General features: G+C 45.1%; 16 protein-coding genes, 5 long non-coding RNA genes and 1 other non-coding gene across 35 annotated transcripts; 11 read left to right on the top strand and 11 right to left on the bottom strand.

The window, feature by feature from the left end:
* Nucleotides 1–1,753: 1,753 nt before the first annotated feature.
* LOC135385415 (uncharacterized) lies at nt 1,754–5,474 on the bottom strand. The gene is made up of 2 exons (XR_010420402.1): nt 5,407–5,474; nt 1,754–4,078 (listed from the first exon to the last, which is right to left on the bottom strand). It is a non-coding gene; the product is annotated as an uncharacterized LOC135385415 (long non-coding RNA).
* A 1,256-nt stretch (nt 5,475–6,730) lies between these two features.
* On the top strand, nt 6,731–36,600 carry LOC135385416 (transducin beta-like protein 3). Its single transcript, XM_064614719.1, has 22 exons — nt 6,731–6,838; nt 7,191–7,242; nt 7,338–7,433; nt 7,495–7,620; nt 10,244–10,392; nt 10,495–10,665; nt 11,854–11,929; nt 11,994–12,090; nt 12,249–12,430; nt 12,494–12,697; nt 13,084–13,187; nt 16,238–16,457; nt 21,386–21,475; nt 23,106–23,174; nt 24,977–25,047; nt 25,390–25,546; nt 26,792–26,850; nt 31,302–31,405; nt 31,529–31,600; nt 34,021–34,179; nt 34,530–34,629; nt 36,508–36,600. Exons 1-22 carry the CDS (start codon nt 6,810–6,812, stop codon nt 36,527–36,529), a joined length of 2,409 nt encoding a protein of 802 aa, XP_064470789.1. The 5' UTR covers nt 6,731–6,809; the 3' UTR covers nt 36,530–36,600.
* A 1,707-nt stretch (nt 36,601–38,307) lies between these two features.
* On the top strand, nt 38,308–49,629 carry LOC135385419 (rRNA 2'-O-methyltransferase fibrillarin-like). Its single transcript, XM_064614724.1, has 9 exons — nt 38,308–38,409; nt 39,161–39,529; nt 40,101–40,151; nt 40,906–41,000; nt 43,168–43,338; nt 43,431–43,563; nt 46,459–46,571; nt 46,674–46,819; nt 49,491–49,629. The coding sequence occupies exons 1-9, from the start codon at nt 38,397–38,399 to the stop codon at nt 49,504–49,506; spliced, it is 1,107 nt and encodes a 368-aa protein (XP_064470794.1). The 5' UTR covers nt 38,308–38,396; the 3' UTR covers nt 49,507–49,629.
* On the bottom strand, nt 46,366–77,919 carry LOC135385421 (uncharacterized). The gene is made up of 3 exons (XR_010420403.1): nt 77,810–77,919; nt 47,401–47,485; nt 46,366–47,026 (listed from the first exon to the last, which is right to left on the bottom strand). It is a non-coding gene; the product is annotated as an uncharacterized LOC135385421 (long non-coding RNA).
* Nucleotides 49,864–148,638, top strand: LOC135385418 (dual specificity tyrosine-phosphorylation-regulated kinase 1A-like). 2 transcript variants are annotated; one of them, XM_064614723.1, is made up of 10 exons: nt 49,864–50,045; nt 78,728–78,843; nt 119,866–120,074; nt 125,416–125,604; nt 133,933–134,098; nt 136,281–136,567; nt 139,174–139,320; nt 140,300–140,440; nt 145,459–145,801; nt 147,324–148,638. In XM_064614723.1, the coding sequence occupies exons 2-10, from the start codon at nt 78,750–78,752 to the stop codon at nt 147,611–147,613; spliced, it is 1,866 nt and encodes a 621-aa protein (XP_064470793.1). In that variant the 5' UTR covers nt 49,864–50,045; nt 78,728–78,749; the 3' UTR covers nt 147,614–148,638. The 2 variants fall into 2 exon arrangements, with proteins under 2 accessions (XP_064470793.1, XP_064470792.1); XM_064614722.1 differs by lacking the exon at nt 49,864–50,045 and having other exon boundaries at nt 78,434–78,843.
* Nucleotides 148,639–153,908: 5,270 nt separating this feature from the next.
* LOC135385420 (uncharacterized) lies at nt 153,909–160,895 on the bottom strand. Its single transcript, XM_064614725.1, has 7 exons — nt 160,688–160,895; nt 159,710–159,826; nt 159,433–159,620; nt 158,251–158,391; nt 157,990–158,151; nt 154,152–154,381; nt 153,909–154,066 (listed from the first exon to the last, which is right to left on the bottom strand). Exons 1-7 carry the CDS (start codon nt 160,755–160,757, stop codon nt 153,976–153,978), a joined length of 999 nt encoding a protein of 332 aa, XP_064470795.1. The 5' UTR covers nt 160,758–160,895; the 3' UTR covers nt 153,909–153,975.
* A 75-nt stretch (nt 160,896–160,970) lies between these two features.
* On the top strand, nt 160,971–214,678 carry LOC135385417 (condensin-2 complex subunit G2-like). Of its 2 annotated transcripts, none has more exons than XM_064614720.1 (22): nt 160,971–161,206; nt 163,632–163,766; nt 164,128–164,227; nt 165,472–165,623; nt 165,691–165,828; nt 169,687–169,781; nt 169,849–169,918; nt 174,276–174,365; nt 174,674–174,766; nt 174,846–174,971; nt 177,594–177,689; nt 179,771–179,854; nt 180,079–180,231; nt 184,200–184,422; nt 189,016–189,233; nt 189,366–189,443; nt 192,405–192,644; nt 199,157–199,327; nt 201,594–201,710; nt 205,868–205,996; nt 206,655–206,754; nt 214,010–214,678. In XM_064614720.1, exons 1-22 carry the CDS (start codon nt 161,144–161,146, stop codon nt 214,231–214,233), a joined length of 2,895 nt encoding a protein of 964 aa, XP_064470790.1. In that variant the 5' UTR covers nt 160,971–161,143; the 3' UTR covers nt 214,234–214,678. The 2 variants fall into 2 exon arrangements, with proteins under 2 accessions (XP_064470790.1, XP_064470791.1); XM_064614721.1 differs by having other exon boundaries at nt 160,972–161,206; nt 174,849–174,971.
* A 3,098-nt stretch (nt 214,679–217,776) lies between these two features.
* LOC135385422 (NAD(P)H-hydrate epimerase) lies at nt 217,777–240,189 on the bottom strand. 2 transcript variants are annotated; one of them, XM_064614727.1, is made up of 4 exons: nt 239,998–240,189; nt 229,556–229,772; nt 228,626–228,884; nt 217,777–225,098 (listed from the first exon to the last, which is right to left on the bottom strand). In XM_064614727.1, exons 1-4 carry the CDS (start codon nt 240,111–240,113, stop codon nt 224,881–224,883), a joined length of 810 nt encoding a protein of 269 aa, XP_064470797.1. In that variant the 5' UTR covers nt 240,114–240,189; the 3' UTR covers nt 217,777–224,880. The 2 variants fall into 2 exon arrangements, with proteins under 2 accessions (XP_064470797.1, XP_064470796.1); XM_064614726.1 differs by lacking the exon at nt 239,998–240,189 and adding an exon at nt 234,362–234,825.
* A 13,079-nt stretch (nt 240,190–253,268) lies between these two features.
* LOC135383494 (uncharacterized) lies at nt 253,269–257,316 on the bottom strand. The gene is made up of 3 exons (XR_010419910.1): nt 257,168–257,316; nt 254,134–254,229; nt 253,269–253,793 (listed from the first exon to the last, which is right to left on the bottom strand). It is a non-coding gene; the product is annotated as an uncharacterized LOC135383494 (long non-coding RNA).
* Nucleotides 257,317–262,825: 5,509 nt separating this feature from the next.
* LOC135385424 (solute carrier family 28 member 3-like) lies at nt 262,826–275,262 on the bottom strand. The gene is made up of 12 exons (XM_064614728.1): nt 275,151–275,262; nt 268,502–268,680; nt 267,566–267,829; nt 265,498–265,639; nt 265,220–265,441; nt 265,006–265,167; nt 264,818–264,943; nt 264,613–264,740; nt 263,873–264,041; nt 263,660–263,818; nt 263,042–263,222; nt 262,826–262,962 (listed from the first exon to the last, which is right to left on the bottom strand). The coding sequence occupies exons 1-12, from the start codon at nt 275,169–275,171 to the stop codon at nt 262,898–262,900; spliced, it is 1,818 nt and encodes a 605-aa protein (XP_064470798.1). The 5' UTR covers nt 275,172–275,262; the 3' UTR covers nt 262,826–262,897.
* Nucleotides 275,263–288,154: 12,892 nt separating this feature from the next.
* LOC135386470 (U1 spliceosomal RNA) lies at nt 288,155–288,318 on the bottom strand. Its single transcript, XR_010420676.1, has one exon. It is a non-coding gene; the product is annotated as a U1 spliceosomal RNA (small nuclear RNA).
* A 4,280-nt stretch (nt 288,319–292,598) lies between these two features.
* On the top strand, nt 292,599–323,129 carry LOC135385425 (neprilysin-1-like). Of its 5 annotated transcripts, none has more exons than XM_064614731.1 (9): nt 292,599–292,871; nt 293,006–293,147; nt 297,282–297,442; nt 307,067–307,320; nt 307,460–307,677; nt 309,683–310,335; nt 311,702–311,962; nt 315,279–315,382; nt 317,154–317,433. In XM_064614731.1, exons 1-9 carry the CDS (start codon nt 292,869–292,871, stop codon nt 317,371–317,373), a joined length of 2,016 nt encoding a protein of 671 aa, XP_064470801.1. In that variant the 5' UTR covers nt 292,599–292,868; the 3' UTR covers nt 317,374–317,433. The 5 variants fall into 5 exon arrangements, with proteins under 5 accessions (XP_064470801.1, XP_064470802.1, XP_064470804.1 ...); XM_064614732.1 differs by having other exon boundaries at nt 293,018–293,147; nt 307,460–307,680; XM_064614729.1 differs by having other exon boundaries at nt 292,600–292,871; nt 307,460–307,680.
* Nucleotides 317,552–327,519, bottom strand: LOC135385426 (uncharacterized). Its single transcript, XM_064614735.1, has 14 exons — nt 327,468–327,519; nt 327,311–327,369; nt 327,219–327,239; nt 327,123–327,170; nt 325,831–325,883; nt 324,076–324,160; nt 323,174–323,216; nt 322,942–323,044; nt 320,496–320,523; nt 319,352–319,417; nt 319,189–319,229; nt 318,143–318,177; nt 317,775–317,824; nt 317,552–317,694 (listed from the first exon to the last, which is right to left on the bottom strand). Exons 1-14 carry the CDS (start codon nt 327,507–327,509, stop codon nt 317,673–317,675), a joined length of 696 nt encoding a protein of 231 aa, XP_064470805.1. The 5' UTR covers nt 327,510–327,519; the 3' UTR covers nt 317,552–317,672.
* An 814-nt stretch (nt 327,520–328,333) lies between these two features.
* Nucleotides 328,334–333,060, top strand: LOC135385427 (uncharacterized). 3 transcript variants are annotated; one of them, XR_010420405.1, is made up of 3 exons: nt 328,348–328,523; nt 328,589–330,882; nt 331,516–333,060. It is a non-coding gene; the product is annotated as an uncharacterized LOC135385427 (long non-coding RNA). The 3 variants fall into 3 exon arrangements; XR_010420406.1 differs by having other exon boundaries at nt 328,589–328,873; nt 328,947–333,060; XR_010420404.1 differs by having other exon boundaries at nt 328,334–328,523; nt 328,589–333,060.
* Nucleotides 333,061–345,689: 12,629 nt separating this feature from the next.
* Nucleotides 345,690–353,918, top strand: LOC135385428 (calsequestrin-2-like). Its single transcript, XM_064614736.1, has 12 exons — nt 345,690–345,976; nt 347,695–347,773; nt 347,922–348,016; nt 348,954–349,059; nt 349,162–349,235; nt 349,385–349,471; nt 349,544–349,636; nt 350,937–351,107; nt 352,152–352,214; nt 352,309–352,432; nt 352,529–352,834; nt 353,801–353,918. Exons 1-12 carry the CDS (start codon nt 345,752–345,754, stop codon nt 353,821–353,823), a joined length of 1,446 nt encoding a protein of 481 aa, XP_064470806.1. The 5' UTR covers nt 345,690–345,751; the 3' UTR covers nt 353,824–353,918.
* A 15,854-nt stretch (nt 353,919–369,772) lies between these two features.
* On the top strand, nt 369,773–370,700 carry LOC135383495 (uncharacterized). The gene is made up of 3 exons (XR_010419911.1): nt 369,773–369,860; nt 370,147–370,176; nt 370,467–370,700. It is a non-coding gene; the product is annotated as an uncharacterized LOC135383495 (long non-coding RNA).
* Nucleotides 370,701–381,347: 10,647 nt separating this feature from the next.
* LOC135385429 (amine oxidase [flavin-containing] B-like) lies at nt 381,348–413,637 on the bottom strand. Its single transcript, XM_064614737.1, has 14 exons — nt 413,417–413,637; nt 400,224–400,318; nt 394,897–395,040; nt 393,280–393,387; nt 393,112–393,203; nt 392,918–393,059; nt 389,826–389,886; nt 389,515–389,603; nt 389,199–389,358; nt 388,902–389,001; nt 388,713–388,824; nt 384,305–384,402; nt 381,795–381,969; nt 381,348–381,600 (listed from the first exon to the last, which is right to left on the bottom strand). Exons 1-14 carry the CDS (start codon nt 413,451–413,453, stop codon nt 381,427–381,429), a joined length of 1,587 nt encoding a protein of 528 aa, XP_064470807.1. The 5' UTR covers nt 413,454–413,637; the 3' UTR covers nt 381,348–381,426.
* Nucleotides 413,638–425,345: 11,708 nt separating this feature from the next.
* Nucleotides 425,346–434,042, bottom strand: LOC135383496 (endothelin-converting enzyme 2-like). Of its 2 annotated transcripts, XM_064612922.1 has the most exons (3): nt 433,967–434,042; nt 428,290–428,334; nt 425,346–427,416 (listed from the first exon to the last, which is right to left on the bottom strand). In XM_064612922.1, the coding sequence occupies exons 1-3, from the start codon at nt 433,970–433,972 to the stop codon at nt 425,380–425,382; spliced, it is 2,088 nt and encodes a 695-aa protein (XP_064468992.1). In that variant the 5' UTR covers nt 433,973–434,042; the 3' UTR covers nt 425,346–425,379. The 2 variants fall into 2 exon arrangements, with proteins under 2 accessions (XP_064468992.1, XP_064468991.1); XM_064612921.1 differs by lacking the exon at nt 433,967–434,042 and having other exon boundaries at nt 428,290–431,498.
* Nucleotides 434,043–443,014: 8,972 nt separating this feature from the next.
* On the top strand, nt 443,015–462,019 carry LOC135385431 (hydroxyproline dehydrogenase-like). Its single transcript, XM_064614740.1, has 10 exons — nt 443,015–443,190; nt 443,280–443,473; nt 443,567–443,690; nt 450,763–450,855; nt 451,054–451,134; nt 452,173–452,319; nt 460,919–461,094; nt 461,438–461,539; nt 461,603–461,691; nt 461,768–462,019. Exons 1-10 carry the CDS (start codon nt 443,026–443,028, stop codon nt 461,944–461,946), a joined length of 1,350 nt encoding a protein of 449 aa, XP_064470810.1. The 5' UTR covers nt 443,015–443,025; the 3' UTR covers nt 461,947–462,019.
* A 5,143-nt stretch (nt 462,020–467,162) lies between these two features.
* Nucleotides 467,163–484,987, top strand: LOC135385430 (membrane metallo-endopeptidase-like 1). Of its 2 annotated transcripts, XM_064614738.1 has the most exons (22): nt 467,163–467,279; nt 467,581–467,728; nt 467,816–468,018; nt 469,137–469,298; nt 469,382–469,474; nt 471,562–471,767; nt 472,242–472,421; nt 473,018–473,095; nt 473,355–473,488; nt 473,890–474,109; nt 474,205–474,309; nt 474,372–474,425; nt 475,181–475,204; nt 475,458–475,561; nt 478,210–478,265; nt 479,250–479,301; nt 480,375–480,442; nt 481,954–482,069; nt 482,129–482,194; nt 484,467–484,571; nt 484,683–484,759; nt 484,825–484,987. In XM_064614738.1, exons 1-22 carry the CDS (start codon nt 467,258–467,260, stop codon nt 484,919–484,921), a joined length of 2,370 nt encoding a protein of 789 aa, XP_064470808.1. In that variant the 5' UTR covers nt 467,163–467,257; the 3' UTR covers nt 484,922–484,987. The 2 variants fall into 2 exon arrangements, with proteins under 2 accessions (XP_064470808.1, XP_064470809.1); XM_064614739.1 differs by lacking the exon at nt 475,181–475,204.
* A 13,182-nt stretch (nt 484,988–498,169) lies between these two features.
* LOC135385432 (uncharacterized) lies at nt 498,170–536,360 on the bottom strand. Of its 2 annotated transcripts, none has more exons than XM_064614742.1 (11): nt 536,250–536,360; nt 533,908–534,079; nt 526,874–527,025; nt 525,000–525,199; nt 523,825–524,059; nt 523,151–523,333; nt 515,154–515,695; nt 509,544–509,628; nt 505,934–506,068; nt 503,988–504,168; nt 498,170–503,216 (listed from the first exon to the last, which is right to left on the bottom strand). In XM_064614742.1, exons 3-11 carry the CDS (start codon nt 526,988–526,990, stop codon nt 503,044–503,046), a joined length of 1,851 nt encoding a protein of 616 aa, XP_064470812.1. In that variant the 5' UTR covers nt 526,991–527,025; nt 533,908–534,079; nt 536,250–536,360; the 3' UTR covers nt 498,170–503,043. The 2 variants fall into 2 exon arrangements, with proteins under 2 accessions (XP_064470812.1, XP_064470811.1); XM_064614741.1 differs by having other exon boundaries at nt 536,211–536,360.
* Nucleotides 535,581–557,393, top strand: LOC135385433 (UBX domain-containing protein 4-like). 2 transcript variants are annotated; one of them, XM_064614744.1, is made up of 12 exons: nt 535,581–535,666; nt 539,385–539,490; nt 543,189–543,217; nt 545,987–546,105; nt 546,175–546,296; nt 546,509–546,563; nt 547,616–547,785; nt 551,778–551,900; nt 553,043–553,145; nt 553,217–553,348; nt 555,344–555,543; nt 557,208–557,393. In XM_064614744.1, the coding sequence occupies exons 2-12, from the start codon at nt 539,408–539,410 to the stop codon at nt 557,359–557,361; spliced, it is 1,290 nt and encodes a 429-aa protein (XP_064470814.1). In that variant the 5' UTR covers nt 535,581–535,666; nt 539,385–539,407; the 3' UTR covers nt 557,362–557,393. The 2 variants fall into 2 exon arrangements, with proteins under 2 accessions (XP_064470814.1, XP_064470813.1); XM_064614743.1 differs by lacking the exon at nt 535,581–535,666 and adding an exon at nt 536,567–536,842.
* The last annotated feature ends 19,323 nt before the right edge of the window (nt 557,394–576,716 follow it).

A 576,716-nucleotide genomic window follows, 5' to 3' on the forward strand; every position in this document is an offset into this window, starting at 1 on the left:
AACGTGCTTTTCGAGTGGAAGCCGCAGTTCAATTTAAGCTATCATTTGTATGCGTGTGTAGAAAAGGGGCAAGATCTGACTGCCCATCCCATTGACACACATACGTTTCTCGTTTCTTACCCTCCTGTAACAGGTCAATAAATTGCAATACGGTCCTAAATTTTCTATGGCAGGTACATGCTGGTATGTGGATGTCATTGCAGCAAAAATACACGAAAGGGGATTGCATTACGTGCATGGATTGCTTACTGCATACAGAGGTTCAATTACTTTATATATGGTTATCTCTAAATTAAAAACCGGAGACTGGGGGACAAAAAACGACAAACACAGACAAGCTTGTCTGTGTTATGGATCTATACCACCAGCTCGCTTGCTACCTCTCTATCCTCTCGGTACTGTGTATATATTTTTGTCATTTTCTTTGGGGACTGTGTTGCACGATTTGCCCTAAACATACCCGACCATCGTGATCATTTTGTGACCTTAGTATCAATAAAGAAGTATTCTTGATCGAAGACAATTTGTCGCCTTCTCTTATGTTTTTGTCATTTTTATCTGCCTCTCTTCATTTCTACTTAATCTGCATATCAACATACTTTGGTTATGGACACTTCACTTTTTGTAACCAGTTGGAAGGAGAAGTGGTCACGAGATAAGGGTAGTATTTCGAGGCTGTCGGGATCCGGGGCTCAAGAGCAGTGGCAATCATATAAGGTCAAAAATCATGAGACCGAACTATCAGAAAGCTGGAAAGTCGGAAGACAGAACTATCGAAAAACCGAACAAAGAGAGCCCTAAGATATGAAAAGCATTAAAATTACAATTACTACATAAAGTATACTTTCCCTAAGTCGATGTTATATGTGAATTGCTGTAGCAAATGAATCATAAAAAAAGAAAAGAAAAAGGACAGAAATCACGGGACCCGCGGTGCTGGATATACGTATATAAACTCAATAAACTGCAAACTAAGTTTTGAACATATCTCACAGAAACTCTAGAAAAATATTGGGGGCGACACATGATTCACATTTACCACCTGCACTGTTTTCCCACGGTGGAGGTTCCTCGGAAAAACCCGTTCATGTCTTTGGAAGACCTTTCTTTTTTTTTTTTTTTTTTTTGGGGGGGGGGGGGGGTAGCAGAATTCGCATGCGCGAATTCAACCTCCTCTTGTTGTTTTACTATCCACCAACCAACCAACCTGCTTTGTACATGAGCTATGGTGCTTCTGCGCAGATATAAGACAGCGTTACTTTTCTGATTCTTGTTGTTTAGTTTCGAAAGCGATTGCCCTATCTACAGGGATCTCAAACACGCGGCCTCTTGGCCGACAAAGAGAACGAAGCTACCCTCTCGAAAAATTTAAAGACGAATTAGGAGAACAGATTTTCAGGCATTGTTTTCAGCCTGGCCCGCCGCACTGCTGCTGCGCTGTCCATGTTAGGTAGAACACACTGCATGCGAGCAGTTCTTGTGGCTCTCGAACCTCACAAAATTACGGACAAGGCAACATGGTATTCGCGTGCGGTATGGTACACTAGCACACCGTAGCTAATGCGAGGATTGAGTCGATCTTCTGTCTATCCTAATCCATGTACTAAATCAAATAGTGACATTAAAACTCGGCTTTTGAAAGAACTCAGCCAAAAAGAAAAGCAAACTGTCAGTTCGAAAGAGAGGTAGTCGAAGTGGCTGAAATAAGTGGTTCTTCCAGTTGTACTACTGAAGCTTCTATTTGTCGGATGGATAAGGAACTTGAATTTTTATTCAAATCATAGAAATTTTTTTCACTTTTGTCACCCCTTATCACTAGGGTGGTTTTGTTTGCACATGCCTAAACTGTCATTTTGAGGGTCTTGTCTGACATACTTGTACAGACTTCTTGACTACGGAGCTATGGCAGACAAGGATAGCAGGAAAAGATCACCACTAGGTGTAAAGTTCCTTTTTAATCAGGTCGTCTCAAAACCCCCAATCCCAACGTTCAACCTTCCTTTTCTGTTTTTCCAGAAATAAACCAGTTGATTGTGGAGTGGTGTTGTCCTTGTCTGCCACAGCTCCATAGTTTAAGATGTCATACCAACTAGCCCATTCTACATTGTTAATCAGTTTTATACTTGTAAAGTGCTGGACAAAAGTTTATGGAACATACTCTGGCGCACTCCTCCCTCTGAGTGACAAGCTGGCAGCGAATGGTATCGTACGGACTTGCATACAGGTGACTGGGCTACCTATACACTCATGTCTAAGTCTGTACGGTCCCATTCACTGTCACACTAAGGAAGGAATGCGCCGGAGCATGTTCTCTAACATTTGTCTAGCACTGTACTCGTTGTTTTGACATGGTGGGATAGCAATGCACCTGCACACATGACTGCGTCGGATTTCCTATCATTATAGTTTAGTTGTAAGCAGCTCTGTCTCTCCATTGTCCCGTCTGTATGCCCTTATTCCTTTTTGCAGTTATGTACCAACTGGCCCAAATTTCTGCACTTTTCATTAAACACAACATAGCAAACCCGAAGCCATGACCCACTGTGAATATGCCAGCTAGCTCTTTCTCTTTGATTTTCCATACTTATTTTTCCAACTGTGAGCTAAGGCAGCAAGTAAATGGATAATTTGGAGTGCTCCTGAACATTCTCCTAAACCTTTGTAAAGGTCGAATAGTTTTTCATACTTTCAGCACTCGACTTGAAAGGCCGCCCATTTATTGGTGTTAGCCTAGTAAGCCCGTTAATTTTTTGTGTTATCCACTATCCTACTCCACAATAACTATGTCGGTCCTGTTTTTGTGTACAATGTTATGTATGATATACCAAAGTTTTATGGTAACTACAGTCATTTCTTTTCCTTGTGGCCCTCCATGATGTGGTCTAAAGTCAATGTGCCCTGTGGCTCCAATGGCGTTCTTCGGACCCAAATATACTGTCTCGTAAAGTTTTGTCCTCAGTGCCACGGGGGTTCAATGATATAGACTGGCATACAATTATGTCAAGTACACCCAAAGACCTTTTTTCTAATTCTCGTATTATTGGACTACACAAAAAGAACTACCTTTATAGTACGGAGAGAAAGGGGAAAAATGGAGGCATCCAGTACATTCTCCACGTCACTTTTGTCGAGAAACGGTGATAGCTTTTGCAAAAGACATAGTACAGGTCTCTCGCAACAACCTTGACATTTTCTGCTTCATATTTTCTGTGCCAATGAATAACAGGAGTTATAGTCGGTTCCACATAATGTTCACCTTAGCAATATGTTCTGTGATGCATACTTTGACCATCCAAAAAGTGGCAGAACATGACTCCTTCAACTCTAAATATTACTGTCATCAAAAATATAGTGCTTAACGAAATGTATGGCATTTGCAACTGCAATGATTGCTTTCTATCAGCACTGTTGTAGCCATCATGCTTGAGTTATGGTTAGTTCAGTGATCTTCTATCACCATCAGGGTTTGTTCTATCAGCAGAACGCTAGCCATTGTGGCAGACATATGGTGGCCCTGACAAGGGCCGTTTGTTTACTTCGTCCAGGTCTGCTGTTTCTTCTCCCGTGCACCATGAAGCTACTGAAGAATTCCTTAGCATGTCCACAGTCCATCTTCTAGTGTCCATAGCTCCCTACGGGCGCATGCTGTTGGCATAAGACAATCAGTGGGGTGGGGCATCGTCACGCAGCTGGTGCCTGTGAGATGCCCTGGACAGCATTGCATGAATGCAAAAGGCCAATGCAATAATCCCGTGGGAGTGGCACACTTGATTACAGTATGCCACCAGAGGCCTTCCGCCGGGTCAGCTCTGTTTGAAGGCCTTGAACTGAAAGTAAAACATAATTGTGAGTAGTGTGAAATTACTGAGAATTATAAGTAAACAGTGTCAGTTACAAATCTGTCAGCTCAGCACGAGAACAATTGTGTGCCTGCTTTGGTTGGCCTAGTGAGGACTACCATAAGCAGGGGTATGCAAATTCTCCAATAGAATCCCAATACTTCTCTCTCTATCCCATACTCAATTCATGTATGGCATCTGACAGTCCCGGCCTTTCTGGTCAGCTACAGGGGTTCCACCTGGAAACAACAGGGTGAAATGTATTTAGGCAACAAAAAGCTTCAAGTTTGCAGCTTTTAACATGCTGGATAGCATTTTACTCTCCATAATCATCATTTGCAAGTCTTAAATTTTGGCAGTGCCATTTATAAAATCCTCTACAATTTTTGAAAAGAAAACCATCTGATCACTCACTGTGGCATTTCTATGCTATCAAAGGCCATATGAGGACAGGAAAACGTTGTTTGGTTGCGGATTGCGAATTTCTGAGCCTTAAATTCTGACTGTATTACACGTTAGATCACTCACTGAGGCTTTTATAAGCTATCGAAAGCTGCACGAGAACAGGAAAACGTTGTTCGGTTGTTGCAACTTGATCGGAGCTTAAAACCTGAGGGGTATCATTCGTAACTGCTGCTTCACTGCAGGGGTTTGAGCCCTAAATTATAACTGTATCACACGTTAAATCACTCACTGAGGCTTTTATAAGCTATCGAAAGCTGCACGAGAACAGGAAAACGTTGTTCGGTTGTTGCAACTTGATCGGAGCTTAAAACCTGAGGGGTATCATTCGTAACTGCTGCTTCACTGCAGGGGTTTGAGCTCTAAATTATAACTGTATCACACGTTAAATCACTCACTGAGGCTTTTATAAGCTATCGAAAGCTGCACGAGAACAGGAAAACGTCATTCGGTTGTTGCAACTTGATCGGAGCTTAAAACCTGAGGGGTATCATTCGTAATTGCTGCTTGACTGCAGGGTTTTGAGCGCTAAATTTCAAGTGTATTACACATTAAATCACTCGCTGAGGCTTTTATAAGCTATCGAAAGCTGTACGAGAACAGGAAAACGTCGTACGGTTGTTGTAATTTGGTCGGCGCTTAAAACCTGAGGGGTATCATTCGTAACTGCTACTTCACTGCAGGGTTTTGAGCGCTAAATTCTAAGTGTATTACACGTTAAATCACTCACTGAGGCTTTTATAAGCTATCGAAAGCTGTACGAGAACAGGAAAACGTCGTACGGTTGTTGCAACTTGATCGGAGCTTAAAACCTGAGGGGTATCATTCGTAACTGCTACTTCACTGCAGGGGTTTGAGCCCTAAATTCTAACTGTATCACACGTTAAATCACTCACTGAGGCTATTTATAAGCTATCGAAGACTATATGAGAACAGATATACGTTTTTTGATTGTCCAAATTTGATCGGAGTATCATTCGGCACTGTTGCCTGTAAATCTTCCGAAATTGAACTTATTTAACGGATTTCACCACAGTTGAAACCGGGCGCGAATGTTTCACTAAAAATTCGGGAGTACAAACATCAAGGAACTAAAATTACTTACCTCCATGTGGTAATCAGCATGAAACAAGAAGCACAACACACACACGTCCACCTACGACAGCGTGAAACCGACGACTGAGAACAATTGATGTCTTCATGCGCTGACCACGGCACTACATTCATAGCCACCGCCGCCGAGGCGTACGAACACAACGAATGATACCCCTCAGGATCTAGCGCCTCCCGTAGGTGGACGTGTGTGTGTTGTGCTTCTTACTTTTTACTGCAGAACCGGTTCCGAAGCGTTGCGTGCCTGTACATTATCAGTATGGGATCCGCAAGAAATGCTTTTAATTCAGGAGAGGGTTCAGAATATTGCGGCCAGATGAGTTGCATGGACGTTAATATAAGCGAGATAAAGTCAAGATTAGGTTGAGATAGTTTGTCGACAAGGAGACAACAGTTACATTTGCAATTTTCAGATAATATTATTCATGATAAAATTCAAAGGAACCTCCATCATACATATCGAGATTGATCATTAGAGGAAAATTAAGCCTAACGGATGTATAGAGCTTATTGACAGAATGGCGTAAATGCAGGCTAGCTGCTGGATAAATTCCATGATAGGCAAGCCTGAGCGATGGGCAAGACACGTAAACACGTTTCGTGTTTGTGTTTGTTTACGTGTCTTGCCCATCGCTCAAGCTTGCCTATCATGGATGTATAGAGCTTATGTTTTCGGGACCTGAGTACCTGTTGTCTTATAAATGTGTGCTTTTTAATTTTTCTTTTTGTATGCTGTACTTATTGCTTACTTTTATTTGTATGTATCCCCGCCATAGTAATGTCGTAAGACGTTGTTGCGTAGCAGAAATAAATAAATACAGAATAAAAAAGCTATAATTCTGGATACATAATGACTTCATTTGCTTCTCGAAAATAAAGACTTGACTTGAATCCGATTTGTTCCATCAAATCCATATCACTGGCGTGAGGTGCCTCATGATGACCCATGATAAACATAGCGGTGATACGCAGTGCAAACTGACAAATTACAAAGTGCTTCGCATGCTTCAGATACACTTTCAACGTTTCGAATATGAGCGGGCTTCTAAGCCATGACGGCTTCAACCTTCAACACACAAACCCAACACACTACAAAGCAGGCAAAAAGTTCCCAGCATTTCAACAACGCGAGAAAGATCGTCCGTGCAACATTCGTGTGAAAGAACAGGCCTATTAATAAACAGTACAACAAAAATAGATGAAATTGAAATAATGGTTTCATTTTTCCCGCGGAGGCAACTAGAATGCAAGGCGTCCCACGCAGCAGCCAATGAGAAGTAGGAGCTACATTTTTGCGCGGAAGCACCTGGAAGAGTGAGTGACGCGGCAATGATACCCCTCAGGATCTAGCGTCTTGTCTGAGTAGGACTGAGTAGTATTCGTGGTGTGCCTAAGATGGGATCAAAACAAGGTTTAAAACGGAAGTGAGTTGATCCTGAAAAGCCGTTGCGCGCATTTCAGTTTCAGTTTTTACGGAGTAAGGCATCGCCCTGATAATGTGTCACTGAAGTTTCGTTTTTGTCTGCACCTTCATCCATAGGGGATCGTAATTGGTTCCAGTGCAACACACTTACAGTGATTGTGTTGATGAGAGCAGGAAAAATGTGGAGATCTCTGTTCCAATCAAAGGGACAGATCGCTTAGAGTGCTGAGGTTCATCTAAAGTATACTTTGCATTCCATGTACAGAAGGAGTTTAACGTCATTTGAATCACAGTTCCTTCATTTTATGCATACTTACCATATGTCATGCTTTGCAATGCGTCATTTTTTGCAGCTACAAAGTTGAAGCGAAGTACGGTGCGTTCTATACAGGTGGATCGGTTCAGGTATAGAAATTTGCCAATGCTTCGTGCATACGTACATTTTTCACGGCCAGGTGTGTGCGTTATAAAATATGCATTTCTTGTCCTTGCTTCACTAGTGGTCTGCGAAGGGCAACTTTCTCTTTTGTCAACACGGAAGCAGTGTGAAAACTCTTAGTGTAGAAGATGGCAAAGTGGAAAGGTGCTTTGACCTGGTATGTGCCTACTAGTATTGAATGTACGCATGTGATGCCTAATGTACTTCTTGCATACAAGGGGGAAGAGGAGGAAGTGACAGCATTTGCCGTCAGCACCGATGACCAGATTCTTGTTGTGGGAGGTCGTAGTGGGCTACTGCGCCACTATGACTTGGAAAATACAAAGCTCGAGAGAACGTGGAAAGTAAGAATGAAAGTGGTGACATTTTCAAAAGCTTGAACCCTCAATAACTCAGAAATGTTTCACATTTCGTGCATGGTCTGGTGTGGCCTAATACATCTTCACATGTCTGAAACAACTTAATGTACCACACTTTCTAGTGCACCTGCACGCTGTAAGTAAAGTTGTGGTTGTTGTTTTTCTTGTTTCCCTCGGCTTGCTCGGTAACCCAGGAAAACGATGTCTGGGATACTCAACAATAACTTGTTTGTTTACACAACGACAATATTTACAAGAACAAACTTACAACTCGGCGAGACAGTCTGGCCGGTCTGCCCGCTAGAGAGTCCGGCAGCCAAGTTCACCTTTATTATTCAAACAAGGCTTTTAAAGGCACTTTACCGAAACAAATTTTAAGAACTGCACCACACGTGCTTCAACATTCTCAAAAACAAGAAATGCCCACTCTCTCACAAACAGTCTCGAGACTTGTCTTCTCTGAATCAGGTTCCGTCTTTACAACGTAGCATACAGCCTCGAACCACTTTGCGCACTATTACTTTCACTATACACCTGCTGTAAGCTTCCTCCAAACAGCCAGGGTCACTTTCCCCCCAAATCCAGCTCTTGTACTAGAAACACTTACGGGTACAAATAACGGTAAGAATGACAACTACTATAATACAAAAGCTCCGGCCGACCCACTTTCTAGGCCGTGGTCTTCTGAGAACACCATCGACGGACACAATCGCGATAACTTAGTACAAACATGACGGAAATAAAACAGTCATTTTCATCGGATCGCAAGTTCAACCTTTACGCTATACATTGTAAAAAGTGTTCCGAGGAGGCTGTGTGCATTGTACATCGGAGTTTTCCTGTAAGAGCAGTTCCTAAGAATATGCCATGCTACCTCTAGTCTAGAACCTTGGCCCAAGTGCTTGGCAAAGGCGTAAATCGTTCATTGAAGTGCTGTGTTCTGGAAATATGGTGAACAATGAATGACACATGGCTAGCACGAGTAGCAGAAAGGCGACGGGCATGCCGAGATTGCGAAGTGGGTCCAGCAAGCGTGAGACGACTTCGAGGTGTCACTGATCCTAAAGTCATTTCAGAAGTTTTGCGCTGTTGAGAAGGAACGTGAGAGCAGCGAGGAGACAGAAGTCTACTACGCACTGAACCTGCCGATTGGACTTTAATGTCTTTGATAAATATCGCATTTGTGAATATTAATGAATAATCTTATGAAAATTTGCTGCTCGACCGAACAGGCAACGCACACTCCTGTGGTGCGCATTATGCATCGACATGCGTCATACACAGGCCATTTTTCTAATGTCGCTGATTTGGGGGGTGCGTGTTATACACCAGAAAATACGGTACATTGTAACACATGGTATTTTGTGCGCTTCCCTGCATCTCCCACACAAACCTCGGTTGAGGGTGTTATACGCATTGCAGACAGGCGTGACAGGCTAAACCTCTATCCTTGAGGACAGGTGAAAGGGGCAATATACAATGTGAACTTTTTGTTAATGTATTGTGGTATGTTGCCGACGGTGAACTCTTTCTGTGTTGTCGCAAAAAAGTAAATAATGGCTCCAAACCGACCAAATATTCACTGCACTCTTTCGTTCTCTTGCCTCGCTCTGCGATGGCCTGGCGACAATAGCCACATGTCATTTTGATGTTGCGCAACATCAACCACTCAAAATGTGGGATGCTTATATATTGATTTTGTTGTAATATCGAGAAGTGAGGCACATTCTAGACATCTTTCCACTTGTCAACCCCAAGATAGCCAGTTCAAACCATACCAAAAGCCTACAATGCAATACAGTTTTTTGTGCGCGCTATGTTTTCAGTGCTGTACTGCTCTGCGAGGTCACCGCGATGTTCTCGAAACCAGTTCCCTCATGAGCAACAGCTTGTCTCAGCGGGGCCCATCATTGGCTAGGAGAGCGAAATCTACCCCATCCCCAGCGCCTGGAATGTGGCATTGCTATGCGTTGGAACGTTGTGACATGACTCCGTTCCAAGGATGAAGGAGAGACCCGCGCAGATTATGAATGGCATTGTTTCGTGGTAAATACGCTCACTAGAAGTAAATGAACAACATATTTGGATATCGTGAGCCACATTCTTTCATGGCATGTAATAATTGGAGAATATTCTTCGAGCTGTTTAGTGTCTCCTGCAGGTTAGCCCCTCCCGCAAGTCTTAAGACGTCCGTGATTGACTGAGGCAGGCACATAACACTTCCGGGTCACAACATAATGTGCCCGCATGATTCAACCTCTTGCTGCTTCACTGATCATATTGAGAAAACACCTGTCAGATATGATGTATGGAGAGCACATTTGCGTGCCTTTAAAAAACAAGCACGTAAAATAGTCGCGCTAACAAAACATGCCAACTGGCTTCCCAGTCCGCCACCATCCCGCATGCCGTCTTGTATGCCCCCCTCTCAATGTGCAGACTCCATTCTGCGCAGGCTGAGGTACACCCCTGTGCATACAGCTCTTGAATTGTCTCGGAGTATAGGTGAATGTTACACACTCCACATCTACACTGGTTATGCAGAGTGCTTAGTTATATCATGTGCACTTTTGGAACTACACTTCAAAAAAGCTATGCTTCATCGCAGTCATTCCATGTTGGCTCCATTGCGTGTATGGCCTTTGACACGACGTCTACGTTACTGGCCAGTGGAGGGTGCGATTCCATCATCAAAGTATGGGACGTGGTAAGACAGTATTGCACTCATCACCTGCGTGGAGCACAAGGCGTGTTCAGGTAGGGAGCCTGAATTTGTTTTACCATAATTAGTCCAGATACATTCTTCTCCTTTTTTTCTACTTGCACTTTAGTTATTCACATTTTTCATGCTTTGTGCAGCATTGTTAAATTTCATCCTGTGGCGAGCACGGCCCAGCTTTTTGGCGCTGCCGACGACTATCGCATTCACGTGTGGGACCTGCGCAAGAGTACCCTGGTGGGATCTCTGTCGGGGCATTTTAGTGTTATTACAGACTTGGCTTTTATCGACGATGGTGGTCAGCTTCTGAGGTAAGTCCTGTAACGGATACTTTTAAGTAATTCTCTTAAAGGGGCGGTCTAGTTCAGATCGGACGATTCAGAAACTTAACAAAAATTATATTTATGAGTACTCTAGGTACACAACAGTGAAGCTTTCATTCGTGATGTCCGTATAGTTTTCTAGAAATATACTGATAGTAGTAGATACAATATGCTTAGAGCGGTGTATCACTCACTCAGTCACTCACAAACACTTTTTAGAATTACAAAAAAAAACACGTCACATTGACACTTGCCTGTTGGGTGAGCGGACAGGCAAAACAGCGCCATTTCTAGTCAGGGTCGAGTACTTGCTACTCTGAATATGACATGTGCTTCGGTTCCTCATCCTCAAGTTTAGCAAAACAGTTGCCTTTCTACGTAGCTGAAGAGAATTCAAAACTTTGTTTTGTCTTTTTTCGTCAACTCTCAGGCAATTATTCGGAAAGATGTAGCAGATGCTGTTATTGCCAGCACAGCTCGTCGAATGCTGCACGGCTGATATTAATTTAATTCCTTTAGTTAATAACCATGGGCTTTTCTGGTGAGAATACAGGACAGTCCCATGAATTTTAAATCCCATCAAAGTCGTGTATTGAAACGGGGCAAACCGCCCGGTAATTCAAACATATCAATGTTTGCAAAGGCCTTTATGATGTGATTGCCTAGCTGGGCCTTGCCACAGCCCGGGCCAGTTGGCTGCACAGCTCACAAAAAGGCATGGATGGCAGCCGATGTCTTCTCGAATTGGGTTGGTGGGACGATTGGGTTGGGTTCAACGTGTCAAACGATGTAGATAGTGCCACGGCTGAATATTTTATAATATGGATGAGCCTGTTATATTCCCAGCGTCGCATGACCACGAACGTACGGCAAGGCCTTGCGAGTCACGACGTGTCTCCGATGCTGGTATGCGCTGCCAGCACATCAAGCCCTCATTCAGAGCAGCTCCCTTTAGTTCGAACTCTGCTTTATTTGAACAAATCTTTGGTCCCCTTCGAGTTGGAATTAAGAGGATTCCACTGTACGGTATTTGCACTGTTGCGTTATCAACATCGGAGAATAGAATAGTGTGCACTCCGAGTAGGTCATGCTCCATGAGACTGTCTCTTTAATAGGAAAATTCCACCAAAGAAAATACAAGTTTGTTTCTGAGGCAAAGTTAACTCCTTTATGCAGTTCAAGCAGAGACAAGGTCGTAATCCTGTGGGACACTCGAGAGCTTAAAACACTAAAGACGATTCCTGTGTATGAGGTAAGCAGTGCTCGTGCACACGTGGGTACACTATCATAACCAATTATGTTTTCTCTCTTTCTAGTCAATAGAATCTATGGTACTGCTGAACTCTAGAGAAATTTCCTCAGTTGTGATAAAGAACACAAAAGGCCCTCACTTTGTAACAGTTGGAGAAAAAGGTGAGAGTACGAGAAGAGAGAAGTTTAAATGGAACCCTTTCATCTAGAATTCTGACACTATGTGAGATAGAATTGCACGCAAACACTTCAGCTTTTTCCACGGTTCTTTTAGGGCACCTTTGTGCTGACATTGATATGATTACTTTATTGTTCCACAGGAAGGTTGCGTCTTTGGGATGTGGGTACAGCGTCTTGCATACAGGAACAGGATTTGGGTCCAGCACCAGAAGGACCCATGTCTCAGCTTTTGTACTGCGCTGAGAAGAAAGCTTTATTAGCTGTTTCCTTCGATCACAACATTACCATACATTCACCCGAGGGTTTTGTGACTCGGAAGCAGGTAGGGCATCGTAGCTTGTAAGACAAGTTGTAAGTATGGCTTCGAGATCATTGGTTGCTGCAGTTTGTAGGTTTCAACGACGAAGTGCTGGATTTGCGGCTTCTTGGCCCCAACGAGAGCTTTTTGGCGGTGGCTACGAACAGTCCTCAAGTACGGCTATTTGAACTGGCCACGTTTAATTGTCACCTCCTCAGCGGTCACTCGGATCTCGTTATTGCCATGGATGTCTTTCGGTCTGACCCCACGCTTCTGGCCACAGCTTCGAAGGTACAAAACGAAAAACCAATCTTTTGTGGTCTGGACCTTTCCATTCTGCCGTGCTCTTGTTGCATATCAATTTACATATCGGTCATAAAGACTGAATTGAGAGTTCCTATATGACCCACCTTTGCACTCTCTGAAGGCTGAACAAAGTTGATATGACAGTAGAGTAAAAGCTTGTTAGTCAGAACTTCACAAGGAAGGTAACTAAAGACGCCAACACTAAATATATGCTGTTAAGGGAAAGGGCCCCCATCCTGACATTCCCCCAGACAGTGCCTATGAGTGAGCGCATAAATGAAAAAAAAAAACTATAACGTTGATCACAGGGATATGTTATATCAGTGCTCATTATGTGGAGCTGTAACTAGTAGATGCACTTTGCATTTCAGGATAATTCAGTGAAAGTGTGGAGACTCCATGACGATGGCCATCCTGAATGCCTCTTCACTGGAAAGGGTCACACAGCAGCTATTGGTAGTGTCGCCTGCTCATTGTAAGTACTCTTAAAAATCCTGTTATACCAGGATTCTATTCATGTAGATCTCGACATCAACCACTCAATGTATGGCTGAACGAGCCATTTAAATATTACATGTTTATAATGTCTGTATGGGAGGTGAATCGCACCCGGAATCCACCTCTGCTGCCAGTCGAGGCCAATGCTGCCGTTGGTATCCTAATGGGTAGGGGACGTGTGGCAATTGGGGGCAAAACTTGAATGCTTCAGGAGCAAGTATTTATGTATGTAGTGTGTAAGACATTCATGACACTGATACAGTTATTGTTCTATGTCAGTGTGTGCTTCATCACTGCAGAGTTCATATGCAGGAGCCTTAGTCACGACCATAGGAAAATAGTAATATACAAGGGTCATTCGTGGTTGGCCGAGGCTTTTGTGTGAGAAAAATCAGTGAGTAAATGTAATTGAGTAAAACTTTCAGAGGACAAAGTGCAATCCTTCTCGGGTCAGCTGGACATACAGCAGCGGCAGCTATCGTGGCGGGGAGCAGTGTGTCTGTTGCTGTAGAACAGAGATGCATAATCAGGTTCCTTGTGAAGGAGAACGTGAAACCAGCTGTGATTTTGAAAAGATTACAGGCGCAGTATGGGGAACAAATGAGGTCAAGGTGAAGATTGTACGAATGGTGCTGACAATTTAGCAAAGGACGGGATATGGTGACAGATGAACCACATCATGTTCATCCGACTGCAGTCACGCTAGTGATTGGGGATAGTCATCCAAACACTATCGGTAGTACTACGAGTAGTTGAGATGACTACTCATTTGACTATCGATAGTTTTGAACAAAACTATTGATAGTTTCAGCTACCGATAGTAGGCTGGGCACAGTTCAAACCTGCTTGCTGCAAATATATAGAAGTCACTGCTCCCAATTGTATTATCAATCTAACCGAATACCTTTATTTAGAGTTAGCATGAACAAAAGAGAAAAGATTACAGAAAATAGAGGAGCTTTTCCGAAAAAAAAGACGGGAACTTTTGTTCTGAGCAGAAAAATGGATTTCGTGGATTGTTGTGCGCTATACATGTGGTTGATATTATTCAGAGCAGCCGCACATGATGTTGAACTATAAGTAGTTTATGTTACTGTCATAGTAATGGTTTGTGACAATTAAGGGCCACTAATTCCTCCTCAAAAATGCCAACTGTATAGCAGTTTAGACGTACACTCCGATATTTCATATTTCATTGACTTCATATTTTATTTCCCATCATCATACTTCTTTGTTTTCCCGAGAGGTAACTATCAATCACCAGCGAAACGCAATCGTCGAACGACATGCGAAAAACAAGGATTCAGAAGGTTTTGTTACCGATGGAAATGTGTTCAACTTTTAAATTGCGAGTGACTAAACGATAGTTTGCATGAGCAAAATGCGAACTCAGACAGTTTCATCTTTAAAGGAAACATGCGTAAATGCGTCAAAAAATGCGTTGAGAGTTTGCAGGAGTATGCGAATTCAGAAAGTTCAATTTTCAAAAGACACCTGCTCAAATTTTAAATTCACGCTGAGCAAACTACTGATAGTAGTTTGCTGGAGTAAAACGAGAATTCGGAAGGTTTTCGCTTTCAAAAGAAATATGCTAAAATTATAAATTGTGAGTGAATAAAATACGGATAATTTGCAGGAGGGAAACGCAAATTCAGAAAGCTTCGTTGAGAAACCTGTTCAAATTTTAGATTCAGAGTGAAGAAACTCTTGATAGTTTGCAGGCACAAAACTAAAATTTAATTTGTTATTTAGCAAACTATTGATAGTTCGCAGGAGCTAAATGTGAATTCAGAAGGTTCCGTTTTCAAAACAAACATGCTAAAATTTTAAATTTGGACTGAACGAACTATTGGTAGTTTGTAGGAGCAAAACGAAATTTTTGCAGAAAGCTGCATTTTCAAAAGAAGCAAGCTAATAGTATTTTAAATTCAGAGTGAATGAAGTATTGATAGCTTGCAGGCAAGAGCGAAATGCTAATTGAGAAGGTGTGCTGGATTGGCTTGGCTTAGTTGATGTGAAGCTCAGTGAATTTCACCACGTATATATCACGATACTGTTGGTAGTCTGAAAAACTATCACAATGGTATTTGAATTCCTGTTCACTCGATAGTTGTACAGTCGATAGTCGAAAACTATCGATAGTATCAAATGTGTCGATAGTACATTGTACAGTGTATCACCCATCACTAAGTCACGCCAGTGAACATAGCAAGCCATCCTCGAGAACCGACGAGTAACAGTTTGGGACATTGCAGCTCACCATAATATAAGTTTTCGGCAGTGTGGAGACAATCATTCATGAGCACTTACTGTTCCACAAAGTCTGTGCTAGATGGGTTCCACAGAACCTAACTTGTGACTAGAATGAGTGCGTATGGCTATGGAAAGTCCATGGGAACTGTCTTCTGGGACACTCAGGGTTTTATCTGTGTGGACGTCTTGAAGCCGTTTTAAGCACTACAGTGCCTTGGCAGTCCAAAAAACGCTATGAGTAATTCCGAGGTCAACAACATCAGGAGTCATTCAACTTCAACACGTGTCACCCTCTGCCTGAGGTATGTGTGTAGCCTCTCCCTGGGGCTACTCTGCGGGTCATGTGACGTGGTCATAATAACGCGAAGATAATACATGTGTTTGACCCTACTTGTGACAAAAATCTCAGTCATAGTCGGATAAGCGGATTGTCGTACTAACGAGATGGATTTACATGGCGGCGGAACGGTTCCCAAGAAAAACGGTCATAAAGTGATGTCATATTATCCGGGGTCATATTAACGAGGGTCCACTGTATATGCTTATCAAAATATTGAAATGCTGAACGAAACAGTTATGTCTCTTCGAAATGACCATATTGGATATTTGCACGCTCTTAGTGCCACACAGTGCTGTATATTAAATTTCTACAGTCTACACCATCACCATTTTGATGAAAACACTCTGTTTGTTCAACACAACCACCAGTGTAACCAGTATTGCCTATTGGAACTGTTGTACTATTGACACAATGTTGGGTGTACTGTTGTGCAGCCTCTCAGCATCATTCCTCGTAACGGGTGGTCAAGACCGAACGCTCAAGCTCTGGGAAGTGCCCCCGAGGCCTAGGCTAGTGACTTTGGTGGACCCGTGTGCAGGTGTTCCACTGCAGACAAGGGCCACTCAGCTTGCTCACGAAAAAGACATCAATTCTGTCGCTGTTTCTCCAAATGACCAGCTCATTGCTACAGGTTCACAAGACAAACTGGCAAAGGCAAGAGCACACCTTGTATTCTTACATTTCAGTTGCATTGAACTTAAAGGTACCGTAAAGCTGTAGACAAGTTTATGCTTATGGCATAGTTTAACAGCTTGTCGGTTGAAAACACTGTGGAACAAGTTACAAATGTGACAGAGAACGCTTAATATTTTTAATTTGCTGAAGATTGACAAAACGATGAGAAAACGCATGTTTATAAAAGCGATAAAAACTCACGGCATACACAACAGGTTAAAATATAACAAAGCATTAATGTTTCAGAGTCTATGGGCCTGTTTCTCTGGGCCAGGTGGCGCGAGTGAGCAGCAACGCCAGCTCCCCAAATTATGCAACACTCGGTAGTTTAGCAGACGACGCGGCACTTTCAAATACATGGTCTCCAGTTGCTCGCTCTTTTCAAGAAGCACCGCTTTTTCTGCGGATTTCCAACAGGTTTCGTAGCTTTCCTTGGCACCATACCGTTTGAAAAACCATGCAAAACCCACTGATGAAACTACCTACTGTTGGGATCCGTGGCCATTTGCTCCCAAAATGGCGCTGTGCAAACTTCACTGCAACAGCCCCATGCGTACTCTTTCATCGAAATGAAACAGGGGTGGCTGTGCAGTGCATGTGGATCCACCATGTGGATTTAGATACTCCTGTTGTTCTAGGACAAGGAAATTGTTGGGGGTTCACAAACAGCTTGAATCTTGGTTCATAAAAAAGACTGATAACGTTGTGAACAAACATCCAGGACCGCTTCCTGACTGTTACGCACCCCTAATACAGTTGAACATCTATATAACGAATTTGTAAATGCTGGCTCTTTGTTTCGTTAAATAGAGATATTCGTTAAATGGAACACGTCAAGTGAAACAAAGATGGCCGCCGCCACTACCTGCGCCACGCGTACTGCAAAACGCCAATTGTCATAAAACTGGTATCAAGCTAAGAAGGGCACAAAATATCAAGCTTTATTCACCACATAACGCTAGGTAATACGTAATTTGTGCACAATATCCCCGTGAGCGTTCATAACTTTCATTACTCCAGATCACCTCTACTGCTTTCTCCTGCGCGCTCATGTATCGACGTTTCTTGGTTGGTTCACTTGTACTCATGACGTCAGAAAGAATGAGAGTACACCGCCGTTGAATACCGAAAAGAACGAGAAATGGGTACATATCACGTAGATATCTGCGCCGATGGAACTTTGAACGGCGGCGGCATCGTGCCCATTTTACCACCGTCAGCGGCGCGAACAAAAGCAACTAAAGAAGTGGCACAAAACCGCAACCTACTGTCATCGGCATCAACAAAAGCAAATTAGACTTTGCGAGAGGCCAGCAATGCGTGTTTTCTTGTCCGAAAACAGGTGCGAAGAGGCCCTCGGCCTCTGGTGGCCCTCATGACGGTTTCGAAACAGCGTCGGCGCACCAAAAATTATCCTGTATTCACACGAGTCAGTTTTCTGCCGGCTGACGCTCAGGCGGCAGGGAACAACGTCACCGCTCTCTGGTCCCACGTGACTGGCGCTCTTCGCCGCGTCAACACTTCCTGTTCTTCAGAGCTGGAGTCGGAGGCAGCCGGATATCTTGTCCTCCCGGCACAGATTCTGACGACCGACGGCATCTGCTGCCGGCATAAGGAGAATGTGACGCAGCGGATACGGATCGCGTTTGCTTTTTATTTCATCAGGATTACTTTGCATGTGTCCCATACAACGGCATTCACTGTACTGTGGCCAATTCTGAACTGGAACGCCAATGATGGTTGGCTCTACCGCAAAAGTAGTGCAACAACACCGGCGCAGCAGCTTCGGAACAATTATGCAATGCATAGATGGATGCCTACAATGCAGTGTTGCATAGGATGCTTTTTCTCTACGTGAGGCGAAACAGACACGGAATACAAAGTATGAATTTTATGAACGTGGATACATTTCCTTCGCTGGACAAACCTTGACTACACATAATCGTTCCAATACGTGTATAAAAACATAATAGTTGGAAGCTACTCTTCCTACCGAAAATAAAATAAAAATTGAATGAATTTAATTTAATTATTGCCTACCTGTAGGCTCGATATTGCAACGTCATCGCCAGTCGATCACTTGCCTATCTATCCTATATTGGTGCTTAGCATCGAGATACGCTTCATTTGTGGAAAATAAAATCAAATGTGTCAACGTTCATTCTCAAAATACTCTGACAGGCGTTTGAGTCGTCCACACGCAGATCTGGGTTAAGCTTGTTTTACATTCCACAGCGCTTATTCAGTATCTATTCTTTGGCCCATATCTTGTCCCGGTTTTTCATGTGAATGCACTTTGCACCATCCACAAGGAGCACAAGTGCAATAAGTTTTCTCTTTCTATTGGTCCATCCTGCGCTAGACACAGACGAAATGCAAACGCGAAAACGGAAACAAGAGGGGTCGGAAAACTGACAGCCGTCGGAAAACTGATTCGTGTGAATGCTAGACAACGAGCGGACGTCTTCAGACGCGTAGTGACCTCGTTTGTCTCGGATATCCTCTCACTCCTTCCAGACTTGCTGCCAGCAAAAAACTGACTCGTGTGAATACAGGGTTACCGGCGGCGGCAACGCACATGTCTACAGGCTCGTGCCTACAGCACGTGACAACCGAAATAACCAACGAAAACTCGCATGAGGACAACGGCGAAGGGAAGGTTTCACCTCCTCCTCTTCTTCGTGGTGAAGGAGAAAGACACGTCCAGAAGGCTTTCGTCGCCCAGAGACTTCGCTAAATAGAGGTGACCAAACGAATGTATTTCGTTAAATCGAGCGTAAAAATACATTGGCGTCTATGGGGACGCGTACGTGCAATGGAAATTCTTCGTTAAACAGAGGATTTCGTTAAATCGACGTTGGTTATTAAGAGCTTCAACTGTACGTAAATAGGACTGCAGAGCCACATACACTCTGAAACGTCAATGCCTTGTTATATTTTAACCTTTTATGTACGCCGTGAGTTTTTATTGCTTTTATAAACATTTTTAATTTGCTAGCAAAATTGAAGCAATGGCTCGGAGCGAAATCCAGTGGCAAATAATCCCCAATTCGTCAAGCAACAGTGATCTGTATTTCTGACTGACTTGGTGGTACTTATGACTACGTAGCCGACACATAGCCAACTACTTTCATTTTAGACCTAGTGTTGTCTGCATGTAATGTAGTTTTCTGCTGTACTTGCCAAGTAATGCGCAGTTGGTGACCACGTCAACATAGTGTTGCCAGTAATTTTCAGGTTAGATTTCCTGAAAAAACTATGATTGCAGTTGCGACAAAAATTGTGACGTGAATACTGAGGGATTGGACTGTCGAACAAATCTTCTGAGACTGCTCCTCTACTGCTTTACGGTACATTTAGAGAAATGAGAGGATTCATGATTCTAGTTCCTGAAAAAAAAAGGCGGGGGGGGTCATTCCACATATACCCCTTGTATGCTAGCATACCCCTTGTATGCATTATAACATGTTGCAAAATGCACACCATTTCTGTCAGTGGTCACTGGTCACTGAAATTCTGCAGTTTTCTGCGACGAGTGCCTGCACATCTACACTGATGGAGATATATGAATACAAAATCTTTATGAACTTGCATAACATAGAAGTAAAGTGTCTACATATCCAAAATACAGTCGCAGCTAAGCATCTACTTTGTACTGTTTTAACACTAGCATTACTTAGATAACACTGCAACGGCAGAAAAACAATCGGGCACTTTCTTTGAATTCCTCAGTACCATACTAACCTGTGTACCCTTGGTTCCCCAAGTGGGAACGTTTAGTCATCGCACGCTTCACCGTGAGGAACCCGGTAGGTAGGGTATCGCCGATGGAAGCAAAACAGAAGGTAGTAAAGTCAGGATGGATGTGAGCTTAACCAGTGTTTCCAACATGAGATGTATGGAACATGTTTATTTTCCTCTCAGTTAGGTGGTGCGAGAAGGGGCATCAAGAGCTGTTCGTACATCCATTTCCGACACCAAAGCTTTGTTTCTCAGTCAAGATTTGTACAGTAGAATTCCGTTAATATGACTTACAACAATTTGTTTTTTCGCTTAATTCGATCAAATTCGAAGGTCCTGTCAAATGCCCATATGTTTCTATCGATAAAAAAGTGTGTTATTCTGAACGAAAGCAGTCCGCATCGTATAATCCCACCAATGTGTCTGCAAACCAGGCACCCGCGTCGTCCACGTTGCACCACATAGCAACAGAAAAGTTTGCCCTATCGTCTTTGCGTGCGTAAGCGATTGCGTTGGTGGTTCTGCGCACGTGCAAAACATAGAGCTTCCCGCATTGTGCAGAATCATCATGTGCATTGTGCAGAGGCGATAGCGTGCGATGCGCTAAAACTCAATCCATTTGATGGCGGTTCGTGGTTCTGGCATGTCCCAGGCGAGGAGGAAATGTCTCCTCTCTTGTTTTTTTTTTCTCGTAGTTTTTTTTTTTTGTTTCACTTTTCGTTCGGAATCTGTCGGTGCAACAAGAGTACTACATACAACGTGCGCTTGGTGAGGTACGATGACTGTGGAAATGGACAACATCGTTGTCGGGCGTGTCCTACCCGTGCAAGGTGGCGGAAGCAAAGCTGAAGACGATTTCGCTGAGAGCGTGCAGTGGGTGTGTGTGTGCGTGCGTGAGCGCATGCTCTATGTGGTATCTTTTCAGTTGCACATTTCAAGCGCGAGCGACAGCAGATGAACACACAAACATCTACCTCATTAATTTTTCTGCCTTTTCTTTAATTCGATCTTCGGATAATTCGATCGAATTTTGCATTACCCCCAGGGTCGAATTAACAGAAGTCTACTGTAGCTCCGAGAAATTCTATACAAAACACCAGGTTCTGCGCATTTTTGGTGAATCATAAAAGTTCTGGGCCTTAACAATGTGGCACATGTATGTGTAGCTCTGGAGTGCCACTGACTTGTCCCTCCTTGGATCATTTCGTGGACATCGGCGAGGGATCTGGTGCGTCCAGTTCTCAGCTGTAGACAAGGTATGTGCTGCCTTATTTGAATGTTCTCGTTAATGTTGTCATGCTGATCGCATAATGTTCTTGTTTTCAACATGTTGGAGCAAGGATTTACCTTCAATTTTTTTTTACATTCTCAGTAAAGCAATAAATACATGTGCAATCAATCTCTGTTATAATGAACTCCGCTGTTGTGTGAAGCTGCACTCTTAAAACAGAACTTCACTGCATAGTACTATCCTAGCCAAGCGTTACATCCTTCTCTCCCCTGATTTGTTGAAAACGGGAGGCGTACGCCTTTTTGTGACACCTATGGAGTTATGTTAATTGTGATAAAAAGATGTGCGCCCAGCAGTTTCCACAAATCAGGAGCGATAATGGCATCATTCTGTACACTTTTGACATGCTATGTGGTGATATTTTGTTTTAACTCTTCCCTTACTACGGCAAAAATGGCCGTTCTTCGGTGGTTTGACACATATATTTTTTGTGACTGACAGTAGTACCACTTCAAAATATGTTGCTATATAGGAAAATGTAGCCAAATGAATGCCCTATCGAATGATGTAAGTTTCAGAAACAAAGCTGTCCATGTTTCCAAAATTAATTTTGTACCGCGAAAAATCCGTGCAAACAGTGATACGCCTGTATCCTGAACAAGAATATCAATATTCCAAAATATACTAAATGTGGCAGCGTTTGTCAGAAATAATATCTGTAAATATCAACACTATGGCTTGAGAAGTTCATGAGTTTTAGAAAATAACGTCAACACCCATGCTGTTCATGTAACTGAGTGATAGAATTCATTGAAGGAGCAAAATAGAAATTAACATAATAATTTCTGCAGAAAAGATTAGTTTCATGCTCAACTCTCCTTTTTTCCTGTTCTTGTACCACATTTTGCTATTTCACTGCTGTTCTATTCCTCCCAGTTAGTTTTGAGGCAGGAAGAACAGCAGTAGTGCAAGTTATAGTATACATATCCACACATTCAGGAGAAAAATCTGATTATCTAGTGCCTTCAGAGTCGTTATTTGCGTTCTAATAAACGAAATAGAACCCAAATATGCTTAAAATACAAGTAATGTGCATTTGCAAAAGAGGTCCGCTGCAATTACGCGATGCTTGACCGAGATAAAATCTTCACACTGGCTCCTTGGCCACTACGAGAAAAAGCTAGAAGTGAAAACGAAAGTCAATCTGTAGCGTTTATAGTGTCCACCAAATGTCACCACTTGTCCGTATCTGTTTTGGAGGCCGAGTAGCGCGGCTTGCAAACCGTCGATCACCAGTGGGCGACACTCTATGGTCACAGCAAGGGAAAAGTTAAGAGTGTAGTAAAAAGATGCAGAACAGTAACAGTAGCATCAGAGAGTTATGGGATGCTGCCTGCATATTATCTCTAGCAAACAAGGTTCTAATACAACCCTGAAAACTTCCAAGCACATCAGACCCAGGCAGCTGTACATTTAGACTTTCAAACCCTTTTCTGCTTGGGAGTACCTTTGACATGGCTGCTCTCCATCTTCTCTCCTGCTTCCATGATCTGTGTTGAAAAGTGCAGTGTAAAGTGAACCTATTTGCCGCATTGTATCACCCTAAGCATTATATTCTGTCACAATTTGCTGTCTTAAAAAGTTTTCACTTTCAGGTTCTTGCTACATCATCGGCTGATACCACCATAAAGTTGTGGTCACTTACAGATTTTACCTGTGCCAAGGTGAGGTTTACTTGCTTGCCCCTATAGCCACCCTAATTTTGTCTCTTTTGTATATTTCGTACTCACATTGTGGCTGCAGTTCCCTGCAGCCACAATGTGCCACTTTGTGTCTTCTGCACCTGTGTACTATGCCTTCTATATGCATTCTTTGTTTGGCTGTTATTCATGATCATTTGTTTCAGTGGGCATGCTCAGCAATTATTGCCATGATTATGTGCAATCGATGCCCATGCTGTAACAAATATATATTCAAAAGTCAGTTGCACTGGCCTACGACTCTACAGTTGGAATCAGTCATGTCTGCATTTTAATTGACAAGAAGGATGTGTGGCATAATGTTTTAACTAAGCAGGTGATTGGAAGTTCATATCACCAATGGTAAACATTCTTACATAACATAAAAAACGAGGCGTTGAAGATTATGCACATGCAAAGTGTACAGCATGCATCTACATGGAACTAAAATCATACTTTATGCAACATGTGAGCTGTGGCCTCTCAAGTGATTTGAGCACCTGGTGATGAGATATGAAGCTGGTTGGACAAACCATTATCTGCTTATAGGGGAAGATATAAACACTGGACTGGTTCTCATTTTGTCCCGTACATGTGTACACGTCCTCTCCCACAAACAAAGTGGTCGGTTCGCCTGGCTTCATGTCTCATCACCAGGTGCTCAAATTGCTTCAGGAGCTACAGCTCGTTGGTTGCGAGTAAGTATAATTTTAGACATACAGGGTGTCCCAGAAAACATGTCATTGAATTATAACGAAAACTACACCAATTAGAATCATACGGTCAACGGCATTTGTTCTTACTAGGTTTTTGCCACCCCCTGATGTCAATATTATGTAATGTAAGTTTAATTATGTCAATTTTTGCGAACTGAACTCAGAAATTTGCCAAGTAAAACTCACTTTTTTACCCCACCAATGTTAAGAGCTTGCCGAATTTACTCAAATTCATGGTAATTGACAGGGAAAATTGAGGAGCTATTCCATCGGAAAAAAATAGTCGAACATCATGCTTTTCGGGGCACCAAGAGCATAGCGCTTGATGACTTTTTGAGCGCATTCGTTGTTAGTCCGACGAAAGGAGATAGCAAACCCAGCCCACAAAGTGATAGTAAAAAAAAGCGACAGTTCCTGAAATTGGGAAAGGGAAGGCATGATCCCAGTGGATGCCGGATGTGATAAGCCATGCCTGTGTTATCTCTTTCTACTATCACTCTGTGGGCTGGGTTTGCCACCTCATTTTGTCGGACTGACAACGATTGCGCTCAAAAAGTCATCTAGCGCTATGCGCTTAATGCCCCGAAAAGCGCGATGTTTGGCTATTTTCTCGGATGGAATAGCTCCTCAATATCCTTGTCAGTCATCATGAATTTGAGTAAATTCGGCACGCAGTTTATATTGATGTGGTAAAAAAGTGACCTTTACTAGGCAAATTTCAGAGTTCAGTTCGCAAAAATTTACATAATTAAGCTTAAGTTACACGACATTCACATCAGGAGGTGGCAAAAACCAAGTATGAACAAATGTCGTCGACCGCATGATTCTAGGTGGCGTAGTTTTTTTATTTTAATTCAATGACACGTTTTCTGGGACACCCTGTATAACATGTGTAACACTTGTACGTTAGTACAATATTTCCTATATTTAAACTATTGTCAGTCTGAAACTTTATCCTAAAACATCTGGTATGCTAGATAAATAGGAAGACAATTGCAGGCAGGCTAGTACTCTTACATCATATAATTATTTGTTGCCCACATGCAGAGTATGTGCTTTTTTCTTTTGCAGACCTTTGAGGGCCATGAATGCTCAGTATTGAAAGTACTATTTTTGAGCCAGGGGATGCAGTTGTTATCAAGGTAGGTAAATGCCAAAATATCGGTGTACACTGTGTCTGAGATATTCTGTCTGTGGGTGCAAATTTTTTTTTTCTTGGCCCAATCAAATCTGGTTTGCATTCCCTAGTAATTTTTCTAAAAAATCTCATTTAGCCAAGAAGCGTTGATATTTATTGTTGCCTTTAGCGCCCAGCATCTGTTGCGAACGCGTTTTGTTCAAATTGTGCATAGTCAGACACATGTGAGCTATTACATTGGTCCATATGTGTATGCGAGTGAATAGTGTTGTGTCAGTCCCTAAATATTTTCCATTGCTCAGTTTAAGTTTACTAAAGCAAAGTTTGCTGCCGATTTGGTCTGCAGTGGTGCTGATGGAAACCTCAAGCTGTGGAACATTAGTGACAACGAGTGTGTGAAGACACTCGATGAACATCAAGACAAGGCATGGGCATTGACAACGAATCTAGATGAAACTCTCGTTGTGACGGGAGCAGCAGATTCAGCCATTATTGTGTGGAAGGTATGTCATGTAGTTCATGTTGGTTATCTTAAACACATTGGCACAGGGGCCTCAAACTCAAATGGAGTCACAGGCCGCATTGACCTTAGACCACATCACGGAGGGCCACAAAGAAAAGAAATTACCATAATACCATTGATATATCATACCATAAAAATGTACAAAAGACAGGAGTGGCATAGTTATTGTGGAGCAGGACGATGTGTCCAGAGTTCATCACTGAAAAACTCCACTTGACACACCAAGAGAAATAAATAAGCTGCCCTTCAAGTCTGGTACTGAAAATATGAAAAACGAATCGATAAAAATATGGGGTCCTTCAGAAGAGATTATGCGAATGTTCAGGAGCGCTCAAAATTATCTCCTATTTATGCCTTTGCTCACAGTTTCAAGTTGGAAAAATAAATGGAAAAAATCAGAGAGAAACAGATAGCTGACATTATTGACAATTGGTTATTGCTTCGAGTTTATACTTTAATATGGCTACTAAAAAATTAAGATATAACTGCCTTTGTGCATAACTGTTCTGTTGTTTTTAATATGGCACAATTTGACTTAGTGTGAGAATTAAGGAGATGAACCGCTCTTAATCCTCCCATTAACTGCAGCGCTAATCTACCAAATAGCATGCACTAGGTTGCCATGTCTGTAACTTTGTAAGATTCATGAGCTACAAGAAGTGCTCACATGCTGTGTATTCTGCCTAACGTGGACGTAGGCAGCAGTACGCCGGGCAAGACTGAAAACAGTGCCTAAAAATCTGGTTTTATTCCGAGTGCTTCATTAAATTTTTTGAGAGGGTAGCTTCGTTCTCTTTGGAGACCAAGAGCCTGCGGGCCACGGAATAGGTGATCGCGGGCCACATGTTTGAGACCAACAAAGTACCAAAGTCGGCCATCGCCTGTATTTAACCAATCTCACTATACTACAGCCGAGTTGAAACTAAGAACGTTTTCTGGTGGTAAATGTAGGGAGTAAAAGGAGGTGCACAGAATGTCGTTTTTAGCTTGAGCATGTCTGTAAGCGCTTCTTTCAATAGTTGGCCTGCATACAATTGCAGATTTCTGTATTTTGGTTGTCTGTATTCTTTTGATCAATGTGAAATGCATTATGTACTTATTAATTCGATGTATTAGATATGTATGTATTACTTATGTAGTATGTATTAATACGATCCTCTGGCGACGAAACTCCCCATTCATCACCTTAAAATAAAGTTGTTGTTGTTGTTGCCCCATGCTTTAGGACTGCACTACTGAGGAGGAAAAAGAAACTTTTGAGAAGCAGGAGTCACTAGTTTTACAGTAAGTGGTATTCTAAATAGTTTAATGTGCTAGTCATTATTTTCAGACCCTCAAGCACTTCGAGTTTTACATTTGGTGAAGATCGAGCAGGGAGGAATTGGGTTTTACTTCGGGAGCCGTAAACTAAGATAAAATCCAGTGATAGTAATGTGTGAAAAACAGAAAGCTATTAGGTGAAATAAAACGTTGCTTTCGCATGAACACGAGATGCTGAGCAGCTGTGCTAAGTGCACAATGCTGTTCTCCAGTGCTCATATCATTGTCTGGATTTGCATTTTGCCAAGGCCGTTTTTGAGTTTTCTCTAGCTTTACACTAGGTGAGGATGATGCAAACCGGGGGAGGGGGGTAAAAATATGTGTTACCAGGTTTTACCCCAAAACACAAGGGTCTAACTATGCTGTCTAGTTGCAATGCTCAGGGTGTTCCAGCTAAAATATTTTATGCGAGACGCGTGCAAATATTCGAAATTTCGAATACGAATTGAATATTTGCTATATTCGATTCGTATTCTGAAATTTGATATTCCAGTTTTTTGGAATATTTGTAAAAGGTGGAATACGTGTATTTGAATTTTTCCAAATATCATGAGCAGCTTACTACAAAGCTGTTGCGGGCTGCGCGCTGGAATTGTTATGTTGCAGTCGCGGAGGACAAAATGAATGGTAGAGCAGCTGCAAAGTGACGTGTGGAACTCTCGAGGTACTCTCATGTGCGAATGCGTCGCTACACATTCAGTAACCGAAACCGAAACTAGGACACAGTTGGTGTGCAGCCGCCATCAAAGTCCACCTCAGACAAACGCAAAATCGCAGTACGCTTCATGCATCGTCGGTGCAGTTGCGGCTTTAGTGAATTGCCAACGAGCTTTGAACATCCATGTGAGGCCAACAGTTTGGTGAAATTCTGGTTACAGATCGAAATTTTGTTGGTGCTGAATTGAACACTGCTGTTCACAGGGCCACTGCAAGCACAGCCAAAACCCACTTCTCGAGCACGTTTTCTTTTTCTTCCAGTTTCTTCCATATTTGTCGTGTAGGTGAGAAACTGCACGGGTTCACAGTGTTCTCACGCGTGATGTCACGCGAGACCATCGTTCCAGACGCTATTACACAGTTTGGAAGAGCCTTATTCATTAGCACAGTAAAACTGCAATCCTCGATAATGTTGTATGGCTGTGCTTATCAGCAAAAATCTGTGCACGCACCTGAAAACTTTGTTGCGCACGAGTGGCAAGCAGTGTCGCTCCATGCAGGTCGGGCCATATGCCCCTGCTATCATCTGTAACAACAGTTAGTACAGTTTCATATGACTTTGCACCATTATTGTCATACAAGTACTTTGATTATTGTCGTCCTAGTAGGCCCTCTTAACATGCAGCTGCACAGCACTGGAGTTGGAGAAACTATGTCGTAATATCGGCACATCCCACTCCTCGATTATCATCGCACACAACTATGATTTCGTTATACAGGGTACGTCACGTAAGACTGACCAGAATTCTTATAAAAAAATATATGAGAGCAGCATAGATGTTGTTTTTGCTGTTGAGTTCTGCATCCAAGCAGACATCCTCTCGTAGAAAGTGTGCAACTACAAGATGACTAATTAGTAATTACCTAAAATTCATTAATCAACTTTTTAATTGGAGGATTTTAGGCAAAAGTGAGATGGGAGATTGGCAAGCCATTTCACGTTTAACAAATCCTGAAACCCGTACCTGTGTTAATGTTCATCCCCGAATTTTGATATGCAAATGAGCCGGAACCAAAATCACAGCGTCCGGGAACGCGGGGAGTACAGCGCTCATTTCACGTCAGAGGGCCCGTGATTTGGGGCGGTGGAGATGATTGTTGTAGCCGATCTGCGGGGCAGATAAACCGCTTTCCGTCCCAGGTAAGCCTCCATAGGCATGGCTGATGTGCTCCTCCGGCGCGCTTTTTTTCGGTTTCGGCTCATTTGCATACCAAAATGGGGGAGGGGGGGGGGGGGTGAATATTTTAACGCACGTGCGTGTTTCAGGATTTTTTTTAACGTGGGATGGTGTTCAACGAGGATAGTCTCTCAATGTACTATCTCGCTTTTGCACAAAATTTTCTAATTCAAGATTTAATTAATTAATTTCAGGTAATTAGTCATCTGGTAGTTACACACTCTTTTCCAGAGGATGTCCGCCTGGCTGTAGAACTCAACTGCGAAAACAACACAGATACATCATACATGCTGCTCTCATTGCCTTTTTATAAAAATTCTGGCAAGTCTTACGTGACGCACCCTGTACATCGCTGACTTCCAGAAATCGAAACCGAAAAGCCATGTTTGAGGCGCGGGTTTTGGCTGTGCATGCAGTGGCACAGTGAACAGCGGTGTTCAGCTCAACGCCAACAAAATTTAGAAATGTAACCAGAATTTCACCAAATTGAAGAAATCACACGAATGTTCAGCGTTCGTTTGCAATTCACTAAAGCCGTGACTGTGCTGACGACGAATGAAGTGTACCACGGTTTCACGTTTGGGCGGGGCGGACTTTAATGGCGGCTGCACCCAACTACATACTAGTTTCGGTTTCGTTTGCCGACTGTGTAGCGACGCATTTGCAGACGAGCGTACCTCGAAAGCTCGTCACTTTGTAGCTGTTCTACTATCCATGTTCTTCTCTGTTACCGCAAACACAAATTACCGCGACGTTACCGCAACGTAAAAATTCCAGTGCGACACTCGCAACAGCTTTGTGGTAAGCTCCCAAGCAACAAACAAAGGTTGGGCCAAGCTTGGCAATATTTAGGCTGGCCTACCTGGCCTTGCTTGGTACATCATCGGCCAACAAGCTTGTTTCTTGAGACTGATCTGTACCCTGGCCAATGATTTGCCAACCATTGGCCAGCCAAGCCGTTGTACCAAGCTTTAGGGCTGTTTGTTGAAAGCCGGTGCGGTTGAAACTAGTAAAGATGTACCAAGCTTCTAGGGGAACTGTCGGCACAGTTCCCCTAGAAGTCGGCCCAGGACGCACATTTCCCCAGGGCGTCAGTCGTGACGTTGCCCACATACGTGAGGCCGACAACGGCAAGCCCTTTCACCATCACCACTACCACCACCACCAAGCTTGTGCCAAGATACGGACCAAAGCATTAATGCGGCGTCGCTCATTGTCATACTCATTTGTCTTGCGGTGTAAGGTAATGATATATCATTATTTGTTTGTTTTGCTAGTAATTTCCAACAATGACAAGTGAGCGCGACATTTCAAAATGCAAAAAATAGATAGGTTTTTAAAAGTATCAAAAAAGCTTGTAAGATACCCGAGACCACAATACGACCAACCGCACAACGGCATGTGTTTCCTGAGGAAAAACAGATACTATACATAGCTTGTCTTGCGAGCTTCCGCAAATTCGAGAGTCCTGTTCGCGTGTGTGTCAAAATGAAGGGTGAGGTATCTATGTTTAATTTGGCGCGTATACAAACTACACTGAAATGATGAATTTCTTGTCGAATTAGCTCGCCATGAAGGTAACGCTTCTGTTTCTTACTGCTTTACTTTTGAGAAATTCCCTTGGTCCATCGAAAGTCGAACTTATGCAGCGCTAGACCATTCTACGTTTCCCTGTCCCCCAGGCGAGATTGATCAAAACTTTGACAAGTGCTTGGCCAACGTGCTCGTTTCTTGATACGGATCTGTACCCTGGCCGACGGCTTTCCAATCCTCGCTCTGCCTATCACTATGCAACGTTGCGCCAATGCTGGATGGCCGAAAGAGTCCTTGGCCAACTGTCATCCGACCTTTTGCCAACCGTCGGCCATCGGCCATAGCTTGCTTGGGCTGCTATGGTATTAGAAAAAAATTCAAATATTCAAACTTTTGTGCCTATTCGAACACTTCAAATATCAAATTTTCGAATATGAATCGAATACACTGCAAATATTTTTGTCCTCCTCCTCCTCGTTTCGCCCTGCAGAGCAAGTTGAGCGGGAACGTGTGCGACAATGTTTGGGTGTATTTTTTAACGAAAAATATTGCGCACAGACAATTTTTTTGTATTAGTTGTCAAATCAAGTCACATCCTTCCATAATGCATCAGATACAGAAAATCTTTGAGATGGCTTTCTGTGCTTCTTTAAAGCTTTGTGAAGTATTGCATCTGTACCAACACATCAACAAAGGTTCCAGACGTGAACAAGAAGATTTTTGCCACCATTTACGAAATTAAGCTGGAACTATTTGAAACTGCAACAATAAATTTTTTCAAGAGAGGATGAGCAGAGTTGTGAGGACATTTGTTGGGCATTGTGTTCCACGATGAATTGCAATGTGTGTACTTCAAATAAGAATTCTGGCACTTTTTGAATAAATGATGCATTAAATTTAAAAGTTGACTCTTGTGCTCCTCTTGGGATGCACTATATGTATACCAAAATGTCCTAACAGTGTTCAAAAATAATTTTTTGTCCTTAGGGAACAAGAGTTAAGCAACCTGATGAAGGAAAAGAAATGGTCTAAAGCACTGCACATTGCACTCACTCTGGAGTATCCTTTCAAGGCCCTCACAATAATCAAAGGTACAGAGCTGTTTTGTTTTTGTTCACCTAACTTACCAACAAACACTTCAGTTACCTATGCTTCTGTATTTTTGACGATTCTGCTCTCAACATCTTGCAATAATAAGCACACTTTATATTTAGAAATTCTTCTTGAAAAGGACAGCCAGCAGGAGCTAAAGAAGGCCTTGGAACCTCTTCGAGAAGATCAGATGGGTAAGGAGCTGTTTCCTGATAACGTGTTTCTTTTATGTCGAAATACCATAAAAGGGGTTAATTTTGCAGTCTTACTAATTTGCAAATTTGTTAGGTGTGACGTTTAGAAAATATTCTGCCCTGCTTTAATTTTGCAAGGGATGTTCTGGGTGGTTGCACCATGGAGCTTATCTGGGTCAAGATGCTGAAAGGTCAAGGCTCCTCCGGGATGTCAGGAATTGTCGGTGCTTCTGGGACATCCGCATGGAATCAAATGATCAATTCAATCAATGATCAAAATCAATTATGTTCAGATTAGTGTGGAATCACTGTCCAGTAGGGGAAATGTCGCAAAAGTAGCCCAATACAATAAAATAGTGCTTCAATAAAATGCACTCAGTGGATCAGTTTGACTTAGTGAAACTTGTTAATTGCAAATTAGATTTTCTATATGTTTGTGTCAGCACTAGCAATATTTTTGTGAGGCTTTAATAAACTCGCAGAAAAATTATGATCATGAAATTCACAAACTCGCAGATTCTCGCAGATATTACTACTATTCAGTGCGGTACACTACGGTAGCGAATTTGTAGTAATTACAAAGATGGTTACCTCTAGACTCTGCCTGCTGCATTGACATTGAGATAAATGTGCACATTCAAAGTGAGACCACATATTGCCAAATTTTTGGTATGTATACTAGTTATTCCTTTCACTTGGGCCAGGCTTGTACCAAAATCAATGCATTTTCTATGCCGCATGAAGAATCTGCTCTACTGCACCTAGTGTGGTTATAGTGTGTGTGTGGACGAGCCTGTTTTCTGAAATGTCTCCTTAAAACAGGCTTGGTGTCTTTTAGACCACTCTCCGTGTGAAGCCCAGCAGTCTGATGTAGGTAGATTGAAAGAAAAGCCTTGGGTCGGAGCTGCCGATATTTCGAACAGATACTGTTTTTGATAGGGGCAGCCGAAGAACAGCCCCTGTTAAAAATATCTCTTGCATCCGACTTTTGCTTCAATCTCTTTGGCGAATCACCATGGGACGTTAGCTAAATAAAAATGTTGCAAATGTTGCTTCTTGTCTGCGTCCCTCATAAATTATAAGGGATGCAGACGAGAAGCAACGTGCATTAAATTGGCACACATTATGAGTCATAATATGTGTCAATTGAATGCATACAGCTTTTACAGAATGTTGATGATGATAAATAATGACCATGCTGTTTCTTGTAGCTGCTGTTCAACTTTCTTGCTTTAGTATTACGTGCACTGGAGGAGCGTTAGCACCTGTCAAAGCAGTTCAGAGAGTGGTGGCTAGGGAGTGTGATTTGATTATATGGAACTAGACAAACCTACACACATAATGCTGTTATTAATGCAGTGCGACATTGTTTGAAGCAGGTCTACTGACATATTGTTCTCAGTAATGTATATACCGGGTGTCCTTTTTATTTGTTAGATTTTTATAAAAAGTGGGCTAGTGACTTAGATGGTAATTACTTAGGATTCACTAATTAACGCTAATATCACGGGCCTTCGGTTAAAAGTGAGGCAGTAAAATGGGAGACAATCCTCGTTGAAAGCCATTCTATTATTTTTTAAATTCTAAAATGAGCACGTGTGTTAAAGTTTTGCGTTGGAAATGTACCGAAATCAATACCGTGGGAATCAGGAGCGCAGGGAAAGCATGACCTTCACTGTCGGTGACTGACCCATGCCGACAAGTGGTTGATCGGGCCAGCAGATCAGCACCTACTCCAATCATCTCTATCGCTCCAAAGCATGTGGCCCTCCGATGTGAATGAGTGTTGTCCTACCTGCGCTCCTGATGCGGACAGTTTAGGCTTTGGCTTCGGCTCACTTGCGTAGCAAAATTTGGCGATATATATACAGTCAAACTCCTTTACAACGAAACTCAGGGGACAGCAAAAAAAATTCGCAGTAAAGGTATTTTCGTTAAAAAGGATGTCTATTATTGGACCTATAGGCTCCAGCAGGACCGCAAAAAAAATTTGCTGTAGTGGTATTTTCGTTAAAAAGATGTTCGCTATAAAGGAGTTTGACTGTATTTAAACGTACACCCGCTCACTTCATGATTTTTTAAAAATAGAATGGCTTTCAGTAAGGGCTGTTTCCCATCCTGCTGTCTCACCTTTGCCCAAATGCCTGTAATTGTTAATGAACTTCACGTAATTCGTCACGTAATTCGTCTTGTTGTTCCATATTCTCTTCGAGAGAGCGTCCACCTCGCCATATAACTCGTGGAGCCTCGATGTTTCTCTCTTTCTCTTTTATTGATTAGCTTACATTTAGCATTTTGTGTGGAGAATGAAAAAGCATCCTGTAATGGCATAGAATTATTTGTGATGCTATTCAAAGACCATTTACCCAGGTTTCCACTGTATATGTTGGTAGGGCTGGAACTTTCATTTCTCTTTGCAGATACCTTGCTCCGGTTTGCGTGTACTTGGAACACAAACAGCAAGCACAGCGCAGCTGCCCAGGCAGTGCTTTTCATAGCACTCAATACCTACTCTCCTGACGCACTTCTTAAAATGCCCAATGCCAGAAGCAACCTGGAAGGATTCCTGCCGTACACAGGTAATAGTGCCCGTAACAATGTCTTCAACAGACTTGCACAACATTGCACTTGCACTTGCATTGTGACAGCAGTTAAGGTGGTGGTCTCATTGAAAATTTAATTGTGTTGGTTAAAATTACTGTTCATGCTGTCGCGAAGGAGACTTTGCACCAGGAGTATTACGTAAAAATATGTAGCACTTAATGTGTGCAACATAGCTTGCTGTGAATTCATGTCAAGTATGTGTCATGATATATGTATACAAAGGTCACAACTTGCAAGTTGTTATTTTGCAACGTACGTTCATTACCTACTTGGTTTGTGGTAGAAACGCAATGGAAAGAGCTGAAATGTCCCCTGTCTTGCGCAGAGCGACACTTCCAGCGTATGAACCGTTTGAATCAGCAAGCCCTTTTCCTGGAGTACCTCTGGAGCAACATGAAGATTGCAGATATCGACATGAACATGACGTATGTACCGCAGCTCAACATGTATTCTTTTAGGCGCTCACATGAATTGCAGCTTGTCGGCATAGAGTGCTACTACAGTCTAAAAAGAAAATTGTATTTACTTTATTTCATGTTAAAGTTCCAGTAATCTCTAATCTGTTATCCATATCCTGACGTTAAGTACTGGAAACAATTTTCCAGAAGCACCGTCATTCTGATTCACTAATACAAAAATGTGTCAACGGCCTCCGTCCTTGGTATTTGCTGGTTTTGGCATTATCTTCAAGGAATGTCACCTCCTGCTTAAGCCTTCTGTTCTACTCTGTGAGCACCTTTTGGTCAGAGGTCATTCACTGGAGACTGGTGTGGAAGACAGTAGAGATGGCTACAGGGAGCACAATAGTTGTCCAATTTCTGCTGGGCATAAAAAGTCTATATGCAAGCATCGGCTATCCAAACCGTGCGAAAGTGTTTCTAGCCTCCAAGCCTGTGCTACAGAAGCTCAGGGCATCGATGTCTGAAAGTCCGTGTTGTAAACATTTCTGCGAGAACGAGAGAAGTGCTGTAACAAGAAACTGCACGCATTCCCGCAGTCTATTCGTTTATCCGGAAATTGGCCATCCGAACGATAGAGGGCGTCCAGCTGCCGCTAAGGAAGCCCCAGCGATACTACCATCATGACGACATAGGCCAGGCACACCAACGGGAGCGCATTGCAGGCAATAGTCTCCAAGCTCATCTTCCTCACGTTCACATTGCAATATACTTAGGGCCCTCAGTTTTCGGGTTTTATTTTTTGTGAAAATCGGGGGGGTAAATATCGAGTTGAAAATCAGGACCTGCCAAACAGGGTAAAATCGGGTGATATACTGAGAAGTGATGTATTTTCGGGTGAAAAAAAAAAAAAAGATACTTTTATGTGTTGAAATTAATTAATTAATAATTGGGGGTTTACATCACGAGACAACTGATGTCATAAGTTCAAGATGGCTTTCCCGTAACACAAATAAATGAATCGAAAAGTTCCGCTAATTTTCTACAACCGTACATTTAAAGCAACACTAAGCATTCGTTGAAGTGGGCTTGACTGCAATACACCAAAGTGTTAGGTGAAGCCAATTTTCAAATGGTGACGCCTACCAAAGGAACATTTTTCACGCTAGAAATCGGGCCTGCATGCAAGCGTCCACAAATCCAAACCCGACGTGTTTTGTTTACTTCACCAGCAAGACGCGGCGCGGTCGGGAGCAAGTCGGGAGTGGTCACGCGATTCCCGTAGTTCACGCGTGTGCGGATCAAGTCCTTGGTTTCCACTCTTGCAAGCCCGGTTTACAGGTTTTATAGGGTTAAACCTGAACTATTTTGATATAAATCGGGGGGTAAAAACGGGCTTTATCGGGTTTTACCCGAAAACTGAGGGCCCTAAATATACTAAGTGAAAAAGTCCTCTGTAAATACGCCGATTTTAGGTTGAGTTCTGATGTGACCATGTCATGTGGAAAATGCTGTTGTTCCTGGGTGTATGTGCACGCCCTGCTCTAACCCAGAAATGACATTCCACAAGCCGATCACAGACCTTCGCAACTTGTAGACGCCAGCCCACCAGTCGCCAAGGGGCACTTCCCGATTGGACTTGTCTGTGTGATGTTTTCTCCAACTTCCAGAGAGGGATTACTGGCATAGTCTCAACATCCGGCGTCTGCTTTTGCATTACATCAAATTGCACAGAGACTACTCCACTTATTCGTATTGGATTTTCTACATTATTGTCGGTGACGAACGAGGAGTAAAACAGCGCCATAGTTTCTGAACCGACCTTGGCGGATGTCATGGTCCCTTTAAAAATGTATAGTGCTGTAAAGAATTGTGTAAGTATTATATTTTGGTCTTGTTTTCCAGATCAGAAGAAAGCCGTGAATGACAAAAGGAAAGGTAGTTATCGCTATACTTGGTGGTATCCATCAGCTCAAATAAACAAAAGCCTTGCCAGTGTTTTGATTCACTTCTTCTTATTCTAAGTGTTTGATTGTGAAAACATGGTGAACAGTTGAATATTACAGAATCTAACATCTAGTGCGGACACCGGACAAAAATTCGTACTCTCAGTCACTTTTGTATGTACTATGGACATATCCTCTCTCCATTTCATTCAGTGGTATGTTCCAGTGTAGCTTCCTAATTACTTTTGTAGAATTCAAAGTGGTACCAAGCAGCAATGCTGAGCGGATAAAAGCATCGGCATGTTGGTGGTTACCAAGGTCATGCTGAAGACTGAGAGGTGGTGGGTTCGAATCCTACCACCAGCTGTGCTGTCTGAGGTTTCCCCTGGGTTTTCCAAATATTTTTCTGACGAATGTCGACGCAGTTCCCCCTGAAGTCCGCCCAGGACGCATCTCACCCCCTTTCCCCCATTCCTTCCTGCTGTCCTCTTTCAGTCTGCCCACGTCTGTACGCCACTCATTGGCACAAACCAGGGCTGTCCTCTCTCCATCTGTCCACATCTGCCTACTGCTCATAGTCTCAGCCACTTCGCAGCACTAACACAGAATTTTTTTAAAAAATCATTGCCACAATTGCATTGTGGCACTAACACAGAACTAAAAAAAGGAACGGAACTTGAATTTGAGAGCAAGCCATGACCCAGTACGCGACACCTTGACAATGACTAAGTGGAGTGCATGCTTTTCTATAAGGTGCACTGGACTTCATCGACCTCACGTGGACAGATTGTCCACCATGGAGTACTTTCGAAGAAGGGGCCATGCAAAAAACAACAAACATGACAAACATGCAAACAAGATAACAAACCTGCAAAAAAATGATTTTTTTTATCTCGTTTCAGCGCTGTTTATACCAAACACTTTTAGTACAGAGCATACCAAACATGGCCAAATTTGGCCTTGTTTTCTCTCCTGTGGCATTTCTTGCGTGCTATACAGTGGTGTGCGTTATACGTAGTGTTTTCTATCGTGGGTGCAGGCTTTGATTCACATGTGGCAGGTCGAACCCGGCTGAGGACGCCAGCGACTTGGTGGCCAGGTACAAGTTGCTTAGACATGCAGTCTTCTGCGACACATGTTGTTTTCTGAGCATAAGTACAGACTGGCTGAGCTTGTGCGTGTTATACGTGGTACTGTTATTTGAAGTGTAGTTGGAGTGCACGCTATATTGGTCAGAAATTTTGGAACCTTCTGTCAGGAGACTAGAATAGGTTCTGTTTTAAATTATGCAGAGAACGTGCAGATGCAAGATGTTCGCAAACTATTGACAGAATTTATATGATAGGACTCTTTTTATTTTTGTGTGTGTGTGTATTTGCAAACTATGGTATATTTTAACCCAAGGAAAACGGAACATCTATAGTGAGCTTTCTTCGTTGAGTTCGTGCATCCTAGCGCCGAACATCCTACCATTTTCACAAATCACAGCTCCTAAAGCTCAAAACACGATACAGCAAAGCAAAAAATCCGCCACAGCTAGAACCGAAAATCTTCACGTGACGTCACACCCGCAGGAAGTTGAAAGCCACCTGTAAATAGTTTTTATAACTAGATCACTCTTGCTTGGCATTTCCCTGTGCTTCACACGTAGTGAGTAAAAAGAAAAAGTGAAAGCTTATTGAATTTACTGATTTACGGCACTGCGTGAAGCCAGCTAGCACCAGCCGCACCAGCTAGGTACAAGACAAAACCGCAGCCTAGCAACGCTGTTCATAATGTTTTCCGGTCCAACAGAGGGCAGCATAGAAAGGCGTTGTGTGTTTGAGTTGGAGACACGTGGTGGTTGTAATGGGACGTCCAGGTAATGCATAGCGTTGTAAACTGTACAAATGAAATAGATAAACAAGCATAATCTACTGTGGAGTATGCCCTAGTGCACCAGGTTGGCGCTGTCTCGATACTGAATAGGACTTTGGGTTATTCGGTACACACACTGCGTTGCCGGTACCCATTGGATGAACCTTTTTGTTTCACATATAGTTTTGCACCTTACGTTGTACCCTATAATACCTAGCTATACGGAGCTGTATTCGCAAGTCAGCTGTGTCCCCCCATTTTCTGGTTCTACCCTCACACCGTGACGCACTTCATCTTAAGTTCCTTGCATGTTGAAACTCGGTCGAGTTTGCTGTCTGCTACACACGTGGTTACTCGAGAAAAGATAAGAATATCTCTCTTACGGAACAGATGTCTAGTTTGTTGCATGCTGAACTGATATTTTGAGTTGCCAAACCGTATACTTTTGCGTTATAAAGTCAGATTCCTTGTCAGTACATTGACCCGGCCTTCTTGTTGACCGCCACATCATGCGTAAGACGTAATATTTCGTTCTCAAGAAGTGTATATTCGACTGATGCAGCTATCATGCTGCTGTTGAGTGTATTGTAACGTCCTGTTTCATCGTGCATATTCTCTGTGGAGCTCTTTCAGTGCGACATGGTACTCATTAGTTATAGTTTAGTTTTATGAATCAGTTGTCAAGTCCTGCAAAACATGTAAAGTGTGTAATAGCCCATGCTGTCGCTGCATGAACACCTTGCTTCTATTTTCAGGATTCACGCCACGGGGTGACCGTGGTGGTAGAGGTGGCTTTCGAGGCGGAAGCTCAGATCGTGGTGGTGGAGGTGGCTTTCGAGGTGGAAGCTCAGACCGTGGTGGTGGAAGAGGAGGATTCCGTGGAGGATTCAGAGGCGGCAGGGGTGGAGACAGGGGGAGCTTCGGTGACAGGAGCTTTGGTGACGGAGAACGCAAAAGCTTTGGTGATGGAGGAGAACGTGGTGGCTTCAGAGGAGGTTTCAGAGGTGGTGACAGGGGCCGTGGTGGCTTCAGGGGAGGTTTCAGAGGAGGAGACAGGGGCCGTGGTGGCAGAGGAGGATTTGGCCGAGGAGGAGGAGGAGGTAGAGGAGGACGTGGTGGAAGAGGTATGTACCACCTTCAAGAACTTTATGCAGAATATTTCCTTCGGAAACTTGTCTTGCACACAGAACCACTAGTATTCACAGCTCAGTGGCACATTGAGAAATAGACTGCAGATTACGACAGCTACGAGTTGAAGAAAGATGGAAGTCACTGAGAAGGTTAGCCGCTGTTAGGTTAGCTGTAGGACTCGAACCCACATCTTCTGGTCCAGGGCTCTACTAAATGAGCTAGAGCTAACACACCTCCCCAGCGACTTCCCAGAGTGCGTCATCTGAAGGGACAAACCAACCACTCTCTCACTCATCCCCCTTTCGCTCTTACATTTTTCTCACTCATACACAATTGTCAATTGTCTCATGTTCAGCCAGTTGAAGTTGAGCACGAGGGAGCAGAAGAATGTGCACTGCAGCCATTCGAAGCAGTTTTTGTTTCATTACTCTTGCATCAATGGCATGCACAAAGCAGGGTGATACATTGTTGTCTTCCTTTGGTGTAAGGCACGTCTGGCTCTCCTGTGATGATATGTTACTCTTTGCTCCTGGGAGAATAATTTAACTTTTGTTGTCTTTACAGGTGGCATGCGAGGTGGCAGGAAGGTATTCATTGAACCTCATAGGCATGAAGGTAGGTTGCATTATTGATTTCCATTGGTTCCATCCAAGCTTTGTCTATGCAACTTGTCATTTTAATTACCTTCCAAAAATTTACAGAATTCTTGGCATGAGTAACATTTTTAGTGTCCCGAACTGCATCTGCACATAAGCTCGCCCAGAATACACATCCGTGTATTGGCTGTACTTGAGAATGAAGTTTTCAGGTTGCTGGTAGAAAAGACGTAGATATGTCGTATGAATGAAATCAAATAGCTCGGGAAAAGCTCTGTTGTATGTGTATATAGAATGCATGTATGGATGTTCCTTTTTGAGTAGTATGGTGCACAAAATAGTAGTATTCAAGTTCATGTCATGAAAACTGCGTGCGATTGCTTACAGTATACAGATATTGAAAAATGTTGAAAAACTTGTCATATTTAAAAAAAAGAAAAAAAGTCGAAGCTTTGACTACATGTAGTGCATGAGTTTATATGTAATTCAGATGTCGCCATACCAGCACTGGACAGCTGTGCAATTTTTAATATGTTCACGTTTGCTCAATATTTGAATCGGGAGGGTCATTAACAAGTGGAAGATTGACATTTAGTACTGTTAAATACTGTACTGTAAAAATGACAGATTTCTTTGTTCTGCATAAAGACATTCAAGTTACTGGGGTACCTTCCTGCATGTTGAGTTTTTAAACGTCGCACTTGTGAAGTCTTCTTTGCTTTATGGAATTGTTCAGGAGTGAAACAAATAATATGCTGCGTGGTTTGTTATAGGTGTGTTTATTGCCCGAGGAAAGGAAGATGCTTTGGTCACCAAAAACTTGGTGATTGGGGAAAGCGTGTACGGAGAGAAGAAAGTAGCCGTTGAGGTAAGTTCGTAACGCTGCGCTCGTGCTTTATGGTGATCGAAAGAAAATACTCCTTGCACTCAGAAGGCTCAGGTACATGTTTTATAATGTACCGTATTTACTCGCGTATTGAACGCACCCCCAGCTTGAGCGCTGAAATGCTGGTACTTTTTTGGTTCCCGCACATTACACGCACACCGACTTTAGTAGCATGCCGGATCATCTTGCGCAGCACCAGCCAGCATCCCGCGCTCGCGTGGCCGCTCGTATCGCATAGTCAACGAGAAGGAGCGCCTGGCCTGTGTGATGAACAACGAATGCAACAGACATAGTGTGGTACAGTCGAGCCCGTTTATTACGATCTTCGATAGAACGATAACTCCGATATTGCGATCGAATTGTTGGTTCCCGTCAGCTCTCCCATTGAACTACATGTAAACAAAACATCGATATGACGATCGCCGCGAAAGCGCTTGCTCGCATATAGCAATCGGAATTCTCCCGGCGGCCGGTAAAACGCATGAAAATTAGAAAGCAAGATTGCACCATTTCACTGAAAACAAGTTACATTGGCATTTTCAAGAGCCTTCGCCTCCGTGCCCGCTAAAGTGAGCAGGCAGTGCGTTTATCCGCGCATGACTGCCGGGGATTAGATGCGAGCGTTGCAAGGCACGCGACTTCGAAAGGGAGGAAGGAGCTCGCGAGAAGTAGAGGAGGTTGCTCCCTCTCCACGTCGTTCTCTCGTCTTCAAGCTTTTTCTCTCTTTTGCTGTGTGCTTGCTACGATGGTGTCCGCAGTTCCGAGACGCTTTTTGACGAGAAAAGATGCGTGGCTCGACCCCAAGTTACATGCGCTCTACGGGTTTCGTACTGGTGCAAAACCGTGTTGTGAAGTACCGCGGCTTCGAAAACGTGTATTGGCAGACAGTTGTGTGTCACCACCCAAACACGGATTACCCGTGGCAGAGGCGCATTCTGATGGACCTCGCAGTCCCTATCGTGAGAATGACGATGACTACGGCATTGAATGACGAGCAATGGATGAGGTCGTCGATCTCAAAAGGTGCGGCGCCTCACACGATATCGGCGGTTATGTTATCAAAAGCTTTCAACGCACAGCTGCGTCAATTTAAAGCTAGATAAAAGGCTTCTGTGCTCCCAACAAACGCGCATGTTCAGCGGCGTTCTACGCGAACCTGAGCGGTAATTTCTTGAAAGCTCGTTTCTAACGATACTCTGATGTACCGATCAGATTTCGCGTTCCCGTCAATATCGTTATAAACGGGCTCAACTGTATGTCATTCGCGACATTCGATTTAGGAGAGACCACCGCGGATATCTCTGAAATTGCGACGATAAGGGACAGTTGCGACCATTGATTCCGGGGAGATCACCACAGATATCGCAGGAGTTAAGTGTACTTTATGTGTTGGGTGCCAATTTTCCCTCGCTTATTGAACACACCCCTTCAATGGTGCGATGGTTTTGGGTAAGAAATGTGCATCTTATACGCGAGTAAATACGGTCATATGTATGTTGGACACCATGTGTATATTTAGAGCCTGCTGTTTTAGGGTTAAACGTGGTAAACCCCGTTTCATTTGTACCCACCCTGGATCGGCCTTCGATCGTTATTGTAAAGGGGCTCATTATTTTATTCCCCACATCCCCACCAGCAATGGGGTAGAGTATCGCCTCTGCCGATGAACCTCCCCACTCTCCATTCTCAAAATAAAGTTGTTATTGCTCTTTCACAAAGTACCCCCAATCAGTGGTTTACCCAGAATTTTGTCCTTGGAGGGGTTTTGAGCTCCGCAAGGAGGTGTATTTACATGCTTTTGATGAAATATTGTGCAATCTCACAAAGTTTATGGCGTTTCCTCCAGATTTTGGGGGGGGTGTAGGGGGTGTCTGGATAAATCACTGCCCCCAATCTACCCTCTTTTACAGCTTCAAACAAAACCCCCTCCACATTTTTTTAACCCCTCCCCCGACTTGGAGAAACATCAAAACTGAAAACACGAGGGTCCATGCATACTGACATGCAGCGAGCATGTCACCCTTCCTCGCAAATTTGGCCTTGGTGTGCTTGGCTTTGCAAATGTATCGTGTCTCTTATTGAAAGGTGATTGTAAGCCATATTTACTGTATGGTAAGTGGCCTTACCCCTGCTCTTCCTTGATATCTAGGAAGACGGAAACAAGATTGAGTACAGGGTGTGGAACCCGTTCCGGTCTAAATTGGCTGCTGCTATTTTGGGGGGAGTCGACAAAATCCACATGCCGCCAGGCAGCAAGGTGCTCTACTTGGGTGCAGCATCCGGCACTACAGTGTCACACGTGGCAGACATTGTGGGCCCGGTAAGTTCTCTTTTGTCATTTGGTACACTGATTGAACAACGTGCACATGTCTTAGACATCCTGACTCACTAGTGCAATGTCTCACCCAATAGGAGGGCCTTGTGTACGCAGTGGAATTTTCGCACCGATCCGGACGTGACCTCATTGGTGTTGCCCAGAAGAGGACCAACATCATCCCAATCATAGAGGATGCGAGGCATCCACACAAGTACAGAATGCTCGTTGGTAGGGTTCGGTCTTTGTCTGTCTTCATATCTTTCAATGTGTGCTTCAATTCCTGTGTAGGCATAGCAACACTTCTGTTTGTTCGTGCACGTTCACACAAAATTGAACTTGCCGGAATTAAGGCTACTAAGCCTTTCAGCTGGTAGCGGGCTTTTTCTTCACTTAACTCTTTCCATACTGCGGCAAACATGGCCATTTTTAATGCTTTTGCTCACATAATTGAAATGCTCATGTGATAGCACACCCTCAGGTTGGGTTCCCGAATGTTAGTGCTTTATTGTCCCCCAGTGTGTCGTGTGGTTGCAGTTCTGGCACACATGTGTAGTTCCTATTTTGCACAGGACCTTCAGTTCCTTGGCAATGAAATGAGCCGTTGTCGAGGTCTCCTAATTCAGGGGAAACTGTATGAGTGCTACAATGTTACCGTAAGGACTCATGTCAGCACACAGTGCCACCTGTTTCTGGCAACCAACCCTCGAGAGAGAACACTCATTAACTTTATGCAGGATAGATGGCTACTGCAGAACACGATCTCGAGAAAAATGAAATGACACTGAACCATTTGCTAGTGGGTTGTTCTGGTGAGGGGTGTGATATCTCCTGGCATAGTCATGAAAAGCTTTGAAGGGGCACTAAAATCCCACCACAAGTTTCCTACAAATTACGTTACGTGCTATGTTAATTCCGCACTTGCTGTTGTAATTCAAAACTTCGATTCTATTACAAAGCTAAGATCAGAATTATATCGGACTCTTCCTTGCCTTGGCACTACGCAGTGAACGCTGCTTCAGCTCGTGCATCGGGTGCCTTTAGTCCATGCAGCGCGTGGACGCACCTGCCACGCCATGGAGCAGTTCCGATGAAAAACATAGCGCGACTTAGCAGGACGCTAGTGTCTCTGTCTGAATGACATGAAGAACATTTGGGATTACAGTTGTAGTCTACCATTCAGTAAATCGGTATTGAAAGATGCAGCAGCAATGCACATCATGCCACGCAAGGACATAACGCTACGACTTGACCCATTCCACATCCATACGCACCCGATAGACACGTGCGCGCTTCTCCTGCTATCTGATTCCATTTGTTGCCGCCAAAGATGGCTCTGTTTTAATTGCACTTTTTCTTCTAAATGGTAGCGCTGTGTGAACTAATTTTGCGTGCATTATACTAATTGCAACACAGACTTTCATTTGAGAACAAGTTTTTTTTTTTTTTCGTTTTAGTGCCCCTTTAAGATGACTGCAATCTCTTCAGTGCTTGACATAACAGATGATACATTGCTTGGCACTCAGGGTAGGGATGGGAGGTTAGATTAGGTTAGGGATGTAAGTTAGGCTCCCTTCATTAACTTTTTATGCATTTGTTATGACCCATCAGTGTAAATGCAGACCTTTCAAGCTATCATTAGTGCCTGAGGTTTGTGGGAAACTGTTCTTGTTTTATGTCTGGGAAGTGAGGGCCAGAACATGGATATAATTGGCATATGCTGATTCGTCAAAGAACCAGTGTACTGTTTGTATCATCAACATGCTCAGCGAAGGTCATTGGTAGAGCTGTGCGAATAATCGAAATTTCAAATATGAAACTAATATCTGATGCTATTCGCAACCTATTTTCTGTATTACAAATTTTGGAATATTTTTCGAATAGTACTGAAGCGAGGTATCGTTATCGCCATTCTGCAAGTGGGCTTCGCCTTATTACATCGGAGGGTTAGGTAAAGCCCACGTCACGTTACTGCCGTTGCTCTTTTGGTGTGTGGCCCCATTCTGCAAGTTAGCTTCACCCCATTACTCTCGAGCATTAGGTGAAGCCTGCTTTACTGTGTTTACAAGATTCTGTCACTAAAGTTTACAAATTTTGTGAGCTCAGGGTAAACACTATACTTCTGTATTGCAAGTTCCAGTAAATGTACTCCCAACTTTGAGAGTTACGTTCAGCAACAGATGGAAATATGTGCAACTGCTAGAAAAAGTACAGGAATTTCACAATGTAAACATAGAAATGGGGAGATGCACACAAAGCAGGCTGCGTGGAACGTGTTGAACCAACTCTCAATGCAGTTCATCCCACTCATGCAGTCTACAGTACCACACACGACACAAAGGAACACTTCTTTCACAATATGTTATGCTGGTTGAGAAGGCTTGCATGTTTGGAACAGAACATCATCTTATGAGCACAACACCACAAAATATTTCACCATGAGGTATTCAAAATTATTTAAATTGGGCCTTTTTTTTATTATTCGAATTCGATTGGCCATCTGAAGAAATTATTCGGATTTGATTCGCAACATAAGTGAAATAATGTAAACTATTCGCACAGCTCTAGTCATTGGACATTTCTTCCACATTGGTGTCTGGTTGTGTGATGCTCTTTGCATTGCACATTTGTCTTGCCAAATTTCGATTATCCGTTCTCAAGGTGGCACCGCGATAGACAGTTTGTTTTTGGCGTATGCAATGGGGGAAAGCTTGGACGAACAATGTGGCGAAGTGTCCGTCCACTCTGTAGACTGGGTTTGGGCTTCACGTGGGTCCACAGAAGAAACCACATACACCTAACCTTGAGCTTTTACCCCCTTATTTAGGAGAGCACCCAATCAGGTCGCTCCACGGGAAATAAGGAAGCTGAGGAGCTGTGCAGACAGCTGACCTCCTTGCATAGCATAGCGCAGCCAACAGTAGTGGATTTAGTGTGTGGTAAATGCTGCTCGGACTTATCGGATGCTTACAAATGTAAAGGGGGCCTGCGCAGTGTGATTGTGTTTGACCCAAAAAGTGAGCAATCCAGCAGTCCTGCAGAGATCATGTTATTTATACTGTCATATAGTGTGTACATGAATATTTGACTGAATCTCCTAACATCTACCACCGCTTGTCATTTCAGGCATGGTAGACACAATTTTTGCAGATGTAGCTCAACCAGACCAGGCCAGAATTGTAGCGATCAATGCACACAGCTTCCTGAAGAATGGAGGTCACTTTGTCATTTCCATTAAGGTAGTGGCTCAGCCATTGGCATGCATTTCACAAATTGTTTGGGTGGATACACATCATGTGCTCGTATTAATATTGTTTTCTTTCTTTCTTTTTTTTACACAGGCCAACTGTATAGATTCCACTGCTGAGCCAGAGGCTGTGTTTGCTGGTGAGGTTGAGAAACTGAAGTCTGAGAGGTTAAAGCCACAAGAGCAGATCACATTGGAGCCCTATGAGCGAGACCACGCTGTAGTTGTGGGCATCTACAGGTAATGGGGCTGCTACTGTGGCTATGTGTTGTAAAATGCATGCTTCAAAAATGTTTTATCAAAATTGCTAACTTGCTCACATAGATATTTAAAGCTCTCCAACCATCGATTCGTTGATTTCTGTTGGACATGGTAGCGTATTTCAAACTTTATCATATCCGTGCACTAGTTTCCGGCAGCTCGAGCAATGCGATTTATTGTAGGCATCTGAAAGTGAGATCCACATAAGTAAGTAGGCTTTCCTCCTGAGAAGGACATGCCTGCAATGTCAGTCTTAGAACAGTGTGACGACAAGTGGGTATTTTCGTTTCCCTGGCATTGAGATGCGGCTACCTATCGCCAGCCCTGAAGCAACGTCACAAGCCGATCGCAGCTTCCCATAATACTCTAATCATATTTTTATTCGTAGTGGATTAATTTTTGCAAATTTTGCAAACACTAAAAAATAACGAAAAATTGTACTCTCAAATAAAGAGGCATAGAAGGCAACAAAAAGCCTTCGAACCACGCTTTCGTTTCCATAGGCAGGTCATTCTGCCTCACAAATGTTGTCATTCGCTGTGAAAAAGCATGTTTCTCACCTGATTATTGATATTGCTGATATTGTTGTCGGGCGACCTCTTCTGTCTTCCTGGTCCACCATTGTCGTCGGTCAGACAGCTGGTGCTAGGGATACAGGCATCTAATGTATAGGGTTCTTCCTTTTCGGGTTAAACCCGATTTTTCACGATAGTTCCCCCTGAACAAGTTTTCAAAAATTCTGGTAAAACCCGATATCCTTGGGGTCCTTCGACATGTCGTTCTAGGTAGACTGTTGGAAAAATGAAGCATAATACGTATCAGCAACGAGAGCTATTTGTGACAACCTATTTTTATAATTCCCTCCTGTGGGAGAAAAAAGACGAGCTCTTGTGGAGCTCGGACAAGTGTTTGAATACTGCGGTCATTGACCGCCCCAATTCTGAGCGGAAATATACAGGTCCTTGTTTCTTGTCCCATTGTCACCGCAGTGGCTTGTTTCATGTGCCTTTTGTTTCACCCAAAAATTCCCCAATGACATATCAGACAGAGACCGGCTGATTTCTCCCAGAGTGCTTGTGTCTAAACAGCACCCGAATTTGAGAAATCATAAGACCCGAAAACGAAGAACCCTAGTCATGTAGCAGGCACTTTTGAGATCAACACGAAAAACCCTTGAAAACACATGCTGACTGGACGCCTAACACAGCTTTGACGTTAATACTGCGGAAGGAAACTGCCCTGGAGTCACGAAATTAAATATGCACGAATAACTTCGCGAGCAACTGAATGAGTGATTCGCGGAAATTAATACATCGTGAATAAAAGTATGTTTACAGTATGTTCCTCCCCCTGCGCCTGCCCATGCTGCCGGTGTCCACAGGAAAATTCATCGATTTTGAACAAAACTGATTGACAGGGAGTTGTTCATTGTCTTGCACACATCCAACTGGTTTTTACCAGCTTCGTCAGGGAGCCAACTATCCCTTTAAGTCGAAGGTGATGACATATTGGTGAATTTGTTAAAACAGACCAGAGACCAATTGGGCTTTGTGACATCACGTACAAAATTGGTAGCCAAACTCCTCTAAGGTGGAAAATTTTGAATCCAGCACGAGAAATGCACTTTTGCATTCTGCATTGCTGTATGTTAGCCACTTGGTTGGATTTAAATGTGCACAGATATCTTTGTTCTATACCTGATGCCATTTTCAGAAGCAGAATGCTGTTGTCTTATCCCCCTTAGGATTTGTTACCTCATTTATTTGCTAATCAGGGATATGTTTGCAGCTACTAGATTTCTTTGCTTACTATGTTTGTATGCTCAAGTGACTGGGTACCCCCCCTGGACATTCTGGGGTAGAACATTTGAAAAGTGAACCTTGCAAATGCCTATGTGTAATCCCGCCTTTAGGATATTAGCCTCACCGGCAACACTACCCACCTGTAACATGTACATGGTTCTGTGGGCATTACGTTGCTGACTTTAAACGAATTTTGCAGCCACTTCTATGCTATGATGTTTGCTATGGATCTCTGAAGCAATTTTCGTACGTTGTACCATTTACTCTAACCTGTGCCAGGGGCACCATCTGATAGAAATGCAATCAGGTAGTCATTGGCTGACTGAGGTATCTTGAAAACTAATGCAATTCAAATTGCCCCATTGGTCTGTCTCCCAGCTGCCATGATTCACGGTACTGTACTATTCTGCCTGTTGGGAAAAGTATCTGAAGCAATCACAGAACTCCATGATTTATGCTTCAGTGTGAATTTGTGTTTGTTGTTAGTTTTTCTTATGCAGCAGCTATCGACTTGCGGCACAAATGGATTGTACAATTCTTTTATATATAATTTATGGATTGGGGATAAGTTGGTAGGAATGATTGCACAAATTCTTGCTTGTGCTTATCGGATGCGCTACTGCGCTACCAGTCCAACCGCGAAGCAAGTGTTCAGCGGCAGAATGTGCGTGGCAGGTATCTTACGCCATCATAGATGGCGCCACCTTGCTGGTGAAGTTTTGATGCTCGTCTTGCCTCGTGGTGCTTGGCCATGCTAGCGTGTCCGCTGTTGCTATGGGGTGTTTAACATTTTTACTAAATGCAAAAGAAAACGATATTTCAATTTTATGGCGTTTGTTTTCTTTCAGGCCTCCGAAGAAGTGAGAGTTGACAGTCATCGCAAGTTTGACATCACTTTTAATTTGTCGCACATTAAATCGTCTCATTGTTTTGTTTGAATTGTGTGCTCCATATTACTGGATATTAAAAAAAATGTTTCAAAAGTTAGCGGTTGTGTTCTCTGTTACGGTACGGATGTAGTGATGTAGTTCCTACTGGCGACGAGACGAGACGGATGAAGATCATTAATTCATCCGTGATATTCTGCTTACCTGCGTATGTTTCGTACATTCGAGATTTGTTTCAGAAGTTAAATTGCATATATTAGGAACGGAACGATGAGTAATAATTTCAATATTTTGTTTGACGTACGAAACTTCCGCTTCGAATGGCCGGCTGCTGTACGTTTTGGCGGGAGGAAACGCAACGGCCATGGAAGTACGGAATTCAAATTGAAAGATTTTCCGCGCCATTTTAACCCGTAGTGGATTTTATTTTGTGTGTGTGTGCTTTGTGGATTACTTTAAATTGGATTACAATTTACGCCTGGTGGAGTAAGCAAAGTTTGGATAACTCTTGGTGAGGTAAGTAGGACTTATTTTTTTCTCGAAGGCTGCGTGGCAACCCAACACACCATGTGGTTATGGCGATGCAATTTCGAAGTGTACATAATGTTTTTGCAATTCCTGTAAATCGTGGAAGGCTGATGGCTTTTTGCACAGACGAGTTCATGTACACAACATTAAACTTAATGTTTTTGCGTGTTTCGTGAATGTGTGTTGTAAATTTCAAAACAAAATGAATTGAACTTTCTCAGCATCCACAGCACAGCAGCACGTGAAGGTTTCGCCCTTGTGTTTACCTTTGGGTCGTGTTCATTTTTCTTTATTTGTCCTCACTGTAATACCTACCACGTGTCCGTTCACCTTGAAGTTTCTATTGAGAGCGTTTTTATAGGCAAATATTCACTCGATGGTTACCGAAAACGAAATAAATGCTGTAGTTACTCATGGTCGTGTTAAGCCTCGCTTCGTTTTGCTTGCTTTGAGGTTGTAATTCACGTTTGATCAGGCTAGTTGTGATTACCTGATCGCATCGCTTTTGGTCAGTTTTATGGTGAGCAAGAAAGAGCTACATTCTGTAGGTGCGAGCGCCAATAAAATACTTTTACAACCTAGAGGCGGACGGTAGGGCGAGGAACTCCAAATCATCAGTAAGCCGCTCGCTCGCTTACGCCTTGGGCATGTAATCTGTGGACACTTCTATGCCTGTAGATAGTCCGCTAACGTGTTTTTACGCAGTCTCTCTCATTGCGAGTGAAGTACTGATCCAGCATTCAAAATGTGGTGCTATTTCCCACCGTGTAGTAACAGAAGAGGATGCGATCAGCTGACAGACGTTCTAAGATGTCTACATCCGGGTGACTCAGAAGCGACCTGTGCATGCAGACGGCGCTGCCAAAAATACGAGCTTCCTCTTTATGTAAAAATAGTTCTAACCGCAAGCCACAACGTGAATGGGTTAAAAATGAATGAACGACATGGGTTTTCTTTCGCGATAATGTTTGGAAAGCGTTTGAGGCCCCAGACGGTTCGGCGTTGTCTGCAGTTCGGTATGAGAGGACGCCATATTTGCATGGTGCTCCTGTTACCGATACTTTTGTTGTTCCTCGAATGGCATGCGATATTTCTAGGCTCGGGTCAACCTGATCCAATATGAATGGTTATAAGTTACTTGTGACCTACTTTTTTTTTCTCTCTCTCTCAATCTCTCCCGAAATTACGCTTGGCTGTGGGAGTCTCTCCCCTCCCGCATGATAACGCGCTTGTCAACAAAGCGGCGTGGGTTGTGATTTGGTGGTCATGTAGCTTTCCATTCAGAATTTCTGGCGCGCAGTTGGATTTAGTCTGTGCGTTCTGGTGTTCTGCGTCTAGTGTCGTGCTTACCATGTTCGTATGTGAGTCTTTCGGTGATGGGAAGTAGTATTTGAAGTACTCAACTACTGCCTAGAATACCTTTTTGGGTATTCTTTTGGTTGGCGCTGCCATTCCGCAAGTCGGCTTCACCTCATTAGCGAAACGGATTTCGTAGGACGAGGCAAGCTGCCGTGACCGCACTAACCTAACCTAACTTATCACTAAACTAACGAAGTTTATGACGTCATTACATTTCAAATTGTGTACATTTTGCTGCACTTTGTGTACTTCTCTGGGGTACTTTCCAAAGAAGTACTCTACTGATAATGCAGCGGCAAAACTTGTGAACTATCAAATAATTTGTGTGCATGGAAGGGGAATATTTGATGACTAAGCTAAGACATTTCTCAACAGGTCTGAAATATTGACAAGTTACTAGTACTTCTATACTGTGCTGTTAGAAGCTGGAAACATAAAAATATGTGGCACACTTCCCTCCTTTTTTTTTTTTCTTTTTCTTTTGTTATCCACATCATTATAAAATACACGCTACATGCAGCGATGGGCAGTGCGGTTGTCTAAAAACTAAATATTTGCTAAGAACTTTCTAGAAATAACAATCAAAACACTAATTACTTTCTCGTTTTTCATTGCCACAAAACGGTGAAATATGGGGAGATGCAAACTACAATGCATTTGCGAGTATGGAAGGTGAAAACACGGACGAGAGCTGAAAGACCTAACGCTTTCGCCTCTCGTGCGTGTTTTACTGCTGGTTTTTACCTTCCATATCATGTACCAACAGGCCCAACTACGTACCATTCTCAACTTGCGAGTACTTTCTACTGTACTTAAAGTAACATTGAATCAAGGTATTTCACCTTAAGTACAGTTTTGAGGTGCTTCGCCCATCACTGGTGCCTTCGCACTACAGCAGCCTGTGTAGTTTGCAGAAGTTTATTCGTTCGTACATTAAACAGACGTCATTCACGTCCTGTGCTTCAGGCACTGCTTCTGTTCTACTAAATTTTTCTAGCATGTAGCTCGCGCATACGTTTCCATTGTGAGTTACCACAGTCGTGACAGGTGGCTCCACAAGTTCCACATGCTTGCTGGGTGCACATGTCAAGTTGAAAAGAAAGGTCCATCTGTCTGTCACTTGGCTTATCACCCATGACAGCTACACTTTATAATAAGCACCTGGCTGTTACCAAGCAGACTGTGATGTTTCCTCCCGAACAGAGCGGACTGTGTGCAGGGACCATAGACCTAGGACTCTGGCTCTAAACTCAGCTGTAATAGTTGGTGTATGCAAGGCGAGTACTCAAAGCAAGAACAAAAACACAGTGTCATGGGCAGTGGCCTGACTCTTACCATCTCATTGACACCAGTGCTACCTTCTTCTTCACTGACACTATTTGAATACCCCCTTCAGCATCCTCACAAGTTGTGGTAGATACCATCACCAAATTTATGTGAGCGCAATCTTTGAAGACATGGCACTTTTGCTGTTCATACATCCAAGACGAGATGGGTCAGTGACACCTCCAGTTGAACCATAGTATTTTGGACAGCTGGCCTTCATCCTCAGTCAACCGAGAACTCCATGGAACTCTAACATGGAGCTTCCTCGGTGGAGGTGTTTCTTGAAAAGCTGTCAGTAAAAGCTACTGATTGGCTACTTTCAACGTAGTGTACCTTATAACTGCACATTTAGAATGTAATTCATAGCATGCCGTTCGAGGGTGGGAGAAACACACTTTGCGCTTGGGTATCTGCTTTTTGAGGAAGACCCCCAGCAATGGCACACATTGTGGTGCAGACCTGTGTGCTACGCATGTCCTTGCCACATGTCCTGTATTCAAACACAATCATCAACTGAACTTCACTCTACTTTATAAGTATTCTATATTGATTGTTCACCAACTCTTACTGCTGAGTGGCGAGCCTCTGATATCCTTTGAAAGGGTGTTTTTTGGGAGATATTCATTATTTATAAAATTTATAATTGATATTTTCATTATATAAGGTTTATGTAGATTTTAAGTTTTAACTACATTTGATTCACCCTTCACCAATGTTGGATACTCTATAGCCTTCTTTCTTTCTTTTTCTTTTTTTTTTTTTTTTTTTTTGCTTGTACACAGTTTGCCATTAGAGCTCTAACCATCACTCTCAGGGGCTCGGAGTTGCTAAGTAGAATTACAAGTTCCACCGACAACTTTTTTTTTTTTTTTTTTTTTTTTTCATTGGTCTCATTGGATCGCTCTCAAATAAGGTTCCACAACAACTGCACGTGAGGTCCACGTCCACCAGCTCGCGTGACTCAGTGCTGGTTAGCGTGCTGGCCATGTCACGTCGAGACTGCGAGGTACCCGGGTTCGAATCCCGGTGCCGTCTGGGGTTTTTCCTGGTTTTTCCTTAGACATATGTCGACACAGTTCCCTTAGATGTCGGCCCAGGACGCCCACCTCTGTGAGGCCGACAACGGCGACCCCTTTCACCACCACCATCACGTTGCTTCATCTTTTTTTACCATAGTGTTGTGACCCGTCTGGGAATACCCAATTATTGCTGCTTTCTGAGTGGACAGACGCTTTGTCACGTGCTTTTTCCAACTTTTTCTTTCTCTCATGCGTACAGACGTACTGTCGTAGCGTATTCTGTAAAAGGAGACAACTTCATGTCAGTAATCCACATGTCATGAAACATTGGAGGGTGGTAGAATGTCAACGGAAAGCGATCGTCTCGTTTAGTAGTTACTAGAGGTGGGACGAATCCAGGATTTTCCGAATCCGAATCTAAGGAAGGTTCTGGGAATCTACGAATCTTACGAATCTGGAATCGTTAGAATGCTTTCTTTAAAAAGAATTGAAAAAGCCAGGAAAAAACGCTTCTATTGAAAAGTGTTTTGAAGCAGAATTGGATATATTTGTTTAATGAAAGACAAATTAAATAATACTTCTCTTTCACGGGGAAACATACTCTACTTCTTCTTAACTGTAATTTATATAACGTATTGTGCATAGACTACAGGAAATACATCAACGCTCGAGTCTGAATTCTTTCCATAAAACTAAAACAATCAAAAGCAAAACCGTGTTACTTTTAAATTTGTAATCTAAGAGTTCCTGCCGTAACTCTTTCAATCCAGAGCAATGTAAACAAACAAACAAGAAAACACAGTTGAAAGTTCTAAATTAGTTCAGCTTTTCGTTCAAAAACACTAGCATTCTAATCCGGTCAGGGTCTAGCCTACTGCGTTTTTTATCAGCTACGACACCCAATGTACTGAGTTCTCTTTCTGACATTACTGTCCATTGGGGGTGTGATCATGAATTTTTCGAGTTTCCTCAAATGGGGATATTTTGGGTTAAAGATGAAATATGAAAGTCACTGAAAAGGTTAGCCAGCTGTAGGACTTGAGGCCACTTGAGGCTTTGTATGTATTTGTCCCTTCTATGTTGTTCCAGCCTCAGAACATCAGTTCTTTCATATTTTGGGTTGCCCGTCCAGTACTTGAAGATGTCCGCAGAGGCCAGTCAGGCTTTCGGCGGATTCCGGAGGCGCCAATTTTAAAAAGAAACAGACAGACACGGTTGGTAGATTCGAAAGATTCGATTCGCTGTTTTGAGAACTGGGGTTCGGATTCCCGAATCTCGAATCCCTGCATAGGATTCGCGGATTTGGCTGACCGTCCCCTAATACTAGTTACTACCAGGGTTGGTTACCGAAAATATTATTGTTTCCGGTAACTGAAAAACTCGGCCTTACGTTTCCGTTTCAGGACGATTTTCGGTAGCGCTTTCTGTTTCCTTTTAAGAATTTCGTTTCCGTTTCCGGGGTAATTTCGGTACTGGTTTCTGTTTTTCATCCGGAACTCGTACTGTCTGGTTTTTGGTTTTTCGTGTCAGATATTCTAGTTACATAATAGATGCAAAAGGAGAACCACAGCAGACACAAACACTAAAGACTTTAAAGCAAAAAGTTCATCACGAATCTTATACATCGCAAGTCGATGCTTCTCTAGGTTGCGGAAATACTACTGCCTTTAGTTTCAAAAGTCTCCGCTCGTGCGCAAAAAGAACACGTCATCCAAAACTTTCATTCTGTCAATGATCCAAAACTTTCGCGTCCATCTTGCTGCGCAGTGTGCTCAACACGAAAGAAAGTCCCGAAAATAAACGAATGAATGAATGATGACTGGAAGAATAGTGCGGATATATATAATTTTCATATTAACGCGAAAACACTGAGGGAAACGTCCTGCGAATTTGGTTTCCGTTAACGTCCACTTTTGAATTTCGTTTCCGTTTCGGTTTCTGGTAGTGGAAACTAAAACAATTTTGTTTCCGTTTCCATTTTCGTTTCCTGTTGAATTTTGGTAATTACCGTTTCTCGTTTCCGTTTCCGTTTCCGGTACCCAACCCTGGTTACTATACACAAAGTGGAATTTTTGCGCAACTTATATCTTCAGCAGGTATTTGGCAAGAGCAAGTCAATTCAAATGGTTATCGTTGGTCATGTGCTGTATTGCATGGAGCTATAGTGCATTTTGCACTCTTGTATCTCGCAAATCGTCAGACACATGCGAGGCTGGGCGTCCCCGTAAAGGAAATACGGAAGACATTAAGGGGGTTTCTGAACTACGAGAAACCTCCACAACGGCTTGGCTGTATGGGTTAGTAAGAAGAGCAGTTTGAGACGCAATTGTGCAACCTGGGGCTGATTGGCATCGAGCGAGAGGATAATAGGTTATTGTCGGGTTTATCGTGGCAGGTATCCGTGGAATGCGGTAGCCTCCTCCGTGACTGACCGTGTTGGCGCAACCGGGTCCGGATAGGATATCCCTCTAGAGGGCAGTAGCTTCGAAAAGGCGAGACCGCCGCCATCGCGTGGGTCCAGCGAAGTTTAGCTTTCATTCGGCAGTATTCACGGTTTCGGGGATGTTGTTTGAATATTGAATATACATACTATAGCGGTGTGAATGTTTTTTTTTTTTTCCTTTCTGTTTTTAAGTTTCAAAGAACAAAGCCTGAAAATGGAACTCGTACGGATGTCCTTTGAATTATTTATTTGTTTATTTACATACATACATACCCTCAAGTCCTTCGGCAATGCAGAGGGGGGTGGGTTATCAAAGAAAAACACAAATACAGTCAATGATAAAGTGTAGGTAACGATAGGAACGGCGTGAGATAAATGGCATGAAACAACACACAAAAAATAAAGTAAAAAGCGATGAGGTGTTACAAAAAAAGGTCACATAAGCATTTCTTAAACTCCTTGCTGTCTGTGATGTTTGTAATCGGGGCAAGCCGTTCCACTCCACAGACGTCCGGAGTATGAATTATTCGCAGAATGATATTTGTGGCGAGCGAACCGAAATGAGCAATACGTGCATTTACTATTTTCTGGGGTTAAGTACGAAAATAACATACCCCGCAAGCTATGCCAACGTCTGCAAAAAAAAAGAAAAACAGTTTGATGCCGACCCGGAAGGCAAAGTCTAATGACGGCACCGCGTGCGCGGGGTCCCCAACTCCTCCAAGGCACTATAGAGAAACCTAACGTCAGCTAACTTACGTACTCACGAGATCTACAGTCAGTAGAAGCGCCTGTAACCACACCTAATCTAGAGTGTCGCGAAACAAAATCTCCTCTCCCCCTCGCCCGTGGAACTGAGTGTCGCTGCTCTGAAGCGAAACATATTTAGTGGCTATCTAACCTAAACGGCTGCCACCTTGTGCCACCTCAGCGAACCCCGGAGTAGTCACACTGGTATAGTTACAGCCCGAATATTATGCTCACAGCACAAGGACTTGGAAATCCCAAGTGAACAGTGAATGCGATGAGTGTGAGGACCGGGGGGAGGGGGGCGATCGCCCCCCAAATCATTAGGTTAAACCTCGGTCCTTAGCACGCTTGTAGCCAACCACCATTCCCCCGAACGATATATTTCTGTCACCTGACGTGTTGAAAACCGGAGGCCGCGCCTATCTTGGACATGCATAATGTGTCCAAGGTAAGCGCCTCCTTGCATTTTCAGCGAATCGAGGGACAGAATGATATGAGGCTATATGAGGCTTACATGTTTGCGTCGTCCCTAAGTGTGGTCTGCCTCGGCCAAATCTCGTTGTTAGAATGATATCTTCCGGAATGACGGTTGACTATACTAGGAGCGTGCTATGTGGCCAAGTTCTGTTTTAACTGTGAACAGACATATTCACGAACAACCGAACGGGTCAGGGTTGAGTGACTCAGCATGTCATGAGAGTGTGAGCTGTTATGGCGCCAAATCCACTTTTTTTGGAACTCTTAGTCGAGTGGACCATTTTATGAACGTGACACGAACTCCGAAATATTTTCTGTAACACGGTTCATGACAGTAAAGTGTGCTCTCTTCCCGAAAGAGGCACATGAGGTGACATTCCCCGCATCCCGATGTGTTCAGAGGAGAATGTGTGTTTAAATAATAATAATGGTGCCGTGATGTTACACGTAGGGTTTCTCTGCCTATAGTATGACGACATGTTGCACGTGCCGCAGGGTAGGACTGCTCGATAGTTTCGACCACCTGGGGTTCTTTTGACGTGCGCCGGAAATCTCTGACACACGGTGCTGGAAGCAATGTTTTACCTGCCCCACAGTGCTACCGCCCTCGTCCGGGATTGAACCCGCGATCTTGAGCTCAACCGACTGCGCTGCCGAGGAGGGCTTCCTGTAGTATTAGTCGGACTCTCGTTAGAAACCCCTCGCGAAAGTCAAAATTCACGAGCAACACGGAGCTGAAACTTCGCCGCATAGGACCATAAAACCCCCCAGTGAGATTGTTCTCCCTCCTGATCTATCGAAAATAGGCGGCGTACGTCTTTTTGTGGCACTGGTGTGAGGTGGTGGTGGTGGTGGTGGTGAAAGGTCTCGCCGTCAGTTTGCCAAGTATCACAAACCAAGACAATGAAGAAGCCTATCGGACCACACTTGGCAAGACGAGGGGGAAGTAGGGTAGTTCTTCCTTACTTTACGTCAAAAGTTATTAAATTCGTGGTAACATATTGGAGTACACAGTTTTAATTCGCGTTTAATTTCTCCTAACGGTTTATCGTTGTTGTGTGCCCAACTGCCTCCTGACGAGGGTACTGTGCGAGAGGGAAAAGCGAATGCCATTCGCGTGTATTGCCATTTCAATCCACCGTGTGAAACGGAACGAATGACATTCAGTTTGCCGTTAATCCCCCGCGCTTTCCACAAGTCGGGAGTGTCGTACTGCGCAGTGGTTGGCCATAATGGCGAGCAACTGGAGAAGCTGACTTTTCTCAACGCAGGTCTTTCACTGCTTTTTACCTCTTGAGAGCAGGGATTCCTCTAACCCCCGCTCCAGGGTGGGGTGTACACCCCCTTGGTTTTTGCAACCCCCCCCCCCTGAAATTGCTGAGATTGCCCGATACAGCTCGGCTTCCAGTGCCACAAATATGCATCAATACAACGTATATACCCCCTCCCCCCCCCCCCTTTTTTTTTTTTTTTTTTGAAGCTCGGTAACCCCCAACAGGTCGATTTCTGGGGACGTTACTGTTTGAGAGTGCTTTCAGAAGCCAGTAGAAGCACCATGCGTCAGACCCGTAATAGTCATGTCACGAACCTGTCGCGGCTCGAATTCGCGAAAGTTCGCAGAATTCTAACTTACATTCGACTATCCTTGCGTTTGCTGACCAAGAGCGAGGGAGGCTCCGCCTCCTCGATGCGAGCCAATAGGAGGACGAGGTGGACAGGCACTTCCCAAGCCTAAGAGATGGCGCAGCGTTACCGCTGTTTTGCGTGCCGCAAGGCTTCTGCCATGGCGCACCAATCTAACCAACGGCTTCGCACGTCCGTTAACCGGCATACACGCGACTCCTGCTTGGCCTCGTTCCCATGTTGACGGACGGCGAATCAGTTGGTTAGATTGGTGCGCCATGGCAGAACCGTTGCGGCAGGCGAAACAACGGTAGCTACACTCCTGCCTAAGCCTTGTTCAGCCGTTGGTTAGATTGGTGCGCCATGGCAGAAGCCTTGCGGCAGGCAAAACAGCGGTAACGCTGCGCCATCTCTTGGGCGAGAGCAGAGGCTTAGGAAGTGCCTGCCCTCCGAGTCATCCTATTGGCTCGCATCGAGGACGACAGCAGGACTCTTCTCAAGATACGCTATGCAGGCAACTGCAATCGGAAAAATTGCGAATAATTAAATTCGCGTCATAATAATAAAAATATAATCCAAATAATGAAAACCCACGTAAGTCAAGGGCCAGCTGTACATGCAACGTCACGTTGTGGTTACACGATTGAGTGACTCGATGCGGTACATTTTCTTGTTGGTTTGCTTTTACATATAACACGTGTCTTGGAATTTTTCCTTCGGAATGTTACTGCGACTACAAGTACAAATGCGGGAAGGCTACATTCCTGGAAGTATGTCTCGGATTTCTCGTTCCATGTAATGCACACTGGGTTTATTCACTGCGAAATCTGGGCCTTTTCACATACGCGTCGTACCCTAGCGGCTCTCCAACGAACCACACCCGGCGTGACAAAACACGTGGTTAGCACAATCCACGTGGGTAGCACAAAAAGGACCAAAACCAGTCCAGAGTAGGACCGACGAGTTGGCCCCGTTCGTGCGGTCTCCCCACTGGCCCCACTTCTGTCGTCCCTATACTGCACCGTCTATTGAAGACAGTGATAACCCTGTCCGTCGCCTCAAGGCCATGCGCATGCGCATAGGCCGTTGCGAAAAAAGTCACTTCCCATAGTCCATCCACACGCTGTGGAACAAAATTACGCCGCTGTAACCGTCTATGGAAATTTCGACGATGAAAATGTTGTAAGGAATCATTAAGGCCCGGTTTCACCAACGCCAATTAACATTTGAACCGAGATCAACGATCCCTTTACTCGAATTTAACGCTTAACTCTGCTTCACTAAAGGGACTTATTGTCACTGGAACATTACATCGTCAACTAACGTTTGTAAAAGAAAAAAGAAAAAAAAAAGAGCGTTAACTGAGTGTTAAGTTTTAGCGAACCTTGATGTCGGTTCAAAGTTAACTAGCGTTGGTGAATGAAATCCTGGACTCGACACCACGGTTGCTCATCTCCGTCTTGTATAACGGGGTGTACGTACATCGATCTGGCAGTGCTTATCGTTCGTGAACATGAGCGACACACTCAACAAGTCCCCGATTTAGCGCTGCGGGCGAATTTGCCTGCTTGGTATGCATCGCCATGGGTAATATGGAGGACCATTTCGCTGTTTGTCCACTGGTAATTGATCATTTCCAAATACGTTAACGATTATAATGATCGGGATTAGGGTATTAATGGAGCTAACGTTTGACCTAGTCGGGGGAAATGGTCCTGCGTGCGCTCTCACTTTTGTTAGCGTTACGTGTAAAAGCACGATGTGGTTGCGGCGCCTTCATAATTTGTGGTCCATTGCACCACGCACGCACTGTACCACTCGCCATTAATCGAACGAAGAAAGAGATATTTTTCTACGTGTTGTAGTTGGCAAGATAGGACGTCAGAAGGAAAGAGAGCCTGTCTGTTTCCTATTGGTTCTCGAAAGCACGTGACCTCTCCCGCGGCCGTGCACCTCACTGGCGGAGACGCTTTCCGTGATGTCAGAACCGTATGAGTTACGGTATTCGCGGTGGGAATTTTCTACGCTTCTATTAACTCCTCTCTCTGGAACGCAGGTTCGCATAGATGCAGATAACCGTCTTTGATATTTTGCAGCTAAGCCGTAATCTGTACGTTATGGCGTTGTTGTCGTAGCGTTCCTTTGTGTCAGCGCAACTTTGTATGTCGAACAGGGAAGTTTCTTGTGGAATCGGATATTTCTTTGTAACTTTTTCCCCGTACTTCCTCTCCCAGTCCTGAGGCTCTGCCGTAAATCACACAGCCACATCGCTTTTTTCACTCGTCGTCAAGTCGTGACGTAATCTACAAGACGACTGAGTCCGACAAAGAAGTATAGTTGTGCATGTACAATTGTACATACAATTTCCCTTTGGCCACTGCGTGTGTAAGGCAGAAGTAGAACATAAACATAGGAGGGGGGGGGGGGGGGGCACACCGCGTAGTCACACGGCCACATCCTTACAGAATACTGTAGAAGTGGTTTTTTCCGCGTGGAAAATATTTTTGCGTTTTCGAGCAGAGCTGCTTTGAGTATTGATTCGCGAGAACTTAAATTCGCGACACAGGTTTCCGGGAGTGCTTTGCTCTTGCATATCGTGCTGCCGTCAATACTCGGGCATATTTCGGCACGTACTAAGACATCCGTTGTTCACGTGGATTGCGGCATTCTATGTCTGTTCCTTTCTTCTCCTCACAGAGATAGGAGGAAAGGTCCTGTCAAATGGCTTTTAGGGACCCTGTAGGAGGCCATAGTACTGGCCGTGTGCAAGTTAGCCAGTTTATTTTAGCAGTTGCTATTAATTATCACTCGGGGCACTGACCAGTTCGGTTGAGATGTGGTACTATCAGTCAAGCTGGTTTTGAGAATGCGGGGAAAGGCACGTTCTGGCTTCGTGGTATAGTGGTGTATTGCATGTATAGTGCAAAGCGTTTATAGGAGTAACAAAAGCATGATGAATTTTCATTTCTTTTCATCTTGCCTGATGGGATAAAACAATCTTCTGCGCTTGCTTAAACTGCTATGCTAAATGGAGTAGAAAGGGTCAGGTAATCGCGGTATGGCGTCGAACGCCGAACGATTTTCGCCCTCATATGGCCAGAGTTATTCGCGGGAACCTAAATTCGCGATTTTGGACGTGTGCGCGAAAAACGCGAAAAATAATTCCGCGCGAAAAAAACCACTTCTACAGTATATTCCAGTGGAAGGTAAAAAAGAAAACTACTCAGGGGGCGGAAGTACTACGCACATTGGAGTGGCAGGACAGGTGGGGCCAAAGCAGGACAGGTTAGACTTAACGAGTTTAATGGACATTCATCATTACAATGCGGTGCGTGCCTCCGGCGCCGACAAAAGTCAGAGAACATTCTACTTCCTAACGCACTAACGCGTCAAGCCCAAGAGAGTTTTCATTGGTCTCCGCTGGGCACGTGACTGCGGTTAAGTACTGCCATCTCTCGTGGTACAGCCACAAGGCGTTGTGGGCGAAGGAGGATCCCTCACAACATAGCAGACGACACCCCCGGCCCTGTCGTCTCCTACGGAATATCTTGTGGCTGAGCCAACACCAGCTAGATACAGAGAGCCTGCTCAATGCCTTCTCTCACTCCTTCGCACGGCATGTAAAGTCAGTTTCCTCGCGGCCCGCATAGATATCCTACTGTACAGGGCGTTTTTTTGTTTTTGTTTTTTTCCCTTTGTATCGTTTACATAATCTTTATAAAAAAAGTTACGAGAGCAGCACAGATCTCGTCTTTGCAGTTGAGTTCTACGGCTAGGCTGACATCCTCTCGAGGTGAGTATGTAACTACCAGATGACTAATTACCTAAAATTTATTAACTATTTAATTATGAAATTTCGTGCAAAAGCGAGATAAATGTGAGACGATCCTCGTTGAAAGCCATTCTATAATTTAAAAACTCCTGAAACGAGCGAGTGCCGTGGAATCGCCGAATTTCTCGCTATGCTGATGAGCCGAAACCAAAACTGCGCGCTTCAGGAACGCATCACCTTCGCCGACAGAGGCTTATCTGGGCTGCAAAGCGGTTAATCTGGCCAGCAGACCTGCACCTACTCCAATCATCTCCATCCCTTCAAAGCACGTGGCCGCCGGACGTGGAACGAGTGCTGTGCTCCCGGTCGGCGCGGTTTCGATTTCGGCTCATTTGCATACCAAAATTCGGGATGGGTATTCCAACACACGTGCGCGTTTCAGGACTTTCTAGAAATGGAATGGCCTTCAACGAGGATTGTCTCTCAACTCCTGGCAAAACTCGTGGCACTAAACTGCAAAAACGACATCTTTGCTGCTCTCGTATAGCTTTTGTATATATATATATATATAAAGAACTAGAAGTGATAAAAGAACCACCTTGTATATGAAATGAACGAATATGAATGTAGATGGGAAATGAAACTGAATACATGATCTGCGTTCTGCTTTTGATTGGGATGGCGGAAGAATTTTGCTAGAAGTCTTGCCGACTCCAAAGTGGGGAATAACACACCAAAAGGACATTGCAGCAGAAAACTGGTACGTCTTCCGTTTGCCGACGCGCAAATATCTGTTGTCGTGTGTGAAAACGTATTTTACCGTCATGTTTGCGTAGTAATTGCGTCAGCACAGTTTCCGCGAAATTGCTTTATACTTCCCGAGAAAACTTGTTGTAGAAGGAAATCAAGGATCGTAGCTGTATTACGAAACGCTGTCTCCGCCATCTGGAGATATTAAAATGGCGCAAACAGATAGCAATGCAATACGAAGTATGGACAATCGAGTAAACAAGAAAAGGAAGATGGCGCGCGGAGCGTTATTGTTTGCATCGTCTGCTTGCTTGAATCCCGTCGGCGCCTTGGCTTTCGGCCGCGAGCGCCGCTCTCCGCCGTGTGGCGTTGTGTGTTGCTCCGCTTCCTTTCTGCGCCGGCGTCTGGGGCCCGTCTGTCGAGAACGGTCATTGATCGACTCCGTCCAAAAAAAAAAGTCGGGTCATCCATGACTCACGACGGCCCTCTCGATTTTTACAGAAATACAAAAAGTGTTGTCTCTAACCAGCCTTGTGAGACACCTCTCTAATTTCGGTGTCGGGATTTTTATATACACTGGGTTTTGAGTCTCTCTCCTTAGTTGTGTCTCCCTCGAAAATTGTCTTGCATTACCGGAGTTACGAAAATGTGGGGTATTACTCGGAGAACGTAAGCTAACTACTGCCACTTGCTCGCAACTGTAACTGTATCCATTGCAGTGTTCCTTCCGCTTAATGTGTAGGATACTTTGCAGTGCTTCGCAAGTGGGTCCGGCTTCGTCTGTGTTTGCCGTCCGTCTCTCGTATAAACTCGGCGCGCATTCCAACGTTATTTCATTACGACATTCCGTCCCATTTAAGATAAGGACTGGACGCTCGACGCTGTGCTTCAGAGCTATGGAATTGCCAGTGAATGTGATAGATCACAAAAGAGAACCGGGATGTACAGACAGTCGTCTGAAGTCAGCATTGTCCCATGGAGGCCGGAGTCGTCCTGTTCGCGCTCTGGTTGTTAAATGTAGTACACTACATTTACATTTGTTCAACGTAAAGAAAATAAGAAGGTATGGTAAGAGTGGAAAGAGAGTAAAAAGAATAATTCATCGTAAGGTCGCACTTGTGTTGCGACCAGGAAACAAGGACTCGGGACGATACGTTTTATTTATTTTTTGCTGCGGCCTCCGTTTTCACTCTCTCCGTCAAAATTTCAAAAAAATAAAACCATTTTGTCGTTCACTGTGGCCGTAGTGTATATGTGCCACGATACTACGACATCCTGTTTATCTCGCCCTTAGGTACAGTGCTGGACAAAGTTTATGGAACACGCTCAGGTGCATTCCTTCCTGAGAGTGACACTCTGTACCGTACACACTTACAAACAGGTGACTGGATTACCTAGGCACATGTCTGACAAGTCCGCACGGTCCCATTCACTGCTAGAATGTCAATCTGAGGAAGGAATGCGCCGGAGCGTCTTCCGTAAACTTTTTGTCCAGCACTGTACGTTATGATCGTTTTAGTATACACGCCGTTTTCACTGCTTCCGGTTTGGTCCCAAAACGACATCCGGTTTCACAGCAAGCACGCTCTGCGCCAACCACTGTGCCGATTGATACAGTTATCACTTCTCATTTGAGGAGAGAGTGGGTCGTATACGCCTTTTTTGTGGCAATTCAAATTGCCAAAAAAGGCGTACGCCTCCCGTTTTCAACAAATCAGGAAAGCGAAATATACCGGGTGTCTCAGTTAAATCCCCGGGCTAAATAATTCGCGAACCGGTGCACCAATCGAATAACTTTCTGTTTTACAAGTATCTGTCCAATACCGCCTGCAAGATGCGCACCGCGTGAACGAGCGGGAGGCGCTCATTATTTAAATAAAAATTCAAATGAGTTTCGTGAAAAAAGCTAACTTCTAAAGCAGGGCGCCGTCGGCATTACAATGGGTACTACCCCTTCTGGGACCTTCAGTAGATACCTTTTAGAGAAAAACCTGCAACCGAAGCGGGTCATTTGTTGCAGTAATTAATTGGTTTCGGTTTACATATTTTTGTCGCGGCTGGTCGCGGTGAAGCGCAAAATGACGCTCTTTCACTCCCATGTCCACCAATGAATTACGTTCTTACACCAATGAATTACATCCTTTTGCGCTTCGCCGCGACCAGCCGGGGCAAAAATACGTAAACCGAAACCAATTAATTACTGCAACAAATGACCCGCTTCGGTGGCAGATTTTTCTGTAAAAGGTGTCCGCTGAAGGTCCCAAAAGGGGTAGTACCCATTTTAATGCCGACGGCGCCCTGCTTTAGAAGTTAGCTTTTTCCACGAAACTCATTTGAATTTTTATTTAAATAATGAGCGCCTCCCGCTCATTCACGCGGTGCGCATCTTGTAGGCGGTATTGGACAGATACTTGTAAAAAAGAAAGTTATTCGATTGGTGCACCGGTTCGCGAATTATTTAGCCCGGGGATTTAACTGAGACACCCGGTATAATTCTGCATGGCGGCTGGTTCCGAGCGCCCTTAGTCGCGGAAGGACCGGAAGTCTTCCTGGCACCGGAAGTTGTGGCGGAGGCTTGTTTATGTTTACCCGAGAATGTCACGTATTCGTACATGCCTGCACCTGATTGCATGTAGAACTTTTGTACCATTAAAGCAGTCCATACCCCTTATCTGGTCTTCTCCATTTCCCTTTCTCTCTGTTTTAAAAGCAATAATATAGCGAGGAAGTCATACACCCTAAAAACTGAATTTAGCCACGTGACACGCTGAAAGCTAACCATTGCACAAAATGATAACTCCTCCGTTATCACTTGTAATTGTTTAAAGAAGCGAACTTTCCCGATCCTTCGAGAGACGTATGTGGTGTCAGGAGAAGAAAGAGTGGTTAGTAAGGCATACTCCTCTCGTTTTCTACAAATGAGGGGAGAGAACGATGTCATTCGGGATTATGATTGGCTAGGAGCGCATTTGCGGTGAGGTTTTCAGAGTGTGGATTTTCCCAGCACCGTGCACCCGTCCCCAAAATACGCGCCAGCAAAGGCCAGGGGATATGCGTGTCACCTCCACCCCCCTCCCACAACAAAATTTGGAACCCCCCCCCCCCCCCCCCCAATTCGACAGGAAAATTTCGTGTAAATCCCTCAAGTAAGCGTGAGGTAAAATTACCGAAAGCCTGAAGCATTCAATCTGCTGTTTCGCATCTACAAAAAGAAAGAAAATAATAAGAAGAAAAAAACTGTCCGGCGAGGCGAAAGCGCCGTCCTTCTGCCGGTCGCTCGCGTGCGGGCGTAGCTGTCATAACACCTGAATGTTTCGGAAGCGGTGAGCGCTGTCTTCCCCTTAGCAACCACGAGAGCGACACCGGTCCTCGGGCGTTGCTATAACAACAGCGTGGGGTTTTCCGCCAGCAGACGACGCGCCGTCGGCTCGCGGAGAAAATGTCAAGGGATGTGGCCGCCTCCTTTCGTCTGGCGCTCGAATGTGTCCCGTTTTCTGCCTGGAAGAAAGCGCTCATCGACGCCGTTTGGACCACCTAGCAACACAGCGCCGTCTCTTGCTTGTGTGTTGCCGGCGGCCTTGTCGATTTTTTTTAGCCCGTCCCTGTCAAGTACGGGGTGAAAAGAGAAAACGGACGAAACCTGACGCCACTTTCTCGAGGTGGATGGAGAGTTAGTGAATGAACGGTGCTCCGTGTTTTTTATGCGCTCGCGTTGTTGCTGCTGTTTTACCTTTAATGTTGCTTCTGGCAGCTGTTATTCTCTTTAAAGAAAAAGGAACATACTTCGAGCAACATTTTTGCCGCTACCGATCTTTTCTGCTTGGAAAACAAATTGGGAAACGCCGGAGGACAGTTCGATCCCGTGAAGGAATTTATTGCCCTATGCCCATGACAACGCTGGCGCAGCGAAGAAAATGAAAATACTACACGTAGGGACCGAAACGAAAGAGAGTTTGCAGACGACCGAGCGCGTCGTCTGGCCTCCAGCCCGTGTTGTCGTGAGCAAAGAGAGGGACAGGGTCTGTGAACCTTGGAAGGGCGCCTCCATCGGGCGGAGGTTTGAGATGCCAACCGCTGATTGGTGGAGCCATCCGCTCGGCGTGCCTTAGCAACAGCTGTTGGCCAATTGGCGTCCTTTTACGTCACGTGCACGGGAGAGGGTAGAAGACGCCGACCGACCTGGTGGCGCACCTAGCGTGTGATGGTGATGGTACTTGAGCTCAGGCGTTGGCGATTCGCGGTTAGTATCCTAGGATCTTTACTGTGGGAGGCCGGATCGCTCACTCTTGAATGTGCTGTAATTAATGACGTCAACGTCTGTTCACGCGGCGGAGTACCGGAAAGGGCACGGTGTACTGTTCCGGGGATCCCTGATTCTTTTTGCTTCTAAGATGTTGGAAGAATGGAGGCTGTGATGAAGTTGTCATTTACGATTGTAGCTGTTCGCGAGCTACAAAAGGCTACTTATGAACATTATAGGTACGAGCCAAATTAAATGGTTTGTCAAGAAAATATTTCTGTGGCGATTCGTCGACCTTCGTTGGGCTCGCCAACTTTGGGCACGTGAACGGAGGACTAGATGTATCATCTGGTTGGAAAATTGGGAAACTTATAATAATATTTCCCGCTAGCATAGGAAGACTTAGGAGCAAGAGAAAACAGGAGGGACGATGTTGCACCGAGCCCATCTGCGTGTGAACTGGCGTACAGTCATGCCGCAATGCAAACGCCGTTCTTGTAGTGTTTTCCGAAGCCTGCGTGGTGTGCTCCAGTTTGGAATACACGAGGGTATTCCTTGCCTCCTTCAGTGTAATTTCCGCGCCCACACACACCGCGTTGCTGTTTACTGTGAAGACACTGGATTATTTATATGTGTATCAATAGCAACGAGATATCGCGGTGGGTTGTCGATTTTTCGTGTTATTCTTTGCTACAGTCATTGCAGAAGATGTCCTTCTCCGAGAGGGCATTGGGAACGCTTTCTTTTTCTCTGGATGAGAGAAACCCAGTAGGTGTGGGAAGGGGGCCGACGGTGCTTGCGTGGGTGCCGCGGCGTGGGGGTGCACACTTGCTCCACTACCCTCGTCCCCCCTCCCCCCACATACATCAGCATCGTGGTTGCGCGAACAAAAGGCGTTCCTAGAAAGTGACAGGCCACTCCCCGTCCACTTTTCTTTTCTTGCAGAGTTACGATTTTCTAGTTCCTTTCATCATTCACCGCCGTTTGGTGCGCGCTGCTTTTGAGCCAATAAAAGAACACAATCATCATCACGACGTCTCTGTGACGTAGGCATTATAGTGTGCGTTGGTGCTAGCGTAAGTTCACTCGAAGCGTGGGTTTTGTGCCCCGTTTCTTTGCAAGTTCCACCCGTTGATTCGGAACGTGACTAAGCATCTGCGTAGGCGCCAAATGAAAATGCGAGGTAAATTTGTCGTCCTTTCTTTCTTTCTTTTTTTAGAGATTATTTTTTATCGGGTCTTGTGCTGCGCTGACAGTTACAGTGTTACGCATAAACAATTTGTACAAGTAGAAAAAAAAAGTTACTTCAAGATCAAAATAAGGAAGGAACTGCACAAATGTACCTACTTTAAAAGTACGGAGACGCCCGACGGAAGACAACATTTTCTCGCAGATGGACACACTGCTCTAAAGTGATCTTGACGACAAAGTGTGAAAGTTGGCGCACTCGCCGCGACAGTTTGGCCACCTCAGCCAGTGGCATGCTTTTATTCACAGTCTCCCGGTAGCGCTCGAGCGGATACATGCGGATGTCGACAAAGCGGTTCGGCAGGCGATCGGATGCGGGTAAGCCGCGCGAAAGTAGCCAGGCGCAATTCTGTTCTCACTCCGCACCGACGTCATAGGACCACAGAAGGGATCGGAAAAAAGAAAAGTCATGAGGAGTAGAAATTAAGGCTACAACCCCTAAGCATAAGCCCTAGACTAAGACTACATCTTCGCGCAAAAAGAGTGCAGCGCGCGATCGTGACGCGCAAGAGAGCTTTCTATCTCGCCGATGAGAAGAGCTGCTTCCCTCGGCTCTCAATCTGCTACGTCATGTCAGTCGGCCAATAGTGGAGCGCGTGCCTTCTTTTCTTTGGCTGTTGTATTTGGCGCCGTCCGTCCCGCGTCTGAAGCAGAGCAGTCGGCCAGCCGCCTTGCTTTCTCCCTTCCGCGCCAATAAAAACGCGCTGCTGGCCTGACGTCACAACATGCCAGAAGGAGCTGCGAGAGACAGCAGCCGATGCGCGCATTTCTTGATCTTTTTTTTTCTGGAAATGCGGGCTTCCCAAAAGTAGAATCCTGAAGTTCGCACGTTCATATTACTGGGTAAAAATATGTTCGACGTGGTTTCCTTGGTGGTTTCGTGGAATTATTCCGCAGCCTTTGTATATCTTTTTGCGCTGCTTGCTTGCTTAGTATGGGGTAAGAGTGATCAGCCAGACCATATGGCTTGAATGACCCTATGACCTTGCTGCCAAAATGCTCTCAACCGGTGGCCTCACTCCCAGACGTTGCCGATAGGTGTGTTCCTGCAGTTGGAATGTTTGAAATGTCAGGGTGATACCACAAAATGAGGTCATTACCTATATATTAGAGGCAGTTGCATCCTAACACACCACCTGTGCATATTATCATTTACTTTTTGCGACGTTACGGATGAACCGTTCTATACTTTGCGGAGCTGGTGCAGATATGAAAGTGCGCCAGCACTGTGGATGCGGACAGGACACGGATGACAAGAATATCACCCGCGCGAGGCTTTTTCCTTATCTCCGAAAAATAGATTACTCCCGTGAGCCCTATAACATTGTTTCCATGATAGAAATTGATGTTCTCAGGCTGGAACACAGAAGAAAGGAGAACACAACACCGGAATCCAGAATGTGTGCGCAGTCCAGAAGATGTGGGTTCGAGTCCTACAGCTGGCTAACCTTTTCTGTGACTTCCTTCTTTCATTGTTTCCGTGTATGCTTCCTATTGTTTAGTTGCAAATGAACGAGGTCTTTTTTTAACGTGTTAGCATTAGAACCCCCAAGTTGAAATATCGTGACCGTCTGTCTGTCGGATGTGTGGAGCCTCAGAGAAAACCTCTCTCCTCCCTTCCTCGTCCCATACCCGCGTGCTGCGCATGCGCACTGGTAGAAAGAAGACCTCTCTCTCTTTCTCTCTCTCTCCGGCGGCGCGGCGAAGGGGCAACTCGCAGTGGAGGAAGAAGGCTTGCGTCGCTGTTGTGGCTGTTCAGTTAGGGGTAGTTAGTAACAGTTAGTGATAGTTAGGGGTGGATAGTGCTGGATAATGTGAACGCAAAAAAATAATAATAATAACTAGAGAGAATACGTCTCTTGCTGACGCATTTCCGCCGCATTAATTACATTAATCGCCCTTCAATTTTTTTTTTTTTATTGACAAGTAGGCTGTTCCGGAAATGTGTTCCACATCAGGGAATTATTACACATTTTTCCTTCAACGTCTTGTGTACTGGACTGTGCTATACCGACGACTTGCTAAGGATCTTCACTCAGCGAATAGGACACGCACTCACTTTCTTCGCATTCTCTCTCACATGTTTCACACGCGCGCACGCACACGTACGGACATGCATACATACAACAGAGGACTTACAGAGGACGACGTGGCAGCGACATCTGGTGAACATGATGGAAAATAACCGTTCTGAAGCTGGAACACACAAACGAGGAACACAACACAAGCCATAAGGTGCCCAAGGCAGCGTTCACACGGGCCAACTTTCTGCACCAACTCGAACCAACGTCTTACACTCCTGAAATGAACTTCACCGCATAGCACGTTCCTAGTCAACCATCATCTCGAATGATATCATTATCTGCCCCGATTTGTTGAAAACGGGAGGCGTACGCCTTTTTGTTTTTATTTATTATTTATTTATTTTTTGTGATGCTTATGTTGTTCATAATTGCCACATAAAAGGCGTACGCCTCCCGTTTTCAACAAATCGGGGCAGATAATGATATCATTCGAGATGATGGTTGACTAGGAACGTGCTATGCAGTGCAGTTCATTTCGGGAGTGGGCTTCCGGCGGTTTGGCCTATGTGATCCGGTCACGTGGCAGTGCTCCTCTCGGTGACTAGTCGATGCACAACCAACTTCTGAAGTTCGTGTAGAAGGTTGGCCCGTGTTAACGCTGCCTAAGGACGTGAAAGATTGAAATTTTACAGTCGTCGAAAAACCCAAACCTGACCGGTAACCGATATCTGCTACTGCTTGACTTTTTCGACGACTGCTATGTTTCGATCTTTCGTGACATCGTGAAGCATATTTCCTTCCATCTAGAAATCTCTAATTTTACCCCGTTTGGTCATGTGTGTCCCGGGGGGGGGGGGGCGTGCAATAAATTTTAAGCCTAGAGACGATGCACCACAGTGACGTCATTCCATCATCCTTCCATGTCAAAACTGCGAACCACCTATAGTCGTAATGTAGTCCGTCAGCTCTCGAAATATTACTGCGTCGTAGATACGATGACTGGGCACAAAGACTTCACTCTCCCTCCTCCGCCAGACAATGTAATTCATCATCCTCACTCTGCTTCCGTATTGGCTGTTAAGACTGGCCGCATGACACTACGCGAGCCCTCCCCCATTGCGGCGCTGCACTATCTCTTCTGGCGCGCTGTTGTGTCTCGTTATCTCCATCGGCGTATGTAGATGACGAACTAGATTTTTTTCCCTTCTTAAGTTGAACACGAGTATAGCAGACTGCTCGCATTCGATTTCGTGTGGTGGTGGTGGTGCTCGTGAAAGGGCTCGCCGTTGTCGGCCTCACAGAGGTGGGCCACGTCACGACTGACGGCCTGGGGAAATGTGCGTCCTGGGCCGACTTCTAAGGGAACTGTGCCGACATATGTCTGAAAGCGTTTGAGGAAAAACCCCTGACAGCACAGCCGGCACCGGGATTTCGTGTGGAACTGCGATTGTGCCGTGTCCCAGGCAAATAACAGCATGAAGCGTCGTGCGGTGACTGATCTTCTTCTCCTTTCTATCGCTCTCTTGTAAAGGAAGCTTGCAACACCGACTATTATTCGTGAACACATGAAAAAAATTTATGGTGAGCCTGTTGCTTTGTAAATTTGTATATATTCTGTAAATTGGCAGCCTTCTATTTATACCTAATTTTTATAACGAGCGATTTTGATACCGTGACGTCACTACCACCAGCTTCCGGTTCTTGTCCTATATCGAAGCCACCGATTCCAGAGGAAACTTGCTGATGGCGTTTTATCGTTTCTCGAACAGGTCTTCAATCCAACGGCTCCTATTAGATAAAGAGAGCCTGATCGCTTGAGCTGACCCACGGACAGGTATAGCCCAGCTGAAGTCGTCACTGACGGATGCTGCAAAGGCATCGTTGCGGATAATAGGCGTGCGACAGTTCTTCAGGTTCTTACCTATCGGAGGAGCACTCCCCTCAATCATTCCTATTGGTTTTCAGGAGCACGTGACCTCCAGTCATTCGGAAGAAAACTGGCTTGCTTCTGTGGCGAAGCTGGACGTCATTGCGGGTATACAATTGATCCCGGTTCCGCCGCACCCTTCGTTACTACGCGCCTTACTGTTACGCATGTTCCATATAAAAATTTCATTCATCCAAATCTCGTATAGTTTTCGAGGAAACAAGACAAACGAGTTGCACGTGCGTATCGCTGCCAATCAAATCCAGCAGGTACTACGGTATTTCGGTACCCGCCCCTGGCAGTAAAATTCGATTCTGAGTAATGGGGTGCAAATTTTATTGGCATACTTTGTACGCTCGTTTTAAGCGTGTCTTCCCATTTCGCCTAATGCTTTTTATCAGATTATCACCCAATCCCTCGTCATGTTCCGTCACCGGAACTGCACGGGGTCCCAGTTCGCCTAATGTATATCCCGTAAGGCTACGCACCGTAACTTCTCACCGTCCATCACTGAAATATGCGTCACACGCACTGAAACAAACAAAAAACTTCAGTATCCGTATGTGAAACAAGAAAAGATGACAATCGTCATTTGTACTAAGCGTGTACGGCTGTATTTGCATTTGTATGACAGCTATACAGAAACGAATCCGAAACGGGCTTCAAGAGTCAAGCTCCTCGTCAGATGCGCTTAGATTTTGCAAGTTGAGTTCATTTCCAACAACGAAATATATTGGAAATCATTGCAGCGCTACATATGCCACGAGATATGACAGACAGAGTGACAACATAACAGTTGAATGACAGGGTTGGTGAGCATTTGTCCGCCTTAATCATTTGTGTGTGTGGGGGGGGGGGGGGGGCAGGAAATATCCGGTGAGCAATTGTCCGGGATCCAACAGACAACTTACAACCTCCGCAGAGTTGCGCGAAAAGGCAACCACAGGTTGGCACCACTGGGAAGAAAAGTGACATTTTAACATTTTGATTTGATGCACTGAGTCGGAAAATACTGCAAAGTATTATATTGTTCGCAATGTTATTCCCAAGGCTTGGTGAAAAGGACATTTCGTAGTAGAGTTCGTAGGCTGCCGAGCCACAGGCACCGTGGGCCTCGCTCTGATACAGAACCGCATAACTCGGTCCTTCTGGACACCCTGCTTTTTTCGCCACACTTTATTAGAACTTTGTAAGGTGTCTAGGCTGCACACAGGGGTGGGGCCATTCCCTGCTGACGTCAATCAGTGATAGTAACGCCCACTTGTTGGCAGTCCCATTTTGCCTAATGATAGGCATTATCCTAAAAATCGCATTAGGCGAAATGGTACGTAACCGTTTTAAGCGTCTAAACGAGTCACGCGTGAGCAGTTTTTGGTTGGCTTTGGTACAGGTTCGAACAGAGGTCACCTGTCATGGTGGCGACGCATCAACACTCCTTACGCGTATGCTTTAGAGGGGCACTAAAGTGCAATTTTTGTTTCCCGCGCTATGAAGGATACCGTTACTTTAAAGAACGAGATGCCGCTGCCTTGACACAAAAGGAACGTGATTCATCCGTTGCGTCGTTCGTGATTTAATTATGAGCGAAAGAAACCGCGATGTACGCTTTCCCTCCCCCTCTAACGCTCAAGAAGCGCGAGAATGCGGCGAGGCCTCGGATTGGTCTCCCCAAATGACCTCCCGCCATGATTGGAAAAATCGTTTGACCAAGGACACCAATGAGAGCCCGTTCCGCGTTGTCGGCCTTTTTGAGAGGGAGAGGGAAAGAAAAGGAGGAGAGGGAGCTTACCTTTATAGAGGGTAAGTGTACGTTGCGGTTTCTTTCGCTCAGTCATAAATCAGGAACGACGCAACGGATGAATCTTGTTCCTTTTGTATCGGTGTCAAGGTAACGGGATCTTTCATTGAGCAAGGCGACATTTTTGCACTTTAGTGTCACTTTCGTGAAGTGCACTCCAACCAAGCGAATGTGACTTTCACTACGTGCTGGCTACACGGCTTGAGTAAGTGTCACTAAGCGACGATGGCAGTTACGATAGATATAAGAATAAACGGCGGAAAAATTTGTAGGCATGCGCCGCAATACCTTCCTGAAAACGCTCCTTGATTTGGAAACACTTCCTGCAAATCTTCTTCCAACATTAACCCTCTATTAGCCTCAAACATGTGCCACAACAAAAATGACCGCCGCCGGATCACCGAGACTGTGAAGTTTTCACAGACAGTAATGACATGCTTTTTCGGCACAATGTCGCACTGTACTAAAATCAAATAAACACGCTGTACAAAATACTTGTTTACAAATATTGTGGTTGTCGGGGTCCCTTGCTTTTTCTCAATATTTTTACCTGTACCTCAAAGCCTGCCGTCGAGGCTACGCACTCGGTCCAGCGAAGAGGAGTCAAGTGAATTTGGGTAACTCACTAAATCGTTAGTGCACTTTCTGCAGGGTGTTTCTAAAAGATGCCGTGTGACAGCACACGAATGGCACTAAGTGCAAGTATCACTCATTGAAAGTGACACTGAATCAGTCCATGTGACAGGGGAATTATTTTTGTTTCGTATTATAAATCAACAACAAAAAAAGAAGGCCTCAGTACACAAAATATAAACTCCATCATTGAACATTACGCGCTTCCACGAATTTTCGAAAGAAGCCGCAAAACTTGATAGTTTCGGATTCTCCAGGAGTAGGTGACGTCATCGAGAGTCATCGTCTCTCCCTTACAGCAACAGTACGAGCGTATCTGCTCTTCACTCGACGTTGGAAATTTGCCAGCAGCTGTGGTGACAAGACGGAATCGGAAATCGACCTTCGGGGAGCAGTGTTGCCAGACGTATGGGTATATTGGGCGGCGCCCTAAGACGTCATACTTCTCAAAAGTAGGAATTAATTGTACGATACTTCCGCTTGACACAGAAACTGTTTTGGAAGAATACAAGGTGAGCCACGTGGATTGCAATGACCTGGGGCGTCGAAAGGCCCTCGCCACGGGGGTGGGGGGATGAAGTTCGAAGAATGGGTACGTCAAGAGCGTTCCGCATACAACCATAAATAAATCGAGATAAAATTACAATAAAAACAAAGTGAAACGTAGTAAAGTGGCACCTACTAAAGAGAGTGCAAAATTACTTGACATATGCTGCTATGAAATACAACTTCACCTCATTGCATTCACTTACTTAGGTAATGCCCAGTCTTTATGTATCTACAGGGTGTCCCAGAAAACGTGTCATTGAGTTATAATAAAGAAACTACGCCACCTAGAATCATGCGGTCAAGAGCATTTGTTCTTATTAGGTTTTTGCCACCTCCTAATGTGAATGTCATGTACTCCAAGTTTAATTATGTAAATATTTGCGAACTCAACTCGGAAATTTGCCAAGTAAAGGTCACTTTTTTACCCCACCAATATGAAGAGCGTGCCGAATTCACTCAAATTCATGATAATTTACAGTGATATTCACGAGCTATCCCATCGAAAAAAATAGCCGAATATCATGCTTTTCGGAGCACCGGACCATAGCGCGCGATGACTTTTTGAGCGCAATCGCTCTCAGTGCGACGAAAGGAGGTTCCGAAGCGAGCCCACAGAGTGATAGTAGAAAAACTAACCGTTCCTAAAATTGGGAGAGGGAAAGCATTATCCCAGCGAAAGTCGGACGTGATAAGCCGTGCATGCTTTATCTCTTTCTGCGATGTCGGGGAGGGCTGGGTTTCCAACCTCCTTTCGTCGGACTGACAAAGATTGCGCTGAAAAATTCATCGTGCTCTATTCTGTGCGACCTCCGTAGAGCATGATGTTCGGCTATTTTTTCCGATGGGATAGCTCCTGAATATCCCTGTCAATTATCATTAATTTGACTAAATTAGACACGCTCTTCACATTGGTGGGGTAAAAAAGCGACCTTTACTTGGCAAATTTCCGACTTAAGCTCGCAAAAATTTGCATAATTAAACTTCCGTTACACGACATTCACATGAGGAGGTGGCAAAAACCCAGTAAGAACAAATGCCATTGACCGCATGACTCTAGGTCTAGGTAGTTTTTTAATTATAATTCAATGACACGTTTTCTGGGACACCCTGTATAGGTTTGGAATGCATTTCGTGTCAGAGGGGTAGTGATGCAACAAGTAAATATGTTCTTTGAAAAAAAAAATTGTTTAGGATGTTGTGTAGACTGTTTTGCGAAAACCAAGATGCCTGCACTCTCCGGGTGAAAAATCGAGCGACCTGTGGCATCGCGGGGATACAACGGTGATGAATCCACATTAATTAGCACCCTAACCTTTCTTTCTTTTTTTTGATTGAGCCTATCACCTTCTGGGCTAGAAACACACGCAGTTCTCGTCGTTCTCATAATTAATCCGCTCATTGTAATAATAGACAAAAAGCTAATTTCACGATGCGCGAAAACTACTGTTTCACGGTTCGGTAGGACTAGTTTTAACGTAACTTTTCGCCGGGTGACTTGAAGGACAAAACTCTTGTGGGACAAGCTACGCGAGCTGATTTCAAATACCGTTTCAGCTAAATGCTAAATTTACCAATATATTTACGAATTACCGAAAATTATGCACTTTGTTTAAAATTACCGTTCATGACGGACTAACTTGCCTTTTATATGTGAAATCACCTGAGTTAACTGGGCAGCAATAATACCCCACAGAATGGAAACACTGACCAACATAATTTTACCTTTAAAAAAAAAAAGAGGAGGAGAAGTAACAAGGGGAGGGGGAGACAAAACTTATGGCTAGTGCAAATGCAAAACGTGAAACGGAACTTACAAACGCAGAGAAAACATGGGGAACCTGAAGCAGTGCAATGCCGGTGCGCTGGAGTTGAGAAATGTTGCAAGGGGAACCTCCCGTGTTCGCACTCGCCAATTCCTTTGGCACTTTTCAAGGGCTGCACGCCAGAGATAACCGACCTTGGAAGAAGCCCCCGATAAAGGAACAATCAACTTTGCGATACCGAGCTCAAAACGGCGCCTGCACTTGATTCCAAGCAATTGTTACCATATTTGTTGGGAATATGTGCGCAACAGCGTAACACGAGGCAACATCAGTAAAGTGTACTGTGCATTTTACCAAATGTCTCGAAAAATCCCAAAAGAAATTTCCAAATAAATTCGGCATCTTTCCGAGGGACGCCGTCGCCATGTTTGGTACACAAACTTGGCCTCTTGTTCCGTGGGTTGGAAATACGGGCCGCTTCGGTACGTGTCTGCTCCGCTGTGCTGTGCGCGACGCGCTCTTCCCTCCGTCTTTTCTTCCTTTCGTCTGCGTTTCTTATTGGCTCCTCTGTCCCGGCCGACGGCCAATCGGATGCAACTGCAGCAGACGACGGGATGAGGCGCTGCTGTTGCTGCGCGGCGCTTAGAGCGCTCTACCCTTCCCCGTCCTTCTCTTTAGCCGAGCCGAAAAAAAATCCCCTAGAAAAGAAGCAAAGGCAAAGCAAGCAAAAGGAAGCAAAAAATTCCCTTTTCGCGAGTGGCGAAACTTTGCGTTGGTTTCCTCCGAAAAGACGTCCAAGCAGCGTCGTCGACGATCATCGCTGGTGTGCACGATGGTTGTTACGGCCTGAAGGGGACTATAACCGAGGATTTCGTGTGTTGCTCGTGCTGTGTGGTGCTGCGGTGCGTGCGTGCGTGTTGTGTGTGAAGCTGAATGGTGTCTCGTTGTCTCCATGGTGGTGGCCCGCAGTGACGGCGCAGGGGCAGCGGGGATGGACACACCGGACGACCCCGTTCTGCTCGCCAAGCAGTCCGACTGGACCAAGGGAAGCCAGCTCTTCTACCTGGACAGTGTCCGCATCAAACGTGAGTCCTTCTGCCTTTGCTTTGGTTTTTACCTGCCTTTTTTGTTATTTTTCTCTCGATTGAGACGCTCGTTCGGTTTGGTTGATATTGGCGCCACGGGATGGCGACAGCGTCGTACGCTGTTTTGCTTCGCCGCCGAGCGAGGCGCCACCTGTCGGGAGAGGGTATAACGTGGAAAGAGGGGATAATGTTTAGGTCACGCGACGTCTGCGCGTGTTTCGTCTGCATCGCGTTTATTTTTACCTTGGGATTTGGATGTATAACGAAACGACTCGTAGGCCGTCTGATAGCGGACTTGCATTTGTCGCAAAACATTGAGGCGTGGCTTCGTATATGTCTTTTTCTCAAGCTACCAAACTGTAATGGAGCTTGTTCGAATGGGTAGATGTTGAAAAACAAAATAGGAAATGGAGCGCCGCGCCCGACTGTGACGAGCTACTGAATAAAATCGCTCGCATTTTATTAGTTCACTCGTGGGGCCTGCAAACCAAGAGTCCTGACGTGATTTATGTGTAAGCTGCTGGGACTTTGCTCAGACTGGCATTGCTATCTTCAAGAATAGGCGTCACACCAGTTACCAATCCCTTAGTCAGCGAATTGAAACGCTTTCATCTTTTGTAGTTCCTCTATAGTCTCCTCGCGTGATACCGCCTTAACTAGTACGTTGAGATTTGGAGTGGCTGACGTCGTCGTCGTCTGCTTGTGCTTGCGAGTAACTGTTGGCGTCGTATATGCCTAGACGTTGAGCGAGGCAAACAGGGTAATGTTGTGGCTGTATGAGGGGTCCTTGACGGCAGCGCAACGTACACTTTGCTTTTGCTTCTGTTCGTTGCTCCCGTTATTGTTTTGGTCACGTGCTTTCCCCCTCTTCCGCTTGTCTGTATGGTCACGCCCAGTGGCCATGTTTACGTTCTGCTGCGGCGAGGCCGTTGCGCAACTAGCGTCCCTTATTCACGATTCCTGTGTATGCGTGGTTGGTCGTTTGTAAAAGGGCAAAAAGAGAACGAATTGAATGGAACAGGTGCGTTGATCACTTCCGTCGTACACACGGCTCGCTTGTTTTCGTTTTTGCCTGTCAGCTGGGCTGCAGAGCTGCTATTTTCGTTCTCTTATTGCATTTATATTCAAATTTTACTTGCAGCGGGTGCTTTGCTTGACTTCTTCCTGATGGCCGCTTAGATGGACGTGTTTTTGTCCAGCGGATATCGCGTTAGTGTGTCACATGAATGGAATTCTAATTCGCGTCATTCATGTAAGCACTGCGCTTCATTCTGCGCTGACGTCTGTTTGGAAATGTATGAATGTTGGTTCAAGTGAGATCTTCCAGATTTACCCAGACACCCCAGTATTTGAGGACACTCCCTTCCCGGTCTTTCTTTCCTGCGCACCCCCCACCCCTTGCAGGGGGCTTTGTTATGTCTGCATTAGACACATGTCGACAATGACACATAACACTGTTATAACGGGACTGTAGCACTGCCCTCTCCTTCAACTTTTTATTGTGATACGTCACCGTGCTTGCGATTTTAGATAACCCACTGGATGTGCCCTGCTTGACAGTGAACAAGATGGGGTGAAATTCCAACCCTACACTCTAAAAACAGAACTTTACCGCAATGCGCGCTGTCCGCCAGCCGTTGCCGCGAATGATAGGGTTGTCGCTGTTGATTCGAAGAGAGAGGGAGGCGTACGCCTTTTTGTGGCAATTACCATATATCTAATTTGCCACAAAAAGGCGTACGCCCCTCTCTCTCCTCAAATCAGAAGCAATAACCCTATCATTCGTGGCAATGGTTGGCGCACAGCGTGCTATGCGGTGAAACTCTGTTTTTAGAGTGTACCCTTCGGAGAGCGATTTCGATTTACGCATTACCCATCGCACGATCGCATAAAGCTTTACTTTGGGTTCTGGTTAACTCGCAACTACGGGTCCGTCACAGACTTCTAAAAGCGGGAAGTGATTGGTGGAAGAGATTCATTGGGCAGCTTGTGATGTAATCCTCAGGAAGAAATTCTAAGAATGGCGTGCGGAGATAGACGATCCGGTCGTCCGTACGCGTGACACGACGAGCAGGATCGTCTTTCAAGTACGTGCCAACCGAGCACATCGCGAGAACTCTCACGTAACAAACAACGGGGCAACCATTGCTCACACACTCGGCGCGTGGCTTCATTGTAAAGGTGTAGAATTTATGTCTTTCTGATTGCTTATGTGGGGCCGACATTTAAGAAATTTTATGAAGCGTTTTGCCGTGGCGGTTTGGTGTAGGGTTAAGTTAACTATAACTAGTCAAGTAAGTAAATCAAACGGAAAGTCACCGAGAGAAATTCTACTCCCGTAAATCTTGGTCACCTCTCCAACCGAAAGAAATCGCCTAACTTTTTAAAAATGTGTTTTGAAGCGCAAATTATTTTCCACAAAATGTGACGCCAATACATGTTGTAAATACATTTCAATCGAGCTGATGCAGAATGTGAAGACCCCCCAGTATGTTTGGCGACACCACCCTCCATTTCGTTCCTGTGCACGCATACAGGGGCAAAATACCTGAAAATTGTACTTAAAGTCAGCTACCAAATACCTGGCACAAATAGTACTTTAAGTACAGTACAAAGTACGTGCCGCAAATGTATACTTTAACTAAATACAAAGTACGCAAGTGTATGAAAAGCGCAATGCAAACCTTTTTTTTTTTTGCGTGGGGCTGATATCTGCAAAAATGCAATCCATAAAATGGTAGGTTGCATAAATCGGAAGTGCGTGTGCATTTCATTCTCTTGCTCAACCGTCATGTAATACTTAAAAGCCAATCACATATTGTGAAACAGAATGATCACTAACTGCCAACGGAGAAAACAATGCAAAATGCACGTGTTGAAAGAACCAGAAAGACAAACTTAACTCATCTTGCTACACCATATCGCACTGTCGTCTCGTAACGTGTTTTCCCAGCGTGTTTTCATATTCGTTCCAAACTTATAGTAACTGAAGAGCAACGCGAAAGTATTGTTGTTAACAACTTACCAACATTTCCAGCCTGACAACAATGAGGTCTCTTCAAAAATGCCCCTTCAAGACACACAAATTACGTATTTGTATTTTCCCGATTTTTGGCCGCAGTCCCAGTTGGGTACTTGAGTATTTGACGGGAAAGTACTACACTGTTAAAACAGAACTTCACCACATAGCACGCTCCTAGCCAACCATCATTCCGAAAGATATCATTCTGTGCATTGATTTGTTGAAAATGGGAGGAGGCGCCTATCTGGGACAGATTATCTTGTCCCAGGTAGGCGCCTCCCCCCTGTTTTGAAGAAATCATGACACAGAATGATATCATTCGGTATGATGGTTGGCTAGGATTGTGCTATGTGGTGAAGTTCTGTTTTAACAGTGTAGAAAAAATAACTTATTATACAACATAACGTACGCAGTTTTGAAATGTACTTAAAGTACACTCAGAAATGTACTTGAAGTATAGTTTGAGTTCTTGGTACATCAAGTACTTGTTGTTTCAGCGTGAGACACATCTCGGCATACACACTCTAAAAATTGAATTTCACCGCAGAGCGTGCTATGCGGTGAAGTTCAGTTGTTAGAGTGCACGACGTCACAACGTAACTGTAATAATCGATATTACAGGGTAACTGTAATAATGACCCACGCTTACGATTCGGAATAGACCTGCAACATTTGTATCCTTTCTGTGCGCAAAGAAGATTAGTGTCGAGACCAGAGGATTGACGTGTTCCCGTATTTGGAATGTTCAAAAATGCCCTGTCTTACACGAACAAGCATTAAACAAAGCTCATAGTGCTGATACAGAGATAAGTTTGTGTAAAATACGATCACGTCTCTGAAGTACTTGCGTCCTAACCTCTCATCTCTGCGTTCAGTCATTGGCTCTAGAGGGCAATGCGGACTTTACGGGACGGATGCGGACATGAAAGTGAGCCAGCACGGAAATGAGCAGATCGGATGAGTGTGGCATAAAACTAATCCGCGCAGGAGTTATCCACGCTTGAGCTAGCTAGAGCAACTCGAGAATAATAGCCTATAGATACACGGCAAACTTAATGCATTAAACGGAATGGCAGTAACTTCGCCTCCTACACTCTAAAAACAGAACTTCACCGCATAGCACGTTCTGCGCCAATCATTTCTACGAAAGATAGGATTATCGCTTCTGATTCGAGGGGAGAGGGAGGCGTACGCCTTTTTGTGTCAATTATCATATATCCAGATTGACACAAAAAGGCGTACGCCCCCATCTCTCTTCGAATCAGAAGCGATAACCCTATCATTTGTGGCAGTGGTTGGCGCAGAGCGTGCTATGCGGTGAAGTTCAGTTTTTAGAGTGTAACCAACCATCATCTCGAATGACATCGTTCTATCCCCTGATTTGTTGAAAACGGGAGGCGTACGCCTTATTATTATTATTTTTTTTGCGACAATTATGCGAGACATAATTGTAACAGGAAGAGGCGTACGCCTACTGTTTTCAACAGATCAGGGGTGAGCCCGTTTTCAACGATGTCATTCGAGATTATGGTTGGTTAGGAGGTGAAGTTACTGCCCTTCCGCTTAATGCATTAAGTTTGCCGTGTGGCTAGGTTAACATTTGATGAGCAACTGTAATTAAATGACATTTTAGTTTTGGTGACATCTCGTGCAGGTGGGAGGACGAATTGTTGAAGAATGCTATATCACGGTCACAGGGGCGGCGCGACGTCCTGCATTTAGAGGGACCCCACACTCTTAAAAATGAGTTTCACCGCATAGCACGCTCCTAGCCAACAATCATCTCGAATGATATCGTTATCTGCCCTGATTTGTTGAAAACGGGAGGCGTACGCCTTTTTTGTGACACTTATGCTGTTCATAATTGTCACCAAAAAGGCGTACGCCTCCCGTTTTCAACAAATCAGGGCAGATAACGATATCATTCGAGATAATGGTTGGCTAGGAGCGTGCTATGCGGTGAAACTCATTTTTAAGAGTGCAGATCCCACGCCCTTCCATCCCCCACTGCCACCACCAATTCATGCCCGGGCTCCAAAAAGGCAGAGGAAATGGGCATGATAGCAATTGATGTTCTCGGGGTGGAACACATAGAAGGGACAAATACATACAAAGCCTCAAGTGCCTAAGAAATTAATGATGAAAGAAGAAAGTCACTGAAAAGATTAGCCAGCTGTAGGGCCCGAACCCACATCTGCAGATCTTCAGATGACGGATGTATTGGTATGAGCCCTGGACCGGTAATCCAGAAGATGTGGGTTCGAGTCGTACAGCTGGCTAACCTTTTCAGTTACCTCTTTCATCAAAGGAAAGGGGTTTATGGCATTTTTATTCGCATGGTGCACCTGAGATAACACTTTGGCGCCTCACCTCCGTGGGAATTTTCGCCCCCTTCACAAATTCAGGGGGTCTATGAGTTCTCCCCCGTGATTTGAGGAGAATGAGAGACGTACGGCTTTTTTGTGCCAATTATGCCGAACATAAGGGGGAAAAGGCCTCCCGTTTTCAACAAATCGAGCGAGAACGTTGTCATTCGGGATGATGGTTGGCTAGGAACGTGCTATGGGGTGTAGCTAATTTTTAAGAGTGTATCCCACTAGTTCGTGGCGCATTCGTCATCATCCATGATAAGAGCACGCTATCTCACCTGTGGAACGACAGAACCGCCAGCGCTGTTTATCAGTCGCTTTGAGAAGGAATATCAAAGCGTCTCTTGCGGCTGTTCCTAATCTTCCGTCGCCCCCGTGCGTGAACCAGGCGGATGAACACGAAATTGACAGCCGGATAGCTGATCCAAAGAGCGCATTGGTGCACTGCTCCGCGCAAGAAATATGTAAACCGAAACCAATTAATTACTCGGAAAAATCACTAAGTGTCGATGCGTTTTTTTTCTCTCATTGAATATTTTTCGCTGAAGGTCCCGATGCGTAAAACAGAGGTTCCGTAAGCGTGCGAAGTAAAAGTTAAAAATTAGCATGCTTATTTAATTAGTGAGCGTATGCAAATGAGCCGCACACAACTCAGTTCATGGCCGATGTCCCAAGGATCTCTACCAAAAAGAAATTTCTTCGATGGCGCCACCTGTTCACGAATTATTCAGCCGGGGTATTTTCGTGAAACACCCTATATATATGTATAGGGATGCCATCGAGGTTGACATGTTGCGCCACGGATAATACACATACACGAACCGCATGGCACCATCCGTGAAGCGTTCCCGCGAAAAGAGGTTTGTGGACGTCAGTGACGTTTATATACGTATGTCGTCTTAACGATTTTATGAGCGCGCGGGTGTGCTGACACATTTGTGTCGTGTCTTGATGTTGTACGAGTGCGGGAGCGCACTATACTTAACCATCCCTGAAAGTTCGTTAAAAGTCGAATGTCGGGAGAGGGTGCGGACCTTTAAATCCCTTTAACCTTTGAGCGCCATGTACCGTATTTTCCGGTGTATATCGCGTGCGTTATACATTGTAGCAAGTGCGCGTTATCTACCCTTATAATATACCGGGTGTTTCAGTTAAATCCCCGGGCTAAATAATTCGCGAACCGGTGCACCAATCGAATAACTTTCTTTTTTACAAGTATCTGTCCAATACCACCTGCAAGATGCGCACCGCGTGAATGAGCGGGAGTATGGTATGGTATTGGACAGATACTTGTAAAAAAGAAAGTTATTCGATTGATGCACCGGTTCGCGAATTATTTAGCCCGGGGATTTAACTGAACACCCGGTATAGGTCGTATAGGCTCTTCGCGAAAGGGCAGTTCCCAAGAAGACGTTGCGCAACGTCTATGCATCGCGCTTGGATGGTCTAGCCGCCAGTCATGGGGGTTACTCATTCAATTGAGTGCCGTGTTCGGGAAAATTGGGATAACTGGATGATAGACGGCGAGTTCGAGTGGACGAGACGCAGAGACATCGTTCAAAAGGATAGCAAAAGTTGGTTCAGGAAGCATGAGACGCCGTTGGGGCGTCAGTGATCCTAAACTCATTTGAGAAGACTGCCGCTGTTGAGGAAGAATGTCAGACTGAGAAATAGAACGGGTGAAAAAAAAAAAAAAAACAGTGGTGACGGCACCGAAGCTTACGCTATAAGACATAAGGACACCAAAGGACACAGATTCTGTCGGATCGAAGTTGAATTGCTTCAAGTAAGCATTGCATCCGTGATGGATGTAATGTACTCTTGGTCGACGTAACGCTCTTTCGCGTGGTGCGCTTTATGCACTGGAAAATACGGCAACTATGTATTTTTTTATGTCTATCACGAAGAGTTGCACGGTTTGTGCAGCTTTCGCTTCATGCTGCTTTTGCTCAGTCGTGGCATGTACCGTACCAAATGTACGGTGAATGCGATGTGGCTGAAGCCGTGGAGAGTCAAAACCTGAGGACCTATACATTAATGCTGGAAATGTGCTAGCGACAGTGGCGCTCTCCTGCGGATGACGTCGTACGAATAAACCTTATATTCCCGTCTCATATGACTGGCCACGGTTCTCAAGATACAGAGATACCGCGAAACCATTTAGTTCCGTGACATCAACTTTTCGCGAATCGAACGCGGAGCACATATTCGCGCTCACTAAATATCGCGAATTCTGGATGCTAAAATTTGATGCTTCATTGGCTTTCTTCGTGACAAGCTCGAGATTGCCCGTAGCACATTTGATGGAAAAAGTGACGTTGCACGTGCTTGTGCTGTAAAGCAGATAAAATGCTGCCTTCGAAAGTCTGGATGCGACATTGGCGACGGAAGAATCCCAAAGGCGCGAGGAAAGAAGTCGAAGCGCGGTATACTTGATGTTAACATTGCCCTGAGTTTGAGGGAAAACACAGGACGAGACGAACACATAGACTCACGAACCAGATATGAAGCTTCAACACACAAAGTGCTTATTTTATCCTCATAGCCCCAGTGGTATACTTGCCCTGAATGATTTTCCAGTGATAACAAAACTTTTTGGCAAGATATATAGATACGTATAACCGCGATATAACCTTATTTTTTCATCTATTCGCGACGAGGGAGGACGCTATAGGAAAAAAGCTGTCTTCTTTTTTTTTTTCGACGCATCGGCAAGTCTGGTTTGACATCTGGCATTCTGTATGGTATGAGTTGAGCTGTTGTTCAGCGTGGGTAGCAACGTTTTTTGAACTTTGACAAACTTTCGTCAACGGCTACTACTCATATACGTGTAGAATGTCGACTAAAAGTTGTTCCGCTTGAGTTCGCGCTTTTACCAATTCGGAAAGTAACTCTAGACTACTAAACTGGAGCAAGATCCTCAAGTTGGTGTCCGACGATATTTCGAACAGAGACTGTTCTTCAACCGAGGGAGTAACTATAAGTTACTTGTAACTAGGGTTCCAGGTTTTCGGAGTATATTTCTGGGCGTTACCTGACGATGTTTTCCGGAGTTTATTGTTTTTTCAAAAAACGGAGTTTTTCGAAGTGTATGATTTACAGGTCAGTTAATATTCGAAATTCGGAGAGAACTTGACGACTCACGCACGGCTGTGCAGCGAAAACGCAGTAGTCACATTTATTGCTTCAACACTAAAAAGACACGAGCTTAACAATACATTTCGTACGACACACTCTGAGGTGTTCCGCAATTCCAAATGGACCCTTTCGGTGTGCAGTGTTCACTGTTATACGGCAGTACTTACATACGACAACCTCTGCATCGCGATCGCGGGACGATGTGAACTCCTCGAAATCGGGGTACTCCTCGACGTAGTCGCAGGGTAGCTTTCGCTCGCGTCCCATCTTGTCGTCAGCACTGCAACTAGTTGCCCTTTCAAAAAGAGCACTCCGTATGATCTCGGTTCGATGCTTATTTTAGTGCTTAGGTCTCGTGTACGGCAAGGAGATCAGGAAGCAGACTCCTCAAGTGGTCGAGACGACCGCCGTAGAAAACGCTAGGTCACGGATACCATTATTATGTTGCGGTGGGGCCGATATCCGAGGTCAGAAGAAACCCAGGACACAAAAGGAGGCCAAGAACAATGACCCGGGTATCAGGGAAAACATCTGCCAAGCGGAGTGTTTCAGATTAATCCGAATTGCCTAAAATTTTACCGGATTACGTTTTTCGGATTTTTTCGGCTAAATCCGAAAACTCGGAACCCTACACTCTTAAAAATGTACTTCTCCGCATAGCACGCTCCTAGCCAACCATTATCCCGAATGATATCGTTAGCTGCCCTGATTTGTTGAAAACAGGGGGCGTACGCCTTTTCTGTGACAATTATGAACAGCATAAGTGTCACAGAAATGGCGTACACCCCCCGTTTTCAACAAATCAGGGCAGATAACGATATCATTCGAGATAATGGTTGGCTAGGAGCGTGCTATGCGGTGAAGTTCATTTTTAAGAGTGTACTTGTAACCCATAACTGGTTGCGAGTATTTGTGCAGCGTAACTCTATCCGTAACTTAGTTGCTGTTTCGTGTGTGCAGGTGTCGTAACTATAGCTTGTATACTTTGTAGAGTAGCTTTTCCCAAGACTGCTGCTAACAATCGATGCTGTAGGTACTTTCTGATATTGGGGAAGACCACGCAGGGTCTGCTGCGTCCGGGGCGAAAATTGCGAGAGCAGTGCTTCAGTGTTTCCGTTATTTCAATCTTACTATCTTATTATAATATGCCGAATATTAACCGAAGGGTTTCCGCTGCCCACGGAGTCATGTGCAGTGTTCTCGTATGGCGGGCTTCACCGCGATACACGTGTACTGTGCTGTACATACTCTGGTCGCGACCTGAATAGAATATACTCCTGTCGCACGGGCAATTATTATTGAAGTCTGCCCGGTCTTGTGATTGGAGTAGTAACGATACTATATGAGGTATATAAGCATGCATGCACGAATAATTATTTTAAAACCGAACCGAATAACGTAGCGAATAGGTAACATAGCCGAATTAAACACGAAGCGAGTAGTTATCAAACCTAATCGAAAGCGCATATACGTACAGGGTTCGCCAAGATAAACTTCGGGGTTTGTAACGAAGATAAAACAAATAAGAACAGTGTCGGAAAGCTAAAGTAGATGTTAGAGGACGTATTATGCCCCAAAATTGTATGTCGATACTGCGACTTGCTCCGTTTCTCTGCGGATAAATCGTGTAAATTAAAAAACCGCACCTGCCTAATCGGCTATACCTGTGTTCCAGCTACTTTCCTCAGATAGCGACACGGTCGAAAGCGGCGTCGCAGAGAACTAGCAGAACTAGTCTGCATTCAGTTCCACATGTTCGATGTCGTCTGCAACACCGCGCTCGACTGCTTCGCCATCTGAAGGAAAGGAGCTGAACCACAGCTTGTGACCTTTCGTTTTCGACCGTGTTGCTATCTGAGGAAAGTAGCTGGAACACAGGTATAGCCGATTAGGCAGCGGCGGTTTTTTAATTTTCACGATTTATCCGCAGAGAAACGGAGCAAGTCGCAGTATCGACATAGAATTTTGGGGCATAATACGTTCTCTAACATCTACTTTAGCTTTCCGACACTGTTCTTATTTGTTTTATCTTCGTTACAAACCCCGAAGTTTATCTTGGCGAACCCTGTATATAAACTTTTGTACAGCATGTATACACAATATATATATCCACGGATATCAGAATCCGATGTAGAACTAACTTTTTATGCCCCTCTCTTGTGCCGTTTTCGACCTTACGCGCGTAGCTTCGGAACTATACTATATTCGAATACGGTATATCCCGTTTGGAAGAAACACCGATACGATTCGGAAATCGAATTGAATATGCAGGGCGTTCCACGTGAGGATATAATTAGATACACAAAAATGGGTACTTGGAATACACTCGTACAGATGTTTGCCACAGATTGAGGCCGTTTCCATCCGTGCCCCGCTTTAACTAGCTAATTTTGTTAATTATCCCAGCGAAGGATAGCATTTTTTCCCGCGAGAAATCGGGAGCCTATCACCATGGCACACTATTCCAGTCAAAATCAGGAGGTTTTTCGCAAGATTTCTACAGAAATTTGACGGCCGAAAATCTGTTGCTGAGCGAAGTATGCTCGGTGAAATTTGCTTTTGCGGAACTATTGGCTCCGCCTTTATCGCGGCGAAGCTGGAAAGAGCGATACAGTTTTATTCGGATCGTGTCACGCGACCCGTCCTTATCAGCGGCTGACGACTGACACGTTGATAGGGTGCGAAAGGTGTGATTGCGGCGTGGTTTGTTTTCTTCTTGCACAGGAAGTGGGGGGAAGGGTATTTGGACGGAGCCAACAGTTTCGCAAACGTAGACAGTAGCGAGTTTTAGTAATTCGTACGATATCGCCCTTGCGTACGTAAGGGATAGCGTTGATGGTTCTGCGCACGCCCATAACAGAAAAAGAGCTTCGCGCATTGCGCAGAACCACCAACGCTATCTGTTACGTACGCTATCGCCTTTGCGTACGATGTACTAAAACTTTCTACTATCGCCCTTGCGTAAGGATAGCGTACGGTACACTAAATCTCTCTATAGACACTCTTCAAAAATAGTTTCACCACATAGCACGCTCCTAGCCATCCATCGCATAATGGTACAAAATAGGTTCCGCCCCACGTTTTCAACAAATCAGGGGCGAGAACGTTGCCATTTGGGATGATGGTTGCGTGGCTGAGCGTGCTATGTGGTTAATCTCATGTTTAAGAGTACACTCTTAGAAATGGAGTTCGCCACAAAGCACGCTCCTACACTCTTAAAAATGAACTTCACCGCATAGCACCCTCCTTAGCCAACCGCCATCTCGAATGATATCGTTATCTGCCCTGATTTGTTGAAAACGGGAGGTGTACGCCTTTTTTGTGACACTTATGCTGTTCATAACTGTCACAGAAAAGGCGTCCCCCTCCTGTTTTCAACAAATCAGGGCAGATAACGATATCACTCGTGGCAATGATTTGCTCGGAGCGTTCTATGCGGTGAAGTTCATTTTTAAGAGTATAGCCAACCATCATCCCGAGTGACATCGTTCTTTCCCCTGGTTTGCTGCAAAGGGGGGCGTACGCCGTTTTTTGTGGCGTTATGCAGTTCATAATTGTCACAAAAATGGCGTACGCCCCCGTTTTCAGCAAATCACGGGGGAGAACGTTGTCAATCGGGACGATGGGTGGCAAGGATCGTGCTATGCGGTGCAGCTCTGTCAGCGATCGCGCTTCGTCCAGTGACGGATTTGCGGCCGTCAAACTCCTGTAGAAATCTTCTGAACAACCCCGTGATTTTGACTGGAATAGTGTGCTATGACGGTAGGCTTTCAGATTCACGCGGAAAAATGATATCTTTGCTTTTCGGATTTTCGAGTTCAATTAACGAGATTAACTTAATTAATACGTGACACGAATGCAACCGGCCCCAATCTGTGGCGTCTACTAGGGTGACTTGACGCCGGATCAGGCAGGGTGGTCCGGTCGACCTCTCCAATTTTTTTCTTTCAAACATACATTAAAGCCTTGTCCCTAGGTGGCATATTGGCGCTGAAAATAGTTGAAAATAATTGGTGCGAGCAGGGTTATGTGGTGAAGTTGTTTTAACAGTGCGGGAAACCCGAAGCGAAAAAAAAAAAAAGACTGGCTCACTCCGTTGAGTTGTGCGCGAGGTTTCGGGCGTAGAATTGTCTTTGGCGAGCTTTAATTTAATTAATCGCACCAATTTAATCAGTTTAACCCCGCATCATAACGTTACGCAGAATTTCTGAAGAGCCAGTAGCCTCATAAACGATCGTAATGACGTACATACTACGTCAGAACAAGGACAGCACAGCCCGTTCAGGCATTGGAATTTGCGTATTGGCGATTTATAAGGCTCCGGATTTGTCGGAAATAATCTGGAAAACGTACGTCGGTAAAATTTCGAGCAATTCGGATTTGAGATCAAGAGGGTAAAATAATACACAGTCCAGCTTGTTGAAACGTCGTCAAGAAAAATAATAACGAAAGAATGAAGCACGAATAAGCGATGCTTTAACTATTCTTTCTGTCGGAAGAAGCGCAGGCTCTGTCCGAAAGCTTACGCATTACGTATTCTTTCGTTATTATTTTTCTTGACGACAGTTCGGTTGTGTCCGAAAAAATTCCGCCTTCGGAGGTTCGAGGAACCCACAGCTCAGCGGGAAAAGCCGTGCCCCTGACCACGGTGTACCCCTGACTACTGATTGACAGGGTTCGTTTCCCTTTGCGTTGCCAAATCCACCGTGCAGCAGTACTTCACATAGCAATGTGCGCCGTATCCGTGTAATGCGTGTGAACTCCATGCTTACCCATAAAGGAACCTCGACATTGGAGTCATTCTACTCAGGTTACATAGAAATTATTATTTTGAAAGGGCAGCTATAGTAGTTCAACGCAGATAGCAAGATGGGATGCAAGCGGAAGCTGCCTTGCGACTATATGTCAAGGAATATCCGGATTTCAGGGTGCTCGTGTCGCCACCACGTGGTAGTGATACAGATGATGTCGTCGTCTGCAAGTCGTCTTTCAAGGCAGCTTCTTCCTGTTATGAGTACATATTGGGACAAAAGTTTACGAAACACCGGCGTGTTGCAATTCTCCATTGGAGCGGCACTCTAGCAGCAAACAGGAGCGGGCACAAATACTGGGAGATGGACAGAATAGCCGGTCATCTGTTTCTTATTCAAGATCTTCCTGATACCTAACAGGAGGCCGTTTAGATGAAGAAATGGGCAAGTGCTGTGTTCCGTAAACTTTTGTCCCAAGCTGTACGTCGTTGCACAGTCGTCATTTTTTTCCTCGTCCGAATGTCGGGTATTAACTGAGTTGGAGAAAATAAACGACGAACAACTCCGAATTCTTAAAAAAATAAGAAACTCCGAAAATCACCCTCCGAATATGGCGGAAAATAAACCCCGAAAACTCGGAGCCTTACACTGTTGAAACAGAACTTCACCGCACAGCACGCTCCTAGCCAGCCGCCATCCCAAATGACATCGTTCTGCCACCCCCCTCCCCTCAGATTTGTTGAAAACGGGAGTCGTACGCCTTTTTGGGACACTTGTGTAGTTGCGTTAATAGTCGCAAAAAGGCGTACGCCCCACGCTTTCCAGAAATCAGGGGTGATCATTCTGTACAATGGCTGGCCTTCACCGCATAGCGCCCTCACAGCCAACCACCATTCTGATTGATATCATTGTGTGGGCTGATTTGTTCAAAACCAGGGGAGTACGCCTATCTGGGACATGCATAGCGTGTCCTAGATAGGCGCCATCTCCCATTTTCAACAAATCAGGGCACAGAATGATATCATTCGGAATGTTGGTTGGCTAGGAGCGTGCTATGTGGGTGAAGTTCTGTTTCAACAGTGTTATACATAGTTACAGCGAACCGATATAACGACCGGACGGCACGCGGCACTGACCCAACCCCCTTCCATGTTTGCCCTCCGTTCAGAGCGACCTTGTTCAATTATAAGACACACTCGTGCGTTCCTCAAAAGTGCCTGTATTATCTCAATGGGTTGCTCTGAAGCGCCGGCCGTCAGTCGAAGACGGCGCCGTTTGATGCTGTCCTCTATTTCTGGAGGCGCGTGAATGGACGAAGCCGGTAGTGCTAAATGTGGTTCCGACTGTCTGCGTCCCGTATACGTAACGGTAACGCCGGGAATCCTATACAAAGAGAGAGAAAGAGGAGCTTGAAGCCCTTCGTACTTCTCACGGAAGTGCATTCCTGCCTCTTTTTTTCTTACTTCTAGTTGTTTTCTTTTCTGCGGAATATTTGAACGTATAGATAACAGGTGTTCGCAGTGTTATGTAAACTTCATGATGCACACACCATTTAAACGTGTATAATCCTCGATGCTAGAAAGATGAGGCCGAAAGGAACAGGTTCAAATTGAGAAATTCTCAAGGTGATTATCCATGCTTTCTGTAGCCAAACAAATAATGGGGAATATGGCTAATACCACGCACGTCGAAATGGTATGGGATATGACCATGAACAAGTCCATAACAAGGAGCAGTGGCACACCTAAGGGCACAAACTGTTTCAAACGTGAAAGATTGAAATATGGCAATATGGCTCGAAAAAGCCAGACAAACGACACGGTCCGTTCGGAATTTTACTTCTTGCACGCAAGAAACAAGCAGTAAATAAATCAAACTACCTAGTATCGAAATATACTTGCAAGACTTACGTACACTCCCACGGGATCAGCTTTCTAATTTAGCTTAGTGCCGAAAGCGGTGCATGCAGCAAAATATTCTATTGAGATCGTGTTTCAATTACTCGCCGCAAGCCACGCGGGAAGCCTTGTCGAAGCAAGATTTGACGTTTCTAAGTACCGTAATTTCACACGTATAAGCCGCACCGCAGATAAGCCGCAGGACGCGTTTTTAGGAACGTTTTGAAAATTTTCTGGCAGATAAGCCGCGGGCAATACGAGACGACTGATTTGTGCGACAAAGGAGACCATAGAGAAGACCATAAACCTTGTGGTGATACTCCAGGGTCGGCATAGTGTACAACAAAGGAGGTCAGTTCTAGAGTTCTACCAAGATCGGATTGTGCCCTTGTTGGGCGTTTTTCGTGGATTGATGGGTCAGTGGGCTTCCAGAAGACACGAATCACTGCTTGGGGGAATGCACCAGGAAGGTCAATCTACTCGAATATGGACCCGTCCCTGTTATGCACTGTTCGTGCATTGGCAGGGCAGGGCTGTTCCGGAGACACTGTCGGCCCTTTCATTAAAACCGGCCTATGGGGAAAATGGCAGGAAAAAATAGTCATCAGATAAGCCGCACCGGTGGATAAGCAGCAGAGCGCCCGTGAGAAAAAAAAATCGCGCATCACCCGCGGCTAATACGCGTGAGATTACGGTAATTCATCAGGCGATGGGCCCTTGAGAAAGGTGGTTGTGGTGTCAGCGTACGATATCGTCTTGGGAGACATACATGGCAGGCGTACTGCAAGTGAAAAAATATGTGAGTGAATTGAATTGAAGTTACAACCGTCGCAGCCTTTAGCTTTCTCCATAGAGGTCAAATGATAGTAAAAGGTTGAAACATGACCTGCCGTAAGCAAAGAGCTGTTTCGAGAAGGGCAAACATCTGCCTTGGAGCCCATGGAGCAGAATAAGCGTGGAAAGTCACATAGAACGGTGCAACTGAGACAACTTTCGATATTGGGCAGGTGTAATGTGCTGTTGGCATTATTTACCCTCGTCTTACGATACATTAACCCTCTCTGTCTTTGTATTGTCGTGGGAGGCTGGAGTTACGCTGTACCAACGCACTTACCCCGGTCAACCCTTGATGCCAAGTGTGAACGTATTATTTCGCAGTAGGAAGGGCCTTTTCAAATATGCGGTGATACAGCACAGGACATGTGCTTAATGAAAGGGGATATCGTGATTAGCTATACCAACGGAGTGTATGCGTTGGTGCCGGGCCTTTTCTAGAAAAGCACCTACGCTCGTTGGGGGGCAGACGCGCTGGCGAAGTTTCGCGCGGAATGTGGTTGGACCGCATTACGCAGCCGCCCGGCGGAGGCCACCGACCTCCGTTCACGTGATGGCTTCTTGACGTCACGACGCTCAGCCTTGGTCCTTGCAGCGTCCTTTCGAGAAAGTTCACCGGCCACGTGGTGCGCCGTACCGGGCTCTGATGGCCGACGGGGTAACGCTCATTGAGGCCACGCACTGGATGGTGCTTTCTTGGAACTTTCTTTCGACGAAAGGCCGTCGCGACGCTTGCCGGTATTCACACGCACCTGTTCGGAACTACACTCGATGAACGTAGGCCAGAGACTAGAGCACTGCACGGGCCGGGTAAAGCCTTCGTTTTGCGGACCGGGCTCGGGTTTGACTTAGTGGGCCCAGGCCCGTGCATTGCCGGTCCTAGATCGGGCCTGTGTTACCCCACTGCTAGTTAGCCACGGTCGACTTTTACAGCCCGCTACACTGGGCCGCGTAGCCCAGAAATTTCTCGTGCCGACAAAACTATAAATTCCTCGGGCGTGCGCCGGGATAGGTATGGAGCTTTCGGGCTGGGCCCGAGCGGGTAAATCAAACGTATGCCGGACTCGGGGCCCAAGAACGTGGCCCGTGCAGTGCTCTATAGATCAGACTACCGTGAGGTGATGTTGATATGGGATGATGCCGCGTGTTCGGGTTCATTGGTTGGCGCTTCCTCGGAAGCCAATGTGTCCGGGCCTGTACGGTACCGTTTTTCGTTGTCGTTCGCTTGGCTAGTGGTCAAGAAGAGAGAGAAGCGGAAGTGAAAAGAAAAGGAAGTATCCCCCTCCATACTAAGAAAGTATGAAATGTGAACACGACACGAAGGGTCAAATGTGTTGTATCGCTTTTCTATTGTTCCCGTAGATCTGGGCCCAATCTTGAACGTTCGCGTAGCGATCGTGATCGTTGTATTTCAAATTGGCGCTTTCCAAAGCCGCTTTGGTAGGCTCGCGCAAGAGCTTGTGGCGAATTACGGGCCGAAGTGATGCATTTAACCCGCGTTTCGGCATAACGACAAGTTGAAGATCGGGCCCCAAGCTTTCTTAGTATAGATTTATCTGTCTCATCTTATCAGTCTTTCCCTCGCTCTCTTCATTCGATGACGCTTCTCAAGAAAGAAATTGCTTCATTTTCCATAAACAAGACAGTTATTATGGCTAATATGATGCACGATAATATGAATAATAAGAATGACGATGTGGATAGTGATGACGGGAGGCGAGAGAGGTGAATCACTCACGCAATATCTCTAATAGAGTGAAGCTGGGGACGGGCAAAGGGAAAGACGCGGGGGAGGGAATGGCGTGCAATAGGCGGGTCTCTCGCTCTTGGATTTGCCCGTGTATTATTATGATCGCCGCGAAATCTGGCGACATTCGCCGATATGGCTAATCAATTTTTTTTTCGACACCACACCCTCGTGGCGTCCTCCAAGCTATTGTTGCTAATGCTTACGTTTCTGTAAAATCTAAATTCTCGTGTTGAGCAGATAACGAGAACGCGTCTGAAATCTTTGCCCGGTTCCCGAACCTTGCAGTTCATCGCTATGTGCGTGGCGGCACGAACGTCTTTCAAGGACTCCGGTTGTATCGGGTTACTTCCGCCGGACGGAAAACCTTTCAGAAACGCAGACGGCTTGCGGAGTGGCTGTAACTTTTAACAGGTGCGTGGAAAGACCCAGACTCAACACAGATGGGAGGGAAGGTTGAGTACGAGACCACGGGATACGCAACCGAAATATGCCTAGGCGTTCTCACAGATGGATAGGTAAAGCTGGGTAAAGACAGACCTCTAAGTATAGCAAGGTAGTACTTACCCTCATTTTTGTCGGGGGCGTTGTTGAAATAGTTTTGGAGTGCTCAAACATCAACAAAAATAAGCTTGAAACCTTACAACCTATAAAATCTTGTTCAACCAACGAATTGCATTGTCCATTCATCTGTTTCTCCCTATATATTTAACCAGCAAAAGACAATATACTTGAAACGGTGTGTAACAGAACACGGACTCAACGCGAACGGAGGAGCGGACAGTGACAGCAGTGGACAATTTATGACCGACCGTTTTCGGGACGATCCCCCACACGCTCGCTCCTCACTGTTCTCTCCCTCTTTGTACCGTGTTTTCTCTTTGTAAATAAAGACAGTTCTAACCCAGACCCCAACTAGTGAAGGCGCTTCTTGCTTCTGTGCTTCGCGCCATTTAACGAGGCTGCGAGTTTGCAACACATTTCTGGTGCCGAAACCCGGGATATATTTCTTCGGACCTCAACGAGCAACCTTGCAGTTATGGAACGAGCAAAGCAGAAGCGTTCATCAAGAAGACGTCAGGAGACGAAATTCATCGGCGAAGCATCTACGGTTATCGCAAACGAATCGCCGGATCGGATGTTACTTGAGAGTCTTCTAGAACGACTACGGGTCAGCAACGAAGAGCTCAAACAACTAAATAACGAGTTCGAACAGTACCTAAAGGACGATGACATCGAATCCGAACTGGATACAGCGCTGGAATACGAAGACAACGCAGTGAGTGCCATGGCTAACTTACTAACCAATATATCCGCACTTGTTGTTACACCAGTCGCAACAACGTCTGCTCAAGTGAGTGAGTCGTCGCCACAAGTCAACGACAAATCAAAATCCAATGGCATCCAACTTCCCAAGTTGCATCTGGTGAGGTTCCGCGACGAGCTGTCAATGTGGGGAACCTTCTGGGAGCAGTTTAAAGGAGCAATCCGTGATAACACCTCACTCTCCAAAGCAGAAAAATTCTATTACCTACGGTCTCTGCTGGATGGACCTGCAGCAACCGAAATTTCTGGTCTCCAAGCAACAGAGGAGTGTTATACAGAAGCCATCGAGGAGCTGACAGTACGTTTTGGTGACAAAAAACGCATCGAAAGGGAACATTTGTCAAGGCTTCGGACACTCCAGCACATCAAATCATCACGTGATATGTACGGGCTTCGCAAGCTGTACGACCATGTTCAAACGCACGTCCGAGGATTGAAGGCGTGTGTAGCAAGCGAGACCTATGCACCGATGCTGTGCGAGATTCTTCTCTCGAGCTTGCCTACAGACCTGGCACTGGACTAACAACGCCAAAAGAAAAGGCTTCTTTTATATGACGCAAGGGGTAGTTCGGACAGCACAGAAACATCCTCGGAGCCGGAAGGAAACACATCCGGTGAGCTTCAAAATATCCTCAACTTTATCAGAATCGAAATCGAGAGTATGGAAGGTGTCAGCATAACAGATAAAAGGCAGGACAGCAATTATGGACGCAGTAAAGACGCTCACAAAGCTCGTCCACCATCATCGCATGTTCTCTACAACACCACTGGTAAAAGAACAGACGCATGTATCTTCTGCAAATCCGGAACTTACACGACAATGAAGTGTAACAGTGCAATGCCGCTAGAAGAACGCAAAATGAAGTTAGCAAAGGAACAACGATGCTTCGGATGTACTAAAACCGGCCACCGATCACGCGAATGCCGTTCCGGAATTGTTTGTGCTAACTGCAACGGGAGACATGCGACTTCCCTATGCGATCCAAAATGGACAAGATCTACTACCAAAAAGAATGATTCCCCGAATGACAAACAAGATGCTACAGCCGAAGCTGAAGTGCTACCTGCGAACATGGCTGCACCTGCAAGCGAAACCCAAATTATGCTTCAAACTTTTAGGGCATTTGCCGTCAACGAAGGCAGCTCTGTCTACTTCCGCGGAGTTATCGATGGCGGCAGTCAAAGGACATTTATTCGTGAGGATCTTGCCAAATTGCTGAAGCTGAATGTTGTTGATACAATAGCGCTACGTGTAAATACGTTTGCTAACGCCAAACCCGCAAATGGCAACAGGTACAATGTTGTCCGAGTGCGCGTGAAAAGTCAGCACACTCCAACCGAAGTAACGCTTGACGCCATCGTGATACCGTTTATATGCAATGACCTCGTCCAAACACCGGTGGAGAGCGAGTTTGTAAAAGAGGTCCACCACGACGGAGGTTTCCTAGCTGATGTGATTTTGCAATCACCATGTCCAGCGATCCACGGTATGAGCTCTCTCCTCGGATCCGACCAAATGTGGAAGCTTCTTACCGGCCAAGTGCGGAAATCTCAAACGAACGACAGCCTAGCAGCCATCGAAACTACATTTGGATGGACATTCCAGGGCCCACTATCTACAAAAGCTGCCGTGAGGCAAAGCGCCAACCTTGTCGTTTGTGTGCTGAGAGTAGACACAGCTGAAACGTGCCTAACGAGGTTTGAGGATCTGGAAGTTATCGGCATCACAGACGACCCTAAATCTCCAACTGAAATTGGTGCTGAAGTAATGAGGCATTTCACGGATAGCCTCAAACGCAACGAAGACCGTTACAATGTGTCCCTGCCATGTAAAGAACAACAAGAGAAACTTCATGACAACCAGAGCTGGTCACATTGCTCGGATCCACAAACCCTCGCTGACTTGCGAACGCGTGGGACAACTATCAAGAACGTATCTCACAGTTATCTGTGGCTCAGGGGACCGGAACGGCTTGCGTCAACGCAGCTCAAATTTTCACCTGAGGCTTTGCAAACGGACGACGCAACATCCGAGGCGATTTACAAAGCAGTTGAAGAGGAACGACAGATCACAAAGTCAGTGGCTGTCCACTTCGTCCCCGGGAAAACATCTCTTCTAGGAAACGAACGAGCCAGCAAGCTACAAAGGCTCATCCACGTCACCGCATGGGTTCGAAGAATGGGTTCATCCAAATCCCGCAACGCAGTTGGCGACAGGAGACGAGGCCCTTTGGTCACGTCTGAGTTACAGGAGGCTGGGGAGTATTGGAAAAGACGGGCTCAACATGAGGCATATTTTGACGTCAGTAAGGTGGTTCGTGAAAATCCGATAAACAAGTACAAGACATCGTCACTTGGACTGCGACTCGAGGGAAGACGGCACTTTTCATCGTGCTGGAAGGGGCGGTCATATTCGTTCGTGTACCCTGGGTTTGCCAAGTGGCACCCTGTTGCGCCGTGCAGTACAACATCTGTATCCATTGCAATGCAGTGGTTCTTAACTCCCACACCCCATTTTGCCGGCCGGGAGGATGTAACAGAACACGGACTCAACGCGAACGGAGGAGCGGACAGTGACAGCAGTGGACAATTCGTGACCGACCGTTTTCGGGACGATCCCCCACACGCTCGCTCCTCACTGTAACGCCGTGTATTGTACATAGGTTTATCGAGTTTCAGTTCTATGCCTCTTTGTACAGTCTTTTCTCTTTGTAAGACAGTTCTAACCCAGACCCCAACTGGTGAAGACGCTTCTCGCTTCTGTGCTTCGCGCTGTTTGCCCCAAATCGCACCACTGAAACGCAAAGTTAATTCTGTGCATCTGGAGGCTGCACTGAGTGACACTACGCCGTTGATGATTCAAATAATCCCTAATTCTTATTGTGGTACAGTAATTCAACACTCATAATGTATGCAAGGGATCCCGTACTTTGATGCCTAGCGGCTGTACCAAGGCACGAGGATAGCACCAGGGGGGAGGGGAGGGGTTCAAAAGCCCCCGGAATCGTACATTTGGTAATGCATTTGGAGAGGGAAACGATCGGCGGTGAAATTCTCATCCCATTTGTAAAGTCTCCATAGCACGACCTACTCTATACTAGAGACCTGGACAAATGGCAACTGCCCATGGGAGAGCCGGATCATGTGTTAGTTACGCTGGTGGCCGCTGCAAGCGCCACATAGCATTATTGGGGAGAGGAAATGACATATGCACTACTATCATCATTGCCACCGTCGTTCGTCTGCTATACAGGGCTACTAGGCTGTTGCTAAGCACGCGCTACCCTCTTCCGTACCTCTTCGTCGTTGTCAACACAGCCCATCGTACATTGCCGCGGTTTCGGCAAATCCCGTGGTAGCGAATAGTGCTAAGTAGCGCCAAATCACATAGCGCAGCGGCGATTGCCAGAACTACTATCCCGGTGCTGGGAGCTTTGCGGATGTCCAGGTCTTTAGTAGTAGTAGGTCGTGCTCCATAGAACCCCTGCCGAAATATTTTTCTGGCTACCGCTACGCCACTGGTTTGCACGGCATCTTCTCATGAGCGGTTCTTCCCGGAAAAGCTTGGACTTGTGACGCGCTTCCACTGAATAACGCGCGCTGGCTCTTTGCGACGCTTTTGAATAGTTTAGACGTACGTGATATCCCGCAGGGATATGGTGTGTCGCGTTCTCATTAAGCGTGACAAGGAGACAAGAAGCGGCGTGTGGCAAACACCGGATATTTTTACCACGACCATGCACGCAATCTGGGCCCCTGGGTAGAAGGACCGGAGCAATTCAATTTCTTTGCTCACCGAAACACGCAAGTTCGTGGCGGAGTATGCTTTTTCCGTCCGCGACGTTGTACGGACGGGATCAAATCTCGGGACCCCCTTTGGTGTCGAATCTCATTTGTGGACGCGCGGGTTGTGGAACCAAACCAGAGGGATTCCGCGGCCGGTCATTCAGCGCTACAGAATGTGTATAGCAATAACCGTACGACGCGTTTTCATGCGTACGCCGCGTCGCGTACAACGGCGACGAAAAAGCCCCACGAGAAAGTTGTTCGCGGGTTTCACAGTCTATACAGCGAAGGATACATATCAAGTATGGATTCACCATTCATGAAAAAAATTCGAAATACGCTGTGCAAGTAGGTCAGCTGTCTGCGCTGTTCCGTCTACCCCTTATTATCTGTTGAGCGACCTCACTGGGTCCTAACTAGGGGGTAATATCTAAAGGTGAGACGCACGTGGTTTCCTCTGTGAACCCATGCAAGTAACCTTTCTGGGTTATAGGGGCGGTACCCACATGCGGTAGCGATGTGCGCACCGGCTGTGCAGTTTGCCGCGCGCATGTGTGCCGCCTCCGCTGTACCGCCGCTGCCCGCGACTTTGCATAGCGAGATCTTGTCAAAAGCGAGAGCTTCTGAGGCCGCGTCTGACGAGATGGCGAACGACAGCGAAGTCTAGTTATTAACTGTATAGTTAACGTTCTTTTGCGAAATCGACATCATACAGGGTGTTTTTTAGCCTTTACAGAATTTTTATAAAAAAAAAACTATGAGAGCAGCACATATGTTGTTTTTGCAGATGAGTTCTACGGCCAGGCGGACATCCTCTGGAAGAGCGTATGTCCCTACACGATGACTGATTACCTGAACTTCATTAGTTAACTCTTTAATTAGGGAATTTTGCGCAAAAACGAGATGGCAGATAGAGAGAGTATCCTCGTTGAACACCATTCCACGTTTAAAAAAGTCCTGAAACACGCACTCAGTTAAAATACCCATCCCCGAATTTTGATATGCAAATGAGCCGAAACCGCAAAAGCGCGCCTGAGGAGCGCGTCACCCTCGCCGACGGAGGCTTATCTGTTCCGGAAAGCGGTTTATCTGGCCACCTGAGCGGGACCTACTCCAATCATCTCTATCGCTCAAAATCACGTGGCCCTCTGACGTGAAATGAGCGCTGTACTCCCCGCGTTCCCGGTCGCTGCGGTATCAGTTTCGGCTCATTTGCATATCAGAATTCGGGGATGGATATTTTAGCGCACGTGTGTGTTTCAGGATTTGTTAAACGTGAAATGGCTGGCAAGTAGGATAGTTCCTCGACCTGCTATGCCAGGGTGTCGAACCGAAACGTTTTTCGTTCCGGTTACATCATAAACGATCCGGTACCGGTTCTGCTCCGGAGCAAAAAAATAACGGTTCATACCGGTTTTTAACCGGTTCCGCTTCTGCTGGGAATGTTCATCCCTACAAATAAAAAAAACGTTACCAAATGTAAACCCGTTTATTCCGCATACATGGTATTTAATATTAATAGGCAGCTGTGAAATTGGTAGCTCCTGGTTCCTGTAGGCTACTGTCTGTTCAAGTGGGCTTTCTCCTTTCTTGAAGCGCATGCTACAAACGGACTTGTTTGTCGTGATGTCATACGTAAAGTACTTTCTTGCTGGGTTGGAGCGATCGCGTCCCATCCGAATGTCTGTTGCTACTGTATAGCCAGCAAGCACCACCGCACGAGTACGACGCAAATCGAGGAACGCCCTCTCTCACAAACGCGCTCGACGGCTCCGTTTTATTTTCTTCGTGTCCTGTCCACAAAAGAGTTGCCACTTCGCACGGGCTTGCCTCGCGTATACGTAAATGTATTCAACTTAGCTGCTCTCAAACAAGGGACGCGTTGCGCGACAATAGCGATAAAGGAGCCGTTATGCAGCCCCCTGGGTCGCTGTTTAGTTGAGGGGAGTTTCGGGGATCAAATTAAAACGAACACTACGGCACATTGCTAGAGAGTCACATCTACCTCTAAGTGTGTGTGCGTGCGCGAACGATAAACCATTACAAAGGGAGCCTAAGGGTCATAGTATACCAACATACATTGCACCGTAACCGTAACCCTCGTATAGTATTCATGACATGACTTCAGAGCACACGACGTCTGTTTCATTCGCCTATCCGTAGTCCAAACCGGCGAAGTTTTTTCTTTGACCGAAAACCGTTAAATATATTTTTCGGTTTCCCTCCTGAGCGAAAAAAACGTATACGGTTTCGATTCCGTTCCGGTTCGCATCAAAATAGCGTTTTTTTTTGGTTTTCGGTTCCGGTTTTCGGTTCGCTCCGACACCTATCTCGCTTTTGTCCGATATCCCAAAGTTAAAAATGTTAATCAACGAATTTTAGGTAATTAGTCATCTTGTTGTTGCACACTTCAAGAGGACCTCCGCCTGGCAGTAGAACTCAACTGCAGAAACGACATCTGTGCTGCTCTCATATTTTTTTAATAAAAAAATATGTAAAGGCTAAAAAAACAACAACAACAAAAACAAACAAACAAACGAACACCCTATAGAATAACGCAGTCGCAATCGACATCATAGAGCAACGCAGGCTTTCGGTTCACTCGTTCTGGCGATAGCGCATTCTTTTCTTGTGAACAATGTTTAGCTTTCACCTGCCTGACACTATGACAGTCAATATCTTATACACTTTACATATCTGTACTCATAGCCGTTCCGAGGGCAAGGCCAGAGGGGCAGCCGTCCCGGGCGACTTCCCCAGAGGAGGCGCCGGACTCCAAGTCCCAGGAGCTTATTATGGGCAATGAAGGGAATTTTAGAGCTCTGAAGAGCAACTTTTTCGGGGGTATTGTTGTACCGTTCTTTCACCGTTTTAGACCGTGATCCTGAAAAGCAAGGGGGGGGGGGGGGCTTCACGCTTATCCTGCCCCAGGCGGAAGTTTGCTTCGGGACGGCTCTGCCTCTACTTCCGGATTTTGTTTCAATGTCGGACCAAAAAGTCGTTTTAATGCAACGCTTTATAATGTGGGCAGTATTGACTCTTTTAATTCCCTAATTTTCTAATTTCATAAATTAGCCGGTTAACAAACGTGAGCCCCGCTCCGACATACCTTCCAGTCAACGACGCTGTCAGTGCTCTTCGTGCGGGAGGGCGGAAGAAAGCAAGGACGCACGTAACTTCCGTTGACCTCCTGATTGGTCGAGGATGTGCGGCATGCCGCCAAAAATCGTTCACTGCGCGGTCGACGAAAAGCGGGGGCAGCCTTTCCCGCACCGTGGCAAGTTTCGTTTCCGCGTATATTCTCCGCATGTTGGTACGTGGTCTTATTGCTGTCTTGTAAGTGGACAGACATTTCCCCCACACGTGGTTTCTCCAAACCCTACCAGCGCCACCTAGAGATACAGAAGGCTCGCTTAATACCTCCTCTCCCTCCTTCGCTACGTGGACACATAAAGTCAGATTTCGTCTGCTACATCGCGATTGGCCGTTCTGCGAATTCAAGAACTCTCAAATGATTGCGGCTCACTTCGCAAATTCCAACGTGTAGACTAAAAGTGCGAGACGCTTTGCAGAAAATTAGTCTCGAGAAAAATATGGGACCGTATTGCGCTTTATTTTGTTTTCCTGTTTAATATGCGGGGACGTTCACTACTCGCAGACGACAGTAGCTGGCAATGCGGCTGACGGTGGCTCGTCTCCATGGCTTCGACCTCTGAAAGCACATGCGTGTTTGGCTACGGCCGTTGAAAACACGATCCTGATTGGCTGACTCTTAGTTGTTACGTCACGTCGACGAGTAAGCAGGCTTTATGTATCTAGCCCCTGCAAACAGACAAACTGTCATAGTGTATACGTATGTTCCTTGCAATGAGGTTGCAATTAATAGTCGCATGAATGTAATGGTGCAGAAGCTTCGTCGCAGGTAGGGAAAGGGCGGGGTAGGGGTCCCTTAGACTCGCAAAGTTTGAGATCCACTGGTCGGTAAACAATGCAACATACAAGCATGTCTTGCGGTAATAAACCGTGCTTCCAAAACCGATTAAGAATTCACGACTTTGCGCTTTAGAAATCGCCCTAGTCCATCTTAGGGTAACCGTAGGAGTTGCTGTGGTTCACTGAAACCTCCATTTGGGGTTGTTGGTAAAAAAAAAAAAAAAAAAAGAAAAAGCGCTCTCTGTTTGTGTTGTCCTTGTTTTTAGCGCTTTTAGTGAAATATGGTTGCTGTGGTTAGCTCAGCAGAACATGGGGATTTCTGGAGTAACCTCAAGATATTCTGAGGTTACCTCACAGCTTTCTTCAATACGGATTCGAAACGAATCATTGCGTCTAAACATATTCCCTATTGCTTATAACGGTAAACATCCGTAACGCGATGCTATTGGGTGCGTACCTCGAGCATATATTCGCATACTGTCAGGCGTCAGCCGAAAGAAGGAGCGTTTCTGACCACCAGGGTTGCGCACTGCACTCGCACTTTTTGGGCCATACAGGGTGTTTCACCTAACACAAAATCGTTCTGTCACTTGTCCAATCTACTTGTCTGAACAGTATGGGGTCAACACTATTGATATCGGAGGAGCTTCTGCCTAGCCCTTTTAGCAATTTGATGCTTCATGAACCTTTAATGAGGGGCACACAATAAAAAAACAAAAAAATGGTATCGACGAAACCTCAAACACCATATTCGTGACGATCCTCGGGCTAGCATTCGTGGTTGCACCTTGAGCAGTCTTTTCCGTCAGGATACTAGTTCGTCCATTTACCGGCAGGGTATTTTCGTTGGGTGAATAGCGTTCCACCGCTTTACTCGACGTTATCGACGTGTCCGGTGAAAGGGGGCGTGTTTGCATTTTTCTGCCCACCTGCTGGTTCACATTGTCCTCGTGACGAGGTCGGGTCTCACAGTGCTTCTAAGTTGCGACAGACATGTTGTTGTACGAACTTTGTAATAATGGCGAGTTTTGGTACATTGGAAGATGTTCCGAATGAAAAACAGGCCAGTTGCGCCAGTCCTTTCTTGTTAACGGCATGACATTCCTGAGTGTGGATTCGATGATTTCCTCTATCGTATCGTTTTCGTAGGGCGCTTCCGATCTTCGAAAGTTCCCTAAACGTTGCTTTGCACATAGCGCATTTACTCGCATAATTGGCGCACCTTTTTTACACCAAATGCGTGGAGCAGTAGACAGGGTGCGTTAAAGTGCCACTACGGACTAAATCTCGTGTCTTCAAAATCCTACCAAAGTTATGTTACTGAAATCTTCTTGTCTCACTTTACGTTCCTGCAAAATATTTAGGCTCCAAGTGACGCAAAAGCTAGAGAATTTTTTTTAAGAGCTTTGACGTCAGGTTATGCTCGGACGGAGCGCCGGCCCTCAACTGGCAACGTTGTTGCCCTTCGAGTCTTCCGGGGAGCCCTACGTGACATCCGACCGCTCCGACCTTGGAGAAAACGCAAAGGAGGGTTAAGACATCTCTCCCATTTTCCCGTCTTTCGACCAGCCTCACGTGACTTCTCCAACACGTGACCCTCCCCGGACGCCGGCATCGTTGCTAGGAGACGAGTGCCCTCTCCAGAACATGACATCATTGCAGTTTGTGGGCTTACGATTACGTCACTCGCTCGTTACGTCATCGAAACTTGTGGAGGCTCAACAGATCTCCAAAAATCGACAGAAATGCACAGCGTTCGTAAACAGGACTGCAAATTTCGCGTATAGAATCCTTGAGGCGCCTTCTTTTCATGGACTAAATAAAATAAACGCTATTTTCTGAGTCCGGAGTGGCACTTTAAATGAGGAAAAATTTGGTAGCTTCTTTATCGTCGGAATGCGCGTTCTACGAGGATCTCATCTTTCCTTACACGTGCAAGTAGCCTCGGGAGTCCGTTCACTCTATCAGATGGTTAGATGGTATGGCCATTCTGCTTGCGAAGATAAAGCGGCCCACGGATCCCGTGAGCTGTGACGGCACGGAACTACTGGCCATTAACTAGCGCCCGCGTGGATTGAAGAACGAAAAGCACACGTCAGATATACTGCACGGACGCAGCACTCCGCCAGTATAGCTTTGTGCTGAAGCATTTGACTTCAAAATTGAAGGACCCTGGTTGAAACCCTGACATGTGCTTTTTTCTTCCTTTTTTAATGTTTCAATGCCCAGTAGTGGGTGCCATTACATAATTCCGAGTTAAGTCGCGTAAACACGCACTCTGGCATTAAATATTTGTGTCTAAGCACAAGGTGCACTGAACTACCTACCGTTACATTTCGAAGCATTCCAGTCCGCAGTCTCGGATCCATTTGCGTTAGATAAGCCTCGGGATAAAGTGCCAACATTTGGGCGTCCAAGTTAGAAGTGCGCAAATGACATGAATGCGCGTCAATTGTGCGAGTACCGTAATTTCACGCGTATAAGCCGCACCACAGATAAGCCGCAGGACGCGTTTTTAGGAACATTTTGAAAATTTTCTGGCAGATAAGCCGCGGGCAATACGAAACGACTGATTTGTGCGACAAAGGAGACCATAGAGAAGACCATAAACCTTGTGGTGATACTCCAGGGTCGGCATAGTGTACAACAAAGGAGGTCAGTTCTAGAGTTCTACCAAGATCGGATTGTGCCCTTGTTGGGCGTTTTTCGTGGATTGATGAGTCAGTGGTCTTCCAGAAGACGCGAATCAGTGTCACCACTTTCGTTAAAGCTGCTTGCATGGGGGAATGCACCAGAGATCAATCTACTCGAATGTGCACCCGTCCCTGTGAAGCACTGTTCGTGCATCGGCAGGGCAGTGCTGTTCCAGAGACAATGTCGGCCCTTTCGTTAAAACCGGCGTATGGGGAAATACCAGGGTAAAATAGTCATCACGTAAGCCGCACCGGTGGATAAACCGAAGAGCGCCCGTGAGAAAAAAAAAATCGCGCTTAAGCCGCGGCTAATACGCGTGAAATTACGGTAAATAGTTTAAGTTGTCCAAATTTCAGCTTGGCGATCCCGGGCAGGAGGGGGAAATGAGGCTTGTGCAGTGACGTCATGTTTGGTCATGTGACATTGGAAAACATATTGTTGTCTGAAGTCACAGTAGGAGGGCATCCCGTGAGTTGTTGCGGTATGCGTGCAATTACGAGAGAAAATTGTAAAAACATAGCTGCTGCCTCATTCGGCCCGAAGAAAGACACCTCTGAAGCATCCCCATGTTTTCCCATGTCACGTGGCTCCAAGGCGCGCAAAGGCTGCGCGTGACGTCACGTGCTGTTCTAACATTGCTTCACTTGCTGTTCTAACATTCAGCGCGTGATCTGTCCCATGAAAGGGCGGCGCTAAATAGGGGGCTTCCCAAGACGTATTTCTTACGCTCCGCAAGAGAAATATGACTGGAGCGGCAGAAGTCGAAACCTTCTTGCTCAAAGTCCCTACTACGTCGAAAGTGCTCCTACGAAGCGCTCCAAAATCATGTTTAAAAAATTTGCGGATTCTATAAAATTAATTCTGTACATTATGGGACCACTCTTCGCCCTGTTCCGGCGTTTTCCTGAGCTGTCGGAGCATCCCAATTAATTCTACACTCTTAAAAATTAACTTCACTGCATAGCACGCTCCTAGCCAACCAACATCACGAATGATATCGTTATCTGCACTGATTTGTTGAAAACGGGAGGCGTACACCTTTTTTGTGACACTTATGCTGTTCATAATTGTCACAAAAAAGGCGTACGCTCCCGTTTTCAATAAATCAAGGCAGGTAACGATATCATTCGAGATGTTGGTTGGCTAGGAACGTGCTAGGCGGTGAAGTTAATTTTCAAGAGTGTTGGAGTCACATTTATTAAAAGTGAAGCAACAGAAATGCACGTTATGCTTAGCACACGGTGTTTAGCAGGCGGTGTCCCGATGTTTTTTTTTTTTTTTTTCATTTGTTGTTTAGCTGTCCTTCTAGCCTGCCTGGGGACGGCGTTTTGGGGACGGCGTTACTCCGATTGGAGGATGTATTGGGCTAAACAACAGCACTTCCACGCGGCTCCCATCATCGGCAGCCAATAAAACTGCTTAACGTGTTGGCAAGCGAGTCATTCCCAATTTAAAAACTTTGTCGAAACCGAACCTCGTTTGCCCACGCTTTGTCTATCACTCTGCGTGTCAAATAAGTAGAAATTAAAAAACAACAAAAAGAAAGGCAAACACGAAAATAATGGCCCAGGGTGTAGGCGAAGTAAAAAAGATGGTTGGTTGACTGACAGCACTCTCCCTGCTTCATCCCAGTTGTCCCGCCTTGGGATTGGAGGAGAATGGTCACTTTAATCCACAGAGAAGTGAACAAAGAAGCAAGTTTTATATGGTCACTTTATACAATATTACTGTATAACGTGTGGTCAAATATGTTACGACGTTGGCATGGATGAACAGCCGAGAGCTGGTCGATATCGGCTCCCAAGGGCAGCGGCATCGGGAGAGGTCACGCGCCTCGGAGAACCAATAGAAACTATCGAGTACCCTCTCTCTTCTGATGTCATTGCTCGCAGGGTGGCAGTGCGTTCAACGGTCCGCACGTCGTTAACTGTATCATCCAAGATAATTCTTATTTGCTCATTAATCTGGCGTGCGTCGCTTAACGTACGAGCTAGTGCTCGCACGTTAGCGTCACAATAATTGGCGCTGTACAGATTGTCAGAGGTGATGACCCTCATAACGAGGACCGTAGTCCCATTAGGGAGTTTTCGGGAACCGGCGCAGTGCATACGGTCGATCGCTCGGTTGGTACTTTGGCAAGGAACCGACCGGAAACTCGCCAAAACGAGTTTTCGGGGACCGAAGAGGAACAACCGCCTCTATACATGTGGCGCCATCTCTTGTTAAGAATAGTACAAGAACATTTTTCCGATGCAATGTAAATATTCTTTCACAAAACAGTAATAAGCGTACTCCCACACGTATGTTCGACCGATAAGATATTGTACAATCTACGAAATGTTACGTTTGAACAGTACTAAGTCACCAGAGCATCCTCACATAGAACGGCATTCGAAATGGCGGCAGTAGTCTTTTCCGATATTTTCTACGGCGAGTTTCTGACCTTTAGTCTGACTAACAATGAACCAGAAATATCAACACACCGCAAGGTTTCCGAGGAATGAAACTTTGTAAGGAACCATTATGCCATCCAAGGAACACTTGGCTGCCGCCAAGTAAATGGAATCCATCACGGCGGCGCCGCCCATGTTTCAGCATCGTTGCTGAACCGGTTCTCGAAAACTCTCTCTAGACTTCTCCCTGTTTGTGAACAAATGACGTCATAGTGTTCGACAGCGCCACCAATTTGGTAGAGTTGAACTACGCTCGAAGCTAGAGGCGAACAAGGTCGCGCCCGAAAGCCACGGTCTTGAGGGGATTACGATGGTCCCTGAAAGGGAAACGACCTTCGGTCCTACTTTTCTTTCAATAGGAGGCAACGGACAAGTGCCCATTCGTGGAACGCAGCCCTCCCCTTCCGATTTGTTTCGGTTTCAGTCGGTCTACCAACGTCATTATGACGTTTCTCTGGTAGAGGTCTATTGCCCATCAGTGCTTTTAGCATAGAGCGTCGGTGGTGTGGGATTGACCCGATGGGAAACTGTGATATGCACACGACCACGGGCAACTGTAAAACCGAAACCGACAAGCCTAGCAGTTACGTCACCCTGCTGGCCCCAATTTGGTCTCCCGGTGGAATAGAGCGCTTTTTATCATTTCTTTCCCCCTCGAAAATAAGAAGGTGCAATATTTTTTTTGAGCCTACAGTGCGATTGCCCGTCTCCTCTCTCGATATTGTTATCGCCGCTGGAAAAAGAGGACATTAGGTCTGTTCACCAGGATGGAACCACACAATGTGTGGACACTGAAAGCTTTTCATAACCGAAAGCCGGAAAATTGTACCCGTGCTGATGACGTCCGCTTCGACGTCGGAATCGTGAGGCGAAGTACAGCATCTGCGGAGGGTGTAGGCGCCGAAAATTGTCTGTCTCGATCACGCGTCCCAGAGGTGTGAATTTCTCCCCAAAATGGTGCCACTCAGAGCCTTTGTGTGGCGTGCACCACAAATATTTTTACACCCTTCAGGCGTGTTTTTGTGGATAAACACCTCTAATTTATTTCCTAAACTCCACTTAAAGGTTCAGTAACAGTATTCAAGGAGGTGTTTGCAATACACCCATTGAAACGCCGTTTTAAATAGGATACACCCCTACGAAATGGTGTTTTCTGTAGAATATGCCCTTTGAAATGCAGAATGCACCATCTGGAAGGGTGTGAAACTTACACCACGAAGGTGTATGCCACGGCTCGAGACATTTCTACACCACTTTTACATTTTATTTTACACCAGAAAGGAGTAAATAATTGCTGCGTTTATACAACGGCCGAACCGTCGCGAAAAGAAGTTATTTCCATCTTTAAAAACGACTTTATTGGGGCTAAGAAGGTGCGATTCGAGGGGTCCTGCCTTTGATTCTCCAAGCGCACTGTTCGCAGCACCTTCCCTTGCCGTTCCCTCCACTCATGGGTGGAGTAGCAAGCCGTTTTCTGAGGTTAACCTCTCCTGTAGCTTCACAATCAAACAAGCACGCGGGCGCGCTGGACCACCTCCCAGCAGCTCTGAGTGCTCCGAGTGAGCGTCAAACGAGAGGACGACTGTGGCGGCATCGCTGTTGTGGGATACGTCAGAAGACAGTACGTCAGTAGAAGACAATGAGATCGTTCAACGGAGACGATTGCGTGACCGAAGCAATAAGAGGGGGACTACTTCAAGCGCACTTAGCTCTGTAGGGATTCCCGAGGGAGGAGTGAGAATACGGCGGTTAGTTCGATAAGATACACACGCGAACGTACACCAGCGTGCGTTGGAACCTTATTTCACACGGTAATAAGAGGGAACTTCGGCTTCTCTGGTTTAGTAATGGCGACAACGCGGAGTTCCACGCTCAAAGCCCTGAGAGTCAGGAACACAGAGGACAACTCAACGCGAGTTGGGTTTTGACTCTCTTGGCCCGTCACCACCAGATGGCCTGTGTCCTTGCCGTTATGTCCGCCACATTGTTTCTGTTCTAGGCACGTAATCGGAAATAATAATATAATTATCCCAGAATGTTGTTTCTCGAAATGACGTGAAAGTATAATGAAACTAATTTCTAGTTCTGAGAAGAGATGACGTCATAGTTTCTCGAGGGTCGATTTCAGTCTCCTCACGCAAGCTGCTGGCAGACTTCTAACGTGGGGCGGAGACGGGCGTCACCTACTCTTGGAGAATGCGAAACTACGGAGCTTTGCGGGTTCTTTCGAATATTTTGTGGAACGCGTAATGCCCGCTGACGGTATTTATAGTACGTAAAGGCAATAGCGTACTATATACTAGACCTCACTATTAACATTAGCTAGCAACTCATTGAGGCCGAGGAATAGGGAAAAAGACGAGGACGATGACACGGAATTCGATGACACGGTCGCTTGTTTCACATAAAAGGAAAATTCAACTAAAATATAGTACGTAGTCGTTGCCAAATGAACCGGTTTTTCTTATTGACGGTGTCCGCCTAAAATTATTGGGATTGGTGCCACACTGGACAAAATAAATTTTCGTATTGCGGATCAACCTCGCTCAAAGCCCGTCTCCGCTCTCAGGCTCACGTTGGAAGTCTGCCAGCAGCTGTGGTGAGGAGACGGAAACCGATCTCTGCGGTGCAATGTTGCCAGACGCGTTAGTAGATTGGGCACCACATGACGTCATGCTTCTCAGAGGTAGAAATTTATTTCATGATACTTTCGCGTCACTCAGAGGAACACTATTTTGGGGCGAATATAGCGTGAGACACGTGAACTGAAGGAGCGAGATCTGATCCAGAGATCTAATTCGTAGTGGTCAAGTCGGTGTAGTTTTGCTTCGTTGTAGATGAATCAGTGGGATTACGCTGGACCACTTGCCTTCTAGGCACTCCATGTTCTCCCTGTACGAAGGCCCAGTGAATTGATTATCACGTCCTTTACAAATGTCCTTGGTACCAAAAATTCGAAGCTAAACAAAGAGTAAAGGGGCTAGGAACATCCGAATATCCCTCCATTTTCTGTCTGGACGACGTTGCCACTATCTCTGTAAAACATCAGGGTAATTACTACTACTGATAGTTTCAAAGCCTTTTCATCTTTAATTATTTTTTTTTATTTTTGCTTACAAGCCTGAAGGGAATGCCCTGCATATTTTTATTTATTTTTGCCACGCGCGAAAGATAGAAAAAAGAGAGAGGGAAGAATTGTTTCCTCGGCGTCCCTGTTTTCTTTCTATTTTTTTTCTGTGACACATACTGTTTTTCGGGACTTCGCCCTTCTGTTCACGAAAGGGAAGAAGAGTGTGTGCGTGGGGCGAGAAACAAAAAAACAAATACATAGTGGCAAATAGTGGGAGTGGAGGCGGAAGCCTCTAAATGGTGCAGTTGGCTCCTGCGTAATGGCGGAAGCCTCTGGCAGCATGACCACTAAATTTGCGGCCGTATCGCCTTCGGATAGAAAAGTGTGAAATGAGAAGAGAGAGGGAGAAAAAAAAAACGAAGAAAAGGTATCTCGCGTGAAGGGTGATATACGCACAATTTTTCCGACGAGGATATGTGGTGTGATGATAACGCGCCAGAATTGCCGCAGTGTTTTTCTCGTATTTTTGCAGTGCCTGTCTGCCTGCCTGCTTTAAACGCAAGCAAGAGGGGGAAAATGGTACTTGGGGTTGTGTGGTGCTCCGGCGACAAATTGCGTTTATAAAAAAAAATTAAAAAATACTGGAATGTAATATAACCGATTTCGCGGCTCCAAGTCGTGTGTACATGTTCCGAACAGCAGTGGCGTCAAGCATAGGGATGGGGTTATGATAGATCACAGAGGTCAGGTGTGACGCCCTGACTGAAATGTCCGTTGAAACCCATGAAACGTGATCAGCGTATGTTTGCATGCTGTTTCACGACAGGGATAATCCCAGCTGTCTAATTCGTACCAGGGTCCATCGAGAAATGAAGGGGCAAACACGGGGGTTGCAAAAAATTGGGGGGGGGGGGGTGCGAATCGCTATTACAGTTAAAATTACTTCATGTGTCATTACCGACGTGTGTCTGAACCTAAAACAACTAGGTATCCCCTGCAGGTGGGGTACGGGGTCATATTTTTGGAAGGTGCGAGTCAGCCTGCTCAGGGGTGGCGGCTCGGTGCACCAAGAGGAGAGAGGAAAATGAAGGGTAAAAGATGATTGTGGTACAGGAGGAGGAGAGGGGGGCGGGAGGTGCAGTGCCTCTTGCCGTGGGATCCGTATGGTCCCACCACAGAAAACATGCTAGCATCCCTGAGGAGCCTTCATTTGGATGATCCCTGTTCCACGGTAACCGCCCACGCGAGGTGGGGGCGCGGTGGAGGGGGGTTCGGGCCGAACTCAAATAACAAAGAAGCAAACAGTATAACTGTTTTTTGTGCAAGCTTCCTTGATTGTCGGCGACGTCTCCAAAGTTGCATTAAGCACACAAAATGCTGAATGTGTGCTGCAAGGCTGCAGATGTCGGAAGCATTCGACGACTGCGTCGCTCTGTCGCAGTAGCTGGCTTCTTTGGGGGTTCTGCAACAATGTTTCACGTTGTACACACATCTCTCTATGCACAGCTCGTTAACCGTGCACAAACCGAAAGATGCGAGGCATCAATAGGCTTTACTGTTTATTGTGGACGGCCGTTTTTCACTGGAGTTCCGGTCGGTGGCGCCGCCTTCCGAGGATGCGTCGTCTGCTCTCCCTCGTCTGCGTCGACTTCTTCCTGTTCCGCCCAGGGCGCCGCTGCTTCGTTCGTTCGTCTGGGGCGGCCCGGGCCCGTGTGCGCCGGGCTCAGACGGTCGCCGATCGATAACTGGCGGAAGACCCCAATTGAATTGATCGGAAATTCCCGCCTCCTCACCAGAAAATGGCGCCTCTAGTTCGACCTAGAGGGCCTCAGCTTGTATGTTGCGACTCTTGGGCGCGACCGAGTGAAGAATACAAGAATACGTTCCTAAATTTTCCTCTCTTTGTTTGTTTGTTTGTTTTTTCTCAGACCCTGTTGTGCACACTTTGGGTATTTCCAGTGATGCATCCTCGGGATAAAATGTGCACCACGTAAGGCTCGTTGAGGCATAGAGATCACTGCGTCGTGGGCCAGGCTCGCGGGCGAGATCGTGCGTGGTAGAGTTCAATCGGCCAATATTGGCGCGCGTTATTTGTAACAACTGTGATGAAGGGGACGATTAGCGGTCAGTACGTGACCTGCGTTATGCAAGCGTTGAAATTTAAGGCACGACATATGCTCTGGAGGGATGGGTTACTCCTGTTTCTATTTGTTTTGTGCATTTTGTCACCAACTTCGGGGCGACCTACTAATATGCCCCACGCACCTAAGCTTCCCAGATATTTGGCAACGACGGATAACTTGGCAAAGAGGAGAGTGAGGATCCAGAAGACGAGTTAACGTTTCCAACATTTGACTGAGAAAAGTAAACGTAACAGGGTAGGAAGACATCAAGCAAGCTGATATACATATTTATTCTTAGGCATTGTGGCCTTCTTCGGTATCTGGGTCTTGACTGCCCTGTGAAGTGGCCACAAGTGACAATTCTCGTGCAATGTTTCTTGTCAGTCCATAACACAAATCTGCACAAATGCTTGCACACCAGTTGGAACTGGGCACCACCACGGTCACTTGCAATCTTGACTCTGCCGAGTGCACTGCCACACATCGCTGACTTGCCTTAACTTAACTCTCAGCCGAGACGGTAACCTCATGTACTTATACATTTTTCCTCCTTCTCGAGTTTTCACGTTAATGGTCTTACACTTTTTGGTGACATATTTGGTAATCAATGACAAACATTGCAATAAATAAATTGATGTCATAATCGTAGCCGTACTTGTTGATGCTTAGAATTTTGGGCACACAAAAAGTCCGTAAAATGATTCTTCGTGTAAAGAAAGTTTTTCTACAGCTGTAGTTCGACAAATGTGCAAGAATTGATTACACAATTTTGAGTGTGTAATTATTATTAGGCTGCGAGGTACCAGGCTTCCATCATAGTTAGGTAGACCTTATTTCTGGTGTACAGTGCTGGACAAAAGTTTACGGAGCACGCTCCGGCACATTTCTTCCTCACAGTGAAAGGCTAGCAGAGAATGGGACCACACAGAAATACAGACATGTGCCTAGGTAACCCAGTCACCTATTTGCGATTCCGTACAGTACCATACGCTGCTAGTGTGTCACTCTAAGGAAGGAATGCGCTGGAGCGTGTTCCGTAAACTTTTGTCCAGCACTGTACAGTGTTAACTCCCATAGGTGTATGTGATCAAGGTGTGGAGCAGGAAGTTGGTGTTTGCATGGTAAGACAGTATTCCCAAGTACAAATGGCCAGTTGCATACAAAGGCCGCAGTGGGAGTTGTAGTTGTCACGTGATCCTTTTATTGACGTATTGTTGTACCCAAAACAATTTAAAGGAGTACAGAGGGCCATCCAAAAAAATTCCAGATTAAAACATCTGATGAAAGTGTGTGTGTCATTATACCGAATAGCGCGAAAGGTTTTGATGTGTGCAATTTGTTTCCCAGAAAAAAACTCACATAAACATAGCTCCGCGCCTTCACCCTTAACTCGCCACTCCAGCTATAACGAGGATGAGGAGGTATGATGGCACGTCACCGATGACGGCATAAGGAGACTCGTTCTGGTTTGCCGGTCAGTGGGGGTCAGCGCCTTGTCCCTTTGCCACCGTAAACCTGTTTTGCCAGTTTTCCCGGAGAATTGGGGATAGGAGGAGCGGCCGAAGCATTACCGAGCAAGGAGAAAGGCTTTATCAGAACCCCGAACAGCCGAGTAGCAGACGACAGCGGAGTAGCAGACAACATTTCTGTAGGCCAATCGGCGAGCGTTCTCCTTATAGCGTCAGCGCGAGGTTCCAGGCAGATCACAGGCAGGAACTGCTCTTCACCACCGTTGCGCAGGGTCGCTTTTTGCGGCATATTTTAAATTCAATTTCTGCGATAATTATGACTCTGTGGTGTAAATTACTTCGCATGGTGCATCTTACTGGCCTACTTAACAGTTTTATAGGAAGAAAACTGGATGTTAAAAATGACTTCTGTGCTACTTCAAGGAAGCTAACAATTTAAGGAAGCTCGAGAGAAAAAGTGATGTCAGAAGACCTTATTCTTTTTGAACCCTCCCACTTGTATTTGGAACCTCTGGTGCCAAATTATTCACACCTGCTTCTCTCACTCAAATCTACTGAAGACATTTTTAAAAAAGAAAAGGCTCCCACTCTGTAGGCCTGCAACAGGTGCAGATGTCCGGCATCCTGCATTGACAGTGCAGATGTCACTGCTATTGTCTCGCTGACATCTCCAGCTGACAAGAGAGCTACGACCAATGCACAACTCTCGATGTAGCAACCGAAGTGCGATTTATATGCGAAAATCCATTGTCTTATGTTCTTTGTCATTAACACAGGACATAGAATGCAATGTACGGTCCTGCCAGGAAGCATTTTTATGCTTCACACAATGTAGCATCACACAATGTAGCATCACACAATGTAGCAATGTAGATCACACAATGTAGCATCCCGTTAGTCTTGCATTACTACCTGCCTTTGCTGGTAAGAAAGAAATGACAACGGTTTCCTGTTGATTGCACCTAATTACACCCACTTTGGGATCTGGAAGCTACTTTTTTTCTTTTCTTTTTTTATCGCTGCTGCAAGAACAGTAGCAACAAGCCATTGGGATGTTAGTGTCTGAGCTATAGTCTTTGTCGTCACTCTCTCCACACAGCAATGTTTTGGCAGCGTTTCCTTGCGGTGTTAGGATGAAAAGGTGAAGGCTCGAGGGTTTTTATTATTTTTATGTTTTGTTTATCCCGTTTCCTTCATGTTGATATACATGAGTGCACGGGTGTGCCAAAAAGTGCCGGACGTGCTCAGCAAAGGCCAGAACCCAGGGCAGCAAACCAGCAGCTATACAGATTGTATACACAAACGTTTTAGTTCAAGGTAGCACCGAACAGAGTCAACTTTTATCACAATTGTATCAGAGCTACATTTGTCATAATTGAGTTATTGTTGGTCCGAAAATGAGCTTGGAATTGATTCTGCATTACTGGATGAGTCATAAACAACACGAGGGACCCCAAGTATATTTGTGGTGCTGCGAGAGTTTGAATGCGACATTGGTGCGATGTGGTTGCCCACCTGCTTAGAGTAATTTAGTCTGAAGCGAAATACAGTCATGTCTCGATTATCCGGACACCTCGGGAGTCGTCCCTTTTCGTCCGGATAACGAATTTCCGGATAACCGGACCAGGCAAACTTCCGCGGAAGCCCGAGAAATTTGTGACACCTCTTTATAGCTAAAGAAAAGGAAACAAGGAAAAGATCGTCACTTCAAAAGTTCACGCAAAGTGAGCTGCTTCAAATTAGTTGGCACGCGTGCGACAGAAATTCGGTCATAGCCACTGCGCTCGCTGAGTCACCCTGCTGTTCAAAGAAAGGTAATGTCTTAGAAAGTTGATCCTGCACATGTCTTTGCCTTTTTGCAAATGTATTTGGTATAGGCCAGAAGACAAGCGAGGCTTTCGGACGGCCTGGACATTGATGTTCACGTGTGGATTTCTTGCGCCCATTGGATACAGGGTACCTCTTTCGCTTATCGTCTACCATCTCTGCCGTGCGCCTGCACACACCAAAAGGGAGTGACCTCCGAAGGAAGGGGAGTCAAACAGTACAGAATGCCCCGGTGATATGTGACCCTTTTCCGGAATAATGCGAACACAGTACGTGCCAGACACTGAGGATGTTCACGCTTTCCCGGATAAACGATCAGAACGACCTACATCCTAGAAGGCTGTTCTTCGTACTTGCTGTCCGGATACGGATAATGAATTCCGGATAACCGAGACAAAATCCAATGGTAGCAGGCTCGTTCCCGGTAATGAGACATGACTGTACGAGCATCGTGCAATTCTGAGAAAATTATCACTGTGTCAGTAACTCGTATTACCCTAGTCTGCTGTGGTTGCTTTCTGCTGTTACTGAGATTGTGATGAACAAAAAGATTTCATTTTTATCTGTTTTTGTGTCTTGCAGGGGATCAACCGACGGTAGCAGCAGGGGTGAAGGGCGGGGCAACGTACGGTCGTCTGGTGACACAAGACCAGCTCGCGGCCATGGCTGCTGCCGTAGAGCAGCAGCAGCTGCAGCAGCCGCCCCTGCCCTATAAGTTCAGGGACCCTGGGCAAGCGCCACTACGCAAGCTGAGCGTAGACCTCATCAAGACCTACAAGCACATCAACGAGGCAAGTTTCTGTGTTTAACCCTTTTGGTGGAGTAGTGCACATGGAATGTTTCCGGGATTCAACGCCCCTCCCCCTTTCCTAACTTGTACCTTTGGTAGTGCATTTAGGAAAGGGAAATGGGGTGAAATCCTTCTTTCCATGTAAAGTTCCTATAGAAAAATAAGGTAGAATACATATTTCCCAAAATGCATTCCCAAAATATATGCCTGGCAAAACTACTAAGTGGGCTAATACTCTCGTTAAAAAGTAATGGTTGCACACTGTGCAAAATGTTTGTCAGACTTATGGTGCAGCCAAGTCATGTCTGTCTTGGGAGTAACAACCGGGACTGGTGTACTTAAAAAGGGGAAAAAAGTGGGACTATACTTAACGTTTCGAGCGGACGCTCTTCATCAGAAAAAAAGTTATCATCATTATGTCTGACTAGTCCAACATGGACAACATGCAGACCAGGTCCGGTGTCTACGGTGGGTGGGGGTGGGGGGTGGCCACCTAAAGGGGCACCAAAAAGACACTGTTTGGGTAGCAAGAATGCTGGAAGGGGGGGAGGGGCAAATTTCCCACTTGCTCCACTGGAGGCAACAAATAGACATCCATTTATGGACATCCATCAAGATAAATTTTCAAACCAACGTGTTGTGATAATGAACCTGAAAGGGTGTACTGTAGGAGCTAATTACGGAAAACAAATTATAAGTTGATATTGAGTCTCTTCACCGACTACTATCGTGCTAGCACTACGAATTACTTAATGATGTTAGCATTTGTCTTTAATGTAATTTTTATGTTGAGAAACGAGAAGGTCATGAACTAAACACAACAGTATGAACAGCATTTTCGTGCCCATACCCATTCTCATAATCATCGTGATATGGGTGTAGGACATAGGGTGTTGGTTTCAACATTTTTTTCTACAGCGCCACCGTTGTAGGTCACTGTTGTAGGGCACAGTACCGCTATTGTGAAGCCTATGTCTATGAAAGAGGCAAGATTATTGGGACACCCTCTGTAACTTACCCCTCGGCTGCAAGTGTGTGGAGTGTAAAGTACACACGTAATAACCCCCCACCCCGTGCTCTTTAACCCAGGACAAACAAAAAGGAAATGAGAAAATGGCCCCTTTTCCCTCCGTTTTCAAGAAAAGTGCTAGTTCCAGGGCGAAATGTTGCCAGTTGTCTAACTTAGCCATTTATGTCATCCCCTACTTCATTAATCAAAGATCTCTGATATCTGATATAGGGAATTCTCAGTCCATGCATCACAGTGGGAGCCGCTTGGTGCTACATGGGGTGGGGTACATCAGCAGCATGAATGGTCTGCCTTTCGAGGTTTCAACGTGGTACTTGTCATGGTTCATTTGGCTTCCCTCTTCAGTCTTTAGAAACTTTTTGAACCCAGCTGTGCTATTACCTCTTAACGACATTAACGACATTATTATTAACGACACAGCAATTACATTGATGTAAATGCGGTGGACTTGTGAGTGTAGGGAACAAGAATGCACCGTGAATTTCTTACATATATGTAATGCAGTTTCTCTTGGATGCATTTATCGTTCTACTAAGATCGATAAATGCATCGAATAGCTCAGGCACATTGGCAGAGACACCTTCTAGGACCAGTTGCTTTCAAGCTGATACAGGACTACAGTCAACCCTCGAATTATGAACGGTTACCATATCATGAAAAATCGTTCATGAATCATGATTCAGAACGAGCAGAAGAGTGCAAAAGCACTAGAACGAGAGGAATTGTATTGTGTTGTGGGAGTACGTTTATTTCAGAAAATGAAGGTTTGAAATGGGTGAAGGGGGAGTGTCTTGTCCCAGAGGGTGCCGTACACAAAGCGAGGGAATTCATAAATCGAGGGTTCATAAATCAAAGGTTGGCTTACTTTGTAATAGCGCTCTGCACCATCATTTCTAGTGTGTCACCCTTGCTCTGGACAGACATCAGTAATCTAGAGCTTGACTTCTCGTTCCCATCCCCAAAATACTGTATTGCACCCTCGATTTGCCCAAGAGATGGATCGTACTCTGTGGTAAATAGATGAATCACCTTTCCTATTTTGCCCTTTGACAGTGAGACACGGGTTTACCCTGTGACCATGCCATGTTGACCTCTATTGATCTGTTACTGACCTGGGCGAGTGTACTTACCCCATTCATAAATCGAGGTCAAAAGGGGTGGGGCCTTCAAGGTTTGCCCCTGTAACATACGTTCACTGTTTGGAAATCGAGGGTTCATAAATCAAAGGGGAGAAAACAAGTGGAGGTGTCCTGTAAAGGGAGGCAGTGTTCACAAAGTGAGGGCATTTGTAAATTGAGGGTTCCTAAATTGAGGGTTGACTGCATAGAGTTTTGCATTTTTATACAGGGTGTCCACCGTAGCTATAGAAGTAATTTTTAAAAATTGGGGGGGGGGGGGGGGGTAATGGTAGGATCGGTTCACCGTTGTTGGCCACACAGATGTGGGCGTCGTTACGGCTTTAGCAAAAAAAAAAAAAAAAGACGGATGGAGGATGAAAGGTGGAGATGCGTAGAGGGTGCGTGAGTTCGTTGGCAAGTGCAAAGTGTTAGAGGGGTCGATTAGCAAGTCCCGCTTCCTGCAGAAAGAAGATAAGGTTTCTTGCTTTAGCGGAACGTTCGGCATAAGAACCACTGTGGTAGAGGACGTCCGCTAGCGTGCCAGAGCTGGAGAGAGGGAGATGGGCTTCACGCGCAGAATGGTACGCTCAGCAATCTCACACGTTGTGCTCGATTGTTTCAGGTTGTTGACAATGACCACCGCAGGCATCATCCCTAGAGCCAATCTGGAATAGTTGAGAGTTGGTGAACTGAGATCCAGTGCATAGCCTATAGATAGGGTTCCGGGCTTTCGGAGTTTATTTCTGGGCGTTACCGGAGGATGTTTTTCAGAGTTTATTGTTTTTTCAAAAAACTGTGTTTTTCGGAGTATATGATGTACAGCTCAGTTAATATCCGAAATTCGGAGAAAACTTGACGACGCACGCACAGTTGTGCAGCGAGAACGCGGTTCTCACATTTATTGCTTCAACACTAAAGAGAAACAAGCTTAACATTTCGTGCGACGCACACGGAGGTGTTCCGCAATTCCAAATGCGCCCTTTCCGTGTGCAGTGCTCACTGTTATGCGGCAGTACTTACATACGACATCTGCATCGTGATCGCGGGACGATGTGAACTCCTCGAAATCAAGGTACTCCTTGATGTAGTCGCAGGGCAGCTTTCGCTTGCGTTCCATATTGTCGTCAGCACTGCAACTAGTTGGCCTTTCGAAAAGAGTACTCCACATGACCTCGGTTCGATGCTTATTTTAGTGCTTAGGTCGCGTGTAGGACAAAGAAATCGGGAAACAGACTGGGGAAAAATCCGGGCGGTGGATCTTCAAGTGGTCGAGATGACCGCCGAAGAAAACGCTAGGTCACGGAAACCATTATTATGTTGCGGTGGGGCCGGTATCAGAGGCCAGAAGAAACCCAGAACACAAATAGAGGCCAAGAACAATAACCCGGTTATCAGTGAAAGCATCTGCCAAGCAAAGTTTTTCGGATTAATCAAAATTGCTTAAAATTTTAACGGAGTACCTTTTTCGGATTTTTTCGGATAAATCTGAATACCCGGAACCCTACCTATAGAGCATGACCTGTATGCCTCGATTAAGGTTTTTCATGGGAAGAAGGGGGCGATGATGACGAATGATACAATGAACCCTCGTTAATATGACCACCGTTAATCTGACATACTTGCTTTATGACAGTTTTTCTCGGGAACCATTCCGCTGGCATGTAAATCCCTCTCGTTAATATTGCAATCCGTTTATCTGACAATGACCAAGATTTTTGTCACAAGTAGGGTCAAACACAGGCATTATCTTCCTGCAATTATGACCGCATCACATGACCCTCAGAGTAGCCCCCGGGAGAGGCTATCTCGTACCTCGATCAGAGGGTGACATGTGTTAAAGTAGGGCGTCAAGGTTTGGGATATCCCCTGAAATCGCTGACCTCGGGATTATACTCTCATCGCTTTTCGAACCACCGAAGTGCTTAAAAAGGCGGGGACCAGGTCACACTGTGCTGCTGTTTTCACGTAAGGATGGTCGGAATGAAGTGGAAGAGGTCTGATTTGGCAGTCGGAATGAAGAGCGGCGTTACTCGAAGGAGGCAAGAGGAGCCCTACAGGTTGCCTTGTTATTTTTTTTAGCAGATAAAGGTCGATAACGTGTCCGCAATTGATGGTTCCATTGTCCATTTAGAAAAATTAATGACTGAAAATTGTTTGATGTAGTCATTGTTTACAGATTTTTCAGAAAATAAATCATAATTACGCCGGCTTTTGTTGTGCGTAGCAGTGTGTCCGGTCCGCGGGGGGTGCGTTTCTCGATAATATGACAATTCGCTTTATGACCAAAATCTGCGGGAACGGCTGTGGTCATATTAACGAGGGTTCACTGTATCCCGTATCCCAGTGTGGCGCGGGTCAGCAAGCTGCTGAACGGTCATTTGCCTGTCGGTCACCCCAAGGCATTCGATGTTCTCATTGGGTCAGTCTCCTATCTGTGATGATTGAAAAGTTAATTAACAAAAGTAAATTAATGCACCGACACAGAAGCTTGCCTGTGCCCTCTTAAGGTGGGCCTTTAGAGGTAGAGTACATTGCCATTGGTTAAAACTGGGAAAAAGTGATTTGTCTATTTTTAAAAATTACTTCTATAGTTACGGTGGACACTCTGTATGTCATTGAAGTTTTGTACCAGTTCTTGCTTTGGAAATTCAAAAACAAGAACTGGGTTTTCTTAGAACCTTTTCTCACAACAAAAGTGTGCAGGGACCTCTTCCATCACTCCCTCCAGATAAATGCGAGGCTTTCCAGATATGTGTCAGCTGACTGACAACACTTTCTTTGTAGCCATCTGTTGGGTTAAGCTCTTATTGTCTCATAGGTTAGTGGTTACTTTTTTATGTAATGGGTATGCTCCAGCACAGTGATCATTGTAGTGTCAACTGAGAGATGTGCAACAGGCTTCCTGGTTTGCATATGTGTTGATATAATCAAGAGCAGCGAAAGAAAATGTAGTCCCTTTGCATTCAAGCACATATTGGCAGTACTTTGTGGCTGTTAGAACATTTTTCCATGTTCTACATGTGCTTCTAATACCTTATTACTGCCGTAATACTGCCCTAAGACCAAAAGGGAGTCAAATTTCTTCTTTAAAACCTTGTATGTCTAGATATTTTAAAGACCTCCCATTCTACAATGCACTGTTAGACGCTCGTAGTTTTGGATAACAGTCCTGACCCACTTGTTGTGCTGTGCAGGTGTACTATGCAAAGAAGAAGCGACGAGCGCAGCAAATGCAAGGTGAAGATCAGAGCCACAAGAAAGAGCGCAAGCTTTACAACGAAGGCTATGATGATGACAACCACGACTACATCATCCGCAACGGGGAGAAGTTTCTCGACCGGTACGAGATTGACTCCCTCATCGGAAAGGGCTCTTTCGGACAGGTGCGTACTGTCTTTCACTTTCAGTTTGTTTTTCCTGGAGGCTTCTGTTCCTTTGCTGTGTTGTGCTATGAAAGGAAAATAAGAGAGTGCCAAAAACTACAGCTTGTTCAAGTGCTGCAGCTGCGTGCTTTAGTCACCGCAACTGGATATCATGCGTTTGTGGTTCTGTGTTCCTTCACTCTCTGCCTCTTACATTTTTACAAATCACATTGTTGTCACAATCATATTTGTTTGAAATTATGCAGTACTGTCGCATTCAGTAAAGCACTGGAAGTGTTGTCACGGTATGCGCACAATTACTGTATAAGTAGTAATTTTTGTGAATGCCATTTTTCCATAAAATTAAAAAACTCGCGAAGTAAGTGACACCTCTGAGGACTCGATGGTGCAGGATCAATGTACCACGAAATTAAGGTCCCGCGAAATACTACCCATACGTCTCTCTGTCCGAATTTGCAAATTACCGTATTTTCCGGTTTAGCGTTACACGGTGAACAAAAGTGTCACGAACGGGCACTGCTCGTTATACATCAGAGTTTTTTCCCAGGAAGTTGACTTTTAGGAGAATGTCGGGCGACTTGTATCCTTGGAATAGCCACGTGCGGGGGGTTCAATGCGGCACCTCCTAGGTGGTTATGAGGGGGTAGACCTCCGACAAATAAAAGACATTAGATAGGCTTCTTAGGTTCTGGATGGATAGCTGCTTCCCTTTACAGCGGCATTGCACCTGAATGAGGGCGACATAGAGTACGCGTGAGTCAGCTGAGGGACCCCAGGCGACTTAGGAATACTAGCGTGCCCCGGTGTTTTCCCGTGACCTCACGTTCTCTAGTTGACCACTCGGGTGGCAAACCTGTACTTTAAAATAAAGCCTTGCAAGTAAATAAACTATAAGAATAATAATAAATGACAATAATAATAATAATAAATGTTGCTTTGGTGCACGTTATACACAAAACACACCAAACTTTTTCAATTTTCGCTAATTTTAAGGGGTGCGTGTTATACACCGGTGCATGTATACACAGGAGTATACGGTATTAAGACCATGAAATTAACCACCTATACAGTGTGTTAAATAGGTTACAACATAACTAGCTATGCCATCTCTGGTTAAGGTACCGTAAAGCAACAAGCAAGCAGCTTATATGTTTGGTACCATTTAAGAGGTTATTGCTGATGAATATCTCAAAACATAGCACTCCCGGTATATGCTGCTCTAAAGAAATAATTTGTTGCCAAAACTGTGGTAAAATCTACCAGGGTGACGCCTTCTGTGAAGACGACCCTCATTTTAGAGGACAACACTGGCATTGATGTATCTGTCATTTTTGTTGTGATTTTGGTTTCCGTGTGGTGCATCGTAAACGTCGCTGCATTAGACCCAGTGTTGTGCGGATGCAATGTAGTTTCGCCGCCCTACTTGACAAGCAATGCATCGAAGTGAGTGTCTACTCGCGCTATCTTGCTCACAATTTTCAGTTTTGATTATCTAAAAGACTATGACTATGTGGCGAAAATCGAGATATTATGGTCCTGAGGGCTTCCGGTATTGAATGAATTCAGTTTATGAGATTATGCCTCAATTGCTTTGCGATACTTTTAATACCAAAAGGTTTGAAGGAGCAGAGTGAGCCACCTTCGTATATTAATAATTTTTCATTCTGGTAATTCATGCTATATCGTACGTTCTTTCTTACACAAGAACAGTGGGAGTGACTGAACTGTGACTGAGTGTGAGAGCTCTTTGATCACCACACACTCATACAAGAATGAGTGAGGATTACTTCACTCCATGACAACAAGATTGGAGCCGATGAGCTTGTTGCGTGAAACGAACTTGCTTGGCTAAAGCTGCTGGAACATATCCGGTCAGTGCCGCACGGTGTCTATAGGATGAACTATTAGGCCATACAAGAGCTTATCTTCTGTCGACATAAATACAGCATAATTGGGCTGTACCCTCCTGTTTCCCTGCTTCATTGGTTACTAAGTTATCCAGATGTTGTTATGAATTCAATTGATAAGACGCTGTTCAACAAAATATTTTGTGTGATCGCTGCAGACAGGCTGCTCGATGAATTAAATAGTGTATCGAGGGACCCTAAATGCCCTTTCCGTGCTTTAATAGATGCATCAAAGAATGCACCTGCACGTGCTAAAATATTGGAAGAAATAAAGTTCTAGAAGACATGAAACATTGTTGTATGTCTAACTTCCACTCAGTCCACCCGTTTTTACCATGTCACATGTGACGGCCTTGGAAGTGGTCATGTGTTTAAGAGATCCAAGAGGAATGGCTAAGCTTGCACTGAGAGCCCACACTGTTTTGTCACGTTAGTGGCGAGAGGATAAATGGCATTTTAGCCAGCTTGGAAACATAGTTCCTTCCTCTAATTAGTTCAGGGGTGCTGTGTCAAGGGTGTGTCACATAATTAGTCGATAAAGTGAACTGTGACTGCGTACACATTCATGTAGTTACACAAGGCAGTTGCATGTGCTATATACAAATGTAACTACATTTCCGAAAGCTACATTCCCATGAAAGATTCTATAGAACGAAGAGTTTTGCATCCCCTGGACATTCTTGGGGAGGAGTTTGACATTACTATCTCCGCTCCAGCCATAGTTGTAACCATTGCACTTGTAATGGACATGCTCCAGTTATAGCGAAGATATGTGAAAGTGCTACTCAAGCTATAAAGTATCAAGTGAAAAATTTATTCAGAGTGTGATGTACTAGCGGAATCATGTCAGGTACCTGTTAAGTTCTCAAGTTTTTGCAGTATTCACTCTGGTTATTTTTGTTTATAGATTGCACTTTAATTGTACTGTTGATCTTGTTTGCAGGTTGTAGAGAAAAGTAAAAGAGGTGGCAAAAAATAGATAGAAAGATATGCAGATGGCAGAACAGGTTTTGGTATTTTGGCACTCTGGTACCTATTAGGATGCATTGGATGCAGCACTAATTATGTGAAGAGCGGTTGATACATTTGTACGTTCTTGAACTACGAAGCAGTTTTACTAAATAATCATTTTTTGCAAGTATGTTGCACTCCTAACTTATTTTTTATTAATTTTTTCCTGGTTGTTTGCAGCTACAGCTCAACAGTTTGCTTCCTAGGCCTAGGTTTGTTTCGAGATCTAGGAACATAATGGTCTATTCGCGAGGAGTACGACCTGTAGGTGGCGCTGCAGTGTGTTCCAACCCAGGTGGAAATGGTCTGCAATCCCAAGTGGAAACCTTTGTGAAACCTTTTCCACTTGAAACAACTTTGAACCACTTTGTACGTAAGTGGTTTATAGTGGATAAGGTTTCATAAACCACTTGGGATTGCAGACCATTTCCACCAGGGAAGGGTGTGGATGGCTCGTTAGATCTGTATAGCGTTCGAAGCGGTTGTGGAAAAAGTGTCCATTCTGCGTTCCGCATGATGGAAAGCTGCTTGGAGGCTGGAACACAGAAGGTTAGACACAACAAAGCATCAAGCTGCATTAAAACATTAAATATAGAAAGATGGCAGACATCGAAAAAGCAAATCGTAGCGACGGGACATTCCTTAGTGCGATACATAGCACTTAACCCCAAATTAGCTTTCATGCCTTCCCGAAGGACAATAAATGACGAAAAGTTAGGTGTGTCAAACTCAAGATTGGGAAACAGCTCACGAAATATGCAATGATGTGTTACAAACACTTCACCAACAAAGATATCAGGACAGTAAAGGAAGATGACACAAATACAGTTCGTAGAAATTCTGAGATCATCTGGTGTTACTTACTTGCTACTATTTGCCTTACAGTCGATGGATGCGTGTAACACAAGCAATCCCTATGTGCAACCTTTCGCACGACTGCATAGGAAGTCGCCAGAAAGCACAAAGTGCATGATGGAGTTTGTCATATTGATCGGTTTATTCATATGACCTCCTTTTATATTTGTGTTATCTAGGTAGCCGTGTGATGGCACCTCTCGTACAGTTACTCAGTGTAATCAGTCTGCACTGTTTGGGATAAGGATCATTCGGGACAGGTGCACGTTATTTCACCGGTACTAGTCAAGTGGAGGCTAACTAAATGAGGGGTACAGTGGAACCTGGATGTTTGGATAAAATATGCAGGATACTACACACTACAATCAATAACATGAACTGCCACCACAAGCTGCTCTCCTTCAAGAACGCAGTGCCTGCTGTTCCCAATGTGCTCCATTACAGTGAGCAATGAAAAGGGCACTGAAAAACAGCAAAGTGAATGATAAGTGTTGAGGTTCTGGCAGCATGAAAAGTTCAATGAATTCCTGATACGATTACTCGATGAGTTTCGCAAAGCAATCACATGGCTGGCGCATTCATGTACTGATGAAGGCTTCGAGGAATGCTTTGAGAGGAGGAATAACCACAGTCAACGTTATTCACACACAGAAAGTACCTAGCAAACCATAGCAAGCAAATGCTACTTTGTTAAAATTTTTGTACTGTCAAAAGGACGCTTACTTATTATTATTCCTGCTCACAACAAAATTGCAATTCGAATGTCCACTAATAGTGCCTTACCTTTCACAGAGTATTCCTTTTCTGTTCTCGTGTTTGTACCAAAGACCACAAAACAGATGGAATGCACCCAACATAAAGCATGCGATGATTCATACTGTTGACAGTTTCCACTAAATGCCGCGTGGCGGCAGTATGATAGGTTCTCTTTGCAAATAGCTGTTGTTTCTGCTATTCTGCCACTGACTTTCCAGTTACGTTCCTTTGTCCCATATCCTGAGCATGTGGTCTCACTCCACTGTAAATACAGTAGATATATATTTGATTGTGCTTTTGCAGCTGGACTATAATATAATTGCAAATACATTTCTCTGAGTTTGGGGAACACAAGGGACAAACACACATAACCAACTCAAGACACTCTGCATGAATTATGTCAAAGATACAAGACGACGTGTGATTCAGGAGGCAGCACCGATTGTAACTGCCTCCCGGCCAGTGATGGGCAGTGCTTGAAGTACCAAGTACTCAAGTAGTACTTTAAGTACATTTCTGTGTACTTTACTTTAAGTACATTTTAAATCGTGTACTTTGTACTGTACTTAACGTACTTTTTTTTTCGAGTACTTTCCCATCAAGTACTCAAGTACCCAAACTTGGACTCCAGACAAAAATCACAAAACAGTATAAGAAATGCACCCTACTAAAAGTGCTCAAATGACGTCAAGAAAACGTAATTTTAGCGCTTTTAGTGGGATGCAGTACCCTTTTACCAAAAAGGGTTTTTGTGCTGTTAAAGAGCATATTTGCAGAAGCAAATTTATTGTTGAGAGGCTTGAAATGTCGAAAAAATATCGACACTTTTGATTATGTAAAACGAATGGAATGCAAAGACACTCCGACATTATGACACTGCGACCTGCAGCACAATGACTTGGTCAATTGTAATTTTAATTCTCCTAATGCAGGGTTATATGCCTTTTTTATATTGTTTAATTCATTGGCAATTAATAATCATTTGATATCACAATATGTGACTGCATTACATGATGAACACTCTGAAAGACACACATGTTTTCATTTTTACATTTTACGTTTTTTTAATTGGTCACATGGACTATATTGCTGCAGATCACAGTCCTATAAAAATGATGGCTTACATTGTGCTTCATCCTTTTCTACTTTCTTCATATTCTTTTTTTAAACATGTTGTATTTCAAAAAGCAGCATGGAATGCCCAGAAATATATAATCTCCGTTGGCTTTTACTTTTTCCCCTTGAAATTTCCTAGCCTGTTATAGCAGAAAATTAGTACCGGAACACCACACTAGGGCGGGTGGTCTTGTTTCAGTCAGGGTATAATACATAATCACAGCACAGCTGACGGATTACCTCTCTACATGTACCTGCAAATTATGCCATCTGATTAAGTTCATATTCACCGGTTAGCATTTAACAACCTAGGACTTTATGGCTTTAGAGGATTTGTCAAGAAGGCTCGCTAAGGTTTTGCCAAAAAACCAAGACACAGATACTAAACAGTGAAATCCAAAGTGATACAAATTAAATTCGCAATGTACTTGATGAATACTTGAAGTACTTTGCCTAATACTTTGTACTTTACTTGAAGTACATTTGGAATTGGGTACTTTGTACTGTACTTGAAGTACTAATGACCCCAGGTACTTGGTACTTTACTTTAAGTATAATTTTGAGGTACTTTGCCCATCACTGCTCCCGGTGCATCCGTATGGCATCTATTGATCTCCCTCCCCCTCTGCTCAACCTTCTTTCCCCCTGAATTGTTCATTAAATTTTTCTTGCTGGTTTGGGTTGATTGTGTGTGTGTCCCGTGGGCTCCCCAAACTCAGAGAAATGTATTTGCAATCTGTACACCAGCTGGCTGGCTTGTTACTTCTTTCTTCAATATAATATAATTGTGTGGGCAGCGGCCGAGCGTAGCCTCATATGTGACTATTCCTTGAACACCTCACTATTTAGGTGCTCCAGCAGTCAACCAAGATGTGCAGGGGTGTTCTCTTGTATTCTCAGCATAGTGGGACAAATTGCATGCACTCCTGGAACACATCTGTTGGCTAATGGAAGATCGTTGAAAACCTCTGACTTTGACAGTAGTTACTGTACAAGCCCTGCATACTCTATGAGAAGTTGCTTAGCACAGCATACCACTGACTTGGCTCATCGCATGACTTGGCTAGCGGCTAGCTAGTGGCTTGCGCGGCTAGCAGAAGTGTGACAGTACTGGTGCACAGATTGTAAGGGGGTTATGATGTATTTACACTGTCGATTATGCGACGTTTGCCTCTCAAATGTTGATGAGGTACTGACCCTTCAGCACATTGCTGGTGGCAGCAGAAGTGGAGCAGGGGCTTTTACCATTCTGATTGGTTCTCAGAAGTATGTGACTTCTTCGGAGAAATGGTGTATGTATAGGATAAGTGGTTCCCACTATTTTACCAGTAATTTACCTTAATATCGTGGATGTGGAGCTGCGCAAGCTTCTCAGCAGGCGGGGAGAGGGCAGACTTTTCATTTGTTGCTTTGTGGATGACTTTATTATTGTCTCCTCTCCAAATTCCCTCTCTATGAACATGTGACCGAACCGTCCATGGCCATGTGATCATAAACGTGTGAACAATGTGTTGGATTACACCTGTGTGGTGACCCTGGATTTGAAATTTTCAGTAGAGCAGCCTGCCAATGGTAAATTGAAGCTTCTAGAACTAACAATTCATCACAACCCACGTCTTTGCTGGTCTTATGGAAAGTAGGACACTAAACCCATCTTTCCGCATAACAGTTCTGGTTAAGTTTGGCATTTGCTCTTCTTTTCTGAATGCTGCTACCAAGAAATGTTGGTTTCATTTTATTGCCAAAACTCTGCAGGAACATTGCGAGAGACTTCATCTTGCTGGTTATGACCAACTTATTATTGCTACACGTGCTACGAAATTATTATATAGTGCTAGACCAGCCTCTAATAATGAGGCAGACAATCGGAACGTTGTTGTAATTCCTTACGTTCAATCCGTGTTACGAAACATTTTAGCGGTTGCCAGGCGTTACATCAACAAAATTGTTTTTTTCGAATGCCTTCTGCTTGAGCTGTCTTTCTTAGTTTTAGTCAAGCACTGCAGGTGTGTGGTGTCAAGTATTGACAACCTTTGGTGCCATGCATGCAAAGGTTCTTTTGTTGTGTACTACTTGAGTGAGGCTTTGTGTATGTCTGGTGCCGCTGCATGAATGAAGGGATTAGGGAACACATGGCTAATGTTAAAAAGATGTCTGGTTACACCGAACTCGTCAGCCGTCTTGAGCAGTGTCAAGGCTGCGCACCTTGTTTCGAGGACACCGCAGTGCTCGCGTGGGAACCACTAGGCCACCGGAGATTGTTTCGTCAGTCGTTGGTAATAGCCAGCAGAGGGAACGTAATCGGTAATGCTTCCTTCTTTCCTCTTGCTACCCCCTCTGCCGGTTTTGGGGGGATATATAGGTTGGTTGGCCTCAATAAACTTCTTTGCTGTGTCTGAGCATCTGTGTGTGTGTTTGTCCTTTTCATCTGTGCCTCTCGGTTTTCCTCCATGAGTGATTTGTGTTTGTTTTTTCTCTTTTTACTGCCGTTGCATCTGAACTTCTGTATGTATTAATAATGGCAGACCAACGACTACTAGTCTGCTATGGGTTTGTATGAGATCCTTTGTATGTTCCATGCATGTTCAGTGAACAGCTAAACAAGCGAACATTAATGTGGAGGTTTAATTTTTTGAGCAACTTACTTGTACTGGAGGCTGAGGTGTAATTGCTTGGCATGCAGGTTGTAAAGGCTTTCGATCATGAGGAACAGTGTCACGTGGCTATCAAGATCATCAAGAACAAGAAGCCCTTCCTCAACCAGGCACAGATCGAAGTGAAGCTCCTAGAGATGATGAACAACCACGAGAGCAATGGCTCGTGTTGTTCAGTAGGGAAAGACAAAATAGGTGAGTCTATGCTAAGAGTATTTGCCTGCCTGTTAGCTGTAAAGTGTACTGTTTCATGCAGTATTTTTTGTTATCTTTTCATGAAGCTTTCAAGAGGGCCTACATTGTTAACAAAAGCCCTGCTTATTGACATGCTTTGCAAATTAGAAATGTGGTCATTAAGATCATTCCTCCAGAGTACCACACAACAGCATGTTGTAAACTGATTTTATTAGTCCCAGTACACATGCGTAACAGTCACTGCATTTGGAGTTCCGTTCTTGCTTGGAAAATTGAGTTCTCAAGTACAACAGCTCCCAAGGAAAGTGGTTGACAAATGCAGCCATTGTGGCTCTCCTGCACTTCCTTTGTTTTATCCCTGACCTCATTATAACGTTGCAAAATGACGTATAATACAATGTGTGTCAGCACAAGTCCTCGCCCTATACATTGCTGTTCTACACTAGTTTGAGTGAATACGCTAACGTCTGGTGGAAGTCTGCATATCATCCAGTCCAAGTAGTATTACGTTGATGCAAACAATGCCTTGTAGATCATTCAATGGAAAAACAGTTCACCCATTAGTGGGTTCTACAGTGGATGATGTAACACAGTCTTTGTCAACCATAAAATTGACAAATTTATTTTCAGTCATCTACAAATCAGTGGCAAGTGACCTGCAAAATTTTCACTCTTTTTATGCCATGATAAATTTTTGGGCACACCTATATCTTCTTCGATAGGCAATTGAAGCATGAATTTCTATTTTTGGCCTAAGACAGAGGCTCAACATGTAAAAATTGAAAAAAAAAAAAAAAAAGTAGGTGCTCAGGTTGTGTCAGGTAGCTATGCCACCTTTAGCCTGTAGATTCCTCGCTACGTTTGTAGTAAAAATACAAACAAACAAACAAACATGTCAATCAAACTTGAGAATTTTTCATTGGTTTCAGTGTTCTGTGGGCTGCCATAACACCAAAATGTTCCCCAACATGGAGACATAGCTTCGAATAGCGAAGCGGGGACTTGGTGACAAAACGTTTTCCTAAGCTGCTTTAATTTTAGTGTGTGAATACGTGTCCTCTTGTAACTACCTGCAAACTCAGCTCTGCGCTCTCACTCTGCTATCATTATTTACATGAAAATTATATGCCTTCTCACTGTTGTTAGGCCCAGTGAAGACTGCAATCCCAAGAAAATAGCAAGAGAAATGCCAGTGATGCATAAAACTTTGCATCGTATTGCTCAATTTTACTTATATGAAATTTTGTCCGTTTTTGACTCCATCTGCTTAAATTGCATAACCAAAAGTTCGTACCAGCAGTCGTCTCCGTACCGCGGTACTGCTGTTCTGCTCGCAACCGTTTCCGCAACCTCCTGACATGCCTCTCTCCATCCAAATGCCATTGATAATTGCCATGAAATATTGATTGATAGGAGCCATAAAGTCACTCTGAACTAGCAAGTATTCAAAGTATCTAGTCAAAAACAAGAAATCATATTTTCTGGAGCTGATATTCAAAATAGCCAAAGTGACTTTATAACGGTGTTGATGTTGTTTGCCTTGCAGCACCGAGCTCGACACAACACTTACAGCTAATTTCTGCGAGTTTAGTATTATTGCTGTGCACAGTGACAACCATGTTTACGTCAGCAAAGATCCATCATCGCGTTACCAGTGTGCTTCCGCCTGCTTCTTAACGTGCATGGAGCATTACTTAATTGTGTAGTGTCATCATTCAGTACATGTCCTTTTTGCTCTTTTTAACACGTTCCAAGATGCTGCTGTTGGTGATACTATACATAAATCTTTGATGCACCTCGAGACTACAAGTACGGTGTAACTGATGCTGCAAAAGGGGCAAATATTGATATTACAACAGTCCATCTAATCCACGTCTCTACCCATATTCCCTACTTGACTTCAAGGGCCATGTATTCATATCTATTCCTCATGATCAGAAATCCAGTGACGATATGCCAAGTGGCTTGTTGTGATATAGAGGTTGTATTGCCAATGGAAACAGCTGTAACTTGTGAAATAGGGGCTGCACAGGTTTCTACCACTTCCAATGAGACAGAGACCATGTCTTCGACATAACCATAGCATTGCAGTGCATAAAGATTGCATGAGGTGTCGACAAGCAAGACCAGCAATCTGTACAAGGAGGTACTAATCCTTGTTTTCTACCTCGTTTTTTTACAGTGAAGCTGAAAGGTCATTTTATGTGGCGCAACCATCTGTGTCTGGTCTTTGAACTACTCTCCTACAACTTGTACGACTTGCTGCGCAACACAAATTTCCGTGGCGTGTCCTTAAACCTGACACGCAAGTTCGCTCAGCAGATGTGCACGGCGCTCATGTTCCTCTCGAATCCAGACCTGAGTATCATCCACTGCGACCTCAAGCCTGAGAACATCCTTCTTTGCAACCCCAAGCGTAGCGCCATAAAGGTGGTCGACTTTGGCAGCTCCTGCCAACTAGGGCAAAGGGTAAGTGCTTGGTTAGCTTCGGCAGTATGAATAGAGCCTGAAGTTTCAGGGTTTAACCCAATTCTTCGCCGAATTTGCACCCCGAATTGAAGGTTGCCTCTTTAGGGTGAAACCAGATTTTTGCCTGGCAAATTGCCCTCACTGGGATGTCTGTAGGAAAGCACTAACTTACTTGTTTGGCAACAAATGCAGTTACATCACCGTTTGTACCAAACCACTACTGTTAGTTTGAGTAATTGAGCCCGATTTCTCCCCGAATTTAAGAGTACTGGAAGTTTCTTCATCCAAATTTGCATGAATTTAGTGGACATGTTTATTTACCCGACTTTTACCCCCTGAATTTAGAAAAAAAATATTTCCCAGAACTCCAAGCTCTATGCATTATGAAGGAACATTTGAAAGGAGTGTGGACTTACTTTGAGATTAAGAGTCCTGCCACACACTGAGTTGCACATAAATGCCAAATTTTTTTCACCGGAGCGTTGTAGTTTCTGTGATACACAATAAAAGTGAAAGCAAATTCACATCTAGTCTACGGCGACGTAAACGTGAGTTCTGTCCCTCGGCGGACGTCACAAGGGTGTTGCGATCGAGATGAGTAGGTCTGTGTGAGTAGTGGAATATTGGTTTGAATAAGTTCTTTCTTTGAATGGTAACTAATCGAACACGGTTGAATATTGCTGCATATACTATAGTCATATCCCGTTTATCCAAACTCAATTTATCCTGATCCCGCACCATCTGGAAAAGAAACATGGGTATGGATTTTATCCATGACTTGAAAACCCGAGACGAGGCAGGGACGAAAACAGACACGGGTTTTCGGGTTTTCAAGTCATGGATCGTCACCACCAGCTCGCTTGCTACCTAACTTTCTTTTCGTTATGGATTTTATTCCATGCGATTTGGCTTAGTTTGTCTGAGCGTCAGTCTCTTGACCCAGGTGAAAATTTCCAGAAACAGCCTTAACTAATCCTGTGTGGAGGTCCCACAGATAATAATAAGAATAATAAATTTTTATTTTGTGCCCAAAAACGGAGCCAGGCCCTTGTGTTGGTGCACTCAAAAATGCAGTACATACTTTCAGTGGTAACAGTAGAGACGAGAGATGAAATGTCATATCAAAGTACACTACAGAACCTAAAAAATACAAGCATTGATAAATAGAGCCTGAAGTTTTGGGCCTAAATGGGGTTAAAGAAATTTAACCCGATCCTTCTCCGAATTTATACCCCAAATTGAAGGCTGCCTGTTTAGGGTGAAACCCGATTTTTACGTGGCAAATTGCCCTCTCTAAGACATCTGTAGGAATGCACACTAACTTGTTTTGCAGCAAATGCAGTTACATTACCGTATGTACCAAGCAACGGTTGGCCAGAATAAATTTTCGTAGAAAGCCTACCTGGTGCCGTCAATAGGCATAACACACCACACAAGAAGCAAACAGAGTTTCTGGCTATTATGTACAGCTCCGTTCAACCTTAATAATAACACTGGGAAAAAATGTGGTCTCGTTCCCGAACGCGATTACAGCAACGCTTGGGGCCATCAGGAAATCTTAATTGAACAAAATTATTGTGTTAGTGTAACGCAAGGAGTTTTTTTTAACTTAACGTTACCTCAGTGCCCCAAGGGTGGCGGTTATCGCGCTGGGAAGCAAGACCGAATTTTTTCCAGTGTTGTTATTATGGTTGACTGGAGCTGTGCTAAGTGAAAAAAATTTTTTTTCTGATCGTTGCGAAGTCTCCCTTGAATAAATTCATCTCTGCTCCACATATTGCAAGCAGCAATGACGCAAGAATGCACAGCTATGTTTGAGGAAATCATGATTGTATTTAGAGATATTTCGAGGTGGCACAGTCATAAAAGGTGCAGCGACAGCTGTGTAAGATGCCCATCTGTTCCGTTATCAGACCGAGAAGTCACCTTCCCTGATGCTAATTGAAGGGTGGGTGTTGTGTGTTCTGTGACTGCGTGCCTCGGTATTTTATACTGCCGTGTGCGCATTAATAAATCCTTGAGTTGCTAGTAGAGCGTTGTCTTTTTGTTTATTGTTCCGTGTTCTTGTTTCACGCTTCGTATACACCCTGCAATATAGCAAACAGTCTGTCACACAAATGTGGTTAGTGACTATCTAGTGCATCAGTAAAACTAATTTAAAGTAGACCATTACTTGTCGCACTGGAACAGGAGACAGTACTTCACTTCATAATATCTCTTGTTTTGGTGTGTAGTGTTGCATCATACCCAACTGAGCGATCTTCCTCTAAAAAAATGAATCACTGCTTAGATTGGTTTTGCCCTGGCACAGATATATACTACACCATTGTACACAATCTACTTTTCACTTTTTCACTTTCAATTTTTGACGCGGATTGCAATAACTTCCTAAGAGACAAACAAAAAAAAAAGAAAAAAATCTGCCAGTCTAGTAGATGGCACATTTTTCATATCGGAGGGGTTAGTCACTCAGTGTTGAGTGTTTCTTGCAAATGTATTTTATAAAATCACTTCTTTTACTACTTACTTCTTTTGAAATGTTACTTGTTGTTTTTTGGGGGCCTTCATGAACTATGCATAATCTGTGCAACATGTTTTCCTTGCAGATTTACCAGTACATCCAGTCACGTTTCTACCGATCGCCAGAGGTGCTTCTAGGTGTTCCGTACGATATGGCCATTGACATGTGGAGTTTGGGCTGCATTCTGGTTGAAATGCACACAGGCGAACCTCTTTTCAGCGGGGCAAACGAGGTAAAGCATAAGGCGCTCCCATGTTACGTGCCCCTCTTGTTGAAGGAGCACTGAGGTGACCCCCCGGTTTTATTTTTATTTTTTATTTTTTGGGTGTAGAGTATTCTCTAACGAATAAAATGGGTTCCTGCGAAAGAACGACGAGCACAGGTGACCTACAGAGCGAGTGCGAGGGCTCTGTTCCGCACACCTTTGAAAAATTCTTCTCGCAAAAAGAGCGCATCGGAGAACGAGGGGACGTCGTGGCGTGTGCTACTCCCCTCACGTGACCAGTGATGCACAGCTCAAGCATGTATAAGTAGAGCCTGAAGGTTTAGGGTTTAACCCGATTCTTCCCCAAATTCGCACCCCGAATTGAAGGTCGTCTCTTTAGGGTGAAACCTGACTTTTGCCCGGCAGATATCCCTCACTGAGACGTCTGTAAGAATGCACACTAACTTGTTTGGGAGCAAACACAGTTTGTACCGAACCAGTTTGAGTAACTCAGCCCGATTTCTTCCTGAATTCTGCGTACTGGAACTTTTTCCACCCGAATTTGCACGAATTTAGAGCACATGTTTATCTACCCAGTTTTTACTCCCCAAATTTAGAAGAAAAAAATTTCCCGAAAATTTCAGGCTCTATGTATAAGCAGTGCATGAGCTGCGAAGAGAAAATGAGGAAACAAGGCACGGAGCCTCCTATGTGTCACGCGAGAATCGTGCCGGCCGCCTGCGGCTGCTTTCTCGGACTGTTTTTTGTAAATTGGATTGCGCAGCTATGACGCACCACAGAGCAAAAATATTTTGCATGGTGACTCCTGGTGGACAGCTTGACAGATGAGGTGACCTCAATGTCACCTGATTGCTCCTTTAAGGCATTACATTTAAACTTTCTCTTGTTGTTACCATCACATAATGGTTATGCTTTAGCTATTAGGTTACAATATTTTTTGGGGGGCTTCGTCACACTTCATAGCAACTGTGCTTTATTCTCGCAGGTGGACCAAATGAACAAAATAGTGGAAGTGCTGGGTCTCCCACCTCGACCCTTGCTGGACGAGGCCCACAAAGCCCGCAAGTATTTTGAAAAGCTACCAGACGGTTCCTATGTCCTCAAAAAGACAAAAGATTCCAAGAAGGTGTGTGTATTCCACGTTTCACAGTGTGATGGTTAATTTTGCGGACATTATGACGAAAATTCAAATGTGGTTCCCATGAGTGTGAAGGATACACTGAGGAAGTAGTTAATTTGATTCACTCTAACTTGCTTCCGAAAGCACTTATGTTACATTAAGAAATTGTAGAAGGGTGTGTACATAGCGTACAAGGGGGGGGGCATGGCTTTTTCCTTCAGCTGATTCATCCTTGTAGTTTCCTCCAAGGAAGTTCATGTGGACACACCAATGGCATTGTTGTGAGTGGAAAAGTTAGAAAACATTATTGCACATAACAAGCATGCAGATGGCCTTAAAGGGATGGCCACATCCGTTCCTGTGAAGTTCGAAACTATAGTGTCATTGTATTCCTCATGGACCACTGACCACGGTATCGAAAATCCCACCCCAAGTAGTGGCCTAGTTTGACTGGTATTTGATGGAATGCATCACAAAAGCAGACGCTGGATGTTGAGAGTATGCAGGAACTCCCTCTTCGGAAAAATGAGGAAACGTTCACTCCTGGGCGTCTCGCAGAGTGACGGGGTGTCTGGACGGTGCCTTTCTTCTCTAAGCTCCACCCTCTCACTCTTCCGCTTAGGGAGTGACATCAGCCGCTGCAGCTGTGGACGTAGTGTTGACCTTTAAAATTCAGTTGTTTAATATCTGAACACTTTCTGGATGAAAAAAACTAGCCACGTAGATCGTTGGCCGATACCAAAAATAGTGGTGTCAGTGTCATAGAAGGTTTACCGGATGTGACGACCGATATGGTAATATTCGTCAGTGCTTCACAGTCTATTTGGCCAAGTTTCTCTTTCGAAAACATTTTGCATATTAAATACTCTGCATCAAAGGAAGCCCCAGCGATAGTACGAGGGGTGTTCAAGTCAAACCAGGACTTTTCATTTTTCGCTAAAGTAAAATGAACTTACAGGCGAGAAATTAGTTTTATTTTTCAACGTAATCTCCAGCTGCACTAATGCACTTGTTCCAGCGTATCGCGAGGGCTTGGATGCCAGCAGCGTAGAAATCCTTACCGGCGCGTAGCAGCCATGATCAGACCGCATTCTTGAGCTCGGCGTCGCAGTTGAAGTGGCGGCACCCAAGGAACGCCTTCAGTGGCCCGAAGAGATGGATATCGCTGGGGGCGAGGTCTGGACTGTAAGGGGGATGTGGCAGCAGCTCTCAGCCAAGTTCCTGTAAGATGCGTGACGTGAGATGCGCGGTATGGGGGCGTTCATTGTCCTGTAGGAGGAGGACTCCTTTGGTGATGAAGCCCGGCCGCTTTTGCTTCAGCGCCTTATGCACATCCCTGAGAACCTGGCAGTAATATGCACTATTGATGGTGGTACCACTGGGCAGAAAATCAACAAGAACAACGTCAGCCTTGTCCCAGAAAACAGTGGCCATGACCTTACCCGCAGACGGGGTACTTCGGAACTTCTTGGGAGGTGGCGAGCACAGATGCTTCCACTATCTTGATGCACGTTTAGACTCAGGAATGAAATGGTGCACCTACGTTTCATCGCACGTGATGGTCCGATCAAGGAACGGCTGTCCTTCAGTGTCGAAATGGCACCCTAGCTCTTGGGAGATTTCCAGTCTTCTCTGCCAGTCAAACACAGAGAGCTGCCTCGGGACCCAACGGGCACTAACTTTCCGAAACTGAAGGTGTTTATGAATGATAGTGTTCAACGTTCCCACAGAAAGGTCCGTCTTTTGAGCCAGTCAGAGCCGTATATTAAAAGGGAGTCTGGCCATTAATGGGTCATGCCTATACCTGAAGCTCCACCCATTTTTTCAGCTTTCTGACCAATGGAGTCTTGAAATATGGGGCGCTATCAATCAGCCTACCCTCACTATATGTCCCCCTATCCAACATGGGCAGCGCCATTTTGGGTGGCAAGTGCACTGGATGGGATTGAAATGGATACCTCTCGCAATCTGCAGAATAGACCTCTACCTGTTTGTAAACAAATGACATCATAGTGTTCGACAGCGCCACGAGTTTGGTAGAGTCGAACTACGTTCAAAGCTAGTGGCGAACAAGGTCGCACCCGAAAGCCACGGTCTTGAGGGGATTATGATGGTCTCTGAAAGGGATGCGACCTTCGGTCCTGCTTTTCTTTCAGCGAACAATTGCCAATTCGTGGAACCCAGCTCTCCTCTTCCGATCGGTTTCGGTTTGTCTACCAACGTCATGATGACGTTTGTCGGGTAGAGGTTTATTAGTGGATTTTTGGTGCAAATTTGATGAGCGCCGCCACCTAGGGAGCGTAAGGCACGTCGGGAGTTGTCGTCTGCTTCCGTCGTTGCACCGCTGCCGGCAGAACCACCTGCTGCGACACATTCTGTCGTCAGAATGATTTCTAAACAAATCTACATGAATAGTTGGAATATAAAAGGCAAGAATGTTTATATCCATGAAATCCAGCAATTAAATATAAGATTGTACAGCACAGTGCCGTTTTTGTTATGATTTCGCTGTGATCGCCGTGTTCACTAGGCCTAACATCGGCGACAAAACGTATTATTTTCCATTAGATATCGATGGATGAGCGTAAGTTGCAACTGATTTCCGAGAAACGTATATGAGAATGTGCAGTTGCAGCGTAAAATCACAGTAGTCTGTGAAAAAAATTTTGTCACGAAATCCCCACTTCACTGTGTTTGTTTTCGACGCCATTTTGGGTGGCAGTAGGGTGTCATGGTGACCCTCTTGGTAAAAAAGCAAACCAATCAGAGGAGCGAGACTGTGATTGACAGGTCGAGCCTCTTTTTGTGACTCCTCCCAATGGCCAGACTCCCTTTCAATATACGGCTCTGGAGCCGGTTCGAGACATGTTATCTGTCGGTCCTTGAGGATCGGGCGCTCCACAAGTTGGATGTTCTCAGGAACTCTGACACTGGGCTCTGAGCCTCCCGGGCTTGGATCATCCTGCACTGATGTACGGCCATCTCAGAGTCGTTTGCACTACTCAAACGCTTTGCTGAGGCTAAATGTATCGTGGCCATACTTCAGCCAGAATTTTTCTATAAATTTCAGATGACTTCACGCCTTCATTCACGAGAAACTTTATGACAATTCGTTGTTCTATGTTCACGCTCACCTGGTTGTCGGACATCTTGTCCAGCACGTGTCTTCTGTTTTGCACAAACTTTGGACCACCACGTGGTGAACGCGGAGGCCTGTCGCGTGTGAAAATGACGAAAAAGAAGTAGCGCGAGCCATTTGTACACTCAGGAGACAGAAAGTCCCGGTCTGACTTGAACACCCCTCGTAACATCATGATGACGAAAGCCAGGCATACAAATCGGAGTGCAGAGCAGGTGATTGTCTCTGAGCTCATCCACTTCGCGTTCCTACCACAATATAGTAAGTGCAGTGTCCTCTGTGAATACGCCGATTTTCGCTTTCCAACGTGAGTTCTGACGCGACCAAGTCACGTGCATCACGGTGTTACGCTCATGGTGTTACGCTGTACGAATACGTCTGACGCTAACCCAGAAGTGACATTCTGCAAGCCGATCGTACTCTCTGCGACCTGCAGACACTGTCCTACCCACCGCCTATTGCCAAAGACCTGCTGTTGCTTCCTGATTGGCTTTGTCAGAGTGATGTCTTCTCTGATTTCCAGAGAGGGAATTCTGGTACACTCTCGACATGAGTTTTCTGCTCTTGCCATGCATTACCGTATTTACTCGCATAATTTGCGCACTTCTTTTCCCAGAAAAATGAGCAAAAGTTAGGGCTGCGCAAATTACGCGGGACTTTCTCAAGACGACTTGAAGAACGGGTGCAAAATCAGTTCCTGATAGGTCAAAACAAAAGATGGGCCTTAAGGTGAATAATTACCTTTATTAGCTGGTAACCTTACAACTCGTCGTCGCTGCTCGAGCCAGAAATAATGTCACAGCCATCGGCGACATCGCGGTCTCTCTCGTCCCACAGCATGTCGTCTTGTGTACCGTCGAGGTCGTTAGAAATACCAGTCTTCTTGAAGCTTTTGACGATGACGTCAAATGGGACCATGTCCCATTTGACATCGCAAACCCCACGTGGTGGATGCGATACGTATATTATATATTACATACAACTTACATCTTTAGGGCAACCTTTTTGTTTCTGGGCTGTAGGCATTATTTAAGAGTCTTTAAAAGTAAACTCCCAAACATCAAATCAAAATCCCCCAGCGCCACCGCTAAACTGCAGACGGGAGGAGCGCCACCTCTTCCTCAGGCAGAGTACGCACAATAAACTTGGGCTAACGTTATCTTAAGCTGAACTACAATCTGTCTGTGTTGGACCTGCAGCATGGGCAATTTTGTTTTCCCTACAAGAGGTTTCACCTCATGTAGGGAAGCATCAGGTGAAGCCCACTTTCGGGAGGTGTCGTTGATATTCTGCGAATAACAAAGACGGTTAAGAGCATCAACTGTTTACTATATACATAAAAACTTTCGTGCAGTAGGCTGCACTTCTTCAGAAAACCTGAAGAAGTGCAGCCTACTGCACGAAAGTCTTGCTTTTATATATATAGTAAACAGTTGATGCTCTTAACCGTCTTTGTTATTTTTGATTCTGCATCGCCGGAAACTTGTACATTGTTTTTTCTTCACGTTCTACGATTCTGCGAATAGTCGGATATTCGGAAATCCGAATGTTGGGTATTAGATTCGTTAATGAAATACTTCGAGTGATTGATATTTGATTCGAATTTGAGAACTCGATTATATCCGCACACCCCTAAAAATAAGGGGTTCCGTGAAATTCTGTGGCAAACGAAGGATTCTGCAATGAATTCCGGACTCCACGATATTTCGTGGAATCGCGAAAAACCAGGGGCCTTACTCATAGTGCACTTTTTGGCACTGGACGTTGTGCACATGGGCCACAGATTAGTGCATGTACAAATAAAACTCATTGCGTATCTAATTGTTTTACAAGAGGGCCCACAGGCTATGTGCATGAGTAACACTTCCCCTCCTGTCCTCTGCAGTATAAGCCTCCTGGATCTCGCCGTTTGCACGAAGTGCTAGGTGTGGAGACTGGGGGCCCAGGTGGTCGCCGTCTGGGTGAACCCGGCCACTCTGTGGCCAACTACCTCAAGTTCCGCGACCTGGTGCTGCGCATGCTGGACTATGACCCCAAGAGTCGCATGACGCCACACCACGCCCTTCAACACTCGTTCTTCCGGCGAACGGCGGATGAGGGCACCAATACGGGAGCCAACTCCGTGACGATGGTGCCTCCTTCGCTTCCACCTCATGACTCCCAAGCATCTTCAACTTCCTCCACAGCGTTGATGCTGGGGCCTCCAAATGGAGTACACGTAAATGCATGTGAGTGCTGTAGCTCTTGGTGAGCATTGTTAGTAGAACTTCAAGAACTGGAAATACTGAGGAGGTCTAAAGCTCCTCAGGTATAGGGATTATTGTTTGGCTCTTCAAGTAGGGGAACGAGGAGGAGGGGAAACTGCATGCAAGAGTTATACGAACAGTAAAGGTTCTTCTAAGATCTTTTCGAAACAATATGTAGGGCTTTGTGCTTTTGGGTTTTGCGTTTTTTGTGAATTGGGACGTAAAAATCTGGTTTTATATCAGGAGCTGTAAAACAGGGTAAAAGCAGGCCATAAAGGGTGAAAAATGGAAAAAAAAGAAAGAGAAAGAAGAGGCTCTCGCTTCTTCTATGCTTTTCGCATTTGAGGTAACACCAGATGCAGTGCTTAGCATTCTCTATTGGTGGCTGAATTGACACTTTTCAAAGTTTTCACAGTTTCATTACCCAACGTTTTACCATTAGTGACGACGATGCAAAGTGGGGGGTAAAAACGGGTTTTACCAAGTTTAACCCTAAAACACAAGGCCCTATCCATATTGTCCTATTACCCCATATATATGCAGTGGAAAAACAATTTTTCCGACTCTAAAAATGCCAATTTCTTGGTTTTCTGAACAAAACTTTTGACACTGCCAAACGTCCCATAGAGCCAATTTCCACATATTTTGGGCCACATATTTTGGGCAGTTTCTCGAAACCACAGCTTCATTTTTTCTTTTTTCTACGGTAGGTAGGTCTTTTCTGCACGCGGAGCGATTTTTCACGTTTTTCGCGAGCACCGAAAATTAGCGAATTTAAGTACCCACAAAGTAGATACACTGACATCACCAAGAAACGTGAGCTTGTGGTTTTCGCGAATTTAGGTTCATGTGTCAACAATGGCCTCCACCAAACCGTGAAAATATGTTCCACGCAAAATCAACGACATTTATAGTAGGATATTTTTGGCATTTTAAATGTTTACGCCAAAGGTAGATGCTGAAAACTCAGCAGGTAATCGGCGTATAATCACTAGGGAGAAGGACTATGGAGGGAGAGCAGCTTGGTAGGAGGGCATTGAAAATGCAAAGAATTTCCTTTCCTTTGATGGGGTGTTTCACATGTACTTGAACCCCGTTGACCCACTGATCAAAGTGTTGCTGAGGAAGGCTTTTCCCTGAACTAGGGGCTAGCAGCTTCGCAGGGCAGTATTCCCCGCACTTCACCTAGAAACAAGGTGAAGGAAAAACGAAAATGGGATGTCCCGGAGGATTTAAAAGTGCAGTCTGGTACCGACTTTTTAGGCATGTAGCAACATATGCAAGAATATAATTCTGAGTGTTTCGGAATTTTTTTGCCGAGTGCAGGCGGTTTGCCGAATTTCCCCAAAAATATTTGGCAGGTGCTTTTCGGCATTATTTGAACATTGCCGAAAATGCGGAACTGTAATCGCAACGCATGCAGTGTCCTCTAAGTGTTTTACGGATACATATATTTCCTTATCCATGAGGCATGCATTAAATAAGATCCTATTTTCTTCCACAGCATCCTCCTCATGCAGTGGGCGGTCCCGCCACGTAGAGTCAATGCACAAGGCCCCTCCCCCTCCCATGGACTGCGAGAGCCCCGCCTACCGAAATCGCGTCCCCTTGCCTCGTCCCCTAGCCTCCCAGGATCGGAGGCCCAGCAGCCCCATGGACACGATGGGCTACCACCACAGCTACCCTTCCTCTTTTGTGCAAACAGCTCCCCAGTCAGTGGTAGTGGACGGCGAGGACTCTCCCATGCTAGGTGTCTGTGTGGACCAGGGCATAGCGTCCGTCGTCTCACATTGATGTGGCCCCCCCATATAGGAAGCCATTGCTTAGGTTCACAAACTTCTAGCGCGACAAACCCCGGCTCTCCTACCAAGTCGTCGTAGACGCTTCTCAGCGGAGGAGAAGAAGAAAGTGGACTTGGGAGACACTCGCTTCCGCCAAACGGAGAGTCGGGACTGTTCGCCATGTCATGGCGCTCGGGTGGGCTTGCAGCAGCGGAAGAAGATGACGGCCTCGGAATCCCCACTTGTGCGAAGCAACTATGCAGAACTGTCTCTGCGGCCAAACGAGTCGTCGTGGAATGCGCGGCACGGGAGGGGTAGGTTGTACGTTGGCTGCGGGTGCTGCAGAAAAAAATTCATAGTCGTATTATTTGCATTCATATTTTGACTTTCCAGTGTCTATTGGCACTTTTTAAAGTATTGACTATAGTACATCTTAGGCTCTTTTACAAATTTTACAGAGTCGTGGTGTTAGATTTTCGAGTTTTATTCTCGCTTTTCTTTGCTTTCAAGTGCACTGTGCAGAAACTCACTAATTCGAAGCTTCGTGAAAATTAGCGATATGTGTGTGTGTTTCACCTCATGACCTTTGAAGGCATGGTACTTTAAAAAAATTGGATTCATTGGGCTGCTGAGAAGGCAGAAACAAATCTAAATCACTAAAATGTATCACCCTTGGAGGCACATATCTGCAGCTCCTTCCAGTCAGCCTCTTCCTGTTTGAGAACGTTGAGCAGGCGACCACCTCTCCCACATTGGAGAGCGCTTTTCCGTTGCTCTCCCCGAGCTGCTGTTGTACATAGGGGGGTTGGGGCTTGGATGTACATACAATGGGGAAAGAAAGAGAGAAGAAGAAAAGGACTGGAGGGGGGGCTCGGACTTCAAAGGGGTTGGAAGCACCTCCCGTTGTGCATATTTATACATATTATGCATATATAAATATATATATATATATATATGTAAACAAACATCCAACATGATGGGAACTGAGATGCTGTAACTTATGTACATATACTTATAAATACACATTACACAGACACACACACGTGCATCATGTGACCACCCCCTTTCCCACCCCGTGACTGGGACCGATATTTATTTGCCTCCTATCACTTTCTCCCCTTGCGACGAGCCATTCCGAGAACGAGGAGTCGTGTCATCCCTTTCGTTCTCTCGTCACATTTTTCTCCGGGGTCCTCAACCTCTAGTGGTCCCTCCCTCTCTCCGCGTTACACTGTACATAGAGCCATGAAATGGTCGGGAAGTCTACGGAGCTCTCGGAATTTAAATTTTTTTTTTCTTAAAAGAAAATGCAAAGCCCTCCAGAGAGGATCAAGTGAGGCACAAAACAGCAGCGTTCCATAGCTCGTTTCACAGAGCGCTCTGTTCTCGCAAGTTACCAGTGTCACATCTTTGCTACACTTTGTCCGATGAAGAAAGAATCTTCCGCAAAATTGTGATGTTTGAGGTATCCTTATGGGTGTCGTTAAAAATCTGGTGAACTCGGTCGCCCCGCGCCTTTTGTGCTTACATTAATGTCGGCTCGGGTGTTGCAGTCCTTTTTATCGTCCACAGTTGTGGCATTGTGACAGTTTGAACGCTTTCATGAGAATGACGAGTCGTTTATCCCGTGTGCATCGAGGAAGAGACGAATGATGAGAAAGTGCTGAAAACCGCGGCCGTTGCAGCGGAAGAGAGCGAGAGAGAAAATCTAGTCTATTGTTGTCTTGAAGTTGCTTTTTTTTTTTTTTTTTTTTTTTACATGGCGTGGTTGTGTTTGGGATCGCAGAGACATTTTTGTGCTTGTGAGCTCTCTGGAGGGGGTTTCAATTATTTAAGTGGAAACAAGAAAAGTGCAGCGCAGAACAGCTCTTACACATTATTGAAGCCCCATTTGAACGGATGAAAATAATAAAATGATGGCAGAGCGTGGCCATATGGCCATCCAGTTTTATTGTGTACATAGGTGAGAAATAAAAACGAAGACAAGTGTGAAACCCTGATGCGTCATTTGTGTAAGTGTGTCAGCTGCCATAAGATGTATGGTGGAGAGCAGTAAATGCTTGTGAGTGCTGTTGTTGGGCTATTAAAAGAGGAGCAAAAGGCCCTGCGAACTCTTCTGGCTCCAGAATGACCAATTACTAAGCAGCACATGCTTGTTTTTATCAGAATATAGTGATGGTACAAACTACACATCTAATAGCAAGTGTATGAATAGGGCCTTGTGTTTCAGAGTTACACCTGGCAAAACTAATTTTTACCCGTCAATTTGCATAATCAACCCCTCATCATCAACCCCTGAAAACTAACTTGGCAAAGTGCCAATTCAGGCACTAATGCGGGCACTAGGAAATTCTAATTGCAGATTGAGCATGGCTGTTCCGCATCTTATGTTCATAAAAAATGCAAGAAAATCTGCTCTTCCACAGGATATCACCCAATTTTGCCCTGTTTTCCAGCTCCTGAAATAAAACCCGATTTTCAAAACTCGTACCCCCCCCCCCCCAAAAAAAAACAAAACAACAACAACAAAAACACAAGGCACTATGTATGAATAGAGCCCAAAATTTTGGAGAAATATTTGATTCTGAATTTGGGGGTGGTGGTGAAAATCAGGTAAATAAACATATGCTCTAAATTCATGCAAATTTTGGTGAAAAACTTCCAGTATGTGGGGAAAAATTGGGCTCATTTGCGCAAACTAACTGTACTGGTTCAGTACAGACGGCGATGTAACTGCATTTGCTGCCAAACAAGTTAGCATGCATTCCTACAGACGTCTCAGGGAGTGCAACTTGCTGGGTAAAATACGGTTTCACCCTAAAGAGGCAACCTTCAGTTCGGGGAAGACTCGGGTTAAACCTTACAACTTCAGGCTCTATGCATGAACCATCCTGCAGTGCAAGGTTCCTCTGTACTTGTACAGAACCCATACAAGAATGGGCATTATGATAATGATCGAACCCCCGTGCAATCATGCAAGAGTTCCCTCATTGATTCTAATCACTAACGCGAAAACGAAAAGTTAGGCCTGTCAAGCTGTCTGTACTGTTCAATAATATCTCTCCTGCATACAGGTGGAGGGTGGTGCAGCAGTGAATGCACGCAGGTGCAGGATCATACGTCCAAACATCCCCGAGCTTTAGATTTATCAATTGAAAACTATGTATACCTCAAGGTATTTCATTCATGCATCCTCTTGCCTAGTTGGTGATTGAGAAAACAAGTAAGAGTGAGTGGAAAGGAGTGTATGACCTGTCTGTCCCGATTACTTGAGGCTGCCCAATTGATGAGGTGGTCATGCCAATGCAGTGTAAAGATTGCATCCCTGACTGGTAATCAGGAGGGCCCAGGTTCAACCTCTGGTGCTGGCACTCATTGACTTTTTTGTGAGTTGCTCGTTGACTTTGTCGGTGGTTGGTTTGCATTTCCCTTTCGCTGGGGCATATTTGGAAAGTATTCGGAAATGTTCGAATCTTTCTTCCCAAAATTACGGTACTGACCTAAAAGGCAGCGCTGCATAATTTGAATGGATAGGAGTAGTTAATTTCAAGCATGCACGTGGACCCCCTCTTCGTAGCAGGAATGGAATTGTGTCTTGCAGATTACCATAGCGTACACTAGAGTGCAGTGTGTGTGCAGCATGCAGCGTATGGCAGATCCGCTTGGTCAAAATGGCTGAGCGCTCGGAAATTGTTAGCCTTTTGCCTGCGTTGGGTCACGTGACAGTTGCCATCTGAACATGAGTGCCAGGAATCTTGTAGGTTTTAGTCGCTTAGATCATGCTAGGGGCGTTGCGGTTGCTCACCTTCAGGTTTCTTCGTCTGCTAACCCACATGAACTTCGATGTGCGGACCCTCGCCACCCTCACAGTGCGGATGTGACGACCCCGGATATAGTTGGGCAATCAAGGTCACATCGAGGCTGTGTAAAAAAAAGTGTTAGCTGGCATGATTGCTGCAGTTTGACCATGCGAAGGTGACTGCTCGGTATTTCGCAGAAAAAGTCACCAACGAAACGTACCACCCAAATTTGCCATTAGTAAAAAAAACACACTGTCACAACCTCTTCAGAGCCACTTGGTACCAAGTAACTTGGAGGTATATTGTACCACCTTGAAAACCTTTTAAAGCTATCTGGCTGCTGTGTAGCTAGTCACATATTCACCTTTGCTTTCCTCCTTAGGTAGAAAGGGTAATTACTCGATATGCATATTGAACCAGATTCATTTTCAGTATGTGTGTGTTTTTTTTTCTTCTAGCTGCACTAGATTTAAAAAAGACAGAGAGCAGCATAGATGCCATTTTTTGCAGTTTAGCAATGCGGCCGGGTGGAATACCTAAAATTCATTAACTCGCTAATTAGGGGCTTTCAGGCAAAAGCGAGACAGCAGAATGGGAGACAGTCTTCATTGAAAGCCATTCTATTTTCTCATTATCCTGAAACGAGCATGTAGGTTGAAATATCCATCGCTGATTTTTGCCAAGTAAATGAGCCCATGAATGCCCATGGATTGTGACACTTTGATCAATGCTAGAAAACCCTTAATTTTGCCATAGGGCATGTAACGTATTCATGGCCACTAAATTTAACGAATACTATATCTTCTAATATGAAATTTGTGGCTTAAGTGTCATACTTTGTGGTAAATCAGAGTGTCTAAACTTGATAAAAGCAACATTGTACATGCTTGTGCTATAATGTGGCTCAAATGCTTAACTGTACCTGTATGCTTACGTGACTGGCCTAACTCAGATGCTTACCTAACCCGTAGAACCAACTATGACGACACAGTTCGCGATCCTGGCCTAGTTTTTGAAGCATCAAATCTTGCTCTACGTTCCTACGTGCCCTTAAAATTAGGAAAGTTTTCAATGGACCTTTTTCACTTTCGCGTGGTATCCTGGTGGCTCTCCAGCGAACCACCCTCGGCGTGCGCCGAAACAAACCCACGATCCACGTGGATAGCATAAATGACCAAAACCAGCCTTGGAGTGGGGCCAACGAGTTCGTGTGGTGCCCCCACTGGTCCCCACTGCTGTTGTCCCCATGTACTGAACATGTAGATAACCCTCTCCGGCGCACCCAATGTGATCAGTGCCACAGTGCTTGTGCATAAGCAGTTGTGAAAAAGGCCCAATCCCAAAAGCTAAGGGGTCTCAAACAATAAGGGTTTTACGGTATTGTTAATCGTATTATTAATCCTGGAGCGCCGCAGAAAAAAATTAGTTTTTAACGTTTCGTACATTGCAAGATACACACTATGGTTTTGACCTCTGATGTCAGAACAGTGAGATCTTCCGCCATACCTATTGGTTCTCGTAAGCACGTGATCGCCTCTGCGGCCCCTCACTGCCAGAGCTGCTCGCTGTGATGTCACAGTCGGAGGAATTTCGGTATTCGCGTTGCCTATGCGTCCATCACTCCCTTCGTTGTCACACTCAAAATGCAAATAACCATCTCTTACATTTATCCGGCATAACTTCAGGCAAAATGCAGGCCCTTGGACAGTTGCATCAGTAGTTTATCCAGAACCGCAAGCTCCGGGGGCGTTGCAAAAAACTTAAGGGTGCAATTACACTGTAACAGTGGTACACAAGAAAAAGAAGATTGGGGGGTGTTGCCAAACGTTTGGGGTGTGTGGATAAATCACTGAGCTGCATGCTTCCATGTGCAGTGCCATCAGTCGTAACAGGAACCATTTTTTTGGTAACGTTCGATTTTGCTTCAAAGACAGCCCAAAGAGTTCATACTTAGATCTGTGTGTTTTCAGATGTATGTTTTTTGAAAATCTGGATGTATAAATCGGGTTTTATTTCAGGAGCTGCAAAATAGGGTAAAAATCAGACTATGTGTCGAGCGAGGGAGCGTTCTCCAGTGCCGCTTTTGGTGGTGGAATTTGCACCTTTGAAAGTTCATTTTCTGGGACTTTCGGATTTTGCCCCAAGTGATGATGACGCAAACCAGTAGGTAAAAATCGGGTTTTATTTCGGGAGCTGTAAAAGAGGGCAAAATCAGGCCATATGGGTATATTTTGGGTGGAAAATAACCAAAGGGAGCATCTCGGCCTTCTCCAGTGCCGCTTTGGTTGCTGAATTTGCACCTTGCTGTAAAATAGGGTAAGGTAGGGCTATATGGGCATATATCAGGTGGAACATAATCAAAGAGAGCGACCTGAGTGATGACGACGAAAATCTGGGGATCTAAACAGGTTTTACCAGGTTTAGCTATAAAAAAACAGGGTTCACTATCTTTGATCAAAGTATGGCACATGCAGAAGTATGTGTAACTTCCCAGCTGAACAACAAACAAACACTTTAAAAGATGATGCTTTATTTCATTCGTGGAGGTGATTCAACCAAAAACAGACAACAGATCTCAGTTGGTGTTCTGTCCTTCTAACAATGCTGCTTCAGCAAACTTGAGGCAAGGCAGGATACAACCATTGTCATCCTTCATTTCACGGAGTCTACACAAAAGAAGTGAAGGCATGTGAGAATCTTTAGACCCTTTAAACAAAGTTGAAATTCAATGGAGCGAGAAGCGTTGCTAACCTTCCCACAATAACTTCAAGCTGTGCAGCCTCCATGAGGTTACCCTTCTTGAGAGAAGCCATGCAATGCGCAGCCAAGCTGCGGAAGCAAGTCAACTTGCACTTGTTGTGTGGAGGATCTTCCCAGTCTGGTAGACGCCTCACAAAACCCCACGCGAGCATTGCATACTCCAGCAGGGCCCCCCACTGCTCTCCTTCAGATAGATGACGTGCTTTGGCCACACATTTCTCCTGTAGGTTAAAACACAATACAAATTAATGGACTATGACAAACAAGTGCACTGAAAATAACAAAATATACTGTAGAACCCTATTATTTTGCACCCCCTTAATTTTTGCAAAATTTTGTGAACTGACATTTTTGCGAATTCAAGGGGCATGTGAAATTAGACATAAAGAAAACATGGTGCTTGACCCGTGGCATTTATTTACGTTACTGTATATTTACAATGTCAGTTTAAATTATTCTAGGGCAAGGTGCAAAAGGGCATTGTCCGGTATCTCTGGCGCTTCAACATGCTTCCAACACATGGAGGTCAACAATCCGCGTTTACCAACGGACTTATAATCGGCGATCTGGAGTGTTCAGAGGCATTCGCAAATATATTGACTGTGCCCAATTTCTGAAATTGTGTGGGAGCAAAATAATAGGGTTCTACGGTATTTGTGTTTGCGTATTATACAAGCGGCATCCAGAAAGTAAGTTCTGATTGACTTTTAAAAATACATGAATGCTCATACCAAAGCACTTTTATTGTCACTAAGTTCCACATATTTTAAACTATGTCCCTATTGAGTTTCCGCCATTATTGAGGCACCTGCCATAGCAGGGCATCAGCTTTTGCATCCCAGCATTGTAGAATGATGTCGTGAAACTAAAGCATGGCGGGCTGGTGCACCATGTCACAGCTTCCTTCACATAGTCTTCACCTTGTCTGAGAAAACTTTTTTGTCTTTTCTCACAAACTATCCCTTCAACCGCAGTAGGCAAATATGAGAGGTGGCAGGCTGCTCTATTGCCTTAAATGCTTTATGAGGAAAGATGTGTCAACACCATTGTGGTGTCTAAAAATGGGCTCAGTGACTTGCCAGTGTTCAAATGAACTCACACGCAGCCCCCAATGGTGACCACAGTCCTGCAATGCCAATATTTGCAAACGGAATCTGCTTTCTGGATGCACCTGATACTATAGAAACAATGAAATCATATCATTCGCAAAATATTGTTGCAGAAAAGTGTCTTATCGACACATGGTACAACTCAGATGACAAGTTGTGACGTTACGTTACGGGACAACAATGACCATGCAGACCTGTAAAAGTTACTTTTTAAAAGTAATTAAATTGTGTGATTATAACTACATGTTCATAAAAATTACAAAGTAAGAATTGTAACACAATTACAACTACAGTTAACTATAAAATGTGATTGAGTTACATTACATTACATTCATTTCAATACATATTTTTGCTGTATAACTTTATTGTGTATTAAATGAAAAGACAAATGACTAGTCGACTCGATGAAAGACAGGAAAATGTCTAGTGGTAGTGGAGTAGAATGCTTAGCATGGTACAATCTTAGAATAGCTGGGGAAATCTGCTCATTACTTAGCAGAAGCATTAGAATATTAGACGATGAAAAAGAGGCGCTTTTTAAGTTATGCTAAACACGAGGGAAACTTCTTCTGAGTCTAGTGAAGGAATGTTGCTTATACGTAAGCTTATAAAGTCCCTTGGTCTTCAGAACCATTCTGAAAGTTCTTGTTCATTATACCACCAATACGTCTGGTCATGAATATGCCGCTAAGAGAAAACAGATGCTCCATTGGAGCACTGCTGGGTAGCCCCACATTATACTTCATGAATGCTTCAAGCGGGTTGGTGGGTACCTTTCAAATTATTTGCCCCATAGTGCTGCACTTTTGTTTTCGCCAAATGTCAAACTTTCAGAAGCTTCCTCATCAGATGACATTCCGTTATAGAAGCTACAGCTTTCATTGCACATTTAAGATATACGTTATTGCAGATTGTTTTAAATTGTCACATGGATCCAGTTTTCTCTTGAACCTGGAATGCGCGAGAGAACTTGTGATGAGATCCTTCTTGGTGGATACCCATGCCAGCCAACCATACGCAGACCACGGACATGGATTAGGACAATCCTTTGACTGCTGCACACGCGTTCCGTCCGCCCGCGGTAATCTTGACTTTTGTGAATGAGTAAAAATCGTGGCCATAGCAAAACAGGTTCAACATTTGAGATGAGGATGTATCCCAAATCGTATACAAAGTAGTACCAAAAGTAATTCCGAGTGCATGACAAAATACTTGCAAAATTAATGCAATTACTAGGGGTGTGCGAATCCAAATATTTTAATTCGAATCGAATTGAATGGAGGAAAAAATTCAGAATACCGAATCGAATATTCGTGCAAAATTTACAATATGTGACTTTTGCACTAAAAGTTTCCGTTTTGTAGCCCATGGATTTAGTGTAATTTTTCTGGCATTAACTGTCACAAGAGAGACATGCAATTCTTTAATGTTTAAAGCCCCTACTCTTTAATCTTACATGAGAGTGCTTTCTGCTTTTCAGGTGAGCCTACACTTACTGGAGTGGTTACCTTCATTTCAAAATTTTATGTCAGGCAGTAGCATGTTATACGGATGAGGCTGTAATTGTTTCAGAGAACCACAGGCCATTTGTTAAACAAACGAATTGGCAGCCTGCCTCAGCTTTGCCCATGAACACCCTTTAGTTTCTTTGCACTCACCCTAGGAAGTTGCACTACTGAAATTTTAGACGTAAAGGACATCTTTAAGACACCGTTCTTGTTTGTGGGCTGTAGTCATTATTCAAGAGTCCTAACTTTTTAAGGGCAACCGCACAGACATCAAATCAAAGTCCCTCGTCGGCACCGCTAAACTGCATATGGGAGGGGCGCCACCCCTTCCACAGACATTGTCCACAAAACTAACTTTGGATAACTTTATCTTAGACTAAACACTGTCCCACCTGTGTTGGTCCTGCGGCAAGGGCAATTTCGTAAAGGAGGCTTCACCTCATGCACGGAACCATCAGGTGAAGCCCACTTTCGGGTTGTGTCGTTCATATTCGTGGAATAGTCGAATATTCGAAAAAGCGAATATTGGATATTCGATTCGAATTCGAGAATGCGAATATTCGCACACCCCTAGCAAAACAGTTACAATTACATAATATTGATTGTAATTCGATTATGAGAGATGCCATAGTGGTTGGCCCACCTGAGGGTTCTTTCACGTGCACCAAAACCTCGGCACACCATGTTTAACGCCCCTTGCGGAAGACGGTGTGCCTAAGGAACTTTTACCCTGCTGTCCTCATCCATGATCAAACCCGCAACCTTTGGATCACCAGGCGGACACGCTGCCAACTTATCCACCGAGGCCGGTAGTTTAAGTAAAAAAAAAAAAAAAAAAACGAAACATCAACAAGGCGCAGTGTTGTGCTCTTGGAAGTCCGATTCACGCAGTGACATACTGGGGCTCTTATCGTCTCCCTCACCGATTCTATTAAAGGTTATCTGAAACGGTTTAGGGGTGCACATCAATAATACCTCTTCCACATGCTACAAGCCAGCTTGATTATTTTTCCTGTGTTAGGATGCATATTACTTGTTGCAGAACCTGTTGCAGCTGAAAATGGAGAAAAATTCTAAAGAGGTCTTTCACTATTCCTTCAAGGGCACATTTCAGTTGTTTCGTTTGTGGCACAAGTGTGTGATATATTTTGACACTTTCTAATGCACATTTTTCTTCTAGCTCTGGAGACAATGCATGTACAAAAACAGTACCTTGAATATCTCTAGTGCAAGCTGGACCCTACGATAGCAAAAGGCATCTCTGCTGTTGCCCCAATGCTTCTGAGGGAAGGAGCGATAGACATTGCGAAGCAAGGCATTCAGTTTTTCTTCGGCATGATGCAAATTGGGAGCTGGAATGAGGTCTCCAATCGTCTGTCAGGAAAATATAGATATATTGTTTTGTTATCCTCATTGGAGCAAGCGAGCATTGAAGGTTACATGCCACAGCAGAACAATGAGCACCTTGCTCACCTGCTTAACATCTGGGAAACGATCCACAAGATCCTCAACAAGGGAGACAAGCTGTGACCTGGTCAGCGCAGCAAGTGCTGTGGTAGCTTGCACATTGGGTTCCTTCAGCTGCAGTTTCAATTTCTTGAATGGAGTGACCAGCTGTGAAGCAAGAACACCTACTCTGTGAGCTCCTCCCTAATATCTGTGCCACACGGTTGCAAAAAAATGACATGAACTTGAAATTGTGTTAATTTTTGATGCAGTTCGTGCAGTGACACACAGACAGTTTTAATGACATTTTCTGCTTAGTGGGTTCACCGGAACTTACTCGCCCGCCCATGAAATGTCTCCTTCCATTCCCATTGTTAGCATACGGAAACGATTTTAGTTAGCATAAATTCATTTTTACTGTACAACACAAGGTAGCTTCTCCAATTTTAGCTTAAGCTCCTATCTTTTCTTCGCGTGTGCCCCCAAAATCGCGAATTTAAGTTCCCGCAAACATGACAACCGTTATGACGTTAGTACTTATTTATTACAGGATATTTACATAGTGTATGGGGCCGGTTGGTACATATCCTTTGGCCCGGCGACGACAGACGAAGAAACGAGACAGCGACGACGCAATCTCGTCGTCGCTGTCTCGTTTCTTCGTCTGTCGTCGCCGGGCCAAAGGATATTTAACGTGCATCCTTTATGCACGTTAAATGACACTAACAAATTATTGTGCGGACCTGCATACTATGGGGATAAATTCCAACTTTTTCAAATCCAGATCGCATCAGAGCTGGGCGCTGCTTGAGAGACGTGTTCACTTCCATGAGCCACGAAGCATGCAGCGGCTTCGGGATACTAGCTCGCGAGTCCAGCTTTGTTGGAGCTACTAGCTTGTGTACCAGTGCAGTATACGAAGCAAAGCAGCACCCATGGCCTCACAACAGGGACCGGAAGGGTAACCGTCCGAGGCTATTTTGGCTAGTGTCCTTGCAGGGAGAGTAGCGTTCGACCTAGGAGAGTCTTCTTCCCACTTTGGACCGTAATAGATTGTATGCCGTCCACGGGATTGCAACTGATCTGACAGGATTGCAAATTTAAGTGCCCGCGAAATACTTTTCGCGCCAGTGGCCTATCAAAACGAGAAAATATTTTCCACGCGAAAAAACAACAACAACAAGAAAAAAAAACACTTATACAGTATACCCTTTTTGTTGGCGATGCAGATATGGCGTCCGTGATGTCTGCTGGCAGAAGCAGTCGCTTCCTCGGAGAACTGCGCGTAGGGCTGCCCTTGGTCGGTGTAGTGGCCTTCTTGGGAGTGAGTAGCTTCCTCGGAGAACGTGCCTTCTTGGTCGGTGTTCGTGGAGGTGTCAGTTCAGTAGCAATGGGAACTATGGAATCGAGAAATTCCTGTGTCAGGTCGCGGCAGCCTAGTGCTACTAATCAGTAGCTTAAGCTGATGCTAGTCATATAGACTTACCGGGCATGGTACGCTTCCCTCTCTTGCGAACCACTTCTTCGTCCGGCGAAGAGGATGGAGTTGGTAAGCTGATAATGTGCGTCAGAATGTTGTTGTGCGATGATGGTGTGCCAGGCACTGAATCGAGACAGGATGCATAAGTACAGCAAATTTTTTGAGTTGGTTACAATATCTAGAGGTGCCATATGGCATAAACAAGAATGAACTGCTTGGCGAGATAATGTTTTGTGTTGTCCTCGTATGCCAGTCAACTTTATGAGAGAGAATTAGTAATTTCAGAGCAATATGTTGATTGGTACACTTGCAAATGTTACAAAAAAAAACAAAAAAAATTCTGTAAAGCTGTTCGTTCTACCTGAGAAAAGTAAAAGAAAGCCATCCAGAAGAAAAATGCGTCTCTAAGCAATCAGTGCACAGCTTTCTGATTACAAAACACCGCACACAAACAGCTTTGTGTAAGATACATGCTAGATTTGATTATCTGGCTTCGAAACGCTTTTCTGTGCGGAAGTAGTGTTGTATAGAAATTCAATGCAAGGGCCACATATACAATCGCCAAAAAAGTGTGGCCGGCTAGCTGCACTCGGCCTAACTCTACGGACCACACGGTCACCGTTGGCAGCGTGCATTCCATATTTTAGCCCCCCTTACAAAGGCACCAATGATATTAAAACATTCAACATCAACAATAGTGTGCTTGTTAAAATAATTGCAATATTATAGGCAGGAGCAGATTCAACCAGGCAGCTGTGCAATCAGATTGTGTTCCCGCGTAGCTACATTAATTCATGCACGCCCAGCTTTGCTAAACGGAAAAAAAAAAAATTGTCCTTTTAAATTAAGTGGCACATTTCATATGCATAATTAAGTTAACCTTGTAACAGAGCCTACACAGTCACGCTCAAGGGTGCCCAAGGGTGGAATCCGCATTTGCCTTTTGTGCAATGTAGCAAAGTTGAAAAAAAAAGTTGTAGTTACCGCTTCGAGTAATTTCTCTGAGTGCTGATCGAGTCGCTATGGCCGGAGATGCGGTCCACACTGAGTACATTGTTATAATTAAGTCCCAAGTGATTAAAATGCGTAAAAATCAGGTAAAACGTGCGCTTTAAAACGGATCAACCCTCCTACGTGGGGATATCGCTGATCCCAGCACAGCGCCGCAGAACAAACACCAAATACCGCGGGAAAGACGTCACGGAGATAACTGCTCTGGGATTGGACGTACCCAAAGTAAGTTAAGCCAATCAACTCTGAGGGATGACTTTGCACACGTTTCAAGACGACCAACACGCACGCAGGCACGCAAGTTTGAAAGAAGACGCGGCCTACGCGGGATTGAGTTTGAGGACACTATGTTTCTTGGTTGCGTCCTTTGCCATGTCAGAGTTATGTCTCAGTTTGCGTTAGATTAGATATTTATAGTACTTTCACAACATGGAAGCCCAAACAACAGGAGACAGCATTCTTACAAAGTTGTTGCAGCTGCGCCGCAGCAAAGTAAGTTTTACCGCGCTGCCATTTCTGCATCGTGTTCTGTCTTGAGTTCCTCACTTTCAAGCAAGCAGTTTCATCATCACCACCATTTCCCTCAAACTCAAGCAAACGTTGCCGTTTGGCCGGAAAATGGTGACTCCGACTAAAGCTCTTCTGAGGCTGGAACACAAAATTGACAAACACAGCACGTTGTTTATTGTCCGCCTACACGCAGGCGTCGTAGTGGTAGTACGGGTGTTAGAGGGCAGCTCACAAAATAAACACTTTTATGTAAGACGTGAAGCAATTAAACAGAAGGGCATACACAACACCCACTTGGGAATCCCCACTGGTGCCTTTTCTTCAACTTCCACTATTCAACGTTCTACATAGCCCCGCCTCATTACAAATAAAGTTTTCAATGGCGTAATAAACGACGTTTCATTTCGAAGAAATACATGGAGGTCGCACTTCTTGTGGCTTAAAGCATGTTTGAAAGCGTTTTAGCATGTACAGCGGGCGGACCCAGAGCCTCGTTTTTTTTGTGTTTTTTTCGTAGGGGGGGGGGTTCTTGTTTTGCGCGTAGTGGGGGAGGGGAGAGAGGAAAATCCCACGTATAAACTGACCTTGTTTTTTTTGGGGGGGGGCACCCCCTCCCCCCCTGGATATGCCACTGTGTACTGGGAGTACGCAGATAAAGCATAGCCACAACTGTACCTTATCGGGACACAGTACCCTGTATGTTTGCTGTCTGTGGAAGTGAAATGCAAAAAAACTTCAAGCGCATCAAGAGCTTCTGTCACAACACTGTTTATAGGTTAGATTGTTTACCCAAAACGAAAGACTTTATCTAAGATTCTTTGCTTACAGCTTCCTTCGCAAACCTTGTGACCAATATAAGCCCACATCTGCCTTGACAGTCATGAAATAAATATTACAGTCGACCCTCAATTTATGAACTCCCTCGCTTTATGAACTGTGCCTCCTGGGACAAGACATCTCCTCTCGTATTTCCCCCTTGATTTTCCAACAGTGAACACACCTTTCGTGGATGAACCAAGAAGAACCCACCCCCATTTTGACCAAGCATTATGAACAGACAACCTAATTACCTCGTTAAATAGACATCCCAGACGCCTGAACACAACAACAGCAACAGAGTTAAAAAAAAAAAAAAAGGAAAACCTAGATCAACCTGTGTCCCACTGTCAAAGGGGTAAAATAAGAGAAGGTCACCTATTTACCACAAAGTGTTATCCATCTTTTTGGGGCACAGATGGGCAAGCAGCTGTGAGTGTACAGCTGAACTAATAAATAGACGTATCATGAGGGACAGGGTGAAGATGATAGACCCTGACGGTTTGGCATAAATGGGATAGATATCTGCCGTTGGAAGCAGCAATCACCCAGCAACAGGACCACCCTTTAGCAAACATGAATGCCAAACATAGCAACAACAACTTTATGTGATGATGATGAGTGGGGAGTTTCATCGTCAGGAGCGATATACTCTACCCCATTGCTGGTGGTGATGTGGGAAATGGAATAATGGGTCACAACCAGTGGTGTCACTAGGGGGTTGCTGGGGGTGTGGTCCGCACCGGGTGATGCGACAGACGGGGGTGACGTGCTGCACCAGTACCACCGCCTCCTCTCTTTTTCTATAGCGAGGTGACGCCAAAAGCAACATAAGAAGCCCTCGGCGAGCATGTGATTTTTTTTCTGTGTACGATATGATACTGTTATTTATCGTGTATCGCCTCTGATGGAAAGGGACGCATTATTGTGGTTTGTGTGTGGGGGGTGAGACGAAGCTCCCGCACTGGGTGACGCATACCCTAGTGACGCCACTGGTCACGACACAGCAAACATGAATGTGCAACACAACACTTCGAAGCATGAGCATACAATCCAGAAATAAAGCAAAATTTGGAAGAAATTTTGAAAGACAATTGAAGGTCCATTAAGGCAAATAAAGAATACAATGACATACAAGGATACAAGCTTAGTATGAAAGAATACAAGAATAAAGTGTGTTTGTGACAGAGTTTCTAAGATCAATTTAGATATACTCCATCCCCCCAAGGAACATGGAATTTAGTACCTCTTTACATGTGTAGGGCCATCAAGGCTGTATGATTGATGGGACCTGTCTGTAAATAAAGCACCAGCTCAGAGGGTGGTAGCTGACTAAATAATAGCGTGCGCTGGTCAGGTGTGCTACCATTACACTACTTTCGGCACGCACGGACTTCTCTTCTACTGCCCTGCTTCGAGCATTGCCTGGTGCATTTGTGAGGCTGCACAATGTTGTACTTATCCGAATTGTTGATTCAGCCTCTGCAATTTATGTTGCAATGCAGGAGCTTCTTTCTTTTTTTTACATCACCTTTGTGGTATCATGAAAAATGCTGACATATTTCCTGTATATTCCGAATGTCACCTTCAGGAGCAGAAGGAGCAGAAAGAGTTCAAAGATATGCTCGAATCTCTACCAGAAGGTGAAGAAACATTGCTGTGGGACCACGTATTTGAACTCCTGCAAGACCACATAATTAAGGAACTAGCAAAAGAGGAGATGTCGGTAAGAGCTATGTGTTTCTTTGCGGAGCGTACGGAGTGTTATGACCGACTAGGCCGTGTCACAAAATTGGAAGTAATGTAAAACCCTCATTATTTCAAAGCTAGATTGCAAGATATTGCAATGAATGTGGTGGCATTCTATAGATAACAGATAAAAGTTTCACCAGCAATGGTGCAGGGGATCGGGATGTGTTGTGCAATTGATTGATTGCTGTTGATTGATTTTGAGATGAATGTGCCAAATTCGTCCAGCTATGCTACGAAGAGGGGCTGGGCATGATATCATATGATCTGTTACGATGACCACTCGCTGTTGAAACTGCAATGCTGGCACAACTCATGTATTAATGAAACAATTTCAGAACAGCGATGCCTGTGAATTGATTGGCCTCGTGACTGATTCATGCGATGCAAAGAGTCCTACAAACCCCTCCCTTCTTACTGCTGCAGAGTACCTTCACAGTGAGTAGATTTCCTGAAACTCTCGGCTATATGATCCATGGGAAGAAATTCAGGCAGCAATATTCCCTGGTATAAGTACTCCCAAGATGCAGCTGTACTGAAATTTCATTGCAAAATGGCAGATGTGGATTCTGGCCTTAACTAGTATTGTTGCAACGTATAGTTACAAACACTTAAAATGTGCATTCAAAAACTATAGCCTCTGCTTGGAGGCTGTACCATACAGGAATTGGAACCGTTATTTCTTATGGTTTGGTTTGGGTTCATACATATCCTTTCAGTTCAGGTTGGGGTCACGAGCTGAAAAAATAAAGGCTTGAACCGGTTATATCTGGTTCCCCGATGCTAACATTTTTAATGCACTGGTACTGCAGTGCAAATGTGATTTAGGCCGGTGGAAGTCCAAGTATACTCTGCAAAAGGAAATTTCATCGATGCTTGCATCGATAAATTGCGTCCAGCAAACAGCTGTAGTTTTTTAGAGAAACGAGAAAAACAGATGGTGTTTTCATATTCGGGTTCTCAATGACACGATATGGTGAGCACGAGCTACCTCACCTTGGCAGACGCGACTGAGATAGAGGTGACTGAGAACTATCTTGACATATGGTAAAGGCATCATCAGCAATGGTGGTCTCAAATCTGTCGACTGATTGCATAACAGAAAGCTGAAAGTCGCTGTAGTGACAGCGACATCACAGCAACTGAAATTGCGGTCTATGAAATTAATTTACAAAGAATTGTCTAAAGATTCAGTTGAAATATTTTGCACAGTGGATTTGTGCATCATAAGAAAGAATGTGACAGCATTTGGAACTGCCTTCCTAGTACCTTCACCCCCATTACCGGTGTCAAGCAATTTAAGAAATGTTTATGTGATTATTTCTCTGCATAACCATTTTTCATTCTACATGTTGTACACCTGTGCTGTCTTTTTTTGCTCTCTAATAGACTCAAACCCCTCATCTTTTTTTTTTTTTTCTTTTTCACATGTACGTGTCTGTGCAATTTGTTCAATAGGTCCAATTTTGTTCATGCGGACTGAATTTGGAAACATTTTTGTATGCTGCTTATATTAACATATTTTTACCGACAGTTAACTCATTCCCCTATGTATTGTCTCACGACCCTGAGGTTAAATAAATAAAATAAATTTGTTCAGCTTTATTTTTCGCCTGGACTGTCGCTTTAAAGATGAGGCTACGTCCTTTCGTACGCTCAGCCACCCCACTCATTCACCGCAGGCGTGCTGTCAGTGCTTGGAGAGGGCAAGCTAAAGAATTTAATCCTGGATCTGTTCACTAAGTGGTGCATATCCAAGCTGAACCACTGGGAGAATATCTGGATCAACACTTTTGTGTGGACACTGAAGGCATCACTGAAAGATGGTGTACCGGTGAGCAGCCATTGCCGCTTGATAAATGGTCACATCACATCACATCATATCATTTTGCTTCCTACAGAGGAAGGTTGCGAGAGCTGCTTCCCTGTTCAGAGACGATACGCACAACTTGGATGTTATGCCACCTGAAGAGCTTGCTTGTCTCTTGGAGCTGTTTGGAAAGTGTGCCACCTCTCAGCACTACCTGTCCAACAATAAGGTAGCATTTTTTCCTTTGAACCTGGGCAAGAATTGTGTGGCTTTGACATAGAACTATGTCTTTCGTTACGGTCCGTACGGGGTGTTATGACGGACTAGGCCGTGTCACAAAATTGGAAGTAATGTAAAACCCGGATTATTTGAAAGTTAGATTGCAAGATATTGCAATGAATGTGGTGGCATTCTATAGATAACAGATAAAACTTTCACCAGCAGTGGTGCAGGGGACGGGGTGTGTCATACAATTGAGGGCACAAATGACATCGGTCGCCCTATGATCATCGCACATAGCACATGTAACGTGTGTTGTAGCAAAAAATATATAACAAATTCAAAATGGACCAGCTGCCAAACAATTCGTCTTGACGAGCTGTAACTGTATGTGTGTTTAACATAAAAATGACTCATTTTGTTAGCGCCAAATTGTTACTTTAGCCTGATCGCCATTGTCATAAGCAGACAGTGGCGCTATAGTATATTAGCGTGCTCTACGCGCTCACCAGAGTTGTGCCTAACTCGTTACAAGTAACTCGTTACTTGGTAACGGTTACTTTTTTTGGTAACGAAGTAACGATTCAGTTACTTTTTAAAAAGTGGTAATAGTAACGGAATCAGTTACAAAAATTGCTAACTCGTTACTGACGTTACTCGTTCCTTTTCTTCAGCGCGGGGGAGCACATTTCGGCGCTCCGTGTGGCGCAATGCGTGGACCTGCGTGACCCACGACCACGTGTGACTCAAAGTATTATTGCAGTCCCTCGTTGGATGTGTTGTTGACGTGCTGAATCGTCTTAAACGAAGGCCCTTGTCTTTTCTCTTGTTTCCGTAATCTCCGACCATCTCTCCTTCCCAAGGATGGGTACCAATTGTGCTATGGCTATAAAAAACGCGTTTCGACTTCTAGCCTTTTCTTGTCTTTGCTAAGCTTCTGAGGGCCCTAAATTATGACGCAGCCCCTCGTCTGTTTTTGGGAACCGTTGGTGATCGGTGGCACGAAAACCGGTGTCTTTTCTTGTGTTTTCATAACCTCCGATCACCCCCACTTCGGCAGCAGATGTCATCACACGAAAGAGAACGAAGATCACTGATGTAAATTTCGAGTATCAGCTTTTTGTGAAGTGCAATTTCTCATTAATAATGTGTTCAAGGCAAGTGACGGCATGTTTGTTGGCTCCTTTAACTATGCGGCGGTAACGAAAAAGTAACTCGTTACCTGTGAGTAACGAGAACTCGTTACTTTTGTATGTTGGTAACGAGTAACGTATTTAGTTACTTTTTTCTGAAGTAACGGGTAACGGTATTTAGTTCCTATTTTTTGGTAACGGGCACAAGTCTGGCGCTCACGTACATTCATCTACTTTAACGCCATCGCATGTGGATGTTGGATCATGGTATTAGCTCATTCAGCCCTTCAACACCCAAATTGTTAGGTAATAGTTGGTTTATAATTCATTCCTTGTACGTATCATCCTAGAGTGTTCAGTAAACTGTCTGTGTGTTTTCCAAATGTCGTATTGATGAATCTGTTGAGTTAGGCAGATAACAAGGGGCATCGGGACAGTCACTGACGCTTGTCTCCATTTTTACCCTTTTCCGCCAGTCTATTTCTTGCCTCACAATTTGAAAGTTATGCAGGGACAACAACAGCAACAACTTTATTTTAAGACGATGAGTGGGGAGTCTGCCCCGTAGCTGTTGGTGATGCGGGGAATGAAGTTATGAGCCCCTTCACAATACGGATCGAAGTTCGAAAGTGTCCCAAAAAGGTCAAAAGAGCTTTGAGTGCAGAGCGTTGGTGGGCTGGATTTGGGCAGGGACCAAGCAATTTTGATAGGGAGAAGGGGTGAGAGTCCAGCTGACTAAGAGACCCGGAGAGTGCGGTTTTAGAAGGTTGGCAGTGTGGGCAATGAAGATCAATATGCTCCAGATCCTCTAGAGCACCGCAGTGACAGCATCTGGGAGAGTCAACTTGTCTCAAGCGGTAACACCACTGAGATGTAAAAGCTACACCGAGTCACATTCAGTGATGGTTTCGTGGCATGGGGTGGGGGTGGGGGGGGAAAGCGAGCGCTGGATCAACTCTGCTCAGCATGGGGGGGGGAGAGAGAGAATGTCGGTTGTCCATTGGCGGGAAGCCAGGAGTGTCACGAGGCGTCGCAGAATGGAACGACTGTCTCCTCTCAGCAGTGCAATACTGGTCCGCTTCCAATACGAGAGAGCTGCTTCTGTGGCGCTGTCGGCCAGCTCACTCCCCATGACACCACAATTATGCAGGAAATGGTTTGCTAAAGTGTGAGTTTTCTGACAACGTTGGCGTATATGAGACGAAAACACAATCAAAATCGAGGAAAATGTGTCCTGCAGGACGGAGCAGTGTAGAGCTCCGGTCAACCTTAGTAATAACACTGGAAAAAATTTGGTCTCATTTCTCAGCGCGATAATGGCCACCCTGGGTTCAGTGGGGGAATGTCAAGTGAACAAAATCCTTGCATTAAACTAACAGAATAATTTTGTCCAATTAGGATTTCCTCATGGTCCCAAGGATTGCTGTAATCATGCCCGGGAACGAGACCAGATGTTTTTTCCAGAGTTATTATTAAGGTTGACCAGAACTGTACCTACATAGAGGGGCAAAAAAAAGGAGGCCTCTCGCACTAACTGCAACGTTACATCATCAAGGCCATCGATGATGAGCATTACAGCCATAACAATCACTTCAACCATAACAGATAACGTGTCCGTTGTTCTACTTCAAGCCCCAATAGGTATGACCCCGAGCGTGGCCACCATCGTAGTTTTTTTTAATTACCTTGTCTTCAACTTTGTGGTATAATTGTGTACCTTAAACCATGGACTGAGAAGTTACCCGTGAAAAAGAACTCGTTACGAGTTAAGTTACCGTGTGAAAAATGTAACTAAGTTAATAACGAAGTTCTTCAGCCTGAAATGTAACTTGTGGTTACTGAGTTACTTAAAAAAAGGAATGAGTTACTTCCAAGTTACTTGGGACACAAAATAGCATTCCGCAGGTGCAGCGCGCGTGAGCAAGAGTTAGACCTTGAGTTGCCTGCGGTGGAGTGCAACACGCTTAGATCGTTTTCGTTTAGGCCCAACAATAGATCTCTCCCTGTTTGTAAACAAATGACGTCATAGTGTTCGACAGCGCCACAAATTTGGTAGAATTGAGCTACGCTCGAAGCTAGAGGCGAACAAGGTCGCGCCCGAAAGCGACGGTCTTGAGGGGATTACGATATGGTCCCTTAAAGGGACGCGACCCTCGGTCCTGCTTTTCTTTCAATGGGAGGCAGCGAACAATTGCCCGTTTGTGGAACCCAGCCCTCACGTTCCGATTTGTTTCGGTTTCAGTCGATCTACCACCGTCATGATGACGTTTCTCTGGTAGAGGTCTATTCGAACGCTTTGCATCTTACTCCCTGTGGGCGCACAATGGTTGAGCTTCATTTCAATGGCAGAGGTTCTTACTTCCTCAATAAAATACTGTAATTGATTGAATATCACGTTTTATGGCAAAAAAGCTATGAAGGAACCGGAGAGAAAGCAAGGAAATATGTGGACGTGAGTGAAAAGCGAGTTAAAAGTAACTTGGAACTTAACTTACATTACTTTGGCAAAGTTACCTGAAAAAGGAACGAGTTCCTCTGAAAGTTACCACTGTGCAAAAGTACAGAGTTAAGTTACAGGTCACCAAAAAAAGGACTTTAATTACAGTAACGAGTTACTTGTAACGAGTTACCTCGAACTCTGCCTTAAACTTTGAAGTATACTGTACTTTGCTGCACTTTAAACCAACTGGTCATAGTTCTGCGAGTGATTTTGTTCTTTCTTTTCTTTCTCCCAGGGGAAGCAGTTTATAACGTGCTTGTTAAAATCCAAGACTGTAATTATCCGTGCTGTGTACAAAGCTATCGACAAAGCCTTTCCTTATTTCACGAAGTAAGTTTTGGGATCTGGGTGCGGTATACTGTGTGGGATATCACATGTGTTTATAACTTTCTTTTAGGTCTCAGGTTGAAACATTGGGAAGCTGCTTTTTGTCTGCTTGGAAAAGTAAAACTGATGCCAGCACAGAAGTGAGTTTGCATACAGCTTTGCCTTTTTAAAACAAAAAAATTGATGTTCTGTCAAAATGTCATACCATGCCCAAAAGTGTGTGATTATAGTAGTATATACTTGACGTCATGACATTGAACCAGAGCTGATCCTGAGAGATTGTTGCAATGTTGGTTCCACTGTCATCATTAGTATCCTGTTTGTCTAGCCTTTTGCATCTGCTATGGAAATAACATCACTGCAATAAATCGGTAAATGCAGGAAGAATATTCATTCATCTCAATTCATCAGTCAGTTCATTTGCAAATGATAATGCTAAAAAAATGTCTAAAGGCTAGTTCCCATATATAGCGCTTTGCTACATAGCGCTAGAAAATTGCGCTATATTTTCGTCCTCGCATTGCTACGAACCGCTATAAAACCGCTCTTGCCGAAGTAGAGCCCCGGTCAACTTTTCTAGCACTATATTGAGCGGTGAGTCTGCGTTGACCAATCGTGAGCTTCTTTCAGCCGTGACGTCGCGGAAGCTGGGGTTTGTTTTGCTTCCGATCACTCGAAGCAGGAAGACGAGGATGCGACGATGACGACGTGAAAATGGCCACGAGTTCCGTCTGCCAGTGCATGGGTGTTTGGTTACTGTAGTCTGGTATCGCGATCACAGCATTGAAAATGTCATCCCCCTTCATGCTGCGGATACCCGACGCCGACATTAAGCAGTCACGGTAGTACCGGTCCATCACGTCGCAACGAGATATCCCGTGACTGCAGCAGGATAGCACTATGTGCTCGGTTGTATGTGAGAACGGCAACCGGAAAAATAGCGCCAGATTTTGAGCGCTTTTTCTAGCGCTATAAAGTGAAGCGCTGTGCGTGGGAACTGGCCTTAAAGAAAGGTGTTATCCTTGACATTGTGTTCCTGGAAGAACATTTGGCCTGCCTGGGCCCGCAAAGTCCGTTCAGGGGAGCTTACACTGGAAAGCCTTTGTAGTGATTCACTAGATTGTGCAATACTGCATACAGTGACATTTTTGTGTGGGAACAGCCGTGTCGTCATTGAGCAGGTTTTGTGAGTATTACCACATAGCTCTACTATCGTGAATATTGACTCTTCCGAAGCTTCTTTTTCATACACAATGCACATGTTTTCTACTGTACCCCTTCGTTCAAATATTCAACCCAACCTGTCCAATAGCGAAGTGGGTAATCAGGGTGTCTACCAATCTGAAAAACCTGGAAGACAGGGATTTCTCAGGGAATTTTGATGTGACAGGAAAAGTCAGGGGATTGTCAGGGGAAAAGTCAGAAAATCGCAGACTAGCTCCATCACAATGCACAGTGAATCGCGAGTGCTGATGAGCGGTTGAGCGGCCAGGCCGCAGCAACATTGATGCGAGTAGAAGTTCGCCAATACGACAAGCTCAGAGGCAGAAAAGTAGGGCAGTCTTACTAACTTCTCAATAAGTTATCTCTTTTATGAAGAATCTGTATCAAAACGTAGCAGTAGGCAGCAAGTTCCCTTGTGCTTTGGTCAAAGAATTAGCTTGAAATAGTCAGTGAAAACCTGGAAACGTAAGGGAATTTGAAGGCTGCAGTTTAGTAGACATCCTGGTGATGCAAATCTTTCTGCACACTGCGAGCTTCTCTTTAAAGGAAGTTTGATGCACTGTTCCACACTTGTTGGTACTTGCACCCAACAGATAACATACAATGGAGACAGTGAAGTATGTCAAGCTTCAATCATTTTGATGTTGCTTTGCACAAACCATAGTCTGTGCATTATGAACATGGATTATGTGATTATAAGCAAAGTATGCAAAATTTCCCAGTAGTGTCGTCTAGGAAAATGTGTCTCGCACATTGTGTCTGGTTTAGGTTTCACTGTTCGTGGATTCTGTTTCTATGATTTTGGGTATATCACTTAAGAGCTGCTTGGTAGACAGGTAGGTACTTAACACGTAATTCAAACACTGCTGTAACTTGGCCAGTGTTATTACAACCGGTTCTCAGCTTGATCTTAGTGCAGCCAAGGGGATGATAGGAGATTTGCTAGAAGACTTGTGTGGGCACCCGTCACTGATCAAATATATTTTTATCACAACTGTTACATACATCCTCTCAAACTATATCATTCCTAGCGTCGCAAGCCACGACCCATCCTCCTTAGCCACCTGCCTCCATTTTTTCCGTTTGCTACGTCTCAAAGCTTTTCTAGTGACTCATCTGTTTCCATGACCTAGTCTGCTTTAGGCCTCGAATCTAATGCTCCCTGCAAGCTTTTAGCAAAACTTCAACATCTGAACATGTTTGTATGCACCAGTGGCATTGCCCCATAAGTATTGTTTTGGGTTTTCAGTGCAGTTGAGCGAATATTCGAGTTCTCGAATTCGAATCAAATATCGGTCCCTCGGAGTATTCGATTCACCTGATTAGGTACTTTCACCCAATTAACCTATGTGATACTGTATGTACAGAACTGCTGCACGAAGAGTAGCGACACGCCGTTCAGTAGCCTGGCTTAGACAATACAGGAAAACGCAGATTTCATGAAGACGCGAATTGTCTTTAATCAGTTTGCTGGTGTGCTTGATGACTCACGTAGCATATCTGCTGTCTTTGCCTGAGCCATGGTCAGAACGCCCTTCAGAGCTTTTTTAGTGCAACAATAGTGACACCCTTTGCAGACGAAACCATTGCGCTTTTGACCAAAGCAGAAACAAAAAATAAAAGAACACTCCACCACTTGCTTACTTTTATTTGTCTTATCATACTTAATGAAACAATCAACCAATATTCCAGTTTGTGCTGCTCAAATGCCAATTTGTTTTTAGCTTCAAGGTAATCAAAAATGCAAGGTGGCATTCCCATATGTGTTTTCACCCTAGTCATCGGATTGCACGGACAAGCCGTTTCTAATAAGCAAATCAATGGCTCCTCCAGGTTAGGTTATGTCGGGTTAGCTTAGCATATCTGAGGCCCTGGCTATTTTTTTAGGTATCTAGCCAGTCACAGGTAGAAATATGGTTCCCTATAGCAGGCATTTCGTGTCTCTCTTGTGACAGTCAATGCCAGAAAAATTACATTAATGCTATGGGCTACAAATTACAAACTTTTACTGTAAAAGGTACATACATATTGGAAAATTTGCATGAATATTTTATATTCGATTCGTTATTTGGAATTCCCCCCCTCCTCAATTCAATTTGATTCGACTTGAAATATTCAGATTCGCACACCCCTATTCCTCAGAGTATGTTTTTTGTACATTTGTAGGGCGTTTCTGACAGTTTACTAGTTTCTCAAAATTTAAATTTTTGTTGGTATTTTTAACAACTGAAATAATATCTGAAATTCTGAGAAAAAAGTGACTGCTATGAAATGACATACATCCAAGAACATACAACACAACTTTATTGTTATCTATTGTTAGTGTTTATTTATACCCACAAAAAAAGGCATTATTGACAGTATGGCGGATCGAGGACCCAGTAGGATTTTGGTGATAACGAGATAACCACACACAAAAAGAATGAGAGTCTGCGTTGCAGAACTTGCAGGCAACGCCATCAGTATCACGCTCACCTACACATAGCCATAAAGCTAGAGTTCGATTGCATCCCATCTTACTGTCTGCGTTGCAACAACTAGATGGTTGTTTGTAAGCACAATTTGTATGGGGACGGGAAGCACGATTCCCAGGGAAAGGAAAACGACGATAAAACCTGAGACACGGAACAGAAAAATAACACGACACATTCTCCAACTCAGCAACCCATTTAATGACACTGATAAGGAAAACACTAGACATTTTCCAAGTAGACCCGGGAAATGGCCAAAATGACGTCAAAATGCCCTCATGCTGAGTAGAGTCGCTGAATAGGGAGACCTGTTCATTGACTCAGATGTCTAGGTGCCTCTAGGCAAGGATGGAGTTAGCTCATGTTACATAGCTGCTCCGTGCATCGATAGTTGAAGGTACTATGGATTTGAGGTTCAAGAGGGCAGCCCTTCCTTGTCATGGGGGATTGCTAACTCGCAAAATGAGGCAACTGTGACGAAAGAGAAATGAACCCGTCAACTAGTCATCAGGACACGACTTTTCTTGCTCATTTCCCCCACTGGAACCCCCAGAACCAGATCTGTTTTAGATAAATCTGTATGTTTTTCCAACCTCTTCGGATAAATCCCCAAACTGAAAGCCTACCTGTAAGCAGTAATGGAAAGCACAGCACACATGTTGACAACCTGTCTCGGTTCAAGGCACTTCTTCAAGACTAAACTCTGTGTCCTAAAGTCAGGGTACAGCCATGGCATGGTCGTTACTAATCTTCAGCCTTTCTGCTTCGAATGTACAAAACTGGAACACTTTGCTCTTTTTAGGCATTGGAAGAAAGCATACAAGACATCATGCTCACAGCTATCAATCTAGATCCGGGCCTGCCGAAGAATTATCATGAACATTTATACAGGGTAGGGAATACAGGATTTTGTTTTCTAATAAGTAGCATTTTGGACTGTTCCGGTAGTACGTTTTGTATACAAAATGTGTGGGTTCGTATATTGTGTATCCTTTGTGGTATATTTGTAAGTATTGCATATGGGTAATTTATTTGACGCATCCTATGTTGTAAATTAACTCTGATTTAATACACACCTTGTCAGCGTGCTTGTTACCACAAACTTTATCCTTTCCTTTCTAGGCCTATGACTGTGTGGTGTGTTGATTCTTATACTACTACAAGGGTATCGTTAGTGACAAGTGTTGCACTTATTTTCAGTTCCTCAATGTGTTTCATGCACAGCACTCGAATATGGAAATTTCTAAAATGCTGTTCCGTTTGTATCAGCCAATACTGTGGCGTGGTCTCAAGGTGAGCGCTCTGCATTCTGATTGTTTGTCCGTGACACCGATAACCTGCTTGCAGTACTTCTGATCACCTGTCCATTCAGCAGGCGCCTAATCCCATGGTTCGACAGTCCGCTGCACACGTCTTCTTTGGTGCGTTTCCTCTTGTGGAAAACTACGACGTTGCTGCGAGGGAAATTGAGATTAGGGAGCACTGCGCACTCATAAGGGTAAGCCCGTGACTTATTGCACTGATCGTTGTAGTGCAGGGAGGGTTCCGCAGTACGTGATTGGAATTTAAGGGCAAGTCAAGTTTATCCCGAACTGGCCCTAAACTGATTTGGAAGGAATCGAGTTCAACCCCCAAAAAAGTTGGATCCTAACTGCACAGTAACAGGGGTGCGTCATGCTGAAGTTAGTTTCATAAAAAAGAAAGAAAGAAAAGACTGTGTTCCATCTACATGAACAACTGCCCACTGTACAGTCGAACACCGTTAATATGACACTCGTTAATAGGACATCCTCGCTTTATGACCATTTTTCTCAGGAACCGTTCCCTTCCAACAGCCTCCGCGTGTGACTCTTTTTCGTTAATATAGCATTTCGCTTATACGACAATGACCGGTATTTCCAGCGCAACTAGGGGCGAACACGTGCACTTTACCCTCGTTACTATGACCGTTGGTCACTGAACTGGCGGTTCTCCTGACCTATAACGACCAAAACGCGGGCCCGTTTTCAGGGTGACTCACGGTGCCCCCTGTCTGATGTGCTAAAGAGTTCTGTGTGCGTGGTCATAGGGTTAGAGTGAGGTGCTGCAGTCATACGGCATTCATTGACCACGTCTGAGAAGAGGCGCAAATGAACAGAGCTGACTGCCAGAATGAAGAAGCGATATGCGTCAGATTGAGAATTGTTTACTAAGCAAGCATATGTATTTATCAGACTTTTTCAGATAAAATAAAGTGTTACACATTCTTTTAAAATGCCTCATTATGCCAGTTTGCGGAATTTTCTGCTTTTCGAAGCCTACGTAAAGGGCATGGTACGGCTCGTAACACGTGGTGTTCGTGAATATGACAACTCTCTTTATGACCAAAACCTGTGGGAATGGGCGTGGTCATGTTGTGGCGAGTTTCGACTGCACTGGCATTTCAGGCATTTTTGTTAGGTAGTTATTCAGGTCTTTTCAGGTCTTTATTTCCAAGTGCACAAGAACGACGTGAGCCTTGGTAATTGTACACACATACACACACACATACAAAAAAAGAAAAGAAATAATAATGACAAAAAAAGATGTGAGCCAAGATGTGGTGTACAATCATTGCAAATTATTTTTAGACTCTTTTGTTCTTATTTAGGCGAGATATTAAACTCTGTGCGGTCAGCTTGGGAACCTGTGTATGAGGAGCTTTTCTCCTTTTAAGGCCCATCTACTGAAACTTCCAATGTCCTGAGCGATGACGTTAGTGTTGCAGCTCTCCTTCAGTTACTAAAAGTCTGACGGACTATTCTTGATAAATTTTAAACGTGTGTCAGCAAGCACTTAAAGAGAAACAGTACTTTCTCTCTTTTTTGGTGGACTTTGCATATTACAGTGGGCTTCCGTTAATTCAAACCCTGTGAATTCAAACAAATTTTAAATTTGTTTAGCCTGCTATGCTTGCAGTGCATTGAAAAAACTGTTTACGTCAAACAGTGCCTTTGCTTAATTCAAACTTTTTACTCCATTTTAAAAGATTCCAGCCAGCAGAAAACAGCCAATGCAATGCTGCGTTCACTAAGTGACACTGCATTGGCACTAAACTCACAAAAAGGAAACTTGAAAATGCTGAAAAAGCACTCGTTCTGTCGCTACAGTGACTACAGACAGTTAAGTAGATAAGGAAAGTCAAAACAAGCTTTACGGTTTTGGGTCAAATGCCTTCACTCATAGTGACAGTCCGATTATCTGGTGTGTGGAACAGTATAGTTAGTATGAAAGGTGATCAACAGCGCCCATAAGCAATGTCACTATCCTGCGCCATACAAGACTGCAGTCGCTGCCGGAAAATTATGCCACCATGCACGACTGGAGTCTACTTCTTGCCTCCAGGGGGACAAGTAGACCCCCCGTAGACGCCAGCCCTGCCACCGTGACACAATATTCTCTTGTGGCATACATTTAGATGCATGTCTGATAATTCAAATAATTCAAACTTGATAATTCAAACAAAAATTACTGGTCCCCTGGACTTTGAATTAATGAAAGTCCACTGTAGAACCATTAACAGGGAAGGTATCTTCTTTTTTAATGCAACTTATGACTGTACCCCAACTGTACACTGTACTTGTAGGTAACAAAAGAAATATCGTGAAATGATATATCCCACTTTCAATGTTAAATACTGGAAATGAGTACTGTGCAACACCCAGTCAACATACTGCACAGTCCCTACCCTCACATAATGTGTAAAAGACAAAGTCCTTTGTACAAGATTAGTCACCATTGTAGGCTTTCTAGAGCAGTGCTCGTTCTGCAAATCTGCACTTCCGTTTGCTAGTCCGGTGCGTGGTAAAACTAGGGAATGCCCTAGCCTTGAGTGTGTGGTTACCCCAACTCACCCACACAGAGACATGCCAGATTCCTTTCTTGGAACGTAACCTGGCCTGAGATTGGGCCCCGAACGGATTAGGAGGGAAAACCAAACGATGACCCTGACATATCTCGCAAATTTATGTTCCTGTGAATGTCTTTTCTGGTCTGTTCAACCGAAAAACATGAAAATATTTTCTGCACATATCTAACGACTTCTGCAGAAATCGAAAATTGTCTGGACTGGTGAAAATTGTTTGATACATTGCCTTTGCAGTTTCTTTTGCTTGACCCATACCCTGGCGTTAGAGTGGAAACCATCAAGGGCACAATGAAAGCTTTTTCCTGTTTCTATGGGCTTTTTCCTTACGATGTGAGTATGCAAGTTGAGTCCTGGGAGCGCTTAATTTGTTGTTGAATTTGTTGTCACTTTTTTACTGTTGCATTTCGTGTATGAATCATTAACTGATCTTACCTTAAAATAATCTTGCTTCCTAATTAAAAATACAATAAAGGAGCAAGACCACACATCAGAACTCATCTTACTATAGCAAGCCCCCAATCAGGCTCACATGGTGACTCTACTGTACTGCCAAATCTGCTCATGGAGTTCATAGATGGATTATGTACCCCTGAAATATCCAGCAACGCACCAAGCTCTGGCAAGCTTGCTTACAAGTTCTGAATAACATCCTATGGCAAACGTTAGAGAATTGCTATGTAGTCCTCTGAGTTTCAGAGTAAAATTATCATTCTTGTGCAGTGGAAACTCTATAAAACGAAATATACGGGTATTGAGATTTCTTTCGTTGCGCCGAAATTGGAAGGATTGATACCGTGAGCTGTGAAGAGGCAAGCAACATTAATGTGTGTGTGCAGGAGAATCTCTGTGGTATGGTAACGAAATTGTTGAGTCTTATGTTTAACGAGTTATGATTGAGGGTAGTACAAACTTTCCCAGGCCACTCTGGATGATACGAACAAGCAAGCCGCCTTGCGGGCAACATATACCTGTACTTGTACAGGAAGCTGCACTCTTCAACTCTCTTGTGTGATAAACATATTAAGAACCATCGCCAGCTAGCTTAGAGCACGTGATGCGGGCAATGCAAGCACAGCCTGTACCGATCACTGAAAGAGTGGAGAAGACGATGGTGATAGAAACGAGGTGCAGCCGACAACTAGTATGCTACATTACCCTTGTCTTTCCAACATACCAAGTGGCATGTGCTCGCTTGTTTCCTTGTCCTTGGGGGCAAGCGCTTAGACCGGTGTAAACGCTGTTTACAGCGACAGCTGTTAGTGCCTCGTCTCCGAAGATCGCGGCATTGCCATTGTCCTAAGAAGAAAAGGCGAATACAATTGTTAATGACGATAATGAGGACAATCTTAGATAATGCTGGGTACAAAGACACCCTTAGTGACTCTGCTTCAGACGTCATGGAGATACCAGATCCTGCTGTCGCACAAGCTTTGTGGCAGGCACAAGAACGTGAACGGAACGCGAGGAGCTTGCAAAGACCCAGCTCGTCGTGCAGCCGAGGCTGCAAACAAGAGTGCAATGTCAGGATCCCAACGTGCATACTGCTGAAGCAGAGTCAAAGAGGCATCATACACAGACGAAAGCTGAAGGTGCCAAAAGGGCATCACTAGGCAATTCAGGGAGAACCCATTTAGGTACTGTAGCTCGGTGTGCGATCGCTTGTGGTTCAAGAATGATCGCACAGTGCTGCCGTTGATTTGCCATGCACTGCTTCGACTAGAATTGAATGGTTAAAATGAGGGCCCAACGCAGATGGTGACATCGCTGTAATTCGAGTTACACGACCATAACCATCCTGTTATTTTTTTGGGAAACCTGTCGTTCTGTCATGACGACTGCTGTTTTACACTTTTTTTTAGTGGGGGTTAAAATGCATTCTTTCCTATGGCACCCTGATGGGGAATGTCAATTATTTGGTCCTATCACATTTCCCAATTTGAGGTTTTATTGTATTTTATTTATTTATTTATTTTTATTTATTTACAATACCCTGCTGCTCCACCTAAGTGGCATTTGTACAGTACGTACTGTGTTTGAAAGATGGAATTAACTACACGTTAGTAGCACCAACATTATTGGGTGATAAACATATTAAGAACCAGCTACAACGCTGTGAAGCTAAACCATGCATTCAAAAGCTTACCTCGGAAGGCTAGTGCATCATCAGCAACAGGGGAAGGGCGCAGGCGAGCTGGTACATCTTGATCAACGAAATACCCGAGACAGGGAAGAGAGAGGTTGAGATAGCGTGCGTGTGTTGTCCTCTCTCTTCTCTGTCTTGGGTATTTTGTTGATCTAGTGCATTACTTCGGCATAGAAACCGTGACTGTTGTCAGTACTTACCAGTAATGTAAGCATGTAGTTGCTTATGTTACGTACCTACCACATTTCTCAGACTTTTAAACTTTCAGGAAAAGAAGAAGATAATGAACATCCTTCTGAAGAAAAATGGTCAAGATTGCAGTTCGCCCGAGTCTCGAAGATCTGTAGTGAATGCAAGTTCCTTTGAGTTTCATCTGAGCTTTCCTTGTGGTGCATGCATCTTTCTTGACCTTCGGGATTGTTGGCTCGCATGCTTTTGCAACTAAAGCTATGCTGAAATACAAACTGATGCTTTGTGGCGAGCAAAAAGAAATTAGGGAGGTTGGAAACCCATCTTCTATGAATGTCAAATTCCTTTTGTGTATTGCTCCCCCAATCGTTCATTTCTGTTTCTTAGGGACTGACTGCCATGACGAAAAACATGCTCACCCATTCGCAGCTCAAGGCCCTTATGCCATTCACCAAGCATTATATTGATGATCCTGTTGGCGGAGTTCGTGCTGCTTACTTTTCACTTCTCTATGCTGCACGAAAGGTTGCCGGATTTAAGGTATGCTCTTCTTTGAACTTGAACTTCTTTGTTTTATAGAGAATATTGACTAAATGTTGGCATTAGCGTCACACCCTGAATGCATACATTTTTGCCTCGTGCAAGGTGTGGAATGAAGCGTGCCTTATAATAAAAGTACGAGGGCAATCCGAAAAGTAAGGTCTCCGAAACATTGGGGATCCAGAGAAGCTGTTCGTGCGGCTGCTGGCCGCACTGCTGTGATTGGCGCGTCCTCCTCTCCTATCCATTCATGCACGCGCCTCACTAGGACGCACAGTATTGGCTTGGCGGCCGTTGAGAATGGAGCTCCCGCAGGACGCTACCACGAAGTGCGAACTTCGCGCAGTTATTCGATTTTTGAACGCAAAAGGCGTTCAAACGATCGAAATCCATCGCCAGTTGGTGGAAGTGTGTGGAGGCTCATGCATGGGTGTCAAAAACGTCCGCAAGTGGTGCAGAGAATTTGCAGCTGGCCGTACTGAAATTCACGACGAACAGAGGAGCGGCAGACCGTCAATTTCCGACGAGACAGTCACGAAGGTTGAGCAAGCCATGCGTGAAGATCGGCGTGTCACTCTGGATGATCTCAACATTTTGGTTCCTGAGGTTTCCCGAAGCACCATCCACAGGGTTCTAACAAAAAAATTGCAATATCGGAAGGTGTGCGCAAGATGGGTGCCACGGATGCTGACGGAAGACCACAAACGGCAGCGAGTTGATTCTTCCCGCGAATTTCTTCGCACCTATGCAGAAGAAAAGGACAACCTCCTGGACTCGATTGTCACGGGAGACGAAACCTGGGCGTTTCACTTCACACCTGAAACCAAACAACAATCACGCGAGTGGCGGCACCCCTATTCGCCCAAGCCGCAGAAATTCAAACAATCACAATCCGCTGGTAAAGTGATGGCAACTGTGTTTTGGGACCGGAAGGGGGTATTGCTGGTCGACTTTATACCTGCAGGGACCGCAGTAAACGCTGACAGGTACTGTGAGACACTGAAGAAGCTCAGACGGGCAATTCAGAACAGGAGAAGAGGGATGTTGAGCAAGGGCGTAAGCATTCTCCACGACAACGCTCGCCCACACGTCGCCCGTCAAACCGTCGCTCTCCTGCAAGACTTCGGTTGGAAAATCATCACCCACCCACCATATAGTCCGGACTTGGCACCAAGCGACTACCACCTCTTCCCTAAGTTGAAAGAACATTTGGCAGGAAGGCGATTCAGCAACGACGAAGACGTGAAAGATGAGGTTCAACGCTTCCTCAAGGACAAGGCGGCGAGCTGGTACGACATGGGCATCCAAAAACTACCACAGAGTCTTCAGAAATGCATCGACCGAAACGGCGATTATGTAGAAAAATAGATAATTGCTCAAGCTTCAAAATGATGTAAATATCACAGAAAATAAACCGTTCTTTGTCTTTCAAAAAAATAGGAGACCTTACTTTTGGGATTGCCCTCGTAAAACAAGAAGTGCGGTAAGCTGCTAGACATGCATCGTCTGAAGGAGATAAAAAAATTAATATATACATAGTTCAAAGCCATTTGTCTGCAGTCAATGTGAATGGGCGTGGAAACAAATTTCATTAAAATCTGTAAAAAAAAAAAACAGAACCCACACAGCACTGTGCACGTGAAAGGACAACACACACACAGCACTGAACTGGTAACAAAATATTTTATTTACCCAATGCTATTTACCCAAACAACATGCTTGCACACCATGAAAAGGGGAAAAAACAGTGTGAAAAGCTCGACAGAGAGAAGAGAGACGTACACACAACGAGCGCTGACTAACAACTGATAGGGCCTGACTTTTTAGGGTTAAACCCGTATCCGCCCGATATTTACCCTCCGAACGAAATCTGTAAAATTAGGGTTTAACCCGAATCTCCGGGTCGTGTGGCACACTCGTAAGCGTGCATTAAAATAAAGTTTGATAACATTGCTAAACATTAGTTCCATGATAAGACAAATTTTTATTTAAAAAAAAAAATCACCCGAATACACCCGAATTTCTGACGACAGAATATGCCGTAATGGGATTTAACCCGAATACACCCGAATTTTCAAATGAAAAATATCACCCGATATTTACCCCCCGAATTTGGTCAAAAATAAAACCCGAAAAAGTCAGGCCCTAACAACTGAGGGTTTTGTTCATCTCAAAAGGCGAAGACTAGAAGAAGAAGGGGAGGAAAGGGGGGGGGGGGAAACATAGTACACACGTTGAAACCAGGTCAAGAAGGCCGCTGAGAAACGGGTCGAGTTGTCTAGGTATGTGATCTCTATGTCATAGATTGAGAAGTTACCCCTTCAAAAAGAACTCGTTACAAGTTAACCTACTGCGTAAAAAATGTAACTAAGTTAGTAACGAAGTTCTTCAGCCTGAAATGTAACTCGCAGTTACGGAGTTACTTAAAAAAAGAACGAGTTACTTCCAAGTTACTTCGGACACAAAATAGCACAGGTGCAGCGCACGTGAGCAGTTGAGTTCGACCTTGAGTTGCCAGCGGAGGAGTGCAACATCATTTTCGTTTATGTCCAACAATTCGAACGCACAATGGTTCAGCTTCATTTCAATGGCAGTGGCTCTTATTTCCTGAATTTTTACTGGCTTTGATTGAATATCACACTTTATGGCATAAAATGCCATGAAAGAACATGAGAGAAAGCAAGAAAATAAGTGGACATGAGTGCAAAGCGAATTAAAAGTAACTTGGAACTTAACGTAAGTTACTTTGGCAAAGTTACCTGAAAAAGAAACGAGTTCCTCTGAAAGTTACCACGGCACAAAAGTACCAAGTTAAGTTACAACTTACAAGTTACAAAGAAAAAACACGAACTTAGTTACAGTAATGAGTTACTTTTAACGAGCTACCTCGAACTCTGCTCCTTGTTGAGTGCTGATGCATTGTCCTCCACAATTGTGAATGGTGCAGGTCTCAAAAATTTGTCTGGAACATTGGTCTCTGTATCTTTTAAGGATAATTGTCTGCTCAAGTTTCGGCAAGCATCCGCAATCATGGCAATGCAGTGCGAGATTGCTCCCAGTGCCTGACCTAAGTTAGCATGTTCTCTGAGCCTATTCCTTTTCAAGATGTACCACGTCACTGCCTTAGCTTGCATATACCATGTATTTCCTTTGTTCTTTAGGGGGTACTGTGTTGTTTTTTTATATCAATTTTAATGATGAGTAAGGCCCTTCTTTTTCTGCGATTCCGCGATTCTGCAAAAATTCGCGGAATTGTGGGTCTGCCGCGGAATATGAGGTTTTGCGCAGAATTTTGCAGAAACCGCGTGCTTAACTCAGTTTATGCGCGGGATGAACGGACTTTGCTCGCACCGGGTCGGCTTGTGTTACAGCGTAAGTGTGCCAACCGGATAAGGCCACCAGGCCGTGATATGGCCCCATCTGTGTGCTGGAACAACCCTCTAACTCCTCTCTCTAACCCTCAACTCTCTGGGATTCTGGAGTGGAATGCAAATGCTGACCCCTGCTTTGGTGTCCATAGCTGTCAAGTACCTCTGTGTGACAGTAAACTCTGTGCATGCAGAGAGGTCACTTAGCAAGTACAATTTGATAGTCAATGACAAACGTCTCTCCCTCTCAGAAGAAAGTACAATGTACCTTGTTATGCTAAGTCACAAAAGTTTTTGGAGTTGTAACCGTGTTTCTCCACACTAAGAGCTAACAGAGAGTATTTTCTGTCAGAACTAGGGCAATTTGCCTTTTACCGCGGAAAAATGCAGAATTCATAGCTCCTTGCTGCGGAATTCAGGATTTGCCGCAGCAGAAAGAGAAGGGCCTTAATGATGAGTGACCATGACCCAACTCATGTTGTTTACGTACTGCTAAAAATAAAAACTGAAACGAGTGATGTGAAGACGATTGCATTACGATGATGTGTGTGCAATGGACACACGAGGCACATATCAAAAAGCATCTTTCTTTCTGTTCAGTTCGTAGATGTGGTGAGCATTGAAGAACTTCTCGACCTCTTGCCACAAGCAAACCACGAGGAAAGCCGCCTCATTGTGCGGGTGTTGCACAATACGTTCTTCAACCCATCCGTATCCATCAAGGAGCGCATGGAACGTCGCCTCTCTCTGGCAGACAAGAACCCTCGCATTGCAGATAAGCTGTACTACGAAATAGCCCGAACTTCTCAAGCAGAAAACGTCTGTAAGTGGGCACCTAGAGAGTTGAAGGACAGGCTGTCGAGGCCTCTTTAGGGTCTGCACTTTGCTCAGTTTACATTACACCACCCATCTCGACGGAAGTGTGTGAGCTTTCAGAACATATCTGGTAGTGCAGGTGATGGAAGTGCTGTGCCATTTGTGCCAGTTATGGGGTGCTGTGCCATCCTGCAACATAATATAGGGTGTTTTTGCCAAAGTTATCCCGAAGCGCGGAGTAGGTGACTAGTTTGCAGTCCACGAAGATTATGTGTGTCACGGTAAAACGAAATCTGAAGTGAATGAACGTGCACCAGCGTTTCACAAAACATGAGGGGGAGCTGTCACAGCGACTTACTAGCCTGCTAATCGGTTGAAGCCGATGCCAGCTATGCCTAGCCTAGCCAAGCAGTCTCTGGACCCTCGGGACGCACATGTGTCTTTGACGAACATCACTTTGATGTTCCAGTTGTGCAGTTGGTTTTGTGTAGTCTTTTCTGTTTTCCCCAAGCTCAGGGACATGTTGCATGTGTCAGGCATACGCTAACTCGCTTGTGTTTTCATCATATGTTTTTACTTGCATCATATGCTCATCACTATCCAACCTGAGAGGCATGAGATGGTCTCCACACTTTAAAGGAGCATTAAAGTGGTATCTAACATGGCCCAAAACTGCTGTCATTTTGTAAAGCAGTATGTGAAAAGCATTCCCACAAAATATTTCTGTCCAAAGTTGTATCACCACGGTGCAATTAATTTGGAAAATCGCTGCCGCGGTGACAGGCCGGAGCGCTCCAACTGCAGACCACACCCACTCTAGTGTGACGTTCGTGGTAGAGAGCCCCCCATTCGTTCGTAGGAAAAACCGTCTGCTACGAACATTGCTAACTGCTTCTTGTTGACTTCTATTATTTATATGATTTATATCACGTTTTCTTTAAAAGAAGAAGCATATACGCAGCCTGAGAAAATAAGATTACGATCACAAGTGTAATATATCCGTGGCTTCTGTGCAATCTCAGAATTCACAGCAGCAGAAAGCTATTGCGAAGCGGTATTGTGGAAGCGGTATTGTGGCGCCACCTGTTAGCAACTGAACCAACTGCGCGGTGAAAACTGTCGGACAGGCTGCACACTGTCGAGAAGCACGGGGTTTTTGCTGTACAAACGCAGTTAATTTCGGGCTGCACCACTCGTTCTTCCCGTGGTGCCTGCGGTCCCCAAAAATCGTGGTTGTGTCGTTGACAGCCTTCAAACCCTCCGTTTCGGACATCACGAAGCCGGAGAACGCATGGCGTCTCCCAAGCGGTAGCAGACGCTCCAGCCTGGGCGATGTTGCTCACCTCGATCATGTGATCCCAAGTCCAATGAGGAGCGTCCTCACCACTTGCGTCACATAGTGACGTGTGTGGTGGCGCTCATCACGTGCCTATCGTGAAGGCGAAGGAGGGTGTTTCGCGCGCGGGAGGTTCGGGGAGCTATTGCAGGCGTCCCAATTTAGCTACGGTTGCACTAATTGTGGGAAAACTGTTTTCGGCCGCCTAACATTCCATACTGACCAAAAACAGAAAAAAAGTTGTGGGCCTCTAGACTGCTCCTTTAAGACCACTTTTTGATTCCTAAGGCTAGCAGGGCATGTATCTAAAGATACGGTCTAGGCCAATTGTTGACAGTCACTGTAACTTGCATCCTTTGAGGAACGGTAGGCTCTGCGACAACAAAACATGCAGTTCACCCCGACTCTGCACTGACTCCTCGGAAGCGACTACACTAGGTTGGCCCCGCGGCTGCCTGATTTCAAGCCTCTAAATTGAGTTGAAAATTGCCCTAGACACAATGAAACTGAAACCAAATGTGGAAAGCGTCCATTCCGCATCATAGATTAGTAAGCATACTACGCATGAGGCCCCTTCAATGACTGATCTTGAAGCTGCGCCAAAACTCGATTTTTCTTGTGTCATAACAATTCGAGGCACCTCCATCACTGTGGTTGTTATCGTCTGCTCCCGTCGTATGCCGCGCGTGTGCGGAGAAAATGGCGGATACTCAACATACTGGCGGCGCCATACGGCGGATACTGGCGGTTACAGATGCAGCAGAGAATAGGAGGAACGCAGACGCTCTTTACACATGGTTCCCACTGGTCTTTGAAACCCTCGAATAACTTTGAATTGGAAGATACTGTTTTCAACGTCTGGAAAGCCCTGCAATTTTCCATAGTCCTGTCCTTGAAAACCTTTGATGTTGCATCTTTATCCTATTCTCAAGGAGCTGCTAGTGCAAATTCCGGGGTCAGAACTATAGTTTTGAAGCCACAGGAGTGAACTCTCATCGTAATAGGTTGTAGGGGGATACCAGAAGTGCGAGAAATGAACGGTGCCTTCTGGTGTATTCATCAACCTTCCTTTCTATTCTATGATCTTTAACATTCAGGAGTCACCAGTCATGTTTATAAACGGACCACAACAACAACTGCATGGGGGAGTTTCATCCCCAGGGGCGATACTCATTGCAAAATCAACGAATCACTATTGTCCAGCCCCCATATGTTCTCTCGTGTAGTACCTGCGAAACATTGAAGCCCTGGTCATAAACTGCGTTTTATGTACCAGGCAAAATTTTTGTTCCAAAATTCAGTAGGAGCCATGTTTACAGCAGGTGACTAAAAGGGAACGCCAGATAGAGAAATGCAGCCCCATTCATGATCAGAAGTGCTGTTGCCAAAAATTGCGATATTGAGGCTTTGTCCTAGCTAGGCACAGCTGCTGCTAAAGTAAAACAGACTTTTGTTGCTTTGTATCTCTTTTGTAGGAAGTTTCCATAACTAGAAAGTGGCTTCACTCCTTTCGTCTGAGTGGAGTGCTGTACACATAGGGCCTTGTGCATTCGGGTTTTATGTTTTTTTAGAAATATTTTTTTTATTTCAGGAGCTGTAAAATATGGTAAAATTGGGATACATTATGTGGGTACATATTCTCAAGTGGAAAATAAATAAAGAGCACCTCTTGCATATCAGGCGAACAGTGTGATGCCTAGCAGCTGTGCTGACAGCACAGTGCTCAGTGCCCTCCATTGCTTGTATAGGTAGCTGACTTAGCACTTTGGCAAATTCGTTTTCAGGGATTTTCGGGTTTTACCCCCACGTGACGATGCTGCAGATCGGGGGATGGGGTAAAAATCAGTTTTGCTGGGTACCCCCGTCAGAAGGGCACACTTACAAAGCCTTAAACGAGTACAGAGGGCCATCCCAAAAAGTTTCAGATTAAGACGTCTGATGAAAGCGTGTGTGTCATTTTACCGGATAGCGCGAAAGGTTTTGATGTATGCAATTTGTTTCCCAGAAAAAAAAACTCACATAAACATGACTCCGCGTGTTCAACCTTAAGGGGGGACGTGGGGATCAACACGAACTTTTTTGTTTCTTAACAGATAATGATGAAAATTTGAACCAACTTTGATAATGCCCTCAAAATGAATTAACCAGAAAAAAATATGGTATCTCAAACTTTTTTTTTACAAATTCTTACAAATTACAAATGGCCTGCAGAGTTCGAAAAATGTAATGCAACAGCTGCAACTTGGAGTGTATTCCCAAATGTATGGTTGAGGTCGTGACGTTCTTAGTTTTTTCAATTTCCACAATGACAGTTTTTGGTTTTCACTTTTCTGCATGCAGTTGCAACTGACACATCTGGCATAGAAACATATGATGATAGCATAAATTATAAATTGATTTACCTGAAAAAATAAGAATGTCACGACCTCTAGGAATGCTCAGTGATTGTAAGAAAACAGACCGGATTAATATATACCAAGTGGTTACGGGGATATAAGTTTCACAAGCGGAGCAGGTAGAGCGAAAGGTTGTTGTGAGAAAATGAAGCGCAAAGTTCCGCACTATATTTACTGAAAATTAGAAGGCTCCAGCAGTATTAGTCTTTTGTGTCCTTTTGTGCACTGGTTCTCTTGCCATCCTGACACTTCGTTTGATTCACCTTGGCTGCTTTTGCCTGTGATCAAAAGTCTGACATGGCAGTAAACCCTTGTCCAATGCTTTTGTTAGCTCTTCTTAGCTTCGCAAAACAGATTCTTGTAAGGGATCTACTGTTCCTCAGGGTTGAGATCATGGGCGTACTAAGCGCGGGAAAGGGAGGCTGCAAGCTTTGCAAAGTGCAAATCGAACGTTGTTTCCGAGTACTCATAGCGAGAAAAAGTGTGATTTCACTGCATTCCCTTAAACATTCACAAATGTGTTTATCAGTGTAGACATCACCGGGGAAAACGCCTTCACGGATTCCGTCTGGAATCCTCCCGGGTTTAAGGCCGTATTTTAACTACGGCCTTTTCTGAATGGTGTAACCTTAAAGGCCATATGCGTTACCCGTTTGACAGAGGTATTATCCTACAAACAAAAGGCCTTATGTATGTGCGTCCAAGTAGTATAGAACTAGACAAAGCTTCTGATTTTTTACGAATTTGCAACAGGTCACACTGATTTCTGAACTTCACTACCTGCATGTTGCCCTTTAGTACATTCTGCACAAAAAACACACATGCACACACAAAAAAACTGAAATTGTGCTTTGTTTGTATGTTTCAGTGGAGTTTTTGCTGACTACTTGCATTGCACTGCAAAGAAATTTCCAAGATAAAAGAGAGGATATTCCAGTTGTGGACTCCGACGAGGAAGATGATCTGGATGTTTCTGTGGAAGAAATAGAAAGTGATAAATTATCGGAGGAGCAAGTGGTAGTGTTTGTGGACACTCTCGCGGTTATGTTCACTTCGCTGAGGACCAGAGTCAAAGAACTACAAAATGTAAGTTCCTGTCCTCCCTCGTGTCTTCTCTAATTGTTCTTGTCTATGGATTTCACTGTTTGCATAAGTATGGTTCACTCTGTAGCTTCTTGCGCTTGTTACGACGATATCACCAGTAGAATCTTTCTCTAGGAGTCTCTGAAAGCAAAGTGGAAGCTTTTCCATGTGAAAATGAAGAAAATGCTAAGGAGTTTGCTGAAAGCAGTTATGGTAAGCGAGCCATGTGTGAATGTTATTGATATTTTGTAGAAAGCAGTTCAGTGGTGTGATTGCTGCACTAAACTGTGCCACGGGGCCAACCCTGCTACATCCTGCTACATTTTCACAAAATATCAGGAATCTGGGCTAAGCCTGCATCAAACATCCACCCGCGCCGTTTAAAGTGAAGGCGAGCCTCCAGCTGAACCCCTCTGGTTGTTTAACGCGTGTCTAGTCAGCGGGCAGCGCAGGTCATCGCGGGACAGTAGCCGCGTCTTCTATTCGTACAGTTTTGTTTCTGTTTTGGATGCGCTCAGCCGGTATCCTGCTGTTAGGAAGCCCTTTCCTGACATGCATTGTTTGAAGGGTGAAACTGCTGATGAGTTCACCGGCTGCTTGTTGCACCAGGCAATAGTAAAGTGATAGAGATAAGATCTCCCCCACCGGAAGGATTAAGTATGACAGGATGGAAGGCAAGTCCGATCGCTATTATTTCTTTCATTTTTTAAACCATTGCCGTGTTTCCATGCTATGTTGCCGTAACTTGTCGCAGGTGTCACATGACGTCACTAACGCAATAACCTGAAAGATCGCGCGAACGCTTGTAGATGTTGTGGATGAGTAGCCTGAAGTAACTACGTGTATTGGACATGTTTAGGCTATGTGATTCTAGCGCTATGTGAAAGTGCAGTGGACAAGTTGAACACTGAAATAACTAAAAATATGTCACAGTGCGAAAACTGACTAATGAGGAATGCTTCGCAGTAATTTATATTCAATTCTTTATTATACTTAGGGAGTGGCATTTTTAGGTTAAATGCCTCTTTTTTTTTTTTTCCAGATTTTTTTTTTGGGGGGTGGGGCGGGGGGGTGTAAATTGGGCGGTATTTTTAAATCTGTAATTCGGGGAGAAATCGAGCTATAATTTTTCCTTCTGGTGCTACCAGGTGTATTTGTTTCTCCTCCTGTCTATTAAAGGGACTGTCACATCCGGAAAGGTGTGTATGAAATCGATACGGTAACGTTTGACTTGGTTTCACGGTCTACTTGTCTTTTCGAAAACAGCGTACCTATTAGACAAACGAGTTTTCAAGAATCGCACTCCCTCTGCAGTTAAGCCAGAGTGACTTAAGCCGCACTCACGAATGGGAGCGCTGCGCAGGTGATTGTCTCTGAGGTCGTCTGCTTCGCGTTCGCACCGCTACGTACTAAGTGCAAAGACCGCTGTAAATACGCAGACTTCCGCTTACCAGTGTGGGTGCTGACATGACCATGTTCCGTGGAGCACTGTGTTACGCTCCTAGCCATACAGTAATTTACGACACTAATCAGAAACAGCATTCCACGAGCCTTCTCAGACCTCTCTGCGACCTGCGGACGCCATCCATCACTCCCGCCTGGTGGTCGGACGCCAATAGGTCTCTCTGACACTCCCTGATTGGCCTTGTCCACGTAACGTTTCCAGAGCAGGAACTCCAGAATGCTCTCAACATCCGTCGCCTGTTCATATCATGCATTACATCAAATTGCACAGAAACAACTCCACTATTCCGCGTTGAATTTCGGCATCATGGTCAGTGATGAATGAGGAGTTAAATGGCACTGTAGTTTCGGAATTGACTGCGACGGATGCGATAGTCCCTCTAAGTCCGTTGCTGACCTTTTTCTTTTCTTCTTTTACTTTTTGGGAGGTGGCCTACCAGTGCTAATCCCTGAAGGCATAGACAGTGCTAACACATATAGGTGTATTTCTGGGAACGTAAGTGACCCATTCATACATGTGTTACATGTGGCGACCTTTGTTCATCTTCAGTGAAAATGTCACTTCAGGATTTCATAGTGAACTGGACTAGGGGGAGAAATCCGAATCGGTCGTAGGTCAGTTTGGGGGGAATAACCGGGCGAAATCGGGTTTAACTCGGAAAAGTCACCCCGTAATTATACTCCACTTGAAATATTCGAATTTTTACAATACCCTGTCGCTGTTTGCGAATATTGTTGAAAATGCTGGTATAAATTTTGCCACTACATGTAAGCTACTTCAACTGATTGCAGCACATGACAGTCGTTACAAGGAGTTGGCCTTCAGCTTCAGTGACCACATCTACGTCACCCTTTCGAAAGTATATTAAAAATAAAGTGTATATGACTGCGCATGATGATTTAGGATATCTGCTCCAAAGCACTGTTTTGTTGCTCCAAAATGGTTTGGGCCAATCACATCACTGGTAGTTTGAATACCCTCTGGATAAAAAGTTTGAACTTTACCAGCATAGTGAAACATTTACATGTAACGTGAAAGTCTTCTACATGCAAAGGGATTATGAATGTTAATTTGTAGCGAAGGGTGATACGCAGAAGGCCATTTCTGTGAGCGCTACTAGTTTTATTACTAGTACTATTAAATAAAAGAGTTTTCAAGCTTCGCACTCCCTCTGCAGTTAAACCTACAGGTGCCATGGAAGTCTCCCTGTATGGTGTCACACAGCTGCACTGGTAGGCATGCATTACATGTGATGGAAAGGGAGAAATGCACTTGACAAGACATAGGTCGCTCCTTCCCTCTGCCACTTTTACACCGGAAAAGTGAATGCAGTCTTTGGGTATTTTTTGTGACAGTTCCTTGAAATTGTTGTTCGGGTCCACAAACTGGAACCCAGATCAAAGAAGCCAAATTATATGGACTGAAATCTGCCCCTATGTTACTTTTCTGGATGGCATGGAATCAACATAAATGAAGTCAGGATAAGTAGGGTGCCCTTCTGTATAACTAGCTGTTTTCTATCTTCCACCGCGAAAAAAAGAAAAGAAAAAGCCCTCAAAACATAACTGCATAAAAAAAGCACATGGATTACGCAGTAGGTTTGCGCATTTCTTACTTTCCGGGCTGAAGTATGAATGCATGATGCGTCCCTTAGGTAACCTGCAGACGGATTACCGCAGTGATTTTGCTACCATTGTGCTTTATTTTAGACTGTGCAGCTGAGGCTGTCTTGCTTCTACCTGGCTAGTCTGATGCCGGATGCAAGTGAAGTTGTTCCCACAATTGGCCGTCAGTGCATGTCCATGCTACAGCAAATGATGACACAGCCTGGAGATACTGACCCAGTCATTCGGGAAGCAAGCATCAGGGCCTGCCTCTACACAGTTTGCAGAGCACGGAAGGCCGCAGATGTCCTAAGTGCCATTTCAGACTCCTTGGAGCAGCTTCTTGTAAGCAAGCAACTTTGTAGTATAAGTGTTTTTAGGGTAGAGTACTACGTCACCCAAGTTGCATGCTTGTTTTTGTTATGTACTAGCAACTCCGTCAACAGGTACCTTCCAGGTACAGCTTGGGACAAAAGTTTACGGAACACCCGGGATTTATGTTTCGCCAATGGGGCGACACCCTAGCCTCAAACAGCAGCTGACGGGGATACTGAGAGATGGATCGAATAGGCGGTCACACGTTTCTTATTCAATCCCTTCCTGACATCTAGCAGGAGGCTGATTCGATGAAGAAATGCGCCAGAGCAGTGTTCCGTAAACTTTTGCCCCAAGCTGTACCTAACCCATAAAGGACAGCCTTGGGGGATACTCACAGGCGTGCTCGTGTTTCTTGGTGAGGGTCAGGTGTGGAGGGAATTTTGTTTTTAAAAATTTACAAATTGTGGGAGGATGTGAGTTTGATTTTGTAAGGGAATGCAGGTTGCAAGTTGGATGCAAATCAAACAGTTCTGACCCCTGCATGATTCAACTTCAGGATGAATAGCTGTAGATTGCTAGAAGGTTGATTTTTCCTTTCACTGCATTGGTACTTGAGTAATACCAACAAATAGCTTACTACCAAGAATATGCCATGTTGTGAACAGCTTTGTTGTGTTCTAAATTTTGTATGGGGAAAAAGAATCAGGGCCTCTAGAATACTATAGAACCATCATGATAATGTTCACATTCAGCCTTTGTAACTGCTAAACGTTTGCAGATGTGAAAGCTGTGTGTGACTGAGATAAGCATGATTAAGGACTGTTTTGAGATAGCATCATAAAACTTAATTGGCAAGTTTTGTCTCCAAAGAGTTGGCTTCGGTTGTTTCACAGAACAAAAACTAAGCTACCGACAGTGACATCACGGCGGAAAATATGGTGGACATAAAATTTCATTATAAATACTACCTCGCTACAGAATTCCCAAATTGGAATATTTTTCGTGGTGGCTCTGAGCATGCAACATCATTGCCTTAGCTCTGATTTGGGGACTGTTTGTTCAAAAGGACTATTATACAGTGCAATCCCATTCATCTGAAATGTCTTCATTCGAACTTCCAGACTTTTTGAACGGGCCCCGTGGTCCCATGAAAGTCATGTATTTCAATGGAGGAAAACACCCGGTAATTTCAACCCATGAACATGCACAAACATTTTATTTGGACAAGATTACCAGGCCGCGCTCGACTACGCATGGGCCCAGAAGCACCCGTCCACTTGCTGCTGGCATGCTAGGGAAATGTTTATTTATTAACTGTTAGATTCGCTTAGTATTTATAGGACCATTGTTTATAGGGGCGACGCTCGTGCTGGAGGAAAGAGAAACCAGAAATGAATCACTGTAATGGTGTGTGCGTAAATGCACAGCATGATGCTGCTGCTTACTTGTGGTCGGCAAAGCAAGAAACCTCATTTTGGAGGAGCATGGGAGGACTCGAAACAAAATAAGTCAGGAGGAGATGAAATTACGACTAGAAGACCTAGGATATACATATACAGCATATCGCATCCCAGGTAGCACCAAATGTCAGAACAACGTTGCCTGAATGTTCCCGAGGAACGTTGCCAGAATGTTGATAATGTCCGCCATTTTAACGTTGCTGCAACATTGTGTGTAACATTATGTCAATGGCAATTTTTGTAAATGCAATGTTGTCACAACATTCATTTTGCAATGTTGCATCGTCATCCACACTGAACATTTCATACATGTTGCATTCGTAATATCCCCCAGGTGTTACTTTGCAACATTCCATTGCTGATGTCGAACCTGTACTGGAAGCCTATAGAGCACGCAAATTTTGCATTTAAATTCTCCCAGCCACCCTGGCAGCTTTATGGGAACAGTAGTTGAACAGATTCTGTGAGCTGATGAACGGTTCTGTTCAATTACATTAACTATTAACCCTAAGGCCGTCAGGGTAACTGGGAGAACTGAAATACAAGATTTGCGTGTTCTGCAGTCTTCTGGCACAAGCTGAACCAATGACGGTGCCTCCACGTTTTTGGTGTGGGCTTTGCCTCATCTGCTGCAATGAGAAGGTTACCAATACATCCTCTCCGTCACTGCCTGTAGGAGCGATGGCAGTTCTACAAACATGTTCGTAGTTGTGTATGCAAACGCCACTTGCTTTTACAAATCGTATTATTAATATGAAGCACGAAATTTAAAGTATCCGTGCAGTTTTTGCCTTGCATATTATATGTCCCGCCACATGGCGCACAATGTCCCGGAGTCGTCTGCTATTCATGCGATCGTCTTCTACGCAGCTCTCGTCAGCCGCATTTCTCACTGTGAAATCGGCCTAGAAATGCCTTTTCTGTCCAGCGGAGGCTTCATGTAAGCTTAAGGTGCGGTCAACGAAAGGACAGCCAGGCAAATGTGGCTGTGTCTGTCCGTAGGCACGCGAATCCATGAGTCTCACTGAACCGGATATGCTTCGAAAGTGAAAGGTCAATCCCGACACTTTTTTTCGGTTTCTGTGTTCCAAGGACGCGTCTTTTAAAGCATAAACTGAATAAACTTACGACATTCCGAGATGTCACATGTGAAACGTCGCAGCGATGTTGCGGAACAATTCTACACACAACATTTCAGGGAAAACATCATTAGAACGTTTCCATGTGTTGAATTCGTAACGTTTCAGAGGGAACGTTGAGGGTACAGTGGTTTTTTGTTGACAACGTTGCGCTCACATTGTGTACGTTGAGGCAACGTTGCGGCAACTTTTGGTGCTACCTGGGATACTACATACAGGGTGTCCCAGAAAACGTGTCATTGAATTATAATAAAAAAACTACACCACCTAGAGTCATGCGGTCAATGGCATTTGTTCTTACTGGGTTTTTGCCACCTCCTCATGTGAATGCCGTGTAACGTAAGTTTAATTATGTTAATTTTTGCGAGCTTAAGTCGGAAATTTGCCTAGTAAAGGTCACTTTTTTACCCCACCAATGGGAAGAGCGTGTCTAATTTACTCAAATTAATGATAATTGACAGGGATATTCAGGAGCTATCCCATCGGAAAAAATAACCGAACATCATGCTCTACGGATGTCGCACAGAATAGCGCACGATGAATTTTTCAGCGCAATCTTTGTCAGTCCGACGAAAGGAGGTTGTAAACCCAGCCCTCCCCGACATGGCAGAAAGAGATAAAACAGGCACGGCTTATCACGTCCGACTTTCGGTGGGATAATGCTTTCCCTCTCCCAATTTTAGGAACTGTTACTTTTTCTACTATCACTCTGTGGGCTGGCTTCGGAACATCCTTTCGTCGCACTGAGAGTGATTGCGCTCAAAAAGTAATTGCGCGCTATGGTCCGGTGCTCCGAAAAGCATGATATTCGGCTATTTTTTCCGATGGGATAGCTCGTGATTATCACTGTGAATCTGAATTTATATATTTCATGAATTTGAGTGAATTCGGCACGCTCTTCATATTGGTGGGGTAAAAAAGGGACCTTTACTTGGCAAATTTCCGAGTTCAGTTCGCAAATATTTACGTAATTAAACATGGAGTACATGACATTCACATTAGGAGGTGGCAAAAACCTAATAAGAACAAATGCTGTTGACCGCATGATTCTTGGTGGCGTAGTTTTTTTATTATAATTCAATTACACATTTTCTGGGACACCCTGTATACAGGGTGTTTTATTTTTTGTTTTTAGTTTTTTAGCCTTTGCAAAATTTTTATGAAAAGGTAGGGATGGGCTGACTGAATCTGCAAATCCTCGAATCCTAGGCAGGGATTCGAGATTTGCGAATCTGAATCCCAGTGCCAAAAAATCGGATCTTTTGAATCCATCAACCACATTTGTTTTTTCTTTTTAAAATTGGCGCCTCCGGTGTCCGCCGAAAGCCTGACTGGCCTAATCCGAATCCCTGTGCTCAAAATGGCAAATGGAATCTCTTGAATCCACCAACCACGTTCGTTTGTTTCTTTTTAAAACTGGCGCCTCCGGTGTCCGCCGAAAGCCGAACGGACTTGATCCGAACCCCAGTGCCCAAAATGGCGAATCGAATCTTTCAAATCCGCCAACCACGTTTGTTTATTTTTCAAAAGTTGCCGCCTCCGGAGTCCGCAGAAAGCCTGACTAGCCTGATCCGGGGCGCGCCAGAACCACAGCATAAATCTGCGACATTACAAGTTTAAAAGTAAAATGGTTTTGCTTTTGATTGTTTCTTAGTTCTATGGCAAGAATTCAGACACGAGAGGTTATGTATTTCCTGTAGTTGATAAACAAGTTAAATAAATTACATTTAAAAAGTAGTATATTGGTACGTTTTCTCTTGAAAGTGAACTATTAAGTAATTTGTTTTTCATTAAACAAATGTATCAAATTCTGCTTCAAAACACTTTTCAGTAAAAGTGTTTTTTGCCCCTGGCTGTTTAAACATTTTTTTAAAGAAAAGATCCGAAAGATTCGAGGATTCGCAGAACCTTCCTTGGATTCGGATTCGGGAAATTCTGGATTCGTCCCATCTCTATAAAAAAGCTATGAGAGTAGCATAGATGTTGTTTTTGCAGCTGAGTTCTACGGCTAGGCGGACATCCTCTCGAAGAAAGTGTGCAACTACAAGATGACTAATTATCTCACGCATTAATTAACTTTTTTAATTAGGGGATTTCAGGCAAAAGTGAGATAGCATATTAAGAGACTATCCTAGTTGCAAACCATTGCACACTGAACAAATACTGAAATACGCACATGCGTTGAGATATCCATCCCCAAATTTTGATATGCAAATTAATGAATTTAAGGTAATTAGCCATCTTGTAGTTACATACTCTCTCCCAAAGGATGTTCACCTGGCTGTAGAAGTCAACTGCAAAAACGACATGTATGCTGCTCTCATAGCCTTTTTATAACAATTCTGTGAAGGCTAAAAAAAATAAAAGTAAATAAAAACTGCATATACTGGGTGCAATCCTGGTGCGCAAGAGTGCCTTCCCTCGGCAGCTGGTCAACGTCATGTTGGTTACCCAATAGCGAGGAACTCTCTTCCTCCTTCTTTTTTTTTTTGTGTGTGTGTGTTTTAGGCTACTCCTCCTGTGTCTCGACTGGTTTCACAAGAACACAATTTGCGCCAGCCAATAAAAAGTGTTGATTGATTCTATGTCATCACACGCCAGGAGTAGCATGGGCGAGGTCGCCACTGCTGCACATGTTCTTGTAAACTAATTTTCTCAAATTCACACTTCCAAAGGAACTATTTTGTGTGATGGTTCCTGAAGGTAGTGTGCTCATATCACGTGGTAAAAAAGTATACTGTATAAGTGTTTAAATTTGTGGGCTCAATAATTTGCAAATTCGTTAGGAGCCAGAATCAGGCAATTATTCGTGGAACCTTAAATTCGCAGTATACGTGCATCAGGCGTCTTATAGGGGCCCTCCACCTTGAACTTCTAGGAACAAGTTAACAAAAGGTATCACAATTGTGTAATAACCCGTTGCGTTTGTCTTCCTTTTGAGCCCTTCTGACTGAGAGGGCGGCGATTAGGGGGCCCTTACTCGGTGGGTATCTGGGTCATTGCCCTGTCTCCCGTCATTCTTGCCACCGTATAGAGCAGGTACCATTGGCACTCGATAGTGATGCGGCGACTTCTACAAAGGCTGACCCACGTGGCAGCGTGCCAAAAACCCATACACGCTATGCTGGATTATTGAGGCTTACAAGGAACTGAATGACTCCCATGTGGGATTCGTGAAGGCTGGACTACTGTCTCCACTTGCAGCGGAGAAGAACTGACCACTCTGTCAGGCAATACAGTGAAATACCGTAAAAAAAAACGTGTACATATGTTGCCTCAGCGTCCTGGGTCAAATTTCTTACATATTGCGGCTGCATATTTTTCTGTCATTGGGTTGAATATTTCGCGGAACTTGAATTTCGTGAAGAAAAGAACGCTCGCGAATTTCGCAAAAATTAGTTCCTCACAAAAATTGCTACTTCTACAGTATGCTGCAAGTGCCTTCCATGCTCCTTCGAGGGGGTCAATACCCTTCCTGTTAGCAACACAGCCAACAAAAAGGCCAATATTATCTCATTGTGTTGGTGATATTCGCGTTTTTCGTTTGCGACTGGGTTGGGCTGAACATTGCAAACTATGATGATTGAGTCGTGGCTGAAGGAACGAATGCGAGCGTGTATAACACATTATTTTCTACTCTGAGAGGGTTTGATGTTTGCCTGCAAATAAATATTTTGGAATGAATGAGCCTCTTATACTACCGACATCGGGCACCATGATGCGTGTCTGATGTAGCTAGCACGCGCTGCTGACATATCACACCCTCATTGAGAGGAGCTCTCTTTAGTTCGAACTCTGCTTTATTTAAACAAATTTCCGGTCTCCTTAGAGCTTGAATTAATGGGATTGCGCTGTACTAGGATTGAGCTGCTAAGGTACTTCTTTTTACTGCTCTACCTACTACGTACACAGTCCTCTGCCAACATACTGTCTATTACAGGTTCAGCAGACATCACGAAGAAGAGTGCGCTTCCAGGTTAAGAGTCATGGTCCGCAAGCTGAACTGGACATCCTGAAGGGCTTGCTAAGCATGAGAGAAACAGTTGCCATCCTCTTGAAGAGCCACTTGGTGCCGCTGTTTGATATTTGGAACGTTCTTCTGAGGGTAGTGGTAAGCTACTCACCTGCATAGTAGTCTGGTCTGGATGGGACTTTCAGAATGTGATCGTCAAGATTTTGCAAACAAGATTGCTCACATAGCACTATGTACTGCTTCCCTATGAATTCACTAAACACTGAATGATTTGTCAGCAGAATGTCATCTTTTGAACAGTACTAGACTATTTATTGTCAATGCTGAGTTCAAGTAGAGTGCTGTGCCATGTTCTGTTCGCAAAGCTTCCATAGTCATTTTACGCAGTCTCTGAATTATAGCAGAAATGCGTAAATTTTTTGATATGTTAGTTTCCCCTAGGCCCTAGCCAAATTAGATGACTTGCTATATTGCGCAGCTGAAAGTATTCCAATGGAACAAGCACAATAGTACCTGTTTGCATGCATAGCAAGACAGTCTGAGTGGGGTTATTAATTAGAGCATTGTAAGTGCCAATGAAGTGGGATGTGTATCAGGTCTGTTTTTGTTGAGTTTAATTGTTTACTCCGCCTCTGCAATTCGTGTTAGTTTGAGTTTGAATGAAATTGCATGAAGTGAAGGTGTATGAAATCAAATCGATGAGCCTGTCATATCCCCGCATACTCTTCAATCCTTTACACATGTACTGAAACCGTTTGGCCCTAGCTTATTACTAGGGCGCGGAGAAACATGCACAGTAAAAACTAAATAGGGAGTATATGCAATATTTTTTATCGTTCCTGGTATGAAGGCTATCTGTCAAATGCATATTTGACAAAATTAAGGATATTATTGTATTAGGGACCGCATGATAAAATAAAACCGCCTTCATTCAAGAGCACACAACAAGGAAGGCTTGTGTCACAGGCATAAATCGTGCAGCTGAAAGTTTTGCTTTCGGCGCTGCACCACAGTGCAGATTGATATGCGTTTGTAACAGTAGACAAAGTGGCGAAGGCAACAGCCCACCGGCCATACACGCGCAGAGAACACATTCTGTCTCCATGTGGGGCGTAAGCCTTGAGTGCCGTTGTAAGAAAAGGTCTTGAACATTTATGGGTAATATTCCATGCAGTGGAACAGCCATGGTTGGGACTGAACATTACACTCCACCGAAACATTGGAAATATTCTATTCAGACTGAAATTCTTGCAAAAGAGTATGCAGAACTTTACAGAAGTCAACAAAACCTTAATAAAAAAGAAGAAGAAAGCTTTTGCACCTGGCTATCTGGAAATACATATGGCAAAATATGCACTATGTGTGCATTTTGATGCGGAATATGCCATAACATGCAAAGGCAAGGTATATTTATATGCACCATAGAACCCATCGAACCTGTCCAAAACCACAACCAAAAGTGTTCTTTCATTACCCAGCTACGAAACCATATTGAGGGAAAACATGCATTTGCATGAAAATCCGTGCTGTACTTATTACAATAGAACCTCTTTATAGTGCAGTTTGTTAGACAACTGGACAACTTCATTATATATCAGTATCTTCACTATGTCAGTAGTTCATGGTTGGGGATTTAAAGTAGCATAGAAGTAATTTTTAACACCCAGTTTTCTTCCTATAAAACTGTTAAGTAGGCCAGTAAGATGCACCATGCGAAGTAATTTACATCATAGAGTCATAATTATCGCAGAAATTTGATTTAAAATACGCCGCAAAAAGCGACCGTGCGCAACGGTGGTGAAGAGCAGTACCAACCTGTGATCTGCCTGGAACCTCGCGCTGACGCTATAAGGAGAACGCTCGCTGATTGGCCTAGAGAAATGTTGTCTGCTACTCCGCTGTCGTCTGCTACTCCGCTGTCGTCTGCTACTCGGCTGTTCGGGGTTCTGATAAAGCCTTTCTCCTTGCTCGGTAATGCTTCGGCCACTCCTTCTATCCCCAATTCTCCGGGAGAACTGGCAAAACTGGTTTACGGCGGCAAAGCGACAAGGCGCTGACCCCCACTGACCGGCGAACCAGAACGAGTTCTCCTTATACCGTCATCAGTGACGTGGCATCATACCTCCTCATCCTCGTTATAGCTGGAGTGGCGAGTTAAGGGTGAACGCGCGGAGCCATGTTTATGTGAGTTTTTTTCTGGGAAACAAATTGCACACATCAAAACTTTTCGTGCTATTCTGTATAATGACACACACACTTTCATCAGATGTCTTAATCTGAATTTTTTTTTGATGGCCCTCTGTACTCTTTTAAAACATGGGACCTCAGGTTTACTTCACCACATCCACATCTTCACTTTATGAAGGTTCACTACATAGAGGTTGTGCTGCATTTTTCGTTTCAGATGAACTTCAGGGAAGGGCTATCCCAGCCAGAGTCTGTGTGCAACGAGGAACTTCTCACTCTGGTGTTTGGCTTGTACCTCAGGTTATCAATCTTGCTTTCCAACAAAGAGAACCCAGTGAGTACTGCCTTGCAGCTAAAAGGTGTTTGTCAACGCAACACAGTCTTCTAAACCTGTTTAGTTGGTGTTAACTTGTGTTGAAGGAGCATTAAAGGTACTGTAAAGCAGCACCGATCAAATGTCATTTAGTGTGGCTATTCGATAGTCCAAGCCACCAGGACAAAAACTGTGCAAGTTTCATTCCAATCGACGGTGCAATTAATTAGAAAATTACAATTAAAGATTACGGGCAACACTGTACTAGGTATTCGAAATGAATCCGTACTTCTGACACATACGGCGGCAACCACATTGCATGCGTATAACACTGGGCCCAACATAATAATCCACCACAATCCACCATAAAATCCGCCCCTGCGATCCACACAACGATCCACATCTGAGGATAAACGGATAAGCGAACTGAAATGAAATGCTGAGCCGTTGAAAAAAATGTGTCAGACGTTCAAGAAGCCAGACAGCGTCGGGATTTGTTTGTTCACAGAGAGTTTGTTCGTTCGAAAGAGGCAGCGAACAAAAGGAGCATGCAGGCGCAGCAGAGAAGGAGGGAGAGCCCCCATCGAACAGCGGCCAGCACTGGGTTACTTCGCAAAAACAGGGGTTAACAAGTTAAACTGTTACAGGGGTTTCAGAATGCATAGGTAAACAGGAAAACTAATAATATGGTTACTAAAATAACGAAGTTCCGATGTCATAGTGTGTAATACCAATTTTCAGTGTTGCCCGCTGTACAGGGGTAGGGCCTGACTTTTTAGGGTTAAACCCGTATCCGCCCGATATTTACCCCCCCGAACGAAATCTGTAAAATTCGGGTTTAACCCGAATCTACCCGAAAACATCCGGGTCGCGTGGCACACTCGTAAGCGTGCATTAAAATAAAGTTTGATAATATTGCTAAACATTAGTTCCATGATAAGACAAATTTTTATTGAACAAAAAAAAATCACCCGAATTTCTGACGACAGAATATGCCGTAACGGGATTTAACCCGAATACACCCGAATTTTCAAATGAAAAATATCACCCGATATTTACCCCCCGAATTTGGCCAAAAATAAAACCCGAAAAAGTCAGGCCCTATACAGGGGTTTGTTTGACACCAGGGGTCGCACCGCTCCACTACGCCGCATCTTTCACGGCAAATTAAAAATATTTATAGCGCGTTGTCGGTCGTATGGTTCCGCATATGGTATTTAGAAGCAACAAAGTCTCTAGTCATATCACCGGCATATCATGCTTGTCTACTGCTTTACAGTACCTTTAAAGTCGTATCCGACTTGGCCAAAAACTGCTGTCATCTTGCAAAGCAGTATCTGAAAAGCATTCCCACATCATATTTCTGTCCAAAGTTGTTCCACCGTGGTGCAATTAATTTGCAAAATCGCTGGCGTGGTCACAGGTTGGATGGCTCCAATTGCAGACCACACCCACTGTAGTGTGACGTCTGTGGTAGAGAGCCTCCTCATTCATTGGTAGAAAAAAACGTCTGCTACGAACATTGCGAGGCGTTTCTTATTGATTGCTATTCGTTATGTGATTTATATCACGTTTTCTGGAAAACAAAGCATGTATATGCAGCCCGGCAAAATAAGATTGCGATCAGAAGAGTAATATAAGTGTCTTCTGTGCAATCTCTTGTTGTACGTATACAACTGGGGAGTGACGTACGTGCTGGTGCGCCATTCAAAGAGAGATTACTTCCGAGGCGTCTGCTATAGGGCGTCTCTCCGACATATTCGCTAATTCCCAGTCACAGCAAAGTGTGTTTGATCTGTCGTGTACCTACATACATCAGTGAAGTGTGTGGCCATATAGCTCACCAGTGCGGAGTTCAAGGTTATGTGAATAAAAAAGGCAACGCCTGGCTGTCGCTTGCAGAAGGTTCCACCGAATGAATCAGGAAGTAGCAAGACGATCGCTTTAATTCAGCGTCAGGATACCAAGCCTGATACAAGCCTTCAAATATGCAGTCTATACTTCAGCGAGAGCGCTTATCAATCACCGCCAAGTGTTTTTGTCGTATGTCAATGATGGAACAGCAGCAGATATTCCCCTGCTCGGTCGGCATGGCGAATACAGCTGCCGCCCATACACACACGTCCACTTAAGGTGGGTTCACACACGGTTTCTGCAGATTTCAGTCCGCGGTGCACTGGAATCCCACCGCGGACCATTAGTCTCCGACCCACAAACGGTCCCCCGTGTTGGCGGGGGAATTGAGGACAGAGCAACATCTTGACGATAGCAGTTTCTTTTTTATTTCGCTAGTGCAGTGGTCCCCTCCATTGTGGAATGCTGGAGGTGCAATGTACCACAACGTACAAAATGTCATTTTTTTCTGTTCAACCACAGTGCAGAAAAGTGAGAAAACTCGTTCATGCAGCCTGATAAGTGTTGTTGGAGACAGACTTATCCGTTCCCATCCCTCGTCCCGTGTGAATGCTCAGCGGGGACGGGGACTTCTCCGTCCACGTGATGTCACCGCCAGCCGTGAACTTATCCCGGGGATGCATCCCTTGTGTGAACCCACCCTTACACGCACGTCCCCACCAGTTGTCACGTCCCGATGGTGTTGCTGGAGACCTTTCTGGTGCGACGGCACAGTACATAGCATTAGTACCACACCGGGAAAAGGCACAGGACGCATTCACTGCTCATAAAACTCACAGTAGCAGGAAGTAAGCAATGACAGCGTTATTGTGGCGCCACCTGTTAGCCACTAAATCAACAGTGTGGTGAAGGATGGGCGGAAGATCGGGTAGCAGTGGGGTATCGCTGTACATCACACAGTTAGATTCGTGCTGCACCACTCGTTCTTTCGGTGATGTCAATGGCCCCCAAAGTCGAGGCCGTGTCGTTGACAGCCTTCGAATCCTCCGTTTCAGACATCCTGCAGCCAGAGAACACCTAGAGACGCTCTGGCCTGCGCAGTGTTGCTCACCTCGATCATGTGATCCCAGGTCCAATGAGGAGCGTCCCTACCACTCACGTCACATAGTGACGCGCGTGGCGGCGCTCATCATGTGTCTATCGTGAAGGCGAAGGAGGGTGTTTGGCGCACGAGAGATTCGGCGGTCTATTGCAGGCATCCCAATTTCGCCACGGTTGTATTATAATTGTGGGAAAACTGTTTTCGGAAGCCTAACATTCTGTACCAACCAAAAACGGAAACCAAGTTGTGTGCCTCTAGATTGCTCCTCTAATATGCAGGATAATAAGATTTTTTAAATTACCATATTTACCAGATTTTAAAGTGCTGTTTTTTTTTGTGTGTGTGTGAAAAATTGAGCCAAAACCTGTACGCGTGTTAGAATCTAGTGCAAGCGATCCACGTGGCCCACTCCTCCCTCTTGCAAAATGTGACGCACGCAGAGTGCTGCAGGAGAGCCGCAAGCATCTGGAGGACTATCCTAAACCACGTGGCTGTTGGTTACGGTACAAAATTTGCGAACTACGACAACACCGCGTGTAAGGATATCCTTTGTTTAGTGTTACAAGTTTTGGAACGAAATGAAGCAAAAGCATTTTCACTATGAGGCTTCCTTCAAATGACAGGTATGCTGCCTATGCCGAAACAGAAGGTAGCTGGGCAGCATCTAGAAGGCTCCATGCCGGAGACACATGTGGGAATGGCGGAAACAGAAGGGACGAAAAGTTGATGCGCAAAGGATTTATTGGACCTAAGCAGGGCAGGTTCCCCCAAGTAGAGGATCTTCTCGTAGTTTTTCATAAAGGATTTGTGAGCGCTACACTTGCCCGTGATGTTGGAGATTAGAAAAGGAAAAGCCAGTGGTCGCCAACGCATTCAAAAAGTCCAGGATGTCGAATGTGCTCAGTGGGATCGACGATAATTACCTGTAGCCAGCTGATAGTGACAAGAAAACATCAGACGATGACACTGACAAGAAATAAACATTTGTTCGTTGTCCGCCTACCACATTTTTTCAATACTGTACTGTCGGGGCATCGCTAAAATTAGGGGTGCGTAAGAATTGGGTAAATACAGTAGTCATTCCTGGCATATTACATTAAATGTGCAGCAGTGTTACTGTTGCCCTGGGAACAGCTGGCCTTATCTGTGCAGAAAAACTACAATGTTTTCACATCCTGTGCAACTGCCAACATTTAAGTTGAGTTCCTTGACTCTCCTGCAGGCAAACAAACAGAAGTTTGATACTGCTGCAGCCCTGAATTGTCACATGAGTTGGGTCAAGGAGCATCTGCTTCCATCGATTGCAGTTCTTACTGAACCAAGACGGGAGGCTTGCATAAAGTATGTTCAGGTATGTAGAAGTTTGCACAAACCATTCAAAGATGCATACACAAGCACTAACGCTTATAACTAGAGCCTGAAGTTTTAGGGTTTAACCCGATTCTTCCCCAGATTTGCACCACGAATTCAAGGTTTCCTCTTTAGGGTGAAACCTGATTTTTGCCTGGCAAATTGCCCTCAATGAAGACGTCTGTAAGAATGCACACTAACTTCTTTGGCAGCAGACACAGTTACATCACCGGTTGTACCAAACCAGCGCAATTAGTTTGAATAAATGAGCCCAATTTCTCCCCGAATTTAGCATACTGGAAGTTTTTCACACGATTACGAATGAATGAATGAATGTCTGTCTGTCAAGTAGGTATCGCGCCACGCGCGAAAATGTGACTGACCTTTTATAGCATACACCCTGTATGTATGTTGACGTTATATACACGTTATGCATATATATATATATATATATATATATATATATATATATACGTTCGAACACCCTGTATATAGTGACTATATGAAAGACTGAGTTTGGTATGCACATGCCAACACCAGTGTTCAAGTCCTGTGCATTGTCAGGGGTTTTATTTTGGTGCTACAAAGTTGGCAACAATGGAATGAGGCTGTTTTTGTACATTGTTTTATGATATAATAGACATTAGACGTTTCTTCAGGTATATTTGGAATCTTCTGAAGACGTCTTCAGACTCGACATGGCCACACAAGAATTTGCTGACAACATGCTGGATTTTATGAAAATGTGCAAAGATTCAGGTAAGACTTCTTATTTTTCTGTGCAGTGGAATTTGTTAGAGTTGATCGCTAAATGTTTCAAAGAGTTGTACACAGTTTTTCTTCCAGGTCTCCCAGTGTGACTCTGGTGTGTGTGCTCAAAGTTTAGAATAAAAGTATTTTGCCAATTTAGCCTTTGAATACTAAATCATTAACAAAGTTCATGCTTGCTTGCTTAACTCCTCTTGTTTGATGACCTTATTCACTGGCATGTTTTCTGGAAGTAGGTGTGCCTCTGAGAAAAGCATGCCACTAAAAGGGGCTAAAACAAACAAACACGTTAGGGGAGGCTTTGTGCAAAGAAACCATTAAAACATAAAAATGTGTTTCAAGAACTTTTAGGGACGTGTCATTCCATGGATGCCATAGGTTAGTATGTCATGATTAAGGCCCCTGGTTTTCTGCTGTAGCAAAATCAAACTTCCACGGAACCGACTTGTAAATTGACCTTTTTCACGTACACTTCGTATCCTAGCAGCTTTCCAGCGAACCACGCTCGGACCACGTCAAAACAATTCCACGTGGCTAGCACAAAGGACCAAAACCGGTCCGGAGTGAGACCGACAAACTCGAGCCGTTAGTGTTGTCTCCTCACTGGTCCTCATTTCTGTCGTCCCCACACTGCACCATTTAGTGAAGACTGAGATACGATGAGATTCTGCGATTTTCCGCAGCAAGGAGTCAATGGCTGCTTAACACAGGAAACACTTGAAAACTATTGTATACCATGAACCTCTTTGTGCAGCAAAATAATGAACAAAAACAGATCATAGAATGTCAAACGTACATTTTTTATTGAAGCCAACTCTGAACTCTACGACATTACAGTACGTAACCAAAGCCATTTTTAAGTTTTCAAATGTGAAAGACATCCTGTTGTCGGGCAATACAGTCTTGTATTGAGAAAGTGTGCATTCTACATCGCAAGACGTTATCCTTGTGAACTTGAAATGAGCTAGTTCATCTGCAGTATATATGCAGGCAGAGCTTCCTATGGACTGCAACAGTTTCAACCCCTTATATTTGTCAAGCATGGCTTCAAGCTTTGCTTTAACAACAGATAATAATAATAATAATAATAATAATAATAATAATTTATTTCACCAATGACACTTGGTGGGGGGATACAGACAAAAAGCTGCACAAACTGCAGCTTGACGAGGTCTGACCCCCCTTTGTACACTCGACAGATAAAGCAATGACAAACAGCAAACCAGACAATGCAAAGCGAACAGCAATGACAAATAGCAAACCAGATGAATTACGGAGTTAGACAATGGTAATGAACACAATGCATTAAGATGCATAAAACAAAAAAGCTATGAGAACACACGAAATAATATATGACTATCCTAGTGAACATACATGGCCTTTATTGAGCGAATTGAAAGACAGCTGATGTTGATGTTGTTTTGGATATGGGAATTAATATGTTGTGGAAGATTATATGAAACCAACTGTGAGCCATAGTTAGTTCGTGCACACGGTGTGAAGTAGGGCTCATTGTAGCATAGTGAATAAGAGGTTAATCTCATGGTTAAATTGGCTAGGGCTAGAAAGATGTGATTATTTTGCTTTACTGAACTTGCATATGTAATGGACATACGGTACTTATAGAGATCCATAATTCTGATTATGCTAAATTTCGTGAAGAGGGATCCTGTTGGATGTAAAAGGGGAACGTTTGCTATGTGACGAAGTACCTTCTTCTGACACAAAACTAACCTTTCAAGATTTGTTTGCGTTGTGGTTCCCCAAACTAGGTGACAGTATGTGAGGTGAGGGTAAACCAGTGCGTTATAGGTCATAACTTTTGCCTTAGTTGGAAGGACGTTTCTGTGTCGACCTAAAATGCCGATCACGCGCGATATTTTGTTAGTGATGTAACCGACGTGCTTATCCCACGACATCGTATCAGTGAACCAGACGCCCAGTGACTTCACCTCCTTGACAAAAGATATCGTGCTTGTACCGATAACAATAGATTCGGAACAGGAAATAGCCTTATGCGGTGGGTGGAAAACAACAGCCTTGGTTTTAAGGGGGTTAATTATCAAATAATTTTTAGTAGACCACGTGTAGAAGGTTGATAAGAAGTTGTTCATCTTTGTTGTTAAATCTGTGAGACACTTTCCTTGCAGGAATAGGGCGGTGTCATCAGCATAAGCTACTATCTTAATGTGGTTTGATAAGGCAAACATGTCATTCACATAGATAATGAAAAGCAGTGGCCCAAGAATGCTCCCTTGTGGTACACCGGTTGTGATGTAGTGTATTCCCGAACACTGCCCCTGAATATCAACAAACTATTTGCGATGCTGAAGATAAGTGCGTATTAAATTTAATGGAACACCGCGGATACCGTAGTGCTCAAGCTTTAAGAAGAGAACACCGTGATTCAGTAAATCGAAAGCCTTGGTGAAATCAATGAATAGACCTAGAGTAATGAGTTTTTCTTTGAACCCGGAAAGGATATATTCTTTCTGGGAATGAAGAGCTAGTTCTGCGGAGCGTTGCTTTCTAAATCCAAACTGAGAATCGGAAAGCATGGAATTCTTTGTTAAAAATGATAAAAGACGGCTATGGATTAATTTCTCTAAACCCTTTGAAAACACTGGTAGGATTGATATGGGCCTATAGTTACTGAGAACATTAGGGTCCCCACCTTTATGTGAAACGACCACTTTTGCAATTTGCATGTCCTCCGGAAACACACCGGAATAAATTATTTCGTTAAAAATAAAAGCTAATACATGAGCAATTATATCGAGAACAAATTTAATTGGGCGGATCTGAAACCCGTCTTTATCACAACTACTAGTATTCTTGAGGTTTTTAAAAATTGAAATGACCTCCTGTGAATCTGTTGGAAACAGAAAGAAACCGTGGTCTTGGCGTGGAACGGAGTGTATGCCAGGATAATGTGAACTTGTACCTGTGGAATTGTGTAAGTTTGACAGGGATGCAAAACAAGTGTTGAACTCTCCAGCTAACCGTGCACCAGTTAGAACCGTTCCACCTACGTCCAACTCCTCGACAGGGCTGTTTTCGCGACTGTAAATTGATTTAAGACGCTTCCATGCAATATTTGGCTTAGCAGAAACATTCTCGAAAACTGAATTGTAGTACAGCTTTTTTGCGCGACGTAACTTCGAGTTTACATTGTTTCGGTATTTTTTAAAAATAATTAGATCTTCGGGTGACCTATTTTTTATGAACTTTCTATAAAGCTTATTTCTAATATTTAACATTTGTCTCAGTTCCTTTGTTACCCAAGGCTTACGAATTTTTGCGGAAACCCTGAAAACTTTAACCGGAAAATGCTCATCGTATAGTTTACGAAACTCATCAAGGAAGCTTTCATACGCTCTCTCCGAATCCTTCTCTTTAAAAATGTGTTCCCAGGATGTTAGTAACAGGTCATTTCGAAATGCCTCAAGCGACGACTGCTGAATGGATCGGTGTGACACATGTGTCTGAACCTTTGGTCGTTTGCTAAGTGACAGTATTGCTACAAAAATAGGCATATGATCGCTTATATCCGCGCTGATGACAAAGGCTGTGGGATCGAGTTCATTTGTAATGAACAGGTCTAGTGATGTCGCCGAGACACTGGTGACCCGGGTAGCAATCTCAATGACATTACTGAAACCATTTGCATCCAAAAGTGTTTGAAAGCGTAACTGATGAGTGGTTTTAGTGAGCATGTCAATGTTGAAATCGCCTCCCATGACGAGGGTATAATTACTGTGAGTCACAAAGGAAAACAGTCGCTCAAGAAAATCTAACATAGGTTGAATATGGCCATCCGGCGGTCTATAAGTAACTCGTGAATAAATGTTTGTCACTTTGTACTGTCAATATTTCAAAATCGCCTGTAGAACAGGTAAAGTCATCTACAATTTGGCAATGAAACGAGTTTCTGACAAGAATTGCGACACCTCCTCCTTTCCTTCCGATCCTGTTAAGAGGGAATAGGGTGTATCCTTGCAAGAGATAGTGATCCTCACCGGAACACCAGGTCTCTGTGAACATAATGACATCTAGCTGGTCTAGGAAGTGGTCAAAGAGGCAATCTAATTCATCTTTCTTGTTTAAAAGAGACCTGGCGTTTAGATGGAGGCAGTTTAGATGGGGAGTTTTAAGGCTCTGCAGAAGATAAGAAAGGCGGGCAGGTGGCACAAGCCGTGTCGTGGTCACAGAAAAACGCAGCTATCACAGAGACATGCTAACAGACTCTAGCAAGATCGAGTTCGTCCCTTATTTGTATTACGGGGGATCCGTCCTCCTTTCGGGCAAATATTTTGCCTTCTCGGCTCCAAACATATTTCCAGTTGATTTCCTTCTTCTTTGCGACAGTTTGGCCCAACAGCTTTTTCAAGGTTGGATATAAATGCTCATTTATGAATACAGGATGTCGTACACTATGACCAAGTTCTACAGTTGTTAGCCGTATCCTCCTTGCCTTGTACAGAAACTCGTCGCGTTTGTCCCTTCGAGTAAACTGAACGACAACGTTGCTCCCGCCTACACTTTTTACGCTCTGAACACGGTAGCATGCTAGAATGTCTTCCCGTGACAAGGGCTCTGAGATCTTGTCGCCGATCAACCTTACAATGTCGATAGGGTTTTCATTTGCCTCTAAAGGAATGCCCTTTATTTCAAGGTTAGAGCGTCTGCTATATTGTTCAAGATCCGTGATTTTTTTCGTGTTTTCTTTTACTTGTTTTTTGAGGGTATCACAGGTTTCGTTCAGCATTTTATTTTGTTCTCTGAGTTGAGCGTTCTCAGTTATGATTTTGTCCATTTTCTGGACAACCTCTTCAAATGTTTTGTTGATGATGTTGTAGATGCACATGCACCTTGAGCTCTTTGTAAGGAATGCTGCATGTCCCGAATGATGTCCAAAGCCTCCACGAGAGTCAAGTTTGCAGACTCCAATTTTGTGATGGAAGCGGGAAGGAATGAGAAACTAGCTTCAATAGCTGCTAAGCCATTTTTTATGCTAACATCTTCAGAGTCGTTGCGCTTGCGGCATAATACTTTGCTCCTTCGGTCTGCTCGGTCCGGTCTGGTGAGCACAGGCTGAGGAAACAAAGCCACATCTGGCGCCAAATCTTTAAAGAGCTGCACGCACATGATACTCTTTGTAAACACTTTCTTCATGTCCGATATGAGGTCATCAAAATTTTGGAAGCAGCCACAAACTTCCTCTGGAACTCTGCGTAGCGTGTGAGCTGCGCAGGTGACGTGAACAATTTTGGGGTATATCACACAAACGGTGGCACCAGCTTTCACCGTGTAGGGAGCTGCGTCCGTGACCGAAAGCAGCACGTCATTTGCATCCACATATCCATTGAGCATCTGAACACGATCTACGAAGAGCTGTGCCACTGTCGAATGATTGACATTCGGAAGCTCCTCGACTGACAGTATAGGCAGCTCATTTCACATGTGTCCACCCCAAGTGGTCCAACGACAACGGAGGCTGTGCAGCGTCCTGAAACGTCTGTTGTTTCATCAATGAATATCCACACTTTCCGTGACTTCAGATTCTCAAGGATGTTTTGTAAGGTAGCCTGATAGCAATGATGCAGGTAGCCTTTTCGTATTGTCAACTCTCGAGAGATTTGCCGGCATGTGTACTTCTCAAGAAATGCCTGTAGCTCAACATTTTCCAGCTTTCAGAAGGGAATATTTGCAGCACAGAATGCCCTACAAAGGTCCATCGCGAAATCGGAACATCTGGATGTAGAAGGTGCACTCTGGTCCATAAGCTGCTTCATGCAACCTAACTTTCGTTGACTGACCTCTTGGTGCTTCGCTGTCTTGAAGTTCTGACGAACGAGAAAACGTCTGTCAGCGTTTACAGCTTTCTCGAATCCCAGGCAAAACAAGATGGATCCGTCCGTCTTGAATGTGCCTTTGAACTCAGCTGCCAACTGCCTCAGATGTGAAGCCGTTGTTTTCGACATTGCCGTACCTTACACAGGCAGCACAAACCAACAGAAGATAACTATTCCATATTCTACGTGCGCACGTCTAACCTTTGTGAAATGAACCAGAAAGTGTGAATGGAAAGGGAGACTCGCTGCAGCGTCCGATCCCCGCAGTGGCGTCGTAAGGCTGCCTGCAATTCAGCGTAACAGCTCAGAAGCAAACAGCGAGTTGCAGTTAAAGAAAGTGTAGTGGTGAAGCTTTAGCAGCCTTTGCATCACCTGCAGGCTGTTTAAAACCAGAGGTGCTCCAGGTTACTCGTGCAGCTGTGACACAGCATTTGTGTCCATAAACTATCCTAGAAAAAAGTGTGTTAGAGCAAAAAATATACAGTAGAAACATGTAAATATGCACAAAGACATGCAGATATATGCTGTCATATGCACTTTTACAAATTGGGCAAAAATATGAAAATATATACACAACAAAACATTTTGCCATGCTCTCCATGCTTGGAAACTTGTGGGGTCACTTGTGTGATCAGGGTACTTGCAGAAACGCCTACAAAAAAAAAAAAAAAAGTATTTCCATAAAGTTCTGAGCCCTAGTCACGAGGAACACTCATAGTGCAGAGTTGCACCAGTCAGTGTTTTTAAATTCCAGTATTTTGAAAGGTGCGTGTTGCAGATGACTTGTGCCACATGGAGCATGCCAAAAGACACGGCCTCCTTAACTATACATGCGGGTGCATGCCCATCAAGCACAGACCTTAGCGTCATGGTTGGTGGGATACAAACCCTTTTGCACATTTGCATGTCGAGCTTGTTCTGAGAACCTCCTGTGGCCATTTCTGTCTCCGGCGGCTGGCAACATGACATTGCCCACAAGTTTGAGTCCGGCCCAACAGCCGGACCGGGCCGGGTAAAGCTTTCTCTTGGCAATGCTGCACAGCACTCAGGTTTGACATCATGGGCGTAGATTGAGATAGTCGTTGTGCTGCACCACTACTAGTCAGCCACCTTCAACAGTTCTTACTTTTTAGCCCACCATTCTGTATTTCACGTGTCGAGCCAGGCCAGGTAGGCTAGAAATTTTTCGGCCGGGCCAGGTATGGAGCCATCGTCAGGGCAGTTACGTCACAAGAAGGCTGGGTTCTGGCCCTGCCCTCGCCTAAGAATGTAGCCTCTGCACTGCTGTAATTTGCAGCTCCAATTTTCTATGTGTCCATTCCCCGTTGCTGTAAAACTTGGTACGCAGGCTATAATGAATATACTAATGCTACCATATATCATTTTTGCAGGCTTGAGCCAGTTAAATGGGAATGTGGCTGCTGTGGCAAAGACTATGGATGGTGCAAAGCTTCTCTTTCTATCTGACAAAGAAAAAGAGGCGTCTCTCACTGCTGCTCTCGCTAACTTGAGTCTCGAGGATGTGCAGCGGAGAGAACCCGAAGATGGTGAGAAGGAAAACCAAGAACCTTCAAGAAGAACAAACAGAAAAAGGAGCCGTACTTTAAAGAAGTGAATCTGCAGGAAAGGTTACTTAAACATTGCTCTATAGATGATGCACAAAGACTACTTTGTCCAAATAAATTCCCAGAGTTTATTTTATTTAATTATTCAAAGTGTATTTTAGGACACTGTTGAAAGGTTTTACATGTAGCGTTTGTCCCATCCCATACCACCATTACTGGTGTTTACAAATGAATTTTCTCTGAGCTCCCTAGGAGCCTGTTAAAGGCCTGCCAGAAACTCTGGGATGGAACGGAGCTCCCAAAAACATCAGCACGCATTCAATCGTGTTCAATATGCAATTGTGTACAGATACACATTTACTGGTGAATATGTTTTCAGAGGTCATGTGCTTGGGGTACCTATACGTGAGGAGTATATAAATTTTATAAATTTTAATCGCTTATGACTTGTGTTTTATCACTGTATGAGGTAATAAATTTTACACTTTTGTCGCATCTAGTTGTATCATTGCACTGTCCAGCCATCTAGCAAACCAATGGAATAAGCTGGGGTAGTCGGTAAATACTTAGAAATATTTTGCAACAGGACAGACAACGACAACAGGGTGCACAAGGTAGTGACACAGACGACTACAAACTCACAACCGGTGGTTTATTGAAAGGAACCATTTTTATAGATTACTTTTCAGGTGATATACACAGAATCAACGAAAAGGGAGACGATAAGGCAGAAGCCCTCCTCTTTCCAGATAATGAACGCGATTATCTTGATGCATCGGCTCGTGTGATGTTTCCAGGACATTGAGCCAGGATGGTCACGTATGAGCTTGCTCTCCACGCACTTGCTGTCATGTACTTGCAACGTGATGCCAAGAATTCTGCAGCAGGAGCGACTGAAACCAATCATTTAAGCAGGGCGTGTGTTCTTGTTAAACCTGAGGAACCAGCAAGTTCGGCAACGCCAAGAACTGGAACACAGCTAAATATCAGCGCTCAGTCACACGTGGATTGAGTGTATTCCGACATGATCACTGTGTAGCAGCAGATGACTTAAGCGTGCATGATGTCATGTCTCGGGAGCAGTGTTGCCACTCTGGGGTTACTCTGGCTATATTTTGCCAGAGTTATTACCTCACTTCAGTTCCACTACTCTAGAATTTTTGCTCGGTTAGAGAGGGGAATAGTTCTGAGTTTCGCAGGTTGAATAAGAAAACATGCTCACAATCGAGGGCAGGTGAAGGGGACCACCTTCGTGCCGTCACACTGTCATGGCTACGGCCCCGGGCTTTCCGTGATTCCGCGAAATTTTGAGGAATCCGGAATTCATCGCGAAATCTTGCGTTCGGCACGGAATTTCACAGAATCCCTTATTTTTTTAGGTGTGCGGATATTCGAGTTCTCGAATTGGGATGAAATATCAATCACACTAAGTATTCGATTCGCGAATGGAATACCCAAAACTCGGGTTTCCGAATATTCGACTATCGCCGAATATGAAGGACAACTCCCGAAAGCGGGCTTCAGCACCTGATGTTTCCCTGCATGAGGTGAAGCCTGCTTTACGAAATTGCCCATGCTGCAGGACCAACGCAGACAGACTCAATTCAGCGTAAGATAACGTTAGTCCAAGTTTATTGTGCCTACTTCACCTGAGGAAGGGGTGGTGTCCCTCCCGTGTGCAGTTTAACGGTGGCACGGGGAGATTTTGATTTGATGTCTATGAGGTTGCCGTTAAAAAGTTGCATTGTAGACGCCTTTCCTATAAACTCTGTAGACGCCGAAAGATCTTTCAGCAGGTATAATATGATTGCAGGCGACATACCGCATCAGAGGAGAACACAAGGTATCATGTATGTAATGCCGAACCACACCAGTGCTTTGAATCTGTAATTTTATAAAATATTTTTTGATTCCACATTATCCAAGAAAATGAAGTGTTTCCCGTTCCAAGCAGCTGTTGACTCCTTGCCGCAGAAAATCGCGGAATTCACAAGTCTGTGCTGCAGAATTTTGAATTTGCCTCAGCAGAAAACCAGGGGCCTCAGTCACGGCGCACACATCGCTTACACACAAGCACTTCAAACCATTGGGATTTCAGTGATTTATAGTGCCGGTAACAAATGATACTAGTCAAGTCTGCAAAAAGTGAAACCAGGATTTGGTCAATTAGAGAATGCACTACCCATGGAAAGAAAAATCTGGAAATTGCTTGATGCTTGAACAGTAAGCTATCACCTTGAAGGATCTATGAGCAGAGCTGAATCCTAATAGATAGTCTCGAGGGATATAGCGTCCACTTCAGAATTATGTAATCAATACAATCACACTCTGTGCTGAATGGATCCATTGTGTTATCAGTGCTGCTGGTGGTGATGGTACAGGGCTCCCAGTTACAGGACAGCAGAAAGAAACACATTAGTGCATTGTTTTAATAGGAGCATGGAAAGGACTTGGAACATATACGTATTTTTTTTACTGCATCATATGAGCATCCAACCTTCAGAAACCATCACACACAATATATTTCATTTGGGAAGTGCGAATGTACTAAGAAAATCGCCTTGCAAGAGAGCGTGCTACGGCGACGACCTTGCCCAGTGGCTCCTCGCGTCTTGTGACATCAGGTGGCAGAGGACTCTTCATTGGCCACCAAGAATCCTCTGCTAGCGAGAGCGACCAGTCAAGACGCGAGAGGGGCGGTGCAAAACGCAACTGCAAAAAGAAAAAAGTCGCTCGCCTAAGTATTGGCGAGGCACATGACGACTGCCAGCTGAGGAGAGCAGGTTTTCTGACCCAGAAGATAGAGAGCTCTCTTGTGCTCCAGGATTATGTGCTGTAACTGTAGTTTTTTTGTGCAAATGTGTGTCACAGGGCTTGTAATCCTATTTTCTAGTTCTCCCCACGTATTTGTTCTCGAGCCCTTCCATGCTCCTTTAAGAAGGTAACTTGGGAAAGTAACCTAGGTAACTGAGATGTATCAACCTACTGTGCAAATGTGGCATAATAATACGGCAGCCACACGATGAGCTGTGCATGGGGGTGTCGAATGCATCGTGTATGAGCGACCAAGAGACACCACCATCCATGATCACTGAGTGAGCAGCCACATACAAGTGTGTGCGAGCAAATGAGTGTGTCCCAGGACTGGTTCGTGAGCAAGCACCATTTAGATAATGGAGCTCTGAGAAAGGGTATGCTGGCAACAGTGACCACCATTCATGTGCGATCTCACTTCACCCTCTCAGTATATCTCCCTCACCTTAGTCCCTATCACATCAACTCAACTCTCCCTGCATCAACTTTACACTCAGACAACCTTCGGACCAGTGAGATGAGACAGCAAAAGAGGAGCAAGCATGAGAGCTGAGCCAAGGATGAGTGACCAAATGAGTGGCAAGTACAGACCTCTGTGTAAGACCACTGTAGCTGGTCAAGGATTGCATCCATTTCAACTGAATTTCAAGTTGTATTGCATGCGTTTTTGCATGGGGATGGTGACTGTTTTTAATGAGTATGGGTTCATGGCTTAGCCCTTGGTTACCGCAGGTACAGCAAAGAAACGCTGCTCAAAAATTTCACTTTCACACCACAAGTCAAAAAGAACAAATGTATGTTTATTTTGTCACAGCAATCTGTTCCACAAACTTGTAGATAAAATGACAGGTGCCACCAGCTGACATGTCAGTTGACCATGGGCAAAAGGTGCCAAAACAATACTCTCCTTTCAGAATCACTCGCACCTCAAAGATCTCTTTAAAGTGCAAACAAGCATTTCACCGGGTGCTTACCACATAGAATTGTAGCTAGTGGTTGTATAAAAAGTTTCCCAAACAAACAATGCTGCAAATAGAGAGATGTAGAGAGCATTTCTAAATTCTCATCAATACTTGCACGAAGATGAAGAATCCCAACATTAAGAAGAATGAGCGTTCTTTATTTTTTTTTTTCCCCTTTGAGTCGTCCACTAGGACAACAAGTGTGACCTGCGTCACACTATCGCATTATGTACACTGAATTGACACCATTGTTGTGCACATTAACAGCACAGCATACTAGAGTGCGAGGGACATTCAATATCTTATAGTCCTACAGGGATTACCAGTTGCGAGTGCCAAAAACTGCTTCATCCTAAGGTAATTGTAATGTCTCATGGTTGGTTACTTTGGCATTGGAGATCAGGAAGAGATGTTGGTGAAGTTGTGTGTATCCATAAAGTTTGAGCATATGTGGTGCCGGTGTTTCATGTGCGTATGTATTTGTACCAGGGGATAACTCGTTACCAAAAAAAGTAGCTTAGTAACTTTTAATTCATTACTTTTGAGCTCCAGTAACTTCGTGAGGAACTAGTTCACTTTTTAGGTAACTTTCTCAGAGTAATTTGGAGAAGGTTCCAACTTCCTTTTGTTCAATTCTCATCTACAAACATCGCAAGCTGTGTCCTCCCTCCCTAGTGACCTGAGATGACATCAACGTGCACATGTGGACGGCACGTCTGACGCCCTTGTTACGCGATGAACGTTACAAATTCTGTTTTGGCCATACACATTAGGTAATAGGCTCTACTAGGTAACAAGCAGTGTATTTATAATGACAGAGGGTGTTTTGTAGAAGGGTTCAAACTTGGCGCAGTTCTACGACATGTGCATAGAGGACAACTCATAGAACATAAACTTGGCTTGTGTTCCGTTGAAGAACCTTATTACGAGATCAAAATCATCAAATCCCTCCCTAAAGAGCATAAATGTAGGCTTCTTATGTCATATCAGATATTGGTAGTTTCTGTATATCAAAACTATTTTGAAATGTCTTGCATCACCCATTGTGAGATCAAGATCTGAATTAACTATAGAGAGATCAAGAACTAAAAAGTATATACTATTGGGTAGCAAGTAACTTGAAGTCCATATTCTTTACGTGTAACTTGGTTAGTAACTTAGTTACATTTCTTGCACAGTAACTTAGCTGGTAACGAGTACCCTTTGTCGAGTAACTTCCCCATCTGATTTGTACTTCTCGATCTGATGTTCAAGTGATACGTGCAAACGTGAAAGTAGTTATTTCTTAGATTGGGCAGCGAAATAATAAAAGTAATTAATTTCGCTGTCTCAGTAATGGATGTGCCTCGAAACATTCCGGCGCAACCATTGGTGCAGGAAAAAAAGAGTTTTAGCGCAGCATGGCGCAGCTTCACGATCTACCGTTGGAGGACATTGGGAGTGTATGTTTCTAATTAATCATGCAGAATGAGCACATTCTCCACGTTAATTTCAGTTTCATCAGTTATTGGACAATTTTCCACTCTATTGCAGCCTATCTGCAGGGGCGGCTTAGTTGAAATTTTGCTACAAATTCAGCGGTCAGAAATCTTGCTACAACAGCAAGAGGAGCTGCCCATGGCTTATCTGCAGTGTGGATAATGTGCGTGAAATTACGGCAATCTCAACAACATTGTAAAGTTGGCTGTCCACACTTGCATTACAAGTCTTCCCATTGTCTACCATTATTTAAAGTAACGTTAGCTTCTCTACCTCAGGGATCATGGGGGAAAAGGTAAAATAGCTTCCCTACCTATCCAGCCTTTTACGTGTCATTGCACCTGGTATCAGTATGGTGAAGTAACACTCCAGTATCTAACTATGCAGTGGGAGCCATGCACTCTTTTAATTCCTAAACGTGTAGTGCAGTGTCCCCAGTGTTTGCAGTCAAAGGTGATGCACAGTTTGCTGAACACTGATGAGGGGAGTGCTTATTTGGTTTTCCCAGAGCTATTGGCTAGTTTTATCAAATTCAGAGTTATATCCGACTGCAAGCGGCATGTAGATGCCATGTGCAAGACTATGTTCGACGGAACTTTGTAGTTTTGCAGATTAACAAGGAAGTTTAACCACATGTTCACATGCAGTTTCAGTTTTGCTGGGCTGCTGCACATTTGCAAATGTTACAAGGGTGTGCCAGCAAGATAAATGTGATTCTAGGATACATGAAACATAACAAGTAAGTTTTATTTCGAATCAGTGGCTTTGAAAGTGGCATGAGAAGAAAAGAAAAAATAGAGGCTGCAGAGGGTGACGTCACAAAATCGGAACCACTGGCTATAAAATTTTAGTAATGAATATTAGGCTGCAAGTTTGCCCGAAAGTTTTTTACAGTGACTTAAGCATAATAAGAAAGGATGTGACATCACCTCTGGGAATTTTTTAAAACGAAATTCGGAAAATTATGTCTGTGTAGGGGCTATAAGGACTTCCCTTACAATGCTGTATGAGGGCTTTTTGGTATGTCAAGGAAAGAACTGTACAGAGGGTACCAGAAAGGGGTTAGTTGTCCTTGGCACTACACCACAGTAGGTGCAAGACAGTGCCATCAGCATGAATAGCTTGCTGCAATCAAATTTTGTACTGGACTTGATTACAGTGCATCGTTACACCACTTCGAGGACAACTCATATTAAGGTTGACAGGAGCCTTCAATACACTGCAAAATGTCAACTCTGCCATGCCTTGAATTGAACATGTAATTAAGATTGCTAATCTAGTGAGTAACAAGCAGTAACTAGCCCAATAAGCACCAACTTTGGCAATTTCGACTGCATGAATCATGTACTCCAGAAATGGCAGCATATACATACTGACCTCCAAACAGTAGAGATGACTCAATTCTTTTTCTTACTTGTTTCTGTGAGAGCACTTCAGATTAAAAATACATGTCGGGAACATGAAAGGGTAGAAAATACATTGAACCGGCAAGGGAAGAGATGACATTTTGAACAGAGACTGTTCTTCTGGGCACCGAGATGAACAGCCTCTTCGAAATATCGGCGGATCTAATCCTGAGGCTCTCCGATGATTTCTCTATAGCAACATACCAATGCAGTACAGCGTGAGACGAGAATAACATTGTGACACAAATGTCACAGAAATCCAGTCAACAGTTGGATCGTGAACATCTACCTTCCACACTTGTTATGTCATGTTATGTCGTGTACATGTTGTACAGTCAGTGTTTTTGCTGTGATGTTGAAAGAATCCTGTTACAACCTTGGCTCTATTTTTTTCAGATAATTTGACTTATTAACTGGAGTATTATATTCTCCAAGTGGAAGGGGAGTTACATCCTGAAGGAGAGCAGTATGACTTGAGCTACAGATATCGAGTTGGCTGATAACGACCGCAACATGCTGGCTTTTCTGTATTTGGTGGTGTGAGGCAGGTCCAACAGCTAACTTCTATCCCTTTTTGGGACAACCGATAGCATTGTGACCATAGCGGGGTAAGATAAAAACAAGAAAATGTGACCAACTGACTGAAGTGCTCACAACTGACAGAATTGTTTATTTCAACCTGCTTTCATGCAGCACATTTTTTCTCTTGATTACCCTCTTTTTGTAGCTAGCAGAGCACATTCTACCACAACCTAGGTGTCTGATCTCTTCAGGGACGCAACTTGACTGATGGGTCCACATGTCCGATTTCGACCTGTGGTTGGAAAGCATCAATTGAATTTCCTTTTGCATATCTTGCTTTTGTCCTAGGGTTCCGCTGTTTTCAGTCTTGGAGCATGACCATGTCCTTTGCAATACAGAAGAAGAGGCCCTCAAACTCACGTTTCCAGTACCCTAGCTTGAGGAACCTTCCTGTCTCTTTTAAGCATTCTGGTAGTTCAAGTTGAATCTTTTTGACCACAGTATGAGGGCAGATGCAGAGAATGAAAAATGTGCTTCCAAAATAGAAATAAAATAAGCAATTCTGGGAGTTGTGGCTACAGCAGCTGATGTAGCAGGAAAAAGGTCACTGAAGAAAAACATGAAAGATTGTCCGGAGTTGGTTTCAAGCAGTCAGTGACATGACTGCATGCTGAATACTATCATGTACTATGAATATAACATGTTATTTCATTTATCAGTGCCAGGTGGAAGGTGCCTCAGTATAGCAGCACACAAATCAGTAGCTTGTGCTCGAATATATATACAGTTGACCCCGGTTTATCCGGATCTTGCTGTTCCCGGCGGAAATGCCTGGATAGCGAAGGATGCAGATAAATTTGACCTTGAGAGGGGATTAGTCATCAGTTTTGCACATCAAAGCGTGTGTTTATTTCAGAGGGCATAAGGAACCATTCGCCATCACCCACATAAAATTACTGCAGACATTCAGCTCCTGCAAGCTACTACCTGCGTTGTTAACTTGAGATGCATCATTCTCTCGCTCAAAGAATGCCAAAGCCGTTTTCTGCGCACCTCGGGCATCTTCAAGTGCCACATCGATGCACACTCCTGGATCCAGAATCTTCATGTGTGTGCTTAATTTCTTCTTCATATTCATCTTCAACGCTTTCGCTGACAAGGGGTGCAGATGGCCGAAGACATTGTCTTCGGCTGGTCAACTGGCCGAACTGGTCAACATGGCACACACACGTACGATGGGAAAGAGGAAAAATTTCAAGGTTGTCTTGTCTCGAGGAAATGTATGAGAAAATGTAGGTTGCACAACGATGCATCACATTTTGTGCCGGGCCCTTGTTACAAACAGCCTCGCCAGGGGTCCTCTAATCCATCCATTCATGCATCCAGATAAGTGAAGGCAGCTGTTGGGTTGGGTGCCAAGAGACAGTGCAAGTAAGTGGGTCAGTGGCATCGATAGATGCATCAAGGCAGCAGAGAGCTGCAGAGAACATGCATCGATTCTCGCGAAGAGATTCTGCAGCAGAGGAGAGCTGTCTTAGACCGCACAGGCTGCTACCAACGAACATCTTAAACATCACCCTTTGCAGACCATTCCTGACCACTTCGATATATTTTTTGGGCGTCGTTTCAACTGCTGAGCCCCACTGTTTGAAGCCTTGGTGTTCCAAGTTTGCAGTCTATCCATCCTCTCCGCAATGCAGGGATTCCCAGACTGATTATCACCTGGGTTCAACTGCATTGAATTTGTTTCACCACACACTGGTATTAAAGGGACCATGCAATGATTTTTGCGAATTCTGAGTAGTATGTACTCTGCCGGAAACGGTCCTTACCATCCCTGACTATCATAAACACTTCGACTTTTAATCGTATTCAGTGCACCAGGAGCGCAGTTATAGCTGCCGTAGTGACCGCCGGATATACATCCCTTCAAAGCGGGCTTACGTCATGAACATCCAGTCATCTCAACCAATTGTGGACGACTGGGAGCATGTACCCCTCGGGACCACAGGGTGCATGGTTTTGGTTTGGGCAACAAATGACGCCGTCAATATCTGACGTCGAAATCAGCTGAAATATGGTGAAACGCAAATTGTCAGCAATACAGGAAGAGATTATGCAACGCACACAGCGTCTGGGAATCGTTCCGTACGCAGCAGCTCCCAAAAGGCCACCGGCAGGCATTTTCTGACGAAGAAGAAGCTCAGAGAAGAGAACATGCTCCGGCAACCATGCCGACAATCAACGACTACATTACACTTGGGATAGGATTCTCTCTCAACGATTAGATACGATCTTAGCTCCAGGACAAATTAAAACATATTTCATGACAAAGTTTGCGAGCTTGCTTCCAAATTTTGCAATTTGCTCGCAGACGACCGCCCACGAATCTCCAACATCCCGTGTTTGACGTCATGATCAGTTCGCCTCGCAGGCGGATCGTAGCAGCCGCCGTTCACGGCTGTGGTTAACATAGCATATTTTCGCTAGTTGAACGATTTTCAACTTCATATTTCATGGGTTGAATGCTTTGGTACAGAGGGACAAATTGAAAATGGTTGTAGGCTCGTCAAATGTCCTTTCATGATCCCTTTAAAACGTTTTATGATTGTTTCTATGTCCCAGTACCTGATCGTGTCATGCTAGTACCTCGCCCCAACCTTCAGCGATGGTCGCTTTGATTGATCACCCCATACAATAACATTACAAACTGAGGCTTGGATAAATGAAAGCAAATTGTATAGACTGAAATCTGTCCCCATGTTTTTTTGTCTGAATAGCACTGGATACAGATAAGCGAAGCCTGGATAAGCGGGGGTCAACTGTACTATTCTTTCATTTGCTACCATGGTTGTGTGTCTCAGTTTTGTGGCACATCATGCACGTACAAGTTGGACTATAATTTTCTTGCATCTGTCGCAGTTGCCTATGCCACCCAAAATACGTACACTCAACCTAAAAGGATATTTTTGTTTCCCTCTTCCTAAAATTTGTCTTGTGCTTCATGCTGTTCACCACATGTTGAACACTGTTTGCGAGACAAGCAGTTCTAGCTACTCCCAAGCATGGGCTATTAAACACAAAAGATGACGTTCTTCATGACATGGGCTAAGAGCAAAATGCCACCAAAACAGCGAAACTTACAACATAGGCACTTTATTTTAACACCCCATAATGCACTTTAACTTCTGCTTTCAGACACTAATACACTGATTCACCCTTGCATTGATTCCCTTGCATTTCTATCATGTGGCACTATACAGTGTGCACTGCACATGTGAGCACAAAATACTCCCTAGTAACGTAAGGGCAAGACGATTTTCTCACGTGATCCAAGGCCTCCAAACCCTCTTTCTCATTGGCAAGTGAGCACTGTCCATACTATGATACACTGTCACAAAATTATATGGCAGCCTGAAAAACATGGAACAGAGACCTATACCTGAAGCAAATGGAGCATGGTTTAGCATTGGCAGTGACCCATTTGAAAAGGGATCGTTGATGACTGTGTTGTTCAGGATGGTGGAGCTGTCAGAAGAACACATGGCTCCGTGCCTGGGTACGGTGGCAAGTTGAGTTCATATTTTGCTGCTAGTGCCAGGGGCACAAAGCGGCCTCCTAGCCAATGGTAGCGACCCTTGAAGAGACGCGCGCAACGTTTTGGTGCTGTTAAGGACACCAGGCACTCTGGCTGCATTGAGTCTGCATCTCCACCGCTCTCAACATCCCAGCCTGCGTAAAGAAAAGCCAAATATATCAAAGGTACTGAGCTTTTGCATTAACCGACATACAGTTATGGAGATTAATTTTGTATCTGTGTTTGGTAGCTTTGTTATTCCTGAAATAATTTTGTAGTACATATTTCTGTAGTAGACTACCAGGGTACATTGCTAAAAGCTTTCTGGTGCACAGTGATAGAAACTCGTGGCACGAAATGAAATGTCAGTTGCTCCGTCCCAAAACCTAAATTTTGAAAATACCAATCTGTGTAGAGCTAGATTTTTCTTTTCTCGTGAGCTACACAACTACAGTTCTCTTTTAGGCAGGAATGAGATGTGTACAACATGTGAAAGAGTCAAACTATGATCCAACCAGCCTGCCTCAATCAGTATGCAACTGGCCGTGTGTTTCAGGCTGGAATGGGGGATAAATCTCGGCAGTTCCTGATAGGTGCGAAACGACATATCACGAAACGTTTCATCCCAGATCTCAATGTGGCAGTTGCTAGACATGCGCGAAGGTCGCAGCGCTGGCATGAACGGCTGCTGCGGCTCAAACAAGCACCTAGAAGTGGAGAGTCGAACCGAAACGTTTATCGGTTCGGTTCGGTTCAGGTTTCGGTTCAATAATAAGGGTTCTGTTCCGGTTCATCTCCGGAAGGCAACTATAATGGTTCAAACTGTTTCCTTTTTTTCAAACAGTTCAGTTCACGAACCGGTTCAGGGACCACACGTTGGCAATGTAGCACAAAAGGCAGGTTAAAGCACACTTCTGTTTGTGTGGTACAGTGCTTGAGGTGGACAGGAAGACATCAATGGTCATTCGAGATTTTGAAAGATTTTACGCGATATGAAAGACAAGATTAGCAGTGGTTACGACAGGAGCATAACCATGAATTACCGGTTTGGGTTGACTGTCCCTGCATGTAGCTCATGTCGTGGTGGCACGACCCATCAGGTTGTTCGCAGAATTTTGGCAGTAATATAGCTGTCAACCAATCCTGCTGCCTTGGCCTAAGTCATTTAAGTAATTGAAATTACTGATTACCAGGCAGGAGATGCGAATACATGTTAATCAGCAAACGACGCTTCATTGTAGTTGGATTTGAATGGTGCGATTTGGAGCCCGAGGTCTTTATGTAAAAGGTGCATTATCGTGTCATCACAGACCGCCACCGTGCTACCATGTCGCCGTTAAAGTGAAGCGTCTGTGGAACAAAGACAGAGTACGGGCAGGAGCAGGGTTTGACATATTTTCGACCCATTGGCAATTTTTTAATACGATGTCAGTGCGGTTGTTTTTACCTCTATTATTTCATATGCACAAAGAAAAACAGCTTGGTATGTTCTTTCCATTCTGTCCATTCTGACCAGCCTGACCAGCATGAGGGTGGCTGGCCCTTTACTTTCTAAGGTACCTATGTAAGTTCACACATGCATGTTGGGAATTTATCCTGCAGCATCATACACACGGACGCATGCTGTAGTTGAGCTTTGATAGTTTGAGAAGTAGAAGAGAGAAGATTTGAAAGATCGAAAGTCGCACGGCCGACGACATATCCATCCATTGGTCCGCGTGCTCGCATTTATATACAGGATGCCGATGATAGCTGTAGAAATGATCCCTAACATACAGCGCCGTCAAAAAAAAAGAAAACTGACAGCTCTCCTATGACGTTTGTTGTACAGATGGGCTGATCTTACAATGCAGCACCTGTTTGTAACACAAATGTCATATAGGAGAGCAGTCAGTTTTTCTTGGACAGCGCTATGTGTCAGCGATCATTTCTGCAGTTTGGGTGGACACCCTGTATAGCTGAGGCTGATTAGTATATTATTATAATATGTCATATCTTGAATGCTACCCAAAATGTCATTGATCCCCAGTTCTTATATATATTCATGTGTATGTCTTAGACATTAGTAGTCATAACAGTTTTCAGTTACTACCTTTGTTGTTATTATTTCGCGACCCCAGAAAATCCAGAGGATTCCTGCAGGGCACGACTTTTTTGGCATGCAAGAGGAAGGCTACGAAGCTAATAAAAGAAGAAAAAAGATGAAAAACTGTTTTTACGTTCATGCACAACATGCAAAGCTCCACCCTTAGTTCCGTATGAACCGTTATTTGAACCGGTTAGTGGTATTTTTTTAACTGTTCAGTTCCGGTTTGGCCAAAAATAACGGTTTTCGGTTCGGGTTTGGGTTCAGTTAGACTCTCTGCCTAGAAGTGTGCAGTTTTCTTTTGCGTATACAGGAAGAAATGCTCAACACAGTGTCGCAAATCCTGGTTGTCACGTAGTAATCGATGCTGGTGTACACAGGCCGGAAGTTTCACAATTTTCCTCCTGTTTCGTGATTTTTTTTTGTGGAAAATCAAAACATTATTTTTTTGTTACAAGGTCTCGTGGAATACCACAAAAGGAAGAATCGCAAGACACGTAACTTTCGTAGTCATTGCAGGAAAAATAGGGGAAGTGCACTTTTTTCAAAATTCGCTACAATTGAGCGTAAAACACGCAAGAAAGAGGTCAGAAGAGATGTCTCAAACCAATGCACTTTTATAGAACGAGCTTTCCTGTACAACATATAAAAAAATCTTGAGCGTGTTTTTCCATATACAAGAGAGAATATTTTTTTGGTGGTAGGAGGTATTACGGCCACAGTGACCTACCTTGCGTATATTCGGTGGGGAGCTCTATCTTTGTTTCTTGGGCTCCTGTTTTAATACTTTGTATTTCCAGTTGTTTTTTTCTGGTCTGGTTTGATTTCAATGTGCAAGCAATATCTTGTGGCACAGACTTCTGCAAGGTTACCACAGTCTCCTCTTCTGTAGCATAACGTGTGTATTGCAATCCTGGGTGGTTGAGTTTATGGCCTTGTTTGCGGTGTGCACGGTACGGGTGACGGAGATTGGGAATTAGCGGTGAAGCCAGGTCTATTTAATGTTCTTTGTCGTGCGAGCTACAGCTACAGCTTAGTGTGTAGAGGATGGTTTCCTCCATACGCAAAAGAAAACCGCGCACTTCCAAGTGCTCTCTATGAGCCGCAGCTGCCGTTCACACAAGGCATGGTTTTAGCCAGCACTGCGATCTTTGTGCGTGTCTCCCACTTTCCACATTAAGATCTGTGAAGAAGCATTTCGTGGTGTGGCATTTCGCACTATTAGAAACTGCAAACAAAATGTGTTAAAATTGGTAACGGCTTTGTGAGGGCCGTTGGATCGTTTCCTGTGGAACAGCCCACCAGGGTTTCGATGAAATACTAGATTTTTTACTTAGCATTCACACGAGTAAAATGGTAATGCCCGATATGTACATCTTGAATTTGGGCAAACTAATCCCGAAAACATCAATCCCTACTTAGCTGTTGGGTAAAGCAGGTTAAAATCTAAGCAGGTAAAAAATTACAGCTTTCCTTTAGAAGCAAAAAGTGAAGAACTGCACACAAATTGTACAGAATTATGGGGATTTACTGTAGCTTAACTTGCTGGAGACAATGACATATGCAGAATTAACGTGTAGGACAAAAAGTGCTCACCCGACGGAACGTCTACGCTGACAATGGGGATCTTGACCTTCTTTATCTTCTCCATGACATCTACAAACTCTGGACGCACTGGAGGACGGAAGCTGAATCCAAAAAGGGCATCCACTACCAGATTGTATGAGTCACTGATGAGCTGGGCATCTGGCAAGAATGACAGGAATGGGACCTCCATTTCTTGGCATTGCTTTGTCAGGTTCTCAAACAGAGGCTTGTGATTCTGCTTTGGGTAGAAAACTGAAGGCTTGTAGCCCTGCAAAGCCAAAGAGGAAGCTAGTCGTGGTTCTGTCTGCCTCCGGGATGCTGTTTGTTCGCATCAGAACTCTTATTTTGTTGCAGAGAGAGAGACGTTGGAACAAAATGTTCATATTGTACCTGTCCTCTTCAGCCAAATGTAGATTCAGCCAAATGTTACCTTCTTGATTTTTTACATAAGCCTGTTTGCCCTCTCTACATTCATCTCTGCTGTGTTTGTCAATTACTTGTAGCACGACAGAAGAAGCCGAGAGCCGGAATGTCGTGTGCTGAGTCACACGCACATGTGCAAATGTACATTTCTTAACAAGTTTGGACAATATTTTAGATTTATCCTTTCTGTCAGAGTTTTGTTCGTAGAAAGTATTATGTGCCTCAAAATGTCTCTTATGATCTATGCCCTTTGTGGGCACTGGGACAGTCACATTTATCTTTGCTTTGCAGCACCTAACACAATCAGTGTGCTATTTTAATGTACATATTAAACATGTGGCCTGCCAAGCAATGCTCACTTTCTGGTAATGTCTTGTGTCTTGAAGATGCTGATTTTATAATTGTGGTGTAGAACGATAAAACACGAGAATCACATAACATCTGGTTGTGTAATGCTTTGGTTTCAGGGAATCCCGTGTCTTTCAGGCAAATGGTAAATTATGTCAGTGTACTTACAAAGAATTTCAGATGACGTGCACAAACAAGGCCGTCTCCACCGTTGTTTCCAGGTCCGCAGCAGACAAGCACAGTGCCATCCTTGGTGAGAGTATTGCGAGGGTAGCTCTTTGCCACGGCTGTTGCAACGCTTAGCCCTGCCAGCTCCATCAGTTGGTCTATGCTGTAAGCGTACTCACTCACCAGCTCTTGGTCGATCTTCGCCATTTCTTCTTGGCTGTTGGTAGTAGACTTTTTTAAGCTTGACTCGATTATTGACACACAAAGCCACAGAAATTCATACTTCGTACGAATGAAGATTCCAAGAATAGCATGTACACCTTGTACAGCTGTTTAGGTGTGCAAACAGAATGTGTGGACACATGGGCACATTTGTTCATATTTAGTAACTGCTACTGTACTGTACTGTACTACAGACCTAGCCGAGGACGGTGGCAACTTGGTGGAAGTGTACAAGTTGCTCAGACATGCTGTCTTCCACGAGGGATGCTAATGTGGTGCGTCGTGTGTTGAGATTTCGGCGCACGTTAAAAGAACCCTCAGGTGTGCAAAATTAATCCCCAGACCCGACCACTGTGGCATCACTCATGATCACCGTTGTTTCCCGACGTAAAAACCCGAATTATAAAATTATTATATACTGTACTACAGGACATTTTTTTAATCCTTTGCAGATTTTTAAAAAGAAAGCTATGAGAGCCGCGTAAATGTCGTTTTTGCAGTTCTGTTCTATTGCCAGGCGTAGATCCTCTCGAAGAGAGTAGGCAACTACAAGATGATTAATTGCCTAAAATTCATTAATTAACTCTGTAATTGGGGAATTTTGGGCAAAAGCGAGATACTAGAATGGGAGACAGTCCTCACTGAAAGCCATTCTATCTAGCATGACCTTTGTGGATGAAGGCTTATCTGGGCAAGAAGGCTGATCTAGGCAGCAGATAAGCACCTACTCCAATGCCCTCCATTGCTCCAAAGCACGTGGCCCTCTGAGTAAGAATGAGCATTGTGGCCCCTGTGCTCCCGATCGGCTCATTTGCATAGCAAATTTCGGCGATTGATATTTCAGTGCATGTGCACGTTTCAGGGTTATTTAGAAATGAACTAGCTTTCAATGAGGATTGTTTCCCATTATTCTATCTGACTTTTGCCCAAAATTCCCTGATGAGAGAGTTCATTAATGAATTTTAGGTAATTAGCCATCTTGTAAGTGCGTTACATACTCTCCTTGAGAGGATGTTCACCTGCCAATATAACTCAACTGCAAAAATGACATCTATGCTGATCTCGTAGCTTTTTACAAAAAACAAACAAACAAAGAGCAAATGGATACAAAAAAGAAAGCCTGCATTAGTACTGTTATTTCCACTGTTTGATACAGCACTGTATAATAATTGAGCTCTGCATGTTTTGTTCGACATTCCAGATACCATCCGTCCACTTTTCATTTAATTTTTTTGAGAATTTATTCTTAATTGCTTTTTTTTTCTAACACAGGCCTGAAACAGCCTGTGTTGAGCAGAGGCCAATTCGATAAAACATTAGAAGGAAAAAGAAATGAAGTATAACACAGTAAACATATTTGGATCTGAATATCATGTTTTCTTGTAAGCACTCTATTGCACAAATATCGAAAAATATTTGTAAGAGGTAGATCTTAAGAGGCACAATAGTTAAGCGGACGGTAAAAGCACTAGGGTGCAGGCTAGCTGGTACACTGCAAAACTATGAAAAATCCGAGACCATGTTTTTCGTCGTTTTTATAGTTAAGTGGACCTGTTACTTTTTTTTTCCTTCTTACCATTAGCCTAGCGTTTAATATTCCTCCAACATGTACCAGAAAGTAGTACAGGTTGGGACAAAAGTTTATGGAACACGCGAGCGGCGTATTTTTTCTTCGGTGCGACACCCTAGCGGCTAGCGGAAGCGGGTGAGTTCACTGTTTCGGAGGGGTGGAAGCGCGCGCTGTTAGCGACACACAGCGGTAGCTTCCAGTTCCCGGACACACCAGAGCGACACCGGAACCCCCCACTGTGTGTCGCTAAATGCGCATGCTTCCACCCCTCCGAAGCAGTGAACTCACCCGCTTCCGCCAGCCGCTAGGGTGTCGCACCGAAGAAAAAAGACGCCGCTCGCGTGTTCCGTAAACTTTTGTCCCAACCTGTACATAACCAGTATTAGTACTGGTGTAAATTGGGAAATAATGAAATCTGATGCCAAAATAGAATGAAGCTCTGAGCAGGACACCAACAGCCTCATTTTCCAAACAGCTCTTGTGCTCAGTAGTAAATCAATACCAGTGTGCTAAATTTGAAAGCCAGCAACTGGGAACAGCCCAGCTGTTTCTACAATCACTTTACTGCTCGCAAGTGAAATGGGATGCACAGTTGCTCCCTGCACGATACATATATTTGTCTTGGATGATGTTTGTATGAGACTCGTTGCCAATTTGTTTTATGCTCAATGTCAACCAGAAATGATCATGAAGCCTGAATATAGGAATGGCAACATAAGGTTCATACTACAAAACACAAACAACAATACAGCTGTTCATAACAATGCTTGCGATATCTTACAACAGATTCCTATCACATCAGGCAGGGTTCTCCATCAGAACATGGTAACTTCTATTATCCCTACATGTAATGCTGGGATTACATCAGTGTGAGTTGATGCCCTTCTAGATGTGATCAACCATAATTGAGAACACCACACGAAAATCACAATGGGTTTCTTTCTTTGCTTGTCAGTTTTTTATTGTGCATCTTTTTCATGTTTTTTTTTACTTTCGTGTTAGCGCCGCGAAGCAACTGTGGCTATGAGTGGCGTACAGATGAGGACAGATGGAGAGGGGACAGCAGGAAGGGGTGGGGGTTTAGTATGCATCCTGGGCCGACTTCAGGGGGAACTGTGCCGCCATTCTTCTGGAAAGTCTTCCGAAAACCCAGGGAAAACCTCAGACAGCATAGCCGGTGGTAGGGTTCCAACCCACCACCTCCCGGTCAGCACGACACCAACGAGCCAGACGCCATATTGAGTATGTACACCTTTCAATAGGCCAATAGGTATATACTTCTCTTTCATTCGGTCATTTCTCTTTTACGCAGAATTTTGGAATGCAACATGATGCAATACAGTAAACCACTGCTATTTATCCTCTATGCCTCTAGGCTCTGTGTGACACTTCAAAAAAAAAAAAAAATGTACAGAGTGCAGCTTTGTCACATCATACTAATATGCATTACTACCCAGTCAGCACTTTGAACCATCATACCAGAATGAACAAGCATAATAACCAAGGTGCAGCTTGCACCCAATGCGTCCCAGAAAGCAGTCTGTAAAAACTACTGCTTGAGCCGCTGAAATGTGAAGTCGGGATTTTTCCTACATTGTTCCATTCACACCCTCGATAATCGCATGTGGATGAAATAGAAGTTTATTTTTTATTTCATTTACTTCACTCAGGGCCGTGAGGCATTATAGAGGAGAGTGGTAAGTATATTAATAAAAATAATGCAGCATTAGAAACACAATGAAGATACATGGTTTAAACATTAAAATACAGTACATATAACATATAGATGCGGCACTGTGAACATGTGATTTAAACATGAAGGTATTGATATAGGCACTTCTTTAACCCTTTCTAGTTTGCTACCATCCTGAGCTTAAATTCTCGTACAAAATAATTACAAATGCTCTCTTGTGGAATTTACACAAGCATCATTCTAAAATTCTGAAATCCTGGTAATTCTGGGGGTGAACTATGAGGTGAGTTATGGACAGGAGTTTCACGACGCACGTTACACTATAGTCTTCAGTGTTATCCTTGCTTCAATGTTTACTTGCCCCATCCTTAAATAATTTTTTAGTGAGAAACTCCTTCACCAATCATGTACTGCTATGACATCATTAGGATCAGGTTTTGTTACGAATTTACCCTTACCCATGAGAAACTATGATTAATTCTGAACTGCTACGGCTGATAATCTACCTTCACAAGCCTGTTGCTGTGGGCCCTTTATGTGGAGACAGTTTGTATGTGGTGTGTCATCGTCCATGTTACTTGTTGCCAACGCTGGTGTTGGCCATGATGATCTACGGTGAGCACATTGCTTACATTGTTCTGGCTTCCCCCTCATATTATGGGTATAGGGTGTTATGGTTAGAAATGGGCATGTATAACACTCATAGCTTCCACACTGTACATGTTATTCCATGACCTGCAAGGCTGCAACTGTGCTGCCTGAAGTAGGTGTACCTGTATCTACGGAGGTATTGTATCCATACGTTCAGGATCATTAATTTGTAGGGAAAAAAAAATACTTGACAGTAATGTTTGGTGATAAACGTTTTTACCCCTGAGGAAAGTTATGTTATCCACAGTCGCACAATAGCAGCAGTTAAAATGAAAATGTTGGCAAAGCTTATTCCTCTGTAAGTTGCATAAGATACTTTCAGATGTCCAAATATGTGAGAAAAAGGAGAGTAATTGGCAAACCTAACTGCCGAAGTATACCCATACTATACACTGCACACCTTACATCCAATGCCATGTCCCCTTGTATGTACTTCCCTTTTTGTGTAGGGAACATCAATTAAATTACATGCAGTGTCGCTATCCAGAATTAAAAATGTGGAACATTCAAATATTTCACTGTTTCTACACAAATATACCGTCAAAGCTGTACGCCAAAACGGCGGACCCCGCGAACTGCACGCTCTGAAGTCGCAATGCGAGTTTACGCCTTCAAAGCGATCTTCACCCCATTACACGGCGCACCATGCGGAAGAGCCGGCTTAACGTACCTGACATAGTTGAGTTTCTCCAGATACTGCGATATATCGGCGCAGTGCGGATCACTCCTGTCGACGCTGACACTTTTCGGCCGACGTCGGAACGAGAAACGCATAGGCTTCTTTTCACTTTTTTCCATGGTTGCCGGTCTCCGCACCTTTCAACTGACTATGGCAGCCATTCCCACATAAGGCGATACCACACCCTCCACTCAATGATGCAGGTGACTGTAAGGGAGCTGATGACTAGGGGTAGCCATGCAATGTCGTTAGGACCCTGGTTGTGAACCTGGCGTCAGAAAAGTGGCGGCGTCGACTCGGCTCTAAAGAGGAGGTTTACGGGAGAACGCGCGCTCGACTTGTCTGCGCGAACGGTGGCAACAACGTGGCGGTCGATCGATGGGTGTGTGGGCGTTCTTAGAAACAAAAGCGAGAATGGAGGGTGGGCCAAAATCCTGCGATAAACGCTACTCGGTGCGGCTAGATTGAAACTGTGCCGCCACGGCTTCAGAGGAGGCGCCACGACTGTTCTCTTCGTTCTCCCAGTTTTGGGGATATTTCGGGAGCGGTCCCGATCTGGCGCTCTTTTCTCTTTAGGGGTCGTCGTCATTCTCTCCGCGGTCACGATTCGCTTTAGTTGATAGGAGTACAGAAAGGCGTCTAGTATAATCGGATAACGACAACTTCCAGGATTGCAGTCGCTCGTGGTCCTGAAAATCAGGCATTTGGGGCGAGAACGAGGCGCCAGATAAGGGCATAAACTAAGGCAAGTTGCTGGATAAGCTCCGTGATGAGAAAACGACAGAGCGTCTCCATGTTGTCCGCCTTTTTTAGCTCGCGCTCAGGCGAAGGAATACCCCAGACAGGGAGCACAAGGACAAAACACGAAATCCAACGGAGATGGGATGACACGAACCAGGCATTAAAATGCAATCAAACAAGCAAAAGTTCATATGAATCCATTAACCCCAACAAGGGGCGGAATCAGGATTTTTCGGAGGGGATATGGGGGTGGTCCTGTCCAGGACAGCATGCTGCATACACTGCCAAAGATAAAGTGAAGCACATATGGTGAAGACAGAAATGGGGATATCAGGACCCCATAGATCGATTCGCCCCTAACAACAACCAAATAGAAAGGAAAACAACGAATCCCATTATCCAAGAAATATCAAAGGAGACCAGAAAATCAAACAAAATTGACCCGGATGCAATAAAATCAATTCAAGTGATTAAAAATTCCAGCGAATCCATTGCAAACTCAATGAGGGGCTTGTAGTAAATACATAATAGTAAAGTACTACATTGATGTATAAAGAGCTCAATAAAACCACCAAAAACCTATGAAACACCACAAAAATCAAGTTGATATGCAAGGAAATACAAGTGAATCCAGAGAAATCCTAAAGAAACCACCAGGAATCGATTTAATCTTCCATAATCCCAGTGTAAAGCCAACGTAGCCAAATGCACGGCAGTAATCTGCATGGAAGTGCTTTGGTGCCGATTAAGTGACAAGAGACCAAACTGAAGGGCATCATCAGTTATTGGTCATCTCAAATCATGGTTACTGCAGTCCTAACAGTATGTTGCCCATATGTACTGCTCCCATTTGCACAAAAATTCACCACATGTTATGTATCATTCACCAATTAGGTCATTCATCAAACAATGATTCATTTGGTAATCAGTTGCAAATTACACTTTTCATGTTAGAGTATTTTCTATGGCAGCTGGTTTCTTTTAGGTGGCACAGAGATTAAATTAGATGACACTTGGGTGGATTTAGGGGGCTCTGTGGATTAATTCAGATAGCACTTGGATTAATTTAGATAGCACCTGAATTAAAACAACTGGTAAAACCTGTAAATGTTCGCAACATATTTGTACTGTAACAAAAGAATCGAATTTAAAAGGTGACATCATGTATGCCAATAAAAAACTGGGCACCAAACATTACCCAAGGAATGTGAAGTTTAGCTGTTTATGAAAAACATTGAGTTTCTCTAAATCTGTGCTTTGCTATTTCTCAGAATTGCAGGATGGCACGAGTGTTTTGGCATTCAATGTTGCTGCAACAGAATACCCAATAATACAAAGGAACACCACTCAAAATTAGAACGAATCACTACCCATGAAAACTTGAGCACTAGCAAAGGGGAAAAGGGCACTGGAATCTTTTTATATTTATTTTTTGGGGGGGGGGGGAGGCACCTTTAGGGTATGTTGTTTCCCTCTGGTGAATACGGCTCTACCATGCTTTTAAAATGTCAGACTGTATCCAAGTCAGTCATGCACCAGCTTGTAAGTGCCCTGCTGCTACTTTTTAATTATATCCAACATGCTGCACCACAGAAGTACAAGAGTACATATTTCAGCGTAAAGTTCGAATAATGTCTTCGCATAAGGGAAAGAGAAATGGTTCGATCTTCTTACAGATCTCCTGGATCCAAGAACTGCAAAGCTTATTACTCCAATTAATGATGAACAAATAACAATGGTGCAAGCAAGCTGGTGTACTGTGGAAAGAGGTAACATTTCCTCCAGTTCGAGGAGCACACAAGATGATAAGGACATGGCAAGACTGAGACCAGCAATCTTTGCTGGTTTCAGTCTTGTCCTCATCATCTTGTGTGTTCCTCAAACTCATGGAAATGTTACCTCCTCCTACAATTGAAGAAAATGGTGATGACAGAAATTGAAGCAGGGTCTGGACCCTCAGCCCCTCCCCCCGATCTATCCGCACCCACAACTTACGATTGCCCACCCACTCTCCTTTTCAGCAGGTTGGACTGAAAGGCGACAGGAGGAAGAACTGCAGGGCATTCCAAATAACCTCTCTCATTTTCTTAAAGGACAATATATTATATATGTAGGGTTCCGGGTTTTTGGAGTTTATTTGTGGGTGTTAACGGAGGATGTTTTTCTGAGTTCTTTTCTTGTTTTTTTTTTTTTTCAAAAACAGAGTTTTTCAGAGTGTATGATTTACAGCTCAGTTAACATCCGAAATTTGGAGAAAGCTTGACGATGCACGCACAGTTGTGCAGAGAAAACGCAGTTGTCACATTTATTGCTCCAACACTAAAGAGACACAAGCTTAACAATACATTTCGTGCGACGAGGTGTTCCGCAATTCCAAATGCACCCTTTCTGTGTGTAGTGCTCACTGTTATGCAGCAGCACTTACATACGACAACCTCTGCATCGCGATCGCGGACGACGTGAACTCCTCGAAACCAGGGTATTCCTTGACGTAGTTGCAGGGCAGCTTTCGCTTGCGTCCCATCTTGTCGTCAGCACTGCAACTAGCTGCCCGTATGACCCCTGTTCGATGCTTATTTTAGTGCTTAGGACACGTATAGGACAAGGAAATCAGGAAACAGACTGGGGGTAAACCCGGTCGGTGAATCCTCAAGTGGCCAAGATGACCGCCGAAGAAAATGCTAGGTCACGGAAACCATTGTTATGTTGCGGTGAGGCCGGTATCTGATATCAGAAGAAACCCGGGGCACAAAAGGAGGCCAAGAACATTAACCAGGTTAAGGGAAAACATCTACCAAGCAGAGTTTTTTGGATTTATGCGAATTGCTTAAACTTTTACCAGAGTACATTTCTCGGATAAATCCGAAAACCCTATATATATTGTATGCCTTAACTGTATGTTCCTTCAATACTGGCATTTCTATGCAGATACAAAGCTCTCTGTACTGCACTTGCCCCCTTGCACACAACAAAAGGAAGCTGCATTCACATGAACATCCGTATTCCAGGGGGACAATCAAATGGTACAGTTGCAAAATCCTTGTGCTCCAAAAGCAGAGAAGTAATGTTTAACACTCACGCCACGTAGACACTCATTTTAGATATGCAGCGATGTACTACCTCTGAGGAGAGTTGCCTTAGAGCAGAAATAAAAGGTGCTGACGTGGTATAACGTCTCAATGTTCAGGTGGTGGTGGTCGTGGTGCAAGAGGGGAGGTGCTATGTTCAGATTATGCTGTGACACTGCTCTTAAAGGGGCCGTAAACAGGTACACAAGGGGCCCATTTCTTTATGTTATATTATTGAAACTTAGGCAGTGAAAACTCCTTGCAATTACTAACGCTCAAAAACAAAAGGCGCTTGCATACGGATGAAATATTCACTGCACTCTTTCGCATTTTAGCTCCACCCCACGCTCTAACTTTACGTCATTTTGACGTAGCGCTTTCCTCACCAATTACGATCGAGTGTTCCACGTATGATTTTATTTCAAATGCGGAATTGGACTAGATGAACGTGAATCCTCTTCTGTTCCAAATCTAAACAGTTACAGCCTCTAAGTGAAAAAGAAATGAGTTTAATTTAGCTACCATATGCGCACTACGTTTTCTGGGCAGTAGCACGCAGCAGACCACAAGCGCGAATGAATATCCGGGACTACAGTTCCGGAATCTTAGGTAGGTGCACGATGGGACATCTTCGTCATCTTCGAATGGTTCAGACAACTGGCCTGCCGTACTTTGGCTTGAGCCACGCGGCATCGCGTCGCCAGCTCGCGTGGAACAGTGGTTAGCGTGCTGGCCATGTCACGTCGTGACTGGCAGGAATCCGGGTTCGAATCGCGTCATGTGATAGCAGCCCAACTGTTGACGTTTGCGACAGCCGGAGATGTTGAATATGCCATGACGTTGAATTTCGGAAACACGGAGCGCAAAATGTAGTTTCACACAAACGAACTGAGCGCTCTGACTCACAGCTGATAATGAAGTATGTTTATTGGCTGGTAATTTGAAACGTCATGTGCGCAGCTCGGCCCCCCGATTGGACAGCAAAACGTTACGTAGCCATGTGACGTATGCGTGGTGGAGAGAGGCTCGCTGGTTACTCATCTTTGAAAGCAGTTATATGGGTCACAGAGCTGGCACGGGCAGGACCAAATGTATATTTGGGTATTATGATCTGCGGTCTTTCATGGGGTATTATTATTTCTGAAATGTTTGTGGCCTGTTTACGGCCCCTTTAACGTGGTAGCATAGGAGCCAATGAAAAGGTATTTGTCCTTTCATTGTTATAAATGTCAGAAGTAACTTGCTACTTGCAGCAAATGCCTGTTGCATCCATTGCATGTGGAAATATGCAAAGATGAAACACTGAAAAGGGAGCGTCGCAAAATTCCTTTTGTGTATGCCAACACACCTAGCACACGCTATTGGTGGTGAATATTGTTTGGTGAGCTTTTTTCTGAGCTGTGCATAAAGCGTATATAAATTTCAGAGCTAAAACACATGAGCGAAACGCAATGCTTGAGGGGACAAAAAAAAAGAGATATGGAAAGCATCCATGGTGCGACAACACGGATGTATGTCAGTGAAATAAAGAAAACTAAACGCCAACCAAAGGGCGCCAACACGATATGGTACGCAAATGGATGGCACGATGAATCTACAGGTACCGCCGTTCCACTAATATTTACTTGTCTCACTGTGTAGTGACATCACGCGTACATTTTGCTCCGTCAGCATCAACCGAATGTCTGCCTGTCTTTCCCAGATGGAGGTTGCTTCTCTGACAAGACATTACAGACAAGACTTGAAAGTGCTACCATGCAGACAATCCGCAAACGCTTACCCAGAGTTTGAGAACGACAAACAAAACGGGAAGCTTACCTCAAGTATTTCACCATTTTGCACAAATTACGCGACACGAACTGTACGACGCCGTTCAAAGCTGTGTGCTTTGCACAAACCACTTTCTGGGATTTAATAGCTCGCCACAAATGCATTAAGCAAGCTCGAGCACAGCCGGCGAAACTCGGCACAACAACAAAAGTGCAGACGTAAACATTGTCACGTGGTAGCCTTTCCCAGTTTGCCTTTGAGTAGCCGTGAGTGATGACCAGATGACTATGTGAGAAAGACTATTTTTGGAAGACTATTTGAAGTCGCAAATAGTATATAGTGAGTAAACGCAAGTAATACCAAAGCATTTGCAAAACAATAAAAAGGTGACAGCGTCACATCCGGTACCTGTTGCTGCACTCGTGTCGTAGTTCTGGTTTCGGCTATTTCTGTCCGAGTTTTTGCTCCCTGTATTGTTGGGCTCTTTTCTTGAAAGAAAATAAATAAATAAAAACGTGTTGCTGTTTTCCATGCTATAGTCTTAGACAAGTTTTAGGCAACTGAGATGCTGATGTGGCGAGCACCGGGACGTAATTTTTGGGTAGTTTCCCCGAAATCGACCTCTTTGGGCTTGCCGAGCTCCCAGGAAGAAGAAAAAAGAAAGAAAGAAAGGAGGGGGTTTGGGGTCATATGTATATCACGGTCCTGTGTATATGTATTGATAGCGGAGCTCACCCCCCCCCCCCCCCCAATTGTGTTGTCTCAGAAATTTCAGGGGGGTGTGTCACCAGAAAACAGGGGCTTGTACACTCCCCCTGCGCGTGTGAGTATATGCGCGTGGTGCGTTTTGAGACGAAAACGGGAATCTCTGAACCTCAACCCCAAGCAGACCCTCTGCCTCCAAGGGCATACGCATAGGCTCTGCTAACCTCTTCCTGTGGCGACAGTTCGGAATTGGGGTAGTTGGTGGTGGTGGTGGCGGATTTGTCTTTTTCAGTGACTTCTCCAGACCCCACTACACCCCCAAACTCTGGGAATACCCCCTAAACTTTTGTGAGATTACGCAATATTTCGTCGAAGAGCATAAAAGTACACGGGAGTATTTATTTCTTTTCCCATACTGCAGCGTAATAAGGATGGCGAATGGGTTGGCGTTCGACAAAAGCTGATCTAGGGAAAGGTCCCTATAGTGGATCCGGGTGATCTTCCATTGGTCAGTCGTACGTGAAAAAATAAATAAAAAAGAATAAATAAATTTGAGCACATCACTTCGAGAACGATGGGGAACAATTAATGTTCAAGTGGTGTGGATTATGTAGACAAGAATGTTGACAAAATTTAACATACATATGACCCGTGAAATATTAATTTTGCAATTAACAGTCCGATATCGGTACTTGAGTTCATTAAAAGCACGCTCCTGTCGAAGGGGCTGCTGATCCAGAAGTTCAAGAGCGGATGACGGAGAGAAGGCACTATCATGTCGGTCCAATATAAACCTGATTGCTTTGTTTTGGACGACGTCAATTAAGGATATCCACCAACAAGACTGAGAGACACGGACGGACGCAGAAGACGACACACGTAAGTTCTCAGACACAGCAATAATTTATTAGTTCATCTCAACTTAAAAGCTAAAAATCTTCGAAGGTGGGCGAGAGGGATAAAAGACGCATTACTAACTATACGTTTCCCCTAGTGGCGATCTCTTAGGATTCTTCTGTGTCCGTGTATCTCGGTCTTCTTCATGGATCTACACCAGCTAGCCTGCACCCTTTCCCTTGTTTCAATTAAGGATATGTCTTTCTTAGTAGGTAGATCCCACACGGCAGAGGCATATTTGAGAACTGGACGCATAATCGTTTTATAAGCCAAAAGTTTAGTCTCACTGGGTGAGAGTATCAGGCTACGTCTTATGCAACCTATACTTTCTGAAGAGCCTTAGCGGATATACGACTGATATGTTCATTCAACTTTAAGTTAGAAGAAAAGTTAAACCCTTAGTATTTGTAACCGTTAACTTGATTTAGCAAGCTTGCATTAACAGCTAGTGTACGGAAAGACAAGTTGGGGTTGATCTTGTTAGTCTTATTAGTCTAAGGCCTTGTCAGTAAGATACCACTGCACATTTCGAGAAGTTGATATCCAATGGCCATGTCTTGCACCACTCACAAAACTTTTTGAGCGTCTCGTTAGGAGCGATCTGATGGTGTTGACAGAGTACTCGGACATACAAGATGCAGTCATCCGCGTGCAACCTAATTTCGTGAGTCGTGAGCAACTTCATGGATAAATATGAGGAAGGAGCAGTAGCCCTAAAACTGACCCCTGAGGGACTCCTGATAATATGTCGCGCTCCTGGGAGAGCTCGCCTTTATAAGGAACAACATGAGTGCGATGCGCGAGGTAATTTTTAATCCAGAAAATAATTTTAAGTATTTGAAAGCATCCTGCACGCTGTTTCATTCTTCTGTGTCCTGTGATGCTAGTATACTAAATCCTCTTACCATGGTTTGTCTGGAAACCAAATTGATCGTCATGTAAGGCACTGGTCTCTATGAGTGACACCAAGTTTCAGAGGCTTAGGGGCACGCCAATTATGTTCGCTACGCTATATAATGTGTATGGTATGTTTCAGGTGAGGAAGGCGTTAGAAGGCACCATGGGCGTTCCCAGTGTCATTTCCAGAACGGGGAGGGGGGGGGGGGGCAAGGCATGCGACCGATAGATACTAGACAGCAAGATATCGACAATCGAAGCTTGTGATATGCTGAGGATCGGGTGGGTAAGGTTCAGCCCAGGCAGCACAATGTACTGAAAGTCGAGTGCAATAGGGGTGGACGGGTAGGTGGAAGGCCTTGAAAATACTCGTGAAGCTAAAGAACATTGATAAGACACATACCGTCCACCCCTATTGCACTCGACTTTCAGTACATTGTGCTGCTTGGGAGGGTACTGTTGATAACATCCGAGTATAAATCACTACCTGCGAGTAAACAGCGCATAATTACTACTGGTGACCCTGGGGCTCGAATTGGGGGGGGGCGGTTGAGGCCCGCGTCGATACCGCGATGTGATAGAATGAGAACGACACATGGACGAGGGACGTCTGGGCGAACAGACTGTGATTATGGAAGTGGGTAGAGCAGCTGCATGATGGCATGGACAAACGTGATGTAAACCGATCGGGTTCCAGTGAAGGGCTGAAGCAGAGCGGGCTCAAGGGCGAGAAGGCAAGAGTACCGCGACTGTAGTGAACAGTGAGCTCCAAGGGTTGCCGCCAAGAAAGTGCCGGGGAGGGCCATCACGAAGCAGGTGGAGGCCGGAATGGAATGCCGGCCGAATGCCGGTGGGATCGCTTCGCCGTCGCTTGTATAGTCTCTCTTGACTCGTCGCCCTCAGGTGCATTCCCAACTGCCAGCCTTGCCCTGCATTTTGTTAGCCCTTTTCAGGCCTTTCAGGGCTCTGCAGTGTATCTCTTCCAAGTCACCCCCTGGCTTCGGACACTGACCAAGCGACGATGTCTCAGGGCTTGGACCTGAGCATTCTGGCCAGGCCAACGACACCAACGTGGAGTCAAGGTCAGCTACTTCCTGTGCCAACGACCCCCATGTGCAGCAAGGTTAGCCACCCTCCGTGCCGCCCACGCCGAAAAAAACGTCGGATGGAAGTGGACGAAAGCAGCGAAGACGACGCCATGTCCGAACGTTCGTGTCGTAGCCCCAGCCCTGTCCACCATGGTGAACGTACTTCTCCAGTCGATGACGATGGCTTCACGACTGTAGTCTATAGGAAAAACCCGAAGGCCAGAATTCCCGTGGTGCTGACCCCAGTGAACAAGGAGGACAGCCTCCTAAACGTGGGCCCGAACAAGATGTCCACTGAGATTTTCGCCCCTACCAAGGAGAAAATCAAGGGCCACTGGATCTCCAAGAACGGCCGCATGACCGTCACTGTGGCCTCCATGGACGCCGCCAAGTCCCTCCTTGCCCTCACGTGGCTAGGAAACATGGCCGTCATCACCCGCGTCCCGGAATCCTACGCGAAAGACGTGGGGAAAATCACCGGAGTGAGGGTCTCCTACAGCGACGCTCAGCTGCTGGAATTCCTCCGCCCCTATGGAATAGTTGAGGCACGACGACAATTTCGCTTCCGCCACCCTGGACACGGCGAAACAAGCAGCCAGGCAACGGACAATGTCGTCCTCACCTTCCGGAGCGATGCCCCGATGCCGGAATACGTGATCCTTGGCATCAACATCTTCAAGGTGAAACAGTTCCTTGCCCCCACGCAGTGCTTTCGCTGCCAGCGCTTCGGTACAGCGCTGCTAGTACTGCAAGGTCGACGCACATTGCCGCGTCTGCCCCAGAAGCCAAGGGCTGCCCCAAGATGCGCCAACTGCAGCGGCGCCCACCCATCCAATTACGGCGAATACCCGGAACGACGCGCTGCCATCATTGTCGTGAAGCGTGGCGCCTTCGAGGATCGCCCCGTCGGGTCCGGTCCCATCAACCACGAGCTGGTGAAGACGCCACCGCCGAAGGCAGTGGTGAAACCAGCCCTGCCGCTGACCACCGAGAACAATGAAGACCTAGGTGGAAAAACCCCGGGCCAACCCTACCGAGGTTCAACAACACCCCAGCGTCTGGGACACCATTGCGTCAAAGAGGGAGGAGCCAAAGCCACAACGTAAGCAGCACCTACCAGCTCCCCTGTCATAGTGGTTAAGATGATTGCTTTCCACGCCGAGATTGGCAGGTGACACGGGTTCGAATCATGTCATCGGCTATGCTGTCTGAAGGCGTCACACACCAGCGCCATCGAAGTCACCCTGCATACGCCGACGTGCCCGCCCACTGTGAAATCGGTATGGACACATGGGGGAGCGACCGTTTCCAGATCTTCATAACCCTGGCATTCAAGAACAACGTCCCCAAACGGAAACTCCACATCACCAACTGGAAGAAACTCCGGTCCCTCCATGCAGCAGCCGGCAGTGAAGACGTCAATCAGGCCATCCCAGCAGCACTAACAGCGGCAACGCTCACTCCCTCAGGTAGCCACAAGCCGGACCTGAAATTCTTGAACCTGTGTGCCGCACGTCGACGTGCTCAACGAACACTGCGCAAGCGCCACACTGCAGCCAACCTGACCAGCTTCCGACGAATCTCGGGCGTCCTGCGAAGACATGCCATCTCACTGCAGCGACAGCAGTAGCAAGCCTTCTCTGCATCTCTTACCTGCCACACGCCATCACGGAAAGTGACTGAGGTGAAGGAGACTTGTCTCTCAACTACAAAGCGCGTCCGGCACATTAGCGGGCCCCCGTCGGGATGCCCCCAACGCACTGCAATCACGTCGCACAACGCAATCACCCTTGCAAGGTTTCTCTGCTACCGTATGCCCTTCTCTGTCCTTCAGCTTTTGAAACATTGGAAGCGACGCATCGCAGGGAAGGCCCCTGCGGCATGCACTTGGCCTACCAATTACCACAATGCTGTGCGGTGCTGTGCTCGCTGAAGCAGATGCTCTCCCACTCCGCCTGGCGGTAATGCAACGGCTCTGGCAGCAGCTGGCCAGACTGATCAGGACGTCGGCCGGACAACTGATATTCCTTCAGCGAATTCGTTCACGCCCTGACAGCCGCTTCGCCGTGCGGACCTTCGGAACATTGTCCCTGCCGTCCCACAACTGCCGAAAGTGCACCCACTCTGGACGTACAGCAGCCTGGCCATCGGCTCACGACTCCCGGGCTTGTTCAACAAGAGTGAAGTAGCGGACATCGTGGCCCAAACATCGCTGCTGACCAGCTTGATAAGCACAACGGAGGCTTCACCCACTTCTACAAGGACAACGGTACTCGCGGAGTGAGCGCCATGGCGTACCACTCGCCTGCTCTCGGTATCAACTGGGTCGAATCCATAGCAAGGCTACTCCCATCTACGGACGCTGCGCTGCTTGCCATCTCGAAAGCCTTGGACGCCGTGAACGAGGCCGCCACCGACAAAGCCGTCATCATCATGGACTCCAGAGGTGCCCTGACCCGCAATTTCGTCACACTACGAACAATGCGCTTCTGCCGGCCGAATAAGAAACAAAATCCAGGTTCTACATGACAACGACATCACTATCGTCCTGCAGTGGTTACCCAGTCACAAGGGGATACCAGGAAATGAAGTCGCCGGCCATGCAGCTCTGCAAACAGGCTTCCCTGAACCCTCCGCAAATTCAAGGTCCAGCCGGACCAGCCCACAGCCAGCTGCATCAAGAACGCAATCAAGGCGCACGTCAGGAGCACGAAGTAGAAGTAAGGAGGCCGAACTCTGCCAGAAAGTTTCGTACATAATTCACCGAATATTTGTGGCCGCGTGGCGGCGCTCGTGAACTGCCGGAGGCTGGGTCGGAGGCCTCTCCTGGAGTTATGCCTTAGAAATGCGCTTCGTGCGAACTTATATTACGTGTCAAATACTGGGATTAAAACTGGGTTTGATAAATAAACACGTTCACTGAAGGGAGTATCAACTGTCATTCGTCAATTATGCGCCTACAGTATGATTCGGGGAAGCAAGCAACGCTTTCGTTTCGAAGCTTGGTGGGAAAGCCTTTTTGACGGCACTAGCAGTGATGAGGGGAAGCCACCTCCAAGGGATACCGACAGCGAAAGCAAAGTTTTCGCAAAGATGAACGCGAACGCCGAAAAATGATCTTCCCGATTGCTTGTCTTTATTTTAGTGCCGTCGAAGCTTCTAGCATGAGACTGTCAGTTTAAACGCAGCAGAAGCACTTCGCGAAGAACTTGGAAGCGATATTTTTTATATGCTTTCCAGTGACATCTAAGAAGTATACTGACTGACTTTAATCCTTTAAAGGGCAATGTCTTCTGTGACAAAACACTACAAACGAATGAAGTTGTCTTTTGAGTCTGGTTTAACTCTATACCTTTTGTTATCATGATAATCTAAATTGGAATGTTGTGGTGTGAAGCCAACTTCAAGGGTATGACGGCGCTGTTGTTTTGCTGATTGCACATCTCCACTGCAATTCAGAGAAAGTGAAAGTCGCCAGTGTTTAGCGCGCCGTGTCTGCTGCGCAGCAGACGCGTGATTTTGTGTAAATTATGAGCAAAAACTGCTTCATACCTTTAAGAGTTAGTTCACATCAGGTCAGCTGTTGAACCTGATAACATTTCTCGAAAACATAATAATGAAGAGACTAAGTGGGAGGATGCATGAGGATATGCTCTTTTGCATTGTTGACGACATGGAACAGACTCTTGTGCCAGCTCTTGGCTGTGAACACAAGGATGACCTCACAAGATCTGTCATATCTTTATTACACGGTGATGAGGATGCACATCGGATGTAAGATGGAAAACGGACGACACGGAGACAAGGCAAGGAAGACAAAACTGCAGCAAAAGCAATCAAAGTTACAATCACAGAGTGCGACTGGGAACTGATAAGGTCTGCGATGAAAGAAAAAGCAAAAGTCAGAGACTCGAGTGATCGACTGCACTGTCTTTCCCCCTTTATTGAATCACGGGCACACTATACGACTGCGTTTGATGTGACAGGCAAATGCTAACGATCTATGAAAACAGATGGAAATGAAACGCAAAAACGTATCTGTACCTGTGTTCATGAGTCATTTCTGTACGAAGTATGGTGGGTATGTCTGTAAAAGGAGCCTGAGAACAACCTTCCATCACGGGTATTTCTCAGTATCTTTTGCATGTAAAGGCGCCGGTAGAGCTGTGGCTTAATATCTGCTGCGGATAACAGTAATGCTGTAACACCACATTAAAAGAAAGCAAGCGACCAACATAAGAAAACCTGCCGTTGTACACAGCCGTTCAACAGCCGGGCTCCCTTGGCTGTTCTACACTACACTCTACACACCTCTGCGAGTCCCGTAACGGCGGCTTTCCCACATGGCGCACAGAAAATGGTATTGCGAGTTTTAAAAAATGCATCTCGAGACAAAAGGCGTATATTGAAAATTGCATGGGCACAAGATGAAAGTGTTTCTTCATCAAGCTATCCTTGAGCTCTTGTTTCGAAGGTTGTTTTCGTAACCGGAATAAATAGCGCTAACCAAGGCGTAACTACGGGAGGAGCCGCGATGCCAGCCTCCGTCAGTTCGCGAGCGCCGCCACACGGCCACAAATATTCGATGAATTAGGTACGAAACTCTCCTAACAGCGCTCGGGGAGAGATCGGCCTCCTTACTTCTACTCCGTGGTCAGGAGTTTTCACTCGGACCATGACTCGGACAAACGAATGCTCCCTCTCTCGGCACTGCCCCGCGGGGCGCGAAGCTGTAGTATAAATCTATTGTAGCAGAAAACTCACGTGACCTCCGGAGCTCGACCAATGTCTGAGGACTAGCCACCCTATTTTTTTCTTTTTTGATTATGTCGCGAATGACGTAAATGACGTGTCATCCGTTTCTCTCTTACTACTTTCCTCCTCTCTGCTCTGCTTCCCGTCCTCTTTTGTTGTTCCTTTTTTTCTTCCATGCACTGTTTTTTTGTTCGCGTTTGTCGGAATGTAGTGGGAGTTACAGGAATACGACTGAGCCTTGGTTGTTTTTGTCACACGAAGTATTTTATTGTGCGACATACGGTTATGCAAGCATGACGTACACAGGATGACATTTATATTGCTCCAAAATTTGCTTGAAGAAGCCTGATGATGTCGGATTGCCTCTGGCAAGGACTGCTACTGGGAACTGGAGCTCAGTGGCTGCAAGATGAAAACAATTGGTATCAGATATATGGTTATGCATGTGAAAGTTGCAATGTAAATAGAAAGAATAAAGGTGCTATTGAACGCGAAAAATAAGAACGGTTGTAGGGTTGTGAGAAGCTCGCAGTCATGGGGTGTGATGAGCGACCTTAGTACGAAAAATACCTTTTATTGCGCTACTTCACAATTATATATTCAGACCGATTAGCCTGACAATCTTGGCTTTGGCGCTACGTACAGAACAGCTACTAAGTCAACGCGTCTGACGAAACTTGTCGAGCGAAATCACCAAGAATCAGACTTATAAGGCTTACAGTAGCGTCATACCTTTATACAGTACGACGTGAACGGGTATTTAATCATAACATTTAGATGATATTGTTCCACGAAAAGTAATATCGTCTACCATCGTATCTGCAAAACTACGCTGTCTGTCTCGGTCACCGCGTATTCCGGTAACTGTTAAGCAACTTATTCACAATACACGAAGTGAATGCGGTGTTGTAAGGCAACAAGCAACGACAAATGACTTACCTCTCGGCAGTCGTTGACCAGGTATCAGGTACGAGGCGTTCGGACGCTCGAATAGTTTCTACACCAAGAAGCAGAGCACAAATGTTGCGCAGGCATCTTCCCTGGCAGCTGTGACTGTTCGAGGGCGCTCACATGATACAGCTTGCGTTTTTAAACAGGAAAAATCAGAACTTATAGTCCAACACAACCGGCACACAACACGAGCCGTCTGAAACGGACGCCGGCGACTCCGTGGACGCCGGTTCCGACCGGCACAGCCGCCGCGCTGTCGCCTGTTCGAGCGCTCGCGAACAAATTTCAAAACAGCCAATCATGGCTCAGAAAACGAATTCATCCTCATGGGAACCAATCAGTAATCACTAGCCACCGGATGTCTCCATGACGTTCAATTTGTGACGTTTTCTGACGTCCGATGACGTGAAACGCATGAAGCGCCTCACTTTATCCCGCAATGGAACTGGCGAGTTTCGGGCCCTGGCCCCGCCGCCACTCGGCACTCGCTCTCGCTCGGCCTCTCGGCACTGGCTCTCGGCACTGCCCCGCCGCCGTGTCTAACAACCGGGCTGAGCCGAACGGACGCCGGTCTACTCCTACGAATTAGGACATCCACGACCCGTACAATGGTCCGTCTATCCAGGAACGGCGGTACCAACAGCCCCCTGTGTCTGGCCTGCAACAAACCGGAAACCGTGCCACACCTACTCAGCAACTGACTAGCGACGACGGAAACCTGTTCTTCTCTGCTAGAAACAGCAGCACACACAGATCGGTGACATCTGCGTCACCAACATCATCTTCCCAATGGGCACTCCATGACCAAGAGTATCGCCGTCTTATCTCCGAGTACGTATATGTATACTGAAATGTGGACAGTGTGCTTTCCTTTAGACGGGAGCTCCGGTGGAGACCAATCATATTGTATTTTTTTAGAGCTAATGAGGCTGCAGTCACCTCTACTGCATCGTTGATCCTAGGCTATTCTGTCAATGATAATTCTTCAGCATTTTCTATGTTTCATCAGCCACTATTGTACCGTGTACCTCGTATACGGTATACAAAAACAATGCTTTATTGCTCTTGGTAATAAACAGCTTGCAACTGATATATTTCTCCTTGTTCGTATAATGTTCACCAGTACAGGCACACAACCACAAGTCTCCCCGCTGCAAAGAGAAAATCGCCTGGTGGATATCCTTCACAGGAACCGAGGCATGGTTTGTCCTCTCGCTAAAGGGGGGGGGGGCGTTGCAGTGAGACTGTAAAGAGGTTCTGAACGGCATTTTTGGACAATGTAGTAATAGGAGAGAAAACGGAGAAGCTCTTTGATCTCCTAAACGTCATCAAAGAGACACGAACGGTCCATCCTGGTCCTACATACAGCATCACTTTGTCATCAATTAAACCACGGGGGTGCCTTTGAAAAATGCGACCACGTTGCATCAGGCGTTCCTCTTTGACTTCTGTGAGCCTCTCGGTCACCGTCTTTATCCCCGAGGCCTGCAAAAGAGCAGCGAATGCGGCAGTAGATTCCTTACCGGGTGACATCTTTCAATCTTTCTCGTTGCACTTCTGCGATGAAAAATAAATAATGTTGCTTTGGGATGCAACCTGTATTGGTAGCGTACCACACCAACTATACAGGGTGTCCCAGAAAACGTGTCATTGAATTTTAATAAAAAAAACTACACCACCTAGAGTCATGCGGTCAATGGCATTTGTTCTTACTGGGTTTTTGCCACCTCCTCGTGTGAATGTCGTGTAACGTAAGTTTAATTATGTAAATTTTTGCGAGCTTAAGTCGGAAATTTGCCTAGTAAAGGTCACTTTTTTACCCCACCAATGGGAAGAGCGTGTCTAATTTAGTCAAATTAATGAGAATTGACTGGGATATTCAGAAGCTATCCCATCGGAAAAAATAGCCGAACATCATGCTCTACGGAGGTCGCACAGAATAGCGCACGATGAATTTTTCAGCGCGATCTTTGTCAGTCCGACGAAAGGAGGTTGGAAACCCATCCCTCCCCGACGTCGCAGAGGGAGATAAAACAGGCACGGCTTATCACGTCCCACTTTCGCTGGGATAATGCTTTCCCTCTCCCAATTTAGGAACTGTTACTTTTTCTACTATCACTCTGTGGGCTGGCTTCGGAACCTCCTTTCGTCGCACTGAGTGCGATTGCGCTCAAAAAGGCATCGCGCGCTATGGTCCGGTGCTCCGAAAAGCATGATATTCGGCTATTTTTTCCGATGGGATAGCTCGTGAATATCACTGTGAATTATCATGAATTTGAGTGAATTCGGCACGCTCTTCATATTGGTGGGGTAAAAAAGTGACCTTTACTTGGCAAATTTTCGAGTTCAGTTCGCAAATATTTACATAATTAAACTTGGAGTACATGACATTCCCATTAGGAGGTGGCAAAAACCTAATAAGAACAAATGCTGTTGACCGCATGATTCTAGGTGGCATAGTTTTTTTATTATAATGCAATGACACGTTTTCTGGGACACCCTGTATACAGGAGGACCAAAGAGCAAGTTGCCACTTCAGGGCCACCATGTGGGTTATGATTGAAGGACAGAAACACCGCCAGGATTTTTTCCAGGGGAGGGGGTGGGTGGCAGGCCAGAATGTTTGGGGTCATAGTGCACCAACTGCGCCCGCAACTACATTGACTTGGCTGGGAAACCCTAGGTTTCTGGAAGCCAGGAGGGGGCAACGGCCCCACTTTGGCCCCCGTAATGGCGCCCATGACGACGGACAGGAAACGTGACCAACACGAACACCACCGCGCGGACGGATCAGTGCAGAATAATTTCGCTTACAAATTTATTTTTCTTTGTAATTTTACTATTTCGCATAACTACGAAAACTTACCTTGAGCTGAAGATGTCCAGGCTCCCAGTTATGCAAGCACGTACAGCTGCAGCACGCAAATGATTACGTTTCGTCTGAAGTCAAACACTGGCACACTTTACTGGACTAAATGTTCTTCAAAACGTAACCCGTTATCCGAAAAGCAACGCAAAAATCATAATGGAGTACTAAAACCGAAACCATGTGATGCTGCACTGGTAAGTTTTGACAGAAGCCTTCTTGAGCGGTAGCATTCATGCTGAAAAGCATCTACGAGTAGCGTCTATCAACGCTTAACGTTTGGCGCAATATCAATGCGAGGAGTACCATAGAAATAAATAGCACTTACCTGCGATGGATCGATTTAAAAACGTCGAAATTGTTCGAAAGAGAAAGTGTCTCCGACCCTGCAAACGCGACCGAGAGATCGAGCCACATCATTGGCCAGATTGGAAACTGTGGGCCACGTGGTTGCTGCGTGGGAGGCCATTGGCAACAGTTTTCTATCACTAATTTACCCAAGGTTAACTGCACGAATACAGAGCCCAATGACAGCGCCACGACCGTTAATATTTTTATTTTTTCCGTGGGCCGCGTGGTAACCCCTGGTATAGGCCCGTATAGCATTTCGGGAACTGGTGAAGCACCACGAGCTCTACAGAAACGATAACACATGGGCCTGGGATCTTGTTCATGTGCGAATTTCAAAAATCACAGGCCCTGGTGCCCCGAACTGCCCCGCCTGTCTTGTTGAGGGAGACATCCCGCACTTGCTCCTCTACTGTACTCGCTACCACCAACGTCGTCTTCTCCTACGGTCGCGCATCGCTCGCCTGCCGGTTTCGGACTTATCTCTAGCTACGCTGCTCGGCCCCACACAATATAGTCAGGAGACAAAGGCACTTGCTCAGTTTCTGCGGTCCTGTGGCCTTCTGGGTGAACTGTGACCAGTTTTGTGTTTGTTTTCCTCTTTGTTCTTTTGTTTTTCCTTTTGTTTATTTGTTTTCCTATGTTTGTTTGTTTCCCCTTTTTCTTTGTTTTTCTTTTTGTTTGCCTTTATTTTTTGTCCTTCCTGGGAATAGCAAGCCGCCATAGCGGTGACTAACCTTTCCCTCTTATTTTTTTTATATAATAAACATATCCCCCCCCCCCCCCCCCCCCCCCCCACAGGCCCTGTAGTGTTTCAGTCCATTTTCTCCTTTTTGGACCCCACACGACTTTCTGACGATCCCGCCGTACCCTTGACCAACGTTGACGTTGACAAAGTTGCAGGGTTATGTCGGGCGCTTGTCCCGTGATGAATTTTTGGGGTGATGGGTCATGGGTGTACTGAGCGCAGCGGAGCGCAAGTGCAACTGAAGTGTTTGTCCGCAAGTTTCGCATAGACGATTGGAGTTCGTTTTGATTGCCGATGTTGCCAGCCTGGAGTGTTGACCGTCTTCGTTCGAAATGTCTCGCAGTGGATCACCCTTCCGCTCCCTTGTGCCTTCCCCCTGTGCTGTACACTTCTGTTCGTCCTCGACGATGCTCTCTATATCTTTCCATTTCAGAACTTTCGTCTTCGTAGGTTTTTGTTGAAACTCTTGAAGCGAGAGCTTCTGAACTCCCTTTACTACGTCAAGGGTGCCTGTTTTGGCACTTCTTGGCGTCGCCCACGGGCGGCGTAGCCTTCCCAACAGATGCATTCTGGGCGGTCGTAGTTTCACCTGCGATGTACATGGAGCAGATTTGAAGAAACCGTAATATCGCTTCAACTGCAGTCTATGAACATGATTATAAGCTTTGATAATGTTTTGTTTTTATATTTCCTATCATGCGTGACTCGTGTGGTGCATGTTACCCCAGTGCGACATCACGGGCCTGCCGTGCGAAAAATATTTTGGCCCGGAAAGTGGTATACACGTCTTCGGGTTCTTGGGACATAAATTTCTATCTCCGTTTATATATTTTATATTTTTTTTATTATTTAGTGACATCAAAGACACGAGGAAGTGAAAGCGAACCAATCAACCACTATATTTTTAGGGAAATGGTATTGTAACTAACCTCCGCTTTGGTCGCGAAGGGTTTGGGACGCCAGCTGTTCCCGGATCCTGACGGATCTTCGCTTTCCTTCTATTATTGTGGACATTTCACGGAAATCTGCGCAACAAAAGGTAGAGCAATGTCAAGACCCGCAATATGTTGGTAGACCAACAACTCCCCAATGATTCCACTGTCTGCTCACTATTGCCATTCAGTGAGGCTCTCCCGATTAATTGGTCCACAGGCGCCGACTGCGTGAGGGACTTGAGTCCCCACCCCTACCCCGAAACTTTCTCATTGTGGATCAGGCATCCTCCGAGGTCTACCCAGTCGGCACTCAAGATGAACGTTACGAGGGGTATCCGAAAAAAAAAATCGAATGTTTTACGCGAGTGAACGTGACAATATTATAAAAATTTGCTTCATGGCACGGAATCTCAGACACCCGCTCGGTCTCTGTGCACGAAGCGGGAACAAAGTACCCGGCACCCTAAAGCGTTCACGCAAAAAATAAATAAATAAAAATAAAAAAGAGAGAGAGAGAGAGGAGGGGAGGGGGAGAAGGGCATTGCGCCCCAGCCTCTTCCAGCGGGTTTGAAAACTTTCAGGCTGTGAGTTGGTCAGCATGTGAGCATCCGGACTACTTCAATATATCCTTTATATATATATATATATATTTACAGTTTGACCGTGCACTCCCAGCCGAGTACAGCTGTTTCGTCCTACTTTGGGACTCGTCAGCCCGGCGTAGGGAAGTGACACGGTCTTGGGTCGGCACTAACAGTGCATCTCGGCGAGACGTCAATGTTCCACGGTGACGGCGCCACCTGTGGAGGCCGCAGTGCAAGCTATAGCAGCCTTCTCTGGGCATTCCGGCACTGTGCAGTTGTTGTAATGAGTGCTGTTGCTTGCGGTTTCCATGAAAGCCGCTCGTCCATGATCAGGCCTAGGATTTTTTGTTGTTTCACCCTGGGTATTTTTATGCCGTTGATATTGAGGCTGGCTGGATCTTTTCTCCGTTTTTTGTTGACGATCATGTAGGACGATTTTTCGGCTGAGATGGAGAGGCCCACGGAGTTCAAGTATTCCTTGATGGCGTTTAAGGTCCTTTGTAGGTTGCGATTCATTTGTACTAGTCGGCTGCCAACAGTCCAGATTGTGAAGTCGTCTGCATACATGGTCAGCTGCACAGCAGGGGAAAGGCTGGGAATTGCTTCAGGAAGCCCAGACATTACTACATTAAACAGCAGCGGGCTCAGGACGGTTCCTTGTGGTAATCCACTAGGCCAATGTTTGAGTTGACCCAAATGAGTTCCGAGTCTTACTTGAGTGGTTCTGCCATTGAGAATGTCAGTGATAAAGCGGAGGGTTCAATCGGTGACCTTGATTTTCTGAAGTTGAGCTGACACCACATCTGGCGAAACCATGTCGAAAGCGCTTCTTACATCAACAAAAGCAGCCAGAAACGCGAGACCTCCTTTTTTTGCATCATCGGCGACAGAGCAGAGCTCTAAGAGGTTGTCCTTGGTTGCGAGTTTACAGCGGAATCCGGTCATGTTACTGGGCAAAATGGAGTGAACTTCCAGTAACCACAGTAGTCTTGCTTGAACCATCCTTTCCATTAAATTGGCAACGCAGGAGGTGAGGGATATTGGTCGGTAGGATTCAGGTTGAAAGGGAGGTTTACCAGGCTTGAGGACGGGAACCAGGATGGCATGCTTCCAAGCAAGGGGTACAGTCCCAGAGATCCAGATGCTGTTGTATAGATCAAGAAGTCGCGTTTGTGCTTGTGGCGGGAGGTTTTTAAGGGCTTGATATGTGATGCCATCGGGTCCTGGGCTGTTGCGTCATGTACATTTCCGCAAGGCTGTTAGTAGCTCGTGTCGCGTAAACGGAGTGTCCATTACATGTTGGGAGTCCTTTGCCGTTTCTACTGGCTCCTGTGGGTTGCCCTCCCGGGTGAAGGTTTCACTGAAGAGCTCAGTGGCTTGACTTATGGTGATGCCTAGTTTTAGGGCAAATTTTTGGAAAGGATGACTATCACGTTGGGTTCCTGCGAGTTTGTCTATGACTCGCCACACTTTTGCCCCAGGTGTTTGGGGGCTCAACGAAGAACAGAATGATTTCCATCGGTGCCTACGCAGGGCTACGGAGTAGCGACGTAGGACTGCTGAGACTCTGCGGTAACTTGTTAGGTTCGCACGGGATGGATTCTGTCGAAGGAGGCGCTGTGCTCTTCTTCTTGCTGCAGCTAGGTTCAGGAACTTCAGGTCTGGTGTTGGATTGAAAGTACGAGTGGCGATCACCCGAGTAGCAGCAGACAAGCTGTGACAAATATCAGCTGTGATGTGTCGTCAGAACCGCTCTTCTCTAAGAATGTCCGGAACTGATCCCAGTGGATAACGGAGTGTTCCTGGACATGTGGGCGGGGGCGTCCTCCGAGCAGTCCGGGCAATGACATGAAAATTGGAAAATGATCACTCTCCATTGTGTCCGGTCCTACTTCCCATATGACCTCTAAGTCTGGTGAGTGAATCGTGACGTCTATTGCAGTGTATGTACTTGGAGGCTTGTAGAAGGTTGGGGAGCCACTATTAGCAATGACCGTATCTAGTGCGTCGGCAGCCTCGACGATTTCTTTGCCGCGTCTGGTTGCATGAGAACTGCCCCATAGCTCATGATGGGCATTAAAGTCCCCAAGTAGGACGAAACAGCTGTACTCGGCTGGGAGTGCACGGCCAAACTGTAAACATATGCTCAACGTGCAGCTACAGAGCTTCGGCTATTTTCCCCTTGTATATATATATATATATATACAACCATTCCATTCCATTCCATATATATATATGTATATATATATATATATATATAAAGAGCAATTCCATATATATATAAAGAGCATTTTGCCATTCAGTTTGTGGCACCAGTCGAAAATTTGGTCTTACAATATCCGCAAACATACTTTTCCAGAGCGAGGACGACTTGAATGCCTCTACGATTAATTTGTCAGCCGAGGAACAAACTATACCGACGCAACGAATTAAATGGAACTTACGGTCTCAAGAATGTGTAGATGATTCGCACCTCGCGAAAGAACGCCGTGGATGACCAACCGCGCAGAAGGTGGCGAGCAGTGGCCGTTATCCACTAAGGGCGATTGGAACTGTGGCCTAAAAGCGTCAACGAAAACCGCACATGCGTGGCTATCGTTTCCTTGTCCTTTTCCTCGTTTATTGTCACTTGATGTATTTGTTACTACCTCCGTGTTAGTGCTGGTGAACTTTATAAGCACGCCATGAATCCTGATTGTGCACATCACTGATTTCGAAGGGAAAGTGATATGACGGTTGTACGAGCAGTTCGCTGTGAATGCCTTATTTTCAAAGGACTCGGTGCATATGAACCGAATTGAGATAGCATTTATCTCTGTTTTTCTTACTAAGACAACAGAAAGAAGAGCTTGGGCATCGCTTGGGTTGGGAAACGCATCTTGATTTTTTTTTTCTACAAACGCAACGCTTCCGGAATGCGTGAACAGCGTTCGACAAAGGGCGGAATAGCCAATTGTCACTCGACTGGGGAATTTCGCACTTCTAAAAGCTTCCTTAAGAACAACATATCAATGCTAAACATAAATCTAATCGGTATTGACCCCTGTCTTACAAGACTCTTGTAGGCTCAAGGCGTATACTGTTTGGGACACACGGTTTTCTAAAATCTCTAGCCAGTGTTGCCACACCTGTCGGAGGAAAAGTATGGAGATCGCTTGTTAAAAAGTATGGAGATTTTCGTAAAAAACTGTAGATTGCAGTAAAACATACAATTTGATTAATCAACATATTTTTTAGGCCAGGACTTTGTGCGTTTCATCGTCTGACATTCTCTATTTCACTTTTTGCATCGGAACAACGGAAATATGTGATGGCAAAAGTTATTGGGGAGCTGCGCAGAATGGACTGGATCTTCGGGGTTCAAATCCTGGTGCCGGGTGTACTGTCTGGGAAGAACCAAGAAACAAGCCGTCAGGCAAACCGCCCTGAAATAGCACAGCACCACCACTAGTTTGTCGGTGCCAATGCGCCGGCGGCTGCGTGGAGATCTATTTGCGTCCAGTGGAGGCAGCAAGAATAAGAAAAAAAAAATGAAGCATCATCATCAGACAAATCAATACATAAGCGATCTAACCACGATGATTAGTAGCTACATCGTGTAATTAAGTGCGAACAGCTTCCGTGCCACGAGTGATACATAATTTCGAAGGTTATATACTGACAGTCATTTTTTAACAAGCGCACTATGAAGCAAACATGAAATTAAACATTCGTTGTTTTTTTTTCACCCGAGAGTGGCGCGTGAATTAGGCTTCTCGTCACAATTTTTTCTAAGGATTGCCCAAAAATCTGACAACATAGCGTAAAGGCACGCTAGCTGGTACACGAAATCCATGATTAAACAAACATGGGCACATCCAGCCCACCAACGCTTTGCCCTGAAAGCGCTCTTCATCTTTCTGGATACTATGGGACTTCCATCCTTATTGTGAAGGGGCTCATTATTTCATTCCCCGCATCACCACCAGCAACGCGGTAGAGTATCGCCTTTGGCGATGAAACTCCCCAGTCATCATCTCGCAATAAAGTTGTTTATGGTGAAACAAGCATGAGCATGGTAACGATCGTTGTGCAGTTGTTTATCCAGAACCCCAAGCATGAAGGGGTATTGGAAAAGAATTGGAGGGGGGGAGGGGGTCATTATTATAGTTACGTCATTACAGCTTAACATATTGCCACGTATCATCTTCTCGTCTGTTTTCATCCGTGACAATATCATTACCGTCACGTGTCTAAACCTTAAATCACAAACGCGCCCGCTGTAGGGGGTACACAGGTGAAAAAGCTAGGGGGTGTCACTGAATATTTGGGTGGGGGTGTAGGGGTGTCTGGATAAATCACTGTCGTTGTGTATGTTCCAGTATTTTGTGCAGCCTATGCTCAGGTTCGTTTCATCATCATGATGAAACGAGTAAAAAAATTTGCAGATTTCGGAAATAACCTGTAGATTTATAGATGTTGCCGGAAATCTGTAGATCTCCATACAAATCTGTATCCCTACAGTCTCCGAGGGAACTCTGCGAGGGAGCTAGGAATAGGAGGGAAGGCCACACACTGCCAACCGCACCTAGACACAGAAAGTCTGCGCATTGCCCCTCTCCCTCTTTCTATTAAGAGTCAGAATTCGTCTGCTACGGAAATTCGTCTTTGTGCAAATTCAGGAACCCACAAATTGCAGCTCACCTGGAACCTGCCGTCCAAATATCTAGACAAAAAGTGCAAGACGCTTTTCAGAAAATTGGTTTTGAGAAAGATTGAGATCGTTTTACGCTTTATTTGAAAGTTTTCCCGTTTAGTACGCGGAGAAGTTCATAACTCGCAGACGACGGTGGTTCTTCTCCATCGCCACGACCGCTGATAGCACGTTCGTGATTGGCTACGGCCGTTGAAAACACGATCCTCATTGGCTGGCTCTTAATTGTTACGTCTCGTCAACAAGCGCGCAGGCTTTCTGTATCTATACGTGGTGTTGGCAGCGCCAACGCCTCGCCGCAGAGTTATGACCTCATCTCCGCTACCCTCCCGATCGAAAAATCCATCAGGGCTAATACTAATGGAACCATTAGGCCAACAGGCCTATCGTAATTTCGGACATCTCCAACAGGACTAACGGTTTAGCGGTTTGATGGGTCCATTAGGACCTAAGGGTCTAATGACTTGAAATGACCTCCACAAAAGTAAAAAAAAGTAGAAACGTAAAATGTGATTCTTTCTGTCTGTTTTCCGACACCTGTCATGACACAATTTAATCTCTCTTGCATCAGGTCTTTCCTTTCCTTTTGTTTCCGAGGATTTTCAAAATATACAATGCACACAGCGTTTCAAGAAGTATACAGAGAAAGTAAAAAAACAATTAAGAAACGCTCTCCAGAACTGAAGGCCCAAAAGCTCACTCATAGGATGGCTGTGTTCATTTCCTTTGATGCATAGGCATCAAAGTGGAAGTGGATGCAGATAGCACAAATACTATACTTACAGCTTGTCTTCCGTGAAACATCCCATGTCGTCATCACATCTCCTTCGTTTAAAATTGTTGTTGTTGTTGTCCGTGACTCGGCGAATCCGAGACATAGGTGGGGAGTAACGCGTTACAAAGCAGTGCGTTACCGGTAACGCGTTACATTCGAGTAGTGAAATATGGTAACGCACTACACTTGGGAGAAAAGTAATGAGTAACGTAACGTCATTACATTTTTACTAACTAACGCGTAACGGCGTTATGCGTTACTGGGTGTTCATGAACATTAATTGCTTCATCGTCTAAACTTGTAAGCTTGAACGTGGACCGTGCCTGCAGAATCCGGGAAAATCCCCGATTTTTTCTATTCATCTTCAACATTGACAAGAAAGTCACAACGAAACCCACGAAGAACGCAAAAGAAGGGTTGTTGATCTACCCTGGTTGAGATGTCACCTTTATTTCCCACCTCTGTTTTTCACTCCCTCTAGTATTTTTCAGGCCAATGGGGCAATAGCGGCAGGTACGTCAGCGCAGAGTCACACAATCGGCGCTTCTAGACTTCCTGAAATCTACGGGACTGCACCAGTGCCTGTAGCCACGCCCAGAAAGGCATGAATCCAGCAGCATCCGTGACCAATACCAAGGCAAATCCCAAACCTAGCCACGCAGGGCAGCAGAACAGTGACCCAGTCGCTGTCCCTGTAGCACCATGAACCGTGCTACAGCTGGTCTCCGCCATTGCTTCGACCAGACTTCCCTCTCCACCCCTCCTCTCCCACCCCTCTCTGTCTCTTTCACACTCCCAGCCTCATTTCTTCCCCTTCCCAATGGAGTGAAACGTGTCGTCGATCGGACAGACAGACCTCACCCGCTTTCCTCTTACCTGACTCCAATCCATCGCTTCGCCGTGGATGAAAGTACTGGCAGCCTGTCAGGCAGAACCTCTCTTCCTCTACGCCACCACCACCACCATCGCTTCGCCGCTATGTCTACGGAAAATATCGAACCCTGTATGCATTTCACATGGCCTATAAATCCGGCACTGCTGTTGCACTGTTCCGACGAGTTCGGACCAGGCGCCTGACCACATCGCGTAAGGGCATGCTCAGAGCGTTGTCTCCCTCCCTGGCGAATATTAGAACGACCGAAATATTTTATTGAGGACAGAAATCTTGTATTGTCCTAGGCCGTGCAGAAGTTACAACGGTGGGGTTCGCGGTGTCCTGCGTTTGAGGACTCATCTGCATGGCCCGTACTGTGCATGGCGGCTCATATAGATGTAATTCTACATATTACGGCATATTATATCATATGTTACTCTGCACGATAAGTTTCAATATGCAGTACTTGATTCATTTATAAAGGCTCGGTTTTCTCAAGCCGGGATTTCCAAGCGTTTCTTGGTCAGGGCGTTCAGTTGAGCACTGCGTTGGGTACGCTGCTTTCCTCTTCCAAATAGAAACGTGCCTGTTACCATCGTCACAGTGACGGTATATGATACCCTATTCTAATCGTTAACTTGTATGTTCCTGTGCGACGTGGCGAACGCGAGGAGTTTTCCATAACTCCTTTTCCATCTTCTCAGCTTACTGAGCGGGAGTTTGGAACTTTGTGGCTGCCCAGAAGGCGCCTGCAGCTCTATTTCTTGTGAGTTTTGCCAATATGGCAGTGACTATCATACGTCACACTCTGTAGTGAGCATCACCTGTACTATCATCTCTTGCTTACAACCTAGTAGCGGCTGGATATGCCGCTATTTTTCAAAAATGCACAGAAGGCTTTCGTTGCCTTGTCTTGTTGTTGAGGGCTGGGCCAAGGTCCAAGAATATTGTATAGAAGCTGAATGGACGGTTGTCAAGCTTTTCCAATGTTTTCCGAGTTTTTTGGCAATGCATTATGACGTGACGTGACATTCAGGACCGTTGCAAGTTCTGCATAGTAAGGAGTTTGCTAGCTTCATTCTGTGACGTGTTTTTCTCGGATATAGTTGTCTCAGTCGGGTCCTATGAATAGGTGTTTGAATAGGCCTTTCTACGGTTTGAGGTTTGAATAGGCCCGTTTCCTTTTCGCTTGGCAGACGGGAAGACTTCTGTCAGAAGAAGATCGCGTAAGCGGCAGAGAATCACGTCCTGCGGGTGCTGTCTATTCCGCGCCGTCCATGGTCAAGGTCTTCTAGACACAAAGAGACCGCCCAGGACATCCTAAGGTTTCTTTCTTGTTATGTACTCTGGGGATTATGACATACATGGTGGCACCATCGTCGCCGACGGACAGGTGCGAAGAGGAAGCGCGGGACAGGGGGTTTCGTTTGGCCCACCCAGCAGGATAGAGCAGTAAACCAGTTGTTCTGGAAAGTTGTGTGGCCATTCTCTTGGAGAGGGTGATAGATGTGGACCGTGTCGAACCCCACGGGATATCGAAAGTTTCCCACAATTTAGCGCCCAATGCTGGCGTCACACACCATTGTTCTTCCTGTTGGGGTGAGCTATAGAGTTCTAGTGCTGAACGCTATGACCACAACGGTTAGGCTTGCCTGTTTATCTCGTTATTTCTGATGGGGTAAGGCTACGAAACATTCCAAGCGAAGTCGTATTAGCGATGCTTGCGCGCGTGTACGTGTTCTCCATGGGAGACAAACGGGTGACTGTTGATATTTCATTTATTCTGCATATGCAACTCTATAGTTTCCATATATCTTCTCATTGTTCATTCATCATATATAATCGATACTGGGGAACTTCACTGGATGGTCGTACTGGGATGTATCACTAAGGGCACCTGTGTGGAGAAGAGAAGTTTGTGAAAAGAAAAAGAAAAAACACATTATTGTGTAGAACGCATGTGGAAAGCTACATACCTGCGACACAAGCTGTCATGAAACATGCCATGGACCCCGAAATAAAGGCTCGCGTAGCGACCTCAGAACAGTCCTTGAGACGCGTTGGCATCATGGCGGAGAAGGCGCCCAGTTGTACACCGATGGATCCCAGGTTAGAAAAGCCGCAGAGAGCATAAGTACAGATGAGCTCTGCCCTCACCTGCGTTTCAAACAAGAATGGCGAAGGACAAACCGATGAGGTTATCGCCATCCAACTGGCATACATAGGAATAGTCGTTTTGTCATGTATTTCGCTGACTGAAATCAGTGACAAGGAGCGACAACGGGCGGCATCTGCTAGACGGGCCGCTACTTTTCACTCCTGAAAGAAGGCCAGGCAATAACAGGTCGTCACCAGAAACAGCAGACAGACATGCACGGCTGTCTAGTTCCATACCCAACGTTTATGGCTAGAAATAAGTTACATCTGTGCCCGCCGTTGTGACGCAGAACTTGTCTAGCAAGTTGGCGACGAACTTCGTCCTTGCTCTAAACGTTTCTCATCCCACATACCTCAGTTGCAGCGCGCCACCACACCACAACAGTACGCCGCCGTCTATACCACGCAAGTCAGAAGACTGTTGAGGGCTCACTTACGGATAAAAGGCCCGCGTTAAGGTCACTGGCCATGTATCGATAGGCGATGAACTCGTTGAGGACAGTCTTGATGCCCACAAGTGAGGCGACCCGGGAGCATTCGTTGACGTTGACGCCCATGAGCAACGCCAGAGGCAGGAATAATCGGCCCATCACCCACTACATGTGTAACACCATCACGGCACGTTGCTTACATAGGCACTTGCATCTTACATTGAGTGTCAGGAACTTCCAGCCTATTAGCTCGCCTATGAGAACAAACACGCTGTCTCCGAGGGCCACCAGGGCGACAAAACTGATGAGGCAGGTGATGATTGCTGCGGCGATGCCTATCATCGATGTGACACCGTTGGCCATTGCTTCCAGGACGTTGCTCTCGGTGCTACAAAGGGACACACAATGAAATCAGAACAAACCAGACAAGCATTGAGCTCCAGTTTCAAGAGACCTCTACTCCCCGACTGGGATAGACTCCACTTTTAAAAAAGGTGTAAAATGGGGCGTAATTAGAACTTCTAGACACCAATACTGCAATTACTCCCCGTTTCAGTTCCCTGGCGCCCAAATTTATTCCCCCAGGACTTTTCACTGAACTTCGCAAATGATGTCCCGAATGCAACAGTGTACGTAAACATGCGCTCTTTGTGAATGTCAGAGAATAAGGCTATACAACTTGGCTAACTTAGCAATTATCCACTCACGTAGAATAAGAAATAGTGAGCGGTTCTTTCTTGGTAAATTCTTCCCTATGTATGTCGCAAGATTTTATGTCACTCGACATATGACGGTTGATGGTCTAATTCAATGTATTTTCATTCATGTGCATTATTTATGTACCTATAGGACTGTTAAAACAGAGTGTGAATTGGAGTCCACACTCTTTGACGTTCATTTAGTCCTTCGTGGCAGTCCATTTAGTCCTCAAAAGAATCAAAATTACTCATTTGGCGTACCTCTGGACGAGTGTAATGGTACGCTGTCCTAATAAGGTATCCGCACTCTCCGGATAGAATAGCTTGGAGAATGCGAGCGCAGCAGGAGCAGACATGACTGACGCCGCCAGAATGTATTCTGCTTTCACCTGCGGACAAGGCATTATAGACTACCTCTGCCGGTATGCTCAGATGCACGTTTACGCAAACACCAATAGTTAGGTACCCCAACACTGACGTAAACAGCAAATAGGCTTCCAGCGATTGTTGCCATGCCAGCGGTCATGATGCAGTGGATTTCAGACTTGGTCAGAGTGGGGAGGTAGGGTTTTACCAAAACCGGAGCTTCATTCTGAGAGAGAGAAAGCGGCCGTACGTTCTTGGCATGAATGCAGCCCGGGAGGCTAGCCTCACCATGCCAACGAAGACATTAGCTGCGGCGCAGAAGGATTCTATGCCAGAAGTGCCCACGAATGTGTTCATGAGCCAACTGAATCGTAGCACAACGTACTGCAGGATGTTGTAGAAATATAGCACCGACACGAGCATTCCGAAGAAAAATATACTGGGAATCGCCTGCAGTTAGAGGAACGTCGATTACTGCGTTTTTTCGCAGGATTCTACGCACCGTGAACGCAAATATGGGGGGCTGGTGAGGGACGCCTCCATGAAGACTGCCCGTTGCCAGGTAGCCGAACACGAACCGGGATCCGGCGTCAGAGAACGTCATAATGGTGGTTATGATATTGGCCAAGCACTCGATGAACAGTTTGCCGTACTTGATGCGCAACATGAGAACGCCCATCATTATTTGCAGTAGAACACCAGAGAGCACCAAGTTCCATCGGATCTGTAAAGACATCTTACGGCTACTTGCGACCATGGGGTTCGTCAGACGCTAGGTACCTGAGAGCGGTTTTTCGAGAATATGTAGCCGAAGAAGAGCATAACGGCCAAACCGAACGCAGATATCAGCCGTGGCCAGTGGCCCCAGGAGTCCACAACCAGAAATATCGTGATGGCGCCATAGACCAATGTCCATGCTATTCTATTGGGGGGAAATATGTTTTAGACAAGGCATCCAAGTAGGGACTTTCCAGCTACCGCAGAACTAGTACACATGTGAACACGCTCCATTTCTATGCCGCATACACGAACAAAAAATAGGTATGTCCAACTCTATTGCCGGGTGAAAAATATTTGACACTTAGATAACTCTCACAGAGGGTAACGTGTACACCCCTTTTCGGAAGGGCGAAAGGTACGCTGCGCCCAGGAATGTAGCTTAAAGAGATACTTCGTAAGGATAAAAAAAAAAAAAATAAATAAAGGGTGCGCATCATATCGAACACTAACCACCCCGTCGATACCGAATACAACATTCGAATTCATTTTTCGTAATTAATTCATTCAGTAATTAATTCGTGAATGATGACAATAGCAAAACGAAACCAAAATGCGAAGAGCAGAAAACAGAACCCCATACTACGGCGGTTCCTCCGGAGGAGGATACCGTGACGTCACCCTGCATTGTGGTCTGCTTCGAAACCTGCATTCTCCATTGGCGGATGTCGGACACTGATGCCGGATAATGTCAGCTGTGTGTAGAGCAGTGTGTCGCTTTCAGTGCCCTCTCGCTTTACAGAGGCGAAGCGCTCGCTTCGTGATAAATTCGTTTGAATAAAATCTGCGCAGTTCTGGAACGAGATATTTCGTACACATGTTCCTGACATCCCAAAGGTTACGGATGGTGATTTTGTTGTGGAGTCCCACTTTAAAGGGATATAGGTCGCTCCCAAAGCATGAATTCGTAATTTCCACAGGCAGTGTATTCCCTGATTCACTGAATGCCAGCTTCAGTTTTCGGCGGCTCGGGCTCCATCATTTATTATCTGCAGTATTCGTTGAAATCTACAAGGTCTTAAACTCGCGGGCAGAAAGACGTACGCGCGACGTCAGGTTGGGGAGCAGTTCATTGAGTGCAAAGATAAGGTATAGTCTATAGACTATAGAATCCCCTTGTCCTCAGGAAAGCGTATGTAGGACAAACGGGAACGGTATGTGTACACAAGACCGAGCATCCCTGGGGGCACGCCATCTGGACATCTAAGCATTCTAAGCAACCTTTGTTCCATTCGGCGGCGATGACAGCCGAAGCTGGCAGACAACGAACAAGTGAAATATTTGAAGCCTATTGTATCGGGAAGCTAAACGATATGTGCGTTAGCCATCAGGCGTCTGTCGACCTGTGTGAACAAGTTGTTGAGTTAATTGAAAAGCAGATGCCATGATCTGGCTTTCGTCTTGTGTATTTAAGTGTATATCTATTCAATAAATGTGTAGTTGTGTATCTTTATGTTTGTAGGTGTGTTGTGTATGTTATATAGTTTTCAATCAGTTGTGTATGTCGCACCAACTAGCCCAGCTCTACATCATCGTCTGGTGTTACTTTACTGCGTAATGTTGTCCTGTTGGCGTTGTTTGCGGGTATGGAAGAGTAACGTCGGGTCTTCTATGTGGCGGGACAACTATGATGCTAAATAATGCCGCAGTGGTGGGTTTGTGGTCTAATTTTTTACCTGCCTGCGGGGGGGGGGGGGGTCCGGATGTTCTGACCCCCCTCAATTCCAGACTTGAACATAGGGTTCAATGGACCAATCCCAGCATGCACCTGGCACTTGTCCATAGCGGACCCCCCGCTCAGAAAAATCCTGGATCCGCCCCTGCCTGTAGGTTCTACTAAAGCCAGGGCAAGCATGGGCAACATCTGCTATTTAGAGAGAACGAAGAACACAAGCGGTACATGTATCGCTCGGGTTCTTCGTTCTCTCTAAATAGCAGATGAGCTCAGAAAACAAGTTGGAATTCAATCATATAAAAGCCGACATCTGTAAGACGCCCTATTTCACCCGAGATTTGGTCAATCTGAGCACCTTCAAAATGGCCGAGCGAATATAAATTATACATTAGTTACCTGGTGAACAACTTGAAGGCCGTTGCCTGTTGAAATTTGCGGACGACGTAACTGCCAGCCGAAGCGAAGGGCTTACGCGCGCCACAGCGCGTTGCCACAATACAGAGGAGACGGACATCAAGGAAGATCATAGCTACCGCCAAGAAGACCAAAGGGTTGCAGAGAGAGCCGTTAGTACTTATTCCTCGGTGTCGTACGGTTGCCCAGATGAAAAACGCGTGGAGTAGAATGCATCCAAGCAGCTTGGCACATATCCGGAGGCACCTGTGGAGGTCAAGCCTTGTGCAAACGGTACACAGTCGTCCCCATCCTTAAAGGAACAGTGAAATGATCCCTCCATATATATATATATATACATTATTTTTGTTTTTGGCAGCGGAGATCTGCACGTGTTCTAGAAACCCTCAACGCCCGTCTGAGAGCCCGTAAGAGAATGAGAGAGGCCCGGTGACATGAGCTCACGATCTTGCTACGTCATGGCAGCAGACCGGACCAGGCATCTGTGGTCGCGCCGTTTCGTGCATTGCTGATTATTCAGGAAGTTCTTCGAAATTGAATCGCTCAGTAATAAGATGCTCTTCCGCCACAATATTTTTCCATGCTCGCTCTAGATAGTCTGCTTGATCAATGAAGTACGAATTCGAGCAAGCCCACGTGGCATTTCATTGCTCCTTTGAAACGTGGCATTCATAGTTGTAACTAATAAGTGCGTAACTCAGTGTTGCAATATATATTTTTCTAACTTCAAAGAATGCATAAATACTTCAGGGATGATGTGTTGCGTACTGTATAGGCTACTAGAAAAATGAACTTGAAAAACAGATTACGGTGCGAGAGCCGTTGACGGATGACACGCGCAGCGGTGGCAGTATCACACATATATGTTTTCCGGGCTCCACATAATAGGTACGTGTGTTATGGAAAAGGCCCCCTTACTTGCGGAAACAGTCGCAGGTGCACCGTCGCTTTCGAGTTTCGACGGGGAGCTCCGGGGGCGGCGGCGGAACGATAATCGAGGGTTCACCAGACTGACCCTTGGACAGAATGAAGGACATGACGCTCTGCGTTTCTTCCTCGTGAGAAGAGGCAGAGTTAAGACTCTCCTCGGACGTTCGCTGCGCAATAAAATCACTACATACATATATACATATGTGTTACGACGTACGTCTACGCAACGCCTGAATACGCGGTCAACAGAGTGACTGCACTGACCTAACGTTAGTACAGTGTACCGTACTCGCCTTTGTTGAGGCGCGACATGGTCGTCTTAAATATCGCTCTCCACATTAGTTTCTCCACCAGCACGTGGCCTTCCGGTTATACAGGCTGGAGGGAAGATACGTACTTTGTGCACAAGAGGCACGATGAAATCTTTCTCTGCGAGTGATATCGTGCGAGTGCGTACCAAGATGTGGTGCGAGACAATCATGTCACAGGGACATGTCGTCACGCGTGTCCCGTCACGGACAACCAACATCGCTCAAAATACAAAGGCCGTTAGCGAACATTACGCGCTTCCAGGAATTCACGAAGGAGCTCTAGGCCGGGTCTGTCTCCTAGCATCAGCGCGCGTCACCGCTCTCCGCCTCACGTTGGAAGACTGTCGGGGAGCTGTGGTGAGAAGGCGGGAATCGACCTTCGAGAAGCAATGTTACCAGACGTCTGGATAGATTGTGCACCAAAAGACACGATATTTTGCCTATAGCAGCACTGTAACGGAACTCTATTTGGATGCTCACGAGATGTACGTAATATTCCACGCTCCATTGAAAGATTGCAAAAAAATCTGTTCCGAGTTCGGATTGAACCCGAGTCTCACTCGGAGGAGGAGGTGGAGGAGTGTCGTTGGGAGGAACCCGAGAGGTCTGCCTGCCTGATTAGGCGGCATGTTTCTCGGGAAGGGAAAGGTGGTGGAGAGGAGGAGAGGAAAGGGTGAAGTGGAAGACCGAGCGGAATCCGCTCGGGGGGAGGATAGCTGCGTCCATGGGCCGACTTCAGGGGAACTGTGCCGGCATACGCCTATTACACATCTGAGGGAAACCCAGGAAAAACCCCAGACGGCACAGCCGGCCCGCGGATTCGAACCGCGGACCTCCCAGTCTCCAAGCGCACGCTGCGCCACCGGAGCTGGTCGAGTCTCACTCACACTCGCTTACACGCCCATTTCGGGGTCCTTGTTATTTCGGTTTTAGACACATGTTGGTAATGATAAGGCTTCCGGGTTTTCAGCATTTGCCGAAAAATTCCAAAAAAACACCCGCCAGATGTTTTTTTAATTCGTCATGTTCCGAAAAACTCCGAATTATGCCCTTGCATATGGTGCTACATGCCGAAAATGCCGGTACCCGATTCCTCTGCGGCATCAAATTTTCGTTTTTCCTTCACGTCATTTCTAGGTGGAATGCGGCGAATACCGCCCTGCGGCTGCTAGCACTTAGTGCAGAGGAAAACCTTCCTCTGTAACGCTTTGATTAGTTGGTCAAGAGTGTTCAAGAACACGTGGAACCCTTCAACAAAGGAAAGGAGATTGTTTGCGTTCTCAACGTCCTTCTACCAAGCAGCTCTTCCTCCATTGTAATTCACCCGAGTGATTATAGCTGCCGATTTTCCGGCATCTATTTTCGGCGCGAACGTTTTAAAATGTAGAAAATATCAGAATTTGACAAAACATATAAATGCCGAGAAACACCCGCCGAATCTCCGCAGGAATAAATGCCGAAAACGCGGAACCCTAGTAATGAAACGTAAAGAAACGAAAACGAAAACTTTTACAGTGTTTTCAGAAGCCGAAAGCAGAGACGATACATACACGCAATCCCTCTTGTACAGTGTCTTCAACATGGATCAACGTAATCAGGCGGTTAGGATGAAAGGCAAAACAACAAACAACTTTTTTACTGATGATTGGAGAAGATGAAAGACTGTGACCGATGATATGTTATCTTTTCAATTCCTTTTTCGTTTTCTGGTGTATGGAAAATACGACTAATATCAGTGCCGTAGTACATAGTCGTAAGAGGGCATAACTTTCCATTGGGTGCAATAGATGAATTCACACATTGTCATCTCACAATAATCCAGATTGCATCTGCAATGGGGCTTCTCAATTCCCGTTTCGTCATTTAATTATTGCTGTTGTTTCTTAGTGAATTCTATATTAGATTGCTGTTTATTCATAGAAACCGAATGGACACGTGTGCTATGAGTTTAATTTACACATATCTACCAAAAATGCCGGATTTAAAAAAAAAAGAAAGAAAGGAGGGGTGTTACGGAAACATAAACGGGCAATGGGAAGGGAAGTTCCACATTCCTGGCCACCTCAGTACCGCAGTGGCTCATTTTAATGAATAACCGACAAATGATAGCACAGCTAAAGGTACTTAAACATGACATAAAATTTATTTTCAAATTGTTATTTACTTAAAAGTGAAACTTCACTACTCTTGCTCAAAAGTCACATTGTACAGCTAGCACAACCACTCGTTTAAAATCAGCGCACACGGTCTAGAAGCCATCAGTTGTTCTTGGACTGTGACATCGTCAGCAGCGTCCGTGGTTCGACTCAAGATAATGGTGAGTATGCACTTCCTAGGCTTGTCGGTAGTACCCTCTTATCTATCTTGGATGGTGCATCATTCGCTATTCTTTCCAGGCAACACTGAAGATATCTGGTTACCAATGGTGATAAGGCGGATTTTGGTTCTTCAACATTCACGGTCTGGTAGACGAAGCCTACGGATGGTGAGTGTATACTTTTCGTTCGCAGCGACCGTTTGGACTTTCCCATTCGGCTCTGCAACAAGGGGCTCAGTTACGACTTTGTCAGCGAAACGGTACGTCCTTAAAGTGTAAAGCCGTTTTTCGTAGCTAAGCTCGACAGATGAATACGGCAAGCTTCAAGAGGAGCTACGCACATTTGTCCTCCAGTAGCTTTAAGTTAGGCTAAGCTGAGCCCCCATTCTGTTCGTCACAAAGCAACGGTCCCTGCTGTTGCTGACGCAGTTGGTCTTTGACGAACGGAATGAGTTTTTTTTCTTCTTTCGTCAACTGAAGAGGAACTTCGCGGTTCAGTTCGTAAGCCGAATGGGTGTTACGACAAAGGTAAGCAATCGCTTCTCTATCCACCTTCGACTCCGATTCCATCGTCGTTAGAGCTAGCTTACGGTCGCGCTGATAGGTGTGTAGTTCGCTGGGAAACTCAGTATATTTGAAACACTTGTTCGGCTTTCTAGTTGTAGCTTGGTCATTTTCGTTAATAAAATTTGTACCACACTTGTCTTCTTTCCTGAAGCTCCTTAGACGCAAACATGCACCTGTGGCGGCATTGCCAGCGCCATCACATCAAGGCGCGAATAATAAATAGCCTTGCCTCGCTCAGCCCGAGCTCTCGCTCTGACCTGGCAATTCCACCGCCATGTTGTCTGGTCTCGTTAGTCTTCAGTAGCACTACAGTGGTGACCCGAACGTGATTTGAACACGCAGCTTACTGGTTGAGGCAGTAACACTGCGTCATCCCCCGTTGTCCTTTTGCTGTGTCATTTTGTTATATCGGTGTATTATTCGAGCATCATATTGCAATAAACCATTGCTTCCTTATCTTGACGGTCTTTAATCAGTCCCTGGTACGCAAACATGCACTAGTTTACTGGTTGAGGCAGGTACATTTTGACCGCCCCCCTTTTTCCTTAGAGACTCCAGACATCTGCCGCACCACTGTCTGCTTCCCTGGTGCGGGAGAGGTTTTTCGCAGTAGCTTCCAGAAGGGGAACCCTCTTTACTGAGGACCTTCTGAGCTAACCGGCGGCACAGTCTCATGCCCGCACCGCCTAGTGCGTGACTGGGGGGGGGGGGGCACTCCCCCCTCCAATCTGTGAAACCCAAACTAACCTAGGTGAGCCCCTTCTGGAAACTACTGCAAAAAACCAATCCCCCCCTGGTGCATGGGGGAAGAGCGTCCGGAAATGTCCTGCCCTACCGGAACCTCAATGTAGCCTTGGCTTTGATTTGTTAGTGATGTTGGCTAATTTGCTTTACTTTCTGCAGGTGCTGTTCCCTATACAGCGCGGAGACAAGTGCGCATGAAAAGTCTTGAAGCCTTATGTGTACAGTCCTTTTCCTTTTTTTTTCTCACTGTTGCGAAATAAACATTTTCCCATGAGAACTATTCTTTGAACCTTTTTCCTGAAACAATATCGACTGTAGAATTCTGGGCGAAGAGCTCCAGTAACCCCTTTGGTTGGAAGTCTCTAGTGGAAAACAGGTGATGGCTGAGTAGGTCTGCCAGGTCTACTGCTTCGCATTCTCCCTGATCGGTCGTCTAGTAGATTTTTATGTAGCATTGGAAAGTTTGAAGTTCAAAGGACTCTATTTTTGCAAAATCAATCTGTTGCCGTGAAGTACTTACTAAAAAGGTTGATCGACCATGCTTCCCTCATTGCCGTGACGCGGGAGACTCATGGTCCAGCTGATAAGCACTATAAGTGAAACTACCGTGGAGGGCGCAATTTGCGTGGAGGGGTCCTGCGTAATTTAGGGCATCATAACGGTGAAGGCAGTTGAATTGTCTGTCTGGGGCGTGATAGAGATCGAAGTAAGAGAAATAATATTCGTTGCGCAACAATTAGAGAAATTGAAAACACGTGGAAACATATAGTGCCTTACAAACGGATGAATGTTTCCATAATTCCTAGCTCAATTCCTTTGCTTTTTGCGTCTGTAAAATGAACGTTCAGATATCGCGGGTGCTTGAAAAATCTTGAAGAGCACGGTGGCCTGAAGTGGCTTATTCAAGAATTGCAGACTGAGAATTTGAAGAATACAACCAGACTAAAGTACATTTGTGTATTTGCATATAAAATCTAATCCATACTGGTATTAATCACTCTTCGGATGCAGAGTTTGTCTCATTCATATTTGTGATCCGTAGATTCATCTTCAAAAGCAGCAGCTTGGTTCTTCCTATAGGCCCCATTAGAGCGAACAGTTGAGAGTTGATTGACAGTTGGCTTTAAAAAAGGAACGGAATTACAAATGTACAGTGCCATGATAAAACAGAGTACCGGTGCACTATCGTCTGCTCAGTGTATGCTGTGGGCTAGGTATGCTGGAAAGTAAAATTCTGGACGAGTTTGAGATTTCTTCATGGTAAATCTTTCTTCAGGGAGGACGGTTTTCGCAATTTTGTTCCGGCTATTACCATAGTAGTAGGTGAATGCATTTAGAGCAAGAATGGGATAAATTCTGCATGCGCTTTCTGCTTCTGTAAAAAGAAGAGGAAACGTTTTGAGATTTTGTTGGTGAGCTACTTGCTACTTGCTGTACGAGCTGAAAAAAGAAAAAGAAAGAAACGTAACACTATACTGCAGATTGGTTTTTGTACCCGGTATTATAAAAAAGTTATACATGAGTTCATCTATTGCACCCGATGGAGAAGTTATGTCCTATATTACTACTATGTATCCAGGTGAAACTCTGTCTTTCATCCTCACCAAATGAATCACCCACTATAGTATAAAAATAAGTGATCACTGTTTCCATTTCGAGGAGGGAAATGAGGACAGAGACAGTTCGCTAAGTTGCATATAACACGATTGGGTTCATTGAAGGGGCGAAAAAGGAGAAGGTTGCATGTAGACATCCCTCTGATCGAGGTGTGTCGTCCAGTGCCTGTAGGCGGAGGGGGTTTAAACACTCCTAGGTCGTATCATGGGCAGTTCACTTGCGAGAGATCAACGAGGGGGAAAAACCCTCCTCCCACATGTAAAGCCTGCATAGATCCCCTCCCGCAATATTTTGCTGCCACTGGTGTCGTTCACACTAACGTTTTTTGCCGCCCGTTTGCTTCGAAAATAGAATCTAAGGGCAATTGAGCACAGTAGGTTCCAATGAATACACTCTTTAAAAAAAGGGTGAACTTTAACTCTTTTTTTCTTGCCACATATCCCACGCTCTCCAGTAGGGAACAATATAATACGAAGTAAAAAGCAACGCCAAAGTCCTATTATCTGTGATTACACTGAGGGAAGGTAAAACAGGTAGGGAAACTATTACAATTAACATGAACAAGGCTTTCGTGCAGAGCCTGCGCTTCATCAGGCTCTGCACGAAAGCCTTCATGTTCATGAATTGTAATGCTCCTACCCGTTTTACCTTTTCTCCAGAAGGGAGTGGGAGACTCCTTTTTGAGAGTAATTGTACTCTCCAAAAGGGAGTGATATATGTGACAATAAAAAGGAGTTAAAGTACGTCTCGGCTCCGTGAAGCACGCGGACGAGGCAAACGTTAGTGTGAAATCGGCCTAATGGCTTTTGAGCCATACCCATATGAAATTTAGATATCGGCACTTGTGGCTCCCGCTCACACACCTGCTGTTCAGCCCTCCGTGTGCTCACTCATACATAGCTCATTCGCCACGCTGAGCATAAGTGAGCGTTGGCGATGTATGCCGAAGAGTCGTCCACTCGGAGCTATAGGGTTTAGACGCATGAATGCCATAACGAATGAAGTTACGTGTGTGCCCTACGGCGCGGTTGGTTCGTGAGCCGAGTATACGAAACATTACTTACCTGCGTAAATAGCTCACCTTTGTCTTTATTGGTGACATGTTTAGCGAAGAGGTCTGACAAAAGCAACGTTAGGCCAGGAGAAAGCACACTGAGCGTGTCTCGGTGTACGTGCGATGCACGCTTCCAGTCTTCTTCCTCGCTATGGACTTTGCTATGCTACTTCGCTCATGCGCAGAAGAAAAGAGAAATTAAACTATTTACACTCACATCGTGCATGCAAGTACCAAACGTATCGACAAACAACGCCATGAATCCAGTTGTTTCGCTGGTACGCGTGGCACGAAAATCGCGGGAAATGGAAGACGTCGTCCATAGTAGACAATTCTTCGGGTATTTGCACAGCACTTCGTCGAGCACTGTGCCGAAATTTGCCCTGAGCAACCAGGGAAAACACCTAGGTAGCACAGGTCTGATTGGAAGTGCGGCACCTCTCAGTTTTGAAAGTCGGTCACCTTAAAAGAGCAGGGAAGGTCCCCTGCACAAATTTTTCGTTTTCGTTTCTCGCACATTTTCGTTTTTGGCTTAGGCGTATCGCGCGACAAAACATTATGGTCGATCCATTGGTGGATCCGAGGGAAATGCGTAAGCATTAAAACTTGAAAACCGTTTGGTAACTCCCCTTCACAAAACGCCACACAACCCTTCACACGACCCTACACAACCCTAACGAAAGACAGCATCCGCAGCCAAACGAGCCTTTCGGGCTACCTCCGATCCAGCCCGGCGGCGTTGTCTCACAGCTTCAGCTTTCTTTCGCCGCCGCTCCTCCGCACAGCTTTCATAACCCATGGGGCGCCCACGCAGATAGGTCTTCCACCGTTCCACGCACCGTACGTCGACCACCACAGCTGCACTACCGTAGTACCGACGCCCCTCAACGCCGCGATTCTTTCGTAGCGTGGACTCTAATGCTAACGCATTAATAACATGCACTCTTCCGCAAGAATGATTACCCCAGCCGGCCTGTAGCGCGCGAGGTGTACCCTCTAGAAACCTTCAACTCCTTCAGAGAGCCCGAGTGTTACTGACGTAGCTCAGCGACGAGGGTGAGTTTCAGTGAGAAATGGGACCTCGTTGCTCCTCCTCACTTTGATGCTTCTTCACACGGCATTGTCACGGGGCATTAAGTCGGTCCTCCAAGTTCTCGCCGCGCCACACCGCTCATGGCCTCTTCTCCAGGGCGTTTTTCTAAATTTAATTGCTCGATGATAGCTTATCATTCCTAATGTTTATTATTCTCATTAATATATTATCATTGATAACACACCGTACAGCGCAAATATGGTGCATGGCGTCTCCCGATATACTGCTTCATGGTTTTGGAGAACGGCTTTGGACGACACCTAATTGGGTCTGACTTTTTTGGGGTTAAATGCCTTTCCCGGCAATCGGGGGGGGGGGGGGTGGTGGTGCAATCTGGAGGTGTTTTAAAGGGGCACTAAATTGCAAAAGCAACTTGATCTCAAATGAAAGCCCGTGTTTCAATTCGTACAATTCAAACAAAACTAGTTGACACATACAACGCTACCGTTTAGAAGAAAAACGCAATGAAAACAGAGCCTTCTCTGGCGGCAACGAATGGGATCCCCAGGAGGCAAAGATTTGCGGTACCCAATGAGACTGCAGGAGACACGCGTATATACCTATCGTGGGCGTATTGATTTGGAACGGGTCCTGATGATTGTGTTCCGTATATGCGCGACATGATGCGTGCTGCTGCATTTTTCAGTACCGATTGAATTGTAGCCAGAGTTGTACACGTTACTCGGAAAAAGTAATTGATTACAATTACTGTTACTACTGCGCGAAAAGTAATTCTTTACCGTTACAAATTGCTTCATCAAAAATGTAATACGTTACCGATTAAAAATGTAACACGTTACTTTTTCCGTTACTTTTAAATTGTGGGCCATAGCAAAGCCAACAAGCCTGCAGTGAATGCAACTATGCAGCTCTTGTTGCAAATTCTAAAATGAGACACCAACATATAGTATGGTAAGTGAAATTCACAAATTCATTTGAAAGCAACATACAAAACACATACACGCGTTTATTACAGATTTGTTTGCTGAAGAGGGTTGCCATTGTTGAAAGAAGGTTAAAAAGTAATCGATTACTCAGTAATTGATTACCGAAAATTGTAATCAGATTACTTGGAAAATTACTTGCTCACAAAGTTAATGGATTACGTTAAAAATTACTGAAAAAGTAATTGATTACTAGTAACGCATTACGTACAACTCTGATTGTAGCCCACAATAGTTCTCACGAATGTTCAACTGGCAACATTTACCTTCACGTCCTTCGGACAGCGCGCCAGTCCGCTTCGCAACGCATACTATAGAATTGTGCGACGTGATAGAGAAGGAAGGGGCGGCGGTGTTGCTCTCATTTAAAAATCAAATATAGAATGTATTTTGCTGAGTGACCAGCCTGCCGATGAAGCAGTGTGGTGCAAAGTCACTATTTGTGGTTTAGTCTTTACCGTTGGAGTTGTGTACAGACCACCGAGTGCTGCGCCATCCTTCCTTCAGACTATGATGGAATATATTATTAAAATTTCCAAACAGAGGACTCGATTGTTGCTTCTGGGTGATTTTAATTTGCCGTCTATCAACTGGAGTACCTTTGTAGAAGGCTCAATTGAAACACGAAATTCAGAGTCATTGATTGATTTCGCTCTTCGTTTAAATCTAAAACAAGTGGTAGACAAGCCAACACGAGTTACTTCATCATCGAGTAGTATATTACATTTAGCGTTTATTCCTCAGGATCTCACCTGCGAGGTAGATATTGTTGACGGGATATATCTATCATAAGTTGGTTGTTCTGAATTTTAGCTTTGAACAACGTGTAACTTATGCCATTCCTAGGTGGAAAAATGTGTTTGACTTTGGTAATTGTGACGATGTCGGTGTTACGGATTATTTAGAACAAAAATTTTCAGACTTCACGGAGTTAGATGCAAACATAGATGCAAATGACCTTTGGCTATTCTTTCGTAATATCATTGAGCACTGCTTATCGAAATTCGTTCCCACGAGACGTAAGAGAGTTAATAGGAAGTCACCCTGGATAGCGAGAAGCATCATTCAGTTGAAGCGTCGAATAGCTAGATTGCGAAAACATTAACCTGTTGACAAACCAAAGGTCTCGCAATTGCTTTACCAGTTAAAGAAAGAACTCGGTGAAAGCAAGGATAGATTTTACAACGTCACCTTAACAGCGTTCATAAAGGGTTCTCCAAGTAAGTTTTGGAATTACTGGGAATTGGGAAAATCAGTCTATAGGTAATATAATACGCAATGGAAAGTCCATATCTGAGAAGACGAGCATCGCTGACGAATTTAACTCTTATTTTCAAAGTGTCTTGAATCGTGATGTTGGCCGATGCAGCCAAGATCTAACTCAGAAGATTGATGTAGTAATGGATAAGTTAATAGTTTCCCGCGAGGGTGTCTTGAATTTATTATTAAACTTGGATACAAAGAAGGCTGTAGGACCGGATCACATACCTATCACTTTTCTTAACAGGTACGCTCAATGGATGTCTTACTTTCTTACACCCATATTTTCTAAGTCCTTAAATACTGGAGTGGTCCCTGATGACTGGCTGGTTGTGTTATCCCACTGCACAAATCCGGATCCAGGGCTGATCTTACAAATTACCGTCACATATCTTTGACCAGCATTTGTTGTAAAATACTGGAGCACTTGGTATATAAACACGCGTCCGCTTTTCTTGAAAAAACACCAACTGATTTATAAACATCAACATGGGTTTCGTAAAAAACGATCCACTGTCACACAACTTGCGGAGACAGTTCATGATCTCTGTGGCACTATAAATCATAAAGGACAAACTGATGTTATATCTATTGACCTACAAAAAGCGTTTGACAAGGTTCAGCACAGCAAACTCTTGCAAAAATTACGTTGCTACGTGTTTAGTGATACTTTACTGCATTGGTTGTACTTGTATTTGAGCAAGCGTACCCCATATGTGAAATGTTGATTCCCACTTCTCTAGCGTTCTTTCGGTTTATTCAGGGGTACCACAGGGGTCAGTGCTAGGCCCATTATTATTTTTGTTATATGTAAACGATACGGCTGATTGTATTTTAGAACCTATCCAACTGAAGCTATTTGCTGACGATTGTTTAATTTATTGTCCAGTTGAAAGCAAAAGTGATCAGGAAACGCTCAATGCTGCCTTCCTATCCATCGTCAGTTGGTGTAATACTTGGGATATGAATATTAATTTTAGTAAAAGTTCCTATTGCCATATTACTTTAAATCAAAGTTCACATCTCTCGTTTCGGTATAGGGCCCCAGAAACTTGTTTAAATGAAGTGTTGGCTTTTAAGTATTTGGAGGTAACAATTACAAGTACGAGGGGTGTTCAAGTCAAACCGGGACTTTCTTTCTCCCGAGTGTAAAAATGGCTCGCGCTACTTCTTTTTCGTCATTTTCACACGCGACAGGCCTCCGCGTTCTCCACGTGGTGGTCCAAGGTTTGTGCAAAACAGAAGACACGTGCTGGACAAGATGGCCGACAACGAGGTGAGCGCGCATATCAAACAGCGAATTGTCATGAAGTTTCTCGTGAATGAAGGCGTAAAGTCATCTGAAATTCACAGAAGACTTCAGGATCAGTATGGCCACGATACACTTAGCCGCAGCAAAGCGTTTGAGTGGTGCAGACGGTTCCGAGACGGTCGTACATCAGTGCAGGACGATCCCGGCCGGGACAGCTCAGAGCCCAGTGTCAGAGTTCCTGAGAACATCCAACTTGTGAAGCGCCTGATCCTCAAGAACCGACGGATAACATGTCTCGAACTGGCTCGAAAGACGGACCTTTCTGTGGGAACGTTGAACACTATCATTCATGAACACATCCAGTTTCGGAGAGCCGGGCCTCATCACCAAAGGAGTCCTCCTCCTACAGGACAATGCACGCCCGCATACCGAACATCTCACGACAGGCACCTTACAGGAACATGGCTGGGAGTTGCTGCCTCATCCCCCTTACATGTTCAGACCTCGCCCCCAGCGATTTCCATCTCTGCGGTCCACTGAAGGCGTTCCTTGGGGGCTGCCACTTCAGCTGCGACGACGAGGTCAAGAATGCGGTCCAATCATGGCTGCTACCCGCCGGTAAGGATTTCTACGCTGCTGGCATTCAAGCCCTCGTGAAACGCTGGGACAAGTGCATTAGTGCAGCTGGAGATTACGTTGAAAAATAAAACTTCTCGCCTGTAAGTTCATTTTACTTTTGCGAAAAATGAAAAGTCCCGGTTTGACTTGAACGCCCCTCGTAGAATGGACTGGGGAAGTGACCTTGACGCTATTTGTTCATCTGCAATGCGCAAGTTATTTATGTTAAGGCGAAAGCTCTCTAACTCGTCTTCTAATGTTAAATTATTGGCGTACAAGTCAATACTTAGACCGTCGTTAGAATATGCCAGCAACGTGTGGGACCCACACACAAAAAAAGCGCATTGATAAATTAGAAAGCGTACAAAATAAGGCGTTAAGATTTATATTTTCTGCATACAGTAGGCTTACATCCGTAACTCAGTTGAGAAATCGTGCAAACCTTGATACCCTCAAGAAACGTAGGAAACTTAATCAACTTAAAATGTTTTATGCGATTTATACTGGTCAGCTGGGTGTTGATGCTACTCGCTATATGTCTCCAAAGCTACAAGAAAGACCGTTACGGTCAGTTCATCAGCATACATTAAAGCCATATCAGAGTAGAGTATAGACGTATTCAAGTTCTCCTTCTTTGTGAGAACGCTGGAGGAGTGGAACCGGTTGCCAGTTCCTCTGCTTGGTGATGTATGTAACGATACTGTGTTTACTCGGCTGTTAGAAAGTGTAGTGTAGCATGTAGAAATATTGGGAAGAATTGTGTGTATAGATGTTTAAAGCGTTTTCTTGGTGTACTGATATGTTATATGTGTGTGCTTTGCTGCATAATTGAACATGTGGCTCTCCTGTAACGGCCCGGTAGGGCCCACAGTATTAATAAATAATAATAATGTGTGTCACTGGGACTGCTTCATGGCGTGGCACGCGCGGTTTGGACTAAAAACACCGATGCACGAGCTGAAGCATCGTTCACTGCTTAGCGCCGTCGAGTCAAAAAAGAGTCCGGTATAATTTTGATTGTAGCTCTTAACGGAATCGAAGTTTTAAATTATGATAACAAGTACGAACTTAACATAGCGTGTAACGTAATTTGATGTGAACTTGTTTATGCATTTTAGTGCCCCCTTAAAATCCCCAATTCGCGGTGAAATCGGGTTTCATCGGGATATTTTTTCTTTATAGGGACCATGCGACACCTAAAGGGGGGGGGGGGGGCGCTGCTCCGTCGCGACAGCGCCGCCAGTGGCGGTCATGGACGTATCCGACGTGATACCACGCCGCTCGTTCTATGCATTCTCAAGTGAAACCGTAGCTTGCGTGGCGACCGCCGTAATTAGAAGGGCTAATTTTCGAAGTGCAAATAATGTAGAACCTTTCTGGGGCGAGAACGAAGAGAATGGACACAAACTGCACAGAAGCAACCATCGTATTTATAATGCATCTAACAGTACGGAAGGACAACAGCCACTCGCGTGTGTCCGGTCAAAACACCTGCAAGTGATACGTCGAGACGATGGTTATTTGACTCCTCACAAAATCATGGCTTGCTAGCGAAGGCTATATACGTGTATTCCTCTGACTCCAGCCATATGTATGTTGTTTTTGACTGAGTCTTGTATTCCATTCGTCGTCTTTGCACACACACAGCTTCGTCACTGAAATTTACATCGTGCGTCCGTTTTATCCATACAAATAAACACGTGGGGTCACAACTTATTGCCTGAACTTGTAATGCAGTTTTTCCAGTATCTTCAGATACAATAACGCTAAAGAGATCCTCAAAGAAGAAAGTATGGGTTTTACCTCGGCTACCGCCGTAGGCTTGCGGGACGACAGCTGTGAAATGGTCGGTGCGTAAATACTAAACCGTTTGGACTCCGTAGAACTTCTGTTCTCACTGTGAGACTCGTCATACCGGAAGCAATATCGGCTCTGCGCACTGGCGGTTTCTCGCACAGTCCCTATATGCAGCAAGCGCTCCGCAGTTAAAGGTGCATATATCGATCAAACGTGTATTCCTCGTGAATTATAGTCACAAGCTCGACACATCGCAACTTCAAATGTTGTTGCAGTCAAGTAGGGAAAAGCGGGGTAAAGTAGAGAGGGGGGGGGGGGGCAGAGCGAAATAATTCGTTTTCTCGCGCGTTAGTGGCGCCACCACCACCGAACTTGGTACGCTCATCGAACAGCACTGATTACACATGGGGACACAGTTTCATGGCGGCCGTCAAAGTTTCATGTTGTCGGTAAGTGTAAACGTGTTCTTGTAGCTTTCACATGGAGAAAGGAAACACAGGGAGCGGCCCCTCCGACAGTTTTCCATGCAGTTTTCTATCGGGACGAGCGTAGCCGGCCTCGCATTGCATACTGGGATGCTCCTGTCTACCACGTGACCGCTCACGTGACCCTACAGACAGCATGGCTCCAGCAAAGCAGACGACGCGAGCTGGTAGTTGTGTCGCAGTTCAGATGGCAGTATTACGTTGAACGCGTGCTTGCACTTTATTTCTCTGTGTTCAAATGTTTACTGTTCAATTAGAAGACCAGTCACAGTGTGCAGAACGCAAAAGAAGTACGCGGAACCGGAAACATCACGTGTGGCAACGGTTACTTCCAACGTATGTGCTTTTCTTGACTAAGTGGTAGAGAATGTCGTTCCATTAATCAGATTTGCACAACAACAGAAGATATGAAATGAATCTGCGGCAGAGTTTGAGGTCCTAAATGAACAATTCAAGATGACTCGAAGACACACGGGCGACTAAAGCAAGTTACCGTGTACTTACGAACAAAACGCGTTCCCGTAACAGAGCTGTTTCAGTTCGAGAGCCGCAGCCGGGACAGGAACACATTACCATACGTCGTTTCTACGACGGTGCTCACATATTTTCCCAATAGATTACTTCCAAAAAGCAAAATCATACGGAGAGCAGCGCGAGAAACAAAGCTTTGCAAAACCGAAACTTTAGAGGGGATCACGTGGTGGACATGAAGCAATGGCGATTTTGACTCGAGCGACCGCTAGAGGGTGGCTACGCTAGTCTAGAGCAGAGCCGTATATTAAAAGGGAGTCTGGCCATTGGGAGGAGTCACAAAAAGAGGCTCGACCTGTCAATCACAGTTTCGCTCCTCTGATTGGATTGCTTTTTACCAAGGGGGTCGCCATGACACCATACTGCCACCCAAAATGGCGACCAAAACAAACACAGTGAAGAGGGGATTTCGTGACAAAAAATTTTCACATATTAACCTGATTTTACGCTGCAACAACAACAACAACTTTATTTTCGACCTTGGAGAGTGGGGAGTTTCATCGCCACAGGCGATACTCTACCCCATTGCTGGATGGAATGGGGGGAATAAAATAACGAGCCCCTTCACAATAACGATCGAAGTCCGATGGTGTCCAGAAATGTCAGAAGAGCTTTGAGCGCAGAGCGTTGCTGGGCTGGATTGGGCCAGGGACCAAGCAATTTCGATAGGGAGAAAGGGCGAGAGTCCAGCTGACGAAGAGACTCGGAGAGTGTGGTTCGGGAAGGTTCGTAATGAGGGCAATGAAGAAGAATGTTCTCCAGATCCTCAAGAGCACCACAGTGGCAGCAGGTGGGAGAGTCAACTTGTCTCAAGCGGTAACGCCACTGAGCTGCAAAGGCCACATCGAGGCGCATTCGATGGATTAATGCAGCATCTTGACGAGAGGTGTTTCGTGGCATGCGGAAAGCGAGCGTGGGATCAACTCTGTTCAACATAGAGGGGGGAAGAATGTCGGTTGTCCGTTGGCGGGAAGCCAGGGGTGTCACTAGGCGTCGCAGAATGGAACGGTGGTCAACTCTCAGCAGAACAATACGGGTCCGTTTCCGATACGAGAGTGCTGCTTCTGCGGCGCTGTCGGCCTGCTCGTTCCCCACGACACCACAATGGGCTGGAACCCACTGGAGAACTAGCCTGTGGCCTGCGGCGTAGATAGTGTGGTAAGCCATTAGCACGTCTGTGACTAGGGGTGCGGATGGGCCTCGTATGCCTAAATTTTCAATTGCTTGAAGGGCAGATTTGGAGTCTGTAAAGACTGCCCATTCCCGGGATGGAAAATCAGCGATGTGTTGTAGAAAGAAAAGGATGGCATAGAGTTCCGCAGCTGTGGAGAAGGTTGGATGTGAGAGGCGTCTTCCGTGCACGACGCCTTCGGATGGAATGACGAAGGCTGAGGCGGACTTGTTGTTTCGGGATGCGCCATCAGTATATGCTGCCCTAAATGTAGAAAACTTCGCGTCTACCAGAGCATGAAAATGGGCTCGGAGGACTTGAGGGGGGACCTGATCTCTTCTTTCCAGAAGGTTTGGGAGGCGTACAAACGCATTATTTTCGTTTAGATATCGATGGGTGAGTATCAGTTGAAACTGATTTCCGAGAAACGCATATGAGGATGTACATTTGCAGCGTAAAATCAGAGTAGTCTGTGAAAATTTTTTGTCACGAAATCTCCGCTTCACTGTGTTTGTTTTCGTCGCCATTTTGGGTGGCAGTGAGCTGTCATGGCGGCCCCCTTGCTAAAAAGCAAACCAATCAGTGGAGCGAAACAGTGATTGACAGGTCGAGCCTCTTTTTGTGACTCCTCCCAATGGCCAGACTCCCTTTTAATATACGGCTCTGGTCTAGAGGGAAGAGCCGCTCCTTGTGTTTCCTTCCTCCATGAGCTTTCACTAAAATGTAGACTCGGCGCAGAAACCCTGTAGCCGGTAAGGAGACGCTAATCCATGCACAAGTACGAGTTGTAATTGTTGTGGCCGTCCCCGGTGGTGATTTTAGAGGGTCAAATTTTGACGGCTGCAGATTTTACGAGACACGTGGCGTTTTTTCTTCGATACCTACCCTGGGGGCAAAGTGGAGGGGCTTAAAGCGGAAAATGCTTCGGAGTAGGCGCGCTCGCTTTGTGCGTTGATACAGAGTGTTCTCCCTAGTTTTTTTGCGTGTTTTTAGTTCATTTCGTTTATCCTGAATTTCAGAATATGGTTCGAGTGTACAGAAGAAAAACCAATCAACAAAACTGGAATGCTGTCTCGACCACGCGAGCAGTGGATCCAGTGCAGTAAGTGCCACCTGTGGGCCCACGAGAACTGCGTGCAGAGCTTCGGGACAGTCATATCTACGTTTGTGACAGCTGCCTGTAAAACGATACCATAGAGTTTTTGTTGCTTTGAAGTACATTCCACTTTGCCCCTGAACATTTTCCACTTCGCCCTCCTGGTGGGGCAAAGCGAGAAATTTCGGTTGCCTTGCAATTTTCTATTTTGTGGGACATCTGCAATAGAGGTCACTCTGGCCGGCTAGTGGTGCATGGCCGAAGGACTGAGCTTCCATCTGAGCGCAAAAAAGGTTCACCTTACTGTTTGTGAAGAGGTCGAAAAAAATATTGAACGTTAGTATCACCGCTTTGCCCCACCTTCCCCAAATATTAACGTCACACGTCTGTGTACAGATTATTACTACAAATACTGAAACATTAGCGGTGTCCCTTTTGGTGCAACGTGGAGTAATTCAATAGCAATCGCTGCACTTCTTAGAAAACGGTGTGAAAGTGTAGGAACCACGAGCCCACAGTTGGTCAACACAATGATAGTCCTTCAAGTCACTAGTCCTTCCGAAGTTGGAATATGCAGCCTACGTGTGGGATACTGATCACAGCACATTCTCGAACTCAGTAGTAACAGTACAAAACAGGGCAGCGAGATTCACATTCCGTATAAAACCACACCGCCAGTGTCGCTGCTATGAAACATAACCTCAATCTGCAGAAATACGTCAGTCGTCGAAAAAATTTGCAGATGCTCACGGAAGCTGTTGCGATTTTCAGCGGCAGCTGTTATAGTGGCTTTTGCTGACGCTGACGGAACGTTTGGCATTGCCGCTAAATGTCGCAGCAGTTTCCGTGACGGTCTGCAAATTTGTTTGTAAAATGGTTGTGACATGTTTGCAGAAACGGTATTAATAGACCTTTTTTGGTAAAGCAAGCACCTGTCATGTATTCGCATCGAAGCGGAAGTCACCTGTGGCAAGCAAGGGCTCATAGGAACTTAGAACGTTTTACAGCATTACGAGATTGCGAGTCGAAGCAGGTGAAGCAGCCATAACCGAAGCAGACGACAGAGCAATATCCCTCAAAGTTCCCATGCTGCTTTGCGCCGCGCGCATCTTTTACAATCGTCTGTTGCAGTTATTAGTTTCTCCTCAGTTCAACATTTCCGTAGCTCATCACGTTCAACCCTTACTTATCGAAATGGTGCAGGCGTCAGGGAACCAAGGTAATGCGAAAAATGCGCTTTTGGGGCGTCAATGTCCCTGTGTTGCCACACTGCCCACCCCATTTTGTTTACTTATCGCGGCACCGGTTCAGTAGGGAGGTTTAAGAGGACTAGAATAGATTTAGCAGATTTGAAGGCCTTTACCACAACGGTTCCGAAAATATGATACGCCAAGCACTTGATTCATGTAAAGTGGCTGGCATCACGTTGCTGATCTTGGATTTCAAAGCTTCCCGTTTGGTTTAGGTTTGTTTCCCTGAACGCTTCCGATATGCTAAAACTCCTTAACGTGTGCTTCCTTTTTTGATTCCCCTGCCCCGCAAGGAGGTTTTTGTTGCACAGACACAGGGAGCTCCTGAAACCTTTTTAACAGCTCTCGCTGTAAATCGTGCTGAACGTGAGAAAGTCCATCATTAACCAGTCTTTGGTAGTAGCTAAGTTACTTTAACTTGTAACTGTAACTAGTTACTATTTCTATGAATGTAACTGTCAAATGTAACTAGTTACTCGAATAAATGTTGTTCCTTTTTTTCTTTACCCTACATTCCCCTACCTCCCCCTAACAGTGTCTTCCTTCCTTTTATCCGTAATCGGTATGTGCCCCGTCCTCGGGCTCTTGAACAAGCAAGGGATTCCAGCTTTGTGAACAGAAGTTATTTGAAGTTAGTGACCCTCAACGGTCGGAGTGAGTCATATGTGAGTAATAGTGTCACTGCCCTAGCACAGGATCCTGCCTTCTGTGGACATGAACAAGGAAATGATTATGCACAAAGAGAAACTTTCCGGTCAGCTCACTTGCGCTCCGACCAGGCCAACAGCTAATGCTCCGGTTGCTGCTATCATAAGCTTCCGTGGCCGCTCTACGAAGCAACCTTCGAGTTTTTATCATGGAAGGACGAGAATAATTTAATTGTAACAAGCTATGGAATAAGCAAGACGTCAACTTCAAACCTGAAAAAGCATCTTGAGGAGAGTTTCTTGTTCTTGTGTATGTCTCTCTCTCTCTACACGCTACGAAACGCGTGCGTGTCACCGTGCTCTTCTTTTTCACCGCGATGCGCCAGGTCGCATGCACATGTCGTATTTTTCCATGTGGGCTAACCGCGTACTAACTTATACTGCTTCTGGTCAAGTGCAAGACAACTTTTATCGCACTCCAGTTACTGTAAATAAATGTATGTTTTTAGCAATTGTATCACCCTCTCATGGTCATTTTCATAAAAAGCAACTGTAATGTAACTAAGTTACTTTCTCTGTCAGTAACTGTAACTAGTTATTCCACCAAGAAAGTGACTATAACTGTTACTTAGTTACTATTTTTGGCAGATAAACTGTAACTCAGTTACTTTTTAGTTTTCCACGAAGTGTATTACTGGTGTCATGCAACACACACGGAGGAATTTCCTTATCCCTTCGGCACAACGAAATACTACAATACTCTGCTTTTGTATTGCCAACTGTAAGCTTGCCCACATCACGGTTCAAAAATAGTACTGTGTGCATTGACACTTTTGCATTGCACTACATTGTACATTGGCACTACTCTGCTTTTTGTTCAATACGAAAGGGGGCGAGCGCGTACGCAAGCCCCCACTACCAAAAATTGCATGTCCCAGCTACCCCGATTTGGGGAAGTGGCGGGTTTCAACCAAGACGAAGTGCAATGCCTTAGCCTCCTCCCGGGGAGCCTGCCTCAATGATCACAGGCTACCCGACACCAGGTAAGTATGCCTGCGTTTGCGTCGCGAGCCACCCCTACGGGAGCACCGCGTACAGAGCGAGAGGAGTTTGGCGTAGTAGCAGGGGGAAAAAGAATATAGCCACAACGCCTCAGTTCTAAATATGCTATGTAGGAAGATTTCCTTTGTCCTGGTCCTTTTGTTTCTTATTTAAACTATTGGATTTTAAGCAGCGTAATCCTGAACCAGCCATTAAGACAGCCTCGTTACCAGACGAGAGCCCGACGTAAAAATCTCGGATTTGTTGAAAAAGCGCCCAAACTTAACTAAAGTCTAAATAACCAATAACTAACTAACTAACAGCATTAATAATGATAATAAATAATACAAACAAATACATAAATCATAAATAACAATAAATAAATAAATAATAACTAAAGGTAAAGTAACAGTGCCGGCGCATACGCGTTCAGAGCGCAGCAGGCAGCAGGACTGTTGCAGGTGCAAAGCTCGAAGTGCAGGTGCGTGCGCCTAACGTTCCCTTTTGTTTGTTTTTTTCGTTTACCTGGAGGTCCCAAGTTTTGCCTGCTTTTTTTTTAAATTCCGTGTTAGCGCCGCGAAGCAGCTGTGGCTATGAGCGGCGTACAGACTGACGTAAAGACAGACAACGTAAACCCTCTTTCGGAGCCCAACAACCCCTCAGAAATTATGGGTATACTATACTGGCTGGCTGTTCTCTTGTAAAGCGTTTTCCTCGCTCGTCCTCTTGTCTTCCACAGATGAATAGACGTAAATCGAATTTCTTATTGTGGAGCGTGTAACTGCCAATAAAATATTCCGAAAAGAAAATTGTAATAAAAAAGCTCGATAAGAAGGGCGTTGTGATGTGATCAACGGTGCTTTGCCCGCTACCTTTTTGTCACTCAGGGCATACTTTCAAACTATTTTCGCGAATAAATAATCAGTACCGCTAACTGTAAATTAAATTAATGTTATAAAATGACAGAATGCAGTTCCTGTCATTCTAAGACTTTCAGGTCCCCGACTCTGTGTGAAGTTTTGTGAATCCCTGGTTTTATGAGCGATTTTCCGAGGAACGCATGCCGTTCATAAATCGAAGGTTGACCGATGACTGCATACAGAAAATAGGGGAAGGAGGGTCCGTCTGAAGTGAAACAGGGAGCTCTCTTCTGTCTCTGCGCCCGGTGTCCGGTTACAAGTAGCCACCTGCACGAATAGCCCTCTTCAGGGCGGATATACCAAACTTTGCGGACTGAAGACCGTTTCGTGGAACAGTTACTCCAAGTACAGGGGAACCGGACATTTCGGTGCACGGACATTTCAGAGCACGGACGTTTCGGTGAACGGAGAGCGGACACTTCGGTGCACGGGCAACTCGATGCGCATTCTATTCGGCGGTGCAAAAGGAAACGAAAAATTACAGCCAGAGACTATTTCTTCCGTTCCGTATTCACCATACATTCAGAATTTACCAAGTTTTAATTCCGATGATGCCTTTCACGGATGCGTGCCGTTATTACACAAAAATCATGTTATTTTACCTATGTTCTGTTTTACTGTGTTCTTCCGTGCACTTATCTCATTGAAAAAGCGCTTCCAATGCAGGGGCCTGTTGTTTTCGCAGGCTATGTGTCGTGTCTCTGGAAAAATCGAGCCTTGAAGTACGTTTGAATTTGCGCCGAATTACATCCTCTCCCTATTGTTATGCATTTCTGGAAATTTAGCCATTTCTGAATTCCATCCTGTTTTTCTGCTACGTGCAGTAACCTCGTTATGTCACACCACCGATGAAGACATGTGCAGAAATGAATATGGGGCAAGCCAGCTGGCTTACTGAATGTAGAAACACGTCCCTAGCTGAGCTAGGGGAGGAAACGAAAACGAACCATACACACAGAACGGTTCTGTAAGGTGAGTGGCGTCAGCCTTACCGCTTCTGACAAGTTGACTCTAGAAGATGCCGTCACTGCGGTGAGGTGAAAAGTCTAGAACACATCCTTCACCGTTGCCCGCAGTGGCAACCATTCAGGACCATACTTACAATGTCCCTAAATCAGCTAGAAGCTCGCCCTCTGGTTGTGACAAAATTGCCTTGGTCTATGGTGAAATCCAGCCCGCAAACATTCCGCCCTAAAAGCACCGCTAACGTTTTTGGAGAACGTAGGACTTCGGTTCTCACTGTGATGAGGTTCATCAAATTACCGTGAACAATGGGGTGGATTATCGCCTCTGGGAGTAAAACGCCCCCTATCATCATCACCAAAATAAAGTTGTTGTTGTTGTTTTGCTGAACTACAACCATCACGTTGAATATCTAAACAGAAGGGCTGCGAAGTCATTGATCGACATTACAGCATTCGCGTCCGAATGCATAGGAATGCCCTACTTAAACACGTGTAAACGATATACATGCGTCTTCTACTGGAATCTTGCCGTGTTCTGTTTTTCAACTTTTATGAATCAAGGAAAACTCTTTACCACGAAGAGAAAGGCACTTCGCCTCTCACCACCTTCCCAAATATACACTAGATGATGTGATATATCTTGAGGTCCGTACGCACGTTTTCGGTTTCTAACTTTAAGTATACCTTTCTCTCTCGCCACCCTCGGTGGCTCAGCCGGTAGCGTGTCCGCGTGCTGATCCTAAGGTCGCGGGTTCAAACCCGGCCCAGGGCGGTGGCAACTTGGCTGAAGGGTACAAATTGCTCAAACACGTCGTCTTCCGTTAAATGTGGTGTGCCGTTAAAGAACCTTCAGGTGGGCAAAATTAATCGCAGTTGTCTCGCGACGTAAAGCCCCGAGTTATTAATTATTACCTTTCTTTCTCAGTGCCAGCTCCCTCTTGCTGTCATGCTCTGATGTCTCTAAAGTCTCCCGACATAATGGCTGGGTCCTACCATAGGAGGGAATTCACATTCATTCACTTCACATCGTTGCCATCATTTGGGGCAGTTCGCACGGGAAAATGGAGTTGGTTCGTGCCATCTTACGTCGCTTGTTTTGTTCTTGAATCGCCGCTTTTAAGTTAACGTAGTCTAGCGTAATATTTGCTGTACTACACATGTATGACATTTCATTTGTTACCGCGCATATTGCATGTAATTTCATTTTATGTCCTGTACCACTGTCCGTACGCCTCTAGCTCTGGCTGTGACGGTCCGAGCTTCTTGATAAAATCGGTTTCACAGACGTTTTCCAATTTTCTAACATCAAAGGGACAGCGCGCCCTGTTGCTTTCAAACGGTCGCAAGAGCTCGTGTTCCCCCCACAGGTGAGAGCTATAAAACTTTAGTTTACATGTACGCAGTGTCTCTCCGTGGGAATTAGGGTGACATCTGCTCCCCCTTAGACAGTGTTGTTTCCCCTAGAGGCGGCTTTGTGTGAACGGCAGCATAACTGCACGTTAACGGAAGCAGTGGCAATTACAGCGTTCTTCGAATGCAGTGTCGGACTAATGTGTTTTTGGTTTTGCGTACGTGACTGACCCGGACTGTGACATGGCGCGGGAAGGTCATATAAAACATGGGTGACTTCAAGAGAGAAAGGAGAGAGTGAGAAAGTCGCCAAAACAGTCAGTCGTAGTTTGCGTCGAGGGTCGGAAGTTTCGGAACCAGCGAAGAGTCATCGATATGTGATCCAGAGTGGGAGCCCGGACGGATGCCCGGAAGGAGATCGACGACGGCGGCGGCCTTGATGCCTGTAACCCACCTTCGACCTGAGGGTTCGTCCCTGAAGTCTCCTTCCACCAGCGCTGACGTCCGGGCAACCGACGTTAGGACCTAGGGGCCCGGCCGGCGGTGACTGACCGGAAAGAGGTGCACCCGACGACGATGTGGCGAGCGAAGAGACGGGTCGACGAGGGCGGTAGCCGAGCTCCTGGGACCGAGCCTCCAAGTGGGACGGTAGGCCTGCCGCCAAGTCGCCGTCTGCGCTATTGTTTGACCCGGCCGTGGACCAAGAATGGAGACCATAGCGGATGAAGATCGACGGAAGCAGCAGCCGAAAGCCACAGCATGGAAAGCCGGCCGCGTAGGTCATTGCCGAAGTCGTCTTCAGAGCTCGTCTGCCACGCCATCGTCCATGGCCTGGTGAAGATGTGGTGTCGTCGGGGTGCGCAAAGTCAGGGTCAGTCACTCTTGCCGCAATGTTATGTCTCCCCCATTTGCATTTCTCGTGCGAGTTTCCGACTCGGTAGTTTAAAGTGGACATTGTCATATATTTAAGCTATGTTCGCCTGATATCATGTGTGTTGTCGCCGCGATTTGTGTTATCCATCATACGAACTGAATAATGGCGTAGTGTTTACTTTTGTCCATTAAATAATGTTTTGTTGTGCGTGGTGTCATTCCTTCTCGCCTCTGCGGGTGCCCAAGTTGAGTAGTGTATCCCCTTTTCTTCATTAATTTTGTGCTCCGTCCCCTTTCGGCTACGGCGAGGGACGTCACATGGCCTATGGCGGGCTACATGGCCTACCTTCCTTGGTGGATCAAGGCCGGAAATCGCGAGGAAGAAGAAGAAGGAGAAGAGAAAGGAGAAGTGGTAGAAAAAACACGTTGTTCGAACCAGAAGAACCATCTCAATGGTAAGGTGTACTCCTTGTAGTCATAGCTCAACATAATGGTACAGAGCTGCAGCGCTATAAATAGCACAGTTGAGCTTTCAGCTGAATTAATCGCTTGTGCTTGTAGGTATGTAATGTATCATATGGAATGTTAGGTTGTTACGCAGACGTCAGTGCGGTTCCGTGCGGTTGAAGAACCACGAGAAGTGAGCGTCACCTGGAGAAGGTTCTTGGTATTGGAGGTCGGCTTCATGACTATCGTTACCATCGTCATGGTCGTCATCGGACATATTTTGAGTAACGTCATTTTCCTCAATTACCGACATTTACGCGTGTAATATAGCAGTGGTTTATGTAATGACCTTGGCATATGTTCGTTCGCCCGTCCCTTGTCCACTGACGTGGTTCGGTTGAAGGGACGTGATCCTTTCAGTTGCTTCACAAGTTACTTGACGTGCACGTAGTTAACACGGCAAATGAACGTGTATAAGGACAATCTCCCTAATAGCGCATCTCTGGGCTGATATGATAATGGGAAGCCCCTCGTTGTTCTCCGGGTTGCAACAGCCACCGAGGGTGCTTCTCAGAAATTCTGAAGCCTGTCATGAGAAACTGGAACCTATCATGAGATAAGATCTTTCCTATTGACTCCAGTAGCGAGCCACATCATTATGCCTTGCCACAAGTAGTACCCGACACTGAAACTACAGGAGCCATATAGGAGGTACCTGGCGGAGCTGCAGAACAATTTTTTGCAGTGGAGTAATACACCCCCTCTCACACGCGATTACCATTGAACCTGTGCGTAGCACCGCCGGGCATTCAACGTGTCAACTTCTCAAGGAGCATTGCATGCAACCAGAGCTGGACACGTTATGCCCCCCTCCCCCCCCCAAAAAAGGAACTAAATTCGTTACTCGTTCCTTCGAAGAAATAGTAACTAAGTACGTTACCCGTTGCTAACAAATAAAATGACCGCGTTCTCATTACTTGGAAGTAGCGAGTTACTTCTATACGTTACATTTGCATACGAGGCAACAGCAGAAGTACAAAAGCATCGCCTACGTTTTTGCTTTTTCTTTTTCTTTCGCATCAAATAAGTCCTAGACTAGATGTACACCAGAGAACAGGGTTGAAGGCTGTGATCCGCAAGAGAGATTTTCAAGAAGAAGCCGGAGATCATTCACGAGGAGGCCCTCACATGGTCACTGACAAGAGTTCCCGAGTAGAGGATCGGATAGAGAGACAAAGCACTAAACGCCGCGAGCGCAGTCAATCCTTGACAGGAGGGACACAAAGAGCACATTGGGTGTTCTGAAACACTGTGGATTTTTCCCCCTGTTATTTTTTTTCGCCAACATCAACATCAACTGTGCATTTTTACGCGTGCTTCAGCCTCGTGGAATGCCGTCACATGCGCGGCAAAAACCACAATCTGTGGTCGTGGTTGGTGACAGTGCGAACAAAAAAAGAAAGCAAAATAATAGGAACGAGTAACTTGCAGTGACGCGTTACCAATTTTTGTCACTAAGTACGTTATTAGTTACCTTCTTAAAATTGACAACGTTGTTACTTAGTTATCAAACACAGTATAGCTCTGGAATCTGGATGCAATGCTCTTTGAGAAAATGACACACGTGATGGCGCTACGCACATGGTTCAATGTAGGGAGCCTGCATGCGCGTTCTCCTCCTCCGTCTTCGTTGACAGGGTGGGGACAGCGGCGGACGCCCCGCCATTTTCGGTCATAAACAGCGCCCGTAGCAGTGTGTTGCAATCGTCGCGATAGCCCACCTATGAGGCTCTATCAGCCTTCCCTGTTTTTCTGTTTGTTTTTCTGCGCGTGGTATGTTCACAAAAACGCACCACAGTGGTCTCGTTTTTATTCATCTCTTTATTAAATGTTACTGGGACTTGGTATTCAACTCGACGGACATAACCAACAAACGTGTGCGATTTCCGATGCTGTTTCGCGCTGCCTGATCCGGCTTCACGTGAGAACAAATGGACTGCTTATGGACAACAAATAGACTATAGGACAGCTTACTGACGTGCACTACGGCTCAAGATTATATCAGATTTATTGGAAAACAGCAAAGGGGGAGTGTGTGTGTGTAATATACCCTATCATGGTAGGTTGACAGCCGCACAAGTTTTGCTGCTGTACGAACTTTGTGGACTGTTTTTGTACCCGTACCTGAGGTACATTTGGAGCCGAACGCCAGAAAACTTCTTCAGAAATATGCTACGACGACCCTTGTATGGGAATCACAAAACGGTATATAGTAGTGCCTTTGTGAGGTTGCTTTGAATAAGTTGGTGTAATCACTGAAGCGGCTGTCGAAGTTTAGTAACATAACACGAGTCAGATGCTGCTTTGAAAATCTGCTCGCATTCTTGTGTCGCGTCTAACACTATGGCAGTACCCTATGCCATTTGTTTCCTGTACAGCACTGAGCAGACAGTATCCCAGACTACCATAAATCTTCTGAGGATATTCAGAAATGGTCCAAAGGTGTAATGTCATTTGAAGATGCCCACAAGATATCCAGAGGATCATACTTTCGAAAACGTCATATTTTCGACACCCAAAAGATTATCTTCCGAAAATATCACAATATTAATATCCACAGGGGCTACTTAATATGAGGTCTTACATTGTTGACCAGAATCATGCCAAGTTGGCACTCTGACGTAAAGGGTGGGTGTGCTTCGCGTGATCTTTCAGAGTCAACACATTTGTATTCATTTAATGAGTAGTATGCGCGGTATTTTCGTTCTTTGTTGTTTGTGCGTGTGTGAGCTGTGCTCCCATTTACAATTTGGTACTGTCAGGCTGCAATTTATGTGCCAGTCTGCCGCTTTGTGCATCAAAGGCTCGTCATACTTACGCCGCTTCGAACCCATATGTCGTGGTCGTGTGACCGTGTGTGCGATTTTTCAGTTTATCTTTTGCTTCTCCTTTCTTTCCTTCATTTTTCTTTTTTTCTTTTGGAATAGCAAGTCTACCTCTGTCTGACTGACCTTTTAATAATGCTCATACGCCCCCCCCCCTCCGCCATGCCATTTTGGATAAACACATACTTTTGTTTTGTTGCACCTGTGCAACCACCGTTACTTTGTGTTTCCACTTTTCAGACGAATGTCGGCACAGTTCCCCTTGAAATCAGCCCAGGGACGCATACTAACCCCCCCCCCCCTGTCCCCCACTCCTTCCTGCTGTTCTCTCCCCATCTGTCCACATCTGTACGCCGCTCATAGCCAGAGTTGCTTCGCGGCGCTAACACGAAATAAAAAAAACAAAAAAAAAAACGTGTGTTTCACGCATAAATTTCTGACACTGTAATCTGTTTTCACGCCACCGTTTTCGATTGTTGTTGCGCTCTCTATAGTTGCACAAATGTTCCAAAAGCCAGTAGAAGTCATGACGAAAACAGCTGTGCACTGGCATGAGCCAAACGAACGAAAGACGGAAAGGTATGACCTAAAATAGCGGATGCCCCGAGGCGCCGGCGTGGACCCGTCACAAGGAAGTCCCCACCCTGTCAACGACTACGGTGGAGGAGAACGCGCATGCAGGCTCCCTAGTTCAATGGCAGTTGGATTCAATTATCATTTAAGACAACCCATGTGACAGGGGGTATATTACTCTCTTATGGTTAACAGGCCACATTTCGCGGCCTAATTATGTCGAACACGGGTATAGTGTACAACTTGACAGCTGTTCTCGCCTTATGCACTGCACGGCTATACATAGTTATTTCTTATTTACTGTATGAGTGTATAACGAGTGTACAATAATTAATACGTTACATTAGATGACAACGCGCGTGATTATTTTGTGTTTTGCGGGGCAGAAAAAGCACGGGGTAATGAACGATGTATGGACTTCGTCCCTCACTTTGAGGCTTATTCTTATATTTTCACCAAATCAACGGTAAGCAACGAGGTAGTGTTCTGCGGTCGATGAAATCACACCATTCATCATCATCACAATATACTACAGTAGTTTTAGGAGGGGAACAAAATGCTGCGAATGATAGTTTCACTGAAGTCAGGTGTGAAATGTATTGGAAGATTATGCACTTCTGTAAGTTCTGTTCCGTTAAATACGCATTCTAAGCAACTATTTAGGTCGGATTTTTTATCCGAGAGCATCCGGATGTCTCTTGTCCACGGGGTTCCAGTGAGAAGGGGAGAAGGCATGTGGTCGCTGGATTTTGAGTCCTTTGTGCCTCTTTGGCCGATATTTCCTTTGTTTTTTCTCGCTATTGAGAAAGAGAGCTGTAAGATTTTGGGGGGTGCGGGGCTGGGGGGGTGCTAGAGGGGGCTGGGAAGGATACCCGAAATATCTTCCAAATACTCTCTGTGGAGCACTGTGTGCACAAAACGCTCTACGAAGCAAAATAAGCACGAACGCTTTCTTCTCAGGCAAACGGGAAAATGTATATGCGGACGACCCGTGCCAGTCTGAAGCGTGCAAACAGGCCTTCCACGATCTGGAGGTCATCTCCAACGCCTCTGCGGATCCCTGCGAAGACTTTTACGAATACGTATGCGGACGCTGGAGGCACATTGGCGGAGTGTATAGTGTAGGCACCACTGCAAAGCACTTTTCTTGGGTAGAGCACGTCGATGATGGATGTAATGCTTGGGCCTTTGGTGTTCGCTTTAACACTTTCCGCTGAATTTGCTACCTATTGCTTGTGCGTGCTCACGATGTATTATTTAATGTACACGGATACATACCTACATGCACAGAATTAGTTCCTAGAACGGACTAAAATTTATATCAGAGATGGGACGAATCCAGGATTCTCCGGATCCGAATCCAAGGAAGGTTGCGCGAATCCACGAATCTTACAAATCTCGAATCTTTCGCATCCTTTCTTTAAAAAAAAGTTTAAAAAGTCAGAAAAAAAAACTTATAGTGAAAGTGTTTTGAAGCAGAATATTATACCTTTGTTTAATGAAAAAACAAATTACATAATACATAAATCCCCGAGTTATTTTCATAAAACTAAGCAAAAGACGAAAGCAAACCCATGTTACTTTTAAACTTGTAATGTAACAGCTCCTGCCTGAACTCTTTCAGTCCAGAGCAATGTAAACAAACAAAGAAGGAAACACCCGTCTGCCATGAAGCTTTCGGCGGACTCCGGAGGCGCCAGTTTGAAAAAGAAACAAACAAACGCGGTTGGTGGATTCCAAAGATTCGATTCGCCGTTTTCGGCACTGGGATTCGGTTGGCACATCCCTAATATAAATCAATTTTGCGTTTTTCCTTCTAAAACTGCATACACATATTTTCGATACGACGTAATCAGATGTAACATTTGAACAGTCAGCGCTAGCCTCGATGAGTCTACAAAATTAATTTCATTATTATGTGAAAATCTGTCGGTGGTTTAAATTAAGAAGTTGCAGAGCAAAGCCACGAAGTAAAAATGAACGCCGCAGCCGGTTCGTGTAGCGCACTATAGGAGAAGGAAAAACGGAAAGTCTCTGTGCGTCCTTCGGGGTTTCATTATGGGATCCGGCACCTTTTCGTCCTCCTCTCCGCTGTGCTCAGTCCCTCTTAGTGTAGGGGCTGCCGTTCCGCAATTGATATACCGCTACTCAGAGGCGTAGCCAAAGGGGAGGAGGAGGTTCAACCCTCCCCCTCAACGCGTACCGTTTATAGTGGATTTGGGAAAGGAAAATCCGGATGAAATCTTCCTCCCAAGCAAAGTTCCCAAAGAACCCCAAAATATTTTTCTGACTTTGCCATTTGCGCAGACCGAATAAATACATTGTACAAACGATGCATATGCTGTTCCGCTAAATATCTCACCAAAATGTACTCGTCAGGACATCACACGTGCTCTTCTCTCTTTCTTGTACTTGCGAAACGCGCGGTTTGCCCTAGAGTCACTAAATATGGGTACAGAGTACCGCATTCCTTTTCCGCGCCGGAGCCGCCGTTCGGTGTCCGCGATTGGGCTGATCGTGTCGCGTGGTTTCGTCTTCCAAGAACGCATCGTCGTCCCCTACGACCAAAACCGGTTTCCCCTGTCGCGAGCTAGCTCGCCCGCGCACTGTTCTCCGGCGGAGAAGGGGGAGATTGGAGTCCCATAGACGATATGCAGAGCTCTGACCACGGTCCTTCGATACTCTCTCTGGTCACGAAACTCCGCCGGAAAGTTAGCCTAGGGTTTAGGTTTAGGTTTAGGGTTGCCTATTCCCTTTTGAGTCAGGACAGGTATCTTAGGATACCACAGGCTGGGTCAGGAACGGTCCAGACTGGAGTCAGGGCTGCCTCTGGGATGTTTCGGGGCTCTCCGGGTTTTGGAATCCGTCGGGTCCGCTTCCGCTTCCGTTCGTCCATCCGAAGGGGAGGCTTGCAGTGCTTGTTGCCTGGGGTCGATTCGATTGCGCAGGGCGCTCCTTGTTCGCCTTTCCCAGTTTGCCAGGTGGCGCTTGCATCTTTCAGCGATGTCGCTGGCTTCTTCTGTATTTGGTGGGGCTTTTAGTCCAAGTGCCGTTGGTGTCTCTTGGTTTAGAAGGGACCGGAGCTGCCGCGCGGCGGCGCGCGCATAAGCAGCAGGTGGTGACGGTCGCGTCTGGCGCATCGCAGCCGTATGTTCGCGCGTGGGCTGAGCTAGCCGTTTTGGGTGGTTTTGAGCACAACAAATCAAATAATGTTGTTCAACGTATTTGATATTTGTTTTATTTTACACGTGCACGGGTGTGCAGCGATATATAGCTCTCTGAGCAGTATAATCGGCTGCGGACGCAGGAGAACTTTCAGCGAGAAATGGCTTTCACATACCGACGTCCAAATGGGACTGATCGCAAATTTGCGGCGGCGCTTCGTCACTTAAAAACGCCATGTTTAGGCAGTTATCTCATCGACACGCTTTACTGTAAGTGTTTCGATCGCGTTTGATGTCTGAAAAAAATGAAGACTTTACCTGCGCTACAGCAATGAACCCAATGTTCATTTATTGCAGATTTACTATTTTAGGTAGCCGAACTCCACAATACTGCTATTGCAACGTGTTTCCCACACCATGGAGATTTTAATCAACTACATTTTATGAGTGTATTATACATTTTATGATTCGTGAAACAACAGTGATCACAATCAGTGGCACTGGCAATGAGGACTTTATATCACAGAACATCAATGGCCGTGAGTGACTGGGCTTTACATAAACAATTATGATAGTCGGCAAAAACAATGTTCCAGGGCAACTCATGAAATGACCAAATGCCTTACGGCCTTGGATGGCCAGACTTATTTGCACTGTTCACCGACAGTGGTGAATCTTTCCTGCCACCTGCAGCAGGGCGTGATCTGGGTGTAGCCAGGTTAAGCTTCTTGTTTTTCTTTTTTGCGGGAAAAGGAGTGCAGCCGACATCTAAAAAAAATTAAGCTCGTCAGCTGTTTTCTGGATTTAGTGTGCACTGCATCCAACGCTAGGACCCAGACATAACATATATGTGAGGTACATGTGACACCTTGAAGGTTGCACGGACCTGTGCCAACTTTCTCAGCAGGATGTACTGCTTCTATTGTGTGTCCCACAGCTTCCGCTTTATTCGGTCAAGTTCTGCTTCTTTTATGCAGACATACGTGTATGCAGACATGTTGCAAGTTTTACTGCAGGCTAGAAAAGATAAATTAATGAATGCGTGTTATTATGGCCTCTTATTGGCTGCATTGCAGTCATATGTTACAACAGACAAGTTTCAAAGGGCTTCTATGAATAGTAACGCACATTCTACTCTGATGCGCCTAGCTGTCTGTCTTGAACGCAGTGTTCTCCTGTTCCAACGTCGATGAGAGGCGCCGAGCTTCTACCAACACTACTCATCCGTTTTCTTTTCGAGGACGGTTTCGCTGCTGGCAGCCTCGTCGTTGCGCGACTTTTAGGCTTTGCGGTGCTCAAGTATTGCGGACACCCGTCAAAAATTCGTGGCACGGCCTCAGGACACAGCTTTGACCTGTCGCGAGGCATGGTGACCTTCTCTTTGCTTGCGGTGTCATTCAGAGCTTCGCGTGTCACGAGGAATTCGTCCGCTCTGACAATGTCGGATGCGTCAAAGTGCTTCTCGCATACACGTGTCCACTTTGACTCAAAGCTGAAACGCGAGTCCTCTTTCTGGGGTATCGAACGCTTCCACTTGTCTCGCTTTATGGCATCAGTCGGCAACGCGAAAAACGATACCTTTTCACCAGAATTATCATATCCCGAGCGACACGCTGGGACACAACACATCTGCATGCATAGATTAGCCGAAATCTATCCACAGTCTAAGGATGCACGTGGATTTCAGGAAGAAGCGTCTACACTGATCAAAACGCGGGCAAAAGAAGAGGCATTTACCCGTATCAGCTGGCGTTTTCTCCCCAAGTAGCGACGCGCGCGCCTCCGCGCGGCGGCGGTTCTCCCTAGGCAAACCTGACCAGTTGTTCTCCGGCGGAGTTTCGTGACCAGAGAGAGTATCAATGGACCGTGCTGTGACCACTGATCTCTATGTATAAAGGCTGGATCGCGCATGGGAGAGGGGCTCGTGGGGGAGAGGCGTGCCTTCGGGCCGCCATGTTGGTGGGCCCTAAAGTGCTGTGTGTGCCCATAGAAAACAATGGGAGGCAACAGAGATTGTGAGTATTTATTGCGCTGCTAGCATTGATCGTTGTTTGTCATCACACAATTTTGTAAGGTGCCAGTATACTGATGTATCCTAACAGTGTTTCACAGGTGTCCTGCCGTTCGATTCTTAATTACGTTATGTTTTGCATTCCGAAACTAGACCGTCACTGCAGTGCAGCGCTGGGGATTGTACTACAGCACGTTTCCCAGCCAATATTTCAATAAGAAACGACGTGAGATTAACAACAACCATGTATATAATATCCCGTACTGCGTTCTGGACAAAAATTGTTCCATAAAGAACGGCCCGGGAAAAGATATACTCACATGGCAGAAAGAGATCGTTCTGTAGAGTCACAGCCGTTGTTTTAGCCGTGTATGCGTTTAGTATGATTTATGTCAAGCATCGCCTTAGAAAGAGTCTTTTAGTAAACGACAGCGGTGCTTTGCCTCGCAAATATGGACACACCGAAGCAGCCCAAATAATTACTTCACGCAATTAGATCACACTCGTTAGGACAGTTAATCAGGTAGTGATGTAAGCTTAATCAATTAAGTTACTTAGAAAGTGGTAACACCTCCTTGAGACACAGGACTTATCTCTTTTTGAAGTACAGCCCTTCTATGTTTGTTTGCTTCTTCCTTTATTGTTCTGATTATTTGCAGGCGCGGTTGTGCCAAACTGAATGTCCTTCTCCAGCACTCACATGCTTTTGTTGAATACAACTGCAGTGTGAGAAAAGCTGCTTGGGTATGGGCTATCCAGTGCTGACTTTGTCATGCTTGTTATGTGGAGCATGTTCCAAAAAATGCAGCTCCACATATGGTCTTCAAATTGCAACAGGACTATTTGGAGCTTGAAACAGTTGTGATTTTGTCATTTTGGCCCTCGTGTACCCAGTGTGTGAAACGCAAACAAAGAAGTCTAACACGATATGCTTTTGTAATGAAGATCACTGATGATGAGTAAAGAGAATATACTAGTTCTAGTTTATTCAATATTTTATATCATTCATTATATTCCGCACCAACAAGCTAACTATTAATAATAAAAAAACTGAATTCATTCTCTTCCATAGCCCTCAGAGGAAACTACCGCTGCTGCTGACTTTAACGCTAAATGGTAGCTCTCTTTTACCTACTGGCAAGGTAACGTTCCTGGGAGTAACGTTAGATACCCATTTCAAGTTCACAGCACACATCTCAAACATATGTCAGCGTGCGGCTTACGGCCTTCATGCGTTATCCAAGGTCAAATATTTTTTTTCACTCCATACACTTGTGTCATTATATTACGCTTTCATACATTCCCCACCTCTCTTACTGCATCACATCATGGGGATCCACATATATCTCTCATCTCTAAACCGCTTACAAAGAAGAGCTATTCGCATCATTACATTCACTCCCACAGTATGCAGCAGTCGCCACCTCTTCATATCACTGCGTATTTTGCCACTCATGCAGCTGTTTCATTTCCGCGTTCTACTGCTTCTGTACAAGCATTTGTCAGGTGTCTTCAACAATCAGTGTCTTGCAGTAGTCGTTCCATCTAGATCACCTTGTAATTTTCTCCTGCCACGCACAACAACCAACTACGGGAAGCAAACATTCACCTTCGTTGCTGCCAAACTATGGAACGCCTTGCCCGATAACCTAAAGTCAGTACGTTCGTTCCAACGTTTTCGGATCATCTTACGGAACCATTTCATGAATTAGTTACTCATATTCATACACATTCTTTTCACGCACGCTTTTTCAACTACAACTGTATTTGTCTTCTTTCACCCATGGGCTTTTTCGCCTACGCTGTTCACCTTCATAAACGTCACATTTTTGCTCAATCTCAGTTGTTTTTATTTCTTATATTTATTTAATTTGTTTGTTCTTTTATTTTTGTGCGTATTGTGCTTTGTCCCATACTGTGACAGTACATTGTTATATTGGATACCATGTTCTGATGTTGTCGCCACATACATGATATTCAGATTGTTTCCGGGAGGCCCCACCTCTAGCTATGCTACGGGGCCCCCACTGTGTACTATGTATTGCAAATACTACCAACAAAATTGAAATGGAATTGAAATTATTCAATATTTTATGTCAAGTTTATACAACATCGAGTCTATTCAAGTTCAAGATTTATTTCTTGCACTTATGCGTTTCAGGATACAATGAACGTGCAGGGAGGTCGCAAAAGACTACATTTATTGTTTTGTGACCTTGCTACAATGGCAATATATATTTTAGGAATGACAAAGGTCTGGTACGCTCTCTAAATTTGTAGCACTCAATTTTAGGTTGGAATGAACAATGCATAGCAATTTCCCTCCTGATATTTTCTCATATATGCTGAATTTTAAATTTAGTGTGATCGAATATGTGATAATATAATAATAATATATAAGATAATATGTGATAAATGAATGTGATCAACAGTAGATGTAAACAACATGAGTAGCCAGAGAAGTGCATTTTCAATAAATAATTTTCTTCCTATAGCGTATATGTACATGCCTATTAACTGAAACAATTATCACAGTTCCCTGACAAGTTTTAATTTCTGAGAGTGTACTGTAGAGGCTCTACAACAGTTCATACAAGGTATTGTATACTGTGAATGCCTTTAAAAATCCCATGTGACACATATGCCTTTACTTTCTGGAGGTGCTGTGGTAGTCAAAGTTTGTGGGCATTACGCAGGTTCTGCACCCATTTCTTGAGTATGTCGAGGCAACCGTGAAGTAACCTGCATTGATGATGATTATTCCAATTTTTATGGTGCATCGACAACAAAGGAAATAATACATCAGAACATTGGTTTGGGTGTAACCAGTTAAAAATGAATATGTTGTTTAATAAATGCATTGGACAAATGTTAAAACATCAGTTTAAAACATGGTTTACAATCCCTGTATCTTCTAATAATTAAAAAGATTAAAAACTATTCTAAAAAGAATATGGGGAACTCTTCTAAAAAGAATTATAATCTCTAATTATTATATTGCTGGGTGAACGAGCCTAACTTGTAAGGTGTGCTTCTGATGTGAACATGTAAGAAAATATGCAAAACTGAGAGAGGCTAACCACAGTGCGTGCACTGAGGTTCCTTCCTGTAAAGTAGAAACCAGTGGATGAGGAACGTGATGCTTACCTGTACACCCAGCCGTATCACACTGCACAGATTATTCACTGGGTAGCCCTCATGACGAAACCTGTATTGAGAAACCACTTTTGCCTTAAAAACTGCTACAAATAGCGCGACACGCTACAAATTATTACTATCGCAACAAGCTGACGATACAGCTCAGACACAAAGGCGTTATTCAAGTCGCGCCACACCACCGTTACGTAGGATTCTTTGTCACAAATCAAACCAAGGCACAAAACAATACCAATACATGAAAAAATGTGACAATCTTGGTCTCATTATGACGTAATACCGAACTTGTGCGCGAAGGTAATTCAAAGAAATGAATGTGGCACTTGCTTCCGCAGAGAACACGGTGTACCATGCTAGCAATGCATGCAAAAAAGCGCTCGAGTGCTCGCACATATATTAATGACAACACTACCTGTGTAGTGTAACGTGTTCTTTCAAGCATATTATGCACTCAAACTGTATTTGCCGCCGGGTAAAATGCAAGTGTGCTCGATTGAACGTCGGAAGAGCGATCAAGCAACCTGCATCCAGTGCTCGTTTTGGGCAAAAAAACACTTCATAATGGGCAACTAAATATACAGAATGGACGCCTATTTATTCCTTGGTGAAGAGTGACTCACCTGTATAAATTTAGGCCCTGTAACCTTGCCAGTACGGTTGGTACGACCGTAATTGCAAGAAGTTGCCATGATCGCTGCGGCGACTGTTGTGGGTACAGTAAGATGGCGGCCGGTTTCTTCACGCTCGCGCTCCCTATCCGCGATCCAGCCTTTTACAATCGAGATCAGTGGCTGTGACGATATGCAAAACGCAGCGCCCTCTTATAGCGCGCACGGAAACCTCCGGAATTCCGCCATGTCTGAGGCTCCCTCCACGACCAGAGTGGTCCACACGACTCACGTCCAGCTGTTCTATCGCGTGTCTTGCCTCACACATGTGCTGTTTCACCATGTTATTCACATGGTGAGACGAGGGGACCAAAAGGGATAGCCAGTAAGCAAGAGTGCTTCCCAATTCCTTGGTGCATTGGAGCGCGGTCATTTCGATTTTGGGAGAAAGAATTACGTTAACATACTGCAAGGCTGCTCTTTCATGCCATCCTATGACATATTTAGACAGTTCAGTACAGACCATTTATGAACTATTTAGTGCACTGTATACTGCATAAACATTTGGTACAAAATAAAAGCTTAGTACGATTACGGCAAGTAACGGTGGTAGATTATCCTAGTTAACTATCTACGGTGCTGGAGAGACTCGATGACTTATTGATAGTTTTGCATCACTACTACGCTTTCACTTGGTAATTTTCTCTCTGGCTTCTTCTTGAATGTGAGGACTGATGGCACAGCTAATTCATAGCCAGCCCGTTTTCCATTTGGTACGTTTGTGATAAAATCAGTCCCTTTGAAGTGCCGTGAACACACCTTTGCTGTGTCAGCATTGAACTTATCTCTTCTCTTGGTGGCCAGCAATCATTTCTGTCTCAGGGAAGCTATTGAAGGTGACTGGAATGCGAGCATCAAGTGTCATCGCACTAAATGATCGAAACAGTCAGAGTGCACCGTCTGATGGGCACATCTAAGGAGGACTACCTGTCTAGTAAACAGTCACATGAAATGCAGTGCAACCAAACGTGACAGTTATGTGGGAGATGCTCAAATAACGAAAACTGAGATTCACCGAGCTGAGAAAGACCACATTTTATAGCAGTGCGTAACGGTGAGTATCACAGCGTTGTTCATATAGCAACAACTGCAATCGTACTAAGCTTTTATTTTGTACCAAATGTTTCTGCTGTATAAAGTGCACGAACAAGTTCTCAAATGAGCTGTACTAAACTGTATAAATTTCTTGTCTGCGTTTTTATTTACCGATTAAAAATACTTAGAGTCAACTTCTGAACATATTACTTGTTGTGCTGAGCCTTTGAGTCAAGCACTCTCACGTCATGCTGATTGCATAGGTTCGCCCTCGACTGCTTTATAGTACCTTTAACGTCACCGCGCTCAAAGCTTTCGATGCAATAAGGAATACAGACAGGTTTTCTTACCTGGTTTACATTCCCATTTGAAACCCGCGTCTCCTCACATAAATAAGATATTGAAACAGCATATGCGAGAAGCTTGACACGCGAGAGAACTGTTGTATGACAGTCGTTTGCATTGCTCGGGCCGGGTGGGACGCCTCATACATGGCGGAATGCCGGTAGGTTCCCGGGAGTGCTACGAGATGGCGCTAGGTTTTGCATACGGTCTTCCTCGCCGGACCCAAGATGGCGGGCTCGCTAGCCGGCGTGGCTCAGTGTCGCTACTCTTTCCCCTATTTAGTGACTCTAATTTGCACCAGCGCAGCTTCCTATTCAGTTCGCTCCTCTACTATATGTTAGCAATGTAAGACCATTTGTGTTCAAGGCCACCTGGAGTATGGTGTCGTCAGAAGCTATCGCCCAGCTGAAGCAAGACCCAGCGCCCCAACGGAGCCAAACCTCTAGTCAAAAGGCAGCCGTGGCCTACCGCACTTGCCTCGATGAAGTCGTACGCAAGATGGACCTACCGACAGCAACTCATTTTACGCTCGGCTTCTTCAGAGTCACATGGGAAAGCCTCCTGACGAAGGCAAATGATATGACAGCTATCGTGGACTACATGATTTCCATGAGTATTCTGTGAGTCTTTGAAATTTCATGCTTGGGAACAAATACTATACTCTATATGTATATTCCTCACCCGTGGGATCTTCTGTGACGTTGTCAGTGTTGATTATGGATAAATAACATGCGACACGATAACTATTCTTACTTGCAGGCATCGCATAAGCATTGGCACGGAGATTCAAATCTCCCACAAAATGGTCTATATTGGTGCAGCTCGATCTTACGCATCCCTATGGGCCTCCGACCCGAAAGACGTTCCAGACATTGTGGAAGCAGTAGTCGAGCAAACCCTCCCCGACAACGCCGAAAACTCCAATGATGCCAACGAAGCTCTACACATCGACCTCAAATACAATGCCGCAATGGATGGTGGTAGATGAATCACATTTTATTCGGTTTCGATTGTTCGAAATGTGAGAGTAGTTTAACTAGATCAATGTGTTGCTACACAACACTGTCAGCGTTAATTGATGCTGTATTGAACTCGTATAACCGTCTCGATGTTGCGTTGCGTTGTTGTGTTCCTGGTATCCCCCAGGACCCGATCAACTCTTCCGAGTGTGGTAGCGCTGAATGATTTCGCTAGCGGCTATGTGTACATCTTGACATGCGCCGAAATACGGAAAGGTGCTCTATGTTGAAGACAGTTGAACTATTTTGCAGTCAGAATAATCGCCTAAATTGTACCATAATTCGTTGACTGAATTCCCAAACCTTTGAGAATTGGTTTACTTTATACCAGATATTTATTTCGTACGAGCCAAAAATGGCAGACTACATATTTTCATCAACTTACCCCACCCTATGGATAAGTTGAGGACATCAAAAAAATAATGCCGGTTTTAAATTCTGTCTTTTGTTTGTGGGCCAGCCGAAACGGTCAGTCACGAGTAACGCACATGGAAACACAGGGCAGTGACACCGCATCATAACGGCGAGGTCATATTTTATTAGCCAAGGACCAGAAGTGAGCAAACTGGAAGTTATTGCTCGAGAAAGTTACAGGTGGGACAAAAAAAGGCCCCTCTTACCTCGACTACATCCGCAGAACAGCGTCTGACGTCTTTCTAAAAAGCCACGTGCAAAACGTCAAATCGTCACTGCAGAGTCCAGACAACGACTGTGCTCACCCTCGTGTCACAGACGAGAAAAAATCATTGCTAAGAAAATGCCACGCGAAAAACCCAAACTGTCCTCAACTTGCCCCCGTCTTCAAGTAGAACCCGCGCTTTATCCTATACTGGCACACGGCAGGTCGTACATGTAATGTCCCTCGCGGAAGACGACGGGTCTAAGTAATTTGTATCCTATACCAAGAAGTTGCTGGCGCCCACGGCCGGGTTTGAACCAGCATCCTTGCGTCAGTAGGCGGACACTCCAACTGATCCACCGACGCCGTCAAATAACAAAACAGCAGCAAACTTAAATGCCGTAACAAAGTCGACAGTGAAACGAAGCCGGTTTGAGACGCAGGGAATATACGTACGTATAGGGATAGCCTGATGGTCCTGCGCACTGCGCGCAGTTCTCTATGTTTTGCGCGTGCGCAGAACAACCAACGATATCCCTTACGTGCGCAAAGGCGACAGCGTACGATAGACTAATACTCTCTAATAACCGGGAGAACCTTACAGAATCGCAATTTCCATACGTTTTCGCGTCTGACACCGCGTCCTATATAACCAGGTGTATATAGGCCAGCGTCCTCCAATATAAGTGTAAATCCCCGAAATCCCGGCCTTGGTGGGTCACTTCAGGGGCAGATCCAGGGGGTGGGGCGGTTGGGCGATCACCTCCACCCCAAAACGTCAGTTTATACGTGAGATTTACCTCTCTCTCCTCCCCCACTACGCACTCCGACAATGAAACGCCCCCCCCCCCCCTCAAGCCGAGGGTCTGGATCTGCCCCTATCTCCGGCTTTCTGTATGACGATGCCAGCAACTCGGTAGCGTGGTGCACGTTGGGTGGTGCAAGTCACTTGGTAAGGTCATCCTTCGAAAGCGACGTTTGATACGGTATGTCGTGTTTTGAGATTCTATCGCGCATTAATGTTGTTCGGTCTCTCGCGACGTAAAGCCCCGAATTATCATTATTATCATTATTATTATTAAGCGCAAACTTTTCTCCTCGCAGAATGCAGAGCGGCCTGTCATTGGTCTCCTCAAACGATCTCCCGCAATGATTGGGCAAATGGTTTGAGGAGACAAATGAGAGCGCGCTCCACGTTCTTGAGAAGGAGGGGGAAAGCGTAAATAACGAATGACGCCAGGGATGTATTCCATTCGCTCATTGTCTCCTTCCTGCCAGAACTCTTCCGAGAAATCTGACCCTTATGACCTTGTCAATTGTCCTTCTCTCTCACAACGTTCCCAGTTCCCGAGGAACGACACATGTCAGTGAATGAAGCATTCCAAGAAGCCAACTTTGGAGTCCCCGTTGCCACTTGGATCGGCCTACTCAACGACCAAAAGGGCAAGTACGAGACCATTGGTCCTACAACGGCCGCCACGGTGACCAACTACGAAGCTTTGAGGACCCTCAGCCAGTTGCTTCAAGCAGCCAGACCGAGGGTTCGAGCGTTCTTCCTCTACTTGCACACACTCGCTTTCACTGTTCAAGTAGAATTGTTCAAGGGCATCGATATCTTAACGAAAGCCGCAAATGCGGAAGCATTTTGCCAAAAGATTCTGAGACCAACTCTACTAGTAAACATCCTGGAGGCCGTCATCGCTGATAGACTCGGCGCGGCTCATTATGGGAAGGACGTATTGGCCATAGCAGTGGACGTTGATGACAAGGTGACCAGTCGACTGCATTCCAGCTGGCTTGGAAAGACCACTTTATCCGATGCGCTGAAAACGTTGAGCAGTCAGCACAAGTTTTTCTTCTGGAAGACATTCTCGGAAAACGTCATCGCATTTGAGCACGCGTTTCTCGGCTTGTCAGACATGACGGACAACTTCTACGAGAATTATTACAACGTCCGTTCCTTTTGGCGGGATGTAGCTCAGTGGCTATTGTGCAAGGTGAGGCACTCGCTTCACTTTTTTTTTCATTGCGCCTAGGTAGTCAGCTAGCGTAGATGTTGTACAGCCAACACTCGATCAGTGACGGATTACGAGGGGGGGAGGAAGCCATCGTCCACCCCCAAAACGCTAGGTTACACAGTAGTATTCATCCTCTTCTCAATCACGCGCTTCGACGATGAACCCCCCCCCCCCCCCCCCCACACACACACACTCGGAAAGCGCGGGTCTGGATCCGCCCCTGCACTCGATTACGATATGTCTTTGCCTTTCTTTTCTGTTGTTTTTCTTTCTGGTCCTTTCTATCTTTTACACAATGTACTGCAACATGGACATTGTTTCGAGTTGACTAGAGTCACCAAATAAGCTTAGTGACTCTAGAGTTGACCTACCAGATTACTACTTTCACGCTCGCCGTCCAAATTTCTGAATGTTTTTTTTTTTTTCGCGATCGCTAGATTGCTGGCCAGACGAACCAAACCTAGCCTAGGTTTCCCAGAAGGTTCGCTGCTTTGATGGAATTCATAAATCGAGAGCTCGGCAACCATCGAATATAGAGGGTTGACGCTATTGTGATCTCAGTTTTGCACGAGGATTGTCGGACGTTGTGGAAATCGGTGTCCAAAACTGTTCCCCGCGAACCGTTTTGCTCATATACTTTCTTGGCGCAAAATAATCCATCAAACAGCATAAAAAAATCGACATACTATCAAATACAAGTCAAAGAGACGCCTTGCGTGGGCGTTCGCTTCGATGCACATAAAGCAAGGAATGAAATTCGAGCGAAAGGTACCAGAGAGTGCCTGGCAGGACGAGATAGCAACTAGAACGGTCTGAATTGGACACGACTGTCAATACGAAGCTCCCGCTTTAAGATTCGCTTTGCACTTTATAACCACGTATCATTTAATGAAGCGACGTGCTGATCTATTTTCAGTTGTAGTGCGACACAGTTCTAAGAAATAATTAGGGTAAAGGAACAGAGGGAAGTTCTGCAAATTGGTATCTCCAATAATTATAATATAATAATAATAATAATTAATATATAATAATAATAAATATAATTATAAAAGCGACTGTTGTCAATCGTTAGAGATTGTGTATGCACTTCGTGCAACTTCTTTACCGTACATCAGCTGCACATTTGTTTGCTACGTTTGCGCTGCGTGGGGAAATGCTGGGTACCCATGCACCATAACTCTGTATATGCAGAGATTCATAAGTTCACGTGCTGTGTGTTCTTGCTTCGTCTACCAAGAAAACTAAATGGAAATGTTAATTTGCTCATATTTGTGGACGAAGTGCGCATTGCGCTTCGTTCCTGACTGTCACGTGAAATACAGGCATTGTATTTCTTTCACGATAGGTTTCAAGGTCCGAGTTCTTCAGGTACATCGAGCCAGAGAACGGCATCTGTTCTTCGACGGCGTCCTTTGCACCCCCGGCTTTCTACGCGGGAGCTGAGCGCTTCGTCAATATCGCCAGCATAGGCTACTTGTACGCTCTAAAGAAAAAGTTCAAGTTCTCCTTCAACACCACGGGGCTCATGTCTGATAGTGAACGCAATACGTACCGAAGAAACTCTGACTGCGTCGAGAGACAAATGTTGACGCTTACACGGCCCCAGGTAAGGGAAGGTTGGTACATACAGTACAGGACAGCTGGTAGCATAGTATGAAAGTTACCGAAGGAGCACTGAAGAGACCCCAAGTTCTTTTTTTCATTTTTAGTTTTTCGCTGCGACGTGTCCCAATCAGCACAACCCGCGCGTTGGCACCCGCCCGGACCGACGACGAGCCGGGGGAAGATCCTGCCCAATAGGGCGCGCGTCACCTTCCATCAACGGTCCTACGTACCTTGCGCGATATGTCAAGTACTACCGCAATTAGACAATGATTAACGCAACAGGGTGCATATACGTGCACAAGGAGCTCGACACATAGCAATCGAACAAGTAACAGTATATCGGTTAGGCCAAGCCGCATATAGAACACAAAGGAGGAAAAGTTCGTGCAGTTGCCCACCAAGGGTGTTCCCAGGCTTTTTTCCAAGCGGGGGGGGGGGGGGGGGGGGGGGGCAAGTGCTTTCATGGGGGCAAGCGTGCAAGCCCCCCCCCCCCCCCGTCACACACACACACACCTACCGCCCCTTTTTCTGGAGGAAGACGTTGCGGAATGTGCGGGTGTTCAGCGGTTCCTGCAATGGCATCAGAGAATGATCATTACGACCTATGATTACAGAGCGCACTATTTTCGCAAGCGATGTTGCCCCCCCCCCCCCCCCTATTACAAAGGAAATTCTGCTGTGGACGAGTACCTCAATCCAGGCTCGAGATCTATTAAACAAATCTCTCTACCTGCAAAGTGAACATACGTACATGGGTACGTCGTTTCTTCACAGAAAATTGCCCGTGGCCGTTTGTCAGTGCCACTGCCAACGAAACAATTGAAAATGGCGTAATCACGTGATGGCAAATCGGCAAGTAACCGGGAACAAAGCGGCGGTGGAACCGTCTTTGGCTGTGCCTTTGCGAGTTATCCATGCATAGTGGTTCGCGGGCGAGAGTAAGGTCGGGAAATAATTATATTTTCCTCACTCTCTTAGCCCCAAGGTATCGGGAAGCACTCGGGAAAATGTTGTCGATGTCGGTTAATTTTGAGCCAATGGTCCCGTTGCGGCAGCGAGCTTTCCCCGGTCGGCTGTGTTGCTTGGGGTTCTGCAACGAATAAAATGAGCTCCTGCGAAAGGACGACGAATGCCGGTTACCTTCAGAGCGCGCGCTTAAAATGTCCTCCACTTGCGAAACGAGCATATCGAGGAAGCGTCGTGCATGACGTAACGTGGTCCCCGGCACGTGACTTGTGACGTACAGCGGCACAGCCAACGAAGGCTCAACCAGGAATAAGGAGCACGTGAGCTGAGAAGAAAGAAACAAAGAAAAAAAGGTTCGGCGAGAATTTTCCACGTCACGCGAGGATCGTGTCGGCCATCCGTCGCTGCTTCCTTCAACGTTTTTTTTTTTTTTTAATTTCATTGCGTAGCTATAATACATCGTAGAGCGAAAATATTTTGCAGGGTGACTCTTGATGGGCAGCTCGATAGTTGACGCAGGGTTTCGAGTCACGTTAAATGTTGCCTCGTTGCTCCTTTAGTCATTCGAGATGCTAATGCAACCTTGTTCGCCCTGTACGGTGCATCAGTTCTTCGTGCAGCAAGCAGGTGCGTAAATCCGCGATCCGACCTAACTGGGACGCGCGACCACGTGACCCTGACACATAGAGTATGAGTATTACCAAAGAAGAACCTGCGCTCTCTTAACTCTGGAGAGACGACGCTATCATTCTAGTTTAATGTTACCTTGACTGTACTGTCCAGTGCAGTTCCGTGAACACCAAGCAGGTGCGTATATCGGCGATCGGACCTTACTGGAACGCACGACCGCGTCGACCCTGCGCATACTGTTAATGTTACAACTTGCGCTCGCAGCTGGCTCAGTAATGATGACATAACTTTTGGGTCTCCCCATAGACCGCTGTCTCCGAAGACCAGGGTTGAAAAAAATTCGGATATTTTTGAAAAGATCTACTCCCGTGGGCTTTTTTGAATAAAACCCGGATGTTTCTGGATATTTTTGGAGGATATAGACAAGCCTAAAAATGTGACACAGACTAAATACAAATGTGTTGTGCTGTTCTTCTTGATTTCGGGTGACCTCTCATAATTTCGGTTTACGGAACTGCCTATCCCAGTAACACTGAATGAGTTTTAATATTTTTCCGAAACGTGGAGACCCATACTCGCGTGGGTTGTAGACGATGCACGCCTGGATTAGCTGTCGTACTTCAGTTACAATGCCTCCAAGAAGCGGAAAACCTCTCCCGGAATGAGCAGAAGTAGAAGAAAACGAGAAAAAGTTAAAAATGAAAAGTTAAAAAAAGTTAAGTTGCGCGTAACTGGGCTTTTGTAAACAGCCAACACTATACAATAAAATAAAGCGGGTGTTTTCCGTGCAACGTTGAGTTAAGATTGTCTTTCACATCGCATCTGGACAAAATCTCTAAAAAAATCCGGATTAAATTGTGTGGATAAAATCCAAAAAATCCACACCAAATGACACGTCATACATGTGTCAGAAACGTAGTCTTCATGCGAGACGAAGTAGGAGCAGCAGCCTTCTTCCTCCTTGCGCATATTAATACACTACACCGCACTGTCTTGACGTCTCCAGCCGACGGAAACTACATTGCGTAGTTTGGGTAAAACCAGTCTTTTCACGGAATTACCTTTTCACTGCACGAGTCCAGTCTTCCGCAACAGGCATTATAGCCAGAAGTATTTCCTGATACGTTCTCGATAAATTCGGTACGTACATATGTTTTGGAATTGATTATGCACAGAGTGCACGAGAACAGTGTAAGTGCAACCAAGTACAATCTTGTCGAAACCCAAACGCGGAACCCTACTTCCTCCCAAACTGCAGGCCGCGTTACAGAGATTCTAAGGTATAGCGCTTCCTTTTTGAACCCTGAATTTGAAACCATGAAATCAAACCCTATCTAATGCATTCTGCTGCTACCAAAGATGACGAGGGGACACCACAGAAGGCAGTTGCACTAGCACTGATGTCAAGGTAATAGGTTCGATTCCTGGCCGAGGACCTATAGCGATCCGGTACGAAATGCTCAAGTGCATCCTCTTCCACGAGGGTCATCAAACAGGTGCCAAAAGCTCGTACAGAAAAGAACGCTTTCAAATCCCCACAGCAGCATATCCTCAACTGGTGCCTCCAACCTCACTGTCATGACAGTCGAACCAAGTGGTCGTCTATAGATATTGCAAAGAATTTACCGTCCTCATAGAGCGACAGAGTTTAAGCCTTCAGCGACGAAATGATGTTCATCCACTGGTTAATAACATCTCCGCTTTCTCTTTCGCAAATGCAGTTATGGCCATCACTGGACGGCAAATATAACCTGGAAGAAGTACTGTTCCACGTTTTAGCCTTGCGCTCAGCATACGACGCCTCACAGGACGCTAGCAACTTCAGGTGACGTCACTTACTCAAGCTAGATCAACGCCACCTTGAAACGATTGAGAGATATGACGTTATCATTGAGCAAGGACGAAGGAAAACTGAGGGAGCACGGCCGTTAGTTTCCGAATCACGAAAGTGTAGTGGAAGTGACGACATATAGTGCGCGTCATATAGATCATGTGACCGGAGCCGGCCAATTTGCGGTGAGACTCGCCACAACTGGGACAAACAATGCAGCGGTTCAGCTGCCAGCGTAGATCGCGTAGACTGTGTTGGTAGATCGGCGTAGATACGATATACCAGCGACAGACAAGTAATGAGATGAATTTCGTAGCAGTGTAGCAATTACGGTTCAATTAAACTAGGATTAAGCTACACGGTCGGACCGGTTTAATATTTGAATCGAGATCAACGGTCCTTTTCCTTGAATTTAACGCTCAACTCTGTTTCACTGAAGGGAGTTATTGTCACCGAAGCATTCGTTATGTCGCCAACTTATCTTTGTGAAAAAGAATTGAGTGTTGTCACTTCAGGTTTTAGCAACCCTTGATCTCGATTCGAAGTTAACGAGCGTTAGTGAAACCGTGATTCTCCTCACCCAAACTTCCGGAATCGCGTGCAATGACGTCACCACCATCTTCTTATTTTCTTTCCTTCATGTCATTGGGAGTCCGCCATGATCACGACAGTGCTTCGGTGGCCGTATTGTTATGGAGACAAGCCGCCACCAGCCTCATGGGGCAGCCATTTGTAGCCACAGAGAGCCTGTGTTTGAAATCGTCTGCGGTGATTGGCTAATATTCCTAATATTGGATAATATTGGAGAAGGCAACACCAGCTCCCGTGGCTCAGTGGTTAGCGTGCTGGCCATGTCACGTCGAGACTGGGAGGCACCCGGGTTCGAATCCCGGTGCCGGCTCTGCTGTCTGGGTTTTTTCCTGGGTTTTCCTCAGACGCCTTCAGACATATGTCGGCACAGTTCCCTTAGAAGTCGGCCCAGGACTTATACCCCCAGGGCGTCAGTCGTGACCAGTATGGAATCATCGTCGTGTTTTGTAATGAAAAATGCCTCTACTATTTCCCTCGTTAGCTCCTCATTGTGTACTGATGGTATATCTGTTCGCGTGAGGTCTGGTTTGCACCCACAGTCACGACAGTGCAAAGCGAGGTGCCCGGATGGTGTTGTTGGCTATATGCATTGAAACAAAAGGCTGCTTTGCAAATGAAAATACGTTGGTGGCTATAACTTTAGGATATGCCGTTCCTAACATCAGGTGTCATTACGGTTAGGAGCCATTTTTATTTAAAACAGGTTATGATACAGGTAAAAACAAAACAGGTAAACACTTAAATCAGGTTATGACCTGACGAAGTGCAGGCTCTGCACGAAAGTATCGTATTAACTTTTTAAATAAAAGTGGTTCCTAACCGTCCTCTTATTATTGTTGTACTACATAGAAAAGCGGATTGTTCACATCGCCTTGTTATCTGTTCTGTTGTGATCAGGTATCATTCTGAGATTTCGCTGCAATTTCATTTTGATTATTTACGATGTAATTACATATACCGAATGGGTACTTCCTTAGTCATTTTTTCAGCACGATAACGAAGGGTCCACGATGGGACTGCTTGCTAACGCTAAGTCGAATTTTCCCGACTTTCCAATCCGACTTACCTCACAGTCACTGCTAAATCTGGTTCCGCACTTGTAGTATCGATGTCAGTTTCTACTGTACGTTATTCCTTTTTCACCTTGGTAATTTATTTGTGCATGTGATCGCAGGGCAACGCAGAAACAGAGACACCGCGAGTCACGTCTGTTTTTTCGTCGCGCATGTTCTATGCATTGCCACGGGAGCCCGGATGTTCCAGAATCACCAGGCGGTCTGACACCCAGGCAAAAGTGCAACCACGTGGTCAGACACACAAAGGACTTCTACACAGTCTTTAAGTGCTTCCCTTATACGCGTTTGGCGAGTGTGGAGGCATGTCAGCTGATCTGATACGGTTTTGGCTCAGATTTTCAATACAAGTAATTCGTAATGAATAAACCTTCAAAATAAGCGCTGGTATTCTTTCAGGGGGAAATAAAGGGGGGGGGGGGACTCCGCCGTGCTGCCGACCAAGTGTAGTTCGTAAAGTCATCTAGTATATCTAATCTCAGGACAGTGTACATTCATAATTCAAATGTTCTTTAATTGCACTCTGTGGAAAAGGATATGTACGATACTGGCAACAGTGCAGTTATACATATAGTTCGATGATATAATTACGTAGAACATTTTGGGTTCGTCCGGTATAGTTATTCCCTCGGACTAGGGGGCCTGAAAAGTAGACACGGGTGTCATGCGGCTATGGGCGTTCTCTGAGTACAACTATTGAGGAACAATAAATATAAACTTACACAGCCGCCTGCTGTCGGCGTATGCTTGAACTGTAAGGGGTGTGCAGGAGCTGGTAGAACAGAGGGAGAAAAGAAAAATGCGAGTGTGACAAACAACTTTATTTGGTCAGTGTGATTGGGGAGTTTTCATCGTCAGGGGCGATACTGTCGAACAACACACTGTCTATTTATATGAAGAACGCCATGTTGGTGAAATCGATTTCGATACGATTAGTGACGTTGCTTTGCATTCTATTCACATTATCGTATCTGCTACGCTATGAGCATCCTCACGAGCCTCGCTGTTAATTGGGTGTTTGAGGCCCAAGCACTGTTTCTTTCCTCACATAGAAAATCCAACATATGTAAGAATGCAATGACGTACTTACCCTTATACATGGACTTGTTGTTAAGGTCCTGCTGTCTAATTAGAGAGGTTGTATTGAGTAAAACAAATTTTGATACAGGAACGTATTATTTACAAAGTCAATACAGGTTACGACACGGAGGGTGATTTGTTTTTCACACTGAACGGTGGTTCCCAAACGTATAGCGGTGACGGCGGCACATTCAACAGCGACACTATATAGGAAGACGCGTCGTAACTGTTACTGCATATGTTTGTGGCATTGTAATACTTTTATTTATTTGTGAAATACTACGTCTCCAAAATGGGCCCAGAAGATATGGGTTTTCATGAGTCATGAACACTGACGTATGCCGGGATACTGTAACATTCTGTGCTATGCCAACCTACAGCCATAACCTAACTCCATAACACGAGGAAATAGCATTGACTGCGGTAGTGGCTTATACAAACCGCGACACAACGGTTGTGTGTTACGCAGCCCTAGAATTCGGGTCACACCTCCTCTCTACTTTTTTACCTCTCTCCCTTTTCTGTATTTTTTTTTTTTTTTAAGCAGTGCCCCGGTGGTGGTGGTGCTGCTGCTGCTACTGAAAGGGCTCGACGTTGTCGGCCTGCTGGGTAACGTCACGACTGACCACCTGGGGGAATGTGCGTCCTGGGCCTGTCGACTTCTGAGGGAACTGTGCCGATATATGTCCGAAAGCGTCTGTGGAAAAACCCCAGACAGCACATCCGGCACCGGGATACGAACCCGGATACCTTCCAGTCTCGACGTGACATGGCCAGCACGCTAACCACTGAGTCACGCGAGCAGGTAGCAGAGCCCCGGTTTATGAAGCTCGTAGCTTTCTACTATGCAGTGAAGTGAAACATTGCTCGTGCCGCTTCCTTTACACTTGGTTTTGGGAACCTCCAAATCAGTTGCTTGCGTTCAAGAGGAATCAAATGACGCGCGTGCACAGTGCAAGGATCGACCTTTGTTTTTTCATTCGTTTCGTCTTGGGCTAAATAGAAGGGTCGCTAAACGTTTGGTAACCACCACTTTCAATCAACGTTCGTGCCTACCGTTAGATGAATGGGATGAAGACACGGTTCTCCCACGGCTTCTGTGAAGAGAATTAAGCCATCAATAAGGTTAAGGAGAAATTGCAGCGTGATCCCATATGTATTGAAGCTACTAAACGCATAGCGGACTGTGACACAAAGAAGAGGAACCAAACTTTCTCACCTTGGCACAAAGTCATTTTCTGGGGTTCTGAATGCGGCCGACCTTCCACCACCGAGGCTAGAAGACCTTCAAAGGAGCAAGGAGGAGACGTTTAACGTGCATCGAAGCTCTGTTTCAATCATCACTTTCATGCGATCAGCACGACGTTTTCGTTGTGCGCGGTATGTATTGTCATTGCACAATCAAATTTACAAAAACGACCGGAGAAAGCAGACATTCGACCCGGCGAGATCTCCTCGTGTGACGTACGCAGAACCGCGAGCAGTAGTAAGCTCCCATTGGCTACCGAAAATTCGTCTGCTGCTGCTCCGACGCTTCGGCCGCGCCGAGCTACGTGTCGCCTGATTGACATCGGGTGTGCGAACGTCACGAAGCGTCGTTGACTTCCCTCGTCCACTTATACGCTCTTTGTAGGAGTGGAGGGTTTCTAGAGGGTGTGCAGATCAGAGGTCCCTCTCTCGCACGATACAGGCCAGTACCAAGACCACCTAAATAGAGAAAACCTGCTTACTCATCGACGTGACGTAACAACTAAGAGTCCACCAATCAGGATCGTGTTTTCAACGGCGGTAGCCAATCACGAACGATCTTTCAGCGGTCGTAGCCGTGGAGACGAACCAACGCCGTCTGCCAGCAGTGATGGAACGTCCCCTCGTGCTAAACGTGAAAAATTTAAAATAAAGCTCAAAACCGTCCCATATGTTTCTCATGACTTATTTTCTGGAAAGTATGTGGCACTTTTTTGTCTGCAGATCCATGTCTACAGGTTCCAAGTTAGCTGCAATCATTTCCGAGTTATTGAATTCGCAGAACGGCGAATTGCAGCAGCTGACGAATTCTGACTATATATGTCCACGTAGCAAAGGAGGGAGAGAAGGCAATAAGCAGGCCTTCTATATCTAGGTGGCGTTGCCCGTACACACTCGTCGTTCTTTCGCAAGAACTTACGTTATTTGCTGCATGACGCGACGCAGCCAAAAACGAAAAGTTATTGACGGGCAGTACACATCTCCTTTAAAAGTATGTAGCGCATGTGCGCTTCACCACAATTGCGAAAACTGTCTTACGCGTCGTTGAGACGTTGTCGTACGGGATTGCGTGAAATCGGAGGGACACGTGATTGGGACGATAAACGTCTCCTTACCTGTCGTACCGGTCCGGTCGCGCTGAGCCTGCAATGGAATGCGAGTGTTGCGTTTCTTTTAAAAGATGATTGATAAAAAGGCAACAATAGTGGACTTGAACCCTCCAAATTTCGGTCAGAAATGGCAAAGCTCCACATCAACAGAGGTCTCACTGGACACGCGCTCATCCTCTCTACGATATAGTGAGTTTTATAATAGCGGTTGTCGGCAATGGGGAGCAAAACGTAAACGCTATATCGGACACAACGGGTCTGTTCGCACAGTGCTTATAGAATAGCGTTTCCGTGACGTAAACAGTAAAGCTACCTGGCTTGCGTACGTTACGGGTAGAAGTGAAGACTTAAAAAGGAGTGGAAAATAATAATAAAAAAAAAACACAGCGGAATTACTTATTCTAAGCATGCACTCTAAATCGTTTCACACCTTTAAAGGTGTAAAATAGGTGTATTAACAAAGATCACACCCCTTTCACACCCTACAACTTTGTTTTGGAAGTTCCTAAGGGTGTAACAATGGTGTACTACACCCTCAGGTGAAATATGGTCATTAGTGTGTCGCCTGGGTGTATAAAGGGAGTATGTTTATTTTTGATCACATGAACAAAAGTAAATATATACAACAACAGGGAACGGGAAATTACATTACAAAAGTGCATGGCGTGGATTTAAAACACGTCTACCATCAGATGATATATGCAGATTTAGAAGATCTGTTGAGAAAGTGCTTAAATTTCTTAGAACACGTTGCTCCACATTTCCAGACAGAACAAATACATGACAGTGCTCATCAGATACTCAACTGCAGTTAATGTTTGTATGAGAAAAGTGGTATCAGAGTTAATAACATATATGCCTGCAATCTCAACGAACACGGGTAAGTCCTCCTCGGAAGGTTCTTTTGCAACAACACAGCCATCAGCAAATACGTTATCATTACCAACTGCACTTTTCACATAGACTATAGATTCTGCGTGAATATCACGGTCATGAATGTAACTCTGAATTGCTTCTGGGGCATGTTGAAGTAGTATCTCCTTGGAACCATCAGTAGATGTGGCATTTCTGATGAAGGGTTGCGACCACACATACATTTGATAAGTATTTCTTCTTGCTAATGAAAGGGTTACGTTCTTAAAATTTCGAGTTTTTCTAGCAACATCTTTAAAATGCTAGTGTTTCCCTTCGAAACGCATACACCATAGAGCTAGGAGAGGACCAAACATCCTGATGAGTCGCGGTTAATGAACAATGTAATGCATTTTACAGGGGTTAGATATTTGTGGGTACCACACTGCAAATCCTTGAATAAATAAATAAATGCAACGTTCTAAGTAATTAACATGCACATGGGGGAGGTGCCTGCTCATGAGGTCTACAATTTCACGAAAGACTATATTTAGCTGCCATGCTTCATTGCCATACACAGCTGCCATGCCATACATGATTGTCTGTTTGTCGGCTGTGCATGTTAACACACATTTAATCACCTTGACGTGCATACATATATGGACCTCAATGTGATTACATGCAATATGCTGGTAATTGTGAATACACAGTTACCAGCATATTGCCACGAACCCAGCAGTTTTATTCAGCGTTACAGCCTTTACACCCTAATTACCATGAGGGTGTTAAAATACACCTTAAAAGGTGTGCGCCATGAACATTTTGATTTACACCCTTTAAGGTGTAAAACGATTTAGAGTGTGCTTTGTTCTTCCTAATAGAAAATTTACGCTATCTGACAACGCACGATTTTCTTGTAAATTACTCGGAATTACTCGTGAATTACGTTGCACCCCGTTCCATGTTCCAAATGCTAAATCAGTTTCTCGTGGTAGCGAGAGCAACGCAGAGCCGCAATATCAGCTTTGCGTGTCCCCACAGTTTCCAATAAATAGCGAGCTCGCGCAAAACGCAAAAGCAGAGTTTACGTTTTTGGCACGCGCAGTGGCGATAACGCTATTTCTCGCGCATGCAAAGCTCCTAAGCCGACTATTCTAAAACTCCCTAATATCGCTATTATAGGAAACATTAATCGTACAGGCGAACACAACAGAGGCTCGCCCACTCACACTGATACCACGTGTCACAAGACAAGTCGTAATTCTCTTCTATATATATGTATGTAAATAACCATGTTCAGCAACAACATCCGAGGCGGGCGGCATCCCTTTCAAATAACGGAATGTCCAAAATCGAATATTTGATCGAAATATGCAGTTGAGTATTATGGGCCGTGTTATTATGGTGCCTAACTTTTAAAGAAGTTTCTGGGTTTCACTGTTATCAGGTAATGTGCTACTTTGTGACCTGGATCTATCCATAGTTGCATTAAAAAGTTGCTATTTCTTGAACACTCTGTTAGCAACGGTTTGCTCGGACCAAGATAGGAAAATAAAGCATTATTCAAAACGTTTCACAGAATTAAGTCAACAAAACGTACCAGGAACGCTGCTCTCTGTTGAGCATGTCTGCACCCTGTAATGACCGTGGTACCGTTGGGTTAATGGGGTGCTTACGTCTCCCCATTGTTGCGAGCCCAGAGCCTGTAGGAAAGTACACAGGTAAGTCGACCATGTTATGGCGGGGACTAAGCTAATGTACGTCCGACGCTCGTGTTATGGACTCGCATTGTTAATTATAATTTTACCTCTCTGACAGACGAAAGTGCTCACCATGTTTGAAAGCATGGATGCTGTCCTGGAAGCTGGGGTGAAGCTGTTGGAGTTGAGGCAGAAAATGATAGTGACTCATTCCGATATCCTTAGCTAGTTCTATTATCTTGATGCGTCATCGCCATCTTATCTCAGCCAGTGGCCTCGCACTTTTGGGTTGGCCAGGATGCCTCACGTGATCCACTACGTACTACGTGCCCCCCTGAAGGCAACTAAGCCTGGGGCATGAATGATGAACGCGAAGCGCCCCCCCCCTCCCCCTCAAAAGCACTTTCTAAAGATTGCACAATAGCCAGAAACAAAATTAGGCATAGAATTTACATATTTGTGGTTTCCATCTTTAGCTATGCACAGATAGCTTCACTGTGTTACATAGGCGTTCTGCACAAAAAAAAAAAAAAAAGAAAAAATATATATAGAAAAAACAAAGTTCTAGAGCGAAGATTAGCTCGGCTATCGCTTTTTTTTTTCGCAGCCTTATGCGCTTCTGGGATCCCTGTCGTCCGCCTGCCTCCCACCCTGAGAAAGGCGTCAGGAACGACTGCACCCCCCCGGAACAGCTCTCCTACATGCGGCGCAGCGTTCACGCTATTCCAGAGGAAAACACTTCGAATTCAATACACTCATGTGGCCGCCTTTATTACATAGCTTTAGTGCATGCGCTGCATGTACGGGTTTGCTATGAGCAGTGTATATACGCTGTAGAGGGGTGATGGCAAGATGTAGTAACAGAGTATATATGCATTGCCGGAATATACAACTGCAAATTTCAGACGTATTTATCAAACGGCGCTAAATTTCAAGCCCTGAATTCAACTAGAACAAAAAGTAAGCTTCAAATCGAGGAAATAAACATGCACACAGATAACATTCTCCTATGCAGATTGCTTGCATGCCATTACCTCGCATTTGTTTGCCGATCTGGAAACGTCATTCTGTCCCGTTTTGGAGTAACATGCTTGGCAGAAGGGCGCGTTGCTTGAGGTACTGGAAATCAAAGAAAACCGTGCAACGAGTCATACAGGGCCGACGGGTTTATTAGATTGCCAGCAAATCATCAAAAAAAAAAAAAAAAAAAATAGCGACAGTAACTTTATTGCGATGGTGATGATGGCGGCATATACGGTACATCTCTCCAGCAGCTACTAATGATAGTTAACCGACACGATTCCGCTTTAAATGTCGCACTATTTTGACCTAGAATTTACGTACGTCTGTGCGATAGTTTACGTGGATGAGACTTAGGAAATTGAATGTAACGTTTCGGCGTTACGGAGGATAGCTTGTCCGAGAGCATATACAGCCAGAAACTGATCTACAGAAAGACCTTCGACGTCTACGGCTCCTCGACAAATTTCGTCCCAACACCCTCAAAGGCGTTCAATCACCAAGCAGCGGTCCGTCAACGTTGCCCGCGAGAAGATTTTCCGCTGTGGTCAACTAGTGCAGCAACGTACCAGCCAAAGACGTCAACTCGTTAACACAATGAAAAAGTACGAAAGTCACCCCACCCACCCACTCTCTCACGTGAAAAACGCATGCGAAAGAGCACAGGCTTGCCTCCCCTCTAGCTCGAAACTAATGTATCATATTGCAGCGTGGCTTCACACAGCAAATTAGCTTCATAACATTACAATTTCCTGCATGTTCCAATAAAGCGGGGAAGACCAACATTGTTGTACTGTGTCGATTGATTGACTGCGCCTGTGGAAACCCCAGGGAAAGCACTCAGACAGCACAGCCACGGGAATCGAACCCGGGTCACCTCCCGTTTTGCTGCACGCCCATATTTTGTTCCAGGAAAGGAAAGGAAAGTAAAATGTACACATTGGACACTTCGAGACTAGGAGGTTTCGTATGCCGTCTGGAATGGCGCCTCTCCCTGCGTTTTCTTGAGATGCTCTGAGGTAAATGTCGGCTCAGTTCCTTATGAAGTCGTCCCAGGACGCATTATCCACCCGGACAGCTTGACTCTCATATCAGCAAATAGATCTCCAATAGCGACGCCACTGTCACCTCCGAATGCTTCAGATCCGCTGAGACTATACCTAACATTTAGTCGATTTATAGCTGTGAACGATGGGCCAAATGCAGGGACCGCTATTGTTGCCCTATCCTCAGAGCTTATCCCGTCTCTCTTTCGAGGTCATGTGACAATTGTAAACGTGGCTTGACCCTCCGTGCGCTCCGACACTCGTTCATGGAGCAGGCGCACATTGTTCAGTGACAGCATGTGAAAGAAATGTTTGCTTTGTTCCTATATCTTAAAAATATATTTAGGATAGTCTCGATTATGAAGCAACCCCGCGTACCGACCAAGCTCTGACCAAATCAATCATATTTCGCGAGCTGTACTTTCTCTTGTGGGAAGTTTTACAACCCAGTATGTTGTTCTTTCTTGCACGAAAAAGTGCGAAACGTTAGTGAAATGGTCGCTAAACGTGCTTTCATAAATATTTTGTTGAGATTTAAGCGGGGATTTTCCCAGCACCCCGCCCCCCTCCACACACACACACACACTCCCAATATCTTGCTACACCCACCAAGATGCCTTTCAGGAAGGTCAAAAATGCCCGAAAAAGACAGCAGATGTGAGTACCGCCACCCGCTTGCGGGATACTAACAGTCCCCTCAAGTGTATAAAACGTAAGTCTTACCCGACACAGGCGCGATGGAGAACGTTGCAGGATGAGAAATAGGGGCGGATGTCCTGAAATGTAAGGTTTCTTTGTTAATTTTAAGAACACCACTGGTAAGTAGATTATATGCAGAGATTTCCTGAAATTTTCAGTTCCTCGCAGTTTGTCGTTCTTCCATTTTTTAGTATGTAACTTTACCCGACACATGCTTCGGTAACGCCGTGTCGGCTGGAAATAAGTAACGCTGCCTGCAGGGGCGGACCTGGAATCACTGATCTATCCAGACCCCCCCCCCCCCCTTACACCTTGCTAACTCTCCAAATGTTCGACAACATCCCATTAGCTTTTTCACCTGTGTACCCCTACAGGGGGTGCCCTTGCTGTGTCGGCTTTAGACACATGTCGGTAGTGATATGTTCGGCTGTACTGACGTAACTATAATAATGCCCCCCCCTCCCATTTTTTGTAGCACCCATCTGCGCTTGGGATTCTGGGTAACCTAATGCCTAGAATTGTTATGGCGAGGGCGCCCTCCTTGGACAACACGTTGCATACACGGCCTAAAGCCAACGAGTCACTCGGGGACGAAATAAATTAGGTACGGACTTGGCTTCCTGATATGCCTGCACGTGCAAAATGTGACATCTGATACACCTGGTCGACGCGCCGCGGTATCGGTGGTGCGAGTGTCGTGGGGAGAAATTTTGACCATGTGACCACTGCGGCCGTTTACGTCGCCCACGACGTCATCGCTCACCAAATAATACATTAAAAAATAATAATAATAAATAAAAGAAATACCGAGTGTTCGGGAGTACAGAAGCCATGAGGTTCACACTAAAACGGACGATGGGACAAGAACTCAGAACACGTTCCATTATCTTTTATGGTGATGTTGTGACGGTTCAGGCGGGCATTATATAGGCTCGCGTAGGACCTCTGTCAACACTTTCGACAGAGGTACGGTGGCAGACGAGCTGTATTGTGACCGTAGCCATCTCTAAGCGAGCTTCCGCCTGGGGCAGGATGAACGTGAAGCCCTCCTACAGCCACCAGGAACTTCATACGAACAACAACAACAACTTCTCTCGACTTCCACTTTGTTGCCTGACTTAGCTCACGCGACCTGCCGTCCGGTGCCCCCTCTGGAGAACTCTCACCCCACCCCCTGCCCGAACGGCTCTGCTGATGCCAGCGTCTCGCTATGTTGATTGGAAATGACCTGCGTATTAGGCTACCATTCATATATTTCTGTTAGTGTGTCTCTTTGTTACTCTTACAACTTCAGCGAGTATGCGAATATACATTACCGTTCTTGTTCCCGTCGTGCGAGCCGCAATTTCAGGTCGGCATTTTCTCTGAAACAAGAGAAAAGTTACCTTTCTTCTTGATGTCGTGTTCCTTACTTTTTCAATGCGCCGTAGTTGCTGAAACAAATAAGAAATAGAAATAATGTCGTGGTTCGTGTTTTAACCATAACGTATGTTGAAGCGTTTACCGATACAATTTCTTGGCGTCTTCTGTCAACTTTTCATACTTGCGTTTCAAAGATTTGAACTAAAGTAACAAATAAAGAGAAAGAAGAAACATGAAACGTGGCACGTACAAAGTGAAGTCAAAGGACGTGGGTCCGCGCAGAACTATTTGAATAATACCTGGCCCATGTAGTGGGTGGCCAGTCGTGTTAACTGAGACATTTGAAAATCAGTCACCTGAACAACAAGAAAAAAGGTTATCACATACATGTTATTTTCTCGTTGTTCAGTCATTTGCTCTGTTTTCCCACGTTTTCTTTTCGTTTCTGTCCCTAAATAACAAAACGAACAGACAAAACAGACAAAAGTGGTGTTACTTGCCATTTTTGCTTTTTGTATGAGCTCAGTAGGGTCCTTGAAGTAATCACGTACCTCAGCTGTTGTCTACATGTGTAAAGTAGAGAACCGTAATCTCACACTTTATCATACGTCGTGAGAGCTACATGTTACTGTAATATAGACTACCTGACTCGTAAGAGGGATAGATACGCAGTTGCTGTTGCATATTTTGCATTGGTTCCTTGTACCTAAATTGAATTGATTTTTGTTACCATATCTGCGGTAGAAGAGAAGTTACTTTCTTGCTAACGGTGGCCTTACATTCATCCTTGCAATTGGCGCAAAATATGTGCGCACAGTTCGTGATGTAAAATATCAAGTTTTTCGCCGGTAACGCAAAACAGTTGTTGCAGTAGGTAAGTCTGTTCATCGTGCATTCTCAATGCAACGGTCAACTTCTGCTATATGTGCGCCAACAGCGAACTGTAGCAGACGACAAGAAGTTGCACTCTTTTCACAGCCTGCGTGAACGCATATGTGAAATATAATTCAAAGAAAATGAAAATTGCTTTCTTCATCATCACCCTGATTTATCGGAAGCATTGTTTCAGGTGTACTATTGGACAGCATGCAGGAAAATCAGTCGTTACATGCCGTTCCAGATTTTGGTCGTGTCCGCCCAGCGAGGAGTCACGTGGTCACGTGTCGTCGTATTAAGTCAAAATCCAATCCATGCCGTGGCACAGGGCACAGGCAGCGTATGCTACGCTGTGTGTTCGACGCAAAGCGGGAAATATATAAACAAATGACTGACAAAGAGTATTCCTTAAAATTGTGGCATGCTGATGACCCACCTCCAAGGCACACACTCAATCTCAGTCCTATGTATTTCAAAAGGTGAGCTATTTGCGCATCGCCGAAGTTGCATTCAGTGATCTTGTATCGCCTCTCCTGCTCTGCAGACTGCAGGGAACTGCTTCAGGTGACGGTGGACGTCCTACATCTGATAACCCCAGGGTAAACAGAAACATCTCTGCTACTATGGATCGAAACGTTATACTAGCTGGGTTTCGCATCCTGAGGAGCAATGGGCCTGTGTATGACTGCATTTCTGATGTGGCAGTTTTTCAGGCGGCAAGGTTCGGGGACTTTCTGGAGAATCTCCGTGACGCTGGGACATGTTTTTAGAGTTGAATGGAGTTGAAGAGTTGAATTAAGAAGTTAGAAGTCAAATCAATTATGGAACTGTGAGCTAAAGACAGTTTCAGTGCTGCTTGCTGTGCAAACGTAATTATTAATTACAGAACTGGTACTTTCCAGAGCCCTTTCAGAATGTCCTGAGCTGCCTGCACTGTGAGTTCTCAGTGTCTCACACCTCTAGCAGGTTCGTTAACATTTAGTTTCTTGAGATGTGCACTCCACATTTTCGTTGCTGCTACCAAAGCGTGCATCCAATGGACAGTAGAGAAAATCAAAGCTCCTGATATGCACAGGTTCCAGAAGGTAAGGTACAAAGTAATGATGATGACATTCAACTTGCAAGCAAAGAGTGTGCAACTTCCACAGGGTACCTTGGCACTCTGGGGCCTCCTTTACCCCCCCTCCTTTCTGAATGCTCATAAATGGTAGTCAACCAGAATCGCAGGCATGGGGGGTGTTGCAAAAGATGAGGGTGGAGGGTTACAAGAGCTCAATGTATCATTATTGATAGGTGGCTGAACCTGAACGAACAAGGTCTCCCCTGCAGGGGGTGCAAAGAAATATGTGTTGCCAAACGTTTGGGGGGGGGGGGGGTCTGCATAAATCACTACTCATGAGTATGGGACAAGTGATATATGGGAGTCGTCTCGTGATAGTGGTCCCATTAAGACTATGCTTTGTACTCTCACGAAGGGAAGCGATGTTCCTCATATGATGAAAACGGCCATTGTCGATGAAGAATATGTAAGCTAACTGAACTAAGTGGAGTAGGTAAGTGAAGACGAAGCAGATAATATTACATCCTGTCTTGTTAGGTGGTTCTCATGCCCACCAAGAGATGATGATTATATTTATTTATTTATTTATTCATTTAATTATGTTAAGGGCCCCCATTGGAGGTTTTACATAATGGAGGGGCGAAACTTTGCTCTCTTTGCAGTTGCGACGAATACTTCGCGTTACAGACCGTAAACAACAGCAGTAATAACAGGACTAACACAGAGAGGAGTAACATCAGAAATAAGAATAGGCTACAATAATCACAAAATATATCAGACGGAAAGAAAACCAATAATGACGGTGGCTAGAGCAACAGAAGGAAACGAGAGATGATTTTAATGGTATGGGCGTGACTGCTTGAACCAGAGCATTATACAATGCGTTACGCTATGTAAAGTTGTGTAATGGCAGCCTCGAAACGAGCAGAATCATGAATATAGACAAGAAATTCCGGCCAAGTATGCTCACCTGCTGTCTCCGTTTGCTCACTCATGCTTTACTCATTTGTCACATTGAGCAAGAGTGAGCATGCTCATGAGTGTGGATAATTCATGTTGTGTGTGTTGTCATATTCCACTTTTAGTATACCCCATAGGGCACGAGTTGAACTCCAGCATTGCACTTCCTGTCTCCTGTTCCTTCTGGATTTCCTTGCAAACATTGTTTGAGACGTGATGGCACCATTACCTATGAAGTTTGCAGAGGAGAAACTAATGTGGGCCGCTTGCTGTGCAGCTCGGTAACAGAATGAGTCATGTCGCACTGTAGTGGTTTGGGTACTGTGGGGAAACATACACAAGAGCGTGTGATCTCGCGCAGTGCCTGCATTATGGGAATATGGCAGGATTCCAAATATTTAACGGCATAGAGGCAGCACGAGATAGAGACAGCACTGGATAGAAAAGTCTTTACTCCCTGAAAAGTTGAATGAAGTGAGAACCAGGTTGGAGTATCTTGCAGGAGGGCGAGGAATGTGAATGAGGTCCGGGACTGCGTACACAGAACCACAGACTTGGTGTCGTGGATGCGTTCCAGAACAGCAAACCAGGTTCAGCTGTCATGAGATCATGCCCGAGAGCAAGTGCCAGGAAGGAGCCACCATTGAAAAGCCGGGAGCCAGTGTCCAGAATCGATGTTGCCGCTCTCCCACGAGCCAGACCACCATCACGCTAGAACTGCGGCTGCCTCTTGCACTCTGGTTTGCTACCCATTCGTCTTTTCATCTCGTTCTCCTTGACCATGACGCACACAGCACACTACTTCTAGCGTGTGAAAAGTGAGTGAGAAAAGCACGTGAAAAATGGTGAGGTAATCCCCTGAGTTGGTATATGCATGCATTAACCCCCATATATGCAAGCACAAATAGGATAATATACTCATATTTCCCAAAACCATAGCAGAACGGGACAGACTGCCATCAAGAGCCTTTGACTCTGAAAGTATATCTAATTCCTACCCAGACGCTTGAGGTTGTTTCTTGGTTTTAGCTATATCATTATCTTATTAGTTACTTCTAATGTTTATAGTGCACTTTTGGTTTTTATGCATCTTGAATATCGGGTTTTATTTGAGAAGCCGTAAAACAGGGTAATGCCGGGAGGAAAATAACATAAAAGCACTTCCCACATTTCAGATGAATACGAGACGGTGAGCCTCCGTCCCGAGTGTGCAGCACTTAGCGTTCTCTATTCGTCATATGGGTGGCTGAGTTTGCACTTTGGCAACCTCATTTTTGGGGTTTCTAAGGTTTTACTCAATGTAGCAATGATGCAAACCTAGGGAAAAATTGGGTTTTATCTGGTTTAACCTTAAAGGGGCACGAAACAGCTCGACAACCATTGTCCAATTATTATGCTCCATGAAAGAACGCAACTCACGGTATCCGAATACGAAATTTATTTACTTCTAGGCAGTATCTTTACCAGGAAACAATGCCACTCAACGAGCATAATCCGTGTGATCCTCTCCTTCATCCTTGGAACGGGGTCACGTCCACAATGTTCCAACGTTTAGCAACACTGCATTCCAGGCGCTGGAGGTGGGGGAGATTTTGCTCTCAAGGCCATTGACGGGCCCTACTGAGACAAGCTGCAACTCGTTAAGGAACCAGTTGAGGGAACATCGTGCTGACCTCGCGCAGCAATACAGCACCGAAAACATAGCGCACACATGAAATGGAACATTGCAGGCTTTTTGTACCGTTTGATCTGGCTACCTTAGGATTGACAGGTGGAAAGATGTTTAGAATTGACTTCACTTCCCGATATTACAACAATATCAGAGTATAAGCATTCTGCATTTTGAATGGTTGATGGTACATGACGTCAAACTGCCATATGACTATTGCCGCCAGTGCATCACAGAGCGGGGCACAAGCGCGAAAGAGTGCAGTGAATATTTGGTCTGTTTGGAGCCATTATTTACTTTTTCGTGGCAACAATTTTAGGAAAATGTTCACCATCGGCAACATATCACAATGCATTAAAAAAAAGTGCACCTCCGATGCACGTTTATTGTTCCTCTAAAACATGAGGCTGTATGTGTACGTGCAGAGGTTGGTACTTGTGACTCCTGCTCACTCCTGCTCCTCATCTCAGCTCCTGCTCATCTCTCAGTTTGTTCACACATGCTTTACTCATTTGCCATATTGAGCAAGAGCGAGCATGCTCGTGAGTGTGGTTTTTACCAAATAAGCAGTTTGGACATATTTGTCGAGAATGCCACATTCTTCTGTGCAGTAGCTGTGGCCATTTTGACCATGAGACTGCCCCTTGCCCTCCAGATATTGAGAAGGGCTTCATGGTCTATTGCGATGGTTAGGATGATAGTAGGGGGGATCCACTTAGTGGTACTCATCTATCTGACCTGCATAGTGCCTGCAGTAATCCGGAGTCTTTTCATTTCTGCTCAGCTCTCCGGTTGCTCACTCGTGCTCGCTCATTCACTCACTCCCCGCTTCATTCTTTGTCTGCTCACTGAGGCTAACAGTTCATTCGCCACATTGAGCATGAGTGAGCATGTCTATGAGTTAGTTTTACCGAGGTATGTGTGTGTTTAGTGCTGCCAGATCGGTTCTTTGTGTGTATCAGTGTCAGCACCTGTGCTTGGGCCCTTCTCTGCAATATTCTGTACATAAAATTAAATAAATAAACATAGCAGCAACATTAGACGTTCAAACCAGTCTGAATCTGTTCAACAAAACAAAAGTTCCAGTTGGTTGACACTGGTCAAAAACAAGTGTGATTTTAGTGATGTTATATTGTAGAAAATATCTGGAGAAATACGAACAACAGCATATATATGCAAGTTGATTCATGTTTGAAATGGTGTTCATGTTGAAAACAAACTGTCACTCCCTCCACAAGAAATTTTGGGATCACCTGATACGCTATGCCAAGAATGCAAAAGTACTAATTGTGGTAACAAGTGTGGACTAATATACAATTTATCTGCCTTTCTGTGCATTATATTCCTAACGGTGGTATCATTGTGTGCTGCCTACTGATTTGCCTTGATGAATACCGTTTTGTATTTTACAAGGGGCGTTCATCAAGTTCTATGTCTAGGTGTGATGCAATACAGTGATAGTATGGCAATGATGCATCATTATTCAGTGTCAAAACTACAAATTGCATGGCAGTGTGCTTGCATTAAATTTCGTATCTCACTCTCAGGGCAGAAATATCAGCAAGTAACAGCCGTGTGCAGTAATTGAATCTGTCAAAGGAAGGGGCAACACTACCCAGTATTCATTAAAGTGTAATGGCACGGTCTGTCAGTATATTGAGAGACCCTGGTAACGGCCAGTGCAGTAGTGGGAGAAATGAGATCGGCCACATTGCGTGCTTCCACGTTTGGCGGGATATTCCGTGCGGTTGGCCGATAAACTGGTTATTACCAATCCTTCTCCTGAGTCCTACTTCTGCAGTGCCATAAAAGCGTGAAAAAATTTCGAATGTTACTAGATTGGGTTAGGTGTAACAAGAAAAATATGGGGATGTTTGCTCTTACAGCGGAGGAGCTGGCTACCCCGAATCTTTCGTACGTGAAAGTAAATAAGTATGAACATAGCAGGAGCAGGCAAGCTAGCTGGTGTCGAATTGATGTTAACATTGCCTTGAGCTTGAGGGGAAAACACAGGACAAACACAGGACGAGATGAACAGATAGACTCACGAAGCTGGTTCGTGAGTCTATCTGTTCATCTCGTCCTGTGTTTCCCCTCAAGCTCAAGGCAATGTTAACATCAATTCAATAAGTATGTAGGTGTATGCGACCGTTGAAAGGTATCGTTGGAAGATTATCCCTTGTTCTTCAGGTTGGTATAGAATTTGGTTTAGTTCCAGTTGACAGTGTTGAATGTCGCAGTGCTGACTTTGCGATATCATGGGGAATAAAGAGTATATCTGGGGATCGTAAGTTTGTGAGATTCATGTGTAGCTGCAATGGGGGTGCTGTGAAAGTATAACTTGTGTGACAAGGCAAGTATGTTGTGGAGAGAACAAAGGCCAGAACTCAAAGGGGCATTAGTGAGTGATGGAAGAGGGTGGGTAGCTGTGAATGTTCCTTACCTTTCGTGCGCTTAGGATGAGAGTATATTTGCAGGAACCTCTCAGGGAGAGCTATCTCGGTTCAAGGGCAGAAGGAGCCTGCAAAACTTTTACTCGCAGTGCTGGCAATACTCACGTCTCCATTTTTTCCCAGGGTCTGAGTATTTCGCACTTGAGGTTGACTGTACAGATCCCAATCCAGTAAGGAATTGTTTCTTTATGGCTAATTGCCGCAGGCAGAGAAATGTTATTCCAGCCCCTCGTTGACTTTTGACGAGCAATAAGCGACTAAGCAAGGGATATTCCCAGGATTTTCATCTCGGGCGGGGGGTGGTGCTGGGAAAATCCCTGGATTAAGCTTCCTGGCGGTGGTGCAGGTGAAACTGCTTGAAGCTGGCTGCGTTGGCTAGGGCGGGAAGCGTTGAAGCGCTAGGATCGGGTTGGTGGAGTAGCAGGCGAGCGTCGATTGTTTTCGTTCGAGCGAGGATGATCTTGAACATACATAGGGGGATATACACAAAAACAACGACAAAAGAAGGAAAGAATTGTGTGATCCCGTTAATACGGAATTTCTCAGTTCGAGCTGTTGCAACGTCATGAGTTTTTCAATATGTTAGACGCCCGGGAATTTAAACATACGAACTCGTGCAATATGGTTAATTCCCACGAGATTGCATGGCCGCGCCCGACTACGCACCCGGAGGGAATCGCAAGGCAGTGCGCCAGCTGACGCGCGTTGCTGGCGTCCTCTCCTTTCGTCGTTCCAAACAGTGGTGGTAGCAAAAGTATTATAGGTTCTGGTTGAGACAAAGGTTCGGTTCCGACTCAGTTCCAGGGCGACGTATGTATCGATTCAAAACCGGTTCTCGTAAAGGTTAACCAGTTCGTTGTATTAATATGTGTGATATGGATCTTCTAGGTGCAATCTAAAAAAATCTTCTGGCGTAGCAATGCGTGCAGTAACTAAAGGTGTCAGGCTTCGCACAAAAATGAGAAATGGAAAAATTGAAAAAGAAAAACAGTTTCGGATTTTTTTTCTCGACATTGTAAAAATTGCCCAAAATTTCCAATTTCGAAAATAAAAACACAAAGTTGTGCAAATAACCAAAACCTTTACAAACCATATCCTTTTTCGAGTTAGACGAAATAAAAGCTATTCCTCTTTTTATTGATCGGGTGAACGCTGGTATATTCTCACACACACACACACAACAAAAAGTTTATTTCAAGTTTTCTTTTCGTTCTTTTTTTTAAGTAGAAAATTTAAGAAGAGCGTTCTCCCATTTTGACAAGGCAAAATTTCCGGGAACTTTGCATCTCTAGATAACAACTTTCTTGCCTTTGCTGATCCTAGTCAAGTCTTCCGCTAATAGTTACACAAACCTAAAGTAATCATATTTCTTGGTTTCACCGGCTATCCTTCGAGGTACCTCCATTACCTAACCTCTTCGGAGGAAAATAGACTTTCTTGGTTCGTTTTATTTGTTGCGCTAAATAAATAAAATATATGTTTGTGCATTTGTACTTGTCCTCTCCAGACTCAGGGAAATGCACAACCTACCATATAGACCTACTGCGCTTGTCCGTCGATGGGGGTTGTCCGTCCTGCGCTCGCCTGATTTCGGCTCATTTGCATGGGAAAACCTGGTGATGGACGCTCCAAAGTTCTTTCACTCCACTTTAACTCGCTCACTTCTCGTAATCTCCATCACATGAGGAGAGCTCAACTTTCCTCATATCATGCTCATCAGTCATCACGCTCTTGACAACCCACGGAACTGTAAGATGAGGCGCGTCATCCCCACATCCCCACCAGCAATGGTGTATTGCCACTGGCGATAAAACTTCCCATTCATAATCTAAATAAAGTTGTTGATGTTGTTGGCAACATCGTGCGCGTGAGCACCCGTAGAGCTCAGCTAGAGACGGCCTAGAGAACTAGTGACTCTATAGGCAAGCCGAGCCGAGTGGGTATGAGTAAACAAACGATGAACTGAGCGGCAGGGTTGTTATAGCTACTTATAAAAAGTATCTGACTTGCAGTTACAGATAAATCGGTTTAAATGTACCGGAGTTATACAGCTACAAATACCCCGTGCAAGATATAATACACTGATACCCGCTACAGATACGTAAAAAATGTACTCAGTACGAAGCAGTTACTTTTTCCATTCATTTTCGTATCTTCTGTTTGCACGAAAGGAGCACAGTCACTTCAAAATTCTTCTCCCGCCATGCGGGTTCGAAGATTTGAGCCGACAAGACACCCCGCGAGCTAAATACCCGCTCCACCGTGCGTGACACTGCTTGGCAACGCAGTGTTATATTTGAGAAATACAGACTATAGAGCACAGCACGGTGTCGGGCTTACCCAAAAGCCCGGGCCCGACCGAGTCAGTGGGTAAACCCATATTTTTGCGAGCATATGGGCTGGGCTCGGGTTTGACCATTACGGGCTCGTGCCGGGGCCCGTACCTTGGGGAGCCTAAATCGGGCTCGAACCTGCGTTACCCCACTGTTCGTTAGCCACGGTCAACTTTTACAGCCCACTACACTGGGCTAAGCCGGGCCGGGAGAACTAGAAATTATTCGGACTTGGGCTTGGCTCGGGCGGGTAAATCAATGGAAGGCCGGGTTCGAGCCTAAGAATATGGCCCGTGCATTGCTCTAATATAGACTAAACTGGGATTGGTTGCAAAGCACTCAGGTCAGGTTGCCTCCGAGCCGTTTATAGAGAGAGTTTGGCCATTAGGAGGAGCCTAACTTGAACCGCGTCATGCGACGTCATGGCTGAACGATCTCCCTCGCCGCGCTCTACACGAGGAGGAGGAGGAGTGTCGTTGGGAGGAACCCGAGAGGTCTGCCTGCCTGATTAGTGCATGTTTTTCGGGAAGGGAAAGGTGGTGGAGAGGAGGAGAGGAAAGGGTGAAGTGGAAGACCGAGCGGAATCCGCTCGGGGGGAGGATAGCTGCGTCCATGGGCCGACTTCAGGGGAACTGTGCCGGCATACGCCTATTACGCATCTGAGGGAAACCCAGGAAAAACCCCAGACGGCACAGACGGCCCGCGGATTCGAACCGCGGACCTCCCAGTCTCCAGGCGCACGCGTTACCGCTGCGCCACCGGAGCTGGTGCGCTCTGGAGCGCACTGCTGGAGCGCTCTGCGCGCTGGTGCGCACCGGAGCTGGTGGTCGGTTCTGCGCATATCTCCTCTCCCGGTTACTCCACTCGGGAAGCCCCATTGACTACGGCGGCGCCTTCCCTCTTCCCTCTCATTTTCTCCTCTCATGCGCAGAGACGCACTTGCACAGCGTATTGTTGTCCAGTCATTATGGTCACGATGCGAGGGGGAAGACACGTGTGCACCGCGTCCTTCCGAGACCCCTCCGTCCTTGAATCCTTTCAGTTGGTAACAAAGACCTCATTTCAGGCGCCTGTGAGTGATAAGTCGGCGACCCTCGTAGATTACATTGAGCGCAGTGGTGGGCAGTATCGCAGATACATGTATCTTCGATACAATCTTTCGATACTAATAATAATAATAATTAGGTGTTTACGTCGAGAGACAACTGAGATCATGAGCGACGCCACAGCGGTCGGTCTGTGGATTGCTTTTGCCCACCTGAGGGTTCTTTAACGTGCGATGAAAGCTCATCACACGGCACCCCGTATTTAACGTCCCTCGCGGAAGACGGCGTGTCTAAGCAACTTGTACCCTGCCACCAAGTTGCTGACGTCCTCGGCCGGGTTCGAACCCGTGATCTCGGGATCAGAATCTTTCGATACATTTTGTGTATCGGTATTAGGTATCGCGTGCCAAAAATGAGAGTATCGGTATCGAAAATACATTTTTAGTGTATCGTGTATTTTAACGATACTCGATACTAAAAAAAGACGCAAATATTGATGCTGTTGTGAGACTTAGGCGGTAGTACAAGCCAGGCCGCAGCGGCGTAGACATGTCGACCATAAATTCGTTCGAAGCTTACGTCCGCGTGCGCGCTCCATCGTCAAGGTCGTCCGGAGAGGGGGCCCTGGGCCCTGCCCTGGGACGCGCTCGTGGGCGTGCGCGGCTTCTAGTTGGTTCCAGAAGAATCTCTTCCGTCTCTTTCTACGGCGGGCGCGCCGAAAACGCCTTCCACAGGACCAACCTCACGGCTTCTGGAACTGCGCTGCCTGACGTCCCCCTCCTCAGTGCGCAAGAGCACGTCCACTTGACTTGAAGTGTGGATTCCGCGTCTGCCATGCGGAAAGAATAACCGCCGGCTTAGCTTGAGCACTGTAACCCGTTATACAGCTCACAATTCACAACTGCCAACTAAGAAAATCAAGTGAGAGCTGAGCACGGAGTGAATGAGCGTGAGTGAGCAAACAGCTAGAGCTGAGGGGGGAGTGCGTGAGCATGAGTAGGCAAGCAAAGAGCTGAGCACGGAGAGAATGGGCGTGAGGGAGCAAACAGCTAGAGCTGAGGGGGGAGTGCATGAACATGTGTAGGCAAGCAGAGAACTGAGCACGGAGTGAATGAGCGTGAGTGAGCAAACAGCTAGAGCTGAGGGGGGAGTGCATGAGCATGTGTAGGCAAGCAGAGAGCTGAGCACGGAGTGAATGAGCGTGAGTGAGCAAACAGCTAGAGCTGAGGGGGGAGTGCATGAGCATGTGTAGGCAAGCAGAGAACTGAGCACGGAGTGAATGAGCGTGAGTAAGCAAACAGCTAGAGCTGAGGGGGGAGTGCGTGAGCATGAGTAGGCAAGCACAGAGCTGAGCACGGAGTGAATGAGCGTGAGTAAGCAAACAGCTAGAGCTGAGGGGGGAGTGCATAAGCATGTGTAGGCAAGCAGAGAGCTGAGCACGGAGTGAATGAGCGTGAGTGAGCAAACAGCTATAGAGCTGAGGGGGGAGTGCGTGAGCATGAGTAGGCAAGCAGAGAGCTGAGCATGGAGTGAATGAGCATGAGTGAGCTGCAGTCACGAGTGCCCACCCTCACCGATTCCCGTACGTCAAACTTTGATGAACGACATCGCAGATGGATTTGGCTATTATTTGGGAGTAAAAAGTGCATCGAGAAAGACTGGCATGTTCTCATGTGGAGAGTGCAGTTTAGACACTCTTCTTTGCTGTGCCTTTCATTTTGTCGCATTTGTTTCGCCGCAACGACGTCTTCATCTCAGCCAACTCAGAGCTCTTGCGTGTACGCTTCTTGCTGCATTTACTTCTATTCATTAATGCTTGTACAGCTGTACTGTTGCAGCACAGAACAACGCTGAAAGCGAAGTACGCAGTGGAAAAAAAAATAATAAAGAAAAGTCTGTCAAATCTAAGAAGATCGGACACGGGGCGAATGGGGATACGGCATGATCCCATGCAGCAGGGGCAGGCTTTTCTAGTATCGCAATGTTTCTGTATGAAATGCCGCGGTGTCAGTGACTCACATATCGCGGATGTGTTGAAACGCGCTATACTTAGAACGCTGATAAGGTGTGAAAGTTGACAAAAAGTGATGCACTGCGAAACGCTGAAATCGCGAAGTTGTGAAAAGAATATCTCCTGTGTGCGTTCGAAGGGAAACACTGCCATGCCATTCCTGTGCTCCAATCGAGATATTATTTTTGTCTTTTGCTCCTCTCAGTCGAATATTTATTCGTCGCCTGTGTAGCTGTCTTTATCTCGCCCTTTTTTTTTATCGGGACAACAAGGATTTAAAAAAAAGCTCAAAAAAGTATTGAATCCCTTCGCTATAATTTTTGCGTCGTATGACAGCGGTGGTTATTCAGGTCGTGTGAGTCTGGGAGGGGTTCCAGGTTTGATTCGTCTCCTGTGCAGGCATTCATTAAAAGGTGCTAAAATATGGTACGAGATGACCACACCTGTATGGTGGACTTCACCTCGTGTGGTGAGCTACTGGTCAGGTAATAACTACATATAAACCAGGTTTGTGGCTCCAGCGCCAGGTATATTCTGAAACACGCTGCTGCGCACGTGCTTCATACCCCAGAAAACACACATGTTTTACAAATAACGTTCGGGGATGGTGACAGCATTTTACCTTGAATGCGTGTGTTCCAATGATCATGTGTGTATAACATAAAAGTCAAGCCTGTCATACGGTCCGACGAAATGAGATGAAAGCTTGAAGCCCACACATTTAAAAACCCATGTCATACATATATTCATGCAATCATATATTCCACGCGTTCCATATATTCATACATTCGATACAACTTGTGTTTATAGCGCGCAGAGAATATCGTAACTGAGCAATATGAAGTAACTTCGAACTGCTAGCACAGAAACCATTCTATAAATAACTGTGACATCGTTATAATTACGAGAAAAAAAAAACGAAAGAAAAGATCTGTTACGACATTGAGGTTAGCTCTAGGTACATTTTGTTTGACATACAGAACCGCAGTGACAAACATTATAGAGATCGAGTGGAATCTGCCTACTGGAACATATGCACGTTCTGTAGTTTTCTTCCCTGATAAGCACACTGGTGAAGGGAACAAGACAAGTTGAAAAAAATTCTCCACTTCTTCATTTTCACTCATTTTGAAGCGATTTCAAAAGCTCAAATGTCCAGAAACTGAGCCAAGCACGTTTTCGAGTATACGATTACCACAGCGAAAGCACCGGCTCATGCCGCGCATCCCCACTAAGGGCAGTTCATGGAGCCGTCGCATGGTGGCGACACTGTTCGATCTCGAGGCGAATACGGGAAATGTCGGCCCAGAGCGCACGTTAGTATTTCACGTACTGATTTTCACTACAGTCCTGTTCCAGTGCAACGAACTCATTTCATTGTAAGATTAGGAACGTAGTAAAAACGTCTAATGTAGTAATGGAAACGGATGGAAATTATGTTTTCTACTGATGCGCAAACATACACTACAGGGAGCAGTGATATGATATCAGGCTGACAGCAACAGCAGAATTCTCTGGAACAAAATGTTTTATGTTCAAGTAGCCTTCCCATGTGTTATCATGTTTACCCAGTCGCGAATAAGCAGTTCTGTTCGTCGTTTGACTGAGCGGGCACTTCACAACGATATAAGATAAACCAAAATGACACTGTACCAAGAGGAGACTGCACTTGTTACAAGAGCATCACGATACAATACAAATACAGACGACCTGCTCCCCTATGTCACTGATTACCAGAGAGCGGATTTTCAGGCATATGCCTTTTCGTTGGGAGTCGTACAGATGATGACTTTTGATGTTCTAAGCACGAGTCAGGTCGAAGGGGACCCATTAGTACCCTAATGTTAATGCCTATTTTGCCTTTTTTTTTATTAGTGGCTTTTTTGAAAATGGACGCCGGTAAGTGCCTAAATGGGCACTTTACTTGCTGTTTCGTGTTTATTTAATAGTTTTTGCAATGAAAAACGAGGACACGCTTTGCCGCGCTACGTCACAGAATGCAAGTGTCTTCCCCTGTGGCAGAAAATAGTTCTCGTTCAGAAAATAGAATATTTTTCGCCTGTATTCCTTGTACACGGTGCAACACCACGTCTGCCCTTGCAGGTGTGCTTTGTGGTGACCAGGGCATGGCTGTATAAACTACCCACAAAGTGTAATTAACTGACAGTTACATGGCTCTAAAAGTAACGAAATTACAGGAGAAGTTACCTAGACAGAAATGCACCTCAGTTAGTCAGTTACTCGTGAAATGTTATTGAGTTACTTTTCAGTTATTTCCAGCTACTCATTTTCAAGGTGACCATATGTAAAACTTTGACATACAGTGTATCATACGTAATACTTATTGAAAACAAACCTCTGGAATGACCGGCAACAGTCGCGCTGATAAAGCTGATAAATTTGTTCTTAACACCAGGACATTTTTAAGGTTATCATTGGAATCGCGTTCAACACCAGGACCTAACACACACATGGAAACTCGATCGAAGAAGTAACTTCCCTAAGTGTACAAGTTACTCGAAAAAGTAATGAAATTACAGTTACGGATACATGTTTCAGTAAGTATTTGGTTACAATAATTAGTTACGCAAAAAGTAGTTACTTACAGTAACTCAATTGCCTTTAATGAGTTACTTTACAGCTCTGGTAGTAAGATTTCTTCTCCCTGCGATATCCCTCACGAGTACCCGTGCTGGTACCGGCATGCATCGTCAAATCGGTCGACGTCGCGAGGCCGTTTTAGGCATGTAGGACAATTCGTAGACAGAATTTTACACCGGAACACGTTGAACTGGTGCTTGTTTTCTAGTGTCTTCACGCTTTCAATAAGAAGATGCGTGCACGGTGCTTTCCAAAAGAAAGAGTGCCATGCGATCAGAGCGGTTTTCTGGACGCCGAAATCTCCATAATATTTTCCTTCCTATTTCTCTTGTGACTTTATGGAATCTTTGCAGTGCAACCGAAGAATCACATCAAAATTTATAATTGGAGCATACTTTTTCTGAGCAGCAATTGCCACCGAAGTGCTCACGATAGAGTGACATGTTACCGTAAAGCAACCAATGCGCGCGGCATCGCTCGTAGTGCCGGTAGTGCAATATCGATAGTGCCTATTCCGAGAAAATTCACGCCTTTTTTGGGACATTATTAGTGCCTTTTTGGGCGCCTAAAACGCGTCTTTTTAGTGCCTTGAAATCCGCTCTCTGCTGATTACGTAACGCCGTCGCGCAAAGCATGGTGGTGGGCACCATCAGCTTTATCAGTCTATCAACCGATGCGTTTTTCCCAACAACATGAATAACACATAAATTAATGATAATGAATGGGAAAATTCGCCACATGAGGTGCGGTCCACTACCCCAAGGCACAATGGACAGAATGAGATGTGAGGTGATGAACAATGCTAAATAGGGGTCGATAGTCAGCCCACCACAACAAAATGCAACCTCGAACCGGTCTTCTCGTGACGTCATATGTTTGTAAACAGAGGGTCGTCTATAAGATAAGACACGCTCCAAGAAGTGGTGCGATAACTGCGTGTCACATTTCAAACCTGTTGCATCAATTGCATGAGCTGTACCCTGTATGGCGTCGCCATGGCGCCGCCTTCATGGCGTCGCCATGAAAACGGGAAACTACGCACTTCCGTTGCGAGGAGGAGGCGAGCCAAGAGGGAGAGGATCTCATATTTAAAGTGCCATAACTCCGTGATGCAGTTCGAAGGGGTTTCGACGAAGATGTTTGGCACCCATCTACATTTCAACCATAATTTCGTGTAATATTCGGAATTGGATTCACAACCACTGCAGAGCGCGCTCCGTCCACTCTTCCCCTCTCGCTCCGGAGCCTGTGCTAAACGGGTTTATAAGCCAAGAGAGCGTTGCGTGTGCACGTGATGTGTGCATTTTGCGTATGCAAAACGCCCCTAGGCCTCTGGTTGTCATTTAATGTTCCTTTCCGGAGCCGGTTTCTGATACGGCTGTCTGCAGACTTAAAAAGATTAATTTTGATTAATGATGCAGTCGCTATTTAACGCGCCCATGTTCAGCATTCGTACGGTGCCGGAATATTTGGACTGGTGCCCTGCGCACATAGCAGACGACGCCATCGGCCCTGTCGTCTGCTACAGAATATCCTATAGCGCAGGATATTCCTCATTGTGAGAAGAGCACGAAAAGACATGACGTTGGGCGCCCGCGCTCACCTGCCAGCAGAAAACTATGACGTTTTGCGCATCTTCGGCTGGTAGCGCATCTCTGGCTCTCACACTCCGGAAGGCCGCTCATGTGAATGCAGGGTTGGTGATCTCGAATGTTCCTTGCCCACCTCACTGCCCCCCGGGGGAGTGGGGTGACAGTACGACACCCGGGCAGAACTACGCGGGGGCAAACGCGTCACAGGACGACAGATGCTGCACGCAGTGCAAACGATACGTTCCATTTCTGGCTAAGAATCCTTTATGTCGGTAACAGAAATAGGCATCTTCAGGTTTGGAATGTGTTTTGTAGATCCGACAACCCGCCGTCTTTTTGTAGAGGTGACTGATCCACGGGTCATCCACATAAATCTAGTATGTTTCCTTATGGGGCTTATTCACATGACGTCACTCGCAGGGGAGAGCCACAGTCGCGCTAGCGGCTTTTTCGCCATGACGTGTCCGACGCCTCTGACCGGCATGACTTTCATCCGCGTGACATTCACCGTTAATTTGCTGTTTGAGTTCTTGCACTGTATTAACGTTACTTCTATCGTATCCCAGTGATTTCCATGTCTTCAATAGCACATGGCAGCGAACGAAAACCGAAGCCATATCATGGTGGCGATTTCGCCTTTTCGAAGTTAGCGCCCTCTGGAGGGTTTACGTCATTGAATAAACTCTATTGATTTGTCTGTAAAGAAGTACGTCGCAATGCATGATTTAACTTTCAAATCACGACCTACTACTATACGACCGACAACGGTGAGCTCTTTCACCACCACCACCACCCGCTCTGTTGACGACGACGAAGAGGTACGGAAGAGAGTAGCGTAGGCTTAGCAACAACCTAGTAGCCCTGTGTGTAGCAGACGAACGACGGTGGCAATGATGATAGTAGTGCACATGCCATTTCCTCTCCCCAATAATGCTATGTGGCGCTTGCAGCGGCCACTATGACCAGAGCTGTGCCTAATTCGTTACAAGTAACTCGTTACTTGGTAACTGTTACTTTTTTTTGTAACGAAGTAACGATTCAGTTACTTTTAAAAAAATGGTAATAGTAACGGAATCAGTTACAAAAATTGGTAACTCGTTACTGACGTTACTCGTTCCTTTTCTTCAGCGCGGGGGAGCACATTTCGGCACTCCGTGTGGCGCAATGCGTGGACCTGCGTGACCCACGACCACGTATGACTCAAAGTATTATAGCAGTCCCTCGCTGGATGTCCCTCGCTGGATGTCCCTCGCTCAGACCCAGCAAAAGGTCTATTATTATAATGACCCAGACTGTATACCCAAGACGCGACGCAGAGGGAACAAGACGAAACGAAGGGTCACTAATTACGTTGCCACGTGTGGCGATCCCAATAGCCTCTCACAGTAACCAGCGCATCGGTGGAGCGACTGTTCAGCTCAGCAGCAGATGTCTTCACACGAAAGAGAACGAAGATCACTGATATAAATTTCGAGTATCAGCTTCTTGTGAAGTGCAATTCCTCATTAATAAAGAGTTGAGGCAAGTGACGGCATGTTTGTTGGCTCCTTTATCTATGCGGCGGTAACGTAAAAGTAACTCGTTACCTGTGAGTAACGAGAACTCGCTACTTTTGTATGTTGGTAACGAGTAACGTATTCAGTTACTTTTTTCTGAAGTAACGAGTAAGTATGCGGTTTAAATGATAGATGAGACAGCATAAACGCACTGCCAGCCGGTTAAATGGTGTGCAAATAGAGGACGTTTTCTAATCTCTTTACATTGCAGTAGAAGTCCCTTGGCGACGACTCTTGAGGAGGGTTATCTCAGGGACGGTCGTTCTCAACTATGCGAAAGTCATATCTCATCGAACCGGTACACAGTACGTCCAATCGATAACATATCAGGCAACATGCGTTGAGAGGCGTCGCGGAAGTCGCGAGTTCTTGCACTTAAAATACGTCTGCCACCTGCGACGCTTCAGTGTTACTACACCGGCAGCGATGAATGCGTTTCTTCTGGTAACGTTGCTCCTGGCGGGAGGAGCAACCGCGGGGTTTGTGAAACTTCTCAGCGTTCCTAAACACGACGGCACGAACAGGGTTTGCCGACTGACGAGTAAGTCTGCCTTGGAAGATGCGATCCTCACGTCTCCAGTCCTGGTCGTTCGAGTCGTGGAAGATGTTGTCGAGACAGAGACAGGCTGCCTGGCCGACGATTACTTCCAGGTGAGGCGTCTCTTCGTCGCGTTAAATATTGTGGCTGGGAAGACTCGATTCTTTGAAGCTTTCGTGTGAAGTGCGTAATTAATCCTGGCTCATGTGAGCCAACTGCATTTGAGCGACAGTCTGCATTAAGGTCGCTCGAATTGATCACTCGTTGGACATTGCGCGAAGCATATTCTAATGACCATAGTTGTACAGGAGAGAGTACTCTGTCTGGAAATAAATTCCGAAAACAGAAGGGGGGTATATTTATTCCCGGCAGAAAAAGGCGTGAAAATCCCCGGCCGGCGCATCCTATTTTGGTAACGGGTAGCAGCTATACCGCAGAAAGTATTAATTTCTTGACAGAGATTTCAAATTTACATGTTTTGTTACGTGCCGGTAATGTGTAGCACCTAACCAACGTGTATCCTTCGACAGTATTTCTGGCAGGACTCCAGAGCGCAAGTGAAGTGCGCTCGGGTACCTATTTCTTCTTGTAATGACGTGCATTTTCCCGTGAGTCATGAAATTCGTTATCGCTTCCTTGACGTCAAGGCCGGCGTGCTCTATTGTTTGCCTAATACGTTGTTTGTCTCTCTTCGGGGTATCCAAACAGCGAGGAATTACGTGGATGGCAATATAGGACGGGACATTTATTTTATTATAGAAATAAATTGGAGCCACGGGGAAGTTTGGGTCCTGCTTTTTAATATATTCGATGTTGGGGTGCGCTTTCAGTGGTACCGTATTTGCAGTTTATATTTCGACTGCAATGGGCGCCCAAAACGCCGAAATCACATAGAAAATGTAGAAACGATAGAGGAAACGGGGCTGTAGCACTTTGACAGACTATTACGGTTCATTGCATCATGCACGCATAGGGTTGCGCGTCACCGCAAAACAGCAGACAGGCAGTTCATATTGGCGGACTTAGTTTGACAGTTCGCTGCTTGTAAACCCAGCGTAACAAGTTGTGCAGGTGACAGAGCTTCTTAATATTTTTAATTTGCCAACGCAAAATTACGGTAAAAGGTGTCGTACGGTTAAAGATACCGTAAAGCAGTAGAGTGGTAGGGAGCCTTAGGAAACCGTGAGTGCCCTCCAATTCCTTTTCCGTAACCCTTGCGCCAGTAAAGTCAAATCAAATAAAAAAATCCTTTTCCGCTATCAGCGTATAGCAATAGCTGATTGGCTGGTAGCGATACGGAAAAGGAATCTGAGGCTGTTCACGGTTTCCTAAAACTCCCCACAATCTACTCACTTCATCTATTCGATAGCCTGAGCCTTGAGTGCTCGTCACTGTTTTCGTCTCAATTGGGCAAACTTGTTAGTTTTATAGAATATTTAAAATTACGAGCAACACTGTGTCAGAGTAGTCACCAAATGCGCATTGCTTCTGGGGTACAGCGGCGAAACCACATTGCACGCAGACACTGTTCCTAAAGCGAAATAAGGTGGCTACGTAACCATAAGCAGATCAGCAGCAGATCGGTTGGGATCATAGATCACGGTTGCTTGAATAATTAGTCGTTATTTCCCACCAAGCGTCGAACCGAGCCATTTTACCGCAATTTTGCTAGCAAATTAAAAATGCTAAGTGTTCTCTGTCACATGTATAATTTCTTGTGCTGTGTTCAGCATCCGTTGATAGCACAGCAACGGAACGGAGACTGGTGAGGGAACCAGTGAATAGTTCCGTTCAGTACCCATTTATTATCATTTGTTGACGACTGTTGCAGGTCACCGCCCAGTTCATGATGCACAGAGAGGTGCAGTTTTGTAACATCCTTGTTGATCCCATCAAGGAACAGCACGCAGGTACTATTTCTTTTCTGCTCCAGTACTGCTTAGACTAGATCTCTTAGCATTTTCGCGACTGTGGAAATAGGTGGGGGAAAAAGAATTGTTCCACGGAGCTGTGCATATAGGCATGGTGTACGTTCACTTTACCCATTTTTGACTCCAGCGGCCGTGGGCGACGTTTACATCTACCGCAACGGAAAGCAGTTCCCATACTACGGCAAGCGATCCGCTGAGACTCTCTACGGCGCTATTCGAGAGGTTGGTATGTCACCCTCTCAAGAATAGGTTTTTATGTTTGAGTTTTAAGTGAGACTCCGCGACAAAATCACCAGAAAGGTTGTGGTATATCCGTAACCTTTGGGATGTCAGGAACATGTCTACGAAATATTTAGTTCCAAAACTGCGCACATTTTACTCAAACATATTATTACGAAGCTCGCGCTTCGCCTTTGTGGAGCGAGAGTTCGCTGAAAGAAACACGCCGCTGACATGATCCGGCAAGGGATAATGCAGGCTTGGAAGCAGATGACAATGCTGGGTGACGTCCCGGAATCCTCCTTCCTACAAACCGCCAATACATATATATGTACGGAGCTTCATAGGGCATGATGCATAGGGCATGATGTGGGAAGCTTGCGCTTGTCCCATCCTACAGTTGGCAATAGAAGGTAGTTCGCCTGCTTGATGACAATACACACGGAGCTCTGTTTTCCGTTCTTCGCATTTCGATTTGCTATGGTAATCTTTTACAAATTAATTACTGGCACAAAATAAATACCAATGTGAATGTTTGTATGATGCTCACACAATTGTTTTCGAATCCTTGCAAAGTCTCCCTTTAGCCACTTTTGAACTGCTAGCATTGCCTCCTCGAATCAGAGCGGATCAAGTAGGAAATGTGCGCACTGGGTAGGCCCCTTTACACTTATTCCAACTCTAGCCTACATTCTGGGCAACAACCCAGAGTAGCTTTAATGATCTCAAAGGCGGCATAACAAATTTTAAAAGAGCGGGGTTGCAGAATGTCGACGGTGTGTATGAAGCACTCGAATGACGAGATAGCGCGCAGATAAGTCGACGTAGCCTTCGACCGAGGGTCGGATGACAGTGCAGAAAAGTCCATGGGGATTTGTCGACGTTGTCTTCGAGACAGGATCATAACCCTAGTATGTGTTTTCCTATTCTCCCTGTACAGGCGACCGAGAGCCAGATCAAGGTGATCACGGGCAAGCTCGACAAGTCCGCCTTCGACCAAGTTCAACAAGCCAAGGTTGTTGGATTCTTTATGAAAGGATCCCCCGGTATGTTTTTCTTTGCTGTAAGATGCTATTCGACGGGGCTACGTCCCATAGAAGCTCTTCGGGATACTGTTTCATCATAGTCGCCTTACTTTTTTCCTCTAGAATATGCCGCATATGAAGATGCATGGGCTTCCATAGGCGCGTCAGTCCCATTCTATGTTGTCCACGACAGACTTGTAAGTCATTGGTCACCTCTGCAAACAATTCAGTAATAGCGTGATTTGTTTTACATCTGACCCTCAAGGACCAGGTTTTAGGGCGGGCGTTGTTGCAGTTATTATGAACCAAAACTGTAGTCTAAATCAACGAGTTTATTTTTTTAAAGGTTGCAAAGCACATGAAGCTCAACATGGTAGGACAAGTCGCGATCTATCAGCCATTTGTGAAGCAGCCTGTGATCTGCCCAACGAATGTAGGTTTTCTGCACGTCGGTTGTTGCCAAGGTCTTAACAGCGATCACTTCCACTTATCTTAATTTTTCTAGCCTGCCAGCCTTCCGGATATTTTGACGTTCGTCAAGCAACACAGACGAACTGGACTAAACATTTTGGACGACTACAACTTGCACGATCCGGAGGTAAGGATGTGATTAACCCTATGAATACAAAGCACACGATTAAACATTTAATCTGTTCGGCTTAGAAACCAATCGGGGTAATCTGGATACCGTTTAACGGCGTCTGGATACCGAGACAACTGTCACAACCATTCAGCGCGTGGGCGGAGACGCGATACCTCTAGTCAGTTCCTTTTTTACGACTGTAGCGTCATTATTCGGCCATAAGTCAGCAGTACGTTGTTTTCCTTTTAAAAACTCTAGAGGCAGGCTTGGACACTTTGAAGGGTACCGACGTGAACGTTTTTTTTCTTTTTTTCATGAAACACATACCTGCGTAGGCCCTTCCACATGGTCAAACGAGTAATTCCTTTCTGAGCTTGAACATTTAAATCGCTGACCACAAAACCGCGCACCCATGGTTCATTTGGGGCGAACCCCAGAATTTGCAGAAGATGTATCGTATACGCAGTTAAAAATATTTTGAAGTGAAGGTCTTTTACGCGACACGACCAACGGGATAGAGATACGTACCCTCTCCATCTCGTTCGACACGACACTTCTCCGACAACGAGCCGAGTGAAACCTGCGCTTACGTCGGAATGTTGCCTGAGCCGACGACAAGCCACTTTTCTTTCCTAGTCAGTTTTCTCAGCGTTCACTACTACTCGGCCGTCACGTGTTCAAGTAGAGCGCGTTGGTAGACGAAGAGGACGTATAAGGTTCGAATATAATCTGTGTGTGAGGAGGGGTACAGGGACATCGACAGTTCACGGATACTATCCGCGGCATGCGAGCTCCGTAGCTCGTGCTATGTCCAAAAGACCAGCGGCATGTTCGAGTGGAGTCCGCTCGTTGCTGGATCCTCTGGTGGTCTTGCTGAAGACCGGGAGACGTTATAGGTTCGGATTCCAACCAGCTATTGTACTGTCTGAAGTTTCCCCTGGATTTTCCGGCAGACTCTTCAGGCGAATGCCGTCACAATTCCCCCTGAAGTCTGCCCGGGACGCATATTACCCCCCCCCCCCCTCGTGTCCTAATCTTCCCCGCTACCGTCTCTCAATCTGTCCACGACTGTACGCCTCGTATAGCCAGAGTTGCCTTGCGACGCAAACACGGAATTCAAAATATGTTTAAATGTCCAAGATAACGCTTGTGCAAGTGACTAAGTCTACTAAGTGAATAGTTCTCCTCTTTGCTCGTCTCTCAACGTTCTCCTCAGTTGCTTTCCACGTTGTTCCAGAAGCGTGCACTGCCGCGTTTTAGTTCATGGCTCCTTTATATCGATATTACAGTTTTAAGCATTTTCTGCATAATTTAGATGAACGACTACAGCCGCATCAACCTGCTGGCCATAGCTGAAGTAACCACCACCAAGGGGGCCTACATGCACCGCCTCTTGAGTCGGATCATGAGGAACCAATCCACCGTCGACCTGAACCTCTTCAACATCGTCTGGATTGACCCCCACCATTTTCCCATCGTCCACGCCGTAAGTGAAACGTGCCATGAAACGTGCAGTAGCGCTACCTTTGTCACGTGGCGAATTTACCCATTCATCATCCACAATCATCATCATCATATTTGTTGTTGCCGTTGTCGTCGTCGTAAGTTGCTTCTATCGTAGGTGTCATCTAACGTAGCGCAGTGAACGCTCCATGGCAAACTTCGTGCTTGAGGAGTCTAAGGGTACATTTATGCTGCAGCATCGCTGCTGGCACATGGCACATCGCTGTTTGGCGATGACGAAACAAACACATGTATCTCTGTGGGCGCGTTCATGCTGCAGCATCGCTGCTTGCCAAAGATGCACGCCATGATCATCGCCACAACAATGCTGCCAAACATGTTTGAACATGCCCGGGGACTACCTGACTTCTGGCGATGACAGGTCAAACACAGAGCTTTCTGTTGGTGCATTTACCCTGCAGCCTGGCTGCTCGCTTATCCTCGCCGCTGCTTGCCGCTCTGCTCGCTGCACCTAGGAATGTAAACATGTTTGTCTTCCTGGTATCATTGATGACTGGCGTCTTGAAATCCGACCTGCGATTGGTTGTGATGAAGTCGGTTTCCTCCTTCCCACTTTTCCTCGTTTCCATCCTTCCACAGTGAACGCTGCTAGGCGACTGATATAGCGAAAGCGAGCAGCATCTTGAGCAATCTGCAGGGTAAACGCACCCTAGCGGTTATGCGAGCAGCGATGTGCTTGAAGCTGCAGCGAGCAGCGATGCTGCAGCATAAATGTACCCTAAGGCGCATGCAAGCAAGCAAGCAAGCACTTCTGAGGATGGAAAATTACGTGATAAATAATTTGTGTGCGCGGTGAATACACGAGATAAAAGCAGAGAAATGTACCGTGGCGCAGTCTATTCAGTCCATTTGGGCCTGCGCAGAAGGACTCGTCCAGGAATGTCGTTCCTTCACAGCACTGCACGGTTCGCTGTACGCAATCATAATGTACGGTTGTGTTGACTAAGTTGTAAAACTCTTAACATTTACCTTTTTTGGGTATCCTTCAGAATCCTTTCATTCTCAGGTAATGGACCAGCATGGCCTTACTGGCAAGCTACCAGTCTTCGGAACCTACAACAAAACCACGGTAAGAGCGCCGTGTTTTCGAAACCACGGAAGACTACGCGTATTCTCAGGTCCATTTTGGATTTTGTAATTACTACTTTTCCTATCACGCGCAGGGCAAGAAAATCTGGTTTGACGTGGACAAACTGAACATGACCGGCGATAAGCTTGCTGATGATGAAAACGCGAGGCTGATACTGGAATGGATGAAGCTCCTTGCAGCAGGACGCCCAGCTCCGAGTACGTTATACTGATATCGTACGTTATACTCATATCGTACACAGTTCCAAGTACATTTGTGCTCTTTGTTTCAACTGCTTAATTATTCCGTTTCAGGTCGTCGCTGGTTCTCCGCCGTGCCTGCTTCCCAGACCGTAGCTGAAGGTTCCGACGTAATTCTGGAATGCGCTGTAGAACAGCCATTCGGTGACTGCCTCTGGATGAAGAACGGGCGCAACATCGGTTTCAGTTTGAACAGACTGCCTCATTTATCATGGAAGGGTAACAACCTCGGTGGCGATTGTGGCCTCATCATCGCTGGTGTCAAGAAGGGACGCGACGACGGCTCCTGGGTCTGTGAAGTGACCGGCGACTCTGATCATGACACCATCACATCGCCTGCTGCCCAGCTTATCATTGAAGGTAACAGTTCCTCTCCGCGCAGGAACATTTCATGTGGTGATCGTTGCTTGCATTAGGCAGTCCACGGCAATGCTTTACACTATTTGAGCGACGCGGTGAACTTTCTCCATAAACACGAGTTCTCTCTTCATAAACATATCCATGCTGCAAGACAGCAAGAGGTAGCCATGAACTTCGTAGAACTGAATGGGATTGCAGTTAAAAATGTATGGAGATTGTGCATCCTCCAGTGTGCTTCAGCTCAGTTGTCAAGTTAACACTATAGAATAGACCGCCAGGGGTTGGTGTGGTTAATGATGCTGTGATGACAGCAAAAAGAATACGCGAGCGAGAAAATGACTATGAAATGATTAAAGCAGTTCGCGGGTGTGCAAAATTTTCGTAGGCTCCACGGTTCGCTATACGGTCCATTGTTTTGTACTGACGTCACGTGTTGAAACCTTCCCTCCAGTTAGATGCTCTGCACCTGTTGGATCTCGTACCAAAAACAGTCTATCGAAAGCTACACATGCATGCGCTATGAACTCCATTCTGCTATTCACTTTGCATCGAAACGCACATTCGCCGTAAGTAGTGTTGGAACCGGGCGGTATCCAGAAACATCTGCTTTTTCGGTACTGGAGGAGGATACTGCAAACGTACTTTTGGCGCGTCGCGAAGCAAAACTGTGAATAATTTCGAGTCAATTGCCAGCACTGGTTTGAACGACCAGTGCCCCTTTTTTCGTGTTTGTCCTAAGCCGACCCCTAAACGTCCTAAGAGCGCGTTGCCCGGGAGAAGATAGTAGTCTAGGAGATGGAAGATGGCGGCCGCGGCCGCTGTCGTAGGTCATTACCCATACTGTGAGCGATGTTATCGCACGCAACAGAATTAAAGCAATGATAACTTCACCAAGACAAACACTCGTGCTTGGCTAAATGAAACTTTTTTGGTGCCTTCGATCTAACATACCTTTCTCTTCAACAGATGCTCCAAAAGAAGAGTTCTAAGTCCGTCCCATGCAAGAACATTCCTGACCTTTGTTCTGTCTTCATCAGTGCAGGAAGTTGTATTTATCCATTGCAATAAACGTGTTTAACGTAGACTTGCGGTACGTAGTGCGTGCCATGACCGGCAAGACCGGGTCACGAAATCGGAATTACTGCTTGCGACACGGTTGTCTGAAATCAGCACCCCGTGGTTAAACCATATAAAATATGCAAGTTTCGCAAGGTCGTTTATTTTGAGTAAGAAACACGTGCAGCATATGGTCCACCTTTAAATTGAATATTGGAGCAACATGTTCGAGGGCAATCAAGGAAATATAGGCTGCAGAACTACTGACAGGCGATTTTAGACAACCGTGTCGCGAGCAGTATGTAGCATCTTCGCCGCCTAAAGACTACGAGCGCCCAGCTCGCTGGAGCGAGCGACGACGAGCGCTCAGCTGACCCGAGCGCGAGCGCCTGGAATTAAATCACTTTTCAGTTCTGATGCAGTAATGCACAGTCGCACGGAACGAAAAGACATGCTAAGAAGGGATGAAACTACATTACCGGGAGGGGTGATGTTTTTCTATTATGTTTTCATCTTTCCATTTTTCTTTCATTTAGGGGATCTTTGTGGCAGCAGCAGAATTCGTCAGGTGACTAATTCAATATCTTCTGTAACTCAGTGCATTATATTGTCTACAAGAATGTACACTTATAGTTTTGACTTAATCAACATTTACAACAAGACGTTCCTTCCGACGGATTACCATTTTTTCTTTTTTCTTTTGTCGACGAGGAATTCCTCCCTTGATTCGCGACCTCACTGCGCCGGATCCGGTGAGTATGGAGGGTGCGGGATGGGTTCAGAAGAGCCCCGCCGATAGCGCGCGATGTGCGTGGCCGAGCGTTATCGTCAGTCATTTTTCTAGGTGCCCCACCCTCGCTCACGCTTGACGACACCTCTTACTGGCTACAAGTAGTCTGAGCCACGTGTTGGGGTATTTAAAAAGAAATTGCAGACTACCACGGAAGGCGTTGCGATTTCCAGCGGCAGCTGTTATACACACGGGCAGCGCTAACCGCGGTTAAAGCAACCCCGCCACCTTCATACGGCCGACCGAACCCAGGTCATGCTGCTAACCGCGGTCATGGGAAAACGAGCTTGGCAACTTCAGATTCGCGAGGTAACCAGGGTTTCGAGATTCCGATCTCCCGACGTCAATACGCGTGTAATGAAATTCCCCGAAATAATCATGCGCTCAAACGAAAGCTTGATGACTCGGGAAAACATGATTTACAACCCCAAACTGCGGGAACAAGCGAGCCCTGATATAAAACAGATGGCTCTCCCTCGAATATGTTGTGGCATGCAGTCGGCTCATCCTCTAAAGCTCGATGACCCAATTTCTCGAAAGGCATGATTTACAACCTCCATACCATGGGTGTACGCAGTGCCGGATTTACAGTGGTCGGGGCCCGGGGCAGCGTACATGGTGGGGACCCTTCTGAACGATCAGTACTTCTCTCGATGCTTCATGAGTGTAAATTATGGACGTACAGATGCCTGACATCGGTGCGAATATTCCGTGCGATATACACGTATATGAAAAGTTCAATGTCCAGCAGTTGGTTCGTTTATTACCACACAGTTTTCAGAATGAGTACTTCACATTAGGTTTTACAGTGAACATCTTTTAAGATGTCGTATCTACTATCTTGCAACCTATTCAAGACCACATTACGCTGCTAGCGCAAACTGGAACCTGCGTTGACTTCTTTACTCAAAAATCTGTAATGAGCTCTGTAAGATCAAGCTGTTTAAGAATGTCCCTTTGCATAAGAATGACAAGGTGTCTGCTCTGCGTCATGGTTGCCCAATGACTGTTCTTTATGAGCTTCAGTATCGAAAATGAGCGCTCACAGGAACTGCTGCTGAGGATCTATATGAAGAGCAAACTCTACATAACCGTGTGTTCATAAGAGCGACATTACCCCAGAAGCGGAAGGTGCGAAAAGCGTAATAGCTTTCTGCTGTCACGCGAGCGCTCAACGTCGTGTCTTCACGTACACTGCTAACCGTGAGGAATATCTTGCTACACAGCCACAACATATTCCGTAGCAGACGACAGGAAAACACGCTGACGGTGTCGTCTGCTAAATGCGCAGTACGCCACTCCCGATATTCCGCACCGTGTGAATGCTCAACATAACACGGGACGGAACTTCGGCTCTGTGAGCAGTGTTTTCTCTGTTTTTTCCACTAGAATATTCCGTGAGGATGTCACTCGTGTGAATACACGGTAAGGGAAAACTTCCTTCACTCCTTTCTCCATGATCAGTGCGTAGAGGAAAGATCCTCGGCTGCCGACCTCGTCTTGCAAAAATGCCTTAGCACAGAGGCTGAAGCGTATACCTCCAGGATGCAGATTTCTCCAAGGAGATACCGAACCAGGACGATAGCCATGCGGACAGCCGTTGGTCAAGAGGAGATAAATTGATTCGAGGGCAGGAGAAAGTTCTCTCTCCGGAATTTCTATGAAGTGCCACTAAACCGTGCTTCAGGGGCAGTTACGTAGCCTGGTGAGGTCAGCTGTATACTGGATCGTCAATTGCCGCTTTCTTACTGCAGTAAATTCCCTCGTTCCAGTTACATCTTCCCCAACCATGCGGTATAGTGATCGAACGCTTCACGCCTTCAGGTCAAAGCATGTTCAGGTCACTGTTCAGGTCTATCTGTGGACTTTGTAACGTTTTGCTATTCTTGTCCACTCTGTCAAAAATATCGTCCCAAAGCGCCGCATTAATTCCCAAGTCAATGACACCGCCGGTTTTAAAGCGCACATCAGCCATTTCATCTCGTTTGCTAGTAATAACGTAGAGGCGTTTTAAGGACGTAACGACGTTTAACGACTTTTAAAGACGTAATAACGTTAGTAGTACTTAGTCTGGTCCTATAAGCGGGGGGGGGGGGCGAAACTACGACACCCCTGCCCTGAGCCCTGCGCATATTTTTCCCAGCGCGGCGCGTGTGCGGAGGGTTATCCGCGCGATTATAACATGCAGAGACATGCAAAGAAGGGTCATACACAAAAAGTACAAGTGAAAATATATTTATTAATGCCAATTGTAATGCCAATCAAGTTGAGATATATTTATTAAAGCCAATAGTGCTGGGAATTGTGCCAATTGTGATGCCAATCAGGTGAAGGAGAAAAACCCAGCCGAAAAACCTTCACCACCTGTAACAGGGGCGACGCTCGGGTGGAGGGCTGCTGTGGTGGGCGGAGCGTGACCGGAGGGCTGCGTGCGCGCTTACCCTTCAGCCTGGCCCGACTTCTTTCGTAATTTTTCAATCTGAAGAATTCAATCGCAATTGTTTTTTCAGCGACAACAGGTGTGCAGTACGCTGTTTACATGCAAAGGATAGCCATACACAAAAGTGCAAGTGAAAATATATGTAATAAAGTCATCAGAAATTATGTTATGACTCTGTGTGAAGGAGAAAAACTTAGCCAAAAAATCTGATGCAATAGCATTGAAGGGGTATCACAATTTTTTATTAGTGATAATCACGCAAGTTTTCAATTAAGTAGAAGGAGTAGCACATTTTAATCAAAGATATTTTTAATCAATACGATTACAAACAAAATTAAAAGTTTTATTATAAAAAGTCTAACATGACCGCCTTAGTAGAGTTTTAATTACAAAGTTCTGACAGATGTACGTAACTTCATGCACAACAGCTAATATTCCATTACGACACATTTAATCAAAGAAGATTTTTTAATCAATATGATTACAATCAAAATTAAAAGTTTTATTATAAAGTATTATTATACGTGACTACCATAGTGGAGCTTTAATTACAAGTGCCGATAGTTAATTGTGGACAGCAGAGAACCTGGAAGACCACGGGACACGAACAGAAGAGGAAATAAAATCTATAAGACTACAAAGAAGATATTCTTAATCAAAACAACAGAGGAGGAGAATAATCTATCATTTTAAATATCATAAAATCATCCTCGTGACTTAATCTAGTCGAACCCAATACAATTTTCATTCTAAGGGACACTACAAACCTTACTTTGTTTTATCAACCCAGATAATATATTAAAAAATGAACTTCACCGCATAGCACGCTCCTAGCCAACAACCAGCTCTAATAATATCTGCCCTGATTTGTTGAAGACGGGAGGCGTACACATGTTTTGTGACAGTTATGAACATTTTCGAGCGCAATAGGGAATCTAAGTTGATTATTCCAACATTACACAATTAACCAATTTCTTATTAAGTGAACAGCATAGACGTAAGGAAAAACGAGAAACAAAACGATCAACAGCTAATAGAGAACCAAAACCCATCACGTAAACAAGAGGTACACAAATGATTAATAATTGAAAAACAATCTATCAAAAAGGAGAAACATACACGCACTTAACACTGAACAGCAGAGAAACACTCTAAATGGCACATCTGCCAACGTATAAACAACAGACACATGCAGGAAAATAATTGAAAAATAATCTATCAAAACGATAAACATGCAGGGATGAATAGCAGAAAAACACTTTGATGCACATGATGAATTTAATACAGCACAGAGCTAACGCTGAATAGCAGAGAAACACTCTAAACGGCGCATCTGCCAACGTGTAAACAACAGACAAGAAAATATTATTGAAACAAGATCAATAGCTAATAGAGAGCCAAAATCCAACACGTAAACAAGAGGTACATAAAGGATAAATAGTTGAAGAACAATCTATCAAAACGAGAAACATGCACGCACGAATAGCAGAGAAACACTCTAAACAGCGCATCTGCCAACGTGTAAACAACAGACACATGCAGGAAAATATTTGAAAAACATTCTATCAAAACGATAAACATGCACGGATGAATAGCAGAGAAAGGAAGTTCTGACAGCTGTATGTAATTAACTGTGAACAGCAGAGACCCTGGAAGACCACGGGACACGAACACAAGAGGAAATAAAATCTATAACACTACAAAGAAGTTATTCTTAATCAAAACAACAGAGGAGAATAATTTATCATTTTAAATATCATTAAATCATCCTGGTGACTTAATCTAGTCGAACCCAATACAATTTTCACTAAAAACCTTACTTTGTTTTACCAACACAGAAAATATATAAAAAAATGAACTTCACCGCATAGCACGCTCCTAGCCAACAAACAGAACTAATGATATCTGCCCTGATTTCTTGAAGACGGAAGGCGTACACCTGTTTTGTGACAGTTATGAACATTTCGAGCGCAATAGGGAAAGTTGATTATTCCAACGTTACACAATTAACCAATTTCTCATTAAGTGAACAGCATAGACGTAAGGAAATAGCGAGAAACAAAACGATCAACAGCTAATAGAGAGCCAAACCTGCGCACCATCCAACACATAGAGAAATAATAGCTAATCAATCTATCAAAAGGAGAAATATTACATTATAGCACAAACTTAACGCTGAAGAACAGAGGAACACTCTAAGCGGCGACACGTAAACAACAACAGAGGAAATAATCTATCATTGAACCATCATAAAATCGAACAATATACAATTTTCATTCTAACAAACACTACGAACCTTGATGGAGGTATCCAAGACATAGAAACTATGCACTGTTTTAATCTCTTTTTTCACTCTTTTCCTCACAACCGGGAGACTGTATGCTTTATCACTCAAAGGGTTGGGGGCTGTATTCATTCGTCCAGCAAACAGGACGTTCTAGAGGTCAGGTAAGATAGTTCAAAGGCGATATGTGCAGCGCAAATAGATGTCGATATTACTCGTTGGGATCGCTATCTTTTCGCATCCTTTCTTTGAAACCGAAATCTTTCGTCAAAGTGTTTGACAAATCGACTAAGTTTGTACAGATCCGATATTGTTATTGAACATGTAGAGAAAGTCCAAATTATTATTAAATGGTAGCAACAATACTCAATCCAAAAAGGAGAAACAAATTTAATTACCTCAATTTTTGTAATATCTTGCAACAGAAAGTTCTAATGAATCACACAGAAAAATCAAATGTGAAACACAACTCAGAAATATGAGGCATTCCCAACTCAGAGATTATTTTGACTTATCTCAATAGAGTGAACAATTGAAACAAATACGACACAATTAATACATCATGCATACATAATGTCCAATTCATAGAATATCAGTCGAACCTGAAACAAAACAATAATTAATTCAGACAAATAATTTCTAAGCAAGCAGCGTGAATACACCATAGAATCTGTACAGAAACTTGTCATTTCCAATGAATAAACATGATCAACTAGTGGATTCAAGCGATAAAGTGTGATGAAACCCGACGACCCCCAACACCAAGAGCAAGTTAGGGAGGGACGGGCTCTAGTATGGCCTTGTACATAGAATCATTGAAAGCGCACATTTTTTCTCGCATCACATCTTTTTGTAAATCAATTTCCATAATTCTCATGGCATGTGGATATTAATAACATACTAAAAAAATTTAATCAATAAAATGATCATGGATATGCTTTTAATTAAGTGTAGACGCGCACTTGAAAACAGAAGAAACAATTGTTCTACATTGAAAAGATGGACAGATTTTGTACTCGATACCATAAGTCATGGGAGGACATGATAAAACACTGCTTCGAAAAGGAAGAGCCGCGAAACGATTCCATTATCGCTGCATTTCAATACGTCCTAGACATGGTCGTATTCGGAGATATGGTACAAACTACAGAACTGAAGATGCAATAATTTATATGCCGAATCTACAATACTTATAAAAATATCTGCACATCAACGTCGGAAGGGCCACTGGGATTGATGGCGGAGTTTTTAACCAGATGTAATTGTAATCATTGCAATGGGCATTGCGTTCATCAAGAAAGCAGTCAGATCAAATTATCATATACAAGGGGTCTATATCGCACGGTTCATTACGGATTTGTTGAAATTACACATATCCGAGGTGGAAAGTACATAAAATCTTATCATGTGATATGTTCCACTACCACGGCAACGCAATTATTTTATTCTACCAGTCAGTGATGTCGAATGAACAGAAGTTCATTATTGTCGTGCAAGGTCTGATGTATCATCACTTATTGAAACTCAACAAACATATCAATTTTCATCTAATACTCTCTTGTACGCCATTCAAGAATCTTCATACAAAGAAAGGAAACATCAATAAGAGACTGCGCAAGTTCATCGCGACAAAGTGCAAGTTGTTGAAGCAATACAAACACGGCGACAACATATCACCCGCGTTAATCAACGCTGGATTCAAGCGCCCAATAATCAGAATAAACTACTTGATATCTTCGGAATTCATGAATCAAGACAACAAACGAAAACTCCAGAGTTTGGAAAAGAATTGTAATTTATCGGAATAAACAAGCATATAATTGAAATAATAATTGTATTCTTTGTCATCATTGTAATGTATTCTACACATCGCAACGAAAACAGCTTATGATTAGATTGAAGATTGCTAAGGAGACGAATATTCCACACTGTGTGTAAAAATTCGCATATGGAATGAGACCTGACCATCAAATAGGTTTTACCCGACTACACTCTGTACAAGTTCAACATCCGAAGGAAAAAATTGTAGAAGGATCGGTCATTGAAATTTAGAGGCATGATACATCAGTCTATGATTACAAAAAGGACCACTAATCTCCTGTGAAAACTTATCATATTTCATGAATTAAATTCCACAGTGCATGTATATTTCTCAATCAGTTGCACTAGCCCAGACGTAGTAACAGAAGAAGAAAAGGCGTCTTTGACAAACAACCCGATTGGAGTGTGGAATAAATAAATAAATATTTTCGTCAACGCAGTTGTCCGTTTGTATAACTGGATAGGAAAACTGAGCCGTCCAAGATAGGCAAAACGGGAAATAAGACAAGATAACTGATTGCGGCGGGATAAGTCAAAGCGTTCGCGTGGATTGATATTTTCTATATACACTATAACATAATGCGAATTCTTTATGTCGTGGATATTAAAAGTTACGAATATTTTCCGAACGAAATCTACTTAAAACTCGAAGAAAGGGTCACCCGCGTCGACGAACCCGTTTCCGGAAAAAGCAACACGCTCGCGTGCGGTACCGCGTTAACGCGTCGGGCGCAGAATCGCGTTCGGTTTCGGGTACGGCATTGGGGAGACGCGGCCCGGCGTGTTGCCGAAACGTCTTCGAGGACGCGGGTGACCCTTTCTTCGAGTTTTAAGTAAATTTCATTCGGAAAATATTCGTAACTTTTAATACTGGCACGACATAAAGAATTCGCATTATGTTATAGTGTATATAGAAAATATCAATCCATTCGATTAAATTCTCTGTCATCGTGAAAGAGTGCTCGTCAAAGTGAGCTAAAGCTTGCGTATGGTGAAATTACACATTCTACAACACTGATCATAAATCGCAACACCTGTTCAAATTTTAATTAAACTCTTACTGATGTGTGGTAGTCACGACTTCTCCTGAATGTGAATCGATAAATTTTAGCATTTAAGCCACAATCAAATATCTTGTACAGTATGTGTGAGTATATGCACAACTTTTTAATCTATATCTTTAAAAAATGCAAGAAATAGCGTGCAGTTTTGACTTTGAAAACTTAAAGAAGAAAATGATCTTTAGTGTGGTGTGTGTTTCACAACGTTATGAGCTAAAGACAGTATGGCCTTTCCATTTGTAGTGCCCGGATTCTATGACACTAAAATAATGTGATAGTTTTTCTGTATAGCTATGGGAAATCTGGAGTATATTTTGCGAATTGGATCTACGTTTATGCGTGACCTGCGCTGATCTGCTTATTATAGCTGATATCACATATCTTCCATTGTGTTTATGCATAACGCTCATCTTCATTGTATACTGGTTAATCATTTCTGATGGCAGTTGTGTGTGATCCGTTTTCTCCCAAAATCTGATTGCCACTTGGAAATTATTTCATATACGTTTGTGTGCCGTGTGTTAGGAAGATTACGTGATTAGAAATGTAGACTTCGCCTGCACATCATGCTTGTAAAATCCTCCATTTGCATCGTGGCATTTGATAATAGATTCGCTTTTCACGAAGGCTTCGTATTACCTCGCAGGCACTGACCCCGAATGCGATTGTAAAAGTTGTCGCGAACGCTTTGACTTATCCCGCCGCAATCAGTTATCTTGTCTTATTTCCCGTTTTGCCCTATCTTGGACGGCTCAGTTTTCCTATCCAGTTATACAAACGGACAATTGTGTTGACGAAAATATTTATTTATTTATTCCGCACTCCAATCGGGTTGTTTGTCAAAGACGCCTTTTCTTCTTCTTTTACTACGTCTGGGCTAGTGCAACTGATTGAGAAATATACATGCACTGTGGAATTTAATTCATGAAATATGATAAGTTTTCACAAGAGATTAGTAATCCTTTTTTGTAATCATAGACTGATGTATCATGTCTCTAAATTTCAATGACCGATCCTTCTACAATTTTTTCTTTCGGATGTTGAACTTGTACAGAGTGTAGTCGGGTAAAACCTATTTGATGGTCAGGTCTCATTCCATATGAGAATTTTTACACACAGTGTAAATTTATTAAGTGTGGAATATTCGTCTCCTTAGCAATCTTCAATCTAATCATAAGCTGTTTTGATGACACAATGATGACAAAGAATACAATTATAATTTCAATTATATGCTTGTGTATTCCGATAAATTACAATTCTATTCCAAACTCTGAAGTTTTCGTTTGTTGTCTTGATTCATGAATTCCGAAGACATCAAGTAGTTTATTCTGATTATTGGGCGCTTGAATCCAGCGTTGATTAACGCGGGTGATATGTTGTCGCTGTGTTTGTATTGCTTCAACAACTTGCACTTTGTCGCGATGAACTTGCGCAGTCTCTTATTGATGTTTCCTTTCTTTGTGTGAAGATTCTTGAATGGCGTACAAGAGAGTATTAGATGAAAATTGATATGTTTGTTGAGTTTCAATAAGTGATGGTACATCAGACCTTGCACGACAATAATGAACTTCTGTTCATTCGACATCACTGACTGGTAGAATAAAATAATTGCGTTGCCGTGGTAGTGGAACATATCACATGATAAGATTTTATGTGCTTTCCATCTCGGATATGTGTAATTTCCACAAATCCGTAATGAACCGTGCGATATAGACCCCTTGTATATGATAATTTGATCTGACTGCTTTCTTGATGAACGCAATGCCCATTGCAATGATTACAATTACATCTGGTCTAGTGTATTTCAATTCTTCGTTAGCAGATCTCAAAAACTCCGCCATCAATCCCAGTGGCCCTTTCGACGTTGATGTGCAGATATTTTTATAAGTATTGTAGATTCGGCATATAAATTATTGCATCTTCAGTTCTGTAGTTTGTACCATATCTCCGAATACGACCATGTCTAGGACGTATTGAAATGCAGCGATAATGGAATCGTTTCGCGGCTCTTCCTTTTCGAAGCAGTGTTTTATCATGTCCTCCCATGACTTATGGTATCGAGTACAAAATCTGTCCATCTTTTCAATGTAGAACAATTGTTTCTTCTGTTTTCAAGTGCGCGTCTACACTTAATTAAAAGCATATCCATGATCATTTTATTGATTAAATTTTTTTAGTATGTTATTAATATCCACATGCCATGAGAATTATGGAAATTGATTTACAAAAAGATGTGATGCGAGAAAAAATGTGCGCTTTCAATGATTCTATGTAGGCCATACTAGAGCCCGTCCCTCCCTAACTTGCTGTTGGTGTTGGGGGTCGTCGGGTTTCATCACACTTGTGTGTATGATTACAGTTAATAAAAATATTGTGTTTGATCTGTGATACCTATTCAATGCTATTGCATCATGCCTGTAATAAGTATATTCTTTGTTACATGTATTGTGTTTCTTCTACAGTTTTTTTTGGCTGGGTTTTTCTCCTTCACACAGAGTCATAACATAATTTCTGATGACTTTATTACATATATTTTCACTTGCACTTTTGTGTATGGCTATCCTTTGCATGTAAACAGCGTACTGCACACCTGTTGTCGCTGAAAAAACAATTGCGATTGAATTCTTCACAGATTGAAAAATTACGAAAGAAGTCGGGCCAGGCTGAAGGGTAAGCGCGCACGCAGCCCTCCGGACACGCGCCACCCCCCGCCGCACCCCTCCACCCGAGCGCCGCCCCTGTTACAGGTGGTGAAGGTTTTTCGGCTGGGTTTTTCACCTTCACCTGATTGGCATCACAATTGGCACAATTCCCAGCAATATTGGCTTTAATAAATATATCTCAACTTGATTGGCATTACAATTGGCATTAATAAATATATTTTCACATGTACTTTTTCTGTATGACCCTTCTTTGCATGTCTCTGCATGTTATAATCGCGCGGATAACCCTCCGCACACGCGCCGCGCTGGGAAAAATACGCGCTGGGCTCAGGGCAGGGGTGCCGTAGTTTCGCCCCCCCCCCGCTTATAGGACCAGACTAAGTACTACTAACGTTCCAAAGAAAAGACAGCATCCCCTGACGACTCACACAGCATCCACTCTGCAGGACCACTGTGTTTTCGGTTCTGGAACGGGATGCTTTGTTGAGCAGTCGTCGGACACCGTTGTGGTGAGGTTGCTCATCACCTGTGTCCTCGTGTCTATCTTTGCGTCTATGTGTGGATGCTGTAAAGAACTCGTACACTTGCTCGAGGAAATCTAAAAAGGCAACAGCAGCACGGCAGCATCTGGCAGTTAATTTTGCCACCACATTCAGACAGCGCGCTGAGCAAGGAACCCGCGTAGCCAGGTGCTTTTTCTGTCGTACTCCTTGAAGACCTTTGTACGTTCTACTCATGGACGCATCATTGTCGAAGGACTATATACCCTGCCTTCCTTGATGTTTATGCCATGTGCGTCGAATAGAGCTTCGAACATGTCCTCAGCACTATGCCCCTGAATACACATGAACCGTACACGATGGAAAACAACTGCTTCTCAGGCTGAAACACACAGCATTGTGTGCTTCACCTTGAGCCTTGTGTTAACACAAGCCTCAAGGTGCCTAAGAACATGAGCAACTGAATTATGGCAGTGAACTATACGCATATCTTTCAACTGGGGTGGTATTCTCCAGGTGCACGAAAGTTCTTGCTCCATATATGGTTTTGGCGAGAACCTAAAACCGTATCGTTTGTAGAAGAAGCAGTGATAATTTCAGTGGTGGGGGCCCTGGGCATACGCCCCGTTTGCCCCCCCCCCTAAATCAGGCACTGGGTGTACGCGGAAACAAGTGAGCTTTGATGTAAAACAAATGGCCCCAACATGTTGGGATACGGTGGAGAGAACGGGAGGGGTATATTACGCGTGTGTGTTCCGGCTATCTAGTTTTCTGTGCGGCTGGCATTCACCGCGGTAAGTTGAGCTATCCTTTGTTGACATGGGGTGTGATGTAGATTTGTGAACCTGGAAGGTGCGCGATATCTTCATTTTGATGTGTCTATATCGGCGCATGTTGAGCCCGTGCGTCGTGACCATCTGCAGATTATGCATTCAAAATTGGTGTGTGTGTGTTTGTTTGTGGGTGTGTGTGCGTAGCTACGGCGTGTGAGGTGAAAAATTGCAATATACGCCGACATGGGCAGGCTAAAATCGCGTGAGCTGTCCACGCGCGGGAAATTCGTGTGTCAGAAATTGCTGCATGGTGCTCGTGTCGCGTGACAAGTTTGTGGTGTGAAACTTGTCATATTTGTAACTGTGATACTCTTATGGTGAACACATTTTTTCTGAGATGAACTTGTTCAAAATGGGACGAGCTTTGTTCATTTTGAATCTGCGTGCTCACCCTAAACTGATATTTCTAATGGTGCTTCTTACTGTTCAGTAGTGCTTTTACGTACTGTTGAGAAGGAACGCGTGCGAACCACGGAGGTGTGTCGCGTGAAATATACGTTGGATATGTTTATGGTGCACTCGCAGAATGTTCTGGGAGAGCTCTGAAGGCAATCTGAAATTGCGTTTCTTCCTTCTTAGCTTGCGTTGAGTACAATTCTTCTTTTTAAGATTGAGTACGTGCGGAGCTTCACTGCATAGTACCAACCACTATGAGTTTATTCGACCACTTTGCTTAATAAGCGTTGAAATCATTGGAACGTTGAAGTATCAGCGAGAAAAAGAATCTTGAGCTACACCGCATAGCATCACTATGGGTTTTCTTAGCCATTCTGCTTGACAAACATTGCAATCATTTTTATGTTGAAGTGCACAGCCCACTGTATAAGACAAAAACGATCCTAAGCTTCATTGCAGTGCACAGGGTCGGTACCGCGGACCTGTTCCGGTGTGGCCGTCGTGACTGCTTCTGGGCACGGTAGCGGATCGTCGGTCGGAGATGGCACTTGACTGGGTTGGGTGACTCTGTCGCTACTCGGATCTATGTGATCAGCGTGAACCCAACGTAGGCGATTACCAGCTGATCGAACTTCATAAATAAATAACCTTGCCAATTCTCCGAACTACGTTTCGTGTTTTCCAATGATGCTTGTCTAAAACATCGGCAACCCATACGGAGTCTGTGACAGCAAAACTGCGTTGCCGTGAGTTATACGGTCATAGTAGTTCTTCTGCCTGCTCCTTGCACCCGCCGTGTGCGGTTCCAAGCCCAATCGTGTTGGTTCGTTGTCCTGGTCGGGTCGGAGGAGATCAAGAACTGACCTGAGCTGTCTGCCAACAAGGAGCATACATGGACACTTTCCCGTAGTTACGTGTGGAGTGATTCGATACTGTAGGGGGAAAGTGTATTGCCTCTTTCCGGGTTTCTCCTCTCCGCAGAGCGGTCTTAAAAGTTCGCACAAAGTTTTTGGCTTGGTCATTGGACTTCGAGTGGTACGGTGGAGTTAGGATATGTTAAATGCCATGCTATTGCAGGAACTCCTTGAAAACTTCACTGGTGAATTGCGGCCCATTATCGGTGACAAGTTGCTCGGGAAGTCCATGGCGAATGAAGATGTCGTGCAACGTCGCTGTAGTAGCAGGAGCAGAGGTTGACGACATTACCGCAACCTCTGACCACTTGCTGTACGCATCAACGACGATTAAGTAGTTGATTGTGGAATTTTGCGAAGTCATAATGAAGGCGTGTCCACGGTGCATTAGGAGGTTCCCATTGATGCAGGGGAACAGGCCGTGCTTGTTCGCTGAATTCCGCACAGCAGTCGCAACTTCGGCAAAGTGTCTCAATCCCTTTGTCTATCTTAGGCCACCATATATATATGACCTAGTCAGCATTTTCATTTTAGTCTGGCCAATGTGGCAGAATGCAAGACATAGAGGACTTGGGACTGAAACTTCTTTTGGAAACAACGTCCACAACCCCCATACAATGCAGCCCCTCAGAACTGAGAGTTCCATCTGGAGGGCTGTGAAAGGGTCTGCATCCGGCGATAAATCCGAGAGAAGAGTGAGTCTCTAGCGGTTTCCTTGGCCATGTCATCTGCCGAAACTGGGAAGTTGATGGTGGTAAGACGAACCGCCATGCCATCCGCGAGATCGACATCACCTTGAACGAACTCTTCGAACTATGGATCACGTCCCACTGCCAAGCGTGACAATCCATCGGTATTTGCAATGTCCTTGGTAGACTTGTACTGAATGTTGTACGAGTAGTTCATGATAATAAGAGCCCAGCTTTGTGAACGGTTTGCCGCGGTCAGCGGCACCCCCTTGTACGGACCAAAAATAGTTGTCAGAGGCTTATTTATTTATTTATTTCAAGACAGCTCCAAATGTCCCTTGAGGGACATTACATGGGGGGGGGGGGGTTACAACAATAAGGGGTTACAGCATCGCGAGTATATGTACATAACTTTTAGTACAAAAAAATAGAAAAAGAAAATACAACGCCGTGATAATGTGAGATAATAATGTGACATATACAACGAAATTTATGCATGAAGAATATGCAACGTGGTACATCATCAGCTACAATGAAAATGGATCATGTGATATACGTTAATAGTACGTTAAGAGGTACTGTACATAAGGAAACACATAGGAAGGTAACCAGATAATAACTACGAGAACAGAACAGATATGGCATTATGAAATTCTTGAGTTAGTATTATTGTAGCGATGCTGCTCGGAAGGTCATTCCATTCTAGGACGGTGCGGCAAAAGAATGATTTTGAAAAAAAAAAACACACACACACACATTAGAATGACATAAAAAGCGGTCAACTTTATTTGGGTGACCAAGGCGGGGAAAGATGGCAGTGGATCGGCGAATCGGACACTGTTGTGAGGGAATGTTGTGTAAGAATTTATGAAAGACAGATAGACGTGAGATAAGACGACGCTGTTCTAAGGATGACAGGTTAAAGGGACTGTCGCATCCAGAACCGTGCTTACGAATCCAATACCAATGTGTTCGGTACACTACCACCGAGCTATTTGCCAACTTTTCTCCTTCCAAAACTGCCGGGGTGATGAGGAATCGAATTTAAAAGATGCGGTTTCGTTTTGATCTTCGAAAGCGCCAGTGCGGAATCTGGCTAATCCGCTGTGAAGGACGCTGTCGTCTGCCGCCAAGTCTGGGGCTGCTATGTTTTTTCCTGCACGTCGCCCGTATTCACATGTGACACTTTCTAGTGACGCCGATACTCTTTGTGAATCGGGATAATCTCTACGCTTGCATCCTTCGCGTGAGATGTCGTTTGGAAACCGACGCAGCCTTCCTGACTCCGGGAAAACTTCCTTCGAAAACCTCGACGTTTGATTTCGCACGCCTAGGGTACAGCTACAGCCAGACCCCAGACGAAGCGAAAGTTGGAAGCAGCTACATCACTAGCGGATATCCAGATGAAGCAAGGAGTGTTCATGCTGTCCGTGTATGCTCCTCGCATTTCACCGATAATGTGTACCTGTATGAGAACTTCAAGCAAGTGCAACTTGGATTGACACAAAAAAGGAACGAATTGAAACTTGACGCCTTTCCGACAGTGTTCCACGAACAAAGCGAGCCAGCAACTTCGACAGTAAGTCACAATGTCTATGTAGTTTCCCAATCGGATCTGTCACTCTTGCGCGTGAGTAACATAGCAGCAAAAGACGAAATCGGTACAACGTAAGGTATCCCCTAACCTATGATTAATAATTAGATAAATAAAATACAATAAACAAGTAGAAGAACATGATGTCACTCATATGAACGTGATTGGCTTTTCTCGTTGTCGGACGTGTTATCAATGAACTTTCTCTGTTACTGAACCTGTGACGTCTGTGCCATGAGGTAGACATGATTGATTTTCATGTGTATTACAGCTGCAGGCAGCTCAACAGGGTCAAGCGCAAGTACGTATATTACTTAAATACATATAATGTGTTTACAATTTTTGGACACAGAACAATTCGCAAACCATGAACCACGATCACTAAAAGGAAGAACTGGCGCTGTTTGTGTGCTGGTGTTACAAACAGGCACTATATACAAGAAGTATCTCTGTCCGTAACATAAGCGCCATAAACCACTTCCCAGTTTCCTTTTATCTCGCTGTTTGTGAACTGTTTGTGTGCTGTAGGGCGGCGGTTTTTGCGGTTGTCGTAGCCAACTTGAGGTGCACTTTTGACGTTCTGTGTTATAGAAGGACCAGGTGCTGCTGATCCAAGTCCGACCCTTCCATGAAACGGCATCAAATGGCACGGCAACGGCATGAAACGGCAACAATGTACGTGTGTACACGGCAATTTTGCTGAGAGACCTGGTTTTTACACTAATGCCTTTACGACGCCTCTGACAAATTAGGATCTTCCAGAACAGTGCTTTCTTCATCCAAGTTCAAGAAGTAAAGAGAATGACTTCTTGGCTTCTACTGACATCTCACAGCTACATGCCAATACAAAATAACTTGAAAGAAGGAAATGAAAAACAAAGAAAAATAAAAGGTCCTTTTCAGGTCCACCCAAATCTTTGTGCAGAGGCTGACAACAACAACGTTATTGTGAGATGATGAATGATGCTGATGCAGCGTTGAGATTAAGCCATTGTTTCCTTTTTTGCAATGCTATGCATTACTGCTGGTTAAATGTAAAATGATGCACCTGCCTCCAGACATTAAAGGGGCTACAAGAGATGTAGTGTCAATTCAACAGAAAAACTGCATGTTCTACGAGGCACTAGCTGTCACATAAGCATTGGCCAAATTTGCTGTCCTGTGAGCTTTGATAGGATATGCCGTAGATAGTAAGAAGCCTCTTACTGTAAAAGGGGGGTGCATTATTCGAGTAGTCGGGTCTGAGGCATGAGGGTCATTTCAGGATGTACTGACCCTTCCAAAATTTTACACTTGGTTGTGCCCAGAGATCGATCCAGATCCCCCCCAATACCCAAAGTTTTTTTCCTGTGTACCACTGTTATAATGAAACCGTCTAGAAATGTAAGGAACACAGAATTCTAGATTTTCATTGCAATTGAAGTACTTACGACGCTGTTTTTTTTTTTTTTTGTGAGTCCCCGCTTCAGATCCCAAGGGACATTGCCAGTGTGGGGCACGCTGATAAGTCTCTGTGCATAGCAAATAATAAATATCTGTGCATGAAGAGTTGGATGTGGACTTGTGCAATGGCTCTTGAATGGACAACACTCAGTCAACACAAATATTTATTCACATTTACCGGCACCGGGATTCGAACCCGGGAGGTACCCGGGTTCGAATCCCGGTGCCGGCTGTGCTGTCTGGGGTTTTTCCTGGGTTTTCCTCAGACGCTTTAAGACATATGTCGGCACAGTTCCCTTAGAAGTCGGCCCAGGACGCACATTCCCCCAGGGCGTCAGTCGTGACGTTGCCCACATACGTGAGGCCGACAACGGCAAGCCCTATCGCCATCACCACCACCACCTATTCACATTTGCGTAACCTATTGCCTATCATTATAATAATTATTATAATGCATAGACAAGAGTTAATGCTCTGCCAAGAATCTCTGAAGTTACAGTCTTGAAAGCTGTTTTCAAAACTGGTGCGAAAACAATTGGATCAATGGCAGGTATCAAAATTTGTTTTGCTGTATCAAGGCAGAACAATCTTCCGTGGGAATGACAAATTGTGGACATTCCCAGACAGATGTATCACTTTCTATGATAATGAGGTGTAACTGTACCATTAGTGAGTTATGAAACGTTACCTGAAAATATTTGACGTGTGATATCCCTCACATCCTATAATACTGCCAACGATAAGAAGCATTACACTACAATTAAAAGTATAACTGTCACTTATGGCCAGGTAGTTTATTGCTCCTGCCTATTTATTTGCACTTCTCGGGATTACTGTGGTAACACAGATTCTGTTTCACACTTCTCAATTGGAAACTACGCAAGTATGGTGTAGGTGTGAACAGGAAATGAGGCACACTAAAGATGATAGTCCTGATAGGACCGGGATGGAAAAACGTTGGCGAATCATGCGGACGACACACCCCCAGGTATATGTCGTCTGTTTCTCGGTCCAAGGAATCTCCAAACTCAGCTTGTAAACACACAATAAGCAGTGAACCTGACGTAGCTGTACAAAGAAAGGACACTTTCCTAAACACGTAGCACAGTAATTTCCTGACAATCATTCTAATTCTAACCCGGCCCTTGAGTTGCACAGTTGGTTAGAGCCTTCGTAACTTTCATGGGGCATTCGTCGTGTGTGCAAACAACGACGACAACTACGAAAATAAGGATTGCTCAACGTGCCTATCTATCGTGGGTACAGTAGGCGAAGACTGTAATCGTCGCTGCAATACTGCGGTGGATACACCACCAGAAGTTCTGGCCGAAGACAGAGAGCTGGGAACAAAGTGTGATGCGTGCTTACACTGTACTTCGCCGTCACTGCACAACTCTGCCACTTCACCAGCACTGCAGCATATAGGTACTCATCCGGTTCCTGGGGAGCACAGACGCCGCACAAACACTTGGATTGTTTCCTTGCGTCGTAGTGAATGTCACGGGATTAAGTATTGAGCACTCCGATCATGAACGTACCTAAAGCAGTGGTCCTGAGGCTCGTTCTGTTGCGCTAACGCAGCTGCGGCACGTACATCACCAGTGACTTGCAGAAGTGGATCCGTCGAATATAGGCCGTCATGTCATCAAACATGTATATTCGTCACGGGAGCTATTACTAAAGGCATTTGAACAGCACGATTCGCCACTTCCGCGTTCCGAGTTCGCCATCTCCGTATGTGTATGGGCCTTCGCCCTTCGCCTTCGTCTCCCTGATCTTGCTCATGCAAGCTGCAAGCCGCGGGGACTCCTCTGGCTCGCCGCGTTCTTATTGGTCAGATTCGTTGTGACGTTGCTAAAGGTTCTCAGCAGGGAGTTCCGCTTGACGCCCGCATCCGTCGTCTGCTGTAGCGCCGCTTACACACGAATTATGTAAAAAGTGTTCCGTCGATCGGGATGGGACATTCGGAATCATGGTCAGTGAAGGACGGGGAATCTCATTTCACTGTGGTTTCGGAATCGATCTGTGGTCGATGCGACTGTCCCTTTAAGAGGGCACCAGCAAACTCCTAGGACTTGCAATGCAATTATGCAATGTCCTAATTAACTTTCAATAATTACCTTTTTAATTATAAAAGCTACGAAGTTGTCCCAATGAGAACAGCTGGTCCCTTCGGTCACGGGAAGGTCCCGGAGCCGTAATAACCTGTCGGCCAGAGCTTGACCAAGACCCCGACTGCCACCGTTCAAGGCTTCTACCGTTCACCTTGCATTCCCTCGGCACGGTAGGTAACACCTTGGGACTGGGGTCCGCGGTGGCGCCACTCACCAAACACCAGCTGAAGCCGGTGCCCCCTGCGGGGAGCAATGCCAGAGTGAAAAGCATTAATATAGTAGGAATTCAATCACATAATATATATGTTCCTGGAACGGCGTTCTGTTTAGTCCTCCGTCGTGCGCGAATTGAACTTTGGCCCCCGAGCTTTCGCGCCTTTTGCTCGCTGTCGTTACAAGTGTAGCCTCAGACAATGAGAATATGAGCACGGAAAAGGTTGTGCGTCGCGCATTGCATAAGCCTAGTGATGACGTTGAGTGTTCCAGGGCCTCAGTTATTATTTTTTCTTCTATTCTCTAGAGACCAGTTTTCATAATGTGTGAGTATTTTAGTGCTGTTGTGATTCTAATGATTGAAAGCAGCAAGGGTGCTTCACTGCTTTTTGATAAAATCTTTGGGGTTAAAATGCTTAACTGCTACGATCAGATTTCATGCATAGTGTTTTGTGCTTTTTTATTGTTGAATTTAAATGTAAAAGTGAATATCATTAAGAGTAGGATAAAGAAAGTAATCTTGCGATAGGGATTCAATAAATAATAGGAGGGTTTGTATAAACCCCTTTCCGCTGCCTAGCGCAGCTCTATGCGTCCTTGGTGCAGCCTCAGACAGGATGTGATGATGTCATGCAGTGGCTCCATTGTTTCAGGTGTCTGTAGCAGTTGCCTTGACCGTTAGCGAAAAAAAAAAGTGTAGCCTCAGAAAATGGGAGGTTTGGTTCACGCTGGGCATGTGTGTTGTTTCTCTCTGGTCGATGGTGTACGTTTTCGTGCATTTTGTGGTGAGTGGATTTACGATGAGGACTTATTGAATAAGTAGAGTACGTGTCCTTAGAAATAGTTTGGTGTTCAACAGTGTGTTTTCCACTTTGTTCAAATGTTTCCTCTGTGCTTGCATTCCTTTGTTGTCTAGCAGTCGTGCGATTTTTCCTCCCGCGACAGTGCTCGTGGAGCAATGTCCTGACGTGCCCAGACCTGTTCTGTCGAATGATGCATGCTTCCTCAGTTGACGCATCTAGCTCTGCATTTTATTTTTTTGACAAGAAAGATTCTTGTTAATCATTGTTGTCTTGACGATGACGATAGTGCTTGACCTGAATGGGATTAGCACTAGAATGATTCTTAGTAATTTTGTGATTAAATTAGTTCAGAAAATAACCAAAAGGGGCAGATGCGTGGCTTTTAGAGGAGCATTACGATTCAGTTCTCTGCCTGCCTCTCGGATGAAACGGACGTACCGCACTGTGCTCCTCGTGATAACTTTGTCCCCGCTTTGTTTGCGATTTGCAGTGACGTGCCAGTGCCTGTCGGGCGCTGGTTGTTGTTCTTGTCAGTGCATGCCCGCCATTATCTGTCTTCCACGAAAGCTTCCTTGGCCTCGGGGACGAGAGCAGCGTTGGCATGATTCTCAATAATATTGTCATGAAATTAATTCAAAAAGTAAGCTCTAGGGGACAGATGCGTGACTTTATAGAGGAGAAAAAACCATCACGATTCAGTTCTGTGCTTGGCTCTCGGATGGAACGGACGTGCCGTTCCGCGCTGTGGTGAACAGTAGACTGATTTGCTGTGTGTTTAGTCCTTGATGCTGCCCCTAGTTATCATATATTGTTCTTGCTTTAACAGCAGTTTGCATTCCTCTGTCTCGATTATAAGTGTTTTTCTACTCGCTTGTCCAGAGCGGTCCTAACCTGCCCAGACCAACACCTATACACACAAGGCCCCTCCACAGCTCCGTGACGTCACCCCATCCCGTCCGACGAGAAGACAACATGGCGTCCGCTTGCTGTGGATGAGTTCGGCAGAGATGCTATTGCGAAGACGGATTCACTCGTTTGCTCGATGTGAAACAGCGAACCAGAGTGTACTTTCAAATAATGGGATTCTACTGCAGTGTTTGTGCTCATAACTTATGGAATAATTGCGTAGACAACGGCAAGCTGAGCCACTTACAGCTTCTTTCATTACGAGTATACGAAACTACGAAAGAAGGTGAGTTGAACAGCTTTACTACGGCTTTTAGTACTTCGTCCGGAAGAGTTCCAGGACGGTCTGTCAGCAGCATACCTCAAAATTCGTGCAAAAGTTGTACTTTGAGCCGTACAATTACAGGTACATATGTTTTTGGATTCAACATTGACTAAGTATGAATGGCACCCGTAGAACGCTCTGATCAAATGGCACTATGAGTATTCGCCTTGTAGAGTTGTATCTTTTGTTTCTGAGAAGTTGCTTGCTGCTTCTCCCTGTGCAACTGATCTTCCTCAGCTTGGTGTTGTTGTTCAACAGCGGGTTTATAGCTGGAACGTGTTGAAACAAAAGTTTCAAAATATGTCTAGAGTTGAACACCTATTGCTATCTTCGTCCTCCCGAATGTATTGAGCAATGGCGCTGAATGTCCCTTTTTGATTATTCTGAGAGAGGAATCTCTGATTGTTCTCTTTTGTTCATGCAGAAGTTGTCGAATTACGATTCACAGAGAGCAGCATTGACGACAAACGTATGCGTTTCGGCTACAAAGGGGCTGGAGATCATAAACATTCACCTACTGTATGTATGAAAGCTCAGCTTTCGGGGCTGCTGTTTGCAGACTGGCACAGTCTCTTCCGTCCCCTCCGTCGCGCCTGCTATACGCCCCACCGTTGTGGACCCTCGTGCTGCCTCCGATGGACCTGCATATTCCCGACATGTCCTGCAAAAGCGACACTCCTGTCCTCGCTGCGCGCTAGTTTGCTCTTGACCATTTGAACTCGGTCCACGGTCAGCGTAAAGCAATTTTCACGGATGGCTGGGTTGTGTACGGCGCGTCGTCTACAGCTTTCTACATGCCTCACAGCCACACTGCGCAGGCCTTCAAGCTGCCGGATGAAACTTCATCCGTTGAAGCGGAACTGACAGCCATCTATGAACCGCTCAACGCCATATCCGGTTCACAGGCCGACTCGTGGTTCATCTTCACGGACAGCAAGTCAGCATTGGAGACCTTGGCGTCGTACCGGTGCAGTGCTATTTGCGATCTCCGCACGCTTGTAATAGCCAGATACAACGAGCTCCTGGCTTCCGGCCACCGCGTACGGCTCCAGTGGGTACCCAGTCACGTCGGGCTGCCCGGAAATACCCGTGCCGACATTGCTGCGAAACGTGCCCATACGGGCACGTTTCTCATGAATATTGTCTCTCATGCTTGACGTCATTGAATATTGTTTCTCATGAATATCAAGAAATGTAGAATCTCGCGGCAGCAAACAAAGCAGCCGGACGGGATTGCGTGACGTCACGGCATGGCCAGACATGCCATAATGACGTCACACCTGACGTCCCGGGATGTCTAGAACTGGTGGTCACAAGAAGGATGGTTGCGCCACCTGGTGCGATGCTTTGCAAATAGGTAGTGACCTCTCTCTGCAGCCATCGACCCAGCGATGCCAGCGGCCGTTCTGGACCACTTCCTTCGAGATGGCGCCGTTGATATTCAATTAAATTGTTTCTCCTCTACTCTATTTCTATCTATTTTCATTACTTTTGTGACGGCTGGACACGAGTTAGATGCTCCTCAATTAGTGTAATGACTCACTGGATGATCCTAATTACTGTGGGGGTCCTAATTGCTTTTAATGGTGTCCAGGCCCCTTGGTTTGCTGCCGACAGCCAGCGGCTGATCAACTTGGACATTATTTCCAAGAGTGTGCTCGTTTAGCAGCACAATAAGCACGATTATAGCTGCTCCGGCTATACTTGCTTATTCAACGCCAATTCATCCTATCTGGTATCACCTTTGTGCGCCATCGTGGTCTAACTCCTGGATTTTTTTTTCTTCACCAAATCCTTGTGCTCGGGGTGTTTTATTAAACATGTGGGAATTCATGTTCCTAGATTTTGTTCAATTACACACACCCTAAAACGGTGCTAACATGGCATACATGTACAGTATATATATATATATATATATATATATATATATATATGTGTGTGTGTGTGTGTGTGTGTGTGTGTGTGTATGGCACGCGTTTTAGGTTTGTGTTATTCAAAGAATACCGACTGCGATTACCTTACCAAACATTCACTTGAAACTTTCCCAGTTTGGGATTTCTTTGCATGCCACTCTCACAACAGTCACTTGTGCGATGGCAAAATATTATTTCCCGAAGTACCCATATGTCTAGTGCATAGGAGCCTGTTACTGATCACTGGGTATTAAATGGTCTACTAGGACATAATTTCAGACAGAAAGGTGACAAGCCAATAGACCAGGATTATACGTTTCATATAAAGTACTAAAGGCTTTTTAGAGCAACAACAAAAACGCAGGAAGCGAGACATAGAATGTATAGAACAAGGTCTTTTGTGTTACACATGAAAAGGAAACATGGGTACCTTCTGTTTTTTTTTTTTTCATTTATCACATCACAAGTAGAAACCAATCACCCATTTTGTATTTTAATTTCTATTCACCTATGTTTGTTTTCTTTTCTTCCTGTTGACTATCATTTTGATTACTTCATGGGTACTTAATTAAGTGGAGTACCCGGCACTCTTCATGAGTGCCACATTCCATTCCATTTTATTTTTTCAAACACCAAACCACACTGTACACTGTATCTTGTACTGACAGATGGTGAACATGAAATTATTCAAAAATAAGCTACTGCATTTCCTATAGTACAACATGTCTGAAAAATCTTATGGTCCTGACTTTGGACTGCTGAAGGACATAAAAGTAGCACAGTAGTTATGTCTTTTCAACATGCAAAGCTTGTCGACGCTGAAGTCCCTTCTCCCAAATGCCCTATTCGACAAAATATTCACTATTGATATGTACGGTATCATTTACTTGTTTTTGAACTACGAGTTGAGTACTTGATGGGAAAGCGCTGGATAAAAGTACGTGGAGCACAGTACCATGTACACACTTGGAAAAGTATTTAAAGTAAAGCACAAATACTCATTTCAGTGTTTGGTACTTTAAGGACCGCCCCACACGAAACATTTGTGACACCAAAGCAGCATTCACATATTTCAGCTCCATCTGAAACAGTGATGTGTAAATTTATATGTACATAGCATTGCAAATGCAAAGATGTCAGCGCAGTTATCTCAAGGCTGCTCTCGTGGAATTCTGCAGACCTGCAATACATATATAAGGCAAAGAGGTCATGGAGAAGTACATCCGTGATTCAGCTATATAACTAATATAGGTAGAACTGCTATACACATAGAATTGTAGCAGAATTTCACATTCATTGAGAAGTTAGCAAAGCCATAGTATTAGTTCCACATACGAAGCGCTTTCATGCTGTATAGTTTCGATGACACGTGAAACGAAAATCAGATTACTTTATCAGAACCTGGACATACTGCAGATATCTCGTTCAATACCCGCGCTTCGACAATATATCTATTTGAAAGAGGAGTAGAAAATATCTCGTTTTTGAATAGTAGTCTTGTTTTTGAATACATGTTCACTGGATAACTAAGATGATGATACGGTGTCAAATCACGGGCATATATGCATCCAATATACAGAGAAACATAAACTAGAACAATTCAACTTGCATGAAAGTGCGGTACTTACTTGTGGAAAAGTACTCCTTATCCTGTGTCCCCACTTTGATTACAGCTCTATACGACGCGTTTGCAAGGCATGTTCACTTTGCCACCGCAAACCGGAAAGCAAACGCAGACGTGTGCCGATACGGACCCTTTTATAGCGGTGTTAGCAAACAGCACAATGAACCGCTAATCAAAGTTACCTTGGCGCAGTTTATGGTTTGACAGCCACAAAGCAGAAACCGAAGCTTGCATAGAGGTGAAAAAACCGTACACCACGTTAGTAAAACACGCAGTACGCAACTCAATTCTGGTTTTAGCCCTCTTGTCCACTCATCTACGCAACTTTTTTTTTGGTATGAGCAAGAGAAAGCAGGAAAAACGGAACCATTACATCGTTGCGATTCCTTTCGCCAAAACTAGCGGGCTGTATCAGCTCTGGGTTGACAACTCGGGGGCACAATATGGCAGCCTCCGTCACTTGACGGTGATTCTGAATGAGTTTGGGCCACCAGCGTTCAGTCTGGCCATTAATGTGTCATGCCTATACCTGAAACTCCACCCGCTTTTTCAGCTTTCTGACCAATGAAGTGTTGGAATACGGGGCACTCTCAATCAACCTATCCTCACTATTTGTCCCCCTATCCAACATGGGCAGCACCATTTTGGGTGGAAACTGGATTAGATAGGATTGAAATAGATACCTCTCTCAATCTGCAAAACAAGTGCATTTTTGGTGCAAATTTGATGAACGCCACCTAGGGTGCGTGGGGCACGTCGGGAATTCGTCGTTGGCGGAATACGGCGTGGAGACCAAGTCGGTTCACGCTGTGCCCGCTGTATCATGCCCAGGCCCAACCGCCACACTTGCAGCTCAGGAGGGATTCGGTGCGGGAGCTTCGATAAATGTCTTTATGCCTAGCAAGAACACGGTAAGCGTGACTCTGAGGCATCGCATACTGAGGGACTGGCTAAAGACCCGGTGGTGGTGGTGGTGGTGTAAGTGAAAGGGCCCGCCGTTGTCGGCCTCACGGAGGTGGGCAACGTCACGACTCACGCCCTGGGGGAATGTGCGTCCTGGGCAGGTGCGGACCACTCCTCACCCCAGTGGTTCTTCTACATCGGATTATTCACCACACAACTCGAGCTCCGATGGACCGCTTTCTGAAATTCGTACAGAAAAACATGCTTATGTTACGTCGTTCGGCGGTGATGCAGCTGATGTGCCCCAAGGAATGTCGAGGCGAAGAACAAAGCAAAACAAAACAAATAGCTGCGTACAGGCTTCTTCCTGACACCCTATGAGGTAACGTCCTATGGGGACTCATGTAGTTAAACATTCGTGGTTCTCTTATTCATTGGTTATCGCTCTTCACGTCATTCGTCGTTACGTCACGTCCTCGGAACCAAATGGATTTCAAGTTTGTGTGATTTCTAAAATCATTAATGACGAGACCACGGTTATGCCTTTGAAAACAAAGCAGAAATCATAAAAACGATTTTTTTTTAATTTGCGAGAGGCTGGCTCTGGTTGGTCTGCGTTGATGGAAGTCTTTTGTGGCAAAACTGGACGGCAGACGTCGCCGTGCGTGCATTCCATTCGCTACGTGCCTTGTGCAGTCCTCCTCAGGTAACCGGGGATACGGCTGTAGAGTATGTACCACTGCGCCAATCTACAACGTTGCAAGCTCATTGGCCCAGACTGTATGCGCGCTCCGATTGGTCGACAATGTTTTGAAATCGCATTTTGTACGCGCGCATGTGCGTGCAGCGTCCCGCCGTCCGTTTCAGCAGTTTCAGCATAGTTTCAAAAAAAGCACGCATCGGCCGGCACGGCATCCGTCCTCTTGTGTTCCGTGTTTCGGTGGTGTCAATCGGCAGAACAGTTTGTGATTCTTCGCATGTTGTTGCTGTTTCAGGACAGGACTATTATCCCACGAGCCTGCCTTGTGTTCGTTCTAATCTTATAGCTCTTGCGTTAATTATTCGGCAATGAGCGAAAAGAGAGCTGGGTCGAGATGTTGCTTCAAAGCGTGTGACAACATGTCGATTTCTACGTCGGGTGTTACCACTCTGCAACACGGGATCCAGTGACTTGTTCCCACTGGATGCATGTCCACCCTTCACAATACGAACGACACGAGAACGCAAGTATTTACAAAAAAGTATCTTATTGTCTTCAAAACGAATGCTCCCTAGAAGGAAACAGCCATTCGTGTCGATCCTTCCGATTAGCGCACTCTACAGAGTGATTGAAGGTGCTGTCCTATGTGTGACTTGGAAAGTAGAAAGCATGCAGCAACGCACACTGGCGTAACTGTAAGTCCAAGCAAAGTAAGAAATCCAGGGACAGAAGGAAGATGCTTCTCCCAGAAGGTGTCCACGAAAGGAACAGCTTCAAGAAGCTGGAAGGCAGAGGAAAGCATCGCAACTTAGATAACAGCACTTCCGACACCCGTGCACATATTTTTACAGCTAGCTTTTGAGGTGCAGATCGTGTTTCAAATCCACCTGACCTGGCTAAGAACTGCTCTAGTGCGCATGTTTCTACGCACGAAAGCTTGGAACCCCTTTTAGGAGATGAATAGCTTAGACTTACATCACTAGCTGGTGCCGGAGCCCAGACTTCTTCCATCGGGATTTTGCCCATGGAATGGAGCACCTCTTTGGCCGCTCTTTCTCCGGCCTGGATGGCTCCGTTGATGTAGCCGGACCACTGGGTGGCAGTTTCCGTTCCGGCAAAGTACATCCGTCCGATGGGGTCGCGTAAGACACTAGGGGGAAATGCCGGATATGGGCTTCATCAAGTATACATAGTAGTGATCATTGTTTCTTGCATCGCTCTGTTATTAAAAACAAAACCTGCGACAATGATTGTTCACTTGCTTTGAGGACACGAACAAGGGGAGAGAGCGCATTGTGCTTTAACCAAATGTGTTATATTTCTTGAAGCTGATAAAGTTTAAAGGTACTGTAAAGCAGTAGACAAGCATGATATGCCGGTGATGTGACTAGAGACTTTGTTGCTTCTAAATACCATATGCGGAACCATACGACCGACAACACGCTAGAAATATTTTTAATTTGACATGAAAGATGCGTCGTAGCAGAGCCGTATATTAAAAGGGAGTCTGGCCATTAATGGGTCATGCCTATACCTGAAGCTCCACCCACTTTTTCAGCTTTCCGACCAATGAAGTCTTGAAATATGGGGCGCTATCAATCAGCCTATCCTCACTATTTGCCCCCTTATCCAACATGGGCAGCGCCATTTTGGGTGGCAAGTGGATTGGATGGGATTGAAATGGATACCTCTCGCAATCTGCAAAAGTAGTGGATTGTTGGTGCAAATTTGATGAGCGCCACCTAGGGAGCGTAAGGCACGTCGGGAATTGTCGTCTGCTTCCGTCGTTGTACCCATGGTTGTACCGCTGCCGGCAGAACTACCTGCCGGGACGCGAATGCCGGGACACATTCTGTTGTCGGTATGATTTTTAAACAAATCTACATGAATAGTTGGAATATAAGAGGCAAGAATGTTTATATCCATGAAATCCAGCAATTAAATATAAGATTGTACAGCACAGCGCCGTTTTTGTTGTGATTTCGTTGTGATCGCCGTCTTCACTAGGCCTAACACCGGCGACAAAACGTATTATTTTCAGTTAGATATCGATGGATGAGCATAAGTTGAATCTGATTTCCGAGAAACTTATATTAGGATGTACATTTGCAGCATAAAATCAGGTTAGTCTGTGAAAATTTTTTGTCACGCAATCCCCGCTTCACTGCGTTTGTCTTCGTCGCCATTTTGGGTGGCAGTATGGTGTCATGGTGACCCCCTTGGTAAAAAGCAAACCAATCAGAGGAGCGAAACTGTGATTGACAGGTCGAGCCTCTTTTTGTGACTCCTCCCAATGGCCAGACTCCCTTTTAATATACGGCTCTGCGTCGTAGTGGAGCGGTGCGACGCCTGGTGTCAAACAACCCCCTGTACAGCGGGCAACACTGAAAATTGGTATTACGCACTATTACATCGGAACTTGGTTATTTTAGTAACTATATTATTCGTTTTCCTGTTTACCTATGCATTCTGAAACCCCTGTTAACAGTTTAACCTGTTAACCCCTGTTTTTGCGAAGTAACCCAGCGCTGGCCGCTGTTCGATGGAGGCTCTCCCTACTTCTCTGCTGCGCCTGCGCGCTCCTTCTGTTCGCGGCCTCTTTCGAACGAACAAACTCTCTCTGTGGACCTCTGTGAACAAACAAGTCCCGACGCTGTCTGGCTTTTGAACGTCTGATATATTTTTTTCAACGGCTCAGCATTTCATTTCAGTTCGCTTATCCGTTTATCTTCAGATGTGGATCGTTGTGTGGATTGCGGGGGCGGATTTTATGATGGATTGTGGTGGATTGGTATGTCGGGCCCAGTGTTATACGCATGCAATGTGGTTGCCGCCATATGTGTCAGGAGTACGGATTCATTTCTAATACCTCGTACAGCGTTGCCCGTAATCTTTAATTGTAATTTTCTAATTAATTGCACCGTCGATTGGAATGAAACTTGCGCAGTTTTTGTCCCGGTGGCTTGGACTATCGAATACACTAAATGGCATTTGATCGGTGCTGTTTTACAGTACCTTTAAGGGAAACAGGACTTGAGGCCTTGTGATGAAGGTTTAATCTCTGCATATGCCGCATCGAACTGAAGGAACCCACAAAAAGAAAAAAAGAAGGGGGGGATAACAAATAAGCCTTTTCCAAACTAGTGCACCACACCGAAACTAACAAAACTAAAGGGCGCTAGCTAGCAGTGTGGGGGAGTTAAACATTGCTTCCACCAGCATTGCTCCCGTGTGTCGGATATTCCTAGCGCATGCTAAGGAACCCTAGGTCATCGAAATCATCCGCTGTGCTACCCTGCGGCACGTGCAGCATGGAGCCACACAAGGGTAGGTGGACTCACCTTACGGCCAAACCTACTCCCGTTACAAACTTATCAATTTATCTTACACTGTCTCGTGTTCATCCTCTTCTCATGATGAAATTGTTTGCAACAACATCGTTACATGGTCGTCCTTCTCGTGATGCACAACTAGCATCAACTCACCTGCGGAATGAAGTAAGGAATCCCGGCGGCATCATTGCTGTGTAGCATCCGCCGGCGTATTGTTCCGTTGCCCAGTTGTACTCTTCGTAGTGAATTGGCTGCGACGGAGAATGGAAAAAAGTGCACGTAGCAGCCCCTACCGTTGCATGCATTGCAAAGCACCTATAGCCACTATATTTGTCCTCGTATTCGAGATTCAAAACTATATGATAATTTTGAATATCGACAAATCGACATCTGAAACAGAACTTAGCATGGCGGCGGAATGGGGTCACCCGTTCCATTCCAATTCCATTCCGAGGAATCGAGATTTGTGATAATTCCATTCCTTTCAAATCACCAGCTTCCACGGCATACTGTTTAAGATGATCGCTTTCCACGCCAAGACTGGGAGGTGATACGGGTTCGAATACGGTCACCGGCTGTGCTGTCTGAGGTTTTCCCCGGGTTTTCCGAAGACTTTCCAGACGAATATCGGCACAGTTCCCCCTGAAGTCGGCCCAGGACACATACTAACCCTCCTGCCTCCCATTCCTTCCTGCTGTCCTCTCTGCAACTGCCCTCGTCTGTACGCCGCTCATAGCCACAGTTGCTTCGCGGCGCTAACACGGAATTAAAAAAATCCTTTCAAATCCTCATAATGGTCAATTCCCACTCCTGGAATGGCTTGGCAACCTCATTCCATTCTTTTAATACCATCAATACAAGAAAAGGGACGGGTAACCGTACTGACTAGCCCAGCAGTGCTAGAAGAGATTCACATAACCCAGCACGTAAAAAAAAAGTACAAAGGCAAGGTTATTTCGCTCTTGACCGTGTGCAGGTGTGGTGTGTCTGTACAAAGGGTTCGAGGGCAGAAACCAGCGATTTGACACCAAAACTACCACCGGGGCACCCACACCATTCGAATTCCACTCCTGCGAAAAAAATGCCTAATTCCATTCCTGTTACATTCACAGGGCAGTTTCCGTCATTCCATTCCAATATCATTCCAGACTTTGATAAATCTGAAATCATTCCGGAATCATTCCAACTCCAGAGTGGCAACTCTGCAACATCGACATGCATCAACTAAAATATCGGAAGATACCGATATCTTATCAAATATGAGGTTTTAAAAACACTGGTAACATCGATTAGAAAAATACCGGTAATATCGATACAAATATCGTAGCATTCCATTCGTAGTTGCATGAAAGCTGCGGCGGTATTTCTTTTCCCGGCCACGATGGATGAGTTGGCGTCTTGTTCGCCTACTGATCCCAAGGTAGCGGGTTCGAGCTCGGTCGAGGATGCCACCAATTCGGTAGCAAAGTACACATCGTTTAGACACGTTCATACTCGGCGAGGGTGGTGGTGCTGGTGAAAGGGCTCGCCGTTGTCGGCACCACATAGGTGGGCAACGTCACAACTGATGCCTTGGGCGTCCTGGGCCGACTTTTATGGGAACTGTGCCGACATGTATGTCTGAAAGCGTTTGAGGAAAACCCAGGAAAAACCCCAGACAGCACAGCCGGCACCAGGATTCGAAACCAGATACCTCCCAGTCTCGACGTGACATGGCCAGCACGCTAACCATTGAGCCACACGAGATGGTCGACTCGGCGAGGAACATTAAACGCGGTGTGCCGTGGAGGAGGGCAAAAAATAATCCACGAGCTAACCAACGCGGCGCTGCTCATCATCATAGTTGTCTCTGGGCCTATAAGCCACCTAACCCACGAATTATCATTATCTGTGTTTCAGCCAGCTTCACTTGTAACGTGTACAAGCACCGAAGAGTTACGTTGTTTGTCCTTGCAGCTCAACTTGCAGATAACACTGATACACATAAGCCCAGCAGTTAATGAACATACGGAGTAGGGTTCGGAATCCCGAGCAGTTTTTTTTTTCAATCTCGGGATTTCTAAATGTGGATTCTGGGACGGGATCGGGATTTTGTTGAAACTGTCCCCAGAATGTCGTATAGGACTGTATCCACCTGGCACATTTATGCTATAACAGATTGCGATACAGTATGCGTTTTGTTCAACCCTACGGAACATTCCATGTACGAAAACGAGAGAGAGAAAAAAAAACGGAAAAACTTCTCGCGGTGCAAAAATTTTTTCGCGTATTTATTGAGCATTGGCATCGTGCCGCAATACCGTTGTAGTGCTTTGGAATGGGGCGTCGTTTCTTGTCGTCTGCTACAAAATTTCTTTTGGCTACGCCAAAGGATATCTCCCGCGGTTAGCAGTGCACGAGAGCACATGACGTTTAGCACTTGTACATGTGTTGTAGCTAAAACCAACGACGTCTTTCGCGTCTTCCACTGGAGTATTCTGGGGAACGTCGTTTCTCTGAACGGAATGGTGCGTTTTGCTCATCTGCCCTTTTATTCATCCATATTATCTGTTACGTCCTTTCTGGAGCAGCCGATTATAATTTTTCTGAAAACGCTGTTTCCATTTGCTGTTTTCGTTTTCAAATACACATATTCGTGGATCAAAAGAACAAAAGGGAGATTCCCCAGAGAGAGAAAGAAAGAGAGAAGTTCTGCAATATTTTGGGTAGAGTTGTGGATCTGAAGACTCCTTCTGATTTCGTGGGAGTTTTAAATACTTGAGGACTGTTCTCAGCTGTGACTTGCGTGCTTCGCATGAGACAGCGACGAAGGTCCTTGTCATGTGTCGTGGACGACGGGATTGCTTCGGTTTCGGATTGCAAATTGTATTTGTCGGGGAAGGGACGCTTGAAACCAAAAGTCGGCAGGCAACACTCTTCCTTTTTCACTCGTATCACCGTTCTCCGTTGTCATAAAAGCCAAAATATATTATCCCGAAATCCCCCGGGATTTGGCCTCGTGAAATCCAGAGATTTCGGGACATAAAACGTCGCTGAAGTCCCGGGATTTCGGGATGCCAGGGTCCGAATCCTAATACGGAGGGCGAAGTCCCAGATTGAAAGCCACCGATATTTCGAACACGAGGCTTGTTCTTTTACGGACGGAGAAGTCTCTTAGCAAGATCGGCCGCCCGCCCAGGACGTTCCATCAATGTCTTTTGCAACGATATTCTTCTCATTCTATACCTGAACTGAGCTCAAATACTACTAGAGCTTGAACTGAACACTTGAACACACTGAACACACTGAGCTTGAACACTTCGTACTGGACCCATTCGCTCGCACGAGTTGTGGACATTCGGTACATATCCATACACGGTTGAATGTCCACAATTGGGGCCGTACTATAGCGATAGGGGATGTCCTCAAAGTACCGTGCAATATTTCTGTTTACTATTTGCATGCTCGAATAAAGAAGTTTGACTTTGTGAAATTCACTAGCACTGCTGTAACAAAGTTCCATTACCGGCATTGTCGTCAACTCGTACCAGAGTTACTATACGTTTCATTAGTGACAATAGGGCAGTACATTGTTCCCATTCCAATAAACTTTTAGGTAGTTAGCCCACTTACGTTGTCTTTTTCTTTTCGAACAGTTTATGTGACATACTGTTTTCTTGAAGTTCTAATCGTTTTTTATAGCGATGGACCCGGGAGGTTGCAGTAGCCACGATAGTTCCCTGGCACAATTTCACCGGAACTGAGTAGCCTAATACCGCTGCGGATATCATGATAATAACAATATATATCTTTAATGGATCGTAATTTGCTAGGCTGTTAAATAGCGTCTCCGTCATTGCGCATACGTCATTGCGCATGTGTGTGTGTATGTGTGTTGGATTTCAGCGTTTCATTCGTGAAGATCGGAAAGCATAATATATGGGGAATACAAAAGAATATAAGATGTTACGAAGAAAAATTTCTTCGCGTCGTATAATAGCGTCTTGTCAGTTACTACATTTTGGCTTGCTTAGTCATGAGACGAATTTGCAGACGGCCGCTGTGTGACCCTTGCGTGGAGAGCGTTCGCGGAAGCAGTTTGCGGGGGGGGGGGGGTAGCCCGGTAAAATACGCAGCCCCGCTAAACACTAAAACGTGTCTTTTGCTCCGTCGGACAATATAGAGTTTTAGTGCATCGTACGCTATCACATTTGCGTACGTAAGGGATAGCGTTGGTGGTTCTGCGGACACCCATAACAGAAAGAGAGCTTCGCCCGGTGCGCAGAACCACCACGCCATACGCACGCAAAGGCAATATCGTACGATGCACTAAAACGCTCTATTGAACGCGTTATGTCTTACCGTAGCGTGCGCAGAACGGTATTTTATGGTCCGATGAACTTTCTACTGGTGATTTGTAGGAAGTCTGTAGGGAAGCTCTCTTTCTTTGAGCGTGTGCGCGCGAGCCTGGTTGACGTTACGTTCATTGCACGTCACCGTAGTTGCCGTTTGAAAGAAGAACAAGTAGATGACGATGCAGGCGTCAGGCCCATTTACATGGACATAAAGATTCAATCCTTACATGTAGTGCCTCTTCCGTTTTCATTGCCCTAGCATAACCGCTGATGATCATGTTTCGCCGTTCAAGGGGTTGCAATGCGGCCAGTTCACGAGCTTTTGAAGCTGGCAGGAATCTAGAATTTGTTTACAATATCAAATTGTGAGCATTCCACAACACAATGTCTCCAAAAGTGTATGCAGGACAGCTCACCCAATAATTGCGGGATAGCTGCCATCTGGCTTTGTGTCATCAATCGTGTACACCACAGGGCAGTTATCGGAAAGCGTGAAAAGCATCGAGCCCGAATATTCTGCAACAACACGGGAAGTTAGGAGAAAATGTGAAAAAAGTAGTGAGTGAGCTGTCTACCATCAGAAAGCCAGTGCCAATATTGTAACAGGCATTCACAAATTTAGAGAAAAGACCCGTCGTGATTTCGTATGCTGACTCTAAGTGTAGACATAAATTGGGGAACGTGAGCTTCCTTGAAAAACACAAGTTTCTTACTTATTTTCCTCCAGAAGGGTTCCTTGTAGTAGACGAGGCACTTCCAAACCGAACCCATTGGCATGCGTTGGATCAGCTGGTTCCGCAACGGCGGTAGCGGCGGAGAATAGTGAATCTTGGCTTGCATTGTAGGTGCCAGAGCCATAATAATGTGGCTTCCCTGAAGTAAACGGTTCAGACCTTCGTGTAAGAGAGTTTTAGAGAATCGTAAGCGCCCCCCGATTCCGACACCGCACTGCTGTCAGCCAGTCAGAGCGCGGTCTGCTCAAAGTGCGTTGTCCAAGTGCACTAACGATTATGTTCGACGGTGACTAACCTTATACTCGTTACCGTCGAGAGTTTTGACCATCACTTGATCTGGCGTTTGGTCTACGCTGACGACCACCTTGTTGAGTTTCACGCTGTCTGAAAGGAGATGATGATATAGGGACTACGTCGTAAGAGAAACATACACGAAAATGTATTCAAAATAAATAATATAATGTAGAGAAGCACAAGCGAGGTGGTGTACAGTGAAAGAGGTCACAAGCCATCCAGTTTGAGAAACCGAAAGCTCCGGCTGGTTTTGCTGCACCTTACTCTCTTGAGGTACATCGCTAGATCACGAACTTTCGCATGGTAACTCACCGGAGAGCTGTTCAGCCATCCTCTTGCTTATTTGCATCATCCCGCCTTTCATTTTGTACTCCTATAAGGCAAAGTTAAGTTATATCATAATCATTATTCATTCATATTCATCATTATTCATTCATATTCAATCATTATTCATTCATATTCATCATTATTCATTCATATTCAATCATTATTCATTCAATTCATTATCACAAACCTTTACTCGTCTACCAACATGTCGCAGCGTTTAGTACGACAGACACAACGGCTAAGGACGAAGCTGTGGCGTCTTTGGTTTAAACATCCGATAATTCCGGAAACACAAAGAGCATGGGCGGTTGCAACGTGTTGCAATGGTTGCGCCATTTCGAAAGGCAGTACACCGGAACATGCGTCACGCTCAGGAAGGCCCCGCTCTTCGCCAGCGTTCTCCGGCTCCGAAGAAGGGGTTCGCAGGGTGCACCCGGGAACGTGCACCGGAAGTCACTTTGGAGGTGTTAAGTGATCCCCTGAAAGAGGGAACGTTCCCGGAGCACGAACCTAACGCGCCCAGTGGAAGCGCTATGACGAGGAGCCATAGAGCAACTGGTCAAAGCGTCACTTCCCGCCACTTCATGGAGCTGCCCGGCATCGCTTGGCGCCAAGGTCGGCGGGGGACTCAAAAAATGGGAGGTTTTTAAAACTCCGTAGCATAAAAAAATAATAGAATGTGGGAGGTGGGACTATGCGTACGAAGTGCGTGGTGTCAGGTGTACAGGCCCTGCCAGAGACAAAGTTCTATCCGTATGGTTTCTCAACCCGTTTAATTGTTCGGTCGAGATAAATTCATCTCGCACCATCCAAACAGATGCTTTGTCGCCGCTAGGTTTTCTGTTGGGCTTATAAGGGAATAATTTTGGATATACGCAACTGCAGAACTCGAATTTTGTTTTTGCTTGTAGTGAGCACAAAAATACCTACGTGATATAAAAAGAAAGAATAGATAGAGGCCTACGAACGTTCTCTCAACGCCAACCAAAATGTAGTAGTACTAGTAGTAGAATTATTGCTCACTTTGGTTTCTTTTGTGGATATATAGTGCGCATCTCGAGAACCTCTGATGGAAGATCCTGAGTTAGGTAATTGAATTCAATTCGGTCAATAAAAATATGTTTAAGTGTACAACTGTGCACGTCTATTCTTTGCACGTCCATGGCGGCGCGGCTGTCCGGCGCCGGGCAGGGGTCGGCGGTGTTGGAAACGTTTGCGATAGTAGCGCCCCTAGCGGATTTTTCAGGCAAGTTGTCCCCTCCGTATACTACCAAGTTGAGAGGGCTATGCGCTGGGCAGCTGTTTCACGACCTCTTTTGATCACCTTCCCCCGTTTTGCGAAATTCGCCCACGTCTTGACAGGCGTCAGAACAGGGACACTCATTGCCCGAGAAAACAAAAGAGACCGTGGCTTTGGAACAGGTCGACGGCGCAAATGCATAAATGCGGTGTTGGAGGCAGGAATAACAAGTAAAATTACCGTGGCACAAGCAGTTTGTGAGTGTGCAGTTTGCAGTTTGAGCGACGCATGAGCGAATGAACACCGCCAGAGTTACTATGAAGAAATCGTCTATCAACCCTTCCGAGGTAAGGTATGTCTCCTATCCTTTATTGTGCCCCTACGTTTCCTCTGGGCGTGAACTTGGCAAGTGGTAGCAAGCATTTTGCAATGGTCTCCCTTCATTGGAAGACGAAGGGAATAGACAAATGAAGAGAGGACAGCGACTGTGGTCGCCGATGGTATGACAGATGCTCTTGAGTTGAGGATGCTATTCCTTTAAGAGATACCACTTACTCAACTGCTTACTCTATATCACTGTGTGTCTATGTTCTGCCAATATGCAATATGCGACTATAGAGGGTGTCCCAGCTAAATGCGAAGCGAACAATTTTTTTAAATATATATACAGGGTGTTTCAAAAAACGTGTCATTCGGACTTGATAAAAAAACGGGGCGACGGAAAAATACGGGGTAAACGGCACTTGTGTGGCAACTGAATTTGCCATCTTGCAAAAATATTTTCATTTGATTTTAATAAAAATAAATTGAATTTCTTTAATTGAACTTCAAAATTTCCCAAGTCAACCTCACGTTTTTTTTTTACAGAATTAGAGAGCCCGTAGCGAACTTAGTCAGAACCACCAAGAAATCCGCTCGATATTGCAAAGGGAACTGCCCAAAAAAAGTCCCGAAAGTGAGGCTTCAGCGTTTCGGGTATTCAACGGCGCACAAAATCAGTCGCAAAGACGCGCGGAGAGCCTGACATGCTCCTGCCCCCACGAAGCTAGTACAATTTATCGCTGAACCGGCCTGCAGCACAAGACGTGCCGATAACAAGGCGGTTGATATTGCACCATACGTTGATAAGCGGCAAACAAAAATGATTCCGCCTCTTTTTTCCCGACCATTTTTTTTCGACCTTCTATCTCATGGGGGCAGGAGCATCTGCTGCCCTCCGCGCACCTTTGCGACTGATTTGTTGCGCTGTTGAATACCCGAAACTCTGAAGCCTCGACTTCGGAACTTTTTTCGGGCAATTCCCTTTGCAATATCGAACGGATTTCTTGGTGGTTCTGACTAAGTTCGCTACGGGCACTCTAATTCTGAAAAAACAAAAACAAAAAACAAAAAAAACGTTAGGTTGACTTGGGAAATTTTGGAGTTCAATTAAAGAAATTCAATTTATTGTGTGCCGTTTACCCCGTATTTTTCCGTCGCTCCGTTTTTTTTATAAAGTCTGAATGACACGTTTTTTGAAACACCCTGTATATTTAAAAATCTATTCGCATTTAGCTGGGACACCCTGTATGTTATGCACAGTACAGTGCTGGACAAAAGTTACCGGAACACGCACCAACGCATCCCTTCCTCCAAATGGCACGCTAGCAGAGAATGGGACCGTATACGGACTTCCTTAGGTAACCCAGTCACCTGTTTGCAAGTCCGTACGGTACCATTCGCTGCTAGCGTGTCACTTTGAGGAAGGAACGCGCCGGAGCGTGTTCAGTAAACTTCTGTCCAGCACTGTAGATAGTGCAAGATATACTGTGCAATGTACAGTTACTCCGATGCTTACCTGTCCTCCATTTTTGATAGATATGATCCTCTTGACACCTCCACATTGCTTCACGTACCACAACAACCACAGAAGCGATCCCTCATAAGCGTCCGACGTGACGTTAATCGCGATGAAGAACCTTCCCATCTCTTCACCCATGCTGGAATATTCGCACAGAATTATAATAATCTCATTTTGGTGCACCTTAGTACCTTGTCCAACATGTCTGCTTGAGGAACTCCTGGAATGTCATCCTGTCCCATTCCTCAGCATGCGGTGCGTTCCAAGGAGCATCTGCTGGTATCTAGAAAGTAATGGTGGCGATGGAATGTGGGTTCTATCAATACTGCGTCAGTTCGACCTCTTGTTTTAGCTATTACCTCTTCTCCCATCTCGTCTAGCCTGCGGAAGAAGTTGTTGATGTCCATGTTCACTAAGGGATTCCAGAAAGATGGGAAGACACCGCCAATCGTTTCGAAGCGCTTACCCTGGAGACGTCATGAATGCACATGTGATATCATATTGTGACTGTACCAGAGAAATTACCGCGCTGAGAGGTTTCGACCTACAGGCTAGAGCACTGCACGGGCCCGGGCGTACCCGAAAGCCCGGCCCGGCTCGCGGGCCGGGTCGGGCTTTACTTTTTTTATGTGGGTCTGGGCCGGGCTCGGATTTCAGCCATCGGGCCCGGGCCGGGTACGGGCTTGACAACGCCGGCCATGGTCAGGCATGTAGCGAACACATTTCACGAGACTGGACAACTGAATTTTCATGCCACTTTTTTTTTCTTTTCATTGGGTATGGGATATCATGGTATTCTCATCTGGGAACTATCACTTTTTTATATGTGATCATGCTAATTTTGTGTAATGGGTCTGGGTTTCACACGTACACTCACACACATTTGGGGACGATTGGTGTGGCGGGCGCGCTGAGAGTCCGGCACGAGGGTCAGTTAGGTTAGGTGTTCTGACATATTTCGTTCACATGAGAGTTCGAGAAAGGGGAACTAGCACCGGTGCATTCGCAATAGAGCGGAGATGTGTCTCTCTTGAACCGCAATGTACATACATATCACCCACGCGCCGCTGCGCGCTGCCTTCCCAAGCAAGCAAGCACTACGCACAGAACGGCTTGCCGCCAGAGAAACACAGCCGCTCCTTTCGAGTGTACCTCCTCACTCCTCACCAATTAGCTGCGTCCTTTTCCTCTGTGCTCTTTAGTAAATCTAAATACGCCTCCGTGCCTCAAGAACACATAGAGCAGAGGCGGGCTCGGGCCGGACCTGAGCATCGAAACAGTCGGGTACGCGCTGGGCCCGGGCCGCTGGAGTCGGGTCCGGGCCGGGCTGGAAATCTACAGAAGACGTCGGGCCCGGGCCGGGTGCGGGCCGTAGGAGACGGGCCTGGGCCGGGCACGGGCCTGAAAATTAGGCCCGTGCAGTGCTCTACTACAGGCATCTGCTAGTAACGCACTTGTCAGAGCTAGTGTAACACAGGTCACTAAGAAGAGAACGCAGTCAAGAAAATAGGTGGGTGCTTCTCCAAGTTTGTCATGCATGTTTCATGATGCGAGGAATTAGCAAAAAGAGAGAAACAGCTCTATTCGTGTGAGAAGGCGCCCCCCCCCCCCTCCACCGCGCAGGACTTCAACATCTTTCTGGTTGTCAAAATTGTTATCCAAATGTCCCTGTTACTATATTAATGGTGACGTAAAGCACAATGCCTTGTAGGTAACTCTTCCGATGTGTACATGAGTATCGGTCATAACGGTTAATGCTACAAGACGTGGTATTTAGTAGACAATGCTGGTACAGAAGAGCACACGAACTACGAAGATCTTACCGCACTTTACTCCCACCGCGCACCCTCTGGTGTGCCCTGTGTCTGCTTTCAATCATGGAAATTACCCTTCGCATCGTATTCCTTGCAAACAGAAACTGTCCCGTGCGACTGGACATACTCAAGGTCGGCGAAATGAACCATTTCCAGAATTACCTTGATGGTGAACACTGTTTTATCTTCATAATAAACAGCATAGAGCTTGTCCTGGAGTCCTAGCTCCTGGAGCAATCCGAGCACGTTATTCTGGGTGCATCCAATATACGCCCCTCCGATGTCTAGGTACCCAAAGTGTTCTCCCTGCACAGTAGAGAGGCAACACAGCACATTCTTTCACAGCAATTGCAGTAATAAAAACAATTAGGTATAACAAGGCTTTAATCCACATCATGCTGACCCAGGCCGTTTCCCCGCGTTTGTCTTGCGCAGGTTAATGCAACAGATGATTTTTGATTACCCCTTCTATTTCGTTTACTCACCCGCCTACATAAATGTTCACTGTGTCAGGACAGCATTTATTACAAAGTAACAAATGAATGACGTGTGTTGACTACTTTGGCTGGGATGAGGACGTGCAGTCACCGTGGGATGTTCTCCAGAGCTTTCTGTACACTTCATCTTACTCCATTCTTTTCGCAAAGCGGCTACTATACCTCAGTCTTGTTTCTCCGACGGACTATCGTTCCCCATACCCAAATACGCGGTTTATTACGGGGCTTCTCAATTAGATTGGCTCTGGGCCCACCAGTCGAGTCCTCCACAACAGTAGCTCTATATGGCACGGAACGGCTTGTGAACGTCGGCTCGTCCCCGGGAGAACAGGATGAAATCACCTATGCCTCAATGCGAAACCTTGACGGGCGATCACTGCATGCTCTCCTTGATGTGCATAATATACAGTCGACCCCCGTTTATCCGTGCCGTCGACCCCCGGTGCCGTTCCCGGCGAAATCGTCCGGATACCGGGGCATCCGGATAAATGAAACGACCGAATAGAAACGTCCTACAGAGCAAGGTTTGATTAAAACACAAAAATCTCGTCAATGACAGCTGTTACATAGTAGTGTAGGCACTCGATTCCTGCAAACTTTTGCTAATTGCATAGAGTTGCCACGCTGTTGCGCTGCTCGAAGAATGTCAGTGCGGACACAAAGTGTCAATGTCGGAGCCTTGTTTCTCACTGGCGTCATCGGCACCGTCTTGCTGCACATCATCGGAGACAACAGCAGCAATCACACCGTCATCAGTCATAGCTGCACACGCGTCATCATCCTTATCAACGTCAACGTAGTCAGAAACCGCAGCATCATCTACGGCAGTCGCAGTGAGCCTCTGCATCAGGGATCGCAGCTCAGCTAGGGGAATGTCTTCATCGGCCAACGGACCGTAAGCAGCAGTCGGGTTGGAGTTTTCCCCTCTAGAACCGGACAGTTGCTCGAGATATTTCCAAATGACTCGACTGGTCAAGGTGACCCAACGCACACAAATAGAAAAGGGGGTCGTCGTGCACTGTTGTCTCCCCTACGGAGGAATGTAGGTCCCTGACGTGTGACGGGAATAACCCCAACACAGCGAAAAGGGTGACGAAGCGGGGTCAGCGTCTCCTCTTACTCACGGTAGTCCGGATAACTGAAGCTGGATTACAAAAATTTTCGACTTTCGTTCCCTGGAATCCTTGTCCGAGTCCGGAAGCTGAAGTCCGGATAAACGAGAACAAAATACATAAGGAAAATGCGTTGCCGTGCCCTTTGTCCTGATACCGCGCGATCCGGATAAATGGAGTCCGGATAAACGGGGGTCGACTGTACATCTTGGCATCAGATATCACTACCATCTAGCTGGGAGGTGGCATTCGTTGTTCTCATCCTGAAACCAAGCAAGCCCCCAAATGCACTGTTGTCCTTCCGACCTGTGAGTCTGACAAGTTGTATGGGAAAACTGATGGAGAGAATGGTTTTGCGTCGTCTTGGCTGGTGGCTCGAAAAGCAAGGTGTGTTTCCCAGGAAATGGCTGGATTTCGTCGCCACCGAAGCTCCGTGGATGCAGCGACTCTCCGCAGTCCAACATGCACGTGCTCGTCGACGGATCGTCGTATCGGTTTTCCTGGACATCAAGCGCGTATATGATACCATCTCGCACGTGTGGTCTTTAATGTCGTGATAGCGGGCCTAAAATCTATAATTAATCGATAAGTGGCGTTCTCTGTGTATGCAGATGACGTTGCCCTTCGGACAGGAACATTACGACCCGCCATTCAGCGGCGCTTGAAGCTGGCTTTAGATAACACCCACACGTGCCTCATTCAACTTGGGATGGAGCTTGCGCCCCAAAAATGTGTAATGCTCCAGTTCACAAGCAACAAATTTCCCTGTATAGGTGACAAGCCTGTTCGTTTCCATAGATTCCTCAGCGTGGTGATGAACTCGGATCTGCGCTGGACTCGCCACATTAAGCACCTTGGAGCCAAGTGCAGCGGTGGCTCCCTGCTACTCAACGTCTTTCTGGCTCAGGATGGGCTGTCATCAGCGCTCCCTTCTTGCAGTTCACACAGCTTTGGTGCGGGCAGGGCTGGGCACGATACTTCAAAAAAGTATCTTCGATACCGATACTCGATACCCTCAAAGATTGTATTTCCGATACCGATACAAGATACAGAAGCGAAATTGATTTTCGATACAGATACTCGATACTGTATCGTCGATACTTCGATACATCACTGAAATCCCGCATATAATAAAGCTGGTCATATGATTAGGGAACTAAAAAAAATTCTCTGTTATTTCTGGAACCTTGAGTGTAATTTTATAGCGCACTCTTTCTGAAAGGGTTTAAACGTATCCGACCGCACGGATTTACTGAAGCTGCACTGTCTGAGCAGGAGAGCAGCTGGCCTTGTTAGAACTTTAGATTGGACTGAAGCCATGGGCACGCTGAAACGATCGCTTCCATAAGCAGCCTAGCAAAAAACAATTCTTTAAGATAATATTCTTCATGCGTACCGGTCTGTGAGCACTTGACTATACAGATGGCACACCGGCCAGCCGGCATCAGCCATAGCTGATACTTGATTTTCGTAGTTGGCCGTTGTGAATTGTGAGCTGTAGGACGGGTTGCTGTGCTCAAGCTAAGCCGGCGGCTATTCTTTCGGCATGAGAGACGTGGAATCCACACTTCAAGTTAAATGGACGTCCTCTTGCGCACTGAGCAGGGGGACATCGGGCAGCGCTGTTCCAGAAACCGTGAGGTTGGTCCTCTGTAAGTCTGCTATGGATGACGCCGAGCGTTTTCAGCGCGCCTGCCGTAGAAAGAGACGGAAGAGATTTTTCTGGAACCAACTGGAAGCCGCGTGCGCCCGCGTCCCAGAACACGGCCCAGGGCCTCCTCTTCCGGCGATGGAGCGCGCGCGATCGAGCGAATTTATGGTAGACATGCCTACGCCGCTGCGGCCTGGCTTGTACTACCGCCTGAGCGAGCGCCTCACAACAGCATCAACATTTGCGTCTTTTTTAGTATCGGGTATCGTTCAAATACACGATACACTAAAAATGTATTTTCGATACCGATACTCCGATACTCCCATTTTTTGCACGCGGTACTTTATACCGATACACAAAATGCATCGAAAGATAGTAGCGAAGATATTAAAACGATGGTATCGAAGATACATGTATCTTCGATACTGCCCATGACTGGGTGCGGGCGACTGTGCTTTACAGCCTTCCGGTCCTGAACAGGATTTCCTGAACATCATTAAATGCCCTTCGGAGCCTGTTTGCTCGAAGCCTTCGTCGCTGCCTTGGAGTTCCCAGAATGGCTGAAACACGGCAGGTTCTGCTGAAGCTAGTGAACTCCCGATTGAGGTTCCATGTGAACGTGAAGTAGCCCGGCACCCCCGTTTGTGTGCACACAATCGCCGTCACCCGTTCCTCAGGAAAGTTCGATACGACCCTGAAAGCGACTTTTGTTGAGTGGCAAAGAGGACACGCTCGAGCCTCACATGGCTTCGTAGCTAAGGACGTAGCACCGCCGGAAGTCCCTTGATCTCTACCGGTGCCGTAAGTCTTCGGAATCTTCGGGAACGAAGAGAACAAGTTCCCCGTCAAGTGCTTCCAGCCCATTTTTATGCTCTGGTGGAAGAGAAATTGTCCAGCTCTGCAGCAGCCATACACGAATGGCGCTTCCAGAAATGGCAAGTCTGCCTCGGCATTCATAATACCATCCGAAGGCGTGGTGCAAGGACGACGCCTGTCGCATCCAACCTCATCAACAGCTGCAGAACTCTATGCCATTCTATTTTTCCTGCAGCACATCGTTGATTTTGCCCCGCAATAATGGACAGTGTTCACTGACTTAAAATCTGCACTGCAAGCGATTCAAAACACAGGCATACGAGGCTCATCCGCGTCCCTAGTGACGGATGTGTTAATGGCTTATCAGCTTGTGTGCGACGCAGGGCTAGGCAGGTTCTCCAGTGGGTTCCAGCCCATTGCAGTGACATGGAGAATGAACAGGCTGACAGCACAGCTGAAGCAGCTCTCATCGGAGACGTGCGCGACTATCGAACTGCTGAGAGGAAACTATCGTTCCATTTCTCGTCTGGTCGCACCCCAGGCTTCCCCCCAATGGACAAATGACATTCTTCCCCCATCTGTGCTTAGAAGAGTTGATCCAACGCTTGCTTTCCGGGTGCCACGAAACACCTCCCGTCAAGACGCTGCATTAATTCACCGGACGCGACTCAATGTCGCTTTTACAGCTCAGTGGCGTTACCGCATCAGACAAGTTGACTCCCCCGTGCCCGATTGCCCCGATGCCGTCACTGTGGTGATCTGGAAGATCTAGAGCACATTCTTCTTCACTGCCCACACTACCAACCTTCCCGAACAACACTTTGCGGGTCTCTCAATCAGCAGTACTCTCGCCCCCTCTCTTTGTCAAAATTGCTTAGTCCATGGCCGAATACAGCCCACCAACGCTCTGCCCTCAAAGATCTTCTTTTTGGACACTATAAGACTCCGGTCCTCACTGTGAGGCGGCTCATTATTCCATTTCCCACATCATCACCGGCAATGGGGTAGAGTATCGCCCCTGGCGATGAACCTGCCTAATCACCATATCATCAAATAAAGTTGCTGTTGTTTTGGTGTTACAGTTATGGACCTTTCCTAAGTACTGCGCACAGTGCGAGTAATGACCTGTTGTGCGGGATTTCAATATATCCTTCAGCATTCATTATTTTATCCGGAACCATCAACGGCTACAGTTGAAATCGATATTACCTCTTTCTGCTCTCTCAGCTATACCTCTCGACGAATCTGTAAGTAACGCCTACGAATTCACTAAGAGTTTCTTCTATAGCAGAACCGAGCGCTTGTAGGAAAGGAGCCTCGCAAACACGAGAAACGCGTGGACAGAACTGTTGGAAACTTGCAGCGATGTGAAAACTTGCACTGATCATCGAGTGATTATTAATGATAACTTACATTGATGGTGTACGTTCTTCCACCGACTCTGTCCCTAGCTTCGAGAACGACGACATCCACACCGTGTTTTCGAAGTAACCGGGCTGCCGACAAACCTGGGCATGAATGTTGTGTAATGATCAGGAAACGGAGATCATGTTGATGTAGTGGGCGGTCATCCGCAAGACGCCTAAATGAACAAGCTTTCGTCTAGGTAAGTGGCAGATCGAACCACAAGTATCAACATCTACATGCATGGCGATGATACAACTCAACTAAAACAGCTACAACTAAAACTGAGACAGGTACATGCATGGCGATGGGATTCCAGCGCAGGAATTGCGATGGAGTGTAACGCCGAAACTACGAGGAATGCGGTACCAACTTTTTGTGAGTGAATGACTGGACTTATTGGCCATTGAAGGTCTCGTCTTCCCCAAAACAGTGTCCTTGGAATTGTGTGTATTTTCGTTTATGGCGTTCTTGCCACAGAACAAAGCACCTGTGGTGGACCTTTTATGATAGCCCTCATTTGTCTCATCGTGTTAGTTGTAATTTATTTCAGTTTAATCAAATAGGCCCGCTGTTTCTTTTATTGCGGGAACAACATGAACTCTCTCAGAGCAAGGTCGGGAGGGTGTGGGACCAACGCACTGTGGTATGTTGCCCGAAATCCATTTGTGACGACTGATCTGTAAACAGTGACCCACACTCAGATGCCTCACTCCACACTCTTCATGCCCTAAGCACCCTGTTCATCAAGGCGTGCCCCAAGGAAACATTCTGAGTCCTACACTCTTTAATGTGGTGATGGCAGGCCTAAAATAGATAATTCCTCGCAAATAGTATTGTCTGTGTATGCCGATGACGTTGCCCTTTGGACAGTAGACAAGTCACGACCAGCCATTCAGCGTCGTTTGCAGCTAGCCTTCAATGATATCCATCTGTACCTCACGCGACTTGCCCAAAAAGTGCGTTGTGCTCCCTTTCATACGCAAGGCTATGACGAATTTCCCTCTTTGGCTTGGTGCAAAGAAGCTCGAGCCTGTACCTTCCCATCGCTTCCTCGGTCATGGACTCGGACCTGTGCTGGGCTCGCCACATTAAGTACCTTGAAACCAAAGTGCAGCGATGACTTCCTGCAATTTAACGTCTTTCTAGCTTAGGATGGGGCTGTGATCAGCGCTTCCTTATAACCGTTCACGCGGCTTTTTGTGAGGGCAACTGTGCTTTACAGCCTTCCAATCTTGCACAGGATTTCCACATCGTCATTAAAGCGCCACTACGGATTCGGAAAACAGCGTTTATTTCATTTAGTCCATAGGTGCCTCAAGGATTCTATACGCGAAATTTCAACCCTGTTTACCAACGCTGTGCATTTCTGTCAATTTTTAAAGATCTGCTGAGTCTCCACAAGTTTCGATGACGCAAGGAGCGGGTGACGCAACCATAAGCCCACAAACTGCAATGATGTCGTGTTCTGGAGAGGGCACTCGTCTCCTAGCAACGACGCTGGCGTCCGGGTGGGTCACGTGATGGAGAAGTCACGTGACGGTGATCCAAAGAGGGGAAAATGGGAGAGGTGGCTTCTCCCTCCTTGTGTTTTCTCGAAGTCCGGAGCGGTCGGTTGGGTATGTCACGTGGGGCTCCGCCAATGGAGTGCAAAAAGTGAGCCCCACCCCCACCCCCACCCCCGGAAGACGCAAAGGGCAACAACGTAGAGTATCGCCCCTGCCGATGGAACTTCCCATTCATCATCTCACAATAAAGTTGTTGTTGTTGATAGACCTTCACTTCGAGGCTTCCTCAGAGTATTACAGAAATAGAACAACTCTTTCTGTTTTTTTTTTTTTTTTTTTTTTAGTTTGGAGCGCTCCGAACGTTACGCACGTATAGGTCACTCTTTTGGTGGGCTGGAATTTTAGACAAAAGTTGCGACATCAGACGCTGTTAGACATATGTCGGCACAGTTCCCTTAAAGTCGGCCTAGGACGCACATCCCCCCCCCCAGGCCGTTAGTCGTGACGGCCGCCCGTGGCGAGTAACGGGGAGGTGATGCACTTACCACGCACCAACTCCTATGGCTACATGGCCCATTCCACACCAATACTGGGAAGTGACCCGGTTGTGTTGTCTGGGTGTTTTTCCTTAGTTTTCCTCCGACGGGGAATGTCGGCACAGTTCCCTGTGAAGTCGGCCCAGGACGCACGATCCCCCCTGCGATAGTCGTGACGTTGCACGCCTGAGCGTGGCCGATTACCTCAAGCAGTTCCACGACCTACGTTATGGAATACTAGGGCTTAACTTCAACTTCAACTTGTCTATTTTCCGTAGCAATGCATCGCCCGTCCCGCAAGTCCCGTCGTGTGAGGCTTCAACGCTTGGGGTTGCCGTTTCTCCCAACGCAGAATCTCGCCGAGGGTATCGGTGTCACACAAAAGGCGATCGATTGATCACCGGCGTTTACCAGCAGCGTATTGTGCAAGGATTGCCACTTACACATTGGGTTCGCTTTTTCCCTTCTGTGTGTGTGTGTGTGCTTTGTGAGAGTGGAGGGCTCAGGAACTAGGGCCGGCGAGATAAATTACGGGCCCCGGGGACGGGCAATGCCCCGGGCTCCTGCCTCACGTCTCGATAACATAGTCTCAGCATTTCTTCTATACGTGATTACGACAAGTCCTGCGTCTCGCGGGCCCCTAAAGAGCCCAGCCCTGGGGCGCCATCACCGGTTGCTCGCACTCTCGCCGGCCCTGGCAGGAACCATGACCTGTAGGACATGGGCCAATTCCGTGCACGTGCACGTGCACGAGCTCTTTTGGGTAGTTTATACTAAAAATTCCGTATTTGTCTTCTTTACGCGAGTAGTATTTTGGTGAAAAGACCAAAGCGGAAGATTGGCACCTTGAGCGACTACTTTAGCCTGAAGCATGTAACCTGCTCTTTCCTACTGGTTCCCAATATTGCACTCTAAAACCAGAACATTTGCCAATTACGCGTTAAGAACCAATCACTGTCCCGAATGATATCATTCTTGCGCCAGAGTGTGAAAAAAGGGATGAGCACGACTTTTGTGGCATGATGCGCTGACGCGAATTCCCACAGAGAGCCGTACACCTCCCGTTATGAACAAATTGGGATGGAGAAAAGGATAACAAGCAGAAAAATGTAATTCTGCCGGACGATGTCGATGAGATAAAGCTCCGTTTTTGGAGTGTCAGCGATCCCAATGCCATGAGTGCACGCGGAGCGGAGTTCGGTGTACGCTGCGAACAGGGTCGTGGCAACGCTCTATTAACCACCAAGAAACGAAATAAAATCCGCCCTGCGCTGTGACTGTTCTTTATGTCAGACAAACAGAAGACGGTCACAAATGAGCGGGACAAAGTAACATGCCACTTTAACGATACCCTGTACTGTCTTTCAAGGAAAGTAAGCTAGTGTTTAGAGGAGGAAAGAAAACGATTAAAAACGATTATGTAAAAGAAAACGATTAAACGTCTCCTAGGAAAACGTTTGCATACGTATACATGCCGCTGTACGTTTATGCAAACGAAAACGTTTAAAAACGTTTAAATACGTATACGTGTTGTTGAACGTATATCTAACAGAACACGTTTATACGCGTTTTAAGAAAACGTTCTGTGAAACGTGTTACAAAACGCGTTTCTTAAGAAACATTTAAACGTTTTGGCGTTTAAACGTTTAACATAGAGCTCTAGTTTTGACAAAGGTTAGAGGCGAACCGTCGTTGAAGAGTGGATATTTGTGGAGTGATCTCCGCGAAAAGGCCATGGCTACAGTGTTGGCGGGCGAGGTACTTAGGCCGCGGTCGGCAAGATAGTGGGCGATTGTGTCCGAGCGTTGTACACTACGTTGAATCGCATTACGACGAAGGGCAGACGTCCAAATACAAATGTCATCCACATAGATTGTGATGTGGGTGTGGCGTGGCAGCTGTGCAGGAAGGGAGGCCATAGTGATGTTGAACAAGAGGGGGCCAGGGGCTGAGTACGCTTCCCTGCGGGACGCCTCGATGAACGGGATACGATGCGGTACTCCGTCAGCAGTGCGGACAAAAAGGGAACGATCTGCGAGGAGGTCTCGGATCCATGATAGGGAGCATACCCCTACGGTGGCGTCCTGGAGAGCCGTAAGGATTGCATTATGTTGGACACTGTCATAGGCTTTCTTGATATCCAGGAAAACAGCAGCGGTCGGGAAGCCGTCCGCGCGAGCCTGCTGCGTCTCACTGACCAGAGCCATGACACTGTCGAGTGACGAACGGCCTGAGCGAAAGCCCATCATTGTTTCCGGGAAGAAACGATCTACTCTCAAGGTGCCAGATGAGACGGGTGAAAATCAATCGTTCCAGGGTTTTACCCACGCAGCTGGTAAGGGCTATCGGACGGAAGGAGTCGAGGTGATGTGGCGATTGGCCGGGTTTGAACAAGGGGACAACCCTAGCCAATTTCCATTCCTCGGGTGTTCGCCCCTACTGCCAGCTGTCACTGAAGAGGCGTAAGAGATGCTGCCTCCCCACATGCGGAAGATGCTGAAGTGCCATGTACGAGATCTGGTCCACACCGGGGGAGGTATGTTGGGGCGACGCACATAGGGCAGAGTGTAACTCCTCGAGAGTAAAAGGTAAGCCCAGGGCTGCGTTGCTGGTGGATGGCATCGGAGTAGTAGCAGTTTGAGTTGAAGCAGGCAAGGTGGTGAGGCGGGCACAAAAGTCCTCTGCAATGTGAATTTCGGTGTGGGATGTGGCCAGAGACAAGGAGCGGAATGGGTGACGTTGCAGTACAGGTGTCGAAAGGCCCTTAAAGGGACGGTCTCGCACCCCCTTCCCCTTTCATAAAGTGTACCATTCGATTGCCCTTTGTTGAAAATGGAATACTGCGAATTTACACGACAACACACGCCACAGTTATTAAATAAACGAATTAAATTGATAAAGATTGCAAAGCATGCCGCGATCTGTGTTGGCAACAATAAGACCGACCACGTCGCCCTGCGGGAAAGTCCGTGATAGGATACAGAAACCGTCTGCTTTTGCGCGCGCTATTGCACCGGCCTGAGCAGACGACTTTCAGAAGTAACTGGGCACCGCGCTTTTTCTGTAACTTTTGACTCGAGCATACGAAGCGGGCAATCAGTGTACTCTGCTTTTTTTATTATTATTATTTTTTATTTTATTATTTTTTTTTTTGCTGGGAGACCACTGGTTACTTGCAGACATTTGTAATTTACGAACCAGTCGGACACATGTTGAAGAAACTTGCCCCAGGTTGGGAGCAGCCGATAGACTGTGCTTCTTCTGAGCACCCTTCTCATTGCTAGTGACATATTTAAAGGGAACGGTCTGAAACGGGATAGCCATATGTGCGCGAAAGCCACTCGAAGTCTGTGGATGCTAAGAAGGAAATTTCGCCACGGCACAACGAAATATATTAAATCAACAGTATCCTTAGTTCAACCTCGTTTAGTGTATGCATCTGCAATCTGGGTCACTACACATGCACGCTATCCGAAAAAATAGAGGAAGTACAAAGATCTGCTGCCCTGCTTATCTTGTCTAGGTTTCGAAGGACTTCTTCGGTTACATGTCTGTTGCAAGAACTAAATTTAGATTCACCTGCATATAGGCGAAAAGTAAATAAACTAACACTGTTCTTTCTCCTATACAATGGTCAGTTGATTACAAACAATAATACATTGTTAAAATTTATCCACATTCAACAGGAATAAGTAATCGAAAAATGTCATTAATTTTTTATTTATTTGCCAAGAATGTTTAACACAAAAACACGCACACGAAAAGCCTGGGCTACCCGCGATATCTTTTTGGCACAGTGCCAATCACTTCAGCGGATGGTCGGGCTATGCCTAAGTGACAAAGTCTCCCCAAGGTCCCCCCGTCCAAATAAGCAGTAAACACGCCGCCTGCGCAGCTTGCGCTCTCTTTTTTTCCCAGGTACTTGAAGTCAATTATTATTTGACAAAGGGTTGGGGGATTAACATGTATGGCATGTTTAGTCACTATGTGTCCGAGCGGAAAAGCCTATCAGGTTGTCGAACGGGCTAGGGCGAACAACATGGGCCCTTGGACCGCTTCTTGGACAGGAAAAAGTGGGTTAGCATGAGGAATGTGTTTACGAGCAAGCGGGTTACACGCAGTTAAATGTTGCTTAGGATAACGGCATTTAGAACTCCGGCGTTGCTTTTTGTTGTTGTATTTTTTTTTTTTTTTCATTTTCAACACTCCAAGCGAACCAATAAAAAATCGATCAAACGACCGCTGCCGTTTCGATCTTCGTTGAAATATCTTTCGACCAAATCATATGTCGGCACAGTTCCTTTAGAAGTCGACCAGGATGCACATTACCCCAGGCCGTCAGTCGAGACGTTGCCCCCCTCTGTGAGGCCAACAACGGCGATACCTTTCATCGTCACCACAGTGAATTAAATTCGCCTACCTGAGGTAGAGCGTGGTTGACAAAACGTCTAAGAGAAAATGTGGCCGATGAACAGATATCAACATGAAACGCCGTCTGGAACGCCGGAACAATAAATGCTGCACGCCATTTAATGAGGAACATAAAAGCGACTCCATTTGCTGCACCGCTTGTATTGTACAAATTGCGTCTGTTCTTTCTGTTCCTCTCTTTATTTTGCGGAGCACAGACAACGCGACAAGATCAGGAAGGAAGAGTCGTCTTTCCGCAGAACGAAAATTCAAATCTCAGTTTTTTCCTTCTTCTCACTGATCAGGCCATATCTTCTGTTTTGTCGACCAACTCGTGGAGTGGTAAAAGTTGTTTGGATTTCTGTAAAACGCTAACAACTTGGGGCAGTGTCAATGGGAACTTGAACTGGAGAATCGCAGCAAAAATTTTGAAGTAAAAATGGTAGACATCGATGCCAGCGAACTTATAATGGAATATCGTTTTGTGTAATTGAGAAAAAGAGAGGACGCCAAACAAAGAGACGCCAAACAATTTTTAACGTACACATACAAGAAAGCCTCCAGGAGATATATCTGAATCCTTGCATTTGCGTCAGGATTCTATTTTCTGACCACACCAGCTACTGTGGCTGATGCTGAAAGAAGTCTCAGCACGATGAGACTGACGGATCAAGAATATCCTGCGCTCAATTAACCATAAGAGATGTCAGGCTTTCTGACTTCGTAGTCAACCGAAAACATGATTATCATATCTCTAGACTATGACGCGTTGATTAACCAACTTGCGAAGAACAAGGCTCGAAAGAAGGGTTTTGCGCAAATGTTCACTGCAGGCCTATGTATGCATAATATAAACCCTATATAAATATCGTATTCCAGCTTCTGCACTGTAAGTGAACCCGCACATATCCATGACGAAAACCCGAGACTGGGAAAAAGACGAAAAACAGACGACACAACACAAAGTCTCAAACACAGCTAAAGTTTAATGGACAACCGCACACTTTTAACACATCAGGTGGGGGAGGAGGGACAGTGCAAAAGGCTCGCCAAAGCAGGGCCGAAGGTCACAGACGCTTTGCTGACACAGTTCCCAGCCCCCAAAATTGACAACGTTTCTCTCTGTGTCAGCAAAGCGTCTGTGACCTTCGGCCCTGCTTTGGCGAGCCTTTTGCACTGTCCCTCCTCCCCCACCTGATGTGTTAAAAGTGTGCGGTTGTCCATTAAACTTTAGCTGTGTTTGAGACTTTGTGTTGTGTCGTCTGTTTTTCGTCTTTTTCCCAGTCTCGGGTTTTCGTCATGGATCTTAGCCACCAGCTCGCTTGCTTTTTAACCATTTTATCCGCACATATGTTCGGAGGGGACCACGCTCTTTGTTGCTACAGCCCTGGGAGCCGAGGTAGTAGCTCATAAGCACCAAATGCTCATAACCTCCAAACGCTCAAAACCTCCAAACGCTCATATGCACCGAAAAAAATTTGGTGGTTTTGAGCGTTTGGTGGAAATGAGCAGGAGGGGAGAAGCTGCTCATAAGCACCAAACGTCCAGAACATCCGAATGCTCATATGCACCGAAAGGCGGGAGACCACAAAGGCCGGGTCTTCCTCTCCCGCATTTGGAACAAGGTCATAGGGTGAGAAAGGTGGAATGAATGGCGACTACCAAGGCCGCTTAATGTGTCAGTTTGAAGTTTATGTAACAGCTTGGTCCTGATTGTATGTAGTCGGAACGAATTTTTATGGAAGTTTATTTTTATCTATCGTGAGTCAATTGGTGTTTGAACGCCGTAGTGTCCGCCCATTTGGTCGAACGCCGTTTGGTCTAGTGAGGTTTGATCGAAGGCGTTTGATCGAACGCCGCTTGGTCGAAAACCGTTTGATCGAAAGCCGGTTGATCGATGCCGTTTGTTCGAAAGACGTTTGTTCGAAGGGAGTTCAAAACTGCATGCACTGTGTCATCCGCACCTCTTTTTCTGTAACTTTTGACTCGAGCATACGGAGCTGGCAATCAGGGTACTCTGCTTTTTTCATTTTTATTATTATTATTATTTCTTTTCCTTTTCTTTTTTTTTTTGCAGGGAGACCGCTGGTTACTTGCAAACGTTTGTAATTTACGAACCAGTCGGACACATGTTGAAGAAAGTTGCCCCAGATTGGGAGCAGCCGATAGTCTGTGGTTCTTCTGAGCACCCTACTCATTGCTGGTGACATATTTAAAGGGAACGGTCTGAAACGGGATAGCCATATGTGCGCGAAAGCCACTCCAAGTCTGTGGATGCTAAGAAGGAAATTTCGCCATGGGCCCATGGCACAACGAAATATATTAAATTAACAGCATATAAAACCTTAGTTCAACCTCGTTTAGTGTATGCATCTGCAATCTGGGTCACTACACATGCACGCTATCCGAAAAAATAGAGAAAGTACAAAGATCTGCTGCCCTGCTTATCTTGTCTAGGTTTCGAAGGACTTCTTCGGTTACACGTCTGTTGCAAGAACGAAATTTAGATTCACCTGCACACAGGCGAAAAGTAAATAAACTAAAACTGTTCTTTCTCCTATACAATGGTCAGTTGATTGTCAGAAACAATAATACATTGTTAAAATTTATCCACATTCAACAGGAATAAATAATCGAAAAATGTCATTAATTTATTTTTTATTTATTTGCCAAGAATGTTTAATACTTGAAACCAATTATTATTTGACAAAGTGGGTTAGCATGAGGAATGTGTTTACGAGCAAACGGGTTACACGCAGTTAAATGTTGCTTAGGATAACGGCATTTAGAACTCCGGCGTTCAACACTCCAAGTGAACCAATAAAAAATCGATCAAACGACCGCTGCCGTTTCGATCTTCGATTAAATGTCTTTCGACCAAATCATATGTCGGCACAGTTCCTATAGAAGTCGACCAGGATGCACATTCCCCAAGGCCGTCAGTCGTGACGTTGCCCCACCTCTGTGAGGCCAACAGCGGCGAGACCTTTCATCGTCACCACAGTGAATTAAATTCGCCTACCTGAGGTAGAGTGTGGTTGACAAAACGTGTAAGAGAAAATGTGGCCGATGAACGGATATCAACATGGAACGCCGTCGACTCCATAGCGCCTTAAGCTACATAAACGAGTAAACACAAGAGAAAACGAGTAGTAAAAATAAACTGAAGAAATAACATTAAACTGAATATATGTTAGAGGTTCAACGATAACACCCAGTGAGCTTGAACTAGCGGTGCAGGAAGGAGGATTGACGCTGCACAGCGTCGCAGTCAGGCACTGGCGTCATCGAATGGTTCTGTAGCATTCGCTACAGTTCCACAGTATAAAGTCTGCGTCGTGAAGCGTACATTAGAAGTAGTTTTGGCATGTGCTACAACGTGTCTGTTTTTGCATGTTCTTGCCTGTTTAGGTATTTTTTTTTGTCTAAATATCTGTCTATTTTCATGGTTTTGGCACGTAAATTTCCGAGTTCTACTTATAAGAGGAAATAATGTTGTTCTTGAATGCCTAAAACGGTGAGCAAACAGAAATGAGTTGAAAACCAATCATCCAAAGAACCAAACCAGTCAGCTTCCAGACCGAAGGTAGAAGAACTATAGGAGCGAGAATGTGTAGAGCATGTTGGATGGAGTTTCGGGAAAAAATAGTCCCGGAAAAATTGGTCCCTGGTTGCGTGGCGGAAGAAATGGTCCCGCGCGGTTCCGTGCGCCCAAAAATACAGGAGCGTCGTTGTGGACATCTGATAAACCGAATCATAGCCAATAAAGTGCTATCATTCGCACTCCTCATTTGTTCGAAATTGGAAGACATGCTTTTTTAAATTAGCATTAATCTTAATGAACAATAAATGCTGGACGCCATTTAATGAGGAACATAAAAGCGGTTCCATTTGCTGCACCGCTTGTATTGTACAAATTGCGTCTGTTCTTTCTGTTCCTCTCTTTATTTTGCGGAGTACAGACTACGCGACAAGATCATGAAGCAGTTCTGCAATGTCTGCTACCTTCTCCTAAAAGTGAAAAAAAAAAATAAAAAAATAAAAAGGAAGAGTCGTCTTTCTGCAGAACGAAAATTCAAATCTCAGTTCTTTCTTATTCTCACTGATCAGGCCATATCTTCTGTTTTGTCAACCAACTCGTGGAGTGGTAAAAGTTGTTTGGATTTCTGTAAAACGCTAACAACTTGGGGCAGCGTCAATGGGAACTTGAACTGGAGAATCGCAGCAAAAATTTTGAAGTAAAAATGGTAGACATCGATGCCAGCGAACTTATAATGGAATATCCTTTTGTGTCATAGAGAAAAAGAGAGGACGCCAAACAAAGAGACGCCAAACAATTTTTAACGTACACGATGCATTTGCGTCAGCACTCTATTTTCTGACCACACCAGCTACTGTCGCTGATACTGAAAGAAGTCTCAGCACAATGAAAGTGACCGATCAAGAATATCCTGTGCTCAATTAACCATAAGAGATGTCAGGCTTTCTGAGTTCGTAGTCAACCGAAAACATGGTTATCATATCTCTGGACTATGATGCATTGATTAACCAACTTGCGAAGAACAAGGCTCGAAAGAAGGATGAAAGATTAAAGTCACTGAAAAGGTTAGCCAGCTGTAGGGATCGAACCCACATCTTCTGGATTACCTTTCTGGTTTCTCTCTTGTTCGAAAGAAGGGTTTTGCGCAAATGTTCACTGCAGGCCTATGTATGCATAATATAAACCCAATATAAATATCGTATTCCAGCTTCTGCACTGTAAGTGAACCCGGACATATGTTCGGAGGGGACCACGCTTTTTGTTGCTACAACCCTGTGAGCCGAGTGCCTTTCGAGCTAGAATCAAGTCTTTTGTCCTAGGCTGCCTCCATGTCTATGAAAATAAAGCTCAAATTGAAATCCATAAACGAGAAGGCGCTATTCGTTCTGGCTACATACAAGCAGGACCAAGCTGTTACATAAACTTCAAACTGACACATTAAGCGGTCTTGGTAATCGCCATTCATTCCACCTTTCTCACCCTATGACCTTGTTCCAAATGCGGGAGAGGAAGACCCGGCCTTTGTGGTCGCCCGCCTTTCGGTGCATATGAGCATTCGGATGTTCTGGACGTTTGGTGCTTATGAGCAGGTTCTCCCCTCCTGCTCATTTCCACCAAACGCTCAAAACCACCAACTTTTTTTCGGTGCATATGAGCGTTCGGAGGTTTTGAGCGTTTGGAGGTTATGAGCATTTGGTGCATATGAGGCACAACCGGGAGCCGAGTGCCTTTCGAGCTAGAATCAAGTCTTTTGTCCTAGGCTGCCTCCATGTCTATGAAAATAAAGCTCAAATTGAAATCCATAAACGAGAAGGCGCTATTCGTTCTGGCTACATACAAGCAGAACCAAGCTGTTACATAAACTTTAAACTGACACATTAAGCGGCCTTGGTAGTCGCCATTCATTCCACCTTTCCCACCCTATGACCTTGTTCCAAATGCGGGAGAGGAAGTACCGGCCTTTGTGGTCGCCCGCCTTTCGGTGCATATGAGCATTCGGATGTTCTGGACGTTCGGTGCTCATGAGCAGCTTCTCTCCTCCTGCTCATTTCCACCAAACGCTCAAAACCACCAACTTTTTTTCGGTGCATATGAGCGTTTGGAGGTTATGAGCATTTTGTGCATATGAGGCACAACCGAGTTTTGAACAGTCAATATCACATTATGCCGTTGCCTTGGCGACGCTCCGTACGCCTGAGTCTTTGTCTCTGATAAGGTCCTAAGTTCAGAACGGATGTCTCATCTTATCGTTAGTATCTTTATGGCCTACATCAATGAACCCAGGCTATTCTTGCTGAGAGTTCAACGTTCTCAGAAGCCGTTGCAAGGGAGAGAAGATTCCGCAGGCAACAAAGAATTCATCTTCTGCTTCTTGAGTGGGTCACATTCCCTGTGAATTTTGTTTTTTCATCACTGTGCTGTCATTATAGGCTTCAAAAATGTCTTTACTTTGCTCTCTCTGAGAAAGCTAGTGTACGCTCACATATACAAAATTCAATATCTACCTACAAAGAACACTAACTGCGGTTAAGTGGTCTGGGGTAGCCAGTCTGACTTTGTCGTGACTTAAATCCCTGCCTTTTTTTCTTTTTCTATCACATCACATCACACCATATACAATAAACGAGAAACGCACCCTTGTTACGGTATTGCAGTAAGTATTAGAGTAGGACAATATTACGTACTATATCTCATTTATATATTGTTTGGTATTTTATTGCACGATCATGAATTTCAGTATGCCGGTCGTCGGGGCAGCATCTTTTGCGGTGCTGTTTCCGGGATGATTTTTACTTTAAAAAAGTATGTCGGTCTTCGAGAGGCGAGTGAGATACGTTTCCAATGAGTTTCCGGTCAGGCGTTGCTCAGGTCGTAAGCGAGGCGGGAACAACATCCATACTCAGCGACAGATTGTACTGAAATTATGTCGTAAATATTTGTTCATAATAATTTGTTGAGCACGGCTACTTTGATTAAATTTGAAGTTGCTCGAACTTACGACCTCAAGAACGTAACTAAGCGGTCGGGTAGAACCTGCGGCGCTGCATTTTCAACCATGAGCGGGGAAAAAAAACTTTTCACTCGATATGTAGCAGAGTTCAGAATCATATCTATACGTCGGAGATATTTAGCAGAGAGTGCACGTGCTACGGTACTGCACAAACACAACACTAAAATGCAGGCATAGTGTCACGGTGGCACACTTACCGCTGACGCCAGCTCCAACGACGATGACGGGCGCCATAGCCGCGCCTGTACGCCGCTCAAATCACGCTTACAGTTTACTCCCTTCTCGACGCGCTCGGCAGCCCCAGCCAAGAGAGAACAAATAGACGGAAGGGGCACCCCGGATAGGAAGCGCAGATTTAGGGTCCCGTGCCAAGTTTCCCGGTCTTCGTTTCTGTGCAATCTCACCCTAAAAGATTATCTCGTCTGTCTCGCGTGTGTGCCAAGGCACTCGTTAGCGTCCACACACTGTCCCACATCGGAGTTGTTAATAACAGAGTGCGCGAGGGGAAAATACCCTTTCTCACACGTACGCATGGCACAGCAGGTGGATAGAAGAGCGTTACAGCTACTGTAATGCGAGTGGTTATTGGCAGCACGCGATGCAAGCATCGCATTGGCTTAGTTTATTGTGGCGGCGCCTATTTTCTCTGCATTTAGAGAGGACAACCGATGGGCGAGTCGGTGAAGCGTGCTGTGGAGGTGAACGAACGCAAAAGGATTATTATTATTATTATTTGGAGATACGCTTTGAGATACGCAAGGTTAATTTACGGGGGAAAAAATCTGTGACGAGGTTTTGGGCGTAGAATTTCCTTTGGTGACTCAATTAAACCCAATTAATTAATTGCATCAAGGTGACCGATAACTAGTAATTCTAAGTAATTCGTGAATACTTAAGTTAGCTACATTGACTAAATAAATCTTACACCGAACCGTAACGTCACATGCAATTTCTGAAGTGTCATCTACATAAAGGATCAGGGAAAAATAAATTCTACGTAAAAAATGCGTATTTTTTGTGTGATTTTTGGTCTGCAGCACAAAACACACTTCACACGGGCATTTTCTGTTTTCACGCGGATAGCTTGGTGCATATCCTAACACGACGTCGTGACGCGGCTTTTCCGAAGTCCCGACCAACGTCCTGACCCAAACCAAGGCTAAAAAAGCGCCGTCACACGTATCCTTATGATGGTCAGACACACCGTGCAAACTATTTCAATTATATTCGAGATAGGACTGCGGATAATTTCGACCACCTGGGGTTCTTTTGATGTGCGCCCGAAATCTTCGACACACGGTGCAAGAAGTAATGTTTGCCTCCCCCACATTGCTACCGTCCTCGGCCGGGATCGAACCCGCCATCTTGAGCTCAGCAAGCTAACACATTACTGACTGAGCCACCGAGGATGCAAGAACGCATGTCGTATGAACGCAAGTGTTTCTAGGGTCTCTAGCGACTGTTCAGCAGCAGTCGAGTCGGAAGACCTCGTTTTGTGAAGGCCAGCCTGCCTTCATAGCCGACTTCAGTGATGTCGGACAGCACACTGTTGCCTGAATTCAGCCGGGATCCCGAAGCCGGCTAAAAATCCGATTAAATTCATTTTCTAATGTTTCGGACTGTTTCAAAGCGAAATATTCCTGTTACATGTACTTCAGACACCCACTATTCCGATCGCACCTTCAGTTCAACTGCGCTTTTTGTCCAGACACCACCTTTAAACAGTCCGCGGCTCTACTGGTGGATATTTCGTACTTTGCATCTGCACGATCGCAATCAAATAAAAGTCTAACTTCAAAGGTTTTGTCATTTTACTGGGGATGGTGAAGTGAGAGTGGTTTCGGGTAATTTTACGGCATCAGTGCTATAGTTGTAGAAGAGTGCTAAATACCTAATGGTCAGTTTGGTTATGGACACGAACACGTAGAATATCATCATTTTTGAAACAATTGTCAGTTTTCCGGCTTCAAAGTTTGGCAATAGGAGGCCCGAGAGAAAGCTGTGAAGACTAATGTTCCAGCTGTGTCGAGGTCGCTGACATTCTTCGTTATCCCCTGCACTGTCGGCAGCGCCTTCCTCAACACCCTCCGTCACCGTCTAATTTGGTGCTTTGGTGCAGCACAATTTCCATAGCCACCATCCATGGTTCCGACTCCCGTCCCGTGGCCTACCCAGTGGGCCGTCAGCACAGCCCTGCTCCGCTTCCTGCAAGATTCCGGTCTTGCGTCCGCCCTCTGACCTGGCTTTCTCGTGTTATGTCGTGCATGTGCTGCTCTGACTGATTCCTTCTTTCTTTTTCTTTTGTACTGTTTGTTTTGAGGCTTTATTTGCAAATCGGCATCGGCCTGGCTGACATTTCCTCCTTTCTTTCTTTAATTTTCTCTTTCCTTTTTCTTTTCCTCTTTCATTTTCTTTTCTTCCTATGAAACATATCCCCCCCTGTGGAAACTAACCTCCCTGCTGACATAAACGTCACCCGTGACGTAAGAGTCACAAAGGGAAAGGAATAGGAACACATTGAGCGTTTCGGAAAACTGAGGGAAATGTTGGTAATATATATATATAAGATTATATCAGCACGTATGTCCTTGAGGTAGGTCGTCAGTGCACACAGCGCCGGTTGCTGGAGCTGCCTTGGCCAGCCCCCCAGTACCTTCTCAACACTAAAGGGGCGAGAGGTAATGCTGGAATTGGCTTGCCTTTGTTGGCTACACGCGAGTGGGCATCGTCACGACTAATGCAAAAAAAAAAAAAAGAAAAAAAAAGAGCGAGAGAAAAAGGATGAAGGGCTGATCTTGAGGTATGTACAGGATGAATGAAACCGATAAGACCAAAGCGCACTGTGGATGGAAAGTACGCTAGATTGGTCTTTGCGCAAGGGCCGTTTCTTGGAGAAAACGCACTAGGTTACGAGTTTTTGCAGATAGCTCTGCAGAAAAACCTCCGAGGTATAGGGTGTTCGCCAATGTGCCAGTGATGTGATGTGAGAAAATAATGGGGATGTGAGCTTCGACGAAATCGAACTGGCTACCCCAGTACACTTACATACAGAATGTGCCAGTCCTGGAGGGCTCAAGGTTTCCCGCACTCTTTCAGGATCATGTTCAACGGTTTCAGGTTGATTGGAGTGACCGCAGCTAGCATAATCCCTAAAGCCGTTCTTGCATAGTTGCGAATCGGTGAACGCAGACCCTGTGCGTAACCTATGCTTTGTATGACTCAGTGGAGGTCTTTCATGGGAAGAAAGGGCCGGGTCCGGTGATCTTGCATGATGTCCCGTATCCCATTGGTGCGCACTTCAACTGTAGCTGGTTAACGGCCATTCGTGTGTCGATGTCGTCCGTAACTGGTAAGGTAGACCTGCAGATGAGATGTGCCGAGGATACGAACTCGTCCGCTCTTTCGTTGCTTCTTACGACATCTGACATAAACCATTGGAAAGAAAAGATCTCCTCTGATTACTTTATGCTGCGCACATGATCTTCTGATACCACTGGTTAAGGTGCTACTGCGCATAGGGTTCGTTACACGGGACACTTCTCGAGTCCGTAAGTAAAATTGCCTTAACTATCCCTCTCACTTGAACCGCAGCAGCTGCGTGTCAAAGAGCCAGAGTTCAGCACGTAGATGATATCGGGTAACGTGCTGATCTCCGTTGTCAGGCCATGTTCATTGATGGGATGTAGTATGCACTAGTAGTGCTTCTGGCACGATCGTCAATGAAGATTTGTAAACACCAGAGTACGCGAGTGGTAGGTGCACTTCTGAGAGAAAGCCTGATCTCTGACATATGTCAGATATAAGGCTTTCTGTCGCCATTCCGGCTACCAGGGGGCAATGCTCTCTCTTTTTCCGCAAACCTGGGATATGAAGCGCGGTAACGGGCAAGAACTCACTCCATGGCGGCGTATGTACGGTAGCAGGGTGCCGAGGCGCACCCGCACTGTAGCCCAGACAGCTGGTGGCGAACACATCAGCCAAGCGTTCTAAGTATTTGTGTGTACTTTGTTCGAGGTCGGTGAAGAGGGAACGCTTGCTTCTAGACTTCTCCACGTTATCCAAGGACCGCAGCCCTCTGAACTCGAGTGGATACTGCCGTGCTTTTCCTTAGCTTCCAGATAGGTTTGGGTGACACTAGAGAAAGTAGGTAGACCAAGCGCAGTTCTTATTCTGGGGCGATGAAGGCGGTGAAGGGCGTGCCATTGTGTATGTGTAAACTCTACGTACGGCGTCACGCAGAGGATACGTGATAAAATGAGGGCTCTGTGCAGGGTGAGCAGCGATCGCGCGTTGCAGCCCCAGGATTTTCCACTGATTCTACTGAGTAAATTCAGCGTTTTCTTCCTTTGCAGATGGCCTGCAGTGGCCGAGGAAAAGCGGATGGTGGTAGCCGAAGGCCACAAAATACCGATAGAAGTCTTATACGGCAGAGGGAGACTGTCCGACATACTTTCAGCTCACAACTAACCACCGGCGCCATCCATTCATAGCAAAAGTTTGCCGCCGGAAGCAAAGTAATCATTACAAATATATCATGGAGGCAAAGTACAAGGTTCCTCCGTTCAAACCAGCGGTGCCCATGACTCCTCCGTGGTCGCTTCCGTTACCATCGCTCTCACTATCTATCCTTGGTCTTAAGGTAAAAAGAAGCCAAGTGCCTGTATTAGTTCTCAAACAGCTGGAAGCGGACATGTTGCATAGCAGATATGCTGCCAGACTGCAGCTTTCACTGATGGGTCCACTATAGCCGGGAATGCTCATCGTCTGCTTTTGCCATCCGGATGGACGCTGCGTCACATGGATACCGTCTCTCACATCGCACATCGTCAACGTCGGCTGAGCTATATGCTATCCTGTTCTTTCTACGAAGGATATTCCGGCTTGGGTAGCCTGGACGGATTCAAATGCTCCTCCGCAATGTATAGCCAACATTGGGATTCGGAGGTCGCTCACTCCAGTACTGCACCAAGCCCAGAATTTGAGCGACAAAAATCACCGTATATTCCTGCACTGGACCTCGGTTCACTCTGGCTTAAGCGGAAATGAAGAGGCCGACAGAGTGGCAGTGGCTGCACATCACTCCCGGCTGGGAGTGTCAATTGCGAGGTCGAGAGGAGACTTTTGTTTCAGATAATCCGGCCTCTTCTGCAATGGAGTCGAGATGTCACTGAGAGGTTTCTCACGTATTCGGTGGATCCGAATGTGTCTTTTTCTGTCGTAGACCGTTTACCACGCTATCTTACCTCCCTCTTGCACAAACTTCGCCTCAGTGCAGCGTTCACTCCCGCTATTCAAGTACAGAATGGGATACCGCTACACCACTTTATGCTACAACTGTGGCGTCGTGACGAACTCTGAGCATGTCATTATACAATGTGATCTCCACGTAACGGAGAGGCTACTCCGAGCCCAGTTGAGTGCTGTCAGGAGGAAAGTCTATTCAAACTGGCTGCAATTATAGGCCCATGAGAGAACCTTGCACAACACCGTCGCAGCCTTCAAATACGCAACGACTATACATCCCGACTTCCAGGCGACAATTGCACTTGTGCAGGACTGATGTCTAAAGTGTGTCAGCAGAGGCTATCATAGTTTTCGCCTGCAAGAAGATCAGCAAGCACCACTGCAGAAGGGTTAGTTTGGTCACCCATCAGAAATCAAATAAATGGACATGCTACAGGTTACTCTGAGGCTGGGCCACGCAATGCCAGATGCCAGTAGAGCGCCTAAATAGAGATACAGTGACCCGTTTCGCAACAGAAGGGGGGAGGGGATCTCTGAAAAGCCTTAGTGGCCGTTATTAAAGGCGAGTCCATTGTTCACCCATTTGATGATTACGAGTAGTGGCAAAAATACCATTCGAGGTGCCCAAGTAAACAGGTACAGACTAATCTCTAAAATTCATCGGCACAGTTCAGCTAACCCTGTGGGATGTCGAAATTGAGATACAGGAGGTCCTGGCTTCGGTGCATTTCAATGAGGCGGAGGCGCATAACTCCAGAAATCGGGTACACTGAAAGCATACGGTTCCCCCACAGCAGAATTGAAGGCTCGGCAAAATTTATCGCAGAAGGAATTAGCTTGTCAGGGATGGGTTGGTGTATTGCTTGAAAGATGACACCTCTGCAGCTTCACTCGAGCAAGCAGCGACGGAAACACAACTGTCTGTCCGGCGCCCCAGCGGATCCTCGTTATGCCTTGCGATGATTCTGTGAATAGACCTCTACTTGTTTGTAAACAAATGACGTCATAATGTTCGACAGCGCCGCGAGTTTGGTAGAGTTGAACTACGTTCAAAGCTAGTGGCCAACAAGGTCGCGCCCGAAAGCCACGGTCTTGAGGGGATTACGATGGTCTCTGAAAAGGACGCGACCTTCGGTCCTACTTTTCTTTCAATAGGAGGCAGGGAACAAGTGCCCATTTGTGGAACCCACCTCTCCCCTTCTGATCTGTTTTGGTTTCGGTGTGTCTACCAACGTCATGATGACGTTTCTCGGGTAGAGGTTTATAGCATACGAAGGCACGCGGCCTCGAGGAGATGTAGGCGAAGATCGCCTCTTGCACTGTATCAACAGTGCAGTTCAGCTGGCGCATTTAGGCAGGACCTTTTGGACAGCAATAATTAGTGGGTGTTAGTAGACCGTTGATAACGTGGCTTCCGGAGGACCATGTCTACGGTAACCAATCAACTGAGTCATGCACGCTGCCATTGGTTCCGGCAGGTGCGGTAGCTTCACGACGATGTTAGCCAGCTCCCTCGGCCAGCTCGTGTGGCCGAGTGGTTAGGGTGCTGTCCATGTCACATCTAGACAGGGAGGTACCCGGGTTCGAATCCCGGTGCCGGCTGTACCCGGTGTAGCGTGCTGGACATGTCACATCGAGGGAGGTACCCAGGTTCGAATCGAGGTGCCGGCTGCACTGTGTGGGTTTTTCCTGGGTTTTCCTCGGACGCTGTCAGACATATGTCGGCACAGTTCCCTTAGAAGTCGGTCCAGGACGCACATTCTCCCACAGCGTTAGTCGTGACGTTGCCCACCTCTGTGAGGCCGACAACGGCGAGCTCTTTGAATAGTGCCACCACCACCATGTGTATTAACGGTCTACGAACACTCTAATTTATATACCCGCGCTCTCGTTCAGCGACGGATATTGGTTTATGCTGATGGATGCCGGCCAGTGTTTAGACCCAGGGTTTTAAAGTCAAATGCCATACCACATAGCTGGTCGGCGGTGTGTTATTACCAAGTGCTCTGCCTGCCTATGTTGTGGTGGGATTTTGCTCAGGAGTGGATCGTACGTCTGGGGCCGACTTCACAGGCAACTGCGCCGATATTTGTCTGTATTTGAGGAAATACACTCAGGCAGCGCAACTGGTGTTGGGATTCCAACCTATGTCATATCCTTTGCAGTCTCGGGGTGGTAGGTGATCATCGTAGCCGCTAAGCCAGAGGCGCTGGTCACAGAGTGGGCGAAGGGATTTTGTGTGTGTGTGTTGTCTGTGTGTCCATACGGACAAGTTGGTGTGCATATAATAGTCATGAGGTTTCGAAGTGAGACGCCTTACCAGAGAGCTACGGATAGCAGGCCTGAAATGTGTTTGAGCGGGGACACGGGCGGCATCACACAGGACTGACGACAACACGAGGAGAGTATGTTTCTGGAAGTTCCCTTGGCTAGCCGAACACTCGTAGCGATCAGCTAAGCCTACTAGCTATCAAGGCTGATGTATTCTATAGGGTTCGACTTCCGTGGACAGTTGTCTACCCTTACTACGTTCCCAAGCATGTCATATCCTTCATTCCATCTATAGAATAGATGTGGAGCTATGCCGTGCGCCGCCACGTTTGTGCACCAAAATGCCCATACACCGAGATGTCCATACACCGAGATGTCCTACACCGAAATGTCCACATGTGCACATTCTGCTCGCCGTAGCAGAAACGAATTTTCAGTCAGTACATACAGGGTGTTTCGCCTAAAGTGATAAAAATTCTAACTGGCGAGGTACTCGCAGCATAGCTGGGCGTCCTCACTCATGAGGACCCTCATGAAGACGCCTCACGCTCACCTCACGACAATGAGGTGAGGGTGAGTGAGGCCAGACCACGCTGAATGTTCCTCACGAGGACAGTCGTGAGGCATTGCCCTCATGAGGCCCACCGTGAGGGCACAACATATTCCGTGAGGAGCCTCACGGATGAGGCCGTGAGGCCCTTTGTGAGGAACCTCACGGATGAGGCTTGGAGGCCTCTCGTAAGGAACCTCACGGATGAGGCTGTGAGGCCTTTCGTGGGGGACCTCACGGATGAGGCCATGAAGCCTTTCGTGAGGGACCTCACGAATGAGGCCATGAGGCCTTTCGTGAGGGGCCTCACGGATGAGGCGATGGGTTCGGTCTCCTCTTTGCAGATGCCAAACACTAACGTTAAACCTCACTGTGACAGTAACAATTTATCCAAGCACAGCGCGAAACCCTATAAACAGTTTAATGCCGCGCAGTATCATTAGTACCAACTACCGACACAGTAGTTCAACGCCGACGTGTCATGTGAACATGACGGAAAGTTCTTTTGAGGCTCATGTGCCTCCTAGTGACTTGAAGACACGTTAGGCCATGAGGGTATTCACGAGTCGAGGGCTCGTGAGGATGAGGGGTCTTGAGGCCATGAGGGTCCTCATGAGAAGAAGGTACGTGAGGCCATGAGGGCCCTCATGAGATGAGGGCACGTGAGGATGAGGACTCGTGAGGCCATGTGGGTCCTCATTAGGCGAAAGTATGTGAGGCGCCGTGAGGACATGAGGGCCCTCATGAGGTGAGGACACGTGAGGATGAGGACCCTCATGAGGTGAGGACACGTGAGGATGAGGACCCTCATGAGGTGAACGCATGTGAGGATGAGGATGAGGATGGTGAGGCCTCTCGGGATCCCGATGCCCTGAGGTGAGGTTTGTGAGGGCAAAATTTAAAATGGAATGTGAGGGTGAGGGCGACTGAGGTTTAGTTACTGGTGAGGAAACTTTGGTGAGGGTGAGTGAGGCCAATAAAGTCTGTGCTTCGTGAGGTGAGGATGAGTGAGGCTGCAGGAAAATGCCCACCTATGACTCGCAGGAGGATTGTGGGACACCAAGGTAGAAATTTGGGGTAGTTGGTACATCGCCATGAGTAAAAACTTGCAGCCAAAGAGAGGACGGAGACACAACAGCGGGAACTGCAGACTCTCAACTACCCAAGCAAGCAATGGCCGATGGCCGACGGTTGGCAAAAAGTTGGATGACAGCTGGCCAATGACTCCTTTGGCCAGCCAACGTTGGCGTAATGTTGCATACTGGTATGCGGAGCGACATACTTGGCAAGCCGTCGGCCAAGGAACAGATCCGTACCAAGAAACGAGCTCGTTGGCCAAGTACTTTCCAAGCACGGCTAGGTTGGCAGGCCAAGCTCTTGCTAACCTCGGCCCAATCTCGGTATGTCGCCTCATGGAAAGGGTAACGCAAAATGGTGTAGCAGTGCATAAGCTCGACTTTTGACGGACCAAGTGAATATCTCAAATCAAAAGCAGTAAGAAACAGAGGCGTCATCTTCATGGGGTGCTAATACGACAAGCAGTTCACCATTCCAGTGTTCTTTGAGCATGCATTTAATTAAACTTGGACACCTCACCCTTTATCTTGACTATCAGGTGAACAGGGCTATCAAATTTGTGAAAGCTCGCGAGGCAACCCATGTACAGTATAAGTTCTTCCTCAGGAAAGAAATGCAATTGCTTTTCTTTGTGAGCTCTTTTGGTCCTAGTGATCAAGGCATTTTGCTCTTTTTTTTACTTTGAAAAGCCGTGCACATTGTCCATTGTGGGTAATTTATGCACTTTAAAATGCCGTGCTCACTGTCCGTGGTGGGAAATACAAGCAACAAACAAAGAATGGTAAGTCGTTGCCTTACGTCGCGAGACAATTGAGTATGGAAATGAGCAACGTCGCAGGAATGTTTTGGTCTCTATTCTTGGCACGATCTAGGCTAGTCAGTGCTTGGCAAGTCATTGGCCAAGGAACAGATTCGTATCAAGAAACAAGTTTGTTGGCCGATGCATTACCAACCAAGGTCAGGTATGCCAGCCACTGCCAAGCTTGGCCCAACCTTTGTTTGTTACTTGGGTAGTTGGTTGAAGGTTGGGAATACACTGGCTTGCCAAGTGTTGGTAAATTGTTGGCCAAGGAACAGATCCGTACCAAGAAACGACGTCGTTGGCCAACCATAAGCCAAGCGTGGCCAGGTTCGCTGGCCAAGCCAGTGCCAAGGTTGGCCCAAGGTTTTCCTGTTGCTTGGGTAAAAGAGAGACACTCCTTTAGTTGAGAGTCTGCAGTTCCCGCTGCTGTGTCTCCGTCCTCTCTTTGGCTGCAAGTTTTTACTCATGGATTGTGGGACTTTCAGCAATTACCTCCTGGAAACTTTTGCCACCATTGAGGAAGGCTTTCGACAATTATTAATTGTGGGAAATTTATTTTTGTCAATTGAACTTTGAAAATTGCCAAGCGAACTCCACCTTTTTTTTAAACAGAAATATGAAGTCCTCCACGAATAACCGCAGACCCAACAGAAACTATGCACAGTATCGCAACAAAAATAGTCGAAAATATTAGTAAAAATTACGCTTTAGCCCCGCCTGCTTGATTTGTACAAAGAACCCTTGCGCGAAATGTGCGTCTACAGGAGGAAGTGTCCCCGCCTTCATTTATTTTGCCTTGTTTTGCCCTGAAAATTATCCTTCCTTGCTCATCAACTTACATCTGTGAACAGAAACAGGTTGTATTCTGAAGCAGACATGTGATGTGCCTGGAGCCACAGAGACCCACGTGTTGATTTGCTTGCAGCATTTGCTTTGCAGAAAGCAAATGCGCCCTTCTCATTAAAATACATGATTACATTAAGCCTTGTTAAAAAATTAATGCATTTCCTGGGGCTCCCTCTGCTGTGGTAAATGTATTTTAAATAAATTAAAATTTAAATATATCTGCATCATTGAAAAAAGTAAATTTTCAGAAGGATTATCAAGGTAGGGTCATGGTAGGTTTGGTAATACTGATTGATTGATTGATTGATTGAAAGAAAGAAAAAAAAATGGTAATACTAAAAGGGGTCACATACTGGAAAAGTGTGAGAAAAACTGCTATAGTCGAAGCGATGGGCGAATTAGTGAACATCGCCATGCGGCGATCATTTTGAAGCGTAAACTGAAGCAGCGCTTAGTGCTGCGCTGTGTTTATACTCACTGCCGCCAATAACTGAACAACAGCAACCATCATCACGATAAGGAACGCCGTACAAAACACAGATACGGACAGAACAGTGTGCAACTGGCCACTAAAGTTTACTTTCATAATCTACCTACACCGTAAGGTCGTGCGGGACAAAAGCGAGCTCCAGCGGGCACAGGTCGACCGATTTTCGGCTAACATTGTTCGGGGACTTCTGAATGAGAATGGCCTCCACAATCTCACGGCCTAACCGTGCTGGACCGGTGTCTGTAGACCAATGTTCGTTTACTGTATCTGATAAATTAAAGAAAAAGGGAAAACAAAAACTTATTCCACCGGGGCGGGTTACGGCATGGTTCAGAGTGAAAAATAGCAGACGTTTCTCTAAACGAAGAAGCGGGCTCACCCCTCCTGACGTCAAAATGACGCGTGCGGTTCCGCCGGTTCGTCGGCTCGTTCCAGGCATTTCTATCGTTGCGCACGGTCGCGATTTTCAAAATCGAATTCTACGATATTCGGGCATCTGTTGATTGTGTACTTCGCATGGTGCATTTTAACAGGTGGGATAACCGCCTGGTTAAAAAAAATGGTAGTAGGAAGTCCACGAGGCTTTTCTTATCCGCAGGGCGGAGGACAGGTGAGCGAGCACAGTTTCGGTCCTATTGGGTGACAACGAGATAGCTCTTCTGTCGGTTTGATCCGTGGGGATCGTGAATAAACAGTTGAAAATTGGCGCTCGGTGTTTGTGTTTCGTCCTTCCTTTTTTAGCGCTTTTACCCTTAGCAAAAACTGAGGGGAACGTGACAAATGGATTCTTTTCTACCGTACACCTATTTCATGTGAGAGCTGCAAGATTATAGTTATATTCTTTTATTGTGTTTCAACGAGCTAAAAAAGCTCATACCGTTCAAAATTGTTTACACTTCTCTTTTGGATTCATCCGGGAACCCACAGTACAATTAAACGCCATCGCAAAATACACCGTATTCCTTGCCACTGCATTACAAACATCCTCGTATTTATCTTCAGAACCACTGCATTGTAAGTAACATAATGTTATGAAGAAAACTTGATCAGCGGAAAACATCGGCAATCCTTCCACTGGAGTATCTTGCGTCGGAATGTATGATTGAGGGTCGAACACCGGATCAACTGCCACATTTTTCAGCTCCCTGTCTCCCCCAGTAGCACTGTGGAACGCCTCCCAGAGAACATTTCCTGTCACCATCTTGTAGAAGGCGTCGTCGGGAACGTGCTCTCGACTGCCATTGAAGCAATCCAGCAACCTCTTAAAGAATGCTTTGTCTGGGAGGCTTAACTCGGAGTATACCTCCTCGAAGAGATCTCCGCCCATAGCTGCCACCAGGAGGGAACCCAGTGAGCCGAACTGTAAAGCCTTCGTGATCTCTACCGCAAAGAAGGGGGCGGTAAGAAGGTATGGCCACACGATGACGTCGTTCTCCGGCGTGCGCAAGCTATAATGGTCTTCCACTTCCAGCAAGGAACTCTCGTATATTCTCTCATAGAACGGTCTCTTCCTCCAGGCAGCGACCACGGACAGATGGTTCTCCCAGAAAAGCTTGCCCATGTCGGGATATCCTTCGTAAACGCGATTCAGCTGCTCCGGGTCTATAATACGGTCGAACCTTCTCTGGGCCTCTTTCCAAAGTTTATCCTGATAGAACGCTGTGTAGTTATAACCGATGAAACGCTTCCTGCTCAGGTGGTACGTTAAACGTTCCAGAATCTGGTTGCTGATGTTACGGGCGCTTGAGAAAGCTTCGGATGGAATCATTATTTTCACCGCAGGTAATGACAACGCCATGCTCATGTACCTTTCCACATGAACGAAGCATTCGTAGTGAAGATTGTAGACTAATTCCGATTTTGTGTTGTACAGAAGTGCTGCCACGTCGGAAACAAAAATATGTTCAAGCTCGAAAAAAACACCCCAACCTAGGAACAACACCATTACGGGCTCTTTGACATCTAGTGTGGCTTCGTTGAACGCCTCAAAGAAACACAGATTAGTAACGGAATACATAACCTGTGTTTCCATGGAAATCCCCATTTTTTCCAGGAAAGCCTTCCATCGTGCATACTGGAACGCTTTGCTGCGGTTCAGGAACTCTTCTTCGGACAACACGACTGAGCCGAGGTTCTCCAGAGCGGGAACCACTTTCTGCATTATCGCATCTTCTGTCTCCACATGCAGTTCGAAGTCTTTTTGAGACGGTAAGAACCCCGTCGAGAACTCGTAAATCTTGGCGAAGTAATCGTAATATCGATGTTGCTGTATCAATCGTTGCCTGGTGTTTTCCCATACGGTGATGAACTTTCCGGGTTTAATCCTGACACCCGTCACGGCGCGAGGCAGCGGCACAGTTGACACGTCTAAAAGGGGCGAGACGTCCCAGAGTCTCGATATGTGTCCCATAACTTGGAGGAGATCGACTCCAGATAATAGCACCGGCCAGGTTATATTGCTTTCTCTGAAGAGAGTCTTCAAGTCGCTCACTTCACTCCTGTTTTTTAGGGCCACTTCTATGCAAGACTTGTAGAATTGGGAAGCCCTTTCATGAGCATCTTGATGCTGTGGTGGAACCGCGGTTGTCATGGGATATTTCAGCAGCGAAGAGATGAACTCTGCGCGGTGAAGTGTTTTCACAGAGTCCTCGTGCTTAGAGTCCCAGCCGTTGCAGACGTATTTGTAGAAATTGTCGCAGGGATTTAGGGAGGAGTTCACCGTTTCGAACAACAGCTTCCCGAACTCAATGCAGCCAGGTGTTCTGCATGCAGTATGTTCTTTTGCGGGAAATAGGTAATAGGCGGCATATGGAAGTGCAAGGAAACTGACGAAGCAGCACAGACACATCAGACAACATTCCCATGGGCCAATGAGCTCCGGGACCGTGGCACTCATGGTTCCATCCTCGGATGTACCCTTTGGGAGAAAAAATAAAAGAATTGGTCGTACGGAAGTAAACACGGCTATCCCTCTGGTAACGTGGAGTTACGCCGTTAATATGTACGTTCATAAAAATAACTTTACCGCAGTCCTAGCCAACCATCATTCCAAATGACATCGTTCTCTGCCCCGATTCGTTGAAAACAACAGGCGTGAGCTTTTTTTCTTCTTTCTTTTTGTCTTCTTTTTTTGCGAACGTATGTATTTATGTTTATTGTTTCAAAAATACATAAGTCCTGCGCTTTCCACAAATAAAGTGCTATAATGGTATCATTCTGTTCAATGGTTGACTGTGCTGAAGCTCTGTTGTAAGAGCGCTGTGGGAGCAGAGCGTTGTTATGCGCTAAAGCTCTGCTTTTAGAATGCAGACAAATCGGACCCGAGCCATCGTCACAGTACACCCTAGCAGTACACCTAACCTTGTGTCCTGAAGCATTGAATCTTCAAGTTGGCTGACACGTGATTCGTTGAAATCAAATAACTCAGCCTATACTTCAAGCCTTGCGTTTCTCTCCGCGCCCTCCACTTTGTTTCTGTCAATCGATTTACTGACAGGTAGTAAAGGGAATGAAATACACTTCTGTGCCGAGTGTTCTTATACGGTCCATAGTGAACGAACACGTTATCTCAATGTCATCAAGCGAGAACTCCAGAGAAGTTCTGAAGATGAAGCCTCGCACTGGGGATTCACCGATTCATTTTTCAATGAACTTTTTTGAACATTTTTCAGTTCCGCGGTTCCTAGTCTGCGGATTATCCACCAGCAATTTCACTGACAGGACAGACATGAAAACAGAAAACACGTGTAATATAACATTTATGCACCTCAAAGTTGAATTATATACTTACACCCCCTATGCCTTCTTTCTCCAGCCATGGCTGATCTCCCCCTTCCTGCGTTGATATGGCGGCAGTAATGAAATAAAGAGTTTTATAAGCATGTAAAAGTAAATGCAAAACGTATGCAAATGTAAAAGCAACATCACGTGTTACAGTGGATACCGTCAATGACATCACACGCACACGGCATCACACACCTGCAGCCTCATTGGCCGGCGCGGTAGTCAATCGCAGCGCAGGGAGAAGGAAATAAATGTAGCTGTGCGAACGGTGTTATCGTCGCACTGGCGTGACGTCGTGACCGAGAAAGATTTTTTTTTAAATTCCGTGTTAACACCGCGAAGCAACTGCGGCTATGAGCGGTGTACAGACGTAGACAGATGTAGTGAGGACAGCAGGAAGGAGTGGGGGACAGGGGAGTGAGGACAGGAGTCCTGGGCCGACTTGATGGGGAACTGTGCCGACATTCGTCTGGAAAGTCTTCGGAAAACCCAGGAAAAACCTCAGACAGCACAGCTAGTGACAGGATTCGAACCCGTGCCACCTCCCAGTCTCGGCGTGGAAAGCGATCATCCTAACCACTATGCCACAGGAGCTGGTACCGAGAAAGAACTGTGTGATCTACAACTGCCGTCTACATATCGCCCGGAACCTCTTAAGTGAGCGTCACAAAGATTATGCTACGGCCATTTCATGCAGTGAGTCGTGAGAACGTAGCTTCTTTCTTTCGCAACTTTCTCTTCTCAATTAGGCCATGTGTATTGTCGGGCGTGAACGCACCCATCATTCGCAACATTGGCGTGTATTGATCTAGTCCGCAGCAAGAACATTTCCACGGAGTTGCGTGACTCGCTTTCCCGTCATACTTTACTGATAATGAAAGTTCGTTGTCGCTCTTTGGATAAAGCAATTGTGAAAAACAGTTGTCTATGTGTGTGTTGTGAACACAAGCGTAAAAACATTGCGACCTGTAGAGCGATGATATAGCTATTGCTCTCACTTCTTCGTGCATTGGGGGCGTAAAAGTGTGTGTGTGTGTGTTTTCCTGTATTTCGGCAACACTCTCAGAGATACGAATAAGAAAAACTAATGGCGCGCTACATCCGTTCAACGTGAGATTCGAAAAGCTGTCGTGCAAGACCAATGCCCTCAAAATGTATTTATTATTTACCGAGAGGCAACACAGATCTTGTTGGGCATAAAAGGACTATGCAAGCCAGCTGGTGTAAACTTGACGTGGGCAACATATCCCTGAGCTTGGGGTGAAGACGTGGGGACGAACAAACAAACGTACAATAATACAGGACAAGACTCAAACCAGGAGTGAAGCTTCATTATAGAATGTACATGTAGGAAGGACAAAGAGGAAAGGGGTACAGGCAGCACCCGTCCCGGCAAGACCGTCAATTTGAGAATATGTGGTTGTTGAGGGATTCGAGGACGAAGGCTTCCACTGGTTCGAGGAGAATGCATAGCGAGTGAAGAAGTGTCATAAATCCCCTCGACCTCCAGGATCGCCTTCGCAGTGTAACTTGACACTGAGTTACGTTAGGAAGCATACGCAAGAAGCGCAAAGGGCACACCACAGCAAAAACAAAAACACGCAGACCTTTTTTTCTTTTTGTTTCTTTTTCTTTTTTTGTTGTGTTAAACGAAGGAGTGTAATTTATAATAAAAATCGGCTATCAGTGCGCTTCTGAGACCGTTCCCAAGCAGCACAATGTACTGAAAGTCGAGTGCAGTAGGGGTGGACGGTATGTGTCTTATCAATGTTCTTTAGTTTCACGAGTCTGTTCAAGGCATTCCCGTCCACCCCTCTTGCACTCGACTTTCAGTACATTTTGCTGCTTGGGTTGGTGAGAGACTAGAAACGCTGAGTCACGGAACGGAGGGAAAAAGGAAGGAAGGGGGGAAAGGAAGAGAGCTAAGTTATCTCCGAGGGATTAATAAGGTCATAGAAAGAAGGGGCGATAGCTAGGAAGGTTTGCTGATGCATCCGCTGCGGTGATTGATAATGGCAGTTTCGAGTAGGATTCGCGAGGTGTCGTCTTTGCAGGCAATAATAGATTTCGACTCATTGAAAAGATGGGTAATACCCTGACAACTGTTGTGAGAATAATTCGGAAGATGATGATTTTTTGTCAAAATTGTTTTTCTCTTAAAGGGAGAGAAAAGATCGGAGAAACAATTGCTGCACATCGTACTCGGTGCATAACATCCACTGCCTGCCATCAATGTTTCTTCCTCATGTGACGAATTATGCCTCAAATTAGAAATGAATCAAACCGGAACAGGAAAGTGCTCCCTCCCAAGGCCACCGCGTTGACGTCACTCTGCATGGAGCGGACAAGTAGTATACCACGCCGGTCACAGTCGCTGTGTTACATTCCCGAAACAACACAATCTACGAAAATCAAGGATCAGAACACTTAGACACTGATGGGAAGAAACAGCCCAAGCAGCACAATGTACTGTTGCGTGCGTCGTCTCTGGTAGCGTGGCAACACAACAATGAAAGGAACACTGAGCCAATTCAGGGTAAAAGCAAATGAAGTTAACTATTTACAGTACAAGAGTCGGATGATACACAAACTGTCGGCGATCCGTCCAGCCTGCTCATCGTCGGTTGAGAGAAAGACGCCTGGGCCACTCTGGTCTCCGCTTATATCTCTTTGGTCGGCATCAGAAAACATTCCCAGAATCCATTGTTGGGTGCAAGAAACTGTGGCAGTGTCTTGGAGTGAACAATGTCTCTCGGATGGGTCCCTCAAAACAAGGAAAGGCGACACATTCGTGGAACTGAGGGCCATCTGCAGCCCGTCCCGGCGCCGAAACGTCTTCCACGAAAACTTGCGCAGATCGTGCTACATGTACACTTTTCTGCTACCGTGTAGAAACGTAACAGTACTGAAAGTCGAGTGCGATGGGGTGGATGGATAGGTGGAAGCCCTTGAACAGAACCGTGAAACTAAGGAACATCGATAAGACACATACCGTCCACCCCCATTGCACTCGACTTTCAGTACATTGTGCTGCTTGGGAGCGTTCAATCGGCTTGCACGAGTCAGGAAACAAACTAAAACAAAACTAAAAACAAACAAACCAAAACTAAAAACGATTAATGCACGGTGACGTTGGCCGACTAGAGAAAGAAAGAAAGTAAGAAGAAACACTTCCATTGACGCTCGCTGGTCGAAGCCATCCTTTCTCAAATTTCGAAAGTCGATTTTATGATTCCCCATTCGTTTTCAACTGAGATATTTCACAACTGTGTTCTGTTCGTGTCAATGATTGGGGGAATACCACAAGCTTGAAATCCATTTGGTTGCGAAGTCTCCCTTTAAGCGGTTTTGTTTTGCCGATATACAGGTTGAGTGCAGATAAAGTAGCCCCACTTTTCGCACATAGCGCGTCTCCTGCATAGCGTACGAACTTTCGGCGGCTCACGACGACGCATTTATGCGATGAAAACCAATAAAAAAGTCGTGGTAACCAAACTGTGAGTAACAAAATCGTTAGCCACGTTGCTCCGTGTATTTCCAATGGGACATTGCAGTGTAGCACAGTTGTGTCGCCCTACCGCTGGGAGTTCCACTTATGCAGAAACGAAACGAAATCTGGCACGCCTAGCGGTAGCTAGACGCAACTGTGTCGCGACCGTCATATTGACTTCTGCATAGGAAATTCGGGATGCACGAAGAGCAACGTTTGCATGGGTAACTTTTTTGTTACGTGGGGTTTGGTTGCTACGATTTTTTGTTGGTTTTCATCGCATAAATGCGTCGTCATGCGCCACCGGAAGTTCATGCGGTAAGCAGGGAACATCACACGTGCATAAATGTGTTGCTACTTTATCTGCACCCACCTTGTAGAATGCTCCGCATGTCAGTGGGATGGAATATACAACGCCTTTTGTGTATTGAATGGATGGAGTTTTATGATGCTTATTGCACATCCCCATTATTTTCTTTATCACATCACATCACATCACGTATTGCATTTGATGTCGGTAGAAGCGCGGATGGAAGGGGTAAAAATTGAAAGCTTGCTGGGGACTATATAGGAGACCCGGATGCCATGTGAAGTAGCTAACTTTCCTAAGGAGTGGGAAATACAATGAAAGAAGGTAACGATAACTGTATGGCCAGTGCTAGGAGTTGAGCTAACTTGGGATATGACAAGATACCGTAAAAATTTCTCGATTGAATCTATTTGGGAACCCGAGTTCGGTAGGCGTGAAATTCTAAAATAGAGCTTCACTTGCTGGTTTGAGTCTTGTATTGTGTTGTAAGTCTTTTCTTTCTTTTTTTTCTTGTTCGTCCCCTTGTGTTCTCCCAAAACTCAGATATATTGCCCACGACAAAGTTTGTCCCAGAAAAAATACATACATCGGACCGCGCCTTCATGCATTTTTCGTTTGTGGCTGCCGTGAACTGTACAACAAACAACGTCCTCTCTGTACAAGAACAATGATCGTACCTATAGCGCGTGCGAGAGGTCTTTGATCTGCACACCTGCTAGAAGCCTTCCAACTCCTTCAGAGAGCCCGTAAGAGAATGAGTGAGGTTGACGTCACTCAGAGACGTATGGCGTACGCCGCAGGTAGGAACGACTAATTTTCAGTAGCAAATGAAAGGTCACGGGTGTTCGCTATGATGATGCTACGTCACGCTGATGTTATGACGTCACGTCAGCAGATCTGCCCAGGCCTCTAATGTCACGCCGCGCCACTCGTGATTCGTTTTCCAGGCCATTACAAGACACCGCCCAGCGAAAATATTTTGCTTGGTGGCTCCTGGGCTCCTGTTAGACTACTTCATGAAAGAAGCAGGGTTCCAGGCAATGCTCAATATAATTTCATTGCTCCTCTAAATAATCAGGCAAAAATGGGAAAGCCTAGCACTCGCAAGTGAATAAGAGAAGTATTTAAAGAGATTGAAACATTCAAATAATTTAGTTTACTAAAGAACTTCAGTAAAATAAATTATTTAAGTGTTTCAATCTCTTTAAATACTTATCTCACTCCTTTAAATAAGTAATGAAACATCGCACAATGCACCCCAGCGAAATCATGGAGGGGACTTTCGCTGCTCCTATATGGACCGTAGAGGTACAGAGGGGGAGGTATACTTAGCAGCACAAAACATAAAGGCCAGTACTTGTTCGCTGCTACAGAAACATGAGGTACACGAACACGCTATTCAAATGAAGGAATGGCGGTAGCAACATCAGTTTCGTTTAGGCACACGCAGACTACAAGCTTAGAACCGGCTTTGGAGATTGGGAGCGAATCTGAATGCCAAATTTAACCCTACACTCTAGGAATAAAAGGTAGAATTTTCTACCCAATGTGGTAGAACGACAGTACCTCTACCATTTCGTGCAAATCCACACGCGCCTTCTCCTCCGAGGGTATAAGCGGTGGCGTCCCTTTCCCTTGCTCCTCTCTCCCACGTTTGTTCCAAGAAAAAATATGTTGATAGAACGACAGTTTCTACTCTGTAGTTATACCCAAAAGGTAAAATTGGTTTGAGTAGAAATGTGGTTGCAATGCAACTCTACCCAGATGGGTAGCAATTTATACCTTTTTTTCTTAGAGTGTACTACTATATACTTGGAATACGGTACCCCGGGGCGTGTAACATATTGATCCCAAATCTCCAATCTGACTTATTGACTGACTTACCGGCATTACGGTTCGCAGGATTGAGGTACCTCTTCGAGACGTTCCTTCGCTTTTTCCAACGAGGGAATGCGCGGAGTTCTCGTTCTTCCTCTTCGTTTTCCTGAAGTTTAATCGTCGCTACGGGGGTCGTTTTGATGAAGCGATTTTTTGTAGTTAGCACAAATAAGCGTATTTCTCGGCATTCTTGGCTATTATGCCAAATGCGTTTAAATTGCGGTAGCTTCACAAGGTCATCGTTTGCGGTAAATTTTGAATGAGACTCCTTTCGAAACGCTGTTAAAGTTTACGGAAATCCTTTGAAGGTTTCGTGAAATCGTTTATTCATTTATTTGCATTGTTAGTATGGTGGTTACACAGCGTATTAAAAGCACAGTCTGGCGATCACGTGGGGGTGACACTGTCACGTGGCCCCATAAGACCACGGACGGACCTACGCGGCGAGTGGCCCTGTAAATCTCTTTAAAACCTCTCTGTAAACTCCACATAAGGCTTTGTCGTTGCGTCTCCCTGTGATGCAGCTGAAAAGCAAAATTAGAACGGGAATCTGGCAATCAGCCGATAGACGTATGGGGGGGGGGGGGGGTATCGTTTATCTAAAGAAATTCAAAAAATAAGAAAGAGAGGGCGGTCTGCCTGCCGAGACGGGCGGCAAGTTGCCACACCGATGGACGGTGAACTTAGTTTACGGTCTGCCGTTCTTCTGTTTACTTCGTGCCAGCATACGCGCAGCAAGATGTACTACAAAGCACGCATCCAAAAATATCACAGTCGTGGCCCCAAGGCTGTGCAATATACAGGGTGTTCAAAATTAAGCTCTGACGAGCGCTACGCAAACACAGCGATGACAGGAAACCGGATGATAACTTTACGCTACTTGTGTAAGAAACAGGTGCTGCTAATTATGTAGCACCTGTTTCTTACTCAAGGAACAGAAAAATAGCACCGGTTTTCTTTTGTTCGCCTATTTATAAAGTGCCAGTGAAAGCTTAATTTTGAACACCCTGTAGTGTGGCCATACACGAGGTGCCATTGGGAGGTGTTTGTACATCCTCTGTAATCCCCCGATTTACCTGTAATCCCCCTGGGTCATTGTGCTTTTGCCTTCTTTCCACGGTTGAAAGAACCTTTCAGGAGCATCCGGTTTTCCGATATTCCATATTCCATCAGTGCTCCAAGCAGTAGGACGCTCCATCGCACTGTGGCCAACACACCGCCTCGCTGACGGCGCCCAACGGTTCCGACACATTTGGCAAAAAAAACAGGACTTCATCGGTGTGCCGAAAAATGTGCCGGGTACCATTGGCTTTTCGCAACAGTTTTCTACGACCAGCTACTACTACGACTATACGACCTACTAGCAGTCAACAAACTAAGTCATAAAAAAGTGTCATATTTACGATACAGCATAAATAAATGAAAGACCGTTTTCATATGTGAGATACATCGTGCAACGCATCCAAATAGGTCATAAAGTAGGCATGTGTCTCCAAAGGTCACATGGCTTCCAACTTCTATAACGTCCTCTACGAATATCACCCCATGGCGGTCATTGTCATATGGTTGACAGCGGTGACGTCATGTTTGGGGCCATCCGACGCTGATACAGTCTTGGTGGGAGGCTGATTATCGGCTTCGGTCCCGCTGCGGAAGAGGAGGATGACCACATACGTGACGACCAGGACAAGCATGATGGCGACCCCTGCTGCGATGGCACCAACGAAAACCCGCCGCTGGTCCTTGTATTGACTGCGATGCACTTCTTCGAGGATTGCCAATGGCGTCACCGAAGAACGCTCTATGGGTGTCTGCACCAACGTGTCTATCATATTAAGCGCACGACGGAACCTCCAACAAGGGTTATCAGGCTTGCCTGAGTTCGGAAGGACGAGTGACACAGCTGTATGACAGTGACTGCGGGTAGAAGCATGAGCGTGCCCAATGTATACCTCGCGTGCCCCATGTTTGTGACTTCTTCTTTGTGGAATACGCACAGCTAATGACAGTGGATTAAGCGTGCAGCCACTTATTTAGTGATTGCACAGGTTTTCCCGCTCATTTTAATCCATTGGGCACTCAATTTAATTCATGCACTACCCAATTTAGTCCAGTGTTCAACTAAATTAACCCAAACACCAACCAATTTAATCCAAGCGCTACCCCATTTAATCCTAGCAACACGTGTAAACGCATTCCGAATGTATTCCGTCATGGGAATTGTCATGGAAATTGTCATGCCGAAGACTTGCATGATTACGCCAATGTAGCATGCGTTTATGACCACTGATCCAACAACCCCTGGCTTTATGACTGCTCTTTGTCATTATGACATTTCATGACCATTTTCATGATGCGATTTTATGCAACTACCCCTGCTTCAAATTATCATGCAAGGATTTATGACTACCGATGGTCACTATGACATTCCATGATTATTATCATATGGATCATGAATCGATTTTATGGGACTACTGCTGCTTCAAACAGTGCCATGCACTGTTTTTGTGACTACCGATGGTCATTATGACGTTCCATGACTATTTTAGTTATATGTGCCATGAATCGACTATATGGGACTGCCGCCGCTTCAAACACTGTCATACAGTGTTTTATGACTATCGACGGTCATTATGACATGACTGTTTTCATGATACGGGCCATTACTCGACTTTATGCAGCTACCGCTGCTTCACACAGCGCCATGAACTGTTTTATGACTGCCGACGTTGATTATAATATTAGTTGATATAGTCCCAAAACACAGTATGACATGATATGAAGCAGCTGAGTTGCATCAAGTCGGGTCATGGTAGATATAATGAAAACGTCATTGAATATCATAAATGACAGTCGGTAGTCATAAAGCACTATATGACACTGTGAAGCAGCGGTAGTTTCATAAAGCTAGTCATGGTACATATCATGAAATGATCATGGAATGTTATAATAACCGTCTGTAGTCATGAAACACCATATGACACTGATTGAACAGCGGTGGTTCCATAATGCCGAGTCATAGCCCATATCATTTGTTGGCCCATCATGGCCCATGGCATTTGTTATCGTCCTCCTTCAGAGAATAGGTTTTTCGTTAACGAGCTGTATGACGCATTAAACCTTATAAACGTACGTTTTCCTAATACAACCTTGTTCTTGCTGGGCGACTTCAGCTTTCCAGCTATAGTTTTGAGCTCGCCCTCGCCTCACGCATGTGTTAGCTCAGGTGACGCTGCTGATTTCATTGATCTATGTCACGACTTTAACTTGACACAGTTAGTTACTGCACCAACTCGGATAGTTGGAGATAGTGCAAATATTCTTGACACATCCCACCCCGCTTTGGTGTCTGATATTTTGTACCTGCCTGCCTTAAGCGACCATGTTGTTATGCATTTTTTCATCAACCTGCCATGTGTTTCCCGAGTGAGGCATAACAGAATCATCCGCAATTACAAGAGGGCTAATTTCGACATCATCAATCTCGAATTAGGCAGGTTTTTAGACAATTTCATCGATGAGTTCCGCGATCGCCTGCTTCAAGAGAACTGGACCTTATTTACAAATAAGGTTGATGACCTTGTTGATCAATTAATCCCTCTCACCACAATTGTAACCATGCCTGATTCTCCATGGTTCAATCGCACCATCAGGCGACTAGGAAATCGAAAAAGGAGGCTTTTCAAAACTTTACGGCGTTCTCGAACTCAACCCAACTGGGGGTTGTTTTCGAGTTTTTTCGAGCAGGGAATTTCTGCAGCTCGGCAGCGCTGCTGCTCTCGCCCAGTGCTATGGGACCGCTCGTGTCGCTGCAGCTCTGCTGCTCCGCTGCTGTTGCTCTGCTGCTGCTGCTCAAATCGAGAGTTACACGAAAGCGAAATGAAAACTGCAGTTCCATCCGGCTGGCAGGATATGCGACACGTCGCCGTCTGTGGAGCAGCATGTCAACTGCTCTTCTCAACGCCGCCATCTTGATTATTTTGACTACGGGAATTGCACGTTTTCAGTTATAACTTTGTGCTGCGGTGCTCAATCACTTCGAAATTTACCAAGATTAAGTGTCCTTATGAGCTTTATATGAAGACCGCACAATGTGCCACCTGCATTGAGTAATTGGCGAGTACGGCATGGCGGCACGGGTAGACTTTTATAGGGTAACACCCTGTAGTTTACGACGCAATAATATTATCTATCGATTTGTAGTGCTGTAACGTGCAAATTACCGGACTTAAGCGGCACTTTATTTTCCGTCGTTGTCTTTCGAGCAGCGCCTATTGTTCCGGTGAAAATTGAGTTCAATGAATCGGCACAGTCCCAACGTGTAGTATCGCGCTGTGTTGACCAAGACCGAGAACAAAGTATTCTGGTGAGTTATGCTTTCGTAGACTGTCTGGCTTAGCAGTGTGTTATCCACACATAGTTGCATTCTCATACGAGTAATTTGACTGAATCAAAACATCCGAAGTGCCTGTAATAGATGTTGCTCGGTATGTGTTAGTAGATTTGCACCGTTTGTAGTTCGTTGCGCGTTTAGGAACAACAAATTCATTCGAAGTTAAGACACCGATAATGCCGCGCCGTACAACAGCATTTATCATTGTGAGCCATATTTCATTTGTTAAAATTTGTCGTCATATTTGTTCCAAAATAAAAGCACAAGTCGGCATATACTGCAATTGATCTCCTCGAATTGCTTACCGCGAACATCTGCAAATGTTGCGCAGGCTTTTGCACTGTACTAGGCGCAAAAGCATATCTGATTACAATAAATATTTCAGGAGGAAGTCATTTAAGTACATTGTTATTTATAGCTATTTTCCATTCCAGTCATGTTATAATAATAATAATAATAATAATTTTTATTAGTGCCCAAGAACGGCCGCTAAGGCCATGGTGTTGGCGCACACAATACACATAACTCACAGTGGATACAATACAGACATAAACGCACAAATAATTATGTACAGACATATATATGATACATATACAGTGGGATACTAGCAGAGGTACATTACAAACATAACGGGAATACGTACTTACATATTTACAGACAAGTATACCACGCAGTACATGCAATGAAATATCAGCAACGAAACTACAATACATAGATTACGCGCAGCACATAAGTAATAAGATGGAATGAGACTATATACTGTACAAAACAAAGGAAAGAATATTACGATTGAAAATTCACTGCTGAAGGAAAGAAATAACGTCGCGTTTAAGGGATGCGCTTGAGGTGTGGAAAATATCACATGTGGGTACGCGAAGGATTCCGAAAAAAACAACAACATGGCTAACAGGATGTTGCTGCCCAGGGAGTCTTGGCTGAAGAGGTGAGCTGTTAAGATTACCAATTGTATCATACGGTTCTGTTGTGAAGTGAAAAATTGTGTACTAGTGCACGAGAGTTAATTCGTGCACTACTTTTATAAGAAGAAACGAGAAAAGGAAAGTCATGCATGCATCATTTCATGAATTGTAATGTATCACTGTTTCGTATTCACATGTTTCCATTAAGTGAATGAACTAATGCAACTAAATTCATCTCATGGTTAGGTATTGTGTTTACCTGGAAGTCACATTTTTTTCATTTTTTTGTCTAGATGAAGGTTTATGTTAGCTTTGTATGAAATAACAGACACATATCAACATGTATGCAGCTTGTGCACATGAAAACCAGCCATGTAGAGTCAAATGCCTGTTTTTTTTTATATATATTCTAGCCTATTCACGGTTGCTCTTTGCTTATTGCAGGTCTACTCATTCCAGAAGCAAGAATTGTACCATTGTAAAGCCAATGGAAATAAACTGACGTCGACTGAGATAGGCGTTCCTTCTAGGCCAATGGCTGTAGGATGTCTCCAAAAAACGTCACAACAAAGCCGATGTTCATCTAGCTCTCCACAAGTAGCTAACTCCACCTAGTAGCCTGCTGCTTCACAGCAACATCAACACTACTTTTGGGGTGTACACATTACACAATATGCTGCATTGTGCTGTGGTATGATAACATACTGATTGTCACACAATATGTTTATATATATGATAAGGGCCCTAAGGGCACACTGCATGGCTTATACCCTCTGGAATGTATAGCCATACCTGGCTGCAACATTGCATGTCAATGCACGTTACAATACACATTTTGACTTTTGGCCGTTATGAGACATCTTCGGCCGTAATGAGACTACCTTCGACAGTAATGAGACACTTGGGGATTAAATGATTATCGGCTGTATTGAGACTTTCGGTCGTATTGAGACATCGGCCGTAATGACACATCGGCCGTAATGAGATACAATCCGATGAATCATTCCGTCCTCCCTGTTCTAGCTCCCCGTAACTTCCCCCCAATGGATCCAATAACATTGAGTCCGACTGGGATTGCCAAGGTCATAGACAGGTTAAACCTATCTTCTAGCGCTGGGATTGACAATATCAATGCCAAGTTTTTGAAAAACACCAAGCTGTACTCATCTTTGATTCTCAGAAAAATCTTTTAACAATCGCTGGAGACTGGGCATTTGCCAGACGCCTGGAAAATTGGCAAAGTCGTGCCGGTGCACAAGTCCGTGAGTAAGAATCTGGCTACTAACTACCGACCCATATCTCTCACTAGCGTGCCATCTAAAATCTTAGAGCATATTATCTATACTCACTTAGTCAACAACCTTGAATCTAACTCATTCTTCAATTCCTATCAACATGGTTTCCGTAAACAGTTCTCATGTGAGTTCCAACTAGTGTCTTTCATTCATTACCTCCACTCTTTTGCAGACAGAGGTATTGAGGTTGACTGTTTATTCCTCGATTTTAGTAAAGCGTTCGACAAGGTATCGCACAGGCTTTTACTTCTTAAATTACTTAACTTAATATCGATCCTAAAGTTCTCTCATGGATTCATTCTTTCCTGATAGGCCGCTTACAATTTGTCACTGTTAACAATACTAACCCCGCCCAGTCCCCAGTATGTTCCGGCGTACCCCAAGGTTCTGTCCTAGGCCCCTTACTTTCTCTCATTTACATCAACGACCTCCACGACAGCATCTCTTCCTCCAATCGACTCTACGCTGACGATTGTGTCATATATCGAGCGATACATTCTAGCTCAAATACTAACTCTCTTCACTCTGATCTCGCCTCGCTTCATAACTGGTGTTCGACATGGTCCATGTTGAACTCAATATGAACTCAATATTAACAAATCGAAGCATTTAAGGATCTTCCGCAGCCGTAACGCCACGTACATTCCCGTTTATAAAATTAACAACTCCACCTTGGAGTCCGTAACTTCATACAAATACCTTGGGGTTCAAATAGATGCTCACCTTTCTTGGAACCCACATTTCACTCATATGCAGTTCTGCCAACTCCTCACTTGGTTTTATTTGTCGCACTTTCAATATGGCCTCCTCTAACGTTAAACTACACCTGTACAGATCCCTCGTGCGTCCCAAGCTCGAGTAAGCTGTTTCGGTTTGGGACCCCGGAAGCAATAACCTTACTAACATGCTAGAATCCATTCAAAGTCGCGCAGCTCGCTTTATCATGGGAAACTACAACCGCACAGCAAGTGTTTCACTTATGAAACAGTATCTACAACTATACCCCTACTAGCCTGTCGTCGTAAAGTTGCTCGGTTACCACTTTTTCATAAAATATTTTATCATGACGATCTCAGCCTCTCCTCTTACATATCATCGCCCACGTATACCTCCCACCGCTTGGATCACTTTCGAAAAGTTAAAATCCATCACGCCAATACTAATTCTTTCTCCGACTCCTTTTTCATTCGCACCGCACGTGATTGGAACAGGTTACCGTGTGACATTGCTACCATACAGGATCTGCCCTCTTTTAGGGATTCCATTACAGAGTTGTTTTCTACATAACCCATTTTCGCACCCATGCTCTCCTGTTTTCCGGTTTCTACACTCTTAAAAATGAACTTCACCGCATAGCACGCTCCTAGCCAACCATTATCTCGAATGATATCGTTATCTGCCCTGATTTGTTGAAAACAGTGGGCGTACGCCTTTTCTGTGACAATTATGAACAGCATAAGTGTCACAGAAATGGCGTACGCCCCCCGCTTTCAACAAATCAGGGCAGATAACGATATCATTGGAGATAATGGTTGGCTAGGAGCGTGCTATGCGGTGAAGTTCATTTTTAAGAGTGTATGTGCAATGTCTTATCATATGTTACATATTATATGTTAATTGTTGCTACTTTATTTTGAGGCTTCAGACTGTGGCTCTTTTGCAATATTTAATAATCTTCCTGAAGTTCAATTCAATGTTTGTTGCTTTCTCAACTGATAATGAGGATGATGACGGAAAAAATAAACAAATGGTGACCGTAAGCCGTCACAAAATCGGGCTGGCTACCTCAGTATACCTACACACAGTTGGTTAGAATAAAACGGAAAAGAAAAATGAACAGGAAGAATAAGTAGGGACTCACAGTTCAGCCGATGTGAAAAACTTGTCAAGAGAAGTCACAAAATAGCTAGCAGCTAGGTTTCTTCAAGCAAACGTTGGAGCACTTTCAAATCTGCATTCACACTGCCCAGCTTTCCCAATTATTGCCGGTTTGTATTATATACTGCATCACCCCGCGACCATTCGACTTTTTTACGCGTGCATTGGGATGTTATTTTATTTGCATCGAAGGTTCAAGGAGGGCTTTACAGAATGGAGTAGAAGAATGATAAACTTAGTAATGGCTTCAGAGCAAATTAATATGCATAAGTCTACCGACGACCAACTCTTATCTTGATTAGCACCCATTGTTAGCATCTGTCACTGCAGTGAGAAAAATGGGCAAGAAATAAGAAAACCGTGCTCGACGGCTGCACGGGCTCTGTTGTAGAGTGTTATGAACGGCACAGTCATATACGCGTGATTCTTTCTCCACACGAGGATCAAAAGATAATCACGGCTCCTGACAGCAAAATAAAGAAGACATCTAAAATTCTACGTCCTATCGCGAAAACAGACGAGCCAAGAAATACGATATCCCTGCCCTTAAGCGACGCAGACCCCGAAATCAGTGCAGCCATGCATAGGGTGGTTGGAAGACAGCTCTCCACGTACGTAAAACAAGAGCTAGACTTTTCTAACGCAGCCACTGCTTACCGACGCAAGTCCTTCAGTGAACTAGTGCGTGCTCTGGCCATTCTGAAAGCCTTCTCGTATGACAGAGTCGTCGACAACAGTCTCTGGGTATGGCCAAAACTTTCGCTGCGTGCGCTAAGTGCTCCTTATGAGCCCTGCTAACCCTCGTTTGTGTGCTGATTACCGCACATCCGTAGCTCATGAACGTTGGACAGCGGTTTCTCGGTCCACGGCTGTTCTCAGCCGTCGTGAGACCAACGATCTACAAGCAATTCATCGGCGGAGCGACGGTGGAGGAAATGCAAGAGAGCGTCGCAGCGCTCAAGGAGGCCGGAGTACGTCCCATGATAGCTTGTTCAATGGAAGAGGAGGATGAGCACACTGCCGGAACGTAAGCTCTTTCCAGTTTCGGAGTTCCAGTTTATTCGGTTTGTTGAGCTAAAAACACACGACAAAGAAACATTTCCCGCTTTGTGTCCGACAGGGACATTGTGTACGATAACAACACCGCAACTATCCTGAAATGTCTGGATATGTCCACCCAGTTGAACTCCGTCGCACCTATGATGCAGCTCAAGATGACGGGCATTGTTCCTGCAGATCTTGTGGTACGTTCTCCATGTTATTAGAAAACACGTCCTGCAAAAGGGGCTACCTCCATAGGTAGTTATCCTGCTTGATGACAATACACACGTCCTGGCCAACAGCAACGCGATACTGATCTGATATGATCGGCGGCATCTACACAATAGTTTCCCCAGAAATAGAATGGGGGGGGGGGGTTGATTTACCGAGAACAAGACGAAAAGTAACTGAGTACAGTACTAAATACTCAGCCCTGAAGAGTATTTGAGTAGAGTACTAAATACACACAAAAGCAACTCGTTACTTTCAAGATACCATTAAGTTACAATTTGTAAAGTTCGTTGTCGAACAAATACAAAGTGAAAATCAAAACGGGTACTCGTTAGGATACTCTTGTTTGTTATATCCAGGATATAGCCCCACCAACGTGATCGCGTATCCACTGAAGGATTTTCTGTCTGTGTGATCGCCTGCCCAGTCTGCGTCGCAAAAGGCTTGAATGCACTTCCCACTTCTCTGGTAAACGAGTGCATAATTCTTCGTCTGTTTTACGTATCGAAGGATATGCTTTATGCCACTCCAATGCTCTTCAGTCGGCCATTCACCGAACTGGCTCATATAGGTAGTGGCAAAAGCCAAATCTGGTCTGGTTCCTCCGGCAAGGTACAGCAACGCTCCAACTGCTTGTCTGCATTTTTGTTCCAGGTCTCCCCCTGCTTTGTTGCTGTTGTCCGCTCTTTGATACTTGATTCCTGGATTCAACGGAGATGATGTTCCTTTCGCATGTACCATCTCAAACGTCTCCAGGACCTCCTCGGTATAAAGCGTCTGATCGAGCGACAGCGTCCCATCCTTGTCCCTTTTCAACCGTATGGAAAGGATGTCCTCCAAATGCCCATTTCCACCGACGTCCCAAATCAACCAAAAGCTCATTTCATCCGAAAAAATGTTCGGAGGTTCTGGGCTTTCGGTTGATCTGGGCACGCGGGTGGCAGTGACCCATATCCCCCAAAAGCTCTTTTCATCCGAGCGCCCAGAACCACCGAAAGCGGGATACTTGAAAGGACACGATTCCTCTGTTTGTCAGGGAGAGGAGGAAGGCTGAGCGGTTTTTGGGTGTGCGGGAATCCAATCCTGCAACTGAGTCAGAAGTGAAGTTTGCAAAGGAAAGGTATTATTGATGTCGATCGCGTACAAGAAATGATCCGATCCGAACAGAGAGATATTTTCCATGTGAGTGACAGAGCTCCAAGCACTGTGTAGGTCATCATAGTGGAAAGCAAATATAGTAACAAACGCCCACTTCACAGGTCTCGAAGAAGGTTACAAAAAGGACCTCCTCCTTTACTTTTCTTTTATGCGTTCTGTTAATACAGTTCAGACGTTCAGAAAACACGCTATTAACCGGCTGAAACAACCCCTAGGAAAAGCTTTATATTTATATTAGTCATATATGTTACATCTCTAAGGAGAATTATTAGTAGGCAGGGGAACAAAGGGAAGCTGTGCAAATCAACGGACCGCATGCCTCATGCTACAGAACATTTCGAGCACCAGATGAGCAGCAGTCAGGAACCCACGTGACCCTCTCTGGCTAGTTGGAGGAAGTACAGCTCTAAGCAGAGTTAACTGGAACGCCACTTCGACCGCTGAATCGGGAAGAGAATCACCCTAGCGGCGCTTAGGAGAAATAAAGGGAAATAATGTTTCCACTGTCCTACTTATGGCGAATTGTGGTGGTCATTTAATTACAACACTGCCTGGCTCTCGGAAATTGCTAGGTCGGCTCCGGAGCTGGATCACGTGACAGTTGCCACCCGAACATGAGTGCCAGGGATCTGGTGGTTTTAGGATCAGGATCAGGCTCGCCTCATCCCTTTTGAATCAGGGCAGAGTTCGTACACTTGGATCACGCTAGGGCCATCGCGGTCGCCCGTCTTCGGGTTCCGTCGTCTGCTAAATCACGTGAACTTCGACGTGCGGTCCAATGAGAGCACTCGCCACCGTTGCAGTGCGGATTTGACGACACCGGATATAGTTGGGCAACCCGCTGCTCGATCATTTCGAGACCGGACGAAAAAAGTAATAGCTGGGAAATTCCGGACGCACGGAAAGTGCCACGCAAACATGCAAGATTGCTTGACTGCTCGGGATCTGGCAAAAAAAGAAGGGAAAAAAAGAGAGAAAAGTTGCCACCAAATGGTCACCACTCGCCATGATGCTGCGAGGGTGTCCGCCTTGGCATGAGTTGTTGACTCGGCATTACTCTCAACGGTGGTTATCATCGCGATGTTTGTTTGGGTTTGAGACGATTATGTAAGGTGTATGCTGGCCGATATCACGCGGGTACGATGCTGTTATCTCATTGATACGCGCAAAGGTTGACAGCAACTCCAATAAATTTTCCACTAGACCCCGTGCATCCTCATTTGTTTTATCACAAATCTGAAAATGCCCCACTGAGCGAACGCGACCACTTTCGCGTGTATCAATGAGATAAAGGCATCGTATCCGTGCGATATCAGCCGGCATACACCTTCACATAATCGCCGCAAACATAAACAAACATCGCGACGATAACCACAGCTAAGGGCAATGCCGAGTCAATAGCTCATGGTAAGGCTTACACCTCCACAGCAACACAGCCACAGTGGGACAGTCGGAACACTATTTGCCTTTATTTCTCGTAAGAGCCGCTAGGGTTGCCCTCTCCCCGAGTTTAGCTCCTCCAGTCGAAGTGGCGTTCCAGTTAACTCTGCCTCGAGATGTACATCGGATTCCCGCATACTTGGGAACCGCTCACCCTTCCTCCTCTCCCTGTTAAACGGTGGGCGCGTGTCCTTTGAAGTATCCCGCTTTCGGTGGTTCTGGGCGCTTGGATGAAATGATCATTTGGAGGATATGGGTCACTGCCACCCGCATGCCCAGATCAACCGAAAGCCCAGAACCTCCGAATATTTTATTGGAGGAAATGAGCTTTTGGTTGAATTGGGACGTCGGTGGAAATGGGCGTTTGGAGGATATGATCTGCTACCCCTTGAACCTGAAGATTTCACTCACATATTTTGAGATAATGAGCAGATCATCAACGTAAACTCCTACGATGAGATTTTTATCTTGGCTGACGTAAACACATGGATCTGCTTTGGACCTCTTCATCCTTTCTGACTTGAGAAATTTATCCAAGGTGAAATTCCATTCCCTTCCTGATTGACGGAGTCCATACAGACTTTTCTTTAGAAGACAGACTTTGTCCTTCCCCCCTTCCGTAAAAGGTTGGGGTTGCTCCATATAGACAGTCTCCTTTAGTGTCCCATTCAGGTACGCTGCTGTGATATCGACCTGGTGAATCTTCCAGTCCCGTTCTACTGCTATGGCCAACAGCGTCCTAATAGACTTGAGCTTCACGACAGGTGAAAATGTTTCTTTGAAATCTGTCCCTTCCACTTGGGAATATCCGCATCCTACTAAACGTGCCTTGTAGCGCTCCAATTTACCATCTGCGTTATACTTCTTACGAAACACCCACTTGCATTCTAACTCGCATTGTATAGCTGCCTTCCATTCTTCTTTATCCGGAGCTGAGAGGGCTTCATCTAGAGTTTTTGGATATGTGGAGGTGACTTGCTTCACTAAGTGACAGCCGTGGCCAACATTTGAATGCAGTTTCTTGTTCGCCAGCCTCTCTGAACGTCTTAATGCGGTAGCACCGTCATTTGTCGTGTTACGCAGCTGCTGGGTACTGTTACTGCTTGCTTCGTCTTCTGCCGCTGATGGCGTACGGTCTTCTTCCATGCCATCCTGCTCGTCAATAGGATAGCGGTCTTGCTGACCGGTATTGTGCGCCTCACTTAAGCTGCATGTCATCGACACCAAATGTGATAGTGACGTGACCATTGCCACATGTCCCAACACTGGTGCTTGCAGACTGATGAAGCTTGTAGGGGAAACAGTTTTCGTCAAAAACGACGTCCCGACTCACAAAGAAACGATCATCCTTCCAGTTCCACAATATATACCTCTTAACGCCTTCTGGATACCCAACAAGGATGCATTCTTCAGCTTTCGGGTCGAATTTCTTTCCCTTGCATCGTCTGCTTCGCACGCTCCATGCTCGACATCCAAATACTCGTAAGTGGTCTATTCTCACTTCTCCTGTCCACAGAGATTCTGGCGACTTTCCTTCGATTGCCTTAGATAGACACTTATTTCTGATGTGACTTGCGGTAACAACTGCATCAGCCCAAAGTTCTTTGGTGATCCCTGACTCAATAAGGAGACACCTCGTCATGTCAAGCAATGTCTGATTCATTCTCTCTGAAACTCCATTCTGCTCAGGAGTGCCGGGAATGGTCAGCTGGCGTCTTATGCCATGCTTAGCTAGGCATTCGTTGAATTCCTTGCTTGTGTACTCTCCTCCGTTTAAACGCGCAAAGTCTTAACTGTTGTTTGTGGAGATTTTCCACCGTTCGTCTGTACTCGTCGAATCTTTGGAGTGCTTCGCATTTGGTCTTCATAGGGTACACGACGGTGTATCTTGAATAATCATCTGTGAAAGTCACGAAATAGTTCGAACCTCCCTTGGACGTAGGCGTAATTCTTCCAACTATGTCTGAATGAACCAGTTCCAGTGGCGCATTAGCTCGTGTTGCTTCACCTTTTGGGAAACTGCACCTTCTCTGCTTTCCCAAATAGTAGATATTGCATCTGTCCTCCATATGCTTGTCTTCGCTTGTTCCACATAGGTGACGTACAGCATCTCGGTGGAGATGGCCCAGACGTCGATGCCACAATGACGGGTACTTCACTTTTGCAATCTTGGATGCGAAGTGAGCCTCTTCGACGTGGTACAATCTTCCTTCCCGAGTCGCATTGAGGATTAACTCGCCTATGGTTTCGGTAATTTCGGCTCTGCCTTCAGCAAAAGTCACGTGCAGCCAGCTCGTTCCTCGATCCGTCCAACTGAAAGGAGGTTACAATTCAACTGTGGCACGTAGAGAACATCTTCCAGTGTGACGTATGTCCCACCGCACTTTTCAGACAATTGTATCTGAACGCGTCCCTTCCCAATAACTTTCATGAACTCTGTGCTGGCTGTCTCTACTGTAGACTCGCAGGGCTTAAAGTCAGTCAGCTTCGCCTTGTACGATGTCATGTGGTCTGTAGCACCGCTGTCAAGATGCCACACGTGAGGCTGTGCGGAAACAATATTCTGGACACAAAGAACCTTATGCATTGCGATGTTCGCTTGTGACACGCTTCCTTTCTTGGTTTGGTCAAGGTTGTCAACCTTCTCGTCAGCAAGGAACTGATTACAATCTCTAGCTATGTGTCCAACCCTTCCGCCGGCGAAACAACGTATTTTCCTCTTCTGAGTGCCTTGGTGCCGTGGCAGACTGCCTTGGTGAGCTTTTCTGTCATCCTTCTTAGGATAGTTTTTGGTCATCAAAGCTCTGTTCTGACTCTCATCTTCACTGACGAGCTCTTCATCGCGACGTACTTTTCGTTTTTCTTCAATAAGTAGCCTCGTCTTCACTGTTTTAGTAGTCAAGGTGTATTCGTCTTGCTCTAAGTTGAGAATAAGTGGCTCATACGTACCAGGAAGTCCCATGAGCATGACCAATGCAACCTCTCGGTCCGTGAAGGCGTAACCTGCATTCGACAGCTTCCTGTGCATCTACATTAGTCTTCCTAGGTAGTCCTTCATGAGCTCTGTCCTCTTCATTTTAATGTTGAAGAAATCTCTCATCAACTGTAGTATGTGAAGAAGCCCAAATTCCGAGTGCATTTCGTGCAACGTATCCCACGCTTCCTTCGCTGTTGCACTTGCCCCGATGTCATCAAGGTAGTTATCCTCGACGACGAGGAACAGAAATGTCAGTGCCTTGCTGTCGGTCTTCTCTTGGTCACTCATTTACCTGCCTGAGTAGCCAGGGTCGATCGCTTCCCAGCATCCCTTCTGTACAAGGGCAGCTCTTACCAGGATCGACCAAGAATGGTAATTGTCAGACGACAGCTTCGGAAGTTTGAATTCGTCTGACACAGACATAATTGGTTAACTTCGTTGTGTAGACGTACCATGAAAGTAATCTCTTCTTAAGTCGTCACCGTAAACCAATGCGTAGCAGAAGTAGCGTTGCTTGAAGTTGACTGTGCTGCTTCGTCAACGGTCTCGCACCTCCTCCAGCATATCGCAAGCCATTCCGTTCGCTACGTCAAAGAAAACCTTGGCCCATGCGTCAACGTGGCGTTGCGTGGCGCCATGCGTGCCAACGTGCTGGGCCCATAACCTGTTAGAAATGCGTACGCAGTGCGACCCGGTCCTAGTATGGAATGGCGCTGGAACAACGGAATGAACGAGGCTCTCCAAGCTTCAAACATTTAATGCGTGCGCTCGTCGTGCTCGAGCCGTTATGACACTGATACGCGCGCGTAACATAGGAAAAGATATCTACTCTCACTGGAGGCAGCACATTACAAGATTAATACCAACATTGTTTTCCCGCGATATCTTCATGATGAATGCTTCACTTCTCGCTCTCCCCCTGGGACATCTTGCCGATTTAGGTCTCTGCAGGCTATGCCGCCGAAGGACGGGGGTACCGCGGAATATCTGAAACGAAATGCGTGAACACACGTGCGGGTGTGAGTGGCACAGCACCCAATACCAAAACACACGAAGTTAGTCTTATTCTCGACCATCCTGCTTCCCCTCCCCCCCCCCCCAAAAAAAAAACAACAACAACAGCAAAATATATGAAAGGGAGCGTCTTAGTAGTAACTTTTAGTTCGCTACGTAACCTAATCTTGCCTGATTCGCCGGTGATCCTGACATCTAACCTACGTGGTTCAACACAAAGCCCTCACGCTGCCAGCAGACTACAAGGCGGAATCCCGTTGTCATGAGTAATGGTCCATCGTGAGCCTAGTTGTGCGTTGGGGTCCTCTTATTGCATCTTACGTCTCTTGTGTATATGCTCTCGTGAACCCCGAGAAAGAGGATGAATAACAGTATGTGCACCCCGGCATTTCGCGGAGGCATGCTACAATTGAGGTGTTCTGTCATTGAAACCAAGACTTTCCTTTGTGTCCTAGGTTCGTCTCGGTGAATTTTTTCGAGCTTGTCCTACGCCAGAGAGCTTGGTTGAGGTATACGCTAATGCATTGTCGAGAGGGTGTTTACGCCAAGTAAGTGAAGTATAACAGATACATTGTCTTGGCTTCTTATTGCGTGTATTCCGCCGAAAAGTAGTTGTACAAAGCACGCAGGTACAGCAGTAAGTAGTTACCTTCCATGTATGTTCTATGTGAGTGACTCCAGTACTACTTCCCAGCAATGCTTCTCAGTATACTAATTTATGTATGTCAGTCGGTATGTGCATACAGGATGAAGAACGACTCCTGGTTATCAAGGACGATCACCTTTCCATACAGCTTGCTTTGGAACGTCTGAGACAAATAGGAGAGGCAAGTATGCATTTGCACAACGATATACTCGTATGCTAGTTTCTGATGCGGTCCTCGTCTACCGTCTGTGGATTGTGTTCGTAGTGTGTGTGTGTGAGGGGGGGGGGATATATCTTTATTTCGGAGTGGGTTTAGTTACATCTGCATGGTGCACGAAATGTCTCACGGTTCCCTTGTCTATACGTGAAGCGCAGTAGCCATGACGATACGCGCACCGTCCAAATTGAGTTATGACAAAATGATGGCCCCAGCAGTTCATGGAGGAGTTTGAGGAACCAAACAACACTGTTAAGCTAACTCGTTCCGTTTGAACATTTGTCCCATATAGTCATAAGTGGTTTTATTAAGTACGGAGATAAATTTTCAAATTTGGATTCGTCGTTGCCGACTGGCTTTCGGTGGTCCATTCTTCGGATACGCAGCTGTATTTCAGGCTGTTAGGGCAGGGCTTCGTAGGAAGCCGTGTCACAAGGTACTCAGCACGTTAGTGTTGGCTACTGACACTAAACTGAATTTGATGAAATCTAATTTGTGTGAACTAGAGTAAATTTGACCCTCCAGTCATCAATAAAAAAGAACGAATGGGTAATATCGTCAGCTTCCACGCACGAACATGGTTTGGGAGGATTTCGCAAAACAGAGGCAGCGTTGGCGCTCTTTAGAGGTAATAAAAGCAATCAGTAAGCTAAGCGTACAGGAAATAGTGCGCTGAAACGTTAAGGAAGATGGGTTTTCCTTTTTTCGTGACAGAAACAGACTAAGAAAGACAGAAAGAAAGCATTTGTGTTGCATTTGTGGTGTACCGGCCTATCCTGTGTACACAGGACATTATTCTTGACATTAACCTGAAATGGCGGCCGCCTTTCGCCACAAAAGGTCACAAGGCTGTCAACGCTTAGACACCCTTGTTTTGATGCCAAGCTTTGCCTGTGAGACAGACCGCTCGTCGAGGTGTACGACGCTTATTCTTATCTCTTGTCCATGTGCCATAGAAAATCGAATCATCATCATCATCATCCCTCCCTTTCTGTACTCCAGAAATCGAAAGAAGTTGGGGTGAAAATTCTCGTGGATGCAGAGTACACTCATATGAACGCCGGAATAAATCTTCTTGCCTTGACTCTCATGGCAGCCTTCAATGAATCCGAACCACACGTCTGGAACACCTACCAGTGTTACTTAAAGGTTTGCAACTTCTTTGCCAATTTTTACATATTTTCGTCCTGAGTAGTAAGTGTTTGATTGAAGTTGCCTACACGCAGAGCGAGTACGAAAACTGAATGGCTCTTAATTATTTTCCGCAGACCTAGTTGTGTGTCCAGAGAAATTGTACTTTGAAATTTACCGCTTTTCGTATCCTTCAGAATCGACTGAATGCTGAGTAAATTTGACTAGATATCATTTCTGGATAATTCTCCGGTAATGTGAAGAACCAGAGGTAGGGACCATAAGGCAGAGTTTGAGGTAACTCGTTACAAGTAACTTGTTACTGTAACTAAGTTCCTTGTTTTGGTAACTTGTAACTTACCGTAACTCGGTACTTTTGCGCCGTGGTAACTTTCAAAGGAACTCGTTTCTTTTTCCGGTAACTTTGCCAAAGTAACTTAAGTTAAGTTCCAAGTTACTTTTAATTCGCTTTTCACTCACGTTCACATATTTTCTTGCTTTCTCTCCGGTTCCTTCATGGCATTTTTTGCCAAAACGTGATATTCAATCAATGACAGTATTTTATTCAGGAAGTAAGAACCGCTGCCATTGAAATTAAGCTGAACCATTGTGCGCCCACAGGGAGTAAGATGCAAAGCGTTCGAATAGACCTCTACAAGAGAAACGTCATCATGACGTTGGTAGACAGACTGAAACCGAAACAAATCGGAAGGAGAGGGTTGGGTTCCACGAACGGGCACTTGTTCGCTGCCTCCCATTGAAAGAAAAGTAGGACCGAAGGTCGCGTCCCTGTCAGGGACCATCGTACAAGCCCGTGGCTTTCGGGCGCGACCTTGTTCACCTCTAGCTTCGGGCGTAGTTCAACTCTACCAAATTTGTGGCGCTGTCGAACACTATGACGTCATTTGCTTACAAATAGGGAGAGGACTACTGTTGGACATAAACGAAAACGATCTAAGCGTGTCGCACTCCTCCGCAGGCAACTCAAGGTCTAACTCAACTTCTCACGCGCGCTGCACCTGCGTAATGCTATTTTGTGTCCGAAGTAACTTGGAAGTAGCTCATTCTTTTTTTAAGTAGCTCAGTATTTGTGAGTTACATTGCAGGCTGAAGAACTTCGTTATTAACTTAGTTACATTTTTCACACGAGTTCCTTTTGACGGGTAACTTCTGAATCTATGCCATAACCATAAGGCAACCATTTCAGAAATTGCAGTTCCTACAGCCGAGGGGCTGGCGCTGGTCACAGAGTCCGATATCCTCTTAGGGGACGAACAACATAGAGTAGGGTCCACATTTTTGAAAGTTACCGATGTCATCCAGTGCACATAAAATTTGGCATTACAGTCATGCCTTGTAAGTATGGTCCCCGTAAATATGGACAACTCGAATTATGAAAAATTTGGTGGGGACCAAACTTTTTCAATGCATTTTCGTCTCGTTAACATTGAAACTCGCTTTTCGTACAATGGACAGTCCAGCAAGGTACAAACCATATAGGCGAGCTGCGCTACAGCTTTCGAGCGATGCGAGCACCACGCTGTGGCGGGCCTTCCTGATGCACACCGCCAAGTACATCATGACGTGGAAACGGCTGACAAGAGGCATCGAAGGACAGGGGGCATGTTACCACTCATTTCGAAAACGTACGGTGGCCGGGCTACATATTTCTACATCATTGTGAACTCTGGTTTCCTGAAGCATCTGCAAAAAGGCGATGCGATTCTCAGTGACAACGATTTCCGGGGTACACGTGCAGACATGGAGTCTACCTCCCCACTTCATTATCAAAATATATATGTTGTTGTTGGAGTCAATTAATGATCATTCTACTAGGAGAACTTTTGAAAGTAGAACGTTCCGTTGCACAAAGGGAGCCATGCCCTCTCCTTCAGAGCCGTCCTCAAGGACAATAAGAGGAAGAGGGGTTATTTGTGAACATGAAGGGCCTGCGAAATCCAGTATGACGTCATGACTGTTCGGAATACGTCCACGGGCGATTGACCCTCGAGCAAGGAATTCTGCCTTTAGTTAAACATAGTGCAGTCGCTCGGCGGTGAGAACAGCGGCGGTACAGTTGGCAGCAAGTTGGCAGGCTCTGGCGCCGACGACTTGAGCAACGCAAGTCAACGGTCACATCTGCTATGCCTCAAGCAGGACTATAAACGACTCTTCAATTCTTTGAGGACAGTTTTGATGAGCAGCAGGCTCTACGTGTTGCCGACGTTTTGCTAAGCTTCGTATACGCCAAGCAGTGATGGTCACTAACTACTTCTACAGTAGTTTAACCATAACTACTAACTACTTCGCGTGCAAGGCACTCTTTTTTGGTCGTCGAATACTTCTTCTCTGTCTTGGTTAGCGTTCTGCTTGCGTAAGCGATGACGCGTTCGACGCCGTCGTGAAGTTGAACGAGCACGGCTCCTAAACCATTGTTGCTTGCGTCGGTGTGTATTTCTGTTTCGGCATTTGGATCGAAGTGGGCAAGCACGGGTGCGGTCTGTAGACGCGTCTTCAATTCATCAAACGCCTGTTGCTGGGCTTCACTCCAGATAAACGTGGATCCGTCCTTCGTGAGGGCATTCAGGGGTGACGCAATTCTTGAAAAGTTCGGAATGAACCGTCGGTAGTAGGCGCAAAGGCCAAGAAAGCTTCGAACGTCTTTCACGTTAGATGGCCGCCGTCTTCTCGGGGTCGGGGCGTACGCCGTCGCTGCTCACGAGATGGCCGAGAAATTTGAGTTCCTCGTAGCCGAATCGACACTTCTGAGGCTTCAACGTCAGCCCTGCAGTTCTGATAGCCTCGAGGACTTGCTTTAGCCGTTCAACATGTTCTTCGAATGTTCTTGCGAAGACGACAACATCGTCGAGGTACACCAGGCAGGTTTGCCACTTCAACCCGGCGAGAACTGTATCCATAACGCGCTGGAACGTCACTGGTGCTGTGCAAAGGCCGAAAGGCATAACCTTGAATTCGTAAAGTCCATCCGGAGTGACGAAGGCAGTCTTCTCACGGTCCCGTTCGTCGACTTCAATTTGCCAATACCCCGTCTTGAGGTCCATGGAAGAGAAAAATTTTGCGTTTTGAAGGCGATCGAGCGTGTCGTCGATGCGCGGTAACGGGTAGACGTCCTTCTTCGTTATCTCATTGAGTTTCCGGTAGTCGACGCAGAACCTGAATGTTCCGTCCTTCTTCTTCACTAGTACCACCGGCGATGCCCACGGACCGGTCGACGACTGGATAATGTCGTCTCTTAGCATCTCTTCTACTTGCGTTCGGATCGTTTCTCGCTCTTTGCAGGAGACCCGGTACGGCATGCGGTGAATTGGACGGGCGGGCCTTTTCGTCGATGATGATGCGGTGCTTCGCAATGGGCGTTTGTCTTACTTTTGACGATGCAGCGAAGCAGTCACTGAAATCGTTGAGCATCTGGAGAAGGGTTTGCTTTTGAGTTGTAGTTGAGGGTTTACGTCGAAATGTTCGGCCTCGTGTTCCGTGGTGACCGCGATGCGAGCAGTGTCCATCAGGCAAACATCCGTGGTGGAGTATTGGTCTACAATGACGGCTATCTTCGTGCCGTTCGCCAGGTGTTGTGGCTCTGGGCGGAAATTTATGACCAGGAGTTCGAATATTCGGTTTCTTACGGGCACAATTCCTCTTGCTATCCCAATTCCTCGTTCGAGGAGAAGTTGCGTGTTGCCTTCAGCCAACAAACAGCCAGTCGGTGCTCTCTCGCACGTAGCGCTCACAAGGACTGACGACAAGGGAGGCAGGTTCACGTGCTCAGTCGTCTCGGATGTTACGTCCGCGTTTGCGCGTTTCTCCGTGGTTATTCGTGCCCACCACTTGTCGTCTGCTGTTTCCGGCGTTTTAAAAGAGATAACTCCATTTGTGAAGTCGATGATTGCTTCGTTTTCGACTAGAAAGTCCATTCCGAGTATTACATCCCGTGGGCAGTTCGACAAGACGGCAAAGCTGACGACGTACTGGATGTCACGCACTTGTATGACTGCCGTGCATCGGCCAGTCGGTGTTACGACGTGTCCACCAGCAGTGCCGATGTTAGGCTCATCCCACTTCGTCTGCACCTTGCGAAGCTCCTTAGCCAACCTACCACCTTATAACAGAGTCATCGGCTCCGGTATCGATTAGCGCAATCATCTCATGGCCGTCGATGAGTATTTTCAGGTTATTGGTAATTTTTCGAGCGTCGTGTTGGTGCTGCGTTGCTGTTCGTCGAGTTGGAGGAATTGTAACTTGTCGTCGGTCCGCAGCTTCGCCTCCCGGAGCTGCAGTCTTCAGTTTTCCCGGTTAGGGCTCCGCCACACAGGTCGTCTTCCCGGTGACGGTGAACGTGCTCTTCCTGGAGACCTGCTGCGGTGGGGGACGCTCGGGGACAGGTCGCGTCGCGAGCCAGCAGAAGCATTCTGCTGCCGTAGATAGTCTTCAATTGCGGCGGGGCGACTACCGCGCTGGGGGCGGGGGGCGGCGGGTGAAAAACCGGGAAGGCCAAGTCGTCGGTAGGGACATCGGCGATAGACGTGGTTGGCCTCTCCACAGTGGTAGCAGAGCGGTCTGAAGTCGGGTGTCCGCCAAACGTCCGTTTTGTGAATCGGCTGAGAGTGTGGCGGGACGCTCGGAGTAGGTTGGACAGGCCGAGGAGGCGTCCAACGGTTTCCGTAGTACGACGGACGAGTAGGTGGCACCTGTCTCACAGCGGCGGCGTAGGTTGGTCTCGGTACTTCGGCGTCGGGGTTGGCGGTTGACGATGTCTGGATCGCCTGCTGAACCTCGTCCTTGATGACCGCGCCGATCGAAGACAAAGGGTCTTGAGCCTTCTCAGGACAAAGGAGAGCTCGTACTTCTTCGCGTACCACCTCTCGAATCAGCTGTCTGAGCGATCCGACGTCGAGGCCAGCGGTCGTGGAGAAAGCCTCGTAGCCCTGGTGTCGTTCGTTGACGGTAGCGCGAGAGAGCAGGGTCCTCTCAATGCGGACGGCTTCGTCCAGAAAAGCGTCGGTCGTGGCGGGTGGATCCCGGGACAGGGCGCGAAAAATTTCTTCTTTTACGCCCTCATGAGTCGCTGAACCTTCTTCTCCTCGGATGCTTTGGGGTCAGCTCGCCGGAAGAGCCGCAACACATCTTCGACGAAGCCTGTAACGCTTTCGTTTGGCAGCTGGATCCTTCTCTGGAGCAGATGTTCAGCGTGTTCAGCGCGTTGTTGAAAAGCGAACGCCTCGCGGAGTTTGCTTTTGAAGACGTCCCAGGACGTGAGCGAAGTCTCCCGGTTCTCGAACCATGTCTTCGCGGTGCCTTCCAGCGAGAAATAGACGTTGACGAGCTTCTGGTCGTCACTCCAGTTGTTGAACTTGGCGATCCGCTCATAGTGGTCGACCCAATCGTCCACGTCGTCGTAATACTTCCCGCTGAATGTCTTCGGCGACCGTGCAGCGGCTATCCCAGTAAACCAGAAATATCCCAGGGACGTCCCAGAAAAGTCTCAGACGTCACCTATGTCCAGGAAGTCCACCAGATGTTATTTGGACGTCCACAATGTGACAATGAAAATCGTCCGACATTGTATCTCCCAGGGACATCTGCAGGATGTAAAAAGAATTGCCCCACCGCGTTGCATTTTGCGCACATATCTGGGACACGTGACGCTTACTGGAGTGACGTAAGCAAAGCGAGAAACATTTAGGGTTTAGACCATTATTTGCAGAGCAATCACATCATGGAAGATAGTTTGAACTAAAAACACAATGTTTGTGAGAAAGGGACGCAGGAAATATCAACGGTTATGCTTCGGCGTTGTTGGCACACGAACTAATTAGTTCCCAAGACGTCTTCACCGTTACAATCGTAGTTCACCGCGCTGTACACTTACTGAACGTACTCCTACAAGTCTCATTTCAGTATATGCTCCATCCAGTACGCCAAAAGAGGCCACCACAGGCCTCCGTAGGTAGTGCTCACTCGATATCACATATGTGTGTATGTGCGAGTGCAAGCGGTCTCCCATAACAACAATGGGATACGCAAGGTCACGTGGCGTTGCCGATAGGTGCTGTATCCATAGCTACATACAGCGGTTGCATACCGCTCTCAAATAAAAGATGTCGATTATTCATCCAAAACAATTTCTAAAACGTGGACAGATAACAAAAACTGAATAATAATGCATAGTGCTCAGCATACAAGCTAATTTGATATGAAACGGTAAACGTCCCATTCACATCCAGATATCCAACAGAGACGTTCATAGGATGTCCCCCGGACTGCAAAATGAGGAAGAAAGTCTGTTCCCAGGGACCTCGCACGGACGTAAACGGGACGTTCACGAACATCCCTGGGATATCCAAATGTCAAATTCAGTTCTTCCCCAGGATATCCTTGGGACATATTTGGTTTACTGGGATGGGCGTGGCAACAGTTTGCGCCACTTGGGTACTGGTCTCCGCAGTCATCTTCTTCTTGCGTTTAGGGGGTTGTAATGGACCGAATTCTGCAGGCAGACCAAGCTGTCTTCTGCTTTGTCGCAGTTGGTCTTCCAGACCGTTGGACAAGGAATGCCCTGCACCGCCACCAGAAATGTCACGAAGCGAAATGGGTCGTCGAGTCGTCGAATAAACAGCGAACGGTTTATTAGACTACTTGGTAGCAAAACACAAGAGTGATAGCTCTCTGAACACAAGTGAGTCCAAAGAATGAATGCTCCAGCTTGGAGCGCACAAGCATTTAAGCGTCGCGCCGAAAAGTCTAGAAACAGCACGTGCGTTTGACAGAGAGCAGGCGATGTGTCTGGAAGCTTCTTGCTTCTTCTTCAGCATGCGCCGGGATGAGATGTACCGTTTCGTGCCTGCCCTGGAAGTTTCGCGATGATGATTCGTGGCAATATCACCACGAGCGTGCGCTAATGGAAGTCTCTATGCAACGCATTGACAAGCGGCCGTTCAACGTCGCGAAGATCCTCAAACAGTGGTCGAACGCTGCCCACCAGATGCAAGGCCTTCGTCTTCTTGTGGAGTACTTGTGCTCCACCGGTCTGGTGACGGCTCTCTGAAAGCCCCCATCATCATCCCCTCATCCTTTCCCAACGCGCAAAAGGGCAGTGTACCGCCTCAGCGGCGGTGAATCGCCCACCCCATCATCATTCAATGTATGTGTGTGTGTGTGTGCTTGGAAGAGCAGAGTGCACGACTTCACCGGAATGTAGTGGACACTGGCGCTACTGAGAGAGGTAAATTGAGGACATGAAAGAAGCCTACATTCTGGATGGTGCGTGTCAAAGTAGCCTACAGTTGAGCTCTAAATCTGGATAGGTCACTTATACTTATCATAAAGGCGGCATGGTACAGGTATATCAAAATTGGTGTTATAAACATAGTCACCTTGTGGTAATTTTGTACCCCTTTGTCATATTTTTATGCCAAATTTTAAAGGAGCAGTGAAAACCCTCCAGATACTTTTTGTTCTTGTTATTGTTGCAGCGGACTGTGCATCGAGTAACGTGTACTCTTGCACAAGAACGATGAGCGTCGCTGGCCTAGCTGTACCGTTGGGCGAGAGATCTTTAATTTGCATGGCACCTAGAAATCCTCCTTCGGAGGGCCCGTAGGTGAATGAGTGACGCTGACGTTATTCCGTAACGTCGCGTCCGTACGAATACGTAGCAGACGAATTTTCAGTGGGAAATAAGATCTCGTCCCTACTCACGGGCGATGCTACGTCACAGGGACCTGATTACGTCACTCCAGGAGACCAAGCCAGGTCTCCAAGATCAAACCGCGCCGTTCATGGCTGCTTTATCGCGTTTTTTTTTTAATGTAATGGGGGAGTGACAAGACACCGGACAGCGAAAATATTTTACATGGTTGTTTCTTATATATCGCTCGATGACTGAAGAGCAGGGGCCAAGTTCTAATTCGTATGCGCCACAGTTGCCGTATTTATGTGCGCCATACGTCAGCCTTCACCGATAAATATTCGAACTGTACTCTTAGAGCAATTACGGTAGCGACACCTGTGCAGCGCGATCAAAAGCTTTGTGACAAGTGTGTACTACAACAATTTATAAAATTACATTTGTAGCAGCCCAAAACGTGTAGTTCCTTGCCGCATAATTAATTTTTAGTTTGCAGACTATACGCAGAAAAGAGTGCCGTCTGCTTTGAAATTCTCTGATGGCTGGAGCGACACTAAGAGCGCGTAGCGTACATCACGAAGTCTGTAGCGCACATCGAGAGGTCTGCAACGCAACATACTTTGTGATGTGCGCCTTCGTTGACGACTTCGGGATCTATTCGGATGAGACTTACGACGGCGACACTTCCGATGTGCGGTATGCGAAGTCGCGCCTCTATTCGAACGTACCCAGAGTTTCGAGCAATGCTGTCAATTATTTCCTACTGTACCACTGTTTTGTCTGAACTATGTGGACGAAAGTTGCTAATTCATCGGCCTTTTTATTAGAAATTGAACTTTTGACATTGAAGAAAGAACTTTCTGTATGGGCGATTGTCAAATAACACCTACTACTAAACGTCATGCTACGACGTGATTATTTGTGATTATTAGTGAAGAGCGAAGGGATGCTCGTTTCGCCATTTTCTTTCAGAACGCCACTCAGACACTGCAACACGATATCACGGTCGCCAAGAACTTAGGTGTTGCTTTTGGGGTGAAACTTGTTCGAGGAGCCTATATGGATTCGGAGAGACGTCGTGCACGAGCCATGAAGTATGAAGATCCTGTTTGTGACAGCTATGACTCGACGAATAAGAGCTACAACAAGTACGAAGAAGAATTGTTCACTCTAAACACGATATTCAACAACAGAACATGCTCAACCACTGCACCAAATGAAATCGTTCTTGCTTCCGATTCGAGGAGAAAATGAGGCGCAGAAAGACGTTTACCTCCCACTTTCAAAGTATCATTTAGAATGATGGTCGGCTATAGGAGTGTGTTATGCAGTAAAGTTCTGTTTTTAGATTATATTAGCGCAATTTACGAAAGTAGATCCACAGTTCAACAGATGAACGAGATTCACTTTATTATTCACATGCAGCCGTCAGTAAAAACATTTACGGTCGTAATATTTATCGTCTTGTCCACAATGCATTCTGTGTTGCAGATCGATGTCTTTCCTTATTGAAAAAGTGAAAAACACAGAACAGCAGCTGAGGTTTATTATTGCGTCTCATAACGAAGATAGCATTCGTGCTGCCTTGAAGAGGTAATCCTAGAGGTAAACATATAATATGAATATATTCGCTTACGTTATTTTATCGTTCTACAGAATGAGAGAGCTGGACATGCCCGCGGACCACCCGTCCGTCAACTTCGGCCAGCTCTTGGGGATGTACGACCAGATCACGTATCCACTTGGTATGCGACAAATCACATCAGGGAACCTTCCGACGAACATCTTCTAGCGTACTTCCTTTCTTTTTTTCTATTTTAGCTGAGCAAGGCTACAATGTGTACAAGTCCATCCCTTACGGCCCCATGGACGATGTCCTGCCATATTTGGCAAGACGCGCAAGCGAGAATCGAGCAGTTCTCCGTGGACCTCTCAAAGAAAGGCAAATGTTAGCCAAGGAAATACGATATCGGCTGAAATTGTCACTTCCTGTGAAATGATACTTTAGTGGAAGTGCAAGTTGCGCTATTAACGTTGTGTGCGCGCAAAATAAATGGAAGCAGCAGCCTGTGAGTTGAGACCCAAGTTTGCTTTAGAGCTAGGGACCACGAAGATATTCCCAAAATTTTCTGTTCTCGATAGAGAATGGTTCTCGGGGATTACTTTTATCCGAAACATGCGCGATTTTTTCCAGGTTGCATTCCACGCGGGCCCAGTTCACCTAGACAAAAGCGGGAAGCGAGCGTCCGACACAAACCCTACCAATTGCGTCATTCGCTCGCACCCAATCAGTCCGCCAGTGGGAAGGCTCACCTGATTCTGACGTCATACCTGCCATAGTTTCTCCGTTGTTCTAACCAATGCTCGATCCATACTCCACACGGTGAATGCATTAGCGCCTAAGAATGCGTTACAGATGCTGACAGAGGTTTTCGTGATATCTTCGTTATCTTTTTATATGGTCTCTGACACGTCGACCCCAAGGTATGTGGATAAATGCCAAAGTGAGGCGGCCGCTGGAGCAGTGACTTATACTTAAAGGGTTTGAGACACTTTCATAGATGTGTAGATGGGTAGAAATCCAGCGAACCGGTAGAATGTAGGAAGGGAGTTGCCTCAGGACAGAAGCCGCCGATATTTCGAACAGAGACTGTTCTTCTTCCTCTGTTCGAAATATCGGCGGCTTCTGTCCTGAGGCAACTCCCTTTCATAGATGTGGCTCGTTACATCGTAAACACATTGTATCGCATGCTGGAACACAGACGAAAAAAGAATTAAGGCTTATTCCAGAATTATTATTCTACGTGTCACACCTGTCGAGATAGAAGCCCTCGAAGGCCCTCCTGAACAAAGCGCAGACGTCACAGACCTCCGAGTTGCGTCCAACCCCATTGACAGCCGTAAGCACGTGACTTCTCGTGTGCTGCTTCACTGGCAACGCCCGTAGCGATGGGCGATAGCCATCCAGACACCATCGATAGTACTATCGATGGTTGAGACGACTACTCATTTCAATATCGATAGTTTTGTTCAACACTATCGATAGTTTCACCTGTCGATAGTACCCCGCTTGCTAACCCGCTAAATCCGCTTGCTGCAAAAATGTAGAAGTCATTGCTCCGTGTTGTTTATCAATGTAATCAAATACAGTGAACCCTCGTTATTATGACCATGGTCGTTCCCGAAAATTTTGGTCATAATGCGGTATTGTCATATTAACGAGGGGATTTGCAGAGGTTTCACTGCATTTTTCCCCAGGAGCCTGGTCGTAAAGCGCGTATGTCAGATTATCGGGGGTCATATTAACAAGGGTTATCACTGTACCTTTATTTAGAGTTGCACATTAGATATATTTCAAATAGTTTCGCACCGTTAGCATGAAAAAGAAACAATAGAAAACGAGTACATAAAAAAGAGGAGCTGTTCCGAAAAACGGACGTGAACTTCTGTTCTGCTTAAACCAAGAAAGCGGAAAAAGAGATTTCGTGGATTGTTGTAATGCGTACCGTTAATATTATTCAGAGCAGCCGCATAGGCTGTCAAACGGTAACTAGTTTATGTTACTGCCACAGTAATACGGGTTTGTGACAATTAAGGGCCACTAATTCCTCCTCAGAAATGCCAACTTTATAGCAGTGTGTAGATGTACACTCCGATATTTCATTGTTCATTAACTTCACATTTTATTTCCCAAGATCATATTTCTTCCCCCCCCCCCCTTCCTGAGAGATGATTATCATGATGGGAATGGATGTTCTGAGGCCGGAACAAATAGAAAGGACAAATAGAAGGGAGCTGGCTATCCTTTTCAGTGATTTCCTTCTTTTATCAGGTAATTATCAATCACGAGCAAAACGCGCTCGTCGAACAGCATGAGCAAAAAAGAGAATTCAGAAGGTCTTGTTTCCGATGGAAATCTGTTCCCTTTTAAATTGTGAATGCCTAAACGATAGTTTGCATGAGCGAAACGCGAACTGATACGTTTAAAGAAAAAACATGGGTAAATTTTGAAATTCGTAGTCAGCAAACTATTGAGAGTTTGCAGGAGTAAAACGTGAAATTAGAGAGTTTAATTTTCAACAGAAATCTGCTCAAATTTCAAGTTTGGAGTGAACACACTATTGAGAGTTTGCAGGAGCAAGAGCGAATTAAGAGGGTTTCGTGCTCAAAAGAAACAGCTCAAACTTCAAATTTGCAGTGAGCGAACTATTGATGGTTTGCTGGATCGAAACGCCAATTCAGAAGGTTTCACTTACAAAAGAAACATGCTGAAATTATAAATCAGGAATGAATAAACTATGGATAATTTGCAGGAGCGGAACGCAAATTCAGAAAGCTTCGTTCTCGAAAGAAACCTGCTCAGATTTTAAAATGGGAGTGAAGAAACTATTGACAGTTTGCAGGAGCGAAATGCTACTTCAGAAGGTTTTTGTTTTCAAAAGAAACATGCTAAAATAAACAAACTATTAGTGGGTTGGAGGAGCGAAACGTAAATTTCGCAGAAAGTTTCGTTTTCAAAAGAAACAAGCTAAAATTTTAAATTCGGAGTGAATAAAGTATGGGTAGCTTGCAGGCAGAAGCGCAGTGCTGGATTGGCTTGGCTAAAGCGACGTGAAGCTCGGTGAAGTGCACCACCCACGTGCCCAGTGCACCAGTCACGATACTATCGATAGTCCGAAAAACTATCGCGATACTATCGATATTCCGGTTCACTCGATAATTGGACAATCGATAGTCAAAAACTATCGATAGTATCGAATGTTTCGAAAGTATCGCCCATCACTAGGCAACGGCGATGATGATGAGTTTCGGCACCCGGGGCGCCCGTTCTCTTCGTTTCTGTTACCCTCTTCGCTTAAAACAAAGCCTTCCTCAGGTCAGACTTGTACGTATTTGGAGTATTGTATTTAAAATACCGTATTTTAAATACAATTTGCGGTATTTTGGTACTCTACTCAATACTTTTTGTTTTGTGTATTTGGACTCTATTTAAAATACATTTTATGGTATTTTCTACTCAATACTCTAATTATATATTTTGGATGTCCCTCTCAAACTCTCTGTGTCTGGTCTTTCCATTATCTTGTTTGTTCAGTGGAAATTTCCTGAGTCCCTCGGACTTGACCCGGACATTCGCCCTTCTTGGAAGTCTCCATTTAGAGATATTGCCCCGTGTGTGCTAATCCTTGGCCAGTGAGGGTTCTATTATGTGTGCCCTGACGCGGTGACGCAAAATTCTGACCTCGCCGAGCAGGGACCTGCTAGAAGTTTGCTTTGTTCTGGGTCACATATACTTAGTGGAGTTATGTGGTATCTCTTTGTAACCTTTATGAGATTTATGTTTAGATGACTCCTATCACACAGCGGCGGCTAGCGTAGTGCGCGGAGTTTAGGTGATTCATGTGACATAGGGGCGACTTGCCGCATTGACCAGTGACCGGTGACTTTTTGCGTTCAAGGATAAGTAGTATCTTAATTGTATTTCAAATTCTTTTTGAAGTATTTTGTACTCTATCTTAATTACTTTAAGTTTCATGTATTTATACACTATCTTAATTACATTCTAACGTTAGTATTTATTATCTTATCTTAAATACATTTTTGAGTATCTTGTACATGTCTGCCTCAGGTACCTGAGGAAACGTGGACCTCCACGCGAAAGCTTGTACAAATTAAACTTAAACACAGGTACAAACAGTGTTACAAACTGTCGTAGCGTTTCAAGCGACGTGCGTGCCACTCATGTGTAACTCGTTACCACCTGTGCTAACGAGTAAACCTTATATCTCTTGAAAGATGAGGTACTAATGTGAAGTAGTTTAAATTATATAGCCTTCTGCTGGTACGTTCTGTGCCCGCAGACGATCATAGCAGACGACGCTAACCGTCGTTATCACACCTTTGCTGTTATATGCACGGTTGAGAATCCACAGATACTATTCAGGTAATTGGTAGAATCGGATTCTTCAAAATGCGCCTCTGAGTCATATTATCAACATCTTACATTTTGCATGCATCCAATGGCATAGCGATCGCCATTGAGGTAAGTAAGTTGGCGCAGGCTCTCAATGGGAAAGTCGCGAAGTCCTGATGCAATATATGGAGGACTGGCCTACCTGGACCACCCCACACGTCCACACCCTCAAATGTTTGGCGACACATCTGCCTTTCTTTCTTGAGCACACCCTTCTCGGGGGACTTTGTTATATCAGCTCTAGGCACATGTCAGCAATAAGGCTGTTACAACGTAAATGTAATAATGCACCATCCCACCCCCAACCCGCCGCGCGTGCGTGCGATACTGGATAAAGCACTGCGCCTAAGCACGAAGCTGGACGCCCGGATTTGTTCGAGGATTTGTATCTCGCAAGCTACGACGTGACAGGATCCCTTCAATTTAGTTTCTCTAAAAACCTCCGTGTGAGTAGCCCGACGACGAAGGTGTGCATGGTCGCTATAGCTCCAATAGATGCCGTACATGTGCAGCGTCAGCGACAACACCACAGTACAATACGCTACGACAGTTTCTCTCTGCACACGGGAGAGGGGAAAGTTGCGAGAAATCAGATGTGGAAGTGTCTGGTACACTAACAAGGCAGCAGTAAGGCTGTAATCCCTATAGACCGGGCAATAGGGGTGACAGGGAATGGAGAGGGCAATGGGAAATATGGGAGAGAGGGAGACTGTGGAGCTGCGCAGACATCGGACCTACTTGCACAGAGTATACCTCCCCTAGTGAACGCCGATCAACGGGAGGAATCCAATGTGATGCATTCTCATCCGGTACATGCACAGATACAATTAATCGTCGTTCCTCTCTGCAGTAACCGATAACACTACACCCTTCGGGGCGACTACAATTCCGCGTGATGCCTCGCATATTATTAAGCATATTCAACGTCGTATTGTCGCTTTAGCTATTTTAGGATGGGTGCTAAATTAACGGGTACTGCAGCTGTCAGCGAACGTACGTTCGTCGAACCCTCTCACGTACGCATATTCCTACATACGTGCATATCCAGTTCCTGTATTAGTCATCACACGTCATATATGTCATAAGTTACTTGGATCTGACCTGGCCTTAGTCCCTATCATTACTGCACAGACATAGACAAACATCTTTCGCCCCCTTTTGTCCTGGCCAATCTCCCTTAGTGGCTCACGGCCATTATCTCATTGGTAGAAGAAGAAGAAGAAGGAGGAGGAGGTGGTGGGTTTCGTGTTTTCCTATTCTATCACAGCAACAAGGGTGTGTTCGATATAGCTTGCCGAACCACAGGATTGCTTATCTGACACTACAAGTTGCTTGCCATGGAACGACCGTCAAGACTCTGTAAGTGTCCCAGTGTATATCCATTTACTGCTTAATTGATCCTTCCTTGAATTTTACCGTCTCGCATCATTATAATTATTCTCACCGTGTCCGCGATGCACATTGCTATCTTGCTGCCATTCAGAAACTCGCTCGAAGCATGTAGTTTCACTCCTAAGGCACAGTAAACCCTCACGAGCGGCAACAGTTCCCACAGTATAGGAGCGAAATTTAATAAAAGTCTGAGCACGGTTGATTCACATTCTGGTCATATATCTTCACGTATTGGGGTAATTCGAAAGACAAGATTCTCTGTGTGCAGCTACGCGATCATGGGGTCGCAAGCTGACGTCATCCTTGGTCGATTACGGTCGTCGTCTGGAGTCCATGTCAAACATTATGCGACCCCGGATATCTCCGAGGAAGAAGTCAGGAGACTTTCACACCACGTTTTCTGCGCTGTACCCCAGGTAAATCGTACTCTGTATAGGACGCGCTCACGTTTTCTGTACAAAAAAAAAAAGAAGAAAAATCCACAAAACGTTATTTACCGGTAGCATGGACTTGGCTGATTCTCTATGGGACGATCGCACACCTCTGGAACAACTGCTTTCGATGGGTTTCTGCTACGGACTGTTCCTCCTCATCATCACGGCGACTTACCTCGCCTACTTCTCCACGATGTACAATTCCGTGAGCCGGAAAGTTGTCTTCGGTATGGAGTTTGATGTCTGCACGAAGGACGTATGCCTTGAACAAGGTTTGGAATCATATGTCTTCCATTGACAGCGGGCGGCATCTATACTTCCAGCGCGTCATAATGCTCCTAAGATCCAACATGCACGGTAACGTGTATAAAAAGATGATATTGAGGAAAAGTGAGCTGCTAAGAATCACTGTAACAGTACAGTGGTTTGCAACGTATCCCCTGAACAGGAAGGCTACAGCTAACCGCCAACTGTAATGTCGGGGAGCGAAAAAAAAAAAAAAACGCTTTCTAAGTAAACTAATATAGTGGTGAAAGATGAAAGTCACTGAAAAGGTTAGCCAGCTGTAGGGATCGAACCCACATCAGTTTATCTCTAATATAGTGGACACTTGCGGTGCACGATGGGCGCCGTTCCACGGTCGCGAACACGATATTATTTGTCGCTAGAGCGTCAAGATGCATGGGATCAGCACAAAGATTCCATGGAAGTGTGTTTACGTCGTTTTGAAGAACTACCCAAGTGTTGCCCAATTTCCACCCAACCCTACCTCCCCACAGGAAGAGATAGGTGTTGTGTATACAGTACACGAGGGTAACTCAGAAAGTAATTATAGTTTAGCTTTGAAAATGTAAGAAAACGTTTTATTATGCAATAGTATCTTTTTCTAAACACACAGCACCCTTTTCTTCATATAATAACCTCTCACTGTTCACGAGCCTCGAAATCCCGTTCTTGTATTCGTCCACAGCCAGTCCATTTAACCAACTGTTGACTGCAAGGTCCAATTCGTCATTATCTCTTAGACGTTTTACATCCCAGGAACTCTTTAAGCTTACGAAAAATATGAATATCGCTCGGAGGAACAAGGTCTAGCTTTTGGGTGGATGATTGAAAACCTCCCGCCCAACACTGCCCAACAAAGCTTGAGTTGCAGCATGGGGCCGGTCATTGTCGTGAAGAAGAATAATGTCGCCAGAAAGATTTCCATGTCTCTGATTTTGTGTGGCTCGCCTCGTCTTTTGGGTGTCTTGCATAAAATGATTTTTTTATTAATCTTTTAAAGCGGAACGGTATTTACTTTATGTATTAGCATCTCTCCTAGTCTACTCCGCTTGTCCTATTACTCTTGACCTCCTGTCCCTCTCTTGCACATGGCGTTCCATTGCAGCTCGTTTCTTGGAGTCGACGCTGAACCGGTCCGCGGAACCATGCGATCATTTCTACGAATATGCCTGTCATCTATGGCCAAAGACAGTAGGCAACGCACTGCCCGATAATGCAAGCACTGTTTGGACTGTGCTGAAGAAGAATATCTTGATGGAAATAGAGGGTAATTACATCTTGTTAGCGTTCGTCGTGGTTGAGCCTCCTGTTTGAGGCAGACTTCTGATATTCAACTGGTTGCTCTTGCAGGTGTGCTTGATTTTGCCAGAAAAAAGAGGGACGTCGCACGCAGCACTGTAGAGAACGCTACTCTCCATCTCTACAACTCGTGCATAAATTGGGGTAAACATATCTCTTGCGTTTAGCAATAACAGACACGCGCGGTAACTTGGTGTTAGCCGTGACTGCCACAGTGGGGCCTTCTATACAATTGCCTGGCGTGATATACTCCTCACAGCCAGAACTCAGTCGGATGTTTCGATGCATGCTACGTCACTATGCTACGGCACTACGCTACCAAAGTCTTGGTCATCCTCCATCCTCTTTCCCCTTTCACTGCTTTTGAAGCAATGTGACCACCGGTTCGTTACATTGTGAATGCTTATAAATAAGGTTACCAAGAAAGCTTTTTTCCCAGGGAGCACTTTGCGAGTATATAGTAGAAAGTGATGAAAGGGAACAGAGGGTAGGCTGGGAACGAGAGGGCATGGATATTTTTATGCTGCATCAATCGACTTCGCAAACGAAGAAGAAATGTACCGTAAGTCGGAAACATGTGTGAGCATATCAGCTGAAGTTACTGGCGTTGTAGGTGATGCGCATGTGGAGCGGGGCCCCCAGTGGAGTCTGGTGGGGCAACTCCTTCCGGAGCGCGAGAGGCGCCACTTAACGCACCCAGTGTTAGATGTGGTGTGGAAACGTAGATTTGAATGTTGATATACTGTCTGTACTAAGTATCTGTCACAGCTCTCGTATCCTGTTTGCAACCTCAATTGATGATCGAGAAACACGATACTCCTCCCCATGCAGTACGCGGCGTTTGCGGAGACGAGCATGAAGTACCACTGTACCGGTACCGCAGATAGAAAGTTGCTGAGGCGAATCGACGATCATGACATTTGAATGCAGGGACTGAAACCGGAACGGAACCGAAAACAGCTTGGAACCCAATTATTTTCAAGAACCGTAACCGGAACGTAACCGCAATACACAATCGACAATTAACCGAAACAGTAACCTGAACCGAAAAATGTGATTTCGGTTACCGGTTCATGAGAATCTGTTCAAGCGTGAACGCGAACAACTTTGGATACGATATTTGTATGACTTTATTACTCTGATTAGTGGTGTAGTACGTGCTTCTGTTAAAGTAGCTATCTTCGTCACGTTTTTTTTATTTATTATTCAGAAGTTGTGTAGACAACGTACCATCTTATGCGCTTGGACCCATAATCGGATGGCATACACGTCATATGACATGTATGGCGTACGTCCCATGAAGTGTATTATTGTGTGATCATTTAAGTACGAAGCGTTGCACGTTGTTTGTTTCCACATCTGTTTGCTTAACCGCAGTTTTTCTTGCCTTACGAAGTTGCCTTGTCTACGAACTCACGCGAAGGCCGACTTGGCGTATCGGTGAGCTCGATCATGCCGCATATTAGTGCACTCACCGGATAACATCACAGTTGCAAACAGAGCAGGTGTGATGTTATCTGGTGAGTGCACTAATATGCGGCATGATCGAGCTCATTGAGGCGCCATGTCGACCTTTGCGTGAGTTCGTAGCCGCGGTTGAACTCACGCCTTATTAGATGATTGTGATCGTGAGTATCGAGGCCCGAAGTGCCTGGCAGATGGCACTACCCTTTCGGAGCGCAACAGAGAAATACGTTCATTTTTACCAGTTTACCCGCACTTTGTAGCTCATTTTGCGATGTCCACGCAGCCTGCAGATACACCCTAGAGGGAACCGAAAAAATACAGGTTCAACTGTTTGTTTACCGGTAACTACAAATATTGAAACGTCGAATCCCGTAACCGTAACCGCTTTCAGAGTTCTGACACTGAACCATAAGCATAACCGAACCGATATTCAGTCCCGTCCGTCGGTTTCAGTCCCTGTTTGAATGTAGCCAAAACGCGTGAACACTGGCGGAACTATGCCATTGCACATCCGTTTATGTAGTTTTCGCTCCCTGACTCCGTTTCTGAGATGGAGTAGTTTGATTCAAGTTGTACATTCCAGTGAAATGTTCAGTCATTGGATAGAGTCATGACATTGGAGTAGTTACTCTGATACACGCAGCCGGAGCTAAAGAATACAATTAATTGTCCAAATATCGTGATATTTCCAGCGCTTTGCTTTCCTGTTCAAGCAAAATGATTACAGATAGTAGAATAAATGGGAACACATTTGGTCTTGTCAGGTCGCCGTAATAAATTGGGTATTCTGCCTCTTCGCGACATCCTCAGCTATTTGTCCGTAAGGTATTGGCCTCTGCTTGATGTGTACGGAGACGAATACAACGCTTCTCGCCTGCTCATCCGCATCCTACACCTATACAAGTTGGACGTCTTTGTTGCTGTCAGCATCCAAAGGAGTCTCCGCAACCGAAGTCAATACCTCTTAAACGTAAGAATACAGGAAAGTCTTAGTGGATTCGCTTTGCGCACGCTACGATAAGACGCGTGCAAGCGTCCAACGGTGGAAAAATACGTTTTAATACACTGGGCTCCCGTCCACAAGCTCTCCGCCAACGTTTCCGACGCATATAAGATTCACCAACCGGTCGTATATGCAACCGAGGCTGCCAAGGCAGAGTCTCACGACTCCGAAGCCGAAGTGACAGGACGCTATCAAACAACATGCATGAATTCATTTTCATAACATTTGATGTTATCTTGTACTCTCAGCAGACTTTGCCTTACAATCTTAATGTGTAAAAAAACCACAAGGTCTTTTACACGGTGCCCTCCAAAAAATGGAATAGGAGAGTTCGACGATAAATGCAATATGTATTATACATGCTCTCGTCCCTACCAGGTGTGAAAACAAGAAGTAAAATGCGTGAAACTGTTCATTTAGTCCCGCTTCACCCTACTTCAGATTGATAACCCCACATTCGGCATTCCCGACGGCCTTCTCCGATTTGACTACCCAGAAAAGAAAGCTGTCCTCTCGCATTACCACGATTTCATCGTACGAGTAGCAAGATTCTTCCGAACCGACGTACGACTTTCCGCCGTTGCCTGGGAAATCGTTGGCTTCGAAGTTAACCTGGCAAAGGTGAGCTGGTTTCATGAGTCCCGATTAGGGTATGCTCCTTTTCGGATTCAGTTATGGCTCGAAGCATAATTGACGTGCAATCCGTGCACCACAAGCTATGCTTCCTATGGCGTCGCATCATTATCCTTATCGTCCACTCCACTATTACTCCGCTGTTAGGACTGGGCTTTGTTCTCGGGATGAGAATGACCCAGGTTTCGTATACAGAGTCTGAAACCGGGCAAAAACATCCTGAGCAGCTGGAGACTGTCCCTTTGCGTGGTATATGGCTTGCTGTGTTGATCATGCGTGAGGAATCTTGGCACCCACCTTGCAGAGACCTCGTGCATGTTAGGACATCGGGTAGCGTAACACTTTTGGGGACGCCAATCTTCAACAGTGCTTATGTCCTATGATAAAGCTGTGTATCTGTTCGCGCACTCCTTTTGTGTCATGACAAGAACTTATGAGACATCCCTGCCCCGTACAACGGGCGTCTTACACATGAAACCCTGACAACTGTAAGGCGTTAAAACCCGGCGTGTACTGGATTCAGAAAAAATCATAGTAGCTCATGTTGCTGAGCTTCGGTGGAAATTCCTCGATTCTTTTTTCAGACCATCGAACCGTTCTTCAGTGAAAAGTCTTTCCTCTGGAGCTCTGCTGTTGTAAAGGTTATGGACATAAAGTCCTTGGTGAGTAGATTATATCTATTTCAGTCCGACGCGAACTTCTGCGCTGCAAGCAACCTCTTATACGTCAAGAGAATGAAAACGACTTGCACTTATGAAGCACCGCCAATATAGAGGAGGAAACGAAAGAGCACCAGCTAGCACAGACGTCTTTGTTGATAGTGTCATTAGGTAGTCAGTTCAATTCGGTAAAATGCAGTGGAAGGAACACTCTTACTCTGAAGCTCATCGCGAAATGGCTTTAACTATACAACTTCCACAGACACCGTGGGTTTGGCTGATTCGTCGAATCGCCAAGAGTGCAGGCATCGAACGTCCCGAGCAACTGTCCGTGGTTCTCTGGAGCAAGAAATACTTGGAATACTTGTCTCACCTGTTCAAGCAACCCGTTATGAGGTGAGAATAAGATGACATCGAGAGAGAAATAGGACGTCCAACGGAGGTCAAATACAGTATTGATGCCGGTAAGGTTGCTGTTCGTACCACGTCCAACTAACATGCGAACCACGGCTTTGATAGCGTTAAGTGTCACCTCAAAATTATTCAATAGTTTAATATAGCTATAGCATCAGAGCAGAGGTTCAGACAATATCGCATTTGGCGCTCAAGCCGTCCTGGCCGTTCCGCAGCGACCACGTTCATGATGGTGCTCTATTGATCGCTCTTCTGTTCTCCTGTGTGGCTTCTGTTATGTGGTGAGGATCTATGAGTCCCAACAACCAAATTACCGCGAGCACCAAAATACCAAGGTAATCATCATAAAAATAATGTTGTTGCCTTGACCGCTCTTCCAACAGAAGACACCTGATCAACTACATGGCATGGCGCGTGATCCTAGCCTTGGGACCTGCTACAACCGAGGAATTCGTCAATATTCACCAGGAGTTTTTGAAGCTGATCGGACTGTCTACGAACGCGCCTCGAAATGAGCTGTGCTTCCAGGATGTGCTGACGTTAATGCCGTATGCCACGGGTCAGCTTCTAGTCTCCAACTCCAGCGAGATACAGAGCAACAGCGTACGTGACTTGCACAGAGCATCTGTGTAACGAGTACATAGTAACGAGCACACAAATTGAGGAGACATCTGTACTGCCTTCCCTACATCTTGCAGAAGCAGGTTGCTCGCATGTGTGAACAGCTTCGTGCAACTTTAGCGCATAATTTGGGTTACACAGGCTGGCTGTCGCCTCCAACTCGACAGCACGCCATTAGCAAGGTAAAAACAACGTACATGTGGTGTGCATGAGGTAGCTATATAATTAATCGATTTGACTTCAGGCAAAGGGCATCACATATGTCATAGCCGAGCAAAACCCTCAATTTTCTGAACGTGTAAGTATTATTCAGCACTTCCCTACATTTGCTCTGTAACGGCTAGACCCCGGATGTTAAGCCAATAAAAGCTGGGCTAAATTTGCGCACCAAAAGTATGAACACTGTGTAAAATGCTGACACGAAGGAGGAGGAGGGAAAATGGATTGTACCGCATCCAGCGCTAGGAAATGTTTCTGGTTACTTGCACTGTTGTCGGCACAGTTCCCCCTCAAGTCGGCCCAGGACACATACTGTCCCCCACTCCTTCCTGCTGTCCTCTCTCCATCTGTCCTGCCGCTCATAGCCACAGTGGCTTCGCGGCGTTAATACGGAAGTAAAAAAAAAATTACCTGGACTTGACACATCGTTAGCCAGTCCCTCCAACCAAAACCAACCAACCCACAACCAATTGAAACAAGCCGCCTTCGGCCACCTTGTCGGTGCGGGATTTCCCTGGTTCAAATTTTCTTCATCAAATCAAACAATTTTGACTTATGTCCTCCAATTCATGTCTGGACGGGGCTCTTTTCCTGCGATCAGGGCGCATAGGGGTGAAAGCGCCATTCCAATTGTTAGTATGGAATGTCTTCGACTTTGTTGATCGACGAAATAGGCCTTTATAGGCACAAAAAGACTTCTCTAAGCAAATGTTTTACGTTTTTATCGATTGAGATTCCACGTTGAGAAAGAATTCGTCCACCCATCCGGGCTCTAGTCACAACTAAAACCACCACTATATTGCTGCTGTTACAGTAACTTTGTACTTTGCACAGTACCAGAACATAACACTGACATACGTAAGATATACCTTTTTGATTGTCATACGATAATGACGCATTAGGGTTTCAAAAGTCACGTTAGAAAATATACCTTCACAAATTGTACCACAGTTCCAAACACTGTGGTACGTGTGATTATTACGCAATGTGTATAGCGTTACGTATGAAACCAATTGTACCTTGCTAAACAATTTCGGATTTCGTTCTTGAAAGTGTCATGAGACAGATATGTAACGTTGTAATGAAAGTACGCATAACAACCGCGTCGCAGACTGAATTCAAGACCTCCTACGTGGCCAACATAGTCCGGCTCCTTGTCTTTCGCGCCCATAAGGAGTGGCAAAAGCTGGGACATGTCGCCAAGGCATTCATCAAGTAAGAAAACCTCCTCAAATTGCTGACAACTGTTGTGTTGCGGTTAACCGAGCTTAACGGGGCTACCACCCGTCCGCATTTCACGCGGACAGTTCGAAAATCATTGTGTTCGGTCTCCGGGTGAAAGTGTGAAAACCCGTGAAAACAGGGCAAAACGATAAAAAGAACTCATTACAATAGTATTCTGCAAAAAAAACAAGAAAAAGGGCTGCAACCTTGAACCAATCGCCTTTAATTGCGGTAGCTTCATAGGGCCATCGTTGGTGTGTGTGTGTTTGTGTGTGTGTGTATGTTGTTGTTGTTGTTGGCGAGACCAGGCTACGCGCAGACCTATAGTGGTTGGACCTACAAGGGTATCGCCTTAATGCGTGCAGTGGACATCGAAAACCAAGTGAAACCAATAGGGAGATACTTCAGATAAACTTTGAGTCAGCTAGCAGCATTGTTAGGGTGACTGAATACTATAGCTATTGTATTAAGGCCTCCTAAGCATTGTCATTATGCGGCTCCGTCTTGTGGCGTGTGTAGGAACGAACTCAGTTGCTATAGCTCGACGAAAACAAGGCTGAAGATGCCGTGAATGCCGAATCTAGGGATGTGCCAACCGAATCCGCGAATCCTTGAATCCTCGAATTCTAGGCAGGGATTCGAGATTCGGGAATCCGAATCCCACTGCACAAAACTGCGAATCGAATCTTTCGAATCCACCGACCATGTTTGCTCGTTTCTTTTTCAAATTGACGCCTCTGGAGTCCGCTGAAAGCCTCATTGACCGACGGGTGTTTTCTTGTTTCTTTGTTCACATTGCTCTGGACTGAAAGAGTTCAGGCTGAAACTGTTACATTACAAGTTTAAAAGTAATATGGTTTTGCTTTTGATTGTTGCTTTAGCTTTATGGAAATAATTCAGACTCGAGAATTTAAGTATTTCTTGTAGTGGACGAGCAATATGTCAAATAAATTAAGAACTATATGGGTATATTCTTAAACTAACTTTCTAACTAGTAACTAAACTAAAATAATCTTCTTCAACTTCTAACTAAATAGTAACTTTCTAACGAAGCTGAACTATTAATTTTTTTATTATTAAACAAATGTATCATATTCTGCTTCAAAACACTCTCCAGTAGAAGCTTTTTTTCTTCATTTTTGAACTCTTTAAGGATTTGAAAGATTCGAGGAGGAGGAGGAGTGTCGTTGGGAGGAACCCGAGAGGTCTGCCTGCCTGATTAGGCGGCATGTTTTTCGGGAAGGGAAAGGTGGTGGAGAGGAGGAGAGGAAAGGGTGAAGTGGAAGACCGAGCGGAATCCGCTCGGGGGGAGGATAGCTGCGTCCATGGGCCGACTTCAGGGGAACTGTGCCGGCATACGCCTATTACACATCTGAGGGAAACCCAGGAAAAACCTCAGACGGCACAGTCGGCCCGCGGATTCGAACCGCGGACCTCCCAGTCTCCAAGCGCACGCGTTACCGCTGCGCCACCGGAGCTGGTGAAAGATTCGAAATTTGTAAGATTCGTGGATTCGCAGAACCTTCCTTGGATTCGGATTCGGATTCGCAAAATTCTGGATTTATTCCATCTCTAGCCGAATCTCAATGCCAATTTATTTTTAACCTGACCCGCCAACTGTTTTACGCCTATGCGAAAGCCAGGACCCTTGGAGGTTGTTAGGTCGAAGAAAAATATAAATTTAAGCTATTTTGCACGTTCTGTATAGTATGCTAGCCGGCTAAGCAGATTGTCAGTGATACCTAAATCTGAAAGTCATAAATCGCTCTCTAAATTTGTTTGTCACGGTCAGACGACCATCAGCATAGGGCATGCGTAGGCTGACTCGAAAAAGGCTCCAGGACGAGACGAGGACGGCCAACACTCGAGATATAGGCCCTGTTGTGTCTTAACTCAACTCGAATGCGATGGCATACGCTGCTACTCAAGGCCTCGAAAACAATTTAAGAAAATAAAGGAGAAATTAAAAAGGTTTCTTTCTTCTCCTCGGCTTCAGAAACTGTCCAAAATCTCCAGTCTGAAAGATATTCCGGCGAAATATAATGCATAAACAAGGCCAGGTGCCTCATTCAGTTAGACCAAGTAAAAGCTATTCCACTTTATATTTATATTGTGAACGCTCGAACTCTTCTAACACTTAGGCAATGAAGCATAAAAAGGTAGTTTGTCTCCAGTTTTAGTACTTCTTTGATTTCACCGAGTCGGACTTAGTTTTGCGTCTGCACACTTAATGTGTTACTTTGCGCTAATTGTTATACTGGCATAAACTTTCATGTTTCATTTTTCGCGTGCAAAATAAATTCTGTATTTATTTATATATATTGCGCTATGATTTGTTCTCCGATGTTCGCTAAGTCGTCTAATCGTAATCTAAGTCGTACACGAGTGAGAACGTCGGATTTTGTTTTCGATTCACCCAATGAAAACTTTCCTTTTTTTTTTTTTTTTCTATCACTTCAAAATGTTCAGCAATTTTGCATCTCTATGATGGTAACTAGGAAGATATGCCGACACACTGCATGGACACATATATAATATATATATTTCATGTATACGTACATCGATCATATCTATCCAGGCCTTATTTTAGATGTGGCGTCGTTGCCGCACGGTTCCTCAGTGTCGTGTCCTCCTTTCAGCGACATCCCACACTCATCGACTGACGTTCACTACGACCCAATCTACAATAAAATAGGTAAGTGAACTGCACGCGCAGTGACTAGCGTTCATTTAAGAATTACAGCGTTGTTTCTTCAGGCGGTTAGACACGGAAGGCGTACACATTTCTCGTGACACCTCGCATAAATCGAAAGGGGTACGCAAAGAGGGCGTACTCCTCTTGTTCACAATGAATCAGGAAATCGAGCGACATCATTCTATTAGATTTGTCACCTCAAGAGCGATGCAGGGCTTTTTAAAAGACTGCTTCGTTATAGTTCGCGAGCATTGCAGCTAAATACAGGATCTTCGCAGTCGCAGTGAACGAAATTGACACCCGGACAAGCGATGTACAGGGTGGGTGTAGATAAAGCAGCCCCACATTTTCGCACATAGCGCGTTCCCTGCATACCGTGCGAACTTCCGGCGGCGCAGGGCGGTGCATTTATGCGGTGCAAATCGTGGTGACCAAACTCTGCACAATAAAATCGTTAGCAACGCGAACTTCGCTCCGTGTTTCCAATGGGGCATGGCAGTGTAGCACAGTTGCATCACCCTACCGATGGGGGTAGTGCCACTCACGCAGAAACAAAACGAGATCTGGTACGCCTAGCGGTAGCTAGACGCAACTGTGCCGTGGCCGCCATATTGACTTCTGCATAGGAAAATCGGGATGCACGGACAGCAACGTTTGCATGGATAACGTTTTTGTTACATGGACGAGTTTGGTTACTACGATATTTTTGTTAGTTTTCATCGGCTAAATGCGTCATCCCGCGCCACTGGAAGTTCATGTGGTAAGCAGGGGACGCCATACGTGCATAAATGTGGGGCTACTTTATCTGCACCCACCCTGTAGATAGAACGAGAAGCTTACTATTACATCTCTTTACATTTTTAATATTTTTACTTGTGCGTAGTGGAGGTAAGGACACTGCCCTTTCCTTTTCCTTCATTTTTATTTTTTGAAGGGGATGAGGAGGTTCCGTGATCGATCACTGATTGTGCTTCCTGTTCGCAGTAATCCCTGGAGCGCTGTTGCAGCCGCCGATCTACACTGATGGCCTCAGTCCGTAAGTCAAGGTCAAACGCATCGGAGGCATGTCGTCAAGCGAACTCGTATGCTTTGTTCGAACTGAACTTGCGGCATGCGTAAGGTATCTTCGATTTCGCTCTACTCGTTGAACTAGTTCAGGCGTTGCAGCACTTCTGTATTCGTTTTGGCAGTGCCGCTCGTGCCCTCTGCACTCTCGTATTCGTTTTGCAACGGTGCAGCACTAGTTCTACACGAGTTCACGGCCGGGCTGCACTTGCTGGATAGGAAGTGCAGTACGAGTGCACGCGGAGCAGACGAGAGGTCGGTAACGCTGACGGTTCCTTCATAAACGTGCGATGCAATGCCTATTGCATTGTTGCGATAAACACGCGGGAAGCGATAATGCCGTCATATCTGAGACCTACCGAACGGATGATTCGAATTTTTTTTTGCACGGGAAGCATATTACAGTTGTCTTTACTGTGTTAGAAAAAGGCACAAGCTTTGGAGCGGCCGAGAACTTTTTTTTTCATCAAAATATACAGAGATGAAGGACCGAGTAGGAAAAACAAGACTCCAATTCGTAGTGTTTTCCCACAGTGTTCCCGTCATTGCCAGGAACACGACTGCGATCTTCTTTCTCTTCCGCGCAAGCAAATAGAATGCACACGTCGTCAACTCGTTGTTGCTGTCGGAATCCAGCAGGTCCAATTCTGCTTACAGATACAGAGCCATAAGAAACACTTATGCCAATGACTAGTAAAGCGAATGAAGCGCAACTCACACAAACAATATATATGAAAGGAAAAACAAGCGTAAAGAGCACGACAATGGCCGCGGTGCTGGCAGCAGACCACTAGCTTACACCTGCACCTGCGCTGCATTCGTTTTAGAAGCGCTAGTGTTGAACCTACACTCAGCGGCGCACTCTTTGCACCACATCGGCATTCCCCGGAACTAGTGTCGGTAGTGCAGGCCAAATCGAAGAGACCTGTAGTTCAAACAAAACACACGTATCCGATTACACCTTCTGCCTGTTCTCATGACGATAGAAAGAGAGAGAGAAAAAAAAATGCGTTCATTAGGTCTTATCACCGTGGCTTTATGCAGTGCATTCAACTTCGGTTCGCTTGGATTTATCATCGCTTCGAAAATGATGAGCTCCCTCATATTTGAAGGTGAGTCACATTAAAGATAGTAGCACAACACCCTTTGTACATGCCTTATACAGCTGCATTCTTCAATCAAAATCGGAGTTACTTCATTTTCAGTCAACTTAAAGTTTGGGAATGAAATTTTCATAATTCATTCATCCCATTTTTCATGCAGAATGTATTCCAGAAATAGAGTGTGGTTAGAAAAACCGTGTGTCCATCCGTCCGTGGCGTCACCTGTGAAGCGTGCTTTCACTGCAGTGACAGGTTGTACACAGGGGAAGCAACCGTGCCATATGTCTGTGTGGCTCTCATAAGCCAGCTGATACTGTTGCGATTGCTGTTCTGTTCGTGTCTGTTGTAACTCAACGTGATGATAACGGCCAAAAACGAGGGAGCAAAACGGTGACGACTTCAAGGAACGGTCACCCTCAAACCCATGGACTCAAAAACTATGGGGGCATGTTATTCCTCGCTCAGCGCCAAGGAAATTAAAGGAAAAACTAAGGAAAACAAAAAGACAATGTAATAAATTAAATTTCCTTTAATTGTGAGTATGCAGCATTCCCGTCTGGTTCTTTCTGTCCTTGCCTCTCTGCTGTGTAAAACTGACTTACCAACTACCCCGTTTCTCTACCTTAGTTAAAAAATCAGTAGAAATACAGTCAGTATGGCCTTAGTCAAGAAATCCTAGTTTAACCGAGTACAAATAAGTGGTAATTGCAGTAGCCGATGTCTAGGACAAAAATAGGAAATACAGCAGTTATAGCCTTAACTAATCTAACTACTGTAGTTAACATGAAAAACGGTTAGGAGCTCCTAACCGTTTTTCATGTTACGTGTGTGATTCCCTCTTCGCGGGCTCCTTGACAGCGTTTCTCTCCCCCACCCCCTTTTCGACGTATACTGTAGTTAACTACAAATGAGTTAGATTTAACTGCATTCCCGTATGTAGTTTCTAACTACATTTTATACTTGTCCTTGTATACTTGCCGCGTATGACTTACCAACTGCTCCGTTTCTCTACCTTAGGCAAGAAACCCTAGCTTAACCGAGTTGAAATAAGTGGTAATTGCAGTAGCCGATGTCTAAGACAAAAATAGGAAATACAGCAGTTATGGCCTTCACTATAACTACCGTAGTTAACTACAGAAGAGTTAGGTGAACTAGTGGACTTAACTGCATTCCCGTAAGTAGTTTCTAACTACAAGTAGTAGTAGTAAGTAGTTTCTTGTCTCTCTGCCGCGTATGACTTACCAGTTATCCAGTTTCACTGCCTTAGGCAAGAAATCCTAGTTTAACCAAGTTGAAATAAGTGGTAATTGCAGTATAGCCGATGTCTAAGACAAAAAATAGGAAATACAGCAGTTATGGCTTTCGCTAATTCAACTACTATAGGTAACTACAAAAAATAAGGTTAACTAGTAGTTAACTCCTGCACATGACTGCCAATACCTGCATAATGTAATGAACCCCAACTATCAGTGTCACAATCCCTTTAACCCCTGGCCAATTGCCATCTTGTTCTCTAACAGGAAGGTGCTTCGACAAAGATGGAACGTACACCTGCTGGTGGGACACCGAAACCGTGATGAACTACTCCAGTTCCGTAGAAGCCTGCTACGACACCGTCTTGGGATACAGTAACAAGGTACACTCACGCTACATAACGTCCCATCGCTCGTACTAACTGTCCGGGAGCGATTTCAGACGGACATCAACGACTTCCGAAAACAGATGGTCACGAGCATGGCAGCCGTTGGAGTGACGTATAAGGTACCGTCCCTATACTCGCACAGTCAAAACATAGGCTTCACTATATGATATAGAGTTACGTTTCTCATATTTGGCGACGTTATGCTTAGTAGCAGTTATGACTAGGCCTGTGCGAATCGCAATTCTAAAACCGAAACAAATACGAGGCGAATCGGGGCGATTTTTTTTACCCTTTACAGAATTATCATTATACAGTTATGAGAGCTACCTAGATGCGGCTTGCACGCGCGGGTTATACGGCAAGGCAGACATCCTTTCGAAGAGCGTACTGCCAATCACCAAATTAATGAATTAAATTTTAACAAGATGTTTTTTGGGGAAATGTGAGATAGCAGAAATTGGAGCCGCTCATTATTGAAATCCACCCTCTTTTTTAAGTATCCCGAGACGAGCACGTACTTTGAGATATCAATCGCTAATTCTTGCTATGCAAATGAGCCGAACCGAAACCACGCACTTCTTGAGCGCGAAAAGAGGGAAAAGGTGTTCACGTCGGAGGGCCACGTGTTTTGCAGCGATGGAGCTGATTGGAGGAGGAGCTGATCTGATAGCAAGATAGACCGTTTTCGACCCAGATAGGCCTGAGGTCGTGTCGTTTCTGCGCTCGAGAAGCGCGTAGTTCTGGTTTCGGCTTATCGGCATATCAAAATTTGGCGGTTTATATATCAAAGTGCGTGTTCGTTTCGAGATTCTTAAAAAAGAGGGTGGATTCTAATGATTATTGCTTCCAATTCGGCTACCTCGCGAAAAAAAAAAAAAGCCAAAAGCGAAGTTGGCCAGTTGTCCAGTACTTACATGCTCTTTCCTACTGGAAGTACGCCTCGCTGAATGACCCGCCTACAAAAATGGCATCAATATGCTGCTCTCACACCTTAAGAAAATATATGTAACGTATAAAAAAATACCCTGTACAAGGGAACCAAACACATACAGCATAGGCTACGGATATGTAACACACAGGCTGTCCCAGAAAACGTGTCATTGAATTATAATAAAAAAACTACGCCACCTACACTCTTAGAAACGAATTTCACCACATAGCACGCTCCTAGCCAATCATCATCTCGAATGACATCGTTATCTGCCTTGATTTGCTGAAAACGGGAGGCGTACGCCTTTTTTGTGACAATTATGAACAACATAAGTGTCACAAAAAAAGGCATACGCCTCCCGTTTTCAACAAATCAGGGCAGCTAATGATATCATTCGAGATGATGGTTGGCTAAGAGCGTGCTATGCGGTGAAGTTCATTTTTAAGAGTGTAGAATCATGCGGTTAACGGCATTTGTTCTTATTAGGATTTTGCCACCTCCTGACGTCATCAAAAAGTCATCGCGCGTTATGGTCCGATGCTTCGAAAAGCATGATGTTCGGCTATTTTTTCCGATGGGATAGCTCCTGAATATACCTGTCAATTACCATTAATTTGTGTAAATTAGACACGCTCTTCACATTGGGGGGGGGGGGGGTAAAAAAGTCGCCTTTACTTGGCAAATTTCCGACTTAAGCTCGCAAAAATTTACGTAATTAAACTTACGTTACACGACATTCACATGAGGAGGTGGCAAAAACCCAGTAAGAACAAATGCCATTGACCGCATGACTCTAGGCGGTGTAGTTTTTTTATTATAATTCAATGACACGTTTTCTGGGACACCCTGTATACATGTGATACATGCTTATGCGTATAAAGCAGCACTCACTTCGCTTTGGGTACACTCTTCTGGCGCTTTTTATTTCATTTTTTTATTATTTCTCTTTTTTTCTTTCTTTTTGCGGGCTTTGGAGTGTACACTCCTAAAAATGAACTTCACCACATAGCACGCTCCTAGCCAACCATCATCCCGAATGACAACGTTCTCGCCCTAGATTTGTTGAAAACGGGAGGAGGAGCCTATTTTGTGCCGTGCATAATGGGCACAAAATAGTCCTCCCGTTTTCAACAAATCAGGGGCGAGAACGTTGTCATTCGGGATGATGGTTGGCTAGGAGCGTGCTATGTGGTGAAGTTCATTTTTCAGAGTGTAGCTTCGGAACTGTTCGAATATATTCGGTTTGGAACAAACATCGCTATTAGAAATTGAATTCAGGAACCATATTCGATTCGGAATTGGGAACGATTGTACAATTACTCGCTTTGGTATTCGAAACATCAGGATATTCGCACATCCCTATGTTCTGTCTCAGTAGTGAGGAGCTGTCACTGTCATTCATGTTACAGGTAGGACAGCGTACATATTAAAACGGTTATTCCTTCTTTCGCACGTATAAGGGCTTCAAAGTTTTCATGCGAAAATTTGAAGAGGAATTTGAACACAGCAGCCTCCGGAATATCGACATGACGCAAAATCAGCTGTTCTTCATCTCTTTCGCGATGGTGAGTCCGGTGATTTTTCCTTTTTCTTTTTTTTTTTTTTTTGTGGGGAAATTTATATTGTTATAAGGGCGCAGGCGTGGCTCTCACAGCACATACGATCATGTTTCACAGACGTGGTGTGAAAGCGTGCAACCGGAGTCTCGGAGCATCTATGAACTGTCGTCATCGTCCCCAGGGTCGCAGCTAAGGTAACGAAGAAAAGCGTGATTGTCTCGTTTTTTCACGCGTAATTTTCTGCCACTTTCACGTGTAGGGTAGAACTGGCGCTGAAGAACTTCGACAAGTTCGGAAAATATTTCGCCTGCAATGACAACCAGATGAACCCGGAGACTAAGTGCAGCATCGTTTGAGTGTCCTTGTACAGCCCTGAAATCTTACGCTTTGCTAATTTCTAAATAAATCCCGCATTAAGCCTATATTTTTGTGCTGTTGCTGAAACAGCATATACTCTGAGATGCGTGGCACACCTTGAATTGTATTCATGTCTACAGTACTTATACAATTTTCAGCACCAAATTACAACGCGTGCGGGCGTACAGGTGCCCAGGCTAATGTGCACCGGTGCACGGCGAAAACACGGTGCGCATCATAAGCGAATGAAAACTGCAGAATGTTGTGCGAAGTAGCGTGTTCCAACCGCCTGAATCTTTTTCATAGTGGGCGCTTAATTAATTAGGCGCAATTAATTAACTAACTTTGTAATTGCTCCTCTTAGGGCTGAGATGTGAAGTCGAAAGTTGTAGAGTGTGTCGAGAAATACCCATCGCAAATGCTTCCTGCAGCGCACGCCTTTCGTGGAGTGTATCACGTGACATGATTTGAGCGCGATTTCAGAGCTCTCTCTGTTGTGTTTGTGCCTTTGTTTGTTCCAGCCTCAAAACACTTTCCATCATTTCCAACAAACGACACGACACAGGAGACTCATAATGCAATGCAAGCGATCAAGCGAGCTACGTGGGCAACATATCCTCGAGTTTGGTGTGAAGACAAGGGGATTAACAAATATTTGTCCTGTGTTGTACATTCGTTTGTTCGTCCGTCCCCTTGTCTGCACCCCAAACTCAGGGACATGTTGCCTAGAGTCATTAAATAGGGAGCACCCCTATTTAGTGACTCTAATGTTGCCTATACAGGGTGTCCCAGAAAACGTGTCATTGAATTATAATAAAAAAACTACGCCACCTATAATCATGCGGTCAACAGCATTTGTTCTTATTAGGTTTTTGCCACCTCCTAATGTGAATGTCATGTACCCCAAGTTTAATTATGTAAATATTTGCGAACTGAACTCTGAAATTTGCCAAGTAAAGGTCAAGCCACCAATATGAAGAGCGTGCCGAATTCACCCAAATTCATGATAATTCACAGTGATATTCACGAGCTATCCCATCGGAAAAAATAGCCGAATATCATGCTTTTCGGAGCACCGGACCATAGCGCGCGATGACTTTTTGAGCGCAATCGCTCTCAGTGCGACGAAAGGAGGTTCCGAAGCCAGCCCACAGAGTGATAGTAGAAAAAGTAAGTCCCTAGAATTGGGAGAGGGAAAGCATTATTCCAGCGAAAGTCGGACGTGATAAGCCGTGCCTGTTTTATCTCTTTCTGCGATGTCGGAGAGGGCTGGGTTTCCAACCTCCTTTCGTCGGACTGACAAAGATTGCGCTGAAAAATTCATCGTACGCTATTCTGTGCGACCTCCGTACACTCTTAAAAATGAACTTCGCCGCATAGCACGCTCCAAGCCAACCATAATCTCGAATGATATCGTTATATGCCCTTATTTGTTGAAAACGGGAGGCGTACGCCATTTCTGTGACAATTATGAACAGCATAAGTGTCACAAAAAGGCGTACGCCTCTCGTTTTCAGCAAACCAGGGCAGATAACGATATCATTCGAGATGATGGTTGGCTAGGAGCGTGCTATGCGGTGAAGTTCATTTTTCCGGTTCCATTTTTCGGTGTTTTTTCTAATGGGATAGCTCCTGAATACCCCTGTCAATTATCATTAAATTGACTAAATTAGACACGCTCTTCACATTGGTGGGGTAAAAAAGTGACCTTTACTAGGCAAATTTCAGACGCAAAAATTTACATAATTAAACTTACGTTGCACGACATTCACATGAGGAGGTGGCAAAAACCCAGTAAGAACAAACGCCATTGACCGCAGGACTCTAGGTGGCGTAGTTTTTTTTATTATAATTCAATGACACGTTTTCTGGGACACCCTGTATACGTCGTTGTTTTGTCCGTCCGCACACTGTTGGTCTATTTAACGTGACGCTTTTCTTTCCAGTAACCCCCGAATGTGGAGCACCTTTTAAACAGTATATTCGCATAGCGAACTACGCAGTTCTGCAGTATTGCAACATTCGGAGGGTGTTTTTCGGAGTTTATTACCTTTTACAGCTAAGTTAGTACCCGAAATTAGAAGGAAAAGCTCCAGCTGTGAAACTGTGCACTCACGAAAGGAATACTGCCTTGAAAAAATGTCATGCGACAAAACTTTCAGACAACGACGTCTATATCACGATGACCTTTGGCGACGCGGACATCTAGAAATTCGGATGTTCCATCACATGGCCGCAATGCAGCGATTGCTTGCGTCCCATCTTAGTATCTGCGTTGCTACAGCTAGGTTCCCTTTCAAGAAGACAATTGGCACATGTCAACTGTGCTCCCTTGTCCATTTGCACGGTTCATAGAAACAGTATAAACCTATACGCTTGATGTTTTCCAAGTATACCTTGGCAAGGGCTCGAAATATATCGAATACACTCATTGAATTACTCTATTCAGTAACTCCAATTCTAGGCAAGGATGAAGTTCACCCGTGTTACACGGACGTTTCGCGCACTCTTAAAAATACTGTTCCATTTGGTTCACGAGAGCCATACACCCTCCCTTGTCGCGGGGACTGGTATCGCGCGATGCCAGGGAATCTCGACACAACGTTCATCGTCAACTAGACGTCGGGGCATGGGTTTTCTTGCTCTCTCAGTTAGTGGAGCTTCTAAAAGAGAAGTTGCCTTATATTTTACAGGCGTATGCTTTTTGGATAAATCCGAAAGCCAGGAACCCTAAACGCAACGTGACTTGGTGTACCTTCGCCATATGGCTATCTGCTCTATGGTCTGCGATATGACGACTACGAAATATTATGAAATGCGCATTTCGTTTAAAAGCTCAACGAGAAATTTTGTTCTACGAGCAACAACAGTTGAACTAGAACGAAAAAAAAAAAAAAAAACTCAGCCAGCGGCAGGTACCTGCGCTCAGCGATCCAGCTCTGCTCCAAAGGTGTGTAGTCGAAGGCTCTGATGTCGCGCATACTGGAGTCAAAGGATACCTGCAATCCATGTGGTTTTGGTTTTTTGCAGTAGCTTCCAGGGGCTCATCTCAGGCCGGTTAGGTCAGTAAAGATGGCTCCCCTTCTGGAAGCTACTGCGAAAAACCTCTCCTAATCCATGTGCAACGGAGTGCTGGGGTACGTGCGTTCGTTTCTACTCTTACGATATCCCATACACTCTAAGAAAAAAAGGTTGAAAAGGTGTTGAAACGGCGCACTTCTTCCCAGAGAACTTTTTTTCAGCCTACTGGAGGCATGAGTGCGGCGTTTCTACCGCTCTCCCCGGCTATCTCTTCCCAGCGGTAAAAGATGTCAGTGCATTGCCATGTGTCGGGTAGAAATGAAAGGCCGAAGCATACTGCGAAGAGCCCCTACGTCACCCCGATAATCAAGTTAGTCTCAGTCTTCCTCAGCACACTGACAGCGCTCTCAAGGACACCGATAAGGACGTGTGTCGACGTTCGAGCCTGCGGGCCACGTTTCTTTTTCTTTCTCCTTTTTCAAACTATGATGTGTTTACTAAAAAAAGCTCTGTACCAAGTGAAAATGCAGTAGGCATAGGGCTGTGATTCTTTGCGCGTGAACAGCTCACAACTGTCAAGGCATACTGTCACTGTAACATCCTGCGCCTGCGTGCAAAAAAGGGGTGGAAGAGTGTGGGAACAGACGTGATCTCGTGCTCAGACTCTACGGCGCGTTCCTGACCGATGGCGAACTCTGCCATGAAGGTGCTAGTTAGTTATGGTGGGCGAAAAGCGGTAGTGTCGGGGGGAGCTGACATCACCACCGTGGAAGACACAATTGCTGCCGCTGCCGCGCTACTGAGCATACCAGAGAAAGAACTAAAGAAGAAGAGACCAACAGTGAGTTACTTTGTATGTTCGAAAAACGTTCAGATAAGTATATCAATTCACTTATCGTTCAATCTGTGCGTGACTGTGCAGACGAAGGGAAGAAATTGCGTCACTTTAGGCCGTCAGTTCGTTCCAGACAGTCATGCATACCGCATGCAACGAATCTAGCAATGAAGATTATAACACGTTACGACGAAAGAGCGGCGGTGGTGCCCTGCGATGGCAACTCAATGGTACTCGGCCGCCTGAGGGAAGATGAACTAATGTGCTAGCACCTTACAGTGAGTAGTGTCGTGTACTTTTTTTCGTGATGAGTGCTTGACGTAGCCATCACCTATATTATGGTCAGTTCTTCACTGATGGCGCGCTATGTAGTGTCGCAGTGGGATAATTATGCTGTCTTTCGTTCTTTGCAGATCTACGATGACGCCTTTGACATCTGTGTGGAAACAGCAGAACCAGGTAGTTTTCGTGGCTGTATAGCCCCCACTTTGGTTCTCTTTACTACGAACTTACCATTTGTACGCCTTCATGACACTTTTTGTTCGTTCAGATTAGGGAAGGATGTAATGCGCTCACAGGGACTGTCATTGAAACTGCCTTGGACAGAGTTCTGCAGGACATTTCGGAAGCGGCTTTCAGGTACGAGTCGAAAGAAGCGCCAACTGGAAGCGTTCTTTGAAGCGTTCTGAACATGGTGACGGTAAGATGATTTGTCCTCCGAGTCGAGATAGTCTACAGATAGTTCGGACGTTGCACGGCTTTGTGGCTTCCATAGCGCATATGCATTGCGACACATGCAGGGTGTTTCTGTTTAATTCTTGTGTAATGTCTGGTGAATATTCATATTGTGATTATGTATATGTGCAGCAATGATAGTCACACTCCTTGTGGTCCTCAGTCTGGCACATGAAAGGTCCTTCATCACCCCCCAGGTTGGTACGTATGGCGTTCGTTCTTATTGTACATCGCAAAAGGTTTTGTTCTGTAGCTATGGAAACGAGCATTGCATTTTTCGTACTTTATTATTGATGTCTCTAGAGCTACCGCGAAGATAACGTCCTACTGAAAATACTTTGGAGATTTTGTCTATGTATTCTGGTAACTTTCAAGGAACATGTGTGTCATGTGGTGGTGCTTTTCCCGGGAGGTATTCCATCAGGAGCGAACGCTGTTATACATGGAGAAAGAGACCCTTAGGGTGTCCAGCCTGAAGGATCCTTTGAGGACCCTCGTCGTGCTTTACTGGTTATGGACATCGAATTTATGCCCAAGTCTCCTTCTAACACTGCAAGTGCTCTACAAATTAATGAATATACCCCTCGCATTGGTGAGCCCATGTGATAAAGCTGCTGTGTCTTGATTGGAATAGATTGTGCTAAATAAATATTTGTAATTTGTAACAACCTTTTTAGTGTGCTTCCATTCCTTCGAAACAGTGTTCATTAACTGCATGTCGTTACTGTTAACTTCACGTGCACCCCAACAAGAGGGAACAGTTCTAATTACAAGAGCAGAAGAGTTCTATGCATACGGTGGAAAATGCTTCCCCCTCCCCACCGGCAAAAGTATATCACTGCTAAGGTAGAAAACATCACTCCGTTACAGTGTTAAGATTCGAACCACTTGGGTAGAACTGCTTCACTCAGGAGTGGAAATTTATAGCCCTGTAGGGTAGATCACTTCGGGTAGGTCTGTTCTACATCTGGGGTAGAAGTGGCAGGGTAGAACTGCTTCTACCCCTCATTTTCTACCCCAAAATGGATGAAAATTTGGGACAACGTACTTCTACCCCAAAAGGTAAAAAAAAAAAAAACATTTTTTTCTTAGAGTGTAGTAGGTTGAGAAACCATATGCAACCGCACTAAATATATGGCTCCGTTCCATACCTTTACTAGCCCATAGATTTGACACTCAAAGCCCCACATTCCTCATTTGAACGGTTTTTCACTGTTAGGCTTTTAAAACAGATTTTTATCGCTGACGGTGGCGCCGAACAGTCGGCAGACAAACGGGATGTGACGTTATATCCGTGCACGCGCTTGCCCGAAGTACATGATGGCCAAAGGGCAAGGGTGCAGGCAGCTGGTACATGGTGAAAACTTTATGATCCCGCGCGTGACCTTCGGAGTGAAATCTTCGTAACGCGGGATCGCAGAAACATAGCGTTTTGATGTGCATAAAGCAAAGCAAAGCATCGCTTCTTCAAAAGTTTGGAAATGGTTTCGTAACGAATCCACATGCTCAAAATCCCAAATCGGCACAGACTAATGCTGGCAACGCCTACAGCACGCGGGGGAACTAACGAACTTTGTCTAACCTGCATTTATCCGCAAGGGACTACCAATTATAGACAACAAATTTGAACCCGAGAAAGGGACAGAGGAGGGACGACACGACACGTTCTCGAACACAGCAAACCCCTTAAAGGGTACATAGGTGTTTCCATCATTAAAGGGTTTGCTGTGTTCGCGAACGTGTCGTGTCGTCCCTCCTCTCTCCCTTTCTCGGGTTCAATTTTTTTACCTGATGGCCGCCTGGATAAAGCATTGCAGCGGGGTATAACAGGGAAAAGCCCGACCTAGGCCCGCCAATGTACGGGCCCGGGCCCATAATCGTGAAACCCGAGTCCAGCCCAGGCCCACAAAAGGGCTTTACCAAGCCCACGGGCCGAGCCGGGCTTTGAGCCGTTCTCTTGGGGCCGGCTCCCTCTTTACAACCGCCTACGTCGTTATGGAAACGGAAAAGTACGCACTTCCTTTCTCCACGATAAAACGTCGCTCCAAAAACGGGTGAGGAGGTGAAAAGTTGAGAGCGACAAAGGAGCTTGCCCTGCCCGTGACGGGGTGTAGGAAAAAACGGTCCCGGAAGAAAGGGTCCCGGAAAGAAGGGTCCCACTGGCAAAAGGCGGAAAAAAAGGTCCGCAGGCATGGAATGGTTTTGCCATCGCTTGTGCACAAAAGCACATCTTTGGTGTGACAGATGATGCTCCTCAGACAGAGATAGTTATTATGTTTTGTGAATACGGTGTTTTATTTGCTCTTTTTTTTCTCTTGCTTTGAATTGCCTAGTTATAGGACCTGACTTCCCCGTTTGACTAAAATTCCTACCCCAAAGTCGGCAATAGTGAGTTTTAGTATACCGTTGATAAAGTTATCGTCTCTATCGGAACCAATCGCACTCGTGCGTGACTCAGAATCTTATCCACTGATTGGTTCCGGTTGATACGGTGAGACGCTAGCCACGTTATCAACGGTCTGCTAAAACTCTCTAATAACTCGATTGGTAGTTGCCTTCGGTTAGTAGCTTCGGTTGGCGCTTACACTTGACGTCATTCTCTTTTCTGGCTTTCGCCGGAGTTCTTAGACCTAGGTCAGTGAACTTTTTGTCTGTGTAACCTACTCTAGCCTAAGCATGGTACTTGTAGGGTTGCCACCAAGCCGGTATTATACCGGCACGGCCGGTTATTTGCTCGCTCTGCCGGTTGCCGGTAGGAAGGTGATACCGGCAGCCTTTTGCCGGTATTTGTGGCTCAAGACCTTTCATATGGGCTTTTGCGGGGTCTTCCTTTCAACATTCCACTACAGCTTGAATAAATCTGGAGCATAGACCCAACTCCGCAGTCACCAGTTCTTTCCTTAGTTATTTATTATTATTATTATTACACACAGGAACATATGTTTCATAGTATTATCTTGAGATCTCTCTCTCTCTCTCTCTCGTTTTCTTTGTGTGCTTTTCCACCCCTCACCCACTTCCCTTTCCCGCAAGCCATTCCTCCTTTCCCTCTATTCCACCTCCTCTCCCTCAGCCGGTATTTTTCACTACGAAAGGTGGCAACCCTAGGTACTGGTGAAAAGCTTTCTGCCTTCGGTTAGCGCTTACACTTGATGTCATTCTCTTTTCCGGCATTGGCCGGAGTTTTTTGTCTGTGTAATCTAATCTATCCTAGGCGTGGTCAGGAGGAGGCCTCGAATAAAAGTATGCGGGTTATACCAGTGGGGTGAGGGGTATATGTTTACTGAAAAAAAAAAAAAAAATACTAATAATGATAACTACAAGGAAAGGTCAGCCATGTGCGAAGCCGGTTTGCTACTCCTTAAACGCAGAAAAGAACACGGGAGTGACAATAAAAAACTTGTTTCAGCACTAGTTCATAGACTGTTCATGAACGGTATGCACGAATGTACTAAGAGTATTCAGAAGAATGTGCGGGAGAAAGAAAACAACGGCTGGGTCCGGTACCATTTTTTCCTGTCTTACTATAGCAGTGTGACATGTAATTGCCCGCTGTTTTTGTTCTTGAATAAATCCAAGCGTATTTGTGCACTAATGTCATCTGTCCCGCACCGATCGAGTTACTGCCAACTTTGGGGTAGCAATTTTAATCAAGCGGGGTAGTCATGTGCTACTACTACGCAATTCACTACGCAATTTATAATTTGTAATGTATTGAATGTCTAAATAAAGCACTTATCTATCTAAAAATTCAAAGCAAAAAAGAAAGAGGAAAATAAAACACCCTGTTCACAAAATATAATACACTGTCACACAAAAGATGTCTGTTTAAGCGATGGCAAAGCTATATCTAGGGTTGCCACCTTTCGCAGTGAAAAATACCGGCTGAGGGAGAGGAGGTGGAAAAGAGGGAAAGGAGGAAAGGCTCACGGGAAAGGGAAGTGGGTGAGGGGTGGAAGAGCACACACAGAAAACCAGAGAGACACTACGAGGTCACTACTCAAGACACTACCAGGAAACGTGTTCCTGTGTGTAATAAATAATAATGAATAACTAAGGAAACAACTGGTGACTGCGCTGAGTTGGGTCTGTGCTCCAGATTTATTCAAGCTGCAGTGGAATGTTGAAGGGAAAATCCCGCAAAAGCCCCTATGAAAGGTCTTGAGCCACAAATACCGGCAAAAGGCTGCCGGTATCACCTTCCTACCGGCAACCGGCAGAGCGAGCAAGCACTAGAGCACCGTGCACTAGCGAGAGGACGCTGCGGTCGCTTGATCGGCAGCGCCACCCGTGGCGATTTCGCGCGTAACGGTCTGGTACTGACGCCGTATCGGCGCCTTCCTCGTATGTAGCTTTGGTGCGTACGGGTGTTTTACCGAATTTTATATGTCGGCTTTGGGGCTTTGGACTCATTAACCCGTGAGTCTACTTGTGTGGAAGTGGTTTGTCACGTAAAATGTATGCGATGGGGAAGCCTTTTGCACGTGGAACATTGTGTCTATGCACAATGTGTGACACAGTGTGTAGCGCAGGCAAGCGTGTAGTATTCGTGGCCCGTATTTACGTGAAGTTAAGTGCATATTTATCCGCAAGGGACTACCAATTATAGACTACACATCAGAGACTAGCTACGTCCAGTACCTGCGCTATGAGGACGGAAATCTCTCACTGAAGAATTCACATGAATAATACAGTCAACAACAAATTGGAATATACATTACGAAGATAGCGGGAAAAAAACGTTCTCGTTTCTTTCTTATGCATAATCCGTTAACGTGATGATGCACTGTGAGGATAAGTTCCTTAGTCAAATAATTCCGAATCTTGCATCGCTCAAGGCGGGGGATTCCGTTTTAGCCCTATGTGCATGCATTTGATGCACAGTCATAGTAATAAAAATCAATCAGTCAATTAAGATTGTTGCAGGATATAAATAAGGCGTGTTTTTGTTTGAAACTGGATATGTAATGATAATAATGTTTTATTAGTGCTAAACAACGACCACAGCGGCCTTAGTATAGGTGAACATAGCGCATCAGACACATTGTCGCAAATTGCAACATAGAAGCAGTCAGAAATATCACGCAAAAGAAACACAAAACAAACTATGCTAAAAAATAAGAAAATGACAATAATTAAGAAGAAACAGTGAGGTTGCTGTTCGACAAACGCATGATTACTTTTGTGTGTGTGCGGACGAATAGGAAGGAGCAAAGAACGACTTGTAAACCGAGATCACAAGATGTGGCCAAGATCACAAGATTAGCCAAGCTCCACGATGTTCATTGGTCATTCATTGGTGTATTTCGCAACTTTTTCACGTCAGTTGCTGTGTTATAAGTCCGCATCGTGACGCTCAACTGGTCATTGACAAATATACTAAATGCAAGGAATGAGTTCTAAGTTTGAAACAACGGAACAACGGATTTGAGCGGCACGTTGGGTGGATTGCCGTGAAAGCGCTCTCTCAAATACGTGATCGACGGGACGATACAGCGAGAAGGACGAAAACTTTACGGCAAGTTGCCTCTCTTTCACAATAACTTGGTTGTCGTGGCAGATTACCACATAGAATTAGTTTCCATCTTGTCTTCTCCTTTGACTTTCTATGCAGGCAGCTTCAAATCGCTCTTTTCGAACGGCGAAACTAGCACAGCACTGCTAGACGCTGCTGGCTGGTACCAGGGCGTTACGCCGCGTTTCCCCTCTGCCGGGGCCGCTGCCGTCGATAGAAAACTCTAGCGCAACTCTAGGCAACTCTAGAAAACTCTAGGCAATCCTAGCTATATCGCCTGCCTGCGGGACCATTTTTTCCGCCTTGTGCCAGCGGGACCCTTCTTTCCGGGACCGTTTTTTCCGGATCCCGCGCGTGACCTTCGGAGTGAAATCTTCGTAACGCGGGATCGCAGAAACATAGCGTTTTGATGTGCATAAAGCAAAGCAAAGCAAAGCATCGCTTCTTCAAAAGTTTGGAAATGGTTTCGTAACGAATCCACATGCTCAAAATCCCAAATCGGCACAGACTAATGCTGGCAACGCCTACAGCACGCGGGGGAACTAACGAACTTTGTCTAACCTTGTAGACGGGTAGAAATCCAGCGAACCGGTAGGGAAGTATGAGGTGAGTTGCCGCAGGACGAGAGCCGCCGGTATTTCGAACAGAGACTGTTCTTCTTCTTGGCACCGTCCTCATCATTGGTTCATGCGAATTGCGGGTCAACAGCCGGGGGGGGGGGGGGGGGAAGAAAGGGTCCGTACAGGCAGGCTTTCACGGCCGGAGTGGCTCCAGACCGGTTACAGAAATGGGAGGTTCCCGAACAAGGGGACGAAACGGGCATTCCAGAAGATAAGGAAGAGAGCCCTGAAAGAAGGAACTTTGGGGTAATTACGTATACCCATAAAGCGTCCCACAGGATAGAAAAAGTAGCTAGCAAGTAGGATGTTGAAGTAGTCTTTCGTAAAAAGCCCGGCTTAAGATCACTGATTAGGAAGGTAAATCAGGACAGGGTGTCTACCAAACTGCAGCCTTCAAATTCCCTGACAAAAACAAAAGGGAACTAGGTGCCTGCTCATACGTTTTGATACCAGATCCAACATAAAACAGACCATTTATTAAGTATTAGTGAGGCTACCCTACTTTTCTGCGTCAGAGCTTGTCATACTGGTGAACTGCTACTCGCAGTAACGTTGCTGCGGCATCGCCTCTCAACCACCGGTCGGCACTCGCAATTCGCTGCGCATCATCACGGCACTTGTCTGCGATTTTCCCTGACTTCAGCTGCTTTTTAGCCAAATTCCCTGACAATTCCCTGACTTTTCCAGTCACATCAAAATTCCCTGACTATTCCTTGTTTTCCAGGTTGGTAGACACCCTGCAGGAGCAATTACCTCGGTGCTCCATAAGTCGTGAAAATCAGTTTGTGGACTGTACAGTTGGGGTCGTTTATCGCATACCGTTTAGTTGCGGGCGTTCTTCTTTCATGGTTCTCCGTTTTTTTGCCACCACTTATTTCTCTGATGATTCTGTTTAAGATATCCCTAATGATGTTCGAAGTTAATAACGAAGTTCTTCAGCCTGAAATGTAATTCGCAGTTACTGAGTTACTTAAAAAAAAAGAACGAGTTACTTCCAAGTTACTTCGGATACAAAATAGCATTACGCAGGTGCAGCGCGTGTGAGCAGTTGAGACCTTGAGTTGCAGTTGAGGACTGCAACACACTTAGATCGTTTTCGTTTATGTCCAACAACAGACCTCTCCCTGTTTGTAAACAAATGACTACATAGTGTTCGACAGCACCACAAATTTTGTAGAATTGAACTACGCTCGAAGCTAGAGGTGAACAAGGTCGCGCCCGAAAGGCACGGTCTTGAGGGGATTACGATATGGTCCCTTAAAGGGACGCGACCCTCGATCCTGCTTTTCTTTCAATGGGAGGCAGCGAACAAGTGCCCGTTCGTGGAACCCAGCCCTCCTTCCGATTTGTTTCGGTTTCAGTCTGTCTACCAAAGTCATGATGACGTTTCTCTGGTAGAGGTCTATTTTACTCCCTGTGGGCGCACAATGGTTCAGCTTCATTTCAATGGCAGCGGTTCTTCCTGAATAAAATACTGTAATTGATTGAATATCACGTTTTATGGCAAAAAATGCCATGAAGGAACCGAAGAGAAAGCAAGAAAATATGTAGACGTGAGTGCAAAGCAAGTTAAAAGTAACTTGGAACTTAAGTTACTTTGGCAAAGTTACTTGAAAAAGGAACGAGTTCCTCTGAAAGTTATCACGGCGCAAAAGTACTGAGTTAAGTTACAAGTTACCAAAAAAAGGAACTTAGTTACAGTAACGAGTTTCCTCGAACTCTAGTCAATTCTACCTTTTCCTGAAGGAAAGCACTCGAAAATTTGCAGTGTAACAACCTTGGTAAAATGGTTACTTTTTTTCCTGTGATAGTGCCACTCCGTTTTTATTCATCTGCATTTCACTGTTGCGCGTGAAAAGAAGGCCCTCTACACTTGAAGTAACGGGAAATATTCTTTTATAATTTCCTCGAACGATGTAAAATCCCACTTGAATGAAGAACATAAAAAAAAAAACGAATGGAAAGAAATGAAACACTAAACGGTTTACAACACCATCGTTGCGTGCCTATACTATTGTACAATGATTAAAACACGACCCGAGAAAGCAAAGAGCGTCGAGGGTGGTGCCCCCAGTTCAGAGCGATTGTGCAAATACTGACTGCGGAACTGAAGGTCCGTTAAGCCTCTGCGCTAGAGGAAACGACAATCAGCAAATACCTGTACGCACATGTAAGCAACGGTCCTCTGCCACCTCCAGTCACAAAATGTGCCATTTCCTTACGAAGGAGTGAGTCAGTGCATGACGGCCTACACGTGTTTGATTTTCCTGTCAAACTTGCTCTTCCAAAATCCCGGGATTTTCTGGAAGAAATCCCGGGACTTGGAAATTGGCCAGTAATTTGGTAATGGCCGGTCATGAGCACGATGCATGACGTCACGAGAGCCGCACCGCATTAAATAATGCCGGTCAGAAGGCACTCTTCTCACGAGCCCAACGAATGACAAAGGATGAAAAGAAGAAACGTGCCAGGCTCATCTAATTAGTGTTCAGAAGTGCAAAATAAATGAAGCAACATTGCAAAAAGCCGACAACTTTATTTGAAATCGAAGTATCAAAGACTGCAACTAACATATACCAGTAATTCCTAACAGTTTGAGTGACATAGCATTCCACATTTGCATTTTTTATACCATGGTCCCTGTCACTGTCTAAATGCATAATTTCACTGTGAAGCACCTGCTGCACACTTACGAATGACTATCAGGCAGCTCTTTTGCTACCCAAGTTATAAAGCAATGCAATCTATCTATGTGTTCTACCCGAACGTTTTTAACGGAACCTTGCTGAGAGTTGTGCTATGCATGATTTCAGAAAGCTTGCGCACCCTTTGCAGCTACAAGGATGAAATAAAGACTTTCATGATTAGTTTGTGTCTGGACCTTCTGGATGCCCAATGGACCTCGGATGTCCTCGATATTGGCACGAAATATGGTAGTGATGCAGCGATATATTGGATTTCTCCATTGCATATTATAGGGAAAAGCTTATTCCTGGATACGCTATCCGTTGAGTGTGGGCTTATGACTGAAAAGTGGACAGGGACCATGACATGTGAAAGAGAGTGCCACACTAGTAGTACAAAACCTTAACAAATGGTGAAGAAAGCAGCAGTGTTTGTGCCAGTGCCACTGGCAACAAACTGTACAGCCCACTTTGTTGAAAAACAGCTAAAACTACATTGAACATCTACAACATATTTTGCTTTCACAGAACTGTGGTCACAGCTGCTTTCCAACAACCTCTTGAATCACACCACAAAGACAATTCAACCTTGACGTAACGAATGTCAGTCTCCGAAGTTTGTTCCTGGATATTCCATTTACATCTCTTCCCACTGTTTCCCTGTTGTGTGAATCACCTTACATTCGATGTAATGATGCTGCACATCCCGGTGAAGCAGAACGTTCAAGATTTTGATACACTTGCAATTAAGTACCAATTTAGCGTTTTTAGTAAATTAATAGCGACAAAAAATAGAGTGATGGCACTTTGGCTGTACGTAATGACTAGAATCCACCTGTAGCGGCAGCACCAGTGCAGCTGACTGTCTTGCACGTTGCCTCCTATATGTATATGTACTCGGGTAGCAGTATCCTCAAGGCAGGGGTAGCTGCGTGTTACGACACATTTCCAAGCTAATTCCCAGCTGGAGTGCAGTGAAGAGTAATCTGTTTAGATTACTGGCAGAATTTAGTACATGACCCTAACTCTACTTCATTGTAAACCGTCCAAATCATGCTGTGTAACGAGGTTCTTGTGCTGGAGTTTTGCTGATGTGGCAAATTTTACGAAGCAACAAGCTCAAGTACCTTTCCGAGACTTCGCTACGTAGAGGTTAAACTGTGCATCCCAGAGACAAAGCATCTTATGAACACCATAAGGAACACTTATTAAAAGTAGTAACACCTACAGCCTCGAGTATGGTCCTCATGAACACTAATCTAACTAGCATTACGACAGTCCATAGAAAATACATTCTCTTCTCAGAAAACCTACGAGAGACCAAGATAAACCACTGGAAAGCTCACAACATTACTTTTCTGCTTTGGCGCTCGCTGCAAAGTACAACGTAAAAAATCCTGTTCAATATTTATAGAATATATATATATATACTTCTCTGGCTACATACGAGGGATTGCTAGAGCTATATTAAAATAGACTTCTTATCAAACTTTTGGCAAGAGAAACTTACGACCATTTTACAAACAGCTACAATATCGACTACCGGGACTGGCAAAAAGGAGGGGTAAAAATTTGTGTTGATTGCTGTGCTCACACTGCCACCTAGTGTTGAATGAAGCAGAAAAGTCTGATAACATTGAGGGTACCATCAAGAAAGCTTTCGGGAGGAATTCCTGTTTAAATTCTGCCTCTTTATGTTTTGTCACGGATTTAGCTTCCATTACTCGCGAGGTCTTACAAATGGGAGCTGCATGACAAGCATTATGAAATGAGTGCTGGGACACGTGTACTGACCCTGGTGTGAAGATTTCGTTTTTAAATAAGGAAAGAGCCTACTGTGGGTTACGCACAAATGTACATGACGCACCCCTGCCACCATACAGTAGGTCCCCTCAAATGTGGAAGAAGGTTGAGCAACTACGCAGATGTTATTGAGACACCGAAAAATGGCCATCGTTACAACGTGTAGACTTCCACCGATACACATATGTATATATGTGCAGATTTATATATATGTATATGTATATATATGCGTTTTCATGCTTGCACACAATACTGCAACATCACAGTGGAAGATGGCGCTAGAGGTTGGAAGGTCATGGGAGATGGTACAAGAGGCAGCACTGATTGTATTGCATGTTAATTATTACTATAGCCAGGCTAACAGTAAAACATGGGGATAGGTGCCTCACAGTTGGAGGTAAATGCACAGGAGATGCAACTAGCACCCGAGACAGAACAGAAGAGGAATAGAAATTTCATTACTTTACTCTACTGACACGTCAGCATTGGACAGACACACATTGTGAGTAAAAGGTAATCCTTTGATATGTAAAAAGATTGCATACTATGTCTTATAAATGCAAAAGGAATGTTGTTCAGCTGAAGCCTACGTCATCGCTACATTATTGACGAGAAACCCACAAAAACCAATGAGGGACATATATGCATGATGTAATGTGAAGGTAGAAACAGCCAGTATAGCAAATATACCGCCAAAAAATATGAAGAAATAAGTACACAAGACACAACAGAGGCGAGTAAGTCTCAAAGCAGTTTTGTCCACTAATGATGGCCAAGAAAATAAAGCTCAAAAAGATGAAGCACCAGAGCTTAGTCAGAATATACGTATGTAAGAGATGCACAATGGATAAACACATACCAGAGCAGCAGTCAATGACGACTAGTGACGTAGAAGAAACCTTGGTGAACAAGTGGTATACAGTGATACATCAGGTGACTGAAGAAGTGAAGAAATTTTAAATTGACCAACATCATTTGTTCCCATGGTAACCACACTCAACTTACAACACACACCAAACGACAATGTAGCCCAAAGACACACACTCAAATGCAAAGTCTTTAACAGAAGTTGACTGTCCCGTCATGCTCACATCGAGCTTGTCACACAAGTTTACACCGCTGTTAGGACTAGAGGTAGCTACCACAGCGTATCTAAGCAAAAAAGAAGCCATAACAATAATACTGCGCAAAACCACAACCGGGTATCATAAAACATGAACACGTATCCCCCCCACGCGACTTGTGTGCCACAAGGTCGTTAAAAATATCACAACACCAATTGCTGGCTGAGCTAAAACATGAAAGAAGAACAGAAAAGAAACAGTAAAGGGTGAGAACATGCCCCCATGACTAGAATAAGCTCGCCACATTACAGACCTCGAGCACTGGAGGCAAGTTATGTAGTCACCTGGAGTATTTTCAATGTTGCAGCACGTACAACAGTAGCGGTAACGCGACGAGCCACACATGACTTAAATGGCTGGAACGCAAAATAAAAACAAAATTCAGACAACAGAACGGCCCACAACAGAAGTATCAAGCGTCAGCACCTGTGTGTGGCTTGGTCTTTTGCATGCTACAAAGCAGTGAAAAAAAAAACAAAAAAAAAACACATCAAAACACTGCATAACATTGAGAGGGCTGAGAGCGTAAGAAGTATTCCTGCATGAAAGCATCATTTTAAGTAGCAAAAAGGTTACTGCTAGGTTATGCTAACTGCAGTAGTATCACATCAATAGACCATGCAGGAGACAAGAAATAGCAAAGGACAACTGTCAATGCAACTAGTAGTAGTAGTAGTTATGTGAGTTCTGTAAAAGCTATAAAATTACTGAGGCACTTCACTGACTTCCACTATATAATATATATATACTGGTAGTAAATCACAATGTTTCCACGTGGAAAATACTTAGAGTAGATTACATCAATGTGAACTCTCGCTATATCTAATGTCAAGCTTTGGCAGGATACACAAATAGAAAAAAGACCCTCTATTACAAAGGTGCCCAACAGATTTACATTGTCACTTGTTCTATCTAGATAACCAGGAGGGTATGACAGCTGTAGTATGTACATTCCATATGTGCTCCACTGGTGAACAACCCAGGTTTACCACTCCATGGGGAAAAAATACAGCATGACATTAAGTTATCAAACACTGTCTTGTGGTTCCAGAAGATGACTAGAGCAGACGCTTTTTCTACTGTCAGACAACCCTACCACATACAGTATTGCACAGAGTTTTTTTTTTCCATTGCACCACCTCATTCAGGTGTTTCAGAATTCTGATTGCCACACAGCACCAAATGCATTTTTCCTACGATAACAATAGCACAGCTATAATATACATATAGATAGCACACCGATGCAGCTGCAGTTTTTCTAGGAATCCTAGAACATGTTCAAGCTTACACCCACCCAGATAAAGAAAAATCAGCTGCAGCTGAGTGTCTAATATGTAGTGTCGTCGACGAGGTTACGTGGAATGTCTGAGTATCGCTTTGTGCCATAGACTGCGGATCTACTGGCGATTTGTCAAATAATACTTCCAGGTGGAACTTCGTTCCTTCCTTCCTGCCTTGCAAGTATTAACTGCTATATTTCATTTTGGCTTCTTCTGGAGCCAATCTGTCTATGTGCCACCAGGACATGACTGAAGAACTTGCGAAAAATCATTTAAGTTAATGTTCTTCAGCTGCGACTAGCAAAAGAACAACAAGTCACGGTGATACTCACGACACTCAACAGCTTACGACTACAAACTGCAAGTGCAGCATGTGCGCTATCGGATGCGAAGAAACAACTGCCATAAAGAGGAGGAACCATCTAAAAAATATACCTAGAAACACCATAATATATGTGTGTATAACAATACTGCACGTAGAAGCCCAAAGAAAGCGTGCAGGTCTCACGCATCATCGGATGATGGTTGGGTAGTTCCAAAGCAGGCCTGGTAGTTGGCTTCTGAAGCCACTTGGAACTCGTACAAAATGGTTGTGGTCAGTGCACACCAGAGGGCCGTTCGTGCGCTCCTGGATGCCTTGCTCAAGTTGTGAATGCTCAGTGCCAGTGCCATCACGTCTGCGTGAAAGCGATACAGTTACGTTGGAATAGCTTTACCCAATTCTTCCTAAATATACCCCTTTACCTTTATGAAAAATTGTGGCACCATCGTTCTATCACATCTTTGCCTATCTTTGTGTCACTGACTATTAAACCATAGTTGCTGTATTTTGAGTATTTTGTACAAAAATAAAACTACAGGAATATGTCTACACTTTGAAACTGCAGACTTTTCTTTCATAGTTTCAGCCCACAACAGATGCCCTTTTGGAGGCAGGGCCGGCGTCTGATAAAGGCACAACTTTTGTCCTAAATATTGCAATGTCCGAATTTTTGGAGTCTGAAAAATCGGTCGTCAACTGTATATGTCTTGCAAAGACCACACTTGTGACCGGCTAACAATGCAGCGGAGCTTTACAGACAACAGATGACTGTCTTTGGTTTGTGGGACGTCAAGAACAGTGAACCCCCAGCCGTCCGGCCTCCATTCTTGCGCCCCCTTGGCGGACATGGGGTGAATTGCCCCCCTGCCCCTCGTAGATGCCGGCCCTGTTTGGGGGAGTTAAGATGAGACAAGATAAATTTAATTCACAAGTTTCTTTTTTTCACAGTTAATCGGGACTGAAAGGGAAAATTTTGAAAGGGGTATATTTTGCATGAGGCTTGAACACAGGTACAAAATTATACACATTGTACGTGGCTCATTATAGGTTTTGCAATTCCCTTTTTCCTTCTTGTAAGGATACAGTGGTGCTTTAGGTGGCAGAAGACCAGTAATAGTACACGCACCTTTCTCTTCTTGGATACGGTTCGGACCAGTGCGGTGACGGTTTGTTGCATTGACAATTTCATCTCTCCGTCGTGCCTGCACATAACGGATTGCTTCCAGCCATTTCTCCATGGCATAGTGAATGTTGCGGTGTACTTCGGCACCACGCAGCTGCTCCATCTTGGCAACCAGGGTGATCACCTATGTGTAGGCAATACCGTGGGATTTGTTTGCTCAACCAGAATTTTTTTTTACATAGTTATTATTAACAACCAGCTTTGAGCAGTACTACACTCATGTGTAAGTAATCACGGTTAGAAATGAAATAAAAAAATATACACTGCTTCTTACAAGTTTATTCTTGTGGCTCAGTTTTTTAAAGTTGCCAGCGTTTAACAACATTTGTTTGTCGATAACTGTTGTATTTACGCGCACAGGTATGCAAGAGAACCTCTACAAAACAGTACCAGAAATGGAAGGCATTGCTTGGAGCTTGCAGCATTTACCTTATCACCGCACATTTCTCGGCTTCCAAAATAAAATGAGGATGACTAGTACTTGCCCAAGGTATGAACAGAGACTGAATATGACCAGAGATACAATACAAGAGGTGCAATTTGTAAAATCCAGTCCAACTCGCAACATCTGGCATGCCGAGAAATGCGCAGTAATATGTTATGTGGTTACAAACTTTCAAATGTTCATTACAACATAGGATTTGCACACATCCGCGTCTTTCTGGCTGACATTAGAAACACACCAATTTAATAGAATCAATGAGTCCTAATCACTTAGCAGATCCAGATCCACAATGTAGAATAGAATGGTGAGCAACAACAACAAATAATCACAACTGCTTGGGGACTATGCCAATACAGTAATGATCACTGTGGCTACAGCCATCAGTCACCCTGCTATAAAGCAGCTGTTAGCAATGTGTTACACAAAGCTCTAATACAGGGTGTCCAAGCTAACGTGCACTAAGGTCTGAAAAAAATTTAAAAAATTAAAAACGGTGCTTCGTAAGCGAATAAAAACTGCGGAATATTGCGAGTTGTCACGTGTTCTATCGCCTGTATATTTTCGTGGTGGCTGATTAATTAACTGGGCACAATTAATTAGCAAACTTTTTAATTATTCTTCTTAGGGCCGAGATGCGAACTGAAAAGTTGTAGAGTGTGTCGAGAAACACCCATTGAAATGATTTCCTACAACGTACGCCTTTCGTGGAGGAGCTTTTCCCCTCGCGCGCAAAATCCAAAAGTGTACCACATGACACAAGGCGAGCCCAGATACGCGTGCGCCTCAATTTCAGAGCTCTCAAGCGTACAAACGAACTACTATGTCCATTATCTGCCGAGAAGCGACCTTCAGGTCAGAGCTCACCTGAAGGTCACTTCCTGGTAGATAACGGATGTGCTGATTCTTCTGTATGCTTGAGAGCTCTGAAATCAAGGTGCGCACGTAGGTGCGCTCCCCTCTTGTCACGTGGTACACCTTTTGATTTTGTGCGCTAGGGGAAAAGCTCCTCCACGCAAGGCGTACGTTGTAGGAAATCATTTCGGTGGGTGCTTTTCGACACGCTGTACAACCATCCAATTCGCATCTCGGCTCAAGACAAACAGTTAAAATTTAGCTAATTAATTAATCAGCCACCACGAAAATATAGAGGCGATTAGAACACGTGACTCCTCACAATATTCTGCACTGTTCATTCGCTTATGACGCACCATGTTTTTTTCAGGCCTCGGTGCACATTATCTTGGACACCCTGTAGAGCTGTGCGGTTACTGTGCATATTGTTTTATTCACATAAAAAGCCGACCCAGTTATGCATAGTCATGTCTCCACCGTTTTCGTTATCTTTCTTTCCTTTTTTTTTTTTAATGCAGGACTGGTTCTAACACTACTCACCGCTGTGCGGGAGCTGTGGGTTAGCGAGTATAGACAGGTTAGCACATGTTACCTTGGCATGCTCTCGGAGCTCATCCACAATAAGGCGGTCCACACGAGAAGGGTTCGGAGGCAGTCGAGGGATGGGAATGTTGTTGGTGCTTGACACCTTCTTACCCGGGTTCTGACGGGCAAGTTCTGCCTCAGTCTGAAGACATTAAGCAAAAGTCACGTATATGTGTGTGGACAGCTACACATAATGCGGCACATTTTGGCACAGATTCTGTGGTCATACTTGGGACACTCATTCCCTGATACAACAATTCCTCAACAAAACCGGGAACGTGAAGCACCTAACAGCTCCTTCTATGCTGTCTGTGGTAGAACTGATGGTCAGTCTTAGGCTAATTAAATTTTTTCTTGCGGCAGCGGAAATGAAGCCACACGGGATGTGAAGCAATAGCCCAAACAACCAGACCAAACAGACATAAATAGACGAGACAACCGAATAAAGTAGGAGGACAACCGAATAAAACTTTACAGCAATAATCCTTTCAAGTTATACCCATGTTAGAGGGGTACCTTTAAGGCCTGAAAGCTGAAACTGAGATCATGCCAGACAGTAGCGACAAGGCCTTCGGGGAGAAAAAGATGTGTTGTAATAGGAAGCGAGCGCCCAAAAGCTTCCAAATTGTCTACTCTCAAATGCAGAACGAAAAGAGACTCTCTGACAAACAGACACAATCGCCCTATTTATCGCTCCACACTGTTTAGCGACCAGCTCCAAATATTAAAGAGTCAGAGGGAAATGCTTTGTTGCCGGAGGGTAGAGTTTACAAGTACTAGAAGGAAATCCTGATCCTGTTTACCAACATATTTACAATGTATTGCAAACATCAGAGTTAAATCTAAGCAGAAAGTACAGGAGAAGATCGAAAAACTTGATCCAAACGTGCAAGTAAGGCTCGGTTTCACCAACGCTGGTTAACTTTGAACCAAGATCAAGCGTTGCTAAAATTTCAGGTTAACACTCAATTCTTTCTTAACAAACATTAGTTGGTGGCGTTATGAATGTTTCAGTAACAATAGCTCCCTTTAGTGAAGAACAGTTAAGTGTTAAATTCAAGTTAAGGGACCGTTGATCTCGGTTCAAATGTTAATCGGCGTTGGTGAAACCGGGCCCAAGTACCATCTGGAACACTGTAGCTAAATCGAGCAAGAAACCCTATGATCATAATTGGCCTTAGCTGTTGCCATCTCACATCATTTGACAGAATGACCTTCACTTAGCTCTAGCCATTCCTTTGGCCTTAAAGGGGTTGTGAAACCATTTCCAAACTTTTGAAGAAATACAGCACAATCCTGTTAATTCGAAAATCTCTTAATCCCAATGATAGGCAAGCCTGAGCGATGGGCAGGACACGTAAACAACCACAAACACGAAGACTCAAATCCCAATGCCCTCCACAGTCCTTCAATGCCCTCAATCTCAATGCCCATCGCTCAGGCTTGCCTATCGTAGAATTCATCCACCAGCTAGCCTGCATTTACGCCATTCTGTCTTAATCCCAACTTCCAGATAATTCGAACTGACGCTCATGCCCCAGCAAAGCCATGCGTATTTCAATGGGGGAAAAAAGCCCGGTAACTCAAACTTATTAACGTAAGTACCGGTGTTTTGAAACAAGACTGCAGGGCCGCTCCCGACTCCCAACTACGCATCGGGTCGGAATCACCGGCGCACGCTGTGCTGCCATGTCAGGGACACTTTACTTACTAACTGCTAAGTTTACTTATTATTACTTATAAGTCAATTTCTCATAAAAGCGATACTACAACTTATGAAATGGAGCCGTGCAGTTAGTGGGTTGAATATGGTTTCTCAACCCCTTTAAGTTATCCCCTGACTAGGGCTATGATCACTGTTATCCATAACCTTAAGTTTCCGACTTCTGTCCCACTTCCTTCAGAATTCCACATGAAGCGATTACAATAATGCATGGTTTACCCCAAAGCAACCATCTGCCATGCACTGCCATTGCAGAAGGCTGATTTGTGGACTAAATTACGGGGCTATGTTGGGGTAGTTGGTATGTAGACATCAGGAAAGGCCACTGCAGCACAAGAATGAAGAGAAAAGTTATACGAAACGACACAAACACCTGCAGGAGAGAAACTCTGTGGAAGGAAGGAAAGAGCTGTGGACTTCAGATCTCAGTTATTGCAGCCGCCGACCTTTAATTCAGACCCTAATAATTTGGACAAAAACTTTGGCTTCATCGAAGTCCCCAGAGAGACTATGCATTTTCACTTCCAATAATTCGTACGAATTTCGGCCCAACCTTACCTACTTTTTTGTGCAAACCTTCGTTTCTAACTCCAAAAACGTAAGGTTGAACTTCCGAGCCTGCTAGTCAGACCATTGACGCTCATGGTGTGCAGCGTCCTGGGAGTGTTCTTCCTTCCAAGTTCTTAACTTACCCGCGGATGGATCAGATGACGACAACAGCGGCAGTGGCGCGGCCATTGACACGCTCAAAACTGTGTATTCCGCTACCTTAGCAGAAACGTGACGTGACATGACGTGACGTTCTTTCCTGTGTGCGTGCTGATAAACAAACGCGCATTGACAGTTTTTTTCAATCAAGTTTGAATGTCTCTAATAAAGGCCACTGTTGGAAGCAGATTTTTGTCATTGGCTACTAGTTCGGACTGCACGATAATTCGGACAAATTTTGTGGCTCCTGCACGACCGAATTAATGGTCGGCAACTGTACTTATTATAAATGAGCTGTGGCAGTGAAGCTGCATACTAGAAATATTTTTGTGAGGTTCACGCTCACTTAAGCTAGAGAGTTTCATCCTAAGACAGACTCCTAACCTGAAGACATGTTATCATACTTAGGGTTGTGCACATATTCGAAGGATTCGATATTCGGGCCGAATACAGCAATCTTCTTTTTTTTAAAATTCCGTATTAGCGCCGCGAAGCAACTGTGGCTATGAGCGGCATACAGATGTGGACAGATGGAGAGAGGACAGCAGGAAGGAGTGGGGGGGACAGGGGGGTACAGCAATCTTGTATTTGACATTCGATTCTAATAGTATTTTGTGGAATACGTCGAATATATTCGAATCATCGATCACCCACTGCAATGGAGTGCGTATCTGGCAGTTTTGGTTTCTACAGGATAAAATTTCGTGTATTTTTGGTTCCAATCTGTGCGACACTGGGGCGAATCCAATGCAATCCGATAAAAATCCAAAGCTTTTATGAAGCGTTGGAGCGTAGCCCTGTACACATATGAAGATTACACGTCATATGTGCCTTATTTCGTGGTGCATTATGAAACGACTCAAGCTACGCTGGCAACGGCAACGGCAACGGCATATCAAGCGCTAAAGGGTGGAGCATATTTTTCTACTACAACGGTAGTGACAACATGAGTAATTTCAAGCGTGTACTTGGAAATGCCGCTTTAGGTAGCATTTCATTTGTTTTTTGGTTCAGAGCTAAAGGAAACCTGAAAGCAATTACCGGCAGTGATAACATAATGTGACACTATAATCTAGTACAGTGTCTTGCAAGTTCAAAGTAACAGTGATTAGTCAACTCTTGTCGCCATTGGAAAGTCACTAATAGAAGCCCTAATCATACGCTCAAGGCACTGGTTCATACACACCTTCTTCCTCTCCTTTTCCAGATTGCGAAACTGCTCATAGCAGTCCTCAAGACGGAGGTGGAGTTCGTTTGAAGGACCACTGCGCCTGAAAAGTTGACTGAGAGTCACGTTTTTGAACCTTCTCATGGCGGTCAACAAATATTGCACAGACTTTTTGGCACAATGTTCACTGTCATGCAACAATCTGTTGTAACATGTGGTGATGTCTCTCAGCATCTGTATGTTTTCTAAGTGTAAAAGCAGCATGAAACACGTGCCCGAAATGTATTTAGTATCAGTGAAGAGAGTGCAGGAAGCTGTTTATGCCACAAATGACTTCAACGATTGCAATTAAGCAGACTGGCAAGTGTGCTTTCACTGAAACAGGCTCTTGAGCTGAGGCGGGCCTGTAGAAGGTTTATTTCCCACTTACAAAAATAAAAGTTATTATATTATTATTACATTCTATACATGTCACTTCCATAGAAATGTCCCACGCGAGTCTCAGGTGGCCTGGTCCTGAGCAGGCATTCCACAGATACTGCAGCTTCGCAAGGACATTTTACCGCACCAAAATGTGCACACAGTTGTGTGTAAATTGTGTACACAGAAAAGTGCATAAACACAAGCAACAGTATGAAACTATATGATGTAGTTTGACCATTGTTCTAGGAGATTCCAGCAGAATTAAATACAGTTTAGCCAATATATCTACAAAAATCCAATGCAAGAAACAAACTTCATATAAACAACTTGACTCGTGCCTGAGGGGATTCTCGAAAAGGTTTTGATTAGAGGTGTGTGAATATATTTGAAATTTCGAATTGAATCTTTGCAATATTCAATTCATAGTCAAAGTTTTCGAATATTCGTAAAAGTTCGAATACGTATTCCAATTTTTTCAACAATAATAGCAGCTTACTACAAAGCTGTTCGGGGGCTGCTTGCTGGAATTTATACGCTTAGTAACAGCAGCATACATGAATAGTAGAACAGCCGCAAAGCGACACGCAGGGGTTTCAATGTACACTGCAAATGTGTCGCTGCACGTTCGGTAATCAAAACCAAAACATGTACACAGTTGTGTGCAGCCGCCATTAAAGTCCACCCCAGCCAAACGTGAAATCGCTGCCCACTTCATGCATCGTCAGCACAGTCGCGGCTTTAGTGGATTGACAACAAACTCTGAACATTTGTGTGAGGCCAACAGTTCGGTGAAATTCCGGTTAAATATAAAAATTTTGTTGCCACTGAGCTGAACACCGCTGTGCACCGTGCCGGACTGCATGCACACCCAAAACCCGCATCTCGAACAAAATTTTTTGGTTCCAGTTTGTGGTAGTCGGCGATATATTATAGAATCATGGACGTGATAATCAAAAAGTAGGGCATGGCGATGTATTTCGATATAGATTCTTCAACTCCATCGCTGTGCGACCGCGTGTTAAAAGTGCCAACTAGGACAGCAATAACGCTGCAAAATCGTTTGAGACTGCACTAAATGTTGTTACAGGTGATACCAAGACGCATTTGACTTTACGCCTGACCCACATGGAACGATTTCGCTCACAACTGCAACAAAGTCTTGAGCCGTGTGCACAGATTTTCGCTTTGAAATGAAGATATGCTGAACACGAACGTCACGGAAACAATCATGCGCGATAAGCACAGCAATACAACATCGTGGAGGATTGCTGTTTTACTGCGCTAATGAATGAGAATGTTCTGAACTATGCATTACTGTCAGGAACGATAACCAGTCATCAGTGAGAGCACACTGTGCGGTTTTTCGCCTACACGCCAAATGCGGAAGGCATTGTCAGTGCAAGAAGAGAGCACTTGCTACCTTTGTTTTTCTTCTGAGATGTGCTCATCAGTAAATCACCCACATTCTGACTGTTTCATTGCCTCTGTCTGTTTCACCAGCACTTAAATGCCAACACAGGTGTTCACTGTCCATGTAAGATTTTTGAAGTGAAAGTCGTTTTTACAGTTTTCAGCTGGCCTCATGAGAAGAGCACATTGTTTCATTGTAAAAATAATTTGACTGTACATGTGCATATAGGCATGTATGCCTTATGCTAAGCCAATAAATTAGTACATATTTCTTATTAGCACTTTTCAAACGCGTGTCCTGGGGAATTTTCTAAGGATCAGCAGAACACAACTGTAACCATGCTAGTTTTCGGGGCTTACTTGTTACTCTTAGAAGCCTCTATCCTATGACGTGATATTCAATTTGATCTTTGAAGGACAATTTTGCAGATATTCATATTTGATTCGTATCCAAAATTTCAATATTCGGACACCTTTAGTTTCGAAGCATTGATTCGTTTCGCCACACTATCGAACAGCTGTTCTAGAATATTTGGAAAGGAATGCCATGACAGTGACTGTGCCACCTGTTAATGGCCAACGCTGAGTGAATCCCATGTGTACGCTAATAATACTGCCAGTGTGTTAACCTTATACTAGCAATGGCTTACAGTAGCTATAACACAGAAGGCAACACTCTGGCACATAAGGGGTAAGTTTGTAGGTGTACCCATCGTGATGTATGGGTCTATTCACAAAGAGCAAATTTAGCTGCAACCTTTCCCCAGCAACAGTTAGCTTTCATGCAGCACATCGTAACTGAAAGTTTGCATGAGGCTGTGCTATTGTGCTCGCTGGAGAATAAAGGAAATAACTCTCCTCTCAATACTAGAGATGGGACGAATCTCAATCCAAACGTAAGGAAGGTCCTGCATATCTACGAATCTTTTGAATCCTTTCTTTAAAAAGTTTAAAAAGCCAGGGGAAAAACACTTCTACTGAAAAGTGTTTTGAAGCAGAGTGTGTCATCATAGTTAAATGAAAAACGAATTAAATAACAGTAGTAGTTGTAGTAGTTCACTTTCAAGAGGAAACATACCTTAGACCTTAAACATACCATAGATACTACTACTTAAATGTAATTTATTTAACATGTCGTGCATCGACTAGACGAAATATGTGCATAAACACTTCTGTCTGAACTCTTTCCACAAAACTAAGAAACAATGAAAAGCAAAACCATGTTACTTTTCGTTCGTTCATTGGTAGGCGAGTTTGTTTTGGAGCGGGGTGGCTACCCGTCCATGTTACTTTTAAACTTGTAATGTCGGAGCTTAATGCTCTGGTATTGGCGTGCCGCAGACCAGGCCAACCAGGCTTTCAGAGCACTCCGGAAGCGCCAATTTTAGAAACAAACAAACAAATGTGGTTGATGGATTCGAAGGATTTGATTCGTCATTTTGAGCACTGAGATTCAGATCAGGCCAACCAGGCTTTCAGCGGACTCAGGAGGCGCCGATTTTAAAAAGAAATGAACATACGTGGTTCATGGATTCGAAAGATTCGATTCTCCATTTTGGGCACTGGTGTTCACATCAGGCCAATCATGCTTTCGGCGGACTCAGGAGGCACCAATTTTAAAAAGAAATGAACATATGTGGTTCATGGATTCAAAAGATTCGATTCTCCATTTTGGGCACTGAGATTCAGATCAGGCCAACCAGGCTTTCAGCGGACTCAGGAGGCGCCAATTTTAAAAAGAAATGAACATACGTGGTTCATGGATTCGAAAGATTCGATTCTCCATTTTGGGCACTGGGATTCAGATAAGGCCAATCAGGCTTTCGGCGGACTCAGGAGGCGCCAATTTTAAAAAGAAACGAACAAACGTGGTTCATGGATTCAAAAGATTCGATTCTCCATTTTGGGCACTGGGATTCAATAAGGCCAATCAGGCTTTCGGCGGACTCAGGACGCGCCAATTTTAAAAAGAAACGAACAAACGTGGTTCATGGATTCAAAAGATTCGACTTTCCATTTTGGGCACTGGGATTCAGATAAGGCCAATCAAGCTTTCGGCGGACTCACGAGGTGCCGATTTTAAAAAGAAACGAAGAAACGTGGTTCATGGATTCGAAAGATTAGATTCTCCATTTTGGGCACTGGGATTCAGATAAGGCCAATCAGGCTTTCGGCGGACTCAGGAGGTGCCAATTTTGACAAGAAACAAACAAACGTGGTTCATGAGTTAGAAAAATTATATTCGCGATTTTGGGCACAGGGATTCAGATCAGGCCAATCACGCTTTCGGCGGACTCAGAAGGCACCGATTTAACTTTCAAATTATAAAAGCTATGAAGTTGTCCCAATGAGAACATCTGGTCTCTTCGGTCATCTGATCCGAACAAAAGTGCTTCGATAGACCGTCCACAAAAAATTTGTGGAAGAACACAATTATTTTTTTTATTTTTTTCATTGCTCATCTCCAGAGATGCGTCTTCCCTTCACTCCCAATGTAAGATGGTGAAGGAGGATAGTTCCGCCTCATGCGTCCAAGATGAGCTTTAACTTGGGGAAACAAAACAAAAACAAATGTATCGGGTGATGCTGTGAGAACTGCCCTTATCTTGGGTTGCATTTTCTGTTTCCTTTTAATCTTTTTCCAGGACACAAGGGAGGTGATAGTGTGCTCTTTCTCCCTCTCACATTGGGCGTGAATGAAAGACGCGTCTCCGAAGATGCGAAATGAACAAATACAGTCAAAAATGGTGTTCCTTCACTAATTTTTTGCAAACCATTTATTGAACGGATTTTTGTTCTGAAAACGGCAACGGTATCAGGGGACCGAAGGGACCAGATGTTCTCATTGGGATAACCTCGTAGCTTTTGTAATTAAAAAGTTAATTGCTGAAAGTTAATTAAGACATTGCCTTGCTGTTGCCTTCCTAAGGAGTGCCCTTCAGCATATGCTATATTGCAATTGATTTCATCTCAGAAAAAGTTAAATTATATATTTTTTAAAAATTTGTTCGCAGTTAGCTGGGACACACTGTATGTAGTGTCCATATTTACTTTCATCTGTGGAAAAACTTGTTTTCTTAAAAGTTTACCACTTGTCCGGAAGTAAGAAAATAAGTTGGTACAGGTAACACAAAAATACACTGTTGTGAACTATTTCACTTAGATTACTACTGTGGAAATCGCCATGCTTCTAGCACCTCAAACTCATGAAGGATGACTCTACAGACACTTCACATAAGAAGTTACATGAGGAAAACCAGCCATAATGAAAGGACATCTCCAAGGAAGCAGTCAACTGATTGACAGGTTGCAGGAAGAATTTCTTGTGCAGAAGGCCGTTGGAACTTCGGCAATCGTGTTGAACCACTGTTCAAAACACTTGCGGAGACGCACCAACACCACTATTTTCGGCACTGCGGTGGCAAATTCGGAACCGCCATTTTGGATTGTGCACTCGGATTGGATTGGTAATTGGAATCCTAGGCAAGACTGCTCTAAAACTTCCTAAATATGTAGTTATATGTAACTAAATATGTAGTTTTTCCGGTCACCGTGAAGTCCGGAAAGTCGGTCGGCTACTGTAGTCGACTCAGCTGCATGTCACGAAAGCTGCACTGTGAGAATAGACACTAGTATATCTGTGGCACTGCCATGACCCCAGAGTGCTATGCTTTACTGTAATTAGCACACCTAGGTTGCATGACTGATGATACTAGGCATTAGCATATACATCCCAAGGCCACCCACAGAATGTGAATGGTCTGCCGCTAAAGGTTATTGGGCAAAGAGGCCTACCTGACAAGACGTGGCCCAAACATGGCAGCCCCCGGAATGCCGTACGGGAGCATGCCTCCATGATGCAAGCCCGAAGCACCAACGATGGAATCTGCATAGGAGTCTCCCAGGAATGCGTGGCCCGCACGATACCTATTCCCTTTGCTGCTGAGATAGAGCTGGTAGCTCTCGTACGGTGACAGCTCTCCGCCCTCGTGGTGCTGATACCCGGGGAACCCATTTCGTTGCTGAGCAGCCATGAGGGAAGGAGGCAGTGGACCATACTTCTGCTGATACCGGGAGCTCAAGTTACGAGGGAAGTTGTGATATGAGCTTATCCCTTGGCCTCCACCGTAACCAGCACCGGATACCGGGGGCAAGTTGTGGCTCCGTCCACTCGTGTCGCCGTGTGAGGTGTCCACCCTGAGCGCGCCCAGGGCCTGCTCACTACTGCGCAGGTGCGCGCCATTTAGCACGTTACTGTATCCATTGCAGTGAGATGACTGCTGGACGTAACTGGAGGGCGGCTTTTCGATTTCGTGCTGTGCATGGCTGTCCTCGTACTGCGAGAAAAGATGGAGCATTCAAACAGTTAGTGTTTCCTTAAAGGAGCAAGGAATTGATGTTTATCATGAGTCTAAATAAAAGTGACGTAAGACATCCCGATAATAGCGGTACATGTCCTGCTATTACTGTCATAGCCCTGCAGTCCCACTAGTTTGCTTATGGGACAGCTTCTTTCCACTTTTGGCTGCAACCGAGTAAGCCCCGATTAGAAAAGAGAGAGAGAGAAGCTGTTAAACAGACGAATACCTTTCAGCTCCACGTGTCCCTCTACCAGCTTGCTTCTTTCCACAACCTAGCCAATGGAACTCACTAACGAGTTGGCTAATGGGCCATTCCAGAAGCCAAAACCTTGTCGAAAGTAAAGCTTACTTTCACACGCGGTGGGAGTGTGGTCTTGGAATGGAATGAAATCAACGCTGCACTAACAGTAATAATTATATCAAGTGCAAGTCCAGCGATTTCGTGGCGAGATTTTCCCTTCATGTCTTCAAGTATATGAAGGCACACTAAAGAGAAGACGTGCACATACTGGTGCACGCTGGTTATTTGGTGTGCGCTCTGGGCAGTACGTAAAACTAAAAAGTGAAAACATATAAGTAAAATAACTGCACTGGTATGAGGTATGAGTGAAACAGAGTTTGATTTGTTGACTAAAACACCCCCCTTCCCACTGCGGATGTCCCGCCTTGAGGTCGAAGTACCGTGATATCCTGTCAATTCAAAATCTCTTAACTGGTGTATGGGTCCCGTAAAAGTCATGTATATTTCAATTGGGGAAAGCGCCCAGTAATTCGAACACATGATTGTGCACAATGGTTTATTTGAATGAGATTGACTGGCCGCGCCAGACTATGCGTCGAACCGGCCAGCGTGCTGCAGCCGTGTCAGGGGCATGTTTACTTATTCAGTGTTAAGTTTACTTATAAGGCCATTACTTACAAAAGCGATGCTTGTACCAGAGGAAAGAGGAACAAAGAACGAATCACCGCAATTCTAGTGTTCGCCTCATTTATCTCGACCACGGATATGTAAATCAGACTCCACAGAAACATCAATTTTCCACTGCAGAAAGCGAGAGGCTTTAGCCATAAAGACCGTGACCTTGGAGGCACGGCCTAACCTCTTGGTGTGACATAACTGCGTTCATGTGATGAAGTGTCCAGGAGCAGCAGTGAAGTTTCATTACTCTCTGGAAATTCGTCTGCTACGGAAACCCCATGGTGCTACTCGCAGGGGACTCTATATGTCACAGGGTGACGTTGGCACCACTCTGACTCTTTGAAAGAGGTGAAGGGTTCCTTAAAAGGCATGCACAACCTTGCACATAATACAGGTCATCTAGGACCATCGTTCTCACACAAGAGCCTGTGTTTTTTGTTTGTTTGTTGTGCCACATTTGTTGTGCCACATACTAGTGTCAAAAACGAAATATTTATGGGGGTGCTTTTGCTGCTCCTTTAGAGCAGTGTGGAGGAGCTAAAAAAATGTCACGAGGAATAGAAAATAGAATTACAAGCCCTGGGACCGGGCTTGTACGAGATACTCAAAAAAAGGTATTTAACCTAAGTTACTGAATACCAGGACCAGGCAAGAAAAATCCTTCCCATCTCTAAAAAAGGAAAATAAACTGAAGGGGCACTAATGGGGTTGGTGTTTGTGCGTGTCATAGGCTACTGGAAGCAGGTATATTCTTGCTCAACGCTCATCTCTTTGAAGATAGACCAAAAGCCAGGGGACATCGTGAGGAAAACTTACACACACTGGCTTGACGTAACAATGAAACAAAATGTAATATGACGTTTCGATGCCTGTTCGGCCATCATCATCAGAATGAAACAAGAAACAGTACAGCATCCGAGTTCTACTTATAGCTAGGGCCTGACTTTTTCGGGTTTTATTTTTGGCCAAATTCGGGGGGTAAATATCGGGTGATATTTTTCATTTGAAAATTCGGATGTATTCGGGTTAAATCTCGTTACGGCATATTCTGTCGTCAGGAATTCGGGTGTATTCGGGTGATTTGTTTTGTTTAATAAAAATTTGTCTTAACATGGAACTAATGTTTAGCAATGTTATCAGACTTTATTTTAATGGAAGCTTATGAGTGTGCCACGCGACCCAGATGTTTTCGGGTAGATTCGGGTTAAACCCTAATTTTACAGATTTCGTTCGGGGGGTAAATATCGGGCGGATACGGGTTTAACCCTAAAAAGTCAGGCCCTACTTATAGCTTAGTCATGACCTTGGTCAACTAACCAAGGTCATGACTAAGCAATAAGTAGAACTCGGATGCCATACTGTTTCTTGTTTCATCCTGATACGATGCACTAAAACTCCATCCATTTGGTGGTGGTTCCCGGTTCTGATGAGTCCCGGGCAAGGAGGAAACGTCTCCTTTATTCTCTCCGTTTTTTGTTTCACATTTCACCGGGCTTTTGTTCGGAAACTGTCGTTGCAACAAGAGTCCGATACACAACGTGCGCTTGGCGAGTTTCTATGACTTCGTGGAAGGGGACACCATCGTTGTCAGACGTGTCGTGCCCGGGCAAGATGGTGGAAGTGAAACTGAAGTGAGAACGTTCAGTGTGCGAGCTCACATGCGAGCTCGTCTTCAGTTTCGCTTCCGCCATCTTGCACGGACAGGACACGTCTAACGACGATGTTGTAGTGTTGTAGCGCCCGTGAGAGAGCTCTATGTGCAATGTTTAAGGCCCCGGGTTTTCCGCGATTCCGCGAAATTTCACGGAATCCGGAATCCATCGCAGAATCCTTCGTTTGGCACGGAATTTCGCGGAATCCCTTATTTTGCTCGAAATTTCGTGGCGTTTTGCACGGAATTCCGCGGAAATCCGACTGGGTCGAAGGATGCGATTGGCGCGATGTGGATAGTTACTGTGAAGTGCAGCTCGCAGGAGAGCTCGCACGCTCCCAACTGCTCCAAGGTACACGGACCCTTCGACATATTTACTCGCGTATTTTACGCCATCGGATAATTTGCGCATCGAGTTTAGCACTAAAAATGACAAAAAAGCAAAAAATAAAAAAAAGAAAGAAATCGCATAAAATGCGCACCCACGTTTCCGTGCGCGGGTACCTGGCACGTGCATCTCAGCGACCGCGGCGATTACCTTTCGCAACGCTGTCAGTGCTACTGAAGTTATATTGCGGTTATTTTGTTTGATTTGCGCACACTTTCGAGTGATGGTCCGCTGACGCGATGAACGATACTGTGACTCGAACTACAAAATGCGGAAAGAAACGCTGGACAAACCTTACAGCACAACATGACAAAGTTTGCGAACATAACGTGCTTTCGGTTGCCAAGTGCGGACTAGTGGCGTCTTCCAGCAGCGTCTCGACGTATTTAACCGGTATACCGGGTGTTTCAGTTAAATCCCCGGGCTAAATAATTCGCGAACAGGTGCACCAATCCACGAACTTTCTTTTTTACAAGTATCTGTCCGATACCACCTACAAGCTGCACACCGTGTGAATGAGTGGGAGGCGCTAATTATTAAAATAAAAATGCAAATGAGTTTCATCAAAAAGCGTATCTTCTAAAGCAGGGCGCTGTCGGCATTAAAATGTGTACTACGCCTTTTGGGACCTTCAGTGGACACCTTTTAGAGAAAAATCAGCCACCGAAGCGGGTCATTTGTTGCAGTAATTAATTGGTTTCGGTTTACGTATTTTTGTCGCGGCTGGTCGCGGCGAAGCGGAAAAGATCGTATTTCATTGGTGTAACTCATTAATGTAAGGACGTAATTTATCGATGGATAAGGGAGTGAAACAGCGTCCTTTTGCGCTGCGCCGCGCCGCGACAAAAATAAGTAAACCGAAACCAATTAATTACTGCAACAAATGACCCGCTTCGGTGGCAGATTTTTCTCTAAAAGGTGTCCATTGAAGGTCTCAAAAGGGGTAGTACCCATTTTAATGCCGACAGCGCCCTGCTTCAGAAGTTACGCTTTTTTACGAAACTCATTTGCATTTTTATTTTAATAATGAGCGCCTCCCACTCATTCACACGGTGTGCAGCTTGTAGGTGGTATCGGACAGATACTTGTAAAAAAGAAAGTTCATAGATTGGTGCACCCGTTCGCGAATTATTTAGCCCGGGGATTTAACTGAAACACCCGGTATACGAGCGGTAGTGGGCCGCCGTTTTGCCTCCCGACTGTCGGCGGTTGCGCGGTATTTGGGTGCTTCTTTCGTGCTGGCGCGATGCAGTGATAACGTCAGTATCGGCCCTACCAAGAGCCTATATGACCCGCATACTGAAATTTTGCGTTGTTGGAATATTGTAACAAACGTTGCCGTGCAATTCGCGCACTCAGGTCAGGTCAGGTACTTTTTATTATACTCGAATCAATCATAACCAGTTGCAAAACGGGACTGCGAGGGCAAGCCCTGTAATGCAGTCCCAAAAAACTCATCAATTTTCCGATTTTTAGGGAGAAAAAGCGCGCAAATTATGCGAGTAAATACGATAATTGAGTTTTGGAACGGAATTAGGGTGCTTGCTCAATGAAGTGTTTGTCAATTCCTATAAACTTTGCAGATGCTGAAATATTTTTCAGCAGGTATAAAATGATTGTAGCTGACAACAGCATTCGCTGTCAGAGGAGATCACAAGGTATCATGCAGTTTATAAAAATACTTTTTGTACGCACATCATCCAAGAAAATAGTGTTTCCCGCTTCAAGCAGCCATTGACTCCTTGCCGCGGAAAATCGCGGAATTTACAAGTCAGTGCTGCTGAATTTTGAATTTGCCGCAGCAGAAAACCAGGGGCCTTAGCAATGTTTCCAGACGTGCGTTTCAAGCGTGAGCGACAGCAGAGGAATGCACAAAGGTGACATTGACCTCTATAATTTTTCCACCTATTCCTTAATTCGACCTTCGGATAATTCGATCAAATTTCGCGTTCCCGTCAGGGTCGAAATTAACGGAAGTTTACTGTAGTACAAGTTAATTCCAAAATGTACTAAATACTAGGGGTGTGCGAATCCGAATATTTTAAGTCGAATCGAATATCGAATCGAATGGAGGGAAAAATTCCGAATACAGAATCGAATATTCGTGCAAAATTTACATTATGTGACTTTCGCACTAAAAGTTTCCATTTTGTAGCTCAGTGTAGCTGCAGCAAAGTGTAGCTCAGGGCTTTAGTGTAATTTTTCTGGCATTAACTGTCACAAGAGAGACAAGCAATTCTTCTGTTTAAGCCCCTACGCTTTAATTTTGCATGAGAGTGATTCCTGCTTTTCAGGTGAGCCTACACTTACTGCAGTACTGAAGTGGTTACCTTCATTTCAAAATTTTATGTCAGGCAGTAGCACGTTATACAGATGAGACTGTAATTGTTTCAGGCAACCACAGGCCATTTGCGAAACAAACGAATTGGCAGCCTGCCTCAGCTTTGCCCTTGAACACCATTTAGTTTCTTTGCACTGACCCTAAGAAGTTGCACTACTGAAATTTTAGACATAAAGGACATCTTTAAGACACCCTTCTTGTTCGTGCGCTGGAGTCATTATTCAAGAGTCCTAACTTTTTAAAGGCAACCTCACAGACATCAAATCAAAGTCCCTCGCCGGCACCGCTAAACTGCACTTAGGAGGGGCCCCACCCCTTTCACAGACGATGTCTACAAACCAAACTTTGGATAACGTTATCTTAAACTAAACACTGTCCCGCCTGTGCTGGTCCTGCAGCAAGGGCAATTTTGTAAAGCAGGCTTCCCCCCCTGCACGGAAGCATCAGGTGAAGCCCACTTTCGGGTTGTGCCCATATTTGTGTTCATATTTGCGGAATAGTCGAATATTCGAAAAATCAAATACTGGATATTCGATTCGCGAATTGAATAGTTCGAGCGCTTGATATTCGATTCGAATTCGAGAATTCGAATATTCGCACACCCCCTACTAAATACTGACTTTTAAAAGTATTTGTGAGATACCAAGTTAATTGAAGAGTATTTAAGATATAACAACTTGAGTAGGGCACCTAAGTTACGTACAAGTCTGCTTGGGGCATGTATTCGCATAAAATAAGTACAAGTGCAGCGAGCAATTTTGGTGCTGAAGACAGCTTTCAATCTTGTGGGCCAGGAAATCTACTTCCCCCTTGCTGCCAACCTGTCACGTCATGTTATCCGCCCAATAGTAAAGGGTGTGTCTTCTTTATTCTCTCTTTCCTTTTGTGGTTATACGTATGGTGCCACCTGTCCCGCTTTTGAAGCAGAGCAGTCGACCAGCAGCCTTGCTGCTGCGCTGTAGCAGACAATTCTCGGAATGCAATAAAGGTGCTCTGATTATCTGAGATTGGAACACATCAGAAGGAGCTGAGGGAGACTGTTGCCACATCCTCTTGTAAATAATGTTTTTGTGGAAATGCGTGCTTCTGGGAATATGCACACGAAAAAGTGCATATTCTGAGTGACAGTTCCTGAAAGTAGTACAGTGGACTCCTCTTAAACGGAACTCCAAGGGAATGGAAATATTGTTCCATTTATCAGAAGTTTCATTTGGGCAAAGTACACAGATTACATGAAACTGAACTTTATTTCAAAATACTGTAATCAGTTTCCACTACTGTGAGTAGCAAGGAAAAAAAGACAATGGGTATTCTCTTCGCATTTTAAGACTGTTCCTTTTTTTTGGAAAATATGCATGCATGCCTGAGGCTTGGAAAAAATTTCATGCAGGCCTCAATCGTTTGCAATGAGGTTTATCTATCTGTTCTGCTGGGCAAACTGCTCATCCTCTTCCTGTGTCCAGGTTTCCGATCTTACCTGTCAGTATCACGTGGCATCGTCTACATCCTCATTCAATACGTGGCCTGCTATGACAACAGCGATGACTTTGGCATATCAAATTTCACAGTTTCTATTTTTGATTTGCTCTCGCGATCATGTCTCCGAATTATGCGCAACATTGATGCAAGCAAAACCACTTTACGTGGCTGTTTCTTTACAGACTTCATGAAGACACATGTGGAGCTAAGCTTAACATTGTGTGAATGACTGATGAATTGGAATGCACTGGCTATGACTTCCGCCTGGGTTGTGAGACATGAATGGTAGTCTTCCAGGTTCACTGGCATCTTGGTACCTCCACTTTGTTCCGTTTACCCGAAGTACACAAAACGGTATGTTTCAATTATCCGAATGCATATATAGGAAACCAACGAAAGGTGACCCTATTGTTCCGTTTGTCCGTAATTTCCGTTTAACCGAGTTCCGTTTAGTGGGAGTCCACTGTATGTTCATGTCACGCAGCAGAAAAAAATGCATGTTCGTGGTGCCTCCCATGCTCTTTTAAGCAAATTCTACGCATCAGTTGATACATACACAGTCGCCAACTCTTTTTTTTTTGTCTCCTAAGGTTTCGCTTTTTTGGACAACGCTATTAGCCGAAGCCATTAGTCCTACGCCACATGACACCTACCTGCTTGCGGAGGTTCCTGGCACTAGATTGCTGCATAGCTTGAAAGCAATGTTGCTGCTGGGCCAAGTACTGCTGCTGATGGCTGAGAACAAAAGGAGACGCAGGGCCACTGTCACAAATGCTGTTTGTTGTTGACTGGCTGCTGTTGCCACAATCAAAAGGGATACTGCAGTCCTGATTAATCTGCAAGAAAGTAACGACACACATGTGACATGCAGCGCACCATGTGTCCTCTGCCTGGAAAGCACTTTATACTGTCGGGCCTTTACAATCCTCAACAAGATGATAACTCCGATATCACAATCAAATTGCTGGTTCCCATTAGCTAGCCCATTTAGGAACATGTAAACAAGACATTGATGTAACGATCGTCATGAAGGGCAACGCACACGGATAGCGATCAGAATTCTCCAGGCAAGAAAATTGGGAAGCAAGACTCACTTTCTATATTGAAAACAAAAAGGAAAGAGGCACCTTCAAGAGCCGTAGCCCCAAATAGCATAAAAGTGAGAGCACTGCGATGGGGATACGATGCACGTGTGCAGTGTCTGCGGCTTTCAAGGGGCTCACTAGAGGTAACAAACATTGTTCCCTTTCCACATCCTTCCCTTGCACTCAGCCTTTCTCTGACTTGCTGCGCGCAACGGGAAGTCAGAGTGGAGCCGCTTCCTTACCCCCTGGTACTCGTCCTTGAGACTTTGAATGTAGTTGACCACACCCTCGGTAAGGTACTCCGTGGAACTAGGTGGCGTCACTGGGTTGCACGATTGATCACCAGCAGACTCAAAAAACTTGTTGTGATACTTTGGGCCTTCCATCATACTGGGAGATGGAGGCATGAGATTCCTGCCCATTGTACCACTGTAGCCTGCAGTCTCGCAGTACCGTTCCATGGGAGAGATGGACAAACTGGAAAAGAAAGGAGGAGGGAAAAGCAATACCTGGTAAGCATAGGTGCCAGCAGGATTTGTTCTAGGGGGTGGGTGGGTAGTGCAGAATGTGTGGCATTCTGGCAGAACTTTTGCGCCCGAAACTACACTGTCTTGGCTCAGAAAGCCTAAGTTTTTGGAAGCTGGGTGGGGGTGGGGGGGCAGCGACGGCGCCCATGCCAGTAAGGGTCCCACCTTCATCAACAGGAGACTACATGGTGATGGCTACTAAAATTCAGAACAGAATGACACTGTGGCATATCAAAGAATTTTGGAGATACCACAATGTCTTGTTCAAGGTTCCATGATGCATGTGTAGTAATTCATTCTGTTATTCATACTGTGCGATCAAGGTTAAAGAGGTTATGGCAGTTCATCTCAAGTTATGTCAGATAAATGCGACGTGAGCCTGCATTCCAAATTTCACAGGTAAGAGTATAACAGACACACAGAAAATCGGTACAGCAAATACTACCGAGACACATCCAGCTCTGACATAACAACTGGCAGCTCTGTCAGTGAGGCAGTGCAAGAGAGGCCATATGACAACTGTAAATGGGAATGGCCATAGTCGTCATTGACAGGTGAGTAAGTTCGATGGTTTGTGTTTCGCCAATAAAATAACATTTTCTCCTCAATAATCCGGTATGCAGTACAATTTGTGCATGGTGTATAACAAGGTGTCACAACCCGTTTTACTGCACTTAACTTTTGTTTTTGACACCTTCGGCAATGGTAACTGATTTGCACCCAAGCTGCACATCAAAGTTGGTCTTTACCTTGCAAACATTAGAAAACAAAAAGAGAACACAAAGTATGCAGCTTCTGTGTCATTTTTCACCACACAAGTATCTCCACCACCTTTCCATGACCATTCACTAAAATGTCGCGACAAGAGCTTCACTGACGTGTGCACTTACCCCAGACCTGCAGAATACCCATTCGTTATCTGCTCCGTATGATTAAAGAAAGGGTTCCCCGTCATGTGGTCTTCATCTACGATCTTGGAAACCATATCGTCAAAGACAGTTCTTTCATTTCCATTGAGGCTAGCAACTGAAGTGGTGCTCGCACAGATAGAGTTTGCTGGTGTAGACCGCATCTGTGCCTCTGCATCATTCTACAAAATGCAATATGATATAAGTATGATGGTACGAAGCATGGCACGTCACTTGCATTCTACAGTCCTGCGCAAGTCAGAATTGTTTGACCCGCATCCGAACTGCAACCAGTGTTCCGTTACAAAGTGAAACCGACATCCGACCGCAACCCACACATTTTTTTCGGAACCCCGTCCACACCCAACCAGTCACCCGCAATGAGAAGAAACACAGACGTGAGGCTGTCCAAGGAAGGATTGTTGTACGCGTTGACCACGTTATTACGTAGTACATAACGGAACAAGCATGCAACTTGGGAGACTCATTAAATCTTTCTATTCCTCTTTTCAAGAAATATCCCACTCACGCCCATCCCGCTACCCGTGTGGGTATAAAAAATGACACTTGTGTAATATCGCGTATCTGTCAGCACAGTTCTCCCTGAAGTCGGCCCAGGATGCATACTAACCGTCCCCTGTCCTCCACTCCTTCCTGCTGTCCTCTGTCCACATCTGTACGCCACTCAAAGCCACAGTTACTTCGCAGCGCTAACGCAGAATATTTAAAAAATATCGCAAATCTGGGCCTGCACCCACGGGTCACACAAAACTCTATGTACAACCAATGTCGTATGATGTATGTGGAGACCATTTAGGACGAAGACTAAATGATTTTCCTTGAGCGACATGGTGAGGGTTGGTCGACAATGTGCTTCACATTGCCATGCAGTGAAAGCACACCAGCAGGAAATCCACTGTGTTCAATACAAAGTTCTGCACGTTGAAGATGCACTAATGCGTCATCCGAATATATGCGCTGATGTAAGTCTCGAATGGCGACATCGCCGTACCATCATGTGAAAAACTACTGCAACAACCCTCGTCTACTGGCACCTACGTAAACCTCTGTCAAGCAACACGTATTAAAGGCAGAACATACGCCATTTCTATAGCTCATTGTGCACGCATGTGACACGCTGCAACTCGAAACATCCAAAAGTTGCTAGCTAAGCCCAAAACTTAGTAAACAACAGAGAATGTTGTGAGAAACAATGTATGTATGTACAATAGTTGCACAATTCTACACCTCCACAGCACTGGCAACAAACCTTTTTTAAATATATGGATTAATTGGAGGTCACTAAACCCAACATCATGGAGAGTGACAACAGTTGGTGCACTATCACCATGTGAGGTTGTAAAAAGGAGGCTTAGTTGGTGGGGGCCACGTAAAAGCGAGCAAAATCAGTTTAGCCTGGTGTGTGTGTGTGTGTGTGTGTGTGTGTGTGTGGGAGGTGTTACTAAGTGAGAAAACTAAGCCCCAGACAGCAATTCACAGTGAGATGCTCGAGGTAGTCGGGCTTACTTGGTGATTCACGATAACTACATGTGCGGCAAATTGTTGACTATACTTAATTGGTACTGGTACTGTACTTGGTTGACTATATAAGGTATTTTCATTAAAAAGGATGTCCATTATGGGACCTATAGGGCTCCAGCAGGACCGCAAAAAAATTTGCTGTAGTGGTATTTTCGTTAAAAAGGTGTTCGCTATAAAGGAGTTTGACTGTATATGGTTATGGGACAGTGTCTATTCTCACAGGGGAGCTGACTTGTGTCCAGCACTTTCCATTTTGCAGGGGGACTATAAGTGATCTCCACCACAGTAGTACACCAGCTACCATTGGTACGTACCAGGTAGGCAGGGCATGATGTGAGCAACTGGTTTTGTGACCGGAACATCTTGTGATTCCAAGGGGAGTAGTAGCCGCCTTCGCTTCGGTTGCTCGTTGTTGTGTCCAGCAGAGCCATTGTAGCCTTTCACGTTCTTCTTCTACTTGCAATACCTAAAGGGCCCGAGTTACTGTTCCTATCACGATTCACAAAGCAAACAACAACAGCAAAGTGTGGTAGACAAAGAGCACTACACATACTCCTGCCCGATCAAAAATGGTGAATGAGTCTTCGGATGAGAATACAGGTGGCGACCTGTGAAAGTGGACAGGCGCAGGCATGCCACGTTCAGCAATTAGAGCACTGCACAGAAAGCCCGAGCCCAGGTAAAGCCTTCCTTTGGCAGTCCTGGGCTCGGCTCGGCTTTGACATTGTAGACTAAACATGTAGGTCCCATACATTGATGGGCTTGAATCAGGCTCGAGCCTGTGCTACTCTACTATTAGTTACCAATGGCTAACTTTTATAGCCAGCTACTCTTTAGTTCACGAGCCGGGATGGGTAGCCTAGTAATTCCGCAGGCTTGGGAAGGACCTGGGCCCTACCCTTGCCAAACTTATCGACCTCGACTACTTTACGTCACGAGCTGAAGGGCGGAGCTGCGACAAAATAGTCCGCCCCTAGAGCCCGCCCATTTCTAGGGAAATTTATCCCTACTTTTCCTTCGCAGCATCTGGGCCATGATCTGGGCTCTGTGGAGGCACTATGTACCGGATTGGAATACCGTAATTTCACACGTATTAGCCGCGGCTTGTGCGCAATTTTTTTTTTTCTCACAGGCGCTCTGCGGCCTATCCACCGGTGCGGCTTATCTGGTGACTACTTTTTCCTGGTATTTTCTCCATACGTCAGTTTTAACGAAAGGGCCAACAGTGTCTCTGGAACAGTACTGCCCTGCTGATGCACGAACAGTGCGTAACAGGGACGGGTCCACATTCGAGTATATTGATTTTCCTGGTGCATTCCCCCAAGCAGCTTTAACGGAAGTGGTGACAGTGATTCACATCTCCTGGAAAATGACCCATCGATTAATGAAAAACACCCAACAATGGCACAATCCGATCTCGGTAGAACTGTGCAGCTGACCTCCTTTGTTGTACACTATGCCGACCCTGGAGTATGGACCACAGGGTTTATGGCCTTTTCTATGGTCTCCTTTGTCGCACAAATCAGTCATCTCATATTGCCCACGGCTTATCTGTGAGTGCGGCTTATCTGCCAGAAAATTTTCAAAACGTTCCTAAAAACGCGCCCTGCAGCTTATCTGCAGTGCGGCTTATGCTCGTGAAATTACGGTATATTGTATGGCGGAAAAGAACGGGGACCATGAGACATCGTCTGAAATATAAAGTACAGCAGAAACAATTTAAGTAACTACAACTTTAATTGTCAAATGCAAATGATCCGCTCACGCCAAAAAGGTTGTTTCGACATTCTCGCCGCCGCCATGCTGCCGACAGAAATGTGACCTTTTCGGTCTCGAAACAGAAACTGAATGCAAGGTCTGCAACGTTCATTGGTGCTCCGTAGTCCGTACTCTGCTGGTATGTCGAGATGCTGTTTTCGTTTTTCGTGTGCTAGTAAAAGGTCGCTTTCATGAGTGCGCGTTTGTCATGCTTTACGCCACTTCTGTTACCATATGCGGTCTGCTAACATATTTATTCCCTGATTTTGCAATGTGTTTTGCAAGTGTGCATGCCAACACAGCACGGCGGCGATCCTGGCGAAAAAGGGCGAGCTCATAGATCGAAATATTATCCGTGATGTAGTGGACTTGACGAGGACTCTCCAGAGTCATATACATATTAACAATGTACATATTACACCATGTATGCCCTCATCACAAGAAATGGTGGATAGCGTGCTAGTAAACCTTGCGCTACGAATGCAGTATATGCCTACGTCCTTGCCTACGTCGGAATGTACCCATACAACAGCAATAAGTGTGCACTATCAAATAACATGATGTACGTATGTGCGCCATAGACAATGTAACAACTGTGCAATTCTGTACTGTATTATTTTGCCATTTCTACAGCAAACTTCTACAGCGCAGTGTCATTACTGAGGTGGGAGAAATTGCGCAGAGTTGCCCGATGTCGCAACTTGGTCAGTAAAAGCGACGAAAAGAAAAAAACGACGACTTTATTTTTAAGATAATGAATGGGGAGTTTCATCGCTAGGGGCCATACTCTACCCCATTTACTGATGGGGATGTGCGGAATGAAATACTGAGTCCTTTCATTCTGACAGTGTAGTACAAAAGCGCCTTCTGACCACCTCATCTTGTCACGGTTTCTCGTAATACACGTAAGTTCATTTTCTCTGTGCGATAACGAACAGCAATGGAACAACAAAAGTACGACAACCACCATCACTTCCTCAAATGAACTACAACTCCCAGTTTCGGTCTCCTACTCGCAAAATAACAGCGGTTCTGTCTGTTCAGTAGCTCTGGGGGCGAAGAAGGACGGCGGCGATGCGACTATGCGCAGCCGTGCAATGCTACTGAAAAGTGGCGACCCAATGTACAGTCTGGCCTCTATGAATAGATATTGACGTTTATATATATCCCTACATTTCTCCCTAGCATTCCCTAGCTCATGGCTTCATGCTAATCTTGGACTGTGACCCTACGTCATTTCGACGTAACCATGACATAAAAGATTAGTTTCAAAGCTTAAAAGTAATGTAGCGAACGAAAGTTGATTATTTTGAGCGGTGACGCGTTTAGTGATGAGTCCGCATGTGCACTTCCATTTATGGTGCTGTATAAAGTCTGTATGTGCTCGTGACAACAAAAAATTAACATCTTTCTTCATCTTTGTTTAATAATGATAGAAAGCATCGTTGCACAATGTGCCTCACCACGCCTCGTATGCATGAAAGTGGCACACTTTCCGAAGCGTCGTACAATAGGTGTTCTTGCAATACAGGGTGTACACACAAAAAACTCATCGATCAAAGTTCACTGTTTGTGGAGTAAAAGTATCAACGATCATTTGTGGCACCATTACCGCCCCCACAGCTCATGAGCAAAAGAAGCATATTGAAAAGCGACTTCCATATCATCATTTCACATATCGAGCACACGAACACAAAGAAAAATTTTAAAAAAATAAGCTCAGGCTCGTGGTTTAAAGCACGAACCAATTCCTTATAAACGTGTTCACGGTTTGCGCCACACACTGTCCGTTCGTCCTTTGTGGGTTTTGTCACCCGCCGCATGCCATCGGCACCATCTCACGGCCACATACCGCTATTATAAATGCCAAGTACAATCACAGTGTCACACAAACACTGCTGTCTTGCAAATCTGTATGTCATGAAAAATGACAATAACAAAAAAGGAAATTACGAGCGTGCTTTTTCGCACATTTCCCACGAAATTCAGTTTTACGCTGGAAGAGTTTTCCGTTTCCGACATCAAACAACCGAAGCAACATGGCAGGGCGGGCAGATCACAGGTGTGGCCTTCGGGTTCTCAGGAGGAAACACCGATAAGGCGGGTCGCATCCCAAGATAACACGTTGGGCCATAGGTTGATCAAAGGTGTCAAACACTTTTAATATTCACGCCTTTTTCGACTGTGCACCAATGACAGAAGAGATGTAAAGTAATTGAGGTCGATTACTCTGACGAGGATAGGGCCCCTGGACCAGAAAACCTGGAAAATCCTCAGGATAGAGAGAGCTAATGGAACAAGCTGGGGTGGTTGGCACATACTAAGTGAAATTGCAGCAGATGAGATGACAAAAACACATGGTTTCCACTGAATTTTGGAACAAAAATGAAAGGGAACCAAGTGAAAATTGCTGACTGCCGACCATCGGCCAGTGGTGGGTTTTTGGTCGGCAAACGACTTTGTCGGCCCCTACACCTTGAACCAACGTCGGTCTAATGTCACTCATGACGCTGGTTGTCAAACGACATTGGGTCAAGAAATTGTGCACACGTGTTGCGGGCGTGCTATTCAGAGCTCGGCATAATAGAGGTGGGCCAATGTCGGCCCTGCACTGCAAACAAACTCGAAAACAATGCTTCTGCTACTCGAAACAAAAAAATAAAGAAAAGTAGCAGTCTTTGTAGTTCTCCGAATTCAACATATCTGAATCACTGCACACTCCAAACATCTCCATTGCTCCAAGCATGTGGCCCTCTGATGTGAAGTGAGCACTGTCCTCCCTGCACTTCTGATACGTGTGGTTTTGGTTTCTGCTCATTTACACAGCAAAATTTGGCAATGGATATTAATGCATGAGTTCATTCAGGATTTCATTGCTTCATTAATGAAGTTCAGGTAATTAGCTATCCAGCAATTACATTCTGTAGGTGTATTTTTATTCGCAATGTATTGATTTTCGCGAATAAAGAGGCATAGTATTGACCAGATATACACTGTCAGTTAAGTCGTCACAGAGCAAAAAAAAGTACACAGGCTACATATTCCGTTATTTTCACATTTGTCCTACGTTCTTGGAGCCAGACCTGCTAGCACAAAGCTTCAATGGCGAAGCAGTAGCGAAGCAAGGACATAGTTGTCGTTTCGTCGGGTCGTGATGGAAGTAGCAATCGTTGTGACTGACGTTCTACCAGATGACTAAGGTTTCCCTGTGACCTAGATGTTCTACTACAACTGACCTTTGGTTGGCTTGTAGCTCATCAAAACTACCCAAAAATTTCTCCTGATCCCTATACAGGGTGGTCCACCAGCCATGATAGAAATTCATAGTAAAATACGTAGGCCCCGAAGAGACATGCGGTCAAGGGATTTTTTTCTGCCAATAACTTTTGCCACATATTGGTAACATTTTTATTTCATTTCAATTGACGGAAAGTTAATTTCTTGAATTGAACTCCGAAATTTCCCAAGGCAACCTAATGTTTTCTTTGCGGAAATGGGTTCCCCGTGGTCATTTTACTCAGTATAGCACATAATCCTACTCGTAATGCAATGGCAATTGCCGAAATAAATTTGCCGAAAATCCGTGGAAATGAGCCCTTGGCTCCACCTCTTTTTTTAACGGCTCGTAGTTTGAGCGTAAAGCTGCGAAGAAAGGAGGTTACATTGACACGCCACACGAGGGGGGAAAGGGTTACAAGCCGTCGGGTGACCTCATGTTTGATAAGATAGCTCTGATTCCCGCACTCACCGCGCGCATTTGTTCCGTGGGTAAGGCTTGTAAGCCTTTCCCCCCTCGTGTAGCGTGTCAATGTAACCTCCTTTCTTCGAAGCTTTACGCTCAAACTACGAGCCGTCAAAAAACAGGCGGAGCCAAGGGCTCATTTCCACGGATTTTCGGCAAATTTATTTCGGCAATTGCCGTTGCATTACGAATGGGATTATGTGCTATACTGAGTAAAATGACCACAGGGAACCCATTTCCGCAAAGAAAATGTTAGGTTGCCTTGGGAAATTTCGGAGTTCAATTCAAGAAATTCACTTTCCATCAATTGAAATGAAATAGAAATCTTACCAGTATGTGGTAAAAGTTATTGGCAGAAAAAATCCGTTGACCGCATGACTCTCTGGGGCCTACGTTTTTTACAATGAATTTCTATCATGGTTGGTGGACCACCCTGTATAGTTATCTGGTGACTTCATCGGTCTTCCTGGTCCACCATTCTCACCAGCCAGAAAACCAGTGCTGGGGTTACAGAGATGTCATGTAGAAAGCACTTTTGAGATAGATAGGAAAAGCCCTCGAAAACATGCACCGACCGGATGCCTGACACAGCTTTACGTTAAAATTGTGAACGGAAACTGCACTGGAATCTCGAAATTAAATATACACGCGAAAAACTTTGCCATTGACTGAATGAGGGATTCCCAAAAATTAATACATTACATACATTACGAACAAAAGCATGTTTACGGTATGCTCTTCGAGAGAATGTCCACCTGGCTGTATAACTCACTCGGAAAAACTGTACCTATGCCGTTCTCCAGCATTTTATTGTAGAAAATCTGCCATGAATAAAAAACAGAACACCTTGTATGTGGACAACACTACCTGCATTGCCAGTCTCAGTAGCTCAGTCAGTATCATGCTGGCTTGCTTAGATCCAGATTGCAGGTTCGATGATGCCCGAGGATGGCAGCAATGTGGGGCAAGATTTCTGGCGCTCATTAAAGAACCTTAGGTGGCCGAGATTATCTGCCGTCCTGCCCTTTAGCATGTCACCACACAAATACAGACTTGCTCACCTTACATGTATAAATCTACTCTCAATTACTGATATTTTACCTGCATTGAGAACATGGCATGCCGGCCCCGGTCCCTTTTATGGGTCACTATCCCTCGCTTACTTTCGCTTTTGACAAAACAAACGTTTGGCCTGATTAAATATTTTAAAGGAGCATGGAAGGACTCGAAAAACAATATGTCCGGTGAAGTAGAAGGCCTGGGATATATATTCACCCAAAAAGTACTAGTGCAGCATGCAATCTTAGTGTGCAAGTGAGCTTTCAATTTTGTGGGTCAGGGAAGCACCTTCCCTCGGCTCCCAGTCAGCACGTCAAGTCAGTCACCCAATAGTCTTCTTTCTTTTTACGGTTGCATTTTGCGCCGACCATCCCACGTCTCGACTGGTCGCTTTCGCTAGCAGACGATTCTTCGCAGTCAATAAAAGTGCTAGAAGACTTGACGTCACCACACAGCAGCAGTAGAATGGGCGAGGTCGCCTTCATTGATTTTCTCAGGAAATTCACACTTCCCAAAGGAAATATTTTGCGTGACATTTCTTGAAGGTAGCACGTTCATATCATGCGGTAAAAAACTTCTATGTTCCAAGTGCATTCCATGCTCCTTTAATGTTCGAAGGAAAGGTTAAAAGATCAGTGCTATATTTTCTAAACGAAGTGTACTTTACATTTGCAGAGTTCTGTGATTGATTCTCTGAAACACCACAACAGAGCAAAACCACACCCATGATGGAAAGTAACTGTTCCGAATTATTTCACTGAGAATTTCAATTTGAAACTACTTTCTTACCTTCACAACCAGCTTGTAAGGCTCAAATACAGTTGGTTGAGTTTAAAGTATTCACATTGTGTACCATCTATATTCTGTGGTGTCACTTTGTTAGCTCACTTGCAGGGCATCACCCATTCATGCAGCACCATTGGTTGAGCTTCCAGTTGCATGAGTTTTCGTAATGTAGCATCTGAAAGAGAGAGAGTAAACTGTTATGTAAACGTACAATACTCAACACTGCTTAGCTTATGCCAGTCTAGCAAAAACCATTTAGACTGCACGTGCGCCAAAAGTTCCTGCTTTCTGATGTTGGATATTACAAAGGAGAGGGAAGAATCTGAGTTTAGGCACTGCACTGTCGGTAATTCTACTGGGCCCACGATTTTCGTCTCCCGTCATTATCTACCCGCTTGGTTCAAAAACATGGGAAGAGATCCGAACGGGATAAATGAAGATACACCCAAATGCACAGTACAGTACAGGGCATGCAATATTGCAGACTTCCCCGGCCATGCGAAACAAATCCTACAGTACCAAGTAACTGTTGCAGACCACCACAACCACCTCTGAGAAAAGAAAGAAAAGAAAGAGAAAAGAACAGCGGCCGCAGAAGTGATGGGAATGTGTGATGCATGTATGTGTTTCTTTTTCCTTTTTTTTGTTTTGTTTCGTATGCCCTCACATAGACGACACCAAAAAGGAGCCCAATTGCCCTGTTTCGCCTTGCAAACGTGCACAATCGTATTCCATAGTATGTAGGCCGAATTTCATCACATGTGGCTTCACGTTTGAGTTCATAGTGTGTGCCAGTCCATGTCGGTGACTGAGGGTACTTGAGGTACGAAGCACTAAGTACGTTTCTTGGTACTTGTACTGTACATCTGTTTGGTACCCTTCCATCAAGTACTCAAGTATGCAGCTGGCAATATGAAAAAGTAAAGGACATGTAAGTAAATAGCCTTTAATGTCTGTTTAGGCCATTTTTTGAACAAGATAGTGCAGTGCTGTGAAGAGTCAAGAAAGGAACATGAAAATAAAATTGAAAATGCACGTTGAAAGTTCACATTACACACTGTGATAGGCAGCACCATAACTGAAATGCAAATTATTCCATCTGTTTAATTTCATGATCTGGTCACGCCTTGTACTTGCCAAATATGCAAACGAAAAACATAAGTCCGTTCTCACTTTTTTGACACCACCGAACAGTGGGACATGGAACGATACAAACTACAATGTACTTTACGAGTACTTCAAACTTGCCAGGTACTTCGTACTCAAGTTCAAGTTCCAAAGATGCCAGGTAGTTGAGGCGCTTTGCCCATCACTGGTCCTAACCAGGGGTGTAGCCAGAGGGGGGGTTTGGGGGTTCAAACTCTCCAAAATCGTACATTTGGTAGTGCATTTGGGAGAGGGAAACGAGGGCGGAATCCTCCTTCCGCATTTAAAGCCCCCATAGAAACCCCACCACCCCACCCGAAATATTTTCTGGCTACCACTGTCCCTAACATCTTCATCTAAAATTAGTTCAGGTATCATAAAGACAACATGTTATTACTAGCGTTAACCAGACATAAAAGTACGCAATTATCCGTGTGCAGAGAAAAGGGCAAGTCAGAGTTGTTCGCGTGCTACCAACACCGCATTTTCTTTTTCACGCGCTCCATTTCGCACACGCTCCGTAAAATGCTTACAAGCAAAACAGCGGCAGCAACCGCCTTATGAAAAGTGAGCGAGGAGTGGCTATATGGCGGGAATACTCAACAGCGAATCACTCGTAAGCATTTATAGCAATTTGTATTGATTACGACACGTTAGTGAATCATACTGATGGGTTCGGCTGCGAAGTACCAGGCTTCGCGCCATATTCGAATCCTTGACAAGCATTGAATCATCCATTCAAACATACAGACACAACAGCGCGTTCGCAAGCCCGTAGGCTGCGTTCACCTGATCAAGTGCACCAATTACTACATGCACACTCTTAACAATCTGAACTTTATGAACAGCTTAAAAACTACCTGGGCCACCACCTGTGTTTTTGACACCCGTTTGTGAAGGTGTGCCAGATAGCGCGTCGATCTAAAGGTAAAACCGCATGATTACGTATCTTCGCGTCTGTGCAACCGAAACAAACCCAAATTCGAAAGCGATGTGCAGAATATGCCATCCACAGCAGATTCGAAGGTCCTGATTCAGTGTCCGAATGACAGATGATCATGGCGGCAGAAGCTACAGGAATCGATACAAACTGAGCAGGAGGAACAGATTCAGACCACGCAGAGATATTGTTACGGTACTTTCTGACAATGCATACTTACCTGTGTAAGAACGACTGTAGTCAAAATGATCGTGCATACCGATTTATGATCTCGCGTCTGTCAGTTATATTCGATCGCCACAATGCCATGGAAGCCTAGACGCATCTTGCACCCGTCGTCTGTTTTCGCGGTGATGAGCAACCCGTGAGACACCTAGAGGAGCAATACGTAATACGCAACCAACAGAATTCCGTGCTTGTGTTGTTTGAAGGCGTATCTAAAATTTATTGTCATAGTAGCTGGTTGCATAGCTTTGTATTAGATTTTATCTGTAGCACAGGTCCATAATACAAAAGACAATCCCAAAATATTTGAAGTACGAAGCTACGGAATGCGGGTAATGTCATGCGGCGCTGCGCGCAGCTGAGCTGACGTAGAAGTGACGGAAGAGAAACATTTGAGTCCTTGCCGTGTGTTGCAGGCTTTGTGATAGTGCGTCGTAAGAAAATGTAAATACATGCTGACGAGTGCAACTAAATACCATACTTCGGCATTCAGGTTCAAGTGCGCGATACTAAGTTGAACGTTGCTGTGAAAGACGCATATAAACATGAAGTGGTACGAGGGCTCGATTCCAGAAGCAATCTCACTTGCAAAATCAACTCAAAAGGTTTTTCTAGTGTTCATTGAAGGTATGTTATGTTCCTTTTGTCAATATTGAAACTCGTCCTACAGGGTGTGTGCAGATAGAGTATACCCACAACGCTTTACATGCACAGACGTGGGTTTACTTTATGTGCACGCTTCCTGCAAATTTACTTTGCGTATAGTACTACCTACTACATCGTGTCCTGTTGACGTACCGGGGCTTTTAGGCCAAAGGAAAACATGTAATCGCTGTGAGTGCAATATTGCATTTATGTCGAGCGGCCGGAGACTTACGCACTTTATTCTCCCTGAACGTTGGTGTGGTGCAAATGAAAGACACGACTGGTTGTTTTGGCTCCCCTATTAAATGTTCGTCACATGTCACATCGTTGTACGCTGCATTATTTTGTTGACCCTTTATCTGTGCTGTTCCTTGCAGACAAAGGTACCTTTTATTATGTTAAAGGACAATGCGTGCTTTCCCCTTATGAGGATGCATGTGTTCACATGCGTTCTTTGGATGCACGCTTTCTGCACTTTTCCTGTTTCGTTACGTGTGTCTCCTGACCGAGAGTTGACTATACTAGTGACTCCCCTGCACTGAGAACCCTGCATTTTGTTGTGCAGAGCGTTTTTGTACAGTCTGTATGTTATGTGGACAAAAAGCTTAAGAAAGGAGGATCGTGGGTATAGACTGATATTTGCAGCTCACCGTTACGTAGGCAACCTTCGTACCAACAATTTTTGGAAAATGCCTCCACATATTGTGAGGAAACACGTGAAAGAACAACAGACGAAATGCGAAACAATCTTTTTTCCACAGCTTTCTTCTCTCACCAGCTAGAGGGGTGGTCTGGTCTCATAGCCTGTGACTCACTCGGAACGCATCCCATTCATGTTATGTCAACCTTTCATGATAATGGAACGACACAAATTCTCATATCCCGCGCAAAGGCGAGATTATGCAGAGAGGCGCAGTTGTCTTGCGATGTAAAGCCCCAAATTATTATTATACAGAGAAATAAAGCTGTGCTGGCAACAATGCCATCTGTTATGGCTCCCAGAATAATCAGGTTATAGTTAAAAGTGCACTAAAGTGCAAAAATTTCTTCTCGTGGAATGAGAGGTGCTGTTACCCTGACAGCAGTACATAAGGAACGTGATTCATCCGTTGCCATCATCATCATCACCATCATCATTCGTTGCCTTGTTCATGATTTATGTGCAAAGGAAACCATAATTTACGCTGTCCTCCTTCTAGAGAGGCATGACAATGCAGAGAAGCTTCCCGTTGGTCTCCGTAAAATGATTTCCTGCCATGATTGGCCACTCTTTCCCATGGCCTAGTAGATTATAGTGACCATGTCATATGGACCCCTTCCCAGCTCTGCATTTAGAGGTTAGCGGTGGCGCTACTCATCAGCCCATTTATTGCTTCTTCAATTGCTGTAATACCTTGCACTTCAGCTTAGCTCATGATTTTTGTAGAAGCTGTGCACGTTCCACAGGAGATGTTCTTACTAAAGTTGTAAATTGAATATCATCATCATTCTACGAGTTTTCATGCAAACTGTTGCTGTCGTCTGCATGTCCGCTTCTGCAGGTTCAAAATTCAAATTTCCATTATCCTATCATGATGGAGATCTCGCGAGCCTGTGCGTCGCGCCCCTAGCGGACAGTGCTGGTGGGGCCTGCATAGGAGTCTCCGACTATGACATGGTCGCTATAATCTAGTAAATCGTGCTCTTTCCACACCATCAAGTCATGCTTGCTAGAGAAGTGGAAGAGTGTAAACTGCGGTTTTGTTCACGCATAAATCACAGACCACACAACAGAAGTGTCCCATTCCTTTTGATCTTGAGGGAAACCTCGGAGGACAAAGAACACCACACACCTCATACTGAGGGCGGCATGTACGTGACCCTGACTACAAACACTGTCTTGCCTGTATACTCACCCATCCACTTGTTCAGTAAAATGTGAACGTGACAGGTTTTGTGGTTTTCATTAGAGTGAGGTGTTCAACATGTGCAACACCTGGCGCCAACTATTCTGGTACATATATTTATGTAAATTTCTCAAACAGCTTCATTATTCTGAATGAAATTTTCATTGGCATGAAGTTTCAGGATTTTTGTGAGGAGGCTTTGTGAGGTGAAGGAGCTCCATACATTTTTTGGCGTAGCGAGGAAACCACCATCCTCTCAACCCACGACATGCTCCCAGAGAACAACATGCTAAAAATAACTGACAGTTTTGCACACATCTAAACAACTATTCACTAAAACCATTAAACACAGCACATCATGAATTCTTTTCGTGAAGCAGAGTGAGTACATGACGTACCCTTCACAGTGCAAAAATAAAGCCATAGTACGATGTACATCGTACGATAATCATTCTTACATGTTGGCTACCAAAGAGGTTACCGGTGACACCATTGTGTGATGGTCCATGAACACCCCAGAATGCCTTGGGAGGCATCGCAGGGCCCAGTTTGAGAACCCTGAGCTGTTATGGGAGGACCTGTAATGAACTTGTGTGTGTGCTTATAATATTTATGAGCATGACTACTTCGCTTTTTAGGTACTGATGGCCTGTCGAAAAACATGGCATCAACTTACGAGACTGAAGAAGTCTCTACAAAGTTGCACAGCTGTGACTGTGTTGCAATAAAGCTCACTGCTGGAAGGTAAGTCCTCTATTTAATACTGCATAAAAAGTAGATTACCACAGTCTTCAGCCTTGGAGCTACTTATGCACCATATTATTATTTCTTCCTTTTTTTTGCTTTCAATACATGTACGAACCAAGTTGAACTTCAATATAGCTTGCACTCTCTTGCCAGCGCACTTGATATCTTCTCGTTCCTGCTCCATCACTTATTAGTGCTCCAACAAGATATGTTTGCTGCTCAACATGTGTGATAAAAAAATCAGTCAATCAACCCAAACATATTCACCAACAAAAATCGAAATTCTGCAAAGAACTGGATGGAGGACAAAGCGAAAGCCATACCAATAAATAAATATGAACTAGTGGCTGTATTGCTGGGGTGCCCTGCCATGTATCGATACATTTATAGCAGATAGCGTGCCAGGCAAAGCTAGTCATACGTCACTGCAAAAGACAGCGTGCATGTGACCATAAAGATGACAGCGACCATATTGTGTGCAGACTGTCAGTCAACTAGATTGCTGTCTCGGTGTGTCATTTTGTAACTTCCGTCAACGTTGGTAATTAGTTTTAGCTGATGCTCTCACAGTAAAAAGCGTAGACTTGTGAATGAGGCCTCATATGGTAGTCCCGAAGATATGATGAGGACACAGGTGCAAAGACTCGCGAATCAGATGAACTTCAGTCATAGTCCGGAGGAACAAGCTAACATGTCACAATAAGAAGCACTGTATAATTTACAATGGCAGGACACATTTACACTGGCATCACTTGGTTTTATACTGATTGGAGTTTGCGAGAAAGTGATGTTGGGCGCTTCTTTTGCAGATTTCATGATAATTTTGTTTCTCCTGGACACTTTTTAATTGCCCATGCAAAATAGGAGCAAACCTGCTACAAAAATGACATTTCTGGAGAGAAATAGTGTCAGAACAGCAGCTGCGCTTTCCCTGCAGGTGGTGGCCTGTTGAGCATTTTGTGATGAGTGTTGCAGCAGCTGTTCATTAGAACCTACCAAATCTGCAACACATGACATCTCTTTCTTACATGTTATTCTATTTGTGATGCTACTTCCTGAGGCAAATGGCATACACGTGGACCACGATTTGACGTTATCGATGGGTGTTTCTGGTACAGTTAATTATCGAGACACGTGAAGAGCTGACATCTTAAAGCGAACACAGCCCCAGAATATAGAATCGGGTCACGGCCACTTGTGTAATGTTCTTCACTACATTAGGGTGGCCTGCCATCATACAGAGTACTATGGAACGTGCATGAGGCGATAATGTTTGCATGTCAATGCCAGGGGCACAACAGAGTGGAGGTTCCCAACAGAATTTCACTTTTATTTGCTTGGCATAGAATGTCTCTTAGTTTTGCCTGTATTTTGGGAATTTGCATGCTTCAATGAGATAGCCTTTTCTATTAACCCTTCTTTAGAATGCCAGCTATCATCTTTTTAATGCAATGCGGAGAGCAGTCTTGTGACCATTGTGATCAACTAGCTTTGTGAACTAGCTTGAGCTCGGCAAAAATTTTGCATCCACTTCTTGTGGGTGGCATCACATCAGGGTAGCGAAGACCGTACACAAGCCACCATCTAGGAAGTGTCTCGTAGGGTGCAGGCTCACTGTATGGACTTGGTTATTTCGGATATGTTGTTATGAAGCTTTCCGACAGTAATGAAGAGAGATGTTCACACACACTGATGCATCTATTCTTCTACTTTCAAAGTTCGTAACATTCATACTGCTTTTAAAACCTCTGCGAATGGTTTTGCTTTCTTTGCTAACATAGGTGCTATATCTGTTCGCACTGTTTCTTATGTAGCTGCTAACACCAGGTCCCTATGGCGTTTGATTGCATACAGTTCAGTATTATCACTTGCCATATGCAGTGCTGTGGCGCTTCTTGTCAATAAATGAAGCTAAACACATTTTGCTCCGATTCCAGTATGTAAAGGATGCCCAAAGATTAACTTTACAGTTGTTTCTTCACATCCTGCAATGTGTACTTATCTTTTCCTTTGCTTGTCCTTGTACGTATCCTTGTCCCTAGTAATATGATGCCAAACCATTGGAATTGTTTTCTGCTTCAGTGTGACTGGTATGAACATAGTAGGTCCTTGTTACCTCATAGCTGTTCTGTCTGAGGCTTTCCCTGGGTTTTCCGGCAGACTTTCCAGACGAATGTGGGCACAGTTCCCCCTGAAGTCAGCCCAGGACACACGCGAACCCCAGTCTCCCACTTCTTCCTGCTGTCCTCTCTCCATCTGTCCACGTTTGTACGCTACTCATGACCACAGTTGCTTAACGACGCTAACACGGTACAGTAAAACCTCCAAAGTCGGACACCTCCCTACCTCGGACAACTCCCCATGTCGGACAAGTTTGAATTGCACGGGCAGGCTCCCATTGAAACTACATGGGGACGAAATTATCTATGTTGGACACCTCCCTATCCCGGAAGTAGGACAGGGTTTTCCCTGCTAAGTTGGACAAAACCCTGGCCAAATTACCTCAATCTTGGCCCATCTTTGCACCAAAAAGACCCAAGACCCAGTGGCCTTGACTTTCGCCGCTTATTTCCCCTATACTGGTCTCAGCATTTTGTTGTTTTAGTTTTTCGAGTCCAAAAACAAGTGCTGTCAGTCTACATTGTAATTCTTTGTGTGCGCACTTGTCTTCGATTTGTCTAGAGCCTTTGGCGGCACGCTGCACCAAAGCAATGAAAAGCGGGCTGATGCTTCAGAGACAAGTTCTCGCTGCTCGAAAAGCTCCAGAAGTAATGCCATTGGGTGGAATCTGAACGGAATTGAATCTACCAAAATCAGTAATAATTATCAGTGAAGAGTGGGTAGAGATACCACTACCACCAGGTACCACTAAGGACCATACATTGAAGAAGGGGGACATTTCTTGCAACGCAGCTGTGATCTTTTCCATTTTTCGTTTCCCTCATATTCTGTAACTCGGACACCTCTAAGTAGGACACGCTTCGGCTGCACCGAGGGTGTCCAACATAGGAAGGTTTCACTGTATTCGAAAAAATAATTAAATTAGGGGACTTCTAGGGGGCATTTGTTCAGTGTTACAGCAGTGCCCACCAGCGTTGGTCCCTTTATTTTCCTGCTTTATTGCCAGACTGATACTGCTAGTGTCTGCTAAGATATCTTTGCAAACAGTCTTGTTGGCAAGAGCATACGGCACGAGCAAACCACTTGCACACTTACACATGAGACGTAGCAAGGTATCCCACAAGCTGTTGGTCTTCGGCGACATTTACAAAAGGTCACACATTGAAGTCGCCATAAACGTTTTGTGAGTTTCGGAAATATAAGGTTACAATTATGTTGTGCAGACAGTCAAAGTTCTGCATAAAACAGAGTGTATGTACAACCATCTGGGAAGCCAAGTGGCTCCTATTATCTTTGGGCAGCGCCCTCACGGAGAATACAGGACAAACACAAACTAAACTCTTCGCTGGAAAGAGTGAGTGTTTAACAGGCTGCTCTGACGGAGCAAAAAGCAGCAATCTAGAGGCTGTGCTGTTCAAGCAGTTCACAGAAGCATGTCCATCCGCACTACTGCATTGACATAATTGAGAATAAATTGCAAATAACTAAGTTGGTGATGAAACCATTGAAGCCAAGCCTTCCAGCTCCTACCTGTAGTCATGGTAATGAAGATTTCATTTTTGCTTTCATTTCAGTGAGCCTTGCGAACAGTTTGCACAGATTTGTATCCTTACTCATGGTGCCATTCAGATGGTCAGCACGACAGACTTCTTCATTAAAAAAAAAAAAAGTCCTATGTAGACATGACACTACTAGAAATTTTTTCCCTGTGACATCTTTATCACACTGTATGCATGAAATAATATTGCAAACTTTCAGAGTAGTACATGGTCTTACCCTATAAAAGTCTACTTGTGGTAGCATGCCATTCTCGCCAATTACTCTGTGCAGGTGGCACATTGTGTTGCCTACGTGTAAAGCTCATAAGGACATTCAGTCATGGTAAATATTGAAGTGATTGAGCACCGCAATGCAAAGTTATAACGTATTCCCATGTGATTCCCATAGTTAAAACAACCAAGATGGTGGTGTTACGAAGCTCCGCAAACGGCAACATGTCGCTTTAGCAGGCAGAGATGTCTCCGTGTTATGTTACTTCACTGCCTTTCAGTATAAGCAGACGATATCCCTTTTGGTTGTCGTCTGCTAATAATCTCGGCAATTACCTTCTACACATTGTTTATTTCGGGAGCAAAATGTGACGGTTACACGAAAGCTAATGAAAGCTGCAATTCCATCCGGTTGGCGGGATATGCTACACGTCACCGCCTGGAGAGGAGCATGTCAGCTGCTCTTCGCAACACCGCCATCTTGATTGTTTTGACTGCAGGAATTGACTATGTTTTGCGTTATAACTTTGCGCAGTGGAGCTCCATCACTTTGAAATTTACCATGATTGAATGTCCTTATGAGCTTTACACGTCGACAACACAATGTGCCACCTTCATTGAGTAATTAGCGAGCACGGCATGCAGGCGTGGGTAGACTTTTATAGAGTTAGTCCCTGTATATTCAAAATGTGGAGCTCCACAAGGACTTGTGGCAGCCCATGGATGATGATGATTATACATAGGGATACATAGGGATAGGGATTATACATAGGGATAGGGTTAAATGCATTTCTCAGATTTGAGGGGGGGAATCGGGAGCTATTTTTAAATTTGTAATTCGTGGAGACATCTGGTGATAATAGGCCATTTTCAAAAGTTCCAGGGAGCAGCACATGCCCTGGGAGGGCATGCCGGGAAATGCTGTGCAAAACGACTGCGACAGTGCATACACCAGTACGACGACGGAGACGATCGGAGACGATAGCAAATGGCTGTCATTTTGCACAGTATTTTGTTGCACAGGTTTTTTTTTTTTTGTGGGTGACCTTTCAGCGCTAATCTCCGAAGGCGTAGACAGTGCTGACACACATGGGTATGTTTCTGGGAACGTAAGTGACCCATTCTTACATGTGTTAGATGTGGCGACCTTTGTTCGTCTTCAGTGGAAACGTCACTTTAGGGTTTCATAGTGAATGGAATTCGTGGAGAAATCTGGTTTAACCCAAATTGGTCGGAGGTCAGTTCTGGGGGGGAACAATGGGAGGAATCGGGTTTAACCTGGAATAGTCACTCCCTAATTATACACCACAATCCTCTTGGGCTACACGTGAGCTTCACTTCTCCCAGCAGTGACTTGTTTGCAGTCCATAAGCTTCCTGGCAGACCAGGCTCTCCAGGTAACTTCATCATATGTCATATATAATACTTATTTAAAAGAACATTATGGAACTGTTGGAGCAGTAGACTGCCTGTTATAAAACTAAAGCTTTTCAGCACTGCCAGGAAGTTAGAACAATTTTTTCATCAAAGTTATTGTCATGCTGCACCTGAAATTGCCACAGACAAAGGGGGTTACCATCGCAGCTGAGCTGATGTAGGCTGTTCTTTGCTATTGCCACACACTTACTGTCCTCATGCAAAGGACACTCATAGAGTGCTTAATGAACAGTACCCTCAGTGACATCCTTTCAACGTACACGCGACATTCTACCCCACATGCGTACACTGTAGCACTGTTATTAAGTAATGGAGATTACTATTTAGGCACGGTATGTCCAGTGTTGGTAGACTACAACGATGCAGCTATGTTGGCCCCTTTGTATTAATAAAGTGAGACAGCATAGTAACCAGTCAATAGCTTAAAGGGGCACTAAAATGCAAAAACAGCTTGCTCTCAAATGAAAGTCCATGTTTGAATTAGTGCAGTTCAAACAAAATTAGTTCACACAACGCTACCGTTTAGAAGAAAAATGCTATGAAAACAGCAACAGTCTTTGGCGGCAACGAATGGGGTCCCCAGCAGGCAAAGATTGGTTGTATCCAATGAGACAGCTGGAGAAGTGCTCGCATACCTATCGTGGGCGTGTGGATTTGGAACGGGTCCGATCGTAGTGTTCAGTATATGGGTGGCATGATGCGCGCTGCTGCATTTTTCAATACCGATTCACTGAATTGTAGCCCAAGAGAGTTCTCGCGAATGTTCCACTGACAACATTTATCTTCACGTCCCTTGGACCGTCCCGCCAGTCCGTTTTGCAACACGCACCATGTTTTTCACCGGGGCTGCTCCATGGCAAGTTTGTAATTATGTTCAAAGTTCAAAGCTCAAAGTTTGTAATTATGAGATCAAGTACGGAATTGACATTGCATGTAACGGAATTTGAAGTGAACTTGTTTTTGCATTTTAGTGCCCCTTTAATGCAACTCTTTCGAGCCCAAGCCAAGATGTAACTAAGTGCAGTTTTTTTCTTGTGTTCATTTCAAGGTCTTGTTGCTATCATCCTTCTCGTGGTTTGATCTTTATTGTGGTATCTGCCGCATAGCAGCTTTTACCATGATGAGGCCTCATTGTACAAACAATTTTTCTTTAACATGATATGTAGACCCTGTTGTGGTAATTCCTAGTACATTCTTCATTGGATGCAATGGCATTCCATTAGAAGTAATTGCTGGTAGTGTAACACCTGAGGAATTCATTGACAAGATTAATAAAGTCATGCAGGTATGTAATTCCAACGGAATAATTTCACTGCTGGCAGTTGAACAATGCTGACTCCGTTCCACTCTACAGGGACCATCAGTAAATCAGACACTAGCAGCTCCAGGAACCAGTGAAGGTGACGTAAACCCAAGTTTGTCAAGTACAGCTGGAAGTAATGCAAGCGTACCACCTCTTGAAGATAGGGTTGAACGGTATGCATGAACCTGCCCAATTATAAGCCTGGGCACAAGGTTCTGACATGTGTCATGTGAAGAGGTTCATGTTCAGTTGAAAAGTGCTTTATCTCATACTCTGTCTTGAATCTATAATTGTCTTATTTTGATAGAGTAAACTTTAATATGGCAGAAACTCCTCTGTTGTTAGTGTCACATCAGGTAACAATGCTCAAATGAAATAATTTTAGAGCAAAGAGACTCGTTGAAGAAAGGAGACTGCAGAAGCAGAAAGAGGAGGAAGAGGTCAGTACTGTATTTTTCATATTTTTTAACATCCATGAAAGCTGCACGAAGTTGCAGATAATTTTGTATTGCACGCTATGTTGCTTTATGTTGCCTGTTAAAGGACTGCGGCACACAAGCTGATATTTTATTTATCCAAACATTCGGAAGTAAACACAAGATTTTATTTCTTGGAGAAAGAAATTCTGTAGGGGATTGCACAAAAAAAAAGGAAGAAAAAAACTGGGTAACTAAGATGTGTAAGGAAGTGACTACTTACATGCAAAACAATTGGAATGTGTCACGAAATATTTTGGTTGTTTGCAAGTTACAAACCGTACAGCTCATTAATCTTGGAACTGCACCAGAGAAGCGTTACACTGAACACAAATGTCCAGGAAAGGAAGAACCTATCATTGTGACAGTAAAAATTCTATTGCTTTGCAATTTGTGAATTGGGCCTCACTTTTTATTTTTTATTTTTCCAAACAGTCTGCAAATATACAATACAATAGTAATAAGTAGAAATGGATCAGCCAAACCAGTTTTCAATTAAGTGTTTTCAAATATGGATGCTTCATGTATTTCATGAATTAATAACACTTGTGCTAAATTTGGATGCATCCGAAAACAAGCTTGTAGCAGCAGCCGAGTGTCAGCTTCGAAGTTGCCACCTGTTATGCACATAAAGAAACCAGGCTCGAGTAGTGTGCTGTTCTGAGCGTGCTGGCCATTCCCATGACATTAATTGTTAGCTTGGTATCCACACATAAAGATGTTTGCTGGGTTTATTACTGGCTTGTCATTTCCACAAACCAAAATAAATCAAGACAAACTAAAAAGAAAAAGTGAACACTGCTGCGTCTTCTTGTCATCACTTGATCATTTTTCTCTTTGTGGAATCATCTTTAGGTCTGTAACTTTGTTCTCTGACAAAGAGGGAAAAAAAGAAGCCCCTATTTTAGTGATTTTGACTCTCCGGAGCCAGAGTTTTGTTCGGTTCATGTTTGCCTCTCATCTGTGAAAGCTCTATTTTTAAAGTTCGTTTCAGAAATAACATTGTTATTGCCCAGGAAGCAAAGGCTCTCGAGCAAGAGCGGCGCCGTGTGTCACGCGAATTACAGATGGCAAAGCAGTCTCAGTCAGAAGAAGAAATGCGTGAATGGGCAAGGAAGAGGGCCCAGGAGAAGCAGGAGGAGCGTTTGCATCGTGAACGCATTCAAGCACAGATTGCTCAGGACAGGTCAGAAACATGGAGCGTCTTATTATTCGAGCTTGACCTTTTTGTGCAAAACTTGTCTCCTGATAAAGTGATCACTGCTATGCTGAAGGTTGTCGTGGCACACCTAGCAAGGGGAGGCTCTTGTGGTGCAGTCTTTTGATGTAATCATGATCTCAACAGTAGCACAGTTTTACACACTGTGTAAAGAGCACCACAACAGCAGACAGGCGCTGGACCTGAGTAGGACAGCAACGGCAACTTCCACAAACTTGAAACTAAGTTTTAAGAATAATGCAGGAATTCAAGTCAGTTGTTGACTACCTGAGGACGTTAGACATTTGTCAGTAGTACGGTTTTAAGTAGTGCAGCAGTCATTTTTAACACCCCGTTTTCTTTCTATAAAACTGTTAGACCAGTATGATGCACCATGAGAAGTAATTCACCCCACAGAGTCATAATTATAGCAGAAATTGAATTTAAAGTACGCCGCAAAAAGCGACTGTGCACAACAGTGGTGGAGAGCAGTACCAGCCTGTGATCTGCCTGTGACCTCACGCTGACGCTACAGAGTCCGCGCTGGCTGATTGGTTCAGAGAAATGTTGTCTTCTTTCATCTGTCGTCTGCTACTCTGCTGTTCGGGCCTTTGAAAAAGCATTGCTCCTGGCTCAGTCATGATTTGGCCGCTCCTTCTATCCCCAATTCTCCAGGGGAACTGGTAAAACTGGTTTACGGTGGCAAAGGGACAGGATGCTGACCTCCATTCACCAGCGAACCAGAACATTATCAGTGACGTCGCGTGATGCTTCTCCTTCTCGTTACACCCGGAGTTGCGAGTTAAGGGGGAACGTGCTGAGCTATGTTTATGTGAGCTTTTTTTTTTCTGGGTAACAAATTGCACACATCAAAACCTTTTTGTGCTATTCGATTAATTGACACACACTTTCATTAGACGTCTTAATCTGAAAATTTTTTGGATGGCCCTTTGCACTGCTTTAGAGTAGCCTGTACCAGCAGCACTGGCATCGCTGGCACTTAAAGGGACGGTCTCCTACAGCCGGGGCGATTCCAAAACTTAGCCAAAACTAGTTTCACGAGTACTGTACACATACAACCGTCAAGTTTCATTCGGAATAACCAAGTCGTTTTCGAGGAATTTGTCAAAACGTGCTGTAAGAGCAGATGACGAAAGCTGCGCTCTCTCATGCATACGTCACGTATGACGTCGGCCTGCGGGTGCGTCGTCGTTGTCATGGTAATTGTAACTTGCAGAAGCACCTTGGGTTGAGTAATCCCCTTTGCTCTCGAAACGGGGACACTCAGGCATATACCTCCGCGAGCGGAGAATGTAGTCTGAGCATTGACTGTGGGGTCTCCCATAATGTGGCGCACAATCTGATACGTGGAAGCTAAGTCACGTGTTTTCTTTCCGCGAATATTTAATACAGTTTTTAAATAAGCACGTACTCCTCCTCCATGTACGTCGTCAGCGACACTTCATTTCGAAGCATGATCAGTGTACAACGGGGAGTGTAATGGAGGGCGCGTAATATTTTTGGTCGGAGCTGTAATGCGACTGCGCGCGCCGATGGCCAGCGACTTCAGATTTGTGATTTTGGATGGGGTTCTTCTGCAACTTTTAACTTGTATTTGAGGATTAACATAGTTGTTCTGAACCACCATGCTTGCCATTACTTAGAATGCGCGTTTTTCACCTGAGAACTGAGACAAAATGTACGAGAGTTGCCGCGGTGCCCAGTAACTTCTGAAAGTCGTCTGCTCACGCCGATGCACTAGCGCGCGCAGAAGCAGACGATTTCTGTATCCTATCACGGACTTACCCGCAGGGCGACGTGGCCCTTCTTATTGTTGCCAACACAGATCGCGGCATGCTCTGCAATCTTTATCAATTTAATTTGGTTATTTAATAACTGTGGCGTGTTTTGTCGGGAAAATTAGCAGTATTCCATTTTCAACAAAGGGCAATTGAATGGTACGCTTTATGAAAGGGGCAGGGGGTACGAGACCGTCCCTTTAATGTGCTCCGGCACATTTCACCTATATATGGCTGGTATGACCGTAAGGCCAGCACCGACAACCCGACAGAGAAGGAAAGCAAATGTGGGCACACTGTCAGCTCTCCATTGAAGTGTGTAGTCCCATTTGCAAACAGAGGACACATCGTTGACCTCAGACTCAAGCTGCCAAGCCGCTCACCAGTTGCTTATCCTAATAAAGGTTCTGGATGCAGTGTTTCCAAGTAACCTTTGGAAAGTGATGTGCTGAACATTGCACAATGGCTAGGGTTCAGAATCCCGAGCTGTTTTTAGAATCCTGGGATTTCGAAATGTGGATCCCAGGACGGGATCGGGATTTATTCGCAACTATCCCCAGGAATGTCGTATAGGATTGTATCCACCGGCACAACCACTCACAAATTGCGATATAGTGCGTGTCTTCCGTCATCCCTACGCAACGTTCGAGTGGGAAAAAGTGCAAGTAAGTAAAGAAATAACTGATCACAGGGCAAAACCTGCATATTATATTGAGCATTCAGAACGTGCCGGAGTCTCGATTTTGCAATGAAACGCGTCTTTTCTCGTCGTCGGCTATACGGAAATTCTTGTGGCTGCGCCCCAGGATATTTCCCGCAGTTAGTAATGCACGAGAAGATATGACGTTCAGCAGTTGTGCTTACGCAGCCGCTAAAATCAGTTACGTTTTTCGCATCATCCGCTGGAGTATTCTGGGGGAATGTCGCTTGTGTGAATACATGGAATGGTGCGTTTTGCTCTTCTTGCCTTTTATTCATCCACGGTGACTGTTGTGTTCCGGTCTCAAGCAGCCGAGTCTATAGCTTTCTGAATAGGCGGACTCCATTTTCCCTTTTTACTTTCAAATATACGTATTCATGAGGACCAAAAGAACAAAAAGAGAGACTCAGCAGAGAGAGATTCTGCAATAGTTGGTGTAGAATTGTGGATTGGAAGACTCCTTCTGATTTCATTGGAGTATTAATGCTACTTGTGTGCTGTTCTCCAGTATGGCTTGTGAGATTAATGCGAGTCGGCAGCTAACTTCTTCATGTATCGTGGAGGACAAGGTTGGTCCGGTTTTTGATTGCAAAAGATATTTTTCGGTAACAGGACGCTCGAAACAAAAAGTCGGTAGGACACCGTTCTTTCCTTTTCACTCTTACCACCGAATATTTGTTGTTAAAAAAGATTAAATTTATCATGCCGAAATCATGCCAAGATCCCGGGATCTGAACCCTACTCACCAGCATGCTGGATGTATTGGACAATATATGTCCGGACAGTAGCAAAGGTAAACCCATGCAGAAACGGCAGACAACCCAACCCAGAATAGGTACCCTAAGTATGTACCCTGATTGTCTCCCCACAGAGCACTATGCCTGTGTATCTTTCACTCCGCACAGAAGTGAAGCAGTGGCACATTTTAAATATCAGTATCCTTTGGAACATACCTTCAGGTGCACATGTTGAGTGTGAATAGCAATAACCAATGAGCAATCATGGATGACTACGAAAAATATGTACCTTAAGTTGACCAGTTTTCCTGCAATTCTGCTGAATTTTGTGGTACGATTAGAGCCAAATTAACCGGAGTATACAATGCATATTAATTTTGGAAATGAATGCAACACAATGTGAATGATGGAACATCTGGGCCTGCATGCATAAAAGTTGAGTACAGACTCAATCTCAATAACGTTGGCAGCGCATTGAGCATGCGCTCGCGGATCTGCTCATACCGGAAGTGCAGCCGAAGCTGTGGAGATTGGGTCTGAGATTTTTACTCAACTTTTATGCAAAAGGGCCCAGATCATACATCTGATGGTCATATGGTTGGTTGCGGAACTGAAGCACTGGTACACTAGCTGAACCAGGAGGCGCAGTTTTGGCCAGTCACTTTTGTGTACCATTGCTTCTGGAAAAGCCTGAATCCTGATTGTTTGCATTGCTCCTTACGCTACACCCAATTATTTGTGCAGGGCGGACAGAGCAGAGCGCTATCAGAGAGAGAGAGCGAAGGAAGACATAGAAAAGCATGAACAGGCAGCAAAACTGGCCAAGGTGCAGCAGGAGAAGGACGCAATTGAGGCAGCAGCTCAGAGGTAACACTCTTCTGACTGCATTTTGGTGGTAGAACACATGGAACATTTTTCAGTTGAACACAGTATGAGGTATACATGAATGTCTGCAGTAGTGTGCAAGTATAGAATGATTTGAGTGTAATATCCTATGCTAAAATACTTTCCGGGTGATGCATAGTTTTCAACTTATAAAATTTTTGTTTGTGCATACGGTGGAACTTCTATACAGTAGTCGACCGATTTTCCGGACTTGATGGTGACTGGAAATAGGTCCAAATGTCCGAAAAACCTGACGATCACTAAACTCAACATTATGAATGCGTTAGACGGGTCATGTCAGAGGAAAAACGGCGGTGTCGATCTGCGGACAGACTTGCCGATGGTGGCATGTGCCGAGCGGAGAACTTTGCGCTTCATTTTCTGAGAACAACCTTTCGCTCTACCTGCTCCACTTGTGAAACTGATATCTCCGTAACCACTCGGTCTATATTGATGTGGTCCATTTTCTTACAATCTCTGAACATTCCTAGAGGTCGTGACATTCTTAGTTTTTCAGCTAAATCACTTTTATGCTATCGTCATACGTTTCTATGCCACATGCGTCAGTTGTAACCGCATGCAGAAAAATGAAAACCAAAAATTGTCATTGTGGAAATTGAAAAAACTAAGAATGTCACGACCTCAAACATACATTTGGGAATACACTCCAAGTTCAAGCTGTCTTCTATTACATTTTTCACACTCTGCAGGCCTTTGTAATTTGTAAAAATTTGTAAAAAGTTTTAGAGATATCATTATTTTTTTCTGGTTAATTCATTTTGAGGGCATTATCAACGTCTGTGCAAATTTTAATCATAATCTACTAAGAAACAAAAAAGCTTGTGTTGATCCCCACGTCCCCCCTTAACACATTAAATCTTGTCCTGTAACATCATCATAACGGTATTTAATGTCTTTACAAAGGACACGTGGCACGAGCTTCATATATGTAATTCAAGACACAAATGACGTTAGACAATGTTTGACCATGTGGTACAAGTATTAGATACATTATTAAACATTACGGCACAGCAAAAGGATGGGCAGTTGAGTTCATATTGCAAAATGCTGAGTGCATGCTAGAAACAAAGGAGAGTACAAATACCTGTGTAATGTTCCTGCAGTCAGCAAGCGAGGATTCAGTTCCGTCTTCCAGATGGCTCTTCAGCAACACACACTTTTGAAGCAGATGCTACCTTACAGGAGCTTCATAACTTTGTAATACAGGTGAGTTGCAAACAGCCTGAATAAGTTGAGGTCACGGCTACCAGTTGAACTGGAATTTTCTACATTTTCAGACAATACAACCTGGTTTCACGACTTTCAATTTCTCGATCATGTTTCCAAGACGGGAATTCACGAGGGACCAATACGGCCAAACCCTGCGTGAGCTGCAGCTGGCTCCTTCATCTGTGATCTTGGTTGTGCCTGTAAGTGTAATATGTGCTTGTTTAAGCAGTTACACGATTCTGTACTGCATAAGAAGCCTTCTATCCAGGTACAGAGATTCAGTGATACCCTGGATCACGAAGTATTTTTGCAAACCCTGTACCACATCCTTGACATCCTTGATCCTTTGCTGTTCCGTGTTGCAAACTGGTCGTATATTCTGAACACTGTTTGCATTAATTTCAGTTCTGCAATGCAGTTTCACTGAACGTGAATACAAATGGGTCTGGGGTATTACTGTATTTACTCGATTCTAGGCCACCCTCAAATCTAGGCCGCCCTCAAATCTAGGCCGACCCCCCGAAAATCTTATCGCGGCAAAAAATAAAAAAAAAGATTCAAGTGCAGGCCGAGTGTAACTAACAATTTATTGTGGCTCAACTATGGTGACTCACTGTCTTCACTGCTGTCGTCGCTCGGGTCTTTGTCACTCTCGTCTTCCCAAAGAGCACTGTCCTCAGTCCCGTCGAGCGCGTTCGAAATACAGCACTTGCGGAACGCTCGTGCCACGAGTTCGGCGGGTATGTCTTCCCATGCTGCTGCCACCCACCTTGCCAACGGTCCCTAAGAAGCACGCTTGATCCGGCCAGTGGGAGTCACCTGGTGCTCTTCTTCCGTCAACCAGTCCGTGTAATATTTACATAGCCTGTCCTTGAAGGGTTTGTTGATACAAACATCTAAGGGTTGCAGTGCTAAATCCGCACTGAGACAACGTAGCTTTCTCACCGTCCGTTAAGTGACCACGATAGCAGTCCAAGACGAGAAGCGAGTCTTTGCACAGGAGGGCGCCCGGACGACGCTGGCAAACGAGCCTCACCCACTCTGCAACCATGGCACTGGTCATCCATCCATTTTCCTGCGCACGCACAATGAAGTTTCTTGGGAAAACTTCCCTGGCAGGAAGAGTCTTTCGCTTGAAAATGATATACGGCGGCAATTTGCGTCCATCAGCTGTGCAGCACAACATATCACCGTCGAACACTGTTTTTCATAACTCGCTGTCCGCAACTTGACCTCCCTGGCACCGTCAACGAAAAGTTGACGGCGCACGCAATCGGCATGTCGAAGTAAACGGGAGTGTGATCAGCATTGCCGATGTGCCCAAGAAGATATCCCTTTTCTTCCCTCTTCTTGATGACGAACTTTTGGAACTGGGCTAACCGCTCCTCGAAGTCTGACGGCAGTTTTTGGCGAACCGATGTGCGTCGTCGCAAAGCGAATCCGAAGCGTTTCATGAATCGCTGGAGCCAACCTCTGCTGGCCTTAAACACGGTACTGGGCACAGCTCGTGCTTTCGCAATCTCCCTCGCCTTTGCTTGGATGGTTTCAGTGGTCATGGGAAGTGCAGCTGCCCTCTGTGTCTTGATGAACTCTGCAACCTCAGTTTCAATATTGTGATGTCAGCCTCTTTGCAGTCCGGTAAACGCCATCCTCGATGCAGCGCAGCTGAACAGTTTTTCGCGTTGCCTTCTCCACCGTCGCACATTCTTTTCATCCACTCTGAAGTCCCGCTGGGCTTGTAGATTCGATGTCTGCTCTGCTGCCAGAACGACTTTTCGCTTGAAGGCTGCAGGGTAGTGGCATCGCTTGATTATTGGAGCCATCTCTGCACGTTGTCGAAACCATGGGTTGCGAACCGAAACTGACCGGCAAGATGCCGACGTGCACGAGATTATTTATGGCACCGTTGGGGGGCGCTGGCGCTCCGACCCCATGGCGGCAGTGAAAAGAGTAAACAACAATGGCGGCGTCAGAGCCGGGGACGCCGAATCCTCGTATCTAAGCCGACCCCCCAGTTTAACATCCCATATTTTTTAAAAAAGTATCGGCCTAGATTCGAGTAAATACAGTAGTGTTAACAGTGGTTACCACAGTGGCAATAACGTTTTGGTGACATCTATTCATGGTTACCACAGAATTTGCACCTGTTCATGTTTGCACTCCGCAGTTTCTGACCTCTGCATTGTGTTGAGCAGGTCCAGGCAGTCGTCCCAGCACCTTCTGGAAATTCCTTGATGACTCTGTTGTGGGCCGTGTTTTCTCCTCTCCTCTTTCTGTGGAAGTTGGCCTCCAGCTTTCTCTTTGGATCTCCTCCTGCACAGCCTGTGGCGCCTGAGTCAGGAAGGCAACCTGCACCACCTGACTCTCCAAGAGCAACTGATGCCGAGGAGCAGAGGTAAAGCCTGCTTTAAGGATGCCTGCGTGTAGGGTGGCTGATACCCGTGTAGTGCAACTTGTCTATTATAGGCTTACATGAATTGTGATTTTCTTTAGTGATGTCACGAACCTTTCAAGTTCGAGCTTGCAAAAGTTAGCGAAATTCAAACTTTTCTTCAGAAAATTCGAAAAAGTTAGGAGCAGTTCGATTGCGCATGTGCTCCGGTCTCCTTACTGGGAGCAGAAGCATACAGTAAAACCATCGATAATTCGGCCCCCGCTAATTTGGAAATTGGGATAATTCAGGCGACTTAAGGGAATTCAGGGGTATATCTTATGACTCTAGCTAGACTGAGAGACACCACTGGACAAGCAACCGTGTTTTCCTGTGCATCGCTTGTCTTCATAACATGCGCTTTCCAACTGTTCCGGAGCAGATGCAGACAGATGACATAAGGGGTAGGTTTGATAGATGTGTGCGTGTTGCTACAATCTCAATTGTACTTCCTGTGGTAGTGATTATAAGAACACTTGTTTTCAATAAATTTGCTGTAGTTGCTAGTGAGTGCCCACGTGGTGTCGTTCTTCATTGGTCCCTCTCTCTCCTGCGCTCATTTCATCGTGAATTTGTTCCGACTAGCCCAGTCAGTCACAACATTTTTATCTTTTTATTAGAAAGGTCACATGTGAGAACCTTCGCGAACCCCGACGAACCTGACTGGAAATTCAAAAGTTTGTCTAACCTCGCAAGCCACCAGAGGTTCACGAAAAGTTAGTGACATCACTACTTTTGTAATAAAGTAATGAGCTTGGGAACCTTTAATGACAAGACAGTGTACTACATAATCACTGGACATAGAAGACTAGTAACGTTTGTATCGTTGCCATACTTAGTGGTGTCCGCATAAAGGGGCCATGCACCTCCCATTCACTTGTCAAATCAATGGCATTGGCCTATCAACACGATACTGTAGAACCCAGTTATTATAACTGCTTTTAGTAAAAACCTGGTCATTGCAAACGCAAGCACCGGGCCTGACTGAATTATTGTACCTTCTAACAGAAGTATTATCAGAAAAATATTTTGGGAGGGGTTCTATGGGGACTTTGCACTGGACTTAATGTACTGATAATAGTAAACCACCACAACTCAGGACACCGGTTATAGTAAAAATTATTTGGCATGGTCGCTTCCATAAGAGGCTTGGGAGCAGGAGAAACTCTGTTTAGTGGTGGAGCTGCATGTGCCCCCGTTACCGCTGCTGCCTTCAGTGGCGCCTCCGCGCATTTGTGCTGTGCGATCTAATCTAATCTATGGCTTGGTCCTGACCAGTTTATTATAAAGGTTACAACGAAACAAATGACATTCTGCGTCAGGCTGACAAAAGGACGGTGCATTTTAACTACTGCTAGAAGAAAAGTCGGCATCTCGATGCAGCAGCATGCGCTCAAACAAGCAATTCATGAAAAGCCAATCTGGATCTCGCTTCGGCTCGTTAGCTTATCATGTACTCTGTCCCTAACACATGCCCAAAGATCACTGGAAAAAGCAAGTGGCGCAAGCGTGTGCCACTGCGGGCGGCACTGAGACAGATGCTGTGCTTCTATTCTGAGTATCGAGTGGTAATTGCCTAAATGATTGATCTATGATTGTAAACAAAGACATGTGTTGTTTCTTTTCAGTGGCGCTCGGAGGCGAAGGCCTCAACAGGGAAGAGGGAGGGGTGGCAACGTGTACCAGCGCCATGGAAATATTTACCGCTTCTCAAACCAACGAAGCAGCGACGACGATGACGACACAAACACTTGGAATGGAAATTCAACTCAGCAAATGTAGAAGTGTCATCGCAATAAAAGTTCTAGTTTGCACATCAAGCTTCCCCCGACACACCAAACTTTAGACAAACAGGGTAGGCACACTGAAATGTGTGGTGATGTGTTGTGGTACTCATTGCATAGTGTTCCGATAACTGCACTGCAAGGATCTCCACAAATATTTTTGCCGAACACTTAATACTAAATAATTGCTACATGTGTATTCTGAGGGAGGTGGTAAACTTGTGTTTTTTGTGCCGTTTCTTTGCCATGCATTCTGCCAGTGATGGGCAAAGTACCTCAAAATTATACTTAAAGTAAAGTACCAAGTACCTGGCATCATTAGTACTTCAAGTACAGTACAAAGTACCCAATTCCAAATGTACTTCAAGTAAAGTACAAAGTACTAGGCAAAGTACTTCAAGTATTTGTCAAGTACATTGCCAATTTAATTTGTATCACTTTGCATTTCACTGTTTAGTATCTGTCTTCCTTTTTTGGCAAAACTTTATGAGCATTCTTGACAAATGCTCTAAAGTCTCAGGTAAGTGCTAACCCGTGAATATGACCTTGAAACTTCATAAAGAACCTTTAAACTTCATAAAGAATATGAAGAAAGTAAAAAAGGATGAAGAATATGAAGAAAGTAGAAAAGGATGAAGCACAATGTAAGCCATCATTTTTATACGACTGTGATCTGCAGCAATGTAATCTATGTCACAAATTAAAAAAACGTAAAATGTAAAAATGAAAGCATGTGTATCTTTCAGCGTGTTCATCATGTAATGCAATCACACATTGTGATATAAATATTTATTAATTGCCAATGAAGGAAACAATATAATAGCATAGAACCTTGCATTGGGAGAACTGAAATGACAATCGACCAGGTGCAGCCGGCTACAGTGTCATAAAGCGTGCGTGTCCTTGCATTCCATTCGTTTTACATAATCATAGAGGCGTTGATATTTTTTCAACATTTCAAGCCTCTCAACTACGAGGGGTGTTCAAGCCAAACGGGGACTTTGTGTCTCCTGAGTGTACAAATGGCTCGCGCTACTTCTTTTTCATCATTTTCACACGCGACAGGCCTCCGCGTTCACCACGTGGTGGTCCGAAGTTTGTGCAAAACAGAAGACACGTGCTGGAGAAGATGGCCGACAACGAGGTGAGCGCGCACATCGAACAGCGAGTTGTCATGAAGTTTCACGTGAAGGAAGGCGTAAAGTCATCTGAAATTCAGAGAAGACTTCAGGCTCAGTATGGCCACGATACACTTAGCCGCAGCAAAGCGTTTGAGTGGTGCAAACGGTTCCGAGACGGCCGTACATCAGTGCAGGACGATCCCGGCCGGGGCGGCTCAGAGCCCAGTGTCAGAGTTCCTGAGAACACCCAACTTGTGGAGTGTCTGATCCTCAAGGACTGACGGATACCATGTCTCGAACTGGCTCGAAAGACGGACCTTTCTGTGGGAACGTTGAACACTATCATTCATGAACACCTCCAGTTTCGGAAAGTTAGTGCCCGTTGGGTCCCAAGGCAGCTCTCCGTGTTTGACCGGCAGAGAAGACTGGAAATCTCCCAAGAGCTAAGGTACCGTTTCAACACTGAAGGACAGGCGTTCCTTGATCGGGTCATCACGTGCGATGAAACGTGGATGCACCATTTCACTCCTGAGTCTATAGACGCGCATCAAAACAGTGGAAGCATCCGGGCTCGCCAGCTCCCAAGAAGTCTCGAAACACCCCGTCTGCGGGTAAGGTCATGGCCTGGTTTTCTGGGACAAGGCTGGCGTTGTTCATGTTGATTTTCTGCCCAGTGGTACCACCATCAATAGTGCATATTACTGCCAGGTTCGCAGGGATGTGCACAGGGGCGGATCTAGGATTTTCCCGAGGGGGTTTGGGGGGTCCGCTATGGACAAGTGTCATGTGCATGCTGGGATTAGTCCACTGAACCCTGTGTTCAAGTCTGGAATTGAGGGGGTCCGGACCCCTGGACACCCCCCCCCCCCCCTAGATCCGCGCCTGGATGTGCAAAGGCACTGAAGCAAAAGCGGCCGGGCCTCAGAGTCCTCCTCCTACAGGACAATGCACGCCCGCATACCGCGCATCTCACGACACGCACCTTGCAGGAACTTGGCTGGGAGTTGCTGCCACATCCCCCTTACAGTCCAGACCTCGCCTCCAGCGATTTCCATCTCTTCGGGCCACTGAAGGCGTTCCTTGGGGGCCGCCACTCCAGCTGCGACGACAAGGTCAAGAATGCGGACCGATCATGGCTGCTACGAGCCGGTAAGGATTTCTACGCTGCTGGCATCCAAACCCTCGTGAAACGCTGGGACAAGTGCATTAGTGCAGCTGGAGATTCCGTTGAAAAATAAAAATAATTTCTCGCCTGTAAGTTCATTTTACTTTTGCGAAAAATGAAAAGTACCGGTTTGACTTGAACACCCCTAGTATAAATTTGCTTCAACAAATATGCTCTTTAACAGCACAAAAATTCTTTTTGGTAAACTGACTGGGACTCTTGGTACCGCATCCCACTAAAAGCGCTAAAATGACGGCAAGAAGACGAAAACACACAGATAGCGCTATCTGTGTGTTTTTGTTTTCTTGTGATTTTAGCGCTTTTAGTAGGGTGCATTTTTGATACTCTTGTGATTTTTTTGTCTGGAGTCCAAGCTTTGGTACTTGAGTACTTGATGGGAAAGTACTCGGAAAAAAGTACTTTAAGTACGGTACAAAGTATACGATTTAAAATGTGCTTAAAGTAAAGTATAAGTACACAGAAATGTACTTAAAGTACTACTTGAGTAACTGTAGGAAGGGAGTTTCCTCAGGACAGAAGCCGCCGATATTTCGAACAGAGACTGTTCTTCTGGGCACCGTCCTCATCATTGGCATGGTATTTAAAGGGTTAGGTGTGACGTGTTTAAAGGTTCATGCGTCACAACACGTCACACCTAACCCTTCAAATACCATGCCAATGATGAGGACGGTGCCAAGAAGAAGAACAGTCTCTGTTCGAAATATCGGCGGCTTCTGTCCTGAGGCAACTCCCTTCCTACATCTCTACCGGTTCGCAGGATTTCTACCCATCTACTTGAGTAACTGGTACTTCAAGTACTGCCGATCACTGCTGCCTGCTGATACGTTTGCATGTTGCTCCTGTTGTCTGTTATGGGTGTGCCGCGTCACGGACGAACTTCATAGGTAATGGTGCCGACATTTGTTTAGGGAATACCGCATGGTTGCATGCATGGATTTTCTCAGCACCCCCTCACACAACCCCAGAGATCTTACAACAGCCCCCCCCCAAAAAAAAAATAAAAATAAATAAAAATAAGTAAAATAATAAGAAAAGCCTGCAGATATGAAGGTCATCCCCGAACCCCCTACGGAAGTCCAACACTCTCTGACAGTGAATAACTCGTTGAGTAGTAACAGCTTTGTGCAAGCGGGCCCTGTTCTTTGCTGGGTTTCCCGTTCGGCTTTTTTTGTCACATGATAGAGCCGGCAATGTTCCGCATTGCTCATAGCTGGAACCATTCTATTTCTCAAGGCACGATGCCTTTTATTAGCCAGAAGCTTAGGCATTTCAAGCTAATGCCCACAGATGGGCCCTGCACTTTACTGCAGGTCATCTCAAGTTGTAGTACTGTGTACACGAATCGACTCCAACTTCACACTTTTGACAATGCAAATGAGACGGACGCTGAGTGTGACGACAGTTATTTTTTCGACAGCCAAGTTCAAAAGCGTGCCGTGCCTGCGTGAGGCTCTGGGGAAGGTCGAGACCGGTCTGATTAATGCTTTCAAGCTTCCAGAGAAGATTATGAGGCAAAGAGGAGGATCCCTCTGGGTTGGGTGGCCCACCCCTTGGCCTCGTAATACGTGATTGACAGTTTGAGCGACTAAAGTGAAAGTTTTTGTGTGACTCTTTCCAGGATGCCACCCTACCTCAGTGCCGATATTAAAGACGTATTCACGTAACACACACACACGCACAAAACGTGTATTTAACTATTGGGAGACTGACATAACGTCTCAGAGCGGCAGCCGAGGGAAGCAGCTTTTCTGATCTGGGAGATTGAAAGTTTCCTTGCGCACTAGGCTTCCACGCTGCACTCGTACTTTTTGTCCAAATGCGTAGCCCAGGGCCTGTCATACGCTGTGCAAGTAGGTCAGCTGTCTGCGCAGCTCCCATGTTTCCTCTCTCCCCTATCGTCCGTGGAGCTATCTCATTGGTCCTTCTCCCAGATACGGGGATATAACAGCTTAAGGTTACGAGCCACTTTCCAATGTGGACCCGTTTGGAGAACCATGCTGGAAAAAAATTTCAATTTCAGTTCTGAACGCCTTGTGAAAGCAGGTAACTTAGTAACTGATGATTAACACACAAATTTTCTCTGTACACGATATTTGTCATAGAAAAAACATACTCGAACATCGCCGCGAGCGTTCAGGCTCTACTCTCTCCACAGGGGGGAGGAGGAGGAGGAGAAAATGTCATCGGTGATGTCATTACGGTTCAGAGGGGGTGACCGCGCTTCTATCGAGGTCTGCGCTGTCCGGTTTTCGAAGTGCCTGCGGAATATCGACACGTGTTGCCACTCGGGCGGATCTAGGATTTTCCCGAAAAGGGGGGGGGGGGGGGTCGCTGTGGACAAGTGCCACGTGCAGCTGGGATTGGTCCACTGAACCCTATGTTCAAGTCTGGAATTGAGGGGGGGTCTGGACCCCTGGACCCCCTCCCATAGATTCGCGCCTATTGCCACTTTCAGAGTGGGAAATTGGGACTCTGCAGAGATGCAGAATGATGAGCTGTACGCCGTACGGTGACACGCGTTACATATGTCGCCGGGCGCAAATTTAACCGGCGCTGTCTGTCACCATGTGGTTAAAGGGACTGCCACACAGGACCGACACGACACACACACGGCGCCGACAGTAGACAGACATTGTCCAGTAAATCAGAAATATCCCAGGTCCGTCCCAGAACTGTCGCACACGTCGCATATGTCCGCAACGTCTATGCGACGTTACCTGTACGTCCACAATGTGACTTCGAAAAGTGTATTATTTTCTATATCCCTGGGACATGATGGGGCATCTTTTAGATGTAAAAAGAAAGGAGCAAGCGCGCGTTATCTTTCGGAGACATCTAGGACACGCGACCCTTTGTGGCATGACGTAAGCAAACGGGAAATAATTTTGGGTTTAATACTTTATTTACCAAGTAATCACATTATAGGCTAACTTGAGTTAAAAATACAATATTTGCCAGGATGGGGTGCCAGGAACGTTCGCAAGTATACGCTGACGTCGTTTGCAGACTCACAAGTTAACTGCAAAGACGTTGTCACCGTTGCAAACGTGATACGCCACGCTACATTTGATGAACGTACTCCAATAACTGGTATTTCAGTATATGGTCGCTGGTATCTCTTGAAATCCGCGCAGCCTGCGTCTCATATGGTGAACGGTGAGCATTGGTCTGGATTATGGCCGAAAAGTAGCTGGGCACCCCTTAGGCACCCTTCCTCAAGTGGTGTGTGCTGCCAAAAGTAGATGCCTTTTTGTTTAATTAGTGTGTGCAGCATTCATTTGCTATAGGGCACAATCACTATCAATTTCAAATTTATTCAACACAAAAATAGTATAAATTTTAAAATATCCCCGGAACATCCAAATATCCAAAATAGATGTCTATGCGACGGTTCTGGGATATAAAAAATAAAAATGTATTATAAATAAATATATATATATAAATAAAAATGTAAAAAAAAGTAAAAAATAAAAAATAAAAATAAAAATGCCCTCGCAGTCCTCTTGAAACCATGTATCTTGTACTTTCTTCTAAAATAAAACAAACTGAAACTGAAACTGAAACTGAAAAACAGTAGGAATTTGGCAGTCGCATGAATGTACTTTCTACGTAAACGGGCTCTCTGTGAAGCTCCCATGGATATCCTAACATCCAATTTGCCATATCGCCAGGATGTACCTCCCAGCAAACCACCAATCTCCCACAAATGTCCAGAAGATATATCGCCATAGATATTTGGATATCCACTGGAGTTTCGTGTGGATCCGTGTTACACCCAGTGGATGTCCACAGGAGTAGCATTTTCACCCTTTTGTTTGGTCTCCTGGTGGTCTATTTAACGAATTTCACGGATATCTGGATATGCGCTGAATATATTAGCCCCCTAGCATTTTAGTATATATTCACTTATTATGAGAGATATCAAGACGCATTGTTTGTCACTCTATATTATTGCTAGGATTGCGGCAGTACAAGATCCATTGCAATATGTATTACAGTGCAGCAACACTGTGGGATGTAGTATATGGTTTGCTGGGATACTTTTGTTGCCAAACTCAGCTCTTACACTGCGCCGACCGACAGCGACAGACGCAAATCGACAAAACGTCGCTTCAGTATGAATGCTTTGATGACAAAATCGGCAGGCAGGCAGTGTCTGAGGACATGTCAGCGGTTTGATCGTTGCTCAAAATATATCTCCAACAGCAAGTGACACGTACTGCACGAAAAGCTGTTTTATGATTCAGAAAAGAAATTATATGGTAGAAGCACCTGCATTTATTTAACAACAAGCAGACAACAACAACAACAACAACTAAATCATGACTATGACCTGGGGTGATTCACCGCTTGAGAGCAGTACCCTACCCCATTACACGAGAAGCATGAGATGTGAAATATGAAAATGAAGTTATGTGCAAGTACAACTCGAACTCCCGTCCTCTGGTTGCGCAACGCTATACGTCGCACAAAAGGAAGAAGCAGACAAGCAGACATTTTACAATGTTTCGTATATGAAACTTGCATAGCTTACGTACGGGACTGGCCGGGAACCCGATCATTGAGCAATCCAGTCACACTTGTTTCGGTAGCATTCCTTTATAAAAACACTCTACCAGTTATGCGGGAACATAAAATATAGCAACGAATTCAGCTTGGAGAAACAGCCAAGAACACACACGGTCCTCAAGATGTCCCCACAGTGTCATCGCGTCCTCGTCCTTCGTGGTGTATCCCCAGAACATCCTGAGGATGACACTCAGGGACTGTCCGTGTAGGGTCATTCAGGTACGTCCTGTGCCCGTCCCTGTGGGTAGCTAGCGGGACGAGAAATATTACTTTGTTTGGTTTACCTGCTCGGACTCCCTGAACACATTTGTTTTGTTTTTAGGCCTATCCTTGGACCGGATTGACATTTTTCTGAAACAAAGGGTGGTCCAGCGTAAAATTCTCTGCCTCCGAAAAGGATGACTATATACGATACATGGAGCATTTCTCGTGGAAAGGACAGAAATGCGCGATTCTATCGCACTGCTTTTGACTTTCAAAAGTCCCACCTGAATGTCTCAAAACAAAAGGAGTAAGAAACATAGACTTTGCAGTGATTCAGAGCTCATACTTCACTCATTTCCTCGCTTGGCGTATTTTTTCTTTGCGTAATCGAAAGAAACGTGGACAGCTCACCCTTCGTTTTGCGTTGCAGGGTCGCGTAACAAGCAACAAATAGTATCTGTTACGCTTCGGAAGAGAATTCTTGTATATCCCATCCTACAGTTGGCGATACAAGGTCTATTCTAGTATCTTTCGGAGTGGGTTTTTCTGTGTCGTTTATATTTTCTCTGCTTCTTTTTTAAACCGCTGCGCTTATTGTCCGGAATGCGCTAGGAACGAACACTCGAACAGCCAGACTTTATTGCGGCAGTTAACCAATATGAATGAAATCCGTATGCATCTGTTTTCTGTGCATGTGCAATAAAAAAAAAAACGTTGATATCGGTTGAATGTATCAGCACATAGAAAATAAAGGAAAAATAGAAAGAATGGTTCATAGAAGTGCTCTGGCGCTGTTCTAAAGTTGTCCTCACGTAGCGTCTGTGGATGCTCTGAGGATACCGTGGGGACGCTACATTAGTGCCAAAATGACATGTTGAGGATGGTTTGAGGATCAGATTCACCCTCCTGAGGATGTCACCCCCGTCCATGCATTATGCTCTTAGGATGTCCCTGGGATGGAGAACAGTAAGATGGAACAAATGGAACTTGTGGCATAGCACTTGCGGAATGGAACTCTCAGTTGCGGAGTCCGATTGTCCAGAAGGACTGTCCTTGACTTTGCTGACCAAGAGCGAGAGAGGCTCCGCCTCCAAATGGCGCGCCAATAGGAGGACCCGGGAGGCGGAGCGATGCGGCCTCTGCTCTTGCCTAATAGATGGCGCATCGGTATCGCTCGGCTCGGGATATGTGAGCCGATGTCGTCTGCTTCTTCCAGTAGAGCTACGACCTTGACGCCTCTGCTCTCGCGTAAGAGATGGCGCAACATTGGCGCTCTCGGTAAGGGCACGTGTGGTCGCCATAACTTTGAGCCTCGACCTTGAGACTGACCGGTAACCTAAATTCCGATGACGCGGCGGTAGCAAACCATAGTGCGTATAGTTTTGATGATTATGCTTCATGGATGTGTCATTACATTACCAAATTTGTGGCCAGTTCGACGTTTCGCTCCGCTCTTATGCATGAACATTGTCTCAGCTCATGAAAAAGGAAATAAATGTTGCTGCTTTTGTTCTACTCCTCGCACTGAAATAAATCATTTAAAATAATTGACCCTCTGTATGCAATAAGGGGATAAGTCGAAAAATCCCAAAATGAGAAAAGGGGCCTGATATGATTGTCCGTTCCGTTGACACATTCCATTCCTGTTTTTTACCATGCTGTAGCGGGCCAACAAATCGCAATAAGGTCCTAAATTTTCATTGGCGGTGCATACTGGTATGTAGATGTCATTGCAATAAAAATAGTAAAAAGAGGATAAGTCGACTTATCCCCTTATTGCATATAGAGGTTCAATTGTACTGTGTATTTCTTTTTTCTTTTTCTTTTCTTTTTGTAAGTAGTTACGCAAGTATACTGCGTAATTTTGACGATTATGCTTCATGGATGTGTCATTACATTACCAAATTTTTGGCCAGTTCGACGTTTTGCTCCACTCTTATGCGTGAACATTGTCTCAGCTCATGAAAAAGGAAATAAATGTTGCTGCCTTTGTTCTACTCCTCGCACTGAAATAAATCATTTAAAATAATTGTACTGTGTGTTTCTTTTTTTTTCTTTTTGTAAGTAGTTACGCAAGTATGTAAAAAGGAAAGAAATGTTGCTGCTTGTTCTACTTCTCGCACTGAAATAAATCATTTACAATGGTACTGTTTGTGTGTCTTTTTCTTTCTTTTTGTAAGTAACGGAAGTATGCAAAATGAAAGAAATGTTGCTGCTTGTTCTACTCCTCACACTGAACTAAATCCTTTGAAATAATTATACTCTGTTTCTTCTTTTCCCTTTTTGTAAGTAGTTACGGAAGAAAATAATTGTACTGTGTGTGTGTTTCGTTTTTGTAAGGGTTCCGGGACATTTGATCGAACGTCGTTTGGTCGAAAGGCATTTGATCAAACACCGTTTGATCGATTCTTTTATTCGTTCGCTTGGAGCGTTGATGAAACACAAAAGAAGAAAACAACAAAAGAAAGCTTCAGTTCTAAATGCTGTTATCCCAAGGAATATTTCACTCTGTGTAATCCGCTCGCCCATAAACACAATCCTCATCCTAATCCACGTTTTCGCATCCAGAAGGCGATCCGATGATGTGCCTTTTTTTTTCGCTATTTATTTGCATTGAGTGCTGACACTGCGTTTGCAGGAGCTTTGAAAGTAAAATTAGACGTTTAGCTCCACTCTCATGTCCTCGTGGCTGATACTGCCGCAGCGTATTGCTAAAAGTACGCGCAAACATTTCATTTGGTAAAATGCTCCGCAAACTGGGACATTTTTTTCCTACGCCCACGCTAACGTGAGACATGTGGTTCGCAGCGTTTTCCCAACATATCTGCCGGAAATATGCAGAAGGTATCAGGGCCTTGGCGAATTGCTTATTAGTCTTGTCACGTTGTCTGTGTGTTCTGTTTCATGGGGTTCCGGAAGAAATGGTTCCGGAAAAAATGGTCCCCGCCGGCGGGGGCGGAAAAAATGGTCCCGTGTTCGACTTTTTTGTGTTTGCCGCATGGCAGTAGAAAGAGGTTCTAAAAATGAGGACTCGGCCCTTAAATAGCGGGAGAGAATTTGATTAGTTTTGTTCGAGTTAGTTAATTACAACAAAACATTTTGGGCGCTCAACAGTAAAGCTCTGCGTGTACCGTACGAAATGAGTTCAATGAAATGATCCCTTCGGGCGTTGTTGATGCTGTATGTCGTCGTCCTGTTTGTTTCCCTGCCTCACCTACTACGTACCATTGGAAATGATTGATTATACGCTTATATATTCCCTAAGTTATTAATTACTTATATCTATTTATTATTATTTATATTCGTTATTATTTATTAATCTTAATTATTTAGTATACGTTCTTAGTTTGAAGCGATGTGTGATATCCTATATTCAAACTCAGGGCCAAAAACTTCGAATTCGCCTGTTTATTGCTTTGACATCACCATAGTTTCATTTTATTAACTAACTAACTAACCAACTAACTGCTTCAACAAGATTACATGTGATTCACGTTCGCAAGCGAACTGCGTGCCCGATGCCCCGTAGAAAGCTCTCGAGTGTCCTCCTTTCGTCTGCATAATCTTGACAGAGGCGATGGATCGAGCCTCTCCTGCAGCAGTAAGGTGGTAGTCTTCTGCCTCTTCACGAGCGGAACTCCCGCGAGTGACTGTGCTAACTTCCCTTCTACCGTTGAATGCTCCAGGCGGAGTGCATATATTGCACGCCATACGGTGGGGTGGGAGTGGTCGATCAAGCTGCCGAATCTTCTGTTCCATGCTTCGCAATGGTTGTTTGTTCGGTCTCCCCCGTCCAGGGTGACGTCGGGGACATTCCAAACTTCAGGGGGGGGGGGGGGACCTTGCTGGTGTGCGACGAATCCGTGGGTTCTCGTCGAGTCTTCCAACGTGACGGTACGTTCCATTCACGTATGTTTCGTCGAAGTAGGCGACCACAGCTTCCGCTTCTCCTGGAGCGACAGCTTTCAGAAACAATATCCCCGCTTCTACGGCACGAAGGGGAAGGAATGCGAGGCCATCTAGCATGCCAATAAAGTGGCGAAACTCCTCTTCTTCTTTGTACCTTGTACTTAGTCCCAGCTGCTGAATGTTTGCCCATGTACTCTGGCACAGGTGAAAGAAGCAGCCTCGTGTCTGTACTTTTTCACCGAAGACCTGCTTCACGGCGTTCATGGCGCCTTTTTCGAAGTCCGTGATGACAACACCAGGTGAAGGCATCATACCCTAGGCAGCGCATGCATTGACGATTGCTTGAAAAAGTTCCTCATACGCTTCCTGGGCTTTTGAAGTCATAAAAGCATAGACAACTGATACGGTGCTGTCTCCAAGAGGTGCTAAAATAAATTAGAGCTGCTTGAATAGCTTTGGAGCAGAATCAGAGTTGTCATCCATGAGCCATAACGTGCTCTAGCGTAGATGTCTGAGCCTGAGCCACTTGCTGCGGCAAATACAATGATGCGGTTTTCGGCATCTGGTCCGTTGTCGTGTATTAAGAATGGTTCGGGGGTGGTGCCGCGTGTTAATGTCCAGTCACCATCGATTATAAGGTCACGAAGGGCTGTGGAGGACAAAGCGAAGATCTTTGGGCGCGTATGCAACGCTTCATGCTCTCCTCGGATCTAAGCGAAGCTTTTTCCCCAAGAGTAAGGCATACTGTTGTTTGGGCAACAATAGCTGCTGGCTTCTCTGTCGTCGATGTCGCCATATTTTTCATCCTGTACAATGCCTTCGCAACGTTGACGGCGCCGCTGTCGGGGGAAATCGTTCTCAAAACACCCCAACTGGACACTTTTTGAAATACGAAAATTACAAATTGCATAAATGACGTACGTTCACAGTGAAGCTGCATCCTAAAAAAGAAAAAAGTCAACGGGACCATTTTTTCCGCCCTCGCAGCCGGGGCCATTTCTTCCTGGACCATTTTTTCCTGGACCATTTCTTCCGGGACCATCGATCAAACAGCTTTCGACCAAACGACGTTCGATCAAATGTCCCGGAATCCCTTACAAAAACGAAACAGTTTCTTCCGTAACGACTTACAAAACGAAAAAGACACACACAGTACAATTATTTCAAACGATTTATTTCATTGCAAAAAGTAGAACAATCAGCAACATTTCTTTCCTTTTTACGTACTTCTGTACTTACAAAAACGAAACACACACACACACACACACACACACACACACACACAGTACAATTATTTTCTTCCGTAACTACTTACAAAAAGGGAAAAAAGAAACAGAGTACAATTATTTCAAAGGATTTAGTTCAGTGTGAGGAGTAGAACAAGCAGCAACATTTCTTTCCTTTTTACATACTTGCGTAACTACTTACAAAAAGAAAAAAAAAGAAACACACAGTACAATTATTTTAAATGATTTATTTCAGTGCTAGGAGTAGAACAAAAGCAGCAACATTTATTTCCTTTTTCATGAGCTGAGACAATGTTCACGCATAAGAGCGGAGCGAAACGTCGAACTGGCCACAAATTTGGTAATGTAATGACACATCCATGAAGCATAATCGTCAAAACTACGCACTATGGTTTGCTATCGCCGCGTCATCGGAATTTAGGTTACCGGCCAGTCTCAAGGTCGAGGCTCAAAGTTATGGCGACAACACGTGCCCTTACCGAGCCCGAGCGCCAATGTGGCGCCATCTCTTACGCGAGAGCGGAGGCTTCAAGGTCGTAGCTCTACCGGAAGAAGCAGACGACAGCGGCTCACATATCCCGAGCCGAGCGCTACCGATGCCCCATCTATTAGGCAAGAGCAGAGGCCGCATCGCTCCGCCTCCGAGTCCTCCTATTGGCGCGCCATTTGGAGGCGGAGCCTCTCTCGCTCTTGGTCAGCAAAGTAAAGTCAAGGATAGTCGGCGGGACTCCACTGCAGCAGGTACTCGCATCTCCAGCGCTTCCAGAAGAGCTCCTTCGCCTTCAGCATTCCTCTGAAGTTGTGCTGGAGGTCCTCTGCGTCAGGCTGTGAGATGGCAGGGGGTTCACCCGGTAAAGAGATGACTCGTTTGCCTATCAGGAAGTGCCTTGGCGTGAGGGGTTCGAGTTCCTCGACATCAGCCGCGATGTGGGTTAACGGGAGGGAATTTACGAGAGCTCCCACATCGCATAGGGCTGTAGTTATAGTTGCTCGAAGGTAAGGCGGCTTCAACCGAGACATCGCCTTAGGGCAGACTTCACGGTGCCGTTGAGGCGTTCCCACCATCCGCCCCACCAAGGTGCTCGTTCGATGATGAACCGCTGCTGTATGTATGGTGCTGGGTTGCAAAATGTTGTGCATCAGCTGTGGTGGGCGTGAACAAGATGGCTGCGGACTTGTGAAACGTTCGGGGGGCGTTGTCTGAATAGACCAGGGCGGGCACACCACGTCTTGAAACGAAGTGACGGAAGGCCATAGAAAGTCTGCCGCGTCCATAGAAGATGTGAGCTCCAGGTGGATGGCTCTGGTGACGCCACTCGAGAAAAGGACGGTGTATGCCTTTCCGGATGCGGCGTTCGTGGTGAACAGCGACCCTGCGAAGTCTAGACCGACTACCGAGAAAGGGTTGGCCTCAGATTCTCTCGCGGGCGAGGGGCGCCGTTGGAATGCTAGCGAGTTCAGCGCGTTGCCGGCTGCCACCAGCTCCGGTGGCGCAGCGGTAACGCGTGCGCTTGGAGACTGGGAGGTCCGTGGTTCGAATCCGCGGGCCGGCTGTGCCGTCTGGGGTTTTTCCTGGGTTTCCCTCAGATGTGTAATAGGCGTATGCCGGCACAGTTCCCCTGAAGTCGGCCCATGGACGCAGCTATCCTCCCCCCGAGCGGATTCCGCTCGGTCTTCCACTTCACCCTTTCCTCTCCTCCTCTCCACCACCTTTCCCTTCCCGAGGAACATGCCGCCTAATCAGGCAGGCAGACCTCTCGGGTTCCTCCCAACGACACTCCTCCTCCTCCTCCTCCTTGCCGGCTGCCCTAATCAGGCAGGCAGACCTCTCGGGTTCCTCCCAACGACACTCCTCCTCCTCCTCTTGCCGGCTGCAACCAGCTCCGGTGGCGCAGCGGTAACGCGTGCGCTTGGAGACTGGGAGGTCCGCGGTTCGAATCCGCGGGCCGGCTGTGCCGTCTGGGGTTTTTCCTGGGTTTCCCTCAGATGTGTAATAGGCGTATGCCGGCACAGTTCCCCTGAAGTCGGCCCATGGACGCAGCTATCCTCCCCCGAGCGGATTCCGCTCGGTCTTCCACTTCACCCTTTCCTCTCCTCCTCTAAACCACCTTTCCCTTCCCGAGAAACATGCCGCCTAATCAGGCAGGCAGACCTCTCGGTTCCTCCCAACGACACTCCTCCTCCTCCTCCTCCTCTTTGCCGGCTGCACCTGAGGCAGGATTTTTTTCTTTTGCGCATTTCGTACATGACACAATCCGGGGACAAAATTTCCATCCTCACGCATTCTGCCCGACCCCCGAGGCAACTCGCTGTCTCCTCATCGAATTCTACTCGAATATCACGCATGTTAAGTTTATTTAAAAGCGTTCTCCCGAAGTCTGCATTATTTGACAGTTTATAGAAATATTTTTGAACGTCATGCCGGAGGCAATGCGTCTGGCAAGATTGTCATCGATGTAGGGATGCAAGAATGGTGCCTGGCGAAATTTTAGAATTCGGTGAATTTTCGTCACCCTCATACCCAAACTACAATAGATTGCGAGCAGCGCGTAAGGTTTGGTGAGGCGTTGACTCGTTTGACAATTTCCTACCTGTGTAAATTTCCAAGAACCTTCGTAGTCGTGGATGATCAAGCTTACGCCGTGGGTTTCACAAAGGCTAACAAAGGTCACCAACGAAGGCTTCACACAAGTCCTCGTACATCACATCAAAATCTGGGGCAGCGATCAGAGTGCTAGGCAGCAGTGGTTGGACATTGGCAGTTTCCTTCGCCTTTTGCGATGCGTGGTAAAGAGTCTTCATGTGCTGATCTGGTTGGCCAAAGCAGAGGAAAAATATAGTATCCTTCATTTCCTTTCTTTTATCATTCCCACACAGAAACGTTTTCAGAATGACTGTCTTATGTCATGCATACCCCCCTTCTAACATCACGTACGGGGATAGTCGTTTTCTTTCTAGATACGGGCTTTGTCACAACGGAGCTACCTTCACTCCACCATCAACCATTTACCACCGCTCCGTGAGGCACTCAACAGCAGGAACTTCAAATTAACTAGTATCAAACCATATATGGAAAAAGCTTTACCCAACATTTAGCCCCACATCTAATTTTCAGGACAAGCGAACGCGGCTCACGAGTGTCTGTGATGGTTTACCTTTTTATTGCAAACCTTGAAAAAATTTATAGGGTGATTTCAAGCAGAGTCAGGCAGGGTGGTCCAGTCGACCTCTGAGATTTTTTTTTGTTCCAATATATATTGAAGCCCAGTGCATAGGAAGTACATTTGCGCAGGAAATAGCTGAAAATGTCTTATTGTGTTTTTTAAACAAATAATCTTCAAGATTGACCATTTCTAGCACTGCGCTTCCTGGTAATTTTTAGGCCTTGTATCTTCGTAACCATTAACATATTGTGTGGAAAAACGTAACATAACCATTAAGATAACAGTGTGGAAAAAATTAACTGCATGACTGCAGTTAGTTTTTTCCACACTTATTGCCTATGTGTTGCACTACCGTTTGCTGTATCTTTCAGGTTCTAGGTTCTGCACGCGTCCACATAAAAAATCGCGAAGCCGCCTCATTTAATGCAAAAAATCGCAATTTTTTGGCACGTAACTGCTTTTCTGCAAATACCAGAAGGTTAACATGGGTAACATCATTCTGTTCATCTTTAAACGCTCTTTCCATTGATATAAAAGAGATTGTTGAAAAATCTGGGACATACTACCTAACGCACGTTTAGTGAGGGGTAGTAGGGCAAAAATGCGCAACTTTGGTTCCGTGTTTTCCATATTCACCCACTCCTGACGTGGTTCATATTCCTCACACATGTTGTTCATAACGAGCTCGCATAGCATAGTGAACAACATTTTACTTCAAGAATGTCTGAAGTTCATTTTCGGGCTTTGCGCGCACACCTGCCGTAGCTGGTTTGCTACGAGAGCAGCGAGGGCGGGCAGCGGGGTTTCGTCCTTTCGTGGCTTCATATTACATTTGAGATAGTCAAGTTCTGGTTTATAAGATTTATTACGAAACTCAAATATCAATTTGCAAAGACAGGGGTTACCCTTCGGAGGTCGGCATGAATGTTGGCCATACGCGCAAAACACAAATTGGAAGCACGTACGGTCCTCAGTTGATGACAAACATAAAAGAGAACAAAGCCTAACAGTGGAAGGCTATATACTTTCCTCCATGCACTCTTCGAAGTTTTTGCCGTTTACACTTCACGAACGCCATTACCTGTTCATCCTGCTTTCCCCACACATGTGAGGAGTGTATTCCAGGAGCACGCTGGAAGTGTTCCCATTCTCGTTTTTTAGTTATACGATAGTTTGCGATGCCTGGAAGACGAAACATCTGAATATTGGGCAGCTTCGCATTTCTAATTATCTTATTTGCCGTACATCTCAGGTTGTACAGTGTACACGATCGCCCACTCTTCCAGTTTTGCCGTTGCAGTGAACACCCACTTTGCTACTAGGTATAGCTTTTGCTTCGTAGTTCTTACCACTGCGGTGCTTACCACCGTAGCTCGCACAGAACACACGGTCTGCGCTATGAGCTCTGTTCATTGTAAGCCCTTACAAAGGAGGTTTTTGTGTTCTCACACACAGCAGGAATAGAATGTGTTCTGACTAGAAAAAGTGGCACGAAGACAACAGGAGCGACGGAAAGTGGCGCTTTCCCCACTTCTGTCGATCGCGTCTCCAATAACTACTCGTAGAGCGGATTATGTTTCACTGCTTTATGACACATGATCTCAGCCGCTCTGCAGGAAATGCGCAGCTTCTTAGTTCGCGCCTTGTGTTTGACCTTCGTCAAATTACGGCGCCATACCCGAACTTCGACACAGCGCCATACATGTTGCTATGATGGGGCAACCTCTGAGTGTCCGCAACGGAACCTCGACCATTTCTGAAGTGAAACTTTTTCACTACACTATATGAGCTTGTCATGAACAACATGTGTGAGGAATATCAACCGCGTCGCGAGTGGGCGAATATGGAAAATACGCTACCGAATTTGCGCGTTTTTGCCATACCACCCTCACTAACCACGTGTCAGTAAGTATGTCCAACATTTTTGAACAATCTCTTTTATATGAATGGAAAGAGTGTTTAAAGACGAACAGAACGACGTTAACCATGTTACCCTTCTGGTATTTGCAGAAAAGAAGTTACGTGCCAAAAAATTGCGATTTTTTTTGCAAATGGGGCGACTTTGCGATATTTTGTCTGAACACCTGCAAACCATAGAACCTCAAAGATAGAGCGGACAGTGCAGCAGCACATAGACCATAGACAATAAGCCTGAAAAAGAAATCAACTGCATGGCCTTAATGTTTACGAAGATACGAGGCCTGAAAATTTCGAGGAAGCGCAGTGCCCGGAATGGTCAGTCTTGAAGATTATAAAAAAAAAACAAAAAAAAACGGTTCCAAACTTTCCATTCATATAAGATATTTTCAATTATTTCCTCAGGCAATGTACTTCCTATGCACTAGGAAAAAAAATCTGAGAGGTCGACCAGGCCACCCTGCCTGACTCTGCTTGAAATCACACAATATCTTTCTGTCTGTAGAGAAATCTGGCCTCTCCCGAACCCATCTTGTGAGCTGGTTAGCAGTGGAAGGTTTCGTTTTCGGCGTCACACAGCGATTTAGATTCAGAGGCGAGCAGTGTACGTCTTTCCTCAATGCAAACGATGACAAAGCAACAGGCGTCTCGCCTGCGGGTAGTGAACGTGCAGGACAGACTCTTTGCCGCCAATCGTGAGGAGCCGCGCGCGCTGCCACAATAACGAGGAGAGGTATTCCCGGCATTTGTGTGGATTGAAACAGCAGTGTATAATTTGAACCTTCAGGTCGTAGCACCAAACTGCACTCGGAAAACAGAGGGAAACAACGCTAACGCGAGACAGCATTCGCAGCCAAACGAGCCTTTCGCGCTTACTCCGATTCAGCTTGGCGGCGCCGACTCGCAGACTTCTTTCGCCGCCGCTCCTTCGCGCAGCTTTCATAACCTTGGCGCAGACACGTCTGAATACGTCGACTACCACAGCTGCACTGCGGGGTGCCGACGCCGTGGCCGCACTCTCCACGCGCCCTCCTTTCCCTCTCCACTCACCGCGCCGTGCGGACAGACAGACCACGCGACGATTCTTGCAAAGCGAGGACTATAATGTCACCTGAAAGATCAGATAAAATTTCATCGTACTAGTGACTCCTGCTCTGGCTCTCCTAGCTGACCAATGGCAAATGCGCCAAAATATGCGCTATTCGTGCATTTTGGCGGGAAATATGCATTTTTATGCGAAATATGCACTAACGTCCAATATATTCATTTATATGCAACATAAAATCATCGTAATCGGCCCCAAACAACGACCAGAAGCCGTTTTTATTTGCCCACTTGCAGGACCATATCGAGAAAAAAAAAAGCATCTGCATGAAAGTCCGCGCTCTTAATTCAGTTACATGTTTTCTGGGACACCCTGTATACGTGTATGTACGCCTGGAAGACGGAAAGAAATTATTATTGTGCTTCGAGCAGCAGAAAGACTAGCAATTGATCACAAGAGTGCATGCTGCTAATTAGCTGACTCAAATCACTCTTCGGGAAAGTTACTTGAAAAAGTAATTGAAGTACTTGAAAGTACAGTTCCAGTTACTACACGGACATGCAGTTCAGTTACTACATGAACAAAGTACTCAGCACAAATAGTAACTAGTTAAGGTACAGCTGCAAATAACTGAGCTATTCTACAGTTACTTTCCAAAATGTCAAAAACAAGAAATAATGTTTAAAAAATAGAAAACGTTGCTTCTAAATTCTTTGCTAGCGCAATGTGCTCGTCTTGTGCAGGTTGTACTGGAGCAACAGCTGCTCTAAGTTTGTCTCTGTAAGTCTGCCCCGCTCTATTCCAGAGCATTCCTTCCAATGCTGAACAGCCGCTCAACTGGGGCGCTAGACGGGACCAATTACACTTAGGAGCGCTTACCACAGAACAGTTTTCTTGTCATCAGAGTAATGGTATTGTAGCAATACCAAAATTAACTAATTTGAGCTTCTTACGAGGCTAGAGTGCCAGCGCTAAGTACGTCTGTTTGAGG

Source organism: Ornithodoros turicata, chromosome 2 (assembly GCF_037126465.1).
Source record: "Ornithodoros turicata isolate Travis chromosome 2, ASM3712646v1, whole genome shotgun sequence".
In the NCBI taxonomy this organism is placed as follows: domain Eukaryota; kingdom Metazoa; phylum Arthropoda; class Arachnida; order Ixodida; family Argasidae; genus Ornithodoros; species Ornithodoros turicata.

Excerpts from the sequence above, each read along its gene's own strand:
- LOC135385416 (XM_064614719.1), top strand. The coding sequence starts at position 6,810 with ATGGGATCAAAACAAGGTTTAAAACGGAA. Across the intron at positions 11,930-11,993 it reads AGACGATTCCTGTGTATGAG|TCAATAGAATCTATGGTACT; the intron begins GTAAGCAGTGCT and ends CTCTCTTTCTAG. Across the intron at positions 12,698-13,083 it reads TTCTGGCCACAGCTTCGAAG|GATAATTCAGTGAAAGTGTG; the intron begins GTACAAAACGAA and ends TTTGCATTTCAG.
- LOC135385419 (XM_064614724.1), top strand. Across the intron at positions 39,530-40,100 it reads AGGAGGACGTGGTGGAAGAG|GTGGCATGCGAGGTGGCAGG; the intron begins GTATGTACCACC and ends TTGTCTTTACAG. Across the intron at positions 43,564-46,458 it reads CAAGTACAGAATGCTCGTTG|GCATGGTAGACACAATTTTT; the intron begins GTAGGGTTCGGT and ends TTGTCATTTCAG.
- LOC135385418 (XM_064614722.1), top strand. The coding sequence starts at position 78,711 with ATGGTGGTGGCCCGCAGTGACGGCGCAGGGGCAGCGGGGATGGACACA. Across the intron at positions 78,844-119,865 it reads GGACAGTGTCCGCATCAAAC|GGGATCAACCGACGGTAGCA; the intron begins GTGAGTCCTTCT and ends TGTGTCTTGCAG. Across the intron at positions 140,441-145,458 it reads AGACAAAAGATTCCAAGAAG|TATAAGCCTCCTGGATCTCG; the intron begins GTGTGTGTATTC and ends TGTCCTCTGCAG.
- LOC135385420 (XM_064614725.1), bottom strand. The coding sequence starts at position 160,757 with ATGTACTCAGTGTGGACCGCATCTCCGGCCATAGCGACTCGATCAGCA. Across the intron at positions 159,827-160,687 it reads CAGAGAAATTACTCGAAGCG|TGCCTGGCACACCATCATCG; the intron begins GTAACTACAACT and ends GTCTCGATTCAG. Across the intron at positions 154,382-157,989 it reads TTGCACTAGAGATATTCAAG|GAGAAATGTGTGGCCAAAGC; the intron begins GTACTGTTTTTG and ends TTTAACCTACAG.
- LOC135385417 (XM_064614720.1), top strand. The coding sequence starts at position 161,144 with ATGGAAGCCCAAACAACAGGAGACAGCATTCTTACAAAGTTGTTGCAG. Across the intron at positions 169,782-169,848 it reads GCCTTTCCTTATTTCACGAA|GTCTCAGGTTGAAACATTGG; the intron begins GTAAGTTTTGGG and ends ACTTTCTTTTAG. Across the intron at positions 174,972-177,593 it reads AGCACTGCGCACTCATAAGG|TTTCTTTTGCTTGACCCATA; the intron begins GTAAGCCCGTGA and ends TTGCCTTTGCAG.
- LOC135385422 (XM_064614726.1), bottom strand. The coding sequence starts at position 234,489 with ATGGAAAAAAGTGAAAAGAAGCCTATGCGTTTCTCGTTCCGACGTCGG. Across the intron at positions 229,773-234,361 it reads GAGAAACTCAACTATGTCAG|CCAAGAAGAAATGGCGAAGA; the intron begins GTACGTTAAGCC and ends TACTACCAACAG. Across the intron at positions 228,885-229,555 it reads CACGTCATCTGAAATTCTTT|GGCTACAAGCCTTCAGTTTT; the intron begins GTAAGTACACTG and ends TTGGCTTTGCAG.
- LOC135385424 (XM_064614728.1), bottom strand. The coding sequence starts at position 275,171 with ATGTCACCAATAAAGACAAAG. Across the intron at positions 268,681-275,150 it reads TGTCACCAATAAAGACAAAG|CGAACGTCCGAGGAGAGTCT; the intron begins GTGAGCTATTTA and ends TTTATTGCGCAG. Across the intron at positions 265,442-265,497 it reads TCTCGAAAAACCGCTCTCAG|ATCCGATGGAACTTGGTGCT; the intron begins GTACCTAGCGTC and ends ATGTCTTTACAG.
- LOC135385425 (XM_064614729.1), top strand. Across the intron at positions 307,321-307,459 it reads ATGATTTCCATGAGTATTCT|GCATCGCATAAGCATTGGCA; the intron begins GTGAGTCTTTGA and ends TCTTACTTGCAG. Across the intron at positions 315,383-317,153 it reads CAGGACGCTAGCAACTTCAG|GGCAACGCAGAAACAGAGAC; the intron begins GTGACGTCACTT and ends ATGTGATCGCAG.
- LOC135385426 (XM_064614735.1), bottom strand. The coding sequence starts at position 327,509 with ATGTCTCAGTTAACACGACTGGCCACCCACTACATGGGCCAG. Across the intron at positions 327,171-327,218 it reads AACTACGGCGCATTGAAAAA|AGAAAATGCCGACCTGAAAT; the intron begins GTAAGGAACACG and ends CTCTTGTTTCAG. Across the intron at positions 323,045-323,173 it reads CATCCATGCTTTCAAACATG|GCTCTGGGCTCGCAACAATG; the intron begins GTGAGCACTTTC and ends ACTTTCCTACAG.
- LOC135385428 (XM_064614736.1), top strand. The coding sequence starts at position 345,752 with ATGAATGCGTTTCTTCTGGTAACGTTGCTCCTGGCGGGAGGAGCAACC. Across the intron at positions 349,472-349,543 it reads CTGTGATCTGCCCAACGAAT|CCTGCCAGCCTTCCGGATAT; the intron begins GTAGGTTTTCTG and ends TAATTTTTCTAG. Across the intron at positions 352,835-353,800 it reads TGCCCAGCTTATCATTGAAG|ATGCTCCAAAAGAAGAGTTC; the intron begins GTAACAGTTCCT and ends TCTCTTCAACAG.
- LOC135385429 (XM_064614737.1), bottom strand. The coding sequence starts at position 413,453 with ATGGCGCCCGTCATCGTCGTTGGAGCTGGCGTCAGCG. Across the intron at positions 393,388-394,896 it reads AAACAGTGTTCACCATCAAG|GGTAAGCGCTTCGAAACGAT; the intron begins GTAATTCTGGAA and ends TGACGTCTCCAG. Across the intron at positions 389,604-389,825 it reads GATGGCTGAACAGCTCTCCG|ACAGCGTGAAACTCAACAAG; the intron begins GTGAGTTACCAT and ends ATCTCCTTTCAG.
- LOC135383496 (XM_064612921.1), bottom strand. The coding sequence starts at position 428,454 with ATGTCATTGACGGTATCCACTGTAACACGTGATGTTGCTTTTACATTT. Across the intron at positions 427,417-428,289 it reads AGAAAGAAGGCATAGGGGGT|GGTACATCCGAGGATGGAAC; the intron begins GTAAGTATATAA and ends TTTCTCCCAAAG.
- LOC135385431 (XM_064614740.1), top strand. The coding sequence starts at position 443,026 with ATGCATAGGGTGGTTGGAAGACAGCTCTCCACGTACGTAAAACAAGAG. Across the intron at positions 451,135-452,172 it reads GTCTGAGACAAATAGGAGAG|AAATCGAAAGAAGTTGGGGT; the intron begins GCAAGTATGCAT and ends TCTGTACTCCAG. Across the intron at positions 461,540-461,602 it reads ATTCGTGCTGCCTTGAAGAG|AATGAGAGAGCTGGACATGC; the intron begins GTAATCCTAGAG and ends ATCGTTCTACAG.
- LOC135385430 (XM_064614738.1), top strand. The coding sequence starts at position 467,258 with ATGGAACGACCGTCAAGACTCT. Across the intron at positions 473,096-473,354 it reads TTATGGACATAAAGTCCTTG|ACACCGTGGGTTTGGCTGAT; the intron begins GTGAGTAGATTA and ends CAACTTCCACAG. Across the intron at positions 474,426-475,180 it reads ACCCTCAATTTTCTGAACGT|TACCAGAACATAACACTGAC; the intron begins GTAAGTATTATT and ends TACTTTGCACAG.
- LOC135385432 (XM_064614742.1), bottom strand. The coding sequence starts at position 526,990 with ATGGCTCTGCTGGACACAACAACGAGCAACCGAAGCGAAGGCGGCTAC. Across the intron at positions 506,069-509,543 it reads TGGAAAAGGAGAGGAAGAAG|ACTGAGGCAGAACTTGCCCG; the intron begins GTGTGTATGAAC and ends TAATGTCTTCAG. Across the intron at positions 504,169-505,933 it reads AGCTCCGAGAGCATGCCAAG|GTGATCACCCTGGTTGCCAA; the intron begins GTAACATGTGCT and ends GCCTACACATAG.
- LOC135385433 (XM_064614743.1), top strand. The coding sequence starts at position 536,761 with ATGAAGTGGTACGAGGGCTCGATTCCAGAAGCAATCTCACTTGCAAAA. Across the intron at positions 546,297-546,508 it reads CTTGAAGATAGGGTTGAACG|AGCAAAGAGACTCGTTGAAG; the intron begins GTATGCATGAAC and ends AAATAATTTTAG. Across the intron at positions 555,544-557,207 it reads ACTGATGCCGAGGAGCAGAG|TGGCGCTCGGAGGCGAAGGC; the intron begins GTAAAGCCTGCT and ends GTTTCTTTTCAG.